The 576,716-nt window shown below is 45.7% G+C and overlaps 7 protein-coding genes and 1 long non-coding RNA gene across 32 annotated transcripts; 3 read left to right on the plus strand and 5 right to left on the minus strand.

Moving 5' to 3' along the window:
* Positions 1–22,265: 22,265 nt before the first annotated feature.
* On the minus strand, positions 22,266–126,256 carry LOC129474815 (uncharacterized). Its single transcript, XR_008654646.2, has 7 exons — positions 125,893–126,256; positions 122,069–122,164; positions 118,950–119,113; positions 117,225–117,335; positions 116,703–116,795; positions 94,664–94,780; positions 22,266–23,430 (listed from the first exon to the last, which is right to left on the minus strand). It is a non-coding gene; the product is annotated as an uncharacterized lncRNA (long non-coding RNA).
* On the plus strand, positions 126,236–185,459 carry APCDD1L (APC down-regulated 1 like). The gene is made up of 4 exons (XM_055266577.2): positions 126,236–126,959; positions 170,926–171,064; positions 174,049–174,601; positions 180,217–185,459. Exons 1-4 carry the CDS (start codon positions 126,911–126,913, stop codon positions 180,979–180,981), a joined length of 1,506 nt encoding a protein of 501 aa, XP_055122552.2. The 5' UTR covers positions 126,236–126,910; the 3' UTR covers positions 180,982–185,459.
* Positions 185,460–190,603: 5,144 nt separating this feature from the next.
* On the minus strand, positions 190,604–260,355 carry VAPB (VAMP associated protein B and C). Of its 5 annotated transcripts, XR_010119349.1 has the most exons (8): positions 259,923–260,285; positions 242,631–242,657; positions 231,471–231,623; positions 207,244–207,347; positions 202,950–203,030; positions 200,887–201,063; positions 195,231–197,907; positions 190,604–191,969 (listed from the first exon to the last, which is right to left on the minus strand). XR_010119349.1 is itself a non-coding variant. In XM_063633442.1 (7 exons), the coding sequence occupies exons 1-7, from the start codon at positions 259,978–259,980 to the stop codon at positions 197,749–197,751; spliced, it is 759 nt and encodes a 252-aa protein (XP_063489512.1). In that variant the 5' UTR covers positions 259,981–260,355; the 3' UTR covers positions 190,604–197,748. The 5 variants fall into 5 exon arrangements, 3 of the variants coding, with proteins under 3 accessions (XP_063489512.1, XP_063489513.1, XP_063489514.1); XR_010119350.1 differs by lacking the exon at positions 242,631–242,657 and having other exon boundaries at positions 259,923–260,287; XM_063633442.1 differs by having other exon boundaries at positions 190,604–197,907; positions 259,923–260,355.
* A 5,845-nt stretch (positions 260,356–266,200) lies between these two features.
* Positions 266,201–266,722, minus strand: LOC129474405 (small ribosomal subunit protein eS19-like; the record flags this gene model as incomplete). Its single annotated transcript, XM_055265703.2, has 1 exon — positions 266,201–266,722. A coding segment is annotated over one exon (483 nt), but the record flags the coding sequence as incomplete, so codon positions are not given.
* A 23,082-nt stretch (positions 266,723–289,804) lies between these two features.
* On the minus strand, positions 289,805–344,172 carry RAB22A (RAB22A, member RAS oncogene family). The gene is made up of 7 exons (XM_055265133.2): positions 343,865–344,172; positions 342,758–342,837; positions 307,892–307,973; positions 297,888–297,959; positions 297,692–297,798; positions 296,968–297,077; positions 289,805–291,333 (listed from the first exon to the last, which is right to left on the minus strand). Exons 1-7 carry the CDS (start codon positions 343,898–343,900, stop codon positions 291,236–291,238), a joined length of 585 nt encoding a protein of 194 aa, XP_055121108.1. The 5' UTR covers positions 343,901–344,172; the 3' UTR covers positions 289,805–291,235.
* LOC129474160 (putative serine/threonine-protein phosphatase 4 regulatory subunit 1-like) lies at positions 337,131–423,638 on the plus strand. 21 transcript variants are annotated; one of them, XM_063633425.1, is made up of 20 exons: positions 343,281–343,413; positions 344,467–344,511; positions 367,595–367,727; positions 381,218–381,324; positions 382,588–382,730; positions 391,272–391,418; positions 402,951–403,058; positions 403,855–403,920; positions 405,559–405,717; positions 406,313–406,497; positions 407,567–408,036; positions 410,113–410,306; positions 413,215–413,310; positions 413,980–414,165; positions 414,423–414,584; positions 415,513–415,613; positions 417,554–417,674; positions 418,462–418,596; positions 421,004–421,145; positions 421,905–423,638. In XM_063633425.1, exons 3-20 carry the CDS (start codon positions 367,630–367,632, stop codon positions 422,060–422,062), a joined length of 2,778 nt encoding a protein of 925 aa, XP_063489495.1. In that variant the 5' UTR covers positions 343,281–343,413; positions 344,467–344,511; positions 367,595–367,629; the 3' UTR covers positions 422,063–423,638. The 21 variants fall into 21 exon arrangements, 17 of the variants coding, with proteins under 17 accessions (XP_063489502.1, XP_063489495.1, XP_063489501.1 ...); XM_063633433.1 differs by lacking the exon at positions 343,281–343,413 and adding an exon at positions 344,225–344,318 and having other exon boundaries at positions 407,786–408,036; positions 420,955–421,145; XM_063633426.1 differs by lacking the exon at positions 343,281–343,413 and adding an exon at positions 344,226–344,318 and having other exon boundaries at positions 420,955–421,145.
* Positions 423,639–425,160: 1,522 nt separating this feature from the next.
* ANKRD60 (ankyrin repeat domain 60) lies at positions 425,161–437,660 on the plus strand. Its single transcript, XM_055265132.2, has 4 exons — positions 425,161–425,590; positions 430,633–430,763; positions 432,317–432,482; positions 434,986–437,660. The coding sequence occupies exons 1-4, from the start codon at positions 425,161–425,163 to the stop codon at positions 435,294–435,296; spliced, it is 1,038 nt and encodes a 345-aa protein (XP_055121107.2). The 3' UTR covers positions 435,297–437,660.
* A 56,793-nt stretch (positions 437,661–494,453) lies between these two features.
* CIMIP1 (ciliary microtubule inner protein 1) lies at positions 494,454–504,306 on the minus strand. The gene is made up of 4 exons (XM_055266150.1): positions 504,177–504,306; positions 501,681–501,762; positions 499,790–499,891; positions 494,454–494,926 (listed from the first exon to the last, which is right to left on the minus strand). Exons 1-4 carry the CDS (start codon positions 504,242–504,244, stop codon positions 494,765–494,767), a joined length of 414 nt encoding a protein of 137 aa, XP_055122125.1. The 5' UTR covers positions 504,245–504,306; the 3' UTR covers positions 494,454–494,764.
* Positions 504,307–576,716: the final 72,410 nt, after the last annotated feature.

Raw genomic sequence — 576,716 nt, forward strand, 5'->3', positions numbered from 1 at the left:
CGGAGTTTGCGGTGAGCTGAGATGGTGCCACTGCACTCCAGCCTGGGGGACAGAACAAGACTCTGTCTCAAAAAAAAAAAAAAAAAAAAAATAGAACGAAGCAAAATTTGGAGGCCCCAAGAGTTAGGGGTTTAAATTTGATGTGTACTGAATTCACAAACATTTATTGAGTATCTACTGTGTGTCAGGTACTGTGAAATTGTGCAGGACATTCAGAGATGAACAAGTCACGGGGAAAGTCAGACACATCAATATCACATGGTAAGTGTTGCAGTGAAAGTAGCTGCCTAGGAGGCAAAGTGGGGCAACCAGCCAACCCAATTTAGGAAAGATTTAGGTGGGCTTCATGGAGAAGGTGATATTTATGTTAACCCTATAGAGCACTGGAAGTCGGCCAGGTGTAGAAGGGGCAGGAGCATGATCTAGGCACGTGTAAGGATGTTCACTGCAGTGTTGTTTATCCCAGTGAAAAATGAGAAACAATTTAAACATCCAGCAAAAGCAACAAGTTAAACAAATTTGGCCCACCCACATGAAACTTCAGGCAACCTTTAAAAACAATAAAGAATTTCTGTATATTTTGATTTGGAAAGATCTTCGAAATATAGTGTTAAGAGAAAAAAAATCACAAGATCCAGAAAAAATGTATTGTATGCTATCTTACATGTGAGAAAAAAAGGAATATACATTTTGTTGGTAAATGACTAGGCCATCTCTGGAAAGAGACACGAGACATGTGGATAATAGTTGTTTCCAGACAGGAGAATGAAGAGGGGAGTACAGCTGAGGCTGTGACTCAATCTTGATGTGAAATGACTCCAAAAGGAGGTATTGCTTAAAGCTTGAGTCTTAGAAGGTGCTGAGGGTTACCCAGGCAGATAGGCGAGGAATAGGGTTCTGGACAGAGGGGACAGTCCAAACGAGCCCAGCTGTTTAGAGACCCTGACGGGGGTTGGAGAGCAGATAGACTTTGGATAGGTGGCTGATGGACAGGCAGAGGCTGGACCCTGAGATTGGTGTGCCACATAAGAGTTCACACTTTAGTCTAAAACTACTCCCTCTCTTCATCCATTAGCGTTGATGTGGACCTATGATGGCTTCAGAGACTATTAAATTGGCCAGGCTCAACTGCATTTCCTGGAATTATCTTTCCTGCATGTTTGCAGTTAAGATGGACCACAAGGAAGATTCTTGGAAGATTCTTGCAAGATTCAGAAGGCAAGAGAGGCTGCAGCTGTGTTTTGCAGTTGACACGCATTGCTGCTGATCTGCTGACTCACCTCACTGGAGTGAAGCAGCCTGCCACAACACCCGCAACCTTCCCCGGCATCTTTTTGCTACTTTTCGACTCCCGGCCGCGTGTATGTGTTCAGCTCTGTGATGAAGGGCTAGGCTTCTGCAGGACAGCCTCATCACTGTGGTCAGAGGCAATAAGAACAGCCACGGGCTTCAGGCTGCCATCCTGGGGCTCTAGCTTGTGCTCGTGGGTTCTTGCTCCCCCTACTTGACATCTGCATTTCCTCTCGACTGCCTATCCTGTGGACCTGACACCAGCATCAGACCTGACACGCAGCCTTACAAAGACTGCTTACCCGGTTCCCACAAATGCATAAGCCAATTCTCCGTAACAAAGCCCGTAAAATAATTTATATGTATATATCTCCTATTTCCACTTCTCCAGTTGAACTCTGGCAGATTCACCCATCTTGTGCTAGGCGCTGTTGCGGACTCTGAGGATACAATGATGAACAAAACCAGTGTAATTCCTGTCTTCCTCTCCCCCACCCCACCGTTCACTTTCTAGGAGGAGGAATCAGAAAATAAACAAAGAATAAACAATGCAATCCCAGAGAGTGATAAATGCCAGGAGAAAACCAAAAAGAGTGGCCTGCTTGGACCAGGGGTAGTTCAGGGATGCTTCTCAGAACAAATGGCATTTGAGCTGAGCCCTGAAGGGAAGGAGGGGACAGCTATGCAGGGGCACTCTGGACAAGAGGTACTTCAGGGCGACGCTCCTAGGTGGCATGAGCCTGGAGTCTTCAAGGAACAGAAAGGAGCCAGGCGGACCGGAGGCCCTTGAGAAGGGAGAGTGCACAGGGTAAGCTGGAACCCAAGGCTGGCTCCCACCTTGTTGGGCTTGGAAGACAAAGCAGGGAGTTTGGATTTTATTCTAAGAGCATCCTGGAGTTAAGGGATCTTTCAAAGTTGGCTGAGTGAAAGCCCACACACAATGTTGCCTTTGGAAAGTGGGGGTAAAATGTGGTCTTGCTCTGTGTGTGTGTGTGTGTGTGTGTGTGTGTGTGTGTTGGGGTGGGGGGCGATTTGTGTCTTGGTTTTTGCCTGGGCGTGACTTACAGACCTTTCCATCCTGCATCGGTGCCAGGAGAGCCCAGCTCCAAGGAAATCAGGCTTTCTCCTGCTAAGGAGTTCTGTCCAGGCCTCTGATAAAAGCATTATGTGAAGCTGAATAACTCGTGTGATTTTATATTTCATTTCCTTGGGATGCCATTAGGAACATCAAGCACTTCTGTCTTTATTTGACACAATTTCCTACCCTGTTCTGCCTTGGAACAGAAGAAAAATGAAAAGAGAGAAATGGTATTGGGAAGTTGGGTTGGGAGTGGTAGGGCAGCCGTTTGAGGGCAGGGCTTTTGGAGTCCAGCAGAGGGAGAGGCTCCCAAAACAGGACAGATGGCAGCCACCTTCCCAAGGGGTCACTGGCCAGCCTCATGTTCTCTGGCTCCTGTTCTAAGCCTCAGCATTTCTGTCTAATTGATTTAGAAATACTGTATTTATTGGACAGACGCCTAGAGATCATGTAGCCCAGAGAAGGGAAGCTACTTGCCCAAGGTCACACAGCAGCTCAGTAGCATAGTTTGGCCTTGCAGCTAGCTCTTTCGACTGCCAGAGCAGCCCGGAGCACCCCTTAGAGAAGAGTTAGTGTCTTCCCCAGGTCCCCTATAAAGACCAGTACCTCCTGCATTTGGTTCTCTGGGACAATTGGTGTCTTTTCTCACTGTGGAGATGCGATCACTTAGATCTTGATTTAGTTCACAAGCAGGGGTGGAGCAGGGTGGGGTGCACAGGCTGGAGGGAACCAATGCAGGAAGCATATGGCAGGGTAAAAACGCAGCCCAGCCGGCATGCCAGTGCCATGTGCCCTCACTGCATTGGATGAATGGGTCAGTAGGTGGATGGTGGTCACACGTGAGTGCTGGCTTCACTCTCTTCTCTCCCATAATTTAAAGACCTGAAGCTCTACCTCCAGGAAGACTTCTTGGACTAGTGGAAGATCAATCTTTGGCCTGAACCAGTTGCCTAGGCAACTTCCACTGTTTCGGGACTTATGAGTCCTTCTAGTAAGGGTCCCAGGTCTGAGTCTCAATGGCCTGAAGCGAGTCACGTACCCATACCTGTGACCACTTAGTGGCTATCACCAGGGGTGTGAGGCTCATCTGGTCTGGCCTGGTCACCTGCTCACGACAGAGCTAGAGCTGGACCAGGCCCTCTGGATTTGTAGACTGAAGCAGCTGGGTGCTGTCCTGAGGAAAATCAGGGTGCTGTTACCAGAACACCCTGGCAAGCAAGGAAGAACAGCGAGCTCTACAGACGGCAAACAAGGATTTCCTTATCTCCTGGTCAGAACCACTAAGAACCATGGAACCACGTGTACTTAATTCATGTCCGTGCTATCCTCATGCAGAGTGAGGGCTTTGTAAATATTTGCTGAGTGAATGAAAGAATAAATGAATAGTAAATGAATGAATGAAGCTCCCGAGTGATAAAGGCAGTCTTTACAGCGGGCACGAGGCAGGGACTACTGTGCGCAGGGAACGGCCGCGGGCTCCACACTTGGTGTGATTGGCCGGCGAGACAATCTCGCGTGCCCAGGCTGTTTGGACAGTGTGCAGGGCCACAGCAGGCAGGATGGCACCCCTGCCAAGGGCACTTGGGCTTGAAGTTAGAGCAGGGAGGCTGGTGTGCTGGTGGCAGGGCTGAGGCTCAGGGTGCAGCTCAGTGTGAAATGAGGGCTGCTCTTCTCAGACATGTCAGCCTTGGCCAGCGGCCCTCGTCCTAGGGAAACTTCGGAGGCAACAGATGGATCTGGGGTGATAGGAGAGAGCCCCTTGGCCATGCTAATTTCCCTCACTCCGCGGAGGCTGAGCCGGCGCAGATCAGAATGGAGAACCGATAGGCATTTCTGCTGGGATAGGGGTGGTTGCAGAAGGCCCGTAGGACATTCGGAGTGTGGATGGGGCAGCATCTCTATCTACCCTGGAGGCGGGCCTCAGCCTGGCTGGTGTCCCCTTTCTGCCCGGTGTCCCCTTGCTGTCCTTAGTCCAGCCCTCCAGGTCCCAACCAGCAGGGCTGGGTCAATGGCAATGGCAATGGAACCGAAGATTTTTGTTTTCAATGCAGGAAGCTCCAACAGGCACTCTTCAGCCTTGGGAAGGGGTGGGCAGAAGGGGCCACCCATGTCCGAAGGCGAAACAAGGCTGCTTTGGGATGCGTTTCATGCAAGTCCTGTGATTGAGTTTCCCATACACAGGGAGCAGCTTTTTCACAGCTTTGGGGTGTTTTAAAATGAGAGGCACATGGAGGGTGGAAGAATTTGGTGGTCCCCAAGGACCTGCTGGGAACGAAGCATCCCCAGGCTCTTCGCTGAGGCTGATGACGCATCCAGTTTTTCAAGAACCCGCCTAACTGGGCTCCCCGTCGTGGGGAGGCGGGATGCCGCAGTTTCTTCTGTGCTCAGCACCGAAAATGGGCTGTCTCACTCAGCTCTCTCTTTTACAGACAAAGAAGCCATTTCAGAGAGCTCGGGTGACCTGAGGTCATGGAGAGGCAGAGCCAAGATGGAACTCAGGTCAATCTGGCTCAGTGCCCACCTCCTGGCCACTCAATCATGTTGATTTGGGGGAAACCTACCAGCATCACCCATGATAATCTCAGTTAAGGCCACTCAGCTGAGAGCACCTCGTAACCAAGTCCTTGGGGACCTCACAGAGCCGCCAGGAATAGGAGCTGGACTCAACCACAGACAGATATTGACAGAGCAGCTACTATGTGCCAGGCAGGGATCTGGCTGCTGGGGATGCCACTGGCAGCCAGACACAAGTTCTCTGCCCTATGACAGACAGGAGACACACACGAACGGTGATCAGGGAAGGCTTTCAGGAGGAGGTGACATTGATGCAGACACCAGTAGTAAGCCACGAAGCTGTTGCAGGGAAGAGTATCACAGGGAGTGGGAAGAGCAGGGAGGGGAGGGAAAGCCGTGAGGCTGGAGTGTGTCAGGGGCAAGAGGTGAAGAGCCTGCCAGGCCGGGAGGACTTCGGGTTTCTTGAGTGTAGTCAGGTATTGCTGTTTCCTGGAGTGTCTACATGTGGGCGTCTCAGGGGCTCCCTCAGGGACTCTGAAATGCTTCAGGCCCCTGAAGGGCTATGGTTTCTGAAGGCAGCAGTTCCTCCAGGCCAGACACAGACATTCAGGCCTTCCCAGCTACTGCTATGGAGGTTTGGGGTGGCCTTTCCTTTTAATGTCGGTCTGCTGAGCTCCCACCAACTGGGCGGTCTCATCCCTACATCCTGATGGTCACCCATGCTTGATACCACTTGGGATGAAGGGATTCCAAAGCCCTTCTCCTGAAACTTCTACAGAACATCTCTCCGTGACACACGCACAGAGGGCAGCCAGGGAGATTTACCAGTGAGAACCCTCTCTCCCTCCCTCCCTCCTTCCCTCCCTTCCTTCCTTCCTTCCTTCCTTCCTTCCTTCCTTCCTTCCTTCCTTCTTCCCTCCCTCTCTCCGTGCTCCCTCTCTCCCTCCCTCCTTCCTTTGTTTCGTCTTCCCTCCCTCCCTCCTTCCTCCCTCCCTCCCTTCCCTCGATGTTTTCCTTCCTTCCCTCCCTCCTTTCCTTCTTTCCCTTCCTCCCTCCCTCCCTTCCCTCCTCTCTCCCTCCCTTCCCTCCTCCCTCCCTTCCCCCTCCCTCCCTCCCTTTCTCTCTTTCTTTCTTTTCTTTCTTCCTTCCTTCCTTCTTCCCTCTCTCTGTGCTCCCTCTCTCCCTCCCTCCTTCCTTCCTTCATTTCTTTTTCCCTCCCTCCCTCCTTCCTTCCTCCCTCCCTCCCCTCCCTGCTTTTCTTCCTTCCCTCCCTCCTTACCTTCCTTCCCTTCCTTCTTCCCCCCTCCCCCCTCCCTCCCTCTCTCCCTCTCTTCCTTCCTTCCTTGTTTCCCTTTCTCCCTCCTTCACTTCTTCCTTTTCCTCCTTCTTTCCTTCCTTCTCTCCCTCTCTTCTTCCCCTCCCTCCATCCTTTCTTTCTTCCTCTTTGATCTTTTTTGTCTCTCAGCAACAATGGACCTCCAGTTGGCCCTGCTTTTTTCCATGAATGTTTATGGCACTCTTTCCCACTTGTTTTTATTTCCAAACGTGTAACAGGCCACTCATCAAAGGACAGAATAGGGAAGAAAGTGAGAAGAGAGAGGTCGACGGAGCAGCCATCGGGTAGCTGCTCCTGGCCTTTGAGTAAGTCCTTTGCCTGCTTGATTTGTCAGTTTGTTTGGCCCTCGATGGGGAGGCATCCATCCTTGACCCTCGGAGAGTCCTGAGAGACAGGAGGAGAGGGGTTCTCCGTGGCAGTGAGGGGTTCCTTAGCAGGGAGCCTGAGAGAAAGCTCCAGACCAGGCTTTCCCGGCTCGGTGCTGCTGACAGTGAGGCTGGTCTGCTGTGGGGCCGTCCTGGGCACTGTAGGATGTCTGGTGACACCCCAACCTTAAACTGTGACAACCAAAATTGAACCCAGACTTGGCCAGGTGTTCCCCGGACACAAAATCACCACTGGCTGAGAACACAGGTCTCCATGTCCAGAGGCGCTGCAGGGTGCCCCATGGCCAATGGCCGTCTGGACTTGGTGGCCCACAAGAGGCTCTCGGGGATGCAGGGCTGCAGCACATCACACGACATGCAGCAGATCCGCCAGCGAGGCCCCGACCCAGGAGAGACTCTGCCCCATAGCAGCAGGTGTGAGGCAGCCCCCCACTCCCGGGCCCGGAGTGTCATCGCCCAGGAGGCCCATCTGGGTGTCCTGGAGTGGGTGTGGCCTCCTCTGATTACTCGGAAAGGCAGCAGAGGTGCAGAGAAGCCTCTGGGGCCTGCTGCTCTGTGTCCTGTGGCAGCATCAGCCCCTGCGGCGGAGGGAGAGATGCCGGGACGGGCATAGTGTGAGTGTTTCCAGCCGTCAGCTTCCGCAGGGGAGCACGCGGTCCCAGGGGAGGCCCAGTTGGGTCCCAGTGGACTGTTAAGAAAGCTCTCCTCTATGGCTCCCTGAACTGTGGTGGGTATGGCCTGACCTTGACTTCCCGTACACTTTCATTTTTCATTTTTTTTTCCTGGTTCTTGGCTCTGGAAAAAGTGGGAAAACATACAGTGACCATACTATTGACGTCTCAGTCAGAGAAGAGGAATGATTTCACAGTAGCTGGGGGAAAGCGCCGGATGCCACGTGCACTCATAAATCACGCCCACGTTTATGCATCTGCGGGTATGGGGCCACAGATATTTTTCCTTTCTCAAGAAGAGAATTTAAGCTCCAGAAACTCTGACAAGGCCCCAGTAAATGGGGGCTTTTCTCCTGCCTGCTAAGGGCGGCTTTCAGAAGAGCCATTTGTCAAATGGAACCCGAGTCACCTTTTCCTGCTCTGCTGGATGGGCAGGAGCCAGGCACACCAGGGCAGGAGTCGCCCCTCTGAAGATCTGACCCCTGGGGAAGGCAAGCAAGGTTTTCCTGCAGAAAGTTCATGGAATTAGAGACAAGCAAGATGTCTTCCTGGGGAAGTTCGTGGTACCCCAGCAGCAAGGGCAGTGGCAGGCACAGCATAGGGACTTGACAGGCATCGAACAAGTGACTTCGTGTTCCCAAATTGGCAGGATGGCTGACTTCTGTGTGCAGAACATTTCCCATCGCCCATCTGGCAGCCACGTGCTTCTACCCCATCACTGTCACTCCCTCTCTGAGTCGAGCTTGCAGTCACTAGGCTGCGAAATGACTGCTGAATACACTATCGATCAAACAGCACATGTTTTGAACATCTATCATGTATATGCCACTGGGTTAAGACCTAGAAAGTATATGGGGCTTTGGGGAGGGGAAGGAGGTTCTTTTAGGAAGGAGGGCAAATGCGTGGCACACCTAACCCTCCCCTCCCCTCCCGTGCTCCTGGCAGACACTGCTAAACCATCACCACACGGGGAGCTTCAGAATGCTTGTTGACAGAGAGCTCTGGGCTGCGCCTCCTTGGGAAGGGCTTTCTGTGCATGGCTCTGGGAGGTAAGGGGCCACCCACTTGACTAGCCAGATGTGCCACACGGATCCTGGTGATCAGTGGTGTAACAGACATCACAGACCAATCACCCACATGTCACCCCATTCTGCTATTCTGAGTATTAGAGACCTTTAGGAGGTCATTACAGCAGTGGCGGTGGGAGAATTAGAGGCCTTTGGGAAGACACCCACCCCTCACAATACAAAGAATCTTAAGAGGCAAAGTCACAGATGATGACGGCCAGTTGAGACCATGACAGTGGGCCCAGGCTTTCTGTGGTATTGCGGCTCACCTCCACAAAGGCAACCCTGAAAGACTTCCTGGAGGCGGTGATGTGCCATTGTGTTAGCAGTCTCACCTCTCCTAGGTGAGATGGTGCCAAATTCCTACTCCTTACCAGAGCCTTCCAGACCTTACTGTTTTCCAGCCAAAGTGGCCTTGGGCACATGCCTAGAACTGGCCAAGCCCTTCCCCACCTCAAGGACTCTGTTCTTTGGCTGCCTCGGCCAGGAATGAATGGTCTTGCCCTAACTCATTTGATGGCTGGCTCCTTCCTGTCCTTCAGGTCCCCAAGTCCCTTCCTCGGAGAAGCCTTCCAGCCACACTGTCTCCTGTAAGTCTCTGTCCTGGTACTTTGTTCATTTCCTTCATATGTGTCTCTTCTACTAGGATGTGAGCCAGCCTGGCCTGCTCACCACGGTGGACCCAACATCTAGTGTTAGGCATGTTTAGGTCCTCCATAAATGTTTGTCCAAAGAATGAAGAATGAGTGCACCTGCAGTGGTCTCCATGGGAAGTACTGGCCACAAGGCCAGGGCTCTCGGGCCATTATAGAGCAGTACTTTGTGTTAAGTATTTCACCGAATCCTGGTTGCTACTCTGAAGTTGCCCATAACTCTTCCCCTGTGGAACACCACACAGCAACTTGTGTCCCCGACATGAGCTCATCCGTCCTCTGTGAAGTTACTTCTGCATCTCCCCCGACCCCGATCAGTGGGGGCTCTGCTTTCCCTAGGTAAGCACAGGAGGCAAGGACTGGTGTGGCCAACCCACTGGCTGATGGCTAGAAAATCATCCATAAATCATGTATCCTTGACATGGAAAAACATGAACATCAATGTATTCACTTGGCCCAGGCCCAGTTCCAGAAACCAGAAGTCTGAAATCGACGTGTGACCACGCTTCCTCCGAAGGCTCTAGGTGAGGATCTTTCTGGCCTTTTCTGGACTGTGCTGGTTCCTGGTATTCCTTGGCTTCTGGCTGCATCACTCCCATCGCTGCTTTGTCCTCACATGGCCCTCTTCCCTATGTGTCTTGTGTCCTCCTCTGTTCTCAGAAGGACACCATCATTGCATTTAGGGCCCACCCTAAAACCAGGATGATTGCGCCTCAAGATACTTTACTAATGACATCGGCAAAGAACTTATTTCCAAATAAGCTCACTCTGAGGTTCCAGTGGACATGGAATTTGGAGGGACTCCCGGGGTCATCAGGGCATTGGCTGGCTATGGGCAGATGTCCCTGGGTACCCAGGACTTCCCGCAGGCCCAGAGGACCCCAGAAGAGAGGCCCACATGGGCAGCCAGACTGCTGCTGTTCAAGTCCTCCTGGTGGTCCTCACGCCTCCAGCCCTGCTCTTCCTGGGCATGGCGCTCCTTCTCAGTGGGGTCTGCTTGTGCCCCTCACTTTCCGGAATAGCTTTAGAGAGGCCACACATTGCATTTCTTTTCTTTTGGGGCCCGGTGAAGATAAGGTCACCTTGGATTCTATCATCTTCATCACCATCATCAATTTTCGCTTTGTATTTTGTTGTGTGTGTGTGTTGTAAAAATTTGTTTTGTCTCTTAAAAGGCTCACTAGGGCCAGAAAGTGTCTTTAGGGCCTTGTAACGTTTGCTGCAGGCTGACAGAGGATCCATTGTCCACGGGGCTGGGGTCTTCTGGGGAGGTGTAGGTCTCCTTTCTCCTGGGGCCTGGGGCTGGGCTCAGCTGCCCTCAAACCAGGCTTTGCTGGGAAGCGGGCTGCAGAGTGGACTCAAAGAGAGTCTAAACCCCAGGTGGGAGTGCAGCATGGGTCAGAATGCTTGGGTTGGAATGGAGCAATTGACAGCCTGGGAAATCAGCCTTCTCCTCTCATTCCAGGCCTGGCTGTCACAGGCCGCAGATGCAGGGACTGTGAGGAGCTCAGCCCGGAGGGTACGCAAGACCAGGCCTCCTTTTCTTCCTGCTGGGGTCAGTGAGCAGGGACAAGTAAACGAGGGCTCTGCCCTCATGGAGCCCCCCATCCATGAGGCCAAAAACATGCAAACAGGAAGCCCCGATACTGGGCGAGGAGGGCTGGGGACAAGGGGAGTGGAGGGAGTGGAGAGACCCTAAGCTGGGGTCCAGGGGGCCGGGAGGAAGCCTTCAGAGGGTCCTGGCTTTTCTCGCTCTCCTTTGCCCTGCCCACCCCCACCTCCCTGGTCCAATCCAGGTCATCTAGGCCACTGTGGAAGCCCCCCACTGGACTTCCGGGTTCCCTCCTGTACCCCTAAACATTCTCCACACAGAAGCCAGAGGGAGCTTTTATAAAGAGGGTGGAGGCTGGCGTGGATGAAGTTAGATCGTCTGACTTGACGTGACCACAGCAAAGTTTCCATCTCTGTATCTCTCTAAATCTACCCAGCTCTCCAACCTCAACCTGCTGTACTGTCTCACCTTATTCCTTGGCCAGTGAGAGGAGCAGCTGGGACACGCGTGAGTTCCAGCCACGGTGGGCACGGTTTGCTCCAAGCTCCCCCAGCCCAGCCCACCCTGCTTTGGAGAACTCCTTCTCTTCTGGCATTTCTCTGACTACTTTGGGGGAGAGGTTGACAAGGATCTCCACCCACACATCCTCTATTCTGTGAATACGGTTTTTGTATTTGTATTTGTATTTGTATGCACACACCACTCTGGAGACCAAAACAACCAACTTCACCTAGACTTGAAGGATCCTTGACACCGACCAAGGGCCTTTGAGGAAAAGACTTCTCACTGAGGGGATACGTGTCTCCCTCTGGTAGGAAACACAGCTAGAGTTTCCAACTTGATTCCAGATGGCTTTGGGGACATTCACAGGTACCATTTCCAAGTGGCTTCAGCAGCACCAGGCACAGTGTCCTGCACACGGAGGGTGCTCATGAGCTATTCTTGTAAACCAGATAATGATATGAATAACAAGGTAAACACTAGTGGCTCTTTCTTGGGCCCTTGTGAGGTGCCGGTGTCTGTGCTAAGCATTTTGCATGCTAAATGCTTTACCTGTAAAGGCAGGACACAGTCCTACCCTCTGATGGTGATGACCAGATGTGTTCGGACCGTGGGCACAGGAGACAGACATGGGTGGACATTTGCACAGCCCTCTGGAAGCTCACATCAAGTTAGAAAGACAAGATATCGAAAACTGCACTGCTGATAAGGGTTAAACAGCCATTTGATACAACAATAGAAGAGATATTCAAGGCAGGGCATGATTAATTGCCTGGCAAATCATAGGGATGATAAATGTTTTAGGAACTCAGGGGAGGAAGCCGTTTCTCCAAGCAGGGCAGAACAGACAGACTCCAGGGGGTCCTTGTGTCCTTTCAAAGGGGGCCCATAAGGCTGCTCTCTGAGGAGGTCACTGTCACACAGTGGGGGTCGGAAGGGTGCCCTTTGACCTTTTTTTCTTTTTAAGGACTAGGTCAGTATTCAGTCGCCCACTTGCCACAGTCTACCCACACTGGAGTCTTCAGGAAACCAGCTAGTTCAGGGAACTGGAGGAAGAGCGAGAGCATGCTCTTTATTTCCTTTCCCGCTGTTTCAACCTCTCCAGGGCGAGCCGTCCATCTGCAGTCTCCCCTCTAGAAAGTGGTACTGGAATTTGGTGTTCACATTATGTGAGAAAAGGCTGAAGACACTGGCTTGGAGCCCCAAAAGCACCTGGGGCATCTCTCCCTTGGCAGATAGACAGGCCCCACACAATTCTACAAAAAAATATCATTTTCATGGTAGTGGTAAGACTGATACGTGTTTGGATTTTGCCTGAAATTTCAAGAGGCTAGAGCTGAGAAGTTCCTTTGAAGCTCTCAGAGCCCTGAATTGTGTTCCATTTGGGTATCTATTAAGAAAACAGCCATTTCATCACGGCTCGTAACACAAATTGGTTCATGGATGCCCAAGGCTTTATCTCATTAAATCCTGTCGCTATCTGTAAATGGTGTTCAGGCTGTTTCTCTGTGAGCAAGGTTATCTGACTGTTAAGAAACTCCAACCCTGGATGGTGAGATGCTGCTATCTGCAGATTTGGGAGAGACGACTGGCATTTCCCAAAATGCAAACAATCTCAAAAAGCTCACAGGCCTGGAAGTGCGGCAATGGGGCAGGGGGCAGCTGCTGCCCAGCCCAGTGGGGGCTGCTCTGGGCTCTGGCTGTCCCCAGCAGTGAGAAAGCAGGTGGCTGATGATAAATCACAGGGCTGTCATCTGCAGAGGCTGGCTGGTGACATCACAGCTGGGGAGGGGGCTTCTGGAGCCAGAAGAGGCCCACAGAGAAGTGTGTTGGTGGCCGAATTAGACATAATGGCTCTACACACACTGTCTCTCTCTTTTCCTCTTTCCCCCTCAAATCTGACTCGAATTTCTCGTGAACAAACCAACATCTGCAAAAGCACATCCTTGTCGCCAACGTTAAGAGCGAGTAAGTGACCCTGGAGCCCCTCCCCGAGCTGGGATGCAGTCTTAGAAGGTGGCCACCGTGGAATCCTGGCCAGTGCAGTTCTAGGGGGCAGTCAAGGGCCAGGCTTTGGGGTCAGAATTCGGGTCAAGTCCTGCCTATACCACTGGACTTTGGACGAGTTACTCAGCCTCTTTGTCTCAGTTTCTCCACATGTAAAATGGGCTTGCGATGAGGACAAAATCAAACAGTGCATCCAGGGTCTGGACAGGAGCAGCCATGAGTGGGGTGGTGTCTGCAGGACGAGACCCTCGCAGTCTGGGAGGCTTCAGCCTTGCTGGGACGGCAGGTACTGTTCGGCTGAACCCCTCTAATTTTTGTCCAAAGCATCTAAAGGTTTGGGCCTTGGTGTTCTTTCCCAAGGACAGGCAGAGGACAGCTGCTAGAGAAGGGAGTGGCATGGGTCAGCTTGCCTAGAAGTCAGAGGGATGCAGGGGGCAGAGATACGGAAGGCTGAGGTGCCTGTGGGCTTCCTTGGTCTGGCCAGGGCCTTGGCTTGGCCCCTGAAAATGGCCCAGCAAGAATTTCCAGGCTGGACATGATGGCAAAGCTGAGAGGTAGCAACAGCCTGGTGTTTACCGCATAGCCAGGAGCGGCCGTGGGAGGCAAGGGGGGAGGGGAACGGGGTCGGGGAGTCTGTTGTTCTTTCAAATTAAAAATAAGTTCCACATGTTGATGGTCCCCAAGGAACGCGGACTCGGCATTGAAGGCCCTGGCAGCCATGTGAAGGCAGGCCTCCGGGAGGACAGGTCTTAGGGAGGATGAGGCACCAAGTATTTCATCAGTTGTCTGAGTCGTTAGAGGAAAACAATATTCCGTGAGCCCCCACAACACCATCAGGACATGAAGCTGGAAGGAAGCAAGAAGAGAGCCTTCTAGAAACCCTAGACAGGATGCTCCCCAGTGATGAGGTTGGGGAGAGAGAGAGAAGTTCCTAGAAACAGGAGTAACAGTGGCTGCTCCACAGCCCCCAAGGCCCTTTGCCCCACTGGCCGCCAGTAATGAGACTGGGCCTGGTCTGCACAGACACTTTCAGAAGCTGCCCACCCCTTCTCCCCTCCTGCCAGGATAGAGCCCAAACCCCTCATCTGGCCCCCGAAGTCCTTCAATAGGGAAGCAAGAACCACAGTGAGAGGAGCACGGCTCCAGAGCTGACATGCCCAGGAGGACGCGGCTCCAGGAGCTGCTGGGCGGCCGCTGTCCCTCCAGGGGATCCACTTCTTCAGCCATGTGGGCATCACGGTGGTGAATCCTTCCCATTGAGTCCTTGTCATGAGCATTGAGTGGCAGGACACTCACGGCTTGTAGAATGCTGCCTGGCACCTGTAAGTTCTCATTAGCACACAGTAAGTGCTCATTAGCAACAGCTTCTAGGATTACCTTTCTAAGCTCTTCTGCACACCCAGCGATGTCACATGCACAGCTTGCCTCTGTTGGCAAGTTCATAAAGATATCACAAACCACATTCTGAGGATACACCAGGCAGGGGACAAACACACAACAAATGTCATCTTATGTCATTCCTTTGCAAGGTAGGTCCCCTTTCACTTGTCAGAAAACAGGATCCAGAAGTGGAGGCGGCTTGAGCAAGGCCACATGGCCAGAAAGCTGTGAAACCAAGATCTGAACCCAAGACTAAATCTTCTTATCCACTTCCCTTTTTTACGTCCTCCTCAAATGCCTTTCTCTGCCCCCTCACCACTGCCATACCCATGAGCACCTCCCCCACTCAATTGTCCTGGCCCACTCCAAGGCCAACCCCACCTGGCACCATCTTGGTTCACTCAACTGGACCTGGGTGTCATTCTTCAGCTCCTCCACTGGCCTTGCCCTCCTCCATCTTGCACTACGGTCTCCTGGGGCTGTGTCTGGCTTCCTTCCAAGAAAAGGACCCCCTGGCAGGTAGCTGGCACCCAATCCATAGTGTTTAGTGGAATTAGGAATCACATGAGTCTCATGGTCTCAGTGGGCCTCACTCTGCTCTTGTCCATGGGTGCCACAGACTCTTCCAGAAGAGCCACTTCCACAGATGCAGCAGGCCTTTTGAAGGAGCCCAGTTCTCAGCATGAGCCAGGGCGGTCAAGGTGAGAAACCCTATGAGCCCGCACTTCTCATTTCCTTAGAATTTCTTGGACTCTGTGAAGAGGAAGGAAAGGAAGAAAAAGAGAGGCAAGGAGGAGAAGAAAGAGCAAAAGAAGGAGAAAGAAGATGAGGGAGAGCAGACACAAGGGCAAAGACATAGCAGGAGGGAGTGAGAACAAGAGAGTCAAGAGGAAAAGAGACAGCGAGAGAGACAAAGCAGCCTCCGACTGCGGAAGCGGCAGCAGCTCATGCACCCCCAAGAAACCCGGACCTAACACCGAGCTTTGGCCAGCCTTGAGCTGGGAGCCTGGGGGGCCCTGGCTTGGCTACAGAGGAGAAAATCACCCCAAGTTCTCAGTCAAGGGGGGTACCAAGCCAAGGGGGGCTTGCATGGCAGGGAGGCTCAAGCCAACGTATGGCCCCCTCACGCAGCACTGTAAGGACGCATGGGGCATTGATTCCCAGCACGGCATTCCCGATCAGAAATAGCCAATACCCAAACCTCTTAAAGCTCCTGCCTCTAATAGCAGCATTTGTTCCACTGTCGTCAGTGGTAACACACCGATCTATAAAAGGTTTTAAAAGTGCTACAAATAGCTCCTCCAGTCCCCTAAAGTCAAGCTCACTGGGGGAAATGGCTGACTTGATTGCTCCCTGCACAGTGGCGTCTGGATGTGATGAACAGAGTGAGCTCACCTCAGGACTTTTAGGGCAGCCTGGGTACTTCCGGAGTCGGGTGGAGAGCCCCCTGGGCTAGGCGCTGCCTGGCCACTGTCCCTCTGCCCTTCACCTCCCTCCTCTCTGGGGTGGGACAAGGGCGAGGCAAGCAAGGCATCATATGTAAGGTGGCACTCACTCACAAGGGGTGCTGGCACAGGGTTGGACTCTGAAGGTGAGCGCCCCCTTAAATTAGTACCCTGGGCATCTCACTTGAGTGGGAGAGAAGGAACACAGGGCTCTGCCACGTGGCCTCACTTTCCTCATCCATAAAATGGGATCACCTATCCCATCTTGGCAGCTATTTATTGACCTCGTACATTGCACCAGATACTGTTCCAGGAGCTGGGTTTCCAGAAACAGGAAGTACATCTGCACTCAGAGCTCACAGCCGGGTGGAGCGGGCAGAGGGAGGGAGGGACTCTAGCCAAGCACCACGGTGTTGCATGTGAACTCCAGTTTAATAGGTCCAATGACTGCCAGGTGGCCAGGGATACAGGCTGGTGCCAACATCTGTAAAGCATGTGGGAAGGGTGGGGAAACCGTGTCCCAGCAGTGTTAGAAAAATGCAGGGACACCGGCTGAGGGGAAGCCAGTGAGGCCGGGCTGCAGAGGGGGAGGGCAGGGCAGGTCACGCCACCCAGGAAGGTGGGCCTGCCTTGGGTCACACTGAGACGTGCAACTTAGGGGCCCCTCTCCGCTGTCACCCTTAAGGCTCACAGCCACTAGGCCACTTCCCAAACAATCTGTGGTCTGGACAATTCCGAGCTGTGTCTCATCCAAACCTACCTCTCCCATTGTTACTGGGTGCCTAGTCTCTTGCTAAGTGTCAGCAACACATTTTTACCTAAAGAGTCATTATGCTGCTACAATTTCTTCTAGAAAACATAGGTCCATTTTCAACAGGGCAGGCTTTCTGCCTGCTCTCTCGTCTCCAAAGGAGGCCCCTAATGATGGAGATGTAAGTCTGGTCTGGGCTCAGCCAAGAGCAGAGGGCTCACATTTACCATGCTCTTCCCAGCTCCCTGGCCCTCAAGGATGTTTCCAAACTTGCTCTTCTTTTCCGAGCCGGCCTCTGTCCTGCTGGTGGGCACGTTAACACCAGATGACAGATAACAGGCATGCATGTGGAATCACACGTTCCTGCTTTCTGAGGATAGACAAGAGTCTGGGGCTGGTGCTCCATGACATCTTCCTCTAGAAGCTTCTGGGCCACATCTAGAAGAACAACCCATCAGGAGGAGAGAATCAAGATCCACCCTCCTGATCACAGCCCACAGGTTCATCTCTGCAAGCGCACCTCTCACCGCCTCCCCCTGCTCGCCAGCCCTGCTGACCTCCCTAGAATATGGAAGCACATTCCTACCCCAGGGCCTCGGCCCGGGCTGCTCCCTCTGCTCAGACGCCCTCTTTCAGCAGCTCTCCCAGTTGCTCTTTCTTGCACCATTGCACCTACTTTTCTGCCTTGCTGTTCACACGAGCCTTCACTCAGCATGCATCTGCTGAGTGCCTACTGTAAGCAAGCCCTGTACGCAACACAGACACGCAGCAAGATCAGCATGGCTCTGACCATATGGGGTTTGATTCAGTGCACAAATACGTGTGGATGGTCATTCCAGGCAGTCCTAGTAGCTCTGAAAACACATGGAGCACGGCCCCTTGACACCGGCTCTGCTTCTTCTTATTTGTCTGTTTCTGTTTGCTGTCTGCCCTCCCCCTGGACCGTCAGCCTCATGAGGTCGGGGGTTGGTGCTGACATTTTCTCTCTAGAAGCTTCTGGACCATGCCCAGAAGAGCAACCCATTGTGGAGGGGGGCTGCCCCTGGTGGGGATGGGGGCAACTTTTCCCATGAAGAGCCTCCCAGAGTCTCAGGCCTCAAGCAAGGCTGGAGAGGCCCCACTGCACGCATCTGGGGGACACCCCAGAGACATGGACTGGAAATGGTTCGAGCCTGGCCCACAGCCCACGGAGCTTCTGAGAAGAGCAGTGCTGGGAGCACATCTGTCTGCCCTCGGACCCCTGGGTTCCAGCTGGGGAGAGCGTCCACTGGCTCTTCAATCCCTTTCCCATCCTCCTCAAGGAGAGGAGAGTTTAATTCCACAAAGGCCCTAAGCATAGGTGTGGGTGACTCAGAGCGGGCGGATGAGAACAGGAGGCCAGCAGGGATTCCGGCTGAGTGCGGCCCCCGCAGCCTCCAGCTCAGCCAGTGACTCACTCCAGACACTGCGTGAGTCAGCAGCTCTGAGGCTCCGGCCAGCTCTGACGCCCTCCGCACACTAATGAGACCCCAGCAGGACGGAGTACATGGAGGATGGGGCGCTCAGGCAGAGGGCATGGGAGGGCACACACACCCCCTCAAATGCACACACGAGTGTGCACACAGTTCACACACACATCACACTCTCGTACACAGGTGCATGCACACCCCCTCAAATGCACACACGTGTGTGCACACAGGTGCACGCACACCCCCTCAAATTCACACACACACAATCACACAACTCGTACACACATGTGCACACACACCCTCCAATGCACATACTCATGCACATGGTTCACACACACTTCACACACTATCACTTGTACACAGGTACACACACACCCTCCAATGCACACACTCATGCACACAGTTCACACACTATCCCACGCACTTGTACATACACACATGCACACACACCCTCCAATACACACACACGTGCACACAGTATACACACATCACACACTATCTCACACACTTACACACATGTGCACACACCCCCTCCAATGCACATACATTACACACAGTTCACACACACACCCACCCATATACACACATCATGAACACTCATACACACGTTCACATCCACATTCACAAACACACCCTTGAATGCACACACTCATATGCACAGGGTTCACACTCACCCTCATACACCCTCATACACACTCATGTTCACATCCACATTCACACACACGTGCATACACACCCACATCCACATCCACACTTACTATACACACATTCTCATATGCCTACACAGCCCCCTCCCTCTTTCCTTCCTTCCATCCTTCCTTCCTTCTTTTCTTCTCTCCCTCTCCCCATGCCTTCCTCCTTTCCTTCCTGGTTAAGCACATGGGCTTTGGGACCAAGGTCATCCTACCCCAGCCCTGCCAACCAGCGGTGTGACCACGGACGTGTGGCTGTGCAGCTCTGTCGGCCTGGACTCCTCATCTGTGAGACGTGGAGACTATGAATGCCCCTTCCTAGGGGGAGCCTCCATGTGAAGTGCTGATCGCAGCTGGACACACCACAGCACACAGCGCTGGCTCCGGCCCCTGTGGTCAGGATCAGTCACTGAGCTGTGCATCCGACGAGCGTCTGCTGGATGCACAGTCTGAGCTGCACAATCCTCCTCTTTGTAGACCCAGAGTCTGGGAGTAGAGACCACAGGTACACAGATGAGTTACACTCCAGACAGCAAGTGAGCCACCAAACTGGCACCAAGTGGGGTGGGCGTGGGAGGCACAGAAGGCTTGGGTTTGGGGGAAGAAAACCATGGGGTAATGTGGAGGGAGGGTTGACGATGATAAACAGCCATTCAGCTTTCTAGTTACCGCTGCCAACAGTTCAGGGAGGGTGGTCAGCAGGGATCTGAGAGCTGGGGAGTGGCCTTCAGCCAGAGGTGACCAGCACTGAGCAGGAAGAACCACTCAGAGGTTTTTTGTTAACCTCTGGGTGGAGGAGAAGGATGTCTTCTTGTACTGACAATGCTCTTTTGGTTGTCAAAAGCAGACACCCACTTCAGTGTGGCCCCAGGAAAAATTGGGACTTTATTGGCTCATGAAAGTGCATATCTGTGGTGACAGGGTGGATTTCAGGCATGGCGAGATCCAGGAACATCAGAGCTGCTAACAGGAATCTAGGTCTTGCTCTACTCTGAGCTCTGGTTTCCTCCACATTGGCTTCATTCCTAGGCAGGCTCCCCCTATATGGGGGATCATGATGGGTCCCGACTTGCAGCCACCCCAGTTGGCCTTCCCACAGAAAAAGCTTGTTTCCCTACAGTCCTTCCCAAAGCCATGATCGCATCTTCTTAACTCACCAGCTCATGTACCCATCTCTAAGTCAGCCCTAGTGGCCAGAGGATAGAATGCTCTAATCAGGTCTGGGTCATGGGCTTCACGCAGACATCATGGGTTGAAAGCTGGGGAAGGGTGGTCCCTAAAGAAAAACCAGCGCACTGCCACCGGAAGAAGGAGGAATCGATGCAGGGCTGTTGGAACAACAGAGTCCATCTTCTTTAGTAGCAGGGCCTGGGAGGCCTGCTCTCTAAGGGACAGAGAGATGGTGACTGGTGGACTGGGGGAAGATGGGCTGAACTTGTGAGTGGAGAGCAATGGAGAGATGGGGACAGGCTATGTCCCCATTTAGAGACTAGATTTCATCTGGACAGATTTCAAGATGTGGGTATGAGGCGTTAAGGTCTGCGGTTGGTGGATGGAGCTCCTTGAGGTGGGGGTACTAGACTCCCTAAGGAGGGTGTGTTAATTTTCTGGGATTACCACACCAAATTGCTACAAATTGGGTAGTTTCAAACCACAGAAATTTACTGAAGTCCAAAATGAAGATGCCGTCCAGACTGTACTCCCTCTGAAGGCGGTGTGGAAGGACCTGTCCCTCCCAGCTGTCTCCCAGTGTCTGGTGGCTGCGGGGATCCTGGCATTCCTTGGCTTGTAGACACATCACCCCCAGTCTCTGCCTCAGTCTTCACACGGCCTTCTCCTCATGTCTCCTCCTTTTTAGCTTCTCAAAAGGACGCCTGCCATTGGATTTAGGGCTGTCCCCAACGTAGGATGATATCATCTCCAGATCCTTACCTTAATGACATCTGCAACGACCCTTATTCCAAATTAGGTCGCAATCCAGGTGGACCTATCTTTTGGGGAGAAACAATTCAGTGCACTCCAGGGGAGCTTGATTTTTGAGGGGCATCTACAAAATGCTGTGTTATCAAGAGATGAGAATTCTGTGGTGAGGACAAACGAACACACCCACCTATTTACTGATTGATTCTAAATGTTTATTAAGCATCCGTCAAGTGCCAAATGTTCAGTGATGTGACAGCATCCTGCCCTCACGCTGCTTACTGTCCAGCTAAGACACCAACGACACAGAAACCGGCAATGACACGGCTGAGTGGACGCCGTGCACAGATGGCGCCTCCTCCAATGAGGTGGGAGGTTGGTACAGAGGCCAGTGAAGAGTTCCTGGAGGAGGAGATGTGGACCACGGTCATGTGGTGAGGGACTGGACAGGAAGGGCTGATGGGGAGAGCATTCAGGGAAGCCCAGGGGTTAAGGTCAGGCTGCACCCACCAGATGCAAGCAGCAGCTGCCTGTGCGTCTCCCCAAGGCCTACAGTTCTTACCTGATCGCGGCTGTAAAGCACACACTGGTACCTGCACAGCCATCCCTTCCCACCACCAAGGGACACCTGCGTGTGAATGTGTGTGCACGTGTGCATGTGTATGTGTGTGTGTGCGTGTGTGTGTATGTGTGTGCATGTGTGTATGTGTGTGCGTGTGTGTGTATGTGTGCGTGTGTGTATGTGCGTGCGTGTGTGTATGTGTGTGCGTGTGTGTATGTGTGCATGTGTGTGTGCATGTGTGTGTGTGTGTGTGTATACGCGATGCTCTAGCTCAGGGGCGGGGTTTCTGTGTGGGGTGGGGTTCCTAGGGCTTCTGGCCCAGACTCCAGGATTTAGGCATTCCCATTTGCTTGCTGACATATTTCATTGTCCCCAACCAAAGGAACGCATGCACAGAAGCCGTGTCATTCCATTGCTATCCAAATGGTTTGGGAGCACAGTTGTCCTCAGTGGCCCCTGTAAATGTCTTGGCTTCAATATGGAGCCTGAAGGATGTTGGGGTGGCCAGCTCTGCCAGCTAGACCAGGCTCTGTGCCACCGTCCCCAAGGCAGGAGTCCAGGGGCCTCACTGGGTACCTGCCTGGGCAGCTTGGCTTCTCCCACCCCAGCCTCATCCTGGGCAGTGTGGAGGGCACACACAGGACTGCAGAAGGCTCCTTTGCAGGGTCCCACCAGCTGGGGCTTGAGGGGCCCTGAGGGTTGGTTTCTGTCCCAGGAGGAGGCTTGGCATCTCTGTGCCTTCATTTCCCCAGCTGCAAAGCATCATGCAGGGCATGGCCCCTGCTTGCGAAAATGCTTAAGGCTACTCTCACCACTAGCTCAGCTCTCCCAACCAGCCTTGAGACCTCGGGCAAGTCCTTGAGCCTCTCTGTGCCTCAGTTTCCTCATCTGCAAAATGGAGATAATGACAATACTTACTCAAACAGTTCTCCTCAGCATTAAATAAGCCAGTCCATACAAAGTCGATGCATATTAAGTGCTTACCACGCCGTCAGTGAAACACTCAAAAAACTACTATGATGATGATTTTTACTGTTGCCCATCCTTCAGGTCTTGGCAAAAATGTGGCTGTCTCCAACCACTTTGTCTAAAATAAGTGGACTTTGTGATTACCTCCCATCGCGTTCTTTTTTTTTTCCCTTCATGGCTCTTGCACATTTGTAATGAGATATTTCCATGTGCAATTCTTTTATTTCATGTGCTTCCTCCACCAGACTGTGAGCCTCGAGGGGGTGGGGGCTGAAATGTGCTCCTCACGGCAAGCTCAGGGCCCCGTAGAGCCCCAGTGAGCGGTAGGAATCAATAAATATCGAATGAAAATAGTCCTTGGATGATCGAATGGCTTTTGATCTGGTTTGATCGGGCAGCTGTGCCTTGCTGCGCAGTGGCTGCACCTGGCCTCTGCAGTGCTCTGCCAGCCCTGCCTGTGCTAAGGGATGGGGCTGTTGGAAGAGCCGAGAGCTATAGGAAGGCCCTTGCTGAGAGTCTGAGAGGCTCTGGCCCACCACTGACACCACACATGCTTCCGGCCTGCAGGGGTGGGGACAGACTCTGACCCCAGAAGGCAGTTGCTCCTCCGTCCTCCTGTCCGAGCTTCATGGGGAAAGTCGGGGCAATTTAAGCCTGTCTGGCAGCAAGGGGTTGGGTCAGGTGAGTCCAAAGCTGCTTCTTCCCTGAGGGTCTGCTGGGACACACCCCAGTCCCTTGTTCTGGGACTCAACACCCTTCAGGGCTTCCCACCCCAGTTCCCTCTGCCCCTGCCTCTTTCCCAGTGATGCCTCTGAGCCTGGGTAGAGTGGCCCTGGGCTGCTCTTGCTGTTGGCTCCAGCCCTGGCACGGGCTACTCTTGAAGAAGCTTGTCTGAAGTCCAGGGTAGGCACCCCAGGTACAGTCCAGAGAAAGCAAACTGCCCAGCAACCAAGGGCCGGGACAGCACATGACTCAGCATGGGAACACCAACCGCGAATCGTCTCAGTTACGCAGTCCATGTTGTGACAAGCTGGGATAGATCTTGAAATATAACGAGTGAGCCAGGCCTGCCGCGTTTCTCCTCCCTATGCCTCTGGAGCCAGCTCTGTGGCTGAAGACCTCCTGCAATGGCCTTCATTTTCATACACCCCAAAGGGCAGAACTGTTTTTCTTTGCTGACTTGTTCAAGGCACCATTTTCTAAAACATCTAGATTAAGAAAAAAACCAAAAAAACAAAAAAAACAAAACGAAACAAAACAAAAACCCTCCTCACATCCCCAATACAAAATCAACAAACTGACTTTTTTTCTCAAGAGTCTGAACAGAAACAAGTATGTAGGTATCCAGAAAATACATCGGCCATTAGCTGCAGCCTGAGAGACAGAAAGCGGATGACGGGGTAGGGGGCAAGGGAGGAGGAGGGGAGATACTTGTGTGGCTATTATGGTGACACTTTATGTAAAGCTGAGCACTTGGCAGGAACCCAAATGGTGACCACGGATGAGACCATATGCTTTGGCCAAACCCCTGAGTCTCCCAGGGGCAGGAATTGTCCTCCAAAGGAGAGCTTAAGACCTTGAACAAAAGAATTGCCACATACAAGAGTGTTTGTTGTAAGGAATCTAGAAGCCCCATTGAACAAAAATCTAATCGTGAGGGTTGGGGTAGGGAGGCGGGCAGTCATCTACATGGAACTGTTCTCTCAACAGTGGAGAAGCTGCTATTACCAAGATGGAAAATATCAAGATCTGAACACACGACAGAGCCTGGTGCTGTTTGGACAGACCTGACTGAGCCCCAAAAGGGATTTTCCATACAAATGAGATGCAGGAGCAGTTAGAAGCCAACTGCATGGTCCACAAAGGTACTGTGGACTGCTTCTGTGAGTCCCGTCAGTGGCAGACATCCCCTGTTCTCATCTCTGTGATTTGTATGGAATCGTTGCAGACACAAGCTGTCCTGTAATTTAGGGGCTGCTCACACAGCTGGAGGGACCCCATCCAACTCAAAAATAAGATTACCTTCACCAGGTCTCACCTACCTAGAGGGAGGGCAGAGAGTGCACACAATCCCACCTCTGAGCCTCCCGCTGATGGGCACGATGCCTAGCACACAATCGGTGATCAATACACACTTAGGAAGTGAAGGAAGGAAAACATGCTGAGCCTCTTATCCCTCCCTGTCTTTCTACACTATTCTTTTTGTCCTTCAGAGCCCTCCTAAAAGGACACTGACTCCATGTGTGTTTCCACCTCTTCCAGTATGTACCCTGTGTCAGTGTTGGCTTCTGTGTGTTCTGTGAGGGTGAGGACCTCTCCTGGCTCTTATCTTCAACCCTCACTCCCTGAGGAAGGAGCAGATACTTCATAGGTGCTTAGGAGTGTAAGTGTTGAGTGACTGCTGATGAGAAAAGAGGAGATACGATCTGATACACTTAGACTTCAAATCCAAACCTTGAAAGTCCCACCCAGTGGGGGACTCTTGCCACCTTCAGAGAAGCACAGCTGATGTAGGGAAAGCAATATGGTAAAAGTAACAGATAAATACAAATCAAAACCACAAGAGATCATGTCATGCCCATGGCTGAAATAAAAAAGACAGATAATAACAAGTGTCGACAAGGAGATAGAGCAATTGGAACCTTCATTCACTGCTGATGGCAACATAAAAGGTGCAGCTGCTTTGGAAAAGGATCTGGCTGCTCCTCAAAAAGTTAAACACAGAGCTGCCACATGACGTACTATTCCACTCCTAGGTGCATTCCCAGGAGAAATGAAACATAGGTTCACACAGAAACTTGCACACAAATGTTCATAGCAGCAATATTCGTCCTAGCCAAAATGTGGAAACAGTCCAAGTGTGCATCAACTGATGATGCATCGCACCAACAAACATGGTTCATCCAGATGACAGGGTATCATCCAGCCACAAAAAGGAAGGAAGCGCTGATCCAGGCCACAGCATGGATGAACCCTGGAACTGTTATGCTAAGTAAAAGAAGCCAGACACAAAGGAGCACATATTGTATAAATCCATTTACATGAAATGTCCAGAATAGGGAAGGCCATAGGGACAGAAAATAGATTTGTGTTGGCTTCGAGCTGGAGAAGAGGGCAGAAGCAGAATGGGGTGACTGCTAATGCAATGGGCTTTCTTTTGGGGGTGAATGCTCTAAAATATAATCTGGTTATGGTTACACAGCTCTGAAAATGTACTGAAAGCCATCGCAATGGGTGAATTGCATGGCCTGTGAATTAGATCTCAATGCAGCTGTTAGAAACAATGGTGGGTTCAGGTCTGGACTCAGCCACTTCCTCGTCTCGTGACCTCAGTGCTCCTGTCTGAGCCCTGAGCCCTTCATGGCACAGCCACAAGATCTGTCTTGAGGTGGTTGTGGGAGATGAAATGAGATACTATACAGAGAGGACTTGGCTCCCAGCTGGGCAGAGAGCGAACCCTCGGTCCACTTACACAGCACCTATTCAGGGAGTGCTTCCTGACATGCCTGGGGACTGGAGGGGGACAAGATAGGGTCTTCCCTCTCACACTGATCTGCATGGCTGGCCCACACCTCTCAGTCCCTCAAACCTTCCAAAGAACACCAGCAACCAGAGAGGGCAGGTTACTCCATCACTGTTGGCCAAATGACCTCGGGAGAGGAGAAGCAGGGCAGGGTTTGGGGAGCAGACCCCCACGTCTGACAGCATACCAGCTCAGAGTATGGCGAGAATGCCAGCACAAGGTGCACACATTTTTTTGCCCATGGCTGTGGTGACCCTGCTGTGTGCCAGCCTCAGCCCCACAAGGTCATCTGAGCTATGTTCCTGGTCCCAGCTCACCCAGCATCTCCAAGGAAGCCGTTACCTGCACCATTTGATGGGTTAGGGCCCCTGAACCCAAACACAGCCCCTTGATCTGCCTTCACCCAACTTTCCTTGCCAGGTCTCTAAGATCCAGCATTCCATGGGCCCCTCCCCTGCCTCCATGGCCCCAGAAGTGCCAACCACACTGGTGCCATGCTGCCTCCAGCTCTGAGCTGAGGTGTCCTATACTCAGCCAGTGGCTTCTGCCTCTCCCTTGGTCCTTCCCTCTTTCTCCCTCCAGCTCTGAGCTGAGGTGTCCTATACTCAGCCAGTGGCTTCTGCCTCTCCCTTGGTCCTTCCCTCTTTCTCCCTCCAGCTCTGAGCTGAGGTGTTCTATACTCAGCCAGTGGCTTCTGCCTCTCCCTTGGTCCTTCCCTCTTTCTCCCTCCAGCTCTGAGCTGAGGTGTCCTATACTCAGCTAGCGGCTTCTGCCTCTCCCCTGGTCCTTTCCCCCTTTCTCCCTCCCTTTTGCATGGAAAGCATTTCACACTTATTCCTCTAAAAACAGCGTCACGGTTGGGCCCAGGCACCAACCTGAGCTCTCCCTGCCCACCTGCCTCACTGCTCTTGGTCAGAGGAAACGCACTAAGGAGAGGAAGAGCGTGCGGACAGCTGTCCTGGCTACTCTTTCCTGTACTTCCCTCGAAGCAGCCCAGCCCTGGCCTGTGGGGCACAGGAACTGTTTGCACCCTGCAGACAGTGGGGATCCCAGGCATGGGTTCGTGCTGCCTGTGTTCTCGGAGTCCACAGGCCGGTGGACACACACACAGTGTCTATGAGGACCAGGAAAGCACACCATGGTCCGTTGTGGGGCTGTGGGTGGTGATAGCGGGGAGGGGGTACACTCTGGGATCAGCTTGACTGTGGGTCCCCTGCACAATGGCTGTGAGATGCTGGGTCAATGGTTGGGCCACTAAAACCTCTGTTTCTTCATTGGTGAAATGAGGATGGCTGTTGTGAGGTCACAGCAAACAAAGGCAAGCAAAATGGCTTCGCCTTGCACCCGGAGGACACTCCGGTGATTGGCAGCACATTGTTGATTGACACATATATTGCTGAGGTGGCTCACACGACCACATGGTCTGTGTCTCTCATTTCTAAACAAACATGAGCTCATGCAAGGACCTGGTGCCAGGCAACTTGGATCTAGGCACACAATGAAGAGTATCCTGGGGCCAGAGGGGAGATGCGAGGATGAGGTAGGGGCTCACCTGCGCCAGGCACAGTTGCAAATGCCTTATGTATACCAACCACCCCCTACTCCCCACTGCAACTCTACAGGGGAGGCACTGCCATTAGCCTTATTTGACAGACAAAGATGGTGAGGCTCAGAGAGCTGAAGTCACCTGCCCCAAGGCACACAGTGAGCTAGTGGCAGAGACTCATGGAAGTTGTACTCCAACAGAAATCCCAAACAACGTGGGCTCAGGTCCCAGGTGTACTGCTTAGGAGCTTGGTGGCTTTTGGGGTGCCCCTTGCGCTCCTGTGCCTCAGCTTCCTCACCTCGGGAGAGAGGCGCATGTGCCCACTTCTGACTGAGCCTCCAGGGTGGAGGAGGATGAAGGGCTGCAGGGCTGCATGTTGCATATACCCCAAAGTGGCGGAGCATCCCTACTGCCTTCGGTGCCATTGGAGCATCCAGGGACGCACGGGTGAGGCAGTGAGCCGCCCGCGTAGCCTCACCTGCTAGAGGTGGGAGCACATGGAGGCCCTGGTGCCGCCCTGAGCAGTCGGTGGGTCACCCTGTGAAGAAAGGGCAAACAGCCTTGCTAGTGACCCCGGGACCCAGGGAGGCTCCGTGCACAGGCTGCCAGGGCTACTGCTACTGCCAGGGCCCCTCTCCCAGGCCAAGCCCCTGCCCGCTCCAGTGCGGATGTATAGGCAGATGTGTGTGGGTTGGGCTGCTGACGTTAGGGCTCTCTGAGGCCCCTGTCATGTCAGGGCGGCTCCTGAGCAGCCTGTTCTCTGCCGCCAGCAGCATCTCCCACCCCACCGTGAGGCTGCAGCTCCCTCCTCTCATCCCCCTAAGGAGACAGGCACCCTGTTCTTTGCTTGTGCTAAAGCACTGCACCCCTATTTTTGCCTAGCTCTCTCCCGCTTATCTTTCCTCCAGCCCCAGAAGGGCCCTGTTGACCCCCAGCCCTGTTCTTTGCCCCCAAGATACTCTGTCCTTTCTTCCCTAGCTCAGGGCTGCTGGAGAGCCTGATTCCTCGTCTCTCTATCCACTAGACTGCAGACTCTGAGGGACTTGTGTGTTGCGGTCTCTGGGCCCCCAGCATCCAGTGCTCCAGGAAGAATTGTGGAAGGACAGGAGGCAGTGGGGAAGGAAGGGTTCCTCTCATACCAGCCAAAGCCAGAAGGGCCCAGTGAGTGTTAATCAAAGAGTCCTCGCAGGAGGCGGTGGCTGATGGGGCCTGAGAGGTCTGGGCCCAGCCTCAGGACCCACTGTCTGCTGCTGTTGCCCGGCTTCATGTCTGATCCCCACACAAACCCTCCTGCCATCGACCTCTCCCGGGGCTGGGGCCGGCACAGCCTTGGGCCACTGTGTCCCGAGAGAACCAGGGCCGGTGTCAGGCCTTTCCCTCCTTTCCACCAGCCTCATCGGGGCATTTTTGGAGAAACAAATTCCCGGCATCTCAGGGCTGTGGGCTGCTGGTGGCCAGCTTCCTGGTTTGCCCAAGACTAAAGCAGGCCCAGGGGCCTGGCATCTAATCTGGGGACCCTGATGGTGGTGGCCAGCCGCGTAATTGGCATGAGGTGGCAGCGGCGGCCACTGTGCCAGGGGACAAGTCCATCAGGCTCCTGAGTACCTGAAGTCCTGGCCTTATTTAATTTTGTCTTTTTCAATTAAAATCACCCCTCTGTCCCTTCTGCAGAAACAGACAGGCTCAGACAAACATGGAGTGAATTTCATTCCAAGATGGTTCCCCCCACCACTTTTTTCTTTTCCTTTTCTTTTTTTCTTTTTCTTTTTCTCTTTTTTTTTTTTTTTTTTTTTTGAGGCAGGATGCTGACCTGTTGCCCAGGCTGGAATGCAGTGGCACAATCTCAGCTAGCTGCAGCCTCAACCTCCTGGGCTCAAGCAATCTTTTCGCCTTAGCCTCCCAAGCAGCTAGGACCACAGACATATGCCACCACGCCTGGAGAATTTTTGTATTTTTTGTACACACAGAGTCTCACTATGTTGCCCAGGCTGGTCTCGAACTCCTGGGCTCAAGTGATCCTCCTGCCTCAGCCTCCCAAAGTGCTGGGATTACAGGCATGAGCCACCACACCTGGCCTTTTTCCCGTTTTCTTTCCTGACTACATATCTCTAACCTTTCTCCCTGGAACATTAATCAGGGTCTGTGCTCCAGGAAGCTCCCACCTCTTCTTCCCTCTGTCCCTCTCTTCCTTTTTCCTTTTTTTCTAGGGAATGGCCAGTGGCTGTGTCCTCAGAGGGTGGGGAGGGAGAAGCAAGCACCACACGTGGTGAATACAGCCTCAGATATCTGGAGCTTCGGGAAGCCAACACCATCCAAATGGTGTCTTATGTTAAAGCAATAGAGGAAAAGTGAGAAAACTTTTCTACCTCCACCTCCCACCCAGCCCCCTCCTTAAAAGGAAAAAAAAAAGGTTTCTGTACACTCAAGTTCCCACAGTGATATAATGTAAGTTTTTAAAACAACACAAACATTGACCTTGGCAGATGGCCCCGTGGAAAGAATAGGCATTATCGACACAACGGAATGACTTAAAAAGACAAGGTGCCTCCCCAAGGAAGCGGAGAACGTGGCAGCTTTGCAAGAGTCTATTCACAGGACGCCAGAGTCAACAGGCCCTGACTCCTGCGGGCCTGAGGGGGCCCAGACAGCCCTTCCCGCAGCTGCCTCCTGGAACTCTCCGCCCTTGGGTCCTCAGGGTGCCTTCACTTGTTAATTGTGACCTTACGGATTTAAGAACCCAGCCGGGGTGTGCTTTCCGCCAGGCACAGGGGGGCCACAGTGGCACCGTCTGCCCCTCAACCTGGCGGGGGACACAGGCACGCTTGGTGGCCAAGATTTCTGTCCCATTTAGGATTGAGGAGCAGACCCTGGGGAGCTAGCCAAAAACTGTTAGCTGATCAGTGAAGGCTCTAGTCACTAGAAAAGAGAGGGAGGCCGGGCGCGGTGGCTCACGCCTGTAATCCCAGCACTTTGGGAGGCCGAGGCAGGCGGATCACGAGGTCAGGAGATCGAGACCATCCTGGCTAACACGGTGAAACCCCGTCTCTACTAAAAATACAAAAAATTAGCCGGGTGTGTTGGCGGGCGCCTGTAGTCCCAGCTACTCGGGAGGCTGAGGCAGGAGAATGGCGTGAACCCAGGAGGTGGAGGTTGCGGTGAGCTGAGATCGCGCCACTGCACTCCAGCCTGGGGGACAGAGAAAGACTCTGTCTCAAAAAAAAAAAAAAAAGAAAAAGAAAAAGAGAGAGGGAGGGAGAGGGAGGAAGAGGGAGGGAGGGAGGAAAAAGGGGGAGGGAGGGAGGGAGAGAGGCTTCCTCTCAAGCCAGCATGGGTCTGAAATCCAGCTCTGCCCTTTCTAACCATGAGACCTTGTAGGTGTTCCTCAAACCATGTTTGTGACACGAGAGCCAGTGACAGTTCCTGGCTTGCGGGTTGTTGGAAGGCAAAAAGGAAGCTACTGCTTTACAAACACACGCTTAGGTCAGCGCCTGGCCCAAGGATGGCACAGTGACTGTTTGACCACGGGGGAACGAGGCCAGGAAGGCATGGCAGGCAGGTGGCTCCAGGTGGGACCTGAGGGAGGCCCGCAGGTGCTGGCTGGGGGCTGTTGGCAAGAGTCCCGCCCCAGGCTCCAGCTCTCTGGAAGGGAACGTGTGTTCCCTCCATGCCCTGGGAGACACCAGGCTGGGCCAGAGCCAGTCCTGGCCTCATGGACTGTCTGCAGCACAGAGCATTTCCTAGGACCTCAGGGCCAGGAGCCCAGGCCTGTACTCATCTCCTCTAGAGAGGGGGAACCTGAGGCCCAGAGAAGTCGTCACCTGCCCAGTTCAAGCTCCGTGTACCCCACTGGCTGGAGACAGCCAAGAAACCCTGTGCAGCCCCACCTCCCTCCCCTGGCACCTCCGCCTGGGGGCTCAGTGGCAGGGTGCATGCCACATGGTCTCTGGGCCTGTGCCCCATCCAGCCACGTCCCAGCCTGGCAGGGTGCTGCTGTGGCCATCCTCTCTGGGGCCAGGGCAGAAGGAAGTTTCCACAGAGGTGCTCTGAGCTCACAGAGCTCGAGGGCCTCCCAGGCCTTTAGTCGTCCGCTCTGACCAGTGCCACCTGTCCTGTTTATCCGGATCTTGCTGCCTAATCAAATCCTGAGTCTCTTAGTCACCTTGCTTATGCATCAAGAGGCAACAGACAAATTTTAGGAAAATGCTCCTTGCAGAGAAATGTAAGTGCCTGTGCCCTCTGAAACCTCCCAGGCAGAGTCCTTTCCCTGGGTCCTGGGTGGGGGTTCCAGAAACTTCCCTGAGATATTGACACAAAAGGAATCTCTGCTGTCAGTGTCTACCGCTGTAAAATGGGATGGCAACCGCAGCAAATGACAAGCGCAGCCAAGGTCTCGGTGGGCTTCATCCCTACAACAAGCAGGTACTGAGGGCTGGCGGGGCCCTGGACTGGGAGGTGGCGGGCAGGAAGCAGGCAAGACAAAGCCCCCAGCCCACAGGGCTTGTCATCTTTCACAGGGAGAAGGACAAGAAACACACGCACACAGAATGGTTGTTCGTGATTAGAGCAACACAAAAATGAAACAGGGATATGATGACGAGAAGACCTGGGGAGGGGAGGGGAGGGCGTGTGACGTCCACTTCACCCTGGGTGGTCTGGGAAGGCCTATCAGGGGAGGGGACGGTTGACTGGGGGACTTGGAGGCTGAGAAGGCCCCAGCCACAGGGACAGAGTTCCAGGCAGTGAAATGGCCTGTGCTAAGGTCCTGAGGCGGGACAGGCTTGCTGTGTTTTGGAACAGTGGGTGGCCAGTGGGCTGAAGAGCAGGGATGGGCGGGCAGGTTGGACCACATGGGGCCTCGTAAGGTCTCCGTGGGATCCCAGGAGAGTAGACCAGGAATGTGAGGGGCTCACCGTCTGGGAAGTCATGTGAAGGGGATAGACTCCTCCCTTCCCACCTCAGCCAGGTCAGGCATGGAGAAGGTAAGCAGGCAGCTGGCCACAGTGGCCCAGGCTCCCCGCATGTGGGGCTGGGTTATGCATGGAGGACACGTTGCTCTGAAGCCAGACAGGGGTGTTCCATGGAGTCCTGAGCACCCTGCCACTGTGCAAAGGGCTTCTCGTGCTCGGTTGGTGCTCCTGCCCTAGGCTGGCGCCCGGCCCCTCCTCTGGAGCCCAGGACAGCCCTTAGTGGTTGAGGCTAGAGCCAGATCAGATGCCCAGGAGAAGCAGTTAGGGGCCAACCTTGAACCTCACCATTCCTTACAGTTTCCCCCCAATTAGCAGCATGGACCCCCAAGTTCCTTGCATGTCATAATTAACAATCTTAATCAATAATAATCATAGCTTGCATTTATTGAGTGCTTACTGTGTGCCAGGCACTGAACTACACATACCACACAAATCAACCCATCTAATCGACACAAAGCTGCATGAAACAGGTGCTCTAATTAGCTCTGCTTCCAGATGAGAGAAACTGAGGCACAGAAAAGTCAAGCAACTTGCCCAAGGTCACACAGCTGGCAAGCGGCAGAGCCGGGAAGGGACCTCCAACAGTGGCTCCTAAACCCAGGCTTGTAACCAATCCTTCCTCTGTGACACCTGCTGTGAGTAATAATAACAGCAAAGCAGCTGAAGTTTGTTGAGCACCTGCTGTGTTCCACGAACCGTCTTCGTAAGCTTTTGCCATTCTTCACCCCTGCAAGGAGCCTTTTAAGGCATTTTTTTCCTAATAGCTCTCTCCGATGAAATTTTAATGCCACAGGTATATTGGGCATCTGTTTAGGTACTGTTCATGTATCCGTGCTTTAAACGTAAAGAGTAAAATACGTTTTTCCCCCTTGGGAAGCAAATTCCGTCCTGCTGGGACTGCACGCTCTGCCCAGATGAGCTCATTCATTCCTCAACAACTCCACAGGTGAGGTGGATGATGATTCCTGTTTTGTGATGAGCCTGACGTTCGGAGAGGTCCAGGGCTTGTCCCAGGTTGCATGGCTCGGCAGTGGTGAAGCGGCCTCACCCAAGTCCGCCTGTCCTGGTGGTAATGCTGAAGTTAGTCCTCCAGCTTAGGCAGGCCACAAACCTACACTAGAATCATCTGATCTGGGGCCTCTGACCTTTCTGAAACCAAATGCCTCCATGCCCATGCGTGTGCGTGCTCCTGGAAGCAGGTGATTTCGGGAGCCCCTGACCCAAAGAGTGGTCTGGAACGGCTGTGACACTTGTGCGGGCTTCGGAAAGAGAGCTTGATCCCGGCTGCGGACTGAACATAGGATGCATGTGCTCTGTTACCTGGCTCCATGTGCCAGGCACTGCACCAGCCCAGGAGTTCCTAATCAGGGCTTTTCAAGCAGCGGGGGTCTGCAGGTGGGCTCCCTGAAATGGAAGGGGCTCATTGGAGGTGATAGGTGCTTCTGGGAGGCCCAGTGTGGCCTCTGCAGTTGGAAAACACAGTCACTGCCCCCCACCCAGCCACACCCCCAGACTCCCTGACTGGCTTTGAACAGACACCCTGGCCCCTGTCTTTTGCAGAGAGGACGTTGAGAGCACGGGGAGAATCGGAGCCAAGTGGGACTGGTTGACTTCCCAGGCTGGGCCCACTGACCTTCCTTCTGAGAAAAACGCCTGTGGCGAGTAAATCCAGGCCTTCGCCCAGCACCCAAAATAGCTGGCATCTCTGGCCTGGGCCTCCACATCTTGATGAACAATGGGGCATTGTGTGGCCCCAGGCCTTCCACACAGCAAGCTAGGTCCTGCTGAGCCCATCCCGACAGTGACCCCGGGCCCCAGGCCCACACATGCGACCCGAATGGCAGGTGTGGGCTGCCTGGCTTCCTTCAGCTGGGGCAGGAAGCGCCAGGCAGCAGTCTCAGCCCACAAGGCAGGGCCCGGGGCAGAAGCTAGGAGGGAGTGAAGAATGAACAGACAGACAGACAGCGGATGAGGCCAGACCCTTAATGGACCCTGGCTGGGACATCCCCCAGGAAGCTTCCCTATGATGATGGGGACAGCGCTGTGTCCTAAAGCCTCCAGGTGCTGCCTCTGTGCCAAGGCCCACATCTCCCATGGGGGTGGTTTGTGATGTAGCTCAGCCACCTCTCGGTCCTCACTCCCATCCTCTCAAGCCCCTGCTCTGGGGCCTGTGAACCCTTGCAGTTCCCCCAGCTCAGGGTGCAGGTTCATGCCCCAGGACCTCGGCACTCACTGCTCCCATCCCCTGAAATGCTCGTCTTCTGGATATGTTTCTGCTCTGTTCCAACGTCACCTCCCCAGAGAGGCTTCCCTGGCCAGCTCTTCCCTCTCTGCCTTCGCTCTACTTTCCTGGCGTGGCACCTGTGTGGACGTGACACGATGGGGTTTGTTTACTGGGTGATCACCTCCCATGCTCGCACAGAGTTTGGGAAGGACCGGGCTTTGCTGATTTTCTCCTTGTCTACCCAGGTGCCTGCACACAGGAGGTGCTCAGCTGGCATTTTCTGAGCCAATGGCTTAGGCTACTGGTGCAGTTTGCATGGCTGTCCCCGTCATCCCACTTGAATGGTGAGCCAGTCCATGCCCTTGCAGAGAAACTCAAATCCAGCATGGCCTGAGTGCAGCGTGCATCGGGCAAGAAGAGGGGACCCTGTGAGCCAGGGTCTGAGCCACGCTTTTCCCTCAGGCCCGCAGAGGCCCTCAGGAGACTTTTAAGCAGTGGGTGTCTTTGCCGCAGAGTGGAGAAGCAACCAGAGGAACCAAGACCAGCCAGGAAGCTGTTGAGATACAACAGGCAAGAGACAAAGGTGACCTGGCCGGGGAAACAGCAGGGCCACAGTGCGACGTGGACAGATGTGGTCCAGCGTGACCCAGGGCCTCCCTGGAGCCCTCCAGGTGCAAATGATGATTCCTGTATTTGTTGCTGTGTGACCTTGAGTGAGATGATCAACCTCTCTGAAACTCACAGGGACGATGACAACAATAATGCCAATGATACTACTAGGAGCCTGCCTGTGTGATCAGAGCCCTGGAAATGGTAGTTGTTTTTGGCTGAACCATAGGAAACTGCTGTTTTATGTAGATCAAACAAGTCCAGTAGTGACAATTTCCTAGGGCTCAACCTAATAGTATTAACTGTTCAAGACATTTGCTATAGTTTCAAGCAAGGTAGACTTCAATACAAAAATGTCAACAGGGTACATGGAAGGACATGCAGAATCGTGTATGAAAGTCATTAGCAAACTCTTAGCATGATGCAAATGTTATTTACAAAGATACATGCACAATTCTCTTTGAAATAAAGCCCAAAGCTTGGTGCCTAAAGTCAAGAGGGGTGAGAGTTTGGCCACCCAAAGAAAGCCCTCAAAGAGGACCACATCTTTTCAGGTGCAAAAAATAAGGTCTTACAGGTGCTCCAGAATTTATCGGTCTTTTTTGGGGGGATGGACTCACATCAACCAAATTCACAAGAAACTGATGTATAACACCCCCTATACCTGCTTATCTGTTTGAAAGGGCAAATGTGACTCTCCGTCAGATTGGAATCCTTGGTTCTGCTCCCCATGACTTGTACTTGTAGCTGTGAGGGACTCCAGAGTTGTACTTGTAGTTGTGAAGGACCCTGTGGTGTCAACGGGCCTTCAAAAGGCTGAAATGAGAGCGGAATGGGAGCGGAAGTCAGAGAACTACCACCCAGGAGATGGAAACATTAAGTGACAATCTACCAGGCCCTAAAGGAGTCCGACGAAATAACTGATTCACAACAGAACCCACCAGAAATTGTGGCCTGAGATTAGCAGCTCTCTTTCAGATGGTGTTGGCTAAATGCCCATGAATCCTCGTCCCCTGACCCGCTCCTCCTCTTCTGGGGTCTTCATGAACCCTTCCCTTATCCTCCTGGTAAGGACCCTCTCCCATCTGCATGGGAGCTCCCACAGCCTGTGGCAGGAGGGGTGATCGTAGACCAGGCCAGAGTGAAGGGAGGCAGGACAGAACTGAGGGCTTGGAATTCGCACGTGGTGCCCACCACACTCCGTCTCCTGCTGCTTCCACTGTGGCTTATGTCCCTGCTCAGACGCGTTTACTTTCATGTGACATGAGCACACCAAACCTGCTGCCAGCTAGTTGAGGGTTGTCCTTTAACATCCTTGGAAGCCCTTGTTTGGCTCAAATGTGGTGTGGGGATGGGGAGATTGGGGGGTAAAGGGTGGAGAGTGTGGGTGCCCGCTGCAGGCTTGGGATCGTGTTTTCCCTTTGGCCTTTGTTCTGCCACCCGGTGATATCCTTGTGTCCTCTGGGCCTGGGATATGAGCCTGGAAGCAGGATGTGGCAGGGAGGTGGGTGGCGGGATAGGGAACCCCCTCTCTTCCCTGCCACTGACCAGGTTTCGTCCCAGGTCTGCAGGGTGCCTTGGGTCCGGCCCACGGGCTCAGCCCTTCCTGGTAAGCAGGCAGCTTTTGTCGGCAGGAATGCTGTAATTGCCGTGTCGCCTGAGGACCCCGTGCTGGGGCCGAGGGAAGCCAGAGTGAGCCTGGTCAGGATGAGGACTCCAAGGATAGGCAAGCAGAGAGCTCACTGAGCGAATGCAGTGTTTGCGACAGCGCCAGACACAGGGATGCTCCATGTGTAGCTGCAAGGGCTGCTGTTGTCACTGTCATTCCGGGGTTCATCATGATCGCGGAAGCACTGTGCTCAGCAGTCCCCAGCTGTGGCCTCCATCCAGCCTTGTGGCAGCCTGGGAGGTGCTCCTGTTTCCATCTCTCTACAAGAAACTGAAGGCCAGAGAGGCTCAGGGACTTGCTCAGATCTGAGTAGAGAAGATGGAATGTGAACCCAGGACTGCCTGACTCTGCGCCCCAGGGCTTTAAACCATGTTTCTGAGTGGCCCCACCATGCTGCCCACCCCGGCCCTGACAGGGAGGGCGGGGAACGTGTTGTGTTAACTGGGGAGGCGAAGGGAAGACCTGCTCCTCCATTCACCCTCAACTCCTGAGCTTGGCCCCAAGGAGACACTGCATGTGTCTCCAAGTGTGGATGAAGGACCCTGAGCATCAGGATGTCCAGGAAACGAGATAAAAATGCACATTCCTGGGCCTCACCTCCCCTCCACTGACCCTGAATCTCTGGGTAGCTGATACCTTCCCCAGGTAGGGAGTTAGCAAATGAAAACACAGGATACCCAGTTAAATTTGAATTGAGTGAACAACGAATAACTTTTTAGCATAAGTGTGTTCCGAATATTTCCTGGGATATACTTCCATTAAGGGATTACTCATTATTTACCTGCAATTAGAATTTAACTGGGTGTCCTGCATTTATTCTGGCAACTCTTTTCCCAGGTAGCACAGATGCCTGAAGAACAAGAGTTCTCCTATGGACTCATGCCCTTTAGGAGCCCAAATTGAGCAGGTCCTTGTAAGTCCACTGCACGCTGACCCTATTCCAAGTTCATGGCTCCAGCATGAGAAACACAGGCGAGGTCCCTCCCCTCAGGAAACTCACATTCCAGCTGCACCTCCCAGGGTCCCTGCCGGCTTTCACAGGTGGGAAGACTGAGGCCCAGAGAGGGCAGGCTGGTGGAGGAGGCCCACGGGCTGGTTGGACCCCCGGGGGGAGCCCCTGCCCCAGGCAGGCCTTCCCAGTAGACCGTGGCCATCTGGGCTCAGACTCCAACACCTGGCATCCACCGAGTGAGAAGCGGCTCACCCTGCCCCACTGGGACCGCTTTCCGCCCGCGTTGGCCAGATGGCTGGGCAGAGCTGGGGAGCAGGGGGGCTGGGGGCTGCACTGGAGCCAGTCCAGATGCCTTTGCAGGGCATGGAGCAGCGGCAGTCAGCTCTGTTTTCGTTCCAGCCTTGGAGAGCAGCCCTTTCTGGGCAGGGGAATACATACATACGCATAACTCTCACAGCCCTGGGGCTGTTTCATTTCAAAGAAACCTAAGGTTTGGAAAGAATCTAATTAAGCGTCTCCTCTGCAGTTTTATCTTGCATGAAATATAATTGCTTGTGAAACTTGGCTCATCCCTGACCCGGAGCCAAGGGGTCAGCAGCTCTGCCGGGACTTGTGTGCGTGTGGGTGGAGGAGGCCACGGGGGTCCTGAGGGGCTTTTCGGGGGCAATGCCAGAGCTCATGAGCTGGTCCTCTCTCCTCTTCAATCCAGTACCCACCCCACCTCATCCAAAACCCCTCACTGGTGCTTAGGAATTTTAGGAGTTGACTCTCTTCCTCCAGGTTCTAGAGGCAGACAGTGCAGAGTCCCAGTCCCCGGACTAATTCTATGACCTGGGCACATCACTTCATCTTTCTGGACATTTATAAAATCCATAAAAAGGAGCTGATCATTGCTTCACTGTAGGATTGTCACAGGATTACATGAAACCCAGCGCCCAGTGCTCCATGGATGCTGTCTGAGCTATGGTGCTGCCCTGATCAACTTTCGTTTTTGTGTTGGCCCAGTGTCATTGTCCTCACAAGAAGCCCCACGAAGCCAGGAGTTTTCTTTTGTCTGCTGTGGAATCACCAGCATTTAGCATCTGGAACAGCTCAGGCTCCAGGAATGTTTTCAGTAATTGAATTCATGAGAAAATGGATGTCTTAGAGTCTGGGAGAAGCTAGAGTATAGTTTCAAGGAGCTGATGACATCCTCGAAGGAGAAGGGAGATGAGGGACTGTGTGGTCCACAAAGTGCTTTGAAAAATATTCCCGCCTGAAGATGGGATCATCATCCCCATTTCAAGGTAAGGCAACTGAGGCTGAGAAGGGAGAATCAAATTCACTCAGGATGCTCTTTGAAAAACACTGTTGAAAAAATGAAAATACAAACACGGTTTCCAGTTTCCAAGACGGTCTCCAAATATTCTCACATATTGTCATTCATGCATGCCCTTGTACAATGTCCTCCTAGATTGAATAGGGCTGACCTGTGTTAACCTAAACAGGCTTTTGTAGAAATGACCATGTGTGACTTCTGAGGCTAGGTCATGGCTAGGCCTGGCTTTCTCTTAGGTGCTCACTCGGGGGGAAGCCAGCAGCCATGTTGTAAGGACGCTCAAGCAGCGCTCTGGAGAGGCCCGTGTGGAAAGGAGCAGAAGCCTCCTGCCAGTGACTGGCACCACATGAATGAGCTACTTTGAAGGCAGATCCTCTGAACCTAGTCAAGCCCTCAGATGACTGCAGCCCTGGTTGGTACCTTAACTGCAAACTCATGAGAGACCCCAAGCCGGGACCACCCAGCTGAGCTGCTTCTGAATTCATGGTCCACAGAAACTGTGTGAGATAATAAATGTATATCATTTTAATTACCTAAGTTTGGGAGCAATTTGTTATGCGGTAGCAGATACTTAATAAACAATGCACAATTGGAAAAAAATGATTGCCAGACACATATCTAACAACACACATATTCAGAATATATGAGGAGCTCTCTCAGCACAGGAATCAGAAAAACAACTTAAGAAAATGGGCAAAAGATTGGAACCAGCATTTCACAAAAGATATATGAATCTACAATAAACACATGCTAAGCATCATTACTCATTTCAGAAACTTAAATTAAAACCATACAGAGATACATCTACACACTTATTAGAATAGAAAAAATAATTTAAATCTGACAATAGCTAGTGCTGACGAGGATATAGAGCAACCAGGCCTCCCATTTATTACCGGTACAAATGTAAAATGGTGCAGCTGCTTTGGAAAGCAGTTTGGCAGCTTCCTATAGAGTTAACCATATATTGATTTTATGACCTGGCAATCTCACTTACAGGTACTCACACAAGAAAAATGAAAATTCGCGTTTACAAAAACTTGCATGTGAATGTTTATAATGGCCTTATTTGTAGTTGTCCAGTCTGGAAACAACTAAATGTCCCTCAGCAAATTGTGAGATATCCTTGCAATGAACACCGCTCATTATTAAAATTACTGATACAGGCACCATGCAGATGGATATCGGGTGCATTCTGCTGAGTGAGAGAAGCCAGACTCAAAAGGCTAAGTACTGTGTGATTCCAGCTCCATATGATCCAGGACATGCCAGGCTGGAAAAGGCAAAAGTATGAGGACAGAAAACAGATCAGTGGTTTCTGGGGGCCAAGGGCTGACGGATTTTAGGGGCAGCTTGACTCCAAAGAGGCGGAGGACGCTTTCTGGAGTGATGCCACTGTTCTATATCTTGACTGTGGCAGTGGTCACAAGATTGTATGTGTTTATCACAATTCCTGGAACTATGCACCTAAAAAGGGTGAACTTTAATCTAGATAAATTATACCTCCATAAACTCCACCTTTAAAAAATCTGCCATTTGACAAGAGTGTCAAAACCATCCAATGGGGGAAAAGAATAGTCTCTTCAGCAAATGGTAATGGAACAACTGGACATCCACATGCAGAAGAATGAAGTAGAACCTCCTACCTCATGCCGTACAGGAAGTTGATTCAAAATAGATCAAAGAGCTGAATGTAGGAGCTACAACTATCAAACTCTTAGGAGAAAACATAGGAGGAATTCTTCATAACCAGAGTTCGGCAAAGGATTCTTAGATACTACATCAAAAGCATGAGCAATACAATAAAAAATAGATAAACTGGACTTCTTCGAAACTAAAAGTTTTTGTGCTTCAAAGGATCCTATCAAGAAATTGAAAAGACAACACAGGAAATGGGAGGAACTATTTGCAAATGATATGTCTGATAAAAGACTTGTATCCAGAACATATAAATAACTCGTACAACCCAATAATAAAAAAGGCAATCCAATTTTAAAAGGAGCAGAGGATCCGAATAGACGTAGCTCTAAAGAAGATCTATAAATGGCCAATAAGCATAGGAAAAGATGCTCACCATTGTTTAGGGAAATGCAAATCAAAACTACAATGAGACACCATGTCACACCCACTAGGACGGCTAGAATTAGAAAGTCCGGTGGCAACAAGCGTCGGCTCTCAGAGGATACGGATAAATTAGAGCCCTCATGCGCTGCTGGTAGGAATTGAAAATGCTGCAGCTGCTTTGGAAAACAGTCTAGCAGTTTCTCAAATGATTAAACATAGAGCTACCACATGACCTAGCAATTCCAATCTTAGGTATATACCCAAGAGAAATGAAAACATACGTTCAAACAGAAACTTGTACATGAGCGTTTATAGCATCATTACTTATCATAGCTGAAAACAACCCAAATTTCCATCAACGGATGGATGGATAAACAAAACGTAGTATAGCAGACAATGGAATATTAATTATTCAGCCATAAAAAGGAATAATGTACTGATACCTGCTACAACATGAACTTCAAAAATACTCTGCTAAATAAAAGAAGCCAGTCACAAAAGGCAAATATTGCATGATTCCATGTATATCAAAATCCAGAACACAGAAATCTTTAGAGACAAAAGGTAGATTAGTGGCTGTTTAGGGCTGGGTGTGGGGGCGTGAGGATAGAGCTGTGATAGTTAAATGCTACACAGTTTCCTTTTGAAGTGAAAGTCTATTAAAATTGACTGTGATGACAGGTGCATGGATCTGTAAATATATTAAAAACCATTGAATTGTACGCTTAAATGGGTAAATTGTATAATTCATGAATTATATCTCAGTGAAGCTATTTTTTAAAAAAAAGAAAGAATAAAAAAAAGACACCCAGGCCCTGTTGGGCTGAAGATTGAATCACCAAGTAAAGGCCCAGGCAAGTCTGCTGCACTCAGAGACGTCCCTAATGCGCCACATATCTTCCTGGCTATAAATCTGTCTTAATGGTGTTATTTTCAAGTATTCTCTTCCTGTATTTTTCTCCTCTGTGGAACATGTGCCCCCAAAACCAGAAATTTTATTTTGGGGGGTGGACTTGGATGAGCCCTTGGTCTCTGTAACACACCTCAGGTGTGGCCTCCAAGGTACAACCTGAGCGAATCCAGGAAGACTCCACCTCCACACATAGCACTGGGCTGTCCACCAGGTGCTGGCTGTGACTTCACCCTGCGGTTCTGCCAGACAGCTGTGTTAGCTGCCGTGACCCCCAGGGAGGGAGTGAGATGCCAAGGCTTTGGGTGAAGAATTAGGTCATCCAATTGTTTTGTCTCCTTGGCAAAGAAGAACCAGGGACACCTGGAGATGCATGGGGCCTACCCGCTCTTTGCGGGGGAAGTTAACTCCAATCACGACTCGGGTCCTCTGATGGTTGACTGGAAAACCAGGTGACCTAAAGCAGGGGCGCTCAAAAGGTGGTCCCCTAGCAGGAGTAGCAGCTCCTCCTGGAAACCCTCTAGCAACACATGTTCTCAGGCCTCACTCCAGACCTGCTGAGTCAGAATCTCAGTGTGGAGGTCCACACAGCAATATGTGTTTTTATCTTTATTTTTAATTAATTATTATTTTTTTAGAGATGGGGTCTCACTATGTTGCCCAGGCTGACCTCAAACTCCTAGGCTCAAGTGATCCTCCTGCCTCGGCCTTCCAAAGTGCTGGGGTTGGAGGTGTGAGCCATCATGCCTGGCCCTAATCTGTGTTTTTAGAAGCCCTCCAGGATATTCTGATGCAAGCTGAGAACCACTGAACTAATGGATGGGTTCATTCAACAAATGCTTACTGGGTACTTCCAGATGTAGCTTGAATTGTGGGAGGCCCAAGGGTTAAATACAGTGGAGAGGAAGTGCAGTGGATTGAACTGTGGCCCCCAAAAGACATGTCTCAGAAACCGGTGAATAGGACCTTACTTGGAAAAAGGGTTTTTGAGACGTGATTAAGGAGACTGAGATGAGATCATCCTGGATTACCCACTGACAAGTGTCCTTAAAAGAGTCAGAAAAGGGGAAGACACACAGAAGGCCACATGAAGATGAAGACAGGGATTGGAGCAATGCAGCCACAAGCTGAGACACACAGAAGGCCAGATAGATAGGCAGATAGGTAGGCAGGTAGATAGACAGACAGACGGACAGACATACAGATAGGTAGATAGATAAGCAGGCAGATAGGCAGGCAGATAGATAATAGCTAGATAGATTAGATAGACAGATAGATAGATATTAAAAGATAAATAGGCAGGCAGATAGACGGACAGGCAGCTAGATAGGGGTAGACGATAGATAGATAGATAGATAGATAGATAGATAGATAGATAGATAGATATTAATAGATAAATAGGCAGGCAGATAGATAATAGCTAGATAGATTAGATAGACAGATAGATAGATATTAAAAGATAAATAGGCAGGCAGATGGACAGGCAGCTAGATAGGGATAGATAGATAGATGATAGATAGATAGATAGATGATAGATAGATAGATAGATAGATAGATAGATAGAAAGAATGATAGAGAAGCAGGCAGATAGAAGATAGATGATAGATAGATGATAGACAGATAGGCAGATAGATAGGCAGGCAGATAGAAAGGCAGATAGATAGATAGATATTAATAGACAAATAGATAGGCAGGCATGTAGATACACAGGCAGATAGGCAGACAGATAGATGATATATAGATAGATGAATAGATAGATATTAATAGATAGGCAGGCATGTAGATAGGCAGGCAGATAGGCAGACAGATGATAGATAGAGATAGATGATAGATGATAGATAAGCAGGCAGACAGGCAGGCAGATAGATGATAGAAGATAGGCAGATAGATATAAAGATACATAAAGAGATGGAGAGATGGGGAAAAAAGGGAGAGAGAGAGAAAGAAAGAGAGAGATGAATAGAGAGATGGATCGCCTCTCAGGAACTGTTGGACTGAAGGCCTCAGGGCCTCGCTGGCTTCATCAGAGTGAGTACATGAGAAGGGCCAGAGAAGGAGCAAAATAGAAGTCAGAGTTTGCTGCAACCTAATCTCAGGACTGGCCTCCCATCACTTTCGCCATCTCCTACTGGTGTGGGAGGAAGTCAATAGGCCCAGCCCGCATTGGAGGGGCGGGGACTGCACAAGGACGTGACTACCAGCATGGCTGGGAGCCGGTTTAGAGGCTGCCTACCACGCTGGGAGAAAATCCAAAGTTTTATTTGGGATATGATAAGTTTTCGATGCGTCTGAATAATCTATTAAGATTGCAGCATGGGTGAGGGTAGATAGGTTGTTGAATGTTGAATGAATGAATGAATGAAGCAAAGAATGGAAACATGAGTAGGTGGACTGACAGATCGATGGATGGATAGTCCACTGCTAAACGCTGGTTCTGACAAAATCACTTAAAAGATCCCTGCCCTCAGGTCCCCAAGGATACGTCCTTTCTGAAGTAGAGGCGTTCATACCATTTGCCCTGTGACAGACCCTCCTGCTTCCCTCCCCGATCCCCTTCCTGCATGGATTGAGCTCTTGGGAAGATGAGCTCAGAGGTGGTTTTCTGCCCGGACAAATGGAAATATGGGTTTCCATCCTGCGAAAGAAACATATCAGTGTGCTGGGCTCTGCAGAGGGAACCACTGGCGGCCTTAGAGAGCCTCTGATAGATCCTGGAATTCCACCCGCCAAGCCGTCAACTCCAGGCCAATGAGCTTGAATTATGACAGAGGGATTAGGAGCCGGTGGAAACTTGGAGGTCACCCATGAAGACATCTGAACATTTGTTTTGTAGCTATAGCCTCCTTTTTCAGCTGCGTGGTACACTTAATCCAACATGAAGTATTGCATATTAAATGTTCTCCCTGATTATAGATCTTCTCATTCTCAAATGATCCTTGGCACCCAGTGGGTACTTTCTTTGATTGCTCTTGGTGTGTGCGATTGCACGTGGCTCAAGCCAAGCCTTTTGCATTTTGCACTTCGTTTTCTCTCAGGAATCTGTGCTGGGATGCTGGCTGGAAGGAGAGCTGGGGAGCCTGAAGTATGCCCCGTGCCTGTCAGTTAAACAGTGAGGCAGCCCCTCTGAGACAGGTTCCCGAGCGCTGGAGAGCAGGACCGACAAGATAATTGGTATAGGAAGGGCAAGACAGACACTTTTCCAGATTAGCTGTGCTACTGGGGGTGAAGATGCTGCGCTTCAAAAGAAGCCTCCCAAACTTAAGGCTATTAAGTTATTATGGCTGATTACATTCAGAGGGGCCTCGGCTGGCAGGCCTCTAATTGGCAGCACTCCTGTGATTTTTATGGGAACCGGGCTGGGATGGGGAAGGCTGAGATCACTGAGAAATGCAGCCCCGCCCGGCAGAGGCCAGATGAACTGGGGACGTGAATTATTATTCTGACATCGTGGCAGGCCCATCTGCAATCCCTTACAGCCTTTTGTTCCCAGCGGCCCTCGGCACAGCTGACCCTGGGCTCTTCGCAGGCTGCCCCCATCCACCAGTCGGGGGAGGCCAAGACAAAGGTCAGGGGGCTGCTGAGGGCTGGGAGTCTCCATCGGCCTTGCTGGCCACACACACCCCTGCTTCCCTCCAATTCTTCCTCCATCCAGAAATGTATATTGAAGATTCAGCAGTAGTGAGGGAGCCAGCAGCTGGAGAGATGGAGAAGGGCTCCTCGTCAGACAAAGCTGTCTGCATACTGGGCTGAGAAAACAGAGACTAGCAATGGAGCCCCAGAACTTCCTGGAGGAAGAGGCTGTGGAGCTTGACTTGCATAGCAACCCTACTGTTTTCATTTCGGTTGTATGTTTATGTTGAGTGCCTTGGTGGTGTCTCATTTTACAGGTTTGGCTGCTACAACAGAGTCCTAAACTAATTATGGCTGAAACAGCACAGAAATCCATTTCTCTCTCTCCCATAAAGGTCCAAGTTCACAGTCCAGAGCCGGTGGGGCAGCTCTACAGTCATAAGAGACCCGGGTCCCTTCTACCTCATTTCTCAGTTTCTCATGCACACAGCTTCCAATTCAAGATACAAAATGGCTGCTCCAGTTCCGACCATTACATCTGCATTCCAGCAAGTGGGAAAGAATAAAGGGACAAGGAATGGGCTTGCCTCTTCCCTTTCAACAGCATGATTTGGAAATGGCTCAGACCACTTCCATTCATATCACATTGGCCCAAATCTACATGTGAGCACATCTAGCTGCATGGCTGGCTGGGAAGTGTGTTCTTTATTTCTGGTGATCATGTGTCCAGATACATTCTATAAAATAGAAGAAGGGAAAAAGAGCAGTCGATTCCACAGACAAATTTGACGGAAGCAGGGTAAAAACAACAGTGTCCAGCGTGAGTCTCTCTTGGGTATGCCCTTGGGCTGTAGGGGTGACACCCTTCCTTTCTGTTGGCATTCAAGGCAGTATGCAAAATCCTCCTTGTCCAGGCAGACTTCTGGGACAAATTACTCAGGTCGTTGGCCAACTGGTCAACCTCATCTCTCCCTGTAACCACCCCCACCAGGTCCTCACCCTCCACAACCCTCTCTCTACCAGGTGCTTGGCTATTTTGGAGCCCAGGCATTTCTGTCGAGTCTGTACCAGCAGCAGACTCTCTGTTTCCTGAGCCAGAGATCCCATTGACTCTTTAGTGTGTACCAAATCCACACCGCCAGCCCCACACCTATATCCCCAAGCGGTAAGCACCCGGGACTGAGTGCTTTGATCATCTGTAGGAGAAAGCACACCCTACCATCTCAGTGTTCAGAGCTCTGCGAGGGCAGGGACCTCATCTTGTTTACCGTTTTATTCCCAGAGCTCAGCACAGGCCTGGCAGGCACAGTCACTCAGTAAGTATTTGCTAAATGAACAAAGACCGTCTTGGATAATGATAGTAACAATCATCATCATTACACCTGATGTTTACTAAGGACTCCCATGAGCTAAGTCAGCATTATACAACAGTCATCTAAAATGGGAATTGGCAAACTTGTTCTTCAAAGGCCAAATAGTAAATATTTCTGGTTTTGTGGGCCAGAAGGTCTCTGTTGCAACTATCTGTCAGTGTAACATAAAAGCCAACACAGGCAATGTGTAAATGAACGGGCATGGCTGGGTGCCAGTAAAACTTTATTTACTAAAGTAGGTACAGGCCAGATTTGGCCAGTGGGCCATAGTTTGCTAACCCCTTATCTGAAACAAAAAAGAATGTCTGAAGTTGAGGGTGAAGAAAATCTAGAGGTAGCTCCAGTTAAGATGTGTGTACCTGGCAGGTTGGGCAGGGCACTGGGAGACTCACTTTGGGGGTTCGGGGTTCCTGGCCTGACTCAGTCCCCCTGTCTCTGAGGGCCATTTCCTCTTTCCTCTATGGAAGGGCAGTGGTACATAAAATGCTGCCCTCTGACCAAGGTAGATTGCGCCAGGGGCAGATGCCCAACCCGAGGTGGCATGTGGAGGTGGTACACAGCCCATCTTTTTTTTTTTTTTTTTTTTTTAAGACGGAGTCTTGCTCTGTTGCCCGGGCTGGAGTGCAATGGTATCATCTAGGCTCCCTGCAACCTCCGCCTCCCAGGTTCAAGCGATTCTCCTTCCTAAGGCTCCGGAGCAGCTGGGATTGCAGGCGCGCCCACCATGCCTGGCTAATTTTGTGTAGTTTTAGTAGAGACGGAGTTTTGCCATGTTGTCCAGGCTGGTCTCGAACTCCTGGCCTAAAGTGATCCACCCACCTCGGCCCCCCAAAGTGCTGGGATTACAGGTGTGAGGCACCGCGTCTGGCCTGGGACACAGCCTTCTGATCAATTTCGAACCAAGGGCACAGACGTGGGAGCGGGGAGGTAGAGGAGGTTGCAAAGAGGACCAGCGTGGCTGGCAAACTCCCTGAGAGCCCCTGGGATTCCCGTTCTGCAGGCTGTGACATACCTGGCTGGGAGGCAGGGGGCACAGCCGCCCCCACTGCCCCGCTTTCTCCTGCTGGAGGCTCCCAGTCTTGCTTTCCACGGGCTCATTTTTCCAGGGGAGCTCAGGACTTTACCCAGCTAAATGAAGAATGTGGAATACTTGAAATTTCCACTCACACACTCCCGGAAAAAACACATTAACCTTTAAGAAGGGAATAATGGCTTCGTTTTCAAGTGACCTTATGGATTAACCCTCGACAAGCACTTTCTGGGGAAGAACGATGGCCTGTGGCGTGGATCCAGTGGGTGCGAAAGCTGAAAAAATAAAAGCCGGCAGTGTCCTTTTGTTCTCTCTGAATAAAAGCAGAGAATTGCTGACTGACAACAACAATAACAACAGCACCCCTCGCTCCTGCAAGACACCGAGTGTGTCTGAAAAGCAGATTGCCTGCTTCAGGACAAAGTCAAGGCTGTCCTTCCCAGAACCTGCTGCCGACCAGCCTGGGGCCGAGCCAGCAGCCTGGGCTTGGGCAGCACAGCTCTTTGCGCTGTTCCCATCGGGCACCCCACTGCCAGGAGAAGGTTCCCTCCTCCTCCCAACAACCTCCCCCCGGAAGAGTTTTCCCACCAGCCTGATCTGCCGAACCCATCCTCGAAATATGAACCCCATAGTTTATATATTGGAGAAAACAGCCGAATCTACACTCCTTTGGGGAATTTGCAAAGCATGTTGGCATAGTAAAGGCTCTGAGAAGTCCTGTCAGAGGGAAACCTGTTTAACTTCGTTGAACACCATCATTTCCCGAATTATTCCACAGGAAGCACCGCCCCCCTGCCCCAGTCCCTTTTTAACATTTCTCAAATAACACCTGTGAATGTCTGGCAGCACTGCTAATCCACGGAATATGCTTTAGAACATGCCAACCATGGAACATAACCTCTCCAAGATGATTTGAGCTACAGAAAGAACCAGAGCTCACTCTTCATCTCCTATCCATTCATTCATTCATTCATTCATTCATTTATCACACACATGTTGACTCCTTCATCCATCCATCCATCCCTTCTTCATCCGTCCATCATTCATTCATCAACACAGGTTCTCAAAGCCAAGCAACGCACAGGAGCACTGGCAAACCTGAATGCCTCTCTGTTTTTGCCAAGCTTCCCAGGTGGCAGGGAAGATAAGAAATGCCCCCGGGTTACAGAACATAAAAGGCGCCTACATGGCGTTCCTGGATGTCAAAGGCCCAACTTCCAAAGACGTTTTTCGAAAATTATCACGGAGATGACAATTTTGAAAGACTACTAAAAAGTGTCAACATGTAGGCAGTCAAGAGCAAGCTTCTCCAGTGTGAAGAAGAAGGCTGGAAGGAGGGAGAAGGCTGAAGGGTGGAGGGGGTGGGAACTTAGCTGTCTCTTCATTCCCACACTGTGGTCCGGAGTTGGTTTTGTGCCTGGCACTGCACTAAGACCTGCACCTACCCCTGTGCCTCCTTCATTCAGCAAACATCTAGAAGGTGCTTCCCACGAGCCAGGTGCTGGGGACACCATGGTAAACATGACCTCGCTTGCATCCAGGTGACCCGGGAGACTGAATCTCCCCCAGTAACCCTCAAGGAGGGCTCACAGCTGCCAGAGTGAGGCTGAGAGGCTTGCTCCAAGCCACAAAACTAGAAGACAGAGCTGAGACTGCAATGCAGGTCCCCCTGGCTCCCAAGCCTGTTCTCTGTCCGCTTAACCAGGGGGCAAAGAGACGATTGGTTTGAAGCACCACCAATCCCACTAGGAAATCAATGACATACCCAAGAAAGAATGACGTTTGCAGTGGGCAAGCTAAATGCTCGTGGTGGATGCAAAGGTGGAAAAGCAGGTACAGTGAGGGGGACAGAGAAGACTGCAGGGACAGGGGCTCATCTCCCGACGTGCCATCTTCCCTCATCTCACCCCGGGGCCCACTCATTTCATCATGGTCCACCCCTCCAAGCACACTGACTACTAACAAGTGCCATCCAGCCAGCAGCCCCCTCTGTCCTCCTGGCTCTTCAAAGGGAAGCTTTGAGCAGCTCTAGGCAAGACCCTTGTTCTTCACTGGTTTCTCTGCCTCCTTTTTCACATAGCCGCCGTGTCTTTGTCACTCTGGAAGCGCACAGGGTGGAAGGTGGCACTGCGGGCAGTTTCTGCTGCTGTTAGCTGCTGGCCGGTGCCATGAAACCAGCAGACAGGGCTCGAATCAGGACAGTGGCTCCACCACGGCCCCAGAGATGCCAGCTCAGCCCAGGTAGCCGCAGTTTGCATCCTCACGCCTACTGCTCCTCCAGCAGCCCTGGAAGCATAGTGGAAAACATGCCCTGTGGTGTCACAGCGTGGCATTAGTTTTGCAAATGGAGTTTGTATTCATTTCCTCTTGCTGATGTAACAAATTTCCACAAACTGAATGGGCTAAAGCAGTACAAATTCCTTTTCTGATAGTTCCGGAAGTCAGAAATCCTGAACTAAGATGTCCACAAGGCCACTTTCCTTGGGGAGACTGTAGGGGAGAGTCCATCTCCTTGCCGTTCCCAGCTTCCAGAGGTCCCTGCATTCCTCAGCTGCTGGCCCCTTCCTCCACCTTCGGAGTCGGCAGTGTCAACCCTGACAGAATCTACTTAGATTCTGATTCTGACCTCCTGCCTCCCTCACATTGTCATGGCATTGAGCCCCCCAGATCATCCAAATGACCCCTGTCTCAACATTCATATGACATCTGAGAGCCTCTTTTGCCCTGTAAGATGACACATTCACAGGCTCCGGATGTCACCTGTGGACGTCACTGGGGTTCCATTACCCAGCCAACTACAGAGTCTCCACTTTAGGCCTCTGGGCCCGTCTGGCATCTCTGTCTGACTGCTGTGGACACTAGCGGGGTCTGGGGGTCTGGAGGGCTGCAGGCTGACAGTGGGGTGCCTTGGAAAGTGAGAGAGGAAGTTGCACCTTGCCCTCCAGCCCCCGCACAGTACATGGAGAGCCCCTCCTGGCCACGAAGCACTGAATCAGGCCACCTGGTTGTGCTCGCCTTGGTCTCAGTTTCTCATGTACAAATGAGGCTCATAATAGGACCTACCTCGAGTGGCTGCTGGGAGGATGGAATGATGCAAGCCCAGGGTGTGGTAGAAGCACAATTCAAGTCAGGTGAATGAACAAGTTGTACTATGCTAAGTGATTGTTGCAGGCTGGAGCACAACACTTCCTTTGCAAGCCTCTCTGTCCTCGTCTGTAAAATGGGTGTATTCCCTGCAGCCCCCCACTTCAGAGGGCTGCTGGAGTTCCACAACCACAGACATTGCAGAGTGTGGAAGAATGGCGCCTTGATGAGCACGAAATGTGAATGCTGGCTATGATAGCACAGCTGGAGAAGCCCAGCCCTTTCTTCATTTCCTGAACCACCACCAAAGCCCATTCTTAGCCCATAATGACAACAGCCACAGCACAGCCGATGGTCATTTTTGAGCCTTTGATAATTTGCCCTGTGCTGGGCACTTGGCTAAGCACTTTACAAAACATCTCAGTTCTCGGGGCAGCCTGGGAGGGCTGGTAGTGTCTTCCCCTTTTCCCACGCGAGGGTATCAGGGGTGAAGAGACACAGCAGTGAAGTGACCCACCTGGGATTTGAGTGCAAGTTGCTTTGAGTTCCAAGCCTTTGGTTTTGATGCATATTGAATGCTCCAGCTTAGCGCGGTGACCAGCAGCTGCCTGGCACGGGTACAACTCATTCATTCATATATTCATTCACTTATTCATTCCACGCATAGTTAGTGAAAGCTACTATTGAAAGCTAGGGTCTGGGTTTGCACAGTAGTCAATAACTTTTGGAGGGAATGGGGGAAGGGAGTGCGATGATTAAAACCCACAAAGTGCCTACTAAGCTCTCAGCATCAAGATGCCAGGTGCTGTGAGCACCCTGCGTTGGGCGCCAGGGTCGCTGCCCCATTTACAGATGAAGATGTGTTCCTTCCAATAACAGTAACCACAGCAGCTGAGCACACGGAGGCACTGGCAAGGGATGTGCCTTGCCCCGTGGCCCACGCTGAGAGCCAGGATTTCTGCCCAGCTCTCTTTTCTTTCCACCTCCACGAAGACATCCCACGGACGCCTCGGGCAGCTCTGCGGGCCATTTCTGCCCCTCTGCAGCCTCGAGCTGCATAAACACTGCGGGCTCCCAAGACCAATCGATTCTGTCCACAGCCCTTTGCCTAGCAACCCAGGCGGAACAGATTCTCTCTTGCAGGCTGTGTTGATTCTCTGCCTGCCCAGAAACCTGCTCTCTCATTCCTCTTCTCTCTCTCTCTCTCTCTCTTTCTCTCTCTTGTCCCAATAGTCTCAACTGGCATCTTTTTGTAAAAAAGGAATCACCCTTTTCTCCACCAGGCTTGGACCCTTCTTGCTGTATTTCTCTTCCAGTGTTACTGTGAGACAAAGCCAGGCCTCACGCATCTCTCCAGGGAGATACCGTCAGATTGAGGGGTTTGTCCCCAGGGCTTTGGGTGGTTTTTCATCCATTCACTCGTCCCATAGACACTTTTTGCACACTGGCTCTGTATTCAGCATCTGCTAGGCACTGGGGCTATGGTACAAACCAGGAGGACAGGATCCCCAGCTCCACAGTTTACAGCTCTGGGCAGGGAGGGCGATTTGACGCCAGTCCCCAGAGCCCCAAATGTTTTCTCTTGGCCTCAGGATGAGCACATGTACACAAAGCGCTCAGAGCTGAGCCCTACAGTTAGCTCCACAGATGTTCTGCCATGCAGCAAGGGCCTCCGGAGTGTCTTGGACCTCATTCCCCTACCCTACCAGTAGTCCTAGGGCATATAGGAATTGTGCCCTGAAGTTCAGAGAGGTTAAGTAATTTGCCTGAGGCCACACAGCTAGTACATGGTAATGTTGAGACTCCATGCCAGGTTGCCCAATTCCAGAAGCTCCTGGTCTTATTATACCACTTGGTGTATGGCCCACAGCTGACCCAGAGAGGAAAGACTTGGGTCCTGCCACAGTCCAGGGACCACACAAGTCAGGAGACCCAGAACAGAGGGGCTGTTTGGCAACAGAGAGACTCCAAAAGGTTCAAAGTAAAAGGTGGGTGATGGCCCTCCAGGCGGCAAGAGGGAGCTGAGTGGGGTTGCGATGTGAGCACTAGACAACAATCACAGGGGTGCCCATCACGAGGCTGGACATTGCTGCTGAGAGTGCTCCCGCCAAGTCTGTGCTGCCAGGGCAAAGCCACCAGCTAACAGGACCCTCACCCACCCGCCTCTACCATAGCTTCTGTTTCCACATCTATTTCTCAAACAGAATTCAAGGTAAAAACAATCCAATGGGGGTCACTGTCTTTTGAAGAAAGTTACCACTCAGCATGAAGATCCATCAAAAACGTTTTTTAAAATATGAAAAACATCTTTTAAAGACACATACTCTTTGACCCAGCTCTTCTGCTTCCAAGAATTGGTTCTAAAGAAATCACTGTGGACGTTCCCAAGGACCCATAAACAGGGATACTCATTGCGGCATTGTTTACAATAATGAAAAATTGGAAACAACCTAAATGTCCCAAGGAAAATAGGTTAAACAAATGAGAATACATTCATACAATGTGATACTGTGCAGGCAGTAAAAATGGTGGCATAGGAGGCTCATATTTATTGACAAGGAACAGTGATTATAATAAATTGTCAGGGGAAAGCAGAAAGTCACGAAACAGTACGTTTAGAAGAATCTCATTTTCATATAAAATAGATAGCGTATGGAAGATAGATAATTGACAGATAAATGGTAGGAAAAGATAGATAATAATTATTTATTTATTTTATTTATTTTTTTGAGACGGAGTCTCACTCTGTCACTTAGGCTGAAGTGCAGTGGTATGATCTCGGCTCACTGCAAGCTCCACCTCCCGGGTTCAAGTGATTCTTCTGCCTCAGCCTCCTGAGTAGCTGGGATTACAGGCACATGCCACCACGCCTGGCTAATTTTTGTATTTTTAGTAGAGATGGAGTTTCACCATGTTGCCCAGGCTGGTCTTGAACTCCTGGCCTCAAGTGATCTGCCTGCCTCGGCCTCCCAAAGTGCTGGGATTACAGGCGTGAGCCACTGCGCCCGGCCTGGATAATAGATTATTGATATATGATAGAGAGATAGAAAGATAGGTGACAGATGGATGACAGTAGGTAGATGGTAGATAGATAGATAAATGATAGGTAGATAAAGGGTAGATAGACAGTACATAGAATGACAGGTAGAGGATTGATATATAAATGATAGATAACAGATGATTGATACATGATAGATAAATAGATGGTAGATAGATCAATGATACATGGTAGACAGTAGATAGCTGATAGATGATTGATAGATAAATGATAGATAATAGATAACTGATAGACGACAGATAGAAAGATAGATGGTAGACAGTAGATAGATGGTAGATAGAGAAATGATAGAGAGATGGTAGATAGGAGATAGATGATTGATAGATGATAGATAATAGATGATGGATAGGTGATAGATAGATAGAGGGAAATTCAAAAAATATTTATTGTGCCTCTCCTCTGCACCAGGCACTGTCCTGTCCTATGTCTCGAGGATATAGCTCTCATGGAGCTTACATTCTCATAGAGCGATTTTCTAGAGAGATTGCATTTATCTGGGCCAGGCTAGCACAGTCTTTGGAGTAAACGTTCTGAGAGACACTGACTGAACTATTTTCTCGAGAAATGCTGTGAGGTCTGGGATGGGCTCCCGACCATGTGGGCCGAGAAGACCCCAGCATGGCAGGCATGCATGGCTGTCACAGATGGGTGCTGGTGCAGGGAGCCTCGTCGGACGATCCCATCTCCTTTTACATATGTTTAAGACTTTCTGAAATAAACATGGGAACAAACTGGGCAGGGGGGAGACGACCTCCGGAGTGAGACTCTCTGGTTTCCAACCCGGCCCCCAGCTTTGTGAGCTGAGTGAGTGCTTAGCTCTTCCTGGTGCCCGTGTCCCTCCTTCAGGGCTGTGGTGGAGACACAGCCACAGCCCTCAGCGAATGGGGGCTGGAATGTTGTGCCCATTTGTGTAGCAAAAGCCAAGAACATGAGCATGGCTGCTGTGCAAGGAGTTCGGGTGATTTTGATTTGTGACCTGTACCTTCAATGTTGTTGTCAATGGCCACGGATAATTTGGATAATACAATGTAACTGGGAGTGAAATGATGCTTGTCCCAGATCCTCCGTTCCCCCCACCATCCCACCACACACACTCGGAGTAGCTGCCCGGGGAGGTCCAGGACGGGGTGAGGAGCGGGAGGGCTTCAGCAAGAGGTACTTCTCCATGCCTACAGCTCGAGGGGAGATGTGGACCGGGGCATGGCCAGAGCCCAGCCCGGTGGCAGCACTTGGTCCCTCAAACCTTCCAACCTCACTCAGCAAGCACCTAGTGGCCTGGGGTCTGGGCATGGAAAGACTGGAGACCCAGCTGCCTCCCAGGCTGGTGGCTTACAAGTGAACTGATAGGTGCGGTGTCCCAAGAATGGCTGTGACAGGTGCACTGGGAGCCACGGAGGCGTGTGCTGCGGACTCCAGGCCCGGGGAGGTGGGGTTGTTGAAGGTGTGGGCTTTTCAGTCCAAAGACCCACATCTGAATTCCAAATGCCAACTTTCTGTTTACTCTCTGTGACCTTGGCCATAGAGGCTCTTCCCATAGCTCCAGCCCACAGCCCACCGTGCAGCACAGTATCCGAAGTATGCTCTATGTGTGGATGTGGGGGGTAGTCCTCCCTGGAGGTGCTCCAGGGTGACCGCCGTCTCTGGACAGATAACTATGCACACCATGCCGCCTCCTACTACCTCCTCTTGGAGCACTGCCATGCATACATAGAATCAACGCTCTGACAAGTCCTGCAGCACAGCCACCTGTCTAACTTTGCTTAAGGCTGCATTTAATACTTGGCCTGAGGCATCACTGTCTATAGTTGAGTCCCCAGAAGCAAGCCCTGAGATGAGAATGGTGGGAGAGTGCTTTGGGAGGCAGCCCTTATGGAAGGGACCAGAAGGGGAGTGGGAAATGGGCCTGGGAGAGGAAGGGGGATGAGCAAGAAGGCTGTAACAAACCAAGTTTTCCATGGAGGGTAGCATTGGCTCACCACTGTGGTGGGCTCTGGAAACAGTCCCATCAGGGCAAGGGAGCTGAGGTATTTATACCCTCACACCTGCATTCCCTAGTTATTGGTTAAAGCTGCCCCAAGGCGGGGGATGTGAATTTCCAGACACTTCCTGCTCATCATGATGGCAGAAGAGATCAATTCTGGAAGCATGAGAGCAGCCTTAGCAAAGAGACCCAGGTGCTGGAGCCTGGGAGTGAAAGCTCCTGGGAACAGACAAGGAAGTGCTAAAGGGACTTGAGACGTGAGTAGAGCACGGGCAGTATCAAGGCTCTGACAAGTACTGCAGGACAGGCAGCTTTCGAACTTTGATTAATCCAGCTCATCTGGCCATAAGCCCTCTTCTGTTCAGCCTCTATCAACCACTTCTGGAAGGAATATTCCACAGTACAGGCACGCAGGTTTTTATGGACAACACAATCTGCTCTCCTTTATTTTTAACTTTTCGGTTTATACTAATATTATCTGCTCCACTGCGAGTGCCTTACAGGCAGAAATGATGACCTCTTCCTTCCTTCTTGTGTCCTCCAGGCCTGACTCCCCCGCAGAGGAGAAGCAAAACAATCTCTTAGAAGCAAATGAATCAATTCACCATTTCTTGAAGCTGCAGAGTTCTATAGCTGGCTTGGGGCAGGTGGGAAAAGAAGAACTCTTCTCCCATTGGAAAATGTAAGGCATATATAAATTTAATGAAGTACAAACTTTCTGTACAGATGGAGCATAAACAAATGACGTCACTAGATCCACCAACCATTCATTCAAGCTGTGGACAGAGCCCAGCGGCCGCAGCACCAGACAACTGAGTGCTTGGGGAGGCTCGGCCCTGACAGCCCCTGCACAACCCAAATCAGTTGGCAGGTCACAGAGGTGAGGCCACCAAGGGCTTCTGACCCTTGTGGCCCTCCCAGGGCTACCCTCCTTGAGTCCATCCTTCTGCTCAACCAGCTTGGGGGCCTTAGTGAGTGGCAGGGTTGTCGCCAGAGAGAAAACCCTGGAGTCTTCTCTGCTCTAATGACTTAAAATAAAGTCCAAACTCCTCATCAGGCTCCCTGGATTCCACGGGATTTGGCCCCTGCCTGCATTTCCCACCTCTCCACCCTCCTCTCTATCCCTGGGTCAGCTCACTCCAGCATCCGTTCTGTTCCTTGAAACCACCGAACTCATTCCTGCCTCAGGCCCTTGGCACTGGCCACTCCTCCGCCTGGAAGGCTGCGTCTCAGCTTCCCTGGCTAGCTCCTTCTTGTCATCTGGGCTCCAGCATCCCTGCCTGGGGTGGCCTTCTCAACCAGCACTCCCACCCCCTCACAACCTAGCCTCTCAAGCTCATTTATTTTCTTCTTAACACTTTCATTCTCTGACATTCTTTTTGTTCATTTGTTTACTTAAATATACCCTGGAATGTGGTCTCCAAGAGAGCAGGGACCACATCTGTCTTTGCTCACGACTGTATCCCTTGATACCAAGAACAAAGTAAGTGCTCAACAAACACTTGGAAGGAAGGAAGGAAGGAAGGAAGGAAGGAAGGAAGGAAGGAAGGAAAGAAGGGAGGGAGGAAAGAAGGAAGGAAGGAAAGAAGGGAGGGAGGGAGGAGAGAGGGAAGAAAGGAGGAGGGAAGGAAGGGAGGAGGGATAGGAGGGAGGGAGGGAGGAAGGGAGGGAGGGAATAAGGGAGGGAGGGAGGAGAGAGGATAGAAGGGAGGAGGGAAGGAAGGGAGGAGGGAAGGGAGGGAGGGAGAAGGGAGGAAGGACAGATGGGCAGATGGATCATACCTCCTGTGACCTTGCCTCCATTGAATGATGTGAGCTTCTTGGGTGAGCCAGGGATAAGGAGTTGAAATTGTAAAAATGATCTATATTGGTGTGTGTATGTGTGTGTGTTCCCCAAAAGTACAGAACCATAGCAAAGATGAAGTTCTTACAATATGCCAGGTACCATTCTGAGCATTTTCGATATGCTTTAATAACTCAAATAATCAACAACCCTCTTAAGTAGGTGTTACTGTACACCCACTGTACAGATGAGGAAGCTGAAGCTCAGAGAGGTTGGGTATCTTGCCTGAGGTCACACAGCCCAGGGCAGCCTACTGCATTGCCGGCAGGGCAGACTTCCCTCGGCACCTGCACCTTAACCTGCTCGCGCTGCCTGGCACCAGGATGGCCCAGCCATGGCTCCTCCACACGGGTGCCTCTGCCACTGCCACGCTTTGAGACTCTGAGCTGGCAAGTGCAAGGCCTACGTTCATAGCTCAGTGGCTAGGAGTGAGCTATTTTATACACCTCTGGGGACCTGTGAAAGGCGAGCAGCCCCCCAGAGCTCGCCGATGCACCTGGCCACAACTCTGGCATCATTTCTGCAGGGTTTTATGACCCGGCATGTGGACTGCATCTGTGGCACTGTGGAGGTGTGAGGCCTGCATGGTTTGTAAAAGAGAAGGACAAGGAAAGGCCAGCTCAAATGGGCACATGTTGAACCATGACATGGGGCAACCGTGGGAAGGAATGAATTCCCAGGAGGGTGGGGGGCATCACCCCACTTTCTTCAGCAGCTCGACCCCTCTGAGGGCTGCGTGGTCGTCCACCTGTGCTGGGCTCCTGTTTCCCAGCACAGGGGGCCAAGCCCCCAGACACAGCACTCCAAGGGTTAAGCCCCTTCCCAGCTGCTCCCACCGCCCCCATCCTGCTCCACTGGGGTAATGAGGGAAATGTCAGCAGAAGCGATTGCTGGGAGCCCTACAGAGAAACTGCCCTATTGAATTTTTAAAATTAAATCTATTTATAATTTATACCCTGCCTGCTTCAAAAAAGGATTTGAGGTGGTTTACGATAAACGACACATAAACTGGAAAGGCTGTTAAATAGAAAGAGAAGAATCAAGAACACCACGCAGAAGGAGGGGGAGAAAAGCTCCCAAATCCCTGGGCTTAGGGAAATGGTAACAGATTAGATATGATAGTTTGGCTCCCTGCGTCCTGGCAGCTGAGGCAAAAAGGGAAATCATCACAGTGGGCCACGTAACTCTGCCTGGGTGACTCGCAGAAACTCAACACACTTTCACAGTGACAAGCAGGCAGCCTCGCTGGCTGCGAGGAGAGGTACAGGGTGTCTGGCTCTGTGGTCGGCTGACTGCCCCTTCCCAAACATTTCTACACTGCCCCTCGGTCATTTCCAGCAAATGGATGCCACTCCCTGGCCCTGCTGGCCCCAGCTTTTCCTCCTCACTCTTGGTATCATCTTCCAGATCCTGGGTCAGTCCTTAAAGGGGATACTGCCCAGCACCCAGTCCCCCTTCTTCTGAAAAGCAGCCCAATTTTACCATTCTCACCTGCTCACAGCACACACACTTTGGATCTTTATTACTCCATTTTCATGCTGCTGATAAAGACATACCTGAGACTGGGTAACTGATAAAGAAAAAGAGGTTTAACGGACTCAGTTCCATGTGGCTGGGGAGGCCTCACAATCATGGTGGAAGGTGAAAGACACGTCTTACATGGCAGCAGGCAAGAGAGAATGAGAACCAAGCGAAAGGGGAAACCCCTTATCAAACCGTCAAATCTTGCGAGGCTTATTCACTACTACAAGAACAGTATGCAGGAAACTGCCCCTATGATTCAAATATCTCCTACTGGGTCCCTCCCACAACATGTAGGAATTATGGGAGCTACAATTCAGGATGAGATTTGGGTGGGGACACAGCCAAACCATATCAGATCACACTCCCTGACCCCCGGCTCTGGGAATGGGCATATGACCCAAGACAGTCCAATCAAATTAAACCTCAGGACTTCCACGGAAACTGTTAACAAAGTGATCTCTGCCCAGGGGCTTGCTGACCTGAGGAACGTAGGCAACAAGCTGCTTTCAGCCATATTTCCACCACTTGGGAAGAGACTGCCTGAGAATGAGGCTATCATAGAAGAAAGCAGAACAGAGAGAAGGCAAAGGGAGCCAAGTCCTGATGATGTCACTTGAGCGCCTGGATTCAACCATTCCTGAAACCATCATTCCTGGTCTTTTCTGGTTAAGGAGCCAATAGTGTCCCTCTTCCTAGCATACACCTACTTGAGTTGGGTTCTATTTCTTTGTCAACAAAAGCAACCTGGCTAACCTACACCTTCCATTTCCACTGCTTTGAGACCTCTCCATCCCATATTCTACCATCAATTTGGTTTCAGCTAAATGTCCCAGTGGGCCACCTATCTGTCCCCCAGCCCCAGGCCTCTTGGCTCTTTGGCCTTTTGCCCAATGACCCTTCTTTCCCTGTTCCTCCACTTCTCATCCCCTCACTCCCTTTGCCACTCATTGGATCCTGAATTGCTTCATCTTGCAGCCTCCAAATCCCCCCTCTCTGTCTTGTCTCTCTCTCTTTCTCTCTTTCCATAGCCTCCTTCTTCCTTTGCTTCCAGGAAACATGCTTTTTCACCTCAAGACCCTAACTCTTCCACTTTCTCCCGATTCATCAGCTCCACTTTGGCCTTCCTTCTTTCTAAACTGAGCCCCATGGAAATGATGTGACACATGACAATTCAGCTCATGCACCATACCCTGCCTGGTGCTAAGCACATGCCACAAATCGTCTCATATGGTTCTCATCACAAGCCTAAGAGTAAGAGTTCTTCTTGTCCTTGGTTGACAGGGGAGGAGCCTGAGGATTGGGGAGGTGAAGGCAGCCAAGGCCACATCACTAGGCAAGTGGCAGGGCTGAGATTTGATGCAGGGGGTCTTGCTCCCCAGCCAGCACCTTGCTCTCTTGTCCCACCCCATCTCTCCCATAAGCCTTCATCTCTGAAATGTCCTGTAATCATCTCTTCTGCACATGGGTGTCAGGGCATACCTGGGAAGCTGAACAATCGCACGGACTGGCCCGTTTCTAACTTGCAAGGTGACGCCTGAGCACCCCACCTCTCCAGCCTCTCCACAGCCAGCCCCTTGAGCAATACTGAGCATTTTGCTATTCCTCCCCTCTCTTTACTCCCATAGTTGCCTCTTTCTGGAAGACTCTTTTCTTCCTTCTTACCTGACTAATTCCTACTCCTTTAAATGTATGAGATCAAATTAAGGCCGGGCATGGTGGTTCATGCCTGTAATCCTAGCACTGTGGCAGGCCGAGGTGTGGGGATCACCTGAGGTCAGGAATTCAAGACCATCCTGGCCAACATGGTGAAACCCCATCTGTACTAAAAATACAAAAATTAGCCGGGTCTGGTGGCGGGAGCCTATAATCTCAGCTACTCGGGAGGCTGAGGCAGGAGGATTGCTTGAACCTGGGAGGCAGAGGTTGCAGTGGGCCGAGATGGCACCACTGCACTCCAGCCTGGGTGACAGAGTGAGACTCCATCTCAAAAACAAAACGAAATAAATCAAAACAAAAAAAAAACACATTCAAATGACAAGGCAGTGGCACTCTGCACCCATGAGATTGGCAAGGAGCTGTCAATGTTGATAATACCTGGTGTGAACAAAGAAGAGTGGGAAAGACATCTCACTGCTTCTTTCTGGGGTCATACATCCCACTAGCCTTCATGGAGCAGTGTAACAAAATCCAGGACAACTTGAAACGTGTACTTACTGCAGCCCAGCAGTTGTGGGTCCACAGAGGTATCCCAGAGAAGCATTCGAGTGGGTGCCCGAAGAATCAGAAGCTCCAGCTTAGGGGTTCCTCCCCCAGACAAGTTTGGGGAGCCCCACCATCAGCCTCCCAGCAACTGTGCCCCCTCCTGCTGCCACAGGAGGCTCCTCCCTCTCTGCTCCTAGCAAGACGGTTTACCTGCCCATTCACAGCCATGGTTCTCCACACACCCCACCAGGGCCCTGGGGTTGCCTCCGCTTCGCATTGGCTTTCCTGGCCTCTGGTTCCAGAGGGGCACTTGAAAAATATTAACGCCCCAAGTTGGAAAACTCTGGAGCCAGACGAGGGGCCTCTGCATCAAAGCCAGACCACCCTCCTCAACAGTGATCAATAACCTGGAGCTGGAAGTGAGTTGGGTTCGGGAAATAAGCGTGACATTGGATCCAAGCTGCCAATTAGCCCGCAGCCCCGGCCCCTGCCGGCAGGCCTGTTTCCTCAAGGTGATGGTTGCCTTGTGGAGGCTGTGAGCTTTTTATGTGCCAACCTGCGCCCTCTTGGCCCCTTCACCGGGCCATTTAGCCATCTAAATCAAGACATCTCAGTCCACAGTGACTGTTAGGTATTCACGCGCGGGGCCACCTTTCCTCCCCTTGTAATCTAAATCTAATTTATTGGCCCAGGGACATAGGGAGCAGCCTACACACGTAGCTGGTGTGCAGTGAAGAATGTAATATACAACCTTCCGGTGTAATAAGGCTCTTTAGAGAAGGTATTATGTAGGGTCTGGCTTGGAGCGCCAACGAAGCCGTGATTAATTCCTGCCTGGAAAATATCCCCGTTGCAGCCCTCAGAAGGCTCCGTGGGGAGGGGAAGGGGGCTTGGCGCCTCTGAATTCTCACGCTGGTTTTAGATCTGGGTGGTTTATAAGATTAGATGTGCTTAAGCTCCCTGAGGGCAGGAGCCCTGTTTTATGGGCACCACTCACCCATCCAGCCATGATGAAAGGTGTTCAATAAACTCTCGCTGAATTAATCTGGATGGAATTAAAGTGAAAAGTTCTTCTTTATGCACTATGACTTTGAGGGCTGGCTTCCTCGGCCGATGAGGAATGGTGCCCACTTGCTTCTAAAGCCCTGCTAAGCAAGCTGGCACCTCACTGAATTGCTGTTGCCAGTTGGCCAGAGGCAAACTCTTGATTTGTTGGGGCCTCAGTTTCCACTTACGTGCTGTGGGACAGTGGTGTCCCCAGGGTGAGAATAAGGGCCACTCAGAGGACATTCATGCGACATTCATGGTACTCACTGCCAGGTGCCCATCTTCCCTGCCAAACACTCAGGGGCACACACCTGACTCAGTCATTCACTCATTCATTCATTCACTCAACAAATATCACATCTCCTTGACTCCAAGATACACAGTTTTTTTTACATCACATGTCTGAAACCAGGACGTCTTGTAACATTGACATCCATGGCATACGCCAAAATCATAAACTGAGGTCCGTAGCCCAAATTCTACCTATCACCTGTGTTTATAAATAAAGTTTTATTGAAATGCAACCATGCCTATTGGTTTATGGACAGTCTCTGGCTGACTGCATGGCAGCAGTGGGGTTAAGGGTTCCAGCAGAGATAGCACGGCCGCAAAGTCAGGAGTACTGACACCCTGGTCCTTGATATCATCTGGTGGTTAAGTCCCTGCAGTGGGATCTGTCAGGGTGGTGGTTACAACCAGTACGGTGGCTTCAGGCACAGGCCGGGCTGGATTTCAATCCTACTTCCATGTCCCACCAGCTACGTATCCTGTGCCAAGCTACTGTCTGAGTCTCAGGCTCCAAATCTGTAAATGGGGATGTGGAGAAGAGGAAATAAAAGCATAGACAGGAAGCACTGAGTATGGCACCTGGCACGTGGGAAGCACTCAGCATGACAGTCATCTCCTCTATTATTAGTATTGTTATTGTTATTATTATTATTAATGCATGCCAGGCACTGGGCTGTAAGGGGTGGGGAGAGAAAGCATGAACAAAACCACCTCTCTGCTTACAAGGTGAACTTGACAGCCCGGAGCACAAGACAGGGAAGCAGGAAAGTGAAATATGGAGAGGTAGATCCTGTGTAGAGGGTCCCAGGCGCGGCCACTGACCCAGCTGACAGGTAAGTCAGGGAGGGCTTCTTGGAGGAGGTGAGGTCTACACTCAAATTGAGGGATTCCTAGGGAGGAGCCAGTGTTTGAGCTGAGGGTAGGGGTCTTGAGAACCTGCCAGTCCTGGGTTTCAATCCCCATTCCAGTGCTTCCTGGCTGTGCATTCTGAACTAAGTCCCTTATCCACTCTGTACTTCTGTTTCCTCAATTATAAAACACGGGTGATGACTACAACGATGACGGCTTCTACTACTACTACTAGGAATAAGAATAACAATTCCTCCCTCCTGAGGGGGCTCAGCAGCAGTTACTGCACAAACAGCTATCTGTCATTTTGTATTTGCCTGGCTCTGGGGACAAGGCAGGAAACAGACATATGCCTCGTCTTCAGGAAGGGAAAAAAAGAGCAAATAAATGAGTAAAGAAATGCACAATCATACATTTGGGTAAATGCTCTGAAGAACAGACGGAGTGCGGTAATAGAGCATGGGGGAGGCAGGATGGGGTGGGATTGAAGACAACAGACGAGGGCGTGAAAACACTCGGAAGGGTGCTAGGCACAAGTGGCAGGTTTAGCTCAGCCGGCAAGCCCGGCAGTGCCCTTATCTACCACCCCCCGCCTCTGAGACCTGGAGGGTGAGTCCAGCTCAGTCCCTTACACTCGTTCATCATATCGATCCCACCGACCGACCGGAGGTGCCAAACCAGCAGCCCAAGAGTGATGTCCCCCGCACAGACAAATTTCATTTGTCTTGCTTGCAAATTGTTTTCATTTCAGAAGTCTGACTTTACCGCTAAAATTTAAAATCAGGAGAGAGCTCATAAAACCCCCCAGTTTCCAGCTTTTGCCTAAAAAATGGGAAGATCTGGCCATTCTGGACCTCTTTCTCTCCTGCCATGAGCAATCCAGTTTGCCACACTCCCCTCCCTTCCCTTATCTCATACACCTGTCTGGCTCCCCTCATTTATATTAACTACTTGCCTGGCCCCTTTAGGCCCCTGAGTTTGCAGCCCCTACACCAGATGCTGGAAACTGCACTGGAGCTGACCTGTGCTGGGTACAACCCATGGCCACTCACATCCACATCCCCGCTTCTCTACTTTCTCTGGGCCCCAGGAGGCCACTCTGTACGGACCATTAGCAGGCCCCTGTGCCTTCTGGCCAGAAGAGGCACCTGCGGGAGACCTGGGGGGATTTCCTTTCCTGGCTGTCTTCTGGCTGGGTGGCACTGGCTCCGGGTTGCCTTTGCTAAAGGCCATAGCCCCTCCAAGCGCTCCTGCCGCGGAGCCACCCTCCCAGGGCTCTGGCCATGGCTCCACCCCTGCCTTATGTCCCTGGAGTGGGAACTGCTCCCGCCGTGATCAGTGCTCCTGGACTGCACCATCCCTTCATTGCTTTTTCTAAGCCCTGCCCACATCTGCACACCTTTAATCAAATCTCCTCAAATAACGTCACTCCTCCCTGGCCTCTGATCCCGGCCCACCAGCCCTGGGACGGGGTACACATAAGGTTGGTCGCGTGGGCAGTGCTCAGCACATGGGGTGGAAAGAAGGGATGGACTGCTGCAACCGTGCTGTCTGGGTTTCTCCTAAGACTGTGTCCTCAGTCAAGGAGCTAGTCACCTATAAACCTGAGCCCTCACCAACAATCCCCCCGCCACCTCATCAGACTCAGGGCGGGGTCCCTAGAAATGTCTCCTATCCAAGAAATTGCATCCTTCCTTTCCCCAAATTCGCTGGACCACTTTAAATGCACGTCTCATCTGCTCTGAGAGTGCATAAACAAAGCCCATTTTCAATCATGTCGGGGACATGGTGCCAGCCCTCATTACCAGGTCTCCAGGAGGGAATTACAGCTGGCATTAGTGTTTCAGCACGGTCACAGAAAGCCCGTGGCAGGCGCAGTCAACGTCGTGGCCTGCCTTGTGCGGCCTTTGCTAGCTAACGAGCTGAGCTATCACAGAGGCAATGAGGCCCGGCCACCTGGCCCGGATGAACAATTTCCTACACCTTTGAGGACAGAAATCGATAAAAGAGCACCCCCTCCCCTGCAGCCCCCTGGGTGTCAGGTGTCCGCAGAGCCTTGTTCCCCAGCCACTGCTGTGTCCCCCCAGAGGCCGAGCAGCCTTTAACCAAGTCATGGTGGTGATAAACCTCGGCGTGTCCAGTGCCTACTGCATAGGGTTCGGTGCTGGGTTGTCTCCATTTTACAGAAGGACTGAGGCTGGAGTCCACACAGCTCACTCCGAATCACAGAGCTAGCCAGAGGAAGAGTAATGGTTGAACTCCCCAGCCTGCAACTGTGACCCACGCTGGCCATGATTCCCTTGACCCCTGAGGGAACCAGCCCAAAACTGCCTGGCAGGGCCTGTAGGAGTCCTGTCCCACTGATGCTAACGAAGAGGCTAGACTGTAAGGCGGTGAGGCGTGAAGCTCAATACCCATCCACGGGTCACACAAGCCATCTGCAGATATCTGCTTTCATGAGGCTCCTTGGATGGCCTTGGGGAGTTGATGGAGGTAGAGACGAGGGCAGCCTGGCGTGGGGGGAGATGAAATTCCGACAGTAAATAACCCAAGTGGAGCAGCTGCTCCATTTCTGCAGGAGCAGGATGTGAAATGAAGCATGAGCTTGGGGACGGCTCCTCCAAGGCGCCTCGTGAAGGACATTAACCACGGTGGAGCCCGTGCACTCGTCCCTGCACTGCACACTATTAAGCATATACTAAATACTGGCCCGTGCTAGGTGCTGGGACTAGAGACAAGCAGACAGAGGCCCTGCCCTCAGAAAGCTCTAAGTCGAGCAAGGGAGCACGGACAATAAAGCTAAGGTCCTGTCCATGCCAGGGCGATCTGTGCATGATAAAGGTTGTGATGGCAGAACCTGGTGTTCCAAGCTCCAGAAGGAGACTTAGTCCAAGATGCACATCCCAAACAGCAAACACGCCTTAGAGAAAGCAAAGGGAATGCCACTCTTTCACTTGCGTCTTTTGATAGACAACAGTAAAAGCAGCATCCAAGGGAGCCCCAATTCACAACACAGAAAAACATTTCTTATACCCTATTTTCTCCTCTCCCCCAACTCTGCCATCCTGCATTTCCCTGAGACTCTTATTTGCTTAACCTCCATCCCCAAAACTCACTCTTGCCCCAGCACTCCACAGCTCTTTCTTTTTCCTCTTTACTTTCTCTCCTAGCTCTTTTTTTTTTCTTCTTGAGATGGAGTCTCACTGTGTCACCCAGGCTGGAGTGCAGTGGCATGATCTCGGCTCCCTGCAACCTCTGCCTCCCAAGTTCCAGTGATTCTCCTGCCCCAGCCTCCTGAGTAGTTGGGACTATAGGCGCACACCACCACCTCCAGCTAATTTTTGTATTTTTTAGTAGAGACGGGATTTCACCATATTGGCCAGGCTGGTCTCGAATTCCTGACCTTGTGATCCACCCGCATCAGCCTCCCAAAGTGCTGGGATTACAGGCGTGAGCCACCACACCCAGCCTTCTCCTAGTTCTTTTAAATGTAGGTTTGCAGGCTCTCCCCAAGGAAAGGAAGGGGCACTTCTCTCCTCCTTGCCCCTTTCTCAGCTCATGCTGTGAACCTTGGCTTGTAGGAGGTAGCCATGCAGCTCAGTTTACCTGGCCAGTCCTGGCATGCACCTGGTGCCCTGACAAAATGTTTAATAGCTCCTCCTGTCACTCCCCAAAATGCCCCAGTTTGATCAATAAATTATATAGTCCCTCTATCAGTATATCACCTCTCCTGGTGAGGCGCATCACCTCCTCCAAGCCCTCTCCATATGTCTCCTGATATCATCCTCTTTCAAGACAGCCTACTCTTCCTCCCTCATGGGGCTTCTTACTTTGAAATTTATTGTTTGGTTTGAGGGCAGGAAATCTGTTTCCTTTTCCACCTACACTGGGACCTACACAGTGCTTGGGACATTGTAACCACTAAATACATATTAGTGGGTGGATGGATGGATGGATGGATGGATGGAGAGATAGATGGAGGAAGGGGATGAGGGAGGGAGGGAAAGATAAGTGGCAGGATAGTGGGTGGTGAGATGGATGTGTGGTGGGAGAAATGGTAGAAGGGATAGATAAATGAATGAATTTTAGGGAAACCAGTTAGGAAGCAAGTGCAGTCATCCAAGGAAGACAAGGTGGTGACCTGGGAGGAGTTGAAGATGGAGATAAGTGGGCGATTTTGACGCGTCTTCTGGAGATGGACTCGAAGGGACTTGGCCATGCTCGGTGAAGAACAGACATGAACTCAGGCTTCCTGCTTGGATCCTGACCACAGCCTTCACTCCCCAAGCACCTTACCTGAGAGGCAAAATCCCTGCTGTTGCTGTTTCTTGAGGTAGCAGCTTACTGTCATGAAAATAGTTTCAGAGGCGAACTGGAATGAGTGACCCACAGCAGTTCCAGGAAGCAGGGTCTGTGGGCTGGAAGAGGCAGGCCTCCGGAGCGGCCTCCACCGGCCTTGCAGGCGCCTCTCAATCACTCCTCCTTAAAGGCACAAGAACCCTTGCTGGTTAATAAAGAGTCCTTGAAACCCTCCAAAGGTGGAACACCACTCCCATGACACACCATCAAAAGTTAAATGGAAAATCTGGGATCCCATCTATCAGCACAGAGTTCAAGCACCTTCTGTTCGGAGTGAAGTGAGCGGGCCACTCTGAGCTTCAGTTTGCTTCTGTGTAATACGGAGATCATAGCAGTACCTGTCTCCCAAACTGGTTGGAAGATAATGTGAGAACACGGTCACATAAGGCTCCGAGCAGTGCCTCCCTGACCCATGCGGCGACTGCTGTTTGTGCTGGGGCTTTATACACATATTTAAGGACATATTCATTTTATCCCCATAACCAGTCTCCAGGCCGGTCTTTCTCTTTCCGGTTTGCTGATGAGGAAACTTATACTTGGAGCACCCCAGCCTCTCTCCAGTTTTGCGCAGCCAGCGGAAGTGGTCACTGTAGGCCCCACATGGATGGGCCAGGTTGCTGTGCCCGGCCCGGACAGAATCCGATGTGTTTTACTTTCTGAGTTGATCCAGGACAGGGCCCAGCACACTTTTCCTGCAGAAGACCAAACAGTAAACGTTTTTGGCTTTGTAGGCTGTACGGTCTCCGTGGTAACTATCAAACCCGCCCTTGTCCCGCAGAAGCAGCCATGAGCAAGACATCCACAAATGAGCGTGGCTGCATTCCAATAAAACTTTGTTTACAAAAACAAGCCCAGGCCAACCCCTGCTCTAGCACAGAGAATGAAAATTCTTTAGGTGTACATTTTGCTTCAGGTATCAGTTGTTGGGTTTGTACGCGTCCAAGGGTTAGAAGTGGGCAGTGAAAGCAGCCCACGTCCCAGTGTTTTCTGTGAGAAGGCGTGTAGGGAATTCCTCCCTGCCATTTCTCCTGGGGAGGATGCTGAAGTGGGTTTTCTGGTTGAATGTTAAGCTCTCCAAATTGCTATGTCCGTGGAGACATTTTCTTCCTTCCCTCTCTCAGCATCTTTTAGGAAGCACAAACCACTCTTTCTTTGTTGGTGGGCAGTAAAGGCAGCAGGCCAGGGGATTGAGAGACACATCGCCTCCCAGAATTACTCAGTGGCCACCATCTTGGAATCACTTTCTCCTGGGAATACATGGATGATGTGAATAAACGTGATTTTCAGTAGGAAGAAAGTTCAAATGTGTTCTCTAAAGGGGCATGTTACTTCTGGATGCCAACTTGCTTCTTAGAAATGTTTTTTCCTGCTGGGCATGGTGGCTCATGCCTCTAAATTCCAGTACTTTGGGAGGCCAAGGCAGGTGGACAGCCTGAGATCAGAAGTTCAAGACCAGCCTGGCCAACATGGTGAAACCCCATCTCTACTAAAAATGCAAAAATTAGCCAGGTGTGGTGGTGGGTGCCTGTAATCCCAGCTACTCAAGAGGCTGAGACAGGAGAATCACTTGAACCCAGGAAGTGGAGGTTGCAGTGAGCCAAGATTGTGCCACCACACTCCAGCCTGAGTGACAGAGCTAGACTCCATCTAAAAAAAAAAAAAATGTTTTTTCCAGAAGGTGGGGCTAGGGGGTGGTGAGGCTATGACTAAACCTTAGGTCTTCTGTCTTCTTTCCACTGAGCTAGTGGTTTCCAAAGCCATCATGCGTAGGTAGCAGGAAGGAATGGGGTGGAGGAGGGGAGCTGAAAACGGATTTTTTGGAACTCTGGGCACATTTATAACAGAATTGTAACTGTATAATGTTATGGTATCACTTAACTGACATGTCTACTTTGGAATGTTTATAACTACCGTAAATCAAGGGGCCACCAAGCCAAGGTAGCGGCCACACATAGACATTCCAAGGAAAACGTATAAAATAAATAAAATAATCACACAGTATCAACATTCCATTCCCGGCTAGAAGACGGAAAATGTAACTGCCCCTGCAAAAATGCAAGCGCCCAGAGATGAATGTGCTCAGAGCCGAGGCAGCTGAGGCCTCCTCACGAGTGCTCAATAAAGACGTCAAGTGGGAAAAGGTTAGGAAGTCAGTAAGAACAAAATGTTTGACCCAGTCGAGCAGTCCTGGCCCTGCTACCTTGGTTTGCGAGACCCTAACGTCGGCATTCCTCCTTATGGTCTATGGGTGGCTGTGATTTTCTGCGTTGCGGGGGCATAGTGAGAACAGTTTTTGTGACTTCCCTCTTTATGACTTCTGTCCAACTTACATTATCTAAAGAAAAATAAAGATTTGTTATCCCCAAGGCATAAAATTCTACGGGTTTACAAACTATTGGATTTCTGACCTTAGTGATTGTTTTTGGGCTTAAACTACTTTTCTTTCTTGACCAGTGGCTTATAAAGCACACATCAGAATGAATTCTGGCTGGATAAACATCTGGTCATTAAAACTGTGCAGGTCTTTGGTTTGAAGGCAGCCGCCGTAGCATTCTTAGGACACCTGGTACTTCTCTTTACTCCAGACTCTGGATGCATGACAGCAGAGGCACAGCCAGAATCTTAAAACTGTAGCGGTTTTTTTTTTGTTTTTTTAAGTGGTAGCAAAACTCTTTTGAGCCGTCTTTCTTGTCTTAGAGCCTTTGAGGTATGTACAAGCTTGGGTAATAAAAACTACCAAAAGTTAAAAATTAATAACCACAGGGACTCATCACATCTTAGAGGACTTTGAAGCAGTCTTTCTTTCTCCCAGGAGAGGATCTTTGCTTTCTGACAGCACTGGAAGAAAATGACCCAGTCGTTTCCCCTAAAATTAAGAAGACTGTTCTGAGGTATTTTGTAGACATTCCACTTTTGTCTTTTTGAGTTTAATATTTCTTTGTTCATCGAATGAGGAAAATGGACAAACTCTGGATTCTTCAGAGCTTGGATTTGGGGTAGGGAAATGCATTTTTTTCCTCTGATGGCCTGAAAAAGGTTTAGAAAGTTTAAAGTTATTAAAGCCCCCAAACCCACAGAAGAGAGAATTTCCAAGGAGGGCGGTGAGAGTCGCAGAGAAAGGGCACATCCCAACCATTTCAGCCTATAGGTGAGCTGAGCTTCCTTCCCCCTGGACCTTAATTTGAGAAGAAAAAAAAAGAAAAAATCTTCAATCTCATGATCTAGAATTCATATTTTTAGCCCAGGACAGAAATGCAAAGGATAAGCGCGACTATTCGACCAAGTCTCCCTTCTTTCTTGGTGCTTTCAAACCACGTTGGTTCTGAGAGTTCTTTCCACATCTCCGTGGGCTTGGGTTGTAAATGCCTGGCTCCTGGGACTGTCAGTGGCCGGCGGGGGGTGGGGGAGGGGGGCCTGGGATCTGACTGATGACCCCTACCCTTGGAGTTTCTCAAATGAGGGTTCCATCCACGATCAGCAGACGGCAGGGCTCTCTCCCCTCTGGCCCTCTCCGAACGCTTTGCTCCCTGTCCATGAACGGGAAAGAAAGCGTGCCTGCCGAGCACTCCATTTCCAAACAGAACAAGCAGGGATGTCGCTTGCAGAATTCTCAATGTTGGTATTTGTATTATTGGATCATAATTACATTTCACAAAAATTACTGCAAAGAAAAAAGAAATGGCTGCTCCCTAGAAGTGAGATTTATTGTCCGTTTCTGTCCTTTGTCTGCCTCCTCGCGTGGCCTCGTCTCTCACTGGGCCTCTGGTGATTTATTATTTCGGGGACCCCAGAGGGGACACAGCACTGCCTTTCTGTAAAGGTCACGCGGTGAAAGCAGGCTTTATCCGGGTCAGAAATTGCCCTCAGACACCAAGGGGAAACCCTGGATGAAGTTAATCAACATCCACCCCATGGCAGGTCAGTGAGCTCACGCCGGGTGGGAGAGGGTTGACCTCGTGGTGGTCGGATCTTTGCACCACCCGCTCGCTCCAGATGAAGACATTGATGTTTTCATATCATTTGTAGTTCTGATCTGATCTCCCCTCCCAGAAGAAATCCTAAAAAATTAATGCTCTATGGAATGATGCTTTAAAAAAAAGTCATTTCGCTTAGGCCTTTGTTTTTCTTCCATAGATGAGGGGAGGGGGGACCTCACATTTCTCCATAGCCAGCCCCTAATCTGCAAGCTGAGGTCCCAGGGGTGCCCAAGTGGGAGTTCAGGGCCTGTTTAGCGTGACCACCACGCGGACAAAAAGGTAAAGGGAGCCAAATGGCAACTCCGACTTGCCCCAGGCTTCCGGTTATGAGGCAAGTGTCCTAAGGCCACCAAGGCACCCGCAGGGGTTGTCCGAGGTGACACTTCTAAGCTTTGGCAGCCTTGAAATCCACTGCCATACCAGCCATATCTGCGAGGCAACTACATGACCGTGGAGGAGGGAGGGAGTTTCATCCACACTGCACAGGCCAGGACCCACATGGACACGCTTCACGTTAACCAGCCCACCGCACTACAGGGAGCATCTGCAGGAAGGCTTTGTTCCGAGTCAGAGGGCCCCCAACCCCCCCAAACTCCCCTTTTTCTCCAGTTAAAGGGACACAACCAGGTGGGTAGAGCTGCCCAGGAAAAGCCTCTTACGCAATGACAGGAGGGAAGTGGTGCGAGCAGTAGAGGGTTCTCGCAAATCGTCCTTAATTACATTAATAAATGCCCACAAACCCCAAACGCAGCGTTGCCCCTTCCTTGGCTTAGGAAAAAGAGTTAAGAAAGATCATCAGCAGAAATGTGCTGGCCTGTGCGGGTCTGGGTCTGGGACCGGGTACGCGGGGCCGGGGCTGGCAGCCTTTCATGGAACGAAGCTGGAGGCCCCAACCCCCGGGCACTCTGGATGGAGCTCTCCTGCAGCTCCCAGCGCCCCGATGGCATGGGCAGAGGAACACGCCGGGATCAGTACAATTATGGTGACTGACTGTCTGTGGCTCGATATTAATCTTTCAAAAAGGCTCTGCTTTGTAGGGAAGGTATTAAGTGGCTCCGACAACTTCTTAAAAACGTTCCTCTTTCTTTACAGAATGTCAAGTGAGATTTCAAGGGGGAATACTTCATAACCGAGGTATGTTTTCCTTAGGGCAATAAACCACCATTGAATTTACATGCCTGCCCCCCAGACCTCTGGATTTCTAGCCAAAACTTTCATCTGTTTTTCAGAGAAACAAAAAAAAAAAAAAAAAAAAAAAAAGGTTGGGGGAGGTGTTTTCTTCAAATGCAGGGAAGGCCTCTCCTGGGTGGCAGAAGGAAAGTTAGGCAAACTTTATAAATCTAGCGGGAGAGCTGTTTTTGGCAGTGCTGGAAAGTGGAGTGGGGTTTTTCTGTCGGCCTCACTTAAAACATCGCCAAGCGGGCCCCCGCAACGGCCCCGGTATGCAGAGGGGTGGGTGGGCGCCCGTGTGTGGAGGAGGCAGGCTGGCTCTGGCTCTGGACGGCCACCATCCTGTCTAAGCCCCCACAAGGAGGGTACGGTGGGAGAGGGTGGGATTGCATGAGAAAGGAACGCTGGAGTTAAGTAAGGAGCGACAGCTGCAGTCCTGGGGAACAAAACGAGGCAGGCCCCGATGGATTTCTCATCAACTGTGTGGGAGGCATTGGCAAAGGGAGGTGTCTGCACACCCCCAGCTCGACCCCTTCCTGCAGCAGCACCAGCAGGGAGACCCCACAAGTGCGGCAAGCTTGGTGCAGGGATGACCCCCATCCATGGCTGGTGGCCAGGAGGGCGGCAGGTGAGGGCTCTCTGGGGGAGGAACAGGTATCTTGGGAGAGCACAGCTGTGCAGCTGGAAGGAGCAGCCAGGGGCCGGCGCCTGCTTTCTGCTGAGAAGTGGGACTCGCCCAAGGTCACAAAGTGAGTTAGGAAGACATAATCGGCTCCTGGCTCTGTCCCTAACAAGCAGAATCCTATAAAAAAGAAGAAAATGACTCCGGGGATTTGAACAAAGAAGCCAGGCTATAAATCCACTCTCCACACAGCTGCCGGTTGATCTTCCTAAAATGCAAATCGGATGCGGCCCCGCGGCCCTGAGATGCCCTTCAGAGGCATCCCAGGACCCTTGGGAGAAAGACCCGAATCCTTATCCATGGCCACAGGGCCAGATGGTTCTCTGCCCCAGACATCTGGACCCACTGCCAACCCCCATATGTCTATACCCCAGGCATGAGGCCCCCTTGGAGTTCTCTGTTTTTGTCTCTCTCTGTCTCTCTCTGTCTCTGTTTCTCTCAGCCAGAAACTCATGTATTTATGCAGAAAAGATTTCTCAAGCCTGGCCTTGGTACCTGGCCTCATGCTGAACACCCAGGATACGATGGTGCACACACAGTCCCTGTCCTCATGGGGCTTCCAGTGACGTGAGGGAGGACATTAACCAAATCATCACATAGATATTTTAAATGTAAATGCATGGGCCAGTGCAGAAAGGTGCAGGGGAACTGAAGGGCCTCTAAGAAGAGGCCCTTCTTTAGAGACGGGTGGGGGAGATCTCTGGGAGCCTCAGGGTGGTTACAGGAGGCAGAAGGCGCAGGCGAGTCCGAGCCTGGAGCCTGAGAGGAAGGAGGCCCCAGTCCAAGGGGAACAGCGCAGAGCAAGCCATGATGTCTCCCAGTATCCAGGCTCCCGGCCCTCCCCGCCGTGGGTGCCACCCACTGCCCCACTCGACACTCGCCTTCCCGACGGCCCTAAGGCTCAAGTCTAGGCTGGGGCTGTGAGTCATGATGGACCATGACAGGTCACAGGAGCCAAGCCCTTCGACGGCAGCTGCCCCTCTTCCCTGCCCCCTTCATTCCCTCACAATCTGTGAGGCAGGTGCTGGGAAACAGGACAGGAGAAGCTCAGAAACGTGCCCAAAGTTACAAATCTAGTAAATGGCAGAGCTGGGATTTGAACTGGAGGGTGTGGGGCTTCTGAGGCTTCTTTCCCCGCCCTCTCCTGCCTTTCATCCCTGCACCCCAGCACCTGCGCACTGGCCAGCCCACAACACTGGAGAGAATGAGAGGAAGCGAATGAATGAATGAGCCACTGAGGAAATACAGTTGGCTCACACTTCTCTGGGTGATGGCTGGGCCTCTGTTCATAGGGCCCGTGGTATCCCCAGGCTGAGAGATGGACACAGAGTCTCCTGGAGGGACAGGAAGGAAGCGGACGCAGTCAAAGCCGTAGAAGAAACAGTGTCTTAGCTAATTGCCTGGCCTCCTGAGAAGTAGCACAGCCACAACCAGCCCGGAGGTTGAGCTCCACATTGAAGAAGAAATGTTGATCAGCTCTTAGGGATATGAAAGGATGCCCTGAAACCCACTGACAGGCTCAACAGAGGCGTGGGCTTGTATTGATCTGGAGGAAATCTATTGTTTTGGAGGAGGGCATAGTTAGAGGAAAAACAATGTGTTAAGACTGTAAATTCGGGGGTGAGAATAGATGAACAGGAAGAGAAACTGGCAGAGAATGAAGAATACACATCCTCACCCATCAAGAACAAGGCAAGCCGGGACCCAGCCAGGTTTGCCCAAATGAGCTGGGTGCTAAAAGGCTCCATGCCCAGGTGCATGGGGTGCTCAGTGCTGCCAGAATGCAAATAGCCACAGGCAGATGGAGGCCCCACAACTAGAGGCAGTGCCCTCTGAGATCCAGCCAGCCTCCCCTGCAGGATGGAACGAGGCCAGGCACAGGAACAGGGGCGGCTTCACGGGCACGTGGCTGTGCAGCCACACAGGGCCCCATGCTGAGCAGAGGCCCACACTTGGTTTAATATTTTTCGAAGGAGCAACCTTGCATTTTTATTTTGCACTAAGCCCTGCAAGTTCTGTAGCTGGTCCTGCTTGGGAGGGAAAGGCAGCGGACAAGGAGGACATCTCCAGGGATGGATGACAATGGTGTGCTCAGGCATACATGGGTTCTGCCGCCTGCTTTATGCCTTCCCGCTGCAGCCATGGGATGAAGATTCACTGGGTGTGTGTGATTTCACATTGCCTCGCCAACTCAGGTGCACCTGGGAGACAGTGAGGCACATCTGCCCGTAGCTTGGGTCACCTGTCTAAACTTAATACTGATTGTGGCCACTTAATCCCAGTGAGGAAGGCTGAGACCCCTCAAAGGTAAGCAGAGAGGCAGAAAAAAGCACGGGGCTTCAGAGGACCCCTTATCTCCTGGGAAAGGCAGAACGCCCCTGGACAGCAGCAGGAAAGCTGGAAAATCCATCCTTTGTCCACTGCCTGAGCTTGGAGCCCTACCCTGCCCCTCCTGCAAAGGAAGGTAGCTGAGACCTCGAGGCGAATGGCCACTAGACGGCACAGCCTTCATTGCATAAGCTGCTTGCGTCCCAAGATCACTGGCACGAGTTCCCTAGCCAGGGCACCTGGGCATGGTGCCTTCCAGTGCCCACTCACATGATCAAACCCAATGCTTGCCCTGGCATTCAAGGCCTTGCATAATCTAGCACTGCATTCATCTTCCAGCTAGCACTCTCCCCTCATCCCCCAGGTCACCACTGGGCTGGTCCCCTTGAGCACTTCTCACTGGGCTTGTGGCTTTTCTCTACTCGCCAGAACCTCCAGGTTGGGATCTTGTTCCACCTCCTCTGGGAAGCCTACCTGCCCCCGCAGCTCTCTCCCCCACCCTCCCCCTGTTTGTGTCTTTCTGTGGGCAACATGGTGTCAACTTCTGAATTCCCTTCATACTGTCAGCTCCGTGATCAAAGAACACGCTGGAGTCAAACCTACTTGAATCCCAGCGCTGTGCCAGAGCTGACGACCAGTGGTAAATGAGAGTGACAGTCCCTCCCCAGCAGACAAAATGAGGTAATGCTGGCAAAAGGCATAAAGAAGTGAAGGTAAGACAACAGTAAGAATGAGAGTCAGTGTCCTTGCTGGTATAAAAAGCATAGCAGATCAAAGGCACTGTTAAAGAAAGGCAGCTACAGGCCAGGCGCGGTGGCTAACGCCTGTAATCCTAACACTTTGGGAGGCCAAGGGGGGCGGATCACGAGGTCAGGAGATCGAGACCATCCTGGCTAACACGGTGAAACCCCGTCTTTACTAAAAATACAAAAAATTAGCCGAGTATGGTGGTGGGCGCCTCTAGTCCCAGCTACCCGGGAGGCTGAGGCAGGAGAATGACATGAACCCAGGAGGCGGAGCTTGCAGTGAGCTGAGATCGCGCCACTGCACTCCAGGTTGGGAGACAGAGCGAGACTCCATCTCGATAAATAAATAAAGGCAGCTACAGCCCGTGCAGTGGCTCACGCCTGTAATCCCAGCACTTTGGGAAGCTGAGGCGGATGGATCACCTGAGGTCAGGAGTTCAAGACAAGCCTGACCAACATGGCGAAACCTCATCTCTACAAAAAGACAAAAATTAGCCAGGCATGGTGGCGTGTGCCTGTAATCCCAGCTACTCGGGAGGCTGAGGCATGAGAATCACTTGAACCGGGGAGGCAGAGGTTGCAGTGAGCCGAGATCACAACACTGCACTCCAGCCTGGGTAACAGAGCAAGACTCCGTCTCAAAGAAAAAGAAAAAGAAAGGCAGCAGCTACAGATAGAAACATTGACAAAAAATTATTCTGACAGCCTGCTGTCAGACAAGCTAGAAAAACTGTCTAAACTGGACACAAGCACATAAAAAGACATAGCAACCTGAGACCGTGAAAGACCAACACAGCCATAGACCCTGAAGGGACCAGTGTGGCCACAGCAGACCCACAAGTACCATGGAGTTTACAACCAGCAGTTCTCTAACTGCCTTCCACAGTGGCGCATACACCACGCAGGATGCTGAGTCAAATGACAAGAATATATTTAGCTTGTTAAGAAACTGCTGACTTCTTTTCCAACCAGCAATGTAGGAAAATTGCAGCCCTTGGCCAGGAGCGCTGGCTCACGCCTGTAATCCCAGCACTTTGGGAGGCTGAGGAGGGCGGATCACCTGAAGTCAGGAGGTCAGGAGTTTGAGACCAGCCTGGCCAACATGGTGAAACCCTATCTCTACTAAAAATACAAAAATTAGCCAGGCCTGGTGGTGCATGCCTGTAATCCCAGCTATTCGGGAAGCTGAGGTGAGAGAATTGCTTGAACCCAGGAGGCAAATGTTGCAGTGAGCTAAGATCGCACCACTGAACTCCAGCGTGGGCAACAGAGCAAGACACCGTCTCAAAAAAAAAAAAAAGAAAAGAAAATTCCAGTCCTTCCACATCCTCGCCAACACTTAGTGTTGTCTATCTTTTTAATTTTAGCCATTCTGGCAAGCATAGTGGTATCTCATTGTGCTTTTAATATTCATTTCCCTGATGATTAGTGACGCTGAACAACTTTACATGAATCATTTATTACTAATTAGCTATCCATATGTCTTTTTTGGTAGAATGTCTTTTCAAATCCTTTGCCCATTTTAAATATGGGTTATTTGTCTTTTTATTATTGAATAGTAAAAGTTATTTATATATTAGAGATAAAAGTCCTTTACAGATACATGCATTCAAATATGTTCCCCCACTCTGTGTCTTGTCTTTTGGTTTTCTTAACCATGTCAGCAGTCCTTTTTTTTTTCTTTTTTTTCCAAAAAGTTCCTTCATGCCCCTTTTTAATCAGTCCCCTTCCTCCACCCCCTATATGTTTACCTTTTCTGGAATGTAAATATCATGTAAATGGAGTCATACATTTTGTATCCTTATAAGCCCAGCTTCATTCATTCATCATAATATCTTTCATATTCATCTGAGTTATATGTATCAGCCCTTCATTCCTCTCTAACATTGAGTAGTTCCAGTAGGAATTCCATCATATGGCTGTGGCACGGTTTCTTTACCCATCCATCAGCTGATGGATATTTGGGTTGGTTCCAGTTTTTTGCGATTATAAATAAAGCCACTATAAACATCCACATATATGTTTTTGTGCACATATGTTTTCATTTCCTTCGGGTAAGTACATAGAAGTGGGATGCTGAGTGTTATGGTAGATGTATATTTAACTTTATAAGAAACTGCCAGGCTGGGCGCTGTGGCTCACACCTGTAATCCCAGCACTTTGGGAGGCCAAGGCAGGAGAATTGCTTGAGGCCAGGAGTTCAGGACCAGCCTGGGCAACGTGGCAAAACCGTGTCTCTACAAAAAATACACACACACACACACACACACACAATTAGCCAGGTGCAGTGGTGCACGCCTGTAGTCTCAGGTACTTGGGGGGCTGAGGAGGAAGGATTCCATGAGCCCCGGAGGTCAAGGCTGCAATGAGCTGTTTGCACCACTGCACTCCTGGCAGTGATGCAAACTGGGTCTGAGTGACAAAGTGAGACCCTGTCTCAAAAAGAAAAAAAAAAACAAAAAACTACCAAACTACTTTCCAAAGTGGCTGCATCATTCAGCCTTCCCATCCATAATGTAGGTGAGGTCAGTGGCTCTGCGTACTCACCAGCACTTGATAATGTCAGGGTTTTTGTTTCCATTTTTAAGCTATGATCTATCTTGGTGACTAGTCCACATATGCTCTAAAAGAAAGTGTGTTCTGCTGCTATTGGGTGGAATGATAATTAAAATTTTCATTAAACCAAGTTGGTTGATAACATTGATCAGGTCTTTTACATCTTTACTGATTTTCTTTCTACGTTTATCAATCCAGGGATGTTGAAATTTCCAACTACAATGTTAGATTTGTCTATTTCTCCTTCCAGTTCAGTTGTTTTTGTTTCAAGTATTTTGAATCTCTGTTATTTATATGCGTACATTTAGGAATGTTATGTCTCCTTGTGAATTGACCCCTTCATCATTATAGAATTTCTCTTTTTAACTCTGATAATATTTCTTGTTTTTAATCCTCCTTGATTAATACAGCCACTCCGGGCCTTCTTTTGATTAGTGTTTGCATAGTATATCTTCTTCCATCATTGAACTTTTATATCTTCATAGTTACTGTGGGTTTCTTGAAGATAGCATATAGTTGGGTCTTGTTTTTATATCCAATTTGATCATGTCTGTCTTTTATAATTGGAGTGTTCTGAGTATTTGTACTTAATGTTACTGATATGGTTGGATTTATAGCTACCATCTTGCTAATGGTATAAAGCATTTTAATGATTCCATTTCATTTCCACTGTCAACCCATAAATTAGACCTCTTGTTTAATTTTACTTTTACAAAATTGCATCTTTAATTACATAGTCTTCCTTCAAATAATATGCCACTTTCGTACAATGTAGGAAATAATAGATTTACATTTTGCCCTCTCATTCTTCCTGCCTCTGTGGTCATACATTTCACTTGTTATACATCCCACTACACATTGCTATTGTTTATGTTTTAAACAGCCAAATCTGTTTTAAATTAATTTAAAAATGAAAAAGCACATTTACGTACATATTTGTTATTCTTTCCTTTCTTTTGTAGATCTAAATTTCTATCTGGCATCATTTTCTTTCTGCTCTAAGAACTTCCTTTAATGCTTCTTGTGGTGCCAGATTTCTTCTGATGGATTCTATCACCTTTTTTTTTCTTGTCAAAAAAAGTCATTATTTGGCTCTCACCTGAAAAATATCTTTGATAGGTATAGAATTCTAGGTTGACAAGTTTTTTTTTCTTTCAGAACTTTGACAGTGTCATTCTACTGTCTCCTGGCTTACATTTTCCCTCTGGCTATATAAAAATTTTTCTCTTCATCACTGGTTTTCAGTAATTCAACTATGATATATGTTGCTGTGTGGTGTGGTGTGTGTGTGTGAAGCTTATTTGTGGCTAGTTGAGCCTCTTGGATCTTAGGATTTGTAGCATTCAACAAATTTGGAAAATATTCAATCATTATTTCTTCTCATTTCTTTTTCTGCCCTCTCCCCCCCACTTCTCACCTTGAGACTCAAACTACACGTGCTTGATACTGTCCCACAGGTCACTGAAAGTCTATTCATTTTTTTTTTTAGTCTTGTTTTTTCTGTTTCATTTTGGATCGTTTCTATTGCTATGTCTTAACATTCACTTCTCCTTTCACCCTATTTCCAAATCTGCTGTTAATCCCATTATATTTTTCATTTCTAATATTGTAGTTTTCATCTCCAGAAATTCCATTTGGTGCTTTTTATCTCCTAAATTCCTCTCTTCACTATGTTCATGTTTTAAAAATAATTGAATATGCATTTAATAGTTGTTTTAATGTCCTTGTTTGCTAATTCTATCATCCTTGTCATTTCTGAGACTCTTTCTCTTGACTGTCTCACATTGTTCAGCTTAACATATTGAGTAATTTTTGTTTGGATGATGAACATTATGATAATCACATTACACATCCCACTACACATTGCTATTGTTTCTGTTTTAAATGGCCAGATCTATTTTAAATTAGTTTAAAAATTAAAAATAGCATATTTACATGCATATTTGTTATTGTTATTGTTTCATTTCTTTTGTAGATCTAAATTTCTATCTGGCATCATTTTCTTTCTGCTCTAAGAACATTTAGACACTTCAAGGTTGAGTGTCTCAAATTTTGTTGTCTTCCTTCAAAGAGTGTTGGGCTTTGCTTTGGTAGGAAGATAATGATAAAATAGACTTTTGGGGGCAAAATCTTTTTCGGACAAATCAAACTTGTGGTTCAGTTTGACCCTTTGGAGACTTGTTTATAATCTTGGTTAGGGTGGGTCTAATGTAGCAGTTACTATAGGAATAATTTAGGCATACTACTAAGGTATGGCTCTTCTGGTTTCTCTAGTGAATGCTCTCATTGTTCTATAAGGACTCCTCATTCTGGTTAATCTGAACTCAAATGCCTCTGTATCTTTAGCTTGGACCACACAAGTCTCCTAACTGATCATGGCCCTGGCCCAGCTTTGCCTTTCTGTACTGCAGCCAAGGTGAGCCTTCAAACACCTAGGACTAGCCATGTCATCCCCCAGTTAAAACCCTTATGAGACTTCCTGTCACCACTTGGGGGAACAAAAAAGGCAGAGGGGACAGATACAATATTTGACCTTCATGATCTGTCTTATCTACCCCTCCACATCACGTCTCATACTTGATCATCCACCAGCACCAAGCAACTTGCAGCCTCCAAACTCCCACATGACTGCAGACCTCTGTGCCTGCACCCAGGCTGTCCTTGCTGCACCACGAAACACAGATGTGCCTCTGAGGAAGTAGAGTGTGTGCTGGCATTTCCAAAACCATTTGGAGTGAGAAAGGATCAGATAAATGATGGGGGTTAGAATTCGCAACCAGAGAGCCCGAGACATCTTCTCTCCCCCTCGATCACTCCCCTGGTGTTCATGGGTCCGGAGTCGTTTGCCCATCACTAGAGAAGACCTTCGGTCAGCAGTGTAGCCATGGGTCCTCATTTGGCCCCTGCCAGTACACAGTACACATCTGTGACTTGGCTATCCAGAGAAGTCTGACCCCCAGGAGCTGGTGTCGGGTCCTGGGAAACAGCATTTTGACAAGCACTCTGATTTTGATGTGTACCAAAGTGAGAGAACAGCCATTCTCTCTGTTCCAGGCAAGGACTCTGGAGCCAGGCCTGGCTTCTGGTGCCAGCTTTCAGGTCATCTTGCCCTTCCTGGCCTCAGAGCCTTACTCTGTACAATGGGATCATGCCTCCCTTGGAAGGTGGTAAAGGGTAGAGCCCAGGTCCAGCAGGCTTTCAACCCAGCCCACCCCTCCCTCTTCCCTTTTGACTCTTCCCAAGGCACAACTGCTCTGGCCTCCACAGCCGTCTCTTCCCTATCAGGGGCTAGCAGGGGCTTCCTTGCCAGCTCCCAGGAAGCAATCGACAGCAATCACTGCACAGACGCCTCATATATTCCGTGGGGCGGATGGGGTGTCTTGCTTTGTGGCGATATACGGACCGAGCTCACACAGCAATTTAAGGAAACCAGGTTGACAGTCCTGCTCTGATGATGCAAGCAAAGGCCTGATCTAGGAGGGGATTGTAGGCGGGCCAGCCCCTATACCCTCTCCCTGTACCAGCGAGGAACAGGAGAGCCGTTTAAGGCAGCGTGCGCCATGTGCTCACGCGCAGAACTGGAAACCCTCCCTGCCTGCCGCGCCCTGCTGCTGTTCCACTGCTTTGGAAAAAGCCATCCAATAAAATCAATATGACCTGTGGCAGGAGTTGACCTTCCCAGCCCTGGCGAAGGTTCCAGATGACTGGACAGGTTCCTGGGAAATCAGAATTTCTCCTGCACCCAGTGAGGGCAGGTTTAGAGGTGAAAAAGCCATAAACTACTGTGATCCCTTCAAAAAAACAAGGCGATGCACTCAAGTGATGCCAGCTGTGAAGCAGTCTTGAGGGGTGGCTGAACTGCTCTTCCTTGGAAGCCTCAGGGTTGCAAGCCACACAGATAGCCAGGAAGTTACGGGGTGGAGGCAGGGGGCTTCATCACACAACCCTTGGACTCCAGGGAACTTTTCCTCAAAGCAAATGATAACTTAATGAGGTGAAAAACTTGGGCGGTTTTGAAATTCAAGCACAAGGGTTGCCCCCACCCCCTCTCCTCCTCTCCCCACTGTCATTGAGCCAAGGGCACTTCCACGGGTCTGTGAGGGTTACTCCCCAGTGGTTGATACTTAATTCAGCCACTGTGGAGGGCTGGCCATGGGGGTTGGGGGGCGGTGGAGAACAGCAACAGAGGTGGATTTCACCTGAATGGCGGCAGCGGCCGGCCACATGGCCGTGACTCAGGTCGTTTGTCCCTCTCCGCCTCTTGCCTTGGATAAACTCCATGTAGGTGACACCAGAGTGATTACCTGGCTGCCATTTGAAGGTGCTGTGACCTGTAATGAGCCACTCGAACTATAAGTCAACATCTGTCTGTAAGGAGCCACATTCTGCACATCCAGAAAAGGTGAATTTTCCAGATGAGAAGGACCTTGTAGATTTTCTACCCTGGCAGTTTCCATCCTCACTGCTGAGTGCCACTTTTGTTCTTTTCCCCGCCAGTCCTCATGTTTTCAAAGATTGTGTCGCCCAAACTGCCTTTGTTAAGTAATAATTTGTTTTCCAGTTGTTTAATTAATCAAAGACATAAGTAACTGCCAACCTGAGCTTTTAATCAGTGTAGGGGGGAGAGAGGCCAAAAGCTGATACTTATTAAGCACCTGCCACGCACCAGCTGCTGCCCCCGCACCCTTCACGCTGTCCTCCCACAACCCCTCCGTGCCAGGACATGGAGGGACAGAGAAGCAGGTCTCCTTTGCCAAGGTCACACGGGCAGCCAGAGGCAAAGCCAGGACCAGCTCCTGAGTCTGCCCGATGCCAAAGGTCCGCTCTTTCTACAGCTGGCTACCACCTCTTGTCTTGCCACCCTGGGGTGATGCAATTCCAGCCCAAGGTAAAGGAAAGGCATTTATATCCGCCTGAAATACTGAAAATGCCTCCTGCGTTGAGCCAAGACTCTTTGCACTGCAGATGACAGAAGCCCGACTCAAATGGACTCGGATAAAACAAAGGATGTGGGGGCTGGTTGGCTCACATAACTGGAGTCCAAGGTGGGTCAAGCTTCAGGCATGGTTGGATCCAGGAGTTCACACAGAGCTGTGCACCCTCCCCTCCATCCTGCTATCGCTTGACTCTAGTTCTGCTTCTCTTTGCCCTGGTCTCCATTCTCCCCCGCTTCGGATTTCCCCCACCAAGTCCAGACATATATGCAACTGCCTCCATGGTAGCTAAGACGCATCTTTCACACAACATGGCTGCAACAGAACTCTTTGGCTTTCCCTGTCCCCAAACCTATTTCTCCCCCACCTTCCTGCAGCCCAGGAGTAGTGCCACATCTCCCAGCTACCCAAGCCTCGTTTGGAGTGGTCCTTCCTTCTCCTCTTTCTCCCACAGCCACATTCAATCCAGCAGTAGGTCCTGCCGGCTCCACCACCACACCAGATCCCCAACCCTCCTATTCCCTCCAGCTCCTGGCTGCTGCACCCCTGATTTGGTCCCTCCATGATTGTGCCAGCCCCTCACAGTTCCCCCAGCTTCTGCGCCCACCCCAACACCCTCCCTCCACTCAGCAGGCAGAGCAAGGATTTCAAAATGAAACACAAAATCACTCACCTACCTAAACCTTCCCCTTGCTTTTCACTGCACTTAAAATAAAACTGAAACTCCTTCCTGTGGCCACAGGTCCCAGCGGTTGGACCCCTGCCCACCTTACCAGTGACTTTCTTTACCACTCCCCATCTGCTCAACAGCCTCTATCTGCACTGGCCTTTCTGTCTCTCAAAATGTGTCACCTCCCGTTAACCTCGGGGTCTTGGCACCAGCTTTCCCTCCCTAGCTCTTACTTCACCTGGTTCCTTCTTGTCGTTCATCTGAGTTCAAATGTCACATCCTTAGGAAGCCTGTCCTGACCACCCTGTCTAAAACTGTCTTCCAGCACATCAGCCTATCACCCCCAAGTATTTAGCACAGTGTGTCATTATCTTATTCACTTATTTGGCACTTACTGTCTGTCTTCCCCATTAGAATGTAACCTCCAGGGGTCAGGGTGCCTGGCTGGTGGGCCAGCCCCTATATCCCAAGCTCAGGACCTGGGTCCCCCTATATAGCCCACAGCCATGTGGAGTGTTGAGCACATAGCCCTATTAGGCAAACGGGTGGTTTCTCTGCAGAGCCCCAAGGATCTCATCTCTTTCTGGTTATGTACAGAGATCTTGCCAACTCTGTTGCCCTGTGGTAGAATATTCTGGGAAGTCAGCATCTGGGGCCGCAGGTGAACCGTGCTTAATACTGGACAGTGGTTTCTTTCCAGCCCCAGTGCAGCCAAAGACAGGTTCTCAGGGCCTCATCTGTGGGCACTGTGAAGACAAACACATTTCAGCCTCTGATTCTAAATGGAACTAAATGTGTCTGAAGCCAGCACCTAAGGAAAGGCATGCCGATGGAAGAATTAAGCCTCGTTAGAGATGTTCTTGCCAGTAATGTGGCAGCTGAACAGCAGCCTTTTATCGGTGCTGTAGTTGCTACTCAGCCAAGCAGAGACTCAAAGAAGGGGGGCAGGATGGCTCCCCCAGCATGCCCTTGTCGAACCTCTGGCCCTCTGCTCTCACTGGTCCCCTGCTGGGATCTCTGGTCTCCAGCTTCCACGGTTTTATGTCAAAATCCCTTTTCCCGGGAAAAATGCCCTCAAGGACTCACCTAAGGAGAGGAGCTTTCCCCATTTCTTAGCTTCTAGAATTTCATGTTCTCAAAGACAAAAATCACTTTTCACCCAGAAATCTGGTTATTTGTATATGGGAGGTAGTCTTATATTAGACTAGAAGCTCCCTGAAAACATCTAGTGTTGGGTCTGCCAAAGTCCTAGAATTGTGTGCAGGGTATGGAAAGCCTGGATGGCTGCCTGCTTATATGTACAGATGATAGGTATATGGATGGATGGATGGATGGATGGATGGATGGATGGATGGATGAGTGAATGGATGGATGGATGGATGGATGGATGGATGGATGAATGGATGGATGGATGGATGGCAGACTGAATAAACAGATGATTGTTTGAATAAGTGGTTGGATACGTAGTTGATTGGATGAATGGATGGTTGCTCACTGCCATTTTTAAAGCTGTTTTTGATGACAACAAAGGTAAAAGGGTAATCATATCAGGTTAAAGCATTCTATCCCAAACCGATTTCCACAAAATCCCCTGCCTATAAGATGTACCTTAAAATAAGCACTCATCCTTAAGTAGATTTGAGAAACGCTACATACTTTAGCCTCCTCATGGGGTGGTCATAATGCCCATTAGCATGTTAGCCCTGAGAATTTCTTCAAAGAGGGAATGTGTTTGGCTCAAGGTATTTTGTTCAATGTTGGCTTCTTGTCTTCATAATGAACTCATCACAGAGCATCCCTCATCCAAGTTCTTTTAAACTGGTTAATATTCCAAACAGGTGAATGAGATGGTGAAGACCCCAGGCTGGGCAGCTGGATGTCTGCTAAGTGGAGATCGGGGCTGGGCAACAGGAAGGCACTGGCTTCTGCCCATCTTCCTCCTTCCCTGTACCAAGGCTGGCAGGGGGAGGTGGTTGTCTCACTTTCCTGAGCTTTCACGACCCAAGACTGAGTCATCATCCCACTTTATTTTCCCTTTGTTACATTGGCAAGCATTCAGATGGTGTTAGCTGTAGCTATGACACAATGCCGCAATGATAAAATACTGCCTATTCTCCTTAGAACAAGAGGTCAGGAGGAATCTGATCATTTTTCCTGAAGAAATCATCTTACATTTCAAACTAAAGATTCTCCAACCTCTTCAATGACTACAGAATACAAAATCTTAAGATGCAAAGACTTAGAAATGGAAGGAGAAGTCTACCTGTTGGCCCCTTCCCTACTCCCCATGAAGGGTGAGAGGTGGGCTGTATAGACCCTCTTGGGGCAAGGTCTACACTGTGGATCCTGTTGGGGACCATTCCTGATGAAAAAGTGAAGCTGGCCTCCCAGCTCTTTCTGCCCCCCCTTCAGAATGTTTCCCCTGCCTCCATCCCTCCTGACACAGGAACCTTCTGCTGACTTCTGAATGCCCCAGAGGCCTCAGCACATGCCACCCTTTCTGTCTAGCATGCCTTCCCCGCACTTGCAGGGCAGCCTCTGGGCCTCCTGTGGAGTCAGCTCAGCTGCCCTCCAAAGCACAGTACCTCTCACCACCCATGTCTGCTTCCCTCTTTCTCTCATGGAGTGGATTCCATTCTGGAGCTGTTATATCTGTCTATTGCTTTCTCCTTGCAGACTACATAGTCACAGCGGACAGGCAGGGTTCGCCATCCTCACCAGTACCTGACACAGTGCCTGGCACATGGTGCATGCTTAGTAAAGATTCGCTGAACTAGTGACTCCCAAAGAGTGGCATTTTCAGGCATAATCGCAGGGCTATATGTTTTAAGTGATGCCACCATCACCTCTCAGAAATCTACCAGCCCATAGTACCATCCAGGTCATTCATGAGGCTGGACGAAGTCTTTGGAGTGATAACCTATCTTTCTTCTTTCCTTCCTTCTGACCAGCCATGGAGCTGGTAGATTTGAACATTTATTCCAGAAAGAATCTTGCTTCTATCTTGAGAAAGAAAATGCCTCTTGCAAGAGCCAAGATGAACAGCTAGAGCAGAATGCTGCACTCGGGGCTTCCCTCTGAAATGCCCCAGCACGCAGCACGGGCTTCCAGTGACACTGTCCAGAGCCCACCGCATTACCCTAGGAAGAGAAGGACCATGCTGGGTTGTGGCCTCAGGGCCTGTGGTTGCAGATATTTTAGTTCTATGGTTTAGACGCTGAAGCCTCATCCCACTCCTGTGACCGATCCCCACTGCCCAGTGGGTGACGTCACACTTGGTGAAGCCTGCTCTGTAATCAGACCCTCTCGTGGGGCCGGCTGGAGACATTTCAGAATTCTCTCTTGCTACTTCAAAGCCTTGGGGATCCCCTCACCCCTTCCTTAATTAGAAAATAACAGAGGGAGGCAGTTACACAATTTCAACAGCATAATCCTTTTCTGCTTGTGGCTTTGCTCTCACTCCTTGGAGAATCCATTATTAGCTTCCAAAGAACCTAAAGCAATGAGCAGTTCCCTAACTTCCAGTAAAATCCTGCCCCGGGAAAAGTCTACCTTGTGCGTGCCTGACAGACAGGGGTGGTGGAGGAACTGCGAACCATGATGCTTCTTCCGGCTGCCTCTGCTTTCCGCACTAGCCCCACATCCTACCATCAGCCACTCTGCCAGTCAGATTGTTCTCTGGATACACGGTCCCCAATCCCACCTCTGAGCCTTTGCACATACTGCTTCCATTCCCAGAATGAGCTTCCCCCCTTAGTGAACTCAAGGACTCCTACACATCCACCAAAACCCAGCCTCAATATCCCCCTTCCAAGAAGCCTTCCCTGACTGCCCCAGCAGATTCTGGCATCCTTCTCTGGGCTTCCACAGCCCAATGTGCATAGCCCAAATTGTCCTCCAGCCCAGCAATGTGGCAAGATCATCTGTACAACCCCTGCATCAGGCCACATCTTAGGGGTTCCTGGAACATCATGGGCACCACCAGCTCCTACTCCGCTATGGCCACGCATAGCATTTGGAGTTTTGGGGTTGAGACCTGAATTTGGCGCTGATTCCCTGCCCAACTCTAGGCAAGCCACTCCACTTCTTGGGCCCCTGAATTTTTTACCAGTAAAATGAGGGACTTGAACCTGCCTCACAGGACTGTGATGGGGGTTGAGAGAAACTCTGAATGTGGAAGTAAGGAAGAAGGGGCACCTTCACCTTTTTAATAATGAATCAAATAAGAGGCTAGTTATTCCTGCTATCTCTCCCTTTCTTCCTGTTCTCTTCCCATCTCCTCTGATCCTTTCCACTCCCTGCATCAAACAAATGGGTTCTGTGGGAAAATTTCACCAGTCCACCAAGAGAAGCACCGGTTTGAAATCCCCGAAGCCACATGGCTGTGAGGGTTGAGCCTCCCTCCGGGTGAGGCTCTGCTGGAGTTAGCAACAGAGTCGCTGCACCATTTCACCACTCTGTTAAGACCCAATCGATCTCTCCAGCAAAACCTCCTGCAACAGCAAAACTGTGGCAAACAGATTATAGGAGGATTAATCACCCCTGCCCCCGCACGCCCACAGCATTTTGTACCTACCTCCTCTAAGTACAGTTAATCAAACGATGTACAGAGGGCCTCCCCCACCCCCAGAGTGACTTCGCTTTGTGCCGTAAGACACCACTCAGGCGTTACCTCTCGGGGAACCTCTGCCAGGCCCCCTCTCCTGGGCACCTGCTCAGGGCCAGCCAAGCTCCTCCGCAACCCCCATTGTCACACTGTCTCATTGGCCTTGTCTGTTAATGTCTCTGTACTCCTGGGGGCGTAGGTGTCCAGGTATCAGCGTGCTGTGCTTGGAGACCAGTTTCACAGCTTCTCCGGGGCCACTTAGACTGACTCAAGAGACTGGTATTGGAAAATTCAAGTCCAGGAACACTACGTCTCTTGAACCCCAGAGGCATTTACAGAAGAACTGACCCTTCTGTGGAGAACATGAGATACTTCATTGACCCTCTCTGAGCCTCAGTTTCCTCATCTGCTCAGTGAGGGCCATGACTCTCTACCTCACAGGGTCCATATGAGCTGTTGTATGTAAAGCCCAAACATAGGGCCTGGCCCCTCTGAAAGCTCAAAAAACCCGAGGGAATCTTGTCGCTGTTATCAAAACAAATGCACATCCAAGCATTGCGTGGGACAAAACAGGAGTCCCAGTGGGGGAAGAGAGAAAGCTATCCTATTCTGATGGATGAAATACAGTAGCATTCAACTATTACCATCATTTTAAGGGGGGTGGGGGAGGGATAAAGAGCTAAAGAAGAGTTGCCTTTGGGGGGGGAATTTCCATAGCTCAGCCCCTCACTAACACTTGAGTTGGATTCCCCTCCAGTGGGAGGTTATCAGCAGGGAGCCCGTGGCCGCATTCACCCCATGTGACCAATGAGGAATCTGAAGACCAGAAAGGGCCTGCCCTGAAAGGGAATGGAACCCTGACGCAGGCCACAGTGCAGAAGGACCTTGAAAACACGGCGCTCAGTGAGAAAAGCCAGACGCAAAATGCTACATCCCCTATGAGTCCATTCAAACGAAATGTCCGGAACAGGCAAATCTGTAGAGACAAAGCAGACAGAGACTGCTCAGGGCTAGAGGGAATGGGGGGATACGGGATGATTGCTGAAGGGTACAGGGTTTCTTTTTTGAGGTGATGAAAACGTTCCAAAATGGACAATGGTGATGGTTACACAACTCTGTGAATACACTAAGAACTTTTGAATTCTACACTTCAAATAGTTGCATTGTGTGGAACATGGATTGTATCTCAATAAAGCCTTTTTAAAAAGAAAGATAGGCCAGGTGCAGTGGCTCACACCTGTAATCCCAGCACTCTGGGAGGCTGAGGTGGGCAGATCAGCTGAGGTCAGGAGTTTGAGACCAGCCTGGCCAACATGGTAAAACCCATCTCTACTAAAAATACAAAAATTAGCTGGGCGTGGTGGTGTGTGCCTATAATCCCAGCTACCCAGGAGGCTGAGGCAGGAGAATCACTTGAATCAAGGAGGCGGAGGTTGCAGTGAGCTGAGATCGAGCCACTGCACTTCAGCCTGGGCGACAGAGTGAGACTCTGCCAGAAAGAGAGAAGAAAGGAAGGAAGGAAGGAAGGAAGGAAGGAAGGAAGGAAGGAAGGAAGGAAGGAAGGAAGGAAGGAAGGAAGGAAAGAAAGAAAGAAGGGAAGGCCATTCGCTCAAGTTCAAACAGGCAAAACGTCTCATAGGCAGGACTCAGCCCCAATCCGCCTATCCTCATTCACGCCCCCGGTGCCTGTCCTCCAGCTCCAGTCCTATTTCTTCAGCCCCCAAACTTCACAAACAACTCTCAGGTCTGAGCACTTGGAGAACCTTTATCCCCAGAACACAGCCTACCTCCCCACAGCTGTCACCCCACCGGGCCCTGTTTCCAAAAGTGTGAGTCAATGATCCGTTTTCTGATCACATCCACAGTCTGAGGCTGTGAGTTTCCAATGGATGGTACATTCTAGAAGCTCCCCCCCACCCACCTCTGTGAGCACCAGCTTATCTGATCTGGCGCAGACAACTATAAATAAACAGTTAGAGACTGCCCTGTCTGATGAGCCATTTTCTGAGATCATATGAACTTGCTTTTAAGTAGCAGCTTTTCACAGATCGGTTGCTATGAGGCACTTTATTAAAAACCACCCATTTGCAGCTAAAATCCAGCTCCAACCAAATCCAATTTTCGTATCTACTGCTTTTTTAGACATAATGATCAGGACATCGTTTCTGTTTCTATGGGGAAGAATGGATTCAAAGGGCTGTTTTTCTGTGTGTTTTCTCTTTGCTAACAAGCAAGTAGACTATGCATGTTTAAGGCTGCTGTGTGCCATGGCCCTAGAGACCTTCAATAGAGACCAAATATTTATGCTTTGTTAGCGCATACAGACTTCCCCGGTAATGTTGATTAGTGCTAGAGGCTTATCCAACCAAGGTCAGGGGCTTGTGCCCCCCTAAACCGGGCCCATTAGCTTCTCTTAGAAGTAAAGCTTCTGCTTCATTGCCGTCTGGCTGCAGCCCACACATCAGCCCCTCTCCCGCTAACAAATATTACCGGTCATGCTGGAGATTGAATGGAAGACAATGATGGGCGGATGGTGCTGTGTACTGGGGCCAAAACAAAGAACATGCCCTTTTCATAATGGGTCCTCCCCAGGACCTTTGTATCATTCAACCTGTTTAGAAGCCCAGAGACAACATGCATGGTGGTGAGAGGCAGGGACTCAGCATCCCCCAGGGTCCACCTTGCTGGGCTCAGGCAGCCCCTGGCTGGGCGATGGTGGGTATGGCTTTCGGAGCCTCCATGGCTTCATCTCCACTGAGGGTGAGAGCAGACCTGTTTCAGAGGATTGGGGCAGGGGTAAACAAGGGAACAGGCACAGAGCGCTCTGCACGGTGTTTGGCACAGAATAGACACTCAATCCACAGCCGCCACATGGTGACGATAATGATTATTAATACATTTCCAAGGTGGCCTATGTTTATTGAGTGTCTTTTCAGCACTTCGTTTTTCAGTCATCATTTGGTTGAATAATTTGCAATTCACTTTAAAATTCGTTAAGAGGGTAGATCTCATGTTGAGTGTTCTTACCATAATAAAATGAAATAGAACTGATTGGAGTTGGAGGCTATTTCTTGGAAGCCTTCTGTTTATCATATCTTCCCTCTGATCTTTCTCCCCCATCTCCTGGGTTTGAATACAGGCACACTCATTTAATAAATATTTGTAGAGACCTACTGTGCAACAAGCCCTGCAGCGAGAGGGGAAATTCAAATGAGCAGGATCCAGACCATGCCCTGGGGGCCCTGGCAGCTACTCAAAGAATCAGACAGAAAGCGAATCCCGAGACCAAATATATGTATAGCCAGAATGTACATTGAGCAGGTCCAGAGGAAGGGAAGGGGGGAAGGAAGGAGAGGCCCCTGCAGGAGAGCAAAGGCTTACACCATAGAGAAGAGTTGTCCGTGGGGACAAGTGAGGGGATGGATGCATGGCAGGAGAAGCAGGCGACAAGAAGTCTGGGGGTGGAACTGGAGCTCAGATGTGAAACCTGGAGTTAGAGACCAGGGGGCCACTGTGATCTGCAAATGATGGGAGGGGACACTCAGCCAGGTAGTGTGGGCCACTAGGGAAGAGCTAGGCAGGAGCTCCACGTGTAAGGGAACGAGGAGGAAGTACTAGGGAGGGCAGCCTCCCGGGACAGGGATCCTTCCAGAGGGGACCCTAAACTCCATATGCAGAAGGTCAAGGGAGCTCTCCCTGCAGGCTTCACTGCCATATGCCAATTCCATTACTCACTCCGCGTTTTGTAAGGGTGGCTTGTGCTAGTCCTGATGTTTTCCTGTAGGGAGCCCTTATGGTTCTCTACACCCCTTCCTACCAAACCAGCCCCAGCACCTGGGCCATTTGCAACAACCTTCTCCCAGAAAGTGGCCTCTGGACTTCAGTGTTTGGGGGAGGGGGTTGGAGGGATGATAGCTCACTATTTAAAAAAATTAAAAGACACAGCGATTGGGCTGAAATAAAACTCTCACCTCTGCCAACAACATCAAAGTAGAGATTAAAGGCTGATTTTAAGATTTAAAGGCACTGTGCTGATGGCTTTGGGTGGGACCCTGTTTCTGCAGAATTACTGGTAATAACAATTCTAGAAACAGGTTATAATAACAGCACTTACCAGAGATACACTATGTACTAAGGTCTCTGGATGATAAAGTGGATGGAAATAGCTCATCTCCATCCCCAAATTCACTAACAGAGAGAGCAGTTAGCCAGGGCAGACCATGGGTAATGATGCTCAGTTGTCTGTGAATTAATTTCTGGACAGTACTGCCAGGAGCTAATGCATTTTTCAGTGAAGAGGAGCTTCAAGAAACCTTAATACTAGTGTGGATTGGTTAATCATTATATTTACATCATCTTGGTGGGGTGAGGGGCCAGCTGGGGTTAATGGACATTTTGGAAGATGTGAGAATGCAGCCTTGGCAGGAGAGAGATAGGAAGCCATCCATTCCACCCCGGGGCTGAGAAACTCTGCCTGTCCTCAGGACTGCTGAATTGCTGTGCAGTCATTTCGGAATTAAAGATGGATCTACTTTCTGATTAGCAGAGTTCAGCTTCTTTTGTGAAACTTCTCAAACAGTTTTAATCCCTGGTTACCTTCACATTTATTCTCGAATCTCTACTTCGTGGAGAGGTTGGTGTCAGGGCAGAATTGATCCAGCAGCTTACTGTTAACGTGATTTATCAATAGCAGTGTGAGATCGTACACAAATTTGGCTTACCATTTTGATGTATTGGCCATACTTGATGATAAGGTATGCATTACTATAAAAATAAACTTACTGTGCCTCCTGAATGCCTTTGTTTTCCTTTTGGCTGCACAGCATTCCCGGGAAATGATTAATAAGATGTTTCATTTAAGTACCAAGCAAACCAGAAACCAAGCAGGAACACAGGCACCTGGATGCAGGAAAGCTTGAAATTAACAGGCAGCCATAGAAAGTATAAGATTAATTTCGTTTTCTTATCTTATGCTCTCTTTTATGTCTTTCCCTATGTAAAGGGGGAGATTAATTAATCCAGGAATGATCTTTCTGTTGGCAATTTTATATTATGTTTGACTACTTAATAGAAATCTGAGCTACAGCGAGGCAGGATGCAGAAAGCGTATCCCGAAGGAGGAGAGGGAGAAGTCATTTTGAGCACAGGAGGCAGATTTCACAGCCAGTGTCAAAGTTGGGAGCGGGAAGAGTAAAGCAAACACCACAAGGCATTCATTCATTCATCTATTCATTCATTCCACAGACATTTTCCCATAACGGCCGCAGAGCCAGGCTGGGGAGCCTCCCTCATCCAGCCTGCTCCTTTGGGCTGCACCTGATCAAGTTTTTAGGGTGATTTGGAACCAAAATGAAATTCAGTACAATTCAGAACATATTTATTGAGCAGCAGCCATATGTTCAGCATCATCCCGGCTGCGTGGGGAATATCAAAAGGGGGGAGACATGGTGGCTGTCACCAAGGATCTCGCATCTAATTGGGGAGATAAGATATACACACACAATACAAGGCAATTATGGTAATAGCGTGCATTTAAATACCACTCTCCTGTTTACCCACATTTCATATCAGCCTCTCTACATTGTTGGAGCCTCTCAACAACTTGGGGAAGGAGGAGGGCAGATAGGATGAGTCTCATTTTGCAAATGAGGGAGCCGAGGCTCAGCGCGGTCGGGAGGCTTGCCTCAAATCACCCAGCCAGAAACAACAGCCCAGGACGCCAGCCAGGGTCGCAGGCTCCCAGCCTGTGGTGTGTTTCAACTAATCAGCTACACTGATTAAATGCCCGGTGGGGGTGGGTGGGGGGCAGCTGCCGGGGCTAGAGAGCTGGCCCTAGCCAGGCCTCCAGCGGCTCCTTTCTGGGGAAGTACAGGTCATGTCAGCCTTGCTTTGAATCCTGCCCCAGTTTTCCACCAAGGGGCCCGATGGCAGCAACGAAAGAGAGCCCCCTTCTCTTATCACCCTACTCCTGTAAGAATCCTATTCCACCCAGAGGTAAAAGAATAGGCAGTGAGTCCCCTCAGGTCATCTTGAAGGCAACCCAGGGAATAGGTGGCTGACTCAAGAACCCTGGACGTCACAAATTGGTGCCGATCACGTGCAGACCGCCATTTTACCGTCAGGGCAAGCATCGATTTTAGGGTACCATGTTAACAAGGGCACAGATGATGCCAGAACCCAGCTATCCCCAAAATCCTGGCACAGGGCAGAGCAAGCTGGGGCACACAGTGGGCACTACAGATGAGAACCTGAAGGAATGAGCCAGGCCCGTCCCGGCTCTCCAAAGGGTGGCCTTCTCAGGCGCTCAGCCCGATTTTGCTCAATTTCTCCTCCTGCCTCTTGTGCTAAGTTAGGACAGATGACATCATTCCTCCTCAGGCCCATTAACCACATGGATCGATGGCAAGAAATAAAATTTGGATTTTTCAAAAATCTCCATAGCAGATGGCCCCAGGAGACCAATTGCAACAAGATTCCTAATTAAATATAATTAAATAAGCATTAAGAGAGAGACTGATGCTCCCCTCTCCACATTACACCACTCTGTGCCAAAGAGTACAAAATTGAGAACGTCATTGTCCGCAAAAAAGCCACAAAGATCATTCAACTCCAGCGTCTGATGACCGAGCTGGGAAAACTGAGACCGGAGGGGCTACAAATTCAACCAAGGTCTGCAGGGATGTAGGGCCAATGACAAAAAGCTGACTGAGAAACTGACTCATGCACAAGTACCCATTCTGGCGTCATGCTGTTAGCATCTAAAAGGCCCGGACACTTGCATGCTGGGCGGCCTTGGGCAAGATCCTTTAAGTCTCTGGGCCTCTTTTCTTTCTTTCTTTCTTTTTTTTTTTTTTAAACTGAGTCTCACTCTGTCACCCAGGCTGGAGTGCAGTGGCGTGATCTTGGCTCACTGCAACCTCCGCCTCCCAGGTTCAAGCAATTCTCCTGACTCAGCCTTGTAAGTAGCATGCCACAACCCCTGCTAATTTTTGCATTTTTAGTAGAGATGGGGTTTCATCATGTTGTCCAGGCTGGTCTCAAACTCCTGACCTCAGGTGATCCGCCCACTTTGGCCTCCGAAAGTGCTGGGATTACAGGTCTGTGCGTCATTTCTTCCTCTAGATCAGTGCCTTATAATAGAAGTATAATGTGAATCACATCTGTAATTTTTTATTTCCTAGCCACATTTTCAAAAAGTAAAAACAAATGGGTACAAAATCAAAAGAATACAATTTTCATTATACATTTTATATCACCCAAATCCCAGCATGTAATCAATATCAAAGTTATTAATTGAGTAGTTAACACTTTTTTTTCACCTTAAGTCTGAAATCTGGTGAATGTTTGACATTTACAACTTGTCTCTGTATGGACTGGCCACATTTCAAGTGCAGTAACGAATGGTGACCATATTGGCCAGTGCAGGTCCAGAAGATGGGCCTGAGTGAGATAGTCTCTCACAGGTTGTTGTGAGTTGGGTTTTGTTTTTGTTTGTTTGTTTATTTTTAAACAAACACGATGTGGCTGGTCATGGTAGCTCAGGCCTATAATCCCAGCACTTTGGAAGGCCAAGGTGGGTGGCTTGCTTGAGCCTAGGAATTCAAGACCAGCCCAGGCAACATGGGGAGACCCCAACTCTACAAAACTACAAAAAATACAAAAAAAAATTTAGCCAGGCGTGGTGCCATGTGCCTGTGGTCCCAGCTACCCAGGAGGCTGAGGTGGGAAGACTGCTTGAGCCCTTTCAAAGGCAGAGGCTGCAGTGAGTGGTGATTGCACCACTGCACTCCAGCCTGGGCAACAGAGTGAGAGTCTGTCTCAAAAAAAATAATAAAATAAAATAAATAATTAAGAAAATAAACATGATGTGAAATGTGCTTAGCAGCATCCCCACGTGTCATTAGCACCCAGTAAATATTAGCTACGATGATTATCAGAAAGCCAATGTCCAAACAGTTCATCCAGAAAGCATGACAGTCCATGGCTCCTATTTACCAAATCTTCTCTTTCAATTCCCTTCCACAAACACAACCCCGAACAGAACAACTGTTGGGGGAGGGATTTCTTTAGTCTCTGGGTAAAGCTATTAAAAACAAATGGCGGCTTCTCGAGCTCGCCCTTAAAGCAATCGGTGGATCCCAAGATTAAAATTCAACTGCAGCCAAATTGTGTTATAAACGGCTTCACTCCACCTGGGGTCTGGACGCCGGGCAGATGTAATCCCCTCTCCTGGGCATACACTGATGGAAACCCCGCCTCACTGCACCAGCCAAAGCCTTTAAATCAGCCGTTATTCCCGGCCTGACATGAGAGTTACAACAGGGTTTTACAGGCCCTCTGCAAGGCCCTCTGCAGGGCCCTCTAAATTTTGTGGCCATAGCTTCCTAAGGCTTGTTCTTACCCAGCAATCCAAATAAAAATAGCGCTATTGATCACGAAGGCATCAATAACGTCAGCCCTAAAGCTACTTGTGCACATTTCTAATTGTCCTGTCCTTTTTATGTCTTTAAATATTACCATAAGCATCTGAGAGATCCGCTACCTCTGGTTGGGAAGAAGGAAATCACCCCCTCCTCTCAGTCCCAGGCACTGGAAAGCAGTGGGGAGGAAAACTCACGCGCTAGGAATAATTGTGAAGTCCCTTTTTGCAAAAAAGAAAATCCTTGGCTCCCATGTTGAGCTTGGCATTATAGCTCGTCAGGAAATGCCGCCCAATTACGCCTAATTTCTCATTGTTTTTCCAACTGGTTTGCGTCTCAGCAATTACGCTTCGTTTGCAGTAAGAGAAAAGTAAAATGCCCAGCTGGTAGACTGATCAGAAAGCCAACAGCCAATAAATTAATCAAGAAATAAGGAATGCATGCTGTGTTTGATGTTTGCAAATCACACATGTGGATCTCCAGATGTTTGGACTTAATTTTTACCACCACAAAAACCAAGAAAGAGGAAACTGGGAGTGACTCCAGCAGCTAAGCAAACCCTCCCCAGCAAAGCGACTGTTCAGCTACCTCTGGAATCTTCTTCTCACCTTCAGTATACTGCCAAGAGAAAAGAGCACCCCCCCCCACCCACAAACCCCCAAGAGCCTTAGGCATGAACCTTTCTGGGGTCCATGCAAGTGTGTGCAATGTGGAAGAAAATTATGGGCTCCAAAATTCAACAAGAAAGCCACAAAATCAAAATTAATAAATGCTTCATTAAACGCCTACCAACTACAGCAGTGCAGCCTCCTCACCGCTTGCTGGGTGCAGTATTGATGATGTCGTCGTCATAAGAACTGCATTATGTTTGAGAAAACCATTGCAAGAATGCCTAAGGATGCCTATTGGTTGTGGGGCAAATCACAGGTAATTGCAACCTTGATGAATTACCTGCCGCCAGATAATTTAAGCAGCAAAATCATTAAACTCCTTTCAAATATTTTTACTGCAAACAAACTATAGTTAGTGTGGGCGTATTTTAATTCGTTTGATATGATGGGGAGCAAGGCTGCCAAATAAAACACCCCCCTGGACCTAACAAGAGGCCAAGTTGTGTGCAGGCTTAGGCCACTCTTCAGGTGCCCCCCGTAGCTGGGGGCCCGCTCCCTCACACAGGTAGCTCAGGTAGCCCTAGCCATCTGCAGGGATCCGGCGGCTGTGTTCCAGTAAAGGCCAGCAAAACATGTCCAGTCTCCAAAGGGGACGGACACCATCATCTTTGGCATTCATGTCACGCTTCAAAGGCCAGAGTCCCCCGCTCCCCCTCCTGCAATGAGCCACCCATTTCTGCTGCTGCTCTCCTGTGTGTCCACGGCTGAGGGTGCGAGCTGGTAATTACATGCTCGCTTAGGCAGGGACGCTTCCAAGCAGCGCTGGAGAGCTGATTAACCACCTGGTTTGTGGGCACAGTTCAAAGGGGCACCTGGGAGGCAGGCCACAATGACTTGCAGCACGGTTGCCAGGCGGACGTGTGCACAAGGGAAAAAAATGCTCCCGTGTCAGGACAGCTCCACGCTCTGCCTTCCCAAGGTCTCACCCACTCAGCCAAAGGCCCTGGCACTTTGAAGTTTCCCTGTGGACATGAAGGCACCCTGCAAAGGGCTGTGGGACCAACAGCTCCATGAATTGCCACCAGGGTAATTTTGCACCCCCTCACCCAGAAGCATTTGGCAATGTCGAGACATTTTTGGTTGTCACAACCGGAGAAGGGGCTGCTCACAGAATCCAGTGGGTGGGAGCAGGAAGGCTGCTAAACCTCCCATGATGCACAGGTCAGTCCTCACCACCCCAGTGACTCAGCCCCAAAGATCCGTCCCCACCACCCCAGTGACTCAGCCCCAAAGATCCATCCCCACCACCCCAGTGACTCAGCCCCAAAGATCCATCCCCACCACCCCAGTGACTCAGCCCCAAAGATCCGTCCCCACCACCCCAGTGACTCAGCCCCAAAGATCTGTACCCACCACCCCAGTGACTCAGCCCCAAATGTCAGTCGCACATCAGTTGAGAAACTCTGACTTAGAGAACCATCCAGACCCAAGCAGCCTGCCTCTTGAAGAGTCTTTCCTGGGGACTACTTACAACTCAGGAGGGCAGGAGAACTGAAGCTGGGGGCCCTGACAGTACACCCAGGTCTCCAGGCTGGAGGAGAAACTGGGGGGGGTCTCTTGGGTTAGAGAAAACCTCCTTTTCTTTGGCAGCCCTTGGAGCTGGATGTATTTTTGATGGAATCAGACCTCAGATGAGGTTGTGAATCACCAACTTCAGGAAGAAAGAGCTCTCCCGTTATGCCCATAAATTAAAGAAGAGGCACCTTAGTGCTCTCCTCGGGAGCCTCAAACCTCCAGCGATGGGTTCCCTGTCTTTTCCCTCTGTGAGCAACCTTCCATCCTTTCATGTAGATTTCCCTTTTAAGGAGAGTTGGTTCTGTCTGGGGCCAGTTTAGATTATTTTTTCAAATAAAAGAACATCAGAAAAGATTAGTCACAGCCTGAAATGGAAAGGGACGGAGCTGCAGCCTGTCGTGACCTTCTCGTTTGCTTCGTGATAACCTGCCCAGCCTTGGATGGAGGCCGGGGCTGCAGTGGGTGGTGATTTTTTTCCAGGTAGCCCTCAGCTCTGAACCTCACTCATTGCAGTGGCTGTGATAACTTCTTGGATTTATGAATAAAGTGGCAACCTTAAAAGTATTAGTTTGGAGTTTCACAATGGAAGTAGTGATGATCAACACATTCAGCCACTATGTGATCAGATATAATTTGGGGGCTGTTGGCGGAATTGCCTTGTGTTGGCAAAGGTATGAGATTAGCATTCTGAAAAAACAATGACTAATTCCTGTGTTCCTAGGAGCAGGGAAGATATTAACTCTATTTTCCAGGAGATGAAACTAGCATAGAAAGGTTAGTCGAGGTTTGCCCTGCTCCACAGGGAACTGGCCCTGGAGTGGAAATTAGGACCCCAATGTTGCGGGCACCAAACAGGGGATCAAACCTTCATCCACATGATAAATTACAGCTTGAAAAATCCGTTCATCAGTGCTCAGGCCTGAGAGCACCCCATAACCACTGATTCAAATGGAAATAAGGATGGAGAAGAGAGGAGAGGGCTGCAGAGGAGAGGGTTGGGGTGGAGAGGGCCCGGATTTCCAGCAGGCATGAGAGTGTGGGAGTTGCACTGAGAATTTCCCCTGACACAAACCTCCAGCTTTTTTCTAGTTCCAAACACCCTCCTTGTAAATAGGAGGATCTGAGAAACATCTTTGGAAGCAAAGCCCCATCAGCCAATTCCAGGGCTTACAGCTCGGCTGCAAGATGCAAGGAAGAGCCATGACGATGACTCTTAATGGTGGGAGAGGAGTTCTGAAAAATGACCCTTTGCTTTCTTTCATAACTTTTCAGGAAACGCTGCACAATTATCCTTCTCTTTCCTTGCTTAAAAGTTGAACTGAGCCATTAACCTCAGCAAGCGAACGCAGGAACAGAAAAGCAAATGCCGGATGTTCTCACTTGTAAGTGGGAGCTGAACAATGAGAACACATGGACACAGGGAGGGGAACAACACACACTGGGGCCTGTGTGGGGGGATGGTGGGGGAAAGCATCATGATAAATAACTAGTGCATGAGGGGTTGAATACCTAGGTGATGGGCTGATGGGGGCAGCAAACCACCATGGCACACGTTTACCCATGTAACAAACCTGCACATCCTGCACATGGATCCCAAAACTTAAAATTAAAAAAAAAAAATTGAACTGAAATTAGTTTTCTTAAAAATGAGCTAGTTGTAAAAGAAAACCATAATGTCCCACCAGTGGGTAATTTCTTCTTGATTAAAGATGGGGGCTGTTGACAAAGCTGATGCCCACTAACCTCATAACAAATGGAGATCCATGTCTCATGCTCTTTTATGACTTGAGCCTCGTCTGGATGGGTTTTCCGTGCAAGGAGGGAACATTTTAGGATGTGATTTTTCTTGTAAGAAAGTGGAACAAAGTAAACAGGAGTGGGGTCACTGGGAATTGGGAGGTGGGGTGGGTACCATGGATGAAGGTGAGTACCATGGTGGATCAGGCTGGCAAAACCCAAAACCTCTGAGGAAGCTTAACAGACAAACAGACATCACATGGAATGAGGCAGTACAAGTATACAATGACAACTCAGATGAATTCTTGCCAAAAAAAACAAATATGAACATCTTCAAACTTCTAGATCTTACTGAAAGCTAGCTACAGGTTTGCAGGACACACAGGGGACAGAGGAACACATCAAAAGACACCATGCCATCAGCAAAATCGAGATTATGGCAAAGGCTACAGGATGGGTGACATGGTTTCCAACAGAAAAACAAGCAAATAAAAAAGGGAATGGAGATTCACTAAAGATTTCCAAAACCAAATCAACCAAATGCAATGTGTGGATCTTCTTTGGATCTTAATTTGAACAAAGCATTTATGAGGCCATCAATGGAATTGCAACATTGACTGGGTATTATATGATATTTAAAAATGACTGTCCATTTTTGAGGCACAGTAATGGTATTACATTGTAGTGAATGACTTGCGAATGAAATGATAGGATGTGTTTACTTTAAAATAGTGGTGGGGAGAGAATATGGGAATTCAATGAAACAAGATTGGCATGTTGATAACTGTTTAAGCTGGGAGATGGGTACATGAGAGTTTACTATATGGTTCTATTTTTTATAGACTCAAAAATTTCTGCAATGAAATATGGGAATTTGATGAAACAAGATTGGCATGTTGATAACTATGGAAGCTGGGAGATGGGTACATAAATTTCTGCAGTGAATAATTAAAAGAAGAAAAGGTATCTAGAGATGGCAGGATAAAGAGACCAGCATCTATTCTCCAATGATTGACTGCTATAGACACCAAGCTTCTCAAATATCTGCAAGGGGCAAGTGACAGAAACAGGGATAGAGCAGTCAACAGTTCCAATAGGGCCCTGCCCTTGTGAAATTCAGTCTGGTGGTAGACATAGACAATAATCAAATAGTCACACAAACACATGACTGCACACTGGTGTGTGTTAGAAAGGTAAAATAGACAAAGCACACAATAGTATGGCCTAACTCAGTTTGGGATTTGGGCAAATTGTCATTAGTCATTGGTGCAACCCTCCAAGTATCTCAGTTCTCTCTCTTTCCAAGTACAAGGTGGGACTGAACTTCCTGGCCCCTGTGGTCAATGTGGCCTGTGACTAGTTCTGGCAAGAGTGGGAGAGACATGAGTCATTCCTGGTGAGCATTAATCCCCTGTGTGAAACCTGTCAGAGCCTTTTTTCCCTCTACCACTGTCTATTGACAGTCCAGGTAGTGGCTGGTCCATGGATGAGGTTCTGGAGCAAAGATCCAAAAGTATCATGGTGGAAGATCCCCTAGCCACCCGACAGGAAACATGTGGCAGAAAATATGTTCTGATGGTTTAAAGCCACTGCAAGTTTGAGGTTGTTCATTACTGCAAGTCAACTAAGCTTGTGCTGACTGATACAGAGGGCTTCCCTGGAGACATGATTTTGGAGCTGAGACTTATAGGGTAGGTAGGAATTAGCCAAGGGTGATTAGAATCATAGGGGATGAAAGGAAAGGACATTTCCAAAAGCAGAACCTCAATGAACATAAATGATGATAAAAAAAATATTCACGCTCACCCCCCCTTGCCGTGTGCTCAGCACTCTTCTAAGGACTTCACATTAACTCCTCACAACTCTTGAGGGGGGATTATTATTGTTGTCAGCACCATTCGACACTTGAGTGGTGAGACCAGGCAGTCTGGCTCCAGAGTCTGTGCCCTTAGCTCTGAGTCACACTGCCCTGTGTCAGATTCCAGGACAAGGAGAAGGACACTCTAGAGGCTCTGGTATAGCTGAAGGAGAAGCCACAGAATGGGGTGGCCCAAAGACAGGCCAGAGAACTCAAAGGCCTGAGTACCAGGACCTCTCAAAGATGCTGACCTATGAAGACAAGATCAGATTCCTGAACAGATTCTCTTTCTTAACTAAATCACATACAAATGACAGAGGAGTCATAATCAGACCTGTAAGGAACTATTGCAAGTCCAGAGAGAATACAAACACACCAATATAAAAATGGGCAAAAGACTTGAACAGGCACACTTCACAAAAAGATGTCCAAATAATCAATAAGCACATGAAAAGAGGCTCAACCTAATTAGCCATCAGATAAATGCAAATTAAAAGCACAGTAAAATACTCTACACACCCAGAGAATGGAAAAACTAAAGAAACAAAAATAAAACAAACAGAAGACTCCCAGACAATGGCACATAATCCAAGGGTACAGAACAGCTAGAATTCTCATACACTGCAGCTGGGAATGTGGACTAGGACCACTGCTTTGGAAAACTAGTGGTATCTATAGAAACTGAACCTATGTATACTCCATAACACAGAAAATCTGCTTCTGTCCAACAGCGGTGTATACATGGACAAGAATGTTCATACATGTGCTGTTTGTAGTAGCCCCCAAAAAGGAAACAACTCAAATATCCATCAACAGCAAAATAGATAAATAAATTATAACATATTCATAAATAGAATATTGTATAACAAAAATAACAACAGAGCTATACCCACACACAACTACATGGTTGTGTCTCACTTTAAAAAGTTACGCAAAAGGAGCAAGACGCAATAGAATATAATATGAGTTACTCCATTGAAAGACAATTCAAATGCAGGTACAATGAAATAATAATGTGAGACGTCAAAACAGTGGTTCTCTTGCTGGGGGTGAGTGGGGCACAGTTTCTGAGACGGGACAAGGAAGCAACTTCTTGATCTGGGTTGAGGTTCCATAGAAGTGTGCTATATGACCATTTTTATTTTATTTTAAAAATTGTTATAGCTTTAGGGGATACAAGTGCAGTCGTTCCCTCCATATACTGCATGGCGGTGAAGTGTACCCAAATCACCCGAAGAGTGCACTTTGTACCCCATAGGTAACTTGTCAACACTCAACCCTCTCCCACTGATACGGTTTGGCTGTGTCCCCACCCAATTCTCACCTTGAATTGTAGCTCACATAATCCTCATGTGTCATGGGAGGGACTCGGTGGGAGGTAATTGAATCATGGTGGTGGATTTTTCCCCTTCTGGTGACAGTGAATAAGTCTCACTCAATCTGATGGTTCTATAAAGGGCAGTTCCCCTGCACATGCCCTCTTGCCTGCTGCCATGTAAGACCTCCCTTTGCTCGTCCTTTGCCTTCTGCCATGATTGTGAGGTCTCTCCAGCCATGTGGAACTGTGAGCCCATTAAGCCTCTTTTTCTTTATAAATTACTCAGTCTCTGGTACTTCTTTATTAGCAGAGTGAGAACAGACTAATACACCCACTCTCCCACCTGCTGGAGTCTCTAGTGTCTATTACCTTCCTCTGTATGCCCATGTGTACCCACTGTTTAGCCCCCACTTATAAGTGAGAACATGCAGGGACTTGACTTTCTGCTTCTGACTCATTTCACTTAGGTAATGGCCTCCCATTCTGTCCATGACTTTGTGACAATTCTTTGAACCCCTTTTCAGTGTGATATTACAGTTCAGTTTGGAAAAGAAATCACTCTGGCTGCCAAGTACAAAAGGATGAGGATAGGGCACAGGGTAGTGTGGGAGCAGGGAGACCAGGGCCAGGGAGGGAGGGTGCAGAGAGGATTGTGGTAGAGGAAGTGCAGTTCTACTACAGCAAAAGTTGAGTTAGAAATTCCTGCCGCAGTTGGATATGGGTTGAGTTGGGTCATGGGTGGCAATCAATAAGGTTAATAAAGCATAACTTGAGTTTTTATTCCCCCTGTCGTGATGGATGAGGCCTTTGAAGCAACTAGCAGAGGCCTCACCCTGAGCATCCAAGAAAGATTTGTGGGCACATTTATATGAAGGATCTCCTTCCAGCTCCCATGAGTGTTTAGGTTGACTTGCTTCAAACCAAGATCAAAGAATAGGCTGGAGATATTGTTTCACCAATTTGTATAAATCAGCCAGACAAACTGTGGCCTCGACAACTACTGATGTTTCTCCAGTTGGAGGTAAGTTGTTAAGAAACATGTCAGGCAGCTGCAAAAATCTGAGTGCCTCCTTGGGAAAGAAACATCGAGAGGCATTGATCACTTGCCGCCTGACTTTACCTTAACTATTTCTGAAGCCATAATTGAGAAGGCCTCAAGGTCCACTTTTCACATATCCTTCAACCTTTCAGAATGGGCTCGAGTGATCATTTTTAACACTAATGCCTGATATGTTTGTAGAGTTTCCAAATGGTCACAGACATGGTCTTGTTTCAGCTTCACAACCATCACAGGAGGTGAAGGAGGGCAGCAGAGATTTCTGCCATCTTGCTAATGAGAAATTGAGGCTCAGGGGTGTCAAGGGTCCAGCCCAAGGTCACCCAGACACACAGCTATTGGTTCACATGCAGGGACTAAGCTGTGGGCGGGGGGGGCATCTATTCCAAGCCATACATACTTTTCCCATCTGTACATTCCCTCCTCACTTTGCTGATGTTTCCTGGGGGCTTTCTCCATGCCTGGTCTTGGGCTGGATATTTTCACTGTCTCTCACACTCTAAATATTTCCTTCTTTTGCCTTAGAGTATGCTTTGAATGGTGGTAGTAGTGGCAGAAGCTACTTCAGAGAATTCTACCAGTGAACATTCTCATAAACACACACACACACTTATGCCAGCCAGAGTCCAGGAGATTTGGGAATCACACAGAGAAGAATCACCTCATTTCTCAACTGCATCTGGGACTGTCTTCCACACTGCAGAGATGGTCTTTAAATCCATGTAAAGTAATAACATCTGTTAATCTTATCAATTTAGTGGAGCACTTAACATCAGCCAAGCACTTTTTATATACTAGCTCTTTTAATTCTTTGCATAATATTCGATCTCCATTGTACAGACAAGGAAACAGAAACTGATGCTCAAGGTCCAGTACCTTCTCCAAAGTTACACAGAAAATATGAGACAGAATGCTGACTCCAAAGCCCTGTTGTAGGTGCTTTGCATGATTAACTTTGCTTCATAGTATTTGCTTTGCTTCATATCGATATATTAAAGGACACATTATTTTTACTGGAGAAAGTTTATTTTTAAAAGAAGTTGAACTGCTTCAGATGTAGAATGCTGGAAAGACCATCACTCCTATTCTTACTACTCCAATAGAAAACCAAGCCAGATAATTTGAAATTTTGCAACTTTTCTTTAATCCAGCAGAGATCTGAGGTTGCAAGGCAACCAGCTAACCTGAAATGTAAGGAAAGATAGGTACCTCTAAGGAGAGCCAGGACTGGAATACTTGCTTACCTGGAGTAGATGCCATCAGATGCTGGCAGGAAAAAAAAAATAGCTAGAATATTTAACAAATTGCTAAAGGCTGAGCGTGGGCTGCTGAGACTATACGGCACTTCTGAGAGCCACAGACATAAGATGAATTCACTCTATATGCAGGCTTGTTTCCACAGCTGAACTGAGTGCTCACAAAAAAGATAGGAAAGGGCAAGATGAGAATATTGAGAAAGTATCCCTTGCAGCATAGGACTGGGGAAGGGGGACAGAAACCACTGCAGAAAAAGCACAAATCCTAACCTGGATCTCCCTAAAATGTCTAGGGGAAGGGCAAAGAAACCTACTGCCATGAGGGCACTAATGAAAACTATTGAAGCTGACTGAAGGAAACTACAACAACAGCAAATCCCCCTCACACTATTCCTGGTGCATAGTAGGGCGGGCAGGAATGCATCCTAAGCCCAGACCAATAGCTGGGAGCTAGACAGATCCACGAAGTGCCTGGCTAAGACTGAGACAAAATAAGCACAACAAAGAATATTCCCCAACCCCTATGACCAGGCAAATATGGAGATATGGAGTAGCAGGTGACAGTGGTCTGTTCCCGGGAGAAGGACAAGAGACAGGAGAGAGACTCAATCTATGGCAAAGCACAAAGGAAGACTAAAAGCTGAGGGTGGAGCAGAGGTTGAAAAAAATCCTCTGGCAAACCAGCCCCCAACTTAAACTCAAACTAACATAACAGGACTTTGAAGCTGGCAGCACACTGTGAGCAACTATAGCCAACAATGAAATCTAACACAGCTGAATTTCTAAATAGACCAACTCAACTGCCCATACTGAAGTCCTAGCAGAAATAAAGACATGCTCCATTCCCAGATGTTAAAACCTCAGTATCTATTGTCCTACATAAGATGTCTGGCTTTCCATAAAAAAAATGTGAGGCATTCAAAGAAGTGGGGGAAAAAAACAACACACTGTCAAGAGACAAAAGAATCAACAGAATTAGACACAGCTATGATATAGATGATGGAATTATTAGATAGGAATTTTAAATAACTGATTGAAATGTTATAGACTCTAGTGGAAATAAGAACACCATGAATTATCAAATGGGTAAGTTCAGCAGAGGAGTGAAACTATAAGAAAAAAATCAAATGGAAATTCTTGAAATAAAAATCATGCTCATAAAGATAATGATTTTGATAGACTCATTAGTAAATTTAACACAGGTAAGAAAAGAATCAACTAACTTAAGCATAGGTCAATATAAATTATTCAAGCTCAAAGAGGAAAAGGAGTTTTAAAAATAAGCAGAGTATCCAAGAATTGTGACACAATAACAAATGGTCTAGCAGAACAGTAACTGGAATTCCAGAATGAGAAGACAGAATGAGGCAGAAAAAAATATTTGAAGAAATAATTATCTAATTGACATTTATAGAACACTCCACCCAAGTACACAAGAAACATTAACCAAAGCAAACCATTTTATGGGCCATGAAACCAATATTAATACATTAAAATACAAAAGATGCACATTAATACATTAAAATAGTTGAAATTATATAAAAAGCATTTTTCAAAACTAATGACAGACACCAAACCACAGATCCAAAAAGTTGAGAGTACACTGACCAGAATAAATTAAACAAAAACAAACACTTAGAAATAGCTTATTCAAACTGCTGAACACTAAAGATAAAGAGAAAATCATAAAGGTAGACAGAGAAAAATAATACATGCAGAGGAACAAAGATAAGAATTACACCAGACTTCTCCTGAGATGTCAGGCAAGCCACAAGACAATACAAGTGCTAAAACAACAGCAACAACAAAAACTATCAATACAAAATGTATCCCAGCCTGTGGGCCAAATCTAGCCCACCACCTGTTTTTGTAAATAAAGGTTTTTACTGGACCAAAGCCACAAAAGTTCATGTATGTATTGTCTATGGCTGCTTTTACACTATGACAGAGTCCAGAATTTGTGGCCTACAAGATCTAAAATATTTACTATTTGACCCTTTACAGAAAAAATTTGTCAACTCCTAATCTAAAAGATAACTGACTTTCAAAAAAGTAGTAGCAAAAACAAAAGTAGTAACAAGCTGTTGTGTACTCATAGCATACATAAAAATAAAATATTAATATATGACACCAATGACACAAAAGTGTTGGAAAAAAGAATAATTAGCATATTTTGTAAGTTTCTTAGACTAGATATAAAGTAGTATCATATTATTTGAGGTTAGAATTTTTAATTAAAGATGCATGTCATAAAACTTGGGTCAACAACTAAAAATTTTTAAAGAGACATAAATAATAATAAGCCATTAGTGAAGATGAATCATAAACAAAAGAAAGGAAATAATGAAGATAAGAGTAGACATTAATGAAATTGAGCAAAGAAAATAATGAAACCCATAGCTGCTGCTTTGAAAAAAAAGTAATAAAACAGATAAACCTCTATCAAGACTGACCAGTGGAATAGGACAACACAAATGATCAGTATCAGGAATGGAAGATTGAACATTGAACATCACCTTACGAAGAATAGATAATCCTATATCTATTAAGGAAATTTAAATGCATAATTAAAACTTTTTTTTTTTTTTTGAGATGGAGTCTCATTCTGTGACCCAGGCTGTAGTGCAATGGCATGATCTTAGCTCACTGCAACCTCCCGGGTTCAAGCGATTCTCCTGCCTCAGCCTCCAGAGTAGCTGGAATTACAGTCATCTGCCACCACGCACAGCTTATTTTTGTATTTTTAGTAGAGACAGGGTTTCATCATGTTGGCCAGGCTGGTCTCGAACTCCTGTCCTCAGGTGATCCACCCACCTCCATCTCCCAAAGTGCTGGATTACAGGTGTGAGCCACCTGGTCAAAACTTTCTAAAAAGAAATCTCTCACTAGCAGTCAGCACTTGTGAAAAAAAAGGAAGGAAGGAAAGAAGAAAGGAAGGAAGGAAGGAAGGAAGGGAGGGAGGGAGGAAGGAAAAAAAAAAAAACAACCCAACTGCAGGCCCAAATGGCTCCACTGGTTATTTCTACTGAATATTTAAGAAAGAAATAATACCAATTTTACACAATTTCTCCCAGAACACAAAAAAAGGAGGGTGCATGTCCCAACTCATTTTATGGGATCAGTATAACCCTGATTGATATCTAAACCAGAAAAATACATTATAATAAAAGAAAACTACAGACCAATAATCCTCATGAATATAAATAATATCCTTAACAAAATACAAGCAAATAAAAAGTATATATAAAAAGGATAGTACACTACAGCCAACTGGGGTTTATTTAAAGAATGCAAGGATAGTCTGACATTCAAAAATCTCAATCAATGTAACTCACTGTAATATCAATATTCAATGTAATATCATCAAACTGAAGAATAAAAATCAAATAATCATCAGAAGAGATGCAGAAAAAGCATTTTATAAACACATATTCATGACAAAAAAAACTCTCAGGAAACAAAGACTAGAGGGGAACAATCTCAACCTGATAAAGGACATTACAAGAAAACTTACAACTCTAATGTCATACATAATAGTGAAAGACAATGCTTTTCCCCTAAGATTGAGAACAAGGGATGATATTAGCTCTCATTCCTCCTGTCTAATACTGTATCAGTACAATAAGGCAAGGGAAAAAAAGACAGCCACACTGGAAAGGCAGAAACAAAATGGATAGAAATTTAAAATAACTATGAATAATATGTTACAGACTCTACTGGAAATGAGAACATCATGAATTATCACATGCATAATTTGAGCAGAGGAGTGAAACTATAAGAAAAAAATCAATTGAAAATACTGGAAGTAAAAACAACACTCACACAGATAAAGAATAATTTTGATAGACACATTAGTGAACTCAACACAGGTAAGAAAAGAATCAATTAACCTGAGGATAGGTCAGTAGAAATTATTCAAACTCTATTGCTAGATGACACGATAATCTACATATAAATTTCAAATAGTCTATTAAAAAGCTATTAAAACTAAAAAGTGAGTTTGGCAAGGTCACATTAATAAGATCCATATTCAAAAATTAATTGTATTTCTGTATGCTTGGCAATGAAAATTGAAATTTTTTAAGATACCACTTACAATAGCACCGAAACCTATAAAATACTTAGGTATGGATCTTATAAGAGACATGCAAGCTCTATATGCTGAAAACCAAAAAAACAATGATAAAGGAAATCAAAGACCTAAATAAATGGAAAGACATGCCATGTTGACAAAGACAATATTGTGAAGATGTCAATTCTTCCAAACTGATTTATACAGTCAGCATAATTCTAATCAAAACCCATGGAGGGCTGGAAGTGGTGGCTCACATATGTAACCCCAGCACTTTGGGAGGCTGAGGCAGGAGGATCCCTTGAGCCCAGGAGGTCAAAGCTGCTGTGAGCCATGATCATGCCACTGCACTCCAGCCTGGGCAGCAAAGCAAGACCCTGCCTTAAAAATAATGCAGAATTTTTTGTAGAAATCAACAAGCAGATTCTAAAATTTTTATGAAAAGACAAAGTGACCTTGAAAAAGAAGAATAAAGTTAGAATAGAACTACACACATATATATATATATATATATATATATATATATATATATATAAAATATTTTTTGGAGACAAGGTCTTGCTCTGTCACCCAGGCTGGAATCCAGTAGCACAATCATAGCTCACTGCAGCCCTGAACTCCTAGGCTCAAACAATCCTCCCACCTCAGCCCTTTAAGTAGCTGGGACTACAGGCCTATGTCACCATGCTCAGTTAATTTTTAAAAATTTATTTTTTGTAGAGAGGGGGGTCTCCCTATGATGCCCAGGCTGTTGGTGAAGTCCTGGCCTCAACCAATTCTCCCACCTTGGCCTCCCAGAGTGCTGGGATTACAGATGTGACCCACCACAGCTGGCCAGAAGAATATATTTTAAATAAAGTCACCCTACCTGATTTAGTACAAAGGTAAGATATTCACAAGAATGTGGAATTAGAGAAAGGGCAGACATATAGACCAACGGAACAGACTATGAAGTCCAGATACAGGCCTACACAGAGAGGGTCAGTTGATTTAGGACACAGTTGCAAAGGCAATTAAGTAGAGAAGAAGTAGTCTTCTCAACCAATGGTGTTGGAATAATTGGATATTTATTTTTAAAATGAACCTCCATTCATATATCATACTATATCAAAATATTAGCTCAAAATAGAAAATAGACTTCAATATAAAACTTTAAACTATAAAACCTTCAGTTTATGTTTCAGGAGAAAACATAGAAGATAATCTTTGTGACCCTAGATTAAGTAACTATTTCTCAGATATGGCCCCAAAAATATAATCCATAAAAGAAAAAGTTGATAAATTATACTTGATCAAAATTAACAACCTATGATCTCTGATAAGGTTTGGCTGTGTTCCCACCCAAATCTCATCTTGAATTATAGTTCCCAAAATCTCCACATGTCATGGGAGGGATCTGGTGGGAGGTAATTGAATCATGGGGGCAGTTACCTCCATGCTGCTGTTCTTGTGATAGTGACTGAGTTCTCACGAGATCTGATGGTTTTATAAGGGGCTTTTCCCCCTTTTGCTTGGCATTTCTCCTTCCTGCTGCCATGTGAAGAAAGACATATTTGCTACCCCTTCCTCCATGATTGTACATTTCCTGAGGCTCCCCCAGCCATGCTGAACTGTGAGTCAATTAAACCTCTTTCCTTTATAAATTACTCAGTCTCAGGTATGTCTTTATTAGCAGCATGAGAACAGACTAATTAATACAATCTCCAAGAGACATCATTAAGAAAATTAATAAGAAGGCTACCAGAATAATTTGCTAATAACATATCTAGAAAAGAACTTGTATCCAGAATATGTAAATACTCAATAATAAGTTCAATAATAAAACACAAACAATTCGAATTTTAAAATGGGCAAAAGATTTGAAATCTTCACCAAAGAAAATATAGTGATTTCAAATAAACCCATAAAAAGGTGTTAAACATCATCAGTCATCAGGAAAATACAAACTAAAACCACAATGAAATACTAGTACATACACATTAGACTAACAAAAACAAACAAACAAAAATCTGACAACATCAAGTGCTGATGAGGATATGGAGCAACGGGAACTCTCATACATTGCTGATAGGAATGCAAAATAGTATAGCCACTCTAAAAAACAGCTTGGCCATTTCTTACAAAGTTAAACATGCATGTATTAGACAACATAGCAATCCTACTTATCAGTACTTACCCAAAATAAATGAAAACCCATGCTCATGAAAAACTTGTACGTGAATGTTTATAGGGGCTTTATTTGTAACTGCCAAATCTGGAAACAATCCTAATGTCCCTCTACAAATTATAGTGTAGCCCTACAACTGAACACCACTCATTATTAAAAATGAATGAACTACTGATACAGGCACAATGTGAATGGATATCAGATGCATTCTGCTAAGTGAGAGAAGCAAGACTCAAAAGGCTACGTGCTATAAGATTCTATTTATGGGACATGCTAGAAAAGACAAAACTATAGGAAAAGAAAACAGATTATTAGTTGCAAAGGACTGAGGGTGAAGAGAGGTTGTCATCCCCAAGGAAGGATTTAGGGGTGAAGGAACCCCTCTATATCTTGATGTGATGGTTGCACACTGGATACATTTATTGAAATTCCACAGAACTGTACACTAAAAAGACTAGACTTTACTGCATGCAAATTATACATTAATGAAAAATGGGTAAAAAACAGAAATGGGAAGCAGTATCTTTCATGGCAAATGGAAGACAACCATCTTTTGTTTTAAAGACAATGAAAACAAAGCATCAAAATAAAATTTTGGCTAGATACCGCTCCCTGGTCACAAGCTCTGAGCCTGAGGACTGCTTTACCTCAGTAAATGAGAGCTTGACAAGTGTTAAGTGGTGTTGAAGATACACCAGCACCCAACAGAGACTTTTTCTTTAACAACACAACCAAGAAAAGATTCAATGATAGTTCATGGCTTATCTACATAGCACCTGAAATCATTTCTGCCATCTCTGGTGAGAAACAGCACACCTCAGGCTGGGCCTCCAAGGGAAGCAGCCTGGCTGGGTCCCCAACAGCTTTTTGCTAGCCTTCCCTGCCCCCTTCCCAGAGCATGCACACTTTGCAGCCTCCCTCCTGGTCTCCTTCCCCGGAGTCTGTACATTTTACTGCCCCCAAAGTTGAGAAAGCATCACTGCCTGGCAGGGCCCTAAGCTTCACTCCTCAGGAAATCTGCACTTTCACTGGCTTTTGGAGTCAGACCACTTCAGAGGTTCTTCCTCTCCTGGTACAGCTGCTGATGACTGAGAACAGACTTCTGAATTTTGAGGATGCTCAAAGCTCTCCGTCAGCCTTCATCGCACCCAGAGAAAGTCCACGGCTTACCAGGGGCTCATCCCCCACCCCTTCCAATAGGCATTTGTTGAATGAATGACTGTGTGATGGGCTTTTCTGGTTTCTAGTTTTCTGTAATAAGACTGTATTTTACCTTGTAATAAGTAAAAAGAGAGGAAAAAAACCTGCACCCTAGACGATGGAAAGTCGTAGGGTTGAAAAGGAGAGTGTCTGGCTTCTCACAGCTAAGGACCATGCTGGACACTGTTCATCTCCCTTCAATGTGCCTGGGGTGTTTAATGGGTGAACCATCTGGGTCCAGATGGAGAAAGGCTTGCTGAGATCATACTGGTGGATGGCGGTTCAGCAGCACTGGAGCCTGGACTCCTCACCTGTGGCATCCTGCCTCCTCCTTCCCCTCATCACCACGAATCAGCATTATCCAGCACGGCCCTGTACCAAGCTCTGGTCTTGGGGGCTTTACCCACATCATCCCATTTACTCAGAACAGCCATCCAAGACTGGTTCATGTGGTACAACAAATGTACAAACATCAAAATCGCATACATGATGGTGAGCCACCCCCATGGACCTGTGTTCCCCCAAGGAGCAGCAGGGCCTGGCCCCTGTCCCATGTCCACACTAGAGCAGACCTTACTGTGGGGACAGGATCACCAGCACTGATTTCTTTGTTCCTGTCCCCTGCCCCTTTTACATTTTTTGTAGAATATAGATATTGAAATCCACCATACACTCTCTTTTTCAATAAGCCACACAGCCCTGGAGACACAGCCAGACCCTGTGGATTTGGCGAGATGCAGGAGTGAGCCATCCAGAGCCACCTTGGGGACTGGCTTCCAAGGAGATGCCTACTGGTTCTCGCCAACGCATGCAGACACCCACCAGCTTCCCACAACGTTCAGGCTAAGGTCTGGGCCATGGTGCCCCAAAAACGCTTTCTGTTCACCCTTGGCGCCACCAGGCCACAAACATCTAAGCTATGATAAATATGGTAGCAAAGAAGACACAGGGACGACTGTCACGCACACCATCCTGTATCACCCACAGCTCTCTTCCCATTTCATGGCTCCTCCACGACCCACAGAGTCCACAAACAGGGCCGGGGCACTCAGACCCCTCATGGTCCTTGGCCTTTGGTGGGAGATCTGGTTTTACTTTGTTTAAATTGTTTGCTAAAACGAATGGCATGTTTCTTAATTTCCTGGAGCTTGGGGAAAACAGGCCAGAAAAAAAAAAAAAAAAAAATCAGCCTCTGATTCATTTGCTCCCTTCCTTCCCCAAATGAAAGAGAAAATTGAATGAATGCCTGTGGTTGATAGATGTGAGTATCTTAAATCAAAGCCCTGTTTCCCCCTGTGGTGTAGAGTCTTGGAGGAGCCTTCGAAGCTAGCTCCTTTCAACAAGTTTCAATAAAAGTGCCCTGCCGTCAACAAAGGCACAAGCAAATCTCAGCCCCATCACATCCAAGCGTTTGTCACCCTGAAGCCTGGTGGGAAGGCTCTTGGGGTGGGGGAACCAACGGGAGGCCGGGGGTGGAAGGAACAATATCTTGTTAACCTTTCTTCTTAGAGGCAGTTTGCAACTTCACTACCACCCCAACTTCCATTTACCTTGGCCTGAAGAATTGGGACGTTCTGCAGTGAGGTCCATAAATTCCTTTTTTAAGCTAGCGTGAGCCAAGTATAACAAGTAGCTGTCCAGACCTGTTTAAAAAGAATAAACCCCAGCTAAGCGCATAAATAACAGTCCACTGCCTTTTATCATATAAACATGGCGGGAGAGCCAAATGCGCTACAGAGCCTAAACACAGATTCTCATTGTTATCTCATTAAGTCCATTAAATAAGCAGGAAGGAAAATGCTTTCACATCTTGAGCCTGCTTTAAACTATCAGGGAACAGATTAGAGTTAATTAATGCTGTGAACTCTGAAACTGCCAGCCCTGGGTGGGGGGTTGGGGGGGTGCTCCCAGTGGAATCCAGGTCTGCACCCGTCACAGACATGAGTTCAGAAAATCTAAGTGGACTCTGACGTGCACCTCCCTCCCTCCCCCGGCCCTACGCATCCCCGGTGCTGGAACCTTCAGTGCCTAATCTGTAACTCGCGAATCAGGATCAAGAGATAAACCCCCACCTCTGAGACAGAGAGTCGGTAGAGTCCAAGCAGAAACTGCAAAAGTCTCTTGCCGGTGCTCCGGAAATTGCCAGGGGTTCCAGGCCGCAAGGCGAGACGGCTAAGTTGCTTCTGGCAAGTTGGAAAGAGCTTATCAATTATTCATGCAACTGGATAAACATGGATTTTATCTTGTAGCATGAATCAAGAGATAAAAATTCCATTTCAAGAGGGAGGCGTGGAGACTAAACCCTGAGTGTTAATTGTAAACTGAAAAAAAAAGAAGAGGGAAGGAAGGGAAAAATAAGGTCTTAGGCTTGGGTTGTGCTGTGAGCACTTGTAAGATCCCCGCCCCCAAATTTTGCTTCTCCAATTCCCCAAGACCCCAAACTAGGCAGACAGCCAGAACAGAAACAGAGAATGCCGTCTGTTCACCTTGAATTTAGCTAACCTGCTCCCTGGGTGATACACCAAGCCTCTTACTGGTATAACGTGCCAGCCGGAACAGAACCACTTGCAAGCTGATGGTGGGGGGATTGTAAACCCCCAAACACCACCTCTTTTAAGGTATTTCTGTTTAAAATCAATGTGCTGCTTCCAGACTGAAATCCAAAGCAGAAGAAAGTGTACAAACAGCTGCCTAACAAGGCGGAAGGCTCAAAGCAAAACAAAACAAAACAAAGGCAAATCCAACATGCAGGATATTTTGGCCAAAAAATAAGATTTCTTTTTTCGTGTCCCTCCCCTGCTACCCATAGCCTTGCATGTAACAGTTCCTTAGAGACTAGGAAATTAACCCAAAAGATGAAATTAAGGAATTAGTGGTTTATTAAGGCATTCACATGATTAAATTTGACTGTAGATGAGAATATTTATATGTATATGTAAAATTCATCCATCCAAGTGTTAGCAGGAGTTGTCCCTGGGTAGAGGGACGATGCATGACTTTTATTTTTCTTCTTTCCACTTTGTATTTTCCAAATAGCGTATTAGGACCGCTGTTAATTTTACAATGATAGAGAAATAATAAACTTAGTGCTTTTAAAATCCTATATGAGGAGCATATTGATTTTTATAATGGGGGCTAACAATAAACTTTATAACTTATATAATTTGAAGCCACACATGTTCCCTAACTTTTCTTTTTCCCCCCTTTGACAAAAGCCTCTCAAAACAAGGAACCTGTCACAATAGCTTTTGCCTTTTCTTGCGACCCAGCTGGTGGATGGGGGCAGGGGGCCGATGGGTATGGAAAGGTGAGACCCTGCTCCAAGCAGCTCTTCTGCACACACGAGCAGACATCAGAGAATGGGGACCGAACCACGCTCTTCTGCAAGCCCTGATGGGTCTACATCACTCCAGACTGTCAGTGCCGCGGCCAGAGGGACTTGAGTGTCTGGGTGACACCCAACCACCATTTCGGCCATCCCCCTGCCCCTTGCTGTGCCTCAGTCTCTCCATAGTCTCTTTTGCTTATCATACTTTTTGGACCGCAGACACAGAAAGTTGCATTTAACGTGACTGAGTTCATGGCATGCTAACAACCTTGGTCTATGTTGGGACTCTCATCTGTCTTATTTTCTTATTGTATACATTTTTCCCTTTGCCCCCCTCCCATCTCCACTCCCATTTCCTTCCTTCCTCCTCCTGAAAGACATCCCCTGGAGTATGTCTGATGGATTGCCTTAGATACACACACGTGAAATGCATGCAACACTTGCATGCAGGTTTGTGTTCTGGGCTTACATGAGTGTGCTCTTCTGCTCAGGAGACGATGTGCTTTCCGGATCTGTCTATGTCATCGCCTATCTCATTGCTCTGACAGCCGTGGATCCCTTTTTGCGGTCTTCACATTTGATAGACACTTAGAGGCCACCACTTCCCACTCCATGAAGAGCACTATGGTGACCCTGAGATGACACAGGGGAGGAGGAGGCTCAGAGACTGGCCTCTCTGCCTCCCTTCCCTGTCCTCTCCTCTCTAGGTGGCTCCCAAGAGGCCATTTGAAAATGAGTGGACCTGGTCTGCAGAGGCCTCCCAGCTCCAACACCCTGCAGTGCTGAGCCCAACATGGGGTCTTGGGTGATGTGAGCCACTCATCCACAAACCTACCCAGTCCCCTCGGAAATAATGGTGACATCTGCCCTCTTACCAAGGACCTGCAGCCCACCAGGCCCCATGCTGAGGGCTTTACTTGTGTCATCTCATTGCATTCTCCCCAAAACCTGAGGATTCTCCCTTTGCAGATGAGCAACACAAAGCTCAGAAGGCTGTGCCCAAAGGCCCAAAGTCATGTACGTTGTGAAGGGCAGCACCAAGACATGAGCCCCATTAGACGCCCAAAGCCTTCCTTCTGCCATGAGCGGGGCAGCCTCTCCTCCATCCTGCATCAACAGAAGCCCTCGCTTAGGCTGAATTTTCTTGCCTCCCAAGTAAAATGAACCAAGCCAGCCTATTCTTTCTACAGACTGTCTGCAAGCCCTGGTGGGTCTACATAGCATCAAACAGTCAGCTCCACAACCAGAGGGACCTGACTGTCTGGGTGTTGTGTTGATGAAGCTATTGGTGCCAGACCCAGCTGCTCAGCTGCCATTCCACAGCCTGCTATGAGTGGCCCTGGCATCAATGAGGGGTTTGAGCTGGGCTGGGGACCCAGAAATTTAACAAAAACAAATCCCCAAACCTCCCAGGCAGAGAAGGCTGGCCACATAAGAGCAGGCATTTGCTCTTCGCTTGACACACCTGCCTGTCACGCTGGTGCTATGGCAGTTCACAGGAAGAACACAAGGCCCTGCCTTTGTGGGAAAGCACCTCTTAAGTGCAGGGATTAAGATGTGTCTCCACAGCTTGAGTTAACACATTAATGAATTGTTACTAATAAATTAACAAACCATTTGGTGTGAGCACCACCCAGAGCAACAATTATGGCAACTGGAGTGTTAATCATCCACCCACCCATACACCCACTCTCTCACACACCCATCCACTCATTAGCCCACCCATCTACCCATCCATCACCTATCCATGCACTCACCCATTCACCTATCCATCCACCCACCCACCTGCCTATCCACCCTCCCACCTATCCACCAACCCACCTATCCATCTTCCCACCTATCCACCTACACACCTATCCACCCTCCCATTTATCCACCCACCCATACACTCACCCTCTCACACACCCATCCACTCATTAGCCCACCCACCTACCCATCCATCACCTATCTATCCACTCACCCATTCACCTATCCATCCACCCACCCACCCACCTGCCTATCCACCCACCCACCTATCCACCCTCCCACCTATCCACCCACCCATCCACCTTCCCACCTATCCACCCACACACCTATCCACCCTCCCATATATCCACCCACCCACCCACCCATACACTCACCCTCTCACACACCCATCCACTCATTAGCTCACCCACCTACCCATCCATCACCTATCTATCCACTCACCCATTCACCTATCCATCCACCCACCCACCCGCCTATCCACCCACCCACCTATCCACCCTCCCACCTATCCACCCACCCACTTATCCACCCTCCCACCTATCCACCCACCCACTTATCCACCCTCACACCTATCCACCAACACACCTATCCACCCTCCCGTCTATCCACCCCCCCACATATCCACCCACCCACCCACCCACCCATACACTCACCCATTCACACACCAACCCATTAGCTCACCCACCTACCCATCCGTCACCTATCCATCCACTCACCCATTCATCTATCCAACCACCCACCCAACCATCCATCCACCCACTCACTCACTCACTCCTTCATCCACCTATCCATTCACTCACTCATTAACCCACCCACCTATCCACCCACCTACCCACTCACTCATCCACCCATCTACCCACCCATCCACCCACCCACCCATTTGCTCACCCATTCACTCAACCTTCCACCCATTAACTCACCCAGCTACCCACCCATTCATCCATCTATCCATTTATCCACCCACTCATCCACCAACTCATCCACCCACTGACCCATCCACCCATTCATCCACCCATCCACCCACTCATCCACTCATCCATCCATCTATCCATCCATCCACCCATCCATCTCACTCCCATCCACCTACCCATCCTCCTACCCTTCCATTCACCCACTCATCCATCCATCTATCCATCCACCCACCCATTCACCCATCCATCCATCTATCCATCCACCCCCCAACTCATCCACCCATTAACCCATTCACCCACTTACCACCCATCCACTCATCCACTCACCCATCCATGCATCCATCCACCCACCTATCCACCCATCCACCCATTCATCTATTCATCCATCCATCCATCCATCCATCCATCCATCCATCCATCCATCTTGCTCTCCATCCACCTATCCATCTATTCACCCATTCATCCATCCATCCACCCACCCACCCATCCACCCATTAGCCCATCCACCCATCCACTCGCCCACTCACATCTATCCACCTACGCACCAACCCATCCATTTATCCACCTACCCACTCACCCACCCACTCATCCATTCATCTACCGAATTTGTACATTCATTCAAAATATATTCACTTAACATTTATGTGCCAGGTGCTAGGTTAAGCCCTCCAATGCCATCATCCCCCAGCCCCCACCATACACACAATAGCCAGATAGAGCAAGAATACCTATACAGGTTTAAGGGCCGGAGGGTGAGTTGCCAGACGGCCCAAGGTATTTCCACAACCTGCCTTCCCAGAGGCAGGTGAACAAGATGCCATTCAAGACCTAGGGAGTTTAGGTTCAGGCTGAGGAGCCAGTCTTTCCAGCCCAGACCAGGTTTCCATCAAGGCTCCATTGCACACCAGCTGTGTGACCTTCAACTTCTCACCATGTGGTTTCAGGGCCTGAGAAGACTGGATCCTGCACCCAATGCTCAATTCCTGGACATGGTCTTCTAATTCCTAGAGGGTGGCACAGCTTCATCCTATTTTACAGAGGAAGAAACAGATGCAGAGGGAATTGCAGGGCCGGGACTGGGGGGAGGCACCCAGGGCTCAAACTATGAGAAGGCATTCACCTAGAGGGGCTATCTGCACCTATGCCCACCCAAGAGTGAGTGCCCATTACATGGCGATCCCTGGGAACAAGTTTGCCTCTCCCTAGCACGGGCCTTGGTGAGTGGCTAAGTGGTAGCATTATGATTTGAAGTCAGGTCTTCTGATAAACCCAGTGCTCATTCTGTGATAGTTCATTTGTTCTCTCATTCATTCACTCAGCAAACATGTAGCGAGCCCCTACTATGCACAAGGCATGTGCTAGGCTCAGGGGTGCACCAGACACTTCTGAAGGACAGAGACTTGGTTTCCCTGCCTCAGTTTCTTCATCTGTAACATGCAGGTTGTTGTAAGGATCTGGTCGACTCTGGGCTCACTCAGGAGGCAGGAATGGTCACCAAGAGGGGCCCAGCCCACCCCGGTCTGTCCCCTGCTTCATCCAGAGCTGCCCCCGCCTACCTTTCTTGGCCCAGGAGGCCGCCTGGATGTTTATTTGGTTATTAGATAACCAGGCCTGGGCACCATTTCTTTGATCAGATACCCCTGATAACAAGCAGAGGAAACAGACCATTTTATAGCAAGATTTTGTGGGGTGATCTTATCATCCCATGGTGTTTTTAACAGGGACAAGGATGAAGAGGTAGGTGTTTGGAGGGGAGGGGGAAGGAAGAGAGGCTCTGCTCTGCAATACTTTCCTCCTGATTCCCCCTGGACTTCGATTCTGGGGGAAGGGGTGGTGTGGGAGATAAACATGGAGCAAGAAGACTGGCTCCCACTCACGGACATCTGACTCAAGGCTGCTTCCCTCACACCCAGCAAGACCCCCTGAATCCTCCCAAAACCTCATCCCCAGCAGCTCTGACCACCCAGGGCGGGCCCCTGCAGTTAACAGCCCAGGAAAGCCCAGCTACGGAGGCCAAGATGCGATAATGCTCACAGACGTAACTCACGGCCAACACAGAGCTGAGGCTTCTCCCCAAAACAGCCTTGTGATTGCTGCCATTTCAAAAGCTCTCAAGCGATTCCTTGGTAAGAAAGAGGTCAGGAACCAAGCGTATATCACCCTTCCTTGAGCAAAATGCAAGATCTGGACAACATAACTTTTTTCTTTTTTTGATTAAAAATAAATATATGTTTGAAGGTAATAAATGAGTTTTAACTTCGGTTCCTTCTTTTGATCTTGTTTGAGCTCCTTGTGAGTTGAAGACAGCCTTGTTCAAACACTATTTGTCCATTTTCTTTGCTTTTTTCTATTTGTGGGGTAAAATCTGTGTTACCTCAACAGGGTCAGCTCACCTGCATTGTGCTTCTGTTTCCTCACCTGGAAAGTGAGGAACACTGGCCCCGTCAGCCTCCAGTGCCCTTTATAGCTGCCTACATCCTCCCAAGTGTCGCCTCATCGCAAGGGTGAGGATGCAGCAGCCGCAGGGCCCACCTGTAACTCTCAGCTTCAACAACTGGGGTTTAGCTAGGATCTAGAAAAAGCACTTTTTTTTTTTTTTTTCGAGACAAGGTCTTGCTCTGTCACACAGGCTGGAGTGCAGTGGCACAATCATAGCTCACTGCAGCCTCGACCACCCAGGCTCAAGAGTTCCTCCCACCTCAGCCTCCCGAGTAGCTGGGACCACAGGCATGTGCCACTACACCTGGAGAATTTTTGTATTTTTTGTAGAGATGGTGTTTTGCCATGTTGCCCAGGCTGGAGAGAAAAAGTACTTTGGAGTCATGTTTCCCCCATTATTCACACACGTCTTTGAAAAGAAGCCGTTATTATAAGACAGGCCTTTTCTTTTGGGGTCCTCCGATTTGGAAAGGAGCAGACAACCCAGTGAGACAGGACGTGTCCTGGAGACACAGCATGGTGGCTGGAAGCAGGGATCCGGGAGTTCTGCCACCTTCCAGCTGCCTGGCCTCAGGACAGTGGCCCAAACTCTCTGAACTCAGTTGCCCCAGTTTGTAAAATGGCCTGACCATAATTCCCACTTCTTGTCAATTTGTTCAGATATAAAGTACATGCATATAAAGTACTCAATCCACCTAGCACCTGGCCCATGCCACAGTCTCAAGAATTATCAGCAAATCCTCTCATTTTTAAATAAGCCAATACAACTATTAATACACAAGCACCATACTTTGTGGAAAAGTTCGTGCCTCTAACAGCAGTACAATAAGTTCTGAAAATACTGAATTACGACCCTACGTAGGACATCAATGTAACACCCACTCTCCCCACAAAAAGCTACTAATGCTTGAACCCCCATCAGCCACCTGGGACTTTGAAATACCCACATCCAGAAAACCCAGAGACGGAAGTCTCAAATGATTATGGCCAGAATAGCATATAGTTTTAATTTTTTTTTTTTTTGAGATGGAGTTTCACTGTTGTCACACAGGCTGGAGTGCAATGGCACGATCTCGGCTCATTGCAACCTCCGCCTCACAGGTTCAAGTGATTCTCCTGCCTCAGCCTCTGGAGTAGCTAGGATTACAGACGCCCGCCACCATGTCCAGCTAATTTTTGTATTTTTAGTAGAGCCGGGGTTTCACCATGTTGGCCAGGCTGCTCTTGAACTCCTGACCTCAGGTGATCCACCCGCCTGGCTCTCCCAAAGAGCTGGGATTACAGACATGCACCACGGCGCCCGGCCTTAGCATGTAGTTTTTAAACTACCCATAATTGTAAATTTTGTACATTGAAAGACACATAATTGCCACAAATAATGACAATTATGCAATTACAAATAATCACCCTGCACAACTCTCCTCTTGCCCACAAAGTTATCCCTTTCATGAGAATTTAATATGTGACAATGGCCACTGTCTGCCAGGGAAAGCTCATACTGATTACAGTTTCAGCAAGGCCATCTCGAGTCTCATAGAAACCAGAAAAAAAAAATGTCATTTTCAGGAAGCAAATTGATCGTTTTCCTCACATTTCCATTTGCGTAAGATCATGCTGTGGCCTTGCTCTGGACTTTTTCCTATTCCCTGTTGCCTCTGGAGAGGAAAGCTAAGGACGGCTGGTGGGCCCACGTCAGGGGTCCCTGGGTGGATTGAAGGGCTCTTGTGGCTCCTGGAAGCCTCACCCAAGTTTCTGGTAAGAAATCAAAAGGTGAGGTGGTGTCCCCTGCTCCCATGTGGGATGATCAGCCCACAAAAGTGGGACAAATGAGTCTATAAAATGCTTCAGAGGGGCAGGGGGACTGCTCACTCGTGAGTCCCAGGAAATGGGTCTGGCCCACTTCTCCAAACCTTTCCCCAGGGAGACCGCATCTCTGTCTTCTCTCTCTTCTTCTCTCTTCTCTCTTCTCTCTCTCTCTCTCCCCCTCCCTCCTCCTTCCTGGTTCTCTTTTTTCTGTTGATTTCACTCCCTCCTTCCTTTTCCCTCTCTCTTCCCTCCCCTTTCTCTCTCTTTCTCTGCCTGTTTCCCCTTTCCTCACTTTCATTTCTCTTTCTGTCTCTTTCTTTCTCTCCTTCTTTCAGGTCTCTCTTCTCTCTCTCTTCATCCTCTCTTTTCGCCTCTCTCCCCTCTTACTTTTTTTCCCGTTTTCCTTTCTCTTTCCATCTTCTTCCTCTCCCTCTCTGGGTTCATGGCAACACAAGGAAACCCGCACATCCCCAGCCCGCAGCCTCGCCCCCTCGGTCCCACTGCAGTTACCCGGTGATCCATGCGGGTGGGAACAATCCAGTTAACTTTTCCCATCCGAGTGATTCTCTTTCTCTTCTTCATTCATAAATGCCATAACTCTCCCGGTCCTCCTTTCCAAGGCTCGTGCACTTGATTTCAAGGCTTGCCTGCCACCCAGGGTGCCACCAGAGTCCCAGTGCCCGGGGTGGGGGCCGGAGCGCACCCTTTGGGATCCCCCAGCCTGTCCTCCGCCTCACGGCTGCCTCGCCTCTGAGCTGCCACCCTCAGCTGACTCATCAGATGAGATTTGGGTGGGGGGGAGGGGGCAGGAGGAGGAGTTGGGAGGAGGAGGAAAACCCGCCTGGTCGGCTCCACACTTTGCCTAGATGCGTTTGGGTGTGGTGGGGAGTGGGTGACGGCCTCATTTACTGACAGAGGCCAGGGCTGGCTTCTAGGCGACCGGGTTGGCCACTTTCACTGAGCTTGTGGGTTTGCTGGGATCCAAGTTGACGCGACTTTTCCAGGAGTAGCTGTAAGACCTGAATAGAAACTTCAGGGGTCCCAGGACTGGCGGGGTTTAGAGGAACTCCCCGCCCCACTTGCCCTTCCGGGGAACGGCCTGGCTAGGGGTGCGCTTTGACGCAAGGAGCGCATCGCTCTGGCTTGGCCGGGACCAGAGTTTGGGGGAGGGCTCCTTGCCCACTGCGAAGACTTTGGGGAAGGCGACGGCCAGGGGACGGACATCTGGGAGAGGGCTGGGGGTCTGAATGGCAGGAGCTGCACCAGGGGGCTGTGCGCGCCTCGCCGGGGGCTGTCTCCACCTCTTCTGGAGAGTTGGACCTATGAGTGCGCAGCTCCGCTTACAACTATCAACAGCCGGGAAGGCTGAGCGCGTGTGAGCGCCGACGGGGGCGCAGGACCCTCGCAACTTCTTCGCAGGACCCCAGCCTGGCCGCCGGCGCCAGCAGCCGTCCCAGAGCCCTGTGCCCGCGCCTCCCCTTGAGCACCTTGGCGGCGCCCGGCGGGCGGTCCTGCCAGCCCCGACGGGATGCCCGCAGCCATGCTCCCCTACGCTTGCGTCCTGGTGCTTTTGGGAGGTAGGTGCCACCCTCCCCCACCCGGCAAACTGGCTGAGTTCGGAAGGGAGGGAGCTCGCCGTCTAATGTCCCCTAAGGGCCCTTGGGAACTACGGCCTGGGCCGGCGCACGCGGCTGCTATGCTGCGCCCTGCGCGCCCTTCTCCAGTCTCACCTGGCCGGCACCGGCGCGCCTCCAGGAGCTTCCTGGGCCCTGCGGGAAGGAGTCACGTCACTGCGCAATATGAGCGCCCCTGCACACTCTGCGCCAGTCGGGGCCTGGCCTGTAGGTACCCAGAGCTGCCCTTTGTGCCGGGCCCAGTGGGAACGGGGCCTCCAAGAAGATGCAGGAGGATCCCAGGCCCACTGAGACCCCCATGGTGCGGGACAAGCCCGGCTCCTCAGACCAAGGTTACTGGGGTTGTTTTCGTGCACAGAATCCTGACCTGTGCGGGGTCGGGGCTTCGTCCTGCAGCCGGACTCGGGGAGAAGCTAGGGAGCGCGCAGTGACCCCAGGCTCGAGTTGTGCCCAGCAGGCCTGACAAAGGGGACCAAGGGGTTTCAGGAACCCCTGGTAGAGTAGGCAATGCCTTCTCCAGGACTAAGGGGTTCCCTGGTGGCTCTTTGTGGGGGTGGGGAGTAGGGTAGACAAAACTGTACAAAGGCCAGCTGACTGGAGTGTGCCATCACAGGGGCCCAGTCACCACTGACAAAAATGACAGTAACCACAGTTGACGTGTGCCCAGCTGGGGGCTCATCCCCAAGCACCCTCACATTATGAAGGGCTAAGAATTCTGGCCCTAGAGTTAGACCACCTGGCTGGGAAGCCCAGATCAACATCGTATCAACCCGTCTGGCTTTGGGTAAGCATGGCCATCGGCTCTCTCAGCCTTGACTTTCTTTCCTGTCAAATGGGCTCACAAAATCCCCTCCTCCGTCTGGGATGATTGTGAAGATTACGAGACCGTGTGCAGGAGGAGCACTCCACTTGCTGCCTGCACTGAGCTCCTGTTCAGGGAATGGCAGCCGAGAACCCCGGGGTGAACAGGGGCTGCGCGGTCCCACAGAGCACGCTCTGCTCCATGTATAGGCGAGGAGCAAAGTCTAAGTCACTTCGAGGAGCTCTTCAATCACAGTCTTTTCTTCCCAGCCCCCAAATTTCTAAGCAAGCTGTTTTGAGAAGAACTGGCAGGGGTCTGAAGGAGGGTCAAGGAAGGGTGCCTCCGCAGCTTGAAGAGTTGCAGATGCACCTGTCGAAAGGGACATTCATCCAGGGGCCGCTTCCCCTGCCAGTCTGGGAGCGAGAGGTCACACAGCTGTCCTTGGCCACAGAGTTAGTTGATCATCAGCGTGAAAATAGACCACCTCAGCCCTGCTGGTTCTTTAGAAAGGGCAGGAAAATGCGAACTGGAAAGGGTGACAAGGGAGCCAGCTGTGGAAGCGCACCTCTGCTGGGTGCTGAGACAGGGAGGACAGGATGGGGAAACCGGGTGTCCATCTGCTCTCATCCGCCTCCTCCAGGCCGTTGCACCCAGTGGGAATGGAACAGTCTAGAGTGGTGGGACACATGCCCCAGGAACCTGCAGTCTCAGTCACAGCACAGGGCTGTTGTCTTTGGCAGGCTGGAGCTTCCCGTCATGCCAATGAAATCACTGTGAGTGTAGAGCCGTAGCTGGCTCTTGGGGAGTGTTGCTGCCCAGCTCCTCGGTGACCTTTCACCACAGCAAGTCAGACAGATTCAACAGCAGAGAAGCCAAGAGTGCCCGGGGGGGCTGACGAGAGAAGGGGGCCGCCTGCCCTCAATTCAGACACAGCCACCAGAAAGGGGGAGGATGCCATTCAGCCTGCCACTGCAGCTCCCAGCTCTACACCGGGCACTATTTTCCACTGAACCCTTCTTTGAAAAGCTCTTTTCACCACTGGCTACATCACCAGGCGATGAGATCCTTTTGCTTTAGTAAAAGGAAACAGGACCCAGTTAATCCTTCAGCTACTTACATAATTTAGGTGCCTGAACTTCATGTCTCCAGGTTCCAGAAACTGTATATATAATGGCACACCAGCCACCCAACCAAGGGAATTCAGATTGAGTACACACACGTTAGGGGTTCTTAACCTCGCTGCTATTGACATTTGGCACCAGATGACTCTTCGTTGGGGATGAGGGGCCCGTCCTGTCCATTTTGGGGTGCTTAGCAGCATCCCTGCCCTCTTCCTATAGATGCCAGTAGCACCTCCTCCTAGTTATGATAACTGAAAATGTCTCCAGATATGACCACATGTCTCCAGGGGGTAAAGTGGCCCCCGGTTGAGAATCACTGGTATGAACAGATCAAACCCAACAGGCAGTTTTCAGATGAATCTGTCAAAATCACTGGGTTAGACAGATTTTGTTATTGTTGCTCTGAACGATCAGGAAGTCAAAGGCACAGTGGGGCCCCAAGAGAAACAACATAGCTTAGGTAGTTTCTAATTTGGACGTTGATTTTTCCCATTTGGTCTCCCTCCCTCTTGTATCTGAACATGTCCGCATGGCGGCCGCAGAAGCCAGGCTGTCGTATGGGTAGTCACCCACTGCAGCGAACCTTCCTTCAAACACTGTCAGGCCAGATGTGTCTGGTGCCAGTTCTCCAGCTGCCAGTGTTGGTTCACTCCACAGCAATTTCTGGCTTTTAAAAATCTCATTACTCAACAATTTATGCTGGGGGTGGGGGGAATGAGAAACCATCGCTGCTGCTTTTTTTTCGCACTTGTATTTTTTTTTCTAACTTCAGCTCTGCTTTTATCTCTCGCCATATACTTTGCGATGGCAAGTTATCATTTAGAGTCAGATTAACTAGGTCAAAAATCACAGGCTATTCCATAATAAATTAGTTGTTGATGTGGAGCTCTGCTTTGAAACCCAGAATAAAAACTAAGAAGAAAATTACTTAAATACACTCATCCAAAAATCTAATGTGATAGAGACCTGTAATCGTATTAGTTATTCAAAACAAACAAACAAAATTTATCAGTGGAGACTTCCTCTTGCTGCTGTGTGATGTGCTCCTCAAAGAGGAATCTTTGTGGCCAGCTGTGCCACTTATCTTCTGACCAAGGCTGTAATCTCAAAATTCAAAACAACCAGCTCCAGGCAAATACAGCAGCTTCCTTGATTTCAAAACCATCTGGATGGCAAAGCAGTTAGAAGCTACATGTGAAGAAATATTTTTGCAATGTATTGGAAGTTAGCTATGCTAATGAAAGCTTAAAGCCAGAATGAGCCCCTGATAAAACTTCCAAGATACAGTGATTCACTGCCAAAACCAGCCTGGAAAATGAAGATCAATAGCCCAATGCAAAGGGAAGGAGAAGCCATTAAAATTGGTTTGAGCTTGAGGGCAGCTAAGCTGAGTTGGGGGGCTCTTGAGAAGGAAGGGAATTCTGAAGTTGGCACAGAGGGTGGTTTTGGAATTAGGCAGACCTGGTTCCCACCCTGCCTTTGTTACCTTCCTGTTCTGTCACCTGGACCCACACAGCTTCCCTGGGCATGTGGCCCAATCAGTGTGTTGGGAATGGTGATAGCTGTGACCTCAGGGAGTGCTGGAAGTTTTCAACGAGATGGTATATGGCCAGCACTTAGCACTGAGAACCTGGTGAACCCTCTGTGCTGTCTCTGCAGGGAGTCAGATGCTGCTCTAAAGTCCCCAGACCTGGGGAAGAAAGTGTCAGGGCCCCTGCTCTCAGGAACTTGCCATTTCAGCTTGAGCGTGGACATGTCACTTAGCATCTGTCTCCTTGTGGCAGGTGCTGTATTTTCTTCCCCATGAGAACACCTTGACTATTAAAATGATACCAACAGCAACAAAATTCATAATTGTTTGGGTTTAACCCTGACACCATGCAGGGCCAGGCTCCACCCTTCTTGCTGCTGTCTCCTGTCATTCTGCCCCAGCCCTGCTGCCAGTGCTACCGTCATCAATTTCCTTATCTGCAGAATGGGGATGATGACAGCGCTCACTGCTGGAGTAGGGTGAGCTTGCTAAAAGGAAGAATTGGGCCAGGCATGGTGGCTCACGCCTTTAATCCCAGCACTTTGGGAGGCCAAAGTAGGCAGATCACCTGAGGTCAGGAGTTCAAGACCAGCCTGACCAACATGGTGAAACCCTGTCTCTACTAAAAATAAAAAATTAGCTGGGTGTGGTGCCAGGCACCTGTAATCCCAGCTACTTGGGAGGCTGAGGCAGGAGAATTGCTTGAACCCGGGAGGTGGAGGTTGCAGTGGGCCAAGATTGCACCACTGCACTCCAGCCTGGGCAACAGAGCGAGACAAAAAAAAAAAAAAGGAAGAATTGTCTAGCAGAGAGGCACTGACAGAGTCTCAATTCAGTGGACGTGTATTGCATGCCCTCCTGTGTATGTGCCACTCACTGGTGTGAGGTGCGGAAGACAGAAGGACCAATCAGACAGCTCCCCACCTTCATGGAAAACAGGGCAACTAAATCTTAAATGAGCAACTAATTACAAGACTGATGAGCACTTTACCAAGCAGTTTTAGGGGTATCTAGCCCAGGCTGGGAGGTTCAAGAAGGCCTCCCTAGAAAGGTGATATGTAACCTGGAACTTGAAAAAAGGGGAGGGGCTAACTGAATGAGGAGGAGCCAGAACAGACAGAATTCCTGGCGGAAGGACTAGTATGTGCAAAGCTTAGATGCAAAAGAAAAGAGAGTGAGGGACCAAGGGGTGGACAGTGGACAGTGGACAAGGTCAGGGGTTGGCAGGGGCTGGTTTCTAGAGGGTTGTGGGGCCTCAGAAAAGAGTTGGACTTTATATTAAGAGCAATGGAGTGTTCACTGAAGGATGTAAAGCAGGGTAAGAATAAGATGCCTCTAGAAGTAGTGAATTCCCCATCACTGGAGGCATCCAAGAATCTAGCTGGATGATGCGAGTAGCACTGGCTAGGACTTGGCCCGGATTTGCTTCCAGCCCTGAAAGTCTCTAACCGTAAGCCAGCACATGTGCTATCAACGGCTGTTTTGATCCCTCACTTCTCCCTGCCCCCATTCAGAGCCTGGTAATAAAGACAGTGACAGTGATGGGCTGTACTTACTGAGCGCCCTCTGTGTCCACCAGGACCCAGGCTCAGCTCCTGACTTTACAGCAGCATTTGAGGTGAGTTGTTAGTCTCGTCTTACAGCACTCTTGGAAGGTGGAGGTTTTCACTCCTGTTTGACAGATGAAGAAACTGAGGCCCAGAGAAGTAGGTGACTTGCCCAAGAAGAGCTAGGCAAGGGTATAGCTAAGACTCATTTGCAAACTGGAAACTTTGACAGGCAAAGCTAGAGGTACCGTCTGTGCCCATTGATATCATAGTGTTGTCTTCAGTTTCATCATCAGGGAAACGAGAAGAATTTTAGTACCCCTGAGTAAAGTCCAATCCAAAGGCCCTGACGTGGCCCACAGCACCCTGCCCGCCCTGGTCCTGCCTGCTTCCTCACTCAGCACCAACTACCTGGGCAGCTCCTGGCTTGGCTTCCACATAGGCAGCACAACTCCCTCGGGGCCTTCACGCCCTCTTCCCTCTGCCTGGAACATTCTTCTGGCTCCTTCTTCCACTCAGGTATCTACTCAGATGTTACCTTCTCTGAGAGGCCCTCCCAGAAGGCTAAAGGAAGGCTAAAATTGACTCACTGACTACACACACACACACACACGCATGCACGCACATGCACACACACGGTGTGCACACAGACACACATGCACACTCACACGCACACTCATGCACACTCATGCATGTGCACACAGTCCTTCCCAGTACCCCGCTCTGCCTTTCTGCATGGCACCCCTCACTCTCCATACACCGCGGCCTATCATTACCTGTTTCCCTGTTTACAGTCTGTTCCTCACTACAAAGTAGGCTGCACAAGAAGAAGGCCTGGCCTGTTTTATTGACAGTTCTTTCCCCAGTCCCTAGAACAGTGCCTGGCACATAGTAGGTACTCAGTAATCACTCATATATCCAACATAGTATAAACAGCGGCAGACCGGAACCCCAGTCACAGCTGCACTGAAGGGCCCTGCCACCGAGGCCCTCCTCGGCTCCTCCAGGGCCTCCCCAGCCACCTCCCCTCTGCCAGTCCTCTGCTCCGTTGTCCTCATCTCTTCCCCCCACCACCAATGCCAACATCTAATCGAGGATGTCAACCACTTCAGGGGGCATTTTGAGATTTAAAACCCTTGCATGCTGTCAAGATGTAAATCACAGCAGCTGGCATCTCTCTTGATTTATGGACACAGTCTTAGCCATGTTCACTCTCTCTGTGCTCTCCCCTCCCCATGCTCCTTGATCCCCGTGTGACAGTTGTCTCCACACACTTCACAGATAACCTCTCTTTCTTCTTAGGGAGGATAGTGGCTGCTGGGCTGGAAGCACCACCATGAAGCAGTCACTCAGAGCCCACCAGCCTGTCCATCAGCTGCGTTCCTTCCCACCACAACCTCCATATGCACGCATAGGCTGTTTCTTCTGCCTAGAACTCTATTCCCTGCTGCCAGCCTCCCCTTCGCCTGCAGATTTTAGTGGAAATGCCTAGCAGTGGAATTGCCGTGGCGAAGTGTGTTTGCTAAATTCTCCCGCCAGCTTTTTTTCCAAATGAGTTGTACCAGCACCACCCCCATTGGTGACCTAGGACAGCACTCATTTCTTACATCTTCACTAACTCTTGCTATTATTACTTCTTAAAAATCGTGCCAGTGGCAATGCTTGGTAGTTTTGATTTGGATTCCTATAATTATGAGCAAGGAGAATCAAGTATTTGTGTTTTATAGACCTCTCATATTGCTTTTCCAATGAACTGCCTGGTCACATCTTTCTGCTGTCATCATATTAGACGTTCCAACCATTTTTCTTATTGATTTGTAAGTGCTCTTTATATTCAGAAAAGTAGATGTCTCTTGTATATGTTGCAATTTTTTTTCAGCTTGCTGTTTGTTCACCCAAGCTTCCTGAAACAGAAGTTACTGTTTCTCTTCTCTTTCATGTTCACTCCATTGAAACCTGTGCAAAGGGTGCATGGGCTATTAGCAAGTGTGTATATTCCCCAGAGGGGAGAACAGATGGTCAGATATACCTACCATAAATTACCACTTTGTGTGTGTGTTGGGGTGTGTGTGGGGGAGTGTGGGTGCGTGTATGTAGCAGAGGGAGAGGGAAAGGGAGAAGGAGAGGAAGGGAAAGAGTCAGGGAGAGGGGGAAAGACCAACTTACCTCAGAGAAAAAAGACAGCTAGAACACTGTGCTAGCACATTACTTCATTTCATCCTCACAACCTCTGTATGCCATGGACATTATATTACCCCATTTTCACCCTGCTGATAAAGACATACCCAAGACTGGGCTATTTACAAAAGAAAGAGGTTTAATGGACTTAACAGTTCCACATGGCTGGGGAGGCCTCACAATCATGGCAGAAAGCAAGGAGGAGCAAGTCACGTCTTAAAAGGATGGCAGCAGGCAAAGAGAGAGAACTTGTGCAGGGAAACTCCTTTTATTAAAAACTCTCAGATCTCATGAGACTTATTCACTATCTCAAGAACAGCACAGGAAAGACCCGCCCCCGTGATTCAATTACCTCCCACCAGGCTCTTCCCATGACACCTGGGAATTGTGGGAGTTACAATTCAAGATGAAATTTGAGTGGGCACACAGCCAAACCATATCAGATACCAGGCACTCAAGTCATCCAGCCAGCAAGCCCAGCAACCCAGATTTGTGGACCACCAAGCTTCATGCCTCAACTGCCACCCTCCAGTGAAAGTTCAGCTCCAAGTTCATGCAAATACCTCCCTGCCCTGATGCCTTTGAAAGCACCATGAATTAAAGCAAAATCTGGGCACCAGGAGACACACACACTCTGAGGCATCTGAGCTGACTGTTTATATAACATGGCTTAATGGGGAAGATTGCAGTAGGAGACCACAGACATGCTAGCAAGAACAACTTTTTAAAACCCCAATTAAATGTTAATCTGAGAGTTGCTGAAGAGAGAAGGATCCTAATTGTTCATCTGCAAAGACTGCAGAATGGGCTGGGCTCTGGAATTCAATTGCCCAGGCTCACATGCCAGCTGCTCCATTGATTGGCCCACCACTTAATCCCTCCACGCCTCAGTTTCCTCCTTTGCAAAATGATGTTTAACCCATGGGGCTGCTTAAGTAGAAAAGAGTATCCATGTGGGAAGCTCACTGCAGAGCAGACATAGAGCAAGTCCTCAGTAGATGTCACTCATACCATTTATGAAGGTGACAGGACACTGCCCTACAGATTCCAGCCTTTGGACCTGCTACATTTCTTCTTCTGGGTGGCTACAAGGCCATCTTCTCCTTCTGGGATATCAGGAGCTTGGCTGGGGAGAAAGAGACAGAAATGGTGTCTGGATGGGTCAGAGGAAGATGGGGGTATAGAGAAGGGTAAAGAGGTGAGAAGCCCAAATTCCTGCTTCCAGAGGTGCAAGGGGACTCAGGTTGCTTTTGCCTGGGGATGTATCCAAAGGGCCCACTCTGGTGGCTAGGATGGTACTAGGTGTTTCTGGGAAGTGGGGATTTGGGGAGTTTGTGTTTGTTTCCTGGGGCTGTCATAACAAAGTACTATAAAGTGGGGGGCTTAGAACAACAGACATCCAAAATCAAGGTATCAGTGGGGCCATGCTCCCTCTGAAGCCTGTAGGAGGGAATCTTCTTTGCCTCTTCCAGCTTCTGGTATTTGCCAGCAGTCCTTGGCATTCCCTGGCTTTAAACCCATCACTTCAGTTCCTACCTCCATTGCCATGTGGACCTCTTCTCCCTGTGTGTCTCTATCACTGTGTCTCATCTCCTTTTCTAATAAGTACACCAGTCATATTGGATTTAGGGCTCACCCTGCTCCAGTAGGACCTTATTTTAATTAGTTACACCTGCAGTGACCTTATTTCCAAATAAGGTCACAATCTGAGGTACTAGAGTTAGGACTTCAGCATATATTTTGCAGGGTTGCAATTCTTTCCAAAATGCCTAGTGTTGTATCCAAACGGCCCACTCTGGTGGGTGGGATGGCACTAGGTGTTTCTGGGGAATGGAATTTGAGAAGTAATGTGATCATCCAACAGTTGAAAGGTGAGTGGCACAGGGCCAAACCATATCCAGGGTTCCAGAGAGGGAAGGGAGGTCAGGAGGCCAAAATTTAAATACCCACCAATAGGCAATGACTTAAATACATCTTGAGGGAATTATGCATACATAAAAAATTATATATCCAAAAAAAATTGACTGACATGGGAGGATATTTATGACATAATGTTAGAACAAGAAACACAATGAGCCAGGCACAGTGGCCCATGCCTGTAATCCCAGCACTTTGGGAGGCCACAGTGGGAGAATCACTTGAGTTCAGAAGTTCAAGATGAGCCTGGGCAACAAAGGGAAACCCTGTCTCTAAAAAAAATAAAAATAATAATAATTCGTAAAAAATTTAAAAAGAAACACAATATAGTATATTTGATTCTAATTATGTTTTCATAGAGGAGGCATCCTTTTTTAAAATAAAAAAAGAAAATACATGAAATGAGCAGTTATATCTTGGAGGGGGGGATTATGAGAAAATTCTTTCTTTGTCTCTATGTTTTTCTCTGTATTTTCTATAGGATCAGTTCCATCTGAGGCTGGGGGTTCAAGGAAAAGAGCTGGGTTTGCAGCTTCACAGTTTTGTAACCTCCTGAATTTGCTAGGACTTCAGCAAGAGAGGCTGGTTAAAAATGTAATAGAGGTTGAGGTTGGCGAAGTGAAACCTGACCTGGCTGCAGGACTTGGTCCTGGTGTCAGAAGTGGGATCACCTACAGAACTGGGGGTCCTGGGTAGTCCAGATGCTCTTAGGCAGACCGATGTTCCTGGGAATGGATTTGGGGAACATCAGGGCCCCAAACATCTAGATGTTTAGATAAGGCCCTGTGCCCTCCCTGCTGTGAGGAGAGGTGCTTGCCAAAGGTGCCCTCAGTCTTGTGGATGGGGCTTCAGAACAGGGAACTGGAACCCCACTAGTGTGACTGAGGCTACACTGTAGCTGTGGGTGGATCAATGTCAGCAATACGTAACATCCATTGGGCACTTGCCCTTATGAAACACTGTAGGAGCATTATATTATTCCTACACAACTGTCTTGTGGTTTAGGTACTGCTATTTATCACCACTTGACACCTGAAGAAATGGACGCCACTGGGCTAGGGTGCTTCTGAAGAAGAAGCCTGGGAAGACTGCCGCCTGGTGGACTCATGGCTGCTCAGCAAACATCCAGAATGCGTGAAAGGCCAGACCCAATAAGGCCAGAACTCACTGCTCCCTGGAGGCCCTGAGGTGCTAACAGTCTGTTCACATGGTTGTCTCAGAGGCAAGGAGACCTCTTGCTCATCACAGAGAAGAGCCAGGGAAGGTTGGATCCTTTACCAAAGCCAGGGAGATGCATTGGGCTACTTGTTGGTACCATTAGCCGTGGAGCCTTTGCCCTGAGCAATCTGCTCTCTCCTCTCCCCCATCTCAAGTCCTTCTCTGCTAGAAACAAAACTGCAGTGGACAGGTACCAGTTTTGCCTGCCTGAGTTCCATTCCTCCTTCTTTTGCTATAGCAGAATTTCATTGAATCCAGTCCTAGAGGACTTGTCAGTCAAGGTGCTTCATCTCCACCTGAGGTGTCAGTCTTCAGATAGGCTCATGGGATGCTTGCTCCAGGACTTTGAACTTTAAGGGCAGTGACCAGAAGCTAAGCACATTCTGCCCACGGAGTGTCCTGGAGGAAGTGCAGAGTGGTTCCCACCAACTGCACTCCCAGAGCATCCCTTGGATCCATGCCCATGCAAGAAGTGCCTTTTTAGCTTACATGAGTCAGATGTTGCTTCTGTTGCTTACAACCAAAGCAGCTAACCTATATGCCTACAAAGTTTGAGACCATGCCCTCTGAACAGTTGGCTAAATAGTATATGTGCTGTACACCCCTGTTGTTCACTACCCCTAGAGCTCAATGTGCATTAAAAACAAAATCTGAGCTGCCTCCCCCAAGCCTCAATATTAAATCATATAGAAAGAGGGAGGAAAAGCAATAGCTCACACCCAACCCTACTCTTTTCCAAAAGTATGTGTAGATACAGGAGAGCACGACATGGCTGTATTTAGCCTGGAATTACCAGTGACCACAGTAAAACAAAATTACTTGTTCTTTGAAATGTACAATTAGAGTTGCTTTAACATGTGTTTTTCGTGGTTGGGTGTGGTTTCTAGATAGTTTGAAACTGAAGTCTACTGTTTGGCCCATCAGCTTTAACCAAATTCTGATGGACTCCAATTTCCTTAACAGCAACCCACAGACTGAAATTAAGACCAACTTGCCAGTGAGTGAAAGTACCTGGGTTTTTATGAGGATCAGCGTTTGGATTTGTTGTTTCTCCCACAGTCTTGCAATACTTTTGCATTTCCGTCTGCCTCTTGCAGGAAATCACTTCAAGGTAACCATCAAAATCTCCGAGAAGATCATAACCTACATGTTTGAGTGGCTAGCTGCATTTTGCTAGGAAACCCCACCCCCAACCTTTCAGGGACTGTAAATGCTGCCTTAGGGAAATTCAGAGACGTGCATTTCTGCCTCTGATGGTGGTTAGGGGAAGCCTGACTTCCAGAAAAGTTGGAATTCCGGTCCCATATAGTCATGTCCACTGCCACCCAGGACATTCATTATTGTTGCTGACGGGGCCCTAAGGAAGAGAGGTTGGGCCCCTGAATCTCTAGAGCCCTGTAAGAGCTTCAACAAGAACATGGAATAATTTGTAATTTGCATATTTATTGCTAGAGAGCTTCTAAGAGTGTTTGAGACCAGAGCTGCTGGACTTCATTATTAAGTGGGTGAAACATATTCCCTGTTTACATAGATAATTTGCTTAGAAAGTTCTTTTTTTTTTTTGTTCTGCTTAAATACAAAGACAAACTTCTTTCTCTCTCTACTTCAAATTCTAATTTAGGAGAGCTTAAATGAGTAAGCATGTCTTTACTATGTTTGTAGATAACGTCCTATAACTTCAAATCAGTGGTGAGAATGTCTCTTCATTCAAGTACTCAGTTCTTCAACAAGCATTCAGTGGGTGCCGACTACGTGCCTGGCACTGTTCTACACCCCAGGGATATAACAGGGAACAAAATGAGCCTGGCGTAGACCTCATGGGACTTGCACTCTAGTTGGTGGGATGGGGCAGAGGTAGGACATACAGATTAGAAAACAAACACACCAAAGGCCAGTTGCCGTGGCTCACGCCTGTAATCCCAGCACTTTGGGAGGCCGAGGCAGGTGGATCACTTGAGGTCAGGAGTTCGAGACCAGCCTGGCCAACATGGTGAAACCCCATTTCTACTAAAAATACAAAAATTAACCTGGCATGGTGGTGGGCGCCTGTAATCCAAGCTACTTGGGAGGCTGAGGCAGGAGAATCGCTCGAACCCTGGAGACAGGTTCCAGTGAGCTGAGATCGCACCACTGTACTCCATCCTGGGTGACAGAGTGAGACTCTGACTCAAAACAAAACAAAACAAAAAAACACAAGACAATGGCAGATGGTGACAAGTACTGTGAGAGGAGAGGAGAAAGGGAGTGGGGAGAGTGACCAGGGAGGTGGGCTATTAGATGGGGCGTATCTGGAAGGCTTCTCCGAGTAGGCCACATTGCAGCCCAGTCCTAAGAGATGAAAAGGAGCCAGTGCTAGAAGATCCAGGATGAGAGGAACCAACTGAAGGAAAGTCGGGATGGCTGCTAGAGAGTAACGGGACAAGAGGATGGGATGAGCAGGCCACAAAGAGGGTCACAGTCAAGCTTAAGGGCTTTGGAAAGCCAGAGGCAGGTTTTCAGGCTCAAAAAGGCTCTCTGGTTGCTGAATGGAAATGCATCCATGGGAGGTGGTGACAGTGGCTTGGTTATATCTGTAGGGTTAGAGAGAGGTGAGACTCTTCCCCTGTGCGTGTGGAGGTGGAACTGTCAGGACTTGGAGATGAACTGGATGGGGGTTCTGTATTTGCTTTCTATGGCTGCCATAACAAAGAACACAGACTCTCTGGCTTCACACAAATCGGAAATTCTTTCTTGCCCAGCTCTGGAGGCTGGAAGTCAGAGATCAAGGTGTCTGCAGGGTTGGTTTCTGCAGAGCCTGCCCTCCCTGGCTTTCAGGTGGCCGTCTTCTAGCTGTGCCCTCTACGGCCATTATTCTATGGGTACACATCAGTGGTGTCTCTGTGTGTGTCCAAATTTCCTCTTCTTACAGGAACACCAGTCAGACTGGATTAGGGCCCACTCTAATGGCCTCATTTTGACTTAATCACCTCCTTAAAAGCCCTGTCTCCAAATACAGTCATGCTCTGAGGTACAGGGGGTTACGGCTTTAACATATGAATTTGGGGAGAATACAGTTCAGCCACCAACAGAGGCTCTTACAAACAAGAAAAGAAATATATTTAAAGGCAGACACTGTAGACTCTCTGGTCCATCATAATCATTCAAGGGAATGACTTGTCCAAACTTCAGGACTGAAGTTACCCCTGCGGATGGGACAGGAGGTTTCAATAAGACTGGTAGTATTCCAGATCTTAGCCACAAGGAGGGGTTCCCAGGGGTTCATCTTTAAAGTGGGCATGTCACATGTCACACTGTGGGGTACCTGGCAGAGTGCTAACCCTCAGGGAGGCCGGGTAGCGGTGGCCAGGATTGATGGCTTCACCCAAAGCTGTGGTGCATCTGGAAGAGTGGGAGGGCTGGGGGAAGTGGACAGCTTGGAGAGCCCACAAAAGGCAAAACTCCCTGGACTGGGCAACTGGCTAGTGGGGAGTGCAGTGAAGGGTTTTCCTGGTGGACAGTGGCTTCCTTGGCCAGGATGAATGTCCAGGGGCAGTCACAGGTGTGGCCTGCAAGAAGGATGGGATGTCCTCAGAGCATGGGTGGCTGTGGGGAGGGTGTGAGCTGAAAGGAAAGCCACTGGGTGGACAGGGAGAGACAAGGGGCCTTGGTGTCCCCTCCTCTAAAGTGAGGGCATGACACTTCCCTATCTCAAAACACTAAAACACTGCCAAAAGGATTAAATGAAAGAATATAGCCAGTAGCTTGTGAAGCTTCATTCTCAAGCATTTCCAAGGACCTGCTATGAGCCAGGTGCAGGACTGGGGCTGGGGATGGAGAGGTGAACACAAACAGAGCCATCAGGGTGCCCTTGGCCCAGAGTGGGCCGAATATGACCCCTGGGATCCCACTGGTGACATTCATGCTTGGGGTAGGAGGGTAGCAAATGCCAGGAGTCCCAGCATGCCCCTCATTAGATGCTGACTGAATCCATTGTGATGTGTCCACAGGTGGGAACATCTTACAGCCAGAAAGAGAACGTAGTAGAAAGATGACTTTGTGTTGATGGGAAACTGTCTCTACAAATTAAGTGAAAAAATCAAAACAGAGTGCTTTAAATTCACGTATGCATTTTCCCCCAGAAAAAATGCTGAAAAATCTGATAATAATTTTTGCTTTGGGAGGGAGGGACTAGGGTAGAAGGAGAAAGAAGCTTCACCTTATGCCGTTCAGTGTAGAGCACTTTGGAATTTGTTTTTGTTTTTCTAGGCTCCGGCTCTATTTAAAAACTAAAATATTTACGTTTTTTTTTTTAAATCTTGGTGTGAGATGGAAGTGCCTGGTCTGTAGTAGGCACACATACAAAATATCCATTGAAAGAGTAAATGAACAAAGGGAGGCCAGGGAGGGTGAGAGACAGTGGAGCAGGTTTGCATACTTATGAGAGAAAAAAAAGAGGTTGAAGGCTCAAGAGAGACAGAGAGGGAGATGGGGCTAGGGAGGGAAGCTGGAGAGAGGAGAGACAGGGACGGGCGGGGTGTTTGGCACAGGGGTGCCCTCCTGCTGAGGGTGCAGTTCCATTGTCCTGGGGCAGAAGCAGGGTGTGAGGGGGCATTGCCCACAGAGCAGGAGCAGGTAGGAGCCAGGAGCCCCTTCCTATGAACGTGCTTGGGAAGGGCACTGAGGTGGATGGAGGGAGGAAGGAGCCATAGCTTGTCCAAGGGCAGTTCTGGTGCCCAATCCAACAGCTCTTCAGGGCAAGGAAGTGGGATAGGGTGATTGATATTTCTGAGACCAAATTGCAGAGGTAAGGCCAGCATGAGAAGAGACTGAGCAACTGGAGGCTGAGGGTTATTGCAGGAGAAAATTCCTCCCAGACAGGTGTCGTCATAGGTGTGGTCAACTGAGGGGAGGTGTGGGGATGCTGCAGGCTTCCCCTGGGTTCCATTCCCCTCCTCTCTCACTGTGGCGAAGCCCTGTCTTAGCTGGGCATGTGCCGTCCAGAGGTGGTAGAAGGTTTCCCCACCTCCCTTACAGCTAGGTGTGGCCGACAGTGTGGCCAGCAGGAGGACACACAGCCCCTGTTTTCCTTCCCCTGGTAGAAATACAGACCTGCTGTGAGCTCAGTTGGACCATGCCGACGAATGTCACACCTAGGGATAGGGCAGAGCCACACACCAGAAGGAACCTGGGCAGAGCCATCACACTGGCCCCAACTCTCCCTCCCACAGAAAAGTCAACTTCCACCTCATTGCGATGACTGTTACTGTGGGTCTGCATCAGAGCAGCCAAAACTGTGTCCTAATTATTGGGATGAAATGAGAAGTTAAAGGGTTCTGCAGCCAAGGTGGGAAGCAGCCACCCACAGACGTGGGATGGAGATGAGACTCCATGAAGGGAGGAAGAGATGTGAGGCAGGTGCCCATGGCCTCAGGGGGCCAAAAGCAGTGCCAGGGGCTGCAGATGATGCCCACCAGGAGGGCACATGGGGATGTATCTCCAATGACAGAGGAGCTTTTGGACAGAGGAGGACGAGGCATGTTCTAGAGATGGCTCTAGCTCAGCCCCTGCAACCAGGGAGGCTGACTGCAGGTGGAGACCAAGGTTATCAGGCTGGGAGGTGTGGCTTCAGCTGGTCTCCAGGTCCAAACAGAATTCAGGTGGCCAGGCCAGACAGACTCTCCCGGGCTTCCTCCCTCTGCCCTGCCGGGCCCTCAACACCCTCTTCCCACCCAAGTGTGTCCCTATCAGCCTCCCCCCAGGCCAGCAGCCCCTGGCCTTTCTTCCTGTACAAGGGCCGATTCAGGAAAACCAATGATATTAACAGAATCCTTTTTTCTTTCTTTCTTCAAGAAATTATATCCTTGTTAATCAGGAAATGCAATATCTGAAACTGCATTTAAGCTCCTTTAATAGGTTCTCAATTACCGAAGGGGTTCATTTTGGAGGCTGAAATTTCAGCAACGCCACAACCAGCCTACCCCACGGCTCGGATTAGAATGCTGCCCTTCCGAACAAATTTCACTCTTGAGCAAGACGCTTTTGAAGCTAGCTTACATTGTCTTTGCTTGGCTGACCTTGTACGCTATTGAATTGGAAAATGTGATTTGTATTGTAAGGCCTCTTAATAATGCATTTTTTTGAAACAAGGGACTTTTCCATTGCAAATGAGACAAAGAACGCCATAGTTAGCATGAAAACGCCTCAGTCTGTTTTGAAACGTAATTTTCATTAGCCAGGTTTTTCATCATAACAGGGATTTAAATTTTATTTTAAAAACAGCCCGCTACTGCACCCCTCCTCGGGACATATATTTATGCATATGCCCCCACAGGAAAAGATCTGGAGAGATGCACAAACCGATAACAGTCATTGCTGCCGAGAAGGGAGAGAAATGATTGAGGTGTGTGTACAGGGAATTCTGCTTCTCTGCATGAGACTTCTCTTTTAATATGAGAATCTATTAATAGAGGCTGCACAAGGTCCCTTCTCCACCAGCCGGGTGATCTTCAGTCAGTGCTGCCGGTTGAATTGTGTCCCTACCCAAATCCATATGTTGAAGTCCTGACCCCCAGGGCCTCAGCATGTGTGACCTCATTTGAAGACAGAGTCTTTGCAGAGGTCATCAAGTTAAAATGAGGCTATGCAGGTGGGCCCTCATCCAGCATGACGAGTATCCTCATAGAAAGGGGACATTTGGACACAGACCTGCGTCGAAGGAAGACAATGTGAAGAGACGCAGGGAGAAGGTGGCCATCTACAAGCCACAAGAAAGGCCTGGAACAATCCCGGCCCAGCCTCAGAAGGAACCAACCCAGCCTGCACCTTGAGCCCAGACTCATGGCCTCCAGCAGGACGAGAATGTAGATTTGTCTTGTTTTAGCACCCCATCTGTGGACATGATGCAAGGCATCTGTTCCCTGGGCCTCCTAGTGGGCCCCCTCCCCATGGCAGGGAGACTCCCCCAGGGAGAACCCACTTTCCAGGGTAGCTGTGGCCAGGCCTAAGGCTTCGGTCCTGATACAGCTTCCTTCCCTGAAACCCGCATCTGCCCCTCAGCCTCCACCCGCTGCATGCCCCCTCACCCCCAGGAGGCCCCATTCACCAGCTCCCATAGGCCCGCCAACCCCCTCCTCATCCCCCATCCTGTGACCTCTGGTATCCAGGCTGCTGACCCTGGAGCCCTGTCTTTCTCGAGCTGTCCCCTGCATGGCCTCACTCCTCAAAGGGCCCCTGTCACTGGCTAGTGTCTGCAAGTTCAGACCTTCTAATATACATATGCAGATTTGCATCGTGAATTTTCTTTTTTACATAGTTTGAGTTACTTGTTTTTATTTCACTGGACACTGGCCAGAGTCTAACTGACCACTCGTCCTCAGCACCGCTCGTAGGGGGTCCCTTTCCTCCATGCCAGGTTCAGGCCTCACCCACCCTGGCCTGGCCCCCTAAGGGGCATCCCCTCGGGGTCCCCCTGGCCCTGCTCCACTGTCCCACGCACAGCTCCATTCTTCCTTGCAGCTTCTGCCTGTAACACCCCAAGGGCTTCTGGTGTAGGGATAAAGACCAAACCGCCCGGCTCACCTGAGCCTCAGGGCATGCTCTGGCCCCTGCACCCTCCTGGCCTGTCTGCCCCATGCTGACCCCCGACATTAGCTCTGTGTCTTCCTCGGCCACGTGGAGCCCACTCACCTCGGGACCCTTGCACCTGCCGTTGCTCAGGCCCACGGGGCCCACCTTTCTCTCCCCTGTCGCTTCCCAGGTGGGCTTTCTGAGCTCCCAGCCTCAGGCAGCCCCCTCGCTGGGCTTCCTCCAAGCACTGAGTCAGTATTTGTCATTCTGTTTTCATCCACGAGATGATCTGAGCAATGTCTGTCCCCCTGCCTGGCCTGGGGGCAGGTGCCGGGCTGTCTCGTTGGGCCACAACCCTGCCCCAGCCTGGCACCTGCCCTTGAGGGGCTGCTACAGCCTCTGGCAAGCACAGCAGGTGCCCCCTGGCACCCACAGGACCATTTGCCTGGGGCCTGGCTCCCCGTCCACTGCGAGCCCCTCTGACCCCACTGTCACAGTCCCTCCCCAGCCTCTCCCATGGCTGACCCAGGCTGGGCACAGGTTATGGCTGAATAAAGCAGTTGCTGTGCACACAAAAAGGCCTTTTTAGGATTCAGAAAACCAACCTGAACTCATTAACCCTAGGAAAAGTGGACTGAATAGAAACACCCCTGCTCTCGTCTGCTCATAAAAATTATCCTAAAGACGGTGTGTCATTGAACCTCAATGGGGTAGGGCCTCAAGTGCAGCCACTGCCCCCTCTGTCACTCAGGCCAGGGATGGGGGATGTGGGCACAGGGGCCCAGCCTGGAGAGGGGGACCTGGGGACCTCAAGGCTGGAGGGTGGGGAGGCTGTGTCCCACTCCGCTGATGGCCCTGGCAGTGGCTGGGGAGACAAGGGCATGCGGGGACCCCAGCCAGGTGCCAGGCCACAGCGCAGTGTGGAAGGCACAGGTTTCTGGTTCTGTGTTGCTATAGGAGGTGGTGTTGGCATGGGTCACACCTTCCTGTGTGTACGACCCCCGGTGAGGCTCTCAACCCACCTCACCCCTTTCCCCCCAACATGTCTCTGACCCCACCACAGACGAGGGCACCGAGGCTTCTTACCCAAAGCCACCTCAGTCAGAATGGGCAGGGCCTGAGTTCCAACCTAGATGTGTTGGGTTCAGCCTGGGCTTCAACCTCTGGAGGATGCAGTCGAGGTCCCTGCCCTCGGGGCACAGGCGGGTTGAAGAGCAAGTGTGTGCTGGGGCTCAAGGAGGCAGCTCGGCCGAGAAGGTCAGACCCATTCAGACTAAGGCCACGCCACTGTGGCCCCCAGCCCTGCAGCGTTTGATAAGGCTTCCATCTGGCCCCAAGGGCGGGCTTCCTGGGCACACCATCCGTGCAGTCAGGCACACGGTCCCACACTCAGAAGGGCCCCACACTGGCCTTAACACTCTGCCATCATCGTCTTGAAATTCTTAAAACTTTTTGAACAAGGGGCCGTGTATTTTCAATTTGCACTGGGCCCTCAAACTAGGCCACTGGTCCTAGTGCTCCATATTTGTTGTGTGACTCTGGCAGGTACGGCACTAGGGTTGGCAGATGACAAGTCGAGGGAGACAGAGGTGTCCTCAGCCCTCCCTTCGGCTGAAGGAGGCATGTGAGCACTAAGCATCCAATCTGCACCAGTTGGGGCCAGTGTCCAGCAGGCAGTGACCAGAAAGGACCCCACTTTTGTTTATGGAGGAGTGCAGGGGGCAGCAGGCTCCAGGGGACACTAGAGGGCCCACCTTGAGACAAGGTCATGGGGGGTGTTCTCACTGAAGAGGAGACACTTGAGCTGAAGGAGGAGAATGAGCCAGAAGGCCCAAAAAGAGCATTCCTGGCAGACAGACCAGCAAGTGCACAGGCCCCAGAGTGGGTACATGTGGGGCATGGCCAAGGGACTGCCAGGTGCTCAGTGGGTGCAGAATGCCAGGAGAAGATCATGAGACAAGAATCACAGGCAAAGTACGGGGCTCGTAGGACTTCGGAATGGAAGGGGCTTTCAACAGGACTGACTTGATCAAATGTGCATTTTTATTAGATATTTGAGGACTACAAAGTATATGTATACTTTGAAACACAGTTGACAGCCGGGCACAGTGGCTCACACCTGTAATCCCAACACTTTGGGAGGCCGAGGCAAGAGGATCACTGAGCCCAGGAGTTTGAGACCAGATTGGGCAACATAGCCAGACCCCATCTCTACCAGAAATAAAAATAAAAATTAGCTGAGTGTGGCAGTGGTGCACACCTGTAGTCCCAGCTACTCAGGAGGCTGAAGCCAGAGGAAGGCTTGAGCCTGGGAGTTTGAGGCTGCAGTGAGCCGATCCCATTGTACTCTAGCCTATGTGACAGAATGAAACCCTGACTCAAAAAAAAAGGGAAAGAAAAGAAAGGAAAGGAAAGGAAAAGAAGAGAAGAGAAGAGAAGAGAAAAGAAAAGAGAAAAGTAAAAAAAGAAAAGAAAAGAAAAAAGAAACGCAGTTGACCCTTAAACCACATGAGTTTCACCTGCCCAGGTCCACTTATCCCCAGATTGTCTTTTGCCTCTGCTGCCCCTGAGACAGCAAGACCAGCCCCTCCTCTTCCTCAGCCTACTTAACGTGAAGATGATGAGGATGAAGACCTTCATGATGATCCACTTCCACCTAATGAATACTAAATATGTTTTCTCTTCCTTATGATTTTGTCAATAACATTTTCTTTTCTCTAGCTCACTTTATTGTAAGAATACAGTATATAATACATATTGTATATAAAATATGTGTGAATTGACTATGTTATCAGTAAGGCTTCTGGTTAACTGTAGACTACTAGTAGTTAGGTTTTGGGGGAGTTGAAAGTTACCGGTAGATTTTCAACTGTGTGGGGCATTGGTGCCCCTAACTCTGGTGTCGTGTTGTTAAAGGTCAGCTGTGAACGTAACGTGGACCCCCGTGAGCCCAGCCTTCATCCCAAAAACCACAGCTTTGCCCATGTCTTTGTTCACTCACCTGTTCTCCCTTTCTGAATTCTGTGTTTATCTTTTCCTTGTTTTTTTTTCAGCGTACAGGTCCCCCCTAAACAGGGTATTTTTTTTTTAGCTGTGCTTGTTCCTGAGGTTGATGAAAGTCATAGCTCACTGTACGTATTCTCCTGTGTTTGCTTTTGGCACTCGATATTATGTTTCTAAGGTGTGAGCACACTATTAGTTGTGGCTGTAGTTCCTCCATTTTCACTTCTGGATAATATTCCAATGTGTGAGGAAGCCGCCAGTTATTTTTCTCTTCTTCTATCTACCATCATCTCGTTTGTCTCTAGCTTTTGGCTTTTACAAATAAGGCTCTTAGGAACCTTCTTGGACTTGTTGCTGGGTGTAAATGTGCAAGAGTTACCAAAATCATAGTCATGATCTCTTAATGGCTCATGACTCACATTAGTGGGGCCCAACCAGTGTCCTTTCTTAATGAAAGGGAAGAGAATACTTGGGAGTGGATGTCTCATAGTAAGAGCCAAGACTGTTTCCTGAAACTTTTGTTTCCATTATGCGCATGTTTATGTGCCTGTGTGCATGCACTGTGAGTGCATATATATGTGTGTGCATGCTTGCATTGTGTGTGAGTGCGTGTATGTGTGTATGCATGCTTGCATTTTGTGTAAGTGCATGTGTATGTGTGTGCATGCTTGCATTGTGTGTGAGTGCATGTTTGTGCATGTATGCATGCTTGCTTTGTGTGTAAGTGCATGTGTATGTGTGTGTATGCTTGCATTGTGTGTGAGTGCATGTGTGTGCATGTATGCATGCTTGCATTGTGTGTAAGTGCATGTGTATGTGTGTGTATGCTTACATTGTGTGTGAGTGCATGTGTGTGCATGTATGCATGCTTGCATTGTGTGTGAGTGCATGTGTATGTGTTTGTGCACGTTTGCACTGTGTATGTATGTGTCAGTGCATGTGTGTGCACAGGCGTAGATATCAGATGGTGATGTAAGATGTATTTTTGATTGTGATTCGCAGAAAATGTTTGTAAACCACTGATCTCATGCTGTAAATGCCTATAAAGTTAACTTACAAAAGTCATTTTACTAAGTACTCATCCCAATTTATGCTCCCATGGGCAGAGTTCCCATTGGTCCTCACCTATTCTTGCTATTTCTGCAGTTCATAAATTTTGCTAATCCAATGTGTACAGAATATAACCTCATTGGGTCTTAATTTGCACGGCCCTGACTATTAATGCATTTGACGTCTCTATATATCTTCATTTGCCATTCTCATTTCCTCTTTTGTGAAATACCAGCTTGTGTCTTAACATCTATTTTTCTCTGGTATGATTTATCTTCTCCTTAAGATTTGGAGGACTTCTTTACACATCCTGTATCTTAATCCTCTGTTGGTCATGTGTGTTGTAGATGTCTTTTCATTCTCTTTATGATATCTTTTGAATAACAGAAGTTCCTCATTTTAATAGGATCATATTTACCAGCTTGTCTTTCTGTGCTTTTTGCAGTTGTGCATTTTAAGAAATCCTTTGCTAGCTCCCAGTCATAAGATATTCTTCTACATTTTCTTCTAAAAGCTTTAGCATTTTACCTTTTTGTACATTTAAGATTTCCCCCCCACCACCACTGGAAGTTGATTTGCGGGTATGAACCGACTTCTTTTCCTTTCCACGGGGATAACCAATTGTCCTGGCTCTATTTCTTGACCAGCCCTCTCTTCTCCACTTAGCAGCAATCCTGTCATCTAGCAAGCCTCTGTAAATCTCAGGAGTCACCATCTGAGCTCTCTGTTCTGTTGTTTTGGTCAATTTGTTTATCTTTTCACAGAATATACAATGCTACAATTACTCGAGTTTCAATAAATCTCATAAGAGCTCTGATACAGCATGTCCCTATATCTTACTGTTTTTCAATTCCTGACACCTTTGCTCTTTCATATACATTTTATAACCATCTTCTCAAGATCTCAAAAAAATAAGATAACCTGTTGGGATTTTGACTGGATTCTCTTATACCTGTGAACCAGTTTGTAGAAGGTAGACATCTCTTAATATTGTCTATCCTTGAATATATCTCACTTCATTTATTTATATCTTTAATGTCTTTCGAGAAACTTTAATAATTTTCTCCAAACACATCGTGCATATTTTTATAAAATTTATTCCTAGGTATCTTATATTTTTTACTACTGTTGTAAATGATATATTCCCTCCCCACAACTATGTGTTGTTACAAAATGTAATTGATTCTTACATATCGATTTCTTTTATCCAGCCATCTTTCTAAACACTCTCATTATTTCTAATAATTTGTCTGTAGATTTTGAGTTTTTACATAGACAATCATATTATCTACAAATAGTGATCATTTTCTTTCTTTTAAAATACTTATACCTTTTATTTCTTTTTCTTGTTTTGCTGCAAGGACTGTCAGTAAAACGTTGAAAGTCATTGTCATTCATTGTGACGGAGGCATCTTTGTCTTATTTATTCCTGATCTCAGAAGTTCAGAATTTCATCACTAAGAAATATCATCTAGAATAGGCTTTTTTGGTACACAATGCCCTTCATCAGCATAGATACATATCAAACGATTTCTCATTTTTAAATTATGAATGGGTTTGGAATTTTATCAAATGCATTTTCCACATCTTTGGAAAGATCTTTTAATCTGTGAATGTGGCAGAGATATTTACAGATTTTTCTAATGTTAATGAGTTGCATTATTAGGATAGACCCAACATGGACATAATGCGTTATCTTTACATTCCATTTACTTACATTTTATTTACGACTTTCGCAACCATGTCCATAAATGCGATTGGCCTATAACTTTCCTCTCTCATACTGTCCTTCATTTTTCCTTTTCACACTGCCCTCAAAAGGATTCAGGTCTCGGTCTTGCAAGACTGCTTTCCAAAACCCGGAAGGGTATAGAGTGCGAGAACCCTAGCAATGTGTTCACATGGACTTAAGTTTTTGAAAACATAGCATGTTTCAACATTTATCAGTGAAGAGACAGTCTCTTCCCACACTGTCTTTGGCTGGTTCTTTCACTGGTTCTTCACACTCTGCCTTTTGCTGTGAATGTTGAAGTGACCGCTGGCACTTGGGGGATCAGCTTATGGAGAGGTTGAGTTGGGAATTCTTTTAGTTAGTGCCGTAAGTTTGTGTGTTATGTAGCCACTTCCATGTGTCATTAAGTTCTCGCTAGCGAGGTCAGTGTGGGACAGGCTTCCCCGAATACCCCTGCTTCTCACTGTCCTATCTGTCCACTGTCATGGCGTGAAGGTGCACCATGAATGTGTCCTCAGCACCAATCACTAGAACCATGGGGCAGTGGAGAGACAGGCGTGAAATGTGCAGAACCAGAAGCTGGTCTAGGGAGAGTTGTCGCAAATCTCATAGCTTATACGTGAAAGAAACTTCAGAGAAGTTTTCCAAATTTGATAATCCTAAAAACTTATGACATTGTAATAATGAGTTGTTAAGCTGAAAAAGAAACTTTCTGAATGATTGATAACAAAAAATATTTTTAATCAACAAAGGAAGAAGAAAGAATAAGTGGCCCTTCTACTCTTGCCATAGAAAATGAAAATATGAAATCTTTGTCATATGAAGAGGCAAAGCCAACCCAATCTAAAACATGTAGGAAAACATTATCATAGAAGACTCAAGTTATTGAGTAATAAAAGTAATATACGAGTTCTCTGAATGTTGTTGTGTTTGTGGTACGTGTCAGCTTTATAAAATTTGTAATTTATTGTTATTTTTTCCCATTCTAAATATTTACTTTTATGCCAATTTTGAATTTTTGTATGAATTTCCATTCTTTTTCTTAAGAGGGCCCCCAAAATTGAACAAACTTCAGGCTCTACAAAACCTAGATCTGCCGTTCATACTAAGAGCTCACAGAGTGAGTTGGAGATTGCACCCTTTTTCTACTTTCTGGACAAGTTTATGTAAAATTGGAGTGATTTTGTTCTTTTCTTTTTTTTTTCCACACTAAGTTTCACTCTTGTTGCCCAGGCTGGAGTGCAGTGGCGGGATCTTGGCTCACTGCAATCTCTGCCTCCCGGGTTCAAGCGATTGTCCTGCCTCAGCCTCCAAAGTAGCTGGGATTACAGGTGCCCACCACCACACCCGGCTAAATTTTTTGTATTTTTAGTAGAGACAGGGTTTCACCATGCTGGCCAGGCTGATATCAAACTCCTCACCTCGTGATCTGCCTGGCTCAGCCTCCCAAAGTGCTGGGATTACAGGTGTGAGCCACCACGCCTGACCCTAATTTTTATTTTTTTTTTATTTTTTGTAGAGATGGGTTTTCTCCATGTTGCCCAGGCTGGAGTCTCGAACTGGATTCAAGCAATCCGCCCGCCTCAGCCTACCAGAGTGCTGGGATTACAGGCGTGAGCCACTGCACCTGGCCTTCCTGGTTTTGTTTGTTTGTTTGTTTTGGTTTATTTGTTGTTTGGTGTTGGTTTGGTTTATGTTTGGGGAGGGGGGCAGATTTTTAAATTACTCCTCAATTTCTTCAACAGTTACAGAACTATTCAGGTTATAAACATACACATTGGATCATAAACTTCTTTTTTTATAAAAACCTGCTGGATCTGTAGTTTTGTCCCTTTTTCATTCTCAATAGTATTAATCTCTCCTCTCCTCTTTTCCCCCTGCTCACCCACTCTTCTTTCCTTTCCTTTCTTTCTTTTATTCGATCAGTCTTAGCAGAGGTTGAGCTAATCTCTCAGGGGTTTCACAGAAGCAACTTGGACCTTGTTCATTCTCTCTTCTAGCTTTGTTTTCTATTTTATTAGCGTCTGCTTTTTTCTTCTCCTTTATTTGGGCTTACTCGATTTTTCTTTTTCTAACTTCTTAAATTGGATGGTTATCTTTAATTCTTAGGCTTTCTTCTTTTAACAATATGCTCATAAGCCTATAGGTTTACCTCAAAGTACTGATTTGTCTGCATTCCATGAGTTTTGATGTGTACTATTTTCACTTTTTGCTTAGTTCTAAGATCTGTGTTCTTTTGATTTTGATTTTGATTTCTCTATTGATGCCTGAGTGTTTGGGAAGTGTTTCTTAATTTCCAAACACATAGAAATGTTTGAAATACTGTTATTACTGGCTTTTAATTTATTTGCATTGCAATCAGAGCTGTAGCCTGTATAATAACAATTCTTTGAATTTGTTGAGACATTGTATGGCCTAGTATGGGGTCAGTTTTTGCAAATGTTGCATATGTGTTTGAAAAGAATGTTCACACTCTAATTATTGGACACAGTAATATATATGTATGTGTGTGTGAGTGTGTGTGTACAATAGTCCCCCCTTATCCCCAGGGGAGGCATTCCAAGACCCCCAGTGGGTGTCTCAGACTGTGGATAATACCAAATCCTATGTATACTGTGTTTTTTCCTATTATTGCATTGTATAGGGCGGGTAGTGTATATGTGGATACACTAGACAAAAGGGGGGCTCACATCCTGGGTGGGGTGCAGCACGATGGTGCAAGATTTCATCTGCTACTCAGAACAGCACTCAATTTAAAACGTATGAGTTGTTTATTTCTGGAATTTTCCATTTAATATTTCCAGATCATGGCTGACTGCAGGTAACTGAAACCACGGAAAGCAAAACCGCACATGGGGGGACCACTGTATACACTATGCTTACACAACACACATGCATACACACACACACAGATGCACACACAGGCACGCACATATATATGAAAGGAATTAAACTTGTTCATTGTGTTTTTTAAGCTTTTGTGTCATTACTGATCTTTTGTCTACTTGGTCTATAAATAATCAGAAGAGTTGTGCAAAACTATGCCATTATAATGATGGATTTGTCAACATTTCCCTCTAGCTATAGCAATGTTTGCTTTGTATGTTCTGATATGGCTATCTTTTCTTGGCAGGTTGGACCTTTTGTGGAGTGACCACCTTTATCCCTAATACTGCTTTTTATTGCATATCTTACTCTACCTGATTTTGATGTAGCCATCCAGTTTCCTTTTACTTAGTATTTTGCAAGTTTTATGAATTATTTTACTTTCATACTTTCTGTGTCCCTATAATTCAAGTATGTCTGTTATACATAACACATAGCTAGGGGTTTTGAAATCCAATTAGATAATCTCTGTTAATTGGTAATTAAATCCATTTACATTTTTTCATATTTGTTTTTAACCATCTTTTATTTCCCACAAACTATACTTTTTATGCTCTTTTCCTCCTTTCTTGCTTTTTTTTAATATTTAAGGAATTAGTTTATTTATACTTACTCCTATTACTTTATCTTTCTTCTGGTTTGGAAGTTACACAATGCTATTATTTTAGCAGCTAATTCTTGAAATTATAATATCTTAACTCTTTTCCTGATTAATGCAAGAAATTTAGAACACCAACCTAATCATTTATCTTCCAAATTACATACTTCTGTTTTCTAGTATTTCTGTTCTATCCTTTTCCTCTTTTCTTAACCCCACAAAATTAGAGGGTATCATTTTATTTCTTTATTTAAAGAATTACATTTTCCAATTTTTTGCTTGTTATTTCTTCTTAAAACTAAGACCTTCCCAGCCTGGCCAAAGTGGTAAAACCTCGTCTCTACTGAAAATACAAAAATTAGCCAGGCATGGTGGTGTGTGCCTGTAATCCCAGCTACTCGGGAGGCTGAGGCAGAAGAATTGCTTGAACCTGGGAGGCGGAGGTTGCAGTGAGCCAAGATTGTGCCACTGCACTCCAGCCTGGGTGACAGAGCAAGACATAATCTCAAAAAAAAAAAAAAAAAAAAAAAAACCTTCCCTCCAGTAAATTTTCCTTCTTAATAAATTCCTTTGCTTAGAAGGTCATTTAATAGAGTGTAGAGTGATAAACACTTTCAGTATTGTTTATTTGAAAATGTCTTTGTTTTGCCCTTGTTGAAAAAGTATTTTGATGGGTACACAAATCTAGGTTGGTGGCTACTTCTGTTTGGTGCTTTGCAGGGTCAAGTGTTTATCTCTTTGGATTTTTCTTAATCCCACTTGGTACTCACTGTGCTTCCAGTAGTTTGGTGTCTTTTATCACTTCTGGAAAACTGTTAGACATTCTTCTTCACTGATTGCATCTCCTCTACCCTTTCTTTTTTTTTGTCTTCATGGAAGACATTAGTTAGACTTTCTCATGATAGCTCCTATGTCTCTTAACCTCTTTGTCTTAGTTTGCATCCCCTCTCTTTTTTTCCTGAATTTTGGGTAATCTCTTTACATCTATTTTCCAATTCACTAATCTCCTTTTCAACAGTGTCTAATCTGCTCCCTGAACCAGCTACTAAGTTCTTATTTCAACAATGTTATTTTTGTTTCTCAAAGTTTTATTTGTTCATTTTCCAGATCTACTTGGTCATTTTTACAGGCTCATGCTGTTTGCTCAATTTTTAAATTCCATGTTTTATTTTATTAAACATTTCATGTAATATTATTCTATATTCTGTGATAGATAATCCCAATATCTGATATTCATGAGATGTTCATTTTTTGCTTCTGTCAACTCTTACTCCATAGTGGATTGTTTGCTTGTGTATTGGGGGACCTTTGAGAACTCATATTTATTTGGTCTTAATCTGTGAAAAATCTTAAAATTGAAAATAATAACGCTTTCTTCTAGGGATTATTTATATTTGCTTCTCCCAGGAGCCAGGGGCATCAGCAGCTTGGAACCACTCTAGCCCCTGGTCTGCCCAACCTCATACCACAGTCAAAGAAGACATTGACATCTGTTCTCAGGAGGGGCTCTACAGGCCCCCCTTAAGTTCACTTTGGGAGCCAGAGAACTCAGAGGCTTCCCTATTTAATGAAAAAGTATAATTTATACCAAATCTAGTTAGGCACAGTGGGGAAGGCCCTCAGAATATTCAGATAAGCTATACTGCAGAAGCAGAATGCTGATTTGCATTTTTTAAAGATCATGCTTGCTGCTCCGTGGAGAATGAATTACAGGGGCCAGAGTGAGTGCCAGGGAAACAGCGAGAGGCCCCTGTCAGCCTTTCATCTGAAAAATGATGGTGACTTGAGTCAGAGTGATGGCAGTGAAAATAAACAGAAGGGTATGAATCCAAGTTAATGGAGTATATGCTGATTAACTTGCACTCCTTGTTTATTTGTTGGCACAAAAATGTGTGATTAACCACAAACCTTCATTAACTTGTCATTTCCCTTCCAATATTCATATGTTAGACTTGTAAAAATGAAAACTTTGCTTTCTATATTTGTTAATATCCAGTGTGGCCCAAGATCTAAGGACACAGGCACTCTCGTACATCACCGATGGAAGATAAATTGAAACAGTATTTTTGGAGGACAATTTGGCCAAATCTATTGACATGTTAATGCACATTCAATTTTTCTGTTAAGAATTTCTCCAGCGGAGACCCACAATATTTATATCAAGACATATTTAAAAGGATGTCCAATGTATTGTTGTTTTGATAATTGTGTGTGTGTGTGTACCACGACCTAAATGACCATTAACAGAGGCTTGCTTAGCTACATCAAGATTCATCTAAATAATGGAATATTATTTTGTCTTTTCCATAAGAGATAAGTCTGAGATGGAAAACTATCTCTGACAATTTAAGTGTAAAAAGCAAAATGCAAAACGATGTGGATAGAAACATTGCATTCATAAAAAAAAAAAAAACTTTAATAGCAGAGATCGGCATGAAACCATTTTCTGGGAGGATGCACAAAGAACTGTTAGAGTGATTCTGTTTGAAGGAAGCAACCAAGGCTTCAGGGTAGGAAGAGACTTGCAGTTTTCATTTTACACCTTTTTTTATACATTTTGAAAATTCCACTGCAAGCCACGTATTGCTTTTGTTTGAAGAGTTTTGCCTGTTTTTATTGGACTCTTCTTGATTAGGGCACTGGCCTCCCTGAGTTATTACATCTCCTGTTTCTGCCCCTGCATCATCTCTGATTCCTCCACTGCAGATTGTGAATGTGTGAATGTGTGTTAGTCCCCACAGTCTTAAAAAGAAAAAAAAAAATCAACCTTCCACAAAGATCGCTAAACCTATTATTAAGTTAAAACAATAGATTTCAAATAATAGGTATAGGATGACCCCATTTTACACAAATGATAATTGGATAAATGCAGGTATGTATGTATAAGAAAAAAAAAGCCTAGAAAGATTTACTTATTCATTCAACAAAAATGTACTGCCCGCCTACCGTGGGCCAGGCATTGTTGTAGAGACGGAAGTTCAGAGGGGACCAGAGTCCCTGTGCTGTGCCTTTTGGCATCCCCAGACTCTAGAAGATGGAGGGTAACGTATACCAGCAGGTTAATGGCAGTTCACTCTGGGTTAGGTGACTGTGGACGTGCTTTGAAATCATCTTTGTGCTTTTCTGCATTTTCTGATTTATTTATTTTTTTTGCCCTGTGTATGGCATAAAAGGACTTACATAAAAATAATAATTAAACCATTAAGCACAATCTATCTCACACATCTCCCTGGTTTTGACTCTCTTCTCTGTCCATAGTCAAATTGCTACACTTGTCCATGCAATATTAGGGACAAACAGATGCTAACATGTTTTTTGTTGTGTGTATGGAAATCAGATTTAACTGGGCATCCTGCATTTTACCTGCAACGCTACTTATCAAACAACTTGCTCCTCATTCTGACTGTGCCCCCTCCCCTGGCCTCTGCTCAGCCTTCTCCCTAGAGCCACTTCCCTAGGCACTCTGCCTCTCCAGGAGCCAGCTTCTCCAGCCCATTATCATCCCTGGATGCTGTGTGGACAGGTGACTGGGCCCAGCTGGGTGCCCTCCCTAGATGCTCAAAATGTACCCCCTAAACGTGACACTCTTCCCCAGTTCTCTATCTCAGATACCTGCACCCCATCCTTCCCATGTCCCAGGCTGAGGAGCTGCACCCCACTTCATCTTACAAGGTGGCCTCCCTATCTTTGGCCCCAGCCTCACCTCCTCACTCAGGAATTGAATTGGTACCCACAGGCCCTCTCAAGTCCCTCCTTCCCCAGCCCTCAAATGTGCATGACATCATCCTTAACTCAAGCCAGCGGGGGCCTTAGAGACTGGGCCTCCAACCACCTGTCACCAGGTGCCATTCCGGCCATTTGGCCACATCTGATTATTACTGTTCTGTAATTGAGTCAACATTTCTCTCCACATCAACTAGCTCATTCTCACTTAACTTATTTTTAAAAATAATCTATCCCTCTGTGCCTTAGCCTCATCCTAACAGCAACCCAGGATTGACGTGTCAGTTATTGAATTGAGTCAAAATAGACATGAAATTAATCCAGTGTAAAATGTCCACCATGGACCCCTGGAATGGTGGGCACTGCTACCTAGGAGGCACAGCCAGCGTAGAAAACACTGCTTTTCAAAGCATACACCTGATCTCACCCCCTGCAAGCCCCCTGACCACCTCCTGGAGAACATTCCAGCCCCAAGAAGCAGCGGCAAGGCCTCCCTCCACACCTGCCGCTCTGTGCTTCTCTAGCTCTCCCCATGACAACCCTCCCCACGGCGCCACCATCACACACGGACTAATTACATCCTCCTCCATCTCTCTCTGCTGGTTCACACCTCCCTGCTACCTTTACAGCTCCTGCCTGGAGTGCCCATTACAGCTCTTTCCATCTGTCAAGCAGCTTCTTGTCTTGCAAGACCTCAAGGCACACATAGGCAGTGGGGCCCCTCTGGCCTCTTCTCTTCAAGCTCCCTTTGGTAAACTGGACCAGTACTGGGCAGAATAATTGGCTTCGAATGTCAGACCCTGAGCCCTTGCAGATGCCTCTCTGCTCTGCAACCCCATGGCCAAGCACACAGTAGGTGCTCAACAAATGTCGAGCCAAGACCAGGAGCTGTAAGTGCAGATGGAAGGAGGCTAGAGGTTTACAGTTACCGGACCCAGTTTTGAATTTGGGCCTCTCCACCTGCGGGTTGTGTGACAGAAGCAAGATACTGACAGGCTTTCCCTTCTGAGCCTCCGTTTTGGGGTCTGTAAGATGGGGGCAGTCATCACTCCTATCTGGAAGGTTTGTGATAAGGGTCGAGCAGATCCATGAATGTGGGCTTTGAAGACTCCAGAGCTTTACCAAAAACGTGCGTCATGTTATTGTGGTGGTAACCATGATACTCTGATGACTCACCCGCTGTGGTCATCCAATTAGCACCGCTTTGTCCCCTTCCTGGGCTAGGTACGCTCTTCCGAGGGTAAGAGCACAGCTGGGCCAGGGTCGTGAGGGAAGGTGAGAATTACAAGCCTGTTTATTTAACATTTAGGAAGCCAACACGTTTTCCTGTACCTTGTCTGCAACACTTAAGCCAATATTTGCATCTTTGGGATTCTATTTGTATGGTAATTTAAAAATAGGGTTCGGACTTATAGCCGGTCTTTCTCCTGAAACTCCGAAAGCACACTAATTTTCTACACGGTAAAATAGTGCAATAATTAAATATTACCATCTATCTTAAAATCTGGTAACTCCTAGCAAAATGGGTTTTTCGAAACATGATGTAGGTTTTCCCACAAAATTGCACTCTAGGGAAATATCTTATTTTGAATGTATGAAAGAGACCACGAACTTAATCTCAACACAATGTAAGAAAAATTGATTTGTTAAATTACAATAATTTTCTTGCATTTAAAATCTCAGTGCTTCCTGTTGCAGCTGACCCAAAGGCCCCTGTATATGTGTCTTTGGGGAGAGGCCCAAGGAACCGAGAATGTCTTGTTTCGTTGTTTATGAAGCTTCCCACATACCCTTTTATGTGGCTCCAACTGGAGCTTTTGCTGTGTTGCAAGCTTCTCTGAAAGAGGCAAGGCTTGGTGACCCTTCACCCTTGCCTTCAGTCTCTAAATACGTTCTCTGCGCAAGTGCAAAGGAAGATCTCCCACGTGGAAGAAAGTCTGGGCACCAGAGCTGGCCTCGGTGGGCTCCTTCTTCCGCAAGGACTGGGTGGAACGAGGGAGGCTGGGTGACCCTTGGCTGGAGGCCGAAGCTGGAGCCGGCGGGGTGAGGGTTCGCCACTGGCTCCCAATCGCCCCAACCAAAGCTCAAGAGGTCCCCCTTGTGGAAGCTCCCAAGAACAGCTCGGTGAGTGGTGTGCTTCCGCCCACGCTGGGGTTCCTCCCAGTCACCCCCGACATCTTTGGGCAGGTCTCAGATCCAAGGATACTCAATGGAAACCACCATCCTCCATCCCTCTCTCCTCAAAACCTAAATATTTCCGCGGCCCGACAAGATTCTTGGCCCCTCTGGGGAAGATCTGGTGGAGAACCAGTTGCCAAGGCCATGAAGAGTTCAGCTGCTCAAGCTGGCATCCCAGGAGTCCCTCTCAGGCACCCTTTCTGGGTTCTGAGGGGTCTTCGCTGTGATGTATACGAACACCTTCGTTCTTATTGAATGTGTCAAAACCTTGTGATTATCTTGCCAAAGTCCTGTTCTATAGAACAATGAAAGCTTCAGCCTTCTGCCAAGAGAGCTAATAAAAGTTCAGTCCAACGGGAGACTCCCAGATACACATTCTGTTTGGCAAACACTGATTCCTAACTACACCCCTTAGGGCAGGCAACAGGACATTCGGTGAGATCTGGGCACATTCAGAACCCCTTCTACACAGTGATGCTACAAGCTATCATCATCCCCTCACCGGCTCCTCCAAGCACCAGGTGGGATGTTGGCATTAGTGGACAGCATTGGCCAAGTTTGGTATAAATAATGTCTACAGACCAACGTGCAAGCTGGGAACGCAGGTGCTAAAATCAAGTTAACGAGGCCTTGTCTCCAAGACACCAGAACATCTGGGTGAAAAGGGAAACGCTTCCATCCGTCGCCCTGCTTCCTTGGCTCTTTGGAAGCAGCTGGCCTGTGGCTGGGATGTTCCAGTTTCCAACTGGGTGGGAGCTCCGGCCAGAGTGAGAATAATTAGCATTATCATGAGGCCAAGGGAGAGTTTTCATGTGCACAGTTTTCATTCTGGAACATTCCTAAACAAACAAACAGAAAAACCTAGCTTATGAGCCAGGCTTGGTGGGCCAGAACTCGTCTCCCCAGGCCCCCATTCCTTTCCCATTCTGTGAACTGTGCACTTCCTTTTCCTCAGCAGGAGAGGCTAAGCAGAGGCCTCAGGGAGTTATCCTCAGTGGCCAGCTGCTTCCTCATACACAGTGTTTTCCATTGTGGCTTAAGCACATGTCACACAAACATGAAGCAGTCACCTTCTCCAGGTGGTACCAAGCAAGGCCCACCTTTGTCCTCCATCCCGTGGTCCAGCCTGACCTGAGACTTTTCATGGAGAACTGGGGGGCCAGTAGCTAACCAAACCCTGTCCCTTTGATCGCCTGTCAACCCTCAGCTTCTTAATCCAAACGCCCTTCTGCTTCTCACATCCTCGGACTGCTCTACCAGGTACCCAGTTCCTCTTGACTTTCTCGGGCAGCCTTCAACTCTCTGAGTGCACTGAGCAGAGGAGGGCACATTCCAAAGGGCTGGGATGCTAAAGGCTGCGGGGAGTGGAGGGTGCTTTTTTCAGAGCATATCATTTCTGTGTTTCCCAAGATAGCAAAGACCAACCCACTCCCCAACCTGCCTCCCAGCCCTGAACACAAAGATTCTTGGATTAGGTGGATGAGGAGATTCCATTATAGCCAAATGAGAGACATGTGAGGTATCTGAGGACCAGCCATTCACACCAGAGGTTGGGGGTGGGCTCCTTAGAATGCAAAGTGTGTCTTCATATTTCTGTGTTTGCTGATGCAGCATCCAGTCATAGCATCCAATCTGCAGCCTTCTGGGGGAGGCATGCAAACCCTGCATGCCTTTTGTGCAGTGACTTCACTGGAAAGTACATCTTTGGCTGTAGCAGTGCTGTGACAGTTCCGTTTCCACAGCAGGTCTCTGAAGCTTACTGGCCACGCAGCTGGGGCCACCGTCACAGCCAGCATATCTCCATTTGTAAAAGGCAGCCTCCTCTAATCAAGAGAGGTTATTTTTTGGGTGGGGAGCCATTGCTGAAATTTTTATTTAAAATATGTGTAAGCTTCCTCCAAGTCCAAACATTCTAGGTGAATTACCTCAAGCTGATGGTTTTGAAATAAACTAGAGGGTTTCGGACATTTTAAGAAAAAAAAAAAAAAAAAAAAAAAAAGCAAATCTTAATCCAAACCTCAGTATATAAAACAGAGCAACAGATAGAGACTGTTTGGGCTAAAGCTGGGTCGAAGACTACATCCTACCCACTGAATTGCCCTATCTGTTTCAAAAATAACCCCAGGGGTCTTCAGAAGCCAACTTGAAAACCTCTGATACAGCAAAATGTGATATGCATGCTCCATCCTTGAGCTAGAGCTCTGCTGTCTAATCTGGCAGCTGCCAGCCACATGTAGTCACAGGGCACCTGAAATGTGGCCTGTCTAAATTGAGTTGTGCTATAAGTATAAAATATACACCAAGTTCTGAAGACTTGGTATGGGGGGGAAAAGCACATAAAATATCTCATTAATCGTTGTATTTGTTACATGTTGAAATACAGTACTTGGAGCCGGATAAAATATATCATTAAAATTGATTTTGCCTGTCTCTTTTTAGCTTTTTTAACGTGGCTACTGGAAAACACGCACCAGTAAAATCACGTGCAGGGCTAACATTTATGGCTTGCATTATGTGCCTGTGGAGCTAGTGGAGCCTTCCTGGGGGGTGCAGGACCATGTCAGGATCCTGGTTTCATTAGGGCAGGTTCCAAGGGTGAAAACAGGCTTTAAAGCAAAGCACCTGGCATTTGCTTCTTAGGCTAGACCCAGCCCATCTAAGCCTGTGACAGGATCTGATGCTCACACACCAATCTCCCTTCACCTACTTCTCTTTCCTCTCTACCCGCTTGGATTAGCCTGGGCCCCCAGGAACTCCCTGACTGATCACCCTTTTGCCCTCAGCCAGATTCTTGGCAATCCCAACAACTGTAAACCTTCTCTTTCTCCCCTCCTGCTTCAAGCCTGACTCTAACGGCCACATCCTGAGGGGTGGGAGAAGGGTCAACGAGGAACTCACACACGTGCTGCTATGGACCACAAGCCATTCATTCATTCAACGAAAAGTAGTCATTATAAATAGCATTTATTGAGCACTTAGTATATGAAGGCATTGTCCTAAGCACTTTCCATGACTTAACACAACAAATATGTATTGGGCATCCATCAGGCACTGTGCCAGGTGCTGGAGAATCAGCAGTGAGCAAGAGAGATGAGGACCCAGCCCTCATGAGGCTGGCAGAGTAGTGGAGTCACAGTGAGAGGAAGGGAGAAATGAGGGAAGGGAAGGGAAGGGAAGGAAAAGAGGGAGGGAAGGAGGGAGGATGGAAGGAAGGAAGGAAGGAAGGAAGGAAGGAAGGAAGGAAGGAAGGAAGGAGAGAGAAAAGAAAAAGTTAAGAAGCCTAAAGTGACAGCCCACTAGCAGTGAGCACACCTAGCACCCAGATGTTGGTTTCTAAACACCATTTTCCAATAAAAGGAATCAGAGCTCCTTGGAGAAATGGCCAGTTTCAGGGATGGGACTGAAAAAAATACAAAATGAGCCTGGAAGATCTTCTGGCACCAGGAAATGAGGAAGTACTCCCCCCAAAATGACAAAGACATACAGAAAGGACACCAGAGATTAATAAGAGGAGCTCCCAATGGCCAAATCAGGGACAATTTGAACAACAAAATAAATAATGATAGTAGTGTGTTATAACCAATAAAGTAAAATAAATATTCAGGAGTTTATAGTAATATAATAATTGAATAAAAAGATAAATGGGATAGAAGGGACAGTACATCCTTACAGCATAATTACAGTTAATAAACTCAGAAAGAGCCGGGCATAGTGGCTCATGCCTGAAATTCCAGCACTTTGGGAGGCTGAGACAGGAAGATCTCTTGAGCTCAGGAGTTCAAGACCAGCCTGGGCAACATAGTGAGACCCCATCTCTAAAAACAAAAACAGACTCAGAAAGAGTGATGGAACTAGAGAATGACCATTTGGAAAACACCACCAATAATAATTGTAGGCAAGAATCATTGACAGTTATCAGTAGATGCTAAAATTAGTGGGGAAATGTATAATGAAGTACAAAATACTTCCATTATCTCTGAGTATATCCCCATAAGGTAATTATTAATCATAGGGAGAAAAGTAGTAACTTAATAGTGGAGAAACATGGTAGATGCCTCCTTAAGCAAGTGATCACAGTCAAGATCACCAGGAATGGGATGATTGCCATGGTGTGCCTCCTGAGATGATGCACTGGGAAGGATACACCATCACTTCCACAATATTCTTACCAGAAACACACGAGTGGAATTTACTCATGAAGAAACATCAGACCATCCCAAACTAAGGACACTACAAAATAAGAGCCACTACTCTTCAAAAGTGTCAAAGTCATAGAAGACAAAAAGAAAAGAAATGTCTCAGATTGAAGGAGACATGACAGCTCAATACAATGTGGGGTCCTGGATTGGATGCTGGACCAGAAAGGGGACATTAATGGGACGATGGGTGAAACTTGAATTAGGTCTGTAGACTCATTAAGAACACTGCATCAATGTTAACGTCCTGGTTCTGATCATTGCACAATGTCTGCGTAAGATGTTAACCTGTAGAGAAACTGGACAAAGCATCCACTAGAACTCTTTCTACCACTTTTGCAACATTTTTGTAAGTCTGAAATTATTTCAGAACGAAAAGTCAAAAAAGTAAACCGAAGTCAGAAAGCAGATAATAAATGCCAGATGTGATGAGTGCTACACAGGAGAGAAGAGAATGGAGTGAACAGAAGAGGGGTGCCTGGAAAGGATGTGCTGCCAGGAAATGCCGTTTATGCTGAGATCTCCGTGAAGATGGAGAGCCCAGCACAGAGCAGAGGATGGAACAGCACAGGCAACAGCCTCAAGGCAGCCAAAGGTTTGCCCTTTCAGCACTAGGGACTCACAGTGGAAAAGCACGGTGGGATGGGGTGGATGATCTGGTGGTAAAAAGGCACCCAGTTTCAAAGGGCTTCAGAGGCCACACAAGAAAGCTTGGATGTTGAACCAAGTGCACTTGAAATCATTGAAGTTGAAATCATTGAAGTTGTTGGCCATTGTATAAATTTCCAACAAGACACTTGGGATAGTTTGAAGTTATACTCTCATGTGAGCCTATTTGATTAATGCCAGTCTCTCCAGGAGAACAGGAATTCTGACCATCATGTGCAGCCATATAGACCCAGAGTCCATTTCAGTTCCAGGCATACAACAGGCATTCAATAAGTATTTGGGGCCGGGCACAGTGGCTCACGCCTGTAATCCCGGAACTTTGGGAAGCCAAGGTGGGTGGATCACGAGGTCAGGAGATCAAGATCATCCTGGCTAACATGGTGAAACCTCGTCTCTACTAAAAATACAAAAATTAGCTGGGCATGGTGGCATGCACCTGTAGTCCCAGCTACTCAGGAGGCTGAGGCAGGAGAATTGCTTGAACCTAGGAGGCGGACGTTGTAGTGAGCCGAGATTGCACCACTGCACTCCGGCCTGGGTGACAGAGCAAGACTCTGTCTCAAAATAAATAAATAAATAAATATAAATGTTTGTGTTGGGGAGAAGAAATGAATGAATGATAGTTGGGTCACCTGGGGGACCTCAATTTTGGATGGCCCTTGTTACCTGCTATGGGTTGAATGTAACCCCCCAAAAAAGATATGTTCGAGTGCTAACCCCCAGTACCTGGGAATAGGACCTTATTTGGATATAGGGTCTTTGCAGATGTAATCAACTTAGGATGAAGTCATACTGGATTAGGATTAGGGTGGGCTCTAATCCAGGGATTGGTGCCTTTATAAAAGAAAGGAGAGGGAGATTTGGACATAGGTGCAGACAGAGGAAACACACAAATAGGGATGAAGGCCATGGGAAGATGGGGATAGAGACCGGTGTGATGCAGCCATAAGCCAAGGGACACCTTTGAGCCACCAGGTGCTGGGAGAGGCCCTACACACACCTTGATTTCAAACTTCAGACTTGCAGACTCCAGACTGGGAAAGGATCGACTCCTGTTGCTTCAGCCACTCAGTGTGTGGTCTTTGTCGTGGCAGCCCTGAAACGCCAAGAGGCTCTCCTTTTGAGTGCCTCAGGTGAGGTGACGAGTTCACCTTGAGCTGCTCCTCCCTCTGTCTTCCGTGCACCACCTTCAGGCCATTTACCACACCCACGAGTCCCTTGTACATCTCCTTATTAAATATGATTTTATTAAAATATTTAAAGAAAATAATTATAATACCTAATATTTTAATATCAAGTTCAGATCAATCCCCTTTTTAAAACTGAGTCCTCAGAAAAACGGGTCATGCAAGTACAAGGTTGTTATGATAACTACCGCCACTTTTAACACCTTCTAAAATCGACGCGTGACTGTTGGAGTACGAAGTGCTCGCGTCGCGCCTAAAATCACCTCGCACCCCACCCTGCGTTCATTCGTGCCTTGCTTCGAGAACCTCAGAACAAGCAGACTACAAGAAAAAAAAGTACTTTTCTTTTGCTTTTTACCCCCAGAAGAAAGGTACCTGAAAAGCTGATATTTCCCCATCTGCTCTGGCTACAAAGCTCACATCTTTTCTCCACCCTCTTCTCTCTTTGATCCACACTGCGTTTTTCGTGATCTTTGAAGAAAACATAAATTGTGGCCCCAGGAGTGAAGCCTCTCTAAGCCTCCACTGCTCATCTGCAAAATGGAATAACCACACCCATCTAGGAGAATTGCTGGGGAAGGGAGGTAAGAGAAAGGCACAGAGTGTGGGATTCCATCTTTATGAAATATCCAGAATAGGCAAATCCGCAGAGACAGAAAGTGGAGTCATTGTTGCCGAGATCTAAGAGGAGAGGGGAGCGGGAGTGACTGCTGATGGGCACAGGGTCCCCTTTGGAGGTGATGACAACATTCTGGAATGAGATCATGGTGGTGGTTGCATGGTATTGTGAATGTACTAATGCCACCAAATTGTTCACTTTAAAATGGTTAAAACAGTGCCTGTTTTTGTTTTTTTTTTTTGAGACTGAGTCTCACTCTTGTCACCCAGTCTGGAGTGCAGTGACATGATCTCGGCCCACTACAACCTCTGCCTCCTGAGTTCAAGCAATTCTTCTGCTCAGCCTCCCGAATAGCTGGGATTACAGGTGCACGCCACCATGCCCAGCTAATTTTTGTACTTTTAGTAGAAACAGGGTTTCACCATGTTGGCTAGGCTGGTCACAAACTCCTGACCTCAGGTGATCCACCCACCTCAGCCTCCCAAAGTGCTGGGATTACAGGTGTGAGCCACCGTGCCTGGCCAAAATGGTACCTTTTATGTTAGGTGTATTTTACTAGGTGTATTGTTGTGTTTTATTTGGCTAAGAAGCATCTGTCTGTGGAGGAGTGACAATGGCCAAGTCCCTCCATCCCTCTGAACCGCAGTTTCCTCATCAGCAAAATGGGTGCATTGACGGAACCCATGTCACGGGTGGTTGTGTCGATTACACCTGTCAATCCTTTGGGCTCTGCCAAGATACTGACACGCTGCCCCTGGGAGGGCTCAAGGTCATAATGCAGATGAAGCACCTGATCTTGGGCCTCCCAGAATGTGTGCTCAGGAGACGCTGGGCACCATTTGATGATCTCAAGACATTCTTAACCAAGTGCCCACACTTATGGGTGTGCTCAGCGAGTGTACTTTCCCTGGAAGGTCCCAGACAGGTCCATATGGTATTTGTTCATGAGGCCTGTGTCTGGTGCTCTGATTCAGGATAACACATCGGCCTCAACCAGGTCATAGTTTAAGCTCCGGTAGCCTGGTCTGAGCAATTGGGAACTCTAGATTTAATTCTGCAGGTAATTTGAACGATGCTATCTAATTTCAAATATCCCTGCTCTTATGAATGCAAAAGCAGCATAATTTTTAATTAGTGGGTAAACAGTAAATAATGAATGACAGTAAGTGGACACCACTGTTAATTAAAAATCCATGGTTGATAAAAGTCAGTTTGGTCCATGCATTTAACTCCGTCTATCACTTCCCCGCAAAAAGTTGTGTAACCCAACCCACCGCACCATCTGCTTTAAGCTGTTATTTCTTTAGTTAAGACTTTTTTGAAGGAAGAGAAGGGGGTGGGGGAAGCAAAGAAAATCCAACATCTACCCCAAGAGCTGTGTTGGAGAAAATGTCATGGAATTGTTTATAATTGGTTAATTTTGTTTTTGCAACCTTGAAGTTGAGACTTCACGCATGACCAAGAGGCGACACGATGCTCCTCAAGAGGTGCATCTTGAGGAGCTCTTCGCATTTGTGTGTACATGTTCCGAAGGCAGCAACACTTTGCTGTATCTCAGAGTCTCCCAACATAATTAAATCCCGATTCCTCACAGAAAAACAAGATAAACTAAAATGCACTCGGCAGAAACACAGGATCTGAGGATTCATGACAAAAGGGCCATCTAGTCTCAGTGACTTCAGGGAGGGTGTAGGGGGGAAAAAAAAAAAAAAAAAAAAAGCCTTGTTTTCTTTTGAACAGAAAAACATTTCCTCAAGAGCCCGAGTTTTGTGGAAACAATGACAAGATAATTTGCAGGGCCCCTTCACTATTTTACTCTGAAACGTAAGCCTGATTTTCCTACCAGGCAAATATTGCTGACCCCTTTTGATCCTTTTCCTCGCTCTGTTTTCATCCATTCCCCCAAATCAACACTTTTGGACAGGTTTCATTGACACTGAAGATGTTCGAATTAACCTGCGGAATTGAATCCAGGAAACCCAGTGTCTTCTGAAGAAGCAGACTGCAGAAGCCCCACATGCACGAGGTGTTGACGCTGACGTGCACCTGTCAGCTCAGGACTCCTGGCGAGTTGTATGGGGATCTGGCCCAACTTTGGTGCCTACCTACCCACTACAATGTCCTGCCACAAATTCCCGCAAAGTAGACGTGACAAGTTAAGACAAAACAACCACAGCCTCTCTCTTTCAAGATCCCACTGGCATTTCATTCACTTGGCAGAGTGGCCCCGAGTGCTGATGAGTTGGTGTGGGGACACCTTGGCCCTGGCTGGGTGGCTATTTGTTTTCATTTCTCCTATTTGGCTAATTAAAGCCAATAAATCAGTTGCAGGATGAACCAAGATTACAACAGGGACCTAGGGCTACACCAGCATTTGTACTCACGCCTTCGTTTATTCAGTTGGCCAATGTTTGTTGACTGCCCTGCGTTTTACCCCGTCTCCAAGCCAGCCCCTTTTGTGTTCTCTGGGGATGTCAGACAAGCACCAGTGAGGCTGTCACACCCCGAAGTCCAACAACCTGGGCTCACATCCTGGCTCTGCCACATCCGGGTGGCACGTGCCCTGTGGAAGCTGAGCCCATCTCTGAGCTGAGCCTGTTTCTCTGCCCATGAGAGGAAGATAACGCTAACACCGACTCCAGGGTTATTGCAAAGATCAGATGGGAATAATGTATAAAAGAGCAAGGGGTCCACACCCAGTTAACAGGTGCCATCATCCCCCTCGTCATCATCAGCATCACTCCTGCCTTCTCAGCTGATCACTGGGGACCCCAAAAGTCTCCAGATGCAACCCCCAACCTCAAGGCAACCGAGAAATCCACTCCGCCTCATTTTCCTAAAATACCCCTGGGGCACAGAGAGTTTGGGGTCAGGCAGCTCCGAGGAGGAAGTAGGGGGCCCTCAGCTCTCCTGAACCCCTGCTGGGAAGGCCTGCCTGCAAGGCCAGGAAAGGGACAGAACACGCCATCTGCTCACTTCTCAACTCAGCCCCCAACCCCTCCCAAGGCCTCCTGAAGTTACTGCCAGGCCCCCACATCCCCTGGACTGGAGCCCTAAGACTCAGCCCCTCCTGACCCACTCCAGCCCCAGGCTGGATGGGAAGAGATATGCTTGGAAGCTTTGCTGCAGGAGCTGGGCCTCCAGGGCCAGGCCAGCGCCCCCGAGCACAGCCCATGGCTGGAGTATTTGGACGCAGCTCACTGCCGAGCTTCCCACAGCATCCCGTCATCTGGGCCATCTCAAGCCCATCAGCCCTGAGTGGAGATGACAGTTTCTGGGAGAGCTGCTGCTCTTTAGCAGCTGAAGGTCTTGGCACTCTCGCCTCTGAGCAGCCCGAGAAGAGATCGTGAACAGCCCCACGCCCAGGCTTCACTTGTCTCCAGGCCAAGCCAAGCTCATCTAGGGGTCACTCCAGAGGACCTGGAGCTTGTGCTGCAGCGCCTGCTTCCCGTGTCCATCTTCCAGTCACCTTCCACCCTGAGCCCAATTCCTCCCCTGGTGTCTGGGCTTAGGGACGAAGCCCTGAAGAAGGGCAGGGCCTGCATTGTTTGGCCTCATACCTCGGCCCGGGCCTCTGCAGCGGCCGTGCACTCTTTCACTTGCCACATGCTCACTGAGCACCAAGTAGATAGCAGGCGCCTAGCACCAGGTGACACCTGAAGCGAGTGGCCTCGAGGGGCCTGCTCTGTGCTGGGAGAGGCCAAGCAGCCCCCAGGGCTCCTTGGTGGAGGGGAGTGGTCTGCTCTGGGGAAGGGGTAGGGCCCCACTGTCCCCAGCACCTTGGGTCCTGAGTCCAGAGTGCCCTTTGTCCAGAAGCGTGGGTCCTTCAGCCACCAGCGGGCAGGACCCGGCCACGGCTGTGGAGCCCGTGGAAGGTCTGGGCTTCTAAGCGTCTGCTCCACGCGTAGAATTCTCAGAGGCCTCCCGGCCCCAGAATCTGGGACGGTCTCCATTTAGGAGGCTTGGATTCCAGGGTGATCACATCTGGGAACCCAGGAGGAGATGCGTCGGGGAGGCTGATTCTAGGATCCTCACTATGGGGAACCCATCACTGTCTCCAGAACTGGGGCACCCTGGGGATGGGGCTGCGATGGCGGTTGCGGGGCGGCCCTGCCTGGCTCTCTGTGGCCACAGTGGGGCTGGGAGGGCAGGTGGGGTGGGTGTTCCTGGGGCATGCTGGGGTCTTACCCAGGTCTGTCTGTTTTGTAGCCCACACCGCACTGGTGGCGGGGGAAGCCGGGGGCAGCCGCCTGCGCTGGGAACCCCACTGCCAGCGGCCCTTGCCAGATAGAGCGCCCAGCACTGCGATCCTGCCCCCACGCCTCAGTGGACCTTGGATCTCCACGGGGTAAGACTTCAGGTCATCCTGACCATGGGCCCCTGGACTGGCAGAGTTCTACCTCTGAGACTCGGCGTCCAATCTTTGAAATGGGCATAATTCACATAGTTATCCAAGAGGCCTTCTACCTGCCAAGCTGCTGGCGATGCTTGCCTCCCCTCCCAGAGTGCAATGGGAGGCAGGGACTGTGTTGGGCATCACGTCCATGGGCAAAATCCATTCAACACCTTGAGCGCCTATTATACAAACCTATTACGAGCTAAGTTCCCGGGGTCAGCAGTGGGACGTGCACTCAACATGCGAACACACAAATGAATAATATAAACTTGAGATTGCACTAAGCTCTTCAATGAAGGAAATAAAACCAAAGATGTGATAGCAAGTGACCTGGAGGGTTCTTAAGAGTGATCAGGGGAGGCTTCTTGGAGGTGGTGACATCAGCTAAGAGCTAAAAGGAGAGGAATCAGCCATCTAGAGAGCCAGGAAAGAGCCAGGCAGAGGGGGCAGCTGGTGAAAGGCCCTGGGGCAGGAAGTGGCAGGCCAGGGAGAGCCTGGGTGCGCCCATCTAATTCTGTCTAACCTGACAGGCTCACTTGACATTTCAGAGGCTCAGTCGCTGCTTTGCAGCCAATGGACTTTGCATTTTCTCCTCATCTGTGGTGCACAAACCCTACAGCAGCCAGCTGAGTCCCCACTCCTGGGGCACGGATCGGGGAAAAGGGAGGCTGTGGCCCCCGTCATACTTGGCATATTCCTCCTTCCCCCAACATCCCCTCCAGGCCAGTTCCATTCTGGGGTCAAGGACTGGCCTCTCCATGTCCTTCCTGTACCTCCTGAGGTCAGGCAGAAACTCCCGACTGCCAAACATCTGCTAGCGCTTTGGGTGGAGGAAGGGGACATGAGTCCTTCAAGGCCACTTCGAACGCATTTGCAGGCTCAGCCAGGCTGCACACAGCCCCCACGCCCACGGCACAGTCCACGGGGGGATCTAGGCATCCACTCGCCAGGGTCACCCAGACAGAACTGGGGTACAGGAAGGGGGGACACTGGTTGTAGGCTGCTTCTGCCCCAAGATAGTAACATTCTGGAGCAGTTCTTTTAAGAAATTTCTTCTAGAACTTTCTTCCTTGAAAGTGCCCTGCCATGCTCTCCAGACTGACCTTGCTGCTTCCTGGGAGAAGAGTGGGAAAGAGCTCAGAGCCTGGGAACCATCGAGAGGTCCAGTGTGACCTACTGCGTCCTCCTGGCAAATCTCCCCTCTCCAGGCCTTGTCTGAGACCCTCAGGGGTGTGGCTCAGCCCTCCCTATTTTTAAGTACCTATACTAGTATTTACTTATCATTTTCTGTAAACCAACTTGCTTTTATTTACTAAAATATATTCATTTATTTTTACAGCTTCATTGAGGTGTAATTGGCATACATTGACAGTGTAATGTGATTATTTTTAAAGAAAACGTAGTCTTTTCCTGGATATGGGGACCAGAGCCACTTGTCATAAATTAAAGGTAACTGAAAAATTAAATTCAATGAAAACAAAACAACAGAAATCCTCTCTAGATCTGTTGCCAAACCGAGGCTCTGAGTTGCTCTCTCTGGGAGAACAGGGAGGTTGGCATTAAAGACACTAGCTCTGACCAGGGAATTTCCCCTCAACATTATCAAAAAGATGGAAGAAAAGAAAAGGGAATTATTTCCTTGCTGGGTGATAACATGTTTCCTCTGCTCCAACAGCCCTGGTACAAAAAATATCAAGAAAATAGGCTGGGATCACGCTTGTAATCCCAGCACTTTGGGAGGCCGAGATGGGCAGATTGATTGAGGTCAGGAGTTCAAAACCAGCCTGGCCAACATGACGAAACTCCATCTCTACTAAAAATACAAAAATTGGCCGGGCATGGTGGCACATGCCTGTAATTGCAGCTACTCGGGAGACTGAGGCAGGAGAATTGCTTGAACCCAGGAGGCAGAAGTTGCAGTGAGCCGAGATTGCACCAGTGCATTCCAGCCTGGGTGACAAAGTGAGATTCTGTCTCAAAAAAAAAGAAAGAAAATAGCAGTACAAGAGGGTACCTGGTTAGAGTAAAATCGTGAGGAGGGTGCCTGCTCTTTTTCCCTTCTGACTTCATCCACCGTCCACCCCACCTGTGCCCTCAGTGGGAAGTCCCAGAGGCCTCCTCTGCCCCATCCCCGAATTGACCCTGGGTCTAGGAGTCATTTCTCTTTCTCCTCCCTCCAACCTCTTCCCCTGGATCTGTTTGTGTCACCAGCAAACGGAGTCTGGGGCCAAGTCCAGCCCACTTCTCATTTTTGTAAATAAAGTTTTATTGGCACACAACCATGCCCATCCATGTACATATCATCTATAGCTGCATTAGCTCTACAATTGCAACTTTGAGTAGTTGCAGCAGAAACCACCCAGCCCACAAAAACAAAAATATTTATTACCAAGCCCTTTACAGAAAAAGTTTGCCGACTCCTGGTTTATATCTATAAGCCCTGTCACAGGCAAGAATGAGACCTGGTCAGGGCAGTGAGCCTAGAGAAGGGGGAAACAGGACGGGCCACCGTCATTCCCGATCACTACTCTCCTCTCCCTCCATTCACTTAGCAAGGACGGGGGCGGGCGCCGGACGCGCTCTGGGCCAGGTGCCCAGAGTCCGGCGGGGGAGGAAGCAGGCACGGCATCCCGGAGCTCCCAGGCCAGTGGGTCCCCAGATGGTTGCAAAAGGGCCTCCAGTAGGGCAATTCGGATTGAAGGAAAGGAGAATGAACTAGAAGGCTTGTGTTGACACCACGAGGCATCCAGTGCAAAGCCCCAGCCTCAAGGGTGGCTGACTGCGAGCAGTGAGGGAAACTGAGGCTGGGGGGGCCCAGGCCTGAGCTGAGGCCTAAGAGGGGAGTTGGGGGGAGAACGGAGCCCAGCCCAGAGGGGAGAGGGGCTCGCGGCGCTGTGTTCCCTCCGCACCCAGCCCATCTCCTCCCACCCCTGCAGCTGCGAGGTGCGCCCAGGACCGGAGTTCCTGACCCGCGCTTACACCTTCTACCCCAGCCGGCTCTTTCGAGCCCACCAGTTCTACTACGAGGACCCCTTCTGCGGGGAGCCTGCCCACTCGCTGCTCGTCAAGGGCAAAGTCCGCCTGCGCCGGGCCTCCTGGGTCACCCGGGGAGCCACCGAGGCCGACTACCACCTGCACAAGGTGGGCATCGTCTTCCACAGCCGCCGGGCCCTTCTCGACGTCACCAGGCGCCTCAACCAGACCCGCGCCGGCCGGGACTGCGCGCCGCGGCTGCCCCCGGCCCGGGCCTGGCAGCCCGGGGCGCTGTACGAGCTGCGGAGCGCCCGGGCTCAGGGGGACTGTCTGGAGGCGCTGGGCCTCACCATGCACGAGCTCAGCCTGGTCCGCGTGCAGCGCCGCCTGCAGCCGCAGCCCCGGGCGTCGCCCCGGCTGGTGGAGGAGCTGTACCTGGGGGACATCCACACCGACCCGGCAGAGAGGCGGCACTACCGGCCCACCGGCTACCAGCGCCCGCTGCAGAGCGCACTGGTGAGTGTGTGTGTTGGGGGGTGGGGGGGTGGTCTCGGCATGGGGGAGGGGGGCGAGCTCGGAGCCCAACCCCACAGCTTTGCAATTGCGATCTGGGCCTGCCCAGGGCTCTGGCTGCCCGGCTGTCATCACTGCCCCTCCCCACTCTGGTCCGCGTGCCTCAGGACATTTGCGCACCCTGTTCACGCTGCTGGAGACATCTTTTTTCAGCCTTTACAAGGCTGGCGGGCCTCTGGTCGGCCTTCCCACGCTGGTCCTCCCCAGCCCCTGTCCTCGTGGGCACTACAGGATCTCATTTCTGCCCCTGCTGGGCACAGAGGCTTGGGTGGGTGTCCCCCTCCCTTGGTTCTCGGCTGAAATATCCGCTCCAGTCCCCATTCTGTTGCCCGTTTCCCGCGAGTGACCTTGCCAGCTCTCAGCCCGCTCTGAAGTTCTGTTGGTGACTTGTTTATTGCCTCTCCCTCTGGCGCTAGGTCCTTCGCAAGGGTGGGGCCACAGCGGGCACCTAGCACGGGTCAGGCCGACAATCAGGACCAATAAGTGTGGATGGATGAATTAGGGAGAAGGCAGCTTTCCTCCAGGGCGCCGCTGGGGCTGCGCACACCAGCCCAGATGCCACCCCTTCGAAATCTCAGTGCGAGCCTCACACTGGCCTAGCCACACAGCCACTGGGGCGCCGCCCTCGTCCACTCCCAAACCAGACGGCGAAGCCATGTGGCCTGGATTTCTTGTGAGAGGGCCGAAAGGGATCTGTCAGGTCTGGGTGGAGCCTGGGGTTCTGCATTTCCAGCAAGCTGTCCGGGGTGTGGGGAGGCTGCAGGCTAAAGGAAACCGCCCTCTCTTTAGCATGTTCCCCCTTGACTCCAACACGAATTTCATTTAAGCTGATCAACCTAGATTTTAGATGAAGCCATTGCACGCATACCATCCTAATTTGGGGAGGATCTAGTAGCCCCCCCAACACACTTTTTTTTTTTTTTTTTTTTTTTTTTTTTGCCAGATGAGCAAACAGGCAGAAAGAAACGTAACTTTACTGTATAATGGCTCCTGGCACATAGCTCAGAGCCTGGCTCCTACAAGGGTGTGGACCTAGGACCTTCCCAGTGTCAGAGACCCCTCTGGTGGCTGGTAAAGCCTAAGGACCCCCCCCCCCGCCCCCGAGAAAATCCGTTCTTAAAAAAAGCATAAGAGAAAATACGTGGGATTTAAATGAAAACCAGTTCTATTAAAACCGTTACCCAAGTTTTAAAACATCAATTTGTGATATAGAGAAACGATAAATGTGAAATCTTTATTTGCCCTCATTTCAAAGCAGGGATGACTGCAAACCATGTTTCCAGTACCTGCAACGCTGTTACTGTCATACAAAGTCAGAGGTTCTGCTGACGCTACGGGGGCTCGTTGCCTCCATTTACAATGAGAACAAATGTTAACTTTTATTAGTGAAAGGTTAGTGAAAATGAAGTTGAGGTTAGCATTCGAGGTGAAAAACTTCTGTACAAGGCACCCAATGCGTATTTCTTGAGTGCACAAACGAGCAGGTGGAGGGAGGACGGATGAATGGGTGTGGATGGATGGATGTGTTCAGCATCCCCATGAAGATCCCCCTTGGAGCCCTTAGGCAACCTTCACATCATTTAGCATGTATTTGTTGCCTACTGTGTACTAGACACTCAAGGAACTAAACCAGATGAGGCAACTTCTCACCCCTGGTAGTACCAACTTGTCACTGCCCCAGTGTGGGAGCACTGTGGATGAGACAGACCAGAAGCCTGCCTTCCTCCCCTTCCCCCACCCCCTCCTCCAAACTGAGGATCTGGGTAGAAGAGGAGGCGCACGACACGAAGTTCTCATAATCAGAAAATCAGCCTCAGAGTTCTTTTTATGACCTCGAAATTATTCCCTTTTTTGGCAACCAATGTTCTAGGCTGCTCTGGCATTAATCCTACTTAGTTCAGAGAAGGCGCTAGCGGTGAGTTGATTACCGGCCGCCACCACCTCATTAGGAAGGGAAACTGCTCTGAATGCAGAGAGGACAGATCCCCGGGGGCTGCGGGGGCTGGCAATTTCATGCATCCCCAGGCAGGACTCTGGGGCCATGGCTATCCCTGCCCTCCCTGCTGCCTGGCCAACCTGGGTGGCCAATCCAGCCTGAAATGTGATTGAGAAGCAAAACACATAGAAATGTATGCAGAGATGAACAGTGCCAGATGTACAGACATTAAATGAAAGGTCTGCTCACCAATGGCCCCTCTCCTTGGGGGGGGAAAAAAAAGAAAGAAAGAAAGAAAGAAAGAAAAGACATAATTTCAAAGAAGGAATTGCTGCAGAGAAATCCCCAAGAAATGAATCAGTTGTTGCCTTAAGCTCTCTGGGGCCCATGCCTTGCCCACGACCCAAACCAGATGGTAAACACGAACATTTTTAGAAGTTAATTTAAAACCAATTTGATCCCCAAATTCATTGCCTGGGTATAGAATCCTAATCAATCAGCCAACACTGGACCAAAATTATCTGAGCCTGGTGTCACCTCTGGGGGTTAATTAGAAACTGTTTTGTGCTGTTTGAGAAATAACTTTATGTAACAGGCTTAAACGAGTAAGAGTTTGGTTTCTGTACAAGTGTGAATTCTGCCGGCTGGGGGCCTTGTTTATTAACGCATGAGACTTCAGACCTCTGCAGAAAGATGCCCGAAAGATTTCCCATGGAGCCGGGAACCTTGTTTCACCAGCTTCAAAAGCACCATAGAAGGAAATGCTTTTTCTCATCCCTCTTTCACCTTAAAAGTTTGCTGGTTCTCAATTTGTTTCTGCTCTGCAGAAAACTGCTCACCCCAGATTACCAACTAGCATCCCTAAATGTCCTATCTGCAGAGAATATCTTTTGTTTGTCTTTTGTGGTGGGTAAGGACAGCTCTGGGATTATGTTGCTGTAATACATTATGTCTTCTCAATATACATTAGTGTGACAGGTCAGAATGTGGGTTAAAATGCCAAAATTAGAGTTGACTCTTACCAGCCGGCATCCCAATCACCAACACTCCAGCTAACTATCAAGCTTGCTTGCTCCCATCACAAACATTTTTGCAGCCATTTGCTAGCATTTCAGAGAACCATCAAGCTCTCTGGGCCCAAATCCCCATAACCAAAGCCAATATGGTCTCTGATATTATATAAATCAAGGAAACTTAAGGTTCATTATAGAAATAAAAAATAACAGCTTATAAAATGTGACACCCCCCCCCCGCCAAAAAAAAAAAAACTTCTCAATCATCCAATATTTTCTTTCTGAACCAGAACTTCTAAGTGCCACTTGTCTGGCATGAAACTCACTCAGCAGTGCTATGTGGAAATCTTTTGGGATTTTTGCAAGAAAAAATATATTGGAGCTAATTTCCCAGCTGGGCCCTCAAAATGCCGCCTTCCTGTGCCTGTCCTGCCTGGACTGCAACTCTAAGTTTCCTTCTGGAATGGCCACAGCAGGAGATGTTTGCTTGTTCTCACATCAGCTTTGACAAGTTCCAAGGCCATTTACCTTCCAGAACGGCGCTCTGGCCTAAAGTCTGGGCAGCAGCTTCTTTTTTAGAAATAAAATAGGAGAAGGAGAAGAAGGAGAAAGAAGGAAGAAGAAATCTGTATCTCATTCCTTTTTAGCATCTGCTGAGCTTTTTCACTCCAAAATACAGACTACTCCCATGCAATTTGGTTTAGCATCTGTTTCCTGTTAACGTGTGTTACGGTAAACCCAGCTGACGAGAGTTTGTAAGGCAGAGACAACTGTGAATAAGGGCAAAGATAGAGGAAAACCAACTCATAGCCTGGGACAAGTGAGGGTGTGGTGGCACCTGAAGACCCGAGTGTGGCCGGTTTTCCCTATAACAAATAACACGAGAATGAACATCTTTGAGCCACAGCTCTTTACGAGATTTCAACTATCTCCTTTGCACAGACTTAAGCAATGGGCTTCCAAAGACATAATTTTTTTAATTTTTTTTTATTTTTTATTTTATTTTTTATTTTATTTTATTTTTTTGTGAGATGGAGTCTTGCTCTGTCACCCAGGCTGGAGTGCAGTGGCACGATCTCAGCTTACTGCAGCCTCTGCCTCCTGGATTCAAGCAATTGTCCTACATCAGTCTCCTGAGTAGCTAGGATCACAGGCATGTACCACCACACCTGGCTAATTTTTGTATTTTTTGTAGAGATGGCATTTCACCATTTGGCCAGGATGGTCTTGATCTCCTGACCTCGTGATCTATCTGCCTTGGCCTCCCAAAGTGCTGGGATTCGTGAGCCACTGCACCTGACCTTTTTTTTTTTTTTTTTTTTGAGATGGTGTCTCACTCTGTCCCCCAGGCTGGAGTGCAATGGTGTGATCTCAGCTCACTGCAACTTCCACCTCCCAGGTTCAAGCAATTCTCCTACCTCAGCTTCCTGAGTAGCTGGGATTACAGGCATGTGCCACCACACCTGGCTAATTTTTGTATTTCTAGTAGAGATGAGTTTTCACCGTGTTGGCCAGGCTGGTCTTGAACTCCTGACCTCAAGTGATCTGCCCACTTCAGCCTCCCAAAGAGCTGGGATTACAGGTGTGAGCCACTGCGCCTGACTCAGACATATTTTGATGGCTTTTGATCCTTGTTGCCATATTCACTTTCCATGGGGTAGGTAGAGCAAATGATGCACACCTTCCACTGTGAGATTTCTAAAGACAAAAATCCTCTATTCTCTACCTGTAGGGAAGATGTAACCTGCTATGAGCACAGGAGAGTGGGAGCTCAGACAGCCGGGTGTAAGCCAGGCTGCATTTCAGCTGGTCTCTGCTACTTCCAGGCTGGACAACCTGGGCAGCCCAGCCGGCCCTCTGGGTCTCAGATCCCTCAGCTATAACATGTACCAGTTGCCCAGGAAGTGCTTAGCATAGTTCCCGGCACTTCAGAAACACCTAGAAGAGTGAGCTAGAAAAAACCAACTTTCACGGTCAAATTCCAGGACCAAGCAGACTGGGCATGAGCAAGGACAATTTCTCTCAGGTCCCAAGACGAAGGCCACCTATGCTTCCATTCATTTCTCACTTATTCATGCAACAAATATGTGCTTGCTGTGAGCCAAGCCCTGTGCGGTGGGGATGGGGTAGCCGCAGAGACAGTCCCAGCTTTCTAGGGCTTTTTAGGACTGTAAGGCATGATGCATTCCAGTTTGATGAGGGGTGAGGGGTAGAGAGAAGAGAGTCTCAGGGGGTGGAATGAGGAAGATAAAAGAGGGTGGCAGACAGCCCTGAGGCCCACCTGACATGGGGCATTCGGGAAAGCTCTCTCTGGTGCCCAGCTGAGACCTAAGAGGTAAGAAGGAGCTGGCGGGGAATTCCAGGTGGAAGAGACAGCAGGAGACCCAAGGCCCCGGGGAGACAGGGGCTGACCTCCTTCAAGGAGGCCATCCTGGCTGAAGCAAAGAGGTCATCCTGACTGAAGGCAGGGAGTGAGGAGAGAGAGGAGGGAGGGACAGGCCGCACCTCACCCTGCCTTGACACCCCTACAAAGCTGGGGTTCATTTCCAGGCTGCAACCCAACTTCTCCATGTGGGACAACCACCGTTTTTCTGTTTGTCTTTTGCCAGCACCACGTGCAGCCGTGCCCAGCCTGTGGCCTCATTGCCCGCTCCGATGTGCACCACCCACCTGTGCTGCCGCCCCCTCTGGCCCTGCCCCTGCACCTGGGCGGCTGGTGGGTCAGCTCGGGGTGCGAGGTACGCCCAGCGGTCCTGTTCCTCACCCGGCTCTTCACTTTCCACGGGCACAGCCACTCCTGGGAAGGGTATTACCACCACTTCTCAGACCCAGCCTGCCGGCAGCCCACCTTCACCGTGTATGCCGCCGGCCGCTACACCAGGGGCACGCCGTCCACCAGGGTCCGCGGTGGCACCGAGCTGGTGTTTGAGGTCACACGGGCCCATGTGACCCCCATGGACCAGGTCACCACGGCCATGCTCAACTTCTCGGAGCCAAGCAGCTGTGGGGGTGTGGGGGCCTGGTCCGTGGGCACTGAGCGGGATGTCACAGCCACCAATGGCTGCCTACCACTGGGCATCCGGCTCCCGCACGTGGAGTACGAGCTTTTCAAGATGGAGCAAGACTCCCTTGGGCAAAGCCTGCTCTTCATCGGACAAAGGCCCACCGATGGGTCAAGTCCCGATACCCCCGAGAAACGTCCCACCTCCTACCAAGCACCCCTGGTGCTCTGTCAGGGGGAGGCCCCCGACTTCTCCAGGCCACCGCAGCACAGGCCATCGCTGCAGAAGCACCCCAGCACAGGGGGTCTTCGCATAGCATCCCTCCCACTTCTGCCCCTAGTTCTAGGGCTGGTCTTCCTCCACTGGCTGTGACATTGGACTTGACATCAGGATGGCGGCTCTGGACACCCATTCAACCCTTCAGACTCCCTCCTGGCAGCTGTAGAGAAGGAACCATTCTCCTCTGCTCTGTCGTGGACGGATGCACAGCCCCACTGCTTCCAAACTCTGCCTGTGTCCCATGTGGCTCAGGGCATGAGCTTAACACCTGCAAAGCCTATACCACATCCCGCAGCCCCGGTCCCCAGTCATGCACTTGGACGCGGCAGTGATGTTCATCGCTACGTTGAGTTTCTAAAGATCACTCCCAATTTTTCTACTTTCCTCATCCTTGGCAGCTCGCCAACAGGTGCAGTCAGGGGGCCACACGGAAACCGCCCCCCATCCCATGCTCCCCCCAGTTCTTCCCATCCTGACCCTTGGGATTCCAAGATGGGAGCAAGAGGAGACCCTGAGGCTCTGCCTAGGGACGAGGCCTACTGTTCTGCCATGTCTGTAGGTGGTTGTTTAAAGATTATTAATTTGAATTTAGCAATACGATCTCTAAGTGGTGCCATGAATTAAAGATGCCACTTCGGGCTTTCAGTGCTTTCCAGCTTTTGGGCAAAGGGCTTGTGTCTTCAGGGGCAGCTCGGCTTTCCTGAGTCGTGACTGCTGGCATTCATCTGCATTTGCCTGTGCTTCTGCGAGTCGGACCTCAAGCTGCCAACACTGCGTGTGGATAAATCCAGTTTTCCCGAGCCAGCATGCAAATGAAGAGGACTCCATCTAAGCTGAGAAGCGTGGCCTCCCCAGAGCAGGCTGCGGCCTCCAAGCCTCCCTGGCCCAAGTGAATGCCAGTGTGCACCAGGCTGGCTGCTGGGGGCAGGTCTTTGGAGGGGAGCAGTGTTTCCAGCCTTCTGGAAGTAGTTAATAGTAACGACAACTGTAACACTAACGTGCTCTGCAATTCGCCCTGCCCAGCCATCCTCGGTTGCCAAGATTTCCTGTGCTTGCCTGACAAAGGAAGAGAATCTCTGAATGTATATCTTTGGGCCCACCCTAGGGAGAGGTCAGGGTCGCCAGGCTACATGGCGACATCTGGGCAGCTCTGCCTTGCCCAGCCTCCTTGCCATAATCCTAATATACTGGTGTCCTCTGCTCAGAGGGGACTGTCATCATGGTGGGAACAGGCTGTGCCTCTCTAGGGACTCTGCCCGTGTTCCCAGGGCCTCATCTGTACACTGTGAAATTAACTGGCAGCCTGGTGGGCCCAAGGGCTTTCAGGACTGGGGGCCAATGACTCAGCCCCTCCTTCCTCCTCCTGACCCCTATCTCTAGCTCTTATCACAGATTTTGAACAACTGTCTGTGAGGTTAATGATGCTTTCAGAGGGAAGCCCTTTTCCTCCCTGAGACTGTGTGGGGTTCAGTCAGCCTGCTGAAATTGCTCCCACTTATTACCCATTCTTCTTCTTAAAAAAAATAAAAGCCCACCAAGTTAGTATTCTCTGTGGGTCTCAGACAGCTACGAGTGTTCCTGGCATATTTACCAAAGTACAAGAAATCATTACATGATTTACGGTCTCAGACTACATCACGGTGGGGGGAGCTCCTGGTGGGGATGGCAGTGGGTGTCGATGATACGTCCACGGCTGAGCAGGTCTTGTATCCGAAGCTTGAAGCAACCATGCCACCATTTATCATCAAATTTGAACCTTTTAATAAAATTAAACAGCCTGAGAAATGTTCTTGCTGGTTATTAAAATCAACCAAGGGAATTACAGTTCTAAAGAAAGGAAGTGGAGTGTCTTCCAGACAATGTGTGAAAGAGAATAAAACCAGTGGAGGTAAACCCCAGCTCTCTCAGTTCTGCTTTCATGCCACTGCCTGTCCTGCTGAAAACCCCCCAGGGGCTTCCACTGCACTCAGAATAAAAGCCCGACTTCTGGCTCGCTGTTGCCTGCAGGGTTCAGCCAGGCCTCCACATGCCCCGGCCACACTGGCCCTTCTTTCTGTTTCTTGATCACAGGAGCTGTTGCTGCCTTGGGGCCTTTGCACAAGCCCTGATTTCTGCCTAGCCTCTCTTCCCCCAGACCTTCAGAAGTTTAGCACTTTCTTTTCAATCAAGTCTCGGACCAGATGTTATCTCCTGAAGATGTCACCATTCACATCCCAAAGGGCAGCCCCCTTTCCCTGGTCCTTCTGTCAATCCATTGCATCACAGTTGTATGTTCTTTGTCATGAAAACTGATCACTGTCAGAAATGACCTTATTTGCCTAGAATGTAAGCTCCAACGAAAAAGACTCGGCTCTGACTCGCTTCCTGCGATCTTTCCAGAAGGGTCCAGCGTGCCTGGTGCATGGTAGAAACAACTTCAATAAATATGGCTGACTCAGTAAATGTTGGTTATCCGTGTTAAGCCTCACACTGAGACCTGTGAATGGATCACCTCCATCTACCAGATTCAGCCACCTTCGAGAGGCCCAGCTGAGTCAGTTGCGAGGACACTAAGGCACAGAGAGGAGAAGGGGCTGGGCTCCACAGCCTGAGATCCGGGCCTCTGTCTCACAGCCCGCGGGCTTGGGGTGTCCTCCTGACTCTTGGAGGGAATGGGATTCCTTGATTTTATTTGGGGAAGGCAATTTAGTGTTGCTTTGTGGGATGCAGCATGAGCCATCCCTAATGAGGAGGAGTGTGTTGAGCAGGACAGCAGCTTCCTGGATCCCCTCAGTTGGACTTAGTTGCTCTCTGATCGCTGGGGCTTGTTAGTTTGGGGGCAGGTGATGCTGCTCGGAGCCACGAAGGCTGAAGAAAGGGCAACCATCCCTTTTCTCCCAGGCAGATGGTCAGGGCCTCCAAGACTCTGGGCTGGTAAAGGAAGGGGTCATTTTAGAGGCTGAGGGGCTGAGACTCTCTGCGTACAGGGCCAGAGGCCCATGGGCACCAAGCCTTCCTTCCAGCCCTTTGCTCCCGCCCCTTAAGTCTCTGCCCTTCACATAAAACAAGAGAGCGCTCTCATCCACAGACAGGGAGGAAAGCCCAGAGTCCTATTTCCAAACAAAATTAATGTTCTCCATTGCATGTTCAGTCATGTTGAAAGGTGGGGGGTGGGTGGGAAGCCCATGCAGTTGATAATTTCATTGTGCAACTCCCAGGAGAGCAAATGAGCTTTTTTTCTTTAATAAAAAGTTGAAACTGTATACAGCTCTCAGAGGTCCATTAACTAACAGATGCTGGTTATCAAAAGAAGCTCTTTGCCTTTCACTAAGCACATGTTTTTAATCTCCCAGCGGTGCTACCGGGCTGAACAGCAGTGTGTGGCTTGGTGACGCAGGCCCACCAGCACGTGGCCCTGGCCTGTGCATCCTCTCCTGGGGACACAGGTGACTCAGACACGAGGGGCTGGAGCTTTCTGACGCAGAATGTAGCACTGCATCAGGGCCTGGTCAGGGCTGATTCATACCCATTAGCATCGCAGACCGGAGCTAAGCAGGGAAGAGCTGTTCCCACTTCAAGAGGGGACTTGAACAGTAGCGTGCAGCCTCCAGTCCGCTCCTGATGGTTCTGAGAGACTGAAAACCTGTTCCTTCTCACACACACAACCCCCCTTAAACGGATGTCAGCATGAGCACAAATGACCTGTCAACATTCCCTAAAACCATCCTTCCAAGCTTCCAGACAGACTCTCCTCCTGCCCACCTGAAACCTCCACCTGCCATTTCGGCCACAGTGGCCTCCTTGCTCTCCTGCAGTCCCATGGAACCCAGACCCTCTTGAGGTCTTGGCTCCAGCTCTCCCTCACCTGGAAGGCTCTGCCCACCTCACCCCTGACCACCTCAAAGATAGCGCCCACCACAGCGCAGTCACTTCATCACAGCATTTGCCAGTGGCCGAAATCTGAAAAAAATCCTGTTTGTTGGTTTTCACCTATTGTTAGCCCCTGTCCTCTAGAATGAGCTCCTTGCCAGCAGGGTCCTTGTCTGTCTTGTTCTCTGTGGCTCCCCAGTGTTAGAATGGTGCCAGGCACATAGTAGGAGATCAATAAATACCACTTAAAAGAATACATGTTCCGAGACCTGATTGGAGACTCCGAATTCAAGCAGCAAGATCACACCCACACAACTATACTGGCTTGGAATTTTGATGTTGCTGACTTTTTTTCTAATCAGATGGGCAGAGCAGAACCCAGGCCTGTGAACTTGAGGACATCTGTTTTCTAGTAGCCAGGATATATCTAGAAAGGCATTGAAGACCACTGCTCTCCCAAAATAAGAGGCCACAGGGTCTCGTAAGAGGTGCCTTCAGACTCCACCTCAAGCTTCTCATCCCCCAAAGGCCAGGGAGACTGGGAGAGCCCCAGCCTCACACAGGTACCCAAGGCTTTCCTTTCTTAGTTTTGGAGCCTCCATCTCCCCCACCCCCCAACCTGCCAGCTTTAGTTTCTTTATCAATAAAATGGGCTGAAACCTGATGGTTCCTGGAGCCAACCAGCCCCAACACCAGTTATGGGAAGACCCAAAATAGTAAGTGATTCAAATGGAATCAATAATGTATTTTGAGAGAAATGGCAAAAAAAAAAAAAAAAAAAAAAAAAAGAAAAGAAAAAAGAAAAAGCTGGGTGTTGTGGCTCACGCCTGTAATCCCAGCACTTTGGGAGGCTGAGGCGGGCAGATCACGAGGTCAGGAGATCAAGACTATCCTGGCTAACACGGTGAAACTCCATCTCCTAAAAATTAGCCAGGCATGGTGGCAAGCACCTGTAGTCCCAGCTACTCAGGAGGCTGAGGCAGAAGAATCACTTGAACCCGGGAGGTGGAGGTTGCAGTGAGTGGAGATCATGCCACTGCACTCCAGCCTGGGCAACAGAGCAAGGCTCCGTCTCAAAACAAAACAAACTCTTAATAAGGATGGGTCTTTGTCCTGTGATATAGTATGTATTTCCTAGAGGTTATTAATAACCTACTACTCTCACTCCTGCGTTCGGCATTGTTTTTAATCCCTCAGGAGAAAAAAAATTACCAAAACTTAGGTGGTCACTACTTCTGGTGAAATCAACTGCCTGTTTAGTAAAAAGACCCACAGACATTTGCTGAGCATCCATCATGTGCCAGGTGCTATGCTGGGTGCCTTGGAAGGAAGGCCTTCCCAACTTCCAGCCAAGATGGGGCAGGCAGACACATGCCTTTAGCTCCACTTCCTTCTGAAGTCCCAACAAATTATGGGAAAGAATTAAAAGGCACAAGATCACAGGAATAAACAGAAAAGGAAATAAGAACATAGCCAACAGGAGATGTCAGCAAAATTCTGGAATCTGGAAAGCTGATGGGTAATTTATCACTGACAGGAGATTACAGAAGGTGGAAAACAGGTTGGTCAAAGGGCACAGCTCAGAAGCAAGTCCACTTGTGCCATGAATCCCCCTAAGTCTTAGGATATGGTGGCCCCAGGCATGGCAGAAGCCAACAGAACAGTAGGGCTAAAAACAGGAGGAATCTTTGAAATGTTTTACAAGTCTGTAAAAGGAATTCTACTCCTAGTTCCCATCCCTAACCAATTTAAGAAACCAAAAGTTTAACCCGAAAATCTTTGGACTTAGGGACAGCCCAGGGCAGAGTATCATGCTAAAAATTTAGATACAGGTTAAGTATCATCCCCAGTATGAAAATTCAAGATCCAAAATGCTCCGAAATCCACAACCTTTTTTGAGTGGTGACACAATGGTCAAAGAAAATGCTCACTGAAGCATTCTGAATTTTGGATTTTCAAATTAGGAATGTTTAACTGGGAAGTACAATGTAAATATCCCAAAATCCAAAAAAAATCTGAATTATGAAACACTTCTGGTCTCAAGCAGAACAACATACAAAAAATACAGAACAACAAAAAAGAACAAAGCAACAAAGAGCTGTAATATCCTCAGTGAAAAAAATATACACATACATCTTGGAGCAGGTTGCTGTAACAAAGAATAACTGGAAAAGAAAGATGTCTGGAAAATTATGTTAGCAGAAAAAAATCAAAAGAAGGTTGGAAATTAAAGTTGAAGAATATTCCCAGAAAAAAAAAAAGAATCGGGAATTAGAATGGCACTCGATTTCTCAAAGGAAACACTAGAAGCCGGAATCAGTGGAACAATGCTTCCAAAATCCTCAGAATGATTTAAACCCTGTGTTTTATACCCTGTACAACTATCAATCAAGTGGGAGAGCAGAATGGGACATTTTCAGGTATGTAAAGTTCTCAAAAAAATTATGTCCCACATACTCCTTGCTCAGAGATCTGCTAAAGGATGTGCTCCCCCAAAATGAGGTAGCAAAACAAGAGAGAGGAAGCTAGAAATCCAGAAAAGAAGGGATCCAATCCAGAAGAGAGCAAAAGGAGTTCTGAAGATGAGAGTGAGTGAAGGCCCTGCAATGAGAGCTGTGCAGTAGGCTTAGATAGCAGTCAGTCCAGAGAGGAGCAGGAGAACAGAGAGCTCCAGGAGTGATCTAAGAAAACCAGAAAAATCAGATTGCCTGAGGTGTTGTGATTGTGCTGAGATTTACACTTCTATTAGGGTCTGGGCTGAATTTGTGATAGATACATAGGAAACTAAGCAAACAAAACACTAAGATGTAGTAACTCCAGGAAAACAAAGGATTACACATAAAAAGGAAATATAAGCATAGCACATCCAAGGTACAGCTGTAAACAATATCTCAGTAGTCTTAATCATGCAAAAGTGTACTGATGTAGCCAAAAATTATAACATGACTGAGAGAGAGAGAGAAGGAATTCTATGCTTGGGATGTGGTTGGGAGAAAGATTATTAGAGCTAAATCCCTATCTTCCTTAGGAGGAAATCAATAGATAATACATAGAAGCGAAAAATCAAGAAAAAGTAATATAACCACATTATTAGGAAATGTAGATGTTAATATCAGAAGAAACAGTTCAATGTGCTAAACTGGCTACCTCTGGGAAGAGGTAGCCCAGGGCGATATGGGCCTGCTGCTTTTCACTGTGAGCCTGTTATAGCTGTTTGGCTTTTTATATTATGCACACAAAATACTTTGGTATAAAAAAAAAATTGAAAACATCACAACACCAAACCCAACAACAACAAAACTTTGAACTTCCCCTCAAATTGCTTTCAATCCAGTAAAGGGCAGACTGTGTTAACAGAGGTTTCGAATACTCTGGGAGGCGAGAGTGGTGGAGCACAGAGGGCTGAGCAGAGCAGCCAGGCCCACTCATGGGAAAACAGAGCATTCGGGAGTCTGAGCTTCTGGGAAACAGGAGGAAAAGTGGGACCATGCCAGGGCCCTAGCCGCAGGCTGCCAGCCCTTCCTCACACATCAGCTGGATGAATATTCTAGGGTAGTTTTCTCATTACTAATGGAGAGTATTTTCTTTAGTGTGGAGGCACTTTTAGGACCAACAATGTGACTGCAGGGTGCGGCTAAAATATACAGTGGGTCTTGGTTTGACTTTAAAAGCTTCTTGTCTTCCCTACACATTTCTTTAACATTTTTTGAAGTGGCATAAAGGTAACATTTTTCAGAAAGTTCGTAACACTAATTTTGTGTTTCTCCAAATTTGTACTATTTTCTTCTTTGAAGTGATTTTAGCAGTCAAACATTGCTAAGAAAACAGAGGCCAAAGTTCTACTTGGATAAAAAGAAAACTCTAGACTCGTAAGTGCAATTTCTGAGAGTATTTTCAGTTTCTAATGGGGCATGTCACTCCCATTACTCCTTGGCAAATTATCAGGTAGCAGGTTTTGTCTTCTAATGCACTAACCAGAGATAATGGCAAATCAGTGCGGTCACTTCTTCACAATAGCTCCTTGTGTTGCTGTTTAGAAAACTCCTTCACAGTTCAGGTTTTAACGCTTCAGGTTTTAACTCTTTAACGACCACCACCATTTTTCAGTCTCTCTTACAGAAGCTCTCCTTGGTCTGGGATGCTGACATTTGCCTCCCCTGCACCCTCTGTGAAGGCCATGGTTAAAAGGACCCCAGGGATGCAAGAATGACATGAATGCAGCCAGACGAGAGCAAGTGAGGTGGCTAGTACAGGTCAAGAATCAGAGCTCTAGCAGTTGCCATGAAGGGTTATTTCCCTCTGCCCAATCCACTTCGATACACTTTGCTGCAAGTCCTTTTCCTGTTAGTAAAACAAGGTAGATTCCAATTTCCACATTCATGACTGTGTGCCCTTAGCCTCTTCATTTCTGCCGCTCTGCCGTCAGCCCTTTGTGTGATAAACCTTTGCTCCCTTTGACCTTACTTCACTCTGGGTCGACCGGGTCTTCATGTGTGTTTTCAAATGGCCTTTACATACACAAACAACTGCTCAACCTCATGCAAAGAACCACAAACTCAAAGTAAGACACCACGTGCATTTTACAGGTGAGCAAAGATCAGAAAGTTAGATGGCGCAAGGTGCTGGCAAAGCGTAAAGCAGCAGACCCTGTGTGGACTATGAATTTGTACATCCTCTTTGGATGGCAATGTGGAAGCCATCTAACACAATTTAAAAGCAGGCACCCTTTGAGCCAACCATTACTCCTCTAGGAATTGATTCTGTGATATTCTTGCTCATTTGTAGGAGTATTTGTTGTAGCGTTGTCTTTAGCAGCGAGACTAGAAACTGCTTAAACGTACCTCCATAGAGGGCTGGTTAAGTAAATTAAGGGCACATCCATACAGAGGAAAATTATAGAGCCATAAAGAATGATGTGGGCTAGCATGAAATGATCTCCAAGATAAATTTCAAAGTCAAAAAAGGAACATGCACAACAGAGCAGTTAGTGTGTGCTGTTGCGTGTGTATTAGAAAACACACAGTTGGTTGGGTACGGTGGCTCATGCCTGTAATCCCAGCACTCTAGAAGGCTGAGACAGGAGGATGGCTTGAGCCCAGGAATTTGAGACCAGCCTGGGCAACACAGAGAGACCTCATATCTACAAAAAAAATAAAAAAGATAGGCTTGCTTGAGGCTGGGAGGTGGAGGCTGCAGTGAGCTGTGATCACACCACTGAACTCCAGCCTGGGTAACAGAGTGAGACCATCTTTAAACAAAAGGAAAACACAAGGCTGTATATACACAGACATATATGTGCATAGATCATCTCTGGAAAGAGTCAACACATGGAAAGTTCAGGATATCTCTGGAGAAAGAAAGGTTTGGGAACGGAGGAAACCTGATTTTGTATACTGCGTACCCTTTAGTCTTGTATGAAGTCTTACCATTTGCCCATCTTACTTTTCCAAAAGAAGTTAAAATTGTTTTCATTAATGTTTTAACAAGGTAACACTGTAAGATGGAGAACTGTCAACCACTACTTAAAAGACAGAATCCACCCATCTTTCGAAGCTGGAAGCAATTTACACAGGGGGGTACTTTTGTAAATCAATGACGACACACACTTCCCCCAACAGGAAAACACTAGCATGCAAGCTGGTCCCTGTGCTTAAGCTCTCTGGGCAAAAGTTTCCTCATCAGTAAAATGACCTCAGTGATCTCTTAGATCTGTTTTCTGGTGCAAAATATCTCTGATTTTAATTTAAACCAATTTCATGTTCCTACAAAGCAGCGAGAGTTCAGCAACGGGCTCTAGTCCACACTCCAAAGCCTATCTCAATGGAATTAAACCATCCATTCAAAATAATTTTACACTGAAGCATCCTTTAAATATATTCAGAGCACAGAATTTATTGAACATAATATGGAGACAGCTAGTACAAAAGTTTATGCCTTGGCAGGGCAGGTTTCATCAGGCTGATATGGAACATGGGAGAACATGCTGTAAATGGCTCTTTTGGTCTGGACCCTGCAGAACTACATCTCCTTCTCTCTGGGAAACGTCATGTCAGCTGCCAAGCCATGAATTTATTACATATCAGATAACCAAAATGTGCAATAGTAAAGAGTCCTTTCCTACACCAACTTTTTAAATTACTTCCATGTCAAAACAGCAAATACAATGAAAAATACATAAAGGAAAAATTATGAAAACTAAAGCATTCTAAGACATCTCTTAAGATACTCAGTTCCTAAAATGTTAACATACATCGAAGACAATAAACACACACATCAGAAACTGTAGGAATCTTTTTTCAACATAGGGAGAAAGACGTAGAATAGGCAGAGAACAGCACGGGTTACTGAAACCATTTATTCAGAAAGGAGAGGAAAGGCAAAAGGAACACTGAAATAGATCATTTTTAGTTTCTTATAGGAAGTTCCAAATGGCAGCAGTTGATAAATAGTCTTTAAAAAGGAAATGACAGCAACAGAAATGAGAACCAAATATATTTTGCATTTTTCTCTCAGTGTATAATCTTGAATCACCTTACTTAGGCTACATACGAATGAAAAATATAAAAAGTCACTCCCACTAATTTCTCAGCACCTCATATAGTAGCAAACAGACAGAGGGTACTTATGAAACATTTGCTAAGGAGTGAATGATGAAAAGCAAAAAGTAGTTCTTGTACACATGGTCTCAATATCACAGACAATAAATTCTGACCTTTGAATTCACATAAAAGATGCAATGGAAAAACATTTTAACATGGATGCTGTATTAGAGGATTAACAGCTGAATTCAGTCTATTTCTTAAAAACAAAAGAAAGATGGGAATGCAGGCAGCCAGTTCAGAGAAACAGCCAGGACTTTTTTGTATGACATGGAAAAACCGGCAAGTCAACGTGTGAAACGTGCACACTAATTTCTCATCTTCTTAAACCCTAAAAAGCCCCACAATCTTGTTAGCACTAAGCCTAGATGAAATTGTGTTAAGATATCTGATTAGTCTCCCTTAGTTGGCATTTTCCAAAGGAAAAACAAAAAGGGAACCTGTTTTATTTCAGTCAGACATGGCTTTGGGTATCAGTGAAACAAAGCTCTGACAGCAGCTCCACCTGCAGAAGGCCAGGCGCACTCCTGCGGCTCATCAGAATGCAAGCAGAAAAGCGGGCCAGCAAGCGAGCATCCGAGCATCCGTCCTGCACCCACATCCATTAGCCAAGTGATTACATCTCCATCAGCCCTGGGGTGTAATAAAGCAATTGTAATCGGGCATTGTTACAGGATCAATGTTTCCTGGTTCAAAAATAAACATCAGCATTTATCTAGCAGCAGAAAGCGATTCTCCCACAGTACTGTTTTATTCAACTGACATCTTTTAATCAAAGCAATCCATATCGTGGCAACATTCCAAGGTATCAGAACTGCAAATATTTATGGCAAGTTAGATAACAGCTACATTTTTGTTGCTACACTTTTCTTCCTTTTCTACGGATTTAACGCAGACATTTTCTAATAAATTAATTCCATTAAGAAAAAAAATCTCAAGTAATTATATTCATGAAGACAACCTCTCATCCACCTCCACCGGTTTCCCTTTTAACTATCATCCATAACTGTTTATGTGAGTTCGTGTCTTTTAAATTTTTCAAAATACTTCTGTAACGAAAATAAAAAGAATCCCCTATTGTTAAGTGTCGTAGATACAGCTAAAAACATGGCATGGAGGGAGGTCAGGGCCCCCCGGGCACAGTGGTGGGTGAGCTCGTGCAGCTCAGCTAACGTTCTAGGCTGTGGCTAACCAGATTCAGAGGCTGGAGGAAGAGGTCTGTGAAGCTGGCGGCAGACCCATTCCCACAGCCTCCCAAGCTTGCCTCTCGGCTGATGCTCCTTATCAGGGGCTTCTATTACTTGCCCCCTTCACTGATTTCCTGGAGAAACGCAGTGCTAATTCAGGGGAAGGCCCGAGACATCAGCAGCTCAGCTGTTTTCAGACCTCGGCAGGGCACTTCTCTAATACCAATTTTAATCAACTGCCCTCATTCACATTTAATTTACAAGTCATGTAAAGCCTCCATATAAAGCGTTCCCATCATCTCCTTGCTGAGACAGACTGGTAATATTCTTTCTAAAGACCCCAGTCATTCCCCAGGAGCATCGGGCAGAGATCTTCAGGCAATGAGAAAATGGAATATGCACTTTTTTTCACTGTCTGGAGTGTGTTCAGTTTCCAACAGAAAAAGAAAAAGTATCTGAACTACAATCTTAATTCTACTTAGTGTGAAAATAACTGAATAAGGTATGGAGGCAGACACATAAAAGATGTACAGACAGGCAGAGTAGCTGAGACAGGAAGGCTTCATCCACTCAGTTCCCTGAAGCAGATTTTCAGAGCTGAAATGGTATCTTAGCAATGCAGGCCTTACAGAGACTGATTTAGTTCTAAAAAGTTGCCCAATTTAACCTCCTGGAGCCTTTATTTCTTTGTATGCAAACAGAGCCATCTACCCCCCAGTCACAGTTGCAAGGATTAAGTTCAATGAGCGAATATATTGGAAATGTTCTATACAGGTAAGGAGTGGCACTGAAACAACAGTAACTTTCTTGAAAAGGTTCCTATCAGAGCAGATCTGTCTGGGGAAAAAGGGGCCAGGGAAGGCGTTCTCCAAATCCAATTAGACCACAGAAACTCAATTCATGTAGGGCATGCATGATCTCAGAGCTGCTCTTGGTGTTCCAGAAGAGTGGTCGTTGGCCTTAAGGGATTTGTATGTCATGAACTAGAGTCATCCATCTATATACTTTGCCTCTCTAAATACAATTCCATTCTAGCTCATCTTTGAGAATACTCCTTCTCAACAACAGCAAACATGGCCCCAAGCGTAATTAAGAGAGGTCTCCTCAGAGTAGTAACTTTTCATAGTTCAGTTTGGTTCTTTCTCCTTCTTCAGGCCAGACAGCCGGGGGCAGGGGAAGCCACGAGAGGCCCTTCAATGAAATGCCATCTCCAGCAGGGGGAAGCAGTGGCCTCTACACCGAGAAGGTCTCAGGAGTTAAATGTTATTCAGGTGTTCAAAGTGACACTGGGAAGCCCAAGACCCCTATCTCTTGATATACGTATTTTTCAAACTACAATGAGAAATGGGCCATTCCTTTAGAGAAGGAGCTGAAAATGACAAATGACATTGTATTTTGGCATGGATTCTGAGTTTGCAAATACAAAAATTTGTGTATGCAAAAAATATCGGCATGATTGAAAACTGTCAAGCTACTGACATATGGCACATATGCCACACATGCACACATGCATGCACACAGAGCCTGTTTTCAAATTCATCTGAAAGGCTCTTTAGCTCTGAGCGCTCACTACATTCAGTTCTATCTGACTCAACAGAGCCTGCAAACCGGGCACTGATATCTTTTGATAGCAATTCTGTTCCTGGGATTTGTTTGAAAGCGTTTAGGTTTTCACGGATCACTGGAGGTTCTTCATTTTTCCCCCTTCTGTGTTATGGAGGTATAAGCCGTCTCTCTAGCCATAAACTGGCCACTGGTAAAAATCAATTTTGATTTTATCAGTATGTATTACTGCTGGTGCCAGCAGTTTAGAAGACTAGAGAAGGAAAATATGCAAACTAGGAGGAGAACGAAGTTAAAGCCAGTTCCTCACACCTACAAATAAAACAGCCTGCTGTCTTTAAGAGGTATTTTGTATCGTGCCAAGGAAGCTTAAATTATCAATTTAAAACTTCAATCAATAAAGACTTTCAGGATTCTGTCACCGCTTCCATCTCTTCTGCATTTGTGCGCACTACGGCTGGTGTTTCTGAAGCCAGGGCCACCCTCTCTGAGGTGCCGTGGAGCCAGTAACCACAGGAGCAGACTGCAGGGCAGCCTGGCAGCAGCTCCCCCATGCACACTGCCCAGCGGCACCCTCCCCAGCCTCGCTCTTTCCATGCCAGTTTCATCCTGATTATCTGACTCTTTTTTTTTTTTTTTTTTGAGACAGAGTCTCGCTCTGTCGCCCGGGCTGGAGTGCAGTGGCGCAATCTCGGCTCACTGCAAGCTCCGCCTCCCGGGTTCACGCCATTCTCCTGCCTCAGCCTCCGAGTAGCTGGGACTACAGGCGCCCGCCACCGCGCCCGGCTAATTTTTTGTATTTTTTAATAGAGACGGGGTTTCACCGTGGTCTCGATCTCCTGACCTCGTGATCCGACCGCCTCGGCCTCCCAAAGTGCTGGGATTACAAGCGTGAGCCACCGCGCCCGGCCGATTATCTGACTCTTAATCTCTTGGCGCAGGGCAGGCCATTGTGACAGGCCCCATATTCACCTCCTCTTTGCCTTATTCTTTTTTTCATTATGTAATTCTAGGGAAGACACCCTAAATGTGCACGCATCTCCAAGTTCTCCAGGAGCCACGCCTGCTCCACATTCTTTCTTTTCCTGGCACATTTTTGGCTGCCAGGATGACTGAGAAAATAATCAACCTTTCTATCACTCACCTGCTTCTCTTCCTGAGGAGTTTCCTTCTGCCACTCAGTCAAAAGGCCCACAAACATGTTCACCAAGTCCTAACCTCTAGAAGGGAGAGAGACTTCAGAGGCTGATTTTTAGCTGCAACCAAAATGTCCACATCCTCTGAGAAGCTGAACACCTTCTCCTAGATGTACACAAAACTCTAAATCATGTTCAACGGTCTAAAACAGAGTAGTTTCTCAGATATTCTTTTTAAGAACTGTCACAGGCCAAATCCCATGACCTGGCTGTTTTTGTGAATAAAGTTTTATCAAAACACACGGCCATATCCTTTAAAAATAAATAGAGCCCTGCTCTAGTGTAATGGGACTGTACTGTACCCCTAGGCACTGTTGGGGACCATCTAAGCACTCTCCTATCAAGGACATGAGGGCCTGGAAGCTACAGGACTTAACTGGCTGCAGCAGCTACAATTAGTAAATTTTAGTCCCCTCACAGAAAATCAGGTGGCAGAAGGCACATGCCTTACAGCTCGGTCTTTTCACTCCCTTTTATAAGTACTGGGGGCCACATGGGAAAAATCCTAGAGACGAATTCCTATTGGGGTGGCCTGTCTGCACACTCAACACAATCCATGGGACCCTGGGTAACAACTAAATCTGCTCACCATTTCTGTTAGTACCTGGGATTCAAAGTCAACTTTTTTCATGAAGACAGGAAGTTACTTACTCAGACCAACCACTGACTTCCACTTCTCCAGTTTCAAGGCCCCTGACCCAGCTTGACAGAGCCAGGCTTAGGAGCAATGTGGCTCGACGTATGTGACTTCTAAGGACTGCCTTCCTTCTGATGAACTTGTCCTCTCAAACCTGTGCACAGTGGGACTGTGCCCAGAACGCCTGTTACTAGTCTCAATGGCATGGTTCCCTGACCTAGAAGGGAGGCTGCTTTTTATTGAAGGCCAAAGCAATGGAAGGCCAAGGGTGACCAGGTGCTCAGCTTTTTCAGCAGTTTCATTTTTCATACTGTCAGTTGAAGACAACCAAAAAAAAAAAAAATACACACACACACACACACACACACACACACATATATATAGTTAAATCATGAAACACATATTTCTCAGTGATAGGGCTCATTTTAAAGTTAACCTTCCAATGGCAAAATAATAAAAATGATAAAATAATAACTCCTCCCATAGAGCAAATGTGACAAAATGACAAAAGAATTCTTAATTTTGGGGCTTTATTATAATTTTTCTTTTCAAGATGCTACATAGTCAAACAGACCTGGATTGGTCTTTTATGGCATAAAATTAATTCACAGTCAAACTCTCAACTAGTACTACAGGGATTAGCTGAAGAGTTTCTCTCTTCCCCTGTTCCCCACCACCAACTGCTGGTGCCCTCGCTTCTAACCCTCTGCAGCCCGATCCATTCGTCCTGACTCCAAGCTAGGTCCCCAAGGGGAGGTCAGGCCCAGACTTGGGCCTGGGCGCTGGAAGTGTGAGTAATGGTTGAGAGGTGGTGTAAGAACAATCTAGAAGACTGACTACTCTTCATTAAAAAAGGTAACCTAGAGTTGACTGTCACTACTGAGAATTTCCCTCCCTATGACAGTTGTTATTTACTGACCCAAAAAAACACTTCCTGGCAGCTCTTCTCCAACATTCCAATAAACCCCACCTCCACATGACCAGACTCTCCAGAGACAGAGGAGCCCACAACCCTCCAGCAGCAATACCAGTTCACCCAACAGAGTTCGGCAGCACGCAGCATTAACTGTACTCTTGTGACAGTAAGAAAACATGAGATGAAATACATTAAATAAGTTAAATATGCATTAAACATCTCTGAATAACAGTTCGACTTCACTACATGAACCAATACAAATTTAGCTTGGTCCCTTTAAGTGAACAAAGCACTGCCATTTATTTCCAAAGCGCTGCGTCAGTCAGTCAACACACGCCTCTCACTTATGAGGAGTATGTCTGATGCTGCCACAGTGCAATTCCTTTGGGCTTCTGACTCTGTTCATCAGTCCCAAGGAGCTGATGGCTTCGACAGAACCGAAGACACGGAAAGTAGCCTGGGCCGGGAGTGGGCCACGTGGGAACTACTGTGTGGAGCTGACTGCACTCCCCACCAAGCTGGGCTCCAGCTCCCCAAGGGCCAGCACCAACAGGCGAGGAAGGGTGTCATTTTAAGAGAGGTAATCCAGCATCATGTACCAAGACCTACCAATGTTTAAAATGACATTTACAATATGCCATTGTGGCATTACTCATGGTTTCCCTTGTCATTAATAAAGATCATTCTCCCCCCCCCCAGTCAGTTACTATACATTTTTAACTTTCTAAAAGATTGTTACATTATATTTGTGTGTGTGTATCTGTGTATGTGTGTGCAGGGAGGGGTAATTTAAAGGCAAGACCTGTGAGATGTCATCATACATTAATTTCTTTTTACACATGGTTATGATAAATTTAAATCCCATGATATGGTGGATCCATCAATCCAATTTACCATCCTGTGCATGCTACCTCTACAAGGCAATCTTCCCAATAATTACACCAACGATAAAGAACAAAACCACCAGAGCCAAGAGCCGGGTGCTAAGGCCTTCTTCCTTCCCAGTTGGGGCTAATGCTGAAATGGGGCTGTTGCTCTGCACTGTCTTCCTCATCCGCAGTCCATCTTCTTCCTATGGGAGCAAACGCACATTTCAAAGACAAGCCAAGGCACCAGAAAGGGGAGTCAACTGTACAGCTTAACAGGATGGGCTGTTTATGCCCAGTGTTGGATGACATGATATGGTCCAACCTCATTTTGCAAATGGAGAAACTGCAGGCTACAGAGGGGAAAGGGCTAGCCTGAAGCCACTGAGAAAACAGTCCCCTCTTTTCTTTCCTACATTCCACTTGATGCTGCTAGTTATAACAGAAATCTAAACAGGGTGCTCCTTGGTTTCCCATGATTTACAGAAAAAAGCTCTTAAAAGGGTCAACTGGGCCCTTTGCACCCTCGGCCCCACCCACCTTTATAGCCATGTCTTCCAGATGCTTCTCTTCAACCCCAACCTCTCTGTCCTTCCTGCCTCTAATGAATAGCCTTCCTTGATCAAATCATCGATTTTTAAAATCACAGGCATTTCCCAAAACATGAATATATAAATAATAAGAATCTGCAAAGTCAACTGGGCACGGTGACTCATGCCTGTAATCCCTGTACTTTGGGAGGCTGAGGCGGGTGGATCACCTGAGCTCAGGAGTTCAAGACCACCTTGGTCAACATGGTAAAACCTCGTCTCTACTAAAATTACAAAAATTAGCCTGGGGTGACAGAGTGAGACTCCATAAAAAAAAAAAATCTAAAAGTGGGTTATCTGGAAGCTTTCAAATGCAGAGCTCTGTACATAGCTGGTACTTGATGAGTTACATCCAGACCGCTGGATCAAATGATATTTGGAATATTAAAATGTGACTGGCCTTCGTACACTCATCTCAAATATTTTCTACTTAATACACAGATTTCTCACTGAAGAAGCAACATTCTTTTTCATACATATAAAGATACTTGACCATATTCCCCCACCCTCCCCTTGTCCCCAAACTACATGGATATGTAAGAAATGAAAAATTTTTTCTTCCTTCACCTCCACTGCCACAACTGCCTTGCACTTTCCTAAGAATCTGCAAGTTACTATGTAGATCTAGGATGCTATTTCCATGCTCTCAAAGCCAAGCCCACATCCCTGAAGAGGGACATACATCAAGCCATTCTATTCTGGCCCAGACTCATCTTTGCTGATAGATCTCTTGCTAATTACCTCATCTCCTCATCCTTAAACCCCACACACCAGCTGTACTTTCTTTTCTTCGTTTCTTTACATCCACTCCCATCCACCCGAGTACCTAGTAGGTCCTGGGGACCACAGGCAGATGAGTCCCATGGAGCTGACTCTCCCTGCAATTTGTTGCTATCTCTGTGGGACATTTATCACATTGGCTTGTAATCATTTCTGTCTATGTCTCTCCCTGCTATCTCATCAACAGAGAACTCCTCAAGGGCAGGGACTGTTCGTGTTTGAATCCACAGTGCCAGGCACGTATTAGACCCTCAGTAAATTTGTTGGCCAGATGACAGAATAAACCAACACAAAACAAGAAGGCAGCGTTTGGCAGGATAAAGAATCTTCTAATGTTGAGATTGGTCTGATCATATTTTAAGGATATTCTGCTCATGGGGCATGGCCAGTATCACTGCACAGTGATAAACAACTGGTGGTGTCCGACTGGCTTAAAAAAAAGAACAGCAAACTACACCATTTATTTTATTGGGTTATATAGAAGCTATTTCTACCTATTTACCACTTTGAACAGCACAGAACTCTGTTTCAGAAGAGAAATACACTCGAGGAGAAGCTTCAGGCATAGCTTAAATTTTTAGCCAAAAAGTAGTGTCAGCTTCACAATTTACTACACACTAAAGAAGTTACTGACTGAGGCAAATCAAGATCACTGCAAAGGAAGAAGATGATGCCATTTCCCAAATGCTGTCAGTTCTCCTACATCTACCTCACTGTCAGAGTAAAAGAGAAGAAAACTCATACTTTTAAAGCTGGAAGGGGCCTTAGAGGTGTTTAGCAAACAGAGGCCTAAGAGATGCTGTGACCAGCACAGATTCAGAGCTGTTTCATATTGGATGGGAGCAACTTCCACACCACCACAAGCCAAAAGAAGCACCCCCTGCCCCCCCACTTCATCACTCAGTACAGCCTTCCATTGCCAATGCCAACTGCCTCGTCCACGAGCTAGAGGCTTAGGTTTTCCTTCCATAATCTCCACCTCCTATCCACTGCGAGGCACCCCACCTCCAAGCTCATCACCACATCAATAGTTTGATGAGCCACAACTGCCCAGACCTATTTAGAGTCTTCTAAAATCAGAACTATACCTGCATTAAAACAGAGTATAGGTCAGTATTCACTCTCTGAAAAAAAGATTCTCACTCAAGTGGTTTAAAAATGCATATTCAAAATAAAAACTGCTATTTTGGTCTCAACATTTATTTTCAATTTACAATAATGGAGACCTTGAGTTGTTTGGGGTTTTATTTTGTTTTTGAGACAAAGTCTAGCTTTGTCACCCAGGCTGGAGGGCAGTGGCACGATCTCAGCTCACTGCAACCTCCGCCTCCTGGGTTCAAGCGATTCTCCTGCCTCAGACTCCCAAGTGGCTGGGATTACAGGCGCCTGCCACCACACCCAACTAATTTTTTGTATTTTTTATTAGAGACGGGGTTTCACTGTGTTGGCCAGGCTGGTCTTGAACACTTGACCTTGTGATCGGCCCGCCTTGGCCTCCCAAAGTGCTGGGATTACAGGTGTGAGCCACCGCACCCAGCCAAGTTTTTTTTTTGTTGCTGTTTTTTTTAAGGGAACAAGAGCTTAAACAGTTGAGAAATTTCTGATCAAGGGACAGTGGTTCTTAATTTAGGCAGATCCAAGACCCTTTTGAGACTCTGATGAAAGCCATGGAAATTTCTCCCTGGGGAGAAAAAAATAGCCAAATACCAAAAGCAAAAAGAAATCTATATATTCACTGGCTCATCAACTTCCCCACCCAAGAAGCTAGTGAAAATGCCCTTGTTCTCTGTAGATTACCAGAAAATAAACTATTACCTTGAACTGCTTGTTCTCCTCCCGTAGCCTCTGAACTTCACCTTGCAGCCTCTTACATTCTTCCATAACCTTCTTAACTTCGGTGTCATCCAAAGAAGAACTCAGAGACTTAGACACTATTGGTGTTTCTGTCTTTGATGCAGTTGTGGATACAATTTTATTTATTTCTACATCATGCTGTTCAAAAACAAATGAAAGCCTAAGTGTCACCGACCATGTAATAAAGGACTTTTTTATGCAAAGTAAAGTAGTTCTCAGCAAACACCAAACGTGGTAGCATTTCATCCACACTGTAAAATGTCACATTTATTTTTTAAATGGATTACTTTATCTGGTATCTTAATAATCTAAAGCAACTGGGCCCTAGAAATTATGGATAAGGGCAAATAATGAAGTTCGGCTGAGACTAATACTTCAAAGAAAGAGAAAAAGGGCTGTGTATATTGCACTATCAAATTCCTGCCATGCAAAAATTAGCATACTGTAATTGTGCAAGCTCAGGAATTATTAGCCACAAATTACTGTCACCACAAAGATGTGAACATCCCTAGGATTGCCTTGGTGGGGGTAGGAGGCTTGGGAGAGCATTAGACAGAGGGCAAATTACTTTACCAACTTAGCATTTGGAAGCTGGGATGAAGGTGAAACAAGCTCAGTCTCTGCAGTGTTTCAATCTTGGGAAGTTACATACTCCCCTTATTTCCCCTGCCAAGATTGAGCTATGATCCCCTCTTGAGATTTACTGGGGATGAGAGCCAGTCAGTGGAGGGAGGGCATGGAAGCACGCAGCTTGTCAGGGAAAGAGTAACTGACGATCATTGACCTGGAATCTAGCTCCACCCATCATTTTCCAGATGAGAAGAGTAGGCCCTGTGAAGCAAGGCCCCAGGCTACCAAGTCAACCTATCACAGAGCTGAGGCCAGAATACTGCTTTCACAGCTTCCAAACTGACCTTCCTGTGACAGGATGTACACTGGGAAGAAAGAAAAAATGACCACTATCCACTTAAAGAAACAGGGTAATGATAGTGGTAAATGATTCAGCAGAAATAAAATATCAGGTAGTTTTGACACAAATCAACAACATTCCCGCAGACCAACATAGATACTGTTAACACAACATTTCAGGGCACTTCTGTTTCCCAACTCCAGCTATTAACGGCTAGGGTAGTTTCACATGCTGCATGTTTTCACAGTTCTGGTGTTTTTATAAAAATTAAAATGTTTTCGACTAGGTTGAAGGGAAGTCCAAATTAGCATTTCAGATACAGTCTCCTTTCTTCAACTGGTCACAAGTGAGGACCATGAAGGGTGAAAGCGCTCGCAAGCGGACAAGGCTAGAGGATGGGGCTCCTTCCTTCTCCCCGCAGGCAACACTGGAATGGGATCACTCTCAATGGGGGTTGATATTGCCCTCCAGGACATACGTGGCAATATCTGGAGACATTTTTAGTTGTCACAACTGGGAAGTACTACCAGTATCAAGAGGGCAGAAGCCAGGGATGCTGCTATCAATAAAAGACCCTACAGTACACAGGGCAACCTCCACCACCAAGAATTAATTATCTGCCCCAAATATCAACAGTGCTGAGGTTGAGAAATCATCTAAAAGCAGCCTTTGATTGAAGAGGTAGATAGGGTAAAAGGGGTAGGGAGGCTAACAGGGCACTTTGTAAAACAAGAGAACCTGAAAGCTTCCCACCCGTCCATCAAGCACCATGATAAAGGGCAAATTATTCCCTCTTTCACTCTCACCCACTGTTTAACTGCAACCTATACCTTCGCCAGGCCATAGAAGCTCTTCAGGATTTATGATATCTCAACAGCCATCGGGCTGCACTTTTCAAGGGGAAACACTATTTCAATCAATTGTCTTTCCGTGAGTTTTTCAAAGGCTGATTTCATAAAGGCCCACTTATTTGTTGACTTCAGCTTATTTTTTTCTTCAGACATCAGATAAAGGAAAATAACTTGCCAACTTAAATCTTGGTTTTGCAGGAAATGGTATGCAAATAAGTATCAGCTTACAACATTCAATTATTGTTAACTATAAACATACTTACTGGTTTATCATTCTCTGCTGGCAATTCAAACACACATCTAAGTTTTGAATCCATAAGGTCTTCCGGTTTTGCCTCCTTCCACTAAAACAATTTAAATTTAATAATCAAGATATTATAAACCTGCTGGAAGAATAACTTTCTTCCTATAACTGACAATTCCAGAAAAATACTCTTAATAGAAAGCCCTGATGTATATCAAATAAAGAACTGAAGTCTGCTGAGATTTCAGTATTTGTAACATGACAAGATTAAATACATTCACTTTCTCAAAATATTTATTACACTTCACAAACCCTGAAGTCTTGCTGCCTGACTCCTCAAAGTCAACCAATGCTCCCCATGTTGCTACTCTGTGGGAGAGGCCCACCACTGAACAAAAAGGAATCCTCTAAATAATGTCTGGATGACCAGGTAACCTTGGCTCTCCTTATAAAAATAAAACTTGTTTTAGGCTGGGCATGATGGCTTATGCCTGTAATCCCAGCACTTTGGGAGGCTGAGGTGGAAGGACTGGTTGAGCCCAGCAGTTTGAAACCAGTCTGGACAACGTACGGAGACGTCATCTCTACAAAAAAATTAAAAAATTAGCTGAGCATGGAGACACATGCCTGTGGTCCCAGCTACTCAGGAGGCTGAGGAGGGAGGACCACCTGGGCCCAGGAGGTGGAGGCTGCAGAGAGCCATGATCGCACCACTGTACTCCAGCCTGGGGGACATGAGAGACTCTGTCTCAAAAATAATAAATTAAATTAAAATGAGAAAATGAAACTTATTTTAAAGGCATATCTAGAAAGTGTAAGTGCATGCTATCTGGGACTAGTTTCAGAACCACTCTGCCAACTACCAGCGGAACACATTCATTACCAAATCCCTCCTCTGTCACTGTGGCAGTGTGTGGGCTGTGCCTACCCCAAAACCCATCTCCATCCCTCCAGGCTGTAGTGAGAGCACCTTCCTAGCTAAATCCCATGTCCTAAGAGGATATGCTCCTGATTACTTCTCCTTTTGGCAGCAGAAGACGGGAATTCCAGGGTATTCTAGGATTACAGACCAGGATAGCAGCAAGGTTATGATATAGAAAAAGAAGGCACCCCCACCCTCCGTGCCTCCAACCCTTCCCAAAACCATGCAAGAGGCAGCTAGTGTAACACAGGTACCAAGAACCAAAAGTGGGAAGCAATCTATATATCTGATCCTAGGGAACTGCCACAAAAATTATGGCAGATCCACTAAACGGAATAGCATGCTGCCACTCAAATGATGCTGAAGAGCATTCAGTTAGATGGAGAAAATGTCCAGAACATTAAGTGAAGAAACCGCAAAGAATACTGAAGTCTGCTCCTCTGCACACACACATCTGTACACGTGTACCTACCACATGAGTCAAAAAAATATCAGGCAAGGATCATCACTGAATGCTAAAAGCACCAGGTGAAAGACTGCTGGCGAGCAGGATATTCACATGGTCTCAAAGTATCAGATGACTCAGAGTATCACAGATTACCTATTAACCACAGGGGCAAATGTGCTTTGTGCTATGACAGTGGAGACAGCTGGCAGTCACCATCTTAACCAAGTGATCAAACAGCATCACCAACAGCGGGACAACCTGGTATGAAATACCAACTATGGAATATTCTTGCCAAAACACATTTAACTTGAATTTAATCATGAGGAAATAATCAAATAAATCCAGAATACAGGACATTCTGTGAGTCAACTGGCCTGGACTCTAAAAAAAAAAAGTTCAAAGTTTGGGCAGGGTGCAGTGGCTCACACCTGTAATCCCAGCACTTCGGGAGGCAGAGGCAGGAGGATCACTTGAGCCCAGAAGTTCAAGACCAGCCTGGGCAACATAGTGAGACTCCGACTCTATAAAAAAATAAAAAATTAGCCAGCATGGTGGCATGCCTGTAGTTTTAGTTACTCGAACAGCTGAGGTGGAGGTCAAGCCATGACTGCACCACTGCACTTCAGCCTTGGTGACAAAGCAAGACTTTGTCTCAAAAAAAAAAAAAAAAAAAGTTCAAAGTTTGAAAAACAAAAAGGTTTGGGTGTCCTCTACTAAAGGCCACTTTTGGAACAACTAGGAAATAATGAATATGAATTTATCACATAATAATACTGAATTGAAGTTAATTTTTTCAGCTATGATTAATAGTATCATGGCTATATAAGAGACTGTCCTTGCTCTGAAGCATTTAGGGGTGAAGTGTCATAAAATCTGCATCTTAAATAAGAAAGTTTGTGACAGAAAGGAAGCGAATGTGACAACATGTTAACAAATGTAAATCTAGGTAAAAGTTACATGAGTGGTCACCATGCTATTTTTTCAACTGTCTGTGTATCACAATAAAAAGAAAAACATTTGAAAATAAAGAAAAAGCAGGCTGGGGCAGTGGCTCATGCCTGTAATCCTACCACTTTGGGAGGCTGAGGTGGGCAGATCACTTGAGTCCAGGAGTTTGAGACCAGCTTGGGCAACATGGAGAAAACCTGTCTCTACAAAAAATTAGCCAGGAATGGTGGTGCACTCCTGCGGTCCCAGCTACTTGGGAGGCTGAGGTGGGAGGATCACTTGAGCCCACGAGGTGGAGGCTGCAGTGAGTTGAGATCACTCCACTGCATTCCAGCCTGGGTGACACAGTAAAATCATGTCTCCAGAAAAAAAAAGGAAGAAAAACACAAAGCTCTCATTTCTGATTAATGATGGTTAGGCCTAGTAGAAAAGAACTATGGGTCACTTTAAATTTTTTTCATTTGTGTATTTCCAAAATTTCCCACAATGTACATTTTATTTAAAAAAATTTAAACTGTTATATTATCATACAAGGAACTAAAATGACCCTTTACTGGATATGCAGTGACTGGCCTATTACACACTCTGATAAGCAAGTGTCAGACACTGGACCGACCAGGCACTTACACAGGCACACTTCATACTCACCACCATGTGAGCTGCATTTTTATCCCTATTTTACAAATGATGAAAACCTCAACGGAGTTAATAAAACCTGCTCCCAGCCACAACGTTAGTCAAAGGAAGAACTCAGCTCGAAAACACCCAAGCCCATGCTCTTTTCACTATGCCATGCAGCAAAAGCCAAACAGAACACACCCTTGGATCTTCCATTATTTTCTATCTGCCTTGTTTCTTTGATCACACAAATTAACATGAAGTAACACATCATGTTGCAGAAAATCAGAGAAAGTTTTCATAAGAATTGTTCTTATGAAAAGAAGACAGCCTATTATCACTGATCTCTCTAAAACTCAAAAATATCTGGCCTCCTCCTTCATTTTCTGCCTACAAGTGAAACATCAGTGGAGATGCTTTTCCAGAACTAAAACAAAAGACTATGTGGTGACATAGGGCATGGGGTGGGCTTGGCCTGAGTTGCCCTTGGTATGAAACTCAGACAGAGGAGAACTGCAGTATGGTGTGAGGAACAGCGGACTCAGGTGGGCAGACCTGCTGTGGATGACTCGGGGCTCCCCTTTGGGCTGGCCAAAACTGGAGAGCAATGCAAGTTGTATGAGGCAACCCTATCCTGCTTTCCTGAACTGTAAGGACAAGCGCATCTGTCCCTGCTGGGGCTGTGGGTTGTACCGTAGATTTCAATTCAACTCCCAGCCCCAGAATGCCTATGGACTTATTCAAATGTATAAAAAGCTCGTTTTGGAGGGAATGTCCATTATACTATTTTTTTTTCCAAAACCATCACTAATATCACTTATTTCTTTTATAAAAATGAAGTCATCTTAATTTTATCAAAATTAGAGAAAAGTTAAACATATATTTAAGCAGGGGGGAAAATAAATAAGCATATTTACTAGAACAAAGCCACACACGTGTATGTCTAAATGGGTGAGGACATTCAGTACTGACACTCCCACATGGCTCTTGAGTTTGTAGGGGATGAGAAGACAAGGTAAGAAACAGGCGGGACAAGGAAAAGTATCCTTTTCTGTCAGGGCAGAAAGGAGAGGCGAAAGAAGGCAATCCCTAACCAGGCAAGACACCATCCACCAGTGCAAGGAGCTGCTGAAGCACACTGAGCTCAGGAAAGTCAGAAAAGAACAGCCTTCTAGAAAGTCACAAAAAATGTTAAAATTATTCCTCAAAGTTTTAGAAAAACCATAAAGGTAGTTAAAGTACAAACCTCCTTGAAAAAAAACTATTCTCTTTTAAACAATTCTGACATATTTTGAAATGCATGCACCCACAATTCCGTATCTAATTGGTTTTTTAAATTATTATTACTGAAAAAAATAAGAGGCATTCAGTACTTACTACTGCTTCCATATCTGAAGTGTCAGTTGGAGCAAACATAGACTGAACCATAAACTTGTGTTTACTTTTCTCATTGGGATCATAATCGAAAGGCTGTAACATCACTGAGAAAGAAAATATTTCATTAGGAGGGTCAGAGCGTGGTTGTCAGTGCCATTTATTATGCTAATACTTGTACTTTGGTTGTAAAGCAATTTACCAGCATTCTCTTATGTCTTAGGATGGACGCCCCTGGTGAAGTAAGCAAGGATGACCAACATCTCCATTTTGCAGGTCACCAACCTAAGAGCCACAAAATCAGGCATGACAGAGCTGGGAATAAGGCCGAGGACCCAGTCTTCTGATTCCTAGTCCATGGATCTTTCACTACTGCAAGCCTACCATAAATCTCTGCTATAGGCCTTACAGAATTGGGAAACTGGGTAGCAACACCATCTGCCTGTTTTGCTCAAGAAAACATATCCAAATGATCTTTTCAGGAATTAAATAGAATACTCTAAGATGTTTAAGAACATTTAAGGAACTATTTTAGCTTCTCTCCAACCCATTTCTAATATAGCTAATCAAGGTAATCCTTGAAATACAATTTTGCCAATAGAATGCTACAAAATTTTTACAATCAGGACACTCACACAGCAAGGAAAACGGTATCAGCTTACACTCCCCCTTTTTTTCCCTAAGAACCTAGAGAAATCTCACACAGAGGATCCTGTGGATGAGTCACACTCACTGCATGGAGGGAGGTGCCTTCTTACCCCAAGTGGCTCCCTTCAGCCTACTTCCTAGAGTACAGCTGGGCCTACTCCTATCAAATGATGGCTGCTTTAAAATAAGTTACTTTGCTACAAGGCTTTGGCTAACCCACGCATCTAGTTAAGATCCCTGAAACAACTTCACACGCAGGGAAAACCTACTGTGGCCTTGACCACAACAGTGGGCATGGACTGAGTGTCTCCATGTGACAGAAACTAGGCTCTGTCCCTTAGGTCTACCACTATCTCATTTAAACCTTAAAAAGTAGGTACTATTGTGGAGGGAGAGGGGCTATTCTGGTGTCTACTCTTCAGATGAAAAGAATGAACACAGAGAGGTGAATTTGCCCAAGGTTACACCTTGGTAGAGTGCAGACTCAAACCCAGGCAGTTGGTGTGGGGACCTAAGCTCACAGCCACCACAAAGGACTGGTGCCTTGTCCTCTGACAGTACAAGTCTTATGCTTCTCACCAGCAGGGCTTCTACCACCTTTCTGCTGGGCCCTCATCAGCATTCTCTTGCCTTGAAACCCCAACTTAGGACTTCCCAGGTGCTTCCTCTAGAGCCACACAATCAACCACAGCCAGCAGCAGATACAAAGCAGGATAGCCCTGGTCTACAAATGAAGAATCTGGGATTCCACAAAGTGAAGTGGCTCCCTCAAAGTCACAATGTTAAGAAGTGGCAACACTGGGACAAAGAGCCAAGACTTGACTCCAAGTGCAGTCTAGCACCCCTTTCACCACACTAGTCGCTCCAACACAAGCTACATTTATATCTGGCACCCAGGCCCCATGACAAAGCTAATGAACCATTGACAAAACAGGATAGAAATACCAACCTCCCCCATCCATCTTAGGGATGCAGTAGCACTTTTCATCATGGGAACAGAGAAAGTCCACTGAGACCTAACCATGCATTGGACTTAAATGCGCTGGTGTCCCTAGTCACCCAGACAGCTTCACTGCCCACAAGACCCACCTGAGTGCCCTGAGCTACAGGAAGCCTTGCTGGGAGACTTCTTCAGGACAAAATTAAATAACTGTCAGAGAGTAAACCTTTTATCAACATAACTCTTTCTCTGGCATCACTGAGCTGGCAAGAGCTGAACTTTCCGACAGACAGACCTGGAACATTTACGTACCTAGGCTTGACACTTAACCTCAGGGACAAATGACCAGACTGGCAGGTCAATGCTTTTTCTGACAGCCAAATTCCCAATGTGTTTTTTTTCTGCCCCCAAGATTGCAATAAGGAAAACACACATTATAAAGAGCCAATGTCTTCACATGCTCTGTGAACCTTCCTGGACAGGGACTGTCAACCTTCTTTGGAGCTGGGACTCACTGTTAGATTAATGTTCCCTTTCTAAAATTAAAGTGAATTCAGTTTTAAGAATTTCAGGTCTTGCTTGGCTGTGACAAGATCATGCTCTGGTATTTTTCAGTTTAGGAAAGAAGAGAACTTTGACCTGAACTACTCTTAGATTTTTGGCAGGGCACAGATGTAGTAGTAAACACTGTCTCATCCTTGAGCCTCTGTTCTCCCAGCTGTGAACAGCTATTGCACCACTCAAGTCTACCACTCTGGAGAGCTCTGAGGAGGAACAAGGTTTATTTGTAAAGAGCCCTGATGCTCACATGACAGCAATCCAAGGAAAATGCTAATTTTTAGAGAAGCTATTTAGATGAAATACAAAAACCAATGGGTCCAGAGAACAGAACACACCCCCAAAAACAGCCCCAGGAAGCGCTGCCTGCCCCTTCCCATTCATCACCTTCCTACAGGCAGTGGCAGTAAAAAAGTACAGCCAACAGCACTGTGTCCAGAGCTCTGCCTGGGTTCTAAGAATGCCCCAAGGGAAAACAGGTCCTTCCTTTCCATTTCTCCACCATCCCTCAGCTTCTTCATCCCCAATACTTCCATGATGGCCCAAGAAGGAAAGAAAGGAAAAGAACCTTTACTCATGCCTCCTGTGTAATAGGTACCATAGAAGGCAAATTCGCCTTAGTGCTCCCATTTACTACTCACAACAATCCCATTAAAGCAGCACATGTCTCCTTTTTCAAGATAAAAAAATAAGGGCTGCCAGGCATGGTGGCTTACAACTGTAACACCAGCACTTTGGGAGGCCAAGGCGGGAGGATCACTTGAGTTCAAGACCAACCCGGGCGACAAAGCAAGACCCCATCTCTACCACAAAAAAATTAGCTGGGCATGGTAGCCTATAGTCCCAGCTACTTGAGAGGCTGAGATTGAGGTAGAAGGACTGCTTGGGCCTGGGAGATGGAGGCTGCAGACAGCTATGATAGCACCACTGAACTCCAGCCTGGGTGACAGAGCAAGACCTAGTCTCTTAAAAAAAAAAAAAAGAAAAAACAAAAACAAAAACAAACAAACAAACAAAAACACAAACAAGATAAAGGCTCAGAAAGGCGCTAAGTGGGCTCACCTGGGTCCCATGGCCAGCATATTAAACAAGAGTGCCAGGGCTCAAACCTGGCTTTGACTCTAGAGAAAAACAGTTTACAGTAGTTATTGCCAATGATAAAATACATGCTTTTAGGTAAAAATTATAATTGTGGAATACTTTTATCTGCCAACCAGGGCTTCATGGTTTTACAAATACTTACAGACTTTTCCAATGAGATCATCAGGAAAGAAATGAATGTGATTTTCTTTGCGAGTGTGCGATGCAATATGCCAACATTTGGAAGCTCTGCAACACTCAGCAAATGGTTTCCAAACAATCCATGCATGATATCACAAAATCCATTCAAAGTACAACAGAGACTGATGTGTTTTAGTGAAACAATGTTCAAAAAGTCACAGACATGGCTTCAGATTCCACATCATACTAATAACCTTGAAGAAAGTAACACTTGTCAAGTTTTGATGTAGTATCAAAAAATGTTCAGACTTATCTGAAAAAGCAATTAAACATAGTCTTCCCTTTTCCAACTACATATCTGTGGTGACAGCAGTTTTTCTTCATATGCATTCACCAAAAGAACACATCCTAACAGACTAAATGCAGAAGCAGATACGAGCATCCAGCCTGTCTTCTATTGAAACAGACACTAAAGAAATGTGCGGCAGGGCGTAGTGGCTCACGCCTGTAATCCCAGCACTTTGGGAGGCCGAGGCCAGTGGATCACCTGAGGTCAAGAGTTCCAGACCAGCCTCGCCAACATGGTGAAACCCTTTCTTTACTAAAAATACAAAAATTATCTGGGTGTGGTGGTGCATGCCTATAATCCCAGCTACTCAGGGAGGCTGAGGCAGGAGAATCGCTTAAACCTGGGAAGTGGAGATTTCAGTGAGCCAAGACTGCACCACTGCACTCCAGCCTGGGCGACAAGAGTGAGACTCTGTCTCAAAACAAAAAAAAAAAAAAAAAGAAAAATGAAATTTGCAGGCCAGGCACAGTGGCTCACGGCTGTAATCCCAGCACTTTGGGAGGCCAAGGCAGGTGGATCACCTGAGGCCAGGAGTTTGAGACCAGCCTGGCCAAGAGGCAAAACCTGTCTCTACTGAGAATACAAAAATTAGCCGGGCACGGTGGCGGGCACCTGTAATCCCAGCTATTCGGGAGGCTGAGGCATGAGAATCACCTGAACCTGGGAGGATGGAGTCTCACTCTGTCCCTCATGCTGGAGTGCAGTGGCAAGATCGTGCCACTGCATTACAGCCTGAGTGACAGAGACTCCAACTCAAAAAAAAAAAAGAAAAATTGGCAAAAAATGAAAAAATGTCAAGTATCAGTCTTTATTTTTTTGAAAAGTTATTTTTCATTAAAAACGTTACTCTGTTAACATGTAATTATGTTATTCTTAAATAATTATAAGAATTTTCAGTTTAATTTTTAATATAATAAATACTGATACACCCCACAAACCAAAAGCTTTTTGGGTCTTACTTTTTTTTTTTTTTTAAAGAGATGAGGTCTTGCTATGTTGTCCAGGCTGGCCTCCAACTCCTGGGCTCAAGTGGTCCTCCCGCCTTAGCCTCCTGAGTAGCTAGGACTATAGGTGCCTGCCACTGTGCCCAGCCGTGTCTTCATTTTTAAGAATGTAAAGGGGTCCTGAGACCAAAAAGTTTGAGCACTGTTATGCTACACCAAATGGTCTCACAGGCCCTCCAGGAGGTAAAAATGTGGTTAAATAAGTCAATGCGGTCAAGTAATAACACACTGGTGGCTCTGTGTAGTACCCCTCTTGGGAGAATCTGCAGTTTAAAAAGAGAAAGGAGATTTACACAAACCAGGTCTTGAGTTTTCGGGACGTACCTGGCCCTCAGGTGAAAATAGAGGCACGTATGCATGCACACACATCCCTTACGGAAGGAATGGGCGTTCCCTATGCTGCTCTAATCAAACGCCTTTGCAACGGCTTGCTCTACCTCCACAGAAGGGCACTGTCTGAGATATAATGCCCCCTTACTGCAGACCTTACAGACGTCACCAGCACAGCTCCCGGCCTAGAACATCCTACCTACCAAGTCACCACAGTGTAGACATGGAAGGACCATTTCATGGGCAGAGGAGAAGACATAAACAGGCATACAAGCACACAAGGCAGTGGGTGTAAGCAATCACTTTAACGGAGCACCGGCGACAGCCTGAGGTAGCAGGTCCAACAGCCCTTCTGCAAAGGCGGAGGACTGAGGAGATATATACACAGATGCCTACATGCACTGGTGAATGGAAACTTTTCAATTGGGAATAAAAACTGTGCCCTACCGGCATGTCAACTTTCAGGAAGTTCTGGGTATAAGGTGGGTAGTTATGGGAGGTTTTTGATCTGATAAAAGGTTTCTGCTTTGAAAAAAAAAAAAAAAATCTAACAAGCACCATGGCATATGCTTCATTTTTTAAATCTCAGAATCTCATCTTTGAAATCTCTTCGCATTTTACACACCTACAATCTCAGCTCAGGCCCCAAAGACTCACTTCTAGATTTCTACCAGCCTGGAACAGCAAATGGGGGTGTTTTTCATCACCAGTTCTCCTTGGCTTATGGGCTCCTACATCAGTGAGCCACAGTGAGGATTTGGGACACCCAGATTCTGTGAAACTTCATAAACTTCCGGAGTATCTCGGTATCCACATCCTGCGTAACATGGCCCCTGACTCACATCATAGAGTCTGTATTTCTCAGCTATTATCATCTCATGTCAAATTCAATTTGCTCTATCCTGTTAGTGGGAACTTTATAAAAACATGATAGAATGTTGCTAATCATTAGTTCTTTCAGCTCCATATGTGCAAATTGTGACAGAAATTATGATTTTTTACCATGGCAGGCTATAAAAGAGTTTCCCATTAACTTAAATTTATTTCACTTTCACTTTTTTTTTTTAAAAGAGATGGGGTCTTGCTATGTTGTCCAGACTGGCCTCCAACTCCTGGCCTCAAATGATCCTCCCGCCTTAGCCTCCTGGGTAGCTAGGACTATAGGTGCCTGCCATTGTGTCCAGCTGCGTCTTCATTTTTAAGAATGTAAAGGGGTCCTGAGACCAAAAAGTTTGATCGCTGTTATGCTACACCAAATGGTACTCACCGGTATCTCTGGTATTCAAGTGAATACTGATGATAAAGCCCTCTTAAATGAACGATCTATCCTACTTTTAAAATGTATCTGCTGATACTACATTAAAAAGAAGCCTGTTACCAGAAAACAGCCTGAAAGCCAGGTCACTACTCATCTATATTAATGCTTTATGATACAATGCCTGTTGTATTACAGATTGCAAACTGGGATCCTGTTAAGAAAGGGCCTTTAGGGTCATAAAACATTGGATCATTAAGATCAGAGTTTCCTCAACAGAGAAGAAATGCAGAGGATACACTACTTAAAACATACATACACCCCTCACAGAAATGATGACTTGATTAAATGCAACAACAATGCTGCTTCTGAGAACCCAAGCAAATCACAGATCACTTTCATCTGCATCATAATGGTAACAGATCACAGATCACTTTCGTCTGCATCGTAATGCTAACAGATCACAGATCACTTTCATCTGCATCATAATGGTAATACATCACAGATCACTTTCTTCTGCATCATAATGCTAACAGATCACAGATCACTTGCATCTGCATCATAATGCTAACACATCACAGATCACTTTCATATGCATCATAATGCTAACAGATCATAGATCACTTTCGTCTGCATCATAATGGTAACACATCACAGATCACTTTCGTCTGCATCATAATGGTAACAGATCACAGATCACTATCGTCTGCATCATAATGGTAACAGATCACAGATCACTTCCATTTGCATCATAATGGTAACAGATCACTTTCGTCTGCATCATAATGGTAACACATCACAGATCACTTTCGTCTGCATCATACTGGTAACACATCACAGATCACTTTCGTCTGCATCATAATGCTAACAGATCACAGATCACTTTCGTCTGCATCATAATGGTAATACATCACAGATCGCTTTCGTCTGCATCACGATGGTAACATATCACAGATCACTTTCGTCTGCATCACAGTGGTAACACATCACAGATCACTTTCGTCTGCATCACAATGGTAACACATCAGAGATCATTTTCGTCTGCATCATATTGCTAACAGATCACAGATCACTTGCATCTGCATCATAATGCTAACACATCACAGATCACTTTCATCTGCATCATAATGCTAACAGATCATAGACCACTTTCGTCTGCATCATAATGGTAACACATCACAGATCACTTTCGTCTGCATCATAATGGTAACATATCACAAATCACTTTTGTCTGCATCATAATGGTAACACATCATAGATCACTTTCGTCTGCATCACAATGCTAACAGATCACAGATCACTTTCGTCTGCATCACAATGGTAACAGATCACAGATCACTTTCATTTGCATCATAATGGTAAGAGATCACTTTCGTCTGCATCATAATGCTAACACATCACAGATCACTTTCGTCTGCATCATAATGGTAACACATCACAGATCACTTCCGTCTGCATCATAATGCTAACAGATCACAGACCACTTTCGTCTGCATCATAATGGTAACACATCACAGATCGCTTTCGTCTGCATCACAATGCTAACATATCACAGATCACGTTCGTCTGCATCACAATGGTAACACATCACAGATCACTTTCGTCTGCATCACAATGGTAACACATCACAGATCACTTTCGTCTGCATAATGGTAACACATCACAAATCACTTTCATCTGCATCATAATGGTAACATATCACAGATCACTTTCATCTGCATCATAATGGTAACACATCACAGATCACTTTCACTTGCATCATAGGGGTAACAGATCACTTTCATCTGCATCATAATGGTAATACATCACAGATCACTTTCGTCTGCATCATAATGGTAACACATCACAGACCATTTCCGTCTGCATCATAATGGTAACACATCACAGATCACTTTCATCTGCATCATAATGGTAACACATCACAGATCACTTTCATCTGCATCATAATGGTAACAGATCACTTTCATCTGCATCATAATGGTAATACATCACTTTCGTCTGCATCATAATGGTAACACATCACAGATCACTTTCGTCTGCATCATAATGGTAACATATCACAGATCACCTTCGTCTGCATCATAATGGTAACACATCACAGATCACTTTCGTCTGCATCATAATGGTAACAGATCACTTTCATCTGCATCATAATGGTAACAGATCACGGATCACTTTCGTCTGCATAATGGTAACAGATCACAGATCACTTTCGTCTGCATCATAATGGTAACACATCACAGATCACTTTCATCTGCATAATAATGGTAACAGATCACTTCCATATGCATCATAATGGTAACAGATCACACATCACTTTCGTCTGCATCATAATGGTAACACATCACAGATTACTTCCGTCTGCATCATAATGGTAACACATCGCAGATCACTTTCGTCTGCATCATAATGGTAACACATCACAGATCACTTTCGTCTGCATCATAATGGTAACACATCACAGATCACTTTCGTCTGCATCATAATGGTAACACAACACAGATGACTTTCGTCTGCATCATAATGGTAACACATCACAGAACAATTTCGTCTGCATCATAATGGTAACACATCACAGATCACTTTCATCTGCATCATAATGGTAACACATCACAGATCACTTTTGTCTGCATCACAATGGTAACACAACACAGATCACTTTCGTCTGCATCATAATGGTAACACATCACAGATCACTTCCGACTGCATCACAATGGTAACACATCACAGATCACTTTCGTCTGCATCATAATGGTAACAGATCACTTTCATCTGCATCATAATGGTAACAGATCACGGATCACTTTCGTCTGCATAATGGTAACAGATCACAGATCACTTTCGTCTGCATCATAATGGTAACACATCACAGATCACTTTCATCTGCATAATAATGGTAACAGATCACTTCCATATGCATCATAATGGTAACAGATCACACATCACTTTCGTCTGCATCATAATGGTAACACATCACAGATCACTTTTGTCTGCATCATAATGGTAACAGATCACAGATCACTTTCGTCTGCATCATAATGGTAACACATCACAGATCACTTTCGTCTGCATCATAATGGTAACAGATCACTTTCATCTGCATCATAATGCTAATATATCACTTTCGTCTGCATCATAATGGTAACACATCACAGATCACTTTCATCTGCATCATAATGGTAACACATCACAGATTACTTCCGTCTGCATCATAATGGTAACACATCGCAGATCACTTTCGTCTGCATCATAATGGTAACACATCACAGATCACTTTCGTCTGCATCATAATGGTAACACATCACAGATCACTTTCGTCTGCATCATAATGGTAACACAACACAGATGACTTTCCTCTGCATCATAATGGTAACACATCACAGAACAATTTCGTCTGCATCATAATGGTAACACATCACAGATCACTTTCATCTGCATCATAATGGTAACACATCACAGATCACTTTTGTCTGCATCACAATGGTAACACAACACAGATCACTTTCGTCTGCATCATAATGGTAACACATCACAGATCACTTCCGACTGCATCACAATGGTAACACATCACAGATCACTTTCGTCTGCATCATAATGGTAACAGATCACTTTCATCTGCATCATAATGGTAACAGATCACGGATCACTTTCGTCTGCATAATGGTAACAGATCACAGATCACTTTCGTCTGCATCATAATGGTAACACATCACAGATCACTTTCATCTGCATAATAATGGTAACAGATCACTTCCATATGCATCATAATGGTAACAGATCACACATCACTTTCGTCTGCATCATAATGGTAACACATCACAGATCACTTTTGTCTGCATCATAATGGTAACAGATCACAGATCACTTTCGTCTGCATCATAATGGTAACACATCACAGATCACTTTCGTCTGCATCATAATGGTAACAGATCACTTTCATCTGCATCATAATGCTAATATATCACTTTCGTCTGCATCATAATGGTAACACATCACAGATCACTTTCGTCTGCATCATAATGGTAACACATCACAGATCACTTTCGTCTGCATCATAATGGTAACATATCACAGATCACTTTCGTCTGGATCATAATGGTAACACATCACAGATCACTTTCATCTGCATCATAATGGTAACACATCACAGATCACTTTCATCTGCATCATAATGGTAACAGATCAAGATCACTTTCGTCTGCATCATAATGCTAACACATCACAGATCACTTTCGTCTGCATCATAATGGTAACACATCACAGATCACTTTCATCTGCATCATAATGGTTACACATCACAGATCACTTTCGTCTGCATCATAATGGTAACACATCACAGAGCACTTTCGTCTGCATCACAATGGTAACATATCACAGAGCACTTTCGTCTGCATCATAATGCTAACAGATCACAGATCACTTTCGTCTGCATCATAATGGTAACACATCACAGAACAATTTCGTCTGCATCATAATGGTAACACATCACAGATCACTTTCATCTGCATCATAATGGTAACACATCACAGATCACTTTCATCTGCATCATAATGGTAACACATCACAGATCACTTTCGTCTGCATCATAATGGTAACACATCACAGATCACTTTCGTCTGCATCACAATGGTAACACTTCACAGATCACTTTCGTCTGCATCATAATGGTAACACATCACAGATCACTTTCGTCTGCATCATAATGGTAACACATCACAGACCGCTTTCGTCTGCATCATAATGGTAACACATCACAGATCGCTTTCATCTGCATCATAATGGTAACACATCACAGATCGCTTTCATCTGCATAATAATGGTAACAGATCACTTCCATCTGCATCATAATGGTAACAGATCACACATCACTTTCATCTGCATCATAATGGTAACACATCACAGATTACTTCCGTCTGCATCATAATGGTAACACATCACAGATCACTTTCGTCTGCATCATAATGGTAACACATCACAGATCACTTTCGTCTGCATCATAATGGTAACACATCACAGATCACTTTCGTCTGCATCATAATGGTAACATAACACAGATGACTTTCCTCTGCATCATAATGGTAACACATCACGAACAATTTGGTCTGCATCATAATGGTAACACATCACAGATCACTTTCATCTGCATCATAATGGTAACACATCACAGATCACTTTTGTCTGCATCACAATGGTAACACATCACAGATCACTTTCGTCTGCATCATAATGGTAACACATCACAGATCACTTCCGACTGCATCACAATGGTAACACATCACAGATCACTTTCGTCTGCATCACAATGGTAACACATCACAGATCACTTTCGTCTGCATCATAATGGTAACACATCACAGATCACTTTCGTCTGCATCATAATGGTAACACATCACAGATCACTTTCGTCTGCATCATAATGGTAACACATCACAGATCACTTTCGTCTGCATCATAATGGTAACACATCACAGATCACTTTCGTCTGCATCATAATGGTAACACATCACAGATCACTTTCGTCTGCATCATAATGGTAACAGATCACAGATCACTTTCGTCTGCATCATAATGGTAACACATCACAGATCACTTTCGTCTGCATCATAATGGTAACACATCACAGATCACTTTCATCTGCATCATAATGGTAACAGATCACTTTCATCTGCATCATAATGCTAATACATCATTTTCGTCTGCATCATAATGGTAACACAACACAGATCACTTTCGTCTGCATCATAATGGTAACAGATCACTTTCATCTGCATCATAATGCTAATATATCACTTTCGTCTGCATCATAATGGTAACACATCACAGATCACTTTCGTCTGCATCATAATGGTAACACATCACAGATCACTTTCGTCTGCATCACAATGGTAACACATCACAGATCACTTTCGTCTGCATCACAATGGTAACACATCACAGATCACTTTCGTCTGCATCATAATGGTAACACATCACAGATCACTTTCGTCTGCATCATAATGGTAACATATCACAGATCACTTTCGTCTGCATCATAATGGTAACACATCACAGATCACTTTCGTCTGCATCATAATGGTAACACATCACAGATCACTTTCATCTGCATCATAATGGTAACAGATCAAGATCACTTTCGTCTGCATCATAATGCTAACACATCACAGATCACTTTCGTCTGCATCATAATGGTAACACATCACAGATCACTTTCATCTGCATCATAATGGTTACACATCACAGATCACTTTCGTCTGCATCATAATGGTAACACATCACAGAGCACTTTCGTCTGCATCACAATGGTAACATATCACAGAGCACTTTCGTCTGCATCATAATGCTAACAGATCACAGATCACTTTCGTCTGCATCATAATGGTAACACATCACAGAACAATTTCGTCTGCATCATAATGGTAACACATCACAGATCACTTTCATCTGCATCATAACGGTAACGCATCACAGATCACTTTCATCTGCATCATAATGGTAACACATCACAGATCACTTTCGTCTGCATCACAATGGTAACACATCACAGATCACTTTTGTCTGCATCACAATGGTAACACATCACAGACCGCTTTCGTCTGCATCATAATGGTAACACATCACAGATCGCTTTCGTCTGCATCATAATGGTAACACATCACAGATCGCTTTCATCTGCATAATAATGGTAACAGATCACTTCCATCTGCATCATAATGGTAACAGATCACACATCACTTTCGTCTGCATCATAATGGTAACACATCACAGATTACTTCCGTCTGCATCATAATGGTAACACATCACAGATCACTTTCGTCTGCATCATAATGGTAACACATCACAGATCACTTTCGTCTGCATCATAATGGTAACACATCACAGATCACTTTCGTCTGCATCATAATGGTAACACAACACAGATGACTTTCCTCTGCATCATAATGGTAACACATCACGAACAATTTGGTCTGCATCATAATGGTAACACATCACAGATCACTTTCATCTGCATCATAATGGTAACACATCACAGATCACTTTTGTCTGCATCACAATGGTAACACATCACAGATCACTTTCGTCTGCATCATAATGGTAACACATCACAGATCACTTCCGACTGCATCACAATGGTAACACATCACAGATCACTTTCGTCTGCATCACAATGGTAACACATCACAGATCACTTTCGTCTGCATCATAATGGTAACACATCACAGATCACTTTCGTCTGCATCATAATGGTAACACATCACAGATCACTTTCGTCTGCATCATAATGGTAACACATCACAGATCACTTTCGTCTGCATCATAATGGTAACACATCACAGATCACTTTTGTCTGCATCATAATGGTAACACAACACAGATGACTTTCCTCTGCATCATAATGGTAACACATCACAGAACAATTTCGTCTGCATCATAATGGTAACACATCACAGATCACTTTCATCTGCATCATAATGGTAACAGATCACTTTCATCTGCATCTTAATGCTAACACATCACAGATCACTTTCGTCTGCATCATAATGGTAACACATCACAGATCACTTCCGACTGCATCACAATGGTAACACCTCACAGATCACTTTCGTCTGCATCATAATGGTAACAGATCACTTTCATCTGCATCATAATGCTAATATATCACTTTCGTCTGCATCATAATGGTAACACATCACAGATCACTTTCGTCTGCATCATAATGGTAACACATCACAGACCGCTTTCGTCTGCATCATAATGGTAACACATCACAGATCGCTTTCGTCTGCATCATAATGGTAACACATCACAGATCGCTTTCATCTGCATAATAATGGTAACAGATCACTTCCATCTGCATCATAATGGTAACAGATCACACATCACTTTCGTCTGCATCATAATGGTAACACATCACAGATTACTTCCGTCTGCATCATAATGGTAACACATCACAGATCACTTTCGTCTGCATCATAATGGTAACACATCACAGATCACTTTCGTCTGCATCATAATGGTAACACATCACAGATCACTTTCGTCTGCATCATAATGGTAACACAACACAGATGACTTTCCTCTGCATCATAATGGTAACACATCACGAACAATTTGGTCTGCATCATAATGGTAACACATCACAGATCACTTTCATCTGCATCATAATGGTAACACATCACAGATCACTTTTGTCTGCATCACAATGGTAACACATCACAGATCACTTTCGTCTGCATCATAATGGTAACACATCACAGATCACTTCCGACTGCATCACAATGGTAACACATCACAGATCACTTTCGTCTGCATCACAATGGTAACACATCACAGATCACTTTCGTCTGCATCATAATGGTAACACATCACAGATCACTTTCGTCTGCATCATAATGGTAACACATCACAGATCACTTTCGTCTGCATCATAATGGTAACACATCACAGATCACTTTCGTCTGCATCATAATGGTAACACATCACAGATCACTTTTGTCTGCATCATAATGGTAACACAACACAGATGACTTTCCTCTGCATCATAATGGTAACACATCACAGAACAATTTCGTCTGCATCATAATGGTAACACATCACAGATCACTTTCATCTGCATCATAATGGTAACAGATCACTTTCATCTGCATCTTAATGCTAACACATCACAGATCACTTTCGTCTGCATCATAATGGTAACACATCACAGATCACTTCCGACTGCATCACAATGGTAACACCTCACAGATCACTTTCGTCTGCATCATAATGGTAACAGATCACTTTCATCTGCATCATAATGCTAATATATCACTTTCGTCTGCATCATAATGGTAACACATCACAGATCACTTTCGTCTGCATCATAATGGTAACACATCACAGACCGCTTTCGTCTGCATCATAATGGTAACACATCACAGATCGCTTTCGTCTGCATCATAATGGTAACACATCACAGATCGCTTTCATCTGCATAATAATGGTAACAGATCACTTTCGTCTGCATCACAATGGTAACACATCACAGATCACTTTCGTCTGCATCATAATGGTAACACATCACAGATCACTTTCGTCTGCATCACAATGGTAACACATCACAGATCACTTTCGTCTGCATCACAATGGTAACACATCACAGATCACTTTCGTCTGCATCACAATGGTAACACATCACAGATCACTTTCATCTGCATCATAATGGTAACAGATCACAGATCACTTTCGTCTGCATCATAATGGTAACACATCACAGAGCACTTTCGTCTGCATCATAATGCTAACAGATCACAGATCACTTTCGTCTGCATCATAATGGTAACAGATCACAGATCACTTTCATCTGCATCATAATGGTAACAGAGCAAATAAATAAAGTCTATCAAGTACTAAGGCACATGCTTCACTTTTTTTTAATCTCAGAATCTTATCTTCGAAGTCTCTCTCTACACATTTTATGTGCCCACAATCTCAGCTGAGGCCCACAGATCCTTCTAGATTTTTCCAAGTTTTTTCTAGTTTCTTTCCCATCCAAATCACCCTGCCTAGCCCCTACAAACTCCACAAATTTAATGGTACCTTAATACCCTACTCGTGTCATGGTAATTCCTCAGATGAAAAACCTCCTATAAGAGTAACTATTTCCTAAGTAAAAGGCAATCAGCTCAGCTTTTCATAATCTGGCCCTTCTTGGATTTCTTGGTCTCTTATTGGCAGGCCTCCCTTCTGCTCCAACAGGTGCGCGCATCACTCAGGTCACACATCATGCCCCTATGTCCTTATATCCAGTGATGCTCTCCTATCATCATCAAAGTCTCCTCTTATCATGTCAGCCCTGCCTGACACATTTCTCTTGATTCTCCCTTACTCTACTCACCTGTCAATATACCCCATCTTCCAGGACTGAATCCACTAACAGAACTCTGTAAGGAATAGCCAGGCATGGTGGTGCATGTCTGTAGTCCCAGCTACTTGGGAGGCTGAGGCAAGCAAGAGGACTGCTTGAGCCCAGAAATTTGAGGCTACAGTGAGCTATGAGAGCGGCATGCACTCCAGGGTGGGCAACACAGCAAGACCCCAACTCCATAAATAAGTAAATAAACAAGGCCAGGCACAGTGGCTCACACCTGTAATCCCAGCACTTTGGGAGGCCAAGGTAGGCAGATCACTTGAGGCCAGGAGTTTGAGACCAGCCTGGCCAACATGGTGAAATCCCACCCCTAACTAAAAATACAAAAAATTTAGCTGGACGTGGTGGCACACACCTGTAATCCCAGCTACTGGGGAAGCTGAGGCACGAGAATCATTTGAACCCAGGAGGTGGAGGTTGCAGTGAGCTGAGATGGCACCACTGCACTCCAGCCTGGGTGATAGAGACTCTGTCAAAAATAAATAAATATATAAATATAATAAAATTTAAATAAGAATTCTGGAGGGAAAAGCTCTCAAACTTCAGTGAGTATCAGAGTCACCAGGAATGTTTGCTACAACACAGACTGCTAGACCCCACCTCCAGAATTTCTGTGTTAGCAGGGCTGGAGTGAGAATGAGCACTCCAGTTTCTAACCGGTCCCCAAGTGGGCTGCTGCTGCTGGCCCACAGCCCACACCTGGAAAATCTGTGCTGTACTATACCTCGTAACACTGCAGTTCCTGCTGAAACACCATTTCATACCACAGTTCCTACTGTGGGCACCTTACTTTATTGGGAGACTGTCAACTCCAAGACTCCTAAGCTCCTTCTGACATGTTTGCCTTTTCTCCCCAGTGAGACTGAGACCAGAACTTAATGTTTTAATAGCTCACATTCTGGGTGCTAATTTGCATTTTTTTCATTAGCTAACAGGTTTGCACCTTCTTCTCTTCCAACATTCAAAGCGTTCCTGAATCATGCTCTCCCTAGAAATATCCTTGGAGAAGCCCAAAGAGGAAACCCTTCTTTACCCCCACCAGCTGGCTTTTCTTCTGTCCTACTTCCCAGAGTCACTCCCTCCCTTCCAAGTGGGCAAGACACGGCTTCCAGTTTCTGATGGCAGTGCCCTCAGTCTCGCACTCCCCATCCTCTCACAAAGCCTGCATAGAGAAAGACTGTCCTCTACCATACGGCGCTTACAGGGTCAGAATGAAGTCACTGATCCACTTTTTTGAGACTAATCAAAGACACAGATACATAAATGCCAAGCAGAGCTCCTGATGAGCTGGAGATAACCAGCATTACCTAAACGAGGTGATATAATTCTAGCCTAAAGCAAAGAAGCTGGACATTTTAGTTAGACTGTGAGCAAATTTATTATTTCCTTTAGGGTCCTCAACATGTTGAGATCATGACCACCTTGCTGGACCTCTGCCTATTCAGGGTCCCATGGATGGAACTCTGAGTCTAGCAAATAAATAATGAATTGCATTTACTTATAAATCAGTAAACACTGAGGTGTCTTTGTGTTCTCCACAGGATTTTCCAGTTCGTATATTCTGTCTTAGAAAACAAACTCCTCACAGTCTGATTAATTTATTTGTGCAGAGACTAGTACAAATGTGCTGACAGTGAGGTCTCCTTTCTCCAGTATCAATGGAAGATGAGGACTGCTATATACAGGCACTGGCCAAATAACAAGGCTTATTCACTCTTTTTTATAAGTATCCTTTAAAATGTAAATCTTTTTCAAAAATCCAATATACTTTTCAATCTCCTCTAACATTTATAATGGAATACAACATACCCCTTTTCTGATTACTCTAATGTTGTGACATGAACCCCCCATTATATACCATCTTAATGAAACCTGCAAGCTGTGTCTCTTGGGGCTGATCACCTGAAACACGGAGAACAGTTCCCCGAGGGTTAAGGAATTCCAGCTCCCCACTGTTATTTCTGAATGCTCCCTGCACTTGATCTCTGTGGTGTTCTTGCCCAACCCGTCCACTGTCTGCTATGCACTGTCACACGGGCCACTTTCAATGTGGCCACCTCTGTACCCCTTTTCCCTTTATTCTGATCTGTGATGAGCTGGCAACCAGGACAGGGTTAATGGTAAGTCTAAGGTAAGAATAAACAAGACAAGATTCAAGACTGGAGAGCCCTCAAGTGTGTAAGTATGCAAGGACCCGTAATGAGTGAAAAGAAAATCACTTTTGGCTTCTTAAAACTTTGCTTATTTTTTGCTTTTCAGTTATGCTGTACAGAGTTGAAGTTACCTTCAGCTAACTGAGGTAGACGAAATGTGTAAGTCCTCTCGATCTTGATATTTGAAAATGTAAAGAATAAACCGTGTCATAGTCACAAAAAAAAGTAACGATTCTTCTTTAAAAACCTAAGTATTACAGTAAACTTGTAAAAACCCTTAAAAAGCATAATTAACCTGAATTTTTGTTGGTAATTTTCTTTTTTCTACTTTTTGTTTAACCAGAATCTCATCTGGTGAAAAAGATTAAAGACATCTTTTAAAGTATGAATGTGAGTTGTTCTTATCTGAGAGTAATAAGCCTGGTTCATGGAAACCACTTATAAAAAAGTTTCGCTTATCAGAGACTTCCAAAGCAAACAATCAAACGAAGAAGAATGTTGCTGTTAAGAAGCTCAAACTCCCCAAATGCAGCTCCCACTATCAGTGCTTGACGGATAAATGTTTGGCTTCTTTGTCTAAGGGCTCTGTGCATTTATACCCTAGTGCTAACCACCCGAAAGGTGCACTCCTGGTTGACTGGTCCAGGGCCACCAAACAGCTACATTAAACTGAGTCACGGAAATCTTAAAAGGATTATTAATCGCAATACTATCCATTTAAATTAACTGATCAATGTTTCCATCCAAGAAGAGTTGCTGATGTTCATGCTCTGAGGATTTTTCTTTTTCTTTTTCTTTTTTTTGTGAGATGGAGTTTCTCTCTTGTTGCCCAGGCTGGAGTGCTATGGCGCGATCTTGGCTCAATGCAACCTCCGCCTCCCAGGCTCAAGTGATTTTCCTGACTCAGCCTTCCTGGGTAGCTGGGATTACAGGCATGTGCCACTATGCCTGGCTAATTTTGTATGTTTAGTAGAGATGGGGTTTCTCCATGTTGGTGAGACTGGTCTCGAACTTCCAACCTCAGGTGATCCACCCACCTCGGCCTCCCGAAGTGCTGGGATTACGGGGGTGAGCCACCGCACCTAGCTGTCCCGAGGATTTTACTGGAAAAACTTTATGCTTTAAATGTGATTGAAAAGAGTGCTGAAAACGGCTGTATGTCAGGAATGAATACTGCTCCTTAATCCTTTGAATTCTAATTTAAAATACAGATTCAGACACTGGGAGTTTTGTGTTTGTCTTTAATCCATTTTCAATTCCCAAGGTACATTTAGTAAAGTGTATCTGTACCTAAATATTGGTATCTTTAATGACTCTTTCCAATGCCCCCTTCCACACACAGATATTTTGCATTTCTAATTTGCTTGGGACACAGGCAACCAATGTGCATAATTGAACTGCAAATGGAAGCATGCTTGCTACTTTAGTGAAATTAGAATTCAGTGAAGGTTATAAAAATATTAAACTTAATATCATATTACAGGAAGCATAAGTATTTTTGATGGGCCCATAATTTTACCACTTCACCTGCTGTATCCGCTGGCAAACATGGTTTGGAATATTAATGGAAAATTCCCTCATTATTAACTGAAGCACTAAAAAAAAAAAAAATCCACAACCACTAACAGCTTACCACAAAGACATTTTCAGAAATTATGTACCTTAAAAATATTTTCCCACCATACAGTTCAGAAAATAGATTTAATTTTGTAAAGCTAGAACAAATGGGAAGATCCCCCACTGCCTCAAAACAATTCGTTAATTCAAAAAGTTCTTTATTCCTTACATTTGAAATCTCAGGAGGAAAAAAATCCAACCTCCCATTCTTCAATCTCTATTTAAGTATACCTATTTTGCTGAGGTCCAGATTAAATAATTCAAAACCATCTCTAGTTGATAGTATGTATCATGGAGCAAGGGGCCAAAACCACAGCATTCTGGGCCAGTGAATGCAAACAGAAAGCCCCTTGCACCCCTTACCTACCACATGACCTCATCCAAAAAGCACAAACCCCAGAAGGGGCTACAATAAAAATGAGATGAGACGAGCACCTATGGAAAGGACAAAGAAAAGGATTCAAATCACAGGTCCAAGTGGCCAGGGCCTAAAGCAACTCTCTGGGAAAGCCCTCATATTATAATCCACTGACACAAAAAGTTTAGGTTATGCCTGTGTCCAACTGTTACTTTACCACCTAAGTTTATAAAAGGGAGTTTTTTTAAGGACCCAGTAAGTGATCTGCCGTGTTCTGAAGAAAATAGCATGAGAGGTCAGAGCCTGAACTTTTGAAACACAATGTACACAATGTAAGGTCCCTTGAATATCAGGGTAATGTGAAAAGGTAAGAGCTTCACAGGGTTTGTCTGAAAGACATCTGGCTTTCCATGTCACAATCTGAACCTGTGTGCCTTCAAAATCTTGATCCCTCTGGCCAGCACTGGTGCCAGCTCCATGGGTGGACATCATTACCATCAATCCTCCCTCTCTTCCCACCTTCCTGCTTCCCTCCTGTCTTTCTTTCCTTCCCCCTCCCTCCCTCTTCTCTTTAAAATAATGATTTATAGCCTTCCCGAATAGCTAGTGCATCACAAGGATTTTTGGAAATGGGAAAAATGCACTGGTCATGTCCTTCTCAGGTATGCGGTGACACTCTGGGTGGTGGGCAGGGCAATGCTAGCAGTATTTTAACTTGATGTGGTGGCCACCTTTTTAAAGATTATACCTGAAAAGGTACTGGCAACTTTTCACTATAAAACAAATGAATATTACACAAGGAAGAGAAAACACAAATTTCTTCTCAAAATTAGCAAAGGTCCATAAATAAATAAAATGTAGGGGTTAATTTATTTCTAAACAGTCAATTCAAGTATTATGCAATCCACCTTCTTCAAAAACTAGCCAGTTTTTGTCAAAGCTAGTGGAAGAACAATGTACAAATGTGCCACTCTTGTACCATGCTGTCGATTCTGCAGTATTTGTAAATATTCTGTAAGGTAGACACTATTCTCCCTACCTTACAAGTGAGAAAACAAGAACATAGAAAGGTTAATAGGTTGGTCAAAATTCAGCCGACTGGTTAAACAGCACAACTGGTCTTCCTGTTCAGGTTTCCTGACCTCAAACCCACTAATCTTTGAAGAGAGTGGGTAAAACCAAGCTTGGTCATGTGCGTATCTGGGGAGAAAGGGAGGCTGTCTTTTGGATAACCTGCACTGCCTGTCCACTGGTATCCTCCTCTTCCTGAGGACTCTACTGACTCACCAAGATGTCATCATGTAGCTGTATTAATACCAAGAGGACTCCTAGAAAAGGGCAGTGCTTTTTATCCCAAGCTATGCATGTCTAATAAATGATGCAGTGGTCCCTCAGCACATACCACTGCAGCAAATGGGCCTGGCCTCCTTTGCTGACTTGCAAGGCTGTCCTAGAAATGTAATGACATCTGGTTTCACCTTGGTTCCCCCCAAGCACTGAGCTAAATACCAAATAATAACAAAGGAGCTCTTTCTAAGGTGCAGATGTGATCTTGTCTCATCTAGGAAGAAAGTCTACAGACACACAGACATTTTATTATTCAACTACTTTTTCCCCCAAATATATTAAACTTTGAGAATGGTGGTACTTTTTACATTCATTCATAAGTGGGGTCATCCTCTAACACTACTGAGGCAGTTTAGTATGACAGAAAGAGCAGTGGATCAGGAGCCAAGCCACTCGCTTCAAATAGCAGTGCTGCCATGACCATCCATGTGACCCTCGATGACTATGCCACACTCTGTGCCTTACTTTATCTGCCAAAGGAAGGCCACAACCACAAAGTCTTGGTCTTCCTTGAGTAAGCAATCATAAATCAGAACAAAGGCAGAGTTCGCTTTTACTTTTTAAAAATTCCTATGATGGGGAAACAATGGATCTTCCTGAAAGAGAGACGGAGATGCTGGGCGTGGTGGCTCAAGCCTGTAATCCCAGCACTCTGGGAGGCCGAGGCAGGCGGATCACTTGAGGTCAGGAGTTTGAGACCAGCCTAGCCAACATGGTGAAACCTTGTCTCTACTAAAAATACAAAAATTACCAGGTGTGGTGGCACGCACCTGTAATCCTAGCTACTCGGAAGGCTGAGGCATGAGAATCTCTGGAATCTGGGAGGTGGAGGTTGCAGTGAGCAGAGATCGCGCCACTGCACTCCAGCCTGGGCGATAAAGTGAGACTGTCTCAAAAAAAAAAAAAAAAAAAGAGAGATAGAGACATACACATACACCCACCCATATATATTTATATTTTGTATCAGAAAACACACTAACATTGTACAACTACCTACTGAGATTCTTTTATTCAGAAAACCATGCTGCATTCCCTGTTCTTACTGTGAAAATTGGTAATTTTCATCTACTGACAAACTTGCTCAAATTTGATACAGGCATGGAAATCGAGGGGGGAAAGTAGATACAAGAGGGGAATAAAAGATTTCAGCTGCCCTTGATGTCAAAGGAAAAATTTAAACCATACATATCCAGAGGATACAGAAATGCCAAAATCCCAGTCCCTTCCTTTCTCCAGAGTGCTGCAGTTCAAACAGCATGGGCTTCAGAGTCTGTCAGAATGATCCACATCTTGGCTCTGTTACTTGCCAGCTTCATGGTGCTATGATGACCAGTCTACTTCTTAGTAAAATGGAGGAAACAATGCATCCCTCACGGGGCAGGTAAGAGAAATGACATGAGATAGTACATGTGCAGGTCCAACACATAAAAGCCCCTCAATCAATGCTGGCTTCGACCCTCCTGACTTCAAGATAATAACCTGATTCGAGAGTCCAGATCAAGTCTTGCAGACTCAGAGAAGCACCGGGGGAGAGCTGGCATGGGTGCACCATAATGAGAGAGACCAGATGCAGGGAATAAGAGTCTGCAGAAATGATCAGATAATGAAACACCTTATATCTTTCCAAAGAGGTGAATCATTTTCTTTTAGGTGTCAAATGAATAGCCAAGTGTATCACAATCAAAATCTATCATGGAAAAAGCCAGAGAGGTACTCATTTCAAATGAGCAGTAGCTTCTATTGATGCAGAAGCCTCTGTGACACTGAGTCACCTGATATTTACAGGATAAATACACACTCCGCCATAGCTCCTTCTTGGCTAGAGAAGTTCTAATGAGCTAAAAGTTTATTCCATTTCTAAAATACATTTAAACTCCAACCCATCACTGACATCTCCTTAATTCTGAAATCCAATTCTCAATTTGGGCACTTTACCAGTATCTTTTGAAAGGCTGGATTTTGGAAAATACATGCACTCCCAGAAAGAAGAGAAAACCATCAGACATGCACCAAACTGACACCCTTGAGTATATTCCAATTTGCTCAGCCCTCATCTCCCCTGGCGTTTCACAATCAGTAAAGTGCAGTGGCCAATCACTGGAAATGGTATGAATTTAAAGTCAGAAATCATTTAGCTTAAATAAGAAAATAACTCCATTTAGCTTTCTCCCACAAAGTAAAATTAAGTTTGTTTAGCCCTTTTTTATTGCCAAAGGGTAGATTTAATTTCAAGGGAATGAAAACAAAACTCATTCTGAAGTAAAGTCTAAAGTTATCACTTCAGTTTTGCTCTAACTATTGAGGTGCAAAGGGGCTGTAAGCATTGAAACAAGGAGGCATTAATTACGAAAAACACAGGCGACTGGGACCCAGCTTTCTGATCACGGGGTGGAGGGTTGTGGGGTGGGGTGGGATGGGGTGGGGGTGGGGTGGAGAGAAGTCTATCATCATCATCTGCTACACTGCAAATACTAACTTTAAGAAAGCCTACTGTCCAGGGGCCTTCTGAGCCCACCCTCTAGGCCTCCAGTCTCACGACTTACCAGATACATTAATTGAGGCCCCTGCATCGATGATTCCGCTGTTGGGCCTCACACAGTACCTACGTGGTGCTGTAGTCTTCACCTTAAAACACACATTTCGGTCTGTCGGGTTGCCAAGCTTTAGGTTGGTGGTAACAACATCGGTGAAGGGACCTGTAGAATGAGACAGAGACTGATTAGGGGTCTCATGAGGAAAGTTTAGAAGGTTTGTGGAAAAGAGAGCTATAAATATAGTTAAGCGAAGATCTGAGATCCATGATTATCTCATTAACATGCCAATGGATGAAAGAGATGAGCTAAGGTTAATGCACTGGCAGTACCATGTTCCCACTATTTCGCCAGGTACCTAGTGTAAGTGTTCTAACATATGCCACCTCATTGAAACCTCACAACTTTATGATTATTGCTGTTTTGCAGATGAGAAAACTGAGACTTGGGGAGGCAAGTTACTTGTCCAAGTTTTCATGACAGTGGTAGTGAGGATCTGTAACCAGATGGCTTGCATCTAAGGCCAGTTCTTACCCATGCTAAATACTGATTTCCACAATAACAATATGAAATCTAACAGGGAGAGCGTAAAGGACTAAACTCGTTCCAAAATGATTATCTAGAGCACAGTGTGCCAAGAGGAGCAGATGGAAGAAAGACTTTGAGGTGTTAATGGTCTATAAACACAGAAACTCTCAACATTATAGTGTTGCTACAGAAAACTTAGTATCACCTTAGGCTATAGCAAAAAGTTCAGAGTCCTGCTGGGCAGTCCACACCTGAAACATTACAGACAGTATTAACTACTCACGCTACCGGAAGACTGCAACAGGCTCAGTGGCCTGAAGATACTTTTTATTACTTTTATTCACTTCCTACTTTATTAGATTTTTTAATTAAAAAAGTAAAACATGCTTCTTAAACCAAACAATAAAAGATGTATAAACAGGAATAAGCTTTCCTTTGTCCCCTGAGATAACTAGTATTAACAATATGGGAGATCTTTCCACATCATCTATGTTTACACAGACAACACATACACACATGTGCAAGGGATAGGGGCTAACAAGTAATGAAATAATACTATTCCTAGTACTCTGAAACTTGCTTTTTTTCATTTACCCATCTATGGTGGACATGTGATCTCTGTGTTTATCAGTCAGGTGGCTACAAAAACTTAGGTTCTTTTCAACACCTTTTCAAATTTACATATTTTTCACCTGTGAATCAGTGTTTCTGTGTTTCCTCTAGGCAAGTTCTTTACTCTTTGCATTTGCAAGGAAACAGGAAGTGAAGGTGGGGAAAGGGTGTGCACTTATGTGTTCACAAACAAATACGTAATGTTGACCCAACAAAATCATTCAAATGTGTGTTTTGAAAAACTTTTCAATGAGACTTAAGCTCCTGAGGACAAGGATTATACCTTATCCATCTCTGTAGCCCTAGCACTGTGGCTGGCACAGAATAAAGGTCTCAATCTACATATTCACCAAGAAGAAAACTACCTGTGTGTGGATTATCTCCAGCAAAATTAAGATCCTTGGGCTGGTGTCTCTACTCTTGAGGTGCTCAGGGCATGGAAAAAAAAAAAAAAAATCAATCTGATATGGGCTTACCTTAATACAAATTAAGAAATCAAAGAAGGAAATGGGACTCAATCCCAAAATCAAATGACAGCCAGTTCTGCTATGAGACTTATTTTGAAAACATATATTTGATCCAATGTTACTCATGTGCATATTAGAAGGACATTCTGGACATAAAACAATTTTCGTATTTGTTTCTGTGTGATTTTGTCTGCTATCAACACTGGTGAACACAGAAAACTGCTCCTCGCTGAACCCAACCGCAAAGAAATACAGAAAACTCACAAGCACACACACCTCAACCACCTACGGGATACCTCAGTTCACCTTGTGGGTAATGAGCCACACCTATCCACACTTGGTATTACAACTTTCCATACGATTTCAGGTAATCCTCCTTACTTCAAGAAAACAACTCTTCTGATGTCCATATCCACAGAAAAACTTTGGGTCTTTTTCAAGAAAGTGCCATATCTGCTGTAGCATTTGTGGCTTTACCAGCGCCCTATCTTTGTGCATGTGTCACCAACAAAGTCTTTGAGTGCTGTGCTCCTAACCACACTTCCCTCATAAGTGCTGTGGTTTTCATGGAGCTATTCAGTATAGTGTGGTGATTCCAAGATGCATAACAGCAGAACTGACTATACTACTGCATCATTTATTGTTTTGTGAATTATTATTGCAAACCCTATTCTCATTCCATGAGCAGTGACACCTTCAGAGATGAAATACTCCATGAGAATTTCTCCATTTGCTTACCTTTCTAACACAAACAACCCTATCACTACACTCTAAGTCAGCTCCCCATTGAAAACTAAGAGTACAGAGGAGGCCAGGTACCTGTGGCCCAAAAGGATTTTCAGCTACAGTAAGGGAGAGCCAGGTGCTGACGCTGCTCCATCCTTGCATCAAGTTCTTGGCATAAAGGGAGAAACAGGACACTTGGTGCTGAGGCAGTGCTAGGGAGATTATGGAGGCAGTACTCTCTGTGACTACCCTTTTCCACTCTCGAACACAGGCAGTCTGACTCATAATAAAGATGGAGAAAAATCTGTCCTCCTAGGAAGCCTCTTTGCTTGCTTAAGGAGGGGATCACTTCAGCATTCAGAGTGGGGGTAAAAAGAATAGCTATGCAAGCTCTGATTTTCTAGGGTCAAACCAGCAATAAAACACACACACAGACAGGCATAAAGGGCACACAAACCTATGAGAGGGCACAAGCAAATCACCATGTACATGCATTCCCTGGCCCTCATCTAAAAACTGCAACGCAGAAGAACTCCACATAAGCACAGCAGCACCACAACACTGGGGGAAGGGAGAAAAAAGTGGACAAAAATGTACATGACATAAAGAGACACCTGAAATGGGGTGAGTTTTCAAACATAAAGCCTAGGGATGAAAGGTACTCAATGACAATGTGATTCAGAAACTCTCAGGCCACAAAGCGGTCTAAATCAAAGCTTAAAGTTACTAGTTTCAACAAGATTCTGCCTCAAAAACACGGAAGTATCTTCAGAGCAGAATGCCAAGAATTCATAATGGCCCCCAAAACATCCAAAAATACATAGATCTTTTTTTCTAAAATGGTTTGAAGTATAGTGAGAGCAGAAAATCGAGATGCTGGCAAGATTCCACTGTGATGAAATCCAGAATATTTGCTAGTTTCCATTTCAGTTACTAGTTTCTTCCTTCCCTCTCCCCGTTATGAAGTTGTGGTGTGAGGATCCCAAATTTAAGTATTTGTTTATTCCTTACACTGACCTCTTCTTCAAGGTACTCTACAAAAATAAGCCAAATTTAAATGTAAACACTTAACTGTTTTTGAAAATTTCCCGAGGTTAATCTATTACATCGCAATTAATTGCTATTACACAGCAATCTTAATGGTGCTTCAACTTACATAAATCACATAAAAGGAAGTCTAAATTGTTAAAAGACAAGCAATATTTGTAATAATAAACAGGATAAAATAAACATCCCAGATTTCTCCCTCCACAATCCTGGGTCTTTACATGCTTGGGATTTCTCGGCCTTTCCCAGGCTTTTATTTGTAAAAATCTGGACGGAACTATACTGAAAATACATGCAATGAAACAACATCACTGGTAAAATAACAAAGTCCCGTGGGTAAAAATCAAGATATTTTGTAAGAAGAGGCCAACCTTCCTCTCCCTACTCTGGGCAATTTACTCCAATAATTTTATTGAAAATAAATTATATTCTATTTGAGTAATTATAGAAAATAAACCATGTTAGTGTTCTCCTTTTCCCCTGTATTAATGGATTAGCATACACAAAACCCTCAATAAAAATGATGGAAAAGCTTATGAGCATCATTCAGACTTTTACTAGTCACTTTCATTTCATAAAACTGCCATTTCCATTAAAGCATTATGTAAAAAATGGGATTTTACTATACCAACATGCATATTTACCACCAATGAATTTAAACACTGCTTATAAAGTACAGAGTCAATTTTACAAATGAAATCTTCTTCTAAACTTAGAATTTTTCCTTTTTAGAGATAAAAAAACATGATGTGTCTCTAGAACCACAGCATACACTTTAAATCATTTTTAATCTTCTATTCCTTATTTCGGATAATATCTGTAACAAAACTAGGAACTAACCAACTAAAATGTGAAATGGGAGGTTAAAAAAGTGAAAAAACATGAATTTGGGAGAAATTGGCAATACTCTTTGAAACTGTTACTCTTTTAATAATGTAAACAAGGCCCTTTATGTCCTAGTTTATGCATATACTCATCTGTGAACATTTGTGTGGGTTTGCTGAAGATGCTTACGAAACAGCACTAACGAACTGAAAATGAATTCCTTGACATGCTCTAAAAGATATTTAGATAAAGCTAAACACAGTATAATTTATTTCCTCCACCTTCCCTCAGGACCCACTGTGCTTGGATTTTTGTCATTTTAAATTGTGTTTAAGGCAATAAGAGGCAAGAGTAAGGCAGTAAGAGGGGCTAGAATTGACCTGTTTTGGAAGGCAAATACAATACCAGCAAAAACTTGCCTACCATTAAAAGTGAAAGAAGAAATAGTTGCTTTTTACTCTTAGTTACAAAAATTGGGCCTTAAGATGTATAAAGTTCTGGTTTAAAGGTCAAAGACCGTCATAATCCAGCACAACATTAAGAGGTCAGGTTCCAGGTGTTGAAAATGTCATAAAAAAATGGCTGAATAAACTTATCAGTCAGGAAACCTAACAGCATTTTGTGGGAAAAGTATTCCATTAAATCTCTAAACAGTCTCCTAATCTACATATGATTTAAATGCTTTTCTGTAATTATTCATTCAAGAGTCATGGAAGAAAAATTAAAACCCTTCCTTTGAGGAAATGTAAATACTATCTTTACAAAAGAATAATTTAAAAGTTCATGTCCCATCAAACTATAAAAAGTAACAATGAAAATTCCCAGTGAACTGAAAACTCAATCTAGGCCTTACCTATCTGTATTACCTCAAGCATAGCATAACATCCTATCTACTAAATGGCAAGATAGAAGTTTTTAAGGAGTAAATATATAATTCTACCTTTTTTTTTTTTTTTTTTGAGACAGAGTCTCGCTCTGTCACCCAGGCTGGAGTGCAGTGGCACGATCTCGGCTCACTGCAACCTCCACCTCCCAGGTTCAAGCGATTCTCATGCCTCAACCTCCCAAGTAGCTGGGACCACAGGCATATGCCACACCTGGCCAATTTTTGTATTTTTAATAGAGACGGAGTTTTACTACATTGGCTAGGGTGGTCTCAAACTCCTGACCTCAAATGATCCACCCACCTTGGCATCCCAAAGTGCTGGGATTAGAGGTGTGAGCCTCCGCGCCCAGCCATAATTTTACTTTTAACTTAGCAATTGTACCAGAAAATAAAGCCTAAAATATATTTAGACACCAAACTATAAAACTCCTACAGGATGACAGAATAAAATCTAGACGGCCTTGGATTTGGAGATGACTCTACATACAACACCAAAACAAAATCCATGAAAAAAGTAACTGATAAGCTAGACTTCATTAAAAATAAAAACATCTGTTCTGCAGAAGACACGCAAGCCACACGCCAGGAGAAAATACTTGCTAAAAATATACCTGAATAAAATACTGTCAACCAAAATACACAAAGAACTCTTAAAACTCAATAATATGAAAATGAAGGCTGGGCATGGTGGCTCATGCCTGTAATCCTAGCACTTTGGGAGGCTGTGGCAGGTGGATCACAAGGTCAGGAGATCGAGACCATCCTGTAATACGGCGAAACCCCGTCTCTACTAAAAATACAAAAAATTGGCCGGGCGTGGTGGCGGGCGCCTGTAGTCCCAGCTACTCGGGAGGCTGAGGTAGGAGAATGGCCTGAACCGGGGAGGCAGAGCTTCTAATGTGCTGAGATCGCGCCACTGCATTCCAGTCTGAGTGACAGAGTGAAAGAGACTCCGTCTCAAAAAATAAAATAAAATAAAAATAAAACGAACAAACTAATTTTAAAATGGGCAAACGATCTGAACAGCCACCTCACCAAAAATGTACAGAAAGCAAATAAACATACGAAAAGATGTCTGGCCAGGTGCGGTGGCTCACGCCTGTAATCAGGAGGCCGAGGCGGGTGGATCAGCTGAGGTCAGGAATTCGAGACCAGCTTGGCCAACATGGTGAAACCCTGTCTCTACTGAAAATACAAAAAGTAGCCAGGTGTGGTGGCCCATGCCTGTAGTCCCAGCTACTGGGGAGGCTGAGGCAGGAGGATCACTTGAACCTGGGAGGCAGAGGTTGCAGTGAGCTAAGATTGTGCCAGTGCACTTCAGCCTGGGTGACAGAGTAAGACTCCGTCTCAGAAAAACAAAAATAGAAAAGATGTCCAATGAGATACTGTTAAACATTTGTTCATTTTCTTATTGTTGAGTTTTAGAATGGCCAAATTCTAAAATACTACCGATACCAAGTGTTGGTGAGAATGTGGAACAACAGGAACTCTCATTCACTGCTGGTGGGAATGAAAAATGGTGCACAGCCACTTTGAAAGACCATTTAGCAGTTTCTTACAAAACTAAACATATTCTTACCACACAATCCAGCAATCACCCTCCTTGGTATTTACCCAAGTTAAGTTGAAAACTTATATCCACACAAAAATCTGCACGTGGATGTTTACAGCAGCTTTATTCATAACTGTCAAAATGCAGAAGCATTTTGTGAGTGGATAAAATGAACTGTGGTATATCCAGACACTGAAATAGTACTCAGTGCTAAAAAGAAATGAGCTATAAAGCCATGAAAAGACAGAGAGGAGCCTTAAATGCATATTCCTGCGTGAAAGCAGTCAGTATGAAAAGGTAGCATACGGTATGATTTTACTCTATGACATTCTGGAAAAGGCAAAACTACAGAGACAATAAAAAGATAAGGTGTTGGCCGGGCGTGGTGGCTCACATCTGTAATCCAGCACTTTGGGAGGTTGAGTGGGGGGGGGGGGGGTGGATCACTTGAGGTCAGGAGTTCGAGACCAGCATGGCCAATATGGTGAAACCCCATCTCTAATAAAACTACAAAAATTGACTGTGTGTGGGGGCACACACCTGTAATCCCAGCAACTTGAGGGGCTGAGGCAGGAGAACAGTTTGAACCCAGGAGGCGAAGGTTACAGTGAGCCAAGATCGCCCCACTGCACTCCAGCCTGGGTGATGGAGCAAGACTCTGTCTCAAAATAAATAAATAAATAAATAAATAAATAAATAAATAAATAAATAAATAAAATAAGGTGTTGATAGAATTTAAGGGACGAAAGAACAGGAGGAGCATACAGCATTTTTAGGACAGTGAAACTGAAACTACTCTGATATTATAATGATGGATACATGTCATTATACATTTTTCAAAACCCACAGAATGTACAACACTAGAAAAGAATACTAACGCAGACTACGGACTCTGGCTAACAATGACATGTCAACGTAGGTTCACCAATGGTAACCAATGTACCACTCAGTGTAGGATGTTGCCAGTGGAGGGGGTTATGATGCATGTGTGGGGTAGGAGTTACATGAGAACTCTGTGCATACTTTCTGCTCAGTTTTCGTGTGAATCTAAAACTGTTCTAAACTATATTTTTTTTAAAAAAAGGAAGGGGAAAAGTATTTGGTCTTTTATATTAATTCACTGTCGGTAGTATCCTCCTTAACATTTCTAATATTAAATATTATTGAGATTTTGAAAATATATATCTGTATTGTGTGTGTGTGTGTGTATATATATATGAATAAAGATTCTTTGTTGTGCAAAGTGATTGCTCCTCTTCTTTTTCTAGAGTTCATGAAATTCTGGTTTCACAAATACATATCCTTCCTTTGTAATTTATCTTCTGATGTAGCTACAATACTTTGAAACTCAACCTATATATGTTACCAAATAAGTTATATACCAATTTGATATATAATCTATCAGGTCTCAGTTTTCCAGATATAAGTTTAAAGTTATTAGCTTCACAACAGTTTTTTTCACTTTGCATAAAAAATGCTATTATTATTTTATACTCCTGCAAACACAAATTAGGTACAATATCTCTCCTTTTCACAGCCTCTCCAAAAAACAAGTTACCATATTTCACTTCAACTCTAAAAAGATTACCTTCTGGGAAGGTAATAATCTGTCTCCAGAAGCCTATGACTTTTGATGGATTTTGTTAAGACAATAAAGGTGTGCTTGAGGTTTCAATACAGTAGACTCTGTATGTGGGAAAAATACACTAAAATGGAGGGACATGGACATTCTAACGTAAAATCTGTTAGATATCTTATTAATATTTTTAAATTTTAACCTTTGACAGTCTATTTTCATTAAAAAGTATTCTACTGCTTTCTGCTTTCCACACCCATCTGCAGTGCACCAATCCCCACGTTATTTCTTCTCTTGTTTATGTAAATCTTCCCCTTCTAGAATGGAAACTCCATCAACACAGACTTTTTTGTCCCTCTTGTTCATTACTGATCATCAGCACCTAGAACACTTGCAGGCATAGAACAGATGCTCAATAAATGTATTTGCTGAACGAACAAATAGCCATGCCATGCTTCCATCTACTTCACACAATGGCTGTATTCTTCCTCTATGCACCCCCTATACGCATATCCAGGCTCTGGGTGAATAAATACTGAGATTACTGCTGCTCCTGTTCCAGCATTACACTCTTTTCATCTTCTGCATAGGACATAATTTTGTTTGTTCCTTTCCTGTTTCCACATGGAGTAGGGGGCGGGGCGGGGTGTCTATCCTATTCATCACCAGATCCTCCGAACTAGAACAGTGCCACAAACATAGTAAAAATGTATGCTGCATGAATACAAGACTTCCTCAGAGGTCATTGTACTCTGATCCTGCCGCATTTCCTGTAAACAGACATCTACTTCAAAACCTGGATCTGAAATCATTCTAAATTTGTGCTGCTTATATACAGGTTGAAGGTATTAAAAATGCTCACTGTGTCAATAATGCTTTCATCATAATTATTCTATGGTGATTTTTTTTAAAGTTGCTCCCTCCCTAAAAAATGAAAGATACCATACTAACAGATATTCAAAGAGAGTGATCTCTTAAATAACCATGAACTCAAGAATAAGGACACTGGAGAAGTTTTCTTAAAAATCTATTTTCTTGATCGAATTGTTAGCTCACACATTAAATCAATGCTTTAGAAACAAAAATAAAGCTTTAAAGCTTTGCAACCAATGTGCTTAAATGGCAGACATTATATTCCAATATTCCAGCAGAAAGCCTGATTGTATAGCTCTTATTTTGAAATAACCACATAAAAACAACCCTACCCATAGACACATAACTTTCCTGAAGAACCCTTAGAATGCAGTGTTTTAAATTAATAAAGTATTCTCCTGGTATCCTCGGGAGCTAGCCAGCTACTGAGAAACATCACACCTGTTACTGCAGCAAGAGAAATCAACACCAAGAACTCTCACTGATGATGCCATCAAAGGCACACCAGAAGCCAACTTGATTGAAATAGACTATACCAGACTTGCAGGCTGCTTACTCAATTCACTAGTTTCCTAGGTCTTTCAGAGCAGAAAGAAACAAAACTCAGCCTGCCACCACCTCCACGGGTGGGAAAACTAAACTGGAAGGCATGCTATTGTAGTTTAAGAATTCCTAAGATCAAACTCAGGAAAGCTACCTGAAAAAAATATAAAGTTAGACAGTAAGGAACAGCCTGGAAAACTAAGATATTTGCAGTTTATATAACAGATAAACGACGAGAATTCAAAATATATAAAGAATTCTCTTACTTACAATAAAAACACTAAAATCTCATGAAGGAATACTATACAACTCTTTAAAAGAATGAACTAGATCTGTATTTCAACAACTGATAGGTCTCAAAAACATGTTAAGTCATCCATACACCATGACACTACATTAAGTGATCTAGAAAAAAATGGAAATAGTTCACATTAAATTCCTCTGGGGAGTTAAAAAAAAAAAAAAGAGGGAGTATGAATCAGCAGATATGGAGTACAGACATGTCATAAATTATTAGTGAAGTTTTACTTGTTTTATTAAAGAAAGATTTAAAACAAGTCTTCTAACAAATTATTAACTTTTAGTTACTCCATACTGGGGTATTTATATTATCTGTATTTTTCTGTACTTAAAAATTTTTTCATATACAGAAAGCTACCTGTAGTTATGTGAGATCCAAACAAGGTTCTTTTGAAATAATTTTCTACTTGTTCAGACTTGTAAAGTTGTTGAAAACTGATAAACCAACATTGATAGTCATGCTTGTATAATTTATAAAAATCAAGGTTATCACTTAAAACATGTTTAAAGTTGCAGTGGTCTCATTAACTCAAGACAAAGACCCATGTGTACAATTCTGACAAAAGCTTCTGCATGAACTTCAAAGACTAGAAACCATCTAAATACTGTCACTACTTTCCTTTAATACACTAGATTTTTTTCATAATAGAAAAATGGCTAAAAGGAGTATATAAGAGCTGAGGCTTCATACATTCTATCTATATCCACCACTAATATTATCGTGCGGTGGAAGGTTATTCACAATGATGAATTTTACATCAGTTCTAAAAGGATCTTAGACGATTTAATAAACTGAATTTTTTCAATGCATTCTTTATCCCATTGACTAACAAACATCCAGTAATTACTCTCTACTTGAAAGACCAAAATTTCTGATTACAGTGATCACAAAAATAAACAAAAAGATAAGCAATATTCTACTGCAAATAAAATTCTATCTAAATAGAAGAGTGGCAAAACATGATTCACATTTCACACAAAGCAGGATGAGTCAAGATAGATAATATGCTCAAGTTAGGGGGATGAGTGATAAAATACCATGGGGTCCCAATTTCTCGTGGTTGTAGTTGTTTTAACAGTTCAAGTGCAAAAAGTCATATCAATAGAAGTAAAACTTCTCCAAAGTGTTCCATCTTTAGTAGAGATGACAGCACGTGAAAAAGCCTCCACACCAAAATCAACACATCCAATTCACACCAGATACAGAAGAGGGGAGAACAAGTTTAGCATTCTGCACCTTGATGATCCAACTGGAATTTTGAATCTGTGAACAATGAGAAACAGAGAACGTGGTTTATCAGTTAGTGTGTAATCTGGTCTGGTTCCTTTTCAATAAAGAACCTAAGTGGCTATACCAGTGATAAGAGATTATCAACCAGGTCAGCAGCTTCTTAAACTCAACAAGAGGCCAGGGGAAAGGCTGTGAGACTTGGATGAAAAATATTGTCTATTTTTCCCTTTCTCTGCCTTTGAAAATTATGCTCATTCTTCAAAGTTTCGCTCAAACGTCTTCTCCTTTGGAAAGAAAGGTTTACCAAATCTCTTTAGTCAGAAGAAATTACTCCTTACTGTTCTGTGTCACAACAATAAGCTGACTGCCAAATTTCTATCTGCAGCCTGGCCCTCTCCCCTGAGCTCCAGACTCAACTACCTATTTAACATCCCTCGTTGCAAGTGTACTGAGCATCTCAAGTTTCTCATGTCCAAACGGCACTCTTGAGTCCCACTCTCCTCCCTCAAACTCAATGCTTCTCATCTCAGTAAAGAAACCACCACTCACCCAACTGCTTAGGCCAAAAGTGTCTCTCTTCCTCTACATTTAATCTACATTCCTCTATATTCCTCTACCTTTAATCTAGAAACCCTGTCTCTACTAAAGATACAAAAATTACTTAGGCGTGGTGGCACACGCCTGTAGTCCCAGCTACTTGGGAGGCTGAGGCAGGAGAACTGCTTGAACCGGGAGGGGGAGGTTACAGTGAGCCAAGGGAGATCACGCCACTGCACTCCAGCCTGGGCAACAGAGCCAGTCTCTGTCTCAAAAAGACTCCTGGCCGGGCGTGATGGCTCACACCTGTAATCCTAGCATTTTGGGAGGCCTGAGCTCAGGAGTTCAGGAGTTCAAGACCAGCCTGGGCAACATGGTGAAACCCTGTCTACTAAAAATAAAAACATTAGCCGGGCATGGTGCTGCGTGCCTATAATCCCAGCTACTCAGGAGGCTGAGGCAAGAGAATTGCTCGAACCCAGGAGACAGACGTTGCAGTGAACCGAGATTGCGCCACTGCACTCCAGCCTGGGCGACAGAGCAAGACTCTGTCTCAAAAAAAAAAAAAAAAAAAAACCCACACACACACACACACAACAACTCCTGCTCAGAATCCTCTGTGGCTTCCCATCTCACAACAAAATCCAAAGTCCCTCTTGTGGCCTGCCTACCAGCAAGGCTCCTGCCCTCTTCTTTGAGCTCATCTCCTAGCAGGCCCCTCCACCACTCTAGCACAGGCATAATGACCTTGCTGCTCCTTGAACACACCAAGCTCATCATCACCTCGCACTTGCCCTTCCATCCGTCTGTAATGCTCTTCCCAAATGTCTCCATAGTTCACACACTCATTTTATATAGGTCTCAGTTCAAATTATCACCTTCTCAGGTAAATGACCTACCCTAATCACCCTACGTAAATGACCTTCCCTAATCACCCTACTTAAAATTGAATCCATTCCCAAATCCCTTTATCTTGCACTGTTTTTGGTTGTTTTTTTCCCCATTTATCACCTACTGCCTGACACCACATCATATATATTTTCTGTTTTTATTTAATGTACACCTTCCCCACTAGAAGATGAGCTCCGCAAGGTAAAAGTTTACTCATCTCGGCCTCTCAGCAATGCTTGGCACGCTACAGGTACTCAATAAGTAACCCATGAAGAGAATGGTTCAGGTGCTGTGCTAGGCTCTCAAGCTAGAGAGAGAAACAGGGCACTGCAGCTCCCACCCAGAATACACAGAACAATCTTGGGGTCCATCCAGAATTAATGAATCAGAATCTCTAGGACTGAGACTCCATAATGATTTTTTCTTTTTAAAAAATTATCAAATGTGACGTTAGCTCATATTTAACAGTACCAATCTATTCTAAGCACTTTACATGTGTTAATTTGTATCCTCCTAACATACCCCAGAGGGAGAAATTTGAGGCACAGAGAGATTAAATGCATCACTGAAGGACATACGACTTTCAGATGGCAGATCTAGGGTTCACACTCAACTCCTGGGCAGTATACTACCTCTAACTGCATCGGACACTGTATGAAAGGTAATCTATAAAGCATCCTATCAAAAGGGGAGGGTGAGGAGCACAGGGAACTGATCAATGAGGCAAGCCCTGGAGTCTGAAAAGCAGATAACGCAAAGTACACTTTGAGCTGCAGGGAACTTGGGTGAAAGTACAGTGTGATAAAGCTACAAGGGGCTTCTGGGGGCATCACATGGCTGAAAAGGAAGGGGTACGAGACGGGTGAAAGCAGCTGAGGCTGGGAAGATGCAGTGTGGCCTGACTCTGAAGAGTTTTGCTGCTGGCCTAAGAATTTGGGCCACGAACCTATCCATAAGACCTAGAGATCCAGTGAATGTGTTTAAACCAAGAAATGATATCAAATTTCAATGTTTAGAAAAATATCTCTGGAAACTGTATAAAGGATAGTCCAAAGGGTAAGAGAAGCAGGTAGAAAAATGAGAGAGAGAAAGTTGAGACACGGTGCTACTACAATAGTCTGGAAGGGAAAGGACCTATACTCAGGATATGATAGCAGAATACAAAGAAACAAAAGGTCATAGAAGACGCTGCTGATTTAAATGGACTGAGTAGATGTGAAAGGTTACGGAAAATGGGGAGCAAAAGACAAGTTTAGGATTTCCAGCTTGCCAACTTGGTGCAAGGGCCACTCCCAACATCCAGAAGCCACAGTCAGTGGGGATAAGAGGATAAACGGTAAATACAGTGTGGAACATGCTGAGTTTGAGGTGTTCTCATGACAACCAGATAGACAGGGATGTCCAGTAGGCTGACAGATCAAAAGATCTGCTTGGAGATATAGATTTGGAAGTTTTCTGTGCAGAAGTGGAAGATGAAGGCATTATTAATGAGACAACATACAGAGAATTGTTAAATTGAGAAGACTGAAGCCAGAACCTGAGAAACCTCAACATCCAGTAAAAGAGATGATAAAGAGGCAGACAGTTCATCAGAAAAGTCAAAGACAAGTATCACAGAGAGAAACCTGGGGAACTAAGAAGGGTTTGAGTGGAGGGGTGAGGTCTGATGAAAGAAGAGTGAAGGTATCAGAAACTGAGATTCACCACTTCCCCAAAACTAGCTGTGATAGAAGGCTGGGTATTTGCTTAAGCGGGGAAGATCTAGAAAACAAGATTTCTTTTTAGGAAGGGGCAACTTAAGCATGTTTGTAGGCACAAGGAAGGAATCAAGTACAAGAGAAATGTGAGACAGCAGTAATAGGCTGACTAATGATGCAAAACACTGTTAAGTGATGGGAAAGGAATGGGGTAAAAGAACACACACCTGAGAGGTAGTCCTGACTCTCTGAAATAGAAGAGGAGGATAAGTAAAAACATAAGTTTCCACAAGAGAGAAAAGTAACCAGCATTTAGTGGAAAATCTTCAAATATTTTCTGAGCAAAATGCACTGTGTCTACATCAATCGGCTGTACATAATGGGCCCTGCCGATAGCCTTCATTACTCTTCACCACTGAAAGTCTTCTCTTTTTCCCCCCTCTCTCCTTTCTCAGCTTTGTTTTTGTTTTTGAGACAGAGTCTTGCTCTGTCACCCAGAGTGGAGTGCAGTGGCATAATTTTGACTCATTGCAGCTTCCACCTCCTGGGTTCAAGTGATTCTCATGCCTCAGCCTCCTGAGTAGCTGGGATTACAGGCATGCACCACCACACCAGGTTAATTTCTGTATTTTTAGTAGAGATGGGGTTTCGCCATATTGCCCAGGCTCATCTCAAACTCCTGGCCTCAAGTGATTCGCCTGCCTCGGTGTCCCAAAATCCTTGGATTACAGGCATGAGCCATTGCGCCTGGCCTCTCCTTTCTCAGCTTTCTCCTAAACACCAACCCTTCCTCGCCTATGCCTTAGATCCAGAGACCATTAACTCCCTGAGAAACTGCCATGCACCATGCACTGTGCTGTGCTAGGCACTGGGATCTGGGGAGAAGAGACACAATCTAAAAAAAGGAAGAAAAAAAAAGAAGGGGCTTGCTGACTAATAGCAGAAGGGAGTCACGTATCACGTTGCCAATGACAACATGCTGTGACATGTGTGGGAGCCAGAGGAACAGATACAATGTGAGTGAAGAATGTCAGGAAAGTGACCTTGAAGAAGTGAAGCCCGTGCTGAGCTTCAAAGGTAAGCAGGGGGAAGCAGCGAAACAAATGAGGAAAAGGAATCAACTAATTTTTAGTGGTGGAAACAGCTAAAAGCTGTTACTTTATGACTACATACAGGGTAAGTCATGATACAGAGTATGCCAAAGCCCCATGGCCAAAGAGAACTAAAAGGCTGAAACACAAGCACGAGGAAAGACGATGCTGGAAAGATGGGCAGGGCAATGTGGGGAGAGTGCAACAAGTATCAATAATTTTCCAGGTTTTGTTAAAGAATTTAAACTTTATTTTTGGCAACAGGAAGACATCTAATGATTGTGAGCAAGCAAGAGATATGCTCAGATTTGCATCTTTGCAAACCATCTTTGAAAACCACATCGGGGTGGAAAGAAAGAGAAGACTTAGACAAGAAGACCAGTTAAGAGGCTATTACAGTTGCGGGAGAAAACGGGGCAGCCATAGAGGGAATGGGGAAGAAGGGACAGAATTGAGTCATAGACTCTCTGAGTTGGTCAAATGCATGAATGTAGGTACCATTCAATGAGACAGTAAGAAGGGGAGGTTTGGAGGAAAAAATGAAAAGGTGGTATAGAGTTCAGCTTGGGTCATGCTGCATTTAAAGTACTGCAGCCTTTTATATGGGCTTGGGTCAGGCCCGGGTTCACATGTAAGTGACGTTAGAAGCTAAGGGTACTGGTAAAAGAGTTCCGCAAAGGGGAGAAGGGAAGACACAGAGAGAGCAAATCTGAGAGAAACAGGGAAAGGAGAAGAGGGGGAGAAGGTGAACGTGTAACCCTGAGCATTACCAACCGGACTGCATGATGAGGGGGCAAAATTGGCCACATGGGCAGAAGAAAAGCAGAGAGAGCAATGAGGGAGGTCAAGAGAAGAGTGTCAACGAGCAGGATGACAACAGGGGCCAAATGGTAGTGAAGACTGAACATCAATGGGAGATGTAGTGATGAAGCAATGATTGAGCTCCCGGGCAGTGACTAGAAGTGAAGAACAGAAAGAAAAAAGACAGGAAACTATGTTTTCCAGAAGCTTACCATGACAAGAAGGAAAGTGAAAGGAGTAGCTAGACAGGGCAAAAAGGACTGACAACAGTTTTTCTTCTTTAAAGGTGGAAGGGACAATACTCAGATGTTTAATGAAAATGACTAATGGCCAAGCACTATTCTCAGTGAGTGCTACGTATGTAAAGAAAGAAAAAGAAACCATCTGGCTTTGAAAGAGAAAGGCAACAAAAGCATTCATTTTGAAAATAATAATAAAAAGATCCAAATGAGCCAACCAAGTGGTCTCTGGATTTCTCTAGACGACTGCTCATGTTTCTTCCACCTTTTCTCTGAGCGAGGTTAGAGGTGAACTATGCACTAAGATGGGATCCTCCTGCCCGCAAATTACATGAAAAGTTTTGATTGTGTGCATCTGCACATTCTCTCAAGAGTAAGCCATGGCTCTCCTTCATCCAATTAGTAAAGCACTGCCTGACTTTACAAAGGTCAGAAGCACAAATTTAGATTTTCAGAGGAGTCCATCAGGATATATTTATATGCCAACAAATCAATTCAACCAACAGATTGAGAATTCAAATAAGCCTCCACAAGGACAAACCTCCAGTTTTTCAGCAAATTTCTCTTTTTATTCTTGTGTATGCTTCTATTTCAAATGATCATAGCAAACACTGAAAAGATGACCAAATCCAGGGTTGTATCCTTCTTTGGGGTACTAGGAAAAGAAAACAACAATAAGAAGAGAATGTAGTCTATGTAGTCTACTCAGAAATACTAAAACAAAAACCTATAGGAGCTTACATTCTAGCAGCCAAAGCCAAGCAATAAGTAAATGAAGCACATAAAGAATAAAACAAAACGTTAAAGTGACATACAATTCGTACAATAAGAGGTGATACAGAAAAAACTGGATCAGAGTCCAAGAATACTCAGGAAAGGTTAATGTAAGTAGTGAGCTTTCAAACAGGAACAAGAGGTTTCATTAATTAAATATTCAGGAGCCCATAGGAACAAAGTACCAGTAGGTGCTGTGGGAAATACAAGCTGGTTCCTGTCCTCAAGGGGCTTTCCATCTCTCTTCTTTAGCTAAAATAAACTTAAGTTCTCAAGCTTAGAGCTGGAAGGACCACCTAGAGGTACTGAGTTCAAGCCTCCTCACATCACAGAGGAGGAAAGCAAAGCTAAGGAGTTTAGCCCAAGTGCCTCTAGGTGACAGCAGGGCTAGGAATCACAGACTCCCTTTGTAATGCAAAGCACACAGGCTTGGGAGGCTGGAAGACCCGGATACAAATTCACATTCTGCAAAGTCTTCGCAACGGCCTTCTGCAAAGGCCTCTCATCTCTAAAATGGAGATGGCCATAACACTGATTTCTCGAGTATGTACCATTCCATTTCTTCCCTTTTTCTACTATATTGTAAATGTTGAGTGATGGAACTAAAAGACTAAAATAGTACCCAGTTAACCCAGAAATGCATAGTTTGCACAACAGGTATTGAGGACATGAAAGACTCGGAGTAGAGAGTGGGGTGGTGGAAGGGAAGGTACAGTTGATAGTATCAGCACAGAATTTTCAACACTAATAAACAAATAGCTCACAATAAGAAGTGATCAAGTTAGGACAGAAGTTCTTAGGGGGAAACACAGAATTCGTAGAAGGATTTTTTTTATTTTTTTTTTATTTTTTTGAGACAGAGTCTCACTCTCAGCCCAGGCTGGAGTGTAGGACTTTTCTTTTTTTTTTTTTGAGACAGGGTCTCACTCTCAGCCCAGGCTGGAGTGCAGAGATACAATCTCAGCTAGCTGCAACCTCTGCCCTCCTGGGTTCAAGCGATTCCTGACCCTCAGCCTCCCGATTAGCTGGGATTACAGGCATACACCACCAAGCCTGATTAACTTTTGTATTTTTAGTAGACAGGGGTTTCACCATGTTGACCAGGCTGGTGTCAAACTCCTGAGCTCAAGCGATCCACCGATCCACCCACCCCAGCCTCCCAAAGCTGGAATTACAGGTGTGAGCCACCGTAACTGGCAAAAGATTAAAAGTCAGTCACAGTCATTCTAATGTCCCAGAGCAACTACACTTTACGTAAGAGGTGCCAAAGAGACAATTACAAGACTACAATTATAATAAGGCACTTTTTCTTTCTTTTTCTCTTTTTTTTTTTTTTTTTTTTTGAGATGGAGTTTTGCTCTTGTTTCCCAGGCTGGAGTGCAATGACACGATCTCGGCTCACTGCAACCTCTACCTCCCCAGCTGAAGCGATTCTCCTGCCTCAGCCTCCCAAGTACCTGGATTACAGGCATGCGCCACCATGCCTGGCTAACTTTTTTATTTTTAGTAGAGATGGGGCTTCACTATGTTGGTCACGCTGGTCTCGAACTCCTGACCTCAGGTGATCCACCCACCTCAGCCTCCCAAAGTGCTGGGATTACAGGTGTGAGCCACTGTGCCCGGCCTTTTCCTTTATTTTTCTATCCCATTTCTCTTTCAAGCCTCTTTCTCTGGTCTCACTCCTCCTCTCATCTTCTTAACAACATAATAAATAATAAATAAGAAAGCCAAGGGCACACCCCCACTTATCTTTTAAGAGAAGAAACACAGCCAGCATAATGACAAAAAAAAAAACAAAAAAAAAAACCCATAGCCTTTGCGATCAGACAGATCTTGATTCAAATCCCAGCTCCAACCCTCAGTCAGGCTGATAACTTGGGTTAATAACTTCAGATCATAACTGTACCCACTTCCTAGGCTTGCATTAAGAATTATATAAATGAACGCTTAGACAAATGGCAAGCATACAGTATAAGCTCGCCAACTCACATATCTCAAATGCCATCTTCCCTGTGAGATCGAACACCCAAAGGAGAATTAACACAGCTTTTTCTAAGCTCTCAATAAGGACAGGCCATAAATATCTTGTCCCCATTTTCCCTCCTTGTCTCCCAATACCCAGAGGCTGGAAACTTTAAGGGCTAGGCCTTCCTCCCAGGTCCCCAATGCAACTTAGTGCCTGGCCCACAGGAAGCTTTCAGTATGTGGTAACTGAACCAAATCTCAATCAGAGTCACGTTCAATTCTCCCAGAAGGAGTCATCTGTCTATAAAGAAAACCTCAAAGGATCTGCAAAGGGCAGAAACTCAAAATAGCTCTAATTTGGACAATCAACTATTATGTACAGACAATCCCCGACTGGTTTGACTTGCGACTTTTCAATTTTACAATGGTGTGAAGCCATCACAATTTTGACATATTTTGAATTTTGATCTCTTCCCAGGCTAGTAATATGCAGTACATGAGATATCCAATATTTTATCATACAATAGGCTTTGGGCTAGATGACTTTGTCCAACTGGAGGCTAACTTAAGGGTTCTGAGTATGTTTCAGGTAGACAAGGCTACGATGTTGGGTAGGTTAAGCTGTATTTAATATGTTTTCAACTTACAATATTTTCAACTGACAATGGGTTTCTGAGGACGTAACTCCGCTGTAAGGTGAGAAGCATCTGTAAGAGATCATTATATCCATGCATGTCTCTAAATCCCTTCTTATTCAATTCATATGCCTGGCATATCATCGTCTTGGGAAATGATGACTTCCCAAAGTGTACCTCATACAGAGTGAAACAGCACTTTTTAATCACCTTAAGTTTACCTCTTTGAACAACTGAGAGAAGTCTCTAGTTTATTAACTCACCCTTATTTGTTTCTCTGTCCAAGGCAATGGCTGGTCAGGAGCATGCAGAACTAAAGGTTTTGTAGCAACACTTATAAAGTTTAAGGTGGCACTGCTAAAGATCATTTATTTTAGACATTCCTATCTTAATAAGTGCCCTTTACAACTTCTTGAATTCCCACACTACAAACCTGCAAGCCTATGAAATCTCTACCACACACAAGCTTTGCTCTGCCTTCCAAAGACTGGATAGCAGAAGGACAAATTACTCACAAGTTAATGTGTTTTTTTTTTTTGAGACAGAGTTTTGCTCTTGTTACCCAGGCTAGAGTGCGACGGTGGGATCTCGGCTCACCGCAACCTCCACCTCCCAGGTTCAAGCGATTCTCCTGCCTCAGCCTCCCAAGTAGCTGGGATTACAGGCATGAGCCACCATGCCCGGCCTAATGCTTTCTAAATATATAGAATCACGAAACCATCAGAATCTGATATAAAAGTGAATATTCACAAGAGAAATCAAGCATTCTTTGGAGTCATCTGTCTGAACTTTTTTAAAAGTAGGGCAAGAAATCCCTCCTAAAAAATTCACAGAGAATAGCTCTTAATGAATTGTTCTTAAGAAATTGTCCTGACAGCTATTAATACTTCATTAATGGTTTTACATTCTCTGCCTCCCTCTCTCAAGAACAAACCCCTTTATGAGTTAACTCTAATGAGCTGATAGTGGTATAAGGGAAAGTACAAGGCTTCGCCTGTGCCACCATTTACTAGTGCAGCCTCATCCAGCGGAAAGTTACCTAGCCACTGACTAAGTCATCTCATATGATTGTTACACAGATTAAACAGTAACATAAATATGGCAAAACACCTCTTACCACAGTTCTTAAACTGTGTGGCCTATCTTCTGGAATTAAAGTATTTATCCAGGCCGGGCGCGGTGGCTCACGCCTGTAATCCCAGCACTTTGGGAGGCCGAGGCGGGCGGATCACGAGGTCAGGAGATCGAGATCACGGTGAAACCCCGTCTCTACTAAAAATACAAAAAATTAGCCGGGCGTGGTGGCGGGCGCCTGTAGTCCCAGCTACTCGGAGAGGCTGAGGCAGGAGAATGGCGTGAACCCGGGAGGCGGAGCTTGCAGTGAGCCAAGATCGTGCCACTGCGCTCCAGCCTGGGTGACAAAGCGAAACTCCGTCTCAAAAAAAAAAAAAAAAAAAAAAAAAGTATTTATCCTCTAGAAATGTTTGTTCTTTCTTTACCTTTCTTTACCCTTATATTGCAAAATGTATGTCAGCCACTGCTTTTAACTCCAGACCCAACCCAACGGGGTGTTGGGGGACACATTTCACCACTCACAAATATGACCACTCCCAGACCCTTAGGTTCTATTTTCAATTCCCCTCCATTCTCTGAGCACCCTTCAGCCTTTCAAGACAACTCAAGGAACTTAGAGCTCTAAACCACATCACAAGGAAGTAATTCAAATCTAGGTAAATGGTCTAGGGGTACATCCCATTGTCTTAAAGTACAAGCTAAAAGATGAAAAACACTGCAGTCTCAATCTACCCCTAAAACATTTATTGCCCTAGTCTCCACTTCCCAGATGGGCAAAGGCTGAAGGAGGCTATTGAAATGCCAACAGTGTAGTAATTGAAACACATTACAGGTATCGGCGAATGTGCCCCACCGCAACACCAGACGGGCATGCACACACACACACCCCAAAAGCCTGAAGACATCACTTGACACAGGTGAGAATACTAACATGCTAACCAAAGGTCAATATTAGCCCTTCTGAAAGGATGAAGGAAAACTCCAAGAAAGCGTTTCTATAGCTTTACAGTTCTATGCAATAAAAAATGTTATTAAAAGAAAGTATTCCAAGGTTTTCTCATGGGACTATGCCATTTTCTCAACTGCTTCCCAACCCCCAAACCCCCATGCAAGGGGGGTTTGTCTTTGTCTACAAACAAAGACAGTGTTTGTAGACATCAATAGCTTGTTAAAAGGATGCCCTTAATATTTTGAAAAATATCCTAGAGATATTATTTTACCACATTCAGTTATTTGTTTTTTAAATAATCCTCAAGTGACTGTCAAGTTTAGTAACTTTGTTTCCATAACAAAGCTCTTTAAACAACTCTTCCTTGTGTAAAGCCAGCTGCCCACGTCTGTCAGGTAAGAACTTCAAAGAATGCACATACCCACTGAGCAAGGCCAAAGCAATCCTGGATATGCTATGCTGATAACAGCCTGAAAGGGGCCTAAAATGATAGAAAAAAACAAGGATGCCAGTCTGGAAACCATAATGCAACTTTGTTTTTAACACAATCCTCAGTGCAAAATAACTGCAAAAGGCTTTTGTTTTATTTTACTGAAGACATTCTATGGCAACCTTGTCTTGACTAATGGAACTCAGCACTCTTTGTATTAATCTTTCTTGTCATCTAGGTGAAAGCTGTGCTCATTTGTCCCAAATCATGATCATCCTTTAGACAGCAAATTTTTCAAAAAAGTGGGGATATATAAGACACTCTTGGCCTGGCGCAGTGGCTCACGCCTGTAATCCCAGCACTTTGGGAGGCCGAAGTGGGCAGATCACGAGGTCAAGAGATCGAGACCATCTGGCCAACATGGTGAAACCCCGTCTCTATTAAAAACACAAAAATTAGCTAGGCGTGGTGGCACGTGCCTGTAGTCCCAGCTACTCGGGAGGCTGAGGCAGGAGAATCGCTTGAACCCAGGAGGCGGAGGTTGCAGTGAGCCAAGATAGCGCCATTGCACTCCAGCCTGGCAACAGAGCAAGACTCCATCTCAAAAAAAAAAAGACACTTTTGGAGATAATGCTTTATGTAAAAATTCAAGTTTCGGTTCTAAAAATCAAGCCTAGGGGTGGTATTTGAGTGATAACCAATATAATATACTCCCTTGACTCCTCCCCTAATTTTCAACTACTTAGCGATAATAACACAGGGTCAAAGTTCTCAGTATTCTGCCTTCAGCAATTTGAAGGAAACATGCATACAATTTTAATAAATAAAAGATAGTGTTAATGTTTAATAAGCATCAATTCAGACTAATTATTTTCGTAAATCCACACCTGGATGAAAAGCTCCCAGGTAATTATGAAGATAACAGTGATCTATGTCACAACCACTCACATTAAGGAAACATCATTGCTTTACAAATATAAGCACATGGCCAAGAACTATACATTTTTTCCCCTCAGGAGTTAACTGTGAAGAAAAAGTAGTGAATAGGTGGATAAAAGAAAGTTAACTTCCAGTCCACATTTTTCTCCCAGGAACAAGATTTCAGAAGTAAATGGTACTATCTATGAAGATTTAAGTTTGACTCAAGTTTAGTAAGTTTAATGCCGCTTTTGATAAGCAAGCTACTTAATAATTAAATAAATGAAGATAATCTATTCAGGGTGGATCTAAACCACTACCATGAAGAATCTTCAGCACATGGCTGACACTTTGTTGTACTGTAAAACACAGTCTGCTCTATGTGATCACGAAACGTTAAGAAAATCAGTGCTATGCTAAAGCTAAAGAATTAATGTTGTACTTGGCATCTGAAAGATAATTACTGCACTGAATGAACTATATCCACAGGGCTTTAGATTTTTTAACTTCCTAAACAATCTTAAATTATACATCAACTTGAAGGGCTGAACTAAAGAGTCTAAGCCAGCTTTTCTTATACAAAAAAAAAAACAAAACAAAACAACGTCCTTAAACCATCATTTAGAGTGTCCAAGTTTCTATTTTCTCCCAAAAGTGGTACTCAACTACACTGATTCATTGGTGCCCTCCCATCTGATATCCCTACTAATGGCAGGACTATCTAAGACTTCTTGAAGGCCATTGGTTCAGTCAAGGAATAAAGCAAAAGTAAATGCATCCACAGTTATGTTTAAATCTTAACCGGCTGGATGCAGTGGCTCACAACTGTCATCCCAGCACTTTGGGAGGCCGAGGTGGGTGGATCACCTGAGGTCGGGAGTTCGAGACCAGCCTGACCAACATGGAGAAATCCTGTCTCTATTGAAAGTACAAAATTAGCCGGGCATGGTGGCGCATGCCTGTAATCCCAGCTACTCGGGAGGCTGAGGCAGAAGAAGTGCTTGAACCCGGGAGGCAGAGGTTGCAGTGAGCCAAGATCGCACCATTGCACTCCAGCCTGAGCAACAAGAGCCAAACTCCATCTCAAAAAAAAAAAAAAAAAAACCTTAACCTAGTGAGGATGGACGTTCAACAGACCATTTCCATGTGACGGTATCATTGCTAGGGGAATGGGCTAGGATATAAAGAATGATCTAGAGTCCTGAACCATGACCAAAAAATATATGACATACTATTTACCACAGATGGACTCTCATGGAAGGGGAGGGAGAAGGGAATGAAAGAAGAGCGCTATATAATGCCTTGAAAGTGACTCATTCGGAAAGCTCTCTTTGAGCTGGACAACAAGTGGGATCTCAGAGTGAGGAGATGGCAAGGAAACGATTAGGACTCGGACGAACTGAGATCAACAGAAAGAGTGACAATTTTAAAAAACTCCTATGACTTAGTGAAAAAGACAAAAAGAAATATAAAACACACACTTAGGCTGGGTGCAGTGGCTCATGCCTGTAATCCCTGCACTTCGGGAGGCTGAGGAGGGAGGACTCCTTGAGGCCAGGAATTCAAGACCAGCCTGGGCAACATGGCAAGACTCTATCTTTACAAAAAAATTTAAAAATTAGCCAGGAATGGTGGCACCTGTAGTCCTAGCTACTACGGAACCTGAAGCAGGAGGATCTCTTGAGCCCAGGAGTTTGAAGCTACAGTGAGCTATGATGGCACCACTGCCCTCCAGCCTGGGTGACAGAGCAAGACCCTGCCAAAAAACAAAAACATTTACTCTCTCAGAAAGATACCCCTAGTCTGAAAGAGCTTAATGTTCACTCACTAAAAATATCTCATGAAAATCAACCTTAAGTCTAGGCAAATCCTCCTGTGTCATGCTTCTTTCAGGAAGCCACCAGGCTTTCTCCTTTTGATATTTATGATGCAGCATAGTACTTCCTATAAAAGTGCATAAGGTCATATAAATTTGCGTTTTTTTCTTCTGTAACATCCTTAAATTTAACATACCACACAAAATTCCCAAGATTAAAGAGTCTGACAATATACAATCCCATACGATCAACTTAGGCTGCATTTAAAACATAATTTTTCCTTTGAATGGGCATTTTAGTTATTACCTTCTCAAGTAAAGTTAGCTCAGAGGTTCATCTAGGTGAACCACCAGAAATCAGAGTCGTCACCCTGAGTAACCTGGAAGAAACCAGTTAAGTGTGCCATTTCTCATCCTGAAATGAATTATCTCTAAGTAAGTCAGAGTATTCAGTCTCTATTAATTGTACTGTCTTAGCATTCAGCTTAAAACAAACAAACACACCTCATGATGTCGTTTAAGAACACACACAGATGTCTCTTCTAAAGTTATGAGCCAGAGGCCTTCAACAATTTGGTACCACTTCTCTTGGACCACTTCCCCAGCAAAAATATCCAGTGACTTTGGCATAATTACTTTGGCCAATCCAGGGCCAGAATGATCGCTATTCTCTGCCACACCTTTCAGGTACAGAAGTGATGAAACCACTTAAGTGGTTAAGTGGTTGTCTAATCTCTGTATAGTACTATGCACTTACAAAGCCGCTAACAGCCATGTCATTCCTTCTAAACACTTTCTACAAGAGGCAACGTGGACATGAGCATCATCCCCATTGACCGAAGAATGACCCCAGGCTTTGAGGAGTGAAGTGGCGTAAGGTCACACATCTTTCAGTAAAACAATTGAACGAAATCTTAAATTTTTTCAAATGAGTGCCTCTTTCCATAACATCATATTAGACAACAGAGTTTGTACTGGGATTTGGAGGTTTTCAGAAAGTTAATGCAAGGAAGGACTGCTCAAGGAGAAGCAACACAATTTTAACTTGGACACTGGCTGCACCTATGCATAAAGGAACTGAGATCTGACTCTTGTCTACTCACCAGCCTTGTCTCCCATCTTGCCAGGCAACCACAACAAATGTTCTTTGTCGCTGTCATTCAGAACCACTAGTGGTGGCCGGGCTCACGCCTGTAATCCCAGCACTTTGAGAGGCCAAGGAGGGCGGATCACTTGAGGTCCTGAGTTTGAGACCAGCCTGGCCAACACAGTGAAACCCCATCTCTACTAAAAATACAAAATTTAGCCAGGCGTAGTGGCACATGCCTGTATGTAATCCCAGATACTCAAGAGGCTGAGGCAGGAGAATCACTCGAACCTGGGAGGCAGAGGCTGCAGTGAGATGGCGCCTCTGCACTCCAGTCTGGGTGACAGAGTGAGACCTCTATCTCAAAAAAAAAACAAACTACTAGTGGCATCCCAAAGGAGCCCAGTCATCTCAGGGTTTGTGCCTCTGCGCATGCAAATTCCTGTCTGAAATGTTCCCCACCCTTTCCTTCTTTGAGCCTTCTTCTACTCGACTTTTATAACTGAGCTCAAATGACACCTCTTTCAGGAGTTGACCTCCTCAATGCTCCTGGAGCACTCTGGACTACCCTACATCATTGTCCTGTCCTGGCTGTTATTCTCACCGGCCCCCTTCCCTAAAGTACTGGGAGGAGGTTGAGGGAAAATGGGAGAGTACAGCTGATATGACTTGGCTTCTCCGGGTATCTGACACACAGATCAGGTACTCAGTACACGTCTGTGGACTAACCGAATGAACCCACCAATTCTCAGGAGAAGTCAAGCCAGGCCTCCCAAACAGAGAAAGAACTTCAGACAACTCAAGTGGAAACTATGGCTCACTATTTTCACTTTAGCTACCTGGACTCCTTTCCCAATCTGGCATCCCCAGAAGGCCATGAGAACATCATGAAAGCTGAAGTACTATCCTGGAATTACAATCCACAGTAGGTTTGGTGGGGTTTTTCGGTTTTTTCATTTTAATTGGAAAGCCTTTGGTTCTCTGTAAATTCAGTTATTTCACATTGTTAACTCGGAAGGCAAAGTGACAGCCACCATTCTGGAGTATTTCCCAGCGATCAGACAGCATAACGGTTAAGAGCGTGAACTCTGAAGTCTGGGTTCAAATGTACCATTTGCCAACTGGTAACTTTGGGTAAGTTATCCTACACTACTTCCCAATAGGACATATAAACTGGAGAGCCTCTGGCCATTCATTCCATCATAAATACCAACTGAGCATCTACTGTGAGCCCGGTGCTAGCGATATAGTGGAGACCTGGCCTTCCAATCTAAAGTACACTTCCATGGAGTCAGACTGTTCCATTTCCTACACAGCACTTAGCGCTATCTGCAGTGATCTTATGTGCTGGTTTGTCTGTCCTCGTCGGAAGGTAAGCTCTATGAGAGCAGAGGCCTTGTCTGTCTTGTGCACCCATCACCTCCCCAGAGCTTTCCACATCACTGGATACACGCAAAAAGAAGGAATGAGTACGTCAGACAAGAACCTTTTACCTCGTGGCCCTGGTGAAGGTAGAAAAAAAAAAAAAAAAGAAGTAACAACATAGAAAACATAAAGGCACAAATTACAGAGGTAATACTATCTGGGAGAAACCAGGGTCACGGCTTCCCATCACCGCAGGTGTTGCTCCAGGCAGCTCTGCGGAGAAAAAGTATCCCAGCACCCTGGCAGCCTCCCTGAGCCGCATCCAGGAGACAGCATGAGAGAGGCAGTGAAAGGAAAATGGGCCCAATCCCATCAGAAGTCCTGAGGAGGTTCATTTGTTGGTTCAACATGTTTATTTGTTGGTTCAACAGATATTTATTTACTAGGCGTATAATGTGTGCTGGGTACACAGCAGCGAACTGACAAGAGCCTGTCCTCATGCAGTTTCCCTTCTAGGATTGAAACAGTGATTTGGGGTTATGAAAAGTGCCGTGCTGACCACAAAACAGTGACGGAATAGGGAACGACAGCAGGTGTGCACGGTGGGCTGGGTGGTCACAGCAGGCCTCTCTGAGCAGGTGACACCTCAACTAAGCCCCGAGGTCAACACTGTCACAGAGCAGGGGAAGAACCTTCTAGGCAAAGGCAGCGGTGGAGGCTCACACTAAAGAGGATCACAAACTGGTAAGTTACAAGCAAAGTGACAAGTGCCTCGAGGGCAAGTCCCAGGAGGCTGGGGGTCGTGGAGGCGCAGGCCCCGGCTCCCGCACCAGCCCTTTCGGGTCCCGGCCACTCCGGGCAGTTCTGGGGCGCGCGGCGAGCGCCAAGGCCCGGCCCGGCCTCGCCGCCCCCCGCCACAGCGCCGTCGGGGTGGGGACGAGGGCCGACGTCACCCGCCGCGCCGGGCTCCGTCCCTCCAGAACTGGGGCGGGGGCCGCGGGCAGGAAGGTGGCGGCCTCTGGGGCTTACCTCGGAATTTGAGCTCGTGCTGCGGCTCGAGGCTCAGGACCTGCTCCACCTTCGCCATGTTCCTTAGCGGCGGAGCACCTTTGGCGGGGAGACCCCTGAGAGGTCACCGGGGCGGGAAGCGTTAAGGCTGCGCCCGCTTTAAGTTTTACAAAAAGGCGGGGACCTATCGGGGCACGGGCGGGGGTCTTCTAAGGGGTGCGCGCGCTGCGGGGGGGTCGGTCTACGCGGTGCAGGCGCAGGGGCGGAGGGCGAGGGCGAGGCCGCGGTGCCCGGCGAGCTGACGGCACGCACGCACGCACGCACGCAGAGACGTACACACGCACGCACGCAGCAGGCTGGCCCGCTCGGGCGGCGGGAAGCTGCGGCCTGCGCCGCCGGCTCCAGGGGCGGGGACTAAAGCTGCGCGCGTGGAGCCCCTCCCGGGACAGTGCGCAGGCGCGGCACAAGCCACGGGGCGGAACTGCGGGGCAGCAAGGGGCGGGGCTCCGGGCCGCTCAGGAGGCGGGGTCTGTAGTCCAACTAGGACAGCCACCGCGAAAACTATTAAGGGCACGCTGGGGGCCAGCCTCGTGTTAAGTGCTTTATTCAATAATAACAATTAGAATAAACTTCCACTTTTCTCTTGCTTATGTAGTGCCAGGCACTGTTAGAGACTCTGAATAATAGTGAAAGTACTTAGTATAACTATAATGTTTATGGGTGAGTGATATGGGCTAGGCACTGTGACGTCTTGTAAATAATAATTATAAATATAATAAACTACCAATTATTGCTTATTTATTTTGTATCACTCTACTGAATGCTTCCAATAACAACAGCAACTACAATAAATACAAGCTACCCTACATTAAATGTTTACTATGCGACTGGCACTGTGCTGAATTCTTTACTAGTAAATTCTATTTGTTTATGCAACAAATATTTAGAAATACAATGATCAGAAAAGCTAACCTGATTCCAATCGTTTTACTATAGCCTAGTGAAGAGACATCTTTTGAATAAATAACCACACAAGTAAGTTAAATAATTAAAAATTGCTGGAGAATCCAGATCTGCTTGACCTCAAAAGTGGATACTCTACATCATGATTACTGTTTAAATTGTATTTCATTATATTATGTTTACTATGGAAGTAAAATAGGTGTTCTTAATAAGTCTCCTATACATACCCATATAGCTGAGACAAACGTGGCAAATTGCTAACAATGGCTGACTCAACATCGAAGGTATATGGTTTTCTTGTACTGTTTCTCCCACTTTGCTGTATACTTGAAATTTTTCATGATAAAAAGGTTTTTTAAAAGACTAACCTTTGTATTTTAACTGGAGCATTTAGTCCATTTATATTTATTATATTTACTAATATATCTGGAATTATTTCTACCATTGTATTTTGTTATTTCTATTTGTCCTGCCTGTTTTTTTTCCCCTTTCCTTTCTTCTTTAGGGTTTATTTTTATTCTCATCCTGATTTTCTTCACCTATTTACTCTATTTCTAAGTTTTAGTGGTTACTTCAAAATTTTGGGCATGCATACTTACCTTGTGAAAGTCCAGTATCTTTAAATATTTGTAAAAATGTCTTTACCCTGTTTCCTTAAAATATAAAGACTTTGGAGTACTTTAATCACCCATCCTCTAAATTATACACCTTAATGTAGTGTATGTTAAGTTTAATCTTTGCCATTGTAACCCCAGGAGACATTACTAAATTGTTTTATTCAGTCAACATTAGTTTAGATTCAGCCACACAATTACCATTTGTATCCACCTTTTCTTCTTGCATCTCAGCTTTCACCAACAGGATCGCTCTCCTTTTGCCTGAAGTAAATCCTTTAAATTTTATTTTTTTGTAGCTTTGTTGGTGCAAACCCTCTCAGTTTCTGTTCGTCTGCAAATGGATTCATTTTTGCCTTTTGTTGTTTTTATTTATTTATTTATTTATTTTGGAGATGAGGTCTTGCTCTGTTGCCCATGCTGGAGTGCAGTGGCATGATCATGGCTCACTGCAGCCTGTGTCTCTCAGGCTGAAGCAATCCTCCCACCTCAGACTCCCGTGTAGCTGGGACTAAAAGCCTGCACCACCACGCCCAGCTAATTTTTTTATTTTCTGTAAAATCTCACTATGTTGCCCAGGCTGGTCTCAAACTCCTGGGCTCAAGTGATCCTCCTGCCTCAGCCTCCAAAGTGCTAGGATTACAGGCGTGAGCCACTGCACCTGGCCTTGCCCTTGTTCTTGAAAGATATTTTGGCTTGCTTGCTTGAATGACAGCTGTCCTCTGTCAGCACAGTCGATTGCCATCCACTGTTTGCCTGTTCCCCCTCATTACTCCTCAGGAGTCCAGTGACAATCTTACGTCGTTCCTTCATAGGTTGTTGGTCTTTTCTCCCTCTTCTCATGTTCTACAGTTTTACCATGCTGTATCTTTTTTTTTGTTTTTTGAGACGGAGTCTCGCTCTGTCCCCCAGTCTGGAGTGCAGTGACGCCATCTCAGCTCACTGCAACCTCCGCCTCCCATGTTCAAGCGATTCTCCTGCCTCAGCCTACTGAGTTGCTGGGATTACAGGCACGCATCACCATGCCCGGCTAATTTTTGTGTTTTTAGTAGAGACGGAGTTTTGCCACGTTGGCCAGGATGGTCTCAAACTCCTGACCTCAGGTAATCCACCCACCTCAACCTCCCAAAGTGTTGGGATTACAAGCATGAGCCACCATGCCCAGCTCATGCTGTATCTTTTTATTTATCCTGCCTTGAATTCTTTGGGCTTTCTGAATTTGATGATTGGTGTCTTTCATTTTTTTTTTTTTTTTTTTTTTTTTTTTTTTTTTTGAGACAGAGTCTCGCTCTGTCGTCCAGGCTGGAGTGCAGTGGTGCGACCTCGGCTCACTGCAAGCTCCGCCTTCCAGGTTCAGGCCATTCTCCTGCCTCAGCCTCCGGAGCAACTGGGACTACAGGCGCCTGCTGCCACGCCCGGCTAATTTTTTGTATTTTTGGTAGAGACGGGGTTTCACCGTGTTAGCCAGGATGGTCTCGATCTCCTGACCTCGTGATCCGCCCGCCTCGGCCTCCCAAAGTGCTGGGATTACAGGCGTGAGCCACCGCGCCCGGCCTCATTATTCTTGAAAACTCTCAGACAATACCTTTTTTTTTTTTTTTAAATTTAATTTTACTTTTTTATTGTGGTAAGATACACATAACATAAAATTTACTATCTATCATTTTGAAGTATACAGTGGTATTAAGAACATTCCTGTTGTGGTGCAACCTCACCATCATCCATCTCTAGAACTCCCTTCATCTTGCAAAACTAGACCTCTGTACCCCTTGAACAATCATTCCCCATGCTCCCTCTCCTAAGCCCCTGGCAACCACCATTCCACGTCCTGCCTCATGAATTTGACTAGTCTAGGTACTTGTAAGCAGAATCATACAATATTTGTCCTTTTGTGACTGGCTTATTTTGCCTAGCATAAAGTCCCCAAAGTTCATCCATGTATTATATATGACAATATCTCTTTTAAATGTTATCTTGGATGGACACAGTGGTTCATGCCTGTAGTCCCAGCAATTTAGGAGGCCAAGGCGGGCAGATTGCTTGAATCCAGGAGTTCAAGACCAGCTTGGGCAACATGGTGAAACCCCATCTCCACAAAAAATACAAAAAAAAAAAATTAGCCACGCATGGTGGTGCATGCCTGTAGTCCCAGTTACTCAGGAGGCTGAGGTGGGAGGACTTGAGCCCAAGAGGTCGAGGCTGCAGTGAACCATTATACCATTGCACTCCAGCCTGGAGTAACAGAGTGAGATCCTGTCTCAAAAAAAGAAAAAATAAAAATAAATGTTATCTCAACCTCATTCTCTCACTCTTTACATCTTGTAGTGTGATTAGTAGTTATTCAACTAATATTTTTCAAGCTGTAGCTTGTTTTCCAACAGTGGCTTATAAAATCAATGTAGTAGATTGTTACCAGTGTTGAGAAAGAACGAGAATATAATATATTGGAGAACAAGAATATAATATATTGGAGTGTATTGTTTTATTTCATGAATCTTTTGTTTCAGTTGTGTTTATTAATATACTTATACACAGATCTATGGAGTGAGTCACAAGTAAAATACATTTATTACTGTGGATTGTGAAAGAAAAAGACAGAAGTCTTGTACCCTTCTCCATGTCTATTAACCTCTCTATCACATCTTAATCTGTCCTCTTTATGTTCCATGTTCTGGATAGTTCTTCAGATCTTTTTTCTAGTCACTAATTATCTCTTAGGCTATTGATAAACCTGTTTCAGGAGTTTTTCATTTTGTTTATTATTTTTTTAAGCCTGTAAGTTCTATTTTGTTCTTTTACATATCCAAGTAGTTATAGGTTGTGATTTTTCTTTTTTTTTTTTTCATTATTATTTGAGACAAGGTCTCCCTCTGTTGCCCGGGCTGGAGTGCAGTGGTGCAATGTTGGGTCACTGCAACCTCTACCTCATGGGCTCAAGCCATCCTCCCACCTCAGCCTCCCGAGTAGCTGAGACTACAGGTAGGCACCACCACACCCGGCTAATGTTTGAATGTTTTGTAGAGATGGGATTTCACCACATTACCCAGGCTGGTCTTGAGCTCCTGAGTTTATGCAATCCTCTCATCTCAGCCTCCCAAAGTGCTGAGATTAATGGCATGAGCCACTGTGCCTGGCCACATTTATAGGTTTTTTAACACTGGTTCCCAGCTCCTCTGCCCTCCCCCAGGGAATGGTGCCATAACAAAGCTTTAGTGTTGGTCTCTTCTGCCAGGTCACTTTGGTAAGGGGAAGCCCACGTTCCTAAGCCCATACAGAGCCTCCACACCTGCCACCATGGCCACTGCATAAATAAGCTCATTGAGCATGCAATGGCACAGCTGTGGGAAAGGCTGACTGTTGTCTGCGGAATGTGCCATCTTGTCCACTCAATTAATAGAGTCGCTGCTGCAGTAGATGTCTTTGAGCAGGCATTCACATGAGACACCAGTGTCTTTTTTTTTTTTTTTAATTTAGAGACGGAGTCTTGCTCTGTTGCCCAGGCTGGAGTGCAGTGGCACAAACTCGGCTCACTGCAACCTCCACCTCCCAGGTTCACGCAAGCCTCCCGAGTAGCTGGGATTACAGACGCCCACCACCACGCCCGGCTATTTTTTGTATTTTTAGTAGAGACGGGGTTTTACCATGTTGGCCAGGATGGTCTTGAACTCTTGACCTCGTGATTCACCTGCCTTGGCCTCCCAAAGTGCTGGGATTACAGGCGTGAGCCACCGTGCTTGGCCGAGACACCAGTGTCTTCACACCTATCCTGAGAGGTATCTAGTACCTCCTCCCAGACTTCCTCACCACATATCCATATCTGCTCTCTCCGTCCCTGATCATCCATTACCCAGGGGCCCGTGCACCTCTGTGCTCTTGGTCGTTTCTCAGCCACACAAAGTACACAGCCAAACACACTGCTTGAGATTCTGCTAAATGTATGAATTCCATTTATGTTGTAATCCTGCAGCCCACTCAATTAAATTTTGAGTATAATTTTCAGCAAGGTCAAAAATCTACAGCTAGGCCAGGTGCGGTAGCTCACACCTGTAATCCCAGCACTTGGGGAGGCTGAGGCGGGTGTATCACTTGAGGTCAGGGGTTTGAGACCAACCTGGCCAACATAGTGAAACCCCGTCTCTACTAAAAATACAAAAAAATTAGCTGGGCGTAGTGGCAGCTGCCTGTAATCCCAGCTACTTGGGAGACTGAGGCAGGAGAAAAGCTTGAATCCGGGAGGCAGAGGTTGCAGTAAGCCGAGATCATGCCATTGCACACCAGCCTGGGCAACAAGAGCAAAACTCCACCTCAAAAAAAAAAATCTACAACTACAAGAAATAAAGGATTATTTCAGGGCTCTGTAGAATCCCTCTGGTTCTCTGACTGTGAGTTAAGCTGAGAGTTTAAAGATTGGCGCGTGTCCTTTACTTGCCATAATAACTCCAGTGAACTCAGAAATAGCTATCTCATCCCATGGTCCTGAAGTCATCACTACCATGTAAGTGTGGCAGTCCCATGGCTCTCCGTGCCCTTACTTCAGTGGGAACATTGTCACAATCAAATGATATTAGTAGTGATGTCAGTATGAGCCATTGATTACTTGTAATCACTGGTGTATAGTAAACTGGCTCTCTCGGGGGGAAATAATATCTGTAGTTTTTGCAGATTCCTTTTATTTCCTTTTCTTTGTTTTTTTGTGTGGTTGGTTGATTTTATTTATTTATTTTATGAATGAGGCAATTTATTAATCCAGCATGGTTTGTTCTAATGCTTCTTGTTGGCAGCTGCCACCTGTCCAGCGATTCTGTCCAGATCTCTCTGTCCCTGAGGTGTCAGTTTGCGGCCCCCGTCTTGGTCCTTTTCCACCATTTTCAGCCCCTCCAGGGCTTGGAGGACCCGGCGGGCCACACTCTTGGAGCCTTGGCTGAAGTGGCTGGGCATGACGCCGTTTCTCTGACGTCCCCCATAGATCTTGGTCATGGAGCCAACCCCAGCGCCACCCCAGAGGTACAGGTGCCGCGCTGTGGAAGCAGCTCGCGTGTAGAACCAGTTCTCATCAAAGGGAGCAAGCTCTTTGTGCTTGGCCAGCTTGACGGTGTCCACCCATTCGGGGACTTTCAGCTTCCCGGACTTTTTGAGGAAGGCTGCCAGAGCTCTGACAAACTCCTGCTGGTTCACGTCTTTTACAGTAACTCTAGGCACCGTGTGGCCTCTGTGCTGCCAGCCAGGGGAAAAGCGGTTGATTTTATTTTTTTGAGACAGGGTCACACTCTGTCACCCAGGACAGAGTGCAGTGGTACGATCGTAGCTCACCATAACCTCAAACTCCTGGCCTCAAGTGATCCTCCCGACTCAGCCTCCCAGCGTGCTGTGATTACAGCTGTGAGCCACCATGCCCAGCCAGCTTTTGCAGATTTCTATGGTATAAACACTCCCACCATGACTGATTTTAGGCTGCCAATGGGATGTCACTGAACACAGAGTTGAAAAGAGGTGTGTATGACTGGCTCTCACCAGCTGGTATTCAGCACACCTGTGCTTGTATTCTATATTTCATAGGCACTGCAGTCAAGCATGAGGATGTGGCCAATCCAATCCCAGAACCCCTTCTTTGAGAGTCTGTTTCCTGGGACCACTCTTGGTACCAAGTGCTCTGTTAGTCAAGGTCCAGCCAGGAAAGCAGAAATTACACCAGCTGTTTTAACAAAGATAATTTAGTATAAGGAACTGGTTAAACAGGTAATGGCGAACTGTCAAAGCCAAAAGAAGAAGACATTGAGGTATCACAAGGGTAGTAATGGCAGGAAGAAACTACTGTTCCTAGGGTTAAGAGAACATAGGGAAGATGCTGGGGTTATGGGACTTCAGGAGCTCAGTGGGAGGGCTTCATGGAGGTGGCCACGGACTCCTGAGGAGGGAGCACTGGCCAGGGCTGGGGCCTCTGAGGGGATACAATGAGGCTACTTCTGGGAGTGCCAAAACCACATGGAGACTGAACAACTACTGCTTTCGGATGAAAGATCACTGCTGAAGCAACACTGTCAAGAACAGGAACAGGACAGGAAAGACTGGTCCCTTCTCCCCTCTTCTGATTTCAGGTCTTCCTTGAGTGCCTCTCCCAGTGGAGCCTGAGAGAAAACCCGCTGACTGAGGAGAAATGACATGTCCAGAGACTCAGCCCCAGTATGTCAGAGCAGGGTGTAGAGGGTTAATTTGGAGCTGAGAGACAACAGCTTCATAGCTACCAATCCCTTTTTTATTTCTTTAAACATAGTAGACATACTTATTTTTACAGTCTGTTCAGTGCCTGACTTGTGTGCAGTTCTACTTTTATTGTTTCTGGGGGCTTTGGCTCAGTGTGGCCTGTTTCCTTGTGTGTTTTATTGCCTTTGACCTTATCTGTGAGAATCCTTGGAGGCTGAGCATTTCAGTTACCTCCAAAACTTAGCAGCCCAAATATAAACAACCATTTAATTATTCTCACTCACACTTATGGGGGTTGACTGGGCTCTGCTGGGTGGTTCACGCTCAGCCTCTCATGTGGCTTTTGTAAAACAGCAGCTGAGTCTGTGCAGGGAGTTTAGGGCCAACTACAAAGTTAAAGGGCATAGTTCCTAAATCACCCTCCCTCTGACACCAACTGCAAGTTTGTTGGTGTCTTCAAACCACTCTCCAGTTTGATAATTCACTGGAAGAACCCTCAGAACTCACTGAAAGCAAGTGTACTCATGGTTTTGGTTTATTATAGGGAATGTATACAGATCAAATCAGCCAAGGGAAGACGAGCATAGGGCAGAGGGCTCCAAATGTGGAGCTTCTGTCGCCCTCCCCCATGGAGTCAGGACATGATATGGTTTGGCTGTGTGTCCCCACCCAAATCTCACCTTGAACTGTGATAATCCCCAAGTGTTGTGGGAGGGACCCGGTGGGAGGTAATTGAATCACGGGGGCAGGTTTTTCCCATGCTGTTCTCGTGATAGTGAGTAAGTCTCATGAGATCTTATGGTTTTATAAAGGGAAGTTCCCCTGCACAAATTCTCTTCCCTGCTGCCACGTAAGACATCCCTTTGTTCTTCCTTTGTCTTCTGCCATGACTGTGAGACCTCCCCAGCCATAGAGGACTATGAGGCCTCCCCAGCCATGTAGAACCGTGTGTCCACTAAACCTCTTTCCTTTACAATTACCCTGTCTTGGGTATGTCTTTATTAGCAGTGTGAGAACAAACTAATACAGGATGTGTGACTCTTAGTGTCAGTGAGTAACAAAGTGCATGGAGTATTACCATAGAAGCTTGCCTGAGCTTCAGTGTCCATAGTTTTTACTGAAGCTCCATTATGCACACATGATTGATTGATTGCCCATATGAATGATTTCAGTCTCCAGGTCAACTGATATCACATGATCCCAAGTCCCCACCCTGAGCCACACTGTTGGTCTTTGGTAGCCAACCCCTTGCTGTCTGGCCAGCCCCCACCCCCAATCACCTTGTTATGACTATCCAGTATGACACAAGGCTACCAGGTGAATACTCCTATCAGTTAAAACATTCTGAGGACCCAGAGATTACTTCCCAAACACCAGGACAAAGGCCAGATCTTTCTGGGTAAGGCCAAATTCTTCATTATCCAGTCTGGAATCATTGGAAGGCTTGCATGCTCACAGGTCTGGCCCCTGGCTGGAAGAGTTCAGCCAATGGGAACACCTGGGACTCTGTGGTCATTTCTCTGTGACTTATATGTTTTGTCTCTGAGCTGTCTCTCCAGATCAAGGCTTCAGGTAACGGGACTTTTTACATAGCAGCTCAGGGCTTGCAAGCTAGTGTCAGAGAGAGGGAGGGAGAGAGAGAGAAAGAGAAAGAGAGAGAGTCCCAGATGGAGGCTGTATCACCTTTTCTAACCTAGCCTCAGAAGTCATGTGGGATCACTTGCTCACTGCATTTTATCCTTTGAGGCAGTCAAGAGGCCTGTACAGTTTGAAAGGGTGGGGATGGAAACTCTGCCTCCTGGTGGGATATGGCAAGTTTCTAGGAGAGCACATCGTGTAGGAAATATTGTTTCAGTGTCTGCAGAATATACAATCAGCCACACCTGGGCTGAGGGTGGCTCCTCCAGAAAGAATTTGCCTTTGCCTTGTCTTATTCCAGGTAGAAGTGGAGGGTGGGCACTGACCAGGGTAGCTTTCAGGTCTCAGTTTAAGATTTTCAGACCACCTAGGTAGTGTGAATTTGTGCTGCAAACCTTTGGGAAGCCTACCCTGTGCTCCTGATTCTTAGGATAATTGGCCTTTTCCCCTCACTGAGTGCCTCCACCTGACACTTTTCCTTTGGGGCTAGGGGCAGTGTTTTGGGCTCATTGTACACTGAAGGATCCTGCTAGACTTCCCAACTTGGGTGGGCCCTGAGCTTTGTCTTTTGTCCTATAAAACCTAAAGTACTGAGAAAATTAAATCACTTGTTCACAGGCTTCCACAATTCCCCAGGACAAAACAAAACAAAACAAAACAAACAAACAAACAAACAAACAAAAAAAAACAAAAAACCAGCTTTGGGACTCAGCTTATCCCTAAGGGCTTAATCTTCCCTTCACTGTTTGGCTTCAGAACACTCCTTATGCTGGCTTATCAATGCATTTACAATATTTTATCCAGCATGTGAGTTGTTTTGATGGGAAGGGTCACTCAGCATGTCTAATCCTCCATATTGCCAGAAACAGAAGTCACCAGAGTAAAGTTTTCATGTTAAAAACACTTCGTTGCACCCATGCCTCAGATGTTAGTTTCTCATACCATTTCCCCAGAAATGGAAACCAGGACTTTTTGGAAATATGGATGATTCTTGGCCTGGGGTAGGGAATATTTGAGGTGAACTTGGAACATCTTGTATAGGTAGAAAGTAAGGAAGTGCTCAAAAGATAAAATAATGAGAACATGTCAAAGGGACACCAACTGGAAGAGCTCCCAATGGCTGAAGCTGTGACAATTTGAATAATAAAATAAATAACATAGTATTGGATTATAACCCAAAGTAGAAAATAGGCCGGGTACAGTGGCTTACACCTGTAATCTCAACACTTTGAGAGGTCAAGGCGGGAGGATCGCTTGAGCCCAGAAGTTCAAAACCAGCCTGGGCAACATAACAAGACTTTGTCTCTACAAAAATAAATAAATAAACAAATCAAAGTAGAAAATAAATATCCTTGAGTCTATAACGACATCAAGAAATGATTGAATAATAAATAGAGTAGAAGTGACACATCTCCCATACAGAAAAATTGTAAATAATTGATGTTAGATATACTCCTCCCTCCAGGACATGGAACATAACTTCCACCCCTTAACTGAGTGCTATGCTTAGCAGCTTTCTTCCAAAGACTACAGGATGGAAAGTCGGGGGAAAAGCAACTTTAATAGTGGGACTCTGGGAAGCCATTGGTAAGCCAGGTGATCAAGGTCAACATCGTTACCGATAAGTCCTGCTGATAGGAGGTACTCTTGATATGATGTGATATGACGTGCATTTCACCTTTGTGGTCTTCACCCCCAAAGCCCACCCCAGTCAAGTCATAAGAAAAACATCAGAAAATCTTAAACTGAAGGACATTCTATAAAACACTGGCTAGTACTTCTCAAGGGCAAGGTCATAAAAAACAAGGGAAGTGTCAGAAGGTGTCACAGCTCAGAGGAGCCCAAGGAGGCATCACAAGTGAAGGTAAGGTGGTATCCAGAAGCAAAGAAAGGACATTAGAGGAAAAGCACGGAAATCTGCATAAAATATGGAGTTAACAATAATGTATTCATCATATTAACAATGGTTCATTAGTCGTGACAGATGTGCCACAGTAATATATGTTAAGAATGGGGAAATTGGGTGTCGCGTATATGGAAACTCTCTTTATTATCTTTGCAACTTTTCTGTAACTCCAAACATACTCTAAATTAAAAAAAATGCTATTCTAAAATTAAACTTAACATTTTTTAAATTGAATTTCCAACCTCCTTCTGTGGGGGGCAAACTCTCAGGCACTCAGACCCTCTGATCATCCAGAACACACAATGCTGAACCGTGTTAAGGAAATGAATGACTTTGTTGTCATCCTCTTCATCCCTTTTCCTCCTTTGGAAACACAGCCACCTCTGGCTGTCCAAGTCCCCCTATCCTTCATGGCCTCAGTCACTTACCCATCACTCACTTTTTCTCTTTAATGAGTTCTTTCATCCAGGTTTTTAATACAATTTGCAATCAGATTTTAATGGAATTTATTTATTTACTTATAGTATTTATGTATTTAATTTGTTATTTATCTTTTGCATTTCCTCAGCATCTACTGTGTGAGCCTCCAGCACTGGATGCATTTAGCCTCACTGTCTGGCGGGGGGAATAAAGTTTCAGGACAAGCTGGCACACAGGATTTGTTGCAGAAAAACAAAATCATCACAATCCGTGATAAACACGAAAATGGATGAGAAGAAAGCTATGACGAGACAACTAACTTTAGAGACTGAGAGAAAACTTAGAACCTCAGAGGATGTTACAGAACAGTTTTGGAAAAAAAAATCATAAGAAAGATCTTGCCAGACAGAAAAAAAAGGAAGGGTTCTCCCAGCCGAGGAACAACAGCTGCAAAGGTCGTGGCGTACGTGGGCTGCAGGGGCTTGCATGGGGAAAGGCAAGGGGAATGACAGTCACTCACGTGGACTGAGCTCCTGTTCTCCTGTTCTGGGTCCAGCACCTTATTAGCATATGTTTTAGTTTCCTATGGTTGCTGTAACAAATGACCACAAACGAAGTGGCTGAAAACAACACATATTTATGATCTTACAGTTCTGGAGGTCAGATATCAAAAACTGGGTCCCATAAGGCTAAAATTAAGGTGATGGTAGGGCCGTGTTCTGTCCCGGAGGCTCTAGGAAAAACCCGTTCCTTGCCTTTTTCAGCTTCCAGAGGTCACACACAGTCCTTGGCTCATGGCCACTTGCCCCATCTTCAAATCCAGCAGTGTAGCATCTTTAGTGGGTTTTTTTTTTTTTTTTTCTTTCTTTCTTTCTTTGAGACAGAAGCTTGCTCTCTCGTCCAGGCTGGAATGCAGTGGCACCATCACAGCTCACTGCAGTGTTGATTGCTCCAGGCTCAAGCAATCCTCCCACCTCAGCCTCCCAAGAGACTACGGTGTGTGTCACTACACCTGGCTTTTACTTTTATTTTTTATTTTTTTTTTGTAGAGAATGCACTAATAATAACAACAACTGCAGCTACCATTGGTCAAGTGCTCCATGCCAGGCACTGTTCTAAGAGCTGCGTGTGTATTCCTCATACATTCTCACAACAAAGAGGTAGTAATATTATGATGTTCTTTGGTGTACAAATGAGGACACTGAGGCACCAAGAGGTTTAGTAACTTGCCCCAGAGCAGTGAGAAGCTGGAGATGGAGGACCTGGATGAAATAGACCATGGGGCAGATGAGGGGACGTTGCTCAGAAGTGGGGGCCACGGTGACAGAGTCAGGGGCATGGGCTTATCTGTTAATTTTTTTACTATCTCCCTCCCAGCTAGAGAGCCAGCTCCATGAGTAATCCATCTCTGCTGAACACTCTACCCTCTAACACCTGGCAAGGGCTTAGAGCATAACAAAGTCTCAACAAATGGAAGAGTGTGTGAACAAATGAAGAAATGAATGAATGAATAAATAAATTAATGAAGATTCAGGGTCACCAAGGGTTGAAGTTTCAGGACAAGCTGGCACACAGGATTTGTTAAAAAAAAAAAAAAAAAAAAACCCACTCAGAGACCAGGTGACTCATGCCTGTAATCCCAACATTTTAATCCCAACATTTTGGGAGGACTGCTTGAGTCTAGGGGTTCAAGACCAGCCCGGGGAACGTAGAGAGATCCCATTGCTACCAAAAAAATACGAAAATTAGCTGGGTATGGTGGCGCGCACCTTTGGTCCCAGCTACTCAGGAGGCTGAGGTGGGAGTATTGCTTGAGCCCGGGAGGCCGAGGCTGCAGTGAGCTGTGATCGTGCCACTCCACTCCAGCTTAGGCAACAGAGCGAGAGCCTGTCTCAAAAACAAAAACAAAACCAAAAACAAACAAACAAACAAAAATCCCCACTCAGACCCAGTAGCTCAGAACCAGCCTGGATGGGGGATGGGGCAGCCATAGAACCACGCACCCCCATATCTTTGCAAAAAGGGGTGCAATCATATTGCTAACCCTTGCCCACATTGCGGGAGGCTCCTCCAGACTCAGGCAGGAGGACTCCGGCAGGGCTGGCTCCTCAGCTGAGGGTCTTGGTAAACTAGGTGGCTGTCAGTCAGGATGGATGGAAGAAGGTTCATGCTTTCTCCTCTTGCCCCCAAGAAGCAAGCTCTCTCCCAAGGCCCCGAACACCTTGATTCTTCATTCTTGACTGTGAGCAACCAGGGGATGGATTCTTGGTCCCAATCTCTGTGCCTGGCATATAAAAGGTGCTCAATACATGTTTGATGAATGAACGAAATAATGTAATTAAGAATTTGAGGGGGCACGGTGGGGGGAGTTTTTTTGCTCCTTAGGACTTGTCCCCAATCACCCAGAAGACCACATTTGCATACAAATAATTGATATTCTAATTACAAATCATTTGTATTGATTTAATAAGCAGATCCCCAAAGCATCTCTAGAAGATAATTAGATTCCACGCTTCTCCGGGGTAAGAATGGCATATTTACCTCATTGTTCCCCCATGGCAGTGTGAGGCAGAAGAACTGTATGATAAATGTTTGATGAGGCAGTGAGTGAGCATGGTCTTAACTGTGGGGAGATTTTACAGGGTCCCCACAGATCATTGCCAGTGTAGTGAGGCAGTTGGGAGGGGGCAGGGGATGCGTTTTGTTAGTGTGTATGTCAAATTTGCAAATCTCTCTTTTTTCCAAGCCCTGGTGATTTTCCACCTCACGGCCTTCATTCATTGAGCAGACATTTGTGGAGGGGCACAGGGGCAGAACACCGAGGACCCAGAGATAAAAGACACACAGACCCGTGTCTCCCCCTGTCTAGCTAGGAGACAAAGCAGAGTAAGACAGAACCTTGAGTGACCCTGCCAAGGAGTGGCTGGGGACGAGGGCCTTAGACCTCTCCCTGTTGTTTCTGTCTGCCTATCCCCAGGCCACCCCAAAGAAATGACAATAATACATAAACATTAAAAAAGGATTATGCAACCAGTGAGTGAGAGCATCATTGGAAAACTTTGTTATTTTCATTGATCTGATTAGAAACTGTGCTTACTCTGCAAATGCAGCTTTGAATCCCCTCTTCCACTGTCCTTCTGACTAGTCGGCCACCGCAGGGTGTCTGAGAAGAGAAACTGTGAAGCAGCCTCTGTTTGTCAGCATCAGAAAGGAAATACGAGTCCCTGAATGCCAGAGCTAGGGAGGGGGAGGAGGAGGAAGAGACAGAGATGGAGAAGGAGATGGGAGAGAGAGAAGGAGAGAGAGACAGAGAGGGAAGGAAAGAGAGAGAGGGATGGGGGAGCGGAAGGAGGAGGGAGAGACAGAGATGGAGAAGGAGATGGGAGAGAGAGAAGGAGAGAGACAGAGAGGGAGGGAAAGAGAGAGAGGGATGGGGAGGGGAATGAGGAGGGAGAGACAGAGATGGAGAAGGAGATGGGAGAGAGAGAAGGAAAGAGAGAGAGGGCAGGAGAGAAAGAGGGAGGAGGAGAAAAAGGAGGAGAGAGAGAAGGAGAGGGAGGGAGAGAGAGAAGGAGAGGGAGGGAGAGACAGGTAGGGAGAGCTGGGGAGAGGGAGATATATATATATGGGGAGGGAGGAGAGAGGACGAAAGAGGGAGAAAGAGAGAGAGGGAAGAGGAAGAGAGAGAGAGAGAGAGGAAGGAAAAGGGAGGGGTAAGGGGGGAGGGAGAGAGATGGAGGAAGAGAGGGAGATGGAGGAGCAGAGAGGGGGGAAGAGAGAGGGAGGAGAGAGAGGGAAAGAGACGGAGGGAGAGAGAGACGGCGGAGAGATGGAGCTAGAGGGAGGGAGGGAGAGAGGCAGAGAGAGGGGTAATTTAGGAGTGCAGGGGAGACCATGGCATGGCATTGTAAGTTTCGGTTTCTCCATTTTCATTTTTCTGCTCCCCACTCCCAGGAATGCTTCGAGCCATAGATTATCAAGTGACTGTCACACCTTCGCTTTTGTATCTAGGGGAAAACCCCAAACAAGAGTGACTGCAACAGGTAAAGTACCTGCAGCGCTCTCCTGAAATCCAAATGCTCGCAGCAGGCCCTGCCATTTTGTGCTGAGAAAGGAGCGTGTCTTTGCTGTGACACGTTCTTTCCTATGCCTGTGCAGATCAGGCAGTAGGGAAATTGTGGGCTCTGTAGACCGACGGCCTGGGTCCCAACCTGCCCTTCGCAGCGCTGTGACTCAGCAGATGTGTGGCCTTAGGCTGCTGGCAATGCCTTCCAGACAGAGACCCCCAGGACACATCTGTGGGGGAATAAGTTCACCCCTTGGGCACTTTGGGAGTGTGATGCAGTTCCCTAGGAGGGGTCAGAAGAGACTCGGAGATTGGGGATAATGTTCGTGATTTCAGGGCAGGGGTCCAGGAAGTGAGCTTTGCTCTGGGTTAGGTGCTGTCGGGACCAAGACTTGGGGTCATACTGTGATTGCGTCCACAAGGACTAGAGGGACGGAGAAGTCTTGATTATGTTTTGACCCGTCATGGTCAGAGTGGCCTTGTGTGATGTCAGTGTCCTGTGACATTGCTGAAATTGTCTTGTGAAATTGTGGCCTTGTGTGTTGTCAGTGTCCTGTGACATTGCTGAAATTGTCTTGTGAAATTGTGGCCTTGTGTTGATGTCAGTGTCTCTTCGACAGGAGAGAGTATACCAAGGCCAGCTGCGAGGGCCAGGCCAGCTTCTGATTATCTCTTCCTCATTGTCTGACCCTCGGCCACTTCCTCATCTGTACGGTGGGCATAATGGAAGTTCCTGCCTCTTGGATCTGGGGAGGACTCAGTGAATGGATGCAAGTAAAGTTCTCGCTGCAGTGATGTTAGCTCTTATCACAAGGATGGCACACTCGTGGGGTCTCACATCACCAGGGATTTTAATGAGGTCCCTGAATCTATCTCTTATGTCAGAATCTGGGGGTTGTGTGGTGTGTGAGCCTGGGAGCTCTTGTGTTCTCTGAGACTGTTGCTGCAGCTGGGTTTGTCCGTCTTTGGGTACTTGGTGAAGGAAGTAAGTTCATCATGTAGTTGGGGTTGGTAAACCCCTCTTGTACCAAATACCCCAATTACATCCAGGAATTGGGGCACTGAAAACCAGTTCTTTTTTATTTTACTGTTTTGAGACGGAGTCTCACTGTCACTCAGGCTGGAGTGCAGTGGCACAATCTTGGCTCACTGCAGCCTCCGCCTCCTGGGTTCAAGCGATCCTCCCGCCTCAGCCTCCCGAGTAGGTGGGATTACAGGTGTGCGCCACCACACCTGGCTAATTTTTGTAGTTTTAGTAGAGATGGTGTTTCACCATGTTGGCCAGGCTGGTCTTAAACTCCTGACCTCAAGTGATCCACCCACCTCGGCCTCCCAAAATGCTGGTATTACAGGCGTGAGCCACCATGCCTGGCCGAAAACCGGTTCTTCATAATCATTTTCAACTCTGTGAAGACATCTCATCTCCTCCAATATTTACATGTTTTTAAGTAAAAGCCTATGATTCTTAATTTGCAGCAACTAGGAAAAGAAAAATGTCATAAATACCTTCTGTTATTTCTTCCTGTGGGAAAGGTATCACCCAAAGAACCATCTCCCCATTTCTTCATTTCTCGGAAGATTAATTAATTCCCTACTGGGGTCCTCATTTATTTGTCTTGTGATAGGGCATGGCACATGGTAGGAGTCCTGAAACCGTGTCCTGGTTTTTCATTTATTTATTCCTGGGAGTCTGAGATGTAGGACTTTGCAGTGGCAGGAATGTTTTAATGTTTGACAAAACAAATAATAAATGAGGATGGCTCAGCCTTTGAAAGCAGGTACCTGGGAAAGCAGGAATGCAACCTTTGCCTGGCCTTAGCAGCTGCTGTGCTCTCTGCAGCGTCTCCAGGGCGCCCCGCCTCCTCGGCTGTCTTTGCGTTCCTTCCCAGCCTCTCTGCTCCCTGTTCTGAGCATCATTTCTCTCGGTAAAACCCCTTTGAACCTATTATTCTCCTGCAGCTGGGGCTACAACGAACCTTTTGTCTTTTTCTCATTTTACTTTGCAACTTAAGTCATTTTTCTTTTCTTTGTTTCGTGTTTATATGTGTACATGCATGCATGCGTGGGTGTTCTATTTTGAAATGATAGCATTATAAAAAATAAAAGACAAGCTTTTATATTTTTCAGGCTTTAATATAAAAACAATAAAGAATTCCCTAATGGACCCATGGCAAAAAAAGCAGGCACTAAAATGTACGTGGTTTTGTAACAAGCAGTTGTATGCTAAGGCTAATAATGGAATTTGTATGCTTATTATTGGTGCAATTAATAATATTGATTTATATAGCCCGACTGCTTGCCCTCATTAGCTATTCACAGTAGCCTCATGAAGTTTGCAACGTTATCCTTTAGCAGTGTAAAATCACACACCAACTCCCAGAAGAGGTAGGCAAAGTTTAAGTACATTCACTGACTCAGCAAAAGACTGAGGAATGTCTTCCATCTGGCCTTGAAGCCCCTTTTAATAAATAACCCCACCGTCATTCATTCCAGAGACCATCCCAAGTAAGTCCAATTTTATTCCACTTCTTGAAATGTTCTCTTCACAGTTTCTGGATTTAAACTTAAACTTGCACATCCCTCCACTCCAGCGAATGCTGAAGAGCTTGTAAAGTTTTCTTTTTTTTCCTTTCCCTGTTGGCTGGGTTCTTTCTTCCATCAGGTGGCTGTTTTTTGGGGGAGGAGACTTTGATATACACAATAATCATCTGCATACGTGTACTGTAAGAGGCTTCAAAACTTGCTGTCCTTTCAGCACCCACAAGGTCGTTCACAGGTGGCTTATAAAAACTGCCACTTGAGGCTGGGCGTGGTGGCTCACATCTGTAATCCCAGCACTTTGGGAGGCCGAGGCGGGTGGATCACGAGGTCAGGAGATCGAGACCATCTTGGCTAACATGGTGAAACCCCGACTCTACTAAAAATACAAAAAAATTAGCCGGGCGTGGTGGTGGGCGCCTGTAGTCCCAGCTACTTGGGAGGCTGAGGCAAGAGAATGGCGTGAACCTGGGAGGCGGAGCTTGCAGTGAGCCCGGATCGCTCCACTGCACTCGAGCCTGGGCGACAGAGTGAGACTCCGTCTCAAAAAAAAAAAAAAAAAGACTGCCACTTGACCACCAACATTGCCCTCTCCTACTACCTTCAGAAGTAATTTAAGAACAGGGAAAGAAACCCACAGGGATCTCAATTCTCTAATAAGGGGTTTATCATCTTGGAAATAGGAAATATAAAAATAAATTTAAGCATGCAAAACATTCTTGGTGGGATAGTTCATGATTCGAGGGCCTGGATATTAAGGACTGACTCAGGTCGCAAACTGCCCAGCTGGCAGAGAGCTTCCACGTCACCCAGCCCAGTCTGTTGTCATGTTTGTTTGTGTTTTAACTGTTGTGTGTTCTCATTTATATGCAAACAAGATATGGCTTGACCTTATCACTTGAGCGGCTGATGGCAATTTTAATGTTGATGGTAGTATACCACTGGAGCATATTCCACGCCCCAACGCTGTACATTAGCCTCTAATTTACATTCACAACCCCACAATTTTCTTCTTAAAAATGCCCTTTTTCTAACGGAGTGGAACCTTGTAGCTTTCCCCTTATATTTTCCATACGTTTTATTTAAAAGAGGCCTGAAGGTTCATTCTGGGCTGAATATTAATAAAGAGAAATCTGACCCCCTTGTTCTGTTCCCACCCCTCTAACAGCAATATCTGAGGTTCTATTATCTTCAAGCACATTTCTCAAATGGTCTCTGGATTTTTAAATTGTTTCTTGGAAGATGCTGAAAAGTTGTGTTTAAAATAAAAAAAAAATAAGCGAATAGATGTCTGATTAAGATCATAATTAATAAAGTGATTCATTTTGACCAGGTGCTGGGTGAAAGCTTCTTTTTTCCCTTCTTCTGTCTTACAAGCTCCACTGGTGTTATAATGAAAAGCAGTAATACTCCTGGTGGGTAAATTTTAGAAGGCTGATGATGCTTGGCTTCCCAACCAACACTGCCATTTTTAGTGGAGAATCATGTTTTTGGCCAGTATTATCATAAGCCAAACAACTGATAGATTTAAAAGGCTCTGTGTTTTATAGTTTACCATCTCAATGGAAATCTGCTTCTTAAATTCTAATGGAAAAAAAATCTGCAGTAAACTTTGAAGTTACTTAGAAATCTATGTCCATAATTTAGTTCTTATATGCTCAAAGGCAAGCAGCTAGATGCTTGTGGAAAAATAAAGCAAGGCTGTTTTGTGTAAGCATTTAAAACATCCCTGTCTGTTTTGGGTGTGTGCTATTTTGTGTCTTCCTTTTTGGTGTAGTGATTCCCTTTTTATTTTATTTTTTGAGATGGAGTCTCGCTCTTGTCCCCAGGCTGGAGTGCAATGGTGCGATCTCGGCTCACTGTAACCTCCATCTCCCAGGTTAAAGCGATTCTCCTGCCTCAGCCTCCCAAGTAGCTGGGATTACAGGCGCCTGCCACCATGCCCGGCTAATTTTTTTTTGTATTTTTAGTAGAGATGGGGTTTCACCATGTTGGCCAGGCTGGTCTTAAACTCCTGACCTCAGGTGATCCACCTGCCTTGGCCTCCCAAAGTGCTGGGATTACAGATGTGAGCCACCGTGCCCGGCTGTGATTCCCTTTTTCTTGGCAACAACAAATGGGACTGGCTTCTGTCATAGTACTATCTTGACAGAGTGTAGACTAATATTCTCCTCTTTTTTTCCCAAGTGAGAGGCACCTGCCTATTCTCCTTCTTAACAGGTATTATTTATGCTCCCTCTATCCCCTATTGTCCAAGAGGATTTAGGGCAGCTTGAAAAGATATATATTAAATTTCACAATGAAATGAATGTGTGCTATAAAGTTTTACACACTTGCCCCAAATCTGGCTCTAAGGTTTTTACTGACCAAATTGAATAGGGTGTGTGTGTGTGTGTTTAAAAGGAGAAAAATAAGACAAATGCAACTTCAGTGTATCTATTGAGCTAATTTTCATTAAGGATTTGAAGACAGGATTAGAGTGCAAGAGCTCCTGATTTTTTTTTTTCTAGTAAGAAAAAATCCGGCCGGGCACGGTGGCTCATACCTGTAATCCCAGCACTTTGGGAGGTCGAGGTGGGCGGATCACGAGGTCAGGAGATCAAGACCATCCTGGCTAACACGGCGAAACTTTATAACACGGTGAAACCCTGTGTCTACTAAAAATACAAAAAATTAGCCAGGCATGGTGGCGGGCGCCTGTAGTCCCAGCTACTTGGGAGCCTGAGGCAGGAGAATGGTGTGAACCCGGGAGGCACAGCTTGCAGTGAGCTGAGATCGTGTCACTCCAGCCTGGGCGACAGAGCAAGACTCCATCTCAAAAAAAAAAAAAAAAAAAAAAAAAAAAATCCACACGTACTCATGGTAAAAATTTTAAAAGTACAGAAGTACATATACAGGAGAAAGTGAAAACCAGGTGATCGTTCTGTGGGCCAAGCCTCTCTTCTCAGAGGTAAGTTCTGTTAACAGCTTGGACTACAGAGTTCCAGACTTTAAAAGCAGAAAATAGTAATATCAAGTGTTAGCAAGGATGCTGTGCAACTAGAATTCTTGCACACTGCTGGGGGGAGCTATATTGATACACCCCTTTACTTTTAGAGATGGACTTTTGCTCGTTGCCCAGACTGGAGTGCAACGGTGTGATCTCGGCTCACTGCAACCTCCGCCTCCTGGGTTCAAGTGATTGTCCTGCCTCAGCCTCCCAAGTACCTGGGATTACAGGAGCCTGCCACCATGCTCGGCTAATTTTTACATTTTTAGTAGAGTCGGGGTTTTGCCATGTTGGCCACGCTGGTCTCAAACTCCTGACCTCAAGTGATCTACCCGCCTCGGCCTCCCAAAGTATTGGGATTACAGGCATGAGCCACCACACCCAGCCAGATATACCATTTTAGAAAACTATCTACAAAAGCAAAAACAAATCAGATATTAGAATATGTGTGTGTGTGTGTGTGTGTGTGTGTGTGTATTTCTCATGACCCAGTAATTCCACTCCCAGGCACATGCCCAAGGGAAACCTGTACAAGCCTTTACACCAGAGATGTATGTAAGGTTCATTGTGGTACATTCATAATGGCAAAAATCTGGAAATAATCCAATGCCTATCAATATAGACTAGATAAATAAATGGTGGTTTATTCACACAGTGGAATCCTACGTAGCAGTGAGAATGAATGAGAATACGACATACCATGTTGGATGAAAGAAGCCAGACCCATATAGAACCATATGGTATGTATATAAAGTTGAAATCGGACAAAACTCATCAGTGATGTTAGAGAAGGAGCGCAAGGTTGGGCATCTGAGATGTGGCAGATGTCCCACTTTGTGATCTGAGGGCTGGTTATGTGGGTAACCGTTGTGAAATTTAATTAAGCTGTACCCAAGATTCATGGCAGTTTTTGTAGGTTTTATACTTAAAAACATAGAAAAAACAAAACAGCAAACCACCAGACTTATAGCAAAGTTATTTTAGCTGAATCAGAAAATGATTATCAGGGAGACAGCTTACAAAAATATTGTGAGATGTTTATGCTTTGTTAATGCTGTGTTAAATGACAGCTATAGGTATCCCACCAAAACAGCCACATGTGATAAGCTCTTATTATCTTCCCTTTGTGAAGATAAAGGAAACACAGGTCAGGGAGGTTAAGGGCCTTGTCTAGGGCTGCAAAGCCTGGAAAGACGCTCTGATGAGACTCATATCCAAGCCTGTCTGTCTCAAGCCCTCTCTGCTCTCTCTGGTTCCCTCACTTGAACTTGTAGGTATTCTTTGGCACAACTACACTGTACAGGCAAATGTGCTTCTACCTAAGAGGAACAGCAAAGAGAACATGGGTGTGTGTGAGCCAGTGCTTCTGCTGGCAATGAAGAGTACTAGGGGTGCAGGGTTCAAGTCAACACTGGGATGGTAGGGGTGCAGGGTTCAAGTCAACACTGGGATGGAAAGACCAGCATCTTTGATGAAATCCCCAAAATAATGGAAGATGAGGGAAGACCTTTTCTTCTACAATCTAGGGCACTGCGCTGTTCCTTTCTTCCAGGGGCAGCAAACTTCCCTCTAAGTGCTCACTGGTGGCCTTGCTGACCTGCTTCTAGAACCCCCATCTTAACTACTGAAGAGCAAGCAGAGGGAGGAGTTGTATAAGATAAGGATATGGGAAGCTGGGAAGCTTCAGATACCTTGGTACAAATAACTTGCTGCTCACCAGACACTACAGCTGTCAAAATTCTGGTACTTCAGTATCCAAAGGTCATTTAAAAATGACTTCAGAGTATTTGGTTAAGAAGAACATATGATGAGTAATATCACAAAGAGAAACCATCTGGGAGGCAAATATATATTTGTAAACATAGCATTTTATTAACAAAATGTTTACACCTTTCTTACAACAAAACAGTGATTTAGCATGTTATACTCTATAAAAGTGTATTATAGAATATTCAAGCTAAAACAATATTATTTAAAAGTATGGCAAATCAACTTTCATTTGCAAACTATCTACTATGAGCATAGGTATGAAAACAAAAATCTTACAACAAAAAACAACAGGTCTAGTTTTCTTTTGTCAGCATCTATAAACAATACAGACATCATATAAGGTTTACATACACTTAGGTCCAGCCCAAGGTTAAGACTGCAAAAATAAAGTCTTCAAACATCCACAGAAGCTTGGCAAACCACCACTGCAGCATTCCGTGACAGGTAACCAGGCCATGTGTCATGCAGTAAGGCCAAGGCCATAAATTTAGGCTGTTTATAATAGTGCTACAAAGCGGCCAAAACTGTAAGCAACTGAATTTTATTTTCATAATAGATGCTATTGTAAAAAGGCACAAATATCTTATTCCTTTCATCAGGTCTTGAAAAGGCATGACATTCTTAGGAGAAAGATTGCTGGTAGGACAGCTTAGCTTTTTTTTTTTTTTTTTTTTAATGTCTAGGCTCATTGCCATAGCTGTTTTTCTTCAAGACTTTTAATTTGGACTTTTACACGTTTAACAAATGCTTTATTACAAATTCAGCGAAGTTCTGACCACTTATGTTAACTATCTTATTACCAATGGTAAAACAAAACAAAACAAAAAAACCAAAACCCATTTTGTCAACTGGCCATGTTCCCACGGTAAGCGAGCGCTGCTATTTTCTTTTTGAAGCACCGGAGTTCTTCACCTAACACTGGCCTCTGTGTTTCTTATTTTATTTGTTTTAATGCTCTGGCTGGTTTTCTTTTCTTTCAAAAATGTTAAATTAAGAGTTGTACATGTCTTTGAGGTACCTGTGATATTTTGATACCTGCATCCAATGTGTAATGGACTGAATGAGGGTAACTGAGATTTCCTTCACCTTGCTTATCCTTTGTTTTGGGATTATTCTGATTCTTCTAGCTATTTTCAAATATACAATCAATTACTGTTAAATGCAGTCTTCTTACTGTAATATCGAATGCTGGAACTATTCCTTCTATTTAACTGTATTTCTGTGCCCACTAATCAACTTCTGTTCACCCCCCACCCCGGGCCTGTGCATTTCCGACTGTGCTTGTTAGAAAAGCCCCAGCTGGAGGGGGTGAGCAGCCCCTGTTGCTGTGACCACAGAAGGCCGCAGGGGAAGGCATATTACATATGCTGAGGAGGTGTCTCTGGCCATGTGTCTCTAAGGGAGAGCCCACAGAAAAATGAGCCTAAGGGAAATAAAGCGAGAAGTCTGCTTCAATCACAGAGACGGTAAGATGTAAATTCTTAAGAAGGTCAGAGGAATGATTGACAATTATGTGAGTGACTCAACAAAGTGAAATGATGGAAAGACTGAACTGCATGAGAGTTAAAAAAAAAATCTTTTCCAGGGCAATAAAGCTCTGTCTACACGGTATAACAAATGGTTTAAAAATAGAGCCACCACTCACGCCTGTAATCCCAGCACTTTGGGAGGCTGAGGCAGGCGGATCATGAGGTCAGGAGTTCGACACCAGCCTGACCAACATGGTGAAATCTTGTCTCTATTAAAAATACAAAAAATATTAGCCGGGTGTTGTGGCAGACGCCTGTAATTCTAGCTATTCAGGAGGCTGAGGCAGAAGAACTGCTTGAACCTGGGAGGCGGAGGTTGCAGCGAGCTGAGATCGCGCCCTTGCACTCCAGCCTGGGTGACAGAGCAAGACTCCGCCTCAAAAAAAAAAAAAAAAAAGCCGCCCATCAGTTGCTCTGACTAGCCAGATGCCAATAATTCACCTTGTAACGAACTGACCAGTCCCTCTGACATCACGTGTATGAGCCACGTTAAGAAGGTTTTACAAACTCTAATGTCATAAGTTCATATACAAGGTAAGTGAATATAAACAAATTGAAGTGCTGGCTTCAAAATTTTTCAGGAGTAAAACTGATTATTCAAGTATAAACTTAATTAAAAATTAATGGCCAAATGATACTAGGATTAAGCCCCAAAGCAAAGTCAAGCACCACCATGGGCATGGGCACAGGGACTGCTCATGCCAGTGGGCCCCACTCTACTTGGGTGGCCAGTGGCCTCTGAATTGGCCTACAGGAAGAGGTACGCCCAGCTCTTCTACAAGATGACGTTAGATGCTGCGGGGGTTTCCTTGACAATTTCAGTTCTGAGTAAAAATTATTGGCCCTATGTTTGAAATGCTATTTTAAGGATGATTTCCTCCACAGTACTGCATTCAAAAGTTTCCCCAAACAATGAAAAGTTCCTGAATCAAGCAAAAAGTGGAATCAGTAAAACTGGCATGTTTTGTTTGTTAGAATATTAATGTCTACAGCTTAAAACTGTCAATTAAGAAAGGCCCTTTAAAAAAATCATTACTGGTTGGGTGCGGTGGCTCACGTCTGTAATCCCAGAATGTTGGGAAGCAGAGGCGAGCGGATCACCTGAGGTCAGGAGTTCGAGACCAGCCTGGCAAACATGGTGAAACCCCATCTCTACTAAAAATACAAAAATTAGATGGGTGTGGTGGTGCATGCCTGTCATCCCAGCTACTCAGGAGGCTGAGGCAGGAGAACTGCTTGAACCCAGGAGACATAGGTTGCAGTGAGCTGACATTGCGCCACTGCATACCAGCCTGGGCAACAGAGTGAGACTCCATCTAAAAAAAGAAAAAAAAAAAAAAAAGAAAAAAAAATCGTTACTATCTTACGGCTTTTAATTGGCTGATAGGACTTGGCACTTGAATTCTTGTTCATGAAAATAATTTTGTTGTTGCAATTATGATGCATTTTGTGGAGCACTGGGCACCATACAGATCTAAAAATGAACTTGCAGTAAATTAAACATTTTTTGTTAAATCTGTTAGACACCACGGTTTTAATTTCACCATCTACTAATGATACATCTTAATCTTACTATCTAAAATGTTCAATGTAATAAAAGGGATAGATAGAAGGTTTGGGATTTTTGTTTTTTTAAGCTTATGAATCCTTTTGTTTTGAAGCCAAAAATATTCTGGCCTGTCCATCATTGATTATACTCTAAAAGGAAAGAAAACAGATATTAGTTATTTCTGACGGTACAGACCATCAGATTAAACTTGATCTATGCTACTGGAAGTCCTTCGAGATTTGGAAAGTAAATCATTTTCCTATATGCTAAGAGAATCCTGAAAGACCAACAGAGAAATATGAAGATTCTTGGTTCTATTTATTCACTTTCCACATTATGTCTAATGAAACTTCATCACAATAGGTCTCTCACTTACCATTCTCTTAAGACTGAAAAAGTGGAGGCTCCTGAAAAATGTAATATCCTTCTAATATTTTTTTAGACTTTCATTTGTACATAAAACAGGACAAATGCCCCAGAATTCCATTAAAGTTTCTTGCAAATCGGATAATCAAACTGCCTGGATTTCTATTATTAGAAGTCAAGACAAGCAACTCTGCTGTCAAGAGAAATTCGCAGAGGTTGTTTCTTTAAGTTCTAGGCTAAATTCCACCCCCACCCCTTTTTTCTGAAACTATAAAATATATTGTTTATCTCATGGATAAATTTGTTTCTTAGACTATTTTTTAAAATCATAGCACAGCAAGAGTTAAAACAAATATCCCAAACATTATCTTGAATCATTTAAAAATCCTTTTGATAAACCAAGCTAACTAGAGGCAGGTATATAGTTAACAGCTTGACCCCTGAAGGTACATTCCATTTCTTCCTTTAAAAAATATTAACTGTTAAGAGGTAGAAAATCTCTTGAAGTCAAACGGTAAAACTGTCCCTTTAAAACAAATGTAAATAATGACTTTTACAGGTTCACTATCTAGTTTCTCATTGAACTTTCATTACAGAGTTAGAAGGAACATTTATAGCCCAGTGAGGTTAGAGAGAAGAGCCCGCCTGAGTTTGTCATTTCCCAAATGTTCTAGAGCAAGTACCAAGTATAGCTCAGTTAAGGAATTTCCAATAATTTTTCCCTGGAAGAAAAGGGTTTTCGCAATACTTACACAGGTTTCTGCGGTGTACTTACACAGAGACATGTGGATGTTTAAGGGGGCTCATCTGTTACTTAAGTAACATACTGTGCACCTATATCTTATACTCTTAAGGGCCCATGAATCACATCCTTGATGTATTCTGAAAGAATAAGTGAAAGTACCAAAAAGAATTCTGTAACTCACTCTTAGAATCTAAAAGATGCCTGTAACCAGGAGCAAATGCCTTTCTGAGCTGGAGGCTGACATGCCAATTAGTGCAGTGTCATCGGAATCTAAACCGCTTATTTTAACACAATGCCCTAAAAATACTGACATTTTGGTTTGACAGTTACAGGAAAGTTAGCTAAAGGATATTTTCATTACTATATTTACCAGAGTTTAATTTAGAAGGCCTCCTAGACCAATTTTCCTCCTTGAGAACATAAAAGAAATACATACAAGACTTAAAGAGAAGTTCTGAAATTAAAGGTGGTTTCCTTTCCCTTTAGATATTTAAGAATAAGAGGAATTGATAACTTCAAGGACACCAGCCCACATAGAGGAGGCGATCAAGCCTCTCACACAAAAGTCCCAATCCTTTCAGACATCCAGAAAGTGCGTACACAATGGGAAACAGGGACTTCAAACAACATCATAAACGGGTCACAAGAAAATAAGTTACTTTGAAAAGAACTAAATCTTTCACCTGCTTCGTGTAAAACTTATCCTGACTGCGGCTGACAAGCAGGTGATGGACACTTAATCATGATCTTACTTTATGTTCTTTTAATCACCAGATGATAGTTAATTAGTTATCATAGAATCAGAAAAACACTTGTGTGAAAGGAGAGTTCTGGAGACCATTGGTTTCTAGGATTGGATGCCTGCAAAGAGCTTATTTCAATTTCTCTGAAAAGAATCAACATACAGTAGCAACTAATTAATAATTTTTCTCTTCTGTTCAGTCCTGAGTTTTAAAAAATGGCCCTGGGGCCGGGCGCGGTGGCTCACGCTTGTAATCCCAGCACTTTGGGAGGCCGAGGCGGGCGGATCATGAGGTCAGGAGATTGAGACCACGGTGAAACCCCGTCTCTACTAAAAATACAAAAACATTAGCCGGGCATGGTGGCGGGCGCCTGTTGTCCCAGCTACTCGGAGAGGCTGAGGCAGGAGAATGGTGTGAACCCGGGAGGCGGAGCTTGCAGTGAGCCGAGATCGCGCCACTGCACTCCAGCCTGGGTGACAGAGCGAGACTCCGTCTCAAACAAAACAAAACAAAACAAAACAAAACAAAACAAAACAAAAATGGCCCTGTATCGTAAGAAAACCAAAAAATGTTTATAGATGGGAGTATGTCTCAATTCCTTTGAAATCTAGCCTCTCCTCCATAAGAAATTATTATAAGGAAAATATGAAATGTGTATTAGATCATTGCTTAGTCAGCTTAATAATCCAAAATGTGTTCAAAATAAAACACTGCTTCTGACTTTAGTATTCATCTTTGCATTTTAGAAGCAAATAAAACAAGTAAAAATATTTTTTCCCTGCTTTCACTGAGTGGATTATGGATCTGAGAGAGTAATTTTGTTGTTGTTGTTGCTAAGCATTAAAAGGATATTACATGAGAAACAGTGCCAAGTCAACTTCTTAGACAGACTGATGAAAATGAGGGAAGAGGCCCGAGAAATGCATAAGTACAAGCTTCATATCACTCATTCTGTTAATAAAACATGTGGCTATAATAAAACAGAATCACACCCTACATATGGGAGGGAGAGTGAGAAATCATGAGATCAGCAAAAGGCTGATGAGATGGACCCACATTGGGCTCGGTACAGTAAAACATCACAGTAAGATAAGAGACATCCAGATGCCTCACCAGTTAAGATGAGCTCAGAAGACCTTGCCTTTCCCCATGCACCGAGACACCATGCAATCACCAATAGCTACTGGTGGGTTTGGTGGAAAAAATGTGAAGGTCATAGATTTGCACATTTTGGTAAAATAAGACAGAAAGGGTCGCACACGCTTTGCCTCTTTGGTAATGAGTCAAGCAACCTCTGTTTTTATTTTGTTGTCGTGGAGATAGAGGCCCAGCAGTGGGAATTCTAGGGACATACCAGGGCGGTGCCCGGATGCCTGGGATCCATCTGGATGTATACAGAAGAAAGTCAAACTACTTTAGGTGTAAAGCGCCTGGTCCTGGGAATCACATGGCTTCTCTAGGAGCTTGCTAATTTAGCACTGGGGAGGAAGCAAAATCCTAGGGGGATGGAGCATCCACATGTCTTTTAAACAAAACGAAGTTAGAATTTTTACTAACGACATTCTTTTTATATGATTTCAGGAGATAAAAAAAATTCCAAACGCTTAAGATATACAACAGGGAAAAGGGAATTGTTTTTTACTTAATCTGAATTATAATTTTCCCATTAAAATCTATCCATATTAAGTTGGGGGGCACAAAATAATACTAATTCTTTTTTAAAGTTTCAGCTGTTCAGTTGCAGGATAGCTCTGAAAATACAATTTAGTTTGAAATTCAAGCTGTTTCATTTCCTATTAAATCTTGTAAATTTCCTTCCCCTACAATACTCAGGTTGGAAGGGTGCCAAATTAGACCAGGAACAAATTTTCACCAACTTCACTTCAATGCTTTATTTTTAGATTATATTAAAAACCTCATTAGGCTCCCTGAGGGAAAAGAGTGTTAACCACTAGCAGAGGCAGGGGAAAAAATAAAGGAAACAGAAAGATAAGCTAAATTGTTAACAAGGAAAGCTCCTCAGTCAGTCTGAGGATGCTGTACAAGCTAAAAGAAACTTATTACCAAGACCAGGTAAATGACTTGAGGTTGGAGCTTAATCTTTTACCCTCAGGCTAGTAAGGACTAGTCAGGTTTGTCAAAGTGGCATATGTCTTTATTATGATTTCCAGATGGGATCTGGTGGGAGGCGGGTGGGAAGAAGGGAAGGCAAAGAAACCTTCCAAGTGCTATGTGCTCTATACCTTTATACAACACCAATGTGCTTGAGTCTCCTGTTAAGAGGCTGAAAACTGGGCAGGCATACGCGAGACTGGGTGCGAGATTCAATGGAATGTCAAATGAAACTTAGAATTTATTAATGTATTTACATAATTTATAATCTTTAAGCAATGGCCTCATAAATATAGACTACAACTTTACATATGCTAAGCAACAGATACTTGCTTTTCCCCACCAAAATACTTGGGTTAAAAAAAAATTGACAGCATTTACACCACCTTCCTCACTTCCGCTCTTCTTCCTTTTTAAACCATTGCTAGTCAGTTTAGAACATATGAAATTCAATTTATTCCGGGCAGCTTCTCTACCATCACCATCTTGATCATGAGAGCTTATTTAAAAAGGTGCCAATAACGTGTTTGGTGGCACACACATGACAAGGTCAGAAGCAAACCCAGGGTGAGCTAGGCATCTGCTGCTATCATTGTTAGTTTACTGTACGTATCCTAGGCTAACATGTTCAATGAAAAGTGCTTTAGAGATGGCAGAGATGAAATCATTTCCATCAGTCCTATAAATAATCCATTTTAGCTTCAGATAATAATTGTCCTCCCTCCACTTAAACTATCCTACTATATGTTAAATAATACAACTCCCTCTAACAGTGGTAACAGAAACCAAGGAAATTATAATCTCCACAAGCTCTTTTTCTTTTCCCTTAAGAACCACGAAAGTGCTAATTTTCCCTTTACAAATGTTACATAAAATCTTGATTACAAAACTACTCAACAACTTAATCCTACCAACCATACAATTATATGTTCCTTTTCAGCAAGGTCAAAAGCCAACGATGTAGTCCCTTTGTACACTAGAGATTCTTTACATAATAGAAGTTCACAGACTGAAATATCATTGCTGCAGTCTTTGGGGAACAGAACTGGTCAATTTCTGTGAATCCTTTTTGCACGGAGAAGACTCAAGACCAGCTAGGTGAAAACTGGTGGCAGGGACCCCAGCCCTCCTGTTAACTTTCAGGACCACCTACTTCATCATCAAGTCTGAGAGGCTGAGGTTCGGTCAGCAGCAGCTCCGCTTTGGCTCTGAAGGCTGTCTTCGGAGTTTGAAGCCCTTACCGCCAGATGGCGGGTTGGCGTCAGTGGATGGAATTCTTCGACCTAAACCAAGATGAGAAAAGGGAAGGGAGTGAGCTTTAACTTTCTCAGACACAACAATTTTGCAGATGCAATTTGACAGGTTTCACTGAAGTAAAAAAAAAAAAAAAATAGTTTAATAAACTTTTTATGCTCAATAATTTTAGATTTATAGAAAAGTTGCAAAGATGACAGAGCTCCTGTGTACCTCCCACCCAGTTTCCTCCAGTGCTGACATATTACCATGGGACATTTGTCAAAATGAAGAGTTCAACATTGCCACATCACTATTAACTCCAGACTTTTTTCAGATAGCATCAGTTTTTCTGCATGTCCTGCTTCTGCCCCAGGATCCAAACAAGGATATCACACAGCACTTAGTAAACATTTTTTAATTAAAAAAAGCCACACATTAAAAACATTTTGTTTTGAGTAGGTAATACACAGGATTTGTTTTTAAAAAGTTCAATCAGAACATGGTTGTCCCTCTGTCTCATGACAAGGCTACCACTGTGGCCCATTTCTCGTGCAGCCTTCCAGAGACATATATGCACAAACACTCAGGCACACCTATATCCCTACCCATCTCCCCCTTCCAAGGCCAAATGGGGCAAGAAATAAAACAAATCATATATATGCACCATTCTCCACCTTGATACTTTCACTCAACACATCCTGGGGATTGTGGCATCATAGTACATGGAGAAAGAGCTGCCTACTTTTTTTTTTTTTGAGACAGGCTATCAGCTCTGTCACCTAGGCTGGAGTGTAGTGGCATCATCTCGGCTCACTGCAACCTAAGCTTCCTAGGTTCAAGCGATTCTCCCACCTCAGCCTCCAAAGTAGCTGGGATTAGAGGCATATACCACCATGCCTGGCTAATTTTTTTTTTTTTTTTTTTGAGACGGAATCTCGCTCTGTCGCCCAGGCTGGAGTGCAGTGGCGCAATCTCGGCTCACTGCAAGCTCCGCCTCCCGGGTTCACACCATTCTCTTGCCTCAGCCTCTCCGAATAGCTGGGACTACAGGCGCCCACCACCACGCCCGGCTGCTTTTTTTGTATTTTTAGTAGAGACGGGGTTTCACCGTGGTCTCGATCTCCTGACCTCGTGATCCACCCGCCTCGGCCTCCCAAAGTGCCGGGATTACAAGCGTGAGCCACCGTGCCTGGCCTCCCAGCTAATTTTTATATTTTTAGTAGAGACGGGGTTTCGCCATGTTGGCCAGGCTGGTCTCGAACTCCTGACCTCAAGCAATCTGCCTGCCTTAGCCTCCCAAAGTGCTGGGATTACTGATGTGAGCCAGCGTGCCTGGTCTGCTGCCTTCTTTTTAACAGCTCTAAAATACTGCATTTGTAGATGTACCACCATTCATTTAACTATTTCTCTATTGATGGGTATTTAGTTTGTTTCCAATATTTTGATGTTATTAACAAAGATGCAAGAAGCATCTTTCTGAACTTACGAGTATAAGTGTAGGATTAATGCCAGGAGTGGAAGAGCTAGGTCACGGTATTCTACTCCTGGGTATTTGTCTAACACATACATTGTATTCCAGTGTCTATCTAGCACAAATGCAGGAAGAATGTGCAATTTAAATTTTGACAGACGCTGCCAAATTACTCTCTGAAGAGACTGTGCCACTATATTCTCCTACCAACAATGCATGAGAATGAACAGGTTTCACTTCACTGCTCCGTGAAGCATAATGACAATTTCAAGAGAATCCTTAAATCACCCATCTACCTACCTGGCTGATAACTCAGGGTTGCTTCTTGTACAAAGGCTTTCCTGACACCCTCCCACTTCCTTACTCTGTAACATCCCAGACACTACACTCAATCAGGACACCAGAAACAGGTTACTACACATATCTCATATCTGTTTATATGACTATCTTCCTCGCATTAGACCCTAAGCTCTTCTAGGGAAGAGATCCTATTTGTCCATCTTTATGTTTCCAGCATCTTCTCAGCACAATACCTGACACAGAAGTATTTTGTAAACACGGAATAAATGGACATGTACATCTTTTGACATTAACAAGGCTAAGATGGCCTCTCCACTGACTCTCAGGTTCTGTCAAGTCTTGAGCCTCCACCACTTTGAGTTGTCTGCAGATCTGTGTGGGGAGTACACGGCATGGTTTCCACATTGAGAAAGTATCTCCCAGTGTCTTGTAACTACTTTTCAAATGACTAGACACTGCTGTGAATATACTACCAATCTGTTTAAAAGCTCTACCCAAGCTTCTTGTCATTATTCTCAATAAATGGATATTGAAATATAGCTGGTATCTAAGAGACATCTGTGAAATATGACATCAAAAAATTGTTGAACAAGTACTATTTTTAAAAGAAAGAAGAGGAGAATATTTTCATGAGCTGGGAACAGGTAATGATTTCTAAAACAGCAACCAAAAACCTAAAGCAGCTAAACATAAAGGAAAACAAGGATCAATCAGATTATATGAAGATTAAAAACTACAATCCATCGAAGGAGTTGACTAAAAAACTCAAAGGCAAGCCATACAGTAGAAGATACTTCCAATATACATAGTCAATAAGTGACTCATCTCCAAAATAAAGAACTATAAAACATTAAGAAGAAGGCAGGTAACCCAATAGGAAAACAGGCAAAAGACTTAACAGGCCCTTCACAAAGGAGGATATGTAGATATGACAAATGTAAATAAATATTCGGAAATGTGCTCAACTTCATTAACTGTCATGAAAACGGAGATCACTGCCTGCCCACCAGAGACAGAAAGTGACCGGACTTCTCATACACTACTGGTATGGTTGTCAACTAGTACAGCTACCACTTTGAAAACTGGTTGGCGGTAAAGCTGTACTGAATGCATGCATACTCAATGACCAGCAATTTTTCTTGTGGGTATAAATATACCTAACAAAAATGTGTACAGATGTTCACCAAAGAATACGATCAGAATGTTTAGAGCAGTACTGTCTGTAATAACTCTAAATTGGAAACAGCTACCCAAATGTCTATCAACAGCAGAATGGATAATTATATTGAGGGTATTCTTCACTGCCCCCTTACCCCCACAACTTGGACTCTGACACTGACACGCACAAACCAGCCATGAGAATGGATCATTCACAGCTAGATGCAATGACATGGATGGTCTAAAAATGTAATGCAGAATGAAAGAAGCCAGACACACAAGAGGAAACAGAGTGTTTTTAAAAATATAAAGTACAAAATATATGTAAAACAAAACCAGATAAAACAATCTGAAGAATTAGTATCAGGATGGTTACCCTTGGGTGTAGGAACGGCCATGTCCCAACCAGAATGCCAAGCACTGGAGTATATTCAGTTTGTGAAAATTCACTGAGCCTTATACTTCTGATATATGCACATTTCTGTATGTCTATTATACATCAATACAAAGTCAGTGTGCCAGGTACTGTGCTCACGCAGTTTTACTAAGCCAGTGAACAAGAAAGTCTATGTACATCTCTCTCAATTTTTCTAATCTTTGTGAACATATAGGTTTTATTTTTCACAGTTACAATGAATATGTACATACTAGTTTTTATATAAGACTTTTCATTGTTGGTATAGTTTACTACCTTCCTTTTTTTTTTGAGACGGAGTCTTGCTCTTGTTGCCCAGGCTGGAGTGCAATGGCGTGATCTCGGCTCACTGCAATCTCCACCTCCCGGGTTCAAGCGAGTCTCCTGCCGCAGCCTCCCAAGTAGCTGGGATTACAGGCATGCACCACCACGACCAGCTAATTTTGTATTTTTAGTAGAGATGGGGGTTTCACCATGTTGGCCAGGCTGGTCTCGAACTCCTGACCTCAGGTGATCCACCCACGTTGGCTTCCCAAAGTGCTGGAATTATAGGTGTGAGCCACCATGTCTGGCCTACTTTCCTGTTTTTAATACCACCAAAGTAAAGAACACAAAAAGACAGCGGTAATTTTAACATATTCATGACACCACACACTTAGATATTTTAGCTTGAGCTGTGAAAAATTCCCAACTGGCTTTATGTTGCCTTTCAAAAATCCATCTGGGTACCTGCTATTTACATCCAGGACAACAATAAACATGATTTTTGTTTTTTTAAGAGAGAGGGTTTTGCTCTGTCACCTAAGCTGAAGTGCAGTGGTGCAATCAATGGCTTACTGCAGCCTCAAATTCCTGGGCTCAAGCCATCCTCCCACCTCAGCTTCCCAAGTGGCTGGGACTACAGGTGCTTGCCACAATGCCCTACTATTTTTATTTTTATTTTTTTTTTAGACATAGGGTTATACTATGCTGCCCAGGGTGGTCTTAAACTCCTGATCTCAAGTGATCCTCCTGCCTCAGCCTCTGGAGTAGCTGGCATTATAGGTGACAACCACCATGCCCAGGCACATCATGACTTTTTAACACTGAAATGAACAGGCTGGCCTAGAGGGTGCAATCAGTAGTTCACTGGCCATATCTGGCAGCAGATGGGCTCCTTAGGCGTGCAAAGTACTCTGAAAATACTTAAATGATTGGCCAAATCTAAACAATGGGACATGTAAAAAAAAATGTGAAAACAACCTCAGCAACCAGGGGCCCACATTCCAGTGTGGCCCCAGATGACGGAGCTGGGCCTGGCCTCAGCTGGGGTTCCCAGGGCTTCACCTGGGCCTGCTCTGCTCATGGGTCATCCTCGCCTGGCCTTGGTGGGCTCTGAAGTTCATGCCCCTCCTCGACACAATGGCAAAGGACCCTCCTTGCTTCAGTCCCCTTGGCTGTCAACCACATGGTGGATCTTAACGCTACATCCACCCTGCTCTGATGGCTTTCTGCTTTTCTCCACCTGGAAGTCTGACATGTTCATGTGACTCCCAACACCTCTACAGGGCCTGCTTCCTTGGACCTCAGCTCTGATAGCACCTCCTTAGGGAGATCTTCCCTGATTGCTTGCAGACATTCCTTCATTTCATCCTAAATTATTTTCTTCGTATCAGTTATTATGATCTGAAATGATCCTATTTATTTGGTGTTCACTGTCTGTTTCCCTCTGTAGAATGTGCACTCCAGGAGAGCAGGGGCTGTGTCTATCTTCTTCATGGCTATTTCCCCTGAGCCTGGAACAGCTCCCAATAAATATTTTGATGAATTTGAATGAAATGAATAAACACAGATACAATCTGCAGAGGATCCCAAAGGCATGCAGCAGCCCCTCTCCCGTCTAGTATCATCATATTAACACTTCTGGAAAGGGAAGGGAAAAAGAACGGAAAACAGGTCTTACCTTTCACTTGCCTAGTATTGTTTTTGAGGGTTTTCTTACCGTGCAAGTATACCTGCATTTCATTTCCCTTTATTCATTTTGTTCATTTTCAATGACCTTGGACGACTAACAGAAACACATTTAAATAGAGAAAGAAATGGGACAGCTTTCATGACCTCAATACCCTGTGCATTATTTATTCAGTAGCAACATTCTTTCCAGAAGGGAGGCAGCTCTTCAGCAACTATAACATGATATGAAAACTGGCCATTACTCTTACCTTCTCCAATCTCATTTCACTGATCACAATATCAGAGACTAGACTGCTCTAAGTAAGACAGGAATTCTAACCAGGAAGATCATTCTGTGTTAAGTCGCTTTTACAGAGGAAATGGATAAGGCACAGAGATACTCACTAATTTCTATAAAGAGTTCATTTATGTTTATCGCGTTTTTTGCGCTGGTCTCTACAAAAATTGCATGAATAGAGTCGGCGTAGTCCTTTGCATCTCTCTCCATGACTTCTCTGGAAGGCAACAACTACATATCAGAAATTCTACCCATGAAGATCTTAGTTGTACCCCCACCTACCCAGTAGTTAACCAGATTTACGATGACAAAGGATGGCCTAAATGGTTGTTGGATGGGCCCTGAGACATGGTCTTCCCGATTACACTACATCCATGGGTAAACAAACAAAATGAAACAAAACTTGGTACCACTAGTAATGTAGCTAATGGAATGATTAGGGATGGCAGGGTTTTCTTCCCCAGCCAAAATTTTCAAAAAGCCCTTGCTTTGGGAAAGATGGAAGTGGCCCAGAGAAACTGCCAATAAATGTGCTTTCTGCATTCAAGTATTCTAAGTCATGGGCGCCTAGGGGCTGCTCTGATCTCAGATGTTGGGTGCAATGCAACCAGTATTTCTGTAAATTGCATACCTGTCTATACACATAATATAATTAGCTCCAAATGCCTGAAATCTTAATTTTAGTTTGAAACTTTAGGACTCCAACCACACAACCAAAAGGAATTTTTCAATGTCAGAGACAAAATAAAAGCAAGATTCTTATACTGGATATTGCTTATTAAGAAAAGGAACACATAATAGGTATTGTAATCTCTCATTCTAATAACTTACCTTACATCGATAAGATCACATTTATTTCCTGCAATGGCAACTACAATATTAGGTGGGCCATGCTGTCGAAGCTCTTTCACCCAATTCTTTAATGTTGAAAATGTCTCCTGTAACACAAAAAAAGGAGAGCAACTGGAGATCTAAGCAACCAAAAGAGAGTTTTCAAAACAATCTAAAGAAAACTACATAGTCTTACTTCTTTTGTGATATCATAAACGATTATAGCTGCAGCCGACCCTCGATAGTACATTGGTGCTAAGGCACGAAACTGCAGAGGAGGGGGAAAAATAAACAAAATTGGGAAAATTGGTTAAATATGTTTTATACTAGACTTATAAGCCCATTATCCCTGCACAAAAAGTAATCTTTCTCTTAAGCCAAAGAAAATGACATGCTGCTTTAAAGCAAATGAACCAGTAATTACCAAAGGCAAAAACTTTTAATGTAACACTGAAATGTCTCTCAGAAGATAGTTTAGAATACAGTTTTATAGGAATTAAATATGGCGCTATAAACAATTGTTTCAGCTAAAAAGGCTTTTTAATTGAACTCAATGTTATAATTCCCAAATTCGTTTGTTCAATAGTCCTTTAAACTTTGGCTTCCCTAACTATCACGGAGATAAAAATAATGCTATAAATAGTTCTCCAGAGAAGTAGCTGCATTTGTGTGTCATAAAGAAAACCCTGTAATCTGAACACTGATTGTCCTTCAGAAATGAGTACACATTTACGTTCACTACTTGGATGAGTTTGCAACTTGCTTATTTGATATCTCCATGCATGTGGCAATTCTCAAATGCTGGGTACAGATCTCATTTCATTGACATGAATTTAACCCTGTATACACAGCTTCTTCCCACTCATCACCCTGGCCTCCACACCCCGTGACACACAGCAGTGAGGAAAGAGAAGGGAGAGGAATAACCATTTGAACAGCAAGGGTGATTCAGTGAGCTATTTCTCTCAATGAGTGTGAGATGGAGACTGTGAAGCTCTTTCCCCAGTCAACCTCAGTTCTTGGGCACACGTCCTATGTGAGCATCTCACCCACTGAATATGATGTCAATGTTTAATGACAAGAATTTTGCCTATACTTTTCGTCTTGCACCCTGACTCTGGAGCCTGACCCTTCCTTATGGTCTGATGACACTGTATTTACATCCTGTTGTTAATGGTGGTTTACCCCTGAACACAGGCAGGGATTATCACAGGAGAGCATTTGGTGCACATACATAAACCACATACAAAACTATGGATTCTGGAACTGCTTATCCAACGAGTTTAACCTTTTGGCTTTTTAAAGTTTCGTATTAATTTGAGTTTTACAAAAGAAAGTGAAGTTGTGACTGTAAGCTCCATGATGGATGCCAGCATGTCTGCTAGGCACGCCATTTTATCTCAGGGCCTAGCATCTGACATGCTATAGGTTATCAAGAATTGGTGAACAAATGAATAAGAACTGCTGAGTGTGGGGAGCTGTCCAACTAAGTGTCAGACCTCGCTGTCCACAAACAGAAACTGTTACGAGTCTTTGTGAGAGAAACCCCTGCCTCTGAGGTAAAAGCCTACTAACTTCCAATAAAGGAGACATTAAGTTTTAGAAAAAAGAAAACAAAAATAAAGGTTATAAGCAAGAAAGCACCACAGAAAAGAAAACTATATTATTGAGTAAAAAAGAGGTAAAGCGTTGGGTTGACTTCAACAGTGTAAGAGAAAATGAGACAGAAGTGCACAGATGGAATAAAGGTTATGGTATTAGCTTTCATTTTTGATGTACTTATATTGGCAATGTTCTTTACAGGGTTGTTTTCTTTCTTCCTTCAAATTCGTAAGGTAAAACTCATACAGAGAAAAGCAAAGATCTTAACAGCACAATCTGATAAACTGACAAATGTATATATCTGTGTGAATATCATCCACTAAGATGTCAAACAGTTCTATCAACACAGAAAGTTCCTCGATATTCTTCTCACAATGTCCTTCTTCCGCCTTGTTTTCATATCTGTTTTACTGATATTATATAACCACATGGGTCTCTTTTGTTTATTATTTGAATACTACATCCTTTTGCATTCTTTATTGGTTTTTATATTTATAGTAGTCCTCTTATAACTAGCACATAGTTGGGTCCTGATTTTTGACAACCTTTGCCTTTTAAGTGGAAGGTTGTTCAGCTCCTTTATATTTAATGTATTTACTAATATATTTGGATTTAGGTCTACCATTGAGAAGGAGTTTCGCTCTTGTTGTCTAGGCTGGAGTGCAATGGCGTGATCTCGGCTCACCGCAGCCTCCGCCTCCCGGGTTCAAGCAATTCTCCTGCCTCAGCCTCCCTAGCAGCTGGGATTACAGGCATGTGCTACCATGCCCGGCTAATTTTGTATTTTTAGTAGAGATGGGGTTTCTCCATGTTGGTCAGGCTGGTCTTCAAATGCCATTTCAGGTGATCCACCCGCCTCGGCCTCCCAAAGTGCTGGGATTACAGGCGTGAGCCACCACGCCTGGCCTGTATCTGTTCCATTTCTTTTAAAATTCCTGCTCCTCCTTTCTTTTCCTTTTTTGCATTGCCTGAATTTTTCTTAGTGTTCAATTTTTGTATATTAACTTCTCTACTGACTTTTGAACTGTACTTGCTTGTATTATTTTTTAAGTTGTTGCTTTTGTAACTATAACATATACTGCACATTTTTCTTTTTTTTTGAGACAGAGTCTTGCTCTGTCACCCAGGCTGGAGTGCAGTGGTGTGATGATCTTGGCTCACTGCAACCTCTGCCTGCCGGGTTCAAGCAATTCTTGTGCCTCAGTCTCCCAAGTAGCTGGGATTACAGGTAAGTGCCATCATGCCCGGCTAACTTTTGTATTTTTAGTAGATACGGGGTTTTGCCATGTTGGACAGGCTGATCTTCAACTCCTGGCCTCAAATCTACCTGTCTTGGCCTTTCAAAGTGCTGGGATTACAGGTGTGAGCCACTGTGTCTGGACTACTGCATGTTTTTCTACAGTCTACTTAGTTTAAAATGCACCACTTCATGTAAAATATCAGACTTGCAAAAGTCTAATTTCTGTTATCCTACCATTCTTTGTACTACCACTGTCAAATAATCTAAATCTACATATGCTATAAACTATACAATCCAGTGTTATAATTTTTGAATTAGTTAACTTTTGAATAATTGAAGAAGAAAAAACACGTTTCTATTTGCCATTTCTAGTGGTTATTATTTCTTCCTATGGATCTGAATTACCATGTGGTGTCATTTTCCTTTAGTGCGAAAAACTTTCTGGGATGGCTGCTATTGATTTCTGTTTTTGTTTTTCTAAAAATGTTCTTACTTTGACTTTATATTTGAAAACTACTTTTGGCAAATTGATAGGTTTTTGCCTTCCACACTTTAAAGATCCTGTCCTCTGGCTTCTGGTCTCCAGTGTTTATGTGTAAAGTTAGCCATCATTCATATTGTTGTTCTCCTGTTTATGTGTCTTTTACTTCTGGCTGCATTCAAGATTTTCTCTGTACCTTTGGTTTTCAGCAGTTTGACTACGACTTACCTAGATATGGTGTTCTTTGTACTTAGAGATTTGTTGAACTTCTTGAATTTGTGTGTTATGTTTCACCAAATTCGGGAAATTTTCAGCCATTATTTCTTGAAATCTTTTTTTCTGTTAACATCTCTCTCTTTGCTCCTCCTGGCTCTCCAATTACACATATGTTAGACTGTTTGAATTTGTCCCTATGATACTGAGACTCTGTCCATATTTTTCTACTGTTTTTCTATTCTTCTGATTAATTTGTTCTACCATCCTCCAGTGAGTTTTTCATCTTAGATACTGCAGCTTCAGTTTTAGCATTTTCATGTAATTCTTTATTAGTTTCCATTCTGTGTGAGATTCCCCATTTGCAGTTAAGTCATTAACACTCCTTTTTTTTTTTTCCCTTAAGAGATGGGCTTTCGCCATGTTGTCCAGGCTGGTTTGGAACTCCTCGACTCAAGCACTATGCCTGTCTTGGCCTTCCAAAGTGCTGGGATTACAGGCGTGAGCCACTGTGCCTGGCCTACTTTTCTTTAAATCTCTGAACATATGTAAAATACGTGCTTTAAATCCTGTGTCTGCAAATTCCAAGAAAAGGGTCACTTTAGGGTTTGCTTCTACTCACTGGGTCACACCTTCCTGTTTCTTCATATGTGTAGTAGCACTGACTGTCCACTGGACAGTGTGGATGGTGCACTGTAGACGCTTGGTTTTTCTCATCTCCGCAGAGTATTAAGTTACTGGTGACTCATCCTGAGATTGGTTTTACACGTTGTGAGGGTTGGTCTATTTGGGTTTTTGGATTTGCCCTTAGTCCTAGGACACGGTTTCTACTCCCAAGGCATGGCCCTTCTGAAGTTTCATTGGAATGCCCAAGGTGTTTAGTGATCCCCTGTAACACAGCAGGACTGGATCCAAACTCTGAAGTCTAATCCTGCTGTAATGAGGAGCAGCTGAAATCTCTGCTGTCTTGTCACCCTTTCCAGCTACTGGTTTCTGTTGCATTTTATAACGTCTCTCTTGTGAATTCACAATTTGGGGGTCAAAAAACTTCAGGGAAATTTATAAACAGATTTTAGGGGGTCCCTCTTTGTTGAATCCCTCTTTTCTGCGATTTGCCTCCTCTTTTTCTGGCTGCTCTAGCAGTTCTAAACTCTGCACTCACACAAACTTTCTGCTTAAGTACTAGCTACCCTGTGCCACTCGAACTGGGAAGTGCCCACTGGGAAAAAGCTGTAAAAATGTGGATCTTACACAAGAAAGCTCCCCTTTGCAGTCCCTGACTGCATTTGGTTGCTCTGCAGTGCCTTCAAACAGTTGTTTTTTAATGCTTTGTCCGGAGTTTATATATAATTTTTAGCTGTGGGAGGGCAAGCCACTCTGCTATTACTGACATGGAAACTTTCATGTCCTTTTGATGCAAAGAAAGAAGGTGGAGGCATGTAAAAGACTCAAAAGATGTCAGCACATCTCTGCTCCAAACCTGGCTCTAGATCAGGTGATGGCAAACTTTTTCTGGTAAAGACCAGGTAGTGAATATTTTGGCTTTATGGGTCACATAATCTCTGCTGCAACTACTCAACTCTACTATTGTAGAGTGAAGGTAGCCATAGACCAAGCTTGTCTAACCTGCGGCCTGTTATGTGGCCCAGGACAGCTTTGAATGTGGCTCAACACAAATCCATAAACTTTCTTAAAACATTGAGCTGTTTTTGTGATTTTTTTTTAAGCTCATCAGCTATCGTTAGTGTATTTTATATGCGGCCTGAGATAATTCTTCTTCCAGTGTGGCCCAGGGAAGCCAAAAGACTGGACATCCCTGCCATAGATAATAAACAAACAAGCATGGCTATGTTCCATGAAAGCTTTATTTACAAAAACTGGCGGCAGGTTGGATTTGGCCCAAAAATATATGTGTAAATTCTGTCTGCAAATTCTAATAATGGGATCACTTTCGGGTTTGCTTCTATTCACGGAGTCAGGTCTTCTTGTCTCTTCATGTGGATGGTAACTATGCACTGGCCAGTGTGGATGATGCACTGCAGACTCTAGTTTCTGGGACTGCCTGCCCCAATTCTAGATGATACTAAGCCACTACACTTGTTCTTGATTTTAAACAGGAGAACAATTCCTTACATGACTACTGTGACAATAAATAAGTCTGAGCCTTCCTAGTGTTCTGATCTCTGTAAAAACAGTCATTGGGAGAAACCACATTAAGATGCAGGAATGTAAATCTTTAAAGACTGGATGCAGTGTCTATCAGACTCTGGTTAAGAAGCTTTTTTTTTTTTTTTTTGAGATGGAGTCTCACTCCATGGCCCAGGCTGGAGCGCAGTGGTGCGATCTCGGCTCACTGCAACCTCCACCTCCCGGGATCAAGTGATTCTCCTGCCTCAGCCTTCCGAATAGCTGGGACCACAGGTGTGTGCCACCATGCCTGGCTAATTTTTGTATTTTTAGTAGAGATGGGGTTTCACCATGTTGGCCAGGCTGATCTTGAACTCCTGACCTCAGGTGATCCGCCCGCCTTGGCCTCCCAAAGTGCTGGGATTATAGGCGTGAGCCACTATGCCTGGCCAAGAAGCTTTCTTTTATACATTCACATACAGATGGTAAGTATTTGACATGTTCTTACTACATGTATGGTGTATTTATGAGGCTTTTGAATGTATGTGTTGTGTCTGTCTCAATGCTACTGCAGGAGTCTTTGTTACTGAAGGAGATAATTGGTGGAAAAAGGGTGACTTCAAATACATTCATTCAAGATAGCAAATAACAGGGACAAAATGATCTCACAAAGACTCTATCTTGAGAAGATAAACTTAAAATTATAAAATCAAGTTTAATTTTATCTGGTATTTGAAAAACCTTAGGTTTATTATTGCAGCCAGGAGCTAATTTTCTGGATGAACACTGAGTCGAACTTGATTGATAACTTGGCTATGAATCTTCTGATAAAACTACATGCTAGCACAATACGATATCCTTCATTTCATGTTTGACTTTCATGGTCTTATCATAAAAATGACAAATTTTTACAAAAATATTTGAGGGCTTCATCAATTTTCCCTAGGCCCCTCTTAACCCTTTGATACACAAACCATTATCTTCTGAAGCACTTATATCATCATCCTGAGCAGTATTTTTCCTCTTCATTTAAGTTAACAAGATCCCTACTGTCAAGGGCTTCACAGGACATTTGAGAAATTCTCCAAAATCACTTTCATTGACTTAATGAAATCACTTTGCAATCAAATGTAGCTGGACCATCAGAAAGACAACCCATCTGTCAAAACTATGTGCAGTACGAGATGTCAAATAGGGAGGTTGGGGAGGATGTTTGAATAGTCAATTCATCAAAAGGGTTTTCATTTTATGACAATTTTGGTTCCATAATAAATCTCATAACTACAAAGAGTAATAAACATACAACACCAGAAATTTGTAATTTGAGTCATGCACTACTCACATGGTAAAAGTAGGTAGAGGAGCTGTCCTTATCTGTGCCTAAGTAGGGCTGGCAATCAGTAGACATAAACCTATGGGCATCAATACCATGTACCAAGGGGCTGAGAGCAGAGATATGAAGGCAGTCCTTGCCCTCAAGGAGCTTACAGTCTAATGAAAGGCAGACAGGTAAGGAAATAGGTGACAATCCCATGGATGAGAGCAATCAAAGACTTCGGGATACAAAGGAATATTCCAAAGAGTTTACTTGCTGATTCATCCAACCAACCAATATCTGAACATCAGCTCTAGGTCAGGCGCCATGCTAGGCCCCGGGAGTACAGCAGTGAACAAGACACTGTGGTCCCAGCTCTTGGAGTTAGTCTGATGGGAGACTCTGTCAATGAATGTAGGTTGACAGGTATCTAAGGACAATTTTTAATGAATGTTCTGAGGAAAACGAGTAAGGGCAGTAATGAAGAACAAAGTTGGGGCCCTGCTTAGATGCAGGGGGTTTAGAGAAAACTCTGAGTGTATCACATTTAACCTGAGACTAAAAGATGGGAAAGAAGCTAGCTGGGCTTCAGTGGAGGGAACAGAGAGTTTTGGTGAGAAGGAACAGTGTATCCAGAGGCATGAGGCCAAGGAGTGCTGGAGGCCCTGAGGAGAGAGAAGCCCGGGGGGAGGCCTGGGCAAGTCACATGGGGCTTGGGAGGTCTCTGTTCAGGGTGTGGCTGTTATGAGAGGTGCAGCAGGAAGTCACTGAAGGATATTAAGCAGGCCAATAACACGGGCTGATTTTTGTTTCCAGAAGATTCCTCTGGGTCCTATGAGGACATGTCATGGACAGAGGGAAAGCAGGGGACCCACAAAAAGGCTAAAGGAGTACTCAGTGAATGGCCAAAGGTGGCTGAGAGCAGGATGCTGGGAGCGGAGATGGAGAAGTGAACCTATTTGCGATACATGTAGAGAATGAAGCCGTCAGGACACCTGGATGGAGAAGGTGTCCAGCACTGAGGGCGAGGGAGGAACCCAGGGAGACCTCCAGATATGGGTCTAGAGCAACACAGCAGTGTGGCGATGTGGTTACTTGTCCCAGAGCAGAGATGGCAGGAAAGCCCCCTTTAGGTGACATCGGAGGTTGGTTCTGAACGCTGAATAGAGTTGTGGAAGGGCATGAGGGTGTGAAACTATGGCATGCTGGAGAACAGCATGCAGTTTGTACTAGAGGACAGATTGGTGGGAGGAGGTGAAAATACAGCCTGGCTGTGGATGGCACATTCTGGACCTTCAATGCACTGCCCAGGATAAACGGGCAGTCCCTGACCCAGACAGGCTTATAAGACGTGTCTTGTGTGATCCTCCCGGCATTTCAAACAATTTGTGGGTAGCTGTCAGGTGTGTGGCTTTCCTTAGCACTGCGCTTTGGCAACCCTGGACGTGCTCACGCCCAGCAACAACTGGCTGGAGTGAGTGCTCATCAGGTGGTGCTCCTCTCCTGTCTTCTCCATGCAGGGCATCCTGGTCAGCACCCCTGGCCTGTGGCCTGGCCCCATGAGCATCTCCTGTGCAGCTCTGGGCTGTGTGATGGTGCATCAGGCAGGCTGGAGGCAGGTTTGCATCTCAGAGCAACCACTCCTGTTGCAGAACCAATTAGAAGTGGACAAGCAAGAGGCAAGAAAACCAGCTAAGTACAAAACTTCACAGACTTCTGCTACCATGGTGGCAGAAAGAGAGAGAGGCAAACACCTTTGTGTTATTTTTTTTTTGTGTGCTCCAGAAAAAAAAGAGATGTTATCAGTCACTGCGTATACCAGGACAGGCTCTGATTCAAAGCATAATGGAATCTATATTACAGCATGATTCTTTATGATGAGGGCTTTGCTGTATCATCAAATAAATGTGAGGGGTAACTGAAACTTGGGATTTAGTGGAGGGTACATATATTACTAGTAGGAAGGGCCACACGGATTTGTGGCTAATAGGACAGAACCCAGAGCTGTGTCTACAGATATATTCAGGATTCTGGTAAGCAACACACTTCTGAAGGACAGAAGAGGGATGGTTAGCAAAGGTCTAGCTGTCCTAAATGCTCCATTCTAGATGTACAACATGAGCAAAGGAGAAGGAATGGGGAGTGGAAGACGGTAAGCAGAAGTATCTTAGATGAGTAATGGGACAGAGGCACAACATCCAGTGTTAAAAACAGAAGAAACCAAACAGAGCAAACTTAAGACATTAAATCTGTACAAATGCATGGAGTCTACGTCTAGGACAACAGTAATGGCTTGTTTTGTTTTCCTCCATTTGTCTGTGATGATTCTTGTCAGATTTCATACTACACACACTATCTATGGTGTCTTAGATAAGGCTGTGATGACAGACTATTTTTCCTGATTACTTCTGGTACACTTTTAAGAGCTTAAGATAGCACCGTGCATCTATCAGATGTGCTGTTTGGATTGTACTGTTTGAAAACAAAATTAAACGGTGGCTGCCAGAGACACCTTGGAAGGGAAATTGGACTTAGTACCCAGAGGAAAGGGGAGGAGGCAGATGCGTCTCAGTACCCAGAGGAAAGGGGAGGAGGCAGATGTGTCTGTCCCCATCCCTGCCTTCCCGGCCCTTTCTGATTTGGGTGGGCTTCCCCAAATTCCATTAGAACCTACGCTGCCATGTCCAGGCCCCGCTTCTGGTTCAGGCTCTTCCTTAAGTAGATAACCATCATGGCCAATTTTGTCATTAGGCATTTATTAAGTATCTACTGCAAGGCACTGTGTTAGCTTATCCTTTTCACTTAAATCTCACACTTCATACGCTGTAAAGTTCCCTCTTTAGCTTTTAAAAGGCAGCGATAAATGAGTTGTGCTTAACTCACCCTTTCTACCACTAATTGCTTTATATATCTTTACTAGAGGAGAGAGCCCCAAATTATACACAGTGCTCTGAGTGGGATTTTATCAGGCCTACTGGTCAGCATTTACTTTAAGACACTGCAAGGTATAAAAATGCCCTCAGTGCCCATTATCACTTTCTCCATCGGTGGATTCTGTGGCTCTAATTGAAAAGGCAAAGGCTGGCCTACGCAAATGGAAATAAATGTGTCTCCGGTGCACAGAAGAGAAGTGAGTAACGTGAAATGACAGGGATGCTGACAGTTTAGTTGGAACTTTCATTTGGGCCTCAGAAAAACAGAGTAAATTAAAGAGTGACTTACTCGTTCTTGTCCAGCTGTATCCCAGATTAGGAATTTATGTAGCTCATTTTGGTACTGGACAGTCTTGGTCATAAAAGATGCCCTATAAAGAGAGACCTAAATGATCAGAATACAATTACGTAAAGCACGTTTCCAGCCCCAGTCGGAAACATCACTTAGACTCAACCAACGCTCAATCTCCCAGCACCACACTGTATCCTAATTGTGTTCCTCTCTGGAGTATTTATGGGATGCTCAGATGCTGAGTGCATATCCTCTGTCAAAATAAAGCATTAGGCACATCTGCCCAACACCAAGAAGGAAGAGTTCTAAGCTTCGTACCAAAAGAATCAAGAGATAGTTTGGCAATACAGACATTAGCCTCCCTTCTAAAACACAGAACCTGTTATTTAAAAAGATGTTATCATGGGAAAATATTCCTAAAAAACTATGCCCAGGAATGTATACACTAGTTAAAAAAAAAAATTTTTAGGATCTGGCTTTGTCCTCCCCCAATTCCCAAACCATATGCCCATGTAAATAGGTGAGTGACAGCTAGTGTTAACATGCGAATTAATAACATTAAGGTGTCGAACAAGGAGCAGGAAGATGGCTGGAGAAGTAACGGCTGCACCAAGGGGACCCGATTCATCATTGGGGACCCGATTCATCATCAGCGCCCGAGGACCACCTGCATTTCATCGACAAAACGAGTTTCTCAGCTGAAGTTCAACATCACACCTTGGAGCCTCATCCAGCCCCAAGCCTCATTCATCTGGATGGGAGAAGGAATCATGGTTTGCAGGTCACACCGCTCACTTTCAGGGAGCTACTCTGCCCAGGGCACTCTGATGGCAGGGTTCCTACTATTTTGGGGGTTCTACATTTGGAGGATCTTGAGTGAGACCTCAAAGTCTGTGTATCCTCTAAGAGCCATGGTGGCCCAGGAGACACGCCTGGACACTTCGGGGACTCCAGGACACAGGTTCAGGATTCTTGCCCTGGGATTGGGCCCAGCTCCAATACTATCTTCCATTCCCCCCTCACCCAGAGGGCAGCCTCCCAGGAAGTCCTTTGTCTTCCAGTCTCCTCAAAGCATCCCAGTTTGGCCAGTAGAGCCCAGAGATGGGTGTGTCTTCTTTTCTAATCAATAATAAGCCTTCTGGAACCAAGTACGAAGTTATACTTTTTTTTTTTTTTTTTTTTTTTTTGCCAAATTGTACTTTTGTTTTTTGGCCAAGTTGTACCCAAATCACTCCAATCAGGACATTGAACTCAATGGCTGGCATTTTCAGATATGCTGAGGCCTTGAAATATTTTTCTTGAGATTCAAGTAATAATCTTCAAGAAAAGTGCAAGTTAAAATAGGATGACTTTCTGATGAATCATGAGCTTAGACAAGTATGAGAATCCTTAGTTTTAAAACTTCAACTCTGATACAATGAATTCCTGGCAATATTTATATAAATTTATGGCATGGCAAGTAGCCTCCAAAATAGTGACTGTGACTAGGAAGGGAAGGTAAATTAGGAGGCAAGATCATATTTACTGATAGGTACTACTTATTGGATATTTATTTACTGAAAATTTACCCCTTGGTATCCTTAGTAAAGTGCTTTGTACACAGAAGGTACTCATAAATGGTTATTGTATCAAGAACTTTTGGCGACTCACTATGATTAAATCAGGATGTACAACATGGTTTCTCACTTAGGGAAGATCTAAGCATTCAAAAAGCATTGTTTATTGTGAAGATTAAATGAGATGATGTATGTGGAAGTGCTCTGTAAATTGTAAAGCACTATATCTATACAAGGTATTATTATTATTATTTAAAGGCAGCTCCAGGAAATGTTTTAGTTTAGACTTTGCAATTAGTCCTAAAAGCTTGCAACTCAACTCTCCATCAATTATGGTTGTGGTGTTACATTTATGAGTGACAACAGGCATTCAAAAGGAGCCTACCAACAGAGCCAACACATCCAACACTTCCATTTTGGCTGCTCAAAGGACGAAAGAAGAAATATATTTCAAGTAGACAAAAAGCTCAGAAAGGTATACACAATAATTATGACAGGATTGGGACTCAATGAAGTTTAACCTACCTGCCAAGCATTTACCTTAATGAAAACATTACTTATTACTGACTTATTACTGAGTCAGATAAAAGACAAAATGGCAGCTATGATGTAATGAAAGTGCCCTGAAGGATTAAATCTAACTTGCTGTCTGACCCTGGACCACCCTTCTACTCTCCCCTCTCATCACTTTCACCATGCCTCCTTCCTGTCTACCCTGAAGTTTTCTTGTACCTCAAGCTCCCTTCTTGGGTCTAAGTCTCTGTTGTTGGCTTCCAGTCCATTGATCACCAGTATCACTTGCCCACACCACCAGTTCTCTAGCCTCCTTGCTTGTCTTGTCTCAACCACCCAGAAAAGCCCCAACAGCCTCTCCACCTGCTTCCTCTGCCCAATGGTTGGGTGGTGGCCTCGCTGGAAGAAAAATTACAAAACTACGTGGACGGGCATGAAGATTCTATGCTTTGTCTGCTGGGCATGGCTCTTAGGCCTTCTTCCATTCCACAGCAATTATCCCACATTCTCTCTCCTCCTTTCCAGTTCTCTACCACTTCCAGCTATCTGTCTCTTCAGGACAACAGCTTGTTTCAGCCTTCTCAGAGAAAAAAGGTGATAAGCCCCAAGACTCTCAACCGCTCCCCAGTCAACACTTCCAAATACAGAACAGACGAATTTCCACTCATACTTGCTGTGACTTCCATTTTTCTGACTTTCGCTGAGTCAGAGATGTCTTTTCTTTGGATCACGTGTCAATGCTGCCCTGGTTCATGACCCCAGCACATCCTGCCTCGGCCACTGCAGTCATCAAACTGGTCTCCTCAAGTCTCAAATCTTTTCAATTGTCCCTGCGTCCACCTTCCCACTGACCACTGACTGCTCCTCTTCCTAGGATGCTTTCCCACTGGCTCTCCCCTGGCCAGATGCTCCCCACCGTTTGGGTCTCAGCTTAAATGTTAATGACCATAGACACCTGTGCCATCTACCCCACCAGGCAGCCTCCCACCCAACTCACCACTGCACTTTGTCTTTAGAGCACCTTTCACAACATCTGAGTAGTTCATTTATGTTTTTTTCTTTTTAAAGTTTGCCTGTTCAATGTCTGACTCACTCATGAGAATTTTAAGTTCTTCGAGTGCAGCGGCCTCGCTGTAACTCTTCCTCTGTAATAGGGGTATCTTCCTCATCTCTCCATCTCCTTGCTATCCTAGAACTCCAACAAAACATTTATCATGTAGCCTACAAGCTAGGTGGCTATTATGCCAAGAGATCTAGGGTGTCTTGGCCAAGCACTTCCTGAAGCATGAAGTGAGAAGTACTATTGAAATGCAGGTAAAACGTTGAGATTAGAGCAGACCTGGGCTCTGCAACCGTAGCAAGGTGTGTGGCCTTTAGGGTATGCGGGAAGTGGTTCAAACCAGCGCAGGGCTGAGTATGCCCAAGCAGTGTCCTTCCTGCCTTCTGCCAAGCCACCAGCTCCAACTCCTTCTAGCCCACAGGCAACCAGCAAAATCCAGGAGTTATAGCAAAGAGTCGCTGTGTTCCTCTCTCACTCAGAGCTCTGGAATTCTGCTAAGAAAGAAGTCATATCGCTTTTTGGAAGGAGGGGGTGTCTCTTTCCTGCTCATTCACGTTTGAATCAGAAGTTTTTTTCCTAATCCCACATCACAGCTCAAGTGGCCAACCTTTCTCCCCTCAATCCCACGATGCATCTCTGTTGATTTCTGAGAGGTTAAAATCTTGGCCTATCACATCTGTAAGAACCACTTCCTCCTCGGCATTAGGATTGGATTCTTTTCCGTAGTAGTAACACCTGGATTCAGGGTGAGACATTGGAGGGGGTGGTTGTCTGTGGCTCCTCCCGAGCTCTGGGCTGGCCCCAAGGCAGAAGGCCTCCTGCAGGACTCAACAATGGATTCCTTCCTATGGTCAGGTCTTTATCTGTTGAGAACAGCACTTTTCCAAATCTGCTTGATTTTAGTTTAACTACACAATTTAGATACTTCATCACCTTTCCTGCCCAACATGGTGAAAAAAGGGCTTTATTTCCACTCTACCCCCACAAATCACCGCAAATTCCAAGATCTCAATCACCGAACGTTATGTCTGCCTTCCATAGAACAGAAACGAGTCTGCAACTATTCTTTGTCCTTTGTTACTTGCATCCAATTTTGAAGTAGAGCTGTATGGTTCTTCATTTTATATTTAATCTACACTTGAACCTCAATCCCTGAAATAAATTCATAAATTGGACCCTAATCTTCGAGTGGGACTACTACAATTTTTCCCTCCCACTGTCACTAGAACTCTAGGATCACTAGGATCACTCCTTTAACAATCAAGTTAAATGATGCAGAGAGTATGATAACTTCAATATCTTGCTTTTTGAAAAACTGGCAATGGCTCCCTGCCATTCAAATGATACATTTTTATTTTCCAGCCTGCCATTTACTTGTCTGATAACCTTATTTTTCACTACTAAACCGTCTCTCTTCACTCTGCCTAGGCAGATCTTATTATGTCTTTAATCTGAAATCCCTACTAGCATTATTTCCTAAAGCTAGAATGCCTTTCATATACTTCTCCATTCTTCATGGCATTCTAAAAATATGACTTTCTTCATGCACACCAAGTAGTCACGATCTTTGGTCAGAGTACGTGCTCTCAATGAAAATACTCGCTGCAAGGCATTTCAAACATTTCTTTTCTTTAACTGCAGTAGACTTGTTTAGCTCTCCTGGAACATAGGTGTGCTCTGACATCACATTCCAGCACCTCTCTTTACTGCAAACCCTTTTCTTTGCATGGCATACGGGATGCTGTCATCTCCATAATGGCATACAGTGCCTCCCGAGGATGGACAATCCAGCACATTTTACAATTAACAAAGGATTCTCACTTCTCAAAACTAGAAATCTCATGCAAAAAACCCTTGGATCTCTGGATTATGTATACTGATGGAAACACCACTGAATACCAAGATTGAGACATAAAAAGACCAAAGGCACATGACATCTAGAAGTTCCTCTAACAGAGGTATCAAGGGACCTTCACAAAGTTATCTCTGTTAGAATGGTGCAAAGAACTTGACGGGTCCTCAGTGAGGGTTAGCCGAATTTAAGGGCACATTTGGCTTATGTTAGAGTGGCTTCAAAAAGCCGGAAGTCTCAAGTGTATCCATAAATTCAGTGAAATATTATGTGCATTCCATAGTCACACACACCTTTAATCTTTTCTTGAATCTCCACCATCTCTTAGGCTAATGAGATCTAAGGATTAACTCTGCACAGTAATCTCTCCCAAGCAGTCGATACCCACTTAAAGCAGAGTGGTGCACAACGGACTGTTCCACAAGTTCACGGTCATCCTAAGCAAATCCTTTATCACCTTCTACATGTTCATCATACAGTCTAAAAACTTTCTGGAAAATATTTAAAATCAAGGAAAATATTTCTTTAAACAGGCTGGGCACGGTGGCTCATGCCTGTAATCCCAGCACTTTGAGAGGCTGAGGCGGGCTGATCCAGGAGTTCAAGACCAGTTTGACCAACATGGTGAAACCTCGTCTCTACTAAAAATACAAAAATTAACCGGGTGTGGTGGCAGGTCCCTGCAATCCCAGCTACTCAGGAGGCTGAGGCAGGAGAATCACTTGAACCCAGGAGGTGGAGGATGCAGTGAGCCGAGAATGCGCCATTGCACTCCAGTCTGGGCGACAGAGCGAGATCCGTCTCAAAAAAAAAAAAAAAAATTAAAATAAATAAAAATAAACAAACAAACTAAATAGCAAAAAGCCTATCCTTTCCTAAACTTGTCAATAATAATTTACATAACATATACCATTTCACATCAAAAACAAAATCAACAACAATGACAAAACTGTCTTGACTTTATTGTTAGACACTCTATTCTAATGATTTCACATGCGACCCAACTGAACCCCTCTACTGTGGGCTCCAGGCTGGGTTTTATTCTTCATCACCATTTTGCAGATGGGACACAGAATAGACAGGGCTGGTGCGAGGTGCAGTTAGGATCCACAGCCAGGCAGTCGAACCTCAAGTTTGTGCTCTGAACTACAGTGCTATTTGTACCGGGCAATCTGTTCACTCCTTCAAACACCTGGACTTCTACCACATGGCAGGAACACCAGGCAGGAAAGATGAGAAAGAGCCCATCACAGCCCTCAAGTGGCTTACATTGGGTGTACTGGTCAGGTGAATAGATAATTACCAGGTAATTATCCTATGAGGTAAGTGAAGAATGGACAGAGTGTGAGCAGGAGAATGGTGATGGCATCCTAGGATCTGCATCCTAACCTCAGAACCCATGAACAGATTCCCTTACATGGCAAATGAGACCTGCCCGATGTGATTAAATTAAGGATCTTGTGATGGGGAGAGGACCCTGTATTACTCAGGTGGGACCAGGAGGAGTGAGAGCCAGAAGAGAAGGTGATCTGAAAATGGAAATGGAGAAGAGAATGATGGGCCTTGAAGATGAAAGAAGGGGCCACAAGCCAAGGCAGTTGCTAGAAGCTGAAAAAGGTATGGAAATGAATTCCCCCCCTCAGAATTTCCAGAAGGACCAGCTCTGTCAATACTTCGACTTTAATCCTGTGAAACTGACTTTGGACTTCTTACCTTCAGAACTATAAAAGAGTAAATGTGTGTTTTTTAAAGCTGCTCAGTTTGCTGTGATGTGTTAAAGCAGCAAGAGGAAACAAATGCATCAGGGAAGCCTTCAGAGAAGAGGTGAAGTATGGGGCTGAGCCACAAAGTTGAGGGAGAAGATGGGCGAGGACCCCCAGGGGAGTCCCATTCCATGAAGAGCAATGGCAGGAATCAAAGTAGAGAATCGTGAATGTCAAGCAGCAGCCTGGCTGCTCTGCAGGGTTAGACCTGGAGGGTGGGGTGGGCAGAGTGCAGTTAGGTGACCACATAGAAGGCTCCAGGCAGGTGAAGGTTGGTAATAAGTGCCTCCTTGGTGTGAGGCCCCGCTCCTTGTAAGCCAGCATCTCCTGGAGGCCAGAGCTCCGCCACCCCATTTATGCTGCTCCATTTGTATTACTAGTGAATATTTCAGAGATATTCTAAAAATATTCAAAAAAATGGTACATTTCTGTGTACCATTTGCATTATGTTGCTTCGTATGAATTACTACTGAATATTTCAAAAAATCACTCTCTTTTTTAAAACTGAGCCTTCCCTAAGCAACAATATTGGTACAATTTAAAACCTACCAGTTTCATGAACTAGTTTTATTTTTCCCAAGAGACAATAAAATACTTTTTATCCCCCCAGATTCCAGACAGTATCCTTAAAGTCTCTACTTTTAAGGATCCTCCAGGACAGAAGTAGAGACAGATGATGTAGGCAAAAACTGGGGAATAGTAAGCGCTGGGAGGGCACAGACAAGACGAAGGGAAGTGGGTCAAAAAGAACAGCAAGGCTGACATTTTGGGCTGGATGACTGAAAAAAAACCAGCAGCCAGGCGCGGTGGCTCATGCCTGTAATCTCAGCACTTTGGAAGGCCAAGGAGAGTGGATCACTTGAGGTCAGGAGTTTGAAAACAGCCTGGCCAACATAGTGAAACCCCGTCTCTACTAATAATACAAAAAAATTAGCTGGACGTGGTGGTGGGCGCCTATAATTCCAGCTACTTAGGAGGCTGAGGCAGGAGAATTGCTTGAACCCAGGAGGCGGAGGTTGCAGTGAGCTGAGATCGCGCCACTGCACTCCAGCCTGGGCGACAGAGGGAGAGACTGTCTCAAAAACAAAGAAAGAAAGAAAGAAACAAAGAAAACAAACAGCAAGGAGGGGAAGCAAGCTAAGTGGCCCATGGAAATGATCCTGGACAAAGATAGGATGGGCAGGAAGGGACAAAAGGGACAACTTAAGACTAACATACAAAATCCACAAGGTATCAACTGGGGTAAGGGAAAGGGAGAGTTCTCAGCAAGTCTACGTAGCAGGCTTCTGTCAGTTCAGACAACTCTGTGTGTGATGAACTATTTCAGTTATTTCCAAACTGTAACTGTATTCTTTAATTTTTAAAATAGGTAATACATTCATATGTTTCAATATTCAAAACGTACAAAACAAGGATAGACCCAAACATCTCCCACCTTCCTTTTCCAGCCATTGAATTCCTCTCCCTGGAAGTTTGATCTTAGCAGTTTCTTAGACCTCCTTTCGGAAATACATTAGGTTTAGATAAAGCACATGCATATACAGTTTCCCCTGTATCCTCTTTTATTTTTAAACACAGATGGCAATACATACTACTTACCTTTGATTTTTTTTCTCTATCCTATACCTAGGAGATCATCCAACCTAAGTATATCAAGTTTTCTGAAGATGGCTTTTTTCCTTTATTATATTGAGGACCTGCACCATGATGGATATAATCAGACCCCCACTCATAAACAATGCTGCAAGTGTTAACCTTGGAGAATTATTAATCAGTTTAGAAATGATGTAAGTTTATCTGTATGACAAAGACCTAGAAGGAGAACTGCTGAAGCAAAGGGAATGAGGTGACGGCATAACAGCATATTAAGAGTGTCCCCATCCCACACAAGCCATTTCTGACTTCCACTTCAGAGATGAGGCTTAACTGTCCTTGGATTTCAAATAAATGGAATCATAAAATATGTACTCTATTGTGTCTAGCTTCTTTCATGTAACAATGGTTTTGAAATTCATCTACAGTGTTTTTTATTGCCGGATGGTATTCAATTGCGTGACTATATCGCACTTTGCCCATTCTTATGTTGAGAGATTTAAGTTGTTTCAAGTTTTTGGCTATAATGAACAAGGCTGCTAGAAACATTTTTGTACAAGTGTTTTTGTAAACATAAAAAGAGTTCTCCAAAGTAGTTAAACCATTTATACTTTTATTAGAAATTTATGGAGTTCTAGTTATTCCATATTCTTGCCAACATTTGGTTACTCTTTTAATTTTAACTATTCCCTAAGAACAGGGCATGGATGTCTACTCATACACTTCGATTCAACATTGGACTACAGGGTCTAGCCAATACAATAAGGCCAAAAAAAAAAAAAAAAGTACAAAGTTGGTAAACACAGTAAAATTGTCAGACATTATATTCACAGACATTGTGATATATTTTACATCACAGAGTCCATACAAAATATTCTTGTGTAACTACTGCTCAGAATAAGATGCATGACATCTCCAATGACCAGAAGGTTTCCTCATGCCCATTTCCAGTTAACTATTGTCCCTATCCCAGGCAAAACATGAAGTCTGTAATTTAAAAAAAAGAAAAAAAAAAGCTCAAAATAAGAAAACTTACAGTCCATATAATTATTTATATGGCAGGTTTAATGTTCCCCATTTTGGTATTTGTTTCTCTGCTCTTCTTTTTCTATCTTCTTTGGATAGATCAAATATGGAGGGCAGTATTCAGCTTCTTAAAAAAAAGATTTTTTTTTTCTTTCGAGATGGAGTTTCGCTCTTGTTGCCCAGGCTGCAGTACTGTGGTGCCACCTCTGCTTACTGCAATCTCCACCTCCCAGGTTCAAGCGATTCTCATGCCTCAGCCTCCCAAGTAGTTGGGATTACAGGCACCCGCCACCACACCCAGCTAATTTTTTTTGTATTTTTAGTAGAGACGTGGTTTCACCATGTTGGTCAGGGTGGTCTCAAACTCCTGACCTCAGGTGATCCACCTGCCTCGGCCTCCCAAAGTGCTGGGATTATAGGTGTGAGCCACTGCGCCTGGCCAAAAAAAATTTTTTTTTAAAGAAGTATAATGGCACAATAATGGCTCACAGTAGCCTTGAACTCCTGGCTCAAGCAATCCTCCCGCCTCAGTCTCCCAAGTAGCTAGGACTAGAGGTGTGGCTCATAAAATCCAGCTAATTTTTTCATTTTCTTGTAGAGAGAGGGTCTCGCTATGCCGCCTAAGCTGGTCTTGAACGCCTGGCCTCAAGCAATCATCCCTTAACTTGGCCTCCCAAAGCACTGGGATTATAGGTGTGAGCCATGGTGCTGGGCCCTCAATTTTATTTCTTGTATTGGATTTTTAGCTATACCTCTCTGTGTGTCCCTATTTTTTTCAATAGTTTCTCTAGAGATTACAGTATGCATCTTTAAATTTCAATCTACTTCCAAATGATATTATACTATTTCATGAATAATCTAAGACTCTGCCAGCTGAATTCCACATATTCATATATTCCCCTCCCATCCATTGTGCTCCTGTTGCCTGTTACTTAACTTCTTCATATGTTACAAACAAACAATATAATTGTTACATATATATTTAAAGCCAATAGTGTTTTTTTAGCTGGATGAAACAGGCTCCTGTTACTATTTCCTGATATGGGCCTACTGTAGACAAATTCAGCTTTTGTCTGAAAATGTCTTCATTCACGTTTATTTTTGAAGAAAGTTTTTGCTGGATACAGATTAGTTGGCAGGTTTAGTTAATTAATTAATTATTGCTGGATACAGAATTAGCTGGCAGGATTTATTTATTTATTTATTTATGATGGAGTCTCACTCTGTTGCCCAGGCTGGAGTGCAATGGCATGATCTTGCTCACTGCAACCTCCGCCTCCTGGGTTCAAGTGATTCTCCTGCCTCCGCCACCCAAGTAGCTGGTATTACAGGTACCCGCCACCATACTCTGCTAATTTTTGTATTTTTAGTAGAGACAGGGTTTTGCCATACTGGCCAGGCTGGGTCTTGAACTCCTGACCTCAGGTGATCCACTTGCCTTGGCCTCCAGAAGTACTGGGATTACAGGTGTGAGCCACCACACCCCACCTATATATATATTTTTTAAACTATGTTAAAGATGCTGTATCATTATACTCTGACCTCCACTGTTTGTGCTGAAAAGTCAGAGATAATTATTATCACCGTCCTCCTGTATATAACACGTTTTTTATCCCTCTTCTGATGCTTTTAAGATCTGCTCTTTATTTCTGGTTGTCTGCAGTTTGACTACGATATACCTAGGTTGTGGAGTTGTGGTTTGTTTTGTATTTATCCTGATGAGAGTTTGCAGAAATTATCAGATTTATATGCTGATCACTTCCATTAATTGTGGAAAGCTCCTACCTTTTATCTCTTGAATTATTTTTTTCCTTTGTCCTTCTCCTTTCAGGGAAGCCAATTGTGAAACTGACAGCACCTTACAGATTTTGGATGTCTTTTAAAAAAAAAATCTTTCTCTTCTCTTTGCGTTTCAGTTTGGATACTTGCTACTTATCTGACTTTATATGGACATTTTATAAGATGACTGGACACAGCAGAGGAGAGGGTTAGTGAAATGGATCAAGATTTTTAAGAGATTCCTTTGCATTGCAGCTCCACCCATGGATTCTTGCACCTTGGCTGCTGTCACCCTACGTCCAGCAAAAGTAGAAATTCCTGTGGAAAGTTTGCTCTAAGCTCACCTGCCCCACTTCAAGTCTCCACAATTAAGAGCCCAACCGTTCCCATCTATAGCAAAGTTTCCCTGTCCCTCTGTTTCAATAGAGGATGAGAGCAGCTATGGCTCTCTTCTGAATGGTCTATCACTTATTGAAGTTTAGTTTATTTAGGTTTCTTTGTGTGCTCAGCTGCCTAATGGGCTTTTAAAAACTTATGTTGCTTGTTTTGGCTGTTTGGGTGAGAATGACGGTCTCTTGTGACTTTTTATGAGTTGGAAAGCACAGTGGATTGTTTAAAGGACTGAGTTATTACATTTAAAGGATATAATATGCCCATCATTATCATTACCACTTATATTTGATAATTTTTGCTAAGTTGTTTATAGTGGTTGTACGAAGGACTTGTTAAATGCTCCCTTATGGCAAGGCAGAACAAGGTACCTGGGGATGACCGAGGAGAAAGAGGAGTTCAGTGGTAGATACGTGGAGTTCCAGGTGTCTCTGTTTAAATACCAGTCACCTGGAGTCACTGGAGAAAGGTGGCCATCAAAGTGGTGGGTGTGAATGAAATCACCTAGGAAGAGGCACAGACTACGCAAGAAATTCTCACTGTTTTGACGTTTTAGGGGTGGACACTGAAGCCAAGAAACACAAGATGGAGGAAGCCCCAAGAGGTAGAAACGAGAACCAGAACCGTATCCCAGGAAACAAGAGGATTAAAAAAAAAAGTCAAGATAATGCCAAATACTTCTAGAGGGCAAATACAATAAAAAGCAAATTATATTTGTGGTTTATATTTAGTCAAACTCTATAACAATGGTGTTTCAATGGAATAATGGGGGTAAAAGCTGATAAGAGAACGGTCAATAAGAGATTGGTTAGAGACAATAAATGTATACGATTATGAAAATCTTCAATAATAATTTTTTATTGAGCGTCTATTGTGGGCTGAGGATACAGCTGTCTGTGGTCATTTCAGATAAGGTTCCTCTTCTCATACAGCTTATATTCAAGTGGCAGGAACTGACAATAAATAAACAAATAGATTTTAATATTTACTACGAAGATTAAAAAAACACCGTGTGGTGATAGTGACTGGAGTGGTAATTTGAGATAGGATGATAATAAAAACTTGGAGGAACCCTAAAAGGTAAGAAGATCCAACTATTCCAATATTTAGAGAGGGGAAAACATTTCAAAAAGAGGAAACAGTAAATACAGAGACCCTGAGTTGGGAGAGACTATCAAATGTTTGAAAAGAAGGGCCATGTGGGTGAAATGTAGTAAGAGAGGAGGAAAGCGATAAAAAATCAAGGTGAGGACAAACCACCAGCGCTGGCTGGAAGTGACAGAGGATGAGGTTCAGGGCTGCCAGTGTGGCTGGAAATAGAGAGGGAATGTTCTAGAAAAGAAGGAGCTGCAAATCCATACACAGACTCCTCTCAGAGCCACAGCTGACTCCTATAATTGCACATGCAACTGGGGAGATGCCAAGGAGTCTAATGGACAGCAACAGCTGGAAGGCCAAAAAAAGAGCTGAGCAGAGATTTTAGCTGTTTCCAACTGTAGGGGAGAAAAGTTGGGAGTTTAAATCCTGGCAATCCAGAGGCTCACTGGACACCCTGAATGATAATGAGGTAGGCCATATCTCAGAAGCAAAGATAGTGTCCCAAGAATAAGGATTTGTCATAAGGCAACATCCCAACACAACCGTCTGAACAAAGTGTTAAGATGAAGCTTCCACAAGTTCAAGATGATTAGCCCATAATTTAACATTCCGTTAAAACAAAACAGCACTCTTCAGCGGAAGATACGAAAATCTAAAATCTTTGCAGTGTATCTTCTGCAGTGTCCACTACAAAATAAAAAACTACCAGATAATCAAAGAAAATGTGACCCAAGGTCAAGAGGAAAAAAACAGTAGATGTAACAGATCCTGAGATGATCCAGATGCTGGAATGAGCAGATACAGATGTTAAAAACAGCTACTATAAATATAATCTAGACTTAAAGAAAGTCATATTGAGTGAGCAGATGGGGGAGCTATGCATGTAAAATATATAAAAGAATCAAATGAAAATTCTAGAATTAAGGACAGTATCTAAATACTGGGGGAAAAATATTAGATATACTGAACAGAATAGTCATCCTTCAGTATCTGCAGGGGACTGGTTTCAGGACCCCCCACGAATAAAAATTTGCAAATACTCACAACTGTTATATAAAATGATATAGCATTTGCATATAACCTACATGTATCCTCTCATATACTTTAAGTATTCTCTAGATTACTTACAATACCTAATACACTGTAAATGCTATGTAAATAGTTGCTTTATCATTCAGGGAATAATGACAAGAAAAAAAAAGTCTGTATATGTTTAGTACATGTTTAGTACATATACAGACTCTTCCCCCCCAGATACTTTCAATCTGTGGTTGGTGGAACCCCTGGATGTGAAACCCATGACTAAAGAGGGCCAACAGCTTTGGAGACACTGTAGAGGAATCAACTGAAGATAAAGACAGATCAAGATAAATTATGTGATCGTAAGAATAGAGAGAAAAAGATGGGGGTAGTGAAAGGAAAACAAACTCAGAGCCTCCATGGCCTGTGGTATAATATCTAGCAGTTTAACATACATACAATTGGAATCCCATAAGAGGACCAAGAGAATGGTGCAGAACAGATACTTAAAACAATTTGGCTGCAAATGTCCCAAATTTTGTAAAAATAATCAAATTTCAGATCTAAGAAACTCAGTGAACCCAGAGTATATTACACATTTAGCATATTAAAGTAAATTACTGAAAACAAAAGATAAAGAACAGGTCTTAAGAGCAGCCAGAGAATGAAAAGGTATTACATATAGGGTAACAATGTGAAGGAGGATGACAGGCCACTCAACAAAAACAACGAAGGCCAGGATAAAACAGAATGACACAGTAAAGTGCTGAAAGAAAAAAAATCTGAAATCTACATCTAGCAAAAACATACCTCAAAAGTGAGTATGCAGCCAGGCGCGGTGGCTCACGCCTGTAATCCCAGCACTTTGGGAGGCCGAGGCAGGCAGATCACGAGGTCAGGAGGTCGAGACCATCCTGGCTAACATGGTGAAACCCTGTCTCTACTGAAAATACAAAAAACTAGCTGGGCATGGTGGCAGGTGCCTGTAATCCCAGCTACTCAGGAGGCTGAGGCAGGAGAACGGCGTGAACCCAGGAGGGGGAGCTTGCAGTGAGCCGAGATAGCGCCATTGCACTCCAGCCTGGGTGACACAGCAAGGCTCCGCCTCAAAAAAAAAAAAAAAAAAGGGAATATGCAATGCAGACACTACCCTAGATAAACAAATACCGAGGCAATCTTGTCACCAGCCCTGAATACATGAAATGCTCAAAGAAATTCTTTAGATTGTCAGTAAACGTCATCAGATGAAAACTCAATTCTACAGGAAGGAATGAAGAGCAATGGTAATGCTAATAATATGTGTGTAAAATAAAACTACTTTTGCTCTTCCTCCTTTCTTCCTGGTCTTTTTTTTGAACAATTATTTAGTCCAAAAGTTGCTAGTAGGTAGGCCAAGCAGGTAGGTATTCTTGAGTATGGAAGGTGGAAGGGAGCCATGGTGCCCAGAGTGGTGTATCAAAGCCTGACTAAAGTAAAGACTACCTATGTAGGGAGAAAAAGCGAGCTGGGGCTGGTTCGGGAAATCCTAGATCCTGTGAAGAGGACATCCACAGCACAATGTTACGATCTTTTTTTAAACCTCAAATAGCCAGTTGTCTTTTAATGACATTGTGGGGGGCGGGGAAATACAGTAAAATAGCCATCATTTTTAAAATTTGAAATAATCTCCAACTTCAGAAAACTTGCAAGTACAATATAAAGAATGTAGCTGGCCACTGGTTCACACCTGTAACCCAATCTGAGAGGCCAAGGCAGGAGGATTGCGAGTCCAGGAGTTCGAGACCAGCCTGGGCAACATAGCCAGACCCGGTCTCTACAAAAAATAAAAAAAATTTAGCCATGTGTGTTGGTGAGCACCTGTAGTCTTAGCTACTTGGGAGGCTGAGGTGGGAGGATCGCTTGAGCACAGGAGGTTGTGACTACAGTGAGCTGTGATCACACCACTGCACTCCAGCCTGGGCAACAAAGTGAGACCTTGTCTCAAAAAATACATATAACATTTTTTTCGCAAATAGTTGAGAAAAGTTGTAGGTATAGGATTTATCCATTTGAAAGTGAGTTGCCTAGTGCCTTTGAATGTTAGTGTAGATTAATTACAATCAAGATTATTTTCTTATGTAAGCAGAGTAAGATCATCAAAACTGTGAACTTAACATTGACATATTACTATGATCTATTCCTCAGAACCCATTTGAGTTCTGCCAATTGTCCTGAAAATATCCCTTTGGCAAAACATCCAGTTCAAAAGCACATGTTGAGTTTAATTGTTATGACTCTTTATAGCTTCCTTCTATCTGGATCAGTTTCTCAGTCTCTCTTTGACTTTTTAGACCTTGAGACTTTTGGAGATTGTAAGCCAGTTGTTTTGTCAAACGTTTATCAATGTGAGTTTATCTGATGTTTACTCATGATTAGATACAGATAATGCTATAAAATAAGTTAAACTTTGGAAATTCAATTAATGTAATTCACTCTTTTTTTGGATACTCTTACTTTCAAGCATGGAGCTTATTCCCTACTCCGTTGAGTTTGGGATTGGTTTAGTAACTCCCTTCTGAACAGAAGCCATGGTAGATGACTCCCAAAAGTAGGTCATAAAGGGCACTGCAGATTCTTCCTTGCTCTTTCTCTTGAATCATTTGCTCTGTGGAAAGTTAGCTACTTTGTTGTGAGGATACTCAAGCAGCCCTATGGTGAGGCTCAAAGGGCAAAGAACTGTGGAACCGAGGCCTCCAGCCAACAGCCATGTGAGTGAGCCTTGCTGGAAGAGGCTCCTTCAGATAACTGCAGCCCTGCCTGACATCTTGATTGCAACACCATGAGAGTGGGCCAGAACCATATGAGCTAGGCCACTTGGATTCCTGATACACAGAAAATGTGAGATAACAAATGTTTGTTGTTTCAGACAGGTAAATACTGGGACGATTTGTTACTTAGCAATATTTAATACTGTAACCCACCATATTAACATAAGAGAAAAACAAAATAATCTAAATAGATGCAAAAAATATCAAGACAAAATTCAAGACCCATTCAATTTTTTTGTTTTTTTGGAGACAGGGTCTCACTATATTGCCCACACTGGTCTCAAGCGTTCCTCCCACATTGGCCTTCCAGAGTGTTAGGATTACAGGTATAAACCACTGTGCCCGGCCACAAGACCCATTCTTGATAAAAACTCTCAGCAAACCAGAAACACAAGAAAACTTTCTCATCCTAAAAATGGGCAAACGATAACTAACATCAAACTTACTAGTACAATACTGAATGTTTTCCCCCTAACACTGGAAAAAGGTAAGGATGTTGGCTCTCACCACTTATTCAGTATGGTAACAGAGGTCTTAGCCTGTGCAACAAGGCATGGAAAAAACTAGAAGGAAAGGAAGAAGTCAGACTTTATTTTCATACGTGATTGTGTATGTAAATAATACTAAGGAGTCTACAAGACAAGCTACTAGAACTAATAATGAATTTAATAAGATTAAAGTATACAAGTTTAATAAAGAAAAATCAGTGGTATTTCTACACATGGGTAACAATTATAAATAAAAATGAAAAAATACAATTCCATTTATACTAGCTAAGAAAACATGAAATATTTAGAAAAAATTTAACAAATACACTCTTAAGACTTCTACATTAAAAACTACACAACAATGCAGGGTGAAATTAAAGAAGTTCTAAGTAAATGAAGAGAGATATACTATGCTCATGGATCAAAGTCTCAATATTAAATATATATATATATATTTTTCAATTTTTGAGACAGGGTTTTGTTATGTTGCCCAGTTTGCTCTTGAACTCCTGGGCTCAAGCAATTCTCCCATCTTGGCCTCCCAAAGTGCTGAGATTACAAATGTGAGCCACCATGCCTGGCCTCAATATTATAATTTTTGTTTAAAGTGCCAGGCTATTCAACAGGAAATTTTTTTTTTTTTTTTTAACAAATAATGCTAAGATAACTGGATAAACACATGGGAAAATAATGAACCTTACCTCTACCTCCCACAATACAAAAAAATTAATTTGAGATGGATTAAAGAACTACACATAAAGTTAAAATTACGAAGATTCTAAAAGAAAATGCAGGAGAATATCTTTGAGGCCTTAGGGCAGACAGAAATTACTTTGGGAGAACAAAAAAGGCATAAATCAAAGACAAAATAACATGGGCTTCATTAACATTAAAACTTCATCAGAAGACATCATTAAGAAAATGAAAAGACAAACCATAAAATGGAAGAAAATATTCACAATAAATATATTTAACAAGAGTATATAAAGAATATATTAAAAATTTACATTCAGTAAGAGATAAGACAAAAAAATTAAAAATGAGCAAAAGACTTAAATGGTGACTTCATAAGACATATGAAGGACAAATAAGCACTTGTAAGGATACTTAAAATTAGTTATCTGAGAAATGCAAATTAAAATCACAATAAGATACCATTTTATACCCAGTAGAATAACTGAAAAGACAGTACCAAATATGGGTGGGGACTTGCCAGCGGGAGGGTAAATGGCCCAGTCATTATGAACAACTGTTTGGTAACTTCATTTGGACAAGTTTGGTAACTTCATATTAAGTTATAGAAGCATCTACCCTACCAACTATCAATTCTACTCTAGTTCCCAAAGGAAATGAAAACCTATGTCCACAAAAAAACCTGTAAAAGAATGTTCATAGCATGTATATTCATAATAGTCAAAAACTGGAACTTGGATGTCCCCAACTAGGGGGAGGAATAGACAAATTATGGTCTATCCACATAAGAGAATATCATTCCTCAGTTCAATAAAAAACAAAACAAAACAAAACCCTGGGACATGCAACAAGGTTAAATCCGCAAAACATTATTTCATGAAAAAGAAATCAAGACACCAAAGATTATATACTGTGTTATTGCATTTATGTAAAATTCAAGAATAGGGAAATTTATCTATATTGATTAAAATCAACTCCCCATAAGCAATGGTGGTTGCTTATGGAGAGTATGATTCCCAGAGGGAACTTTCTGAGGCGATGCAAATTTCTGCTTTTTGATTAAGGTGGGTGTTACTTATATGGAATCTATGTTATCAAAATCAAATCATAAGCTGCTTACAAGAGACCTACCTTAAATATAAACATACAGAAAGTTTAAAAAAAAAACAAAAAAATGGGAAAAAGATCCACTATGCAAACGCTGACAAGGCAAAACACATTCCTAGAACTAAAGAATATATTTCACCATGTTACAAGGTTTGCTTTATCAGTAAGATATTAAATTTTAAATCTGTATGTATGGAATGTAGGTGCAAAATAAAGCAAAAGTGATAGAATGAAAAGGAGAAATAAATTTACAACCATAGTGACAGATTTTAACTCATTCGTCTTAGTAACTTATAAAGGCAGGTAGGCCAAAAACCCAGCAAAGACAACAGAAAAAATGAACATGATTAGTAAACTCGACCTAATTCCTTTCAGAGAACACAGTACTAACAGTTGTAGAGAATACAACCTTTTCAAATAAACATGGAACATTTACCAAGATGGACTACGTGCTGATCCACATAGCAAACAGTACCAGACTTCCAAGGATGTATATCATACAAAATATGTTCTCTCACCTCAAAACAATTATGCCAATAATCATTAACAAAAAGTTAACTAGAAGATATCCCTGTTTGGAAACTGAGAGACATACATAGAAAAGGCATTTAGATCAAAGATAAAATCAAAATAGAAACTGGAAATTATTCTGAACTGAATGATGATGAAATGATCTATAAAAAAAACTTGTTGGATCCAGCAAAAGCCACAGTCAAGTTTTTTGTTTTTTTTTGAGATGGAGTCTCACTCTCTCACCCAGGCTGGAGTGCAGTGGTGCAATCTCGGCTCACTGCAACCTCCGCCTCCCGGGTTCAAGTGATTCTCCTGCCTCAGCCTCCCCAGTAGCTGGGATTACAGGCATGCACCACCACACCCAGCTAATTTTTGTATTTTTGGTAGAGACATGGTTTCACCATGTTGGCCAGGATGGCCTCGATCTCCTGACCTTGTGATCCATCCGCCTGGGCCTTCCAAAGTGCTGGGATTACAGGTGTAAGCCACTGCGCCTGGCCTAAAGTTTTTTTTTTTTTTTGAGATGGAGTCTCGCTCTGTCACCAGGCTGGAGTGCAGTGGTGTGATCTTGGCTCACTGCAACCTCCGACTCCCAGGTTTAAGTGATTCTCCGGCCTCAGCCTCCTGAGCAGCTGGGACTACAGGAGCGCGCGCTACCACATCCAGCTAATTTTTGTATTTTTAGTAGAGATGAGGTTTCACCATGTTGGCCAGGATGGTCTTGATCTCCGGACCTCGTGATCTGCCTGCCTTGGCCTCCCAAAGTGCTGGGATTGCAGGCGTGAGCCACCGGGCCTGGCCTAAAGTTTTTTTTTTTTTTTTTTTTTTTTTTTTTGAGATGGAGTCTCGCTCTGTCACCAGGCTGGAGTACAGCGGTGCGATCTTGGCTCACTGCAACCTCCAACTCCCGGGTTCAAGCGATTCCCCTGCCTCAGCCTCCTGTGTAGGTGGGGCTACAGGCATGTGTCACCATGCCCAGCTAATTTTTGTATTTTTAGTTGACATGGGGTTTCACAATGTTGGCATGATCTGCCCGCCTCGGCCTCCCAAAGTGCTGGGATTACAGGTGTGAGCCACTGTGCCTGGCCTAAAGTTTTAAGATACAAGGAATACAACCGAGGAGGACTGAAAATCAGTGACAACTGTCTATCTCAAGAAGTTAGAAAAGGAACAGCATATTGAATAAGGACAAAAATAATAAAGATGGGAGTAGAAATTAGTGAAACAGGGAAGAGACATATCATAGAGTTGATCAAAGGCAAAACTAATATCAGAAATGAAAACGGGGTCTCAGTATAGAATCTTAACATCTTTACGTCAATAAATTGGAAAACGTATATGAAAGAGTCAAAATCCTTGAAAAAAGCCCCAATGTATTAAAACCAATACAAGAAGAAATAGAAAATCTGAGTATCGACAACCTTACAACTATGAAAGAAACTGACTCTTTAATCAGACTATCATACAAGAAGAACTTGAAGTCCAGATGGCAACACTGATGAATCTTACTCATCACTTAAGGAAGGAATAAGAGCAATTTTATACAGTCTCTTCCACAGAAGTTTCTCAACCAGTTTTATCAGGCAAGCATAGCACTGATGCCAAATCTGACACGCACATTATAAAAAAGTATTTATATGATAGTCTCCATTTATAAACATACATGAAAATTCTAAAAAATAATAACTAAAGCCAGTGATATGTATTTAATAAAAATAACATGTCCTGACAGAAGTGTATTTATTCCATGAAAATTTAATGATATAATTTACCACAGTAACATAAAAGAGTATAATTATGTGATTAGACAAATACATGTAGAAAAATATTTTGATAAAGTCAACATTATCCATGTTAAAAAAAAATCAAAGATCCCAGCAAACAAAATCAGAGTGCTTCTGCTGGGCATGGTGGTGTGAATCTACAGTCCTCCCAGCTACTCTGGAGGCTGAGGCAGGAGGATCACTTGAACCCAGGTGTTCAAATCTATCCCGAACAACATAGTGACACTGTGTCTCTCTTTTTTTTTTTTTTTTTTTTTTTTTTTGAGACGGAGTCTTGCTCTGTCGCCCAGGCTGGAGTGCAGTGGCGCGATCTCGGCTCACTGCAAGCTCTGCCTCCTGGGTTCACGCCATTCTCCTGCCTCAGCCTCTCCGAGTAGCTGGGACTACAGGCGCCCGCCACCACGCCCGGCTAATTTTTTTTGTATTTTTAGTAGAGACGGGGTTTCACAGTGGTCTCGATCTCCTGACCTCGTGATCCGCCCGCCTCGGCCTCCCAAAGTACTGGGATTACAAGCGTGAGCCACCGCGCCCGGCCTCTTTTTTTTTTTTTTTTGAGACGGAGTCTCGCTCTTTCGCCCAGGCCGGACTGCAGTGGCGCTATCTTGGCTCACTGCAAGCTCCGCCTCCCGGGTTCACGCCATTCTCCTGTCTCAGCCTCCCCAGTAGCTGGGACTACAGGTACCTGCCACCGTGCCTGGCTAAATTTTTTTTGTATTTTTAGTAGAGATGGGGTTTCACCGTGTTAGCCAGGATGGTCTCGATCTCCTGACCTCGTGATCCGCCCACCTCGGCCTCCCAAAGTGCTGGAATTACAGAATTACAGGCGTGAGCCACTGCGCCTGGCGACACTGTCTCTCTTAAAAAAAAAAGAAAAAAAAAAAGAAAAAAAAAGGGCATGTTTGTAATGTGATAGGAATAGGTACAAAAAACCTATAGCAAACATAATGGTATGCTGGTAGAAGCTACCCCCTAAGATTAGGATAATACCTAGTATTACCATTTCTATTGAACATTGAACTAGAGATCCTACCTGATCTCATAGAATAAGTAAAATGTTTAAGAATTAGAATAAAGATTAAAAAATCTAATTCCCAGGTGATATAAAAGTATACAGAGAACACATAAAATAATGTATAGAGATAAGCTCTATAAATTAATGAATAAATTCAGCAAGGTTACTGGATATAACCTCAATTTTTAAAAGTCGTATTTCTGTATATAATCAACAAATAAAAAGAAAATGAAAATTTCAAAACAATGCCATTTACCATATTAACAGCATAAAACTGCACTAAACATATCAAACCCCTTGGAAAGATGTCCAAGTCCATAACACAGAGAAGTAGAAAAAAACACTGAGAGAAACTCAAGAATCCTAATATATATGATACCCTAATATAATATGTTCATATATTAGAAGATTCAGTATTATAAAGATATCATTTCTCTCCAGATCAATTTATAAATTCAACACAATGCCAATCAGAAACACAGTAGGGATTAGCGTGTTGGCGTGTGTGAAAAAGGACAAGATGATTTTAATGTTTATATTGAAACAGGTCAAGAACAGCCAAGACATTGCTGAAGAACAACACAGAAAATTCGCACCACTGGACAGTAAGACTTAGTATGATATAAAAATTAGAAATCGTGATATTAGCACAAGGATAGAAAAAAAAGACTAATGGTCTCTTTGAAAGGTCACTATTTAATGCAAAAAAATAAGTGTGTTGTGATTTCATAACATGTAGAAGTAAAACATGACAACAGCAGCACAAAGCCTGGGAGAAGGGAAACGGAAGGACACTCTTGCAAGGTTCTTATATGTGAAACTGTTATTATTTGAACACAGACTGATATATCAAAGAAGGATATTATAAACTGTAGCAAATCATTAAAATAATAAAAACAAAGAGGTAAACAAGATAATAGTGGAAATAAAATGGAATCATTAACGTGGGGCCAAGAGAAAAATAAAGCAAGATGGTAGTTTTAAACCAAGTAATATTGACAGTCATAATAAATAAAAATGATCTAAGTCAGTGCTATACAACAGAAATTTGTTATGAGGATTGAAATGTAGCTAACATGACTGAAGATTTGAATTTTTAATTTTAACATGTGGCTAGTGGCAACTGTACTAGACAGTGGAGGTCTAAATAATTAAAAGGCAGAGACTGTCAGATTAGATATAAAAGCAGAACCTATAATTCTATCTGCAAGAAAGCCACTTGAAAAATACAGCTATAAATAGGTTAAATGTAAATGCATGGGAAGGGATATTCAAATAGAATGCCGAAGAGCTTAAATTAATATCAGACTAAGTAGAATTCAGAACGGCACTCCTACCAGGGACAAAAGAGAGACATTTCATGATGGTAAAAGGGTCATCAAGAAAATCTAACAATGACGCCTGGTGAGGTGGCTCATGCCTGTAATCCCAGCTCTTTGGGAGGCCACGGCAGGAGGATGGCTTGAGCCCAGGAGTTTGAGACCAGCCTGGACAGCAAAGTGACCCCAGCTCTACAAAAAATGAAAAAAATTAGCCAGATGTGGTGAGTACACCTATGGTCCTATTATTCAGGAGGCTGAGGTAGGAGGATCACTTGAGTCTGGGAAGTTGAGGCTGCAGTGAGTTGTGATTGCACCACTGCACTCTAGCCTGGCAGACGGAGCAAGACCTTGTCTCTGTTTATGTATATATAACACAGATACATTTAAGAGATATATAATTCATATATATGATATATAACACACATATAATATATAATACATATGACATGCATGTTATATAAAAATAATATATAAAAACAATGCTACTTGCATATACACTCAATAAAAAGCTTCGAAACATGAAGCAAAACCTGATTAAAAACAGAAATAGACAAATCTTTCATTAGGGCTTCTTCAAATACTCTTTTACTGCAAAATAAGAGAAAAAAGTAAAAACACTGGAGATAGGAGCAGTGCTATAAATGAGCTAATTAACATTTACAGAATACTCCACACATCAGTAGCAGAATGCACATTCTTTACTAGTGCACATGGAACATTCACAAAGACAGACCACATCTTAGGCTAGGAAACAAATGTGAGATGTAAAAGGTTTGAAATAATACTGAGTATGTTCTCTGACGACAATAGATTTTTTTTTTTTTTTTGACACGGAGTTCTCACTCTGTCATTCAGGCAGGAGTGCAGTGGTGCCATCTCGGCTCACTGCAACCTCCACCTCCTGGGTTCAAGCAATTCTCCTGCCTCAGCCTCCCGAGTAGCTGGGATTACAGGTGCCTACCACCACGCCCAGCTAATTTTTGTATTTTTATTTTTTTTGAGATGGAGTCTTGCTCTGTCACCAGGCTGGAGTGCAGTGGCATGGTCTTGGGCTCACTCAACCTCTGCCTCCAGGGTTCAAGCGATTCTCTTGCCTCAGCCTCCTGAATAGCTGGGATTACAGGTACGCGCCACCATGCCCAACTAATTTTTGTATTTTTAGTAGATGCAGGGTTTCACCATGTTGGCCAGGATGGTCTCGATCTGTTGACCCCATCATCTACCCACCTCGGCCTCCCAAAGTGCTGGGATTACAGGCATGAGCCACTGCGCCCGCCAATTTTTGTATTTTTTAGCAGAGACGGGGTTTCACCTTGTTGGCCAGGCTGGTCTTGAACTCCTGACCTCAAGTGATCCACCCGCTTTGGCCTCCCAAAGTGCTAGAATTACAGGTGTGAACCACCGCGCCTGTACCCGTAATAGATATAAACTAGAAATTGATACTTGAAAAATTTCTGGAAAATACCCAAAGAATTGGAAATTAGAAAATATATTTCTAAGACACCAATGCTCAAAGAAGTCACAAGAGAAATGATAGGTGCAACTAAATGAAAATGAAAACACAACATATCAAAATCTGTGAAATTCACCTAAACCAGCACATAAAGGGAAATTTACAGTTCTAAATGCTCAGATAACAAAAACTGGTTCTTTGAGAAAATGAATAAAATTGATAAACTTATAGCTGGATAGTTCAGGAAAAGAAGTGAGAAGGCTCAAATCAGCACTATCAAAAATGGAAGGGGTGGGTATTGCTACAGATCCCAAAGCATTAAAAGGATAAGAAGTGGATATTATAAACAACTTTATGCCAATAAATTAAAAAAACAGAGATACAATGAACAAATTCCTTGAAGGACACAAACTACCAAAACTTACTCAAGAAGAAATAGTTGCCTGAATAAGCCTTTACAGTATTTACCGAAGGAACTGAATCTGTAGTTAAATATTTTCAGACAAAGAAAACTCTCTGCTCAGATGGTTTCATCTGTGAATTCTACCAAAACTTTAAGGAAGACATAATACCAATTCTACACAAACTCTTCCAAAAAAGTAGAAGAGAAGACATTCCTCAACTCTTTTGATGAGGTCCTGACACCAAAACTAGAGAAAGATTATTACAGAAAACTACATGCAGATAAAAATCCTTAACAAAATTTTAGTAAATCAAATGCAGCAATATATAAAAAATAATAATGTATAATGACCAAGAGAAATTTATCTTAGGAGTGCCAGATTGGTTCAATATTTCAGTATTAAACTCTCAATGGTTGTAATGCACCATTTTAACAGAAAGAACATGAACAGCTCAAAATATGTAAAATACCATCTAATAAAATTCAACACAATTCATGACAAAAAATCTCATTAATTCCGGAATAGAAGGGAACAACCTCAACCTGATAATGGGCATTTATAAAAAACCTAGAGACAACCATCAAATTGAATGGTAAAAGACTGAATGAATGATAAAAGACCTACATTAACAGTGAATATATCATGTTCCTGGATCAAAAATGGAATAGTGTTAAGATGCCAATTCTTCCCATATTAGTCAAGAGATTCAATGTGTTCCCGATTAAGATCTCACCTGGCTCTTTTGAGGAAATGGACACTGTGATTCTAAAATTTATACAGAAATGAAAAAGACCCAGAGGAGCCAGACATGAAAAACAACAATAGAATTAGATGACATATACTATCTGATTCCAAGACTTTCTATACATATACAGCAATGAACACAATATTGTACTGGCTTGAGGACAGACAAATAGACCAATGGGACAGAAAAGGGAATCCAGAAATACACCCATACACATATATAAATTCATAGGTGCCAAGGTGATTTAATTCAACAAATGCTGAATTCAACAAAAATGTTTAATTTTGATCAACTCCAGCTTCTTTTTATGCTTTGTTTTTTTGTGTGTCCTATATGTCCAATGTTGTTCTAGAACTTTTATAGCCTTATTAAATTTTGGTCTGTGATCTGTTTCTACTCGTTTACTTTGTGAGGTAAGGGTCAAGAATGATTTTTTTTTTCCATATGTTAGTCTAATCATCCTAGAAACAAACTACATGTATGTGTGTGTGTATACTAATTCCATTTATATAAAGTTCAAAACCATAGTAGGAGATTAAAAAATAACCTTTTAAAATTTAATTCTGTCATTTGCTAAGAAATAACAAATGCTTTCCATATGGCATACACCATTCTAAGCAATTTTTATGTGTTTGAATTCAATTTCACAACAACCCTACAAATTAGATGCCAAGGAGGATTCCCAAATGTGCAAATGTAGGCACAAAAAAGTTAAATAACTTGTCCAATGCCACAGAGCAACTAAGTGCTAGAGCTGGGAGGTAAAGGCAGACAGGCTGGCTCTAAACACTATGGCACATTGACTCCCAATGAGAGAACTTTAATGGAAAGATGGAGCGAGGGCAAATGTGCACAAGGAAGTGGGAGGAGGAGGATGGCAAAATTCCCATCTTCCAAAGAAAAAGAATCAGTAGATACTGCCTTAAACAGGAGGCGGGGAGGAGAGAGGGATCAACAACTACCAGTACATGCTGAGTATCCCTTATCTGAAATGCTGACCAGAAGTGTTTCCGATTTTGGAAAAAATAAAAGAAGTGTTTCTGATTTGGGAATTTTTCAGAATTTGGAATATTTGCATTTTATCAGTTCAGCATTTCAAATCCAAAATACTCCAATGGGCATTTCCTGTGAGTGTCATATTGTTGCTCAAAAAGTTTTAGATTTTGGAGCATTTTGTATTTGGGATACTCAACCTGTGCATGCATGTTATGAAAAAATTTGGAGAAAAAATCAGAAAGAATAGCTAAACGCGAAGGCAACTGTAAGCCTCCAGGGAATGGCTCAGAGTAGGGCACTGTTACACAACACTTAGCCTCATAACACTATTTCAGGTTTTAAAAACCATATACACATTGCTTTGATAGAAATAATTTTAAAATTTTAAAAAATTTAAACATTTACAAAAGAATAGGCAAAATGCTGTGGCTCATGCCTAATCCTGGCACTTTGGGAGGCCAAGGCAGGAGGATCGCTTGAGGTGAAGAGTTCAAGACCAGCCTGGGCAACGCAGTGAGAACTCATCTCTACAAAAAATAAAAAGAATTAGCAAGGCATGGTGATGCGTACTGCTTGTGCTACTGTTGTCCTAGCTACTCAGGAGGCTGAGCCAGGAAGATTGCTTGAGCTCAGGAGTTTGATGCTGCACTGAGCTCAAAGTGTCCCTCAGCCTGGGTGACAGAACAAGACCCTGTCTCTAAAAAATAGAAATAAAAAATTAAAAAAGAATAACAGGCAGGGCGTGGTGGTTCACGCCTGTAATCCCAGCACTTTGGGAGGCCGAGGTGGGCATATCACGAGGTCAGGAGATTGAGACCACGGTGAAACCCCATCTCTACTAAAAATACAAAAAATAAGCTGGGTGCGGTGGCGGGCGCCTGTAGTCCCAGCTACTCGGGAGGCTGAGGCAGGAGAATGGCGTGAACCCGGGAGGCAGAGCTTGCAGTGAGCTGAGACTGTGCCACTGCACTCCAGCCTGGGCGACAAAGTGAGACTCTGTCTCAAAAAAAAAAGCATAATAACCACCATTTATTGACTTCCAGTATCCATGGTACTTTCCTAAGCATTTTAAATACACCTCTCTTGGAATTCTCCTAACAATATGGAGCTGGTCCTATCATTATCCTTACTTGCTTATGAAGAAAGAGATCAGAGATTAAACTGCACAGGGTTGGCTGGGCACGGTGGCTCACGCCTGCAATCCCAGCACTTTGGGAGGCCAAGGTGGGTGGATCACCTAAGGTACGGAGTTTGAGACCAGCCTGGCTAACACGGTGAAACCCCATCTCTACTAAAAATACAAAAATTAGCTGCGCGTGGTGGTGGGTGCCTGTAATCCCAGCTACTCGGGAGGTTGAAACAGGAGAATCGTTTGAACCTGGGAGGTGGAGGTTGCAGTGGGCCGAGATTGCGCTACTGCACTCCAGCCTGGGCGACAAGAGCAAAACTCCATCTCAAAAAATAAATACATAAAATAAACTGCCCAGGGCTAACTAGCTAGCAAGTGGCAGAGCTGTGATCTAATCAGAGTCTAGCGTCCATGTCTCACCTCCATGAAGGAAGATGAAGCCCTAGAGGTCATATAACAGCAATAGAGAAGGAGGGATATTTGGGAGGTGGCTTGGACAGGAGCGAGTGACTTACCACTGGCTGGGGGGAGGAGATGGTGAGTTAGGAGGGATTTGAGAAGGATGCTGAGGTTGCTGGCTTGAGTACCTGAGGACAGTTGGTCCTTTCCTCTACCCCAAGGTCCATGGAAAGAGGAGCAGAGATCCAAGCCCCTGAGAGAGAGTTGATTAGCTCAGTGACATACATGGACAGTCCCTAGGTGTCTATGGGCCACCTGTGGGCACAGGCTCTATGGGGAGCAGAATCTGCAGGTCTAGAGCTTAAGAGGGAATTTGGTGCTGCTGCAGTAGGACTCACCCACGTGCAGGGAGCCACTCTTCTACTCTAGCACACTTGAGGAACACAATAGGCTCACTACACAATGGCTCACTATGGTGGTGATTTTAATGGGGGCCTCCTCTTCTTGCAGCATATGTGTAGTGTGGAGGAAGGGGGTTCCTGGAATCCTGGAAGAGGGACCAGAGACATGCATATGTCTGAAAAAAAGCCTCAGCTTTGAAAATCCCTGCTGTGGTTACAATTGGAGTTACATGACATCAAACAAGAGGAGACAAAATGCAAATGGGCAGGAGTCCACCTCAGAACCCTGGGATCTGGACATACAAAGGGATGACAATGCCGAAGGAGACCGAAGCAAAGTGTCCCTGGAGGTAAGAAGATGAACGAGGGGACCTGATACAGGGAGGGCAGGGAGTCTGGGCAGTTCATGCCTGAGAGCCTCCCTCCAGTGTTTCTACCTGGTCCATCTCTCATTTACATTCTTTGCCTGGCCTTTGCTGACCCTGGAGTCTGCAACTTTTAGAGCCACTAACATGTACCTGAGTTTGCAGAGACAATCAGGAATTTGCCAAGGAGACAAGGAAAAGAAAGGACCCTGAAAGAGAACAGCATGTGCCAAAAACCCAGGTGTAGAACGGGTGCTGCTTGGTGTGTGCTGGGGAGGAAGTGAGCAACAAAAACATGGAGGAAGCACAGGAGAGATGAGGCTGGGCCCGGGCTAGGAAAGGGTTCCTCTGCCGTGGTTTTGACTGAGGGGATCAAACTTGTCTTTAATGAAGCTCACACAGCAACAATGAGGAGAACTGACTCCAAGTGGCAGAGCCAGGCCACAGAACAACTGGTTCTGAAATCAGCTCAATAGCCCCGGCAAGATGAGGGCTCAGATGTGAGGATGGGAAGGAGGGCCCAAGCTCTCCTTCAGGAAGGGGTCCCAGAGGGCCCTTTCTTAAATGGATATGAATGGGGTTTGGGGATTGGGCTGGGGGTGGGGTGAAGAGGGATACGATGACAGTACCACTACATACCACCACCATTTACTGCACACTTCCTATGCCCACTCTGTGTATGGAGTCACGGAATTCTCCTAAAACCCCCTATAAGGTAGGCAGGACTATGACCTCCCCCCGCACCTCCAAAAGAGTGGCTCTGTCACTTGCGCAGATATTCTCCCTGCTAGCACACAGTCAAGGCCCTAAGTCTAGGAAGCATGGTTCTTCAAGGCCCATGCTCTTCCCCATGATACGACACAGGCGAGTCCTTAGGGAAGAACACAGATACTGTGTGAGGTATGCAGGACTGGAGGAGGAACAAAGACCGAGTTCTTTAGGAGACTAGGTCCAAATCATAGGTTGGAGGCATGGGCTTAGAGGTCACATTATACAGGTGAAGGTGAGGTGTCGGAGGGAGGTGAGAAACATGGGAAGTCAGGACACAGCTTGGGGAAGACCAGCATTTATCATATCAGTATGAGAGGCCAGGAGACTGCATTGAGGAAGCACGGTTATGAAGCAGGAAGGGAACTAGAGAAGACAGAGGAGCTTCAATCTGAGAAGCGGGGATGTGTCCTGCAGTAAGTGATGTTGGCTCCTCCCCCAGACTCCAGGGCCCTGTGGACTGGTCCCTGCTGGCTCACCAACCTCCCTGCCGTCTCTCCTGGTTCTTGCTGTGGGTCCTCCAGCCACCCCAGCCTCCTGATCCCTCTTCCAACCTCCCTTGCCCTCTTGCCTCACGGTCCTTGCTGTCCCTCATGCCCATTCCAGTTCCTTCCTACCCACCCACCATCCCTCACCACCACCAACTACTTCACTTCCGTTCTTCAAAAACTTTTCTTTTTTTTTTTTTTTTTTTTGAGATGGAGTCTTGCTCTGTCACCCAGGCTGGAGTGCAGTGGCGCGATCTTGGCTCACTGCAAACTCCGCCTCCTGGTTCAAGCAATTCTCCTGTCTCAGCCTCCCAAGCAGCTGGGATTACAGGCGTGTGCCATCACGTCTGGCTAATTTTTGTATTTTTAGTAGAGACGGCTTTCACCATGTTGCCCAGGCTGGTCTCGAACTCCTGACCTCAGGTGATCCACCTGTCTTGGCCTCCGAAAGTGCTGGGATTACAGGCGTGAGCCACCGCACACAGCCAACTTTTATTCTTAAACTTAATCCATTCATCTTTCAATATTTAAATGTCAGTGCTGCTAGGTGCTTCACACCTTTACTGATCACTGTAGGAATCAGTTATCCCCACAGGCCCAGGTCAGGTCCCTATCACACGTTTTCATAGTACTGCACATTTCTCCTTCATAGCACAGAAAAGGGTTGAATAAATCATTTCTGGCTGGGCGCAGTGGCTCATGCCTGTAATCCCAGCATTTTGGGAGGCCAAGGCAGGCAGATTACCTGAGGTCAGGTGTTTGAGACCAGCCTGGCCAACATGGTGAAACCCTGTCTCTACTCAAAATACAAAAATTAGCTTGGCATTGTGGCGGGCAGATTCCCAAATGTGCAACTAATCCCAACTACATGGGAGGCTGAGGCAGGAGAATCGCTTGAACATGGGAGGCAGAGGTTGCAGTGAGCCAAGATCGTGTCATTACAATCCAGCCTGGGTGACAGACAGAGACTCAGTCTCAAAGAAAAAAAAGAAAAGAAAAGAAAAGAAAAGAAAAAGAATAAATCATTTCCTGTACATTAGTCATAACATAGCTTCTTGTAGGTAAGGTCTACAAGGACAGAAGTCCATTGTCTAAATCAGGGGTCAGCAAACTTGCTCTGAAAAGTACCAGAGAGCAAATATTTTTGGGTTTGTGGCCCATCAAGTCTTAGTTGCAACTATTCAAGTTGGTCATTGTAGCCCAAAAGCAGCAGGACAATAAGTAAATAATTGGGTGTGACTGTTTCAGTAACTCTTCATTTACAAAAACAGGAGGCGGGCAAAAAGGCCAGTTTGCCGACCCCTGGTCTAGGCACCAGTACCCAGTCTAGCACCTGGCATATAGCAGGCACTCTATGAATAAAGAAAACTACCAAGAAAAGGCCATTTGACTTTGGCTATTAGATGGAAACTGGTACCAAGGGAAGGTGGTTTTAGTGGCATGGCAGGGCGGAGCTGAGATGACAGAGGCTGAGGAGTGGGCAGCAGTTGAGGAAGTGGTAACTTCTCTTTCAGGAGTTCCACCATCTGAGCAGTAGGTTGGGGAATGGGTGCTCTTGTGGTGGAGTGGGGTGGATTCAGAACCTGTGTGCAGGGTATGAGAAGATGATAGGGCTGAGGAAGACACAGGGTAACTCATGAAGAGGTGGGGCTCCAGAGCTCAGGGGCATGTTTGGGGTTGGTCACAAAGGAGGAAGCCACCTTCTAAAACTGAGGAAAAAGAAACAAAAAAAGGCAGAAAAAAGAAAATGAGGAGAAAGCCTTGTATGCGGTTTTCCTTGTATGTGAAAATGTGAGCCAAATCTCCTGAAAATGTGAGCCAAATCTCCTGGTGCAGAGTGGACTAGAGGCAGCTCAGGAGCCACGGGCATCTGGCAGATTGGGAGCCACTGGCAAAAAGGGAACAGTGGACACTCAGGACGGGGCGGGCCTCACCGAGATGCATGAAGCTACACCCTTCACTTTTCTCTCTTCTCATTTGAGAGAGCACTTCTAGCCAAGGTGGTGTCTGGGTGTCTTGTGGGTTTTGGGTTTTCAGCTCTGACTCAGTGTGAAGTGTGTCACTCGCTGAATCACCAGCAGTACTTGCTGTCACTTCCCAACACTTCACTCTCCCATGCAGGTAGGGACAGGCAGGCCCTGAGAAGGATGGGGTCATGTTTTACATGTGTCATACCCAGCTCTTTCTTAAAGGACACAGAAAAGCATTTTAACTGCAGACACTTATTGGTGAATTTCATCCCCATGCTTTCAAATGTGTAGAAGACCCATAGGGTTTAAAAAAGCAGATAGGTGGCCAGGCGCGGTGGCTCATGCCTGTAATCCCAGCACTTTGGGAGACCAAGGCGGGCGGATCACGAGCGCAGGAGATAGAGACCATCCTGGCTAATACATGAAACCCTGTCTCTACTAAAAACACACAAAAGAATTAGCCGGGCATGTTGGCGGGCACCTGTAGTCCCAGCTACTCAGGAGGCTGAGGCAGGAGAATCGCGTGAAGCCAGGAGGCAGAGCTTGCAGTGAGCCGAGATCCGCCACTGCACTCTAGCCTGGGCGACAGAGCGAGACTCCGTCTCAAAAAAAAAAAAAAAAGTAGATAGGCTGGTTGTGGTGGCTCATACTTATAATTCCAGCACTTTGGGAGACTGAGGTGGGTGGATCACTTGAGCCCAGGAGTTCAAGCCAAGCCTGGGTAGCCGGGCGCGGTGGTTCACGCCTGTAATCCTAGCACTTTGGGAAGCTGAGGCGGGCGGATCACGAGGTCAGGAGATCGAGACCATCCTGGCTAACACGGTGAAACCCCTTCTCTACCAAAAATACAAAAAAATTAGCCGGGCGTGATGGCGGGTGCCTGTAGTCCCAGCTACACTGGGGAGGCTGAGGCAGGAGAATGGCATGAACCCGGGAGGCGGAGATTGCAGTGAGCCGCGATTGCGCCACTGTACTCCAGCCTGGGCGACAGAGTGAGACTCCGTCTCAAAAAAAAAAAAAAAAAAAAAACCAGCCTGGGTAACATGGTGCAACTCCATCTCTACTAAAAATAAAAAAAATTAGCCAGGTGTGGTAGTGTGTATCTGTGATGTCAGCTACCTGATGTGGGAGGATGACTTGAGCCCAGGAGATTGAGGCTGCAGTGAGCCATGATTGTGCCACTGCACTCCAGCCTGGGTGAAAAAAAAAAGCAGATAAAAAATATTGAACACATAGGCGAGGCACGGCAGCTCATGCCTGTAACCCCAGAATTTCGGGAGGTTGAGGTGGGCGGATCACCTGAGGTCAGGAGTTCGAGATCAGCATGGCCAACATGGTGAGACCTTGTCTCTACTAAAAATACAAAATTAGCTGGGCATGGTGGTGGGCGCCCATAATTCCAGCTACTCAGGAGGCTGAGGCAGGAGAATCGCTTGAACCTGGGGCAGAGGTTGCAGTGAGCCAAGACTGCGCCACTGCACCGCAGCCTGGGCAAAAAGAGTGAAACTGTGTCTCAAAATAAATAAATAAATAAATAATAAATAAAAAACCTCTGACAGCATAATTTCTCAGGGGACAATCTTATGGCAGTTTCTCTCCTGGGCTGTAAAATATTTCTCTATTAGTCAAAGAACGATCTGCATAGAGCACAAAGGCCAATTTTATCCTAATGATGGATAACATAGATTTTTTCTTTAAATGCTGGAAACCATTTGAGGGTTTCATGATAAAACTAGAGCACAGCACCTATTTAGCTTTATAAGGTTAACATAGTATTAAAGCCTATAAAACACAACTTCTTATGTAGTCAAAGGGTTAGTATTGCAAAATGAAAAGTTTTCTTATAGAGACAAAAACATATGAACAATCAACTTTACTTATCCATAGAACCAGAGAACTGAAAAAACCTTCCATTTCAATATGAATTTATTAATTTATTATTACTACCAGTACAGGAATGTGTAAGGGTTCAGATCTCAACCTGCTACTTTCAGGAAGGACAAAAACCATTTAAATGTCTTTTACTTGATATGCCTGAAAGAATAGCACCAGGATCTATTTTCATCTGCCTTATTTCAAGGTGTAATTGTTGTTGATATTTATAGACTGAAGCTTCTGTGTCTATTCTAATAATTAGTAGAACTCCAATTCATATTTGCATTTTGAAGTTCTCACCCCCAAGTCCGAAGATAATTTTCCTAAAATACACAGATCCTCACTGGACTCTTTCGAGTCCTTCCAGAGATGATGCGAACCAGCGACTCAGAATTCAATGACTATAAAGCGCAGGGCCTACACCTGTAACACACTATGTATTTGGAAGGATTTTCAATGCACCTTTAGATGTGTGTCAAATAAAAATCTCTTACCCTATTGTTGGGTTGATGTTTGGATCAAAACTGTCTTCCACAAACCGCCACACGATACTCGATTTACCTACACCTGTATCCTGAAAGAGAACGAGATGAGGGCCTGAGAAAAAGTTCACCTTTTGGCAGACACCAAAAACTACTTTGTGGTATAAGTTCAGGATTTTAGAAAAATCACCCTAGACGTGTAAATTTTATAAACTGAGGAACACAAAAGCGGTTGTCATAAAAATTCAGTAGAGTAATTAGGAAATTCCAACTGTACTAAAAGGGAGAGGTTTTTGCAGTTAAGACAGATTGGGACCTTTTGAAAGACCCAAAGTTTCTGCTTCGTGTAAAAAGTAACAAGTCCACTTGCTTTTTAACATATGTTAATAAACTTTGAACTCCTGAGTTACCTCTGAGTAATCCCTGATGAATCCTAGCCCCACCCTATTTGGAGGGAATAAAGATTAGTTATTGGAGTTCCTGCTGATCTTTAAGGCAGAAACTCTGGAATGACAGCATCAATCTCAGAAAGAAGGCTTTGAAATGGCCAACACCTTGTCTTTCCTGACAAGACAGGAAGCTGAAGCTTCAAACTAGTCTTCGGGGCTTCCTGATTTGAACACCCCTCTTCTCCACAGGAAGAGTTACTTGGCAAAGTAACTCTTTGGGTAAGTGGCAGGGGTATCCCACAAGTTCAAAAACACCCAAGAGACAAAGCAGGCTAATGCTGCTTATAAAACCTCAAGACCTGTTATTGGTTTTACTTTGGAAGACTTGGCCAACTCCCAAATAATACCTTGTTAAGTTGGGAGAAAACTAAGAGCCTCTCTTAACCCAGATGCAATAGAGAGGCAAGGGGGGGCTGTTTGCTCTTTGTGGGGCAGGAAGAGTCCACGGGCTCCAGGGAGGGGAAGGGCAAGGGTCCCTTCGGCCTCCAGGACCTTTTGGAGGGTGCAAGAGGTGGGCGGGACGGCTCCCGACCTGGAGGGAGGGTCCACGGGGCTGGCAGACAGCGTCTCGGACGTGGGAGGGGGGAAGGGATGAGGGGACATGGAGGAACCGGGGTCCCCGCCAGCCCAGCCTCCCGTGGCCCTCCCGGCCGGACCCGCCGCCACTCACCCCGAGCAGACACACTTTGAGCTCCCTCAGCGCCATGGCCCGGGAGCCAGGGGCGCGGGCCCGCCGCCGCCCTAAGTTGAGAAGGGAGAGGCCAGGCCCAGCAAAAGCATCCCCTGGCGCCGTTGCCGCCGCACGGCCCAGCCCTCGTCCGCGCAGAGGCGGCTGCCGCCCGTCCTCCGGCCCTAGGTCCGGCCTGTCCGCTGCCAGCCGCGTGGGGCCCGCCTTAGCAGCCGGGACGCCGCCGCGGCCTTCCGGGCGCCGCCGCCGCCGCCATCTTGGGACGCCGGCCGGGTCACCTGACCTCCCCGCCCACCTCGGCAGCCACCTTCGCTGAGAGGGCGGGGCCGGCCGGCCGGCGCGGGCCGGGGGCGGGGCCCGAAGCCGACGGCCCCGCCCCTGTCTACAGGCCCCCGCCCCTGCCGGTCCCCCCTCTAGGCCCATCCCAAGATGGCGGGTGAGTGGGGCTGGGGTCGAGGGATGCCAGGGGTGCTAGTCTCTCTCTCGCCCCGTGACCACCCCGCGAGGCCGAGGGGCCCCTGCCCGACCCCGTCCCCTCTCGCCGCAGCCCCCTGGTAACTCCTTGTGTGTTTCTTGGTTTTCAGAGATCCCCCTGTACTTTGTGGACTTGCAGGATGACTTAGACGACTGTAAGTAAGAGTTGGGGCACCCCTGTCCCTCCCTGGGACCCTCTCAAAGAATTCAGAGTGCACGAAGCGCGGGGCGGAGGAACCTCAAGCCAGGCCCTCCTTGTCGGGACCAGAACAGCGGGACCCCCAACTGCCTAGATCGACTGGTGGCGGTCCCTCCTCCCTGGGCGGGGCGGGCTGAGGGTGGGAGCCCTTCCCTTCCCTCGGGGGAAGGATTTTTTTTGTTGGGGAAACTTTTGACTTCCTGTCACTTCTTTTCTTCCTGCGCCTGCAGCCGCCGTGGGATGGGAGGAAGGGTTAGTCTCAAGTCCTAGTCGACCCAGGGCGGGCCGGGAGCCCGCCAGCTGGGAGGTGGGTGACTTACCTCTCAGGGCCTCGCCCTTTTCCTAAGGACTTTTAGGACTGCTGGGGGGTTTGGGAGGTCCCCTTCTCGGTGTGGCCGGCCACAGGGTTGCACGGAGTTCTCAAGTGCCCTGGCTACAAGCCCGGCTCCATCTCTTATCCCATGGAACCCATTGGCCCCCGCATTTCTTGGGTGGGACCCTTGTCCCTTCTTGCCCTCTTCTTTGGAATCATGTTAAGGGCTGGTACCTGGGGGAGGTGTCATCTTAGAAATCCAAGTTCGCATTTCTGGTGAAGGAAGGAAGCGTTTTCTTTCTCGTCAAGAAACTTTTACTGAGCAGCTACTTGCTCTGGGGGCCACGTGTTGGGCTCCCAGCCTGCAAGGATGTGTTGAAAACAGCTCCACACGCAGGGAGCTCACAGGGTGTGGGGAAATCTACTTGTAAACAGAGAATTACCGAGCACCGGAGTGCTTGCTGGTGAAGAAGCCCTATATAAATCATCCAAATAGCTAACATTAATTGGGGGCGTACTGTATGCCAGTCATATACAGTACTTTCTCTCATCTTTCCTTCCACATCTGCAGGTTTCCTAATAGTAAAAGTTGGTGTTTACTAAAAACTTACCATGGACCAGAGAGCGTTAAACTCTTTTTTTTTTTTTTTTTTTTTTTGAGACATAGTGTTGCTCTGTAGCCCAGGCTGGAGTGCAGTGGCACGATCTCGGCTCACTGCAAGCTCCACCTCCTGGGTTCACGCCATTTTCCTGCCTCAGCCTCCCAAGTAGCTGGGACTACAGGCGCCCGCCACCACTCCCGGCTAATTTTTTGTATTTTTAGTAGAGAAGGGGTTTCACTGTGTTAGCCAGGATGGTCTCGATCTCCTGACCTCGTGATCCGCCCACCTCGGCCTCCCAAAGTGTTGGGATTACTGGCGTGAGTCACCGCGCCTGGCCCAGTGTTAAACTCTTTACACACATTAACTCAGAAGGTGCAGTTTCGGCTGGGTGCGGTGGCTCAGGCCTGTAATCCCAGCACTTTGGGAGGCAGAGATGGGCAGATCACTTGAGTCCAGCCTGGCCAACATGGTGAAACCCTGTCTCTACTAAAAATACAAAAATTAGCCGGGCGTGGTGGCGCGCGTCTCTAATCTCAGCTGCTCGGGAGGCTGAGGCAGGAGAATTGCTTGAACCTGGGAGGCAGAGGTTGCAGTGAACGCCACTGCACTCCAGCCTGGGCGACAGAGTGACTCCGTCTCAAAAACAACAGAACAAGAAAAAACCAACAAGGGACAGTTTTGTTAAAGTAGCATAACACTTTTGAAGGGGCAAAACAAGCTGATAGTTAAGAGCCCGGTGTCTGTGGAATCAGATGGCCAAGAGTGAAATCCCGTATCACTGTTTACTAGCAGTGTGATCCCAGGCAAGTCACTGTACCACTCTATGCCTCAGCGACCTCATCAGTAAAATGGGCATTATAGTGGCCCACCTCAAAAGGCTTTTATAAGGGATTAAATGAATAAAGGATTTAGCACAATGCCTAGTATGTAATAAACACTTGGTAAATATTGGCTGCTCTTACTGTTATTAATGTGATCATTATTAGTAGTTATTTAACATTGTTGAGCCTGGTACAGTATAGATCCAGGTTTACCCAGCTGAATGTTTCAGCCGATGGGCATGCTCGGATTGAAGGAGTTGTATCATTTCCATTGATAAACAATGTTTAGCTGCTATGATGGTGCTTCTCATTCATAGATTTGGTATTTGGTCTGACTGGAAAGCTGTTTTCTAGCTGCTTCAGTTATCTAACCACCCCAAAACTCAATGGCTTAAACCAACAGCATTTGATTTTCCACAAATCTGTGAGTAGACTGGGTGGTGCTTCTGCTTAATGTGGTTTCAGTTGGGGAAGTCCGAAATGATGTCACTTATGTGGGTGGCATAGGTCCTGGCTGTTGGCTAGGAGATCTCCCAGGACTGTTGGCCAGGACTTCAGTTCTCCGCGAGGTGCCCTTTCCACTTGGCTAGGTCAGCCTTCTCACAGTATAGTGGCCACAGGGTGGTTGCACCTCTTTTCTGACGGCTACCCTCCTTCAGTCCTTTTTCGCCTATGTATGTACAAAAAAGGAAGTAAGGAATTATATAGGAAAAAATTATGATCGATCTTTGGACAAATATTTGAACAAATGTTAGATGTTCGAGACTTGTGATTAAAAAGACTTAAGTACTCTTTAGCAGACAGCTGAAGAATTGCCCCACTGAGGAAGGAAACCACCATTATGGCTCTGAACGTAACCACACCTTGGGTAGGACAACTCTGGCAGCCTCTTGGGGACTTCCTGTTTGGGCAAGGGTAGGAGCTGTGGAATGCTGTACCTTAGGAGTTTATAACATAATTGATCTGTATGGGAGGGCATGCTCATTTGTGTCACCCTGCTTCTACCTCTACACCTCCCCATGGTAGTATTGGGAGGTATTATCATACCATTATTGGCAGAAAGAACCCTGAAGTTTTATCCTCTGCATCCTGGCTCTCTCACACCTGTAGCTGTGTTACGTTGGGTGGACCACTCACCCATTCTGTTGAATTCTTTGGAAAATGGCATGAGAATGGGAGTTGCCTCATAGGACTGGTGTGAGGGTTAGATGGATAGCCAGAAAACATTCTAGTCTAGTGCTTTGTAAAGTATTCAGTGATTTTATCATCATCATCATCTTTGCTGGATTTTTATGTAAGAGTTTATGATTCAGTGTTAACAGCTGCTACTCTGTGAGGTAGGTGGGATTATTCCTCTTAACAGATGAGAAAACTGAAAATCAGGTTGAGTAACTTATCCATTGTGGCACAGCTCATGAATGGTGGAACTCACAGTCAAATGTGGTTCCTTCTGCTCTTTTCTTTTTTTTTTTTTTTTTTGAGACGGAGTCTTGCTCTGTCGCCCAGGCTGGAGTGCAGTGGCGCGATCTCGGCTCACTGCAAGCTCCGCCTCCTGGGTTCACGCCATACTCCTGCCTCAGCCTCCCGAGTAGCTGGGACTACAGGCGCCTGCCACCACGCCCGGCTAATTTTTTGTATTTTTAGGAGAGAAGGGGTTTCACTGTGTTAGCCAGGATGGTCTCGATCTCCTGACCTCGTGATCCACCTGCCTCGGCCTCCCAAAGTGCTGGGTTTACAGGCGTGAGCCACTGTGCCCGGCCTGCTCTTTTCTTTTTATTCCACCACATGGATCAACCTCATAAATATTCTTAACCTAGGGGATAGGAGATGGATGTCAGTTTGGGTGGTACTGTGACTGTTGTCCTCCTTGGGCATTTGTGTCTAAATGATGCGACGCCTCTCTGTTTAGACTGTAGGTCCCTTGGGGTAGGGACACAGGCCATCCTTTCTATAATCCAATGTCTCGCATGATCTAGGTGCTCAATTAATGTTGTTAATGTTAACCATAACGGATTACGAGGCTTTTGTCTGATTTACTTTGTGATTCTTGATTATGTTTGGCTAATTTGAAAAGGGAGCCATAATGAATGGATGTCTTGTTTTTTAAATCAGAGTCTTCAGGCCATTGCAGCACAGAAGAGATTTAATTTCAGAGAATTGGCTTGCTGAAGCAATCTAAATTTCTTCCCTTGAAAGCAGAAAGTATGTGGGATGGCCTGGCATATTGGTTTTCATGTTGAATTGCACATGGAAGGTGGAGCTGTATGTCTATGCCTAAGCATCTACAGGCCTATGAATGTCTAGTTTTGCTTATAGCATGTGGAGGCTGAAGAGGTGTTATTGTTGATAAGGTTTGCTTGGCCAATTAGAACTTAAATGTGTGTCAGGGATGGGTGAGTAAAAAATGAGGGGAGCCTATTGCAAATATAAAGAGACCTAAGAGACCTATCAACATAAGACAATATATGGTCATATTTGGATCTTTAGTTGAACAAATCAACTATAAAAATACATTATTGAGACAGGGAAAATTGAGTTGGACTGGGTATTAGATAATATTAATAATTATTTTGTTGGATGTGATAATAGTGTCATGGTTTTGTTCGAAGGAAAAGGGCCTCATCTAAAAGAAACAAGCATTCGTGGGTGAAATCATTTGATGCGTGAAGTCCGCTATCAAATACTGCAACAAACAGTAAATAAAAAGTCAGGAGAGGGATAGATGGAAAGATAAATGGCAGAATGTTGATACTTGTTGAAGTTGGCTGCTGGGGACTAGTCTCTTTATTTTTGTATATGTTTGAAAATTTCCATAGTAAAAGGTTTAAAGGAGTGTGATGAAAGTGTCACATATGATCAAACATCTATAGGAAGAGTTGGAAGGCTGGATTCCAATTCTGAAGTCACTGCAGAGTTCTTGTAAGATACATTTAGCTTCAAAAGACTGACTCATAAAATATGTTAGTGTTTGGGGGGCAGTGTATTTCTTTTCAAATATTTAGCTTTCAAGAGGTATCTATGAAAGAGCTTGGAAGACGATATACTTCTATTTATGGGAAAAGCCAGGTTCTAACAAATGATATCTGGACCTTTGGTGAAAACAGGATTAGCTAAGCCAATGGAATATAGAGAGGATCTTGGAATCTTAATGCTAGAAGGAGCAATGTATGTTCAACCTTGAATAAAAGACATTTTCCAGAGCAAAAAGCATTCCATGTCATCTGCCCACTTTGTTCTACGTTTGTAAAAATCTCCTCAAGGACAACAACCAAGCCCCCAAAGCAGAGAAACGATATTAATCTGAGTCTTAAACCAAACCATTGAACTTTCTCTCCGAACTATGATATACACTTGAATCAATCCTAAACCAAACCATTGAACTTTTTCTCTGAACTATGAAATACACTTGAACCAAAGATTTTCAGCTTTTTAAAATAAAAATCTCCCTGTCAACTGAAATAATTTGAAGAGCAATATCGAATACTTGGAAAATAGAACAAAACCCAGAGATCAAACTGTTCTCTAAATCAGAGATTGGCAATTTTTCTCTGGAAAGGATCAGATATTTTAGGGCTTGCTGGCTAGAAGGTCTCTGCTCTGCTATTGTAGCCTGAAAGCAGCCATAAATAGCACATAAATGAGTAGGCATGGGTGTGTCCTAATAAAACTTTATTTACAAATACAAGTGGTGGGCTGAATTTGGCCTAGAGTAGGTGATTTGCTGACTCCTGTAGCTCAGAGTTGATTTTATTCCATTAGAGCCCCTAGGTCTGTGGATTAGCTGAGCCAGCCGGATCAGTATCTTTCCCACTAGGTTTAGTTAGAATAGCTGAGCTTTGTTGAAAAACCTTTGTTGAATAACCCTTGACAAGTTGCTCAAACTTCATGTCTCATTTTTCCCATTTGTGTATGAGAATGGCAAGGAACAAAAGAGTCAGAGTAGTGGAAACGGATCCACCTTGCTTCCCTTCCCGTCGTTGTAGTGCATTCTACTTTAGTTGCTCTGTATTTTCTATTTCCGGTGAGGCAAACAGATGAACATCAGCAATTCCCACAAATTGTCTCTTTAAAAAGAAGAGTTTTAAATGGCTTTCTTCATCACAAAATAAGCTCTTGTAAACAAATTTTGCAACAAAGCCTAGCTAACAAAAGGGAAAGTAGTTTTGACCTTGAAAATACCAAATAGTTTAACCCTGATGGGAAAAAAATAAGAGGTGAGGGCAGGTATTAGTTTCCATGCTTGGAAAGTCATTCATGCACATAACGTGTTTCTCCACGTCTTCCAAGGTATCAGCCTTCCCAAAAGTGTTGGGGATAGAGTTGTGGGGAAGCCTGGGGCTCAGCTCCTGACACACCCACAGCCTGGCAGGGAAGTGCCTGCAGTGTCTCAAGGGCCCAGGCAGAAGAGGGAACACAGATCTGGGCCAGTAAGAAGACAGGGCAGGGCTGGGTGCGGTGGCTCACACCTGTAATCCCAGCACCTTGGGAGGCCAAGGTGGGCAGATCACCTGGGGTCAAGAGTTTGAGACTAGCCTGGCCAACATGGTGAAACCCCGTCTCCACTAAAAATACAAAAATTAGCCAAGCGTGGTGGCGCACACTTGTAATCCCAGCTACTAGGGAGGCTGAGGTGGGAAGATTGCTTGAAACTGGGAGTTGGAGGCTGCAGTGAGCCAAGATTGTGCCACTGCACTCCAGCCTGGGCAACAGAGCAAGACTCTGTCTCAAAAGAAAGAAAAAAAAGGAAGACAGGGCAGGGGTAGGAGGGGAAGGCTTCTGAGGGGAGGTGGCGTTTGAGTTGGGGCAGGTGGAGGAAGGCAATGGGCATTTGGGCGGTGTGTACAAAGGCAGAGTGTTGCATGATCCTGGTCTGCTTGGGACCTGGTGAGAAAGAAGGGTGGAGGCTTGGGAACAAGGGCTGTGTGTGATGGAGGGAGTGGGAGAGGCTGGGAGATAGCATTGGGGGCTGTTAGTGAAGAATCTGCTTTACCAGCCCAGGGTTTAGGCTTAACCTGGGAGGCAGTAGGGCGTCCCTAAGCATTATGGTCGGGTTTCTGTCTTAGGAATGCAACCCAAGCAGTGGTACAAACACTGCCGCTTACTTAGGACTAAGAGCATGTCAAGCTCTGCTGTGACACGTTATTGTTGTAACAAAAGTCCACGGGCCGGGTGTTTTTAATCCCATTTTATTATTGCAAGGCACAGAAAGGCTAAGTAACTTGCCCAAAGTAACACAGCTAGTAAGTGACAGGGGTGGAATTTAAACCAGGAAGTCAGGCTGCAGAATTTATCTTTTTTTTTTTTTTTTTTGAGACGGACTCTCGCTCTGTCGCCCAGGCTGGAGTGCAGTGGTGCAATCTCGGCTCACTGCAAGCTCCACCTCCCGGGTTCACGCTATTCTCCTGCCTCAGCCTCTCCGAGTAGCTGGGACTACAGGCGCCCGCCACCACGCCCGGCTAATTTTTTGTATTTTTTAGTAGAGACGGGGTTTCACCGTGGTCTCGATCTCATGACCTCGTGATCCGCCCGCCTCGGCCTCCCAAAGTGCTGGGATTACAAGCGTGAGCCACTGCGCCCGGCCCAGAATTTATCTTAACCACTATCCTTTGGATGACTCGTCATTCACTGTTATATTCATTCATTCATTCATTCATTCAACTGATATTTATTAAGGGCCTATTAAGTCTCAGGCACTATGTTAGGCATTGTGGACACAGAAGTGAATAAAATGAACCCAGTTTTTGCTCTTATGAAGCTTTCAGTCCAGCAGCAGAAACAAGACACTAAAGAGGTAAGCAGAAGGATGTATAGCAGGTGAGTGTGACTGAAGGTGCCAGCACAGTGTGGTTGCATGCATACAGGTGCTGCTAATGTCAAGTGGCCAGAGAAGGCATCTCTGGAGCCCTGAGAGGTGCTTCTGAGTTGAGATTTGAGTAACAAGCTGGAGAGACTCGCATGAAGAGCCAGAGAAAGCCTCCTGCATACAGCCTTGTCAAGGACTAGCAGGAAGGCCTGTGTGTCTGGAACAGTGAATAACAGACACAGGAGGTGAGAGGAAGAGGTGGGGGCCAGGCCATGCATAGCCCTTAAGTCCATTGTAAGGTAAAGTGTTGGCCTTTTATCCATGGAGTCATGGGAGCCACTGGAGAATCTGAACCAGGGAGTGACTAGAGCTGCTCTGTGCTTTAAAGAAAGGAAAGACTGGTGGAGGAAAAGCTGGGGTGGGATGCCCAGTGTGTTCCTGCAGCTCAGGTGAGGGGAGTGGGGTCTCAATCAAGGAGATGAGCCTGGGAGTGGGGAATAGGGTTGACAGATAGTTCCGGTGGTGAGGGAAGGGTCAACTCAGAGACAGGGTCTCGTGGAGAACTTTTCTGACACTTCCATTCCCTTCCACCCAGACTGGGCTAGGCGCTCCTTCTTTGTGTTTCCTGAGCCCCGTATTTTCCTGTGGCAGCATTTGCTAATTTACTAATAGCATTGACCGTTAGAATGGGTCTTGTCCTTCGTTGGGTCCCTGTGGTCTAACATAGTGAATGGCACTGGACAGCACATGAGAAGCAGTGACACAGATCCTGGTGGCATTGTTGAGGATACCAGAAAGCCCCCTTGTAGGGTTCTGGAGCACAGTTAGGACTGGAGAGGAGACATGAAAGTCATTAGTGGTGAGTGGTAGCTGGAGCAGGATGAGAGGGAGCAGGATGAGAGGGAATGTTGGAGAAGAAGGTGAAGGGGTACTCTCTGGGCAGCAGAGCCTTCTAGAAATTAGCCATGGAGGTAAGAAACCAGGAGACCCTTGGAGCCAGGGTTTTGATTGGATAATCATTTATTTATGTCACTTGCCCCGGAAGGGTCAGGTGAGATGAGGATTGAAGACAGGCCATGGAGTTTGGCAGTTAGGGGGTCTTCACTCACCTCAGTGAGTACTTCAGCACAGCCAAGAAGCGGAAGCTAGATTGGAGTTAATTGGGAAGGTTTTGGAAGTTGAGGCAGTGTGGTCTGGAATCCAGTAGCTTAGTGGTCAAAGTGTCCCGTGCCTGGTAGCCAAGGTGAGGAGTGCAGCAGGCTGTGGCTAGGCACTGGGCACTTTGAGGAATGGTCACTGCGTTTGGGGCTCACAGCCCAGCAGGAGAAAGCACAGCCTTTCAAGGAGCAGCTAGAGGGCTTCAAGGGGCTTTTCGTCAGGGATGGAAGATTCCAGCACAGATTTGCATGATTTATATGTACTCTGAAAACCTTAAAAAAAGAATTTGAATAACCCACCAATTCTCCTGGTTATATGCCCAACAAAACATAGACATATATTCTCAAAAAACATGTTCATAGTCGCATGATTCTCTTTTTTTTTTTTTGAGATGGAGTCTCGCTCTGTCGTTAGGCTGGAGTGCAGTGGCGTGATCTTGGCTCACTGCAACCTCTGCCTCCTGGGTTTAAGCGATTCTCCTGCCTCAGCCTCCCGAGTAGCTGGGACTACAGGCGTGCGCCACCAGGTCCAACTAATTTTTGTACTTTTAGTACAGTCGGGGTTTCACCATGTTGGCCAGGATGGTCTCGATCTCTTGACCTCATGATCTGCCTGCCTCGGCCTCCCAAAGTGCTGGGATTTCAGGCGTGAGCCACCATGCCCGGCCAGTTGCATGATTCTTAAGAGTCGGAAACTGCAATCTACTCAAATATTTATCATGACTACAAAGAATTATAAATTCTGGTATGTTCACACAATGGAAAACCATGCAGCTGTAAGAATGAATGATCTATGGCTCTAATCAGTAATATGGATAATTTCACAAACATCTGAAAAGCCAGACACAAAAGGGTACACACTACATGGTTCTATTTGTACAAACTATAAAACCATGCAAAGCGAATCTAGGCTGTTAGAAGGTGGGAGAGTTGTTACCCATTGCAGGAGGTGGTAAGTGGAAGGAAGCAAGAGGTGGTTTTGGAGATGCTGGTAAAGTTATCTTGCTTGGTCTGAGTGCATTGCTTGATTGTTTTAACTATTTTGAACAGTATGAAAATAGAGGACCCTATACCCCAACACTCATCCCAAAGATTTTGACTGTCTTCTGTAACCATTTTTTTCTTTTGCATCTACCTCAAGTCTGACTAGAGAACTCATTGCATTTGTAAGTAATATTGTTCCATTCATTCATTCATTAACGCCATGTAGACTTTACCACCCTCATCTTCTCTAACTCCCTCCCTCAAGTGGGCGAGTTGGCAGGAGAATGGAGATGGGTAACATTAAAATGGAGCATATGAACTGCTTTGAGCTGCAGAGTTCTTTCCTATCAGGTAACCTGTTTCCCATTGACTTTCAACTTAAAAGTCAGAGTCGGCGGGCGTGGTGGCTCACGGCTGTAATTCCAGCACTTTGGGAGGCCAAGGCAGGTGGATCACCTGAGGTCAGGAGTTCGTGACCAGCCTGGCCAATATGGTTAAACCCTGTCACTACTAAAATTACAAAAAGAAAAAAAAAAAAAATTACCCGGGCATGCTGGCGCACACCTGTAATCCCAGGTACTCAGGAGGCTGAGGCATCAGAGTCGCTTGAACCTGGGAGCCGGAGGTTGCAGTGAGCCGAGATCACGCCATTGCACTCCAGCCTGGGCAACAAGAGCGAAACTCCATCTCAAAATAAAAGTAAATAAAAGAGTCATAAATAATGATGGGTTTTGGAAGCCATAATTAAAGCCACAAATCAAAGAGGAATTTCCATGTCTGCATGGCATAGAAAGGATGGCTGCTCATGAATTAGGCTGGTCTTTCCAGCCAGCCCATGGCATAGTGTGCTAGTAATAACCATCAGTAGCCCTCAAAGATTTGCAATATAAAACATTATGCATTGGATGGATCTGTTCATATGAGAGCTAATAAATCAGTGTGGGTCTTGTTAGAGAATGACGTTTATATAGAGAAAGTTTGCTTGCGCAACTTGCCATTTGAATTTAGTTAACAAGGACCTGAGGTGTGTGGGGGGGTCACTTCCCACCAAAAGCTGGTGAAGAATCAAGAGTGTTCTTTATCTGTTAGATGGGTCAAGCTTGTCTAGTCTTGCTATTAGAAATAGTCCCAATTCAGGAATCTGCATTAGTACTTATAAGCCTGTTAGTGAGAAGAGCAAAACTACTTTAAATAACACATTACGGGAGTGGTGTATTCTAGTTTCCCCCAAATCACCTAAGGCCTTGCAAAGATTTAGTTGTTAATTGAAGAGTGGCTAATGTGACCCTCTAAAAAATTAATTTTTATTTATATAAGTTCTGTATGAATACATTCTACATTCTAAGTACAAATTTTGCAAATAAGGCTTAAACTCCTTGACCACCATCAACCAATCTTCTAATATTTTGAGTCAAACGTGGACATAGTGGACCATGTCTATCATGTTCCCTGTTCAGTGTCCTCTAGTGGTATGTCAGAAACAGAATATTGGATTGTATGGATAATTGGTCTGGCTCAGGGTGGCATATATCATGTAGTGTTATAATGATAGGGTGACATGTTGAATGGAGAATCATAAATATTGGGAATGGCTGGAGAGCAGGCTGAGTGAAAATGCTTGCTGGGGTAGACATGCCATAACATTCTGCCTCCAGCTCGAGCTCTGCTTATGTCTAGGCCAATAAAGGGATCTCGTTGGGTATGTTTTATTGTGTTTATTTTTTTCCCCCTTTTCCACTTAAAGCTGATTATGGTGTGGCTACTGAGGGCTTGGTGGCTTTGTGTGAAATGGCTCAGTGTCCCTGAACCACTTGAAGGTGGCAGACAGTGTACCCTGCTGTGCTTGCCCCTTCATCTGGAATGTTCTTTTTCCCTTTCCCAGATTCTCACTCTCTTCCCACGTGGCAGATTTCTGTTCAACCTTCAAGGCCCAAATCACATACCACATGTGTTCTAGGGAAGCTGTCTCCCATCTCTTCACTCTCTTCCAAGTGGAGCTGCATCCCTCCTGTTTGTCTATGCTTATGTCCCATGGTGCTTGCCACCATGGCATTGCGGGTAGTGATGTACATGATGATCTTTTTTCTCGTGGGGGCTTACGGTGTCCAGGGACCACTACTCTGTTGAATTAGGTTTGCTGTTGTTGCCTGCTGTGAACCATGAGGAAGGAGGGGATGTTCAAGGTCAGTCTGCCGTCAGCATGCTTTCTGTTTCTGTATTGATCTTCCAATCCTTTTCTTTTTGGCTGTAAAATGACCTGTAAAATTTCTTTTCTATTTATTAGATTATATCTGCTATAGTCGAACCTGCAATGCACAGTCACCTAATGTTATGCTTAACATATTAATTCGTATGTGGCCTGCTTTAGGACAGATTGGTGTCTGGTGAAAAACATTGACACACAGGTGAGGACTCAGGAGTCCGTGGTGTGTTTCACTACAGCATCCTCATCTGATTTCCTTTATGCCGCAACATATGTTAAGTGATAGAGATACTGACAGGGTTTGATAACCCTTGAGTAACTAGTTAACATAGAGGAGGGTAAATCCTTTTTTCTCAATGTTGTAGTTTCCAGAAATATTTTTCTCTGGTGGGCCTTTTAGTCAGAGAAGAGTTCCTTTTTTTTTTTTTTTTTTTTTTTTAATGTAGTCACCTAACATCAGGGGCAAGGTATAATAAACCCTGTTATTTTTTGCAAAGTGGTCAGGACCTTCCTGAAGAGGAACTGATCTTGTTTTAGGTTGTGCGAGCTCAGAACCACCCTGGCCAACTTAGCAGTGGCTAGAAATGTAAATTCTAGACAATTATTATTATTATTTTTGAGACAGGGTCTCACTCTGTCTCCCAGGCTGGAGAGCAGTGGCACAATCAGCCCACTGCAGCCTCCACCTCCCAGGCTCAAGCGATCCTCCCACCTCAGCCTCCCTGATAGCTGAGGCTATCTGTAGAGGTGAGCTGTCTGTGTCTTAGCTATGAAGTGGATAGTAGAGGTAAGCTGTCTATGTCCTAGCTTTTGAAGTGGTTTGGATGGTAGAGGTGAGCTGTCTATGTCTTAGCTATTAAAGTGGATTTTTAAACTGCACATCTCCCTGGAGGGCCAGGAGCAGCCACAGCTGCTGACTGTGGTGTAACAGAGCTGCAGGGGTTTTGGGCACACGGTTCAAGGTGGCTCGTGTGTGCAGAGCCAGGGGATGGGGGCTGAGCATATGGGACGGTAGGAGAGGCCACTGACCCCTGTGAATCACCATGGCCCTTCTCCAAGCCCTTTTCCTACTGCGCATTGCTAGCTTTAAATATTAATCATTTTTGTTAAAGAGTCAGTGGTGTCCCGTGTCAACTTGTCAGTAAACCTAGAAATTTAGAAAGTGGCAGAAACATAGAAAGCAGCTGCTGCTTAAAAGCTTATTATAGTGTAGATGACAAATGAAGTCAAAACATGATCAATACTGATTTATTTCATATTTTACACTGGGCCAAGACAACTTGAAGTTATTATTAGAAACTGTTTTGTTCAGAAAGCTTTGTTTTTCTGCATCGTGCGAAGCTTTCAAGAATGGAGTTAGTAGCTATTTTGTTTTTCAAATGTAAAAAAAATACAGTGAAAACAATTTGAACTAGGAATTATTTATGTGCTACTTCATATTTCATTTCTAACTTGAATCCTTAAGATTCCTGATGTTTATGTGTGGTCTGGACTTGTTGGGTCCCAGAGTAATTGTTTGTAATATTGCCTTGTAGACCATAGCCCCTTGTTTCTATCAGCATTTGCCAGACAACATGCCAACTTAGCAATGGCTAGAAATGTTAATTCTTTTTTTTTTTTTTTTTTTTTTTTGAGAGAGTCTTGTTCTGTTGCCCAGGCTGGAGTGCAGTGGCATGGTCTTAGTTCAAGCAATTGTCCTGCCTCAGCCTCCTGAGTAGCTGGCATTACAAGCGTGTACCACCATGCCTGGCTAATTTGTATTTTTAGTAGAGATGAGGTTTCACCATGTTGGCCAGGCTGGTCTCGAACTCCTGACCTCAAGTAATCCATCTGCCTTGGCCTACTAGAGTGCTGGGATTACACGTGTGAGCCACAGCACCTGTCCTTAGAAATGTGAATTCTAGAAAATTATTATTTTTTTGAGACGGGGTCTTACCCTGTCTCCAAGGCTGGAGTGCAGTGGCCCAGTCATAGGTCACTGCAGCCTTGACCTTCCAGGCTCAGGTGATCCTCCGATCTTAGCCTCCCCGCTAGTTGAGACTACAAGTGCACACCAACATGCCCTGCTAATTTTTTCTACTTTTTGTTGAGATGGGGTCTTCTTACGTCGTCCAGGCTGGTCTCAAGCATCCTTCTACCTTGGCCTTCTAAAGTGCTGAGATTATAGGCATGAGCCACCACACTGGCCTCTAGAACATTCTTTTTGAGAGAAAGGATCATTTTATGTGCTAATCCCATTGTTAAGGGACACAGCAAACTAGCTTGGTGGATCTTTACCACTCGTGCATTCTTTTGTTCAGCAACTTTTATCGAATGCTTGAGGTGGCCTAGACATATCAATGAGTCCATCAAAGATTCTTACTCTAAGGGTAGGAGTGGGAAGAGTGGACACAGCTGACAAGCAGTAAACCCAGGAAGTAAATGTTTTGTGTGTTCAAAGGCAGAGGGTTCTCTGGAAAAACAGGAAAGTAGATCAGGATAAGGGGGCTATAGATGGGGGACTTGGAATTTTAAAATAAGGTGGTCAGGGAAGACCTTATTGAGAGGATGATGAATGAGCAAAGATTTTTAAGAGGAGAAGGAATTCTTTGTAGAGGGATCGGCCAGTGAAAAGGCCCTCTGCCGAGGGACTGAGCATCTGGGAAATAGCCACAAGGTCTGTGGCTGGAGGCAGAGAAGGAGAGAAGTGGGGGATGAGGCGAAGAAGTAAGGGGTGGGCCAGATCTTTTCCACTGACTGCACAACCCGCAGGTAACACTGCCTGGCCTGTCTTTCTCTTTTACAGTGTTTCTTAACTGGGAAGATTTTGCCTTACTTCCCCCCACCCCCAGGGGACATCTGACGATGGCTGGAGATGGTTTTGATCATCACAACCTGGGGAGGGAGTGCTCTGGCACGTAGTGGGTAGAGGTCAGGCATGTTGCTAAACTTTCTACAGTACACAGCCCGCAGAACAAGTATAATCTGGCCCGGAATGTCAATAGTGCTGAGGTTGAGGAATCCTGCTCTGTTATCTTTATATAGTTCATCAGTTGTTGATTTATTTAGTTTGTCTTTTAAGATTTAATAAAGAAAAAAAACATGAAAACGTCATGGGAAAAGGTTATTCATCATGTTACCTGGTTAGAATGCCTTCACAATTGACATTGAAGCGAATGCTGGCTATTTTCATTCACTTTGAGGAAAGGAGAGCCAAATCTTGCTTCCATGTATATTTTAGGAAGCCCTGGTGCATTGAAGGAGTAGTTAAAAAAAAAAAAAATACAGCATTCACAGGTAAATAGTAATAATCTTACTGATAATCTTACTAATCTGGACTCCAGTAGGATTTCCTAATTTTGAGGAAGTCCAGACTGTTGATCCACACCAGGGAAAATATTTGCATGTGTGGGGAAAGAAATGATTGTCAGTACTTGGAATGAAAAGTACTATTCTTTACATATGAATATGATGGTATTAGTAGGAATATTTTCCTTGGATTTTGCTAATCCAGTATTTTTTAGACATCAGTCATTTGTGTGCCACTTTTTTCTATTTTTATTTTAATAATACTACCTGGATTTTTCTTCATATCAAATAACTTATTTTATTTAGACACATTTTAGAAAACTTTCATCAGTTGCTCTAAATGAAACTTAAGCAAAATATAAAACAGAAATAAAATAACATTAAATTCTATATATATAGACACAGTGCCTGCAAAAGATTCTGAGCTGAGACCTGCTTTGTATTAAAAGGAAGATTACCAGTCTTAGGGAAGTGTTCAAGACATGGCTGAACAAAAGGAATTTCCTTGATTTAATTGGAAAATGAAGAAGGGAATAACTTTCCCACTGTGTGATTTAATGACATTCAGTGTGTCACACTTGAAGATATGCTGTCTCAAGCTGTCTGCACTCTGTGGCCAGATGACCAAGCTGTGCACTTGCATCATGGCTGGCTGGGCTCAAAGCTGTGCCTGATAGCATAGAACCAACCAGTGAAAGGATGGAGGCGGGATCTCGTTGGCTGTGATTGGCCACCAATGGCCTATTAATGCAGAACTCTCCCAGGGTGGTAGCAGCTAGACAGCCTGGTTCTTTGTTCTTTATAGGACTAAAATTGTAATTCCATTGCTTAAAACAGAAGTCCCTGTTATTTAGACTTGTTATTATTTCTGATGAATTTTAAACATCTTTCCTCTCTCTGCCCTTCCTTATATACTTAACATGAATTACCAAAATTTGTCCTACTAAATTCATTAATAAGATGATTGAATACTTTTGATTAATTCGTGTACATTATATTGACTGTGTGAATTCATTAATTTTACTTTAACAGTTACGTTTTTGACCTTTTTTTATTCGATACTGAGATACCTCATTTTGTAAGCAGAAGCAAATTAGTTAATGTCTTTGGCTGCCTTCTAACTCACATTGTGGGTACACCTACAGGTGGTTTTAGGCTAGGTGCTGCATTTCAGGTTTGGTTTTGTGAAAGCTGGATTGTCTCAGCTTTCTCAGGGGCTGATAGGCTTTCATGAATTGAATCCTGGTAATCAAAGTCTTGGGAGAGTGATTTCTATAGAAACCAGTGTTTGTTAAGTGTCTGTGCCATGTGCCAGGCATTATATGACATGGTCCCAGTGTTTAAAGGACCTCCAGGTCTAGCTCTAGAGATAGAAACAGTCTACTTAGAAGCCAGGTCTGGGCTGGGCGCGGTGGCTCACGCCTGTAATCCCAGCACTTTGGGAGGCCGAGGTGGGTGGATCACCTGAGGCTGGGAGTTCGAGACCAACCTGACCAACATGGAGAAACCCCGTCTCTACTAAAAATACAAAATTAGCCGAGCATGGTGGTGCATACCTGTAATCTCAGCTAGTCGGGAGGCTGAGGCAGGAGAATCTCTTGAAGCAGTGAGGCGGAGGTTGTGGTGAGCCAAGATCACACCGTTGCACTCAAGCCTGAGCAACAAGAGCAAAACTCCTCAAAAAAAAAAAAAAAAAAAAAAAGAGAAACCGGGTCTGGTGGTGTGTGCCTGTAGTCCTAGCTACTTGGGAGGCTGAAGCAGGAGGATCTCAGGAGTTCAAATGTAGCCTGGGCAACATAGCAAGACCCTGTCTCTACAAAAATAAACAAAAAACAGAAAGAAAGAAAGAGTCTACTTAGAGTTAATATTGTACCACTTTATGTAAAATGTTGAAGCCTGACAACTGCATAGTTCCATTTACTGCTCCTGCTTTATGTTATAGTTTAAAATATATAGAACCTCTGCATATGTTATAAATTCCACAGCACAAAGTTTTAATTTTTGCTTTAAACTATCATATGCATTTTTAAGTTAAGAAGAATAATAGTTTTTAAATATTTACCATTTCTAATGCTCTTGATTCCTTTTGAAGATACAGGTTTCCAAATGGTATAATTCCACTTCAGCCTACAGAACATCTTTTAATATTTCTTGTAGTCCACGTTGGCTGGCTGTGTAAAAAGGGTGTGTTAGAAACAAATTTTTAGCATTTTTTTTTAATCGGACAGTGTCAGATTCCTGGAGGATGTTTTCACTGGATGTCAAGTTCTAGATTGCTAGTTTTGTCTCTCAGTCCTTTAAAGATGTGGTTTCGTCTCTACTAAAAATACAAAAAAATTAGCCGGGCGTGGTGGCGGGTGCCTGTAGTCCCAGCTACTCGGGAGGCTGAGGCAGGAGAATGGCGTGAACCCCGGGAGGCAGAGCTTGCAGTGAGCCGAGATTGTGCCACTGCACTCCAGCCTGGGCAAAAGAGTGAGACTCCGTCTCAAAAAAAAAAAAAAAAAAAAAAAAAAAATGTGATTTCACTGTCTTCTGCCTCTACTGTTTCTGGTCAAGAGTCAATGGTCATTCAGGCCATGACTCCATGTGTATGATACTTGTTTTCTCTGCTGCTGTCCCGATGATCATGTTTGGTTACTAGCAGTTTGACTCTAATGTACCTAGATGCAATTTTCTATGTATTTATCCTCTTGGGATTCACTAAGATCCTTGATTCTGGAAATTTATGTCTTTCACCAAATTTGCGGAATTTTTGGTCATTATTTTGTCATCTTCGTTCTTCTATTAAGTCCACTCACTCAGTGAATTTTTAAATTTCAGATAATTGTTTTAGTTCTCAAATTTTTATCTGATGCCTTTTTATATTTATGTTTCTTTACTGAGGCTTCTTCTCATTCATGGCACATTTTCCTTTCCATCCATAAGCATTATTGTAATAGTTGCTTTAAAGTCCTTGTCTGTAATTCCAGCATTTGAGTTCTCTCAGAGTCACTCTGTTTTGATTTTTTTTTCTTTCAACTAGTTCAGGTTTTCTTGTTTTCTTCATATGTTGAGTAATTTTGGAGTATAATTTGGATATTGTGAATGTTACATGTTGTAGAACCTCTGGATTCTGCTATATGCCTCCAAAGAGTATTGATTCTTTTTATTTCTTTTGTTTTATTTTACTAGGCACTTAAATTGACTGGGGTCAGACTGTTAACTCATCACCCGTAGAGTGGTTAATATTCCAAATCTTGGTTCAATTGTTTTAGCCTTAGCTGTACTGATTGGAATTTGTCACACAAATGCTTGGTTTAGGGCTCAAGCCAGGGTTTGGGCACAGTTGAATACAGAGGCTTCCCCTGTTTGACTCTTTCCTTTCTGGGATTCCTCCTCTTTGCCCTTCCCCACACTCTGTAGTGTCTGTGGTTGCCCTGAGCTCTGGAGATACAAACATAAGCAATATTAGTAATAGAATCAGCTAATGATTTAATGATAGTAATAATTCTGACTCTGCCACTCTATGAGTAGCAATTTTCTTAACTTCTCTGAGCTGGTTTTTTGTTTTCTAATTTTTTTTGAGACAGGGTCTCACTCTGTCGTCCAGGCTGGAATGCTGTGCTGTGATCATACTTCACTGCAGCCTCGACCTCCTGGGCTCAAATGATCCTCCCTCCTCAGCCTCCTGAGTAGTTGGGACCACGGGCACATACCATCACAACCATTAAGTTTTTATATTTTTTTTAGAGGCAAAGTCTCACTTTCTACCCCAGGCCGATCCCCAACTTCTGGGCCCAAGCGATCCTCCCATCTCAGCCTCCCAGAGTGCTGGGATTACAGGCATGAGCCACTTTACCTGGTCTGTTTTTTATTTTTTTTAATGGGATTAATATGGTTTTTTATCAAGATTTAACAAACTACTGCTACTACACAGAAAGCTCTTAGCACAATTTCTGGTTTATAGAGGTAACCAAGAAGAGTAAATTATTATTCATTATTTTATGGCTTATACATAGCTTTTATTTCCTTGTTGATAGTGTAGTTTTATATAGTTAATGTGGTAGGATCATTCATATTCTCCAGTAACATCTATTCTTTGGTGGAGCTAATTGCTAAGTTCGTTAGTTGTCTGACTAAACAGTTTTTTGAAGAGTGAGTATTTTCTGTTATTTTATAACACCATGTTCTTAACCCATGAAGTACACAGTGGTCCTCAGAAGATCTTTTGAAACCCCTGATTCTGTATGAAAAGTATTGAATGTATATGACTGTAGATATCTTCAGGTTCCAAAACTGTCTGTTACCCCAAAGCTTGGGAACTACTGCTTTAAACTTAATGTTTTCAAGTCCATTCCAGCCTGGGCCTGCAGATGCTATATAACTATCTGTGGGATCGAGGCTGCCTATTCCTTCTGGACTCCGAAGTGCATTGAGCGTAGCTCGTATGCAGTGACTCTGGTCGTTGGGCTTGGCTGTGGCCCAGTGTGGGCCTGTTCATCCAAGGCAGCTATTGTACAGAGAAATGGCATATTTGATTATGTCATACATATTTTTTCTGTAACTGTATAATTCTTTATTAAAATTCTCTGAGTAGCTGTTATACAGTGTAAATTTTTAATAAGCTCATATTATTAGCCTAAAAGAATTAGTTGAGGAAAAATGTGGTTCACGTTCAAAGAAAAGTAAGTACCTAGGCACAAACTTGTCATCTCTAGATGGAACTCTTTTCCATTACTGCCTACACTGACTTTGGGTTTTCTACCTGCCTGGTAGGACTCTACTTTTTCACATCAGTGCCATCACCAACTGTCTAGTTTTCAGGGTGAGGAGTAGGAGGGGTGCATTTCCACCTCTAGAGCAGGTGCCGATTAATCTTTCTGGATCTAACTATTGAGGCTGTTATTTTGCCAAAATTAGCCTCAGGGAAGTCCTCAGCAGCCTGTTTCTTCATCTTTATTTTCCTGGGTTAGCAATGGAAAGGCTAGGTGGGGGAGTGGGAGAAGGGAGGGCTCTGCCAGGTGTGTTTCTCTTTACTGGGCACAAACTCTGCCAGGCTGTCTTTGAAATAGCAAGAGTCCTCTTGATAATTAGCTCTCAACTCCAGGTAGTTCCCTGACTGCCTTATCCTTTCAGGGATGGCCTCTTTTCTAGCAGGAATGGGAGGAGAAGATGACTGCTTAATAGAAAAAGTTGGTCATATCAGGGATTCTTAAAAAAAGACGGTTATATTTCTTTTTTTTTTTGAGACGAAGTCTTGCTCTGTCGCCCAGGCTGGAGTACAGTGGCGTGATCTTGCCTCACTGCAACCTCCGCCTCCCAGGTTCAAGCTATTCTCTGCCTCAGCTTCCCAAGTAGCTGGGATTGCAGGCATGCACCACCACGCCTGGGTAATTTTTGTATTTTAGTAGAGACGGGGTTTCACCATGTTGGCCAGGCTGGTCTTGAACTCCTGGCCTTAAGTGATCCACCCACCTCAGCCTCCCAAAGAGCTGGGATTGCAGACGTGAGCCACCGCACCTGGCCAAGATGGCTACATTTTTAAAACTTCTAATTTTAGTCAAAGAATGGATATTCGTAGGCTGACTGTGTGCTCTGAGCCAAGGCCTTGCCTTGCTTGGCACATGGACCCTTTCCCTTCATCCATAGATCACACCCGTAAGGCCTCATCTACATTTCCAGGTTCAGTGTCTTATGTGGAGTGAGAGGACTTATATGTCAGGCAATGCAAATGTAAGCCCTTGTCATTTTTTACAGTGTGTTTACAGTATTTTCCACTTGTTTTATCTACTCCTAATTTGACAGCTATATTTTAATAACTCATTTTTATTGAATCTTTCTGAAGAATTCAAACTAACGTTCAGAAATAACAGCACAGGACCTGACTGTTAGTAAGCAGGTAACTCTTGTTGGGAATAGCTGCGCATGAGCCTCCTTCTGGTTAGGGCAAACTGGGTGAGTGACCGAGGGAAAGCTGCCTAACTTCTTTAGGTATTGGTTTGCTCATCGGTAAAACAAGCAAAAGAATCTTACTTGGTTGAGTTGGTGTGGGAATTGAATCATATGTGAAAGCTACTTCCCTGTCCCTGGCCTATTATTACAGCTCAAAAAATGTGCCCATTATTTTTATTATTATCATCATCCCAACAACTCCCCTTACCACTGTTATTCCTAGAGAGTAGCCTCTTTGCTATGAGTGTTCATTGCCCTGGGATTAGTCAGTGTGTTTTATAGAGTGGATAGAAAGATTAAGTTAATTCAGTGGTTGGTGTTTTGTTGGAGACCATACTTAGTAAAATGCATAGTCTTAAAGTAAATTATGTGTTTAATAATGTTCCAGGGGCACATAGTAGGTGCTCATTAAACATATAATGAGTAAATTCACTTTAAGACTATGCATTTTACCAAGCCTGTGTGCTAGGCTTGGAGAATCCAACAGTAACTGGACATAGTTCTGCCCTCAGGAGCGTTTATTGTGTAAGGACTTCTTGCAGATAAACAGTGAACTTCATGTTGCAGGAGGCTGGCACAGGTTGTCATCACCAGAGGTACTTGAGGTGTGAGGAGAGTGGGAAGGCAAGCCATTCTAAAGAGGCTGCACCCTAGCTGAGACCTTAAGTCTAAATGAGAGAGAGTAGGTAGGGAACAGCATCTTCTGAACACTGTGGGGGATGTGAAACATGGGAGTAAGTAAAGGGAGGTGAACAATGTCAAGGTCGGCCAGATCCTGCAGGTCTTCCCATGCATGGTCCCACTTACTCCAGCATCCTGATGGCACAAGGGAGGGGTCTCATCCCATCCTCAAGATGAGAACACGGAAGTGTGGACAGGTGACATGACGAACTCTGGCCACACAGCAGTGAGTAGTAGTTGTGGGATTCATCCCATTCCAGGTGTGTTTGGCTCCAGAGCCCATGAATTCAGCTACCCACTGCACAGGAGGGAAAAGAGCAGGTTTAAAGAGGAAGAGGGGCTGGGCATGGTGTCTCATGCCTGTAATCCCAGCACTTTGGCAGGCTGAGGCAGGTGGATCACCTGAGGTCTGGAGTTCAAGACCAGCCTGGCCAACATGATGAAATCCTGTCTCTACTAAAAATACAAAAAAATTAGCTGGGTGTGATGGCACATGCCTGTAATCCCAGCTACTCGTGGAGGCTCAGGCAGGAGAATCACTTGAACGCGGGAGGCGGAGGTTGCAGTGAGCTGAGATTGGGCCACTGCACTCCAGCCTGCGCAGCAAAGTGAGACTCCATCTTAGAAAAAAAAAAAAAAAGAAGAGGAAGGATGATAATTGGCTCATTTTTGGCCAGAATGAGTTGGAGGAACTTCTTAGATACCTGTGTGGAGAGGTGTGGTTGGGTGTTGTGGGGCCACAGATATGGATGGATGGGAATGTATGTCATGGCGTCTATGAGGCTACATGAGTACGTTTAGAACAGACCGGATGTGGGGTGGACTTTCTGTCAGAGTCTTGCTAACAAGTAAGGCCAAACTGATTTGTTTTTCCTTCAACTGCTTTAACCTATTTGCACAGCCCTGTGTGGTGAGCAGAGCTTCTTCAACAGCAGGGCTTTCTTAGAGGTGAACATCTGCTCACTTGCTGAGTTCTCCAGTAGAGGATTGGTTCCTTTCACTCATGCATTAGACAGACTGCACTAAAAGAAAGGCGTCCGGCTCTTCTTTGTTACTCTGATACCTATTACTTTTCTTTTGGGGTTCTTCAACTGACCATTTCATTTTGGGTGAATTCTCAACGTTGCGATTCTTGGAGACTTCAGCTGTGAAGGTAGAACGCATGCCACAAGGCCATGTCTTTGCCCAAGTGTGACTTTTCACAGTTGATGCACACTTTTCAGTGTGGGTTCCCCCGCTCCATTCTTCCTCTTTAGATGGATTTGAAGACTATGGTACAGATTGCGACAACATGAGAGTAACGGCCTTCTTGGACATTCCAGGCCAGGATAACCTGCCTCCACTCACTCGCCTGGAGAAGTGTGCTTTCAGTGAGAACACCTTCAACCAGTAAGCCCAACCAGGCCTGTGTACGTTGACAGCTCTCTGTTGTGTGCTTTAAGCTGACACTTGGGGCCCCTTCTCTGTGACAGCTTTGAGGAGACTTCATGGATGATGAGGTAGGTTGGATACAGCTTGTCACCAGGATGCTGGGCTTCTGTCTGAATGGTACAATCGTATTAGGCTTTTTCATTATTTTTGTTACTGTTTTGCTGACCACCTGGTAAGCCAGAAAGAAAATAGTGATGAATTTCATGGTGTTTAAGTGATTAGGATTGCCAACTGTGTTTCTTTCCCATATGCAGTACTCAGAAAAGTCATGCATTCCTTAATTGAGAAGCACCAAGAAGCATCAGTTGGAAGCATTGTCTGCCCGCTTTGTATTTTGACTGCACTGTGCATCAGGGACTTTGGTGGCAATGTGTCATGCCATGCTCCATTGTCACTGTGTACGGTGTTGGCAGGGTTCGACTCCAGGCCCACCTTGGCTCAGTAGATGACCTTGATTCTTAATATCCTGAAGAAAGCAGAAACTAAGGCTTCCCTTTCCATTTATGCGCTACCCAAACTTCTGTGAATCTGAAAGCATTCTTCCCTCCTTTCTCAGCAGAAAGTCTCTCTCCTCCTGTTCTGCCCTTTGATGGGCCCTCTGTCCCTGATCCCTCTCCCCCCTCAGGTTTGCCTTCTGTCGTCTGTGTCTCCTCTTCTGTTACAGGTGCATTTTCACCCCACTTGCAACCCTGACTTGTCTTGTTCTAAACTATCCTCTGAGCTTCCCTACTTCCTTCCCCATGTAGTCCCTAGCTACACCACTTGCCAAGACTTGATGGTACTCACATAGTCTCTTTCCTTACCTTCATCAGCTCTTACTTTTAAAAATTACATTCTGGCTGGGCGCAGTGGCTCACGCCTGTAATCCCAGCACTTTGGGAGGCCGAGGCGGGCGAATCACGAGGTCAGGAGATCGAGACCATCCTGGCTAACATGGTGAAACCCTGTCTCTACTAAAAATACAAGAAATTAGCTGGGTGTGGTGGCGGGCTCCCATAGTCCCAGCTACTCGGGAGGCTGAGGCAGGAGAATGGTGTGAACCCAGGAGGCGGAGCTTGCAGTGAGCCAAGATCACGCCACTGCACTCCAGCCTGGGTGACAGAGTGAGACTCTGTCTCAAAAAAAAAAAAAAAAAAAAAAAAATTACATTCTATAAAAAAAAAAAGAAAAAGATAAAATAAAAATTATATTCTATGCCAAATATAGGCTAAGCCCTTTCATCTATTAAATCATAGAAAGCTCACAAGGATGTTATGGATGGATCCATTTAATGTTGCAGGATGAGTCCATTGTTATTCTCCTTTTATGCTAGGGAATGATGATACCCTGAATGGTGTCTTTTTTCTTTTTTGTCTTTCTAGTTTTGGCATCTAGCTACCGCCAAATAATGTAATTTAATTTTATTGTTTCTGGACTTTATATATGTGAAATCATAAAGGATACATTACTTTTATGGATTTCACATATATTAATAGTTTGAATTTGTTCTTTTTATAATAGTGTTCTTGAATATACTGACATTTATCCATCTACTATTGTTAAAGAAGAGTTTTGCTATGAACAGTCTTGTACATGTATCTGGGGGCACACAAGTATGCGTTTCTGTAGGACATGTACCCAGGAAAGAAATACTACGTGATGGTGTATGCTTATCTTCTGCTTTAGTAGATAATGCCAGTTTTCCAAAGCAGTTGTAGCAGTTTATACTCCTACCTTTGCCCTACTTTTTTTTTTTTTTGAGACAGAGTCTCGCTCCATTGCTCAGGCGGGCGATCTTGGCTCACTGCAACCTCTGCCTCCTGGGTTCAAGCAATTCTCCTGCTTCAGCCTCTCAAGTAGCCGGGACTACAGGTGTACACTACCACGCCTGGCTAAGTTTTATATTTTTACTAGAGACAGGGTTTCACCATATTGGCCAGGCTGGTCTCAAACTCCTGACTTCAGGTGATCCACCCGCCTCGGCTTCCCAAAGTGCTGGGATTACAGGTGTGAGCCACTATGCCTGGTCTTACCTTTGCCCTACATTTTATCTGCCAGTTGGTATTGTCAGATTTTTGTATTTTAGTCAGTCTGGTAGTTTGGTGGTATATATAACGATATCACTTTGTGATTTGAATTTTTATTTTCTTTACTGTGAGTTTAAACACTTTTTCATATATTTGTTGAACATCTGTATTTCTTTTTTGTGAAGTGCCTGTTCAAATCTTTGGTTGAACTGGTAGGGAGAAGATGGATTGTTTGTCTTTTTATTATCAGTTTGTAGGAGTTCTGTGTATATTCTAGATTTCAAACCTTTATTAATTATGTATGATAAACATCTTCTTTCAACTGGTGGCTTGTGTTTAAACTCTCTTTATGGTGTTCTTTTGGTGACCAGAAGCTATTCATTTTTAATTTTAATTTTAATTTTTTGTGTTTTTTTTGAGACTTTGGGTAACAAGGTAACAAGTTCTGTTACACAGCTAGAGTGCAGTGGTGTAATCATAGCTGGAGTCTCAAACTCCTTGGCTCAAGAGATCCTCCTGCTTCAGCCTCCTGAGTAGCTGCCACTACAGGAGCATGCCCAGCTACTTTATTTTGCATAGAGACAGGGTCTCACTATGTTGCCTAGGCTGGTTTCAAAGTCCTGGCCTCAACGGTGTGAGCACTGTGCCAGGCACACAAATATTCACTTTAATGTAGTTAAATTTATTGACATTTTCCTTAATAGTGCATTTGGAAGCTTTTTTCTCTATTTCTTTATATTGCTTTAAAGCCTTTATTTTTTTTTCTGTGAAATAGATATACTATATTTCTGTAATCTGCCTGAACTTAATTTTTATCATAAGAAAAATGGCTCCAGCTTCATTTTCCTAATTGTCACAATGTCATTTATCAAAAGTACGTTCTTTTCCCACTGCTCTGGAGTGCCACCTCTGTTATAGTCCAGCTTCTGTTTACAGTCTTTGGACTCTCCCCTTTTTTCCAGTGGTCCCCTTAGCCAATACTACACTGTTTTGGTTACTATAGATTTATAATGAGTCTTGATACTTGATAGAACAAGTCTTCCCATCTTGTTTTTCTTCTTTGGCATGACTTGTTATTCTTGGTACTTTGTATTCTCATGTAAATTTAAAATCCAGCTCGCCAGATTCTAACAAAATGAAACAAAACAAAACATCTATTAGGATTTTGATTGGGTTTGCATTGAGTCTATAGGTCCATTTGGAGAGTATTGCCCTTTTTACAATGTGTAGACTTCCTATCTATAAACATGGTATATCTTTTCATTTATTTAGGTTTTCTTTAGTTTCTCAGTACAGTGTGATCATTTTCTCTGCAGAGGTTTGGTGCTTTTTTTGGTTGTGTATTTTAAAGGAAATTTGAGACATCATATTTTATCCAGTTAAGGACTTAGAACAAATCTAACTGTAATATCATTATCACATTTAACAAAATTAACAACAATGCTTTCTAGTTTATCACTCTATGTCAAGTTTTCCTGACTAAAAAATACCTTTTTATGGTTGATTTATTTAAGTCATGATCCAAATAAGGTCTGTAGATTTCATTAGGTAGATGTGTCTCTTAAGTCTTTTTTTGTTTACAGGTTTTTTTCCTTTTGATCTTAAACTTTTTTTAATCTCGAATGGTTCTGTCTTTCATCTTTCTCCATATCATTTATTTGTTGAAGTGGTCATTAGCTTAGAGAATTTTCCACATTCTGTATTTGGTGGTCATTATTCTCATGGTATCATTTTCCCTGTCTTTTCTGTAAACTGAAAATTACATTTGGAGAATTTATTATATTCTGCTTCAATTTTTTTTTGAAGCAATACTTCATATGTTGTTTTGTGAAGTTCTTATTACAAGACACCAGGAAACAATGTCTAGTTGTCACACTTTTAGAGATTTCATATTGAGCAGTGGGCTCAGGTGTTTTATTCTTTCATTATAAAATTCCTCACCAGTCTTTCTTCTGATGATTTCAGGGTTCACAAATAATCATTGCTTAAATCTGTTATTTCATTCTGGGTTGGAAAATGACAATTTTTTTTTTATTGTCCGCGAGATCTGTTGTGTCCCCATTTCCATCCTGTTATTTGTTATTTGTGCCCTCTCTCTCTTTTTTTATCCCCCTAGATAATTCTTACCAGAAGGTTATGAATTTCATTAGTTATTTCAAAGACTCAGGTTTTGGCTTTGTTTCTGTTGTATGTTTGTTTTCTATAATAGTTCAATAATATCTGCTCTAATCTGTATTATTTTTTCCTTGGGGTTTTTTTTTTTTTTTTTTTTACTTCTGGGATTTAATTGCTGTTCTTTTTCTTACTTTAAGGATATTTAGCTCAGTTTTTTGTTTTTTGGCTTTTCTTTTGTAACATCTGCATTTTATATTGTACAATTTCCTCTTAAGTACTATGTTACCTCAAGTTTTGATATATAATGTTTTTGTTATTTCTCAGCACAAGTATTTTTAATGTTAATAATGATTCTCCTTTGATCATTTAGTTATTCAGAAGTGTGTTATTTCCAGATATTTGAGGATTTTGCAGATATCTTTCTGTTATTGATTCCTAGTTTAATTCGTTTGTGGTCAGAGAACATACTTTGTATTTTTTCTCTTTTAAATTTGTTGAGATTTATTTTATGGCTCCGAATATGTTCTATCTTAGTAAACTATTACATGTCTACTTGAAAAGAATGTGCATTGCAATGCACTGCAATGTTTTTTGGGTAGAGTATCTTAAAAATATCTTATAAATTAGGTTAAAGGTAATACATGCTTATCTATTTTCTGTTTACTTGTTCTGTAAATTACTAAGAGAAATGTTGTTACCTGCGTCCACAGTTGTGGATTTATCTAAGTTTCCTTTTAATTTTAGTTTTACATATTTCACGTATTTTGAAGTTTTGATGTTGGGTGCATACACATTTAGTATTGTTCTGGTTTGTTAAATAAATTGATTTCTTTCTTTTTTTTTTTTTTTTTTTTTTTTTGAGACAGTATCTTGTTCTATTCCCCAGGCTGCAACCTCTGCCTCCTGGGTTCAAGCAATTCTCATGCCTCAGCCTTTCGAGTAGCTGGGATTACAGGCACCCACCACCATGTCTGGCTAATTTACATATTTTTAGTAGAGACAGGGTTTTACCATGTTGGCCAGGCTGGTCTCGAACTCCTGACATCAGGTGATCCACCCACCTTGGCCTCCCAAAGTGCTGGGATTACAGGCGTGAGCCACCGCGCCCAGCCTGATTTATTAACACTGTATAATGTCCCTTTTTTCCCTAGCGATATTCTCCTTTTCCGAAGCTTACCGTGTCTGATATTAATATATACACTCTAGCTTTCTTTTGATTAATGTTTGTGTGGTATATTTTTGTCCATACTTTTATTTTTTACTTATCTGTCTTTAAAATGTGTTTATTATAGAAGGCATATAATTAGGTCTTGCTTTTTTATCCAGTTGTACAATCTCTGCCTCTTAATTTGAGTGTTTAAATCATTTCCATTTGATGTTACTATTGATGTGGTTTGTTTAAATCTACCATCTTGGTATTTATTTTTTATTTGTCTGACTATTCTTGTTTTCTGTTTTTCCTGCATTAAATATATCAGTTTTTTTCCACTGTTGGCTTACTCGTTATACAGTACCTCTTCTTAAACATTTTTATGGATTTTTCTAGGGATTACAGTATACTTCTTTTATTCATCACGACATATGTTCAGAATGATACCACTTTGCATGCTGTAGAGTTGGAGATGTTGCTTGAGAGCTTCACAACAGTGTTCTTCTACCTCTTCTCCTCCATCTTTCACGCTGTTATTTTGCTACACTTTACTTCTACACAATTCATACATTTCAGAATACCTTTTTACTATGTTTGCTTTATATAGCAACTATCTTAAAGCAATTACAAATAAGAAAAAGATTTTTAAATATTTGCCATCTTTTTTTTTCTTACCATTTTTGATGTTTTTTGTTTCTTTTTGTAAAATGCTTATTTCCATCCGGTATCCTTTTGCCTCAAGAACTCCCATTAACAATTTTTGTTTTGTACAAGACTGTTGTCAGTGAATTTTCTCAGCTTTTGTTTGTCTGAAAAAATGTTTCATTTCCATTCTTTCTTTAACTAGTAGACTTTATTTTTGGCAGGACTTTAGATTTACAGAAAAGTCGAGTGGGAAATACAGAAAGTTCCCGCATTCCATAGCTGCGTAGTGCGCCCCGGGTTTCCTCTAGACCTTTCCATGCTGTTCACGCTTATCTTAAAGTCCTCGTCTCATCTTTCCGACATCCAAGGTCTCTGCCTAACTTCTCATCCTCACACTCCTCATCTCTCTGGCTAGCCCCTCTGTGTTCTTCTGTGTTTCTGTCATATCCTGTGGGCACTCTCTGTGGGTCCTGTCCCTACTGGTCATCATAATTTTCTTGTTTACTTCCAGGCCCAGACTGTAAAGCTCTTAAGAGCAGGGCCTGGACCTTGCTTATCCTGGTATCCCGTCTAGAGTTGGTTGGGCTTAACACATGATTATAACTGAGTGATTGAGTTAGGGAAGGAAGGAACAAAGACACGGAGGGCTACTTCCATGGCTGGATGTCCAGGGAACATTGGTTATATTGCCACATAAAATTAAGCCATCCTCTTTTTTTTTTTTTTTTTTGAGATGTCACTCCTCTGTCACCCAGGCTGGAGTACAGTGTTGCAATCTCAGCTCACTGCAACCTCTGCCTCCCAGGTTCAAGTGATTCTCGTGCCTCAGCCTCTCGAGTAGCTGGGATTACAGCCACACATCACCATGCCCAGCTGATTTTCGTATTTTTAGTAGAGATGGGGTTTTGCCATATTGGCCAGGCTGGTCTTGGACTCCTGACCTCAAGTGATCCGCCTGCCTTGGCCTCCCCAGCCATCCTCTTTATATTAAAAAAAAAATTCACAAACGTAATACATGCCCACTGAAATATTTAACAACTTCAGGAATTTAAATAGAGTTTCCCTCCCTCCCCCACTACAACCTTGGGAAGAGCTGTGAAGTTTGGTGGGTACCCTTCTAGATTGTTTCCTAAATAAGTGTATGTATATATGAATGTGTTTATGTGTACATGTATTGCACATGTATACTTAAATGTAACTTGTATTAAGAAATGGGCTTGGCTGGGCGTGATGGCTCACGCCTGTAATCCCAGCACTTTGGGAGGCCGAGGCAGGCAGATCACAAGGTTCAGAGATTAAGACTATTCTGGCCAACATGGTGAAACCCCATCTCTACTAAAAGTACAAAAATTAGCTGAGCATGGTGGCGTGCGCTTGTAGTCCCAGCTACTCAGGAGGCTGAGGCAGGAGACTCGCTTGAACCTGGGAGGCAGAGGTTGCAGTGAGCTGAGATTGCGCCACTGCACTCCAGCCTGGGGACAGAGGGAGACTCTGTCTCAAAAAAAAAAAAAAAAAAAGAAATGGGCTCATACCATATGCAAAATTTTTCACCTTTTTTCATTTAATATATCATGGATATCTTTCTAACTTAGTACATATCTAGAGGTACTAAGACCATACAGATAGTTGCGTGGTATGCCAGGGTATAAATAGATCATAATTTATTTAAACTTCTCTCTATTCATTTGTTGTTGGCAGCTGCATGTCTTGTAATCTAGTAGCTGGCACCGTAGAGGACTTACAGTGTGCCACTCCCCAACTTTGTGCTTGCTACACATCATGTCGCTGAGTCTCCCTGCACTCTTCTGAGTCAGGCAGGGTTTGTCTCTCCAGAGGCCCGCTTTCTTCTTTCATCTTATTAACAAAGCTAACAAACAAGTGAGAAGTATTGAGGCCGAGGCTTCGGGACTCTGCTCATCCACTGTGGGCTCTCCAGGTCATTGCAAAGCAGCCAGGTTTTCCAAAATGGTGGTTCCAAAGCACCAATTTGTTTGAGTCTTTGCCTCTCTCCTGTTCTGTTGTGGAGTTGTCTCTGCCTCAGGGGTCCTCTCTTATCCCTTTCCTCGCTTTCTTTAAGAGGGCAGGTCCCTTGTGACCACTTGAGGCTGGATATAGATTTGCCTCTCTGTTCTATGGCCCTAGAAGCAGATTGGGGATCTTAGTTGCTTGATTTCCCAAGGGAAGCTGAATGAATGTGGTCTAGTGAAATGTAATTAGTGACTTTCTCTGCAGTGTCTCTTCTGACTTTCCAAAACCTCTTGGCTGCCAGATCTTGATCTTTCATCCCAAGGGTGGTATAAATCTCCCTGGATACAGGCTTGAGTTGATGGATTTCTTCCTGTAGTATACTGGGCCAAAGGACTGCCCCTTTGAATTCCGTATTTGTAGCCTTTTTTTCCTGCAAGTCAGGGTGGGTTTTCAACTTCATTGAATTCTTCTGATGCATGCATGGCCAGAAATGACATACATTGTTCCTGGATGGTGGGTTGCTCAGAGGAGTGGACAGAAGCAGTCAGGGGCCTCTTTTTACTTGATCAGAGAAAGCCTTCAGGAGCTCCAGTTCCTCTGCTTGCATGGGAGGCCTCCAGATCACCGCAGGCCACTGCTGATGGCCCTCACTTTATCCCTCATCAATGTCTGTGTTTAAAGAGCGTTTATTGAGGCATAGTTTATATGCAATAAACTTCACCCACTTTAATCATTCACTTGGATGAATTTGGTAAATGTATACAGTAATCCAATCATTGTCACAATGGAGTTCAAAAGTTTCAGTCACCTGACAAGTACCCTTATTTGCCCCTTGGCTGTCTGGCACTCCCTCCCTCCCTGACCACCATAGGGCCAGGCAACCACTGACCCTGTTTCTGATGTTTTCAAAAGATTTTGCCTTTTCTAGAATTTCATATAAATTCAGTCATATGGGATGTACTCTTACATGTCTGGCTTCTCTTCCTTAGCAAAATGCATTAGAAATTCATCCCTGTTGTTATCAATAGCTCATTCCTTTTTATTGCTGAGTGTGTACAGATACTCTGTGTTTTGTATCGCATTCACCGGTTCAGGGAACACTGGGAGTTTTCCATTTTGTGGCTGTTATGAATAATGCTTATATGAACATTTGCATTCAACTTTGCGTGGACATAGATTTTCATTTCGTATGGGTAAATGCCTAAGAGTGAAATTGCTGGATTGACTGGTAAGTGTATGTTTAGCTTTTAGAGGAACTGCCACACTGTTTTCCAAATTACCTGTACAATTTTGCATTTCTACCAATGTCTGTGGATTCCTATTTCATGTCTTTGCCAGCACTTGGTATTGTCATTATCATTTTAGTTCTTCTAGTAGCTGTAGTGTTACCTCATTGTAGCTTTTGCATTTTTGGCCTTGTGTTTTGTTTTGTCTTTAAGATTTTTATTTTGAAATAATTTTAGGTTTATAGGAGTGTTGCAGAGATAGTACTGAGAGTTCCCTTATACCTTTTGCCCAACTTCTAATGCAGTGGCTTTCAATTATGGGTAATTTTGCCCCCAAAGGATCTTATACAATGTCTAGATATATTTTTGGTTGTCACATCTCAGGGCACAGAGGGTGCTACTGGTGGGTAGAAGCCAGGGATGCTACTAAACATCCTGCAGTGCACCAGACAGCCCCTCCCCCTACCAACAAAGACTTACCTGCTCCAAAATATCAGTAATACTGAGGTCAGGAAACTGCTCTAATGTTTACGGCTTAAATAAGCATGTTACATTGATCAAAACTAAGAAAATAGCATTGGCATTGGTATACTGTTAACTAAATTACAGATTTGACTTGGATTCTCCATTTTTCCATTAATGTTCTTTTTGTGCTCCAGGATCCCATCAGGGTACTACATTACATTTACAGTTGCCGTGTCTCCTGGGGCACCTCCATCTGTGATGATTTCTTGTTCTATCCTTGTCTTTCATGATCTTGACAGGTTTTTTTTTTTTTTTTTTTTTTTTGTGATAGGGTCTCGCTCTGTCACCCAGGCTGGAGTGCAGTGGTGCGATCTCAGCTCCCTGCAACTGCTGCCTTCTGGGTTCAAGTGATCCTCCTACCTCACCCTCCTGAGTAGCTGGGACTACAGGTGTGTGCCACTATGCCTGGCTAAGTTTTGTATTTTTTGTAGAGACGGGGTTTCACCATGTTGCCTAGGCTGGTCTCAAACTCATGGGTTCAAACAATCTGCCTGCCTTGGCCTCCCAAAGTGCTGGGATCACAGGTGTTAGCCACTGTGCCTGGCTGATTTGTAGTTTTTTGAAGACTTGTGATGTTGAGAATTTTTTCTTGTATTTCTTGGCTGTTTGTATATTTTCTTTTGTGAAGTTGTTAAAATTTTTTGCTTTTTAAAAGAATAAAACAACTTTATTGAGATTTAGTTTACATGTCATACGTTTCACCACTTTAAAGTGTTCAAGTTGATGGTTTGTAGCATATTCACAGAGTTGTGTGACATTGCCACAATGAATTTTAAAACATTCTTATCACCTCAATAAGAAACCTGGTTCCCATTAGCAACCACTACCCATTCCTCTCCCATCTCCCAGCCCTAGGCAACCACTCTTCTACTTTGTGTCTTTATTGATTTGCCTATTCCAGGCATTTTATAGAAATGTAATCATACAGTATGTCGTCTTTTGTGACTGACTTCATTCACTTAGCGTGCTGTTTTCAGTATTCATCCATGTTTCACTTGAGCCTAGGAGTTCAAGTCTGCAGCAAGCTATGATCATGCCACTGCATTCTAGCCTGGGTGACAGAGTGAGACCCTGTGTTTTTTTTTTTTTTTTTTTTTTAAAAAAAGCTACATCATGTTGTAGTAGTATGCATCAGTACCTCATTTCCTTTAATAATGCTCCATTGAATGGATACATAGTATTTTGATTATTCACTCCTCAGTTGACAGATATTTAGTTTGTTTCCATCTTTCGGTTATTAGTATTAATAATGTGCTGGGCTCATTTATGAACACTTATTCTTTTAATTGGGCTGTTTGTCTGCTTATTATTGAGTTATAAGAGGGCAAGGATTATTTATATATTCTGGATACCAGTTTTGGTCAGATATTTTCTCCAGTCTGTGGCTCATGATTTTTATTTTCTCAGTGGTGTGGTTTAGGGAGCAAAGTTTTAAATTTTGATGAAGTCAAATTTATCAATTTTTTTCTTTTATGGTTTGTATACTTTGACTCCTCAGAAATCTTTGTCTAACCTAAGGTCACAAAGATTTTTTTTTCTCAAGAAGTTTTATGTTTTAGTTCTTACATTAAATCTATGGGTCCATTTTGAATTAATTTTGGTTTATGGTGTGAAATAAGAGTCAATGTTCTTTTTTCCCTCCATATGGCTATTTATTCTAGCACCACTTTTTGAAGACTTTCCCTGTTCACCTTTGTAAAAAAAAAAAAAAAATCACTTGATATGTGTGTGGGTTTGTTTCTGGACTTCGACATTGACTTTTGTCCATTTCTCCTTGCAGTTGTGTTGGTTTTTGCTGCATTTATTTTGAAACTCTGTTATTAGGCATATAAACATTTGAGATAATTATGTCTTCTTCATGAGTTTACTCCTTTATCATTATGAAATGACCTCTTTTTCCTTGGTGATGTTCTTTGCTCCAAAATCTGTTTTGTCTGATATTAATATAGCTACTCCAGCTTTCTTTGGACTATTGTTAGCATGATATACTCATCTTTTATTATTTATTTGCATCTGTGTATTTAACATGTATTTCTTATAAGTAATATGTAGTTGGGTCTGGTTTTTTTTTAATCCATTCTGTTAATCTTTTTCTAATTGCAATGTTTAGACTATTTACATTTAATGTAATTATTGATGCAGTTAGGTTTAAGTATATCATCTTGATGTTTGTTTTCTATTTGTCACATCTGTTTTGTTCCCTTTTTGTTCTTTATCTGCTTTCTCTTGAGTTAACTGAACTTCTTTGTGATTTTAGTTTGCTTTTTAAATAGTTTATTAGTTATAATTCATTGTTTTTTTATTTTAGTGGTTGCCTTAGCATTTATAGTATGTATATTTAACTTATCATGGCCTACCTTCCAGTGGTATTTTACCACTTCATGTGTAGTGTAAGGACCTTATCATAGTATGCCTTCGTTTCCCCTCTCCTGGTCTTTATGTGATTTTTGTCATGCATTTTATTATATACGTGTTATAAATCCACAATAATAATAAAGTGTTATTTTTAACTTAAATAGTCAATTATTTCTGAAAGAGATTTAAATAATAACATAAAAGTTTGTATATCTATGCATGTAGTTATCACTTCTGGTGTTCTTTATTCCTTTCCGCAGATTCACATTTCCATCGGATTTTCTTTATCATTTCTTATAGTTCAGATCTGCTGGTTGCAGATATTTTGAATGTCTAAAAGAGTCTTTATTCTTTTTTAATTTCCTGTCTTTGGATGGTCCACAGTTCACAGTGGCCTCCTGGGCTTGTGGGTCCACTCTTTGGGAAGGCCCCACACCTTAGGGTACCCCCGTCCCCCGCCTGCTCCATTGATGAGTATACTGAAGGAATTAGCTGTTGCAGAGATCTTGACGTTTCTCCTCAGTAGGCCTTTTGTAGCTCTAGCTGAGATCATGCTTATGATGGGACAATGTCACTTGGTCCTGCAATGACAATCACATTGTCTACCCCCATGGCCAGAGCTTCCTCTGTGTAGAATGCCATAGTGCACGTCATTCCTCTGTTGCTTGCCATCTTGTGCTGAGACTTTTCTGAGTTGAGTCTCGGCCTGTTCCTGAGTCTTGAGCTGACTTAACTGTTCTCCTGTACATTGCTCAGGCCAGTGGACTGCAATGATTTCTCTTTCCTTTTGGTAGTTGCCACTTCTGACTCTACCTTGGTTCTCTTGACCAGTTCTGCCTATAGTGGGATGCAGTCTCCCCAGCTCCTCCTTCCCTTGCTCCCCTCAAAATAAACATCTCTAGGTCCTTCTCATTTTACAGGTTTTGTGGTTAATCAGCACAGGGAGATAGGAAAGTAAAAATAATAAATGTGGAGAAATATCTGAATTTAAAAAATTCTCTCAAGGCTTTCCGAGAGAATGTCTGCAGAATTTCTAGTCGGCACTTATTCAGTCATTAAGAGGCCATCAGATGCCTCTTTGGGCCTTTCTCTTCTGCATTTATTGGTCCCTTAGTTCCCTTCAACTGCCTTGAGCTTTTCTTCCAAGTCTGTGTAGGCCTGAGGAACCAGTCAAAAAATGAGAAAAAGGTTTTGCCTTATTCTCAAGTGGACGTTTTCAAACTCTGATGACTACCAGACTAGAAGATGCAGGCCTCCTTTCCTGTAGGACTGTGGCCCACACTGGAATGGCCGTCGCTGGGCATTCCTGGGTAGCCTCTGTCCTCCTTCTGGACACAGCTTGCTCATTTTGTCTTGTGCCCAGGTGCACTTACCCGCTCTTAGCGTAATGCCTGGAACCTTGTGGTCCTTTGGTCAGTGTGGCCCCAGTAACCATGTGCATTGTTTTTGTCTCCATAGGCAGATTATTGCCAGAGGGCTGCTTGATATCTTCCAGGACTTCAGTAACAATGAAGAAGACTTCCTAACGGTAATGGAGATTGTAGTCAGATTGTCAGAAGATGCAGGTTTGTATAAGTACTGTATAATTTTATTTTTTACTTATGAATTTCTAAGAAATTATGTATAACCAATAATAACTATTTAAAAAAAACCCTGTTTATTAATCAATAACCTTTAAGCAATTTCTAACCATGAATGGATTTTGTCTTGAAGAATGTATGTCTTATTTGAATTTTGACTGAAATTTTCTTATATTTAGAAAATTAAAATGATTAATGGCTATGAATGCTGTTTGCCTTGGCAGTTAGGCCTTTGGTATTTCTTGAGTTTTGCCAGACTACTGGTTGCTAAGAAATGCCAAATCTAAAGAAGCCTCTTGGGTTCGAAAATCTCAGTCATTAGTTTCCCTCAAGGCGAATCTTGATTTTTCTTTCTCATTCTACCTCTCCATGATTGGTATCGTGGAAGAAAAGCACGTTGCTGTACGCCAGACACGATGATGTTGTCTTCCCCTGAGCCCCAGTAAAGATGAGTTAGATGAATGAGTGGTGGGGCCGGCCGGTACTGACAGCTGTGCCACAGCCCCCTCCTTCCTGCATTCAGAATGAATGATGAGAAGCTTCAGAAAGTTTCAGGACTCTCAGCCTTTAGAATTTAATCATTTTAACTGAAAATAGAAAAATAAGCCTTCGGTATCGCTCCCACATTAGTTTAAAATATTCATATGAATATAACACAGTGCTTTTAAAAAGGCCCAAGTGGATGTTTTGAGTCTTTAAATGGATTCTCTTTGTAAATGAGTCACCATTTACAGTGCTGTAGCAATTATACATTTGTGTTAAATTTAATGTGGTATATTGGAGCTAGAGCCGCTCTTTTGTTTAATGCTTTGCCTTAGAAATAATTGGGATGCGTGGATTGTGGCAGAGTGCATTTATGAAAGAATTATTTATAATGTATACATTCTGGCTAGAATTTAAATAAGCACAACCCATAGGTCTGGCATATAAGCCATTAGTTGTAATGGCTTTTGGATGCTGGCCCAGCATGCAGACTTCTTGCTCCCTCCTCGATTTATATATGGCTTGTTATAATAGAGTTGTCATTCTCTCTTCTTTTTATGTTTTTATATTGCTGTATAGCTCATTAGCTTTTTAAGCCTGTCTGTAGCATAAATACTCTAAACGGGAAATGATTTTTAAACTGCATTTGTCTAATTTCCTTGATGAAGTACTTTAGTAAGAAAAGCTAGAAACTATCAGTATATACTATCTAAGATGCTTGGCTTATTCTTAATATAATTTTTTTTTAATTTTTTATTGCTGCAGAGCCCACAGTGCGGACTGAGCTGATGGAACAGATTCCTCCTATTGCCATTTTTTTACAAGAAAACAGATCAAATTTTCCAGTGGTGCTCTCTGAATATCTCATACCTATTGTAGTGAGGTACCTCACAGATCCAAACAATCAGGTTTGAAAAATTATAACCTTAAGATCTCCTTAGTCTCTTAGATCTTTTAAAATTTATAATGTTGCTCCTCCCCACTTTTTTCCCTTGCTATTTATGTGTTAAGGAAGCCAGGTGATTAGTTTTATAGAATTTCCCACATTTGGGATATGGTTTATTGCATCTCCGTAGTTAAGATGTTGCTCTACGCCGGGCATTTCTTATAAACTAGTACCTAAGTTGGAAGCTCAGCCAGACTCAGATTTTCTATTTTAGTGAGAATACTTTGTAGATGGTTTGTGTTTTCTTGCTATATCAAATCAGGGGGGCAGAAAAGCTCTGGATGGTTATCTTTTCCTAATGCTGAATTTGGCCACCTTTTCTGTAAAGGTGGCCAAACTTCTATAAAGTTCTCCATCATCATATGAGCAACCATTGGTGATGGTTGCCCTGATCCAGTATCTCATTAGAGGTTGTAAATTCTGACACACTAATTCCAACATTTCTTTTTAGTTTAATAGCTAGAGTTCTTCTGTAAAGACTTCCTCTATCAACTATTTGATAGCCCTGAAAACCTGTTTGAATAGGAAAGATAGGATAAATGCTTTATTTTATCCCTTTATTTACCAGTTTCCAGAATCATCATTGGCATTTTAATAATCTACAAAGGTTACCAGTTAGGTTTTAAAAATTTTTTAGAGTATTGTTCGGAACTCCTGCATTTTAACATAGTAGATATGTTTCAAACTGTTACAGTACTTATTCTTTTTTTTTTTTTTAATTATACTTTAAGTTCCAGGCTACATGTGCACAACATGCAGGTTTGTTACATAGGTATACATGTGCCATGCTGGTTTGCTGCACCCATCAACTTGTCATTGGCATTAGGTATTTCTCCTAATGCTATCCAGTACTTCTTCTTTTGGACGATCAAGTTGTCCCAGCTTTGACCAGTTGCAGCCCTTCAAGTTGGCTCCAGAATCTTTCTTAACATGACCCAGTAGACTGTGATAGTGCACCTCGACCTGGGATCAACCATTTCTCCAAGAGCCCAGGTTCCTTTATGAGGCAAATAATAAGAAAATGCAATGTGGGTACTGGGGGGGCACTTGTTGCTTCTCGTGACACAATGATTTTTTTAAAGATAAAAAGTCTTCGAGTGTATCTTGATATTTCCAACTCAAATTTAGCATTATAGGGCGTTACTTCTTTGATTTTGTGTCTTTTTTCACTTGCATGATATAAATCCTACTTCCTGATGACATTAGCATACATGTGTATGTCTGTGTATCCAAAATAAAAATCCCAGTATTACTAACAATATGATGGGGTTACTGAACATAGCTTAAGATTTCTTTGTAATTCCTTGTGATTTTAGGCCATGTCCTGGTAGAGGTACCGAGTCATATTCATGTTATTGTGTTTTAAAGTCACTTGCATTAATCCTTCTCTTTGTGGTTAAGCCACCAACTTGATATATAGTTATTCCCATTTGTTTTTTATTTTTAGGAATTGTTTTAGCTTGTACATTTGATTTATAATTATTTAAAATGTTTACTTGATTCCAAAGTCAAAACTGTAAAACAAAGCATGTTCAGAGAAATCTGACTTCTATCCCTGGCCCCCACCTCTTCTCTCCCTCTCCTCTAGGTAACTATTTCTTTTACTTTTTGGTTGATTTGGATTCTGAAAACACACACACACACGCACACGTGCATGTACATACATGTAAACAACTGAGATGATGTCCTTGCATTCTGCACACTCGTGCCTGTTTCTCGGGTGCGGGCAGCTCCCTCTTCCTGCTGCCCCATGCTGTATGCTCTGTGAGCACCCCGAGTGCAGGCCCCAGCATCTGTGGCGTCCTCACTCCATCTTTGCAGTGTAGTACTCCAGTGGGGGAACAGAACAGAGCTTACTGATGGACATTTGGGCTGTTTCCAGTCTTTTGCCACTTTAAAATTGCTGCAGTGAATAGACTTGCATCATTTCTATTTGTGCTAGTGTATTTGGGGATGGTTTTCCACAAAAAGTAAATTTATTTGATTTTTAATGATACACCATGTTTTCATTGTCATTATTTTCAAGAGATTCTAAAGTTTTGGCTTGTATTTCTCCCTTGATCCATGCATTTTAAAAAGAGCCAATCCTCATTTTGTACTGGTAAGCAGTGTGACAGCATCAAGTGGAGTTTTCAAATAAGGAAAAAAGTCCTCCTGTTTCTATTGTCCTAACATTTGGTGTTTTGATTATTTTTGCATTTTCCTCTCTAGGTGCTAACATTCTTTTCCACATAGGTCTAATCATAATGTGACACAGTTTCCCCACTCATTCATTTATTCGGACAGTTTCTTAGTGCCCATTATGAGCCAAGCACAGTGCTTCATGCCTGGGGATGGGGAGCTGAGCAGGACAGATTTTCTGCCCTCAGAAAGCCCCATCACAGACGCGGTAAAACACTTTCCTCATAATCGTCATATTTTTAATTTTGTTGAATACTTGGATTTCATTCAGGTTTTGTGTGTGTGTGTGTGTGTGTGTGTGTGTGTGTGATGCAGTGAGCATCGGAAAGGATGTGGTTTTGTTCTTTCATTGACTTTTCTTTTTCCTTTGGATTCATTCTTGAAAATGAGATTACACAGAGTCAGGGGATTTGACATTTCTTGACCTTTGTCCAGTAGCATTGCCGTATCTTCTCTTCCAGAAGAGCCGAGGCAGGAAGCGTGGTTTTGACTCCAGAATCTAGTATGGTGCCTGACACTCAGTGTGTGTTTGCTGAAGAGTGGTATTCATGGCTGAGAGCAGGCACTCCCATGGTCAGCCTGAGCTGTGTCTGCATCCAGCTTCCCAGTGTGTCCGGATCTGCCTCACCTCTGCACTCCCACTTCCACTCCCTCTTTTTTTTGCTCCCCTGCCTTGGGCCTTCCTGCCCCCACAGGCCTCTGGCTCCGCAGCCCCTATTTCCTGCCTGCATTTACTTCCTGTTGTTCCTCAGCGGCTCCCTCTCTTGTGCCACCCTTTCAGGCCTTCCCTGCCATCACCCTCTATTTACTTGTCCGTTTGGTGGTGCTTCTGCCACACTGGCTCTGCCTGTCCTCCCCAGCCCTTCAGTGTCCTCCACTGCTGGTTGCCGAGCTTGGTGGAGGGAGTCCTGTCGTGCATTGATTGGTGCCGTTGCAGATTGATGGGTTCCAGTCGTGGCTGGGCTTGCAGCGTTGCTTGGCCGTCCTTTCCCTTGTCCCTCATCAGCTGCATTTCCCATTATCCTTCGCAGTTCTTTTAGACCTTCGCCATTTCATCAGGCCTCCTCCCCTCTCCCTGCCTCGCGCCAAGCAGGTGACCCTGCCTTTTACATCACAGAGCAAATAGAGGCCTTCAATCTTCATCCCCTGTCTCCATGCAGGGAACCACCACCTACTTCACACACTCCCCAGAGCCGCCACCCAGGAACTGACGAAATCCTCTCCCCTCACCCCTTCCATCCAGCTAGAGCCAAGCCTTGTCTCCTTTGTTTCCATCAAAAGTACCTAACCCCTTGAGGGCACCCGCTCGTCTTCATTCCCACCCTTAGTAAACACAGAAAAGTGCTGAAGTTCTTTCTCACTGACCTCTTGTTCCCTGAGGCACAGCCCAGACTCCTTCCTGGGCACCTGTCCCTTTCTGCCCTTGACTCTGCTGGCATCTGCCTGTCTCCTCTGCCCTTATGATTCTGACCTTCTTGCCCTTCCCAAATACCCCCTCCTCTCTTCTGTCAGTCTCTGTCTTCCTTTAACAGATGCTGACTCTTTCCGACATCCACAGGGGGGCCCCTGAAAACACCCAAAGGTCCCCGATTAGGATTCTGAATTCGGCAAAGACGAAGATTCTTGTGCGTGTGGGGATGGGATGGGTGTGCTAGGTTCCAGCTAGCATCTGCATCTCAGGCCAGCTGGCTCTTCTCTGTTCATCAGCAGGTACTTTTCATGGTCACTGAACATGTGAGGCATGAAATTCACAATGTTGGGGGTAATATCAGTGCTATTGCAAGGACTACTGCTGCCGCTCACAGCACCTCTTTTTTGAGTTGTCGCTGTGCTCCAGGGCTGTGCTTCAGGCTGGCTTGGCTTATCTCCTTTCCTCTTGTTCACCCCCGCTGTGAAGTATGGGTGAATTGCTAGTTAAGCAGAGAGATGTGGTTGTGGGTGCTGAGTAGCAGCTGGGCTGGAGAAGGCAGGAGGCTGGATGTCTGGTTTCATGAGGCTGCCTGTTGTATGCTATGGGGCTGTGGAGGCCCTTCTAAATGTCATAAGCCAAAGTGTCTCTCCCCTTCTTGAGTGAGAGCCAAGGATTGTATTTTGTCGGCTTCCGTGACCTAGCACAGGGTCTGGCACCTGGTGGTTTCAGTAAAGATTTGTAGAACTGAATCAGCTGCACGTGCCGTTTGATAATGTAGGCAGATTTCTTCAGTGGTCCTGAGCTCCTCCCCTTTGCCTCACAGGAAGGGATGTCCCACCCCCCTTTTAAGTCTCATGTCTTAGTTTCTCTCTGTGGTCCCATCCGGTTGTCTCAGAGCTTGCTTGTTTTTCCAGCTCTCTCATTGGTTTCTTGTTTGATTATAATCAGTCCTCAGTCTCCCTGCTGTCTCCGTTCCCTGGCCTTGACTCAGAGCTTGTGGCCCACTCCTTCTCCTACCGCCAAGCTTTTTCAAAGAGGAGCCTCCATCGCCTCCACCTCTGGGCTCTTCTTCTGGCACCAGCTCCTCGTGCGGCAGCTGATGCTTTCTGGAAGCTGGTGGATAGGTATCTTGCCACGGACTCAGTGAATCTGCTCAATGTAAAATCCAGTGCTTTTTTTTTTTGTAGTTCAATGTTTAAAATGTTATGAGATTTTTAATCACACAAGACAGAATTGTGTAATAAACACCCATATACCTACCATTCATATTCAACAAATGTTAACATTTTGCAATTTTCTGCATATCTTTTTATTTTTTATTTAGAGGTTACAGATATGGTGGCAACTTCTCTGTACCCCTCCTCCATCCCATTCTTCTCCCTCCCTCCCCTTCCTGAGCCTGGCATGCGACCTTCTCACCAGGTTTTCACAGTCACACCACTTGTGCAGGTGGCCCCTGAATAAGAGAGTGTCTTGTTTGGGAGCTTGAAAGCTTGCATAGACGGCAGCATTGGACTGTGGATTCCATTCTGCCGATTGCGTGACTCCTTTGTGTCTTAGACCCCACCACGTTGATCGGGATAGCTGCTGGTCATTCATTTTAGCTGCTTTATAGTATATATAGCCTATATAGTATTTATATTTCTCCCACAATTTCTTAATCTACCCACTGACTTCTCTTCTTTTTTTCTTTGTTTGACCCATTTGCACCATTTGTTACTGTTGACCAGTTTTGAGTATTTGCATAGACCTTTACTGGATCCCACTAGGCATTTAATGTTGCTTCACCCCAGACAGTGGGATGCAAAGGTAACTGGACACACCCCTTGCTGGGATCCTTTAAATATTTCTCCCCTTTGGCTCTCAATAATCATGGTTGTACTAACAGTACCAGCCGGTATTCATTTAGTGCATGCCATGTCCCAGACACCATTGGAAGCCTGTCGCTCCTTTCATCCCCACAACAAGTTTATGAGATAGATACTATGATTATCCAGTTTTATGGATGGGAAACTGAGGCTGAGAGAGGCCAAGTCACTTGGCCAAGATGACTCAGCTAGTCACTTGGAGGATCCAGATGGGGGCTCAGCATTCAGACCCCACAGCCGGAGCCTGTACCCACTGCCATGTTAGCTCTTGAGCTCCAGGCCTCCTCCCTGCCTCTGCCCGCACTTCTTGTCCGTGTCTTCCCCAGTCTCCATCATTAGCCCAATCCTCTCCTGCCCCTAAAAGTTGCTGTTTCTTCTCTAGGGTATTGTCTTTGGTCTTCCTTTTCTTATGGTATCAGGGTTCCCTTCATGGTCTCGTCTGCTGCTGTGGCCCTAGGGAGACTCTACACACAACTGAACACTAGACTGCTGTCTCTCACCCAGGTCTCTGGAGTCTGTGAATCACTGCCCTCCATTGCCACAGCCCACTGGATGGCTCTGTCGAGATGTCCAGCGAATCCCATAGAGTTTAGAGACTCTAGCGCCCTGCCCTAGTCTCTCTATCCTCTGTCTTGCTCTGACTTCTGTGATTATCCTGGGTAGTCATTCTCAGCTCTCTGTAGCAGTGTCTCTCACACCTGCCTTCTTCTTTCTGTCCCCTGCCTTGACATCATGCCTCATGAAAGCCTGTAGTGGCCCAAGAGCCCCTCACCTGGTCTCTCTTGTCAGAACCACTTTAGGTTTCCAGACTGTCACCCTCACTGAAGCCAGGTGCGATTGTGTTGCTCCTCTGCTGTTAAACTCTTGGGGGCTCCCATTGCACCTGGAGTGGTCACCAGACGTCCTAGTGGGATCTGGCATGCTTTTCCTGGCCTGACCTCAGCTTGCCCTTCATCCTCCCATTCTGCCATCTGGAACTTGTCCTGCTTCTTCAGAGTATTTGGCCACAGAGTTCATCATCTTGCACCTTAGAACGTGCTGTTTGTTCTCTGGCCCTGGAAGGCCTTCTCCCCTGCTACCCTTGCTCAGTGGATTCATTACCTGGAGCTGCTGTAACAACGTACCACAGACTGCGCAGCTTAAAACAATAGATGTTTCTTCCCTCTCAGTTCCACAGGTGGGAAGTGCAGCATCAGGGGGTCGTCAGGGTGGGTTCCCTCTGGGTGATCTAGGGGAGAATCTTTCCTTCTGCTTCCAGTCTCTGGCGGTTGCCAGCTTCTTGGGCTTGTGGCCACATCACTTGAATCTCTGCTGCTAACTTCACACGGCCTCTCTCCTCTGCTGTCAGTGTTTTCTTCTCGTCTTTCTCTTGTAAGGACACTCGTGATTGTATTTAGGGCCTGTCCAGGTAACTCTGGGTGATCTCAAGCTCCGTAATCATATCAGCAGAGCGCCAGAGAAGGTCACATTCACAGATTCAGAGATGTGATGCGGCCAGATCTTTTTGGGGGCCACCATTCAGCCCACTACCCTTTGCAGACTCCTAGGTGTCTTTTGGCATCTGATACTGAGTGGCTGCTCAGGGCCTTCCCCCTCCTTGCCTGGCACGCCCTCCCATCCTTGCTGTCCTCCATGCATCTCAGTATGTCAGCTAGGGTAGCATCATGCAGCAAAGCAGCATGTGGGCTTGTCTGTCCTTGTCTATAGGCCCCTCATGCTCTCAACTCCTGACATGTGCTGGACATGCAATCCGAGTGTGACACTTTAGAGGTAGCGTGGGCCTTTGCTTCTCCCAGTGACACCCCAGGTCCTGTTGCTGTGCCCGGGTGGTGCTGCTGGGGCATCAGCTTTCCTCACTCCTGGCAGCCAGCGCCCCGGTCTCTTCCCTCTGCCTGGATGTTTGCAGTAGCTACCTTGCTGACCTCACTGCTGTTGGTCTTTTCATTGTCTCCAGTTGACTCGGAACACTACTGCCAGGATGATCTTTCTGAAATACTGTTTTCATCTGTCGCCTGGTCAGAAGTGTTAATGTCATATTGCCTCTGTGGCTCTCTTTTATAACCTTTTATAACCTGCTGTTGACTGATCATCTGTGACTCATCTACACACTTCTGGCTCCTGTTATTATTTTCCTGCCTTTTCATCACTGCGGTGAATTGCATATTTCATTATTTTGTCTGTAAGTTGGAGTTTTATGTTCTTTCATTTCCCCAAAAATGTCTCTTCAGCTTCTTTGGACCCCTCTGAGTTCTAGTGCTTGCTCATTCCATGCAGACTGCAAAGAACAAGTGCTCCTCCACCTTCTTCTTCTGTAGACTGGGGGAGCCTTTGTTTTCTGTGGGAGCATCCCCCTTTGTCAGTGTTTCTTTCTTGGGCCCCTTCCCTGTGCGTTCTGTTGTACCAGACATAATTCCCATCTCAGATGTGGCATGCCAGGGTTTACGAAGTCGCAGGAGGATGCTGCAGTGTTTTCCAGTCTCTTTGCCTACAAAGGAGAAAAGGCAGGAAGTCATCCATTGATTCAGCAGATCCTTACAGAACGCAAAATTTTGTGCCACAGGCTGCCAGGTCCTGAGGGTGCACTGGAAGACAAAGGATAAATCAGATGTACCTGCCTTCTGAATTCACTCTCTGCAGCAGGAGAGACAGATGGCAATTATGAAATCATACAGAAAAAAACCCTCTATATGTTTGTATGTATATAAATGCAGAAATGTGGAACAAGAGCTGTGAAGGAAAAAGTCCAGGGCACTAGTCGAGTATTGTTTGGGGACCTGTTCGAACAGGGTCCAGGAGCAGAGGGGCTTTGGGCTGGAGCAGAGGAGTGGTAGCCAGTCAGGTAGAGGGAGTGGCCTATTCAAAGGCCTCAGGCAGGAGGGGCAGCAGAAGGCAGGAAGGCCCAGTGGTCCTCAGGGTGTTTAGGGTATGGGGGTGGGGGTAGGTAGGGGCCGGCTCAGCCACCCCTGCTCAGTGGGGTTGGTCTTGATCCTGAGGGCACTTCTGCTCACTTGTGCTTCACCTTCTGCCTTTTTTTCCCTTCTAGGTGAGAAAATCAAGTCAGGAAGTGCTCTTGATTCTTCTGGAACAAGACCTAATTTTCCAGCATGATATTGAAAACAAAGTGTGTCCCATTCTGCTGCAGCCCTCTGCCCCAGACAGTGATGACGAATATAAAGCAGAAGCTGTGAGCGTAAGTCTGTCCAGGGAATGACTGCCCAGCACCTGTGGGCACTGTCCCATAAGTTGACTTATACCTGACTTGAAGTATTACACGTGTTTGATTTTGGTCAGCACTGTTCTCATGAACAAGGTAACCAGTTACTCGACCTAGGTTGGAGAAAGCTCACAGTTCAGCCGTGAGCATGTTTTGGAAGTAAGCATCCTTATAGCACCAATAGTTTTTTTTGTTTTTTTTTTATACTTTAAGTTCTAGGGTACATGTGCACAACATGTAGGTTTGTTACATATGTATACATGTGCCATGTTGGTGTGCTGCACCCATTAACTCGTCATTTACATTAGGTATATCTCCTAATGCTATCCCTCCCCCCTCCCCCCACCCCACGACAGGCCCCGGTGTGTAATGTTCCCCTTCCCATGGAATACTATGCAGCCATAAAAAAAGGATGAGTTCATGTCCTTTGTAGGGACATGGATGAAGCTGGAAACATCATTCTCAGCAAACTGTCACAAGGACAAAAAACCAAACACCAATTGTTTTAAGAAGAAAAGGCTTGAGAAATCAGAGTGATTTGGGCTTAGCAGCAGTAGCTGGCTTAGATTTCTGTTGGACAAGATGCTGAGATTTATAGGTAAATCCTTGAACCTACTTGGACCATGGGCCTTCCTTCTCAAAGAAAGAACCCTAGTATGGTATGTGAGATAATTTTAGGTGGTACTTAGACAATTAAGAAGAAAATTTAGTAGACTTGTGTGTCTGTAGATTAGGAGAAGACTAAGATAGGTATGTAAGCAAATAAGAAGAGTCACTGTGAAGAATGCAGATGTGGCCAAACATTTACAGGCATTTGGGAGATGCTGTGTTAAAGTATTTGTGCTTCTATCAGTCAAAGATGTGCAGTGAAAGGAATAGTATAAATGCTCAGTGTCTTCTAGTTAATAGTCTGGTATCCTTGGGTTTGCAAGTTAAATGATTATACAGGCGGGATTTTCTACCCGCTTCTGGAGCCCTTGTTGACAAACCAGCAGTTGATGATCCAGTGCTGGCTTTTCCTGCCTTCAGATCAGGATGCCTCCATTTGTCCTTGCGCCTTTTCCTTTGTGGCTCAAGGGAAGGTCACAATGGGCCATCTTGTTTTCTTTAGCTGCTGCTCCTCCACTGATGCATGCAAATGTTGCTGTATGGCATGACCCTTTCTGTTTGCCTTATAGAAGCAAATAGCTCCAGGATTATTCCAGCATTTTAGGAAAAATTTGTCCATAAAGGATGTAAAAAATCATAAGCATTAATTATGAGTATAATAAAATATACAGAAGATAGTTGTTTTCCTGTTTGGGAAACAATGACGTTAGAGAAAGGAATTATTTTCTTTTTTAAAGTGCAGAAACATTATACGCGATGGAGCTAAAAAAATGTATTACAGCATCAGAACATTTGGCAATTACTCTTCATTTATGTAAAAGTTTTCAACTATGCGTTAAAGGTCTGGCTTTTTAAACTAATTTAATTTTTGCATATTCCATATGTTTATAAGATGAATCAGGCTGAAGAATAATTGATTATTAAAATTCAAATTCTCCAGGGTTCTTTTATAAATTTCAAGTTTCTCTATAAGAAATTAAATTTGTTTTGCAAAATGAACCTGGATAATATCATTTAGTTGGGGTATTTGGCAGTTGAGCAGTGAACTTTGCCAACTAGATCTTCTTTTTCATTTGGAAGTTGGTTAGGCGAATTTCCAAGGTTACGACTGACAACCAAATATCTTATCCCTAAAGACTGATAATACCATGAAAAATAATGCTAAAGGCATTTTTGCATGATTTTTATTTTGTTTTCTTTCCAAATACTCCATTCTTGTCAGCAATATTCTTCTTCTTCATTTTTTTTGGTAGAAATATTTGGAAAATATTACAAGCCTTCAAAAAGCTATCTGCACAAATCACTTGCAGAACAAATTAGTTCACATGAATTGTATTTTTCATTCCAAGTGAGATGCTGGTCTCATTACTTGAATGAATAGGATTTGAACTGTGGCTGCAAGAACAGAAGTGATCTTGAACCTCCCACCCACCATGGCCCAGACTGTGCTTGTCTCTTTCTCCCAGGTGTTCCTGCAGGACCTCTGCTTTTCCTCCCATGGAGATCTGATGGGAGTGGAATGTGGGGTGTCTGGTCTGGCCCATGTGTGCTTTGCTGCAGTTATTTCCTCAGACCCTGGAGGCCAAGGGGCCTTGGGGGGGACTTGCCCCTTGAGTACCAGAGAGCTGTGGAACACAGACAGAATCTCTTCTTTTTAGCTAGGAAATGGCAATGTGGGTGGAATAAATGACAGTGTGTCATTATCCAAGGAAGAGAAGGCCACGTGTGTGCTTTGTAGAGCTCCCCTAGGAAGGCAGAGTTCTGATTTAGCTAGTCTGTGGGTGATACCCCAAACATTGCAGGTGCCAGTGTGTATCTATTGGGAGGTGATTCAGGGAGCTGTTAGCTAAAAGGGTGATGAGGAAAGAAGCAAACTAGGCTGGTCAGATGCCCTCTGTGTTTGGGGGCTCTCTTTGCATCCAGATGGTGTGAACATTGCTACATCTGCACCGTACATAAACACGCCTACTCAGAGCAGTGCCATTTTGGAGGAAGTGCCTCAACTCCCAAAGAGACTGCACGTCTTCATGGATAAAATACATATGTTCATTCGACTTTTCACTCTCATTAGAACTTACAATTAGTTGATTCTGATGCTAACAATTCTAGTGCATATATGATTGGGAAAATCAGAGATAACCAACTGCATGTGTCCTGGGTGTTTTAGATGGAGTTATGCAGGACAGCTTCCATGTTGGGACATGGGTACATGGAATCCTGGGAAGGGAAATGTATGCATTTTCCTTTGTGAAGGAAATGTATGCATTTTCCTTTGTGAAGGAAATGTATGCATTTTCCTTTGTGAAGTCCTTCTAGAAACCCTACGCAATATTAGTGACTCTGTCCTTGATGCAGCCAGAAGGGTTGGCTTTGTCTTCTGTCACTTAGCAGTTGAGTTGTGAAATTCTTTTTTGTTTATTTCTCCCTCAAGATGGTGAGCTTCTTAAACACCGGGCTGTGGTATCTTTGCACCATCAGCACCCAGCACAGTGCCAGGCCCAGAGTCAGTACTAAATAAATGTTAGTTGTTGGATGAATGAATCAGTAAAAACTGCAAGAGCTGTATCTTGTAATTATATCTAGACAGGATAAACAGGCCACCGGAGACCAATTATAATTCCTCTTGCTTACAGGGACGCTATTAGCATTCCGAGATTATAACTCATTGTCAGAAGCCTATTTTTCTCTCTCAACACTTTTTCACATTAAGGCTTCCTCATTTTTTGTCATCATTTCTATTTTTAAGCTAATTTTTATTTGTGCACTTATTTAAGAAGAATCTTGTGCTTACATGCTATAAAGAACAGTTGGCTCCAAGCAACTAAGTGAAGATCGTCATTTCATACAAGTGGTTCCCAGGGCCATGGGAATATAATTTCTTGTCACTGGTGTGCTGACTTTTAATGACTCTGCATTTGTTTTATACTGTATAGTAATAAAGTCATGCAGTTGTGGCAGATGGAGAGGGGTGGATGGAGATACTGGGAGTGCTTCAGTTGCCCATCACCCTGGATATGGAAGCCTCACATCCTCATTTATTGTGGCTGTCACTTTGTACAACTCTGCTAAGCATCACATCAGAAATATGTGTCCTCTCTGTTCTGAGGACACAAACCTTTTCCTTATTTGTGTTATGGACTAGTTTCCCCTTTCGCTCCACCCCCATTGGTTTTCTTTCCCCTCTTCCTGTATGCAAATTCCAAATAGAATGATGGGTAGATTACTAACCCAGAACCATTTTCTACTGTAAATAGGCAGTGCTGTGTATATAGTGAGAATAACAAACTTTAGTGACAGGAAGTCCTTCTTCCCCCCAATCCCTGCCTTTCTCCATCCCTTCCTTTCTTCTCTCCCTACTTTGGTCCTTCACTCCCCTGCCTTACCTTCCTTCTTCCTTCTTCGGTTCTTTCCTCCTTCTCTTTTTATTTTGTTGGGGGAATGGAAGAATTCTTTCACAATTTTGTTTTTGACAACTTTTCATCTTGTTTCAATTTCAAACTTGCAAGAAAGTTACAAGAATAGTAATATGAATTCCCCTATACCTCTCTCTGGCTTCTTTAGTAATTTATATTTAGTTTCATTTGTTTTATCATTTTTTTCTCTTCTCCATTTCTCCTTCTCTCTCCACACATACAGACAGATGCATATTTACTGTATTTATTATTTTCTGAGACATTTGAGACTCAGTTGGAGGCGTCGTCCCTCTTTACATCTAAATACTTCATTTTTTAATTTAATTTTTTATTTATTGAGGACAAACAGCAGCATTCATCTAAATACTTCAATGTATATCTCCTAAAAGGAAGGAAATTCTCTTATATAACCATAGTACAATGATCAAAATAGGGAATTTAACACCGATACAGTGCTAATGTCATAGCCATACTTCATATGCAAACATTGTCATTTGCCTAGGACCCAGTCTGGGGTCAGTTGCTGCAATGAGCTGTCCTATCTCTCTGGTTTCCATTAATCTGGAACAGTTCCCGAGTCTGTCTTTGAATTTTGTAACACTTAAATATTGGAAGAGTACTGGCCACATTTTTTTGCAGTGTCTCCCTGTTTGGCTTTGCCTGATGTTTCCTTGTGATTGGATTCAGACTCTGTCTTTCTGGCAGGAGTATCACAGGAGTGATGTATTCCCAGTGTGTCATGGCAGGAGGCACAAGACTTCAGCTTGTCCTACTATTGGTGATGTTAACTCTGATGACCTAATAGATAGATGCGGTATCTGCCAGGTTTCTCCAGTGTGCTCTTTTTTCCCTCTGGAAGTAATGAGAATTACCTTGTATTTAAGTATGCTCTTCTCCATCAGACCTTCACCCACTAGCGTTGCTGTCTATTGACGATTCTGGTTGACATTCTACTATGCTCCCTTCTCCATAATTTGCCACCATTTTGTTGAGGATTTTCATATCTATATTCAAGAGAACAATTTTCTTTTCCTATTATGTCTTTGTCGGGTTTTAGAATCAGAATTATTCTGGCTTAAAAAAATGAGCTGGGAAGTATTACCTCCTTTTCTATTTTCTGAAAGGTTTTGTTTAAGATTGGAGTTATTTTTTTCTTAAAACATTTCTTAGAATTCTCCAGTAAAACCTCTGGTCCTAGAGTTTTCTTTGTGAGATGGTTTTTCATAACAGATTTAATTCAGATACGGTGCTGTTCAGATTTCTTCATCTGTGTCACTGGGTAAGTTGTACATTTCAGGGAATTTATTAATTTCATGTAAGTTGTCAGATTTATTGGATTAGACTTGTTCATGATATTCTTCTATTGTCTTTTTAATGTCTGTAAGATCTGTAGTGTTATCCCCTTTCAATTATGATCTTGGTAATTTGTGTTTTTTTCTCTCTTGATCAGTCTTGCTAGGGGCTTATCAAATTTATTTACGTTTTCAAGTCAATTTTTGGCTTCGTTGGTTTTTTTCACTTATTTCTTTTTCATTGATTTCCACTGTTTATTATTTCCACCCTTCTCCTTTCTTGAGTTGTTTGCTTGTCCTTTTTTTAGCTTTTTAAAGAGGAAACTATTTTTAAGCCTGCCTTCTTTTCCATTTTAAGCATTTAAAGCTATACATTTAGCGTTAATGTCTATGTGATGTATTAACCCTTTCATCATTAAGAAATGTCTTTGACAGTAATCCATATTTTATAATCAATTATGATAGTAATATAACCACTCTAGCATTTTTATACTTATTGCTTATTATAGTATATTTGTTTATATTTTTTTACTCTCAACTTACATGTCTTTACATTTAAAGTGTTTGTGCTTTTGTTAGCATCTAGTTGGGTCCTGCTTTTATATCCAGTCTGATAGTTTCTGCTCTTTAATCAGTGTGTTTAGTTCATTTATATTTAATGTAATTATTGATATGTTTGGTTTTATTTCTGCCATTTCTCTGTCTTCATATGTCTCATCTGGTTTTTTGTTAATTTTCTGTTTTCTTTTGGGCTAATGAATTTTTTTAGCATTGCATTTTAATTCCTCTATTGAGGATTTTCAAAAAATATATCACCTTTCGCAACAGCGTGGTTCCATTCACTTGCTTTCATCCTTTGTGCTGTTGCTTTCATGTATATTACATTATGAGCCTGCGAATACACTGTGTTAGGCCATTCTTGCATTGCTATGCAGAAATACCTGAGACTGGGTAGTTTATAAGAAAAGAGGTTTAATTGAATCATAGTTCTGCAGACTATACAGGAAGCATAGTGCCAGCATCTGCTTCTGAGGAGGTCTCAGTAAGCTTTTACTCATGGTGGAAGGCAAAGCCAGAGCAGGCACGTCACATGATGAAAACAGGAGCAAGAGAGGAAGTGGTGGGGAGGGAGGTGCCACACTTTACAACAACCAGATATGCAAGAACTCACTATTGTGAGGACAATACCAAGCAATGAGGGATCCACCCCCATGACCCAAATACCTCCCACCAGGCCCCACCTCTAATATTGGGGATTACAATTCAACTTGAGATTTGGTGGGGACATATATTTAAACCATATGGTACAGTATTTTAATTTTTGATTTAAAGAGTTACATCTTTTGAAGGGATTAGTAAAAAAGAAAAAAATACAGCCTTTTATATGCCCTTTTTTTTTTTTTTTTTTTTACCACTTTTGGTGATTGTCATTCTTTCTTTTCCTAGATATGAGTTATCATCTAGTATCCTTTCCCTTAATGCCAGAAGAATTTCCTTTAGTATCTTTTGTAGTTCAGGTTGGCTGATGATGAAATTTATTAATTTTTGTTTATCTGAAAATGTCTTTATTTTGCATTTATTTTTGAATGATAGTTTTGCTGGATGTAGAATTGTGAGTTGAAAAGTTTTTTTGTTTCTTTTCTTTTAGCATTTTAAAGATGCCATTCTGTTGTCTTCTGCCCTCCTTTGTTTCTCGTGAGAAGTCATCTGTCATTTATATTGTACTCGTATATATAAAATATCCCTTTTTCTCTGGCTGCTCATGAGATTTTTCTCTTTATCTTTGGATTTAGCATAGTTAGTATACTGTTTTGTCTACATCGAACTTCTTGGATTGGTGTGTTAAGCCTTTCAACTAATTTGGGAAGTTTGGGCTATTATTGTTTTAAATACCTTTTTGTGTATTCTTTTTCTCCTTTCAATTTGTGACTTAGATAACACAAAGTTGGGACCCTTCATATTGTCCCACAGGTCTTTGAGGCATTGTTCACTTTTCTTTAATCATTTTTTCTCTCTGATGTTTAGATTTGATAATTTTTATTAATTTAAAAAGTTCATTGATTCTTTTTTTTTACATCTCTCCCATCTGCTGTTAGGCCTAGCCAGCAAATTTTTAATTTCAGTTGTACTTTTTTGCTCTAGAATTTCCATTTTGATCTTTTATAGACCTTTACAGTTTCTATATCTCAACCATGGAGAAAGTCCCTGTCTATTCTTTATGCATTTTTCCTTGTAATTCTTGAGTATATTTATAACAGCTCCTGTAAAGTCCTTGTCTGGCCCTTGCAATATTTGGATCATCTTGATGTTGGTTTTCATTGACTGCTTATATTATGGATCACTTTTTTCTTATTAATGCATGAGTAGTGATTTTTGATTGGACATTGGACATTATAAATGATACATTGCAGAGTCCCTGGATTCTGTTATATTTTTCTAAAATGATTTTTGTCCTGGAGGCAGTTATCTTGGTTAATCACCAGCTCCAAATTATCTGCCTTGTGAGCAGAAGCTGAAATCTCTGCTGAGTTTCTAGTTTCTGACTCTGCTGCTTTTTTTCTGGGTCCTCCGGGATCCCCCCCACATACATGTAGTTTAGCAGTTAGCCAAAGATTTAAGCACATTTTATGCACAGATTTTGGACCTTACTTGCAAATCTCTCCTGTTGCAGTGTATCTTTTAAGAGTAGCCCCTCCTCCAGTTTCTGCCTTTTGGTTGCTTTCCACTGCTTTCAAATGGTGTTTTTTTTATGTTTTGTCAAGATTCTATAATTTTTAGCTATAGGAGGGTTAGTCTTAGACTTTGCTATTACCAGAAGTCTTGGTTCTTTTTTATAGTTTCCATTTCTTTGATAAGATTCCTAATCTGTTCATTCATTGTGGCCCTATTTTGCTCTTTGTACTTGAGCATATTTGTAATAGCTGCTTTAAATTCCTTTTAAAGTCTTCTAATTCTAATATCTGGATTTTCTGTAGGTGTTTTTTCTGCCGATTGATATTTTTCTTGACTATGGGTCACATTTTCTTATTCTCATGTCTATAGATTTTTCATTTTCTATTGTATTTTGTTGAAACATTGTAGAAACTCTGGATTTTGTTATTTACCTCTAGAGAGTATTGACTTTGTTCTAGAAAGAAGTTCAGATTCTGTTTTTCCTGTAGTAAGCAGCAACTGAAACAGCTCACTTCCTTCATCCTTAAGTTACTGTTTCTCTATGAACCTCATCATCTCCCCTGTGCATGCACAGTTCAGAGATCAGCTAAGGATTAGGGTAGGATTTAACCACAGATTTTGGAGCTTTCCTTTCTTTGGCTCCCTCCTTCCTTCACAGTAAAACTGTAGCTTTAAAAAATTTATGTATGTATATATGTCTTTATTTCACTAGCTTTAGGGATACAAGTGATTTTTGGCAACATGGATGAATTGTATAGTGGTGAGGTCTAGGATATTAGGGTACACATCACTTGAGGAGTGTACGCTGAACACCAATAGGTGGTTTTTCATCCATCACCCCATTCTGACCCTCTCCCCTTCTGAGTCTCCAGTTTCCATTATATGACTGTGTTTGCCTTTGTATACCCATAGCTTAGCTTCCACTTATAAGTGAGAACATGGGGCATTTGGTTTTCCATTCCTGAGTTACTTCACTTAGAATAATGTCCTGCAGTTCCATCCAAGTTACTGCAAAAGACATTATTTTGTTCTTTTTTGTGGCTGAGTAGTATTCCATGGTATATATATATACCACATTAAAAAATATATATATATGTGTATATATATATATTTTTTTCTTCCTTTTTTTGAGATAGCATCTTGCTCTGTTGCCCAGGCTGGAGTGCAGTGGTGCAACCTTGGGTTACTGCAGCCTCAACCTCCCCAGCTCAAGTGATCCTCCCACCTCAGTCTCCCAGGTAGCTGGGACTACAGGCGTGTACCACTACACCCGGCTAATTTTGTTTAGTTTTTGTAGAGACAGGTCTCACTACCCAGACTACCACATTTTCTTTGTCTTCTCATCGGCTGATGGGCACTTAGATTGATTCTGTATCTTTGCAATTGTGAATTGTGTTACAATAAACATATGCATACAGGTGTCTTTTTGATATAATGATTTCCTTCCCTTTGGGTAGATACCCAATAGTGGGATTGCTGGATTGAATGGTAGACCTACTTTTAGTTCTTTGAGAATTCTCCATAATGTTTTCCATAGAAGTTGTACTAATTTACATCCCCACCAGCAGTATATAAGCATTCCCTTTTCACCACATTCATGCCAACATCTATGTTTTTTGACTTTTTAATAATGGCCATTCTGGCTAGGGTAACATGGTATATCATTGTGGTTTTAGCTTGCATTTGTCTGATAATTAGTGATGTTGATTTTTTTTATGTGCTTGTTGGCCATTTGTATATCTTCTTTTGAGAAATGTCCTATTCATATAATTGGCCCACTTTTTAGTGGGATTATTTGTTTTTTTTCTTCTGATTTGTTTGAGTTCCTTGTAGATTCTGGATATCAGTTCTTTGTTGGATGCATAGTTTGCAAATATTTTCTCCCATTCTGTGGGTTGTCTCTTTGATGATTATTTCTTTTGCTGTGCAGAAGCTTTTTAGTTTAATTAGATCCCATTTATTTATATTTGTTTTTGTTAAATTTGCTTTTGGGGTCTTAGTCATAAATTCTTTGCCTACACCAGTGTCCAGAAAGAGTTTTTCCTAGATTTTCTTCTATAATTTTTATGGTTTCAGGTCTTAGATTTAAAATCTTGAGTAGATTTTTGCATAAAGGGAGAGATAAGGATCCAGTTTCATTCTTCTCCATGTAGCTAGCCAGTTTTCCCAGCACCATTTATTGAATAGGATATCCTTTCCCCAGTGTATGTTTTGTATGCATTGTCAAAGATCAGTTGGTTGTAAGTATTTGGCTTTATTTCTGGGTTCTCTATTCTGTTGCAGTGGTTTGCTTTTATACTATTACCATGCTGTTTTGGTTACTACAGCCTTGTACTATAATTTGAAGTTGGATAATGTGATGCCTCCAGATTTGTTCTTTTAGCTTAGTGTTGCTGTGGCTATTCTGACTTTTTTAATTCTATATGAATCTTAGGACTTTTTTCCTAATTCTGTGAATAATAAATTGATGTTTTGATAAGAATTGCATTAAATCTATAGATTACTTTGGGCAATGTGGTCATTTTTATGATATTGATTCTTCTAATCCATCAACATGGGATGTATTTACATTTGTTTGTGTCATCTGTGATTTCTTTGGGCAGGGTTTTGTAGTTCTGTTTGTAGAGATCTTTTACCTCCTTGGTTAAGTATTTTACTTTAATTTTTTGTAGCTATTGAGTTCTTGATTTGATTCTCATCTTTCTCATTGTTCGTGTAAAGCAGTGCTACTAATTTGTATACATTGGTTTTATAACCCAAGACTTTACTGAATTCATTTATCAAATCTAGGAGTCTTTTGGAGGAGTCTTTAGGGTTTTCTAGGTATGAGATCATATCATCAACAAACACAGATAGTTCCTTTTTTCTGCTTGGGATGCCCTGTTTTCTTTCTCTTGTCTGATTGCTCTGGCTAGGACTTCTACCTGTTGCTTTTGCTTGAGGTCTAGCTACCCTGCATAGCCATGTAGAACAGGAAGTACCTTCAGGCAAAAAGCAGCATAAATGCAAAATTTAATCTTTTTTTTTTTTTCTTGTAAGGGTCTACTGTTTAGTTTCTCCAGAATGTGATCATTTTCCAGTGCTTACCATGTCCTGCTGTCACTGGATGTCTCACCTCCCCACTGTTTGTGTTTAGTCCTGCTATTTAACCTCTTGCAGCATTTCCTCATCTGGAAACATGAGGATAAATAATGCCCATGTCATAGGATTCTTGGGAAGGTAAAATGAGCCAATGCACATACATTTTTGTTTGTTTGTGTATTGGGCACAAGGTGGGGACCTGGCAGATAGTAACTCTTGAGCTTCAGACAAACAGTTATCTGAGTCAAACTGGAGAAATGTTGGGCCTTCTGTTGATCTCATAACTTGACAAAACTCAAAAAGAAGGTGTTTTTTATTTTTCCTTCTTAGGTATGTTGGGAATATTTTGAATATTGACTTTTGGAATATATCTTTAGTGCTACATGTCACTTACATGCTTTGGCATTTTAAATGATTCGATTTTTTTTTTAAATTTATAGATAATCTGCAAAATGGCTTCAATGCTGAGTAAGAGTACAGTTGAGCACCTGCTACTCCCCCGATTCTGTGAACTGTGTGGTGATGGGAAGCTCTTTCAAGTTCGGAAGGTAGGAATGTAAGAATTCCAAAACTCTTAAAAGTTCAAAATTGATTTCTCTAAAGTTTTTGGACTTCTTCAGTAGACATAGTCTGGGGGAAAAATGTGTCCAGTGTGAACTGTGTAAGGAAAATATCTGAACAGTGTTGCCAGTTTTTCCTGCAGGTAGGAAATGCATAGAGACCTGGAGATAAGAGTCTGTGTGACTAGACCTGTCGCTGTCAGGCACAGGGTGAGAGTTAGGGGACCTTGCTGGTTTATGGTTAGATGCCCAGGCTTGCAAGGTCTTTGATTATCTGTGGTGATTTGATCCAGAACCTTCTTATCTTTGCTATACCTTCCAACCCCAAATTCCCTTTTAGTCACTTGTCACTTGGTTGTCAAATTCTTCCTTTTGAAGTCTGTTACCATCCCTCCCTAAACAGCCTCATCCTGCACCTTGCTGTGTAACTGGCCATCACCCCTCTGGTCTCTGTTGATGATACACAGGCAGGACAGCAGGTCTTCTTTACCATGCAGGGAATGTTAAGGGGCCTCTCTTTTGCCTTATTGCTAACATGCATTCTCTATCAAGATCAATTAGGAGCCAGAAAATCTTAGAATTTGGCACCTTCTTGTAAATCTTTTGTTTTTGATGCAATGGAGGCACCTGGCATTGTGCTGTATGGGCGATGGGCTTGGGAAAGGCTTATTAGCTGCCTGACTAGAGGGGTAATTGCTCTCAAAGTTCTTGCTTGTCAGTTTTTACAATTTGTTAAGACAAAAAGAAAGATAAGAATAATAGATATGCCTTTTGCCTTTTTAAGGTTTGTGCTGCAAATTTTGGTGACATTTGTCATGCTGTTGGACAAGAAGCCACTGAGAAATTTTTGGTATGTGACATTTTGGCCCATTGTAATTGTTGATTTGCTTCTTAATGCACTTTCAAATCACTTAAGTTTTGGATTTATGAATGGCAGCTCAATTTTGCATTTGTTAATTTCAAATTTCATAACTTCTGAAGCTAACATTTTCCTAAGCATTAGGTAGCTGGTCTGTGGAATGGGCTGGAAGCAGCCCCCATCTTTTTTCCTGTGGGCTTAGCTGTCTCCTCCTTACAAGTCACTTTTCCCTGCTTTCTTCTCACTGTCCAAGTTGCTCTCTCTCTTCTCTCTCTGCTGCTCTTTCTAGAACACCACTCTACCACCTCACTCCTGGGCCTCAAAACCGTTGGGATTTTTTTCTTGGTTTACAGGTTAAAATCTAGAGCCTTCTGGGCCTTCCAGGTCCCTTCGTAGATGCCTTTTCTGCCTCACCTCCAGTCCCCTTTCTCAGTTCTGAACACTACCCTGGCCTTGGTGGGTCTCACCTCTGGCTATATATCTGAAGCCTGGGGAGGGCCCAGCCATCTGCATTTTTGATAAAGTCCCACATGATTCTGACGCATAGCAGAGATCCACTTCCCTAAGCAGCCAGGTGACTTCAGCATCCTTGAGACTTTAGACTATTTTACATTAGGATATTAAAAACAAAGCCCTTTTAAAGGATACACTTTAAAAGGGGATGTAATCATGACCTTTATAGAGATATGAAATGAACATATTTCAAAGATTTTATTTAAGTCATTTATTAGTGAGGAAAACCAGTAAGATATTACAGCCAGTTTAATGGAGAACTCAAAGTACTCATTTATAGTCAGCAAGGAATATCGAAGTGAACTTACAAATGAATTCAAAACTGGTCAATATCCAGGGTGATAATTGATTGCATTTCACTGGACACAATTTGCATTTCTGTTGGCAGGAATTATTTGCATTACTATCAGGTTTTAGCAACCTACCTTCTGTCACTTCAGAGTTGTAAAATAGCTAGGCAAAGACAGTGATACCTGGGTGGGTGAGTTAGTTGGGACATCTACTGTTTCAGAGTCTTTCACAATCTTCTCTACAATTCACATAACAAATATCAGTCATTCTGCCCTTTTTGGGGTTTTCTCTATTATCTGTTAAAGGTAACCAAGTCATTTACTAAAATTAGGAGGTAAAAGAAATGTTTATTTCTTCCACTTCTCATAATATCTGTTTGTTTCAAATGATTCCTTTTAGACCAGTATGTATTTTCCTTTTCCTTGTCATTAATTTCTGCATATGCCTTCACTACTTCATTAAAATAGGTTCCAGCACTTTGGGAGGCTGAGGCGGGCAGGTCACCTGAGGCCAGGAGTTCGAGACCAGCCTAGCCAACATGGAGGAAACCCCATGTCTACTAAACGTACAAAAAAATTAGCCGGATGTGGTGGCACATGCCTGTAATCACAGCTACTTGGGAGGCTGAGGCACAAGAATCGCTTGAACCTGGGAGGCGGAGGTTGCAGTGAGCCAAGATTGCACCACTGCACTCCAGCCTGGGCAACAGTGAGACTCTGTCTCACAAAAATAAATAAATAAATAAATAAATAAATAAATAAAAACAGGTTCTGCTTTTCCTCAGGGTCTCCAATTGGAGTAGCACTCTTTTGTTTGTTTTGGCAGATCCCAAAGTTCCTTGAGCTCTGCTCTGATGCTGTTTGGGGCATGCGGAAAGCCTGTGCGGAGTGCTTCACGGCTGTGTCGCACAGCTCCTCCCCTGGGGTCCGCAGAACCCAGCTCTCCCCGCTCTTCATCAGACTTGTCAGCGACCCCTGCCGATGGGTGAGTGCCAGCAGCCCTGTCTAGACACTGGCCTCTGTTGACCAACTGAATAGCTACGTCTGGCTTCCAGGCTGGGATTCACTTCTGGGCTCGTAACTTTGTATTTTGTCCCTTCAGTTACTGATTGCCATAATCACATTTAGACCTTGTGAGGTCTCAGGGAAACTAAAATCTCAAAGGCTTGGGGTGAATTAAGAAGGTGAGGTACACCATACCATTTATAGTGAATGAATATCATGAAAATCATAATTGAGAAAGAAAAAACTATGTAACTGAACTGTTACCTTTTCTGTTGCTATCATAAACATGGCTGTAATGATTAATAAGGCCTGTTCAAATACTTGATATAAAATGTATTATTCATATAAAATTAATATTCTGGAAGAATGAAAACAGTATAATGGGGCTAAATTTTTTCCTTACTTTCTGTTGAATAATAGTATTTGGAATTTAAGGAATGAGTTATCCATAGATGTAATGTGGTGGAGAGTAACTTGTGTGGTGTCCAACCATCTGTTTCAGCCTGGGCTCAGGCCTGGCCACCACCGCTGGCCGATGCTGCGTTCATTCACTGCACTGTTCTCTCTGGTTCCAGGTGCGCCAGGCTGCCTTCCAGTCCCTCGGCCCCTTCATTTCCACCTTTGCAAACCCCTCCAGGGCTGGCCTTTATCTTCGAGAGGATGGCGCCTTGAGCATCTGGCCACTCACCCAGGATTTGGACTCTGGTTTTGCCTCTGGCTCACCTGCTCCCAGCAGTGGTGGTAACACTTCTCCTGCCAGGTATGCTCTGGCTAGGGTCACCACCAGGACCCTCGATGTACCTTAAGCACCCACCTAAAATTTCAGCAATTATCTTGTCTCGAGTTTTAGTAGTTACCTTCTGGGCAAGATGGAATATTAGAGCTTTAATTATGTAAAGAAGCAAAAAGTAATTGCAATAATGATTTTGAAACATGACTACTGGGTTATAAATAATGAAGCTACTGTGTCTCCTAAATTTAGATAAAATATTCATTGAGATTAGTGATTAAATAACCTATAAAGAAAATTTTCTCTTACTTTTTGATGAATGAAGTTCTCTGGGTAATTTACTTAGGGAAAAATGTGAAGTCTCCCAAATGTACTTTTTTGGAGGTTGGGTTACATGTACATAAAGGCGACACTCCTGACCAACAGTGGTAGACCCTCCAGTGTTTGCTAGTATGGTGCTGGATCTTGGCTTTGTCATGTCTTTCCTTTGAGGCTGATGTGTATACACCAACCATCCTATTTGAGGTCGTTTGTAAACATCTCTCCATTGTTGCTAGCATGCAGGCGTGTGAGAGTGGGTAACTGATGCCTCACAGAATACAAATCCCTCCGAGGTTGGCCCATCCTCCCTCCATCCCTCTTCCATCAGAGTTCATTGAGCTCCTGCTGTATGGCAGGCCCATGGGCAGTGTCTTCCTCAAGACCTCAAGGTGGTTAACAAATAGCCAGCTCTTACCAGTTTCAGCGCCTTTTGTTTTCTAATGCCTGCCCCCTGGTGGAGGTACTCATGAGCAGGAAATGGGTGAAATGTACCAAAGGTGCTCCAGCAGAAGTCCAGGCCTGCTCAGCCCTGGAGTATAGTGGAGAGAACGGCTGAACTTTCAAGTGGTGTTTTCAGTGCCCATCATACTCCCGGCGGGGCAGTGGGAGTTGACAAACCTCTTATCCTCTCGTGAGATTTTAGTCAGCTGACACCAGGAGACACAAAGAGGGGCCAGTGGTCAGCTAGGAAGTAGAGGACTCAGTGAGGATGTGGTTCTCGTGTTTTTCCCTGTGACTTTCAGTCTGTTACGCAGTATTAAAAGTTTGCTTCCCTCAGTTTAACTAGTTCAGCAAAGCCTGTGCAGAGGGAGCCAGAGCTACCCGTGGAAGGCACCTCAGCGAAAACCAGTAATTTCGTGCACATCAGTAGCTCCTCTGATGGCCCAACGGAAAACCCTGTGGAAAGCTCTGTGTCGGCTGGAGCTGAGTTGACCAGGCTTTCCCCAGAGACCGGCGCCTTCTCAAAGCTTTCTGACATTAACAACCTCCCCATCAGCAGCTACCCTGGATCAGATTCCTGGGCCTGCCCAAGGAGCACTGAGGATGTGTTCAATCATTTTCTTTATTGGCGAACTCCTCTCCCTGACATAAGCAAGGACTTAGAGCTGCTTCTGAGTGAGGCTGGGCCTCAGGAGGATGACTGCAGCAGACCTGGGGTTGTGCACAACAGCTGTGTGGCCCGGAGTGAGATTCAGAAAGTCCTTGATAGTTTGCAGGAGCATCTGATGAATGATCCAGATGTTCAAGGTAAATGTTGTTCATTGTAATTAAAGAGAAGATGGGATGTTTCTGTGTCGTGTGCTGCATTTCGCCACTTCCTTCTTCCCCAGGCATGTGTACTGACACGTGTGTGTGGACCTGTATTCATTTACACTGTATACACATTGAGAGGAGAGACTTGTTCAGTCTCAGTACAGCTCGAAAAGTCAGAAATACCTCTGTGAAGGTATCTATGCAATGATTTTGCTTTCTAATTTTGCAGATGGACGTGCACAGAGTCTGAAGTCAGTTCTAATAGGAAAGTGGATAGTTTGTGGGCATATCTGTAGCAGGGGAAATTTTATTAGCTCCTTAGACACACTCTTACATCATCTCCCACGTAGAATGCCCTTTCTAGTTATGAACAGCCAAGGATGGCCTCCTTTTGGAGCCTATTAATGCAGCCCTTAGCTAAACTTTAAGGTTCTTGTCTTTGTACAGGAAGGAAAAGCACAACTACTTCTTTGGGGTATTTTTCATTTTATGACTCGTGCTCCCACTGAGCATCTGATCGGGGATCTGGACCTTGCAATCCATATCCCATTATCGTGATCTTCCTTCTCTGCACAGTGCTATATTTGTATTCTTCCTGGCATTGGAGAAATTGGAAAAAAACATCACTTGCTGCTGTTGCTGGGCAGAGATTTGTGAAGCTTTCGGGAAGGGAACTGTGAAAATTCAGTTAGCCCTGTGATTATCCTTTATCCTTAGATTTATGAAGGAAATTAAATCAATGTTTGCTGAAGGAATGGGCACACGTAACATATCACTTCTAATAGCTAGAGACAAAGGTCTGTTTTTGGAAAACACGTTACTGAGCTGCCTGAATCCCCGTGTAAGAGCTGGACTGGGGGCTGGGCAGTGATGACTGTGGCCCCTGAGGCCCTTGTGATGTGGTTAAGGGGATTGTGCAGGCAGCCACCGTGTGGGGCATGGCGAGGGCCAGGAACGGAGGGGATGCGATGTGTAGAGGAAATATCTGGGAGGGACCTTACAGAGCAGGTGACATTTGGCCTGGGCTTTAGAGATTGGCTGAGAACCCACCATTCAGAGAAGTCAGGGGATGAGTTTCAGAGGGTTCTTTCAGTTCCCTGAAATCATTATTTGTAAAATCTTACGTGTTTGTGCATGCTTAATTTCTTTGTAAGACAAGGCCCATAGCTTTCTTCAGAGCTCAAAGGGATCTATGATCCCAGAAGATCTAGAAATAAGTGATTCATTTTGTTTGTGAACTGGCCATGGCAGGCAGGAGATGTCACTCAGGCCATTGGGAAGGGCCTGGTGTGTAGCACTGGAGCAGTGGGACCTGTCCTGGGCACAGCACAGAGCCAGCTACAAGCTCTCAGTGTTTTGATGAATGTTGGAGTCCACCAAATTTAACTAATAGAAGCAGGATGCAGGAAGTAGTGTGTGTGTGTGTGTGTGTGTGTGTGTGTGTCTTTTGGGAGGTTGGGGACACTAAAACATTCAGTTTATTTTTACAGAAAGGTATGTGAAATATGTGATCTTTACTGTTCAGATAATCTCAAACCGTCATACTCTGGACAGAAAGAATGGGCAGCCTTTGGGGCTTGGTGAGTGAGAGCATTACTCATCTGTGTGTAAATGGATGTATTCATGCATGGGTGTGTTTGTGCACATGTACGTATGTGTATGTGAGCAAGTAGCCATCCTGCTTCATAAATGGGGGAGCGGGATACCCTTCACTGAGTTGTTGGGCCTCCCAGTCGTCCTTGCTCAGCGATACCATGCTGTCTTTCTGTGAATCATGGTGGAGTCACTTGGGTTTTTCCGAATTGAGACTTTTCAAGTTCAGGTTTGATGTTCTGTGCGTGGCTGGCATTTAGTTGAAATAGTTATTGTTAGTGGCCGGAAATATCACCACCTTGCTGAGAGCTTGTCTTGAGACTCCAGAGCATTGTCACTTTGGAACAGATATGTGTCACTGTAGTACACCCACACCATGTAGCTTAGTGCAGACTATGTTGTTTTGAAGACTTCTCTGAAGTAAACCCCCACAAACCAAATAAAGTTGTTAATTTCTTGAAACTTCTCTTCCTACAGCTCAAGTTCAGGTATTATCCGCTGCACTGAGAGCTGCACAGCTTGACTCCGTGAATGAACCCAAGAGCAAGCCAACAGCAGGCCTAAATGAAGTGTCCATTTCACATCCCAGCTCTGCCTCTGACAATCAGATCACTCTGGCAGCCTCATCATCTCAGAATGAGCTCTTTGTGGCCAGGATATTACAAAGCCCAGTAAGTATTTGCCCTATCCCTCAGCCACCGAGGATGTGACAGAAATCACAAAGCAGCATTTTCTCTTATTAATATATCCCAGCAGAGATGATAAATGGCAAATTTCATTTTATTCTTAAGGTCATGTTTTGGATAACTAGACAACCAATCAATCAGGTGATTGATAGTGCCGATGTGCTCCCACGAAGACGGGTGGGCACAGAAAGTACCTTCCCTCTTCTCCAGAGATGATAAGAACTTCTTCTTTGGGGAGATTAACCATGTAAATGCTCTGTGTCACTGCTAACAGACATCGACATCTTTTAATAATAGTGGAGGGTGAATTCAGGCAGTTCCTGGAATTTCAAGTGGACGAGGCCTCCGAGAGCAGCCGTCACACCAGCCCCCCATTTGGTAGGTGCTCTGGCATACATGGATGCTCCAGTGCTGGTCCTAGCATGCTGTTTCTTAGAGGAGAGCTTTTGAAAAAGCACCAGTGACCCCCTTCCTCCTGTGGGTGGAACCAGCCCCTTGTGAGACCACGGCCCCAAAGCTAGAATGAGGAGGGGCCCATGATTTATTTCTTCAGGTTTCTCCAGAAGCTTGGGTCAACCCCTTGTAGCTGGAGGTTCTTGAGCTGTCCTAGTTTCTACTAAGCTTCCACTTGGACCACTTTAAGTTGGGGTCTTCCACAGGCAGGGGGGCAGAATGGAGGATTAAAATGAGGGAGGGGTCTGTGTTCATACAGTCATTAGGATAGCACTGTGTCGTTATCATGCGCCATGATGGATAATCTCTTCAATCTCATGGTCTCCAGGGCCTAAATACCAATTGTTTCTCTCTTCATACAGTTTATAATTTGATTTCAGTGATTAACTTATCACCTCCCTTAACCCCTTAGGCCTGCTGTAATAAAGCAAAATAAAACATTTTAAAACTCAAACATAAAATGTGTAGGAGTTGGTTATCTGTGATTAATAAGAAACGGGGTGATATCCTCTTCTGCTGGTTTGTTGCTAAAAATATTAGCAAGAAAGCTCATTATTGTCAACTTTGTTACCTAGAGTGCAAAAGTTGCAAGTGTTAAGTAGAAGGGTGTGACCACATTTACCTTGGTGGGGATGTGATAGTATTTGGACTTCTTTATCATAGAGGTGAAAAAAACCAGGAACAGATTCCTCCAGGCTGGGGCTTTTGAGTTGCGGCTTTAAAAGGGTTTGTGTAATGGGGCCTTTGTTTTACGGTGTGGGAGGGCAGAGCCCTTGAATTTGTGGCTTGACTCCAAGGTCCTAGTGGGATTAATTAGGATGCTTCCTGTTGCAAAAGAAGGGAAAGGAAATAAAAAACTCCAAGAACCATGAGGAAAATGTTCTCTTGCACAAGACAAGAGGAAGAAGTGCTGTGGTTGGGCAGCTTCTGGGCTGCCAGACTCCATACCTTTGGTGCTGATCTGTCCACCCTTCCCCTCTGCTGTGGTGGCTCTTGTCAGCATGAAATGCCTGGTGGAAGGCGGGGCCTGTGTCTTCCCACTTGTCTCTTTTGAAGAACAAGGACACCCCAGGCGGGAAACCACCTCCCTGCCCTCTCCGTCTACCTCCCTCTTCCTGGCCACAGTCACAGAGTGCGTTCGTGGGTTGAGCATGGTGAACTGGGCAGAAACATGGGAGCCCCCTGAACGGAATCGGGATCCTGCTAGAAAGGAGGCTGCTGGATGCTGAGTGGTGGGTGCACAGGTAGCCAGCCAGCATGGTGTCCCACTGGGGTTTGGGGAACTCACAATACCTTCTGGGGGTGCCATAACTTGTGGTGATTTGCTTAAGCCTTGATTTGGCTCCTAGATTAAGTGCTGCACATACGCTTGCACTGAAGACTTTGGAATAAAATTAATTTCTAAAGGGATAATAGTGATTCTGATGACACATCTTGTTACTATATGTGAATTTATTAACTTGGAGAAATTGAGGTCTTAGGTTTTTATACCAAAATATTTCTGTTTTATCATGTCCTCTGTTAAAATAAACAGTACATATCAGTGAAAACCTTGCGAATTGAAGGTTTTGGTGGCGTGCCTCAGAGCAAACGAAGCATCTATCGGTGTGTTAATCGACTTTCCTGGATCATATATTGAGCTGATTTGTCAGAATCCATTAAGCTGGTAGACAGTATGACATTTCAAGTGCAAGTTGGAAATCCATGTTATGGTTGAAGGAGAAAGTCAGGTCCATCTCAGTTAATGTTAATCAATGATCAGAGACCAAAATGTCACCATTGAATGTTCTTGTTCATTTTAATTGTTTACCTAATGTAAAGGTTTATCAGCAAACATTAGGAGTGTTTGTACATGTGAAAATCTAGGACAATTTTCTGAGTAAATACTCCTGTATCAGCCACATCTTTTCTCTCAGATTCATTGGGTTCCCCAGCCCCCATCCTCTTTCAGGGACCCACCATTGCTGCAATCCCTGATGACCAAGAAATGGTGGCGGTGCTGGCTCTACCATTTCTTGCAAACCTCACCCTTCTGGAGTAGTCTGTGCCTTAAACATGTGAATATTACTTAAAGGTATTGGTTAGCCATACCAGGGAGTCCCTAGGGCATCAGGAATAGTGGATGCAAACTTACAGGGTTGCTCCTCACTGCTTTCACTTTATCCTTTGTATTTCTGTAAGGACCTCCAGCAGTCTTGAAATTAAAATGTATGAAATCAATTTTCCTTAGCACTTAAAAGAACTGGTTTATACAGTATCATATGTAACTGTGCAAATGTAATTTTTAACATCTGGAAAGATACCATTGACTTCAAGGAAAGCTTTTGCCTTGGCTTACAGAAGTAATTTCTGGCATTGAAAAAGGACTCTTTGAAGGGAAAGTGACAGGACAGCTGCTTCCTTTGGAGCAAATTGGTAACGTGTCCAATCAACTCTGTAGGATCCAAGTGAACCCAGAAATGGAACCAGTGACCATCTGGAGACTGACCAGAGGCAGGATCCCACCCCACTTGAAGAGAATAAATCTAAATTACAGGTTCGTTTCTTGGGGGGTGGAAGAAAAGGCAACTCAAAACTGTATATTTTCTTAAAGTTAACTTTAAGAATTGGAACCAAATATTTTTTCTTCCATCAATATTGATTACATATTTTAATTCATATTTTGTGTTGCTAATATAATTGTAAAAAATTAATTGTAAGGTAGTGTTTAAGCTTCTGAACAATCTATAATAGTGTTTTTAATAAAGCAAATTAATATGAGAAAAAAATAGGACATCTAACACTGATTTGATTGAGTGCTATCTCAATCAAACACAGTCAGACGTACGCGTGATTATCAGAATATAAGGTCTCAGGTGCTAGGTTCTTGGGGCAGTTGTAAGAAAAGAGAAGCCAGTCTCCATTCTCAAGAGCTGGATGTACCAGCCTAAGCAGACATTGCTGTCTAGACTGTCTTCTGTGATATCAAATATTGTGCCAATCTTGAAAAGATGAGTTCTGGGTGTTGCTTTCACTTCAAGCAAAATTGAAAACCCACTCTCTGGAGAAAACAGAGTTGGCAATCCGAAGCCCTTTGAGTTTAGGAAGGCCTCCTTTTCCTCTCACATTTGTGCTTTATTGTTTTCACCTCTAAACTCCAAACTCCTTGTTTTTCATGAGTATTTTCCTGCACTCACGGTGGCCTCCTTTCTCTGTCATTTCCCAGGATGTAATACCTCAGCCGCTGCTAGATCACTATGTGTCCATGACTGACCCAGCTCGAGCCCAGACTGTCGACGCTGACATAGCCACACACTGTGCCTACAGCCTCCCAGGGGTGGCACTGACCCTGGGCAGGCACCATTGGCACTGCCTGAAAGATACATACGAAACACTGGCTTCTGACGTACAGGTAAAAGCCTTTTCAGAGGCACGTGCAGAAAGAGGGTGGGTCATTCATTAGGGAGAAAAGGGAAGCTGCAGCAAGGCTTATTGACCTGAATTTTCTGTGGATGCAAATTGGCATGTTTACTGGTCTCTGATGAAATAATGCTTTAAGTGGCCAACACCTGGCAGTATTCATTTTGCTCCAAAAATGCCATGTAAGATACAGAAGAGGTTGAATTGCACTTGCTTGTCGTGATTCGTATGTCTGCTATGCACCCCTAGTGGAAGGTACGGCGAACCCTAGCCTTCTCCATTCACGAGCTGGCTGTGATTCTTGGGGATCAGTTAACAGCAGCTGACCTGGTGCCTATCTTCAATGGATTTTTAAAGGATCTAGATGAAGTGCGAATAGGAGTTCTTAAACACCTGTATGATTTTCTAAAGGTAGGAAAAAGGGTTAAAAGCAAAAAACAAGCCTCCTCTCTCCGAATCAAATTTGTGAAGCCCTGGATGTCTATGGTGTCAGTGAAAAAAACAATGCAGTTGTTTAGGTTTCTTTAGCTGAAATGTACCATCCATAATCTTAAAGTGGATGTTCTTTCAGTGATGGGTAAATATTTTAAACTTTTTTCTCCTAATTTTCCTGTCCGTTAGAGTTTTAATTCTGTGGAAGATGGTAGACACAAAGCCTAGCACACTCTTTGCAAAAGAAGAAACTAAGGCCCCCAGGTAGTGACCTGACTTGCCCAGAAGTCACCCAGGGGAAGAGCCTGGGCTGAAGTCCAACCTCTGTTCTGCATGAAGCACTTTTTCTGCAAGTCGCTGCTGCTTCCCTTCTGGCTTCCCCCCTACCCCCCCAAAGGAATGATGACTATAAAAACAAGAGTTTAAAAATGACCTAGAGAAACTAATTACTCTCATCCACATGACCAAGAGCTGCCCTTCACGGACTCTGGTGTGCGCTGCTCCAGCTGAGTCTCTCCTCTCCTGGTGCCGAGCAGCAGCCTCGCTCCCTGGGAAGCGGCACTGGCACGCTGTCTTCCAAACGCACACAGACTGGGCTTTTGTTTGTTTGTTTTTTTGTTTTTAGGTAGGAAATTACTAAAGCAGGAAGACCTCAGGGGCATTCAGAAATACATAATAAGCACACGTCCTAGCCAGGGGAAAAGGTTGGAGGCGTTCAGGGATGCATTTGATGTCAGTGTACAGCAATGTTCATTCACAGCCATGCTGGGTGATAGACTACGAGGTGTAGGGGAAATGCAAAAGTTCTTGCCAGTGACAAATGTATAATCGGAAGTGGAATAAAAGGGGGCATTTGGGGTCATTTTGAAGGATTATACATGTTTATATATACATTTTTAAAAAATAGTTGCTTCATGAAGACAAGAGGAGAGACTATCTTTATCAGCTTCAAGAATTTGTAGTGACTGATAACAGCAGGAATTGGAGGTTTCGATATGAACTAGCAGAGTAAGTAAAAACATATTTGGGGATATGAGAAAGCAAACTAGATGGAATAAATCTTAATTTTCTTACCGTGTAATTGATTTCTAAAGCAGCAGTAATAGTGTTCTTTTAGATAAAGAGATTATGTTTTTATTAAGGTATAAACAGAATTCCAAAAACCCTAAGTTACAAATACCACAGTCTCCCGGGAGACATTCATTTTCAGATGAAGACAGGGCTTGAGTCACTTTTGAATTAGAGTGTTCTGCTGTTCTAGAAGGCAATTTATTTGAACCAAATAAAAGATGAATCACCCACTCTTCAGTATTTTCCTATTAATCGGAGCAGTTTTTGCCAGAGCCTTCCTGAACATTCTGAGTGTGGTCCTCTCCGTAGGGTACAGCATGCCTAATGCCCTTATAGCTACTGTGGGATACAGGAAGGGGTCTAACCCAGATGAGATGATTATGAAACAAAAAGGTCCCCCAAGGTGGCTCCTATCTGCACATCATTTTGTGCCTGAAGGAGTTATTTAATTCTGTCTTGAGCTGGCAAAAGGAATGTTCCAGGCTTTAGTGATGATGAAAGGGTGGAAGCATCAGTTTAAATAACTCCCCTTCCTAAGGTATATAATGTGCCTTTCACGGTGTGGAGGGAATTTGTTTGTGGCAGTTGTTGTTTGGGTCTTAGTTTTCCCCTTGTTTTCATTTCGGTGTCTTTAGTTTTCATTTTTCTCATCCACAACTAGAAATCTCTCAAGTAATTGTCTTCCCTGAATTAATTCATCAGGCTTTTGCAGCTATTCAGGATATGATTTGGCTGATGCCAGGGGCAAACCGAAAGCCTTTCTCTTTGCTGTGGTCTTTAATCATTCTGCTTAATTTGAGAGATTGAGGTTTCAGTCATTTTACCATGTTCCCAGCATCCTGTTCTGAGTTGAGAAAAACAGGCCCACGTTTTCCATGAAAGCAGTGCGACCTCTAGCGGCGGCGCACGGGAAGTAGGCGCGCTCGGTGCCCAGCGGGGCTTTCGTGGGTGGTTGCGCGGCCCCAGTGCCCGACCAAGTTATCTAGCCCCCTACGCGCCCTATCTCCCATCTCCCGGCTTATTGAAGCCACAGCGACTGATATGAATTCTGTGCTCCGGTGCCCATGATATTGGTATCATGTTTTTGAAAACGGTGCTTTTTGATATGAAAGTATTCACCAGCACTCCGGGCTTCTGGTTCTAACTTCCTCCCCATCTCTTTTTCATTTCCTTTCCTTGCCTGGGTGAAAGCAATGTCATTTATTTTCGTGCCCTTCTCCCCATCCCCATTTAGAAAGTAGTGAAAGCTTTGGTAGTGGGTTTTCGCAGCCAGCCATCTCCTGCATGCTTTTGTCTTTCGGAGTAAGGAGCACGCGCTCCCAGTTCTCTCCAAGCGGACCTCGCTGCAGTGAAACCACCTCGTGCTGCCAAGAGCCGCGAGCAGGCGCATCCGGTTCGGTTTGCAGTGGGAGAAACGCCGGGGCGGTCGTGCAATCTCAGAGTGTTCGCTTGATCTGTTGACCTTTGTGAACTTCAACATTCTGGCTATTTTTATGTTATCTGATTTTTAAAGTTTTATGTGCTTTTCAACTGATAACCTAAAATTGAAATATTAAATCTGTATTCATAAATTTCTCAGCCTCTGTTTTGCAGAGTTCATTTCCTTTTTGTTTGATTTGTATGTGTGTGAGATGAAGAATTAAAATTTTGTTCACATTTTTTTTTTTGCATGGTCATTTTACTCAGCTTTCTGCTGTTGGCATTTTACTGAAGACCGAAATCTTGCTGGTCTTTTGCTGTTCATTTCCTAGCCTGGCTATTTTTATCTGTAAGATGAAATGACAGTAAAAAGAAATCAATAAGTTTTTTTTTTTGCCCCAAAATAATTTTTTTTTGTTGTTGTTGTTTTTGTTTTTTTTTTTTCCTTTTAATTTCAGACGACTGATACTGATTCTGGAACTCTATAGTCCCAATGATGTTTATGATTACCTAATGCACATTGCCTTAAAGTTGTGTGCAGATCAAGTTTCTGAAGTTCGGTGGATCTCCTTCAAACTAGTAAGGAATCAGGGCATTTGCTCTGTGATGTTTACAAATAGGAATGTTGATGTATCTTCCATTTTAACTCTTTTAATTTTTCTGGGCTTAATTTGTCAGCTAACCTATGGAACTAGCTTTTAAAATTTGAAATTAGGAACTATATTATAGTTTTATCAATTTGTAGGATAGCTTTTGTTGTTAAGTTATATGTTTCAGTGACGGAAATTGTGGAGTAATCCTTTTATATATGAAACCCTTTAAGCAATAGGTTAGTGTTTTTAAAATACAGGTTGATTTACAGCTTGGTTTTGTAGAAAAATATTTAGTGAGCAAAGACTCTGCTATAGAAAAGCTGATCCTGTTTTTTAAGTGGGCTTTATACCAGCTGAATACTGATGAAAAAAATCACATTTGACAATATTGATTTTAAGATACTCTGATGGTATTAAAATTTTATAAAAATGACATGTTCTGAAAGGTAATGATTTAGTTATTAAGCAAGGGGACATGCTCTAAAATTTGGAACCTTAAGATTAAGAATGTATTTTTCTAATGTCAGTCTCCTTTTAAATTTCATTTTTATGAAGGGTTTTATGTGTATGTGTGTGTGTATTGCCATATATTTAAACATCTTTTTTCTCTGTGTTCTAATGATGACTGCGACAAAAATTACTTTCTCCTGTGCTTATAAATTCATTTTAAAGGTGGAAAGGTGCATAAAAATGTTTAGTTTCCGTGTAGAGTAGTATTCCTAATTCAAATAGATGGCAGCATTTTAAATGTGCTCTTCTAATATTTTTCACAGGTCGTGGCAATTCTGCAGAAGTTCCATTCCAACAGTGAAAGTGCATTGGGGTTAAATTTCATCAGTGAACTCATCGTAAGGTTCCGGCACTGTTCTAAGTGGGTTGGAAGGCAAGCTTTCGCTTTCATTTGTCAGGTTAGCAAGACCCGGGGAGGGATCTACCCTGGGTAACATCTGCCATATGATGAAATCAAGTTCACCAGACAGAATCTCAGCCCTGGAGCACTAGCCAGGAACTGAGGAATTAGTTCACCTAGCCCTGTTATCTCACAGGACATTGGGACCAACCCAGTGTGGTGAAGGGACTTGCCCAGGGTTACCCCACTGGCATACTCATTCGCCACATAGCTATTGATTGAGTACCTACCATGGTCCAGACAGATTCTAGATGCTAAAGATAGAGTGAACAAGCCTCTGCTCTCCAACACTTCCATCCAGTAAGGTAAGGGCCAGGCCCACAGTCCACTCCTGCCCTATCCAGGTCTGTGTCCACCACTACACCTCACCTTAGCCAGTGGCTTTGGAAGGAAGGCAGGATGAAGAATTGGGCAGTGGGTTAGGGCAGAGACTTTAACCTCTTTAGAGTAAATATGTAGAGTTCGTATCATCCTGTCCAGCTCCTCAGATCGCCCTCTCTACTCAGCCTCTTGGAAATGAGGGTGTGATTTATGTTTGCCTAGGGGCAATGGCAGTGATAATGGCTGCCATTTCTTGAATACCTCTTGTGTGCCAGGTATCACATCACACATTTAATTCTCTAATAAAAGGTAATGTGTCATGGTGGGCACCTTTAATCCCAGCTACTTGGGAGGCTGAGGCAGGAGAATTGCTTGAACTCGGGAGGCGGAGGTTGCAGTGAGCTGAGATTGCACCACTGCACTTCAGCCTGGGCAACAGAGTGAGACTCCATCTCAGGGAAGAAGAAAAAAAAAAAACAAGAGGTAATGTGTATTGAGCATGGCATACCCATTTACCTTTAGACCAGCTCTTTTAGGTGAAACATTTGAAGCCCAGAGAGGTTAGGTCACTTGTTCAAGATCACACAGGAAGTGTAAGCCCATGATTTTTTTTTCCTGCTAAAGTATTGTTTTAAACATTTTAATTTTCATTACTCACGTTTTCAAGCATAAACAAAGGTGGAGGGATTGCTGTAATGAACCTCTGTGAACCCGCCACCCAGCTTTGTTGATAGTACAGTGAAGCCGTGGTTGGGACCGTACCTGACCCCACACCACAAAGCCCCCTTTCTCTCCCTGATGACCACGGGCACCAGAGGACTCACCAGCGCCCCCTGTTGGACCAGTGAGACATTACAGGAGTGCTTTGGCAGCCCACTGAGAAGGGCAGTGGATGGCGGAGTGAACAACAAACTCACAGACTCACAAACTCACAGACGGCACAGACTTTTGTGAAGGAAGAGTCAATGTTCCAAATCAATTTGCGGAGAAAGCTTAAAGGAAATATTTTTTGCTTTTATTTTTAAATTCTTTATCTGAGATTTAGAAAGTCTGAAATAAACAAAAGGACTCTTGGGACTGGGGGGAAGGGTGGGAGGGGGTGAGGGGTAAAAGACTACACATTGGGTGCCGTGTACACTGCTTAAAAGAGCCCAGGAATATGTGCCTGGCTTCTGTTGTCGTGGGCTTCCGTGGGCTGATAGAGCTGAGCTACCCAGCATGGCGCCTGGCACCTAGGGAACACCGGCAGCCACCGCCACAGCGCCCATCCACCACGACACAAATTACCCTGGCATAGAAGAGCCACAGGAGTTAGAACCCACACTTGGGCTCGCAGTCCCCCCCCGCTGCCACAGGAGTTAGAACCCACACTTGGGCTCGCAGTCCCCCCCCGCTGCCACTGGTGGTTATGAGACCTGTGGGTGTCACCACCACATTGGAAATGAGTTTTTTTTACCCGTAAAACTAGGCTGATTTTGAATTCCAGGGCTAGTCCTGAGAATTGAGTGAGAGAATACATGTAAAGTCTTGTAAGTGGAGAAGTTATATGCACATGCTGGGAATGACTACAGGACTAGCGTTTACTGATTGTTTACAGAGGTCTGGGCATTGGGTTATGGTTTGGGATTTGACTGTCACTTGACAGCCACGGCTGCTGTGAATGACAGAGGTGAGGTTCTTGACCCTTCCTTACTGGTCAGCTGTATGCGGTGTGGTGGTATTGTCCTAGATGTTTTGCATAACAGACCTGTCATCATACGGATGAGGGAACTGAGGCTCAGAAAGGCTAAGCCGCTTAACCAGAAGTCACACAGCTACTAAGATGAAGTTAGGTTTTGAATCTAGACTTTTCTGACTCCTAAGCTCACCAGATCTTAACCTACTTGGAACCCACTGCTTGGTAGTGGATTATAATAAAATATTAACTGTGTTTCTAACCAAATGCAGTGCTTGAGATTTAAAAATTCACACACATGCCTCAAACCTACAGATTCTGAAATGACTTCTTTGGGATTAAAGAAGTGTATGTTTCTAGAAGACTGCTGGAAAACATCACTTCTTTGGCTGTGACTTTCTTGGAGCAGGCAGTGGTGAGCAAGGAGTGTGTCCCCGTGGACCAGTTCGTGGAGCACCTGCTTCCCAGCCTCCTGAGCCTCGTGTCAGATCCTGTGCCCAACGTGAGGGTTCTGCTAGCCAAGGCCCTACGGCAGATGCTGTTGGAAAAGGGTAGGTGGAGCACTTTTCAGAACTTACACATTTCGGGGCAACTCCACCAGCTGTTAAAGGCCACAACTAGATTTCCTGCAGGAAACTGAGGCAGGTTGTGTGACAGCACGCTTAAGGTTTATTATGTAAATCAATATATTAACTTTTATGCATCATTTTACGTTATTTATAAAATGACTAAGGAAATGAATGTAATTTGGTCTTCATACTTAATAAACATACGCTAAAATGCAAAATATTACATAGCTTTCCAGAAATGAGGGAAATTGATAAATTTTGAGTTATGACATGAAAGATTATGAAAGGTAGCAAACGTAAGCCTTAACTGCTATTACGTTTTAATGGTATTACTTTGTGGTCAGTTAGAAAACATTTGTAACCCAACTAGTGGGTTATTTACACCTGGATAGGACTTAATAAAAGCTTTGTGTTTCTTGGATAGTTTATTTCTACACCACACATATAAGAAAATGTCTTGAAGTCTGCCCTACATGTACATTTCTTGCCACTGCACCCCCTGCCCCACCCTACCTACAACCTGCTCCTGCTCTGCACATTGCCATTTCTTTTGTATCGCAGGAAAAAAGATAGTTACTATAATTTTTAAAATATGCGTAACTGTCGGGAGTCCATCTTTAACATTTTAGAAATACTCTTTGATTTATTGTCCTGACATGTGGCTAACAAAAAACAAAACCGAGTGTGTTTTGAACATTGTTCATGGCTCACCTGATTCAGACTCATGGTTTCTCTCTTTAGCATATTTTAGAAATGCCGGTAACCCTCATCTTGAAGTCATTGAAGAGACCATCTTAGCATTGCAGTCAGACCGGGACCAAGATGTTTCCTTTTTTGCAGCCCTAGAACCAAAGCGGCGGAATATCATAGACACTGCTGTACTAGAAAAACAGAATTAACTGCTCCGTGATGAGTTGCAATCTGATTATTTCATGCTTGGCACATATGGCTTACCATAACTTGAAGGGGAACTGATTGTATTATACCAGCTGGGGGAAATTTTGGAACTTTTCATACTGTGCACTCAGTGACTGATGCCTTTTCCATCTGTACCCCGAAGGGACTGAACCTGATGGGGGCTTTTTCTAGATGGCTGAGCCATCCTGATCAAGCCTGATCAGTAAGTCTGTGGAAAGATTGCAGACCAGGTGGCTCACTGGGCACTGGAACCTCTGAACCATCAGGCTGCCTGCCAGCAAGTTCTTTTCTCCATGGCAGACTGTATGATATGAAGTCCCCCCAACCCTCGCCAAGTAAAGTAGTTTATTAGAAGCTCTGAAGTCTTTAATAGACCTGCATATTTCCTTCCCTTATGATTTCCTATATAGTTTATGGTGTTATATTTTATTTTTAACTGAAATACTGTACATATGTAAATAACTCTTGACAGGAAGAAAATATATTAATGTAGTATTTGCCCCTATCAGTGAGCTGAACAAATACATTATTTAAATCTATGCTCCACTTTGAGTTGCTACAAATATAGTTCAATTTATTTTTGAAAAATGTGATAAAGAAATCTAAAGAATGATTGATGGCAGTCTTTCTAATATTGTGCCTTTGTTATAAACTACTTGGAACTTTTCCTCAGGCACTCACTCCTCCCCGCCTGACAGGAACTGCCTCCATGAAGATATGTGTTGGCCTTTGATAGAGGCATAAAGCTGAAAGATTTTTCATTTTTATATGGATATGCTGTCATATGTTTAAGAACTTGAGAGGGAAATGGATAACTGAGGTTTTTCCATTTTTATATGGATATGCTATATGTTTAAAAACTTGGAAGGGAAATTGATAACTGAGATGCATGGATATTGACTTTGTATCTAATGCTTTAGAATCTTAACCAAAAAAAGGAAAACCCAGTTCTGATCAGAACCTGCCCACAAGTTCTACGCACCTGTGACTTTGGGGGTCAAATTATATACTCTTCAAATTGACTTAAGTACACATCAGTTAGATTTCATGCATTTCAAATTTAGACTAAGAGAAAGATGCTCTATAATTTAACCAGGTTTTTTAAATCAGTAATTTAAGATTTTCTAACCATTTGAACAAATTTTACGTACATGTATGCACATGTCATTTTTCGTATTTCTATTTTTATGTTCTCAAAGGTAGGATAAGGGAAGGAAGGAAGAAACAGCCCATTTGGGGTTCAAGAGCTAGCTCTGCTAAGGGCTTGTAAGCTATTTCTATTTTGCCCTTTGGTCTTTTTCTTGTTTGTCTTGTCTTTATTTTTTAATGAAATTTTTGAAGCTATGTATTGAATTTTCTAGTATACAGGATGTTACTCCCACCTCCAAATTCCATTTAACTGATTCTTTTAAAAGAAAGATAGGAGTATATGCACCACGCCAAAATAATAATAAGGTACATATGTGAGAATTGCAAATTATACCCCAGGGTAGCATTTAGGCAATGTCGGCAAAAAGTGAGTTAATAAATCGGAGGCTACATATTAAAAAAAAAAAATCGGTCAATCCGTCGTGTGTTTAATTCTTGCCTAAAGTAAATGGAGATATTGTTTTGCTTTGGTAACTAGCAATTCTTAATTTTTTTATTGCCTGCAAATTGAGATTGTTTTCTGAAAATCTGTTGATCTAGCAGCAAGTAGAATTATTCAACTGGAATCTTGTATTCTATTCAGAGCTTAATTTTCTGTTAAGGAAAAAAAATGAGCTGCAGTTTGTGTTGTGATGTGTATAATTTGCATGCTGAATCATAACGTGCTTGGAGAGATTGTAGAGACTCTGGTAAATAATCTAACCTTTACAATTTCCGTTTATATGTTAACGTTTTTCTATAATGAGTGCCTTTCCAATGCAAAGATATTTTTTATGGCTGTAATTTCTCTGTAAAAATAATTTTTAAGCGTACTTTTTATTCTTTTTTTGCAACAACCGAGATTTTTCCAAGATTGTTCTGTTTCCCCTTGCCCTCCCTAGCTCCCGCCCCCATCACTTGTATTTTCTAATTATTCATGGGTGCCATGTTGAGTGTTTGTAATTTGACCACCACAGGTAAGCTTCCTGTTTACTTGAACACTCAGCCTCATCTCCGGTGAATGAATGGAAAAGCACAGATGGGTTTCTCCCAGGCAGAGCTCACTCCAAAGGTGTCTTCATAGAGCCAGCCCAGCCTTTCTCAAGGGGGCATTTCCCCACTTAAGTGTGTTTATCAGCATCTTTCTCCCGCCAAGAATTCAAGAGCATTTTCAAAATTAATAGATTTTGGTGCAGTTTTGCAAGTTTCCATGGAAGGCTGTCTCCCACTTCTGGGATCCACCCCCAAGTCGGGACCAGATCTGCTGCAGGGAGTCATGTTTATGAAATGTTGGGTTTTTTTTTTTTATTCATTCATACTAGAAGTGTTTTTATAATGAAAGTCTGCACTTTACAACTCTGCAGGCCATACATGCTTGGTGATTTACAGCCTTGTTCACGTGTAATTCCTCCAGGTGATTTATCCCAATTTATGCAAAGATCCTATTTTAAACAGACACGGAGAAGTGGTAACCGTTTCTTAACAGCAGCAAGAATGCCTCTTCCGTTTGCCTGGTGAAAAGAACTGACATTAACAGCAGCTTGGAGGCTTCGAGGAGGTGGGGACGTGGCCTGAGCTCGGGACGGGGGCCCAGTGCCGGTCGTCGGAGCGTGGCCGCCCGGCGATGTCTCTGTATTTATCAAATCTCCCGGTTGCTCTGGGAAGCACCTATGTCCTGTTCCATTATTTAAGAACCGTCTCCCGCGGCCACGTGAAACTGCGTCTTTGTTCATCGCGGAGCGGGAAAGGGCTGCGGGACCCTGGGGGGCCGCCCGCCCGTCGGTCTCCCTGGGGGCTCGGGCGGCAGGCAGGGAGGGGCCTTGCCTTGCGTCTGGAGGGGGCGGTCCCGGAGGGGCCTGGGCGTCACAGTTTGGCGGGGGGCGCATGGGCCCGCCGTGGGACGTCAGGGCGGGGGCGGCGATGACGCGTGGCTACCGCACTCGAGCCGCGGATGACGCGCGGCAGCGGCTGGGCTATGCGGCGGGCGGCGGCGGGGGCGGGCGGAGCGCGGGCGGCGGGGCCAACGGGGGGCGCCTCTCGCCTGCACCCCAATGCGGGACGCAGGAGCGGTGCGCGGGCCGGGGCGCAGGGGCGCGGCGGGCCCAGGGCAGGCTCGGCGGGCTCGCGGGCCCTCCCCGCGCAGCCCCCGGTCTGTGCCCGCAGCCGGAGCCAGCGGGTCGTCGGTGACCCGAAGGCCGCGAGCGCGTTGCCGGACTTGGCCCCTGACGTCTTCGTCCTGCGGGTGCGGCTGGAGGAGACTGGGGAGATGTTCCGAGTGGCAAACTGCCGCGGCGACATGACCGTGCGGGAGCTCAAAGAGGAGCTGGACCTGATGGTCGGCATCCCCTTCAACCTCCAGCGGCTCCAGTACCTCGACGAAGGTGGCTCCTGCCCTGACTCCTTCCCTGGCCACATGCAAGGGCACCCCGTCCACTTCTGAAGTGGATTCCCAAAGGGAAGCCTGCTTACGTGAGAAACCCCAGATGTCAAAGCAAACCCCTGAAACCCAGCCACCCTGAAACCCACATGGAAGGGCCACTTAGGGTCCTGGCCACAGAGGGACTTCCCAATCTCAAACACACGGCGTTCAAATTGGACTCCCAATCAAGGCAAACCTTGTCCACAGCAGGACCCTAATCCACAAGCAGGTCCTGCCTGGATTGGGCTGCATCTGCCAACCCTGAGCAAATCTTGTCCAAGCCAGGACCCCCCAGAAGCCAGACCCTCAGGCTCCCCATGTCTTCGTAAGGAGCCCAGGTCCCAAAGCCAACACTGTTCATGTAAGACTTGTCTGAAACAAAGCCTGTCCCCAGCAGAACCCCCAAACCCAGAGCAAGCCTGCCCATGTCAGTACCCCAAACTCAAAGCAAACCCCAAGTCCTTCTCCATGCTGGTCTTGAGAACATTAGAACCGCAAATCCTCTAGCCAACCATGTCCACGCAAGCATGCCAAACCTGAAACGAACCCTGCTGACCTCAGGACCCACAAATCCAGAATAAAATTGCCCAACACCGAACCCCAAATCTCTAGGCTAACCATGACTACTTCAGAACCCCAATTCCTCCAGCTACCACATCCCCCCCAGGATGCCAGGGCTTGAACAAACGACCACCTCAGGACCCCAAAATCCAGAGCAAACATGCCCAACTGAACCCCAAATCTTCAGGCTACCCATGACTACCTCAGAACCCCAGATTTTCCAGCCACTTTTGTCTTGCAAGGATGCCAAATCAGAACAAACCCTGTCCATCTCAGGACCCCAGAATCAACAAACCAGCCCAAGACTTAACCCCTAATCTCCAGGCTAACCATGACTACCTCAGAACCCCAGATCCTCCAACAACTGTGTCCACGCAAAGGGATCAAAGCTGAAACAAACTCTGTCCAGTTTAGGACCCCAAAACCAAGAACAAACCTGGCTAAATCTGAAATCCCAAATTGCCAGACTAATTTTGTGACTGTTAGAACCCGGAATCCTCCAAAACCATGTCCACACAAGGATGCCAAAATCTGAAACAAACGCTGCCCGCCTCAAGACCCCATATCTCTAGGCAAATTCTGCCCATGTTTGAGCCTCAAACCCTGAAGCTATGCCTGGCCATAACAGAACCCTAAATCCCAGAGCAGACTCTACCCACGTCATGACCCTCAGTTGCCCAATTCTGGACCCCCCAGTCTCCAACTAACCATTTGTGCATCTGAACCCCAATCCATTAGCCACTTCTGTGTACATAAGGATGACAGAGCCCCAAATGAACCCTGCCCACATGTGGACCCCAAAATTCAAAGCCAACTCTGCTCACATCTGAAAGGCAGTCACCGAGCTCACCATGACCATACCAGAACCCAAATCCCCTCAAAGCGTCTTCATAAGGGCTCCAAAGAATGAAACAAACTCTGTCCACAACAGGACCCCAAAACTCAAGTCAAACCCATCCATATCTGAACCCCCAGATATGAAACCGTGTCTACCTCAGCACTCCAAGGTTGAAGCCGGCCGTGTCCATGTCAGAAAGTCAAGGTTCAAACCAAACCTTGCCTCCATGAGTACCCCAAAACTCAAAGCAAACTTTTCTTGTATAAGTAACCCAAATCCTTCAGCCAACCTTATTTATACCAGAACCCCAAATTCCAGATCAAACCCTGCATATAGCAGGAGCCCAAATTTTGGAGCAGATTTTATCACCATGAAGACCCCCAAATCTCAGGGCAGATGTGCTCGATTCCTACCCTCCAAATGCCACACTACTCGGGGCTACATCCGATCCCCACATCCTAAAACAAGTCCTGCCCATACAAGGACTCCAAATCCCAGAACAGACCTTTTCACATCAGGACCCCCAAACAGACAGCAAACCTTCCTTTAATCAGAACCCCAAATCCAGAGTAAACTGCCCTCACAAGAACCCGAGTCTCAAAGCAAATACTGCTATCTACGTTTGAACCCCAAATACTGGCACTAACCAAGTACATATCAGAACCCCAAATTCCAAGCTATGTCCTTGTTCACATCGGGAGCTCAAAGCTAGCCCAGCCGGAATCAGAACCCAGAACCGAAAGTTCCCTGTGACTGAATTAGGACCCCAAGGGCCCCACTCCAGACAAGTCCCGTGTGGCAGGTACCCAGTGGAGGCCAGGCACCCTAGAGCCCATCTCTCCTTCCATCAGTCTCCTTCCCTGAGCAGAAGGCGTGGCTTTCCCTATCCCGATTCCCTACAATATTTAGGATATGAGAACAGGATCAAAGTCCCTGGGCTCCATCATCTCCCCACCTGGTTGAAATCAACGCAACACACTTCAAGAAAATGAGGATATAGAAAAAATCTCTGAGCTGCTGCACAGAGAATGTGAACAGCTGATATTGCAGAGAGACTGCAGCTGTACTGCAGGGGCTGGGGAGCGATGGAGACAGATCTGAAAGCAGCCTGCCTCCACGGGCTTGGTGCTGCCAGACACTGCCCTTCTGGGCTCAGTTTCCTAATCCGTAACACAGAGAAACCAGCTCTAGAATTCTCAGAGCCGTTTCCCCCTATGGACAGAAATGACGCAGGAAACTCAAAATGCACAGTGAAGGCCAAAATACCTTCCTTTGCTCTCTTTAAAATAGGTTAAGCGTTTTTCCTGACATATTTATTTTCCTATAGGAGTGTTTGGAAGATGCTCTTGGGCATTTTTGAGGCTTTATTTGGAAAGAAATGTGTTTTGAGCCTAGTCTGTATTTAACATATTAAAAGTGAGGAGAGTTGTTGAAGGACTTAGTAAGCGTTCCCAAACAAGTAATTTGAAAATTATGTATCCTCAACTACAAATGCCTGGCACCCCTTCTGTTCATTTATTTTCACTGATGAGCTATGCGGGGCTATTAATCCAAGAGAGCTAAGAGGGAGCGCGAGAGAGGGGGTGACTTAACACTGATGTCACAGTGCTGTCACTCAACAGGCACTTAGCAACTGTTAGAAGCTCGACCTCTCTCTGCTGTTGTAGTCCTTGCTGTGGGTGGCAAACAAGAAAGACAGAAAGTGCTACTCGTTATTAGAAGAAATTTGGGCTACTGCCTATAAATAATCCTCTGAGGCCTCTCCTACTCACCTCAAAATATGGGGCGGGGGGAGATCAAATGAGATCATGTGTGAAAACCTTGAGATACACAAATCTAAAAGGGGTGAGCAAATCCATGGGCCAGGGTTGCCCTTCCACGTCTATTGTCAACTTTGATAATTTATTTAGCTGGTGATAATTAGTATTTGTCTAAGTCCAAGGCAGTGGCTGCCTGTCTCTAAAGAGAGGATGTACTCCGATTTCTACAGGGGCCGTTCAGCACGTGGGAGTTGTGCTCTTGCACGTCTCAGCAAAACACAGCTTTACTCAATATTTTCAAAGTTGTAGGGAGTCAAGTTGTCTTACTTAGACTAATTACTGGTTATCCTCTGTGTCTGAACCACAGATAGGACACTAATGAACAGATTTGCTGATCACTATTCTGTCTTGACATCTACCATCCTGAGTTTCCAGTAGCAAATTGGTGCTCACAGAGCCAAGAGTGAGAAGCCAGTGGCCCTGGAGGGAGGCAGGTCTGGTGCCAGCACTGGGGTGGCTGTTTACAGGCTTTGTGAGCCTTCGTTTGCTCATCAGCAGATGGAGATAACAAACCTACCTTGGAGGGCTGTCCTAAGGAGGAAAGAATATAGGTACTGGGTCTGGGCACCAAGTAATCACTAAGTGCCTAGTACATAAGCACAAAGCAGTCAATCATGAAACCAGAAAACTCATGAATCCCACTCAGTTGGAATATAGACTGTGTCACCTGCGCGGAGCTGAGACTCGATGTTGGTGGCATTGCTCATAAAGAAAGCATGAGGCCTAAGGAGCTCTGGTACTCCAAGTCCAAACTGGGGTGGAAGTCAGCATTAGCTCCTTACATCACATCGGCTCTCAGCTAGGGAGATTTTGTCCCCCAGAGCCCATTTGGCAATGTCTGGAGACTTTTTTTTGTTTGTTTGTTTTTCGAGACAGGGTTTCACTCTATTGCCCAGGCTGGAATGCAGTGGTGCAATCTTGGCTCACTGCAACCTCTGCCTCCTAGGCTCAGGTGATCCTCCCACCTCAGCCTCCCGAGTAGCTGGGACCACAGGTGCGAGCCATCAGGCCCAGATAATTTTTGTGTTTTTTGTAGAGACGGGTTTTTGCCATGTTGCCCAGGCTGGTCTCGAATTCCTGGGCTCAATCTGCCCACCTCAGCCTCCCAAAGTGCTGAGATGACAGGTGTGAGCCACCGTGCTGGGCCTGGAGGCATTTTTGATTGTCTTGATTTGGTGAATGTGCTGCTAGCATCTAGTAGGTAGAGGCCGGGAAGCTGTGAACACTGGACAACGAGGAGGGACGCCTGCCACAAGGAGTTACCCAGTCTAAACTGTCAGTAGTGCCGAGGTGGAAAAATCCCTCCCAGGCTTCAGTTTGAAAGATCCAACAATTTTTTGTCATTGTCACCTCTTTAGCCAGGTAATGACATTATCCAAGAGTATTTTGGTTTACCCTGTATGATTTGTATAACCACATTGTGCCGTGTGTCTAATGACTGGTTACTTCAGGTTTAAGTCATTCTATTTGTAGAGTTTGCCTCATAAAATGACTTTACTGACTCATGTGCCTTTTCACAATAGGACAAGTTATAATTACAGAATTTTATAAATCGTTGGCATTGTGATTTTGTTCGGCTTCCATCTGAGCTGAACCAAATTTATTTTCTAAAAAGCATTACTGACAACAGACAGACCCACGAGGCACCATCAAATGAGATTCCTATTCAATATTTCTAAAATTATCTTTGTGGCACTCAAGGTCAGATAATCTCTTAACTTAACCAATGTAGTAGTTTATCTTTAATACCCAATTTTTTAAAAGAAAAAAAATTATTCCCTGCAGGAGTTTTGATGGATGACGCTACCCTGAAGTTCCATGATGTTGTTCCTGGAGGGATTATTTCATTATGTATCTGGCATCATGACAGATGGACAGAACTTGTTTTGGCGGCTGTGGAAGGGGATCCCAGCAAGGTGTTTTCATGCTTCTTTAAGTGGATATTATACGTTACGAAGCAACCGTAAATTGTGGGGGGAAAAAGTCTTTAATACGGATATCTGAGTAACAGTTTCGGAGCAGGGAAGAGAGAACGATGAGCCATGTCATAATTATGAAATACCGCACCGAGGGTTTGCCTTCACTCCTTGGGTTTACCATTTTGCTGGGTTTATCGATTTGTGATTTATAACCCACTAACCGCCCCACCCCGCCCCACAAAGGAGTCGAGGCAGCACGTTTCTATTCATGTTTATAAGTGATAAGGTTGGAAATCTAATTTAATACTGAGAGGAGAACTCCAGATAACTGAGAAATGTACAGCTCAGAGCTCGGAGCTGTGGTACAGGCCTCCGTCAGGTGCTGCCTGGTTCCGGGGGGAGAGACCCCTTGTTCCTGGGGTGAGCGGCGGGCGCTCTGTCCTCCAGGGCTCCTGCTGGCCTCTCAGCTGGGCTCTAGGGGTGGGCAGTGGGGAGCAGGAGGATAGAAACCAGATGTGTACCCAACAGGGAAGATGAATCGCTGTGACAGGAGGGGCAATGCTATATTCTTCCTAGAAAAGAAATTCGGATGGAAAGCTGTGTGCTCCTGGAGAAGAGGAGACAGAGTTTCTTTGCTGAGAAAGGGGTCAGGGAAGGTTGGGTGTAGCAGGGGCTGGGATTGGCGCCCTTGGAAGAGTGCATGGGCTCCGGGCAGGTGCGGCAGGAGGCAGCCTTGGCGGGGAGGGTGGGCAGGATGGGGCCCTGTCCCAGCCCTGACTCATCTCCTCCCAGTCCCTCCTGCTTCTCCTCCTCTGCACTCTCCTCTGCCGCTTCTGTCTCCCTCCCCTTTGTCACCAGCAGTGTGGTCCGTGCTCGGTTTTCTGGCTCTTGCTCTGGCTGCAGGGGTCACCTCCCTGCTCTCTGAGGTTGTCAGAATTGCCGTCATCCTCATCTCAATTCTGCTTCTCCCGCTGTCCCAGTCCTGACTCCCACATCAGGGCAGAGTATCCTCCCTGGGGGAACCCGTAGCCTTCCTCCCAGGCTCAAAGACTTAATTCACCACGAAGTGGTTACGTGACCGGGCTGTTCACCTGTGCGTGTTCAGCTTGCTCTGAAACCTAATGGAGACAATGGGCACACGAATAGATGGAAAGGCCAGAGCCGGTCTCCAAGAGATGCCTGCTGTCACCCTCTGGGAGGCCATTTGTATTGGCTGGTGTCTTCCTCAGTGGCTTCAATCGCCTTCCTGTGGACACCAGGCAAAGCTATTTTCTCTCTTCAAAACATTGACGGGAAGACCTTCCTGCATTCTGAGCCTGATTGATGGCGAATTCGTATTTCCTGAACATATATAAAGCGTTAAATCATGGCCTCCCCATCCTGTCCTGGGTGTTTCTCAGCTTTTCAGTGAGGGTTTGCACCTCTCTTTTCCCATCATGAGTCTTAATTTGACATTCAAGCAAGCCTTCCCCTGAGCATGCCCCATCAGCCGTCCAGCAAAATGTAGCCACGCTTCTGAGAATAACTCAAACTCCTCTTATCTTGCCCAGCTATCTTGTCTCGGGCTTACTGAAGATTCCTTCTACCGAACTGCGAATTCAGAACATTTTGAGAGTGAGAAGTGGAAGCAGTGGATGTCTCAGAGGGCGTTCGTGGCGTTGTATGTGGCTTCACACAGAGGCCACTTTGATGCTGTGCAGTACCTTCTAGAACACGGTAATTCTGGTAGAAAGCTTGCTACATTCATGAGTTGGGATTTTTTGCAGGTAGAAAGGACAGAGTGTCTTGTGTTCCCGGTTCTTCCAGCAGTGGTTTCCTGGACCTGTGTCTTGTCAGCCACAAATCAGGGTCCCATGGGGCCACTCACTCCCTGTCTAGGCAAGTGTCTTAGGGCACACCAGTCAGAGGTTACCCTCCTTCTCTTCACCAGGTCTCGAGAAGATTCTTTCTGCTTCAGTGAGGCAGAAATTTCAGGACCCAAGACACAGGGGGCAGCTACAAAGGATTTCTGGTTCATTTCTCACCAGATACATTGCTGGGAATATTCCCATGCTGTCTGTGTGATTTCCAGCCTCGCATGAAATTAGGAAGCTGCAACGGTCCAAAATGGTCTAGCCTCTGGCCAGGCACGGTGGCTCACGCCTGTAATCTCAGCACTTTGGAAGGCTGAGGTGGGCAGATCACATGAGGTCAGGAGTTCACAACCAGCCTGGCCAACCAGTCTGGTGAAACCCCATCTCTACTAAAAATACAAAAATTAGCTGGGTGTGGTGGCACGTACCTGTAGTCGCAGCTACTCAGGAGGCTGAGACAGGAGACTACCACACACACACACACACACACACACACACACACACACACACACGAAAAACCCCAAAATAGTCCACCCTCCAGCCAGCACAGCTCTGTGGTGGATGGCAGGCTCACCATTCTCCCTTCTCCAAGCCTCGTTATTATTTTCTCATAAGACATTCATGCTGAACTCTTTTCACCCCACCTCCACTTAAGGGCCTCCTTCCTCTCTCTCTCTCTCTCTCTGGCTCTCTCTCTGGCTCTCTTGATAGATAGAAACAGAAGCCTTAGCCAACATTGTCTCCAAATTAAAGAGGTTTACATAATATTCCATAGGTGTGCACTCTATCCTCCCTGGATGTGGCATCTTTTTGGGAAAAGATGCCCACTGATGGAGATGCAGACCACTCAATGTGGAGTGGAGAACAATGGAGAACAGCTGTTAACAGCCCAGACCCTCAAGAACAATGGAGAACAGCTGTAACAGCCCAGACCACCGGCTTCCTTGGAAAAAGGGAGAACATGTTATGTGGTGTTTGGTCAATGGTTTGGGCTAAGGAGGGGCCTTTCCCAGGGGTCTCCTGTATCAACTTGCCTCCAGATTAGACCCCTTTCTTTCCTACTCACAGCCTTGGCTCCAGCCTCTCTCAGCTCAGTCATTGCTATTTTTCCCACTTACACCGAGCAAGGTGGAAAACATCTCGGACTTCTGGGCGGGATGATCGGGCCACACATTGGGTGTGTCAACCTCTGTGATGGGTAAAGGTTACCTCAACAATATTCTCCTTCCTTCCTTCACTGCCTGTCTGCTCTTTGCTTGTTGTAAAATGAAATATGGGCTTTGCACAGCCCAGCAGTCCTTTAAGCTCATAAAAAGTCATTTTCACTCTGATGGAACTGTGATGTATTTGAAGGCACCAGTTAAAAAATTACAGCCAGCTTTGCAAAGTTTTCTGTCCTCTGAAGACAGCTGCTGGGGGGAGGTGTCATGGTCGACACTGGTGTTCTAAGAGCCTGTTTAAAACTTTACCTCACCAGCCAGCCGGAGCTCATAAAAACTGGCTACCGAAATGTCAGCTGAATTTAATTGAATTGCCTTGTTTTCTGTGTCATATTTGTTATCCAGAATTTGATTCAATTCAACAACTCCATATTGGACACCTGTCATTAGCCCATCCATCTGCAGGAGGCGGTGGGGAATTTAATCGAAGTGAAATCTGTCCATGAGTCAGGCTGCCCATTGCGTCATTTCCCGAGTGCCTGTCTTCTGCAGGCACTGAGCTACGTGCTCGGGATGAGAACAGCAACAAGCCAGATGTGTGTGTTTTCTGCCCTCCTGGAGTTTATGAGGGGAAGTCAGTAGATTATTACAAATGATTCCATAGTCAATGGTGTACACGGTGTTGTGAAGATGTAGAGTGTCTATTGAGCTTATACAGGAGGTTTCATGGGGTGGGAGAACTAAGGAAGATTTTCCCAAGGAAATAAATGAAGCCTAAAGAAAGGTCAGATTTAGCCCAGAATAAAATGGGTGAGAATGTTGTGAATGGTCCTGGGGCAGGATGCAGAGCAGGGTGTGTTTTAGGGATGAAAGTGGAAGGTAGGTATAATTGGTGCCTTGGTGGTGGGGGTGGGGAGGAGAGTATGGCAGGAGGGAATGCTGGAACAGTAATAGGAAGGTAGGGTGAGAGTGAGCGGGAAAGACCTAGAACATCACCCCACAGGCGGTGGGATGGCAGTGATGGATCTGAGCAGGAGTTTGATATGGGCATTCTGGAAAGATAACCGGCTGCTGCCGGGGGAATGGACTGGAGGCAGGGCACTACTGGAGCTGGGCCAGGCAGCAGGACCTCCCTTCACAGCCCTGGACCCCTCCTTTGCTCCCCCTCTGCATGTCTTCCTTCTGGCCAATGTTCTTATTTTATAGGAGCCAGCTGCCTCAGCAGATCTCCCCTGGGCAGGACACCCCTGCATGTGGCTGCAGCCATGGGCCGGTCAGACTGTATAAGCCTCCTGCTCCAGCACAGGGCCTCCATCCACGACAGAGATGCCAAGGGGGAGACCCCCATCTCCATTGCGCACCGCCTGAACCACACAATGAGCGAGCGGCAGATGTTCCTCCTCCACCGGATAGCAAAGTCGGGGATAAGGGATCTGAATGACTTGGTCATGAAGAATACTTTGCAGAGGGTCAAGTCTGGGTTTAGGTCTGAGAAGATGATGATGACCCCTCATTAGCTCCCAGTGGGAACGTTTGCCTGCTGAAGCTGGTTTGGGCAACTTTGCAGAGTTCAATCCCATGGAGGCCCTTGGTGAGCAGGGAGGCGGGAAAACAGGGCAATTAACCTGAATCAGATACGAAATTATCTGTCTTGTTTGCAAATGATTTCTGGAGGGTGTTGATGGCAGAAGGTAAGCCTGTGCTCATTTAGTAATCCATTACAGACTGAACAGGCTCTGATGCCAGCCTTTAATTTTAAGCTATTTGTACATTGTACCCAATAGCACTGCTTAGGGTGATGGGAGCCAATTACCTTCTCTCCCTTCTGGGGACCGTCTAATGCACTGGCATAATAGGAGTAATGACAATAATGATAATAGCACTATTGTTATTGTATAAAACAAGTGCCAGGAAATGTCAGGAGGTCGTGTGTAGTGTGGGCTGTGAATTTCAGTCTGTAAAGCCATGGAACTAAATGCTCCCACAGCTAATATTCCAGGTTTCCTGAGCCATCTTTGAGGGGTCTCCTTCTTGAGTCGGGGGCAGAAGGGAAGCTGGGTGAGCTTGGCTTTCCACACACACTCTCCAGAAGGGATGCCTTATTACTCTTGTTGAAAGGTAACACGTTGGTGCTAGATGGGGAGGAAACAGTGTAAAAGAAGATGAGAATCAGGCTGGCCACATCTTCTCTTTTGTTCCATCTCCAGTGGTCCATGCAGTCTCCTCTTGCCAGCGTTCTCCTTTTCCTGCCAGCACTGGGATAGCCCTTCCTTCTTTCCTTTGAGCAAACCACCTTGGAGTGTCTATGCTCAACTCTCAGGTCTTTGCATTACAAAACCTTATAACCACATTGCAGGATGTGCCTGGTGTTCCTACAGGGTCCCAGCCTGCGGACTGCATGAGTGAGCTGGGCGTGGGAAATAAGAAGGAAAGACAAGGATGGGGCCAGCTGTCTGAAGAGGGCACTGAGACTCGACTCCTGCAGAAATGAAAGGCAGAGGCCGCTAGATCTTTCTAGAGCTCTCCAGACCTGGAAATTTGGCTTTTTGAAAGGATCTCCTTTGATTTTTTTTTTTTTTTTTTGAGACAGATTCTTGCTCTATTGCCCAGGCTGGAGTGCAGTGGTGCCATCTCGGCTCACTGCAACCTCTGCCTCCCGGGTTCAAGCGATTCTCCTGCCTCAGCCTCTTGAGTAGCTAAGATTACAGGTACCTGCCACCATGCCTGGCTAATTTTTGTATTTTTAGTAGAGATGGGGTTTCACCACATTGGCCAGGTTGGTCTCGAACTCCTGACCTCATGATCTGCCCACCTCGGCCTCCCAAAGTGCTGGATTTACAGGCGTAAACCACCATACCCGGCCAGATCTCTCTTGATTTTTAAAACTTGACTTGAATTTTTGAAGAACGTGGTCTGCTACAAAAGGAGTGAGAAGATGTGGGGCACACCCATGTGACTGCCTCTCATTGTCAAACTCTAATTCATTTCATGGAGAAACGTGATAGAAACAACCAAAGTCTCTCTGGAACAATCCAAGACTCTGATGCCACAGTGAGGGAGTAGCCACGGGTCTTGCTGGGTGGCATGTGAGGTCCACTCTCCCACCTCCCATAGACCATTTATGTTTCTCTAAAGCTCTACCTTCTAAGCAACTTTTGGAATCAAAATGTGTGGCAATGGTCTTGTGACCATTGCAGTTTTCCTGGGAATGGGAAATGGCACTGTATCCTGGCCGCCCTTTCCCACTTCCATCCCAAGAACTGGAGTCAGCTTTTAAATTAAATGGCTGCATTTCCTGCTGTCATAGCAAGTAAGACCTGTGTTGATGATGTGGTTTTACACTCAGTGTACGTGGCTGTACCCAGCTCAGCACTCTGTTAGACAAATAATAGTCGAGGAAAAAAATAGCTCAGCATCAACTATGTCAAAACTGAGATCTTGTTTTTGGCAGAGGTTCTGCAAAGTCAATAGGCAGATATTAAGCAACCCCAACACAATGGGGCAATCCATTTAGCTAATGAGGTGTTGGGGGGTGATGCGGGCACTCTTTTAACAAGTGGCATTACTCAAAGTCGTGCTTTTGCCAGGAGCTTTGCCCAGCTGCCTTCATTGTTTGGAGAGCCAACTGCTTGACTTCTATATGTAAAATTCTGGGGGCAAGCACTCTATCTTCATCTACCCCCAATTCAATTAAGCACTTGGCCAGACATTGGGCAGGTCCCAAACTCTTCATGGTGACATTTTGCTCAGTCTGTGGTAGGGTCATCTGAACACTCGTAGGTCCTGGGGAGCGCTTCATTTTAGACAATCCTGACATCCTATTTATATTCAACAAGTCTGTATCACTTACGAAATAAAATATATCCAGAGCCATAGAAGGATTGAGTTGCCATTGGGTGATATGTTACATTTTGTAGATATTTCATTAAACATTTATTTTGAAGGTTTTTTTCCCCACATTTTGGGAGCCAACGAAGTTTTTTTTGAGTATGTGTTGGGGGTCAATCTCAAGCATTTTTGCTGGACCCTGGAGGTGGTCTGGCATGGTGGTCAGGCACATCTCTGCTCTGCATAGGGCAGACATGAGCTTCCTCTGGTCTTCCAGGCCATGACATCCAGTTCCTTTGCCTCGTCTGGCATCCCTAGGTGGGGCTGGGCTTGCAGTCACCAGAGGGGAACAGCTGCCTGTGCAGAGGTGGGGATACAGGCTTTGGGGTCAGCACAGATCTTGGCTTGCATCTTACTGGCTCTGCCATGGGCCTTGGGTGAATTCCCCACTGCTCTGAGCCAAGAGTCCTCTGTAGAGGAGGAAGGAGGGTAATCCTGGTCGCTGAGCTTGCTGGGAAGGCCTGGGATGTGGGAAGCACTCAGTATATGCCAACTATTATTGTCTCAGAGCTCGACTGGAAAATCTTGCTGAAGTCATGGGTGAAATTATTGACATTGGTGAGAGGGGAGATAGGAGACCCCCATTTGGTGCCTTTCCTGGGCTCCCAAGTTTTGATCACCAAAACAATTGATGATCTGACCCTTTGAGCTGAGTGGCCCCATGGAAATGCCATTGTGTATCCTTGGATTTCTTGGAGGCCACATAAAGGCGGAGTCTTCTTCCTCCCCTCGTTACTGTCAGGGACATTGCTCACCCATGAGCCTTACGCCAGCCTGTCAGGCCAGAGCCCGCTGGAGAGATGGACACACTTGCCATGAGCAGATGATGATGGCAGCTGAGTCAGCCATCATGTTTCCACTTGCCTTGGCTGCCGGGAGGCTCAGAGCCAAGGTTAATGCCCACCTGGGGCAAATATCCAATGTCCCTGCCCCAGTCTTGCCTTTTATCTTCCCTTGAATGAGTTATCTCATTAACCCAGGGCTTCCCAGAGAGCAGGGAGGGCATCTCACTGGTGGCGCCTCAGGGGACTTCAGGTGGTCCCTGACACTGTATTAAGTGACACTGGAACACTGGGTGGGAAAGGCAATCCCTTTTGACATTGCTCTCGATCCTTTCAATATCCACAAGGAGAAAGTTTCCTTTTTGTGCTAGTATAGATTCAACACCTCCCTGACCCTCGCTAATCTCCCTCTTAAAAACACATCAACAGAGCTCAGTGTTTTGTTGGCAGCGCATTTTGCTGGGATTTAACGGCACTGTCTTGTTTTCAGTGCACTGCAGGCCGGGGTTCTGTCTCTTTCTCTCCTTACCAGTTGTGTGACCTTGGACCAAATGGTCACTTCCCAAGAGCCTCAGAGTGTTTATCCATCATGTGGGCCTTGTTACCAGCATCCCAACCTGGTTTGCATTGGTGAAAGGAGACTGCCAATGTGGATTGTGCCCTCAAGACCCAAGGCCCTGTCAGTGTGACTCCGAGGTGCAGTGGGAGGGGCCTGGGCTTGCAGTCTGGCAGATCCAGTTTAGAATTTTCCTCCACCACAAGCTGTGTGGCATCGGGCCAAGCAATGGCACCTCTCAGAGCATCAGTTTAAAACCTGGCCCCTGTCATTGGAGGGATTAAACGCCTGGCACAGAGCAGACACTTGAAAAATGGTAGCCATTATTATTATTATTGCTACAACCACTTAATTTGCTTAAAATGTTTACTCACTTTGAATCAAAACACCCCCCTCCACCCATCTCCAGATAGCCTCATACATTTTCAGCAAACCTTATACAGTAACAGTCTCTGTCCAGAACTAATAATCCCCAAAGTGGGAGATAAATAATTTCCCTTAAATTTGCTGATTTGGGTGTGAGGTAGAGGGCTTTCTCAGCAACTTGCAAAAAGTGCGTAGTGAACTTGAAACTCCAGGGCCAGTTCTACAGGAGAGGAAAACAGCTCTAAGGCAAGAGGAAAATTCCAGTCACTGGGCTCTGCCTCCGCAGTGCCGCACTGACTGCAGATGCTTCCAGCAGAGGGCACAGAAACCCATTAACATTTAGACAAACACTCGTGTTTGTGTTCATCGGAAATGTCAGAAACGCCGCAGTCTGCGCCACTTTGAAAAAGGGGCCTCACAGATAGGCTTTTCTGCCTGAATCCCTGGAATTGTCTGCAAAATGTGCCTGTCTGTACACATTTTCTGGGGAGAGCCTTTATAGCTCTCATTATATCCTGAAAGGGTCTGTGGACCACCCCCTTCCCCAAGGTACCAAAACCTGCTCACACAACAAGGAACTCAACCATAGCAATTGTCAAAGTAATCAAACCGAAGCCCATTTGATTGGCTTTCATTATCAATTTACAATTGGAAAAATGATAAATACTCATAACATCTGGGGCTGTAGGGTGTGTGTGTGTGTGTATGTGTGTGTGCACGTGTGTGCACCTGGGAAACATGTCAGCGCTGCACAGGGGAGCTTGCCGATTCCCATCTTCCTGCAGGATTGATTGCTATCTGACAATATGTATTCAGAATGCCCATGACAGCACAGCGCCTCACCTCTGTAAATCCATCCTACAGAGAGGAAACCCCTGTACAAAATGAGACCTGGTCGCAAATGTTCGTGACGGCTGTTTATGGTAGCAGGTGCCTGGAAACACTCTATATGCCCACACGCGGGAGGGATGGTGGCGCATTTTGCAGCTACGAAAACATGACTTGATCTGTATGTATAGGCCAGGGGACAGTCATGAGGACTATCTGGGATGTGTCACTAAGTGAAAAACAGCAAGTTGCCCAAGAAATGTGGATGAGCACGGTTTTAAAAAGAGGCAAATCCAGTGTCTATATATGTTTATTTGAGCACAAAGAATGATGTCAAAGGTATACCTCCAGACTGTTAGCATTGCTTGCTCCAGGGCAAGAGAACTGTTGTACACAGCCCTAAATTGTTACAACCGGCAACTCTCCTTTTTTGAGAAAGGGTCTCACTCCATCATCTAGGCTGGAGCTCAGTGGTGCAATCACGGCTCATTGCAGCCTCGATCTCCTGGGCTCAAGTGATCCTCCCATCTCAGCCTCTTGAGTAGCTGGGACTACAGGAGCGCCCCACCATGTCTGGCTAATTTTTTTTTTTTTAATAGAGACAGGGTTTCACCATGTTGCCGAATTCCTGGGCTCAAGTGATCTGCCTGCCTCAGCCTCCTAAAGTGCTGGGATCCTAGGAATGAGCCATCATGCCTGGCCCTTCTTTTATTTTTTATCGTGGCAAAAGACACACAACATTATCCTTAGTGACATTTAGTACATTCACAATGTTGTGCAACCATCACACTATTTCCAGAACATTTTCATCATTTCAAACAGAAACCCCAGACCCATTTGCATTCACCCCAGACACCTCCCTCCAGCCCTAGATGACCACCAATCAACTTTCTGTCTATACATTTGAATATTCTGAATATTTCATATAAATCAGATCATACAATATGTAGCCCCCCCCTTTTTTTTTCTGAAACAGAGTCTCACTCTGTCATCCAGGCTGGAGTGCAGAGGCATGATCTCAGCTCACTGCAACCTCCGCCTCTCGAGTTCAAGCGATTCTCCAGCCTCAGCCTCCTGAGTAGCTGAGACTACAGGCACGTGCCACTGCGTCTGGCTAATTTTTGTATTTTTAGTAGAGACTGGGTTTCATCATCTTGGCCAGGCTGGGCTTGAACTCCTGACCTCAGGTGATCCACCCACTTTGGCCTTCCAAAGTCCTGGGACCATAGGCGTGAGCCACTGTGCCCAGGCACACGTAGCCTTTTGGACCTGGTTTTTAGCATAACGTTTTTGAGGTTCACCCATGTTGTGGTATGTCTTAGTACTTCATTCTTTTTTTATGGCTGAATGACATTCCATTGTATGAATATATCATGTTTTGTTTATCCATTTATTAGCTGATAGATATTTGGATTGCTTCCACCTTTTGGCTATTGTGAATAGTTCTGCTATGAGCATTGGTGTATAAGGATTTGTTTGAATTCCTGCATTCAAGTTTTGGGTGTACATTAGGAGGGGAATTGCTGGGTCACATGGTAATTCTGTGTTTAACAGCATGTCTTACTTTTGTAATTTAGAAAAATCAGGCTGGGGAGGCTCAGGCCTGTAATCCCAACACTTTGGGAAGCTGAGGTGGGAAGATTGCTTGAGCCCAGGAGTTCGAGACCAGCCTGTGCAACATAGTGAGACCCCATCTCTACAAAAAAATATAAAAAATTAGCTGGTGGCATGCACCTGTAGTTCCAACTACTCAGGAAGCTGAGGCAAGAGGATGGCTTGAGCTGGGGGAGGTCGAGGCTGTAGTGAGTGGTGATCACAGCACTGCCCTCCAGCCCAGGTGACGGACTGAGACCCTGTATTAAAAAAATAATAATCAATATAAAAAAAGAAGGAAAAGAGAAAACGCTGCCTCACCCAACACCAGGCTGTCTAGAGTTGGAGAATTACGACAATCATGTGTTGAGTATTTTCCAGGCACCTGCACGTGTGATCTCATTTGGTCTTTTCAGAGACCCTGGAAGGCAGACATTCTCAATTAGTATCACAGTCGCAAGCGGGCTTTGTTAAAACACAGATTGCTGGGCCCCACCTCCCAAGGATGCGAGACTCAGTGTTTGGGACAGGGCCTGAGACTCTGCATTTCTGACAAAATCCCTGGGAAGGTGGTGCTGAGCAGCACTGAGCACGTTCTCTTTCATGCTCATTTGTCACGGAGAAAATGGAGGCTCAGAGAAGGTTAGCAACTTGCCCAGCAACATAGCACCTAGGTGACAGAGTGAGGATGCCTGCCCCTCTGCCGTAATTTCGAGTGCCTGTCGGGATGAAGGTGAATGTGACTGTTCTGAGCGGCAAAAGTAGAGCTTCCACCACCTTTGGGAGGCAGGTGGGGGAGTATTTTGGTTTTGGAGTCAGCTTGCCCGGGAGGCCTTCCTGGAGGCCATGACCTTGGTTACTCCTCCAACTCTCCTCACTCATTCTCAAAGCATCGACGGCCCTGCCCGGCCAGAGTCCAGCTGGGACAGGCACATTGGGCTGAGCACGGCCAGGCAGTGCAGAGGGCAGGATGCACGGGCAGGTACGCACACCCCACGGACACTTCCTCCTGGGCTGCACCCCAGCCCCAGCGGCCCACAGGACACACCCTAGAGGTCCTGAGCCCTTTCATCCCCTTTGTCTTGGATTCACGAAGAAAATCCTCCCCGGGCCTGCCGGGGTCGGCTCCCGCCAGGTGGCGCTGTTGAACGCAGTTGCCGCAGGTGCGCGGCCACGGCGGCCTGTAGGTGTCAGTGCGAGACCGCAGATCAACTCCCCGAGTGGCGCCTTGCGCGGATCCGGGCGGGCCGTCCATCCGCGTCCATCCGCGTCCATCCGCCCCCCACCCGAATTGCAGATCCTGTTGCATTCCCCAATTTTCTCCTTTCCCGTTAGGCCGTTATACACCAAAGATTTTCCTCTCTTGGTACTTTTGTGCTCTGTTGATCTTTGGATAGTAGACACTGTTTTGAAAAATATGTAACCACGTGGATATTATTTTCACATGCCATTCATAGTGTAAGAATTTAGAGAGAAACACGGTCCTCCAGTCCAAAGAGTCTTCCCCGGTGGGGGCAGGGGCGGCGGGCTTACACACTATGTTTTTAGGGTCAGGGATAGAGCTAGCCAGCTTTACAGATAAATTCCGTTTTTAAAAACTTGTCCTCCTAAAGAGAAGAAAAGTCTAGGACCTTCCTTTCAATCCTAGTGAACATGTTAATTAATATTCACCCAGGAGGGGCTGCAACAAGAAAAGCAAGAAGGAATTAGGCTAACCTAGGTATTTCCAAGCCCAAGATCCTCAACATTATTCTCCCCAAGCAAGGTACCAGTCATGTGTCACTTAAAAGGGGTGCATTCCGAGAAACGTGTCCTTGGGTGATTTTGCCATTGTGCAAACATCATAGGGAGTACTTACACAAACTAGATGGCAGAGCCCACACACACCTAGGATATGGGGTATAGCCAATTCCTCCTACACCAGGTTACTTAACCTGCGCAGCATGCTGCTGTATTGAATGCTGTAGGCCAGAGGGGTTCTGTGGCCTGTTAGGAACCAGGCCACACAGCAGCAGGTGAGCTGCAGGCTAGCAAGGGAAGCTTCATCTGTATTTACAGGTGCTCCCCATTGTGAGCTCCGCCTCCTGTCAGATCAGCAGCAGCATTAGATTCTTATAGGAGCACGAACCCTGTTGTGAACTGCTCATGTGAGGATCTAGGTTGTGTGCTCCTGATGAGAATCTAATGTCCGACGATCTGTCACTGTCTCCCAGCACCCCCAGATGGGACTGTGTAGTTGCAGGAAAACAAGCTCAGGGCTCCCACTGATTCTACATGATGGTGAGCTGTGTAATTATTTCATTATATATAGCAGTGTAATAATAATAGAAATTAAGTGCACAATAAATGTAATGCGCTGGAATCATCCCGAAACCATCACTGCCCTCTGGTCCATGGAAAAATGGACTTCCACGAAATGGATCCCTGGTGCCAAAAAGGTTGGGGACCGCTGCCATAGGTAGTTGTAACACAATGGTAAGTCTTTGTATATCTAAACATAGAAAAGGTACAGAAAAACTACAATATGAAAGATACAGAATACTGCACTTGTGTAGGGCACATACATGAATGGAGTTTGCAGGACTGGACGTTGTTTTGGGTGAGTAAGTGAGAGGATGGTGAGTGAATGTGAAGACTGAAGATATCACCGTACACTACTGTAGACTTCATCAACACTGCACACTTAGGTTACACTACATTTGTTTAAAAAAGTAATTGCACTACAACTGTATGATGGCTATGGGAACAGGAATCTTTAGCTCCATTATAATCTTATAGGACCAGTGTCATATATGTGGTCTCTTGTGGACTGAAAGGTTATGAGGATATAATCCGTGGCATGCAGGGAAGGGCTGAGATTTAAAATCAGTGAGCACATGTCAGAATTACTATTTTTTACCAAATTATATCATCAAAGAAATTCACGATTTAGTTCTAACTTTCACCAAACTGTAGTACATTTTTATTTTTATTTTTTGGAGATAGAGTCTTGCTCTGTCGCCCAGGCTGGAGCGCAGTGGCGCAATCTCGGCTCACTGCCACCTCCACCTCCTGGGTTCAAGCAATTCTCCTGCCTCAGTCTCCCCAGTAGCTGGGATTACAGGCGCCTGCCACCACGCCTGGCTAATGTTTGTGCTTTTAGTAGAGACAAGGTTTCACCATGTTGGCCAGGCTGGTCTCAAACTCATGACCTCTCAATGTGCTGGGATTACAGGTGTGAGCCACCATCCCCGGCCTGCAGTGTATTTTATACCTGGCTCATCTCATACATGGTTTAATAATTATTTTTAAATAAAGAAAAAACTCATCAGTCTGGTTTTGCCAGCGCTATAAATTATCCCATTTCGATCTTGTAATGACCCAGTGAGGTATTATTTTTCCCACCCCACAGGTAGAGACAGAGGCTTGCAGAACCAAAACTCCTAGCTTTGAGGAGAAATGGATCCCTGCCCTGCGGTGTGGAGCTGGACTTCACAAGAGACAAATAAGTGCCCTAGAACGCGGCACAGGGTCTATCTCACTCCCACGTATTCATTCAGCAAATGAACTATTGGAGCACTTGGGGGGCTAGTTGGCTCCTCTGGGCGCTGGGAAGTTCCCCTGGGGCCATCAGAAAATGGTCTCATTGTTCCCACCACTGCCCTGCACGCCTGTGCTGACTTTCCCCCCAACCCGCCTTTGGGAGCACAAGGCAATCTGGGTAGGGCTGTTTACAGCTGCCCATCAGCAGTCACCTTTTGCAGATCTTAAAACATCCAGCCTGCTTCAAATAAAAGCTGTATTTGCTCTTCGAAAGTGGCCCTTTTCCCTTAGCTCGGGGCCAGGCTGAGGATGGCAGAGGGACTGGGACATCTCGCTGGCTTTCCCCTTCCCTCTCCACTTGCCCAGCTCCTCAGGGTGGGCCCGGGATGCAGGAAGAAGGTGGGTGGCTGAAGGGCGTTAGCTGAGCGAGTATTGAATGTGGCTGTCCCCTGACCATCCAATGCCTTATGTCAGGGGGATCTCAGGCACTTGGCAGGTATTTGGAGACCCCCATTCGGGATGCCCACACTGGTGACTGCCACCTAGCCTGGCTTCCGTGTGTCCATTTGGTCCATGACAAAACGGTCCTTGTTGTTGTCCTACGGAATTCCTGAAGCATGGCCTGCTCCCTAGAACCTGCTCTGGAACCCACTCAGCAACCCCCCTGGGTGAGGGTGAGATGGTGGGCTTCCCTGGGATACCCCAGTCCCTGTGGGGGGGTCTCTGATGGCCTTTGCTCGGCTTTTGGTGGTGGTGGTGGGGAAGGTAAGGAAAAATGCAGAGATTCCTGCAGGATGCCAGCCCTCTCCCAAGAAACCCTCACTCTCTGCACTGAGTTTCTAACCTTCTAGAAAGTAGTGGCTGGCTGGGGGAGGGGAGGGGTGTGGATCTCAGAATGGCCTCTGGTCTCACTTGGCAGGTGGGGTTGTCCCAGTAAAGTGCTTCTCTTTGGAGTCACGGATAGTTCTCAGCTGTGGGCTTCAGCTGAAATGCCAGAAAACAGGTGATGCTCTGCTTGATATCTGCAGAGACGGCTCCTGCCCTCACAAAGCTGCTCCAGTGATAGGACAGCTTGAGAGAAGACAGCGCGGCTGGGCTATGCCCAGAAGGAATCCACAGAGTGGCGTGGCCGAGGGTGACTGAGGGGGATTTAGGTGGGTGCAGTGCTCTGGAGTGGCTGCCCAGAGGAGGTAAGACGACACCGAGACTTGAGGAACAGGGAAAATCTGGCAGGTTTGGAACCTTCCAGAAGCTGTTGACATGAAAGGGTGGTTACCAAAGAGGGCCATAGGGGTAAAAGACGGGGTTAGAACAGTGGGCAGAGGCCAGTCAGGCAGTGCCTCAGGGGCTGTGTGGCCAGCTAGTGCCACAGTCTTGCTGCGTAAACAAAACTGAGCGTTTCTACTAAGAGGCCAGCAGGTCTGCGGGGGCCTGAAGGGTCCAGGCTGGGTGCAGCTGGGCAGCTCTGCTGCAGGCATCTGTCACTGTCCTGGCACCAGCGGGTCAGCTGGGGCACAGGCTTCACAAGCAGGGACGTGGGAAGCGTCTTCAGGTGCGGGCGCAGACGGGGAGCGGGGAGGAGGAAGGTGTCTTCAGGTGTGGCTGCAGACCTGGGGACGTAGGGAGCGGGGACGTGGGAGGTGTCTTCAGGAGTGGGCGCAGACGTGGGGATGTGGGGAGGGGGACGTGGGAGGCGTCTTCAGGTGTGGGCGCAGACCTGTTATGCCGTCACTCCTGGCTGTAGGTGGGAAGCGAAGTAAGTAGAGTGGCCAAGCTCAAAGTCAAGGGGCAGGGAGCGATGCCTCCCTCCGATGAGGCCACGGCAAGGGGCAGAGGCAGAGAGGGTGAAGAATTGGAACCGACGTCTTAATCCCACAGAGGCCCTAGAAACGAGCTTGGATTTTGTTCCAGGAGCGGTGGAGAGTGACTGGCGGGCTTAGGAGGGGAACAGTGTGATTTTCTCCGTATTTTTAAGGGAATGGTTGGCAGGAGGCAAGAGTGGGGTCATTAGGCCAGTCAGGGGCTAATGCTGCTGTCCAGGTGAGAGTAGCTGGCGGCCAGGCCAGAGGGACTGTCAGGGGGGATGGAGCCGAGGGGGCAGACCCCAGAAAAACGGGTATGGGGTTGGAGCAAAGTGGTGAACCCAGCAGGCATCCCGCTCTGTGGATGGAGTGACTGACAGAATGGTGGTTCGTTTATCCAGGAGGAGACCCTGGGGATGGGGAAGACCTATGGTGGATTCAAGGGCTCTGCGTAAGTCACCGTATGAGCTTCTTGTGGCTGCTGTCACAAATTACTGCAAACTCAATGACTTATAAACAGTTCTGGAGGTTAGAAGTCTGATATGCAGGTGTCGGTAGAAGTTGAATGGACTCAAATTTCCATGTGGCTGGGGAGGTCTCACAGTCATGTCCGAAGGCTATTTAGGAGCAAAGTCACATTTTACATGGCGACAGGCAAGGGAGCGTATACATGGGAACTCCCCTTTATAAAAGCATCAGATCTCGTGAGACTTACACACTATCACGAGAGCAGCATGGGAAAGATCCACCCCCATGATGCAATTACCTCCCACCGGGTCCCTCCCACAACATGTGGGAATTATGGGAGCTACAATTCAAGGTGAGATTTGGATGGGGACACAGCCAAACCATATCACCTGCGTCTTCTCAGATCAGGGCCTTCTCCCACTAAACGCCCTCTATCGAGTTAATAGAAACTCCCATGGAATACCCATATTGGTGTCTTATGGCTGCTGTCCCAAATCACCAGAGATTTAGTGGCTTAAAACAGCATGAATGTGTCATCTGACAGGTCTGAGGGTCAGAAGCTCGAAATGGATCTCCCTGGGCTAAACCCTGCAGAGCTGGTTCCTGGGAGGCTCTAGGGGAACCTATTTCCTGGCCTTTGCTGGCAGTGTCTGGAAGCAGCCCCGTTTCTGGGCTCCAGTCCAGCCGCTTCTTCCACTGTCAAAGTCAGCAGCCTCACACCAATCTGACTTTGTTTCTGGTACCATCTCTTCTCACCTCCATGAATTTCCCTTGATTAGATTGGGCAAGGATCATCTCCCCAGCTCCAGGTCATTCATCACTCCTGCAAAGTCCCCTGTGCAGCACAAGATGGCATGTTCGCACGTTCCAGGGGTCAGGACGCAGGCTTCTTTGAGGGGCCATTTTCAGTCTTCCACAGCATCCGCTAACTGGTCCGGAGTCAACTCTCCCCAGGTCTCTTCAAATGCCTGGGAAGCCAGCTGTTTCAAACCGGCTTCCTCTCATTTAGCTGTTGCATTTGGTTGTATTTGCCCTTGAGCCTCTTTCAACCCTGAACAGTGATTTGCCTCATGACATGGCTTGTTGAGAAGGCCAGCCAGGTGTCCGGTGGCAGACCCTGTGTCCTGAGTGCATCTGATTCACGTGGGGCCCTTCCACTTGTCTCCCTCTCCCCCGATTTCCTAGGAAGTGGATTCTCCAGGTGGAATCTGATTCAGGTGGACCATCCTTCACCAGACCACTCTGTGGGTGATGACATGCACGTTATAGGGTTTCCCCACAGGGCACAGACAACAGGGGTTCTGCTGCCAGCCTGCCGACCCTGAGGCTCTGAGAGCTGCCGCTCCATGGGGAAGACCCTCCTTTGGGTGTAGCAAGTAATTCTGGATGATTCTTTCTCACCCTGTATCCTGTTTCTCACCTACCTTTTTTGCTATGATGGTAAACATGTAACATTTACTATTTTAACAGTACAGTTCCATGGAATTAAGTACATTCACCTGGCTGGGCGTGGTGGCTCATGCCTGTCATCCCAGCACTTTGGGAGGCCGAGACAGGCGGGTCACCTGAGGTAAGGAGTTCAAGACCAGCCTGGCCAACTTGGTGAAACCCCATCTCTACTAAAAATAAAAAAAAATTAGCCGGGCGTGGTGGCACATGCTCGTAATCCCAGCTACTTGGGAGGCTGAGGCAGGAGAATCACTTGAATCCAGGAGGCAGAGGTTACAGTGAGCTGAGATCATGCCACTACATTCCAGCCTGGGTGACAGAGCAGGACTCTGTCTCAAAAAAAAAAAAAGGTATATTCACACTGTTGTGCAACCATCATCGTCATCCATCCACAAAACTTCATCTTCTCAATCTGAAACTCTACAACCATTAAACACCAGCTCCCCAGCCCCTCCTCCTGGTCCCTGCAGCCACCATTTTGTCTGTTTCTATAAATCTGACTACTCTAGAGACCTCCTATAAGTGCAGTCATCCAATGTTCATCCTCCTGGCTGCCTTTAAAAAAAAAACAGCTTTATTGAGGTCAGGTGTGCTGGCTCACGCCTGTAATCCCAGCACTTTGGGAGGCTGAGGCAGGTGGATCACCTGAGGTAGTTTGAGACCAGCCTGGCCAACATGGTGAAACCCCGTCTATACCAAAAATACAAAAAAAAATCAGCTGGGCATGGTGGTGTGTGCCTATAATCCCAGCTACTTGGGAGGCTGAAGCAGGAGAAACGCTTGAACCTGGTAGGTGGAGGTTGCAGTGAGCTGAGATCATACCACTGCACTCCATCCTGGGCGAAAAGAGCAAAACTCCGTCTCAAACAAAACAAAACAAAAACCCTATTGAAATATAATTCACATACTACACAATTTACCCATTAAAAGTATGCAATTCAGTAGTATCCAGGATGTTGTACAATCATCACTTCTCTCTGTATTTCCAACAGGCTTGCATCATTCCCAAAGGACTCCCCGCCTCTGCCTCCATCTACCTCCTGGCAGCCACCCATTCACTTCCTGTCACCATGGAATGACCTATTCTGAGCATTTCATATAAATGGGATTATAGAGGGAGTCACTCACTCTTTGTCTCTGGCTTCTCTCACTCAGCATCATGGTTTCCAAGTCGTCCAGGCCGTAGCAGAGATCAGCACTTCATGTCTTTTTATGGCTTATTAATAACCCCTCGTATGACTGGACCACTCCATCTGTTCATCAGTTGATGGTCATTTGTCTCCCTGTCCCCACTTTTTGGCTACATAAACAATGCTGCTGTGAATATGTATGTACAGGTTTTTGTGGGAACATGTGTTTTCAATTCTCTTGGGTAACACGTAGGAGTGGAAATACTGGGTCACATGAAAGCTCTGTGCAGGACGTTGAGGAACTGCTGGACTGTTTTCCAAAGCAGCCCACCTTTTTGCATTCCCACCGGCAGTGCACGAGGTTCGGATTCCTCCACATCCTCATCAGTCCGTGTCATTGTCTGTCTTCAGTTAGAGCACCCCAGTGAGTGGGAGTTGGTGTCTCATTGTGGTCTGTCTCCATCTACCCTTGATCAAATTGATTCTCCTGACCGAGCCAATTAGTTCATGGATGTTGCGAAGTGGCAATTTTATAATTCTGTCCCTTCTTCTGCATTTCGTTCGCTGGCATTCTTTGTCAAAAAGAGCTTTACTTCATCCTCTGGAGCTATTTGGTTTCCCTGAAAGGCAGTTCCCACTGAAGGGGCAGGAAAATACTTAGTTCTTGATCATTACAGGTGCTTGGGTACTTATGCATTCAGTGTGCTTCCACCATTACAGTCATTGTTATTTTATTATTTTTGATGTTTAGGTAATTCCAAATTTGGCCAATGGGATGTGACATATTTTAAATGTACATAAACTTACAGACTTGTGCAATCATCACCACAATCCCACTTGAGAATACGGGACTCACATTTTAAAATAGTAATTTTGTGTTTTTTTCAGTTAACTTTAATCTCAAGGTAGAGAATGAGCCAGAAGCTCCCACAGGGCTGGTGTTTACTCTCTGGCCTGCACTCATCCCAGCTGGGTGATCTGCTGGGATTCTGCTGATGCATTCCGGATCCTCCTTCAGGGTCCTTCTTTTGCAGCTTCTAGCACCTCAGTTCTCAAAGTGAGTCCCCAGACCAGAAGCCCTGCTTTACCCAGGAGCCTGTTAGAATGTACCTCCCAGAACTTTGGGAGGCTGAGTCAGGTGGATCACTTGAGGTCAGGAGTTTGAGACCAGCCTGGCCAACATGGTGAAACTCCATCTCTACTAAAACAAAAATTAGTGGGGCATGGTGGCAGGCACCTGTAATACCAGCTACTCAGGAGGCTGAGGCAGGAGAATGGCTTGGACCCAGGAGGTGGAGGCTGCAGTGAGCCGAGATTGTGCCATTGCACTCCAGCCTGGGCGGCAGAGTGAGACTCTGTTTCAAAAAAAAAAAAAAAAAAAGAATGCACCTCCCAGTGGGAGGGCAAGTTTCCTAGGAAGCTCCACCCCCTCCCCCCCATCAGTTCTTCCCCAGCTCTGTGCTTCCTGAGTTCTCACCTCTTCTCTAAGAAGGAGACTTTTGAAGCCCAAGAGCCAAGAAGCAACTTTGGTTTTCCTCTGCTTCCTGGAGCCCCCTCCTTCCCAGAGCAGTGATACCACGGCTTGACTCCCACACGAGGAGAGGGGTCAGAAGGGAAAAAGAAGATGGGGAAGTATGACTTTGATGCGAGTGCGAATATTGACTCAGAGCTCGTGCCTCTGGGCTGGCGGTAAACTGAGCTTTGGTGAATCTTGGGAAGGGTAGTATTGTGATTGTGGATCAGCTATCGGTGCTCCCAGCACACTTGGTATGTGGCCTGATGGCACTGGATCTAGGTACCCGTTCTGGGGTCACAAGTCTTTGGCAAGGCCAAGAACCCTGGTATCTGGAGTTCCCCTTCCCTGCAATGATTGCCGGGGGTGGAGGAGCAGCTGCCGCCTTCCTGAGTTTGCCCCAGGCCCCTCTCCTCCTTTCTGGCCTCTTCTGCTCAGCCTTGTACCCTTTTACAGAGCTTGCCTGGCCCCTGAGGCATTGGCCAATACATCAGCGTTTAGGCTTTTCCTTGTGACTACAAAGAGAAGGGGAAGTCAAGAACATGGAGACACCAAATAATTTCATATTTTAATAACTCCTGTTGCCATGAGCCGCTGGTGATTTATTTTGAGAACGGCTGTAGATGGAGCGGGCCCTCTGCTGTGTCCCCTAGGGAGCTTTAGAATTAGAACCAGAGGATGTCGTTCTATTGAACTTTTGCCAGAACAAATTCAAGAGGGAAGACTTTGACCCTCTTATATTTGATTTCAGACCCCATGATCCTCCTTTGGGAAGGAAAAAGAATCTTGTCTGGAATCTTTTGTGCTATGTACATATATATATGGTTTTTCTTAGTAGAAGTTTGCTAAATCCTTGGGGATAAGAAACCCCAACATCCTGTTTTTATGTGCCTAGAATGAAAGATAAGGATCTGATTTAGACCCTGCCCTTGGTGCAATAAGACATAGTTCATACAGGGCATGCACGCCTTCCCTCTCCCCAGAGCCTAAAGCCCAGATTAACCCTGAGCATTCATGGTTTCTGGAACTTTCCTTTCCCAGGGAGCCCTGAGGTCAGGGCCCGCCCAGGGCACTCCAGAGCAAGGGCTGCAGGCCCCTTGGGGCAGGGAGGGGGAGGCTGAGGCCTCCAGGAGGGCCTGTGGCTGGGTCATTTGGATGCTGATGTAAGTTCTCCCTGGAGCAAGGCAGACACATCAATTTCGGGGGCCTGGGAGGCTCCATGGTGGAGGAGAGGACTCTCAAATCACCCCAGGAGTGTCTCATGCATAAATCAGATGCCTCCGCGGGTGGAATCCCAGCCAGTATTGATTGAATCGAGCCCTGGTAATAAATCGGGTAGATAAATCAGTTGGGAATTAAGGCAGGCACAGGGCGCACTGGTTATAGAAAACATTTAAGTTTAACGCATTGACCGGGAGTGGAGCATAATTTCACGACGGCGCCAGTTTGCTGATGACATAAAATAGCAAAAAGGTGGCAGACGCTCGTGGGAGCAGCCAGATGCATTCTAAGTGATCCAGGCAATGTGGATGGGGCTGATGAGGGGCCTGTGCAAGCTCATTGCAGAGCTGCCTTAAGTAATGAGGTTGGGGCCTGAAAGTCACCAGCTGCTCTGGCTCCAAATTGTGCAGAATACTGATCAGAGGGTGTCCACCCCCTGGTCTGCTCCTGGGCTGCTGTGGCTCTGTCCCACCCCACCTCAGAATGATGCCACCCACTCCTTCCTCTCTCTCTCTCTCTCTCATCCCTACAGCCCAAGATGGACACACAGCTCCCAGCCACCTTCCCTTCTCCACCCCACCACCAGGGTGATCTTTCCAAAAACATTTATGATCACGTCACCCCTCTGTTTCAGACTTTCCATGGCTCCCATTGCTGTTCAGATAACGTCAAAACCCGTGATGGTTTCGACAGGTCAAGGCTCCCCCTGTCCCGCTGGCTTCTTTGCAGATCTCGTTCCAGGCCACGCTCCTTTCCTCTGAGTCTCTGGCATGTGGCTTCCTTTCATTTCCTTCCCATATTAGACCTTTTGCTCAGGCTGTTCCCCAACCCAGTGCTCTTCCTGCCTCTGCCTGCTGTCCCCAACACCCCCTTAATCCTGCAGCGCTGTTGCTTTCCCAGCCCACTCCCGACATTCGCCCTGACCCATTCCTCAGAGCCCCCAGACGTCTCCCGTGGACTCTGCAACGACTTGTGTGGTGTCTGAGTTGGTCCCTGGCTGGGTGAGAGCAGGGCCAGCTCTCGCCCTGTTTTCCCTTTCACGGGTGGGATCTAACAGGCAGACCCCTCAAGCACAGCATCAGAGCTAGAAGAAGCCATCACGAAGGAATGCGTCTTGCATGACTCCATTTACACAGTGTCCGGCAAAGGCAAATCCATCCGTGCAGACAGAAAATCTGTTTGTGGTTGCTTAGGGCTAGGGGGAATGGGGAGTGTCTTCTTGGGTTGATGAAAATAGTCTAAAATGAGATAATGGTGATGGTTGCATAATTCTGTAAAAATACTAAAACTCATTTCCTTTTTCTTTGATTTTTTTTTTTTTTTTTTTTGAGACAGGATCTGGCTTCATCACCCAGGCTGGAATGCAGTGGTGCCATCTCGGCTCACTGCCTTCTGGGCTCAAGTGATTCTCTCACCTCAGCCTCCTGAGTAGCTGGGACTACAGGCACGTGCCACAATGCCTGGGCTGATTTTTGTATTTTTGGTAGAGATGGAGTTTCGTCATGTTGCCTGGGCTGGTCTTGAACACCTGAGCTCGAGTGATCCACCAGCCTTGGCCTCCCAAAGTGCTGGGATTATAGACATGAGCCACCACGCCCGGCCAAACCCAATGAATTTTTACATTGAATTTTACATCCATTGAATTTTTCACTTTAAATGGGCGATCTTCATGGTATGTGAGCGTTTTTTTTTTTTTTTAAATGCAGCTACAGATATTGAATAGATGAAAGGTTGTAGAGTTCAAGAGAAAGGGGGATTCTCCTTTGCTGAAAAGCAGCCTCATGAATCGTGAATGCTTATGACGGTGTGCTGGTGGGACAGCATCAGCGCCACAGAAGTGCGAGCCTGACTCTGTCCCCGAAGATCTGCTGACCTAGCAAGGAGAAAAGAAGAGAGGGAGAGGCGAAGGGCCAGAAAAGGTGGCCCAGGTGACGGGGCGGTGGTAAGATGGATGCGCCGGCGGAGCTAGAAGTGAAGGTGATCAGCTCACCGTGGCTGTGCTAAGCTTCAGGCCAGTGGACACTCCAGAGGCAGCACAAAGGGTCAGGGATAGAAACCTAGGTTTGGGGAAAAAAGGTGTGTGTGTGTGTATGTGTGCGTGTGCATCAGGCGCGGGTGTGGTTGAGGAGCCACAGGGAAAGCTGGTGGCATGAGAAGAGCAGGGTCAAGGAGAGAACCCAGGGGGATGCGCTGGAGAGCCAGGTGGGGGAGAGATGCTGGGTGTCTGGATCCTCGGAGAAGTAGACATCCATGCAAGAGATGGGGAAATGGGGAGGAGGCAGGGACGCTGAGAGAACCTTGTAAGGAGAGAGCAAGGGAAGGGGGAGGATGTGTTTTCAAATGCACTCTAAGGCAGCATCTTGCAGAAGGGATCCGTCTTTGCGTCCTGGACATGCCCATGATGGGCAGAGAGTGCCTTAGGCGTGAAGGCCAGGATGTTTTCAAAGGGAGGCAGTTGGGGCCACCCAAGGCCAGTGCCACCCCTTGCAGGCAGTGAGACATCCTTGGGGACAATTCCATGGCGGCCGCCATGATGCCCAAGACTGAGAAGTGGCAGTCTAAGCAGAGGGGGCGCAGGATTTCTGCTGTCCACTTGTTCATTCTCCCACTCATCAAGCGTCCTTGAGCACCTACTACGTGACAGGTGCTATTCTGGGCAGACAAAGCAGCAGTGAACAAAATAGACAGCGTCCCTTCCTTTGTGTGGCTTACACAATAGCATGGCATGCCAAATCCCAGAGGGAGAGAATAGCAAGGATTTCAAGATGGAGGTGGTAACCAGGATGGGTGATGTGGGATGAGAAGGATTGGAAGGTGGGTTGGGTTAGGCTACAGGGCGGCCACAGCAGGTTTCTCCAGGGGGATTCAGAGGAGGTGGAGGCAGAGGGGATGGAGAAAGGTGGGTGGGTGGGCACAGAGAAGCTGAGGCAGGAAGTGGAGACTCATTTTTTAAAATTAATTAATTTATTTATTTAGAGACGGAGTCTCACTCTGTCACCCAGGCTGCAGTGGAGTGGCTTGATTTGGCTCACTGCAAGCTCCACCCTAGGTTCAAGCGATTCTCCTGTCTCAGCCTCCCGAGTGGCTGGGATTACAGGCATCTGCCACCACGTCTGGCTGACTTTTGTATTTTTAATAGAGGCGGGGTTTCACCATGTTGGCCAGGCTGGTCTCAAGCTCCTGACCTTAAGGGATCCTCCCACCTTGGCCTCCCAAAGTGCTGGGATTACAGGCGTGAGCCACGGTGCCGGGCCCGAGACTCATTATTATTATTATCTCAGGAGCTTGGCTGGGAAGAGGACTGTAAAAGTAATAATATTAATTCTTAATGAACTTCAAGTGGTACAGACATGGACAACATAAAAAGTGGAGATTTCGCGTCATTTGTCCCACTGAGGATAATCAACACAAACAGTCTGGGTTTGGGGCAGATCTGGCAGATCAGCTGGCCTCCAACCAGCTCCCAACTTCCTCCGCCATCGCCTGATTTCACTGTACAGGTGGAAATAACCCTATTCCCCAGCCTCTCTTGCAGCTGGTGGTGGCCATGTGACAAGTTCTGGCCAATGAGAAGTGTGCCAGGGTTGCTGAGAAAGCTTTTGCTTACTTAATAAAAGGACGGCATGGCTAGAGATGCCTTTTGTTTCTTCCTCCTGGCCTTGAACTCAGATGTGATGACTAGAGATGAGGCAGCCATTCTGTCATCATTAAGACCAAGAAAATTGCAGAGACTGCAGCTGTTATCCATGGAGCTGCTGAGCCAGGGTTCGCAGCTGCCACTCACCTTCTTCTGATGTGAGAAGACAAACTCTTAATTTTTAAAGTCACATTAGTGGATTCTTTGTTATTTCTAGCCGAGAGCTTCCTAACTGATACAGTCTATGCCTTTCCAGGCTGTTTTCTCTCTGTCTGTCTGTCTGTCTATCTATCTATCTATCTATCTATCTATCTATCTATCTATCTATCTATCTATATGAGATTATACTATACATTCTATGCTACAATTTTCATGGTGCACATCTTTTTACATGAATATTCTTTAAAAAAACAATTGTTTTCAACAATTTTATTGTGCACACAAACTATAATTTAACCAGCTGCTGACTAATGATTTGGCCATTTCCAAATTTTTTGTTATTGGGATGAACAGAGTGTTGCACTGCTGTGTCCTGTAGGGAATCAGCCAGATGAACGTGACGCTCTGGAGACAGGCCTGGGCTAGAGGCACAGCTGGGGAGTCGCCATCATGGGTCTGGAGGAGATGGCTGGCTCCAGCAATTCGTCTTCTCCCTGTGTCCACACCCTTTGGTAACTCTGCCGTTTTCTCCCATGGACGGAGCGGTGTATATTTTCCAGCTTCTTGACTTTAGGTTTTGCCGTGTGACTTGCTTTGGCCCCTAGACCAAGGCAGAAAAGATAAAATGCCTGTTCCAAACCTAGGCCTTAAGGAGTCATGTGACTTGGGTTTTGGCATGTGACATGCTTTGGCCTCTAGAACAAGGCAGGAAAGATAATCTCCTGTTCCAAGCCTAGGCCTTAAGGAGCCACCCACATTTCCACTCCTCCTCTTGTGGTTTTGCCATTGCCATGAGAAGAACCCGTCCCAGCTCTTCTGCTAGTCCAAGGAGGAGGCTGAGAGGCACACGGAGCTGACTGCCCTAGCCAGACCTCACTGTGAGCAGCTGACCCTCAGTGACCCATAAGTGCACAAAATACAGATGTGCTTGCAGTTGTCTGCCACCGAGACCCTGCAGTTTGTTATGCAGCATGAGATGTCAGTAGCTGACTGATACAATGACCCAAGGAAGGGAGCACAGCAAGGAGAGAAAAGGGCCTGCGATGGAGTCCAGAGAACTCCAGGATTTTAAGCAAAAGCAATTGAGAATTGGACATTTCCAAGCCTAACTTAGGAAGCAGTTCAGCAGTACACAAAGAAGGAGTCCAGGAGGGTTCCTTGGAGGAAGGGGCCATTACTGGATGGGAAGAATCTGGCCAGGTAGAGACGGGAAGGAAGGGGCTCCAGGTATGTGTGTAGCACGCCTAGAGCATGGAGAGGGGCTGGCTGTGCACACTGCACTGGGACTAAGTTCTTCCCCCTCTGGACTTGTCTTCGAGGCGGGGCCGCACCTCTGCTTCTGCTCTGCTCAGAGGACAGGGTGCTCACAGACTCAGGGTGCTCGAGGGCCCCCAGGCCAGCAAAGGAATCTAATTCCTGGCTTTGTGTCTGACTGTAACCAAGCAGAGGCCGGTGGCCTGGTGGTGGGAGGCCCAGGCTCTGAAATTCGGAGCCTGGCTGGGAACCCTGTGCCACGTCTCACAGGAGCAGGGTGTGTCCGCAGACAGTGACTGGGCTAGGACATGCCTTGCTTTTCCTTGCTGTACCCCCTTCCTCTGGGGACATCTTGGGCAGACTCCGAGGTCTCCAGTCACACTCAGTTGTGAAGACATCTATGTGACTGGAACTCAAAACGTAAAGCTCACGTCCAGCTCACAGCTTCTAGAAGAGGGTCCCCAGACCAGGCCAACTGGACACCAGGTCCTGCCATTGGGATGATGGCCTGTCTTCCACCCTCCTTGCTCTGCTACCTTCTCCGCCTGTGCCCCTGGTCTGGCAGGGTCAGGGCCGGACAGGGGTGAGAAGGAGCGGGGCCAAGGTCTTTTCATGTGGCTGGCGGCATGTGTGGCTCTCCTTTGGCTGTTGAGTGCCTGCTGCCCCCTCAGGCATGGAATGCTGTTCCTGCATGGGGCACACTCATGGGGTTTCTTTGAACCCCGACTCCCAGCCTCATTCCTTTCTAGCTCCAGTTTTATTCCCCCTCTGCAAGGAAGAATTATGAATGTCACTGATGGGACCTGCACTTTGCACTTTTTGCACCAAACTGTGGGTACAAATAGGGCCATGTTGATAGTCCAGATGTCACCCAGTCTTGTCCTGGTCATTTACTTTCCTGAGGTCCCAGAAAAGCCCCCATGTCCTTTCCACGCCAGACATTTCTAGGGGGGTCACACAAGTGCTCATAAATGGGTCTGTTGGCCACCACTGCCCTCTGCTGGTGTCCCTGGGCACTGCTGCAGCGGCCCCATCCCTGGGCTGCAGGTGAGGGATGAGCAAGACCCCAACTTCCCCGTGGTGCTGTCAGGGTTTCCAGCAGGGCCGACTGCTGACTCTTATGGATTGCTTAGGAAGGGTGCCATTTCCCACGTGACCTGCTCTCTCAGATTCAGACAGGACTTTTTCCTCATTTTTAATGATGAGGGTGACTTCTAGCGCCATGACCAGCTTGGAGCTAAAACCTTCACTCACATCCATCTTCACTGAGTGTTCACACACCTGTGAGGGGGACCGCCATCTCCGCAGTTTACAGGAAGAGACCCTGAGGCTCATGGGAGCTCAGGGGAGCCAGAATTTGAATCCGATTTGTCCCTTGCATCCAGATATGGCTGAATCGTGGTTGGGTGCCGGGGTGTGTTTCTGCATGTGTCTCTGTGCATATCTCTGTGTGTTCATGCGTGCATGTGAGTCTGGGTGCATGCATGTCTGTGTGTGCCGGAAGGTGCTTCTGGGTGTGTGTGCATGTTTATGTGTGCATGTGTCTGCATGCACGTGTGCATATCCTTTATCACCCCCAGAGTGGTATCAGTGAAGACTTTTGAACTCAAAAAAGAAAGTTCTACAAAGCAAAACTGAGGAGTGAAGGAGCTGTTGTTGGATCTCATGGTCACTTTCTGGGTGAAGGTCCCCTGAGTTCTGCAGTTGGGGTTGGGATCCCCTTTGCACACTCCCTGAAGACCCCGGTTCCTCCTTTGTGGCACCCATCACTCCTGTCTCTGACTGACAGTCTGTGCAATTATTTGTTTAATGGCTGTGACCTCTGCTCAGTTCTGCTGACTGTGGATCAGGGACCGTGTCTTTCTTGTCTGAGCCAGTGAATGACTGACAGAAATCCTCTGTATCACTCAGGACATTTCTGGGTGTAAATGACAGAAAATCAGCTCAAACTGGCTTAAGTGCAAAGAGGGCATTGCTGGCTCAAGACATTGAAAAGTTCATGGGTCGCCTGGGTTTGGGGGCTTCATGGAGTCAGATGATAGAATCAGGTTGTTCTCTCTCTCTCTCTCTCATCTCCACTGTCTCTGCATTTATCTGTGTCTTCCTCTTTTCCTGCAGACAGGTCCCTCCATGTGTCAGGGAACAATGGAGGCAGGACCTCTAGCTTATGTGGTCTTCATAGCTTAAGACCTCAGAGAGAAGGAGAAACTCTCTCTCCTGGCATCAAATCTCAGCGAAGTCCCTGATTATCCAGTTTGGGTCACATGCACATCTTGGAACCAATCCCTGTGGCTCTGTAGGATGGAGGATTCGAACTGACCAGCCTGGTTCTTGGCATGTGCGTGTGTTGGGGGTGGAGTACTGTGACTGACACATGATTGCAGGAGTGGGGCTGACTGGAGTTGGAAAGGTGGTTTTCTGAAGGAAAGTATTGAGCAGAAAGCATGTGTATTTCTTCTCATTACATTATTTTATAACTAAAAAGGCAACAACATCTTTTTCTTTTCCTAGATTGACCTAGTTTGGAAACCAAACTTAATGTGTAGCTTTTATCTAACTTTGAGAACTTTTGATAGTATATGGAACTTAAAGCAAAACAAAACAAAACAGAAAGGTAGAATTTGAAAGTAATTTTGTAGCCACTGCATTTTAGCTTTTAGCTGTCCAAGCACTAAATGAGTATATATCATTAACTCAACGTGTGGCCCCTGGATGGGCTTTCTCTGCCATTAAGACCTGAGAGTTAGGTTCCTGGAACACATTACCCCAGATATCGTTTTCGGGAGAGTAAATGGACAAGATCCTTTTCCCAGTGGGCTGGGGAATGAGAAAGGTATGACTGGTCATTAAAAGCCTTAGTCCAAGGATTTTTTTTTTTTTCCATTAACGCAACTGAATTTGTCCTGAAAGCCAAGTTATTATCTCTGGGAGGTGAGGAGTTTCAAGTAGGTGTTGGTGAAGAGGTGTGAGTTTTAGAACCTAAGGTGGGAAGTTTGCTGGGAGTCTAGGGGGACGGGGACTTGCTGCCCATGGACACTTGTGATTCCAGTGGAGGGGTCTTGGCTAACTCCCAGGGCTCCACAACGCCCCAGGGCTACCTCGACTTCCCTGTCATCTGCTGGTTCTCTGGGCCTGGAAACTTTCTTCTCTCCCCGTTTGCCTAATGCAGTCTTGAAAGGAAGTCTGTGAGTTGGAGGCGATTGCTGTGTGTCCTGGCTCCCCTACTTGCAAGCTCAGTGCCTCTACCCCCTATCTGGGAAACAGATGCCCCTGAATCCATTTACAGCAAATAGCATTTGAATGTATGGGGGGACCTGAAACAGACTCTCCCCGATTTTCTAAAAAGATCTAAAAACAAAGAGATGTAGATGCCAAATGCCTTCACAATGTTTATTTAACTAGTTATATACATACGTTTTGTGAAAGGAAAATAAATCTTGGGGCCCCCAAATCACTAAGCTAAAGGAAAAAGTCAAGCTGGGAGCTGCTTAGGGCAAACCTGCTTCCCATTCTATCCAAAGTCACCTCTGCTCACTGAGATAAATGCATATCTCATCGCCTCCTTTGGAGAGGCTCATCAGAAACTCAAAACAATGCAGCCATGTGTCTCTTATCTACCTACGACCTGGAAGCTTCCTCCCCGCTTCGAGTTGTCTTGCCTTCATCTGGTGTTGTCCCACTTTCCCGGACTGAACCAATGTACATCTCACACATATTTATTGAAGTCTCCTGTCTCCCTAAAATGTATAGAACCAAGCTGTGCCCTGGAGACCTTGGGAACATGTCAGGACCTCCTGAAGCTGTGTCATGGGTGTGCATCCTCAACCTTGGCAAAATAAACTTCTAAATTAACTGAGACCTGTCTCAGATTTTCGGGGTTCACAATTTAAAAATCACATGCTAGGCTGGGCACGGTGTCTCACGCCTGTAATCCAGCACTTTGGGAGGCCTAGGTGGGCAGATTACCAGATCAAGAGACCATCCTGGCCAACATGGTGAAACCCCGTCTCTACTAAACATACAAAAATTAGCTGGCTGTGGTGGCACAGGCCTGTAGTCCCAGCTACTCAGGAGGCTGAGTCAGGAGAATGGCTTGAACCTGGGAGAAGGAGGTTGCAGTGAGCCGAGATCGTGCCACTGCACTCCAACCTGGCAACAGAGCGAGATTCCGTCTCAAAAAAAAAAAAAAAAAAAAAAAAAATCACATACTACATGACACGAGGTGTGAATAAAAAATATGGCCAGTTCCTTCTGGTGCATCTCATGAGTAAGTTTCATGTCAACTCTTCAGCTGGGCCTCCTCCAGCCTCTTGGTCATCACCAGCCCCTCGATGTCTGAGTGATGCTTTCCTCAGCTCAGCATCTTCACTCCCACCCAAGCTGTGGGACACACAGCACTTTCCACATTCCCTCCATAAGGCTGTCACTCCCCTTTTCATCGTAAGGCACGTTTGCACCGTATTAGGATGGCTCTCCCCATTTGTCCTGTAGGTGAAGCCAGTGATCTCGCAGTGTAATCACTTGCTTTATTGCATTTTAAAGAGATTTTAATAGACTCATTACACTAGTTTTCTATTGCAGTGTAACAAATTAGCACAAAATTAGTGGCTTAACACAATAGTTGTTTATTCTCTCCCAGTTCTTAGGTAAGAAGTCTGGGCACAGCTTATCTGGGTTTTCCTCCAGGGTCTCACAAAGTGTCAGTAGAGCTGTGTTCTCATCTGGAGGGAATACTTCGCTCCCAAGCTCCCTCAAGCTATTGACAGAATCCATTTCTCTGTGGCTGTAGCATTCACTGCAGGGCAGCTTGCTTCTTCTATGAGGCCAGCAGGAGAGAGACAGAGAGAGGGGCAAGAGAGAGGCTCTCACTTCTCACCTTCTTTTAGAGAACTCACCAGAGTGGGTCAGGCCCACAAGGGATAATCTCCCTTTTGAGTAACTTTAAGTCAACCGATTAGGGACCTTAATGACATCTGCAAAATTCCTTCACCTTTGCCATATAATTTAACATAATCACAGGCGTGATAGCCCTCACCTTGGCCTTGGTCCATCAGGTAGAAGCAAGTCACAGATTCCATTCGCATTCCAGGGAAAGGACCATACAAAGGTACGGACATCAGAGGCAGGAATCATGGGCTCACCTTAGCCTTCCGCCTAACACACCTGTTTACAATGAGAAGCAATAATTGCTATGCGAAGATACTCTCCAGATAATGACAAAATCAATGGGCTTCTCCTTTTTTGTTGATGACATCAAGGCAAGCCTCCCAAAGCAGCATTTATTGAAACACCCATCTCCTTTTTAAGATAATATGCCTTCCTCAAACACAACTTTGTTGTTAACATATTTTATTTTTTGGGACAGAATCTCGCTTTATCACTCAGGCTGGAGTGCAGTCGTGCAATCTCAGCTCACTACGACTTCTGTCTCCTGGGTTCAAGCAATTCTCCTGCCTCAGCCTCCTGAGTAGCTGGGACTACAGGTGTGAGCCACCATGCCTGGCTAATTATTGTGTTTTCAGTAGAGACAGGGTTTCACCATGTTGGCCAGGCTGGTCTTGAGCTCCTGACCTCGGGTGATCTTCCCGCCTCGGTCTCCCAAACGGTTGGGATTACGGGCATGAACCACCGCGCCCAGCCATGTTGTTAAAATATTTTTGAGGACATCTGATTTTATGAGAAACTTTGTAATGTAAAGGGCTTCAATACCATTTTTTTCCCCTGGGGCATTCAATTTCAGTAGATTCTCCTCCTCCTACAGAAAAAAGACCAATTCAGGAGAAGCCCAGGAAGGTTGGGGACATCTGAAAAAAATGGGAGGCTGACTTCTGTTTCCCCAGTTGGACGTTTATTCAGCTCTCTTCCCTTGTGGAGGCGAGAGTGCTGAGGAGAAATGTCCTGATATGACCAATATCACCACCCCTCAATGCTCATGGTCCTGAGAACGGGGAATGGAGCTCACTCATCTTGCATGCCCTCAGAGCTGGGTCATGAAAGGTCAATGGGATCGGGGATTTCACCCTACCAGGAATCCTTGCAGTGCAGCACAGAAGCGTGTGTGTCAGGGGGGTGTGGCAAGATGCCACTAGCCGGAATGACTGAAAAGCTATGGGGCTGACCACCACCACCAACATGAGGATGGGCTGCTCCGGCCTTCCCTCACCAATGACACCTGGCTCCAGCGTGGGAAGGATGAGAGAGCGTGGGCGAGAGGGGCTGGCCCAAGCGTGGCTGTGCCCCCTTCCACTCTCCCAGAGCCCAGGTTTCCCTTTGCTGGGGAGGAGGGATTTGGACGGAATATTCATTAATTTATTCTGTGCTTACCATGTGCTGGCACGGTTTAAACAAAATACCATTTAGAACCAAATGGGACTCTTATTTTCAAATTTATGTTTTAATCAAAGTAATTACTATGCTTAGAGCCAAATATTTCCATAAAGGTTGTCAGGGAAAAAAAAAGGTGGTATCCATTGCACCTGCCTGACCAGGGAGATTCCACACTTTGACTTGATTATCTCAGCCATTTTTTTCTTCGCACCTAAACTACATGCTCAGCTGCTCTGGATGGATCAGCTTCAGGCATTGCCCGTGGACTTCCTTCCTTGGAAACAAGGGCTTCCCTCTCTTTCCTTACACACGTGCCCACCACACAGGTCCGCCCTCCTTTCTGAGCCATATGATATAAGATAAAGTTGCCTAGATCAATATTCCATGTTTCCAATATTATTACTTTGTAAATGTCCTGGACCATGTAATAAACTATGACATTCTTGCTTTTCTACCCAGCTTTATTTTCCCTGGGGTTAATAACTACAACATTGCTTGCTTGTTTAGTTTTTTTTTTTTTTTTTTTAAGTGTCCTTCTGATTCATTCAACTTCAACTTTTCACCAGTTACCCAGAGACCTCCACGCTATCCAACACATCAGTGACTCAATAGATCTTTGGCTTCATGGAGAAGTTCCATAACTTTCTGAACTGGTTGCCATCTGCTGTCCAGCCACCCTCTTTTATTTTTATTTTTGTAGAGATGGGGTCTTGCTCTGTTGCCCAGGCTGGTCTTGAACTCCTGGCCTCAAATGATTCTTTCATCTTGGCCTCCCAAAGTGCTGGGATTCCAGGCATGAGCCACCGTGTCCGGCCCTCAGCCATCCTCTTAGTTCTCCCTTCACCACCTCTTGGATCCTACTCTGCCTGGATGAGGAGCCTCGTTTTTAGGGCTTTCTTGGGAGATGGGTGGTGAGGGGAGCTGTTGCCCCTGAGGCTACCCCTTGACACTGACCTTCTCCTTCCTCCACAGCCCCTCTAGACACCCTGCCTCTGGCCCGCACTTCTGCTGATCTGGGCAGCTTGCCTGGTGAGGTGGCCTGCACCCTCCTCCTGGGGCTCTGAGCTCCTGATACCACGTCCTTAGCAAGCCCTGGCTCCTGTCCTCACCATTTATAGTGATGACTGGGGATGGGAGCACTGAAGGCTGCCTCGGCGGATACCCTGGATACCAGACACATTCCTCCCTGCCGCCACCTGGGGACCAGCATCCCCAGCTCCTGTGCACTGGAGCGGTGGTGATGGGTGACCTGGGTCTGGGACACTCGCTCACCCACTCATGCACACGGTGTGTGCCCTCTGACCTGGCATGTGCCCAATTCTGGAGGTATCTCTCCCACCCTGCAATGGGATGCTGCTCACCCACCTGCCCCTACAACTTGGTGGGTCTGGGTTACCAGCTGGCAACAGGCATTTGTGGCTGCATGGTTTCCTCATGTCCCCTGGTCAAATGTTCAGGTCCCCCCAGAGGCGTCAGCTCACCAGGGGCAGCTCTCCCAAGGCTCTTCCTGCTGCGGAGGTCAGGACCTTGCCCTGGAAGCTGGAGGTCTGCCTTGCCACTCTCCTGCTGGTGCGTGCCACAGATATCACACACTTTCTCTGCTTGTAGTCATCATGGAAACTTCTGGGTCCTATAGCTGAGCAGCGGAGCTGCCTGAACTCTAGCCCTTTCTGGGTCTGGGCCCCCCCTGTGTCACCTAAGTGAGTGGTACCAGCATTCGCAGGTACAGAATGTGTTGCTTTCAAAACCTGGAGAGGCCTTCCTAGCTCATGCTTCTTTCTTAGAGGTAGAAGGTGTGAGGCGCGGCCACTTGTCCTGTATGATAATCTGCCTTCCACTTTTCAGCACATGACCCGGTATGGCCCGGATCACCAGGTCTCAACACCTTCACCGATGTGGCAGGCACTGAGTCCTTGTTGCGTTTGCCTGCTCTCCTCTGTGGCCTACAGGTGTGGGCTGCCGTCCAAGGCACCCACATCTGTGCCACGTCTTGCTCCTCAGGGCTAGTCAATGTGACATCCTCCCTTCTGATGGGCCAGGGTAGCTACTTTTTGGCACTCCTCTGCCTTCCTCCACAATTCAGCTGTTTGGTAGGGCCAGATGGAAGCATTTTGTCCTTGACTTATTATCTTGGTGGTGGATGGTGGCAGTTGGAGGGACCTTGGCCTCTCCCACTACAGTTGCTCTTTCTCTACAGGCCAAGGAACCTGTGTGAGGCTCTGCTGATTACAGAAGGTACATCCATTCAACCACACATTCAGGGACTAGCGGATTGAGCCCAAAGACCCACTGTGATATGGATGTGGGCCAAGGCTCTGTTTATCACTCACTCCCAGATGCCCATCAAGGGGGCCATGGTGGGATCAGCAACAACTCACTTTGAGCAAAGTGCACGGGGACTTGACTACATGGTCGCAGGTCCCCCTGGGGAAGGACGGAGGGAACCGTGATGGTGCACTGGCCGTGCTATGGGGTCCTTCCCCGTGGGGTCCAGGTTCTTCCTCAGTTAGTGAGTTCTGGGTCTAAGAACTGGTTCACATTGGGATCCTGGACCAGGAATCCCAGGACCTTCTTCTGAGGTCCTTGCCAGGGATCAAATCCCGTGCCATGGGGGAGTGACCCCTGATATCCCCAGCTTTCTTCTTCTCCCCTTCTCCCATTCCCAGACATTTCCCCAAGCGCTGCTAAAGCAAGAGGGGGGCCATGTCTCCCAAGAAGAGGGGGTGCACCTGTGGGCCCAGAGGATCTAGGGGAGCTTGGGTATCACAACTGTCAAAGGCTTTGCCCCAGGTATCTGCTTCCCATGTCTCTGAATCACTGAAAAGCTGTGGGGTTCACCACCACCACCAAGATGAGGAGGGGGCTGCTCCAGCCTCCCCCTCACCAATGACACCTGGCTCCAACGTGGGACAGGAAGCAGTCCCCAGGCAGGGCACCAGCAGAAGGACTGGACTGGAAGGACCAGTGCCAAGTCCCTAGGTGGAAATGGGGCATTTCTCAGGAACAGTGAGGAGGGGCTGCGAACTGAACGTGTAGCCAGAAACTCACTTGTTGAAATCCTAAGCCCCAGTGTGATGGTGTCAGGAGGCAGGGCCATTGGGAGGTGATGCCATGAGTGGAGCCTTCATGAATGGGATTACTGCCTTATAAGAGGAACCCAAGAGAGAAGCCTTCCCCCTTTCCACCATGTGAGGACACAGCTAGCAGGTGCCACTATCCAGCAGGAAGCAGGTCCTCACTGGGCCCCACCTGAACCTGGTGGCACTTTGATCTTGGACTTCCCAGCTGCCAGGACTGTGAATGATATATTTCTGTTGCTTATAAGCTGCCCAGCCGAGGGTGTTCTGTTATGGCAGCCTGAAGGAACTATGGCAGGAGGTCAGTGAGGCTGGAACAGTGTGTGGGGAAGAGCAGGTGCAGAGGAGTGTAAGAGTTAAAGAAAGAGGAAAGAAACACGAAAAGTGGCTCAACAGTCAAAGACAGGCTTATTTTGGGGAATAAACCTGAGAGAGGCTTCTGGCTGGTTTTGGTCAGGAGCCTTCTCTCTTACAGACTGAGAGTATTTAAGGGTTCAGGGAGAGAGGGCTTATCACAGGCTTGGAATGTTTCTCTGTGAGGGAGAAGTTTATTGGGGGGTTGGAATGTCTCTGGTCAGAGGGAGGGTTATCTTGGAGCTGACGTCTCTTCGGTTGGAGGGGAGGTTTTCTGGGGACTGGCACATCTCTGGTTGGGGAGGGGTTTATCTTTTGGTTGGAATGTTTCTGGTTGGAGATGTCATTTGTGGTTTATGGTCATGCAGACCTTAGCCATTAGGCTGATGCCCTTTGGATTTAGGCAGTTTTTGATGAAAGAGAACTTTAAAATGATGGTGCTTGTCTAAGATGGCAATGCTCCTGGCCCTGTCATGGAGGTCAGAGAGAATGCTGGGGGCCACGTGAGGTAGAGTCTTGTTGGCTGAGCGGACTTCACATGTAATTAAAGTAGGAAAGGGATCCACTGGAGGGTGTAAGCAGAAGAAGAAGGACGTGATTGGATTTTCTTCTTTAAAAATCTCACTCTGAAGCCAGGTGCGGCAGTGTGTGCCTGTAATTCTACCTACTTAGGAGGTTGAAGTGGGAGGATCGCTTGAGCCCAGGAGGCAGAGGTTGCAGTGAGCTGAGATCATGCCACTCTACTCCAGCCCGGGTGACAGAGCCAGGCCCTGTCTCAAAAAAAAAAAAAAAAAAAAAGCCCTTTTTTTCTTGTGGCTGAATACTATTCCACTGTATAGACACGCCACATTCTGTTCATCCATTCTTCTGTCAATGGAGTCTGAGACTTTCCTCCTTCTGGCTACTGTGATCAATGCTACCATGGACGTGCATGTATATATACCTGTTTGAGTCCCTGCTTCCAATTTTTTGGCGTGTCTACCCAGGAGTGGAGTTATGGGCCATGTGGTGAGTCTATGTTCCACTATTCATGGAATTGGCAGCCTGGTTTCCACAGCAGCCACACCACTTTTTTACATCTCACCATCAATGCACCAATGTTCCCATTTCTCTACACTCTCAACATAGCTTGTTCTTTTTCCTTTTTTTTTTTTAACAGGTGTGCGCCACTACACCTGGCTAGTTTTTGTATTTTTTGTAGAGGCCGAGTTTCTCCATGTTACCCAGGCTGGCCTCGAACTCCTGAGCTCAAGCAATCCGCTTGCTTTGGCTTCCCAAAGTGCTGGGATGACAGGCGTGAGCCACTGTGTCTGGCCGAAAAAGGAAGGAAATTCTGACACAGGCTATAGCAGGGATGAACCTTGAGGAGGTCATGCTAAGTGAAATAAGCCAGTCACAAAAGGACAAGCACTGCATGACTCCACTTACAGGAGGACCCTAGAGTAGTCAAACTGATAAAGACAGAAAGTAGAAGGGTGGTCGCCAGGGGCTGTGGGGAGGGGCGATGGGGAGTTCGTGTTTGATGGTATAAGGTTTCAGTTTGGGAAAATGAAAAAGCTCTGTGGCTGGATGGTGGCGATATTTATACAATATCATGAGTCTACTCAGTATCACTGAACTGCACATTTGAAATGGTTAACATGGGAAAGTGTATGTTTTGTGTATTTTTACACACACACAGGGAAAGTTCACTCTGGCTGCGGGATGGAGACGGGGCTGCTGTAGGCGCATGGTGACCCAGACCCCAGCAAAGGGAGCAGGTGAGAAGCTTGTGGATTCTGGAGAGATTTGAGACAGAACTGATGAGGATTTGCTTGCCAGAAGGGTGTGGGGTGTGAGATAACTTCTAGTTTCCCAGCCTTTGCAAACTTCTATGTGCTGAGCTCGTGAAGAGTGTGGGAAGAGCTGGCTTTAGAGACGGAGGTCAGAGGAGCTGCTATTGATGTACCATACCTGAGATGCCCACTGCACAGCCGTGCACCAGCTGCTCACCACACCTCATCTAGTTTAATAGTCCCCAGCCCAAATACACACACACATATACACACAGGTGCAAACACACACACAGGCATACATGCACACACGCACACATAGGTATGCACACATACGTGGATGCACATGCATACATATGGGAAGTACAAGGGGGGTGGTCACCTTCGGGATGGCAAACTGAGCCTCGAGAAATCCAGCCCCTCACTCATGCTCACACAACAAGCACATCTCAGAGGCAGGATTCCATCCGAGGCCTGTGCTACTCCAAAGCTTCTGCTTTTTGTTGGTTGGAGAAACATGGGTTCCTTAGAATGAGGCGGAATCAGATGGGAAGTGAGAGGTCTTGTCCCTCTCCAGGGAGAGGCAAGACTTGGAGGTGAGGAGGCCTGGGGCTTTGCTTGCTCCAGGGGTGAATGGAGAGGCCTGGGTCCAAGGAGGTGGGGAAGAGGAGGTGGGAAGGAAGAGGTGGAGGAGGCCTGGCCCAAGAGACGGATAGGTGGGTGTGTCCCTTCTGAGGGGGGAGGATTTGGGTGGCAGAGAGCTCCAGGCAGCTGGCCTTCTGTGTTTGAGCCTGATGGCGAGGAGAGAGAGCCCTGGGGGGTGTGAAGCTGGCTCTCCCCAACTCACATAAGTATTGAGCACCCTGTGTCAGGCATTGAGGGCACTGTGGTGAAGGAGGTCGAAAGTCCCCATGGCGATTGTCTGCAGAGACAGCAGCTGCATTCACCTCCTGCAGCTGCTGTAACAAATGGCCACAGTTCAGTGGCTTAAAGCAGCACACATTTTATTTTGTTCCTGTTCTAGAGGCCAGAAGGCCTAAATGGTTTCACTGAATGAAATGAAGGTGGCCGCAGGGCTGCATCCCTTCTGGAGGCTCTGGGGGAGAATTGATTCTTTGTCTTTTCTAGCTTCCAAAGGCTGCCTGCACTCCTTGGCTAGTGGTCCCTTCTTCCATCTTCCAGGCCAGCAGCGCAGCATCCTCCAGCCTCTCTCTGCTTCCATTGTCACATTGCCTTCTTCCTTCTGTAGTGAGATCTCTCTGTGCCTCCCTCTTGTTAAGACCCTTGAACATTCAGGGCCCAGCTGGATAACCCAGATCATCTCTCCATCTCAAGCTTCTTAAGCACATCTGTGAAGTCCCTTTTGCTACGTAAGGTGACATATTCACAGGGAACAGGGATCTGGACCTAGACATTTTGGGGGGCATTATGTAGCCTCCCACAGCTACCAACAATTCCTCCTGTCCCTGTGTGTACATGCCACTCTTCCCATTGGAAGTGGAGTCTATTTTTCTCTCCCCTTAAATCTGGGCTGGCATGGGATTTGCCTGACACTATTCCAGTCTTGGGCTAGGCAGTGAGAGGCCTGATAGCTTCTGCCTTTACAATTTTGGGTTCTTAGAGGTGGCATGTAAAGAGATCTGACAACTCTGATGGAAAGAGGAATAGTTGGGAGGTCATTGTGGGGCAGGGAGAGAGAGACGGGTGCCTAGCCAGCCCCCAGTTTTCCAGCCCCACCAGCCATGACACCAGGCATGAGAGTGAAGCCATCTTGGATCCTTTAGCCCTAGCTGAGTCACCCCAGCTGACACCGTGTGGAGCAGAGATGAGCCATCCCAGCTGAGCCCTGCCCAGGTTTCTGACACACAAAGCATGAGGCTCTTGTTTCAAGCCACTAACAGTATAATCACCAGCTTAGGGAGGGTGCTTTGAGAGCAAGAAACAGGCTGCCTGCTTTGGAGCAGTCACTGGGGAATGGGAGCTGCTACAGGCAGCCTGGGTGTCCCTGGATGGTCTCAAGGTGGTAACGCATCCTTTCTGAGCCTTGTTTCCCCCGGAGAGGGTGGACTACAGGCTCCTGAGGGCATTTCAGTATGCTGCCGGCCTCTGGAGTCTCTCTGTGGCTGCCCTGGACTCCCAGGGTGTATGGGTCCCGAGGACTCCAACCATTCCATCTAAGGTGTTTTGTGCCAGCTCTTAGAGCATTAGCATCTTGGCCAGGTTTTGTGAGGAGGAATTCTCTGTGGTCCTTGTATCAGTCGGGATTTAACCAGAGAATAAACAAGTAGGAGGAAGATGTTGAGGGATTTATTGGGAGGAGTTGGTTTAGGTGACTGTGGGGCCTGGCCAGGCAAGTCCGGAATCCATGGAGAGACGGTGAGGACAGGTTGGGTCTCTCAAGCACCTCTCAGGCCGCTGTCACAGGAGGAATTTCTTCTTCTCCAGGGAGGCTCTCAGCCCAGTTCTAAGTTCTTTCCACTGATGGACTGGATCAGGTCCACCTGGGACATCCTGGATAGTCTCCTTTACCTGACGTCATGGGTTTTAATCACATCTACCAAACACCGCCACAGCAATACCTAGATGAGTGTTCAGGTGAATAAGAGGACTGTGGCTTCACCAGGTTAACAATTCAAATTGCCTTCAAGTTGTCCTTCACAGTCTTCCTTTGAAAATATGACCCCCAAATCCTGGGAGACTGAAGGTGGTGGGAAAAAATAAATATAACACATATCTGACATGTATGGATATGTAGGAGGTACGTCTATGTAAATATATATTTATATGTAAAACATATATATACATAACATCGCCCTCCAGCCCAGATGGACCCGTTGACTCTCTTTTCTTTGGAAATCAACTCTGCATGAATGATTTAGAGATAATTTATGTGTTTCCCTAAGTCACAAGGGTTTGCCCATATAATTAGCAATAATGATAAATAAAAATAAAATGTGGGATTGTATGTGGCCATTTATCCATAATAAAGCTGTAATTCTATCTGTGGGGATCATAAACCACTGAGCACGAGTGGGGTCTCCTGAGAGGTTAGCTCCTGTCACCAGAAATGACATGAAATGACAGCTGACCATGTAAAAATGTGACACACCTCGTGTTTGAATGATACAGTGGCACCTGAGGTTGCAGGGAGCTGGGGCAGCCAAGCCCTCCGAGAAGGACAGGAGGCCCGGGTACCAGCACTCCTGCCACGTCCCCTGGCTTCCTCCTGCAGGCAGTGGGCACAGGCAGGTGGAGACAGTCACTCCAAGGAGCCAAGCTTTCTACATGCACCATCTCATCTAATCCTTCCAATGAACATGTCGGATGGGCACGGCCATTCCCCCATTTCACAGACCAGGCAACTGAGGCTCAGAGATGTAAGGCCATTTGTTCAAGGCCACACAGCTCACTATGGGCAGCACAAAGAGTGGGCAGGGCAGTCTGACCCTATGCTCTCAACCAACACCAGTCAGCATGCCCCACATAGAGATCGTGTCATCAGCACTAGCAGTGATACAGTGTCTCCCTGGTGCCAAGGACTCTTCATGAGACATGACCAACTCTCCACTGTAGAAGGGAGGAAATTGAGGCTCAAAGAGTCCATGTCACTTGTCTCAAGGGTCCCAGTAAGTGAGGGTAGAGCTGGAGGGGGCACTCAGGTCTGTCTGGCAGCTGAGCTCTTAACCACATGGATAAATGGCTGTCCCTTGCCTGTCCCAGAGAGCAGCTGGCATGTCACAGGGCCCCTGGGAAGCTGAGAAATGGGCCCCAAAGATATCAGGTCCCAATCCCTGGAACCTGTAAATGTGATCTTATTTGGGAAAAAAAGGTATTTTCATTAATGATTAAATCAAGGCTCTTGGGATGGGGAATTTATCCAGCATCATCTGGGTGAGGGCGGATAATCTCCCCTTTTTATTTTCTATGTTTTGACCCTAGCAAGCAGTTTAGATGGGCAGTGGCACGCTGCATTCCTCATTCCAGCTAAAGAGGAAAAGATCTCACAAGGAGAAGGGAGTGCCGAGAGAGCAAGACCTACAGCCTTCCAAAGCTCCCCTAGGGCCCAAAGTCCTTTGGCCAGCTGGGTCAGTTCCTTTTGTTTTCCATTGGCAGAGGAAGGACAGGTGAGAGGAGCTGGGGGTAGTCATGGACACCAGGGTTCTGCCCTCGGCAGCTCCCCAGCTTCTTTGAGAGAGCACTGCCTCTGAGCTCCAGCAGTCTCAGCTGGTAAGACCCAGGGGTCCTGTTCTTTTCTGTAGTCCCTTGAAGATGAGGTCCAGCTAAGGTAGAGTAAGCAGTCATGCCATCGCAAATGTCAGAACAGGGAGGCAGAGGGAGATTGGAGTCAGAGGAGGAGAGTTTGATGTGACTGCAGGGGCAGGTTTGGGAGTGATGTAACCACAAGCCACTGCAGGAAAGCCTGGAGCCACCAGAAACTGAAGAGGCAGAAAGGATCCTACTCTGGAGGTTTTGGGAGGAGCATGGCCCTGCTGCCACCTTGACTTCCGACTTCTGCCTCCAGACTGTGAGAGTCAATCTGTGCTGTTTTAAGCCCCCTAGTCTCTGATCATTTGTTATGGCAGCCCCAGGAGACTGATCCAGGGTCGGTGGTGTGTGAGTGAGGCCAACCTGCTGCCCTGCCCCGCTCTCTCTCCTGTGTCATCTCCAGGGGTCCCAGGACTCCTTAAAGCATGCTGGTGCCAGACACAGTGTGGCTCATGCCTGTAATCCCAGCACTTTGGGAGGCTGAGGCTGGTGGATCACCCGAGCTCAGGAGTTCGAAACCAGCCTGGCCAACATGCTGAAACCCGTCTCTACTAAAAATACAAAAATTAGCTGGGCGTGGTAGTGGGTGCCCGTAATCCCAGCTACTTGGGAGGCTGAGGTGGGAGAACCACTTGAACCCTGTAGATGGAGGTTGTAGTGAGCTGAGATCACGCCACTGCACTCCAGCCTGGGCAACAGAGCGAGACTCCATTTCAGGAAAAACAAAACAATACAAAACAAAACAAAAAACAACAACAAAAAAAAACATGCTGGAGGGCACTGTGGCTGCTATCACAAATTGTTACAAATTTTGGAGTGTGAGGCAACACAATTGTGTTACCCCACAGCTCTGGAGGTCAGCATCTGTCACAGTCTCCTGGGCTAGAATCCAGGTGCCAGCCAGCTGTGTTCTCCTCGGGAAGCTCTAGGGTAGAATCCATTTCATTTCCTTGCCTGTTCCACCTTCTAGAGGCTGCTGGAAGGAGGGGTGGCAAACCTTGCCTGGTGGGGAGGCCTGAGGAGTTAAGAGATCCAGAGTCCCTGGGGAGAGACCACAGAAAGAAGCAGGAGGGAGGGGCCAAGGCCAGGGTGAGGCAGGTGATGCCATTGCCTTGGCGGCAAAATTTAAGGAAATGCTAAAAAAGCACAACTCCCAAAACCCTGTAATCAAGATAGAGGATATTTTAGTGTGACTTGGAAAAAATCAAAATCAATGCAAAAAATTCATGACACACAAAATATTAAAGCTTTTTTTTTTTTTTTTTTTCTTTTTGAGACAGAGTCTCACTATGTTGCTCAGACTGGAGGGCAATGGCGGCTTGATCATGGCTCACTGCAGCCTTGACCTCTCTGGACTCAGGTGATCCTCCTGCCTCAGCCTTCTGAGTAGCTGGGACCACAACCGTGGGCCACCACACCTGGCTAATTTTTGTATTTTTTGTAGAGATGGGGTCTCACCATGTTGCCCAGGATGGTCTCCAACTCCTGGCCTCAAGTGATCCTCCCTGCTCAGCCTCCCAAAGTGCTGGGACTACAAGTGTGGGCCACCTGGCCTGGCTTAATATCAAAGCTTTAAACAACGACAGATAAATAACAGCTCTGGGCCCAGCCGTATTGCAGCCCTAGGCAAAAAGACAAATCAGTACTACCGATCCTGACTTCATTTACAATTTTGATTATTTTGTTCTTGGATATGCTTGCATTGATTTTGAATTTTCAAAATACGATGTATCTTGAAGAACGATTTTTTGGGCTCCCCCTTGAATTTCCCACCCTGTGTCATCCCCGCTCCTGGCTGTGGCGGTGGGGGTGGGGCATCTAGCAGTGATCAGCAGTTCCGGGGGCCACCGGCGCGCGGGGGTGTAGATGCTGCGCCGTCCCGCTTCCCCGAGCCCTGTCCTCGGGACAAACCTTTGCAGGAGGTCGTTCATCAGTGTTCCTCAGCCTGCGCCAGGCCGGCCTCCCGCCTTTAAGGCGTGCATTGCTCTTCAGCCTGGCCCCTGTGAGACCCCAGTGCGTGGCCGCGGAGGGCGCTTCTCCCACCCGGCGCGGGAGCAGCGCAGAGCGGGTAGCTGAGGTCCCGCCCGGCGCCCGGTTCCTGCAACTCCAGGCGTGGCCAGCAGGGGGCGGCGAGGGCACGCTCGAGGCCCTGCCTGGGACCCGGGGCATTTCCTTCCCTCGTCCGTGGCTTTGCCTTCCTGCAAACGACCCTGACCCCGGGACAGCCCGCGTACTGCTCTTTAACCCCCTGCTGCTCAGGTCCGGCTCCTGGGGAGGGAGGGGCTCTGTGTTCTGGTCTTGCGGGGCAGCAGCGTGCTTTTCTTGGATCTGAGTTGGGAAAACATGAGCAGACCCAGGCACTCAACGTGTGTTGAATGTTCCCTGTATCTCCAGACTCTTCACGCAGCCTAAAGAGGCGGTCGCGCCTGTGAGTCTCACTTTGCAGATGTAGACGCAGAGGCTCAGCAGGGTAGATCTCCTCCCGAGGTCCCGGGACCATCAGGTAAAAGGTTGAGTCATGCTCAAGTCTCCCTGCTGCACATCTGAATGCACGGCCTCTGTCACCTTGTCTTGTGAACAAGGCTGGTGTGGACCCAGGATGCAGGGTCTCCACTGAACTCCGGGGGGTTGCCGAGGTGGGAGCGTGACCAGGAGCCAGGCTGGAGTGCATGACCCTTCCCTTGGGGCCCCTGTCCTGTTTGTGGCAATGAAGAGTGAGGGAGAAATATGGAGAGAAGAGGAAGGATTTTGTGAATGGCTGCAGCAATATGAGTCTCCACTCCTAGGTCCACCTTCCAGTCTCCAGGGGGAGTCCCTAGAGAGCCTAGAACATGAATTGTCTGTGTCCCCACCTCCAAGCACAGATCCAGCACTGAACAGCACCTGCCCTGGTTCTGCCCAGTTCCCTGTACTCACCATTGCAGTCCAGACCCACATGCCAGGAAGCTAAGTTCCCCCAAGAGCAGCCCCCAGCCAATGATGGTGGGAACGGAGGATAAATACCCTAGCTCCCTTGCCCCACAGGTGAGATAACCCTGAGGGTGTCCAGCACCTCTCCTCTGGGGCCCTTGTGGCAGCTGGCCTTGATGACACCTTGATTAGCCTCCTCAGTCTCACCTGTCTACTCCTTGGATTTCCTGGGACCACCTCCCCTATAAACTACCTGCCCTCAAATCCTCACTTCAGGCCATGCATCTGTTAAGCAGAGACCCTTGATACCACTGTGATGGTGGTGATGTTAACATTCATTGGTGCTGTTTCTTGAGCACTTACTGTATGCAGACATTGTGGAAAGGGCTTTGTGGAGTGAACTTCATCGAATCCTTGCAACAGCCCCATATTGTGATGAGGAGGCTGGCGAGGTGGTCATGGGGCTGCTAGGATTCGAACCCAGGTCTGGAATGAGGGAGTGAATAAGTGATGGGGGCCTGGGTTCCTCCCAGGACAGTGGCTTAAGATGGAAACTAGACATCATGGAATCTGGGCATGTTTGGGGAAGCCAGGAGCACGTCCCAAGGCTTTCAAGAGTCACTCCCACAGAGGGCGGGTCACTTTCTCAGTCCCGGCCAAGTCTGGCAGGGGAACCCTACTTTCCTCTTTGTGTGTTTTATACCTCATTCATTTCCTACAGTAGGTAAATGTGCATTACTTTTCATAATTTGAAAAGAAAACCATAAAAAAGTAAGACTTTCCGATAAAAGCACACTTGGACATGGTAGCTGGGAAAATGTAGCTAAAGGGAGCTCCTGGCAGGATGCTTGGTCAAGGGTGGTTTCTGGGATGAAGATGCAGCCAATGACTGAAAGGCTGACTCGAGTTGATCCGTGGAGAAGCCACACCTCCCAGCCTGCACCCCGTGCGTGGCGCCACATGGTAGTGGTGGCTGAGGCTCAGCAGACTGCCTTGGTGAAGGAGATGAGACCTGTGAGAGCTGCTTAGCGATTTTTGTTGCAAACTGAGGAAGTATCTGGGGTGGATTAGGGCCCAGCACTAGGGAGGGAGCTGGGATTGCTGTACTTTCACAGAGGGTTTTCTTTCCCAGGGTATGGGGCCAAAACTTGGTCACGGGGCTTTGGTTTCTCCAGGTGTAGGGAAGGACCCTTGGCCCCTCTGTTTCAAGGCAAGCCCGTTGTGTCTGGCCCCAGGCAGCAGGGGAGGTTTCGGGCCCACTACCCTGGTGGTCCTCCCCGGGGTGAGGACAGAGGCATGAGAGTCCCCCACTTGGTGAGGGGGAAGGAGGGAATTCTGGGAGACAGGAGGGTGACAGGCCCTGGCAGGTGGGGGTCTTGGCTAGTGCCTTCCTGCCAGAACAGGATTCCACAAGCCAGACAGATGGGGGAGAAGGTGGGGGTGGGGGAAGACTGACAGCAGGTGACGGTGATGGCTGAGCTTTTTATTGGCGTCTGGCTGGTGACCTTTTGGGGGAATGGATTCAGAAGTGACTGCTATTTGTCAAGGCCCAGTTCAGAGATGCCAGAGGAGGTCACCTCCTCGGGATTAAATGTCAGGACCCTACTGTTGCTGGAAGTGGGATATACATCCCGGCAGGACACAGGCTGATTGGGGCTTGGCAGGCTCCTGAGCAGAAATGCAGGTGTGCCTACCTGATGTGCTGCGATGTTAATTTGTGACTTGCTCTTGTGTGTGTGTGTGTGTTTTTCCTTTGTCCTCTTCCCAGAAGGCAGTGGAACTCCTTCATCAGGGTTTTGTGGTATGGAGTGGGAGACTGAAATTGCCCACTCCTGTTTTTTATTTTCAAAAGGAGGATGCCTTGTGGGGGGCATGGCTGAGATAGTGCGAAAAACAGCCACCAAGCTGGGAGGGGGGTCCTAGGGCTGGGGGACCACAGCCCAGCCTCACAGCTTCCTGGGCAGATGGCAGAGTCTGCACTGGTAGGGCTGCCAGGAAATTCCTGCCAGGCCAGACCCCGGATGCCCGGGCCCCTGCTTCTCCAAAGCCCCTCTGCCTCCACCTCTTGGCCTCTGCCCTCAAGAGACCCTTAGGGTCTGTGTATATCAAGGGCCTAGGGACCAGAGCCACACCTCAGGGTTTGAAGTAGGCTCCGTCACTTCGCTGGTGGCCTTAGGCGAGCCTCATCTGCAATAGGAATGGTGCCCGTCTGTAATCTGCAGTCAGGATTATTTAAACACATAAAGCACTTAGAGCAACGCCTGGCATACAGAAAGTGCTCAATAAATAGTTGCCCTTGCTGTTCTCGTAAGTAATGACTGACCATTGTGAACTGAGAGTTCGGGGCTTCCCCAAGAGTTTGGCTCCATGCTAGGCCTCTGGGGCTTTGAGAAGGTGCGGGTGTAACAGCAGCCTCCATTTGGCTGGAACTGAATTTCTCATCAGCCCAGTGACATGGGTGCTGAAGGCGCTTCCAGGGGGTTTGAAGAAAGTGGGGAATGAGTATCTCGAGAGCCCCAGTAATCCCCAGACTCATGACCCCCTCTCATAGGAGGCTCCTCAGATTGGGCCTGTGGTCTCCAAGGGTAATGGTGGGGACAGCTGGCATCCACTGCGAGAACCCACCCTGTGAGTCATCTGAGTGGGTCTCCCCAGGGTCTTTTGAAGTCGGCTATGAGACCCCCATTTTATAGGTCAGGGCCCCATCAGGGGCTGCCCAACACTCATGGCTGGAGAGTGGGGGACCAGGGATAGAAGTACGATCACCTCCTTCAGGGCCTCTGCACATTGGACTCAACTGCCCTTATGGGGACACTGACTTCCCAGGGGGCACGCGGGCACTGGGTCTCCGCTGTCAGGACCAGCTCTACTCAGGGCGCAAGCCAAGACCTGGTGCCCCAGTCCAGCCTAAGTAAGTGATGGAAGTGAGACCTGAACCCAAGCCAGCTCCCAGCTGGTGACTAACATAGGGAGTATCACCACCATCCCCCTTGTCCATCCCGTCACCCAGGGACAGAACAAGTGGCCACACCAGGATGCTTCTCTCTGGACAGATGCTAACCTGGAGTATGGGCATCATCTGGGCCTCTCCTGGGTAGATGGGGCTGTGGCCCCTTCTCGAGTGATGGCTGCTGTTGGAGGAATAGGGACGAGGCACAGCTCCTACGGTGCATGCCTGCCGGGGCATAAACGTAGAGTCCATCCATGTCCTCTCCATGCTACAGGGAGGACACAGACGAGGCCCTGATCCCTCAAGAGGAAACCGTTCACCTGGGATAATGGGATGGAGTGGCTACGGGTGGCCAGTGGGGACTTGAACCCATGCAGTCCGGTTCTGCCCAGTTGCCCAGGGTGCACTAGGGCTGCTGGGGGAGGTGCTCCTGTCCTGGGAATGCAGATTCTCCCTGTACTGAAGTTCAGAGAAAGAAAAGGAAGGAAAAAGGAAAATCTTCTTCCCCCCCATCCCCTCCTGTCCCCCTTTCTCGCTTGCTCTCTCTTCCTGTTCTTTCAATGTCTTCCTCCCTTTCTTTTCTTTTTCTGGCTGCCTGTCTTTCTGTCTCTCTCTCTCCCTCGTTTTTGCCTCTACTTGTCTGTTTTTCTTTCCCTTCTCCTCTCTTTCTGTCTCTGTCCCTCCCTCCCTCCCTCTTTTCCTTCTCTCCTCTCTCCTCCCACACCCTGGAGCGGGGGATGGAGGTGGGGGCTGTACTTGTGCTCTGAGCCTGCCCGCTGTGGGGACCTGACCTTTTCTGCACTGAGGGGAAGGAATGGGGTAATTAGCTTATATAATCCCCGGCCTGCCTGCTGTTTGCTGTGGATGTGGACAAACTCCATGAAAATGTGGCGTTCTGGGCCGCTGCTGTGGGATCCCTTCAGAGGGCTTGGTATGCCGGCCTGGCTGGGTCCTGGGAGGGGAGCAGGGGCTCTGGAAGGCCACTCTGGGTGCGGTCCTTTCACAGCCTTTCCTGGGCTCCCTCCGAGGTGTCTGTGAACTTGTGGAGGGAGTGAGGGTATGGGGAGGGACAGCAGCTTCCCCAGGGACTCAAAAACACACCAGTGCATTCAGATTCTTTCCAAACAATTAGAGGAGCATGTGCCCTCTGAAATTACATTTCTTTTCCCTGATTCTAAACCTGAGAACAGCTTTGGTCTGGGCTGATGACGTTCCCATTCTCCATTTGCTTTCTCCTGAAAGAAAGGAAGGAGCTTTGTGGTTTCGAGCTCTCCTCTCCTCGTGCTGTGAAGGTACAGTGACAAGCTGCACTCACACCCGCTTTAGGGGCTTGGTCTCCAGATGTGCTGGGGTAATTTCTGTTTGCACAAAAAAAGTTATAATAAACCTTTGAGATCCACGTCTGTACAACATCCCACAAACTGAACTCTCGGGCGTCTTGCAACCTGAAGCCAAGGCCTGGGCCTCCATTTCAGAGGCTTGGCAGGAAATTCAATGTATCTGATGGATTTATGCATTTATTATTTCTTTAAAAACTTCTCTAAAGCTGAAGTAATACAGGAAAGTGCGTGAGCGATTGTGCAGCCCCAGGAGCGTTCACAAACTGAACACATCTGTGCCGCCGGCATCCAGATTCAGAAACAGGACGTGACCAGCACAACCCCCTTCATGCCCCTCCCAACCACCACCGCACAACGACCCCACCATCCTGGCTTCTGTAGCATTGATCAGATTTGTCTGTTTCTGCACTTTATATAAATGGAATCATACAGCCTGTTCTCTTTCGTGTCTGGCCCAACATTCTGCAGATTTATTTTTATCTCTGATCCCACCAGAGCAGTTTTCCCGAGGCTGGGAAAGATAGGCAGGTCTCCTGGGTGGGGACCGCCGGCGGAGTGACGACCAGGTGACCCGATGGGCACCGTCGTGGATGATGGAGATCTACCGCGGCAAACCGGTGCCTCAAGGGCCTGTCCTGGCCCTGCACTGTGTTGAATTTCACCCGTGCAGTGGGTAAAATATATTCCAATATGTGTATCAGAAATTGGGAAAAATATGCAAAAGAATAATTTCACGCACATCACCCAGAGTTGACAACAGTCATGTTTTTTGAGGTGAAATTAAAATGACATAAAATTAACCATTTTAAAGTGCATGATTCAGGGTTCTTTAGCATGTTCACAATGTCGTACAGCCATTGCCTCTATCTCTCTGTCTAGCTCCTGTTCGCTTCCCAGCCCCTGACAACGGTGACTCTGCTTTCTGTTCCTAAGGATTGATTCCTTCTGGATTTATATCAACTGGACCATGCCGTAGGTGACCTTTTGTGTTTTCTGGCCTCTTTTCCGAGCTTATCCACGTTGTAGCGTGTATCACGACTTCATTACTTTTAGTGGCTTCCAGTCATTTTTGCTTCATGTCATTTTTTTTTTTAGAAAAATAAACATTGGTAAACTCGATGAGTCTGCTCTTCTATAGGGTCACTTGTGTTCCCCAACTTCATCTCTGGGGGAAACGACAGTCATGAAATTTGTCCTTCAGAGTGGTTTTTGTTTCTTAAATTGGGAATTATATGACAAGATCAGAATCTGTTTCCGTCTTCTTTTGGCCAATGAGAAGGTCAGGCTGTAGTGGAGCCCCACCCCACAGCAGCCATTGGCTGCAGCTTCCTGGCCCCGCCTCTCAGGTGGGCTTGAGTTCTGCCCACGGTCCTGGCCCAACGGCCCCACGTGGCCCAATTCACTTGTCTGCCGCTTCCTTCCCAGCCTCTGAGTTTTAATCCCTAAAGGATTTCACAGTCCAGTGGTCCCCAAACACTTGTCTGTGCCCCACAGCAGCCTCTGCTGAAGTTTCCTCTTTTTGCAGATATATGAAGAAAATAAAGACATCACGTCTTTTCCATCAAGATCTGATTTAAGAGTGAGCCTCTATTCTAAGATACCATTTTTCTACCTTCTCAGTTAAAAATGTTCTTTTTTTTTCTTTTTCTTTTCCTTTTTTTTTTTTTTTTTTTTTTTTTTTTTAAGACAGAGTCTTGCTCTGTTGCCAAGGCTGGAGTGCAGTGGCGTGATCCAGGCACACTGAAGCTTCTGCCCCCTGGGTTCAAGCAATTCTCCAGCCTCAGCTTCCCGAGTAGCTGAAATTACAGGTGCACAGCACCACGCCCAGCTAATTTTTGTATTTTTAGTAGAGACGGGATTTCGTCATGTTGTTCAGGAGAGCTCAAATGATCCGCCCCCCTTGGCCCCCCAAAGTGTTGGGATTACAGGCGTGAGCCCACCTTGCGGGGCCCAAATGTTCTTTTATGAGATAATTGTGACAGTGAATCTAGGGGTGCTCAAGCTTTTTCTGTAAAGGCCCAAAGTAAATATTTTCAGTTTTACAGGACCCGAAGTGTGTGCAACTACTCAGCACTGCTATTTTAGCGCCGTAGTAGCCACAGACAATATACAAGTGACAGGCTGTGTGCTGGCAAACCCTAATTTACAAAGAGGTTTTGGGCCGACTGTGGCCGTTGGGCCATCGTTTGTCCGCTGTTGATCTAATAGATGGTAGTGGTGGATATATATTTTTAAGTGTTCTTTACTAGCAAAACCCAAAATTTAGCAATGGTAGAAGTTACTAGTCCCTGTGGTAGATATTACGAGTGCTGATGAAGACTTCCCGTCCCCTTGAAGTTAGGCAAGGTCAGGTGACTTCGTCTGGGCTATGAGATATGAGTAGAAACAACACGTCACCTCCAGGCTGAAGCATTTTCAGGCTGGTGTGCACTGCAAACAACAACAACATCCCCCATGGCCCACGCTGTCTGCCATCATGGCTGTCTCTACCAGAGGTGTGCGTCACAGTGTCACAATGCCTGTTCTTTCACGGAGATGATGGTGCTGGCGGGGGGTGAAGCAGAGAGTTATGCTGAAGGATGGTTGGGGAGGTGGGTGGGGCAGAGGGAGCCGAGACTTGTGCGTGGGATGGGTGGTGAATGAATGCTCCGGTCACTGACTTGCCTGTGAACGTGACGAGGAGCCAGAGGGGTGCTGGAGTCCGTGTGGGGGTGGACGGGGCGGGGAGATGCCTGCTGGAATCGAGAGTTTCATTTTTGACATGTCAAGTCTCAGATGCCTTTTAGAGACCCAAGTGGAGAAGTCACAAAAGCAGTTGGAAATGTGAGTTTATTTCAGAAATTATCGATTGGGGGCTGCTGGCTTGTCGGGTTTAACTTGCATAGTATTTATTTATTTATTAAATAATATTTATTTATGGAGACAAGGCCTTGCTCTGTTGCCCAGGCACATGCAATGGCACGATCATAGTTCACTGTAGCCTCGACCTCCCTGGGCTCAGGCCATCCTCCCAAGCAGCTGGGATTGCAGGTATGCACCACCACACCCTGCTATTTTTTTGGTGTTTTTTTGTGGAGATGGGGTTTCACTGTGTTGCCCAGGCTGGTCTCAAACTCCTGGGTTCAACTGATCCTCCCGCCTCAGCCTCCCAAAGTGTTAGGATTACAGGTGTGAGCCACGGCGCCCGGCTTACTAATAATTAAAAACATTAAACATTTAAAAAATATTTTAAAATCAGGAGATTTTACATTTATAAAGTCCAAATTGTTTGGCTTCCTTTGGAAGCTGGAAAGATCTGGCTGTGCTGGCCCCTGCTTCCCCAGGCAGTGACCCGCGGCGCTGAGGGGCAGCCGCCCTCTCAACAGGACATGGGTTCTACAGATGCCATTGTCTCTGCCACGCCCTTCAGGATCCTTGATCATGAATTTACATGTCTGTTGCCATTTATTGTTTTGTTCAGGATTCAGCTTTCTTTGTAGTAGAGAGAAATCTTGACTCTTTCTCCACACCCATGTCTCTACTGAACGTTGGAATAAAACAGTGCAAGAGAGGCATATTTTAAAGAAAGGAGAACGGCATATACTTTTTTCTTGCACTTGCTGTGTGTTGGAGGATAACTCCTGCCATAGCAGCCAGCAGATGAATTTGAACTGCCTCCTGAGAGTGCAGCTGCCACCTGGTCTCTGCACCCCCGAGATCGGGATGGGCCCGGCACCATCTTAGTAGTTCTTTGGTTTTTGTTGGTGCAAGTATTGGAATGTGCTTTGTATTTTTGAATAAGTATTTTATAAAAATGAGTAGAGAAAACAAGAAATTGCTAAAACCAGAGATGATAAGTAAAGGTGTCTCACACTGTTGTCGTAACCACGATGAATGTCATTGTACAACATGGCACATCCGTGGCCCATGTGGAAGCTCAAGGGAGGCAAATCCAATGGCTTCCTGTTTAGTCTTCAGATTCAGCACCTCTAAAGAACAGGTGTTGAGCTGAAACGTGGCACTCACTATTACATCTAAGGCAAGGGGAATGAGGAAGTTTGTAAAAATGTTTATTCTTTATGAGAAGAGAAGCTCCCTAGTGACATATATGGGGATTGCTAGGATTTTAAACCCTTAACCTTTGTACATGTTTTTAGGACAGCATTATATTTGAACATTGGAGGTGATTGTAATTTTATCTATCTATCTATTATCTATCTATCTATCTATCTATCTATCTATCTATCTATCTATCTACCTACCTACCTACCTACCTACCTACCTATCTACCTATCTATCCATCTGTCTACCTACCTACCTACCTACTTATCTAATCTATTTATTTATTTATTCTTCAGACAGGGTCTTGCTCTGTTTCCTAGGCTGGTCTCAAATTCCTGAGCTCAAACCATCCTCCTGCCTCAGCCTCTCAAAGTGTTGGGGTTACAGGCGTGAGCCATTGCGCCTGGCCTGTAATTTTATTAGAATGCGATATTGTGGAGATTCTATGGGACTGTGACTGTTTCAAGGGCTCAGTGACCTGACTCCATCACCAGCAGTTTCTTCCTTCTTTTAATAAATGTTGAGCACCTATTATGGGCTGGGCATTTTCTTAGACATTGTGTATATAATGGTGAGAAAAGTCAGACATGATACCTGGAATACTAAGTTACTAGGGAAGTCAGATATTTGTAAAAATATCACACAAAAATGCAAAAGTTTTGGGTGACAAACTATTATGAAGGAGTGGTATTTGTTGCTCCAATGGCATGGAAGGTGTGGCAGGGCTGAAAAAGCCACTCTTAGGAAGGGCTACCAGCTGCCAGCTGGAGATGAGTGGGAGAGTGGTGGTGAAAAGGAGAAGGAACTGTTGTGGGGTCTGGGATTTCATTTTACTTTACATATAAGTTCCTAAGTTAGAGTGCTACTGATTCATGGATGCTGGCAGAAGACACAAGACTCCTGGATCAGAGACAAAGGACTGCATGACTCATAGCACAATAAGTAGCCTGCACTTCAGCATATGTGTTCCCTTGCCCTCAAGTCCCATGGATGACATGGTGGGTTTGTGTTACAGCTGAGGAATGTGGAGCTTGGGAACCAACCATTTCATAGCAAGCAGGAAGAAGGCCTCCTCTGTCTGGAGGGAGACATTGCCTCGTCCCTAAAGGATGCTGGCTGCAAACACAGCCCTGAAAAGGGGCCCCAGGTGAAGAGCAGTCAGGGACTCACATCCTTGGCACCCGTGGTGCCTTTGCTTTTAGTTTTTTATTGCTGCTGTAATAAATTACTGCAAATTCAGGGGCTTAACACAGCATCCATTGATCATCTCACAGCTCCGTGGGTCAGAAATCCAGATGGACCTTGCTGTTCTCTGCTTAGGCTCTTACTAGGCCACAATCAAGGTGTCAGCTGGCTTGACTTCTTAGCTGGAGTCTCTGGGGGAGAGCCCCCTTCTCTTCCATTCAGGTGTTTGGCAGAACACAGCTCTGGTGGCTGCAGGATTGAGGCCCTGTTTGCTTGCTGGTTGTTGGCCAGGGGTGTTTCCAGCTTCCTGAGGCTGTGCTGCCTCCTCATGAGCTCTGCTCCAGCCTCAAAGTATCAATGACAGGTCGCGCCCCTCTCATGCTTCAATGTCTCTGACTTCCCTTTCTGCCACCAGCCTGAGAAAATGCTCCACTCTTAGGAGCACATAGGATGACACTGGGTGATTGCACTTGGATAATCCAGGCTCATCTCCCTGTCTTAAGGTCAAAGATGCCACAGACCCTAACATAACCATGGCAATGACATCTCTCCATAGTCACAGTTTCTGGGGATAATGATGTGGAATCCTGGGTGTGCAGTGGGGACACTTTTAGAACTCTACCTCCCACACCTGGCAAGAGGTGTAGCTGTGTGAGAGATCCGTGGAGGACAAAGGTGAGCTCTGGGCAGAGGGAGCAGCCTATGCCACGTCTGTGGGTGGTTCCCTGTGAACTTGTGTGATGCTCACATGGTTCTGTAGTGGCTCTGGAGTCATGCAGAGTAGGATTTGAGATCTGGCTCCACTGCTGTGTGACATTGGGCAAGTCACTTCACCTCATATAGCTTCTGTTTCTCCCCCTCAAATGGGGGCTTATACAGGATGGAGGATGCAGGGTTGCTGTGAAGGTGGAATGAGTTCAGCACAGTATCTGGCTGCTGGGAGCAGCCTGCTGGTCTGAAGATGCAGGATGGACCACCCTCCCCGCAAAACCTTGTCCAATGCAGAGAGGGACGGGACGCACACCGAGAGGTAGGAAAAGTTGATCACTTGCATCATGAGGCTTCCTGGGGAGAGCGGAGCAGACATCCCAGCAGGTTTGAAAACGGCTGGAGCGTGCAAGGAAAGGAGGCTGGTTGGGGTTTTTACGGGGGCTGGGGTGGGCCTGGAGGATGGCTGGAACGGCCCCCTCATGCCAAAGGGAAGAGCACCTGGGCTTTCTTACCACCTTCCCCAAATTTGGGGCAGACGGACAGATTTAAAAGGAGTCAGCAGGCAGATATCAAAAAGTAGGGTCAGACTCTTTAATACACTGACATGTGGTAGGACCTAATAAACGTGAGCCATTGTTTTTGTACCTTCCTCCTCAGTGGCCGTCCAGCACCAGTCCAGGTTCAGCCCTGGCCGTGCACCCCTCCTGCTGGGGACCCTACGTCCAGGCCTCTGGTGGGGCCGGCCCTGCCCCATAGCACCATGCTTCCCATGGCACGAGTGGCTCCTCCTTCACTCCTGGGTCAACACTGCCTGCGTATTCTCAAAGGACAGTTATAGTTGCACATTGAGAAGCAAGATTTACTTCCTAATTAAAAGAGAGCTTTCTGAACAGTAAATCAATCAATCATAGCCATGCACAAACACTCAGACAACAGTTGCTTACACTTGTGTTTAATTTCTCAGGGGGAGCAAGCAGCTCTCTCTGGGTGCCTGGGATTCCAGGTCTGTGGCTTACCCAAGAGCCCTCATTTGAATTTCTTCTAATCAGAATAATTACCCACCCATGAAGAACACAGCTTATTAACCACACGATCATCGTCTAAAACTAAAGCCCTGTCAGGTCACCTCATAGTCATGCAATTAGGCTCAGCAAGCGTAAAATCCAGAATTGTTTTGGGACCCATTTTTAAAGTTTAAATGAATGGCCCCAGAAAGATATTAAATATTATTTTTTTCAGTGGGTATGAGAGAAGTTTAATTTATTTTGTGTTATTTTGAAGGAGCACCCAGCTTTCTCTTGAGCCCTGGCAATGGCCAGATTTAAACATGGGTAGGTGCTGAAATAAATGTAGTTCACTTAATTGAAAAGCCTGCTGACAGCCTAACTCTGTGGGCGGTAGCATCATGTTCATTAACAACAACAACAAGAGCAGCAGCAATAAAAGTAGCACCAGCCAGTCTTTGTTGAACCTCTTGGCCACGCCAGATGTTTCAGCAGGTACTTTATCACCAGCGTCTCATTTGATCTTCACCCTGTTTCTGAAGAATCTCTTGCTTTGTTGCAAGAGATGAAACTAACATTGTGTTTGCACATCTGCTCTCTGCCAAGCCCTTTCCCCACGCATCCTTCCGTCACCCCCATGAGTCCCCATGTCACAGCTGGGGAAGGCAGAAGTCTGAGAAGTCCAACCACCTGACCGAGGCCACACCCCTGGAGTGGGGAGTGTAGGGATTTGAACGCAGACCAGCCCGACTCCTGAGTCTCCTCCTCCCACCTGTTCTGCTGCCTCTGCTTTTCCGCTGATGCAAGAAAAGGCATTTCCAGCCCTTGATGGGCCTCTACAAATAATTTTTAGGGAATAACTTGGGACTAGGGATTGTGGATTATTTTTCTGGCTCTGTCCCCAAACTAAAAATGACAAATGTCACCTGGAAGGCTGATCCAGCTTCTGTAATTTTTTGAAACTTAGATAATTTTTACTGATACCTATGAGTAAAAATTGGGTCCTCATATATTGGTAGATCATGGTCTTCTCAATCCCTTGTCCTGGGAACATCTCCATTGAGCATCTCATGCTATTGCAGGTGGCTTCATCAGAGAGAGTGAGATGGTGAGAGAGAGAGAGAGTGGTGGAGAGAGAGAGAGAAGGAAAAGGAGAGGGAGAAATAGACAGAAAGAGAGAGAGGAGCAAGCTGGCAAGATGAAAGTCAGTCTTTTGTAACCTAATCTGGGAAGTGACAACCTATCACTTTTGACATATTCTATTCATAGAAAGGAATCACTACATCCCACCCACCCTCAAGGGGCAAGGACTACCCAAGGGTGTGAATATCAGGAGGTGAGGATCCTGGGGCCATCTCACAGGCTGCCTGCCACATTGGCCAAAGTGAATTGAGGCGATCTGATAAATATAACCACACACGAGGTCGTGAAAACTTCATTTTCAGGTTCTATAGCGGGCTTGTTTTGTTAACTGTCTTTACCATGCGGCTTCCATTCCCCCTACTTTTGGAAACCACCTTCAGGTTTCCATCTGGGGAGATGTCTTCCTCTGGTTTGACTTATGTGCCCTGTGTGCTGTGGCCCACTCCATCTCAGGGGTGGAGCCAAGGACTAAGCCAATCAGTGTACTTTGTTTCTTGGGCCACACTGATGGGTTCAGGAAGGGGTATGTTACCCAGTTGGAGTCAATGAGACTTTTGTTGGGAATCCTGGGAAACAGCCTCTGGGTGTTCTTCCTGTTCTAATTGATGCTAAAAGCAAGACAAGTGGGGAGCTGCTGCACCTTTGTGACCACGAGACATGTGAAGTTCCGGTGGATGTTGCACTGCCTCCTACTGCAGAGTCACGATGCAGTGTGGGAAGGGGTTGGCTTGTTTGGCCCAAGGGAGATAAAGCCATAATTTACTCAGGAATGAGGATACGATGCATTTCTGGCCAATGAGACCCTCTGGAGGAGTTGCAGGGATGAGTGGGAAGCCTTGCCCTCTTTCTATTGTCAGAGGTAAGCAAGAAAGCATGTGGCCTGGGCCGCTGACGGTGCCCATCCTACAGCCAGGAAGAAAGCCAGCCTTTGACGAGGCTGGCACTGGGAGTGGCATGGCTGAGAGAGGTGGTTAAAAGCTTGCAAATCCTTGCTGAATTTAAGTTACTAGACTAGCCCTGGTGCTCTGCCTACCTAGGGACCCCCTGTCTGTGATCTAAGAAATAGGCTTATCATTTCAACAATGCTGAGCCATGTTACTTGCAGCTGAAAGCAGTCAGATAGACCAAACTGAAGGAAATTGGAGCATAAAAACCCTGGGTCTTGGTGATATTGCTTGAATCCCTGATCAAGCTGTGCCTGAAACCAGACCTACTTTTCAGTTTTCCAGTTACATGAGTCAAAACATTCCTTTTGTACTTAGACTAGGGGTTGAGTTTCTTCCTCTTACAACCAAGAGAGTCCTGATCCAAGTTCATAACTAAAGGCAGATCCAAAAGAACCAATCTTACGATATTTTCTGTTGATGGCAACATTTTATGTCCAAAATCTCCTATCAGTTTCGAATTCTAAAAAGCTCTAAAACCTAGAAATACTCTTATTAGTTTGACACCAAGATTCATTTGTTGGCAGAACCTGAACCAAACTCATATGTGGCTCCTTTGAGTCTTTATTTCATTGAGTGTGAATATTCCTCAGTTTTTCTATAAAATATTAATGGATTTCATTTCAAGGGGCTGCCTCAGACCTTGCCAGAGGGGTTATATATAATATATAGCATATGCAGTTTCTAAAATACACAAAATTGTAAATTCCCCAACAATCTGGTCCCAGGCTTTGGGCACTGAAAATCCAGAGTCCATCATGGCAATGATACTCAGGTGTGGGTGGATGTGTACGGGAAGAGTTGTGTTTTCCAGTAATTTTATTTTTTAGTTGATCATGTCATTTTCTTCTAACTCAAATTTAAGAGTTTCTAATTTGTCTTGGGCTGAAATGTGCTTGTGACAGAATCCATTCCGAGTCTCCAACCTAATTATGTTTTGCATCATTTCAGAGATGGTTCATTTTGACCGAGGCCCGTCTGGTGGTTCATTGCTGTGATGTATTTCGGCATCGTCGACGCAGGTTCACCAGCCTCATCTCGACCTTGGAAATGTTGTGGTATTTTACAGTGTGTGGTGACATTTATGGGACCATTTGGACACCCACAAAGAGGTTGATTTCCATAGATTAAATGTCAAATTTGAAGCCATCCAGGGTAATTGAATCCTTGAAGGTTGTCGACTTCGATTCTCAGCTGGGGCCGTTGACTGGACATTTGTGGTCTGTTACAAACTCACGAGTGCAGCCCAAATTGCTTAATGCCAAAAGGTCATTCTGTGAGTCCAGGGCGAGGGTGTCGGTAGGGAGGACCATGGCATTGGAGTTTGATACCTGCAGAAATGTTGCCTTGTTTTTATTTCTTTAAATGCAAGCACATATGTGGTTAGTTGGTGAATACATTACTGGGGACAGAAGGAAAAAAAACCACCAACTAAGACTTCCTAGATGTCAGTTAGTTGAAAATATCTAACCATCTATGTATTGTCAAGAGCAAAAGGCCAAAAAAAAAAAAAAAAACTGCACTGTAATGTCTTAAGTAGGAATAGTTTTAAAGGGCATTAAACACATGTACATAAACTTGGAGTGAGCTTCATTTAAACTGAAGGGTAGCAAAAAAGCATCAAATAATTTGTGAGATATTGAAAGGTATTCACCTGCTGATTGTCCAGAGAACATGTGTGTCTTCAGACTTTGGATCTGAGTGTCTTGAATTTTTGTCCTCACAAGGAACTGGAGTTAAATGGATCCAACACGGGTACACCCACACCCATTTCCTCCACTTGTACGCTGTGGCCAGGAGGCATGGGCCAGCCTCAGAGGCCTTCCTCACTGGGATTTCTGGCTTTCTGCAGGTTCAGCTGTCCACACAGTGGCATGGCTTTCTCAGCTCCACTCTGATCATTTCCACCAGAAAGATCTGCTGATTAGTTTCCCTAAAAGTCTGGGCTGTTGGTCAACATACATCGGTTAGTGAAAACCAGGGCGAAAGTTAATTCACCCCTGAGTTTCAGTAAAAATGGCCATGTTGGTTTCCTGTCCAGGCTAGGGGTCAGGACAGGTCAAGGGAGCCCACATTTTGGGCTAAATTTTTGCTGCCACCTGTTGTGGGCATGCAGATGACATGGATGATGAATCCTAGATTTGTTTTGTGATCAAGAATTAGAACTAACAACAACCTGCCATTGGAGGTTCATCCCCCACCAAGGTAGGTGCTGTCTCTGCTCTGGCAATGGGACGGAAATGCGGCTGAGACAGAGGTCAGTACAAAGCAATCCCGCTTTCCGGCCGCTGCTTGACTGTGGTGGAGATGTCTGATCACAAGAAGAGACAAATGTTCCTCCATGGGCAGATGCTTTGCCTGCAGCAATGACTTGGATGCCAAAACATTAGGATTTAATAGGGACAGGCTTGGCCAAGCATTCAATTGTTTAGTCTACATCAGGCTAAACCTCTGGGTGATTAGAAACATCTTCGGAGTTTGAGGGGCCATGTGATCTGTCTGTTATAGACTCAGCCCCGGTCAAGACCAGTGAAAGACACATGGTCAGAGAGGGATGTTTTCTGAGTAGGGGAGGAGAGGAGGAGGTAACATGTGTTCAAGGCTATCTTCATTTCCTGGGGCTGCTGTACCCAGTACCCCAAATGGGGTGGCATAAAGCAATAGAAATGTGTTCTGTCACCGTCCCAGAGTCCAGAAGTCTGAAGTCAAGTCATCGGCAGGGCTATGCTCCCTCTGAAATCTATGGGGTAGAATCCTTCCTCGCCTCTTCCTAGTTGCTCGTGGTTTGCCTGCAAATGTTGGCATTCTGTGGCTGGTAGACGCATCCCTCCCATTTCTGCCTCTGGTGTGGCATGGTGCCCTCTCCTGCACGTCTATGTCTCTACATGACTGTGTCCCCGCTGCGTGTCACTCTCTCCTCTTCTCATGAGGACACCGATCGCACTGGATTAACAGTCCACCCTACTTCTATAAGACCTCATCTTCATCTAACTAATCACATCTGCAATGACCTTATATTTCCAGGTAAGTTCACCTCCACGGGTACTGGAAGCTAGGACTTCATATCTTTCTGGGGGTCACAATTCAACCAAATACCTTGCTCCCCCTTTTCTCAGAACCTAAATAGCCATGATGTTTCTTGATGGCCCTGGCCCCTATGCCCAGCGATGTGTGTGGGCACCATGCTCAGAGGTAATGAGAAGGCTCCTTGAAGGGCTGTTCTCTTGGGTATCAGCTCTTCTGGGCTGGGCAGCCCATGCCAATCTAGGAGTTTCCCACTCAGGTTGGAGGAGTGGTGTGGGGAGACAGAGAACCATCTAGGTGGCTGGGAGAAGGCTTCTGCTATGTGGCTCTGTTCTCAGCACTGAGTAGTTGGTGTCTGCAGCCAGACCCTTGGAAAGAGGAAGGCTGGTAGTTTTTACAGAGAACAGAGTCCCTGAATAAGAGAAGCTCTTCTGCTGGGGCTTCTGAGATTTGGGAGCTCTGAGCCCAGAGCTTGCAGAGGAGGGCCCAGATTTGATAGGAATTCTGTCCCCTGGTATTTAGTGACCCTCAGATCATGGAGTCCCTTTAGGAACATGCCAGAGGGGTGGCAGCCAGTGTTCAGGGCTTAGAGGACTTAGGTTCTCAGAGGCCTTAGTGGAGGGATTCCTGGGTTGGCTACAGCACACCCACCCATGGCTGGACAGGAAGGTGAACAGGACATGTTTTGGTGGCTGGGCCTTGTCAATGGGTCTCACCCAATGGAAGTCCCCTCAGGCCCCAGTCAGCCAAATAAATGGAGGAATCCATCCCAGGAACAGTGAGGCCTGACCAACAAAGGGGAGGAAGGCCTGTGCTTCCATGGAGGGTGGGTAACTGAACACAGCCCCTCCTGCCCTGTCTATGCCGGGTCTGAAGAGCACGCCAACCCCCTACTCCTTGGAAATGAAACACAAACCAGCTCCCACAGGCTGCTGCAAACTCTGCTCTCCTACTTTTTGGGGTCCAGTTCATGAGGCCTGAGGGCATGCTGGCTTTTCCTTCTGGCCAGCTGGACACTCCATGCCCCCAGCCCCCATTTGTAGGAGTAGGAGAAGAGAGACAGCTAGATAGTGTTTAGAAAGAAAATGGTAACTGTGGTGTTGATGTACTCGGGGAAGGAAAATGACCCAGTTGGGCAGCCTGGCGCTTTCTGTGCTGGACTGGGGGGTGGCTGGGACAGGTCAGCAGCAATGGTTTTCTTAGAGGGATTGGGAAACCCATTTTTCTCCTGTGAATCTACACCCAGTGGCAAATTTTGGACTCAGTTCTGCCTTTAAAGCTGTTAACTTATTGCAAATATCTTGAGCAAGGAGAGCCAAGGGATTCTCTAAGTGTATTATTCTTCCTGAAAAACAGGCCCAGGGATATCTGGATAGAGAACCACCTGATCAACAAGTTCATTATAAATAAGGATGGTGATAGGTGCAATGAAAAGCTACATTGAAGGACCTAGACAAATATTTTTAAAATTGAATCACTTATTATTTTTTTAAAGCCCTGCATAGAAATTCCCAAGATATCAAAAACAAATGAGAGAAGCCTTATTCATTACATTAGCCAAGAATGGGTGTGGACGTGAACATTCTGGAAGGGAGACGCGGATGAGTTGAGAATGTCTAAGGCACACTTTGTGTTCTTTGCAACATCCCGTGAGCAAGTATGCAGGGGACTGTGTCCTCGGAATTCAGGGGAGCTCTTCCTTTCCCTGGCATGGCCCCGGGTGCCTGGTGACGGACATGCAGCACCCCTGGGCAGAGCTCCATCTGGATTCAGTGCACGCCCTGCTTGGGCCAGCACAGCTCTCGCGCAAAAACACCTTTGCAGCTTCTGATCTCATTGTCGAGCTCTAGGCACTTGTTCAGGCCTGGCACTGCAGATCTCCAGCCGATGAAGCCCTGGGTGGTCTGTGGGACTGGAGGGGACGGAAGGACCTGAAATGGAAATGCAGGGGATTTAGTGACCTTCGGCCACAGAGACACGAGGCACCCAGCATTGGCATGTGAGGCAGGGGTGGAAAAGACGAAAGGGAAGCCAGCCTCCCTGATGTGTACTGAAAACAAGCACATTCCAATCAGCTGGACTCAGAGGCTCTCATCTTTCCTGGAAGTGAGGAACATCAAACATGTTTCTTTATCGTGTAATGCCTAACATATTTAATTCATGACTTCCAGCAAAATAATTTTTATTTGGTAAGAAAGCAAAGAGAAAAAAAAGATGCAGAAATATCAAGTGCTACAGTTTTCACTGCCTTTTATAAAATATATGGCACTATTGTCAGATGCCATGGTGGCAGGTGTACACCACCCTGTTTTGATGAGAAGGCTCTACGAAATGCATCTGTATATACACACACACTCCAAACCGTGGAGATCACAGGAATGAAAAGCAGCTGAATTTACTTTTCAGAACCAAAAGGAAAATGGGCTTCTATCTGGAATGAAAAAACACAACTTCATTTGTCAATTCCTTGGACAGATTTGACATTTTTGGAAAATGAGGGTAAACGTTTAGGCAGGTTTTCCCCTTCTTTTGAAATAATCTGCTCTGCATAAGGGGATTTGAACAAAGGCAACAGTGCGGGACATTTGTTCTAGCAGAAGAACTGAGATAAAGAGGTTTAATATGCTTGGGGTTATGAGTTCACTTTTACTAATGGAACCTGCCGGTGAGGCAGTGGCAGAAGGGGATGGTCCCGAGTGGGCTGGCTGCTGCTGGTGGACGAAACCCCTTAACATATGTTCTTGATGAACTCCTAAAATTAGTCTCCTGCAAGGCTACATGTAGGGCGGGTCATCAACGAATGCCAGAGGGGCCAAAGCTTCCTTGAACCAGCTACAAGAAGAATTGTTCAGAAAGGAAGCAGCTCTCAAAGCTGTTTGTCCAGCCAGGCCTTTGGGAGCACACAGACTAACTTCCAAGTCTTTATCTAACTTGTAAAAGAAATGCAGTTGAAATCCACTGTGACACATCATGTTTCACCCAGCAGAGGGGCAAAAAGATGAAAACACCACCGTTAACAAGGGCATTATAGGAGCAAGGGCGATATGGCAATTATCTTTTTTTTCTTTTTTGAGATGGAGTCTTGCTCTGTCATCCAGGCTAGAGTGGAATGGTGCAATCTCAGTTCACTGAAACCTCTGCCTCCTGAGTTCAAGTGATTCTCTTGCCTCAGCTCCCGACTGGCTGGGATTACAGGTAAGTGCCATCATGCCCAGCTAATTTTTGTATTTTTAGTAGAGACGGGGTTTCACCATGTTGGCCAGGCTGGTCTCGAACTCTTGACATCAGTTGATCCACCTGCCTTGGCCTCCCAAGGTGTTGGGATTATAGGCATGAGCCACCATGCCCAGCCTGGCAATTATCTTTTGAAAGTGCTGATGCAAACACCCTTTGACCCAACAATCTACTCTGAGGCATTCATTCCAAAATATCCTGATAGCTACACATGTACACACCCATGGTGGTGCAAGGGATGCCTTGCGGAGCTGTTTGTAATAGCAGACAATTGGAAATAAGCTGCATATCCACCCACGAGGCTCATTCACTATGGCCCGTCCACACCGTGGTGTGCCTTGCAATGATTTAGAAGGATGAGATAAACTTCTAAGAGAAAAGAGGCGCACAAAACTATTCAAAGTATGGTACAAGCTGTGTAATAAGAAAATGAGGCCAGAGGCCCATGGATGTCCTTGTCTATGCAAGAGTGCATGACAAGTGGGTGACAGTGGCTCCAGGGGTCAGAGAGAGGGAGGCATCTCATCAGATGCCCTTTTAGATATCAAGGTTACCTATTAAAAATAAATATATTTTTAAAGGCTCTGGTCACCAATGAGAGGATGGGAAGGTGGAAGAAAGGTGGAAGAAGGAAACCAGTTACCATTTTTTTTTTTTTTTTTTTTTTGAGACGGAGTCTCGCTCTGTCGCCCAGGCTGGAGTGCAGTGGCGTGATCTCGGCTCACTGCAAGCTCCACCTCCTAGGTTCACGTTGTTCTCCTGCCTCAGCCTCCTGAGTAGCTGGGACTACAGGCGCCCGCCACCATGCCCGGATAATTTTTTTATAGTTTTAGTAGAGATGGGGTTTAACCGTGTTAGCCAGGATGGTCTCGATCTCCTGACCTTGTGATCCGCCCGTTTCGGCCTCCCAAAGTGCTGGGATTACAGGCGTGAGCCATTGCGCCTGGCCACCATTACCATTTCTTGGGCAAGAAAGGAAGTTTGGAGGGAAGCAGAGGCTGGGGACCTTTCTCGCCCGAATCAAGGTTCTTGTCCTTACCCCTGCCACCCCACGGGCTCTGTCTGCCACCCCATGGGCTCTGTCTGCCACCCCACGGGCTCTGTCTGCCACCCCACGGGCTCTGTCTGGTGAGTGTGGCTTTAAGAGCTGGCCCTTGCTCCTAGACAGGAGTCTCTCACAGGAGAAAACCATATTTTGGTTTGTTCTGGTGCCTGGATGGTTCCTCCCTGTTTCCCATCCTCCAGGAGGGGCACCTCTCTGGTATCTAGGTGGGGGCGCTTTCTTTGGAAAGAGAATAACTGTGGTTGTGCAGAGCAGGCCCAGGGGCCCTGGTGGCAGAGGGAAAGTCCAGTCTCATGGGCAGGCAAGGGATCTGTGGGGACAGCGTGTGGGTGAGGGACATTACAGACACTAAGCAGATCCAATGCCACCGTATTCTTGGGATGGAGGCAGGTGGAGGCAGGGAGTTGGCAGAATTAAAGCCCAGCTCTGGAAAAATGTCTGACCTACATCCCAGTCTCTCTTCCTCTGTTTTCTGGCCGGCCCAGTGTTCTAGGCCACAGGAGAGTGAGCTCCTTAAATGTGTGCATTTCATCTGAACAATCACCTTTGTAGGCACTAATACCAAGAAAATTACGGACCCAGAGCAAATTGCTGCGTCTACAAGGGTGTTCCTTGCAGGTTTATTCTCCCAAATCTCATGCTGGATACAACCTCGATGGCCAGGGATAGGGGGATGGTTAAATAAATTATGACAGATCCACACAGTGGAGAAAAACACAGCCATTAATATAATAGCGATTTAGAGTGCTTTTTTAAACTGCATGGAAAGATGTCCAGGGTGTTGTTAGGTGGAAAAATGAGATTACAAAGCAGCCTGTGTAATTTGATTTGTAAACATATACCTAAAAAGTATGTGTGTGTGTGCACAAGTTTGTATATACATATACATGAACATACATTTGAGGAATATTTGAGGGTAACATTTAAAAGCAGGGCTCTGGAATCAGACACACTTGCTGTGTGGCCAGAGAAAGGAATTCAGCTTTTTTTAGCTTCAGCTTTCCCATCTGCAAAATCGGTTTGAGGATGATAATATCTGGGGCTGCAGTGGAATAAGATGAGACACCCCATGTAAAGCAGTCAGCACGGTGAGCGGCTAAGAGATAATAATGAGAGCTTGAGCTGGTGGCCAAATGCTCACTGCGTGCCAGCTACCCCATCAGACCGCGAGCATGCCAGGCAAAGGGCTGCAGCTGAACTTCCCCCGCCCTGCGGCCTTCATCTTGGGTTTTCACCTGCTCTCCCCGTCTGCACGCAGAACCACCGTCTCCATAGCTCGGCAAAGGGCAGAACTCCCGGCCAAAATGACAGACCCATGAGACATATGGAGCTCAACAGTTTCTAGAGGGATCTGAGCCGTGTCCACTGCGGTGTAGGCTTCAGGTGAGAGCATCGTCTAAGGCCTCTCTTCTCTGGGTTTGGCCCTGTCACTCCTGTCCCTCTCCCCACAATCTTTTCTCCACTTAGCAACCAGAGCCATCTTTCCAATAGGAAGGTCTCACCTTCCCACGGCCCTACTTACAACCCTCCAGCGGCTTCTGCTCTAAATCGGGCTCCAATTGCAACTCCTTCTAGCCTGCCCACTTCTCCACTCACATCCCTTCTCCACCCACACCTTCTCCTCCTGCCCCCACCCTCCACCCAAGCTCCCGCCACATCACCTTGCCTTGCTGTTCCTGAAACATAGCAGCCTGTGTTCTGCCTCAGGGCTTCCGTACATGCTGTTCCCTGTGCCTAGAATACTTTTCCTAGGGCTGGTGCCTGGTCATCCTTCAGTCCTCAGCTCAAAGGGCACCTTCCCTGACCACCCTGCCCTCTCTTATCCTGTGACACACCACCAGCCTGTTTCCTCCATGGTGCTAGCACAGCGTATCCAAATGGTTTTGATTTTCTTGGTTAACGTTGGTTCTCTGGACCCAGACATGTGGGCTGGGGTCTTGTCTTCTTGTTCATTACTGTTTTCCCAACCAAGCTGTGGCACCTTAGTAATAGCTGACTGTCATCGGCACTCTCTAAACATGCTGGGCAGCCCACTGAACCCTGATGGCACTCCCTGAAGTAGGTGCTTCATTAACCCCCATTGTATAAGAGAGGCAGGGGAGACACAGAGAGGTCAAGCCACTTGCACAAGACCACACAGAAGGTGAGCAGCTTATCAGCACAGGGATCTGGTGGTTTGATTCCAGAGTCCCTGCCTGGGTCTGCCCTGCCTTCCTGCCCACATCCTGGAAATGTTTGCTGAAAGAACGCATGAAGACCCCATTTTCCTGCCTTCTCTCTGCTTCTGCAGAGCAGGAGGTCATGGCGCTCGCACGTGTAGACTTTAGCCTGGCATGTTTCCCATGCTGGGTTTGGGAAGGGCGTGGACCTGGACTCTGCACCTGGCACCGCTGTGCTCTTACCTTCAGTGCTGGCTTTGCACATCTGGAGCTATCAGTTTCCACTGGGGCTTATTTCTTACTTAGGAAAATGAGTATTTAAAAACAAAGTTTCGAACCTTGATGTACTTCTCTACTGGGGTCACCGGCCGGATGCGGAAACGCTCAGGAAGCTCGATTTTGGGCTTTGGGGTGGGGAGGTCTTCTTCACACTTGATCAACTGAAACAGAATCCCCAGAGATGGGAAGCCTCGGGATGAAGCTGGGGCAAGTGTCCTCCCCATTGCCTCCCCTAGAAGGCACATTTTATAGACACAGAAGTGGGGCATGGAAATGGGAGGCAGGGGCTTGTCTTAGTTACACCGTTAGGAAAGTAGGGTGGGGACCTCAACGCAGCCCTGCTGCACCCAAAGCCGAGACACATCTCCATCCCTTCCTGCTGCTCACCACAGCCTCCTAATTTACATCCCCTGTGGGGGAATTTGAGAAAATGTTACCAGTTATGGACTCAAATTTTAAAATGCCAAAAAGGGTTGAGTGTGGTGGCTCATGCCTGTAATCCCAACACTTTGGGATGCCGAGGTGAGAGGCTTGCTTGAGCTCAGGAATTCAAGACCAGCCTTGGCAACTTAGCAAGACCCCATCTCTACAAAAAATACAAAAATTAGCTGGGCATGGTGGCGGGTGCCTGTGGTCCCAGCTACTTGGGAGCCAAGGTGACAGGATGGCTTGAGCCTGGACGTGGATGCTGCAGTGAGCTGAGATCTTGCCACTGCACTCCAGCCTGGGTGACAGATCCAGACCCTGTCTCAAACAACAACAAACAAACTAACAAAAAATGCCAAAAAGTTTTCAGGACCAAACTTTAAAATATTAGAGGAGAGCCTCCACTCCCCTTTTTAATTTTTCAAGCAATATCAAGCTTTTTGAAAACCCAATTTAATTACATATAAAGAATATTAATATAGACTCTTTATGCATATTATATTACTAAGAACTCATTCTATGCATAAAATTTCAAATTGTGGAACCCTCTAAGAATTAAAAACACCCTCATTAAGAACAGCATAATTTCAAAGCTAGTAGAGTGAGATGAATTACAAATGGGGTTTACACTGCTGTGAATCATGGATACTTTGACTGATGTGGTGTTTTAATTAATTCTGCATCTCTTGTGTTCTGTCCTGAAGTTTGAGAGGTTGCAGATTGGTGGCCACCACCCCACCACAACCCACATAAGCATTTCATTCTAGACTGAGAAAATTTCAGGTAAACATCTGGCTTTCTCGACTCTCTTGAGTGATGGGAATATGCACTTGGCTTTCCCATATGGTTGCACTTGGCTGGGCTCATGCTGGCTGCCTCTTTGGACAGGACCAGTGGCCTCTTTACCTGAGTCCCCACCCCTTCTGATTAATTATGCTTGGCCCTGTCTCCTGTTTCTGTCACCTAGCTGGTCCCTGTAGACTTCTGGACTTGTGATCTTTAGGGAATACCGACAGCATTTTCCCAAGAATCCCTCATATGTCACTTGGCCTCTAGGCCAGGCGAGGTGTCCATGGCCTTCTTGTATCTGCACCTCACAGTCGCTCAGTTAGGCAGGTGAGGACTCTCATCCCACTTTACAGATGGGAAGTCTGAGGTCAGGTGGCTGTGACATCAGACCCACTTGCTTCTCACCTGAGTGTGGTCCTTATCACTTGTGTGACTTTGCAGGTCTTAGAGCTCAATTTCCTAATTTGTAAATGGGCATAAAACAGCACCTATCTCTGCACCTGGGTTCTTGTCCAGATTTGATCAGCTGGTTCTGCCGAAGCACCTAGAACATGCCTGGCATGTGGTCAGTGCCTAGGAATCTGTGAAAGGCGGGAACCTTCTGGTTTAGGAGTTAGTGATTTTTGCCTACAACATGCTCTTTAATTTTATTCTTGCAAATTATAGACTTTGTAATCATTCATGCTTTGAAATGATTGATTCTATAACCTCGGGGCTCACACAATTTATATTTACCTCCTCAAAAGGGGTTGTTAAAAACCCCCAGCTCTGGGGCCAGTTTTGCCGTGCTTCCGATTCAGCCTTCAGACGGTATTTCCTGAAAAAGAAAGTTCCTGAGTGCTGGGCAACATGGAAAAAGGTTCAAGGGGTCTGTGGGGGACGTTTCCATTCTCCACGAACATTGACTGGGTAGTGGTTCTGCACCAGGGACGGAGTGAGGAGCCAGACAGCGTGAGCACCTCCGACACTGAGCACCTCCCACCAGCAAGGGAGACACACGGCTAACCAAAGAGAGATGCTGGTTGGCTGTTACGGCTGGGAGGGTATGCTGGGTAAGGGCCAGTCTGGGGGCCGATTCTGCCTGAGGAGACTTCTAGGCACCAGACCTCTTATTTTGGAGGCCCTTATGACTCAAAATTTGAGGAGGTGCAAAAGTAGAGGAGGTGCTCACTCCCTGCTTCCTGCAAGTGCAGAGACAGCATAACTTGACGTTATCTGCATAACCTTGACGTGGAGCATTTCCTAACTATTGCAGCCCAAGTGCCTCACTTGCCCCACCCTAATCTGGCCTTGCTTTTGCTCCATGCTAATATCGTTTATATCTAACTACCCACGAGCTGAGTGGCATTGCAGTAGACGAGCCCACGTGCCACATTTTGCAAACATGGAATTAAACATTCAGTCATTTTGAGTTTTCTAGTTTCTTATATTTTGGAATCAATATCAGCATATCCCCACCCCACATTTCTGGAGGCCCTGGTCAACTCTTTCTTTGCCCTGGGCAGTGAGCATCTAAGGCAGAGTCTACTTCAATCAAGATGTAACATAAGCCACAAACATGAGCTGCATACACAATTTTAAATGTTCTAGTAACTAATTGAAAAGAACATAAGAATAAACAGGTGACGGTCTTTTTTTTTTTTTTTTTGATGGAGTTTCGCCTTTTTTTGCCCAGGATGGAGTGCAATGGCACCATCTAGGTTCACTGCAACCTCCGCCCCCTAGTTTCAAGCAAATCTCCTGCCTCAGCCTCCTAAGTAGCTGGGATTACAGGTATGAGCCACCACACCTGGCTGACAGTCATTTAAATAATCTTTTTTTAAAAATAAATCTTTGTAATTTGTTGTGCAGTTTACACTTACGGCTTAACCCAATTTGGATCAGTGACAATTTAAGTGTTCAGTAGCCACAGGCCCTGTTCAAAGAGGAGGGGTCATTTAGATTTGGGTCTTGAAGGATGAGCAGAAGTTTGTCTGGTGAAGAAGAGAGGAAGGGGCATTTCAGACAGAGGGAACAGATCCTGCTGTGGTAGCATCTCCTGTCGGGATGCTTGGATAAAGATTTTGTAAAAAGTAGTTGTGCATTTTATGCCAAATGATAAACGTTTTCTATTTATGAGAGTGATATAAAGTTTTCCATAAAATAAATTCATCAGGTGAAAACAATTTAAAGACACATATGAAGTGACTAATATAGGTTTTACAAGGAAATGGTAAAAATTATAGAGAGAGTAAATAGGATAACTGAAGTTTAGAAGGTAAACAAGTATGTTTTATTGTTACTACAACTTAGTCACTTGCATCTAAATCAGTAACTTCCCATATGAGTTAAACCTTCAAAGAGATGCAATAATACGTAGCAGATAGCATGCCAATTAAAATATCCATGACAAATGTCTGCTAGACATACATCTTTTAGAAAATGGATCTATCTTTAAAGTTAAAATATATTACTTAAAAACCCAGGAAAATCAAGGGATTTTCATGTATTTCATTCAAATTTAACAAATATTAGGATTTTTGCTTTCTTTTAAAAAAAAAAAATTTGGCCAGGCGCGGTGACTCAACACTGTAATCCCAGCACTTTGGGAGGCTGAGGCGGGTGGATCACGACGTCAGGAGTTCAAGACATGCCTGGCCAAGATGGTGAAAGCCCGTTTCTACTAAAAATACAAAAAAATTAGCCGGGCGTGGTGGCTGGCGCCTGTAATCCCAGCTCCTCGGGAAGCTGAGGCAGAAAATTGCTTGAATCCAGGAGGCAGAGGTTGCAGCGAGCCAAGATCGTGCTACTGCACTCCAGCCTGGACGACAGAGCAAGACTCCATCTCAAAAAAAAAAAAAAAAAAAAAAATCATCAGTCTTAAAAACATGGACACGTTCTGGTTGGATTCTGAGGTCTGAAGAAAAAAAAAAAAAGAAAACAAAAAACATGAACACGTTAGTTGGATTTCAACAAGCAAATCTCTGCTGATTGTTGAAAGCCAATCTCTCACATCGTGGTGGGCCCAACAGGAGAGGGAGAAGGAAAGGGAGAAAGGCCCTCCTGTCGCTCTCATGTCCCAAAGATTGACCCCTTTCCTCAAGGCCCCTGACCATCCTCAGCGCACGCCCCTCGGCCCCTCGAGTTTAGTGGTCGACCACCTCCTGGACTTGGTGGGGAAACTGAGACCCCAGATGTGGACACTTCAGGTGAGAACAGGAGCCCACCGCGTTACCGGATCCCAGGCGTTACCAGATCTCATCCTGAGCCACAAGGTTCATGCGTTCAGCCGCCGCGGTGCTGAGCGGTTTCTGCGCCATGAGGCCTGGGGGCTCCGTGCGCCCCGCAAGCTCTGGCCCTGGGCTCGGCGTCTCGCGTCTCCAGGGAGACCGGTTGCCAGGCAACGCAGGACTCTGAGGCGGAGACGGCGCTGCACCTGGCGAGGGTGGGGTCGCTGTGCTTTCGCCGCGTCGCTTGGGTCCGGGCTTGCTGCCATCCTTTGCTCACGTCTGGTCCCTTCGTCCACCTCTAGGCCCATTTGCTTATCTGCGGAAAACCTTGGGGAAACCTCCAGACCTAACACCTTAGACTTCTTTGAAAATTTAAATCCGCAGTGGAAGTATGCACACCTACAAGTGGACAGACTCTCAAGTGTAGAGAGCTTAATTGAGTATGTCAAAGAGAAGGCTCGCCTGTAACCACCACCTGGAGATTAGAAAACAAAGCATTGCCGGCCTCCCCCAGCGGCCCCCAGGGTCACTGTCCTCCCTGGCTCTCATTGACTCCCTCTGCAAAGATTAGCTTTGCCATGATTTGAACTTTGTGTGCGTGGAACCATCCAGATGTTCTCCTTTGTGCCTGGCTGCCTTTGCCCAGTGTCATGATTGAGAGAGCATCCCCATTGCTGTGACTGGCCCTAGTGTCCATTTCTGCTCCTGAACAGTATTTGCTGATGGGTGTTGCACTGAGTTTTTGGCCACCACAAAAGTGCTGCTATAAATATTACTGCACATGTCTTTGGAGAAAATATGCGTTTTGGTTGGCGTCCACTCTTTGTAACAATCCCTAAATGAAATTCACGGATAATGTTACCTCTGGACCCCACCACCCCACACTCTTTTTCCCTGCCTATAAGCAGTAATCACTCTGTCGCTGGGGTGCTCAGCCAGTGTTTGTTGATTGACTCATTGACCCCCTAGGTTTCCACCATACCCCCACTGTTGTGGACCCAGAGCTGGAAAATGGCTCTGGGACAACAGCAAGGGGATCATCTACACGAGGTAGGGGAACATTTTTCTGGCTGAGCAGCCTTGAGATGAGCAGGTGTCCAGAGCCTGCCTCGGGAGACTGAGAGAGGAGGAAGCATGACTCAGTTGAGCTACAGGTCACCTCCTAGATAATTACCAGGGCACTGGTCTGGGAGGATGCCAGTGTGTGTCTCCACCAGTTAGGTATCTGAGACTCTCCCTGGTCCATCTCCATGGCCTCTTCCCTTATCAACAGATTTGTACTTATGTGCGGAGAGGGGGGCTCAGCTGGTGTGTTTTCCCTTCATAGCACATGGTGCTTTTCTTGGCTGTTGGAAATGCCTGGCCCACGCCCAGTACTGGGGTGGTCCCAACTGTCCCTCAGCTGGATTAGTGAGTGGGCAAGCAGAGGCTGGCATTGGAGCTGAACTGATTAATTAATGAATATATAACATCCCAGGTCCACGGCTGGGCCAACTGCAAGCTAGTGGGCTAGCAAGAGGTGGACAGACCTCTCGGCAGGAAGCTGGGGTTTTCTTCCTGGACTGTTTTCCAAGGTCACCATTCCTACAACAGAGGGGAAGATATTCTGGGAGGAAATAAGTGGACGGCTAGGAATAAAGACCCATTATGTAGTAAGAACAAATTCCGCTTTCCTCACTGGGAGGTTTTGAGACAGTTCTATTAAGATGATTAATTAAGACTAAATTCATTAACAGTGCCAGGCATCGAGGGTTCCTTCATCCTATGGATGTGTGTTGAGAGCTTTTGATGTGTCTGGTGCCAGGAGGGAGTCAGACCTGCAAGCTCTCTGCTTCCCTGGAGCTGGCACATCGAGTGGGAAGACAGATAATGAAGCCAGGAAACAAATGCAGGTGTGACCTGGTGCCAGGGAGAGAGGCATGACGCGCTAGGAAGAGAGTCACACCAGGGCATGAGGCCAGTGGGGGCAGGGACAGGCCAGGGGCTGCGGGGCTGTGTTAAACAGGCGGTCAGGGCAGGTCTCTCTGAGGAGGAGACATGTGGGTGCAGATCTGGTGTGGAAGATCAGAAGAATTTCCCACAGAGCTGGTGGTGCGGGGTATAGTTCCTGAGGCAGGACCAGCATGGGGTGTTTGAAGAATGCAAAGGGGGCTGGTGCAGCTGGAGGGTTCCATGGAAATGAAATGGGTGCAGAAATGGAGAAGCAGGCACTCTGCGTCCCCCAGGAGTTCAATCTAGCAGGTAAGCAGATGTGAATGCAACTAAATGATCACGCAGCCTTATATACGAAATGACATAGGGTATATGTGATTCAGAGCCAGCCCCAGATGAGATGGAAGAGGACAGAGGAGGTGATGAGTGAGTTGGGTTTTCAGGGATGAATAAGAGTTTGCTAGTCTTCTCCATTCTCCTTGGCAATATCTGCCCAGGGTAGCCTGGGTCCAGGACTAGAAATGGGTAAAGTACCAGATAAATGTCCGGATTTTGGGATCCGACGTAGCTCAGGTCTCGGGTTTGCTGTGTGCCATCTCAGTGACCTTGTGCACATTGCTTAACAACCCTGAGCCCCCATTTCCTCATCTGGAAAAGGGGATCGTGACTACACCTCCCAACTGTAGGGATCTGCAGAGGCTGAGAGGAGCAAAGGCAGAGAGCTCTGCAGGAGCCTGACAGCGGGGCTCCCAAACAAAGGAGGGCTTCACTCCTGGTTTATCACATTTGTCGTCAGCGTGCAGGCAGGTCCCTCAATCTAAGACACTAAGATTTGGGGGAAGGTGTGGGAAGATGGAAATGTAGCTTTGGGTGGAAGTGGGGTTTGCTTCTTGAGGATGTCAGTGTTGAAGGAGAGGCTGTGGATGGCCGGTGGCTGGAGGCTGTCCCCAGGGAAGGCTGGGTTCCCTCTTTCCCAAGAGGTGAGAGGACCCAGTGCTGCACTTACCAGGGACTGCTCCTCTGGGCTCTGCCCTGAGCCTGAGGCTGTCCTGGTCACCCTCAGGGTACCAGCATTCCCCAGCCCCCGCGGGCCACTTCCCTGCATGCTCTGATTTGATGGTGAGACGGTCTGGATCTGTGTTCCCTGCAAATCTCATGTTGAATTCTAATCCCCAGTGTTGGAGGTGGGGCCTGATGGGAGGTAATTGGATCATGGGGGTGAATTTCTCATGAATGGTTTAACACCATCCCCTGGGTAGTGTCATTGCGATCACGAGTGAGTTCCTGTGAGATCTGGTTGTTTAAAAGTGTGTGGCCCCTCCCCCGGCCCTTGTTCCTGATCCGGTCTGTGATGTACTTACTTCCCCTTTGCCTTCTGATTGCAGCTTCCTGAGGCCTCCCCAGAAGCCAAGCAGATGCCAGCATTATACTGCTTGTACAGCCTGCAGAACTGTGAGCCAATGAAACCTCTTTTCTTTGTAAATTACCCAGTCTCAGGGATTTCTTTGCAGAAATGTGAGAACGATCTCATACAGATGGTCACAGCAACCCCTTGCAGAGGGCTTTGTGACCATTTTGCAGAAGGGAGAACTGGCTCAGTGAGGAACCCTGGCCTCAGAGAGCAGCCCTTCTTCCTTCCGTCCTAGGGGCAGAACTCCTGAGGAGGATGGGGAGCCCACATTTCCGAGTCTTCCTGTCTCTCGTAACTAGGGAAGATGCCTTTATCTTCCGAGATGACTTTCAAGGCTGAAGCATGGCTGTGAATCTCAGCAGTACGTGAGGGTTGAGGAAGCAGTGCAGGTCCAGCTTTTTCTGAGGTGGTGTCTGTAAAAGGCAAAGTTTCCCCTTATGGCAGCACTGGTGGGGTCATATCGAAACCTGCCATATGTCACTGCAGCTGACATGCAGACTTAGACACCCTGAGACGCCCACCTCCTGGGTCTCCCCTGAGACTCCTTCGTTGTTTCAACCAACTATGAACGGACCCACAAGCTCGCTCTGTCCAATCAGGATGTGCGTTATCAATCCTTTGTTAGCAGAACCACCGGGAGCCCCACTTCCAACCACTGAAATACCTCTGCCACTTGGCGGCGTGGCCAGATTCAGCAAATAAAAATACAGGATGCCCAGTTAAACTCAAGCTTGCATGGGGGTGTACTGTACTTCTACTAGGAAATCACTGGATTCAAACTGAGCTGGGCATCTTGAACCTTCGGTGCCACCCCACCCTCAGTGAGTTTCTTCACTGGTCCGTGCCCCATGCTCGGCAAGTTAAGACATTCACATACATCAAACTCTATTTTTAGCTTTAAGCTCTGGTGGTCTTTTTCTTTGTTTTGTATATCCTCCTCCATTTTCCTCGCTTTGGGGGTTGAAACCCCCTCCCTCTGATATATGAAACCAATTCATGAGTCCCTGGCAGACACAATTTCTTCAACCTAATATATTTTTTTTTTCTGGCAAAATTGTTATTCCACATAGATTTCCAACAGGAAGAGTGGAGAGAGAAAAAGAACTGCCGTACTTGCTGACTACACGTGGGAAACTAAGAAAATATTTACAGCTTGCAGAAGGTTCGCCATGTTCCCATGTATTAATATTTTTGGCCCTCTCTCAGTTCTCTGGGACAGTTTATTTTTTATTTTTTTCATTTTGCTGTTGCTTTATAAAACATGTCGACAACTGGAGCCAACCGCTTCTTTTTTAGTTTTTAAGCTTAAACAGCTTTTTTATTTTATGATTTTTTTTTTTTAAACCAAAGAATGCTTTGTGCCATGAGTGGTTTCTGCCAGCCTGCGTGCCTTTCTCACAGCACGGGTGATCATTACCTCGACTGCACAACAAAAGCATGGAGGCTGGAGCTCAAAGTGCCAGTTTGTAGGGAATGTATTTGATGGCTTAACTGAGCTTCAGCTTAAGAGACCCAGAGGTTCTTCTCTTCACACTCATTATGCCCTCTTTAGTCACAGCCCACGAGCTCCCCTCCTGCTTCACAAATAGTCTCCACTCCACACACCTAAAGTAACAATTAGCATCACTCTCTGGGTCTTATTGAAGAAGAACAAAGCCGCACCCCTCCTGCTGCACCCAGGAAGCTCCCTCGTAAGCCTGCCCTCTATTTGGCCTAATTATCCAATACTGCCCCAGTGAGAGGCTGCACACCAAGCTGAGGGTGGATTTCATCCCACTCCCTCCTCCTGACATCTCTCAAGCCAGCTCTTGGGAGGTGAGAAAAGCCCAACCCCTGTGTGAAGAGATACTCAGCTGACGCCAGGGGAAAAGAACCAACTTAGATTTCTAAGTGTGAATCCCACTCAGTGGTCCTGGCCATTTAAGGTGGGAAATGCCCAGGAGCCCTCTTCAGGCACCATTAGTGGTTAAGGCGGAGAGGGTATTCTGAGCTTTGGCAATGGGCAGCCCGTTTCCATCTGCCCTGAAGTTTCCATGCCTGGGAAGGAAACTGGCTGGAAATATGGACAGTTGGGGAATGGAGCTTTGGCCTCTGAAGGGTTAGATGTAGGTTTCAGTCACAAATACTGAACTTGACTGGGAATTTAAGTGCAGTAATTCTCTAGGATTCCAGACCATTTTACTTAACTGGGATGGCAATGGGGAGGACTCTGTGGCCCATGGAGGGTCAGACAGAGGGTTTGGAAGGAAAACTGGATCATTGGGTAGAAGTGGGTGGAAGGAGGTTCTTTTCCATAAAATTACAACACCTGTTCATTCGTTTACTCAACTGCGTGGCACTAGGGAAACTACTGTGTACATGGTTGAGCTGTCAATCTGATGATGACAGTAGCAGAAGTAATAGCTGAAATTTATTAAGCACTTCCAGTAATAAGTACTTCCTAAGCATCATTGCATTTCATCCCCATAATAGCCCAATGATGTAGACTATGATCATTCTCATTTTGCAGAGGCAGATACAGAATCAGAGAAGTTGAGCCACTTGCTCATGGTCACACAGCTATAAAGATGGAAACCAAGGTCCAGATGCCCTCAATCATCAACAAGACTAATTTCAAGTATGCCTGGAATATATCTGTCTAGGCCCCTTAGATGGATAGTGGACAGGAATGTGTCATTTCCCAAAAAACAGTCTCAACAACTTGAATGATTATAAAGAGAGTGAATGGCATTACTATTTTCTGTGTTTTCCCACTCTCTCTCTCTGAGAGTTGAGTGAAAGGTATTTCAGATGAAAACGTGTGGGTATTTGTTAAGGGCCTACTGTGTGCCTAGCTCCCTGTGTGGTGTAGGTCGGCACACAGAGTGAACAACGGGCAAGGCTGTCCCCGAGTGGGTGGTCTGGGGTCAAAGTCTCATTCTTCCTTCCAGACCCTGCCACCTGGAGAGTGCTCAGCACATAGTGAGCCCTGCTTTGTCCAGTGAAGGCTGTTCTATCCATTCTGAGGATGGACACTTCACCCAGGACATGAAATGGCATGAGTGGTTAAGAACTGTGGTCTCCATCTCCATGGCAAGGAGAGCTCTTTTCCTATCATGGACGTGGAGACGAGACCCACTGGGACCCTGTGTGTTTTATCTAAAAGGCAAGTGGATTTGTGGATTGATCTCTTTCAGCAGCCTTCACGCCGGTGTCTGGGGAGACATCTTTTTGAGAGTCCTATTGTTCATTTTCAGATAACTTCATATAAAATGGATTTTAAATGAAAGCTTGGGGGCTCTATGAAATCTAGAAGGCTAAGTTGGAAATACCTATTATTTCAGATATTTGCTGGCACTGTGATTACAGAGGAGCTCCGTACGTGCCAGGTCTTTTAAACTCAGTTAATGAGAATCGCAGCTGCGATGGCTCCCAGTTCCTGACCATCTAATCATGGCAGAGGATTAGCGGGGGCGCTGGGATGGGAATCTGGGGGGACTTCAGCAGGTACAGACTTGAGGGGCTGTGATCTGCAGTCGGCCTCACTGACCTGCGTTTTTTTTTTTTTTCCTCTGTGATTGGGAGAGAGAAAAAAAGGGAGAGTGAGCAAGTTGAGATTCTTGGGTTTATGAAATTTTTGTGATGCCTTGACACTGTCCATGATAGAAGAGAGGTCCTGAGCTCCAAGCTCTTGGGGTCACCTAGACATACCCAAGGAAGTTGCAAGTCCTCCTGGGTCACAGGAAGTTTGGAACCTCCAAGAAGAAAGGAAGCCCGCTGCTGGAGTCTCCCAAAGACCCCCTGATGAATATAATAACCCTACATTTGTCCTGCTAATCAGCTGGGCCTTTGTCCTAGCTGGGTGCCTTTGAATGGCTTTGGTCTGGGAGGGGCACATTGTGACCTGTTCTATGTAGGTGCCTCTGGCCTGGAGAATGGGCTGGGAAGCAACACTGGAGGTCAGGGCCTAGGAGGGGGTTTGCTGATGTCTAGATGCGTGGTGACGAGGCCCAGGCCAGAGAAGTAGCATTTGGGTTGGAAAGAAAGATACAGGGGGTTTGGGAGAAATGAGGAGAATGTGTCAGCCAGGACTGTCTTACCTGAAAGGCTTAGATAGTCAGCTCAAATCAGCTTTGCATGAAGACGGGATCGTTTAGCTCTCATGTTTGAAGAGTCCAGAGGCTTCAGGTAAGGCTGCATCCAGGGGTTCAAGGGATGCCATCAGAACCAGATCTTCTTGACTCTGTGCTCCCCTGCACTGGCCCATCTCAGGCAGGTAATTCTGTGTGCCGACCTACACCACGCAGGGAGCTAGGCACACAGTAGGCCCTTAACAAAGACCCACACATTTTCATTTGAAACACGTTTCACTCAAGTCTCAGACAGAGTGGGAAAACACAGAAAATAGCAATGCCATTCACTCTCTTTATAATCATTCAAATTGTTGAGACCGTTTTTTGGGAAATGACGCATTCCTGTCCACTATCCATCTAAGGGGCCTAGACAGATATATCCCAGGCATACTCGACATTAGTCTTGTTGATGACTGAGGGCATCTGGACCTCCAGGTTGGATGGAGGTTGCTGTCCTCCCCATTGCTCCTCTGCATGTCTCAGGGTTTGCTCCGACTGCACTGTTGTGGGTCATGTGCCACCATGGTCAGAAGACAGAAGCTGATGGGCAGGCTGGGGGCCCATGGCCACTCCAGCCACATGGATCCAGAGTGAGGCACGTTGGTTCCTGAAGAGACGACCAAGGTGCAGCAGGCAAACCTGTGCTGCTGGGGTGTGGAGGCCTGGGGATGTTGGCGGGGGGTGGAATCCATGTCACAGGTGGCTCTGAGGTGGGACCAGGGGCTGGGGCTTGATGGCACGAGTGGAGTCTCCCAAGGATCGGGGCAGACACTACAACATTTGGACTGGATTAAAGCAGAATGACTCCGTGGCTCTGCCTGAGGTGGGCTTCCCTGATTTATAGATGCGCAATGATCTGGCTCTCGTTTGCCTATAACTCAGCTGTCACTTCCACTTTATCTCGTATTTAAGACCCTGTCATGGCGCGATGCGTTCATTGTTCCTTGTTCAGGGAAAAAGGGTGACCCTGTGCAATTTTGCTTTTATCTCCTGGGACAATCGGCTTTATCACGCTGGCCGTAATCAGAACAGGTTTTACAGGAATGTATTTTTTTTCTTTTGGGTTGAATGCAGAAGATGTTTTGCTGGTGAATTCATTGTGCTGGGGGCCTGTGGAAACCTGGGCTCAGGGCTGTCCTTGGGGGCACTGAGACAACCTGGCCATTCAACTCAATTGTCCAGCCCACTCCCTACCCAGTGTGGGAGGCTCAGCCCACCTCTGGCCCTTTGCTGGTTCTTCCCAAAACCCATTTTACGTCCACATGGTCCTCACTCTTCAAGACTGACCTTGAGTTCCTGGGGATCACAGGGTCCCCTGTTGTCCTTGAGGCCTCTGCTTGAAGGGAGGAGGTGCAGCCCCTCCTGAGCCCCACTCCTGTCCCTATGTGACCATGTGCTCTGGGAAGGCAGCTCCATCTGCTTGGTTCTGGTTTGGCCCCAGTGAAGGACCTGGGCTCAAAGGACCCTTGGGTCCCACTGCTCCTGGCTCTGGTCTCTCATCAGGATGCCCAGATAAACAGGATGCCCCCGCGGGAGCCCTGCTGCCGAGCCAGGCGGCGATTGCCAGTTGTCACTCATTGTCTGGGTGGCTCTCTGCCCTGGCCATGCTGGCACTCCTGCTTCAGAACAGATATTTCGTATCATCCCCTTCACTGTCCTGTGATAACATTCAGAGATAATATAATGCCCTAGCTAGGAAATCGAGGAGAAATAAGAGGAAAGTAATATAGACTAAGAAAATAGAATGATGGGCATGGAATCCTCCAGGCTTTGCTGCATTACGAGACAAGGGGGGTGGGCAGGTGGCCAGGCCTGTGGGTGGGATCCTCCTGACTGTGCCACCCCCCCAGACTGTGCCACCTCGTGACTGTGCCACCCTGACACTGTGCCGCCCCAGATGCCATTGACTCAGAGTAGAGCATATTGGCCACTCAGCTACCACAGTGACATTGCTGTTGGTGATGGGATTTTGTGAAACAACTCTTGGTTTTCACTGAATGCATCCAGCAGTTTTATTTCAGAGAAACTAAAGCCAAATAAAGTGGCATGGGAAACAGTGTGTATTTTTATGTGTGAGAAGACCTTGTACTTCTATGTGAAAGGGAAGGTGGTTCCAGGTTTAGATAAGGTGAAGCAGGATGTTCACTGACAGGCACATCCAGTGGGTTATTCCCAAGTCCCTGGGGTGGGGACTTTGCTTTGGGGTCCTGACTGCCTTGTATGTTGTCGGAAAGCCTTTTCCCTCGAACACCAAGTGGTGCTAGCCTTGTGAGAATCCCCAAACAGCTCCCTACCCCAGCATTTCTAAAATTCTCCCCCAAACCTCTTGAGAACCCCTGTAGGTTATATTCAACACTCATAGCAGTCCCGGGGTGGGGGTGGATATTTCTGCTGCCAGCTTACAGAGAGACCTAGGAGGGGAGCAAAGATTCCCTCTTGGTGTTAAAGGCACTCACAGGCTGGGCAGGTTTCAGAGTCTTGTGACATTTGCTAGTAAGAATCAGCACTTCTAAGCCCAATGCACGCATGTATCCAATTATTTATCAAACACTTAGTGACAGCCAACATAGATTGATCAGCACCAGCTCTGCTCTCAAAAGGTAATTATCTTATAAGGGGGTGGACTGGGTTGAATGGTGCTCCCTCCCCCAACTCCTGTCCACCTGGAACTTGTGCATGTGATCTTATTTGGAAATAGGATCTTTGCAGATGTAATTAGTTAAATTAAAATGAGGTAATACTGGATTATCAGGTTCCTAACCCAATAACATGTCTTTATGAGGAGACCATGTGCAGACAGAGACACAAACACACAGGGAAGAAGGCCATGTACAGATGGAAGCAGAGATTGGAGTGAGTCTGCCACAAGCCAAGGATTGCCGGCAACCCCCAGAAGCTGGAAGAGGGTGGGAAGGATCCTCGCCTGGAGCTTCTGGAGGGAGCACGGCCCTGCTGATGCCTGGATTTTGTACTTCCAGCCCCAGGAATGTGAGGGAAGAAATCTCTGTTGTTTTGAGCCATCCAGTTTGCGTTGATTTGTTAGGGCAGCCCTAGCAAACCAATTCAGGGGCACACACATGGATACTAACACACACAGTACAGACTGCTGAGTGCCTGGACAGACTCCCATGGGCACAGTGAGAAGGGGCCCCTGGTCCAGGTTTCTAAATCCAGGAAATCTTCCTTGAGGGAGGAGACCTCAAACAAAACACACAAACCAAACGCCCGGCATAACAGGCTCTGGGAGGGATGTGACCAGCCTGTGAATGGTTAGACAAACTCCAGGACTGGGACTGTCCTGGCTCAATACACTCCGACCTCCCCCAGTAGCTGAGGGTGCAGCTTGGAGGAGGGGCTGAGTATGGTTTGATGGCTCCAGGGTGGGGTCCTTCAGCCTCACGAACCTGGCTCCATATCCCAGCCCTGCCAGCCCCTGGCTGCGAGCACTCAGGCCAGCCCCCTAGTCTCTTTCAACCTCAGTTGTCCCCATAACATGGGCATGATAATGGTACCCACCTCAGGGCTCAGGGAGGAGCCAGCGACTCGGCGCATGAAACGTCTTGGGACGGAGACCAACCTGTGCCATGGGAGGGTGGTAGCATCTTCCCGAGCAGAAAGGGCCATGTCCTCACCAAGCCTCATGCGCGTGAAGTGCATGGGTTATGTTTCACGAATGGGCCTTCCCTGAAGGTACAAATATTGGAAATAGGAAGGAGAGAAAGACCGAAAGATGGAGATATTAGGGGAGAAATGCATGACCGTTGCCAAGGGGAAATTAGGCAGGACTCTGAGATTTCACCTGCCTTGGGGATCTTCCCAGAAATATCTGCCTGGAATGTTGTGACTCTTCCCAGGAACCTGCCCAGCCTGGTGCAGAAAGCATCTCAATTTGCACTGGGCTCTCTTATGTCATTCGTTTCACTTGTAAAATGGCAGACATTAGTTCTCTGTAGAGCTTCCCCAGGATACAGGGATTTCAGAAAAAAATTCTGGGAAAGACCAGAAAAAAGCATTGGCTTTTTCTATACAGGATTGCAAATTTTAATCGCTGCAGCCCAAGTTAAAGAAGAGCCAAGGGTTCTTCATCCGGGATTGTCAATATTGGTTGGGTACTTACTATGTGCCAGCATCGTGCACCTGCAATACTCTGGAGTTTTAAAATGAATCCAAGGTGGACATTATCCCATAAAGCAGATGAGGAAACTGAGGCCCAAGATGGCTGTGCTACTGGCCCAGGACAGCTGATCACTGCCTATAATGAAATCTAAAATGTCTTTGGTTATTAAACACTATTGCCTTATGTACCATAAAAATACCATGGCATGGAAAGGGGGCTTGCATATCAGTACACTTAAAGTTGACTTTGTTGCAGGAAGACTTGGTGGAGAAGTAGCCAGGCACGCGTGATCCCTGAGCTTCTGCTGCTGCATGGGAGGTGTGCAGGGCTGGGCACAGCTGGATGCGGAGCACCTCAGAAAGGGCTCAGGCAGAGGACCCTGCCCTGTAATGCTCTACCCACGCATAGGGATGGAGGCCAAGGGATGTCTAATCCAGTATTAGTGACCTTGTAGAGCAGGCGGCCTCGTGCCCAGCAGCTGGTAGCAGTCTGTTCTCCCTGGAGAAAACTCAGTGGTGTGGAGCTAGCTCCTTGCTAACCTCGCAAAAGAGGGAGAAAGTGAACCTCCCAGGCCATGCAGGTGTCTGTCATCACTCGGGCCTTTAAACCCAATATCCATCAATCAATCATGAGTTGCATCCCAATCTCAGAGAACTTAAATTGTGAAATAACGTGTGTTTTAAAATCAGTGAAATAAAGGGTTCACCCCGGGTCTGGTGAGCACAGAGAGCCTGTCTCTAAAGTATAAAGGCACCCACCCCAGCCAGTTGCCTCACTGGCCCAGGAGGGCATCTCCCATCTCTCCCACTCCTTGCTCTTCTGCCAGATCACATTGCTGCAACCTCACGGTGGATTTCTGGGCAGCCTCCTGGGCTGTGACTGAATCTCTCTCTCAGTGGGCTGCTAGTGGTGACAGTGAGTTTCAGGGTCTTAGAGGCAGGGGAGTGGGGATGATAGAGGACAAGACCCTGTGGGGGATGCTGGAGACTGGAGGTTGGTGATAGCAGGTGCACGAGGAATTGGGCCATAGAGAGGGAACGCTCAGTGCTTGTGGTTGCAGGTGTGGTCAGGTGATCATAGGTGGCTCTGGCAACTTGGCAGTCTCCTAGAATCTCAGCTTCCTAACCAGAGAAGTGTCAGACATCCTTGCTGTCATCACCTCTGGAAGCTTTAAAAGAGCACGACTCTGTGCTTTGTCCAGTTTAGTTCAGTTCACAGTGAAATTCATTCATCCTTTCATTTATTCACGCATTCATTCACAAATATTTGTCAGTGTCACACGTGCATGTACAGCAGCAAGCAAGTTAGCATGGTCCCATTGTTATGAATCTTTCTTTCTGTCAGCCCCAGTGGGTGGTGGGCCCCATGGGGCACAGGGGTGATGAGGGAATGATGGTATATATGCCCTAGCCTGAGACTCCAGGGCTCCTGGCCTGTGGGGTGGAAGGTGGTGTCCAGTTCCACATGGGCATTGAAGGAGGGGCCCAGACCTTCCTTGAAGATCTCTCCTGTCCTGGCACAGCTGAGTGGTCAAGGGGACGTGCTGCTGTATCTGAGACAAAGGATAGGGACTAGGAGGATGGTGGCCCTGGCAGAGGGAACCATGGACGCAGGCACTGGCGTGGGAAGTAGCGAGTTCACACCCCCTCCCCAACCTGGTCAGCTTCCACCCAGCCCTGCATGGATGCACCACCCTTTCCCCTGCCCTCCACCCGGCAGAGAGGGCTGGACAGTCGTGAGCTGCCTGTGCTTGCTGAGGGCAACGTGTTTGCTCCTAGGGTAAGGCCGAGGCTTCTCCTGGTGGACGCAGGCCCTACCTGGGCTGACCCATTTACCTTGACTCTCCCTTCCACTCTCTCAGCCCCTCCTCACAGTCTGTGCTCCTGCCACACTGGCCTGGTTCCCATCTAGGAAACACTTCAGGCAAATTCCCACCTCAGCGCCTTTGCACTTGCCACCCCTATGCCTGGCGTACACTCTCCGTTTCTTCCTCTTCCCTTAGAATACAACTCTGCTGTCACTTCCTCCAGGAAGCCTTCCCAGGCCAGGCCAGATGCCCACCTCATTTCTTTGTGCCACCCTGTCCTCTTCGGACAGTGTGCCTTCCTAGCAGGTTTTCACAGTTGAGTTTTCGCAACACTGAGCTCTCAGAGTTTAGGACAGTGATGGCTCTTGGTTGACACTCAACACATATTTGATAGACAGATGAATGAGACAACGCGTGAGAGAATGGGGGTTGTTGGGGAAGTGTCAGGCTGCTGTTCCCAGCACACACTCATGCCAACGGGCTCCAAAGAACCCATGAATTGATTGGTGTCCTGAGTGTTGTGTTTGCAGAAATCAGGACAAGGCGGGAGCAAAACAAGGCCCTATCTTTGTGTCTTTGTCTTCCCTTCCTCCCTCCTTTAGGGTTTCTTGCTCACAGCCATGAGTGCTGCAGACCCAGGGAAGGTGCCCACCATACCTGGGCCCTCACAGCCCTCACTGAGCTGCTCCCCAGCTCAGCTATGCACAGTGGAAGCAGGAGAAATATAAAGACCCAACTTCGTGTTCCTTGGCTCCTGTGGATTTAAGTCAAACTCTTAGTGTTACTTCAGAGTAGATTTTTTTTAGGAGGTGGTGAGGTGGGGTGGGTATATTTTATGCAGAGCCTGTTTCAAATCAGAGAGAGCATTTCCCCCCTTCTTCCTCTCCCATGAAAGGCAGGGGGTCTAAGACATTTTAATAGCTTTCATATTCCTTGCTCCAAATATATTATTTCAGCACAATAGTTTCTTTGCAGGAGAATTGCTTAAATGATTCAAAATGGATTTAAAAATATATTTCAAGTTTTAATTTTATGCACAGCACATTAATGAGCGGAGTGCCTTAGAGACTGCCTGTCAGTTGAACATATTCACAATATTCTCAGCACAGATGTTATTCCATCTAAATCCTTTTAGGGGGAAGAAACCAGTACTTTTTTTCTTGGGGGATGTCAGAAAAAATATTATTTTTGAAATTATATTTTGATCCCATAATTCTGCACAAAATATCATTGTTAGGGTCTTGGTTTGTCAAGTGACTTGGACACCAAACTTTTAAAAAGTGGGGAAAGGAAAAGCAGCCCAGGATGTTGGATTTGTTTCTCGCCGTTGTCTTCTCTGGACGAGGACTTTGCGCTGCAACACACAGGATGGGACGGGATGAAAACTTTCCTGAGCTGTGCACTTGGAAGCTTCCACATCTTTTAAACAATGGCAAAGAGTTGGAAGGAACTGGGTTGGATGCAAAAACATTTAGAAAGAGCGGCTCTCATTTTTTGTTTTGTCTGCTGGAAGATGCAAACTCTCATAGTTAATGCAGCATTATCACCTTTGCTTCTCAAATGATGAATCAGGCTCAGTCATTTTTGTGTGTGTATTTGCAACACTCATGGCTGGGAGCACTGAGTTCTTTTGTTTGTAAATATCTACATGGGAGAGGTGCAGATTCAGAGCCGAGTATTTTCCTCCAGGGTGGGGCGGGCAGTGTATTGCCTTACTCTTCCACTGAGCAGTGATCAGGGCCTGGAGCCGACAGGGGAGCTCCAAGTGCCCCTGTAAGCTGGGTGGTCATGGGCGAAAGAATTAATCTCTCTGAATAGTTGTCTGTAGAATTTGGGGATGACAGGAGTGCAGGCACAGCATAATGCCTGGGACACGGTCAAAGTCCCGTGAACTTGACCCCTTTTATCTGCGCTGTCAACATTTTCCTCCCTCTGTCCTTCCTGACAGCGGTTTCCCACCTGCAGTCCTGTGCACAGTAGAACCCTCAAAGAGAGAGCTCCACCTCACTTTGTCTGCAAGAATCAGCCAGAGCTGACTCTTATTCAAACTGGCACCACATCTGCGGGGTTCTAGCAAGAATTGCTGGGCTCCTAGCCAGGTAACTGGCTGAAAAGTGCTCACTCTATAGAGCCCCCACCGCCTCCCTGCTGGCTTACCTGAGGGGGCTTGGTAGACGAGCTGAGCTCAGGGAGGTGGGGCTTCTGGAGTTTGAGACTTGGTCCTCTCCTCCCACTGCCTTCCCTGGCCACCAGTTCAGGGAGGCTGTGAGCAGAAGAGGTCAAAGTGACAGAGGTACCCTCAGCCGCTTTCTGTTTCAGATGCTGGCATAGCTTAGCTTTTGATATACAAGAAAGAGACAATTTAAAAGATCCCTCCCTCCCTTTAAAAAAAGACCTTATTTTTTTAAGAGCAGTTTCAAGTTCACAGCAAAACTGAGTAGCAGGCACAGAGATTTTCCATAAACGCCCTGCCTCCACACAGGCACGGCCTGCCCCACTATCAACATCCCCTACCACCTCCCCCACTATCAACATCCCCTACCACAGCGGGACACTCGCCTCCCGAGTCGTGTCTGCTTTTGTCTTTTGAGCATCTTTTCTTTGTTTTGTGCCTCCTCAGTGTGGTCATAGAGTTGGACTCATACAGCGTGTGTGCTTTTCAGACTGACTTCTTTCGCTTAGTAATATGCCGTCAGTTTCATCCACATCTTTTCCTATCTTGATAGCTCGTTCCTTTCTTAGTACTGAATAATATTCCAGTGCCTGGATGTACTACAGTTCATCCATTCACCAACCCAAGGACATCTTGGTGGATTCTAAGTTTTGGCAATTATGATGAAAGCTGTTCTAAACAAATCTTCTGGGTAAATATCAGGGAGCACAATTGCTGTGTGGTATGGAAAGAATATGTGTAACTTTGCAAGAAGCTGTGAAACTGTCTTCCAAAGTGGCTGCACCATTTTGCATTCCCACCGACCAGGAATGAGAGCTCTCGGTGCTCCATCCTCACCAGCATCTGGTGGTGCCACCTCCCCCAACTTTTTTTTTTTTGATGTGGAATTTTGCTCTTGTCACCCAGGCTAGAGTGCAGTGGTGTGATCTCGGCTCACTGCAACCTCCGCCTCCCAGGCTCAAGCGATTCTCTTGCCTCAGCCTCCTGAGTAGCTGGAATTACAGGCGCTCGCCACCACGCCCAGCTAATTTTTGTATTTTTAGTAGAGACAAGGTTTTGCCATGTTGGCCAGGCTGGTCTCAAACTCCTGACCTCAAGTGATCCATCCGCCTTGGCCTCTCAAAGTGCTGGGGTTACAGGCATAAGCCACCACACCTGGCTCCCTTTTTAATAATAAAATATTTTATTTTTTAAATTATTGAAAGAATGCATACTCAAATAAAAATATAATCTTAGAGTTCATATGGAAGAAGAGATGCCCTCAGAATAGCTAGGAAATGTGAAAAATAAGAAGAGAGATAGAGGATTTACCTACCCAGGTATTAGTACAGGCTCTAAAGGTCCTGTAACCAAGTCAGTATTGGTGTCGTGAGGGGCAACTAGATCAGTGAAGCAGGAAGTGAAATGTAACGGCCTTTATAACTCAGAAGGTATATACGGAGAGAGCTGATGTTCAAGACAGGAGGGTGGATGAACCTTTTGACAAATGGGAGAACATGAAAATGGAACCAATGGTCCAAGGATACAGAAATCAACTCTAGAGGAATTAAATACTTACAAGTAACACAATAATCACAATAGTATCGCAAGATACGTGTGATACTGCAGTTACAACCTAGGGGCCAGGGAGACCTTCCTCACTGAGACTGGAAACCCAGAAGCTATAAAGAAAAGATGGATTTTTTATTTTATTTTATGAAGTTGGGAAGTTTTGCCTGCCCAAGAGATCAGAAAGGCAATAAACAAAAGGCATTCCAAGAAAAACATTTATAACCAAGATGTCAGACAAAGGGTTAACTTCTATGCAATACAAAAATTCAAATAATCCAGATGTGTTTAAAGCAAAATGTGAATGTGTTCCCCCTGCCTGCAAGCCCCTTCCCTGGGGGAGATCACTTTTAATGGTTTGATGAATTTCCTTCTGGATGCTTTTTTCCCCCACCATGCTGCAAAAGGAATTAATTTTAGTTTTCCTCTGAGCTGCAGCACTGGGAGGGCGGGAGAGCCAAGCTGACTTTTATTTTTATCGATTGCCCTTTTCCCCAAACCCGCCATTTGCATCTCACCTGCCATATCTGTGCCATTATTTACTTAATCCTTTCTTTTACATTTACACACTTTTGAAAACATACAGTTTTTTTAAAAAGGAAGCTTCAAGTCATGACCATAAGTGAAAAACCAGTGCCATTCGACCTATGTGGAAGGCAATGGTCATAAAAATAATGAAAGCTGATGTTATGAAATTCCAGTTTGATGCTGTAGCTGCTCACTCTCTCTATTAAAAAGGGTGGTGGCAGCACTGGGGAGGTGCTGAAAACTGAGTAGTCCCCACTGGGGACTCTCCTGGGCCAAGCAAAGGACTAAAAAGGAATGGCTCTGTCAGTGTGTGTATCTGTGGTTTTGATGCTACATGTACCTCCCAAATCACCTTGTGCCCCCCAGTTCGGGATGTGCCCTCCTTTCTAAGAACAGCTAATTTGATGGCACTGGATAGAAGGAGAAAAAAGTAGGTCTTGTTTTTTTTTGAGATGGGGTCTCACTCTGTTACCCAGTCTGGAGTGCAGGGGCATGATCTTAGCTCACTGCAGCCTCAACCTCCCTGGCTCAAGCCATTCTCCTGTCTCAGCTTTCCAAGTAGCTGGGACTACAGGCATGACCCACCATACTCAGCTAATTTAAAAATTTTTCTTGCTGTGTTACCTAGGCTGGTCTTGAACTCCTGGGCTCAAGCAATCCTCCCTCCTCAGCCTCCCAAGGTGCTGGGATTACAGGCATGAGCCACTGTGCCTGGCCGAAAGTAGGTCTTCTTGAAGTCAGCACAGTTTAGAAGTCAGTCTTCAATCTTCCAAATAACACAATTTTTCTTTAAATAAACATGCATTCAGAGGAGAACTCAAATGGAAGAAAAACATGCATAATCCCACCACTAAATTTTCCAAAACTCCTAATGCAGTTTTTTATGACTTGAACTTATCAATATAGTATTTTGAGATGCACTGAAATATTTAGAGAAATTTGGTTGTAACCAATGACAACTAAATACACTTGCCTGTTTTTTCAAAAAATTAAAGAAAGGAGTAATAATTTGGTGAAGTTTTCGGAGTGGTTGCCAGTCACTGCTAGGAAAGACGTCGTTAGTTTCTGGCAAGTCAGAAAAGTAGGATGAAGAATCTGATCTTGAAATATCTTTTTTTTTTTTCTTTTTCATCTTGCTGCTTTTCTTCCTGACACTAAGACTTGTCTTCCTGACAAATTGATGTAGAAAGCAACACACCTGTGACCCAAAGAGACCCTTGAAAACGTGTGTCCTTACCGTGCGTTCAAATATTGTAGCTTTAGTGTAAGTTTTAGAAACGATTTCAGTAAAACATGCCTCTTGTAGGTCATCCTGGGATCAGCTCAGGGTGGGGCCTTGGGGAACACAGGATGTGGTCTGTGAACAAAAGGAATATTTGTGCCCGCAATTGACTGCAGTGGGGAAGGGCTCTGATTTCAAACAGAATATTTCAAAAGGCATTGCTTACTCTTGGTCTTAGAGCTATGCTCTGACTGGCTGTATTCCAAAGAACTCCAGAAAGAGAAGGCGATATTTCAAAGTATTATTTCTTTGTTGCATTCTTCACTCCCTGCAATTACACGTTTCTGTGTATTATCATGTGTTTAATGTCTGTCTGGCCAGCTGCCCTCCATAAGGGCAGGGCTCTTGCCCACAGTGCCTCACTCTGCCTGGCACACACAGCAGAACGAAAGAAAAATGGAAATGAAGGTTTATATCCCAAGATATAAATACATAAAACAAACGAGTGTGTTCTGAGTGATTAGCTTGGTAATTGCAGACAGTGCGTCAGCCTTCCTGTGGTCTCCTGAGGACAGTTCAGTATCTAAAAATCTCCCAGCGTTGTCAAAAGCAAGTGCCCTAATTAAGTTAATTCAACTAAGGCAAAGAAGAGAGAAAAGACGGCTGCAGTTTTTTGCAAAGGAATCAAGGGGGATGGAAATAAGAAAATAATTCGCTAGGGGAATAAAAACTGCAAGCCCATCTGAATGAGATTCTCATTTTCTCATACCAGCTTCCCCTCGAGAAGCCAAGTTCAAAGCCATCCGCAAAATGATCACTCAGCATCCACCGGACAGATTGGCGGGGGCCGGTTGGGGGAGGAGGCAGAAGGAAGTGAAGAGACGACACAAGCATACACTCACTGGCTCTCTAACTCTCTGCATTCAACAAGTCCGGAAGGATTTTGTTGCCTGGTACAAAGCCTTACAGGGAGAAAGTTTGAAAGGCCTTTGGAAATGTTTAGAGGCTCTTCTGAGATGGAATGTTAAAAATTACTTATTTGGATAAAATATGGTATTTTATAGTTCCATTTTGAACATATTTGGAATAAGTAAAGACAAAGAAAAAAAGAAAGAGAAACAGTGAGGAATTTGGATTCTCAGGGGAAGTGGACTGAGATGCTCACCCTTCCCGGCTTCAGTGAGGCCTGGGAAGCCATCAGCGGCCTGTGGACATTGTTCTGGATGAGTTTTGTTCATTTTGCACGAGGTCTAAAAACAAAAGCAAAACAATTGTGCTTTGAACCTGAAGGCGGCTAGTGTTTCTTTCTGTGCCGCTCCTGCCTCCTGCTTCCTGGACCTGAGTGTCGATTTCATCTGCGGCTTAGCAGTGGTGCATCCTGAACGCGTCCTTTCATCCGTCTGAACCTCAGTATGCTCAGCTGTGAAGTGGGGATGGTGAGAGCCCTGGCTCGCAGCTGTTACAGAATGGAATGCGGTGAGGTTTGTGAAGCCGTCACTCAGAGCCATGGGCCAGCCACTTCTTAGCTGGGATTACAGCTCCTGCACAGCCTTGCCACTTCTGGTAACTGATTGTGGAATTGACCTTCAGAAGTAAACGTATGGAGGGAAAGGGAATACAGAGGAGACACAACCCAAAGCAGAAATGTGAAAATACTCTCCAGTTTTCTGTTGCAATTATTAGCACAATCGCTCATACTTAGCCTCTGCCTCAAACTACAAAGCACTGTAACCCATTATCTTGGGCATGTGTGTGTGTACGTGCACAATCATTCCTACTTTATACACCGGGACACTCAGGCTCAGAGAGGGGAACTTACTTGCCTGAGGACCCACAGCTAGCTGGTTGAACTGTACCTTAGACGCCAGCTTTCCTGGTTCCTTACTCCCGCCGATCTCAGGACACCCCTGACAAGGGTGGCAGTCTGATTTCCTGAAGACAGGAGCTCAGAGGAAGATTAGTTTGCTTTAAGGGGAAAAAAAAGAAGCTGACAGTTTGGGGGCACTGGCATTTTGGCTGCAGATTTATACACGCGGCACAAGCCCTCAGGGAATCGGCTTAGAAATCCAAGGCACATTTGCCAGTTACCTCCAAAGGGAGAGGAGAAAGATCTCAGTTCCTGCCCTAGCGGTGCTCTGTGTGTTGTAGGAAAGGAAAGATGTGGTCATGGAGGCAACAGGGGAGCAGGGGACAGGGTGGGGTGGCGCCAAGACGGGCTGTTCTGAGATGGAGGTGAGTGAGTGGTGGGTGGGACCCCGGGAGGCCAGGCTGTCTGCAGCTGGTGGCGCAGGCCTGAACTGGGCCAGATGAGAGCAGAGCGCTGGAGAGGGCTGCGGAGGGCCAGGCAGGCCCCCAGCCAGAAGTGGGGGCTTCTGCGTGGGCGGCAGCTCCCCCTCCCTTCCTCGTGGTTGGTTGCTGAAGTTCCATGGCAACCTTCTAAGCCTGCACACGATCCCCTGTGGGTGCAGCAAAAAGCCTTAAGGAACTTTGGCTCAATGAGATCCTTATTCACAGCTCAGAAGTCAAAACTTGAGTTTTGAGAGGGATTGGGAGGAAGAGCTGCACTTTTAGACTCACTAGTCCTTACCTTGAATTTCTTTCCAAGGTTGGCAGGAAGGGGCCAGTGGGGTGATTCTGACCCGATATTGTGCACGATCAGCCTGCCAGTCAGCCACAGGCACCCACAGCCCTGAGGTTGGAGCTTCGGAGAGAAGCAATTTTGACAAACCAGGGCTGAAGGAGTGGAATGTATTTTGGTTGGAATCCATGACTTTTTATTCCCACCGATTAAACAGGAAACAAACATTTTGAGCAGGTTCCAATCCACAGCTGAATGTGGCTGCGCCATCCGTGTATGAGGACACTTGGTCTCCAGCCATTCTACCGGGACACGGGAGGGCCCTGGGAGGCACCCACCTGCCTCAGTGTTCCAGTTACTAAAAATGAGACTGGCTTTCTGTATCCAGGGTGGCCTGGAACTGGATCTGATGAGGCAGGTCTAGGCACTGACAGCACGTGATTTGGTGTGCATCTGCCGAGGACGTGTGAGGGTGGGGAAGGAGGGGTGCATGAGCTGAAGGGCGGCATGTGCAGGCTGAAGCCCAGTGGGCTGAGGATGCTGCAGTGGGGTGACCTGATGAAGTGGGCACTCCCAAGTGTGTCTACCTGCCTTGACCTGCTAAAGCACAGTGGACCCACTGCCTCGGTGGACACCTTGAAGGACTGCTGTTCTGAAGGCACCTTGGCCTAACCAGATGATGACAGGTCCCACTCTAGGGGCCCCTGAGGCCCTGTGGTCACCCCTAATAAGGACACTTGGGCTGGTTATTTTCATGAAGTGTCGGGATGGGCACTGCTCCTCCTGCTGGGCTTGAGGTGGTTGGGAAGGGTTTCCCCCAATGTTCTGCCTGAAATGTCCCAGCCAGATGTAACACCTGCCTCCCTAACTCTCTCTTCCTACTCCCATCCCTTGCTCCTCCTGCTTGTGTAACTAGAGTATAGGGTGGCATAAGCAAAGTCTTCCTAGAGGATGGACACCTTTGAGATGGCAACTATATCTTCTTTATAAGCCTACACCCTTCTGTGTAGAGCTTATTCCACACATCCATCCACCCACCTCCCCACCTACCCATCTATCCATCCATCTGCACATTCATACATTCATCTGTCTGTCATCAATCCATCCATCCATCCAACAAATGTAAATTAAGCACCTACCATATGCCAAGCACTGGGGCTTGGTACTGGGAGTGAAAGAACATAAATGGACCCTGCTAGAACCCCAGTGCCTGGTACACAGTAGATGCTCAGATATGTTAATTGAATAAATACATGACAAAATCCCCATCTTCATGCCATAGCTCACAAAGAATAGGAAAAAGGAAGGCTTTGGAATTTTGGGAGCAGTCACTTGTCCAGCTCACATGGGCTGCTTCTGGAGGCCCCTTTTTTGGTGGAACCAACAGGAAAAAAGAGGCTGCACCTCTGAGACCATGACCAAGTTCCGTGAAACAATGAAGCCAGCAGTAAGGCATTTCCCTCCCCACCTGTCCAGCTGCCAGAGCGTGGCTGAGACTCGAGAGTTTAGAATAATGAATTTCATCCCCACTGTGCTGGTGACAGACAGAGCTGGAGATCTCAGGAAAGCACATGTGAGGCTGAGAGTGGAGGTGGGCAGATTTCCAGGGGTGAGCGAGACAAAGGAGAGGTCTGTGTGAGGGGCTGCCCCTGAGGGAAGTGAATAACATCCTTGGCAGTGATTAGCTAACCACATCAAGCTGGGAGGAAGAGGGAGTGGGGAGGCCTTCTGCCTGTGGGCAGAGTAGCTCCCATCTTCCACCTGTGGCAAGCCCAATGACATTGTCTTCAGAGCCAGGAAAAAGCTGGAATGATTCCCTAATGAAAATGTTTTTGCTATATTCATGCATGACTTGAATACGGACATGCACATGTCCCTGGCTTTGTGTGTGTGTCTGTGTATACACGAATGTGTGTCTGTAGAAACAGTGTGGCAGGCCGGGTGCGGTGGTGCACACTTGTAATCCCAGCACTTTGGGAGGCCAAGGTGGGCGGATCACTTGAGGTCAGGAGTTCGAGACCAGCCTAGCCAACATGGCAAAACCCCATCTCTACTAAAAATACAAAAATTAGCCAGACGTTGTGGCAGGCGCCTGTAATCCCAGCTACTCAGGAGGCTGAGGCAGGAGAATCTCTTGAACCTGGGAGATGGAGGTTGCAGTGAGCTGAGATTGCACCAGTACACTCCAGCCTGGGAGACAGAGGGAGACTCTGTCTCAAAAAAAAAAAAAAAAAAGAAAAAACATAGCAGTGCACATGCAGTGAAACATCTGTGTGTGTGAACACAGTGGCCTTGGGTGTATGTGCAGAGGTCTGAGCATGCCGTATATACTTGTGTGATAATGACTGTGTGCAGCACATCTTAAGAGGCTGTTTCGGGGTATGTCTGAGAGCTTAAATGCCAGACAGACTGAGTTTAAACTCAGCTCTAGCATTTATCAGCCGTGGGGTCTTGGCATATGATTTAACCACTCTTTGTATTCATTTTCACCTTTGCAAAGTAGGGCTGATAGTAGCAGCAGCCCCGCCTCTCCTATAATTTCAGCTGGGCCTGCCATGGATTCCATGAACATTTTGACTCATCTTACCATCTTAGCATCTAACCTCAATGTGTCCCATGTAGCTTTAACAAATGCCTCTGCCCCAGGGATTCTTGGATGCTGCAAATACTGGTGGGAACCTGCCCATCAAGCACACATGTGCAGCCTGAATGTGCACGAGAGTGAACACCCCAGGGGAAACCTCCAGCAATGGGGGTTGGGAGCTGATGGATAAAAAATTCTCCAGGTAGATCTTTGGGTAGACACATCTGGGAGATGTTCTCTTTTAGCACTTTAAAGATGTCATTCCACTGTTTTTCTAGCCTCCATTGTTTCCAAATGAGATGTCAGTGCATTCTAAGCCTTCTTTCCCTAAACCCCAAGTCTCTGTTTTCTTCTGATTGCTTTCAAGATGTTTCTGTCTTTCATTTTCAAAAGTTTAACTGTGGTGTGACTAAGTGAATTTCTCCTTGTGTTCATCTTGCTTGGGGTTTGCAGAGCCTCTTGGATCTATAAGTTTATATTTTCTATCAGCTTTGGAAGGTTTTAACCATTATTTATTCAAATATGTTTGCTGTTCTAGCCTCATTCTTTTCTCTTTCTGGGACACCAGATACACATATGTTAGACTGTGTGATCTTGTACCACAGAACAGAGCCTCTGAGTTTTTTCTTCAATACCTTTTTTCTCTTTTCTTCAGGTTAGAAAATTTGTAAATTAATCCATCTTCACATTTACTAACTCTTCTGTCATGTTGAATGTGGTGTTAAATACCCAGAAATTTTTAATTTGAGTTATTGAAGTTTTATGTTCTAGAATTTCTATTTGGCTCTTTTTTACAATTTACATTTTGCTCTTGAGATTGCCTATTTGGTTTGTTATTAAGACCATATTTTATTTTAATTCTTTTAACATATTTATAAATGTTGCATTAAAGTTTTGTCTACTAAGTCCAAAATCTAGACTATCTTGTTTCACTTTCTATTGACAAATTCTTTTTTTTTTCCCTATGAGTTACATTTTTATCTTTCTTTGTGGTTCCAGTGGTTTCTGGTTGAATCTTAGAGATTGTGGAAACAATAGTGTATAGACTCTAGATTCTGTTGTCTTCCTCTGAAGAGTGTTGATCCTTGTTTTGGCAGGCAATCTTCTTGAGCTTTTCATAGGTTTGGTTTTATGCTTTGCTGGTATGAGTCTGTGCAAAGCCTAAGGTCTTTCTCAAGCCTCTCTATTTTAGTTAAACTTCACCTCTAAACACTGCAGATCCCCTGCAGATTTTTGTCAGAGCTTGATTTTGGGCTTTGTTAGGCAAGTTCTCAAATAGGTCCTACTCTAGGGTGTGGTTCTTACTCTTAAGAATAACATGATCTCTCAGCTGGATGCCAGGTGTGTTAATGAGATGTTAGTAAGATTTCTCTACTTTGGTGAGGGCCGGAACTGCATCTGCAGTACTGTTCAACCTCTGATAGATCTCCACTCTCAACCACATAACAGCTACTACCTGGTAGGCTTCAGATGGCCTACTGCCTATCCTTCAACTAAGGACACATCACTGTATGTACTGGGGCCTCTATCTGCACAGCTTTCATATTTCTGATGCCCAGATCTATAGGTTGTAGCTGCTTCAGTTGCCTTGAACTGTGTTTTCAACTCTGTCCCATAGCCAAAGACTGACTGATGTATGACTACAAACATCCAGCTCCTTTACCTAGAGACAGAACAAACTCTAGGGTGTAATTTATGTCCCAGAGCTCCCTGAGGGTCCAGGCTGTGCTGGGGTTTCACTTGGAATCACTCCTCAGCATGGCTCTCCCTCTTTTCTCTTTTGCTGCCATTGCTCCTGGTAACTCCTGACAGCACAGCTTCAATAAATCACTTGACCCTGAATCCTCAATTGAAAGCACTGGAACTTGCTTCAGGGCCTTTGCATGTCTTATTCTCTTTCTAGAATGTTCTACCCTCCCCTTGCCCAGATCTTCCCACATCTGGCTCTGTCTTATGCAGAGCTCTGCTCAAATATCACCTCCCTAGTGAGGGCTTCCTTGACCACCTTGTCAGAGCAGTCTACTCCTTTCATCCTTGGTTGCTTTTGGCACAGCATTTTGTTTATTACCTTACCACACTTCTATGCAAAAATTATATCATTGCCTTTTGGGTGTTTACTTGTTTATTTTCTCTCCACCTTTCCCTTATTATTGCTTATTGTTACTGAGTTGTCATTGCTTCTAGGTCATCTCGGTTGATGGAGCAAGGAGATATATGTGTGTGTATACACTTATCTATAAATATTTCTGTGTGTAACCATCTGTATCCATACTAAGCTAAACATGAGTTCACGTTGATGCCTCCACATTTAATCCATTACCGCATGGATCACTCTAGTTTACTCTTCTTGCTTAACTGTAACCTCTCACTCCAACGATGGGAAACCGAGATCTCCCCATTCACCATTCATTTACTTAATTGTTCAATTACAGAATACATGTATATCAGCATCAGAATTGCTAACCTGTGCCTCAGTGGGAAACACCTTTATGAAGTAGAATACACTGCTTATGTACAGTTCATTTAGTCTTACATATTCCACTTACTTCCAGTGTTACATAGGTCAGCACCTTATTTCCCTACTCCCTTCTGTGAGGTCGCTTCATTTGTAATACAGGTAGCTTCCCTTGTCACAAACTACATTCATTCCAAAAATCTTCTGACATCCTAAATGAGTTATTTTTAAAAATTCCCACACATTAAGGTTTACTCTTTGTGCTCAAAAGTTCTGTGGTATTGACAAATGTATACTATTTATGCTTCATAATAGCATCATACAGGATAATTTTACTGACCCCTAAATTCCCTGTGCTTTACCTGTTCATTCCTCTCCCCAGTCCCAAACTCTTGGGCAACCACTGATCATTTTATTGTCTCTACAGTTTTGCAGTTTCCAGAATGTCATATAATTGGAATAACACAGTATGTAGCCTTTAAAGACTTGTTTTTTTTTTGTTTATTAAATGCACTAATGGTTCCTCTATGTCTTTTTATGGCTTAATAGTTCATGTTTTAAATCAGTGAATAATATTCAATTTTACAAATGTTCATAGTTTGTTTATTCATTCACCAATCAAAGGACATCTTGGTTGCTTCTGGTTTTTGTCAGTTACAAATATAAATGATATAAACATTTGAATGCTGTAAACATTTGTGTGCAGGTTTTTTTTGTGGATATGTTTTAAAATCAAGTGGGTGAATACCTAGGAGCATGACTGCTAAATAGTATGGCAAGACTATGTTTACCTTTATGAGAAACTGCCAAATTATTTTCCAAAATGGTTGTACCATTATACATGCCCATCAGCAATGTGTGAGAGTCCTCTTGTCCCATGTCCCCAGCAACATTTAATATTCTCAGTATGTTTTGGATGTTAGCCGTTCTAATAGGTGCATAGTGGTATCTCATTGTTGTTTTAATTTGTAATTCTTTGCTGACGTATGATGTTGAGCATCTTTTCATATACTTATTTGCCATCTGTATATCTTTGTAAGTGAGATGTCTTTTCAGATCTTTCACCCATTTGGTTTGTCTCCTTATTGTTTTAAGAACTCTACGTTTTGGATACAAGTCATTTATCAAGTAAGTGTTTTATAGTATCTTCCCCCTGTCTGTGGCTTGCCTTTGATTCTTTTAACAATGTCTTTCACTGAGCAGAGGTTTTTAATTTTTTTTTTTTTTTGAGGCTGAGTCTCATTCTGTTGCCCAGGCTGGAGTGCAGTGGTGCGATCTCGGCTCACTGCAACCTCCGCCTCCTGGGTTCAAGTGATTCTCCTGCCTCAGCCTCCTGAGTAGCTGGTGCATGCCACCATGCCCAGCTAATTTTTGTATTTTTAGTAGAGACGGGGTTACACCATGTTGGTCAGGCTGGTCTCGAACTCCTGATATTGTGATTTGCCCATCTCGGCCTCCCAAAGTGCTGGGATTACAGGCATGAGGTTAATTTATTATTAGACCAAAGAGTCTAATTTAGTATTTTTTCTTTCATGAATTATGCTTTTGGTGTTTTATCTAAAAACTCATTGCTAAACCCAATGTCACTTAGATTTTCTTCCATGTTATCTTCTAGAAGTTTTATAGTGGTGCATTTTATAGTTAGGTCTGTGATTCATTTTGAATTAATTTTTGTGAAGGATGTAAGGTTTGTGTCTAGATTTTTTTTTTTTTTTTGCATATGGATGTCCAATTGTTCCAGCACCGTTTGTTGAAGAGACTGTACTTTCTCCTTAGAATTGCCTTTGTTTCTTTGCTGAAGATCAGTTGACTATATTTGTGTGACTATTTCTGGTCTCTGTATTCTGTTCGAATGAGTTATGTCCCTATTCTTTTGCCAATATCATGCTGTCTTGATTACCGTAGCTTTAAGTCTTGAAGTCTCATCTTCTTTAGTGTCATGTTGGCTATTTTGGATATTTTGTGCTTCCATAGAAACTTTAGAGTCAGTTTGTTGATATTCAGAAAATAGTTTCCTGATTTTTAAATCAGTGTTACAATGAATCTGTAGGAAAAAATTCAGAAGAATTGACATCTTAACAATATTGAGTCTTTCAATCCATGAATATGGACTATCTGTCTATTTACTTAGGTGCTTGATTTTTAGTTCCACATACGGGACCTGTACATATTTTATTTGACTTATACCTAAGTATTCCACTTTTTTGGTGCTATTGGAAAAAATTCTTCTGATCTTTTTATTTTTATTTTATTTTTAATTGACAAATTATAATTGTATGTATTTATATGATACAATGTGGAGTGATTAAATCAAGCTAATTAACATACTCATCACCTCACTTACCTGTCACTTTTAAGGTAAGACATTTGAAGTTTACTCCCTAAGTTATTATAAGAGATACATTATTATTGACAATAGTCATTCTGCTGTGCAGTAGATCTCAAAACTTATTCCTCTTGTCTAGCCGAAACTTTGTACCCTTTGATTAACAAATCCCCATTCCCTCCCTCTTCACCTCGCAGACTCTGGTAGCCATCATTCCACTCTCTATGAGTTTAACTTTTTAAAGATTTTTTGATGCTGTTGTAGATGGTAGTGTGTTTTTAATTACCAAAGTCCAACTCTTTATTATTGGCATATAGGGAAACAACTTTTATAATTTATATTGTATCATGCAAACGTGGTATCATCACTAATTAATTCTATACATTTTTTGGTAAACTTTTTTTTTTTTTTGAGACAGAGTCTCGTTCTGTCACCAGGCTGGAGTGCAGTGGCACTATCTTGGCTCACTGCAACCTCTGACTCCCTGGTTCAAGCGATTCTCCTGCCTCAGCCTCCTGAGTGTGCTGGGATTACAGGCACATGCCACCACACCCAGCTAATTTTTGTATTTTTAGAAGAGACAGGGTTTCACCATGTTGGCCAGGATGGTCTCAATCTCCTGACCTTGTGATCCACGTGCATCGGCCTCCCAAAGTGCTGGGATTACAGGCGTGAGCCACTGCACCCAATCATGTTTTTGTATTTTCTACATAGACAATCATGTCATCCACGAACAAAGTCAGTTTTATTTCTTCCTTCCCAATTGGTATATATTTTATTCCCTTTTCTTGTCTTATTGCACTACCTAGGACTTCTGGCACAAAGGTGAATAAGAGTGATGAGAGGGGACATCTCAGTCTTATTGCCAACCTTAAGGGAGAAGCATCTGTTTCTCCTCATTAAGTGTAATATTAGGTGTAGGTTTTTGTAAATGCTCCTCCTCCTCCTCCTCCTCCTCCTTCTTCTTCTTTTTCTTCTTCTTCTTCTCTTTACTCTTCATTCTTCTTCTTCTTTTCTGGGATAGGGTCTGACTCTATTGCCCAGCCTGGAGTACAGTGGCAAAATCATAGCTCACTGTAACCTCAAGCTTCTGGGCTCAAAGTGACCTTCCTGCCTCAGCCTCCTGAGTAGCTAGGACTACAGGCCTGTGCTACCACACCCTGCTAACTGTTTTTTTTTACTTTTTGTAGAGATGGGGTCTTGCTATGTTGCTGAAGTTTGTCTTGAACTCCTTGCCTCAAGGGATCCTCTTGCCTCAGCCTCCCAAAGCAGTGGGATTACAGGCATGAGCCACCATGCCCAGCCTGTTTTTTATTAAGTTGACAAAGTTTTCCTCTATTCTTAGTTTGCTGAGAAACTTTATCATGGACATTGGATATTGTCAAATGCTTTTCTGGATCATTTGATATTATTACATAATTGTTCCCCTTTTTCCAGTCATGGTGGTGGATTACATTAATTGATATTTGAGTGTTGAACCAGCCTTGAATATCTGGAATAAATTCCACTTGGACCTGGTGCATAATTTTAAAAATAAAATGTTGGATTCAATTTTCTAACGTTTGTGCACAATTTTTGGAATTTTTATACATCAATAATTATGTCATTTGTGAACAAAGACACTTTTATTGAAGATTTTAATCTATATTCATCAGATAGATTGGTCTGCATCTTTCCTTTTTGTAATATCTTTCTATGGTTTTGATGTCAGGGTAATTCTGGACTCATAGAAGGAGTCAAGAAGTGTTTTCTCTGATTTCTACTCTATTTTTTTAAATTAAAACTTTTTTTTTTTTTTTTGTACAGATGGGGTTTCCCTCTGTTACCCAGGCTGTCTCCAACTCCTGGCCTCAAGCAGTCCTCCCACCTTGGCTTTCCAAAGCACTGGGATTACAGGCGTGATGATTCTGTTTTCTAAATGAGAGCATAGAGAATTTTTATTTTTTCTTCCTTAAATGCTTGGTAAGATTCATCGGTAAAGTCATCTGCTCCTGGTGATTACATTTTAAGAAGGTTATTAACTATTGATTCAATTAATTAGATATATATTGGGCTATTTAGCTTGTCTACTTCTACTTGTGGGAATTTTGGTAGTCCATGTCTTTCCATCAATTGGTTATTTCATCTAAATGATTAAAATGAGGGGCATTGACATAGAGTTGTTTGTAGTATTCCTTTAATACCTTTTCAATGTCCATGGGGTCAGTAGTGATGACCCTTGTTTCATTTCTAATGTTGGCAATTTGTGTGTGTATGTGTCTCTCTCTTTTTTCTTGATTAGCTAGGCTAGAAATTTATCAATTTTGTTCATCTTTTCAAAGAACCAGCTTTTGGTTTCACTGCTTTTCTCCATTGCTTTTCTGTTTAAATTTTCATAGACTTTTGCCCTAATTTTTGTTATTTCTTTTCTTCTGCTTGCTTTAGGCCTAAATTGCTTAAATTCTTCCTATAATTTCCTATAATGTAAGCTTGGGTTATCAATTTTAAATCCTTTTTCTTTTCTAAAATATACATGTAATGCCATAAATTTTCCTCTAAGCACTACCTTTGCTGCATCTCACAAATCTAGATAGGTTGTACTTTCATTTTCACTTAGTTCAAAATATTTCTTAATTTATCTTGAGACTTCTTTGACATGTGTTCCAAACATTTGGGGAATTTTCAAGCTATCTTTCTAGTATGGATTTGCAGTTTAATTCCATTGTGGAAGCATATTTTGTATGATTTATGTTCTTTTAAGTTTTTTAAGGTGTGTTATGGGCAAGAATATTTTCTATCTTGGTGCATGTTCCATGTAAGCTTGAGAAGAATGCGTATTTGGCTTTTGTTCGATGGAGTATTCTGTATATGTCAATCAGATCAAGTTGACTGATAGTGCTACTTATGTCAACTACATCATTATTGATTTTCCTCCTGCTTGAGCTATCAATAACTGACATGACAGTGTTGAAATCTCTAGCTATAATAGTAGATTTGTCTGTGACTACGTTCACTTCTATCTGTTTTTGACTCACATATTTTGAAGCTCTTTTGCTAGTTGCATATTTAGGATTATCATATCTTCTTGGAGGATTGACCCCTTTACGATTATATAATATTCATTTTTAATCCCTGATAATTTTCCATCTTCTGAAGTCTACTTTGTCTAAAATTATTACAGCTGCTCCAGCTTTCTTGGTTTGAATGGTGTATTTTTCTCTACTTCCTTACTCTTAACCTATCAGAGTCTTTATATTTAAACTTTGTTTCCAATAGACAACGTGTAGTTGAGTCCTGTTTTTTATTCATTCTGACAATCTCTGTCTTTTAATTGGTGTAATTAGACCGTTCACATTTAAAGTGCTTATTGATATATACATTGATTAATATCAACCATGTTTGTAACTGCTTCCTATTTGTTGCCAGAAACAATGTTTTCTGCCTCTCTGGTTTTAATTTAGCATTTCATATGATTCCATTTTATCTCCTCACTTAGTGTATTAACTATGCTTCTTTAAAAAAAGTTTTTAGTGGTTGCCGTAGAGTTTGCTATATACATTTTTAACTAATTTAAGTCCACCTTAAAATAACACCTTTACACTTCATGTGTAACGCAGCTATTTCATAGCAGAATATTCCTAATTCCTTCCTCCTATCTCTTGTGGCATTATTTTCATTCATTTCACTTATCCATATGCTATAATCCCCCAACACAATGTTATTATTTGCTGTTGAATTGTGTCCCTTCAAATTCATATGCTGGAACCCTAACCACCATTGTGATTGTGTTTGTAGGTAGGTAGGGCCTGGAAGGAGGCAATTCAGCTTAAATAACGTCATAAAGATGGGTCTCTGATCTGATAGGACTGGTGTCCTTACAAGAAGAAATTCCAGAAAGCTCCTCTCCTTTCTCTCTCTCCACATGAATGCACCAAGGTCAGGCCATGTGAGGACAAGAAGCTTCCTGCTTCTGGCATTTCCTAGCAAGAAGAAGAAGAGTCCTTATCAGAAAATGAGTCAGCTGGAACCTTGATGCTGGGCTTTCAAGTCTCCAAAACTGCAAGAAAATAAATTTCTGTTGTTTAAGACACCCAGTTTGTGGTATTTTGTCATGGTAGCCTAGGCGGACTAAGATGTTATTATTACTTTAAACAATCTGTTATTGTTTAGATTAATGAAGAATAAGACAAATAAAAGATTTTATTTTCATTTGTCTTCTCTGATGATTTTTTTAAAAATGTAGATCCAGCTTTCTGACATCTGTCATTTTTCTTCTGACTGAAGAAAATTTCTTGCAGAGCAGGTCTGAGAGCAACACATTCCCTCAGTTTTTATTTATGAAAGCCTTTATTTCTCCTTCATTTTTGAAGGTTACTTTAGCTGGATATAGAATTCTAAGTTGTCTTTTCCCCATTCAACACTTTAAATATTTCACTCGACTATTCTTGCTTGCATAGTTTCTGATGAGAAGTCTGCTTACAATTCTATCCTTCCTCTAGAGGTAAGGTTTTCCCCACCTGTCTTCTTTCAAAATTTTCTCTTTATCTTTGGTTTTCTGCAGTTTGCATATGATATGCCTAGATGTAACTTTTTGGTGTTCTCTGAACCTCCTGGGCCTGTAGTTTGATAAATGCCATTAATTTTGGAAATTTCTTGGCTATTACTACTTCAAATATTGTACTCCATTCTCTTTTTCCTCCTTGCATTTTAATTGCAAGTACCTTACATCTTCTGAAATGTTCCCACACTTCATGGGTATTCTGTTTTGTTTCTATTATTCTTTTGTTTTCTCTTTGCATTTCGGTTTGGGAAATTTCTATTGATATATCTTCAGGCTCACTAACTCTCTCCACAGCCACGTCCAGTCTATAGATGAGCGCATCTAAGGCAGTCTTCATTTCTGTTCGAAATGTTAGCATTTCCTTTTGATTATTTCTTAGAATTTTTATTTCTCTGGTTACATTATCAATCTGTTTTTGCATGTTTTCTACTTTTCCCCACAGAGTCCTTAATGTATTAATCATAGTTATTTGAAACTCCCTGTCTGATAATTTCAACATCTGTGTCATATCTGAGTCTGGTTCTGATGTTTGCTGTGTCTCTTCAGGCTGTGTGTTTTTTCTTTCTTCCTTTTTGGTATCCTTTTAAATTTTTTGTTGAAACCAGACATGGTATATCAGGTAGCAAGAATTGAGCTAAGTAGGCTATTAGTGTGAGGATTTATGTTAATTTTACTTAGAGTTGGTCTGTGTTTAATGTTTGCTATATCTGTAGGTGCCAGAGATTTCAAATTTCTTTAGGTCTTTATTTTTTCCCCACCCTTGACTTTGAACTTCTCCAAGCCCTCCTCAGAGAGAGTACTGCTTCTTGGAGCCCTTTCAGCTGCAATTCACTGCTGTTATACTGGAGCCCTGTTGGTGAGGTGGTAAATTGTGGGAAAAGGGGAGTGTTGTATATAATCTTTAGATTAAAGCTCAGTCTTCCAGGGGGTCTTGTGTCGGGCCTGTGACCTTCATAACGTTTCTCCCACCTGTAGGTGAGACAGGAAAGCTAGAGGGGGCTGCAGTGAGAAAATGTCCTTCCCCAAGGTGGGATAAGGCTGGACAGTCTTTCCCCTGGGGAATGGGCCTTCATTATGGAGAAGGCTCTGGTGGATTTTTTCTGTTTTTTTTTAAATTTATTTATTTATTTTTTTTTTATAAGAATTACTCTTCCTCTCCTTGTCAGAGCCAGGAGAGGCTCTTTCTAGAATCTTCTCAATAAGAACTTGGGGATTCCTGGAGGCAAAGCCCTTGAAATTGTGGAGTCCCCCTAAGATTGCAGCCCCTGGAGTTTCTCACTGAGAGCTGGTCTATATTCATCCGTTAGCAATTTGTCAAAATTGCCATGTAACTGTTCTAGTAGTTATGGCTCCAGCAGCTTCTGTTCTGGGTAAGTGGAGCTCGGCTGTTACTCTCTAGGTTCATCTGTCTCTCCAGATTTTGGGGTGGTAGTTTACCTTGAAAATTCAGTTCTCTGATGGGTCCATGAAAAGTCATTGGTTTTCAGTTTGTCCAGCTTTTTGTTGTTGTTGTTGTGTGGATGGGAGTGACAACTTCCAAGCTGTTTATGTGACAGAACTGAAACTGGAAGTTTATGTATTTTTCATATCATAGAATGATTTTTCTCTTTTGATGTGTTCTCTCTGTCTCGCTCTCTTTTTACAGACCACAAGACAAATTTTGGAGGGAGGGAATAAATGTTATCAGAGGTGGAGTGTCTGTTCTGCTGTGGTGGGGCTGACATTTATTTCATTTGTCATAACAATTCTGTGCCAAAGAAATTGACGTCCCCAACCAATAGTAGAGACCGGCGAGGCTCAGCGAGGCTGGGTCATCAGCTCAAAATCATACTTCCTGGGAGTGACAAATCTGGGATTTAAACATGGCTTTCTTGGCTCCAATGTCAGGGTCATACCAATGAATCTAAGCCACTAGCTGCTCTCACCATTGTCTTTGGTTGAGATGCCACTGGATGAATAAAAATGGCCACCTTTCTAGGTGCTCCTCACGTCCAGCCTAGCAGGTCATGTCTTGGGGTTTTTCAGTATCAACCACGAGACTGGGCCAAGGCTTCCAAAGACATTGGTTTTATTCCCTGGCGTGGAGATCTGCAAACTTCTGTAAAGGATATACAGTAAATATCCTCAGTGTTGTGGGTCACGTGGTCTCTATGGCAACTGAACTCCATGGTTGGGTACAAAAGCATAGACAATATGTAAATGAATAGGCACAACTGTATCTCAATAAAACTATTTATAGACACTGACATTTATATTTCATTTAATTTCCACACATCACAAAATAATATGCTTCTTTTGATTTCTTTCTTTCTTTATTTTTTTGAGACAGAGTCTCGCTCTGTTGCCCAGGCTGGAGTGCATTGGTGTGATCTCTGCTCACTGCAAACTCTGCCTCCCCCATTCAAGTGAACCTCCTCCTTCAGCCTCCTGAGTAGCTGGGATTACAGGCACCCACCACCACGCCTGGTAAATTTTTGTATTTTTAGTAGAGACGGAGTTTCATCATGTTGGCCAGGCTGGTCTCGAACTCCTGGCCTCAAGTGATCCATGCTCCTTGGCCTCCCAAAGTGCTGGGATTACAGGCATGAGCCACTGTGTCCGATGTTTCTTTTGATTTTTCCCTGATCATTAAACTGTTATTAGCTTAAAAGGTGCAAAAGCATAGGTGGCTTGCAGAATTTGGCCCGTAAGCAGCAGCTGGGCCATCCCTTGCTCAAAACCTCACAGAACTCAGTGCTAGGTTTAGGATGAGGGCTAAGGGCTGCACTGGAGGGATGACTAAAGCTGTGAAAGTATTTAATAGAATAGTTGCAGAGAAATAATGATTGACAGTAATAGACAATTATGAGACAAACACTGTGCCAAGTACTTTATAGATATTATCTGTCTCAATTATCTGCATGGTCCTTAGAAGAAGTTGTAATCAAATGCCCATTTAACAGATGAGAAATTTGAAGCTCAGGCAGTCACATATGAAGTGACAGAGCAGAGATTCAGGCTGTCTGAATGGCTCCAGTCGGTTTCATTTTGGGGAGTGGGTGCAGGTGGGTTGGGAACATAATGGGGTGCGAATCCAGGACAGGATCTCTACCATATATTAAAAGGATGGACATAAAAGCTCTTCTCTGAACTCGGAAGCTGGGGCACTCCTGTTTTGCAGATTTCCTGGGCTCATTCTCTTCTTGGTGACTCCAGGTTGGTGAGGACCACACCTCTCCTCATCTTCAAGACAGTCTATTTTCTCTGAATGATTGTCTTGGAGCCTACCTGGTTTGGCTAGATGTGTGATAGCATGAGAAGCAAATTGCCAAGCCCCTGAACACCATTGTGAGCATTGGAATTGTGTGTCTTATTACTGTTAAATGGCGGGTAAGCCACCAGCGCTAGAGAACGTGTAATTTCACGTATAATTTAACGGAAGCATGCATCCTGGTGTCTTAGTCCGGGTAACAGCTTCTTGCTTTTGTACAAGGCGCTTTGCACATTAAAGTAATTGCAGAAACTTATGAGGACGACAGGAAAGTTTACTCTTCCTCTTTACGAAGAAAACAAATGTGTTTTTCTGCAGATTCTGCCAAGGCTCAATTTTAATGATCTCGCAGATGGAGCTGGCACATGTGAGCCCGTGGGTGCAGCTGTCTGCTTTCTCCAGCCTGAGGGGCGTGTGACTGCAACCATAGCACCGTGTCGGCAGCACTGCGTCTCTCCCGCAGCACCACTCTCCTAACCCACCATGTCACTTAAGGGGAGGAGGGTATGAGACCTGTTGTGAGACTAGAATGAGAAACACCCCAGAGGATACGCATTTGGCAAAGCTGACAGTTTTCTTGCTCTTTCACTGGCATTGGAGTTGGAGTCCCTTGCATGTGCCCTGCCCCTGCTGAAGTAGGTGTCCCTGAGCAGCCCATTACTTAGGTGGGAGCGTTAGGACAGAGCCTTGTTTTTCCCCACTACCCCTGCCTGGCTAAACAGACACTCCATCAAACAAACCACGAGGCAGCAGAGAGAGGGTTGACAATTTGCTTTTGAAAATTCACACGTCCACGAGGGTTTCAACAACTTTGGCTGTATGTGCAATTGTTCTTTCCATCAATTGCTTATTGTTTGGAACTCAACCAGAGTTCAAAACTCAGGTGCATTCCTTCATTGACCCAGCTTCAGTATTAATAGTTGAGAGGAAAAGAAAGCAAACATTTAAACAAGTTCAGGGCTGGGCTTTATGAAAAATACACTATTCAAAGTTGTGTTAGTTTCCTATTTCTGTTATAATGAATTACTACAAACTGAGTGGCTGAAAACAACATAAATGCATTGTCTTACGGTTCTGGTGTCAGCAGGGCTGTGCTTCTTCTGGAGGCTCTAGGGGAGAATTCATTTCCTTGCTTTTTGCAGTCGGCAGAATTGCCTTCTTCTGAGGCTTCTCTCCTTGGCTTGTAGATGGCTGTCTTCTCGCTGTGTCTTTCATAGTTGCCCCTCTGTGTGTGTGTCTATGTCCAGATTTCCTCCTCTTGTGTGGACCACCAGTCATATTGAATTTGGGCCCACACATATGCACTCATTTTAACTTAATTACCTCTGTAAAACCCTATCCCTCAATACAGTCACATTCTAGGGTACTGGGGGTTAGGGCTCCAACATAGGAATTTGGGGGACACAATTTGATCCCTCACGCTAGTTCTGTCCTCTCCTCTGAGAACCTGACCGCCCCATGGTGCCTTTTGTACATACCTTTAAGCAGCCAATAGAGACCATCTAGGCCCTGAACACCACATCCACATTCCTAGGGGAGGATAAGGAGACCAGCCTCATGGTAGACAATGCGGGCCAAAAAGTTAAGGGTCCAATAGTGTGCCAGTCAGGGGAGTCCAAATGCTGTGACAGACAACCTCCCAAATCTCAGAGGCTGAACACAATCACAGCCCAGTATGTGCTGGCAGGGGTGCAGCTTCACGCAGCTATTCAGGGATCCAGGCCCTCATAGCAACTCTCTGTAGTAAACTGGGAAGTTGGACAGGCTCTGTCTGAAAGCACAGCTGTGCTCAGCTTAGGTTTCACAAGACAAGGTCTTGAGAAGTGATGTTTGATCTTGACTCTGAGAGGCACAGTCCCCATTGCTATTTTCAGTTATTTCACAAAGGGTTCATTTCCTCTTCCAGTTAATGAGCTCCCAAGGGGGCACAACTAAATGGCTCACCAAGTATCCCTTCTTGAGGGTGACCAGCTATTCTGGTTTTCCTGAGACTGAGGAGGACTCCAGGAGGCAGAATTTTAAGTTTTAAAATTGGGACAGTCCCAGGCAAGCCAGGACGAGTTGGTCAAGCCACTGTTTGTTGAAATACATATTTTCAATAACTGAGATAACTCTGATTCACCACCCTGGAATTAAGGGGAAGCAGAAGGAGCTCTAGGCACAACCACACCTGCTACTCTGATGACAAATGCTTGCTTTCCAAATCTCACTGGTCAAGCTCTTTTGTTTAAAAGAGTCTGAGACTCACTGGGTCAGGCACCTGCCTAGTGCTTTTAAAAAAGTGTGAATAGGTCTCATCATTGAGAAATTGCAACTTAGAAGACAACCATCTAACTCCTATTGAAAACTCAAGAGAGCTGACAGTTCTGGGCTGTATTTCCATGTGGCAACAATTATCTGGAGCTGGGCAGAGGTTTCCATTTTAGATGGGGCCTGAGCTTCCCAGTTGCACCGCTTACCACCATTTACTGTTTTCTCTCATGTCTAGCCCACTGACTGTGACGTCACCAACCTGGCCTCTGAGGCCATTGAGTTTGCAATGGATGGAGTTTTCTTAACTGTAACCCAATCAACCTTGGGGGAAGGAATCCCAGTCTTGAATGTCTCTCTGGAAACACTAACTCATAAACTTCAGCTCCATCTCAGTTCCTAGGATCCATTTTGCTTTCAAGGGGAGAAAGAGGTCAGGAAAGAGGCCGCTAGCTGGGCAAAAGTTTAGAAACCATTTCCCTCCAGCGCTGTGGAGTCAATCAAGCCCACGGTCTCCTTCCGCCAGCATCGTGACGTGCAGCCAGCCCTGGGAAACCGGGGCAGTTCTGGGAGCTCAAACGGGAGCCTTTCACGTGTCATTTTTCTTAGCAACAAGGATTCCGCTTCATTTCGGGCTTGTCTTGAGAGGCAGAAGTTTCTATTTATCAGCCAACAAAGAGGCTGAAGGGTTTGATGCCTGCTTTGAAGCCGGGGGCTGGGGTTTGGATTGGGTTCTAGGCCCCACCGTGTGCATGCCTTTCACCCCAAATCAAAAGCAAGAGGGAAAAAGGGATGATTGTGGTTAAAAAACAAAAAAAACTGGAGAAACACAGAAAATATTGTGCTAGTTTATCTCTAAAGGATGTGCCCTTCTGGTAGTGCTCAAAGAGGCTGTAACTTTTCCTGACTCCAATTAACCCTCAGGGGACACTGACAGTCCAGGGAGTGTCCCAAGCACAGCTTTGACATAGTACTATTTCATCTAGGGAGGGGCAGAATGTGTAGCAACAGGGGCTCTCAGCCAGTGGGGATAAAAGTGGTTTTGGAGTCGGGCGCAGTGGCTCATGCATGTAATCCCAGCACTTTGGAAGGCCAAGGCAGGCAGATCTGAGGTCAGGAGTTCAAGACCAGCCTGGCCAACATGGTGAAACCTCGTATGTACTAAAAATACAAAAATTAGCTGGGTGTGGTGGTGCACACTTGTAATCCCAGCTACTCGGGAGGCAGAGGCAGGAGAATTGCTTGAACCAGGGAGGTGGAAGTTGGAGTGAGCCGAGATCATGCTGTGGCACTCCAGCCTGGGCAACAGAGTGAGACTCTGTCTCAAAAAAAAAAAAAAAAAAAAGTGGTATTGGGAAATGTTTACTGACTGAACAAAAGTTTTCTCAGCACCTTCCAGGTACTGGCACCATGCAAGGCCCAGGGTTACAGTGGCATCTGGGGCAGGTGCTGTCCCAGCAGACTCTGAAGTGAGGATTAGGACATGTCCCAGGAGATGCCCCTCAGGGAGGGGAACCAGAACAGGGATGGAGAGGAAGCCAAGCAGGGGGTGACTTCAGTGATTCCCATTCCCCTGCCTGATCCCGGGGAGAGCCCTGGCATATAAATTACCCCTACCCCAGAGCTGACCTGATTGGAGTGGGTGCTGCTGGTCTTGGTCACCTCACCAGTCAGTCACTGACTGTGGGCATGGTGGGGCAGCATGCAGGCTGCCCACAGAGTACTCCTCTGAAGTTTGGGTCTCCTTGGCAAGGCTCGGGATGTGAGGGGTGGGCACACAGAGGTGAGAAAGAGATATGGAGGTGACTGCATGGGGGCGCCCATGCATCCCCAGCAAGTGTAAGTGAAAACAGCCATGGCCCCTGTCCTAGTCACTTCTGTTGCAATAACAGATGGGGAGGCTGAAAGAAGAGACACATATTCCCCACAGTGCAGGAGGCTGGGAAGTCTGAGATAAGGGAGGTGGCAGATTTTATGGCTGCTGAGGGCCCATGTCTTCCTTCCAGTTGGCTGTCTTCTCCCATGACAGAAAAGAGTGAGAAAGAGAGAGAGCACTCCAGGGTCTCTTTATAAGGGCACTAATCCCACTGCTGAGAGCCCCACCCTCATGACCTATTCACCTCCCCAAAGCCCCACCTCCTAATAGCATCACATTGGGGGTTGAGATCGCAACATATGAATTTTAGGGGGACACACACATTCGGTCTATATATAGCATTCCACCCTGGACCCCCCAAAGTCATGTCCTTCTCACATGCAAAATACATTTATCCCATCTCAGTAGCCCCAAGAATCTTAACTCATCCCAATATCAACTCTAAAGTCTGAAGTCCAAAATCTCCCCTAAATAGCATCTAAACCAGATATGTGTGAGACTCAAGATATGACTCATGGTGAGGCAAAATTCCTTACCAGATGTGAGCCTGTGAAGCCAAACAAGTTATGTGCTTCCAAAATACAATGGTGAGTGAGGCATAGGACAGACATTCACATTCAAAAAAAGCGAGAAAGAAATAGGAAAGAAGGAAGGGATGATGGGTCCTGAGCAAGTTCAAAATCTAGCAGGGCAGCTCCGTGAGATCTTAAGATCAAGAATAATCCTCTTTGGCTCAATGCTTTGCCTTCTAGACCCACTGGGGTGGTAACAACACTGTCACTACCAGCTTGGTGGGGTGCTTCCCATGCTGTGGCTCCCAGGAGGGGCCCCCTCTTGCTTCAGCTCTCTGTTGGGGTTGGGGGATCCTGCTGGGCCACTATGGCTTCACTGGGTGTTGGTTCCACTCTTTGCAATCGAGATGGAGGCAGACCTCTCCACTTTTGCAATCGAGGTGGAGGCCATGCACCCTGGGCCTGTGGTGGGAGTGGCAGCTCTAGTGACCTCTGAATCACCTTTGGGGTCCTTCTTTCCTTGTGTTGAAGAAAGCTGCATGTTCACATCTGAAGAATTCTATGGTCTGGTCCTGTAGGGTCTAAGAAGTCCTATAATCTTTATTTTGTCCTGTTACCTCTTTTCCTTTAGTCCTAGATAGCAGTGCTTCTGCTGGTACAATTCCGTCTTCGCTTCTGGCTTTTACTGAGATGGTTGATCAAACCTATGGTTCATATTTGTACTTATCTTCTTATCAAATAGTCACTGAGCCACATCCTTAGCATTCTGCTCCAAACAAGTTTTCTCATTTTTTTGCAATAGGGATGGGTTGACAATTTCCCAACCCTTTAAATTCTGGTTCCTTTTTGCCTAATAATTCCATCTTCAAACTATTTCTTCCTTCACACATTTTATTATAAGCAGTCAGGAGGAATAAAGCCACCTCTTTAACAATTTGTTTAGAAGTTTTCTTAGCTAAATATCCAATTTCATTGTTCACAAGTTCTACCTTCCACAAAAGACTAGAACATGAACAAAATTCAGCCACATTCTTTGCCATTTTATAACAAGAATGGTCTCTCCTCCAGTTTCCAATAACATGGTTCCCATTTCCATCTGAGACTTCACCAGAATGGCCTTTGCCATCCATATTTCTCTCAACATTTTACCCATGATTACTTAGGTATTCTCTAAGAAGATGGAAACTCCTCTTATCTTTCTGAGCTCTCATCAGAATCACCTTCGAAATTCCCCTCATGGAATTTTAGGCTTTTTCTAGCATGCACCTCAAAACTCTTCCAGCCTCTACCTATTACCCAGTTGCAAAGCTGTCTGCATTTTCAGATATTTGTTACAGCAACACATTGTTTTTGGTATTTTTCTGTTCTAATGAGTTTGGGCTGTTATAACTGGGTGGCTTAAACAACATAAATTTATTTCTCATAGTTCAGGAGGCTGGGAAGTCTGAGATCGAAGTGTCAGCAGATTCAGTATCTGGTGAGGGCCTTCTTCCTGGTTTCCAGATGACCATATTCTCACTGTACTCTAACGTGGTGGAAGAAAGCCCAAGGCAGCTCTCTGGGATTCCTTTTATAAAAACACTAATTCCATTCATGAGGGTTCTACCTTCATGACCCAATCACCTCCTGCCTCCTAAAACCATCACATTAGGGGTTAGGATAAATTGGAAGGGACACAAACATTCCATCCATTGCAGCCCTTGCCTCACGGGACTTGCCAGGTAACAGGGGCAGGTAGATGCTCTGTAGAGGATGGAGGGATAGGAGAGTTGTTTTTTGAGGAGCGTGGAGTTTACAGGAGACAGAAAATAGAGTAAGAGATGAGTTAAGGAGTTGAGAAGAGAGGGCAGGGTAAAGAACATCCCAGATGCAGGGAAGAGTGTGTGCCACCACCATGTGGAGGGAGAGGGCTCAGTCGAAGCTCACCAGAGGCTGTGTGCATGGAGCTGGGCAGGGAGGCCAGGCCAGGAGGCTGAGGGGTCAGCAGGGGCCAGGCAGGCCAGGCTCTTGGGCTGCATTAGGGAAGCCACTGGATGATTCCAAATGGAGGAATCAGGGCTCCAAGGCCATTTTCAGAGATGATTCTGGGGAGATTGAATTGGAAGGGGCTGGAGAAGGGATGACGGGCCTCTTCACAGCCATGACCAAGCTGACAAGAAGAGGGGAAGTCTCTGGTTTGGGGAAAGTGACATGATTGTCAGAAAACCAAGGGAGAAAATCCATCTACACATAAAGCAAGAAGTAGTTTTAATTCATCTCTGGGGCTGGGGATGGGTCCACCCTTCTGAGATAAATTCAGGTACTGTTGGTAGGGATAAGGTGGGGTGGGAACAGTGGGAGAGATGGGGGTGTATCAGTCAGGGAGGCTGGGTTATGCTGCAGTAACAAATGGCCCTAAAGTCTCTGAAGCTTAAGACAAGGTGATTGATTTTTTCCTCATATGGGACCATCCATTGGCAGGGACTCTAACTCATGCCATGATCCTCCTCTCGCTGTGGCCCAGATAAACAGAGCAGCTGCTCACTGTGGCAGAAGAAAAAAGAAAATAGGACTGGCTTTTATAGCTTCCACTCAGAGGAGACATCTGTCACTTCTGTTCATCTTGAGAAGGCAAGTCATGTGGCCACACCTAGCTGGAAGCCTGTGCCTGGAAGGAGAGTGAGGCAGGACACTCACGAGCAGCCCTGGTGGCTCCCACAACTGGGATTGCTACCATCATAATTAGCAATCTGAGGACCACAAATGAGCTCAATGCTAGTTTTTTAGCTTCTGCTTTGGCATTTTGCAGAGCCCCAAATTTTAAGAAGCTTCCCGTTTAGGACGTGCGTGGCTTCTGTTTGGCCCTGGCATCTGTTGCCTGTGTACATCATCACTCACGTTTTGTGCTGTTCTGTTTTCCTTCCCTGGCCTCGTACTCACGCCCCTGGCAGCTCCTGGGACCCTTGTGTATCATCAGTACCCAGAGAACGAGACCCTCCATTATGGGTTGAATTGTGTCTCTTTCTAAATTCATATGTTGAAGTCCTAACCCCCACTACCTCAGGATGTGCCCTTATTTGGAAATAAAGTTGTAGAGATGTAACTAGTTAAGATGAGGTTGCTAGGGTGGGTTGCAATTCAGGATGACTGCTGTCCCGATCAAAAGGGAAGCTTGAACACAGACAGGTACACAGGGAGAAAGCCATGTGAATATGAAGATGGCAGTCCACAAACCATGGAGAGAGGCTGGGAACTGCAGGAAGCAGCCCTGCTGACACCTTGATTTCAGACTTCTGGCCTCCAGAACCATGAGTCAATCCATTTCCATAGTTTAAGCCACCCAATTTGGGACTTGGTTGTGGCAGCCCTAGCAAATTAACACATCCACCAAGTGAGGGAATAATCTGAGTGGCAGAGAAGCCCTCCAGAGGGGCACTTCTTTCCTTTGCCCTGTGGACTCCAGGCTCTGCGCCTGGCAGCAAATGATGCCTAATCACATTGCACTTGAAATCTACAGGGATTCTGTGGTTTTCCCCCGGCTCTCTGTTTCTCTTGGCTTGCCTCAGTCTCCTGTGCTGCCTCTAGCTTGATTAGCTTTACCACGTGTATTTGGCTTCATTCTTATTTTCTTTAATGTTTTGATAAGTGAGATCTCAAGCTGTGATTTTCTGTCCATGTTCCTAATCCTAATCTCTCTATTTCTTTCACCTCACTATTGTAAGAAATGTCTTCTGATTCAGTGTCCCATATGAATTTAATTAACATGCTGCTTTTTAAGGAGTGGGTTTTGTTGGCAGGGGCAAAGTGAGGTGAGGGTGAAGGGGAGACAGTAGTGTGTCAGTCAGGGAGGTTGGGTTATGCTGCAGTAACAAATATCCTCAAAGTCTTTGAGGCTTAAGTCAACTTTATTAAAATGTTACCCTCCTTGATGGTCCTGTAAATATGTGTTTGCGTGATATCAAAGAATGACAACCTCACTTGGGGTGAGAGTGCCACCTTGACGACTTATGCTATCCTTTGCTCTCCATCTCACATTATGGTCTTGGCTACTCTCTCAGTTGAAATTACCAAGAAGAGGGAAGGTCTCAGGTACAGACATGTGCAGAGAAGAATCTTCTCTCTGCTTGAGCTTGGAGCATGGTGGTGGCTTTCACAAATCCCTGAACTACATGTTTCAGAGGATCCATGCTGGGGTTCCCACCTCCTCCAACTAACATGGCAGGCGTAAAAGGAGCAAGGAGGGCAGGATTCTAATGGCTTAGGCAAGCAGAGGGCAGAAGATTGTTGCTTCTTGAGGGTTTCCTTTTACAACAACAAAAAAAATGAGTAATAAAGTTGAATTTGGGGGCCATCCGATTTGTTCAAACAAATTATTGGAAGTAATCGGATGAAGAAGGGTGCTGTTTTTAATTTGTTTAAGGGCATTGACTGAGGAAAATCATCTTTCTCTCTCTCTTTTAAACATGATTCTCCTCTAACTGGAACTCAAATTTTTTTTTTTTTTTTGAGATGGAGTCTCGCTCTTTCGTCCAGGCAGGAGTGCAGTGGAGCGATCTCAGCTCATTGCAAGCTCTGCCTCCCGGATTCATGCCGTTCTCCTGCCTCAGCCTCCCAAGTAGCTGGGACTGCAGGTGCCTGCCACCGTGCCCGGCTAATTTTTTGTATTTTTAATAGAGACGGGGTTTCACCGTGTTAGCCAGGATGGTCTCGATCTCCTGACCTCGTGATCTGCCTGCCTCGGCCTCCCAAAGTGCTGGGATTACAGGCGTGAGCCACTGCGCCTGGCGGCGCTCAACATTTTTATAACATTTATCATGGGTTTTTTATGATTCTAAAAGTAATATAGGTCCACTAGAAAAATAGAGAAAAGCAGGCTGGGCGCGGTGGCTCACGCTTGTAATCCCAGCACTTTGGGAGGCCGAGGCGGGCGGATCACGAGGTCAGGAGATCGAGACCACGGTGAAATCCCATCTCTACTAAAAATACAGAAAATTAGCCGGGCGTGGTGGTGGGCGCCTGTAGTCCCAGCTACTCGGAGAGGCTGAGGCAGGAGAATGGCATGAACCCGGGAGGTGGAGCTTGCAGTGAGCCGAGATCGCGCCACTGCACTCCAGCCTGGGCGACAGAGCAAGACTCCGTCTCAAAAAAAAAAAAAAAAAAAAAGAAAAATAGAGAAAAGCAAATTAATCTCACCTCCTGAAGACAACCTCTGTAAACATTTTGCTGTATTTTTCATTTTTTTCTATGTATTTTGTAAAGTTGGCATCATACTCTGCCTACAGCTCAGCCTGTATTTTCTTTCATTTAACATCCTATTATAAATACCTTTCTCTATACATAAATGTTGGTAACATGATTTTATAAGGCTACATGAAATTCTGTTATGTGGATGTACTCAAGTATACAAAGATAAGCCTTTATTGTTGGACAGTTAAGCTGTTTTCAATTTTTGCTGTTATAAATATCAGCACTGGATCAACATCCTTTGTGTGTCTCCAGTTAAGAGGAATCACTGTTTAAAGCTTCGAATTTCTAGCTTTGCTCTCCCCAAAGAAATGTACTCCTTTACTTCTACTCTTTGGTTGTGAGGAATGGATGAGCTGAATGCCCGTAAAAAATGCACACGTGAAAGTCATGATATCGGCAGCTTCTCATGTTTTACACACTTTGCGTGTATTAACTCATTAGCCCTTAGAGATGCCCTATGACAGAGGGGTTTTCAGTATCTCCTTTTTATAGATGGGAATGAGAGCCGAACAGAGACCTGGAAAGAGAAGTGCCAGAACTGGGATTTGAACCAGGATTCAAACCTGGTGGTCTGGCTCCGGTGTGTGTGTTCCCAATCACTGTGCCATGTGGCCTCTCAGAACGGCTCCCCACAGGTGACGCATCTGCAATTGGTGGGAATCTCATGTGTTGTGAGATTGAATTGGAAGGTTGGAAGGAGCTGCTGAGGACATTTTATAAGGCTTTGTCCCATGACCAACTGAGGTCTGATTCATCATGAATCCTAAGAGCTCATTCCAGAAGTGCCGGAAATGAACAGAGGTACTGAGTCTCTCTGAGTGCATGGTCACCGAAGAGCCTCCTCCTCCACTCTGGGAGGTGGGAAGCTTCATCCTCTTACCACCATCACCACCTTCGTCATCGCTATATATATTTATGTAAAGGAAGATCTATTAGGAGGGGTTGGATCATGCAATGATGAAGGCTCAGAAGTCCCACTATCTGCCGTGAATGACTCCAGCCTGATTCCAAAGGCCTGACCAGCAGGGGAGGCGGTGGTGTAAACCTCAGCCCCAGGGCAGAACGAGCCCGTTGTCCCAGCTCAAGCAGGAAGGCAGGAAGAAAACAGGGTGACTTTCTCATTCCTCCACCTTTTTGTTCTATTCAGCTCCTCAGTGGTTTGAATGATGCTCAGCTGCATGGGGAAGAGCCATCTACTTTACCGAGTCTACCAATTGAAATGCTCAGCTTATCTGGAAACACTCTCACAGACACACCCAGAATAACATTTGATCTGGGCAGCCCCGCGCAGTTGGGTTGATCCATCCAGTTAACCATCACGAATCCTTTTTTCTTTCTGGAGGCAGGTCCAGAGTCCCCAGTGATACTCCTGGCAAGCCCAGGCAGAAGCAGATGTGCTTTTCAGGATGTGTCAGCCGAAGACTGGGATTGTCCTGGACTCCCTCTTGGTCACGTGCCACCCCTAGGTAGCCAGGGTTCTGGGAAGCTTGCTCACCCACTGAGTGGGGTGGAGGGACACAGGAGCACATGCCAGCCCCACCCAGACCATGTAGACCAAAGATGGGGAGGAGTGGGTCTCCTCTAAGAAGACCAGGAAGTTGTTACCAGCAGGAAAATGGGAATGGAGTAAGCAAAACCCGATGTCCTTTGCATCCTTAAAGGGTTTTGAGTAGGTGAGGAAACCATTGAGTTTGCGTTTTGGGTAGGATGACTCTGTGATTTCAAGTTTCTTCAGATCAGTAGGGGGTGCACCTTCAATTGGCTGAGCCCCTGAGGGCAGGTGCACCAGCTCATCCCTGACTCATGGTGGGAGCTCAGATGTTCTTTTTTGTGGTGGTGGTGGTGGGTGGGAATGAATGGCTTCATCTCTGTGGCTCCATCTGTGACTGAGTCATCCATTCACCCTTTTCCCTGATCCCCACCTTTCAGCATCAGATAATATTGTAACTCTTCGGGTAGCTGTGTGGGAACAGTGGCTTGCCAACCGTCACCGTGATTTATCCACTGCTGCGGGCTCCCTGGACAGACCCACAATTAAGAAGAGAAAGCCACACAGCTAAATCTCTGCTGCCTGTGAAACAACATCTATTCCCACATTTTTTTTTTTTTTTAATTTCTTGTCGCCTGTGAGCAGGGTTTATCTAAAGTGATTATAACGGGGCGGAGGGCGGTGAGATTCTTCTCCCGTGGAATGGTGCCATAGTGAGGCCAGCTGTCAAGGGGTTCAAATACTGGAGGCATTTTGCTAGGCCATGAAAATGCATGGAATCTGGAGATTCTTGAGCCAAAGAGATTCCAGCTGTGGTCATTTGCCAATGACCTCAGGCACTTGGAGCATGCCTGGGCTGGACAGAGTGGCCTCTGCAGTTGTCAGTCCAGGCTCTCCCAAAACACTGCCTGCAGCATATAGTGTGGTGCCAAGTAACAGAGAACCACAAACTGAGAAGCTCATGCCTTTCTCCATTTGTCGTCGTCTTCTTTTTTTTTTTTTTTTTTTTTGAGATGGAGCCTTTCTCTGTTGCCCAGGCTGGAGTGCAGTGGTGTGATCTTGGCTCAGTGCAACCTCTGCCTCCTGGGTTCCAGCGATTCTCCTGCCTCAGCCTCCCGAGTAGCTGGGACTACAGGCACCCACCACCAAGCCTGGCTAACTTTTGTATTTTTAGTAGAGACGGGGTTTCATCATGTTGGCCAGGCTGGTCTTGAACTCCCGACCTCAGGTGATCTGCCAGCCTTGACCTCCCAAAGTGCTGGGATTACAGGCGTGAGCCACCGTGCCCAGCCCCTTTTTTCATTCTTCTGAATCCCTCTAGTGATCTCAAGAGAAAGTCTCGGCTTAGTGCTAATATGCCTTTAACCCCCGCTAACATAGAACATCTCCATTGACCACGAAAGCTCTGAGTATGGAGTTTATTTTGAAGTTGATTTGAACAGAGAGAGAGCTAGATGTGACTCAGAACCTTCTGTAAGGTTGTGCAACCATGTGTAGAACATTTTACTCTATTTATCTCATGGGTATTTTCTGTGTATCAAAAGTGATGTTTCTTTTTCATTTAAGATAAGAATTTAAAATTTACCTTTAAATAGATTTAGGAAACAAAGTGAGAGTTGATTGAAGGAACACGCTAGCGTGTGGGGCGGGAGGGAAGGATGTGTGCTACGCAGCCTTGCCTTTGGTTGCAGAGTGCGACGTGTCGCCGGTAAGCACCCAGTGTGGCTCAGGGCCAGCAGGGCAGCGTCATCGGGGAGCTGGTTAGAAACGAAGACCCTCGGGGCCAGGCGCGGTGACTCACACCGGTAATCCCAGCACTTTGGGAGGCAGAGGCGGGCAGATCACGAGGTCAGGAGTTCAAGACCAGCCTGACCAACATGATGAAACCCCGTCTCTACTAAAAATACAAAAATCAGCCAGGCATGGTGGTACGTGCCTGTAATCCCAGCTACTCGGGAGGCTGAGGCAGGAAAATCGCTTGAACCTGGGAGCAGAGGTTGCAGTGAGCTAAGATCGCGCCACTGCACTCCAGCCTGGGTGACAGAGTGAGACTTTGTCTCTAAATAAATAAATAAATAAATGCCCTCGGGCCCCAGCCCAGCCCAGCTGAGTCAGAACCTGCACTTTAACATGGTCCCTAGGTGGTTTGTGTGCCGGTTAAAATTTGAAGGGCCCTGGTCCAGCACATTAGATGTGCACTCCTGTCTCCTGGTAGGTGCCTTGAGGTCAGGGGCCCCACTTCTTAAGACCCAGAGCCCTACCAGTACTTTATTTAGCATGAAGTAAGTACCTAATCAATTTGGTTAACTGCTGCCTCCCAACCACTCCTCATGACTTAGCCATCAATAGCGGAGAGAGTGCAGGCATTTCTGCAGCCAGAAGCAATGTATGAATGAATGAATGAATGAATGCATGAATGAATTGCCTTAAAATTCTTACCAAGCACCCACCATTCCCCAAACAAGATGCCAAGCTACAGGAATGCAGAGATGATTCAGACAAGGATTCTTTAGGGAAGTCACAGTCTCTTAGGGGAAACTGAGCCATGAACATGTAATCACAATACAGTGGATGAGTGAGGTGATAGCGCTATGCCGGGGACTCCTGGGAGTTGATGTTAGCTAATCCAGGATAGGAGAAGTTAGGGAGGGCTTCCTGGAGGAGGAGACTCTCCTTGCTGAGTTTAAGAAGATGAGCAGGATTCGGACAAAGAGGTGAAGGAAGAGAATTCCAGGCGATGGACACAGCACAAAGAGAGGCAAGCGGGTGGAAGCAATGCAGGGGTGGGTTGGGGCTGGTCTGGAGGGGAGGCAGGGCCAGATCATAGGAGGTTCCACAGGCCGTGGTGTGGAAGATGAGATCTTTAGGGGCTTTTAAAGGGTTGTAAGCAGAGAAAGAAAGAGGTGAGCATGGCCATATGTTTCAGCAGGAGCCACCCGGGCTCAGGGTGGGAGATGGGGTGACAAGGGTGGAATGTGGAGGGGGCCGACCCACTGGGGCACTGCTGCTGGTCCAAGTGAGAGGCAGTGGAGGCTTGAACTGGGCAGATGCAGAGCAAGGGACAGGGCTGGGAAATCCTTTCTTCTTCCCTGGGTTCTAAACCATGGGAAGTGCTCCTCTCTGCTTCAGCTGAGATGTATTCGCTTCTTTGCTCAGCCTGCAACCAACCCCAAATGTCACAGGTGCCTCCTTGCAGCAGCCTACTCTAGTGAAGTTTTCTTGATGCTGAATGTTTGTGGGAAATAACTCCCACATGTGCCATGAACTCCTGCCTTCTTATTGTGATTTGAAGTTCAAAATTGCCATTACTGTGAAGTTTGTATTATAGGGCACCTTAGGTTGAGTCTCCCCCAGATGCAAGCTCTGAGTGTAGAGTTTATTTTGAAGCTGATCCCAGGCAACTCCAGCAGGGGTGTAAGCAAGACAGGACGTAAGACAGGTATGGGAAGGAAGTGAAATGTTACCAAGCAATTCATCGCTGTGGGAACTGGAACTTAGCTGGGCTGGGAGCTCTCCGTGCGTCAGGTGTCATTCCAACCCGTGGGTACTTCCAGCTCCTGTTAGCTCATGCGATCCCGTTACACTCAGCAACCTGCGTCCAGTGACGCACACTGGGAGCTTGACATGGTGGGAGTATTGACACCATGGAGACTGGCAATCACTAAAATCAAGACTCCCCTCCCTGTAGATACTCTGTTGTTAAGTGTTCCCAGCACGCCACTGGGAACCCCTGGCCTACCAGTGCCCTGGCAGAGCAGCACTGGCTGCAGGAAAATGAAAAGGCCGTGGGAATGTGGGCAGCCATGTCTTCAGAGTCATCACTGTATCATCCCATCCGTTTTCTCTTGTGCTTTTGGGGATGCGACAGTGCAGTAAGCATGTCAGGCAGGTGGTCATTTTAATTATGATTTTCCACTTAGTTGCAAAGGATTTCTAAGTCAATCTGACTTGTAAACCGTCCCTTCCTGCAGGGCAGAGCCACCTAGTACATTGGAAAGGACTGAGGATCTGCCCCAGGAAGCCTGAATTGGAAAGGTGAAAACAACCTCAATAGCCAACAACAGAGGATTGGTTACATGAATAACTACACAGCCTCACAAGGAAATGACCACTGAAACAGAGAAAATAGCAGTTATGGGATTTGCACCATTGGTGGCGAGTGCTTAATTTCACCTTTATTATTACTATTATTTTACAATGAATTTGTGCAATTACATCATGTGTTTGTTCTTCAAGGGCTGGATAGCAATACTTCAATACCTCCCAGATGATGCTCTGAGATCAATCAACTCTGTGAGCCTGGGTTTCCTCCTCTGTGAAATGAGGATCATATAGTGCCTGATTCAGAAGTGAAGCAAAGGGAATGAAAGTGTTTTTAAAAATATAAGATGCAATATGAATGCTACTTACTATTGTTTTGTCTTAGGGACAATGATCTTGTTTCTACTGCGAAAAGCAAGATATGGAGGCCCAGAGGAGAACAGCTGGATCCCTTCAGCATAGAGCATACAAGCCAGCCCTTAGCCAAAATCTATCCAAATCCACACCGTTTTGGAAATAGCAGCCCTCAGGACTTTGCAAGGGAGGGAATGGAGGATAAATTTCCAGAAATGAATATCCCTGAGACTATTTCCCTTGGACGGATTGTCTTTTCTGAAGGCATTTTTAAATGATAACTGGAAATGCTGATTTCACCAAGAACAAGCACCCCTGCCCACACTTTTCCCCTTTGATATGCCCCCAGAAGGGGTCTTTGTTGATGGCAACTTGTGGGGTAGATACAGCTGAGATCCCACAGCAGAGCAGGGCTCCTCTCTCTTGATCCCCAAATCTGTGGAATGTGTCTTCCAGGGATCGATGAGCTGGAAGCCATGTGACAATAGGGTGAGGTAGGGGAGGGAAGGGAAGCACTGCTTTTGAATAACTGGACACCTGATGGTGCCAAGCTCACTTCCCAGAGTTAAAAATGGGGGGCTGGGAAATCTCTGATGTTCTCCAGAAGGTTCAGTCTGAAAGAAAGAGAAGTCAAAATTTCGAAAGGGGAGGACACAGCTGGAATGAAATGGAGGAGTCAGTTCCCCTAAATCAAATCTTCATTTTTCTTTTGGTGAAGGTTTCAGGTTTGAGCTCCTTCCTGTGTCTGCAGCCGGCCTCTGAGGGTCCAGGATGCCCAGACGATGACAGCAGGGAACCCCTTTCCATGGTGCCCTCCTGCATCTCTGAGCTGTGCCGAATTCTTCAAGACCTTGCCTGGCTCATCCCTGAAACGAGGCTGCGAGGAAAACACTGTTGTCCCTTCCAGTCTGTAGGTGAGGAATGAGGCTCAGAGAAGCTTGGTCGCTCACCTGCAGTCACCTGCTCCCACGTGGAGGAGCTGAGATTGGAGGTCAGCCGGTCTGGCTCAGGAGCTTGACATTGACGGCTCCACCATCCTGCCACTAAGAAATTCTTTCTTAGGACAAGGCCAGTTCTGTAGAAGATTATCCGCAGGAAGCCAAGAGCAAGCAGGTTCCCATTCAGCCACAGCAGGCCTCAGCGAGGCCACAGGCAGCCAACTGGGAGAAGCACAGAGACCACATTTCAGGTAGAAGAGAGCAGGTATCGACACATGCCGTCCTCTTCCTTCACTCTCTCAACTCTCCTTCCTTCTCTCCCTCCCATCTCCTGCCTTCTCTCCCTCCCATCTCTTCTCCTTCCTTCCCTCCCATCTTCTTTCCTTCACTCCCATCTTCTTTCCTTCACTCCCATCTTCTCTCTTTCCTTCCCTCCAATCTCCTTTCCTTCTTTACGTCCTTCCCCCCATCTCCTCTCCCTCCTTCTTTCCCTCCCATCTCCTCTCCTTCCTTCCTTCCCTCCCATCTCCTCTCTTTCGTTTCCCTTTGCCTCCCTTTCTTCCATTCTTCCATCTGTTCTCCCTCCCTCCCTTTCTGCTCTCCTCTCTTCCTCCTCCTCCTCCCTCCCTCTCTTCCATCCCTTCCTCTTTCCCTTTCTTCCTTCCACAATTTATTGGGCACCTATGGCCCCATGCTCTGTGTTGGGCACTAGAGTCACTCCAACAGAGTGACCTCCCCTTTCCCTGGGGGGTCACAGGCAGGTGGGGAGACAGATCTGTCACCCAATAAAGGCCAGGTGACGTGACAGCTGCTCTAAGTGAGGTGTGCATGAGGTCGCCTGGAACACAGTTCCCCCTGCCTCGTGCTATTTACTGACTGGTGGTGGGTTCTGTTCCAAGCGACACTGTGTACGTACCCGTCTCCCTTGAACATTCTATCCGTTCCAGTAAAATCCTGTTCATCTGAATGCTGGTTGATGAAAATTCATCAATTAAGCAGATTCAGATGGAGCACCTCGCAGCCAATGTTTGGCCGCAGGTGGAGGTGTCCCCTGCCACCTTCTGGGGTGAGAACATGTTCTGTCCCTCTCCTGATGGACCCCACCACTAGCCAGCTGAGCCTGAGGCATCAGAAGAACGTGGGCTTCTGCACCATGCTCAGCCACAGACACCCTCCCAGGGTCTGGATAAAGGCTTTCTGGGCACGGTGCCGTAGCACAGTTGGGTGTGTCCATTAGCTCTCTTCCTGTACTGGATGAGAAAGACAGTTGCTGCTGTCCCAGCCCAAACAGGTGAAGGTGGCAAGTGGGCTGCCCCTCTTGAGCCCAGCTGGACTTTTACACTGTTCACGTGGGCTACCCATTAGGTGGGTGCTGTGGGGACAAGGAGCTGCCTATGGAGGGGCTGCCATGCTGGCTGGTGGGATGTTTGAGCAGCCTTGTCCATGCTCTTGGTTTATTTCTTTTAAATGAATTCCAGTGAAAGATGATCTGTCCCACGGTAGAAGTCGCAAGCCCATGTTTCTCCATCTGTGGGAAGTGAAACCCGATGGGCATTAATTTCCTGTAATTCACATGTTTTGTTTGCCTACCAAAGTACACTTGGATCTCCTTGGGGTTCCTTTGTTTAGGGTGAAGTTGAGGCTGCCCATCTCGAGGGGTGGCAGTGTCACTTCACCAAACGGGTCCATCTGCCCATGCATGACAGAAAGCTAAACACTGAAGCACCAGGTTTTTGCAGCGAGAAAAGTTTATTGTGGGTTAACCGGCAAGGAGACAGGAGGAAATGCTCAAAAATCTGTCTCCTCGAGCTGGGGGCTCAGTGGGGTTTTATAAGCAAAGGGTAATGTGATGTGATCTGATTGGATCTTGCAATGAGGTGATGCCAGGAGGCATGATCTGATTGGATCCTGGATCTTGCCAGGCGGTGTCTGCTTTTTAATTTAGTCCTTGTTCCTCGGCTGAAGACTTAAGTTCCACCCATGGTTTCACTCAGACTTGGTTCATCTGATTTCACCAAGAACAAGCACCCCTGCCCACCCTTTTCCCCTCTGATGTGCCCCCAGAAGGGGTCTTTGCTGATGGCAACTTGTGGGGTAGATACAGCTGAGATCCCACAGCAGAGCAGGGTTCCTCTCTGTTGATCCCCAAATCTGGAGTGTATCTTTCTTTCAGGGATTGATGAGCTGGAAGCCATGTGACCATAGGGTGAGGTAGGGGAGGGAAGGGAAGCACTGCTTTTGAATAACTGGACACCCAGTGGTGCTAAGCTCACTTCCCAGAGTTAAAAATGGGGGCCTGGGAAATCTCTGATGTTCTCCGGAAGGTTCAGTCTGAAAAAAGCGAAGGTTAAAAGTTCATCACATGCTCAGATTACACGACCTTGAACCTGGGAGTCCACAGCAACGGAAAACAACTCACAACTTTGTTACATCAAAGTTGAACCAGATTGGTCTGGTGCAGTCACAGCAGGAATCCCGATTCTAAGCCTGTACCCACTACGACTGGCTCAGGGCTACGCACATGACCAAGTTCAGACCAAAGAGAGGTCCAAACCTGGACTCTTGATAGGGATGTTGTGGAAGAAACAGCTCTTTCCTCTGGGACTGGACACTAGAATGTTGCTTCTCACTGCAAGCATCCTAGAATTCATAATTTGAACTCTTGGATGTGTCAGTAACATATGGAGGGGAAAATGTCCCTTAAATTTTGTGTTTTCAATAATTTCTAATCAGTCATTTGATGTTACACTCTCGACTGTAAAGACTCTTTCTTCTGACCTTTTCTCCTTGCACCAGAAATGATGCTCTGCAGTTTTCTTTTGGTCTCCATTTGTGGTCTGAGCAAGTTCTTCAAGCTCTTCCCTTCTTCAGTTGTCACAGGCTGCTTCCTAAGTTCAGCAGGCACAGCATGGGTGGCCTCCATCACCCCCTCCCCCAGTGCCCACTGGACTACACATTGCCAGCTTTCCTTGTCCACAGAGCCTGGTGTTGCCATCCCGGCCTCTTCAGTTGTGCCGAAGGCAGTGTCCTAAATGAGCTCGGCACTGACATTCATCTATTTGTCCTTTAAGTCCATTGTCTGTGCAAGGTCCATACCATCTTTTATTACTTTGGGTCTGCCTGCCCCCACTTTGTTTAATAATTATCTTTCTTCTGTTTAGTCCCACAGCAACAGCTACAGAATCACATCTTGAAGCATTAGGCTCAGACAGGCACCAAATTTTAAGTCTTTGGCGTAAGTCCTTGGCAGGTGAGGGCCAGGGAATGGATGCTGGCCTTGTCTGGTGAAGGACTGTGGGTGGTCTAAGTGTCTTAGGTGTTGGGGTGAGCGGCTGGGCGTTGGTCTGGCCTTGTCTGGTGAAGGACTGTGGGTGGTCTAAGCGTCTTGGGTGTTGGGGTGAGCAGCTGGGCGTTGGTCTGGCCTTGTCTGGTGAAGGACTGTAGGTGGTCCAAGCATCTTGGATGTTGGGGTGAGCAGCTGGGTGTTGGTCTGGCCAGGGAGGCTGTCAGGAGGAACGAGGGGCAGAGGGCAGGGCACCCACAACCATGAGTCCCTATCCTCTCAGTTCTAAATCCCGGCTCCTGGGTGCCTGGGTGAAGGATCCCCACCCATTTCACCGGCTTTCTTCATTATTTTATTTTTTGGAACTGTCTTAGTTATTGCCATGCATTTTTTTTTCTCAGAACAGTTTTATACTCAGTTGTTAAAATCTGCCTTCCTCTGGCCCCCAGATCTCATTAGTATGGTGATTGGAATTATATTAAATTCACTTATTAATCTGAGAAGGGCTGGTATGTTTACAAGTCTCAATTTTCCCCATCCAGGAGCGTAGACTGTCTCTCTGCATATTTAGGTGTTCTAGAATGTTCTTTTTTAAAGTAAAATCTTGTAATTTTATTTCGTGTAGATTTTCAGAGTTATTCCATAGTTCACTCCTATTTTATAGTTAAAAAAATATTTTATAGCTTTTTTTTTAAAACACTATTGTGTTACTTCTTGGTCTTTTGGATAAGATCAAGTGTAAAAAAAATAACTTGTGATGAGACTATTTATATATTTAAATTAAAATTTCCACTTCCATGTCTACTTTGTTTGCCTTTCAGAAAACAAGCTCTTGAATATCATTATAAATTCTATGTTTTGTTCTGTTTTCTAATTTCTTAAACTTTTATTTTATCTCTACTAATTCCCTCCTTCTGCTGTCTTTGGTTTATTTTGTTCTTTTTTTAGTTCTTTTTAGTTCTAGCTTTGACTGCTTCCTTCATTTAGTTTAGTTATTTGTTTTTTAAATATGAAAACATTTCAATCTCTCACTTTTTTCCCTCCAAGTATAGACTTAGCCACATCTCATACATTTTTATGTGGATTGTTGTTGTTTATATTTTACTTTATAAATAATCTAATTTCAATTTTGATTTCTTGTTTGACTGAAACTATTTCATAAAAGCACTTCTCTGAGGCGGGAACTATTGTCATGCCCATTCTGTAGGTGAAGAAACCGAGACACAGAAAAGCCAGGCAGCTCATCCTGGTCCCACAGCTTGGACCTGGCTCCAGAACACATGTGTGTAAATGCTCCCATATGCCCCTCTCTGTTCCTATTTATTGGCCATGAAGCTGAGGCCAAATCACTCAGGAAGTAGGAGCAACCAGGTAGGGTGGCCAAGAGTCTCAGTATTCCCAGGGGAATCCTGGCTGAGGACTCAGTGCTGAAAGGAGGTCACCTTAGAGCCAGGGCCTCTGCTCCCCACTGCCCTTTAATTTTTAATTCCAGCAGGTTGGAGATTTTTGTTGGTTGCTTTTTGTTTATTCTTTTGCTATAAGGTCAGAGAATGTTACATTCTCTATACAATTTCTTCATTTAGACATTTATTAAAATTTTCCTTTGACCAAATGTATATGATGGGTTTTTGTAAACATCAATGAATATTTGAAAAAAAAGTGTGTTTTCTGTTTTAGGGATATAGAATTGAATATATATCTAATTGTCATGCATTCAACAAATATTTATTGAATGCACATGAGTTGTAGAACACACAACAAATAAATAAGACAGACTGAGGCTTTCAGGGCTTCAATTCTAGTAAGGGTGGTGGAGAGGTAGTTAAGCGAATGATGACAAATACTAACCATAAATGTTGTGATAAGACAAGTGGAGTCCCCTGTAGACTCCTTGAGGGACCCTGGAAGGGTTTCTTCAGGAAGAAATACTTAAGCTTAATGACATTTCAGATCAATTTGCTTTACATATTTTAGCACTATATTACTTAATGCATAAAGCTTCATGGCTATTATACCATCATTGTGAATACTAGCTAGCTCTTGTATATGGAAATGTGAAATAAACCTCTTTGTAATGTTTACATCTTGAATTCGATTGCTTAGTATTTCCAATCACTTTTTCATGGCTGTTTCTTCGAGTTCTCCCCCACTCCCCCAACACACTACACATGCATGTATCTTTACATATATTTTTTGCAAATCTTGGTATATTCAGTCTTTGGTGGGCATGGTATTTGACTCTAAGAGTGTTTGTTGTAAGCAGTATATTAGCAGATGTTCTTTTTGGATTCAACTGAAATGACTTTAAATGCCCTTCATTCTCATTACTGGAAAAATGAGGGCTTGAGCCATTTTAGATGCATGTTTAAAGAAATAATTAATGTTATAGTAGCCAATGCACCACCTGCCATATCCAGTTTAAAGCATTTTACATACATTTTATCATTGGATTCTTAAAGCACTCCTCTGAGGCAGGAACTATTGTCATGCCCATTCTGCAGGTGAAGAAACCGAGACACAGAAAAGCCAGGCAGCTCATCCTGGTCCCACAGCTTGGACCTGGCTCCAGAACACATGTGTGTAAATGCTCCCATATGCCCCTCTCTGTTCTTATTTATTGGCCATGAAGCTGAGGCCAAATCACTCAGGAAGTAGGAGCAACCAGGTAGGGTGGCCAAGAGTCTCAGTTTTCCCAGGGGAATCCTGGCTGAGGACTCAGTGCTGAAAGGAGGTCACCTTAGAGCCAGGGCCTCTGCTCCCCACTGCCCTTGGGCCTCCCACCTCCTCTGCTGCCTGTCAGCCCTTCAGAGTCCTGGCAAGACATCAGAGGTGTTGGGGGAGGATGTAATTGGAGGAAATGTCTGGAATTTGAACGATGTGCTCTGATTTACAGCACAGGGAGGAACTGGTCAGTTCCTAGCTCCTAGGCTGAGAGCAGTGGGACAGGTGACATGGCAGGATTTGGTATTTTCAAAGATCACCCTGTCTACAACTCCAAGAGTGATTTGAGAGGGACAGGAGTAGTCACAGGGAGCCCCTCCTAGGCTGTGGCTGGGGAGCGGGGATGCACGAGGACGCCCCACTCATCTCCACATCCCCAGGGCAGAGCAGTTTCTGGCACATAGCAAATGTCCAGCCAAGGTTTGTGGAGTGAGGGACACCTCACTGAGGTATGAAGCCCCCATCTTCCCGAGCAGCAGCTCACGCTGGGCAAACGTGGCCTCACTGCGGCCTGAGGCTCAGTCAAAATCCCTATACCGGCTGCTTAAAGTGTGGTCCCCAGAGTGGCAGCAGCGGCCCCACCTGGGAGCTTGTTAGAAATGGAGATCTCCATTAGAGAAATGCAAATCAAAACCACAATGAGGTACCATCTCACACCAGTCAGCTTGGTGACTATTAAAAAGTCAAGAAACAACAGATGCTGGAGGTTGCGGAGAAATAGCTTTTACACTGTTAGTGAGAAGGTAAATTTGCTCAACCATTGCAAAAGGCAGTGTGGTGATGCCTCAAAGATCTAGAACAGGAAATACCATTTGACCCAGCAATCCCATTATTGGGTGTATACCCAAAGGAATATAAATCATTCTATTATAAAGATACATGCACACGTATGTTTACTGCAGCACTATTCACAATAGCAAAGACATGGAATCAACCCAAATGATAAATTGGATAAAGAAAATGTGGTACATATATACCATGGAATACTATGCAACCATAAAAAGGAACACGATCATGTCCTTTGCAGGCACATGGATGAAGCTGGATGCCATTGTCCTCAGCAAACTAATACAGGAACAGAAAACCAAATACTGCATGTTCTCACTCATAAGTGGGAGCTGATCAATGAGAACACATGGACACAGGGAGGGGAACAACACACGCTGGGGCCTGTTAGGGGGTAGGGTTTGGGGAGGGAGAGCATTAGAAAAAATAGCTAATGCATGCGAGGCTTAATACCTAGGTGATGGGTTGATAGGTGCGGCAAACCACCATGGCACAAGTTTACCTATGTAGCAAACCTGCACATCCTGCACATGTACCCTGAAACTTAAAAACTAAAAAAAAAAAGAAAAAAAAAATGGAAATCTCTAGGTACCATCCAAACCTGCTGAATCAGAAGCTCTGGGGTTAGGCCTCTGCCATTCGTGTTTTAACAAGCCCTCTGGGCGAGTCTGTGATGTGGATGCAAGGTCAAGTTTGAGAGCCCCCACTAGAAAGGAATGATGATCATTTGGGTGCATCTGGCATTGGGATGCACCTTTCAAGGTCGTGTACAAATAAACCATTTCTGAGCTGTCCGACAAATGGGCTCAGCCATCACCTCCTGCTTGGAGGCGATTTTGCCACAAAAGGGCGTTGACTCCATGTCTTACCTCCCCAGCTCTCCACGGGCCTGCTGAGCTCTGGTTTCCTCTCCATCCTCAATTCTAAAGAGAGGAGCCTGCTGTCCACGTACCCACGGTGGTGAGAGGGCCACCGTGTCCTTCTAACTTGCCCAGTACCATGCTGGCACAGCCTTGCCAGAACTTCAGCTCGCCATCCCCACCCCCAGCTGCAGGCCGATGCTCACCTGTTCACCTGAGCAGGCTGCCCAGTGCCTCTTATTTCACCGAGTCTTCCTTTCACAGGAGAGGCAGACAGCAGCACTTACCACAACTCCACCCCCTCCTGGTACCTTAGCTTCATGGGCATCACTCCCTGATCCTGAGTGATTAATTTCCAGCAAATCCTGCTGTGATCCAGGTCACCAAGATGGCAACATTGCCTTTCTTTTGCCCAATCCTGAGGTCTCAGGGTGTTATGGAAAATGGCACTTAGCTTGACTCAGTTCACCTTTAGGCCTTTATTCAGCTCTTCCTGCATCCCCTGGAGAATGTTACCTGCTTGGGAGAGGGTGGTTTATAAAAAGGCAGGAGTTAGTGTACTCAGTTTGCTTCTAATCCAGTTGAGGTGTTTGTTTCCCAGGGTTGCTGGGTGACTTAAACAACAGAATTTATTCTTGCACAGTCCTGAAAGCTGGAAGTTAGAAATCAAGGCATTGGCAGGGTCAATTCTCTCTGAAGCCTCAGAGGCAGAGTCTGCTCCGCACCTCACTCCCAGTGGCTGGTGGCCAATCTCTGCATCTTCACGTGGCCTTCTCTCTGTGTCTGTGTTTCAAATCTCCCTTTTCTTATAAGAACACCCTAAATCCAAAGGACTTCTCCAAAGAGTTGATCCCATCTCCAAAAAGACTATTTCCAAATCAGCTGTCATTCACAGCTGTAGGGGTTAGGATACGGATACGGCCTTTTGGGGCTGCTTTTCACACTGCTGGGATTTTGGGGGCTGTTTTTCACACTCCTGGGCTGCTTTTCACACTCTATGGAACAACACTGGGACAGGCGAGGCTGGATGAGGCTGAAGCTGCTGTGCCCTGTTGAGAGAAGAGAGGACCATGGTTTTCCCTGATAGCCAGAGCTCCCCTGACACCCCCAGTGTCGGAACATCTTCCCCATCAGCAGGGAGTCCCCCACTCCTCAGAGCTGGTGCTACCCCTGGTTGGGTATGTTCTGAGGATTCAGCATCATGATCCCCAAACTCAGCGAATGATTAGAATCACAGGCAGATAAATTCGAACCCAAAGACTAGATCAGTCCCTCTGGTGCAGCCTAGGGCTCGATCTATCTCTGAAGCTTCCCAGCCAGCTTTGAGACTTCCTCTTTAGCATAAAATGGATGGTTCTATTAGATTAGAGTTGTCAGAGGTAAAACCCAGGATGCCAAGTTAAGCTTCAATTTCAGATCAACAATTTTTTTTTTTTTTTTTAGTATAAGGATGTCCCAAATATTTAGTATAAGTATGGCAGAAACTTATACTAAAAATATTTGTTTATCTGAAATTCAAATGTAACTGGCATATTGCAGGTTTTTTCTTAAGTCAGATTTCTTGCCTGTTTTCCAATGTGAACAATCATTGACATGTTGAGCATTTATTGAGCACTTACTGTGTTTCAAGCCATGTTCTAGGCCCTGAGAAAGCAGGTTTGTGCTATCTCTGCCCTCAAAGACCTTACATTCTTGTTGAGGGCAGGGAGTCCAGGAGAAAGCCGACAAAATCAGATAAATTCAAAAACAAGACAACTTCAGCTGGCAAAGGCGTTCATGAGGGGGCTCCTGGGCTGAGTTTTGGAGGAGGCAGAGCAGTTCGTCATGCAAAGCTCTTCCTGGAGAAGTCCAGGCAGAGGGAATAGAGGTCGGAGTGAACTTGGTGTGTTCCAGGAAGGGAGGGAAGGCCAGGAGGCTGGAACAGAGCGAGCAGAGGCCATGGTGGCTGCTACAGACTGAACATTTGTTCTCACTCTCCAATTCATATGCTGACACCTCATCCGCAATGTGATTGCACTTGGAGGTGGAGCCTTGGGAAGTGAGCACCAGAGAGCTGCCTTGCCCCTTCCACCGTGCGTGCACACAGAGAGAAGATGGCCCTCCATGAAGAATCGGGCTCTCAATAGACACTGAACCTGCCGGCACCTTGACCTTGGACTTCTAGCCTCCAGAACCGTGAGAAATGTTTCTGTTTTTAAACCACTCAGCCCATGGTTTTGTTATAGCAGTTTGAGTGGACTGAGACAGGAGGGGCAGGAAGGAAGGGAACAAGATCACCTGGGCTCCTGGGTCCTGGGAAGAGGGAGCACAGAGAGGCCGCTGGATTTCCTTTGCCGTGAAAGCCACTGGAGGGCTTCAGGAGGTGACAGGCTTGGATCTGAGTTAGACAAAGTCATGCTGGCTGCAGTGGGGACTTCAGTGGGAGGAGAGCAGACAGCCAGAGCTGCCTCTTTAACCGGGTGAGCAAGGCTGGTGAATTGGGCTGGGATATGAGCCATGGAGCTCCAGAGAAGGGGAAGGTTTCAATGGATATTTTGGGGTAATGTGAACAGAGCTGACACTGAACTGGATGTATAATAGTGGGGAGGTTAAAGGGGTTCAAGGGTGGTTCAGCCAACTCTTGGGTGGCAGGTACTGGTGCCCATTATGGTGATGGGGCTTGGGAGGGTCAGGTTTGGGACTGGGGTTGGGAGCCAAGAATTCTGTACCTCTAGCCATGGATGGCCCAGTGCAGCAAGGAGAGAGACCAGGGCTGATTTGCGAAGGGAGTTGAGGGCATGATACGGAGCACACTGGAGTGTAGTCTGGGAGTTTGGATGTGATGACACCAGGAGGACACATGGGATTCAGCTGCCCCTCTGGGTGTGCTAACCCTTCCCCTCTGAAGCATGATAGAAATACAATTCTTCAGCATGGCACCCTCCAGCTCTAGGAATTTTGCAGCTCCTGTGGCTGGCCAACCACCATGAATTTTTAAAAGTAATAAACTGCCCAGGCGTAGTAGCTCACGCCTGCAATCCCAGCACTGTGGGAGGCCAAGACGGGTGGATAACTTGAGCCCAGGAGTTTGAGACCAGCCTATGCAACATGGCGAAACTCTGGCTCTACAAAAAATACAAAAAAATAGCTGAGTGTGGTGACACACACCTGTAGTCTCAGCTACTCGGGTGGCTGACAGGTGGGAGGATTGCTTGAGCCCAGGAGGCTGAGGCTACAGTGAGCCATGATCGTACCACTGCACTCCAGCCTGAGAAACAGAGAGACACTCTGTCTCAAAGATAAATAAATAAGTAAATAAACAAGAACCCTGAATGGAGGGGTGGTAAGTCCTTCAATGAAGGTAGATGGGAATTCGGGAACCTACCGTTTCCCAGAATTATTTTCTGTGGTCACTGCTATGCTGAGCCTTCTTTTCTTTTCTTTTCTTTTCTTTTCTTTTCTTTTCTTTTCTTTTCTTTTCTTTTTTCTTTTTTTTCTTTGTTTTCTCTTTTCTTTCTTTTTCTTTCTCTCTCTCTCTTTCTTTCTTTCCTTCTTTCTTTCTTTTTTTCTTGAGACAGAGTCTCACTCTGTTGCCCAGGCTGGAGTGCAGTGGCACTATCTCAGCTCACTGTAAACTCCACCTCCCGGGTTCAAGTGATTCTTCTGCCTCAGCCTCCCAAGTAGCTGGGATTACAGGCACTCGCCACCGTGCCTGGATTATTTTTTTCTATTTTTAGTAGAGGGGAGTTCTGCCATATTGCCTAGTCTGGCCTCCAACTCCTGGCCTCAAGTGATCCACCTGCCTCAGCCTCCCAAAGTGCTGGGATTACAGATGTGAGCCACTGTGCTCGGCCTATGCTATGTGTTTTCAATCATGAATCTTGATGTGGGGAGAGGGATGAGAGCACCGTATTTAATTTCCCTGGTATCTTCCTTCAGGTTGGTCCAATGCAGGACCTGGGAAGGTAGAAGACATCTAGGCTGATAGGTTCCCTCTTGATAAGAAGTTTCCTGTTCTTAATGGTCCATCCACTCTCTGAACAAATAGAGAAGAATGACCTCGTCCTCTGGCTTGGAATTGGTCCCGAGAGGGAAGGGCCATTCTGAGAAAGGTCCCTGAGATGAGACCTGATACTTGAGGCCATACAAAGCAAATCCCTGAAGATGTGTTCAGCTACAGGCTGAGAACCTGAGATGAGACCTGATGCTTGAGGGCTGTGCAAAGCAAATCCCTGAAGATGTATTCCACTGCAGGCCCCAGAGAATCCGCCTGCCCTGGCTGCCTCACACAGCGAGGCCGTGGATAGGTCGGCTATTGGTTCTGGGCTCGGTTGCCCAGCACATTCTCAGGGATCCAGCCTTTCCTATCTTTTGTTTCACCCTTCTGAGCATATTGGCTTTCCTTCCTCATGCTTGTTGCCTCAGGGTCATATGATGATGGCCATAGCTCCAGGCATCACATCCGAGTTCAAGGTAGGAAGAAAGGGGAAGAGCTGTGCTAGGCCCATCACTCCTTTAACAGAAAAACAAAAGCTTTCCCAGAAAAGCTACCATCAGACTTTTATTAGAACTGAGTTACACGGACACTCCCAGCTGCCAGGGAGGCTGGGAAAGAGGGAAGCAGGATCTCGGATCAGCTTAGACAGCTCATGGCCCACATGGGCCTTTACTATCCAAATCCAGCTTGGAATCTGTTCTCCAAGAAGAAGGAATCTGGATGTTAGGCAGGACACTGAGAATGTCTCTTCATGCATGGCACTGTCCCTAGTGCTGACCTACCAATCCTCCAGAGAGGATGGGGGTTTGCAGGTGTTACCCTGCCCTTGTAGAACGCAACCCATTTGCACATAAACGCTAGTGGGCCAGTTAGAAAGGATCCAGACCAGCTCCTTCCATGCAGTACCGTGGGTGCACATGAGTCAAACAGGAGCTACACTTAGTCAGTGCTCCCTGGGCGTTAAAGTAAGATTTCATTTTCTACTCTCAAGGACCCTATGAGGTGGGCATTATTATTATTTTCATTATGCAAATCAGGATATTCTGGTTTTTCAGAGTAACTTCCCCAAGGTCAAATAAATTGTAAGAGGCAGAACAAGGATTAGAGTTTGCCCCCTGAGTCTGGGCTCTGAACTACTCAGTACTGACCTCTCTTCTCAGGGAGTCTGACTGAGATGCAGCCTCCCATCAGAGAGGAGAATGGAGAGCACCATGATTTAGGGCAGTCAAGACATCCCTTGCTTTCTGTGGTCGACGGCAGGTTTCATAACTCATGATAATGAGCTTGTTTGCTTCTGGGGTTACTGGTTTAGTACCTGTATCCCCCACTAACATGTAATCTCATGGATACAGGAACTGTAGCTGCCCCACACTATTGTATCTCCCAGAAAACAAAGAGCACTTTGAAATATGAGTGGCAAATTTGAAGTCACAACCACGGATGCTACAAATCCAGACACTGGTTGGTTTGCGACTGAGCTGCATCAGACATGGGCAACTCTAAGTATGGCGGGGAACTCCAGGTGAAAAGTAGTAGGGATTTTTAAAGAATGTAATGATGTCTAATGATTCATTGGCCCAACTTTGGGCTGGCTAGCTGGGAAGGAAATCAGAGTAATTAACTTTAGAGCTGGTTGCCTGCTGGTTGGAATTCCATGCTCTGGCCACAAGGGGACAGCACTTGAGAGACGATGTTGCCAGGCATCCATTGTTCCTTTCTCCAGGGGCTTTGCAGTCAGACTCTTTTATTTGGTTGGTGTGTTTCTTCTTCCATCCAAGAACAACCACACACTACAATTCATGGAATTAAATCTCACAGCAGTTAAAGGCCAGATAAAGAGAGCTGGGGTTCGGCTAGAAGTAATCCAGGAAGGCTCCCTGGAGGAGGTGGATCTTGGTCTGGATGGGCCAGGGCCATTGGTATTACCTCAGCAATTCAATTCACCTGCATTGCTTGAGTGCCTACTGTATGCCAGGTACTGCCCCTGGTGCAGTGGGCAAGACAGAGGCATTAGATGGGGCCTCTCATGGAGGACACAGTTTAGCTGGGGAGCAGAGGATGCTCACACAGCTATAGTGTAAGACAGAAGTTGATGAAGGCAACAAAGAAAAGGTAACAAGTTCAGATTTATTCTCACTGACGGGACCTGAAGTAGTATCGCTGAGGAGGAGGCATTTGAGTTGGGCTCTGAGGAAGGGGTAGCATCGGTCAGGATGGTTTCATGGGCCTCACCCGGTGTGTTCCCCACCTGAGCTGGGAGGTAATGCCAAGAAAGCATTTACAATGTGGAGTGTATGTGTGACCCAGACACGGAGGGTAAGAAGGCAAACTTTAGTATTGGGCAGATGTGAGTTCAAGTCTCACCCTGGTCATTTCTAAGCTATGCCATCTTGAAATGATGTAACCTTTTTAAGTTTGAGTTTTCTCATCTACCAAATGATTATAGTACTTGTACTGACCTTGTAGCTTGTTCTGTAAGTTACATAAACAGAGAAAAAATTATTAATATCTTGAGATTGAAATTCCACATGGCTTATAACCTGGGAAGAGAGAAGAAAAGGCATTCAGTTATTCAACATATGCTTATAAAACACCTACTATGTGCTAGGCATTGTGCCGGGCCCTGGGGCTATAACAGACTCTGAAAAAAATAAATATTCTCACCCTCATGGAGCTAGTGTGGAGAGAAAGCAAACAAAATAAGGCAATTGGATAAAAAATAGAGAAATCATGTCTTTTGTAGAAACGTGGATGGAACTGGAGGTCATTATCCAATGTGAGATGATTAGGAAGCAGAAAGTCAAAAGCCACATGTTCTCAGTTATAAGTGGGAGCTAAGCGATGCGTGCACACAGACATACAGAGCAGAATAATAGACACTGGAGACTGGGGAGTGTGAACGAGTAGGGAAGGGGTGAGGGATGAAAAATTACTTGTGGGGTACCTATTTGGGTGTGGTACATGAAAAGCCCAGATGTCACCACTGTGCATTATTATATCCATGTAACAATCGCACTTGTAGCCCCTAAATCTAGAAAAATAAAAAAAATTTTAAAGAATAACAAGAAAAAATAAGGTAACCTACAGCAGGCCAGTTGGCCATAAGTTTTTTTTGAGAAAATAAATAAGGGAAGAGGGTAGGAATTGACAATCTGGAGAGGAGGGGGCCATTTTTAAATGATTTTCTTGGGAAGCTTCCAGAGGGTTTGCCTTAGGGGAGAGTATGAAAGAAATAAATCTTCAAACCTTTTTGATAGCAACAGAGAACCATAGATTTAGATACGTTTGGTGGAAGTTTTAAAGGCCAGCAGCGATCAAACTCCCAAGGTCCAGGAGGAAAATAGGGAGAAAAGAAAAACTAACTTCAATGCAATTTTAAAAAAGGAAAAAAAAATAACAAATAAAAATAAATGGTAAATATATATTATCAAACAGGTGGAGATATAAAGTCTCTCAGATTTGACTTAAAAAGCAAAAGCCAACTCTAAACTGTTCACAAGACACAGCCCAAATAACCTGACCCAGAAAGGTTCATAATAAAGAAATGAGCTCTGGTAAGTCGGACAACACGAGGGGAGCCGAAAGCAGGGATGAAATACGACGATGAGATTAAGCAAAACTGAAGGCCACAGGCAGGAAACGGTAAGCCGAGGAATACTTTCTACTGACAAAATCTATAATCCACCAAGCAGACATAGCGGGCCCAAATCTTAATCGGCCAAATGTTTCACTGGGCGCAAAGACTATAATGCATGATCTCGACAAAGCCCCAATCATAGCAATAGACTTTGACTTTCCCCTCTCATAATTGGATAGGTCACGTGGACAAATAAGCAGATAAGGAATGTGGGCAACACAATTAACAAGCTTGATTTATGAAATATCAACACAACTCTGTTCCAAAGAAACAGCCCTATTCTTCTCCTGGGCGCACGAAACATTTTTGATATTAGTCGTGTTCTTGGCTCACGAGCAGATTGTTTACTGCCACAAACAGAAACTCTGACTCAGGCAGTTTAAGTCATGGGGAAATGTAGAAACCCATGTCCAGGAGGTCAAGGAATGGTGGGCATCAGGGTGGGCACCAGCAGGGGCCCTTGGCCTCTCTCTTAAGGCTGGCTGTGGCGAGGTGGAGCAACTGTGACAGGGCCTCCCTTGTTTTCTTCCACTGGAAGAAGAAAAGGCACTTCTCCAACCATGCAATAAAAGTCCTTCTCTTTAGTCAGATTGGGTTACCGATGTCAAATGCCCACCCTTGAATCAAGAAGAGTTGCCCAAGACAGTGCACAGATTGGTTTCACCTGGAAGCCATGGGCAAGACAGATCGAATCGTCATGATTGACCAAGACCACTCAAGTCCCACCCGGGGAGCTGAGGCAGGCTCCGCTTCCCCATGGGCTGCGTGGAGAGAGGGGATCTGGAGCAGTGTCAGGGTGGGAGGGGAGGGAGGAGGGGGAGAGGGATGCTGAATAGGAACCAACAGAGTCCAGTACTCTGGCCAAGAGGAGAATGTTAACAAATTCTCGAAAGGATGTAACTTACGGGCCAAATTTTCTGCCAATAATGCTTTGTGATATTTGTAAGACAACTAGATTTTTAAAATGGAAGGATAAATTTTATACTGTAAAGTGCACAGTGTTAAGTATATACCTCGTTAATTTTTACACATGTACAGCTACCTAGAACACCTCCTGAAGCTTCCCATTCACTGCTTTGCAGCTAATGCCTCCTTCCAAGAGGCAACCACTGTACTATTCCAACTGCGGTCACTATAGATTAGCTTTATCTGTTCTTGAATCTTTCACGGATGGAATTATATGGCCTGTAGTCTATTGTGTCAGTTTCCTTTACTCAATATGGTGTTGGTGACATTCATATATGCTGCTGTGTATATCAGTCCCATTGTTTATTGCTGCATAGTACTCCTTTGTATGAATTCACCACCGTCTTTTCTCTAACGAATTGATAATTTCACTGGGAAATTTTAAAGCATACTCTTCTAAATAATTTTTAAATCAAGGAGAAAATAGAAACTTAAATTTTATATCAATATTATTTATCAAATATTGATATATTACAGCAACATCTTGGATGCAGCCAAAGTCACATTCAGAGGACAATCTATATCCCCAAATGCTTTTATTGTTAAAACAAGAATGAGGGGATATGAATGACTAATAATTAAACTAAAGAGTATAGAAAACACTATAAATAAATCAGAAAACAGAAAGTTATATTATTAGAGAGTAAAGCAGAAATTTATTAGGAAAAATAGTAAAGTCGATAAGTAAAATAAAGAGTTGATTATTTCAGAAGCCAAGCATGGTGGTGAGTGCATGTAGTCCCAGCTACTTGGGAGACTGAAGCAGAAGGGTTGCTTGTGCCCAGAAGTTCAAGGCCAGCCTAAACAACATAGTGAGACTCTGTCTCTAAGCTAAAAAACCACAAAATAGTTGCTTATTTCAAAAGACAAATAAAATAGACAACCACCTCAAAAGTTTGTACAATAAAAAGAAAAAAACAAATATCTGCATCATAAAAAATGAGACAGGCGCGGTGGCTCACGCTTGTAATCCCAGCACTTTGGGAGGCCGAGGCGGGCGGATCACGAGGTCAGGAGATCGAGACCACGGTGAAACCCTGTCTCTACTAAAAATACAAAAAATTAGCCGGGCGTGGTGGCGGGCGCCTGTAGTCCCAGCTACTCGGAGAGGCTGAGGCAGGAGAATGGCGTGAACCCGGGAGGCGGAGCTTGCAGTGAGCCGAGATTGCGCCACTTTACTCCAGCCTGGGCGACAGAGCGAGACTCCGTCTCAAAAAAAAAAAAAAAAAAAAAAGATGAGAAAAGATTTACCATCACAGGCATGCATAATATTTTTAAAATGACAAGAAAATATTTAAAAATCTAGGGAGATCATAGATGACTTTCTCTAATGTTATAAATATGGAAAATTGAACACTCAACTGTGATAAATGTGCTTGCAAAAACCACACTGGGCAAGGGAGGGGCAGATGGGCCCTGGGCAGGTATCACTACTTGGAAATATGGGCCCAAGCTGGTCAGACCTGACTTTTTAAAGGGGGGCCAATAATTGAATGTTTCGTGTAATTTCTTAATTTTTCTATGCCAACAACGAGCACCTTTTTTACACTTAACATGGATGAAAGCAAATTTGCTGATAGATTTGGTCATCATTTTGTAAGCTTTATTAAAATGGACGTGGACACATGATTGGAAATGAAGAATCACAGGAAAGAAGAGCATCTTTTTGCAAGCTTCAGTTTCTCTGAAAAGAAAGTCTAATTCTGCATGGTTCCATAGGAATACAATGTGAGCCACCATGTGATTTTGCATTTTCTAATAGCCATGATAAAAAATTAGAAACAGGTGAAATTAACTTTTAAAATAATATTATCATTTCAATATATAATAATTTAAAGATTATTGATAACATAGTTTATATTTTCTGTCTGACTGTCTTTGAAATCCGGTGTATGTTATAATTATAGCACATTTCAATTTAGCCACTACATTTTCATCAGAAATAGTTGATCAATATTTAGATTTTGTAAAGTTGAAATCTACAGTTGAAAATGTGGATTCCCGTATTTATGTTGTTCCAAACATATTTAAATTTTTGGAATTGTCCATAAAAAAGCCATTTTCCTTTAACATTCCCATGCACATTGCCAAAACTGGTTCACCTTGTTTTTCAGAAGAAGTGATCTGACTTGGAACCAAAGCATATCAGTTTCCAAACTATCCAAGTTAAGTAAATTAACTAACTCTTGTGATAACTCAGTATTATTAACCTTGAATGCAAAGGGGACATCATATAAATTTGAAAAGCAACTCAAAATTTCTCAATATTAACCAAGTGTTCTTCAAATTTTTCTGATAGCTTTTGCAACCAATTTACATAATGCTGTCAATTACAATGAAAGTCTATATATTGATTTGTGTTGGAAAAATGTGAAAATCATTGTTATTGATTGGCATTATGAAAGGTTCAAATTTTGGCATAAATTCGTCTACCCATGTAACTAGGTCACTGATAAACTCTTTCATTCTTTGGGGCTTCAAATTTAGCTCTTTTATATGTGCATGATAACAGTGAGAAAACTTTAAACCAAACTGGAGGAGGTTTTTGTCTTTGACTGCATATTTGGCAAGTATGTCTTTTGTTTCAAAGAAATCTTGAATTCAAGTCAACACCACAGTAAATCTTTGTAAAACTCTTTCATAACTCAGCCAATGAGCAAAGAAAGACCACAACGTCATTAAATTCGTTGTCTTCTACTTTCAGCCATAAAGTCATGATGATTCATAGCACTTGCATATAAATACTAAATGATTTTTACCACTATATCCATGGCACTTCCTAGAGTCTGTTTCAGAAGACTGGACACAAATGTTTTTTTAATATGTATCATACTGTGGAATGAAGCATGAAGGGAAATATCAGTCTCTTGTTTCAATATTCCAGCAAATCTGGATTTTTGATCTAAGATAGCTGATCTGTCGTGATAGAAACTAATTTTCTCATTTCTAGCTGAAATTCTTCTTTGACAGATGTAGAAGATATAAAATTATCTATGCCATGAGTTCAGCGTTTTAAGCCGTGAATGGAAAACATTCCCTCTTAAATCTGAAAATCTTTGAGACG

The sequence above is a fragment of the Symphalangus syndactylus genome, chromosome 24, assembly GCF_028878055.3.
Source record: "Symphalangus syndactylus isolate Jambi chromosome 24, NHGRI_mSymSyn1-v2.1_pri, whole genome shotgun sequence".
NCBI lineage: Eukaryota > Metazoa > Chordata > Mammalia > Primates > Hylobatidae > Symphalangus > Symphalangus syndactylus.

Bases quoted from the DNA above. Each gene is read 5' to 3' on its own strand.
- APCDD1L (XM_055266577.2), top strand. From the start codon at position 126,911: ATGCCCGCAGCCATGCTCCCCTACGCTTGCGTCCTGGTGCTTTTGGGA. The intron at 171,065-174,048 runs GTAAGACTTCAG...CCACCCCTGCAG, and splicing joins GGACCTTGGATCTCCACGGG to CTGCGAGGTGCGCCCAGGAC. The intron at 174,602-180,216 runs GTGAGTGTGTGT...GTCTTTTGCCAG, and splicing joins GCCCGCTGCAGAGCGCACTG to CACCACGTGCAGCCGTGCCC.
- VAPB (XM_063633442.1), bottom strand. From the start codon at position 259,980: ATGGCGAAGGTGGAGCAGGTCCTGAGCCTCGAGCCGCAGCACGAGCTC. The intron at 231,624-242,630 runs GTGCAGAATGCT...CTCATTCTACAG, and splicing joins ATTCCAGTTGGATCATCAAG to GTCCCTTCACCGATGTTGTT. The intron at 203,031-207,243 runs GTAAGTACTGAA...AAATTGTTTTAG, and splicing joins CTTCAGATATGGAAGCAGTA to TGGAAGGAGGCAAAACCGGA.
- RAB22A (XM_055265133.2), bottom strand. From the start codon at position 343,900: ATGGCGCTGAGGGAGCTCAAAGTGTGTCTGCTCGGG. The intron at 342,838-343,864 runs GTGAGTGGCGGC...GTTCTCTTTCAG, and splicing joins TCAAAGTGTGTCTGCTCGGG to GATACAGGTGTAGGTAAATC. The intron at 307,974-342,757 runs GTAAGAGATTTT...CTCTCTTTATAG, and splicing joins AACATCAACCCAACAATAGG to GGCATCTTTTATGACCAAGA.
- LOC129474160 (XM_055265124.2), top strand. The intron at 406,498-407,566 runs GTATGCTCTGGC...TGCTTCCCTCAG, and splicing joins GGTAACACTTCTCCTGCCAG to TTTAACTAGTTCAGCAAAGC. The intron at 413,311-413,979 runs GTTCGTTTCTTG...GTCATTTCCCAG, and splicing joins AGAATAAATCTAAATTACAG to GATGTAATACCTCAGCCGCT.
- ANKRD60 (XM_055265132.2), top strand. From the start codon at position 425,161: ATGACGCGCGGCAGCGGCTGGGCTATGCGGCGGGCGGCGGCGGGGGCG. The intron at 430,764-432,316 runs GTGTTTTCATGC...TATCTTGCCCAG, and splicing joins TGGAAGGGGATCCCAGCAAG to CTATCTTGTCTCGGGCTTAC. The intron at 432,483-434,985 runs GTAATTCTGGTA...CTTATTTTATAG, and splicing joins GCAGTACCTTCTAGAACACG to GAGCCAGCTGCCTCAGCAGA.
- CIMIP1 (XM_055266150.1), bottom strand. From the start codon at position 504,244: ATGGCGCAGAAACCGCTCAGCACCGCGGCGGCTGAACGCATGAACCTT. The intron at 499,892-501,680 runs GTAAATATAAAT...ATTCTGTTTCAG, and splicing joins TAACAACCCCTTTTGAGGAG to TTGATCAAGTGTGAAGAAGA. The intron at 494,927-499,789 runs GTTCGAAACTTT...TTTCCATTTCAG, and splicing joins CAGTAGAGAAGTACATCAAG to GTCCTTCCGTCCCCTCCAGT.